Source organism: Macaca fascicularis, chromosome 17, assembly GCF_037993035.2.
Source record: "Macaca fascicularis isolate 582-1 chromosome 17, T2T-MFA8v1.1".
In the NCBI taxonomy this organism is placed as follows: Eukaryota; Metazoa; Chordata; class Mammalia; order Primates; family Cercopithecidae; genus Macaca; species Macaca fascicularis.
The window spans coordinates 18,168,510-18,745,225 of NC_088391.1; the positions used below are offsets into that span (position 1 = coordinate 18,168,510).

The 576,716-nt window shown below is 38.7% G+C and overlaps 4 protein-coding genes, 1 long non-coding RNA gene and 1 pseudogene across 13 annotated transcripts; 3 read left to right on the plus strand and 3 right to left on the minus strand.

The window, feature by feature from the left end:
* Positions 1-6,679: 6,679 nt before the first annotated feature.
* On the plus strand, positions 6,680-243,138 carry FREM2 (FRAS1 related extracellular matrix 2). 5 transcript variants are annotated; one of them, XR_006693725.3, is made up of 25 exons: positions 6,680-12,121; positions 17,307-17,396; positions 84,270-84,416; positions 89,465-89,695; positions 103,106-103,231; positions 104,627-104,878; positions 147,400-147,549; positions 149,281-149,490; positions 150,894-151,091; positions 151,800-151,964; positions 152,537-152,719; positions 156,891-157,021; positions 158,629-158,787; positions 160,062-160,365; positions 162,203-162,334; positions 165,053-165,384; positions 173,873-174,065; positions 175,617-175,721; positions 177,157-177,284; positions 177,383-177,517; positions 178,248-178,374; positions 179,264-179,451; positions 179,964-180,110; positions 212,635-212,720; positions 243,027-243,138. XR_006693725.3 is itself a non-coding variant. In XM_065533167.2 (24 exons), exons 1-24 carry the CDS (start codon positions 6,946-6,948, stop codon positions 230,597-230,599), a joined length of 9,021 nt encoding a protein of 3,006 aa, XP_065389239.1. In that variant the 5' UTR covers positions 6,680-6,945; the 3' UTR covers positions 230,600-230,762. The 5 variants fall into 5 exon arrangements, 3 of the variants coding, with proteins under 3 accessions (XP_065389239.1, XP_005585755.3, XP_073877986.1); XR_010582565.2 differs by lacking the exon at positions 243,027-243,138 and adding an exon at positions 230,588-230,762; XM_065533167.2 differs by lacking the exons at positions 212,635-212,720; positions 243,027-243,138 and adding an exon at positions 230,588-230,762.
* On the plus strand, positions 99,383-99,546 carry LOC123569952 (U6 spliceosomal RNA; annotated as a pseudogene).
* STOML3 (stomatin like 3) lies at positions 242,785-266,737 on the minus strand. 2 transcript variants are annotated; one of them, XM_005585700.4, is made up of 7 exons: positions 266,529-266,737; positions 253,579-253,682; positions 253,425-253,497; positions 249,112-249,194; positions 246,826-247,029; positions 244,761-244,895; positions 242,785-243,400 (listed from the first exon to the last, which is right to left on the minus strand). In XM_005585700.4, exons 1-7 carry the CDS (start codon positions 266,578-266,580, stop codon positions 243,176-243,178), a joined length of 876 nt encoding a protein of 291 aa, XP_005585757.3. In that variant the 5' UTR covers positions 266,581-266,737; the 3' UTR covers positions 242,785-243,175. The 2 variants fall into 2 exon arrangements, with proteins under 2 accessions (XP_005585757.3, XP_015294680.2); XM_015439194.4 differs by lacking the exon at positions 266,529-266,737 and adding an exon at positions 259,802-259,933.
* Positions 266,738-279,831: 13,094 nt separating this feature from the next.
* Positions 279,832-308,787, minus strand: PROSER1 (proline and serine rich 1). Of its 4 annotated transcripts, XM_074021886.1 has the most exons (14): positions 308,096-308,787; positions 305,042-305,107; positions 302,574-302,642; positions 301,438-301,507; positions 300,276-300,370; positions 298,896-298,989; positions 296,949-297,059; positions 295,144-295,227; positions 293,725-293,803; positions 293,044-293,094; positions 287,499-287,543; positions 282,374-284,144; positions 281,767-281,917; positions 279,832-281,180 (listed from the first exon to the last, which is right to left on the minus strand). In XM_074021886.1, the coding sequence occupies exons 5-14, from the start codon at positions 300,365-300,367 to the stop codon at positions 281,058-281,060; spliced, it is 2,601 nt and encodes an 866-aa protein (XP_073877987.1). In that variant the 5' UTR covers positions 300,368-300,370; positions 301,438-301,507; positions 302,574-302,642; positions 305,042-305,107; positions 308,096-308,787; the 3' UTR covers positions 279,832-281,057. The 4 variants fall into 4 exon arrangements, with proteins under 4 accessions (XP_073877987.1, XP_005585762.2, XP_005585761.2 ...); XM_005585705.4 differs by lacking the exon at positions 301,438-301,507; XM_005585704.4 differs by lacking the exon at positions 301,438-301,507 and having other exon boundaries at positions 292,999-293,094.
* Positions 308,788-309,236: 449 nt separating this feature from the next.
* On the plus strand, positions 309,237-320,638 carry NHLRC3 (NHL repeat containing 3). The gene is made up of 7 exons (XM_005585702.5): positions 309,237-309,622; positions 310,042-310,194; positions 310,470-310,617; positions 313,004-313,204; positions 315,280-315,371; positions 317,928-318,040; positions 318,564-320,638. Exons 1-7 carry the CDS (start codon positions 309,539-309,541, stop codon positions 318,814-318,816), a joined length of 1,044 nt encoding a protein of 347 aa, XP_005585759.3. The 5' UTR covers positions 309,237-309,538; the 3' UTR covers positions 318,817-320,638.
* A 14,270-nt stretch (positions 320,639-334,908) lies between these two features.
* LOC102118664 (uncharacterized) lies at positions 334,909-356,538 on the minus strand. The gene is made up of 3 exons (XR_285721.5): positions 356,481-356,538; positions 350,586-350,663; positions 334,909-335,038 (listed from the first exon to the last, which is right to left on the minus strand). It is a non-coding gene; the product is annotated as an uncharacterized lncRNA (long non-coding RNA).
* Between the last annotated feature and the right edge of the window lie 220,178 nt (positions 356,539-576,716).

Consider the following 576,716-nt stretch of genomic DNA (forward strand, 5'->3'; position numbering starts at 1 on the left):
CCAATTGTGCACATCCTGTAATTCTCACCTCCAAAGCCTGTCAGAAGATAAGGCTACAAGGAACCTTTCTCCTTGCCCAAGTCCTCAGTCACCCCTTCTCTGCATAAGAAAAGAGTAGGAAGGATTCGCCAAATTTTCTTGAAAGTAAAAACTGGTATATTTCAGGATGTAAAAGAAAGAACAGGCCAGGTGCGGTGGCTCACATCTGTAATCCCAGCAATTTGGGAGACCAAGGTGGGTGGATCACAAGGTCAAGAAATCGAGACCATCATGGTCAACATGGTGAAACACTGTCTCTACTAAAAATACCAAAATTAGCTGGACATGGTGGCGTGTGCCTGTAGTCCCAGCTACTCGGGAGGCTGAGGCAGGAGAATTGCTTGAACCCACAAAGCGGAGGTTGCAGTGAGCTGAGATTGCACCACTGCACTCCAGCCTGGCGACAGAGCGGGACTTCATCTCAAAAAAAGAAAAAGTTATTTTTGTCATATAATTTTGGAAAAGAAAGAACAGACCAGCAGCAAAGTAGTAGTAGTTAGATTACTTAAATTCCAATTCCTTTAATTTTATCTAACTAATTTATTTAATTCTAACTTCATCCACACTTATGCAAACTTGTAAAAATTACTGAACACTGTGATGTCTCAGTTTCCTCAAATATAAAATGCTAATGCTTATACCTGTCCTGTTACAATGAGCCTTGGTTTTGTTGAGCTCCCCTGAATGTAAACCTCTCCTCCACCATGAGGTGAGAAACTGCCATAGCAGGATTCTTAGTGGTAGGGAAGCCACTCAACACTAGGAGTCTAAAAGGCCAACACTCACTCCTCATTCCCCTGTGTCTTGGGCAACCAGGGCATAGGCCTATGACTTAAGCTTGAATAATACCATCCTACTTAGACTTTTGAATACCCAGTGACAGAGAAAGGTTTATTTGGTCAGTGGCTGCAGTGACATACAGAGTCCAAGAGCAACAGAGACAGACAGAGGCTTCAGGGCTGCTGACTCATATCAGGTGCTGGCCAGAGTAGGGGTGTCACTGTAGGGCCCAGTGTCCAGCAGAGACCACAGTGCAGTACCCACCAGGCCATTACTTGGAGTGGCCTCAGCTTTTGGTTCCTGTTCATTTGTTTTGATCTTTATGCTCAATCTTCCCAGATCCTGAGTCTTTCCAGGAATTATGGGAACTATTCAATATATTTTCATTTCTCTATTGCTTAATTCAGCCAAAGTCGGTTTCTGTTGATTGTTACTAAGAAAACTGAATAATATGCTTGGTTCCCTCACAAAGCTGTTGTGAGATCTGACTGAGTTTTATTTAAACTGAAAGTACTTGAGAAAGAATAAACTGTAATCGAATTTAATGTGACCTGTATTTATTAAGGATTTTATGGAGTTAAAGGATGAGCAAGATGCAGTCTGTAAGCTCAAGATGCTTTCAAAGTAGTAAAGGGCACAAGAACACAGGCAAGTGTAACACAGCTTATGGTAGCAGAGAGTGGCCTCACATGAGAAATATACAATGGAGTTGGTGCAAAAGGAAGAAGGTGGTGAGAAACAATTAAAAGTTGCACAGTTTGTGTTAAAGTGCATAGATGACAAAGATTCCATGGAAAAGGAAGGATCCGACATCATCCTTGAGGTCAAACTGTCCATAATGAAGGATATAGACACCAGTCCTTGGAATCAGGAATCTCTCATTCTTTCCAGCTCGATTCCCAGGTCTTAACCTCCTTGTCTCTGTTTCCTCTAATATGAAATAAGGAAGTAATAAATGGTCTGTAAGGCTGACTGATTCCCAAGGACAGACAGGGATCATGTTACAGAAAAAAAAAAAATAGAAGAGCAGAGTGAACCAAAAATTAAAGGTAAAAACATGTGAGATGAGGAAAGGTCTAGAAGCAAGACAGTCAGTGTGTTCACAAAAAAAATCTGTAGTTTAGTATGGAATGCAAAGATGAAGAGAATGAGTTATGGAATGTAAAGATGAAGAGAATGAGTTTCATTCAATAAGCAATGAGAGGCTATAATTCAAAGAAACTTGGATGAAAAATAATGGTGAACTGAGCTAGGATAATGACAGACAGTAGTGGAAAGACAAGACAGTTGTAAGATACACTGTGGAAACAGATTTTCCCAAACTTGATGGACTGGAGAGACAGATAGGAGTTGTGGTCAAGGTAACTTGTGACGTGAGCATCACCTTATAGAAGGTTCATGAGTCAGTTTGATGAAAAAGTTGAAGAAGCAGATATAGATTATTCACAGGATTCTGACAAACAGAGATGTGTGCAAAGATTGAGGGGCTATCTTTGTTAAGGGAGATTGCTATTCTACAGATGAGAAAAATTAAGCATAATTGTAATCAAAGATGAAGCAACTAGAAAGAATGGAAATACAGATAAGAAATGAAAACTAATAACAACTAATAGATATAATTGATAGGTATATTATCATTTATTATAATGAAACATTCTAATCTTTAATTTAAATAATAAGAAATAAATCTAGAAAATACACACACAGAGAAAGAGAGAGAGAAAAGAGAGAAACATGTTTGAAAACAATGATCCTTTCTCCTCATTTCCACTTGCATATATACCTCTACATAAATACATATACATTTTATATTTGCATATAAATGACCTTCTCCTCAATTACACATTTTCAGAGATGATTATAGTAATTGGTCCTGAGCTTCAAGCAAGCAAACGGAATGGCCAGTTTCAAAACAGATTTTCTGGTTTCTAGTCCAGTGCTCTTTCTTCTTACCCAGATAGACTCCCATCTGAACATAGCTTTGTCTGGAAAGTCTGGGCACTTGTAAAGCCATGTGTCACTCAATAATAAATCCACTTTGAAAATTCACCTATCCTTATGATGAGTTTAATTAAGTTTTGCATTTCTAGACTTTTATTTCAATTTTATTTTTCATTTAAAAATAATTACTTAGAGATGTTGTATTTAAGCTGTTTATGTCAATTAATACAAATGTTGTTCTGTATATTTTAGGCAGAAACAATTGAGCCATTGGCAAGGGGCATGAAATTGAGTTCTACATTTTCTGACCTAGTAGCAGTGACATATTTTTATTAATAGTCTTTCTGGCAAGAATGAGACCTATAGTCAATGGCCAAGGGACATGAGGAAGCAAAAAAGCAGGTCGTCCATAAATTTGGTCTTATGCCACAAGCGTATTAAAACCAAAAGGGAATTTGTCCACAAAGACTGATTCTCTTGTTCTACAGTTGAGAAGACTATAGTTGGAAAACATAAAGAGGGTTGCTACAAGTCACAGTTTAGTGGATGTCGGAACCACTACTGGAACCCAGCTCTTGGTTAAGGAGTCCATATCTGTTTGTCCTCATCCCTCAGTGCTGCTCTGAAATCGGTGAAGTTTTGTGCTTATAGTCAAACTATGGTTTTGATGCCATTGAAGAATAAACATTTGTTGAGAATGAATAAGGATGTTTCACAAGAAGCTTCAATAATTCATCTGTAAGTATTTTTAAAGTGTCTATGAGGCAATCTTCTCTATTAGAAAATTATGATCCAGTGGAGAAGCATAAGGAAAATGAAATAAACTATATAATGAAAACTATAATTCTCAAAATTTAACTAGATGTGTTTTTAGTTCCAGTCTGATCTCCAGTCCTAGACCTACCATCGTATTTCCACCTAAATATCTTGCCTGAATCACAAATTAATTATATTGCTTCCTTTATTTTAGAAAACAAGTTCTCTAGTGCTTAATGTTAGTCTGTGAGTTTTAGCAATCAATAATTTTAACTTTAAGTTGATATGAGAAAACATTTTGGTGTGACTTTAAAGTAGTAAACAAATTTAAGAATGCATTTTCAGGAATGTTTTGCCCATGGTATGTATTGGAAGCATTATAAGGTTTAAGAAAGTAAGAAGTGAAAAGCTCGAATTTTGTTAAAAAAAAAAAAATCACATTTGCTAACTTATTCGTCATGATATTGAGTGATATTGAGAATGCTGACTGTAAAATAATAATTCTTGCTATTTTAAGCGTTCATATGTTTTAACACTGAGCTATGACCCTAAACAGAGATGATCTTCATCAATAATGTTTGCTCACAAATGAAAATTTGACATCTCACTGTTTTATCAATGATCATCAATGCAAAATATATTTAGGCAAATGATAGTCTGTGTTACCTTCTATTTGATTTACAAAACAAATAACTAAGACATTTACCAAAAAATAATAATGATCTCTAAAGAATCATTCTATCACTTCAATCAAGGCAGACTAAATTAAAAAGTCAGAAAGATTATAGTTTATTGATTTCCTTAGGCTATGTAAAAATAAACTTGGTCCTGTATTTTTCTTACCATGAAACAAAATATTGAACTCTGCCCTTGAGGCACACTACCATACTTCAAATGCTGATCTTATCATTGCTTGCAAGTCAAACAGAGCTGGACTTTAAAAGGAAGAAAGGAAAACCCTGGAGCCACTAAGAAGCATCAAGGGTCAAGCTGTTAGTCTGGTTCTGCTCAGAATTTACCCAGGGTCACAATGGCTGGGTAAGGGCCACTTTGCTTCCAGACGACATTTTTCCATACAAACACACCACCAGAATTTGAAATATACTATAAAAACAGCCGTGTCCTGAAATTGGTTTTCTAGTTTAATCGGCATCTTATTTGTTCTAATTTGGAACAGGGAATAGCAGAATTTCCCCCCATGTTTCCGTAATTTGAATTCTGTATGCAATAATAAATAATCATAATAAATTATAAAATAATAAGGACAAAGCAAACAGGAAAATAATAATTCTGGCAAGAATGAGACCTATAGTCAATGGCCAAGGGACATGACTATAGGTAAAGAGTTATATGGCGGATTTTCTGATGTATTTAAAGTAAAGGCCACATCCCTTCTATGTTCCCGGATGCTCATTTTGTAATAAATTGTGAAACGTATCCATCAATTTCTAAGTAGTAGTTAAAAGCCCCTCCAACAATGCAGAGCACACAGAATAATCTTAATTAATATTTAATTAACTAAATGTTACCTGTTTGCTTGCTTGCACATTTGCTTGGATGAGTGACTCCTTTAAATTGATCTCTTGCTTCTTTTTGAAAGATTTCAGAACTTCCTGTCTTTGACTCCTGGAGACAGACACCACTCAGTAGGTTTCATGGAGAGGAATCTGGCATCTCCCAGCCATACTTACGTACAGAGTTTGTGCTGCAGCCTGGAAAATAGCTGCAACTATGTCAAGCAAGGATCAAAATCCTGATCTGAAGGAGCTCAAGCTGAAAACACAAAGCGTTAAAAGGATAGGCATTTCTTACAGAAATTACTCCCATAGGCACCTTCTAGCTTCAATTTAGACTGAAAAGTAAAAAGGCATTGAGAGTTTCTTATATTTCTCTCTTTTCCAAGTTCAAAATCCCTTGGAGCAGGAAAAGGGCAATTATGACTATTACTCCAATTCTATGCTCCTGTTAGCAATCAGATTTGCATTAGTGGAGAAAAAAATAATACTATCCTAAATAAAACATTCTGACTATGATTGCTGAGGAGCCAATCCGAAAATGGTTAAATTTAAATTATAAGGAGTCTTTTTTGAGGGGGGAGGGGAGTTGATAGAAAACCTGTTAGAAAGGGAATCTACACACTACTGAAACCAAACAAACACAAGGGGGCAGGAAGAGCTCAAGCTCTGACTTCAAAACCTGCTGGCTGAAATGGGAGCTAAACTAGTTTAGTGTGCCCTCCGGATATTTATCAATTTTCGTGGCATGCAAAGAAATGTGATGCTGACAAGTAGGTTTAGTTTGTGCTTGGTCTAATTACTGCGAAGAGAACAGGAACGTCTTTAATGACAGCTACCCTAACAGAGTCGGATTTGGGAAAGCCTGGGGCCACATTCCCTAGAATTTATTCTTTGGTGCAAGACTAGCGATTCTGATCAGACTGCATTTCTCACGCATTCCAAATCCTCTTTTTTCCTTTTACTCTGTGAACCTTGGTTGCAAAGGAGGGGCTTGTTAAAAACTCACCAATCGGAGGACTGTGCCCATTGTAATTTACGAGGAGAAGGCAGCGTGGGGGCGCCCCGAAGGGGGCTGGGCTGGAGTGCAACCTGGTCTAGCTATGGCTTTTAATTCCAGCTGTTCTTTTGCAAATATGCCCCAGAATTTCTTCTCAGACGTTCTGGGTTTCGCTTCAAACTCAAAAAGCATTGCGTCTAACTTTCCCCTGGTTGTGCAAGTTTCCTTGAGAAATGGCCATGCCCTGCGCGGTATTTCACTGAATAGGGCTGAGGAGTGGGGGGTGGCTAAAATGGGTAACCCTTGGTCGCCGGCAGATGAAGTGAATGCAGGAGAGCAGTGTGTTCCGGCTTCTCTGCTGGAGTACCAGATCTATTAATAGCAGCCCAGAGCGAAACGCAAGCAGGGGTGGGCAACTCCGGACCACTTCTCCCCTCACTTCCAAGACAACCTGTTGCGCCTCTATCTCCTCCCCTCCAGGCAGTTTCCCCGCCTTGGCCTCTAAGACCTGATTGGCAGAAATTACTACCCAACCCTCAGCTCCGCGCCTCCTCCCCCGACCAACGATTGGCCTCCTGGGAGGACTGGAGCAAGGGGGTGCGAGGGGAGGGATTTCCCTCAAAGCCCAGGGTCCCGGGACCTGGAAAGTAGAAGTGGAGGGATTCAGTACTCCGCGCGACAGAGTCGCGAGTGGCGGAACTGGACGGGCTAGGAAGACAGGCTCCTCGGCTGCGGCTCCAGCCCGGACGGCGCCGCGCAACTTTGCCATCCTTCTGGCCCAGCCCCGGCTACAGGAGGACCCCGTAGGCAGCGCGCGGAGTTCCTGGCACTTCCCGGCGGTGTCTCTTGTTGTCTGCCCGGGGACTGACTTCGCATGCTCTCAGGCTGACCTGTCCAAGCCCCAACACCCGGACCATGCACGCAGCCGGGACTCCCGGGTTATCCTCACGCCGAACAGGCAACTCCACCAGCTTACAGCCAGGACCGCCACCGCCGCCCCGGCTGCTGCTGCTGCTGCTGCTGCTTCTCCTGTCACTGGTAAGCCGCGTCCCGGCACAGCCCGCTGCCTTTGGCAGGGCGCTGCTGTCCCCTGGTCTCGCGGGGGCTGCAGGGGTCCCTGCTGAGGAGGCCATAGTGCTGGCGAACCGCGGACTCCGGGTGCCTTTCGGCCGTGAAGTCTGGCTGGATCCCCTGCATGACCTGGTGTTGCAGGTGCAGCCCGGGGACCGCTGCGCGGTTTCGGTACTAGACAACGACGCACTGGCCCAGCGACCGGGCCGCCTGAGTCCCAAGCGCTTCCCGTGCGACTTCGGCCCTGGCGAGGTGCGCTACTCTCACCTGGGCGCGCGCAGCCCGTCTCGGGACCGCGTCCGGCTGCAGCTGCGCTACGACGCGCCCGGAGGGGCGGTAGTGCTACCACTGGTACTGGAGGTGGAGGTGGTCTTCACCCAGCTGGAGGTTGTGACTCGGAATTTGCCTCTGGTAGTGGAAGAACTGCTGGGGACCAGCAATGCCTTGGACGCGCGGAGCCTGGAGTTCGCCTACCAGCCTGAGACAGAGGAGTGCCGCGTAGGCATCCTGTCCGGCTTGGGCGCGCTGCCTCGCTATGGAGAGCTCCTCCACTACCCGCAGGTCCCCGGAGGAGCCAGAGAGGGAGGCGCTCCGGAGCCTCTCCTGATGGACTGCAAAGCTTTCCAGGAACTAGGCGTGCGCTATCGCCACACAGCCGCCAGTCGCTCACCAAACAGGGACTGGATGCCCATGGTGGTGGAGCTTCGTTCACGAGGGGCTCCTGTGGGCAGCCCTGCTTTGAAACGCGAGCACTTCCAGGTTCTGGTGAGGATCCGAGGAGGGGCCGAGAACACGGCACCCAAGCCCAGTTTCGTGGCCATGATGATGATGGAGGTGGATCAGTTTGTGCTGACGGCCCTGACCCCAGACATGCTGGCAGCTGAGGATGCTGAGTCTCCCCCTGACCTGTTGATCTTCAACCTTACTTCTCCATTCCAGCCTGGCCAGGGCTACTTGGTGAGCACCGATGATCGCAGCCTGCCCCTTTCCTCCTTCACTCAGAGGGATCTGCGGCTCCTTAAGATTGCCTACCAGCCCCCCTCTGAAGACTCTGACCAGGAGCGTCTCTTTGAACTGGAATTGGAGGTAGTGGATCTAGAAGGAGCAGCTTCAGACCCTTTTGCCTTCATGGTAGTGGTGAAGCCCATGAACACAATGGCTCCGGTGGTCACCCGGAATACTGGTCTTATTCTCTATGAGGGTCAGTCTCGGCCCCTCACAGGCCCTGCAGGCAGTGGTCCCCAAAACTTGGTCATCAGCGATGAGGATGACCTAGAAGCAGTGCGGCTAGAGGTGGTGGCTGGGCTCCGGCATGGTCACCTTGTCCTTCTGGGTGCTCCCAGTGGCAGCTCTGCTCCCAAGAGCTTTACAGTGGCTGAGCTGGCAGCTGGCCAGGTGGTCTACCAGCATGATGACAAAGACGGCTCACTTAGCGACAACCTGGTGCTTCGCATGGTGGATGGAGGAGGCAGGCACCAGGTACAGTTTCTGTTCCCCATCACCTTAGTGCCTGTGGATGACCAGCCACCTGTTCTCAATGCCAACACAGGGCTGACACTGGCAGAGGGTGAAACAGTGCCCATCCTGCCCCTTTCCCTGAGTGCAACTGACATGGATTCAGATGATTCTCTGCTGCTTTTTGTGCTGGAGCCACCCTTCTTAACTACGGGACATCTGCTTCTCCGCCAAGCTCACCCTCCCCATGAGAAGCAGGAGCTTCTCAGGGGCCTTTGGAGGAAGGAGGGAGCATTTTATGAGCGAACAGTGACAGAGTGGCAGCAGCAGGACATAACAGAGGGCAGGCTGTTCTATAGACACTCCGGGCCCCATAGTACTGGGCCAGTCACAGACCAGTTCACATTTAGAGTCCAGGATAACCATGACCCTCCTAATCAGTCCGGGCTACAGCGGTTTGTGATACGTATCCATCCTGTAGATCGCCTGCCTCCAGAGCTGGGCAGTGGCTGTCCCCTTCGTATGGTGGTACAGGAATCCCAGCTCACACCACTGAGGAAGAAGTGGCTGCGCTACACTGACCTAGACACAGATGACCGAGAACTGCGTTACACAGTGACTCAGCCCCCCACAGACACAGATGAAAACCACTCACCAGCCCCACTGGGTACCTTGGTCCTGACTGACAACCCCTCAGTCGTGGTGACCCATTTTACCCAAGCCCAGATCAATCATCATAAAATTGCTTACAGACCCCCAGGTCAAGAATTAGGTGTGGCTACTCGAGTGGCCCAGTTCCAGTTCCAGGTGGAAGACCGAGCTGGGAATGTGGCTCCAGGCACCTTTACTCTTTACTTGCAGCCCGTGGACAACCAGCCACCTGAGATCCTCAACACCGGCTTCACTATTCAGGAGAAGGGTCACCACATCCTGAGTGAGACAGAGTTGCACGTGAATGATGTAGACACTGACGTTGCCCATATCTCTTTCACCCTCACGCAGGCACCCAAACACGGCCACATGAGAGTGTCTGGACAGATCCTGCATGTAGGAGGTCTCTTCCACTTGGAGGACATAAAACAGGGCCGAGTTTCCTATGCCCATAATGGGGACAAGTCCCTGACTGATAGCTGCTCCTTGGAAGTCAGCGACAGACATCATGTGGTGCCCATCACTCTCAGAGTGAATGTCCGGCCAGTGGACGATGAAGTGCCCGTACTGAGTCATCCTACTGGCACTCTGGAGTCCTATCTAGATGTCTTAGAAAATGGGGCTACTGAAGTCACCGCCAATGTTATTAAGGGGACCAATGAGGAAAGTGATGACTTGATGTTGACTTTCCTCTTGGAAGATCCACCTTTGTATGGGGAAATCTTGGTCAATGGCATTCCAGCAGAGCAGTTTACTCAAAGGGACATCTTGGAGGGCTCTGTTGTATATACCCACACCAGTGGAGAGATAGGCCTATTGCCTAAAGCGGATTCTTTTAACCTGAGTCTGTCAGATATGTCTCAAGAATGGAGAATTGGTGGCAATACTATCCAAGGAGTTACTATGTGGGTGACCATCCTGCCTGTTGATAGCCAGGCCCCGGAAATCTCTGTAGGTGAACAGTTGATAGTAATGGAAGGTGATAAAAGTGTTATAACGTCAATGCATATAAGTGCTGAAGATATAGATTCCCTGAATGATGACATCTTGTGTACTATAGTTATTCAACCTACTTCAGGTTATGTTGAAAACATTTCTCCAGCACCAGGCTCTGAGAAGTCAAGAGCAGGGATTGCCATAAGTGCTTTCAATTTGAAAGATCTCAGGCAGGGCCACATAAACTATGTCCAGAGTGTCCATAAGGGGGTGGAACCTGTGGAGGACCGATTTATCTTTCGTTGTTCTGATGGCATTAACTTTTCAGAGAGACAGTTCTTCCCCATTGTAATCATTCCCACCAATGACGAACAGCCAGAGATGTTTATGAGAGAATTTATGGTGATGGAAGGCATGAGTCTGGTAATTGATACACCCATTCTCAATGCTGCTGATGCTGATGTTCCCCTGGATGATTTAACTTTCACTATTACCCAATTCCCCACTCATGGTCACATCATGAATCAGCTAATTAATGGCACGGTTTTGGTCGAAAGCTTCACCTTGGACCAGATCATAGAGAGTTCCAGCATTATTTACGAGCATGATGACTCTGAGACCCAGGAAGACAGTTTTATGATTAAACTAACAGATGGGAAGCACTCTGTGGAAAAGATGGTCCTCATTATAGTTATCCCTGTTGATGATGAGACGCCCAGAATGACTATCAATAATGGACTAGAAATAGAAATTGGGGATACCAAGATTATCAACAACAAAATATTAATGGCAACAGATTTAGATTCAGAAGACAAATCTTTGGTTTATATTATTCGTTATGGGCCACGACATGGCTTATTACAGAGACGAAAACCTACTGGTGCCTTTGAAAATATCACACTGGGCATGAATTTTACCCAGGATGAAGTAGACAGAAATTTAATTCAGTATGTCCATTTGGGGCGAGAGGGCATTCGGGACCTAATTAAATTTGACGTGACTGATGGAATAAATCCCCTCATAGATCGTTACTTTTATGTGTCCATAGGGAGCATTGACATTGTCTTCCCTGATGTGATAAGTAAGGGAGTGTCCTTGAAAGAAGGTGGCAAGGTCACTCTCACAACAGACCTACTAAGCACTAGTGACTTGAACAGTCCTGATGAAAACTTGGTTTTTACCATCACCAGGGCCCCCATGCGAGGTCACCTGGAGTGCACAGATCAGCCTGGAGTGTCCATCACATCTTTCACTCAGCTGCAACTGGCTGGAAACAAAATCTACTACATCCACACAGCTGATGATGAAGTGAAAATGGACAGTTTCGAGTTTCAAGTCACCGATGGACGTAACCCTGTCTTTCGGACATTCCGTATCTCCATTAGCGATGTGGATAATAAAAAGCCAGTGGTCACCATCCACAACCTGGTCGTCAGTGAAAGTGAAAACAAGCTGATTACTCCTTTTGAGCTCACTGTCGAAGACAGAGATACTCCTGACAAACTCCTGAAATTCACTATCACCCAGGTGCCTATTCATGGCCATCTCCTATTCAACAATACCAGACCTGTCATGGTTTTTACCAAGCAAGACTTGAATGAAAACTTAATCAGCTACAAACATGATGGCACCGAGTCAAGTGAAGATAGCTTCTCCTTCACAGTGACTGATGGCACACATACAGACTTCTTTGTTTTTCCCGATACAGTATTTGAAACAAGGAGACCCCAAGTGATGAAGATCCAGGTCTTGGCTGTTGACAACAGTGTCCCCCAAATCGCAGCGAATAAGGGGGCCTCTACACTTCGCACTCTAGCCACTGGCCACTTGGGGTTCATGATCACAAGCAAAATATTGAAAGTGGAGGACAGAGACAGCCTACACATTTCTCTTAGGTTTATTGTGACAGAGGCCCCTCAACATGGATATCTCCTCAACCTGGACAAAGGCAACCACAGCATTGCACAGTTCACACAAGGTATGTTTCATGTTTCTTTTCTTGGTTATCAAAGGACATTCCAGGTCTTGCTTCCTGAGAATATGGCTTCCCTGAAAGCCTCACAAACAGAGCATCAAATTAGAGTCCAAGAGAAGGGAAGGAAACAAAGGGGATGGGGAGAATACAGGGACTCACTTCCCTGGGAGGACGGCTCCCTTCTTGTCCTACCTCCCATCGCAGTGACCTTCATTAGAGGGAGTACTGATGTATTTTGAAAGTGGCAAGAATATGCTGCTGAAGCAGGGGGCGAACTTTGGTGAATTAAAATTGAAGCAGGCTTTCCAATTCTGTTCCATTTGCCATATCTATCCTCTGAGCATCCTCTGTGTTGTATCCTGCAGGTGGTTCATGAAGCATTTTGGTACCTTAATGAAGGATGTGCATTCTTAAATACTGTTTATTCACAGTGCTGTCATTATCAATTACTATTCCAAAGAAGCCTTCAAACTTAGGTTACTTTGATTAAATTTTAAGGGCATTGCTCTGACACAGTTTTGGTTGTTAGGAACTTTGTAACTAAAAGATTTGTTTACATTTATTTACTTTTTCGATTTTTAAAATTTTTAATAATATTTCATGACTCAGGCAAATACTCATCCAGAGACATAAGTGATAAACACCTATCTAGAGTTATAACAGTGACATATATGTACAGGGCATGCTACTAGGCTATACATGGAAAAGGAAAGTATACTTAAAGATGTATAAAATAACAATATATTCATCACCAAAATATACATCTAATTCATTATTGGGAACATGAAGATATGTAAACAAGATTAACAGTAGAAGGGGGAAATTATTTCATCATTGTGAACCTCCTCTCCGACCCGTTACAAACACAGTAACAAAAAACAGTTGCCTCCGGCACCTGTGGTCTTTAGGCAACAGGGTGTTTCTAATCTGAATTTCCTTTGTGGGTGGACACAATCTGGGGCAGAAAGGACAAGTGTCCTATGCATTTAATGGGGGAAGGGAGAAGCCCATTCACTATACTGGCTTGGGAGTCAGGACTCTGTTCTGTAGAACGTGCAACTTTCATTACAGCGGGATTTGGGTTGCTTTCATGAAAATCTCACAATGTCAGAATGGACACTAGATCTTTCCTATGTGGGATCCATGGGTAGAGATGGAGCTTAACCCCAGGGCATCCCAATGGGGGTGTTCTTTTCCTGCAACTGTGTTGTACTCATAGATAACAAATGCTTTAATAAACATGGATGTAGCAAAATGCAGTGTTAAAGTGAACTGCTTCTCTCTTTTAGGTGCTGGCAAATAGCTCCACACTCCAACCTCCTGATTCTTGGCTAAAAGCCTGAATGTATCCCAGGGCCTGCAGGGACAGGAAAACCTCAAAGTGCCAAGTGTCATGCCAGACCAGTAGGAAACTTTTATGTGAAGGCTTTCTGAGGCTAGCGATGCCATGCCGTCTTACACTGGTTTATTTTCATGGAAAGGGAAGAGAATGAAAGGAATATATTAGATAATAGAAAATGGTTCTTCAAATTACTCCTCTGACCTGAAAAAGAAATCTGATTGAGAGATTTTTTAAAAGAACTATTTTGATGGAGACAGGCAAATGAATTAATTTAAATTCTGTGGACTCAGTCCAACAGCTCACAATATTAGAATATTATTTCTGAAATTTTGAACCCTAAAAATTATGCTATTTCATTATAGGCAGTTGTTCTGTCTCTTACTGACTTTGAGTCACCATGATTAATTTTTATCATCTTTGTAAATGTAGAGAAGTTATGCTTATTATGTGATGTGACTTTTTAAGAATTTTTAAGGAAAATTAGCACATTCCAATACAAACCAAAATATTGACTAGGGAAGCTGTTGGTATTTAATCACACAGCACTCATTCGAACAAGTCAAGGCTAGAGTTTGATTCATAGCTGTTATTTATGGAGATTAGATAAGCGATTTAAAAAATGGAGAAAGCGCCATCAGAAAGCTACCATGGCTCTTCTTCCAGTAGGACAAATGAAAGCAGTGCTTAGAGTGAAGACTATGCAGTCCTTTTATTTGTTTTTGTTTTTACTTTATCATGAAGGGATAAGGTAAACCTATATTTTGATGGATTTTCAATGCATCGAATTAGGTCAATTTAGCACAGGTGGCCAGAGAAGGTTATCCCTAAATTGAATGACTAAATGGTTCCCAGAAGAAAAAAATTAATTCCTTTCTAAAAGTTATCAAATTGATGAAAAGTTAACAACGTATGATGAGGTAAATTATGGATATCATTTATTTATTTCAAACTTCACCTCTTTCCCAAGTTGCCCCTGTTTCCCCCAATCCAGATCTAAATTGCATGTCTCAAGTACCTCGATTTTTCTTCCCTACAATGAGTATATAGTGATATATTCTGTGGGATAATTTATAAATCAGTTTCAGGAAAGCGGAAATGTCTTCAAAGAGTTTGAACCAGATGTGGCTGCCTGACATGTTAATGAACTTAGAATTAAAAACAAACAAACAAAAAACTCACGGAATAGTTTTGTAGATAAACTGAAATAAATTTAATGTATATTTAGCACTAGAAGAAAACCTAGATAATTCGTAGATATTTGCTTCAAAAAGATTACATTTTGGCTATCAGATTATCTGTCTACTACTTTTGTGTCTTAAGAAAGCTAGGCATTATATACATTTATGGTATGTTTATGTTATTTGTAGAGGTGCTTTTGGAATACCAATATGCTAATGAAAGTCTTTACTTACTTTTTTTAGAGGCTCCTTTTTGAACCATGAATTATTAATTAGTTATATGAAAAATATAAAAGGTTTTAGTATGTTCCAACTAATCAATAACACATGCCCTGCTTGGAGGGAAATTTGGGTACCAGAGTGCCATATAGTTGCATTTATGTTCTCTTTATCTGAAAAAATTTTTAAAAAGTTCTTAAAATTCTGTTTCAAAGTGAGGATTTATTTCTTTGAAACTATTCCTTAACGATTCAAATTTTGCTTAAGAAAACATTGATACAGATGCTGGGCATGCTAAACAGAGCCTTTTCTCCTGGTAGAGCCTTTAGATTTTCTTATGCAATTTGAAGGGGTGGGAACATTGGAAGAGGGTCTTCCCCACATGGCCAGAGGTCGTGGTTCTTGTGGTAAAAATGTGTTGTCGGCAGAGTTTACTGCTTTTTTTTTTTTTTACTGATAAAGTGAAGGTTATAAAATTAAGAATTATAGGAGTAAATAGGCAAAGAGTTGTGCAGAGGCTTCAGTCCTTACCCTGGCAGAAACATCATACATACAAAGGTAGAGATACAAGTGTGATCTACCACTCAGCCCTTTCATTTTAAATTGAGAAACATTTGCGCCTTTGCTACTGTAATATCCTAAGCAAAGAACTGTGGGAAGTTAAGATAGGAAAAAAAAAATCCCAGAGGTTTTTAGTCTACTGGAAAAGATAACCATACAGAAAGATAAAAGTGAAGCTAGGCAGAAAGTGTGGAAAGTTACAGTAGAGTTAGAAAGGTGGGACCCGGCTCGGTGGCTCACACCTATAGTCCTAGCACTTTGGGAGGCCGATGTGAGAGGATTGCTTGAGGCCAGCCTGGACAACATAGTGAGCCCCCATCTCTATATTAACTATTTTGTTTTAAAAGAGAAATGAAGTGCTAAGGGAAATCAAACGTCTTAGGCATGTTTTACCTCCAAATACCTCTATTAGCAGGAAGGTACCATTAACTATAAAATCAGATTTTCCCTTCTGCAAGTATTCCTAATAATGACTTACCTTTCAAAACTTTATGAGCCAGGGTAGAGCACACATTTTACATCTGTAAAGTGGAGCTATAGAAATTTGTGGCGTTAATCTCAAGTAATGCCTTGCCTTACTTGAGATTAACATTTCGTAAAGCCATTGTCTTCTATATAAGCCTTTGAATTCCATAGCATGAACTTACTAGAGCTTTTAGGAGATGGAAAACCATAGAACGCACACTAGACAGATAAATATTACCTATCATTGTCATAGCTATTTTTAGCCATGATCTTGACTTTATGTAGTCTTAGAAAAGTCCAGATCAATTAATGATCTATTACAAGTATCACAGAACAAAATGATATTTTTTTATTATGTTGTATGTGTGGCATCATTAAGGAAAGGAACTGGTGAGATGGATGAATAAGTTTAAAAATTGTGTCTTCGTAATGAAAACAAACGTATGCACGTGAATTTGATAGAGTAGGAAGTAACATAAGGAACATTTCTGAGGCGATATAACTTTCTGCTATGAATAAAGGTTTCCACTTTTTTTTTTTTTTTTTTTTTTTGAGACAGGGTCTCACTCTCTTGCCCAGACTACAGTGCAGTGGTGCAATCTCAGCTCACTGCAACCTCCGCCTCCCAGGCTCAAGCGATTCTCCTGCCTCAGCCTCATGAGTAGCTGGGATTACAGACATGCACCACTACTGCCCGGCTAATTTTTAATAGAGACAGGGTTTCACCATGTTGGCCAGGCTGGTCTCGAACCCTGACCTCATATGATCCACCCGCCTCAGCATCCCAAAGTGCTGGGATTACAGGCATGAGCCACCGTGTCCGGCCTGTTTCCACTTTTATTAGATGTTTTTTGTTCTCAACGGGGAGTCATCAGTTATTTCAATGTGTGTGATGTTTTGAAAATATCATCCTATTTTTTTCTCTCAAACTTTGGAGAGCTAAAAAATAGCCTGCTACAGCACAAAAAGTGAGAAAAGTTAGCCAGAGTCAGGGAGCAAAGCTCTGTCCTCTGCGGGCCAGTTCCCTACAGGGAGGCAAAGGATGTGATTTCAAGAGTGCCAGGAAATCTGCCATGCCTCAAAATATCTTGCTTTCCACCTGTCATGGTGCCTGACATTCCATATTTAGATAGTCATTCCTTTGGTGCATGAACATGCAAATACCACTGGGAGGGGCAACACCTTGCTATTATTGTAAACTAACTCTTCCACTCTATTTATCTGTGTAAGGGATCAGGTTTCCATGAGACAGCTGAAATCTAGGGGCTTAGAGATCTGAGAAATGAAACAGCACTGTTTCTCTTAGGAGGAAAAAGGAATTTAAACATGTTTATAGGAAAACTAATAGTCAATACAATTTACCATAATGAATCATCAATTTTACTCTGGTAATTAATCATCTTGTTTTTTGGTTATTTTCTAGCTGACATTGATGACATGAAAATATGCTATGTCTTAAGAGAAGGGGCTAATGCCACAAGTGATATGTTCTATTTTGCAGTTGAAGATGGTGGTAAGTATTCCCCTCTCCTGGGAGTGACAGCAAGGAGAGAGACTTTTCTTGGTTGCTCTTTGATGACATTATTACAAGAAGTCTTTATCAAGGAGCATTTCATGATCACCTAAATTTAACCTGGTATTTGCTGTAGACAATTTTACAGTCTCACTATGACACAACCCTACTATGTGATGGCTATAGATAGAAGTTCTAGTTATATTACTTTTGTCTTACTATTTGTAAAGCACTGAAGAAAGAAATCTGTATAAATAGGATCTCCATGTCTAGTTGTTTAGGTTACACCCTGCATGAGTTTGCTTACTTGAGTCAGTAAGAGGATGTTGGAATTCAGCTGTGGTTCCACTCATAGCCATCTGCTCACCCAGGTATAGCTGCCCAAAGGAGCTGTTTTTTCCTAATTTGCTCATGGGTTCTGTGTGGGCTAATACTGATGAATAACGTGTTGCATTCACCAAGAAATCAGTAGTAAATTAATGTCTGTTTTATCTCACCAATCTCAGGACTTATAATGATTTTCTTAGTTTGAGGGATTTTGTGACCTAGTCCAGCCAAAAATTTTTCTTGGTTAAGTGCAAAAAATACTTCAGAGTATAGGATATGACTTTTGAGCTAAGTCTCTTGGGCGATATTATTCTCATTACTCTGCCAGAACTGCCTGCCACTTATACTTCATTCAGCTTTGGATCTCTTGTCTTCCTAACCCTGTGGATGAGTAGAAAAACTGGTCACTTTCAAATTGCTAATAAAGATGTTTTTGTTCTTGCATGTTTTCTTGGGAAGCAAAATAACCTCCCCAAGTACATGTGTTGTGTGAACAGGACACCAGAACTGAGGGGATATGTGAGAGAGAAGAAAGAGGGAGGAGAAAAATAATTCATACTCTGTTATGTTTCCCTATGATGCTTTTTAAAAATGGCACACTATTATGTCGTCTATCTCAAAAAGACTGCATCCTTACTCTCCATGTTTTTTGAAGCATTACATATGATTTGTTTCAAATATCACTGGATACAACATGATCACAGTTCTGAAAAATGTCAACTGTTGAGTGTGTGCCAGAGAGGCAAAAAAAATGTGTTAAGTTGGGTTCAAATGTTTGATTCCGCCGGGCGCGGTGGCTCACGCCTGTAATCCCAGCACTTTGGGAGGCCGAGGCGGGCGGATCACAAGGTCAGGAGATCGAGACCACGGTGAAACCCCGTCTCTACTAAAAATACAAAAAATTAGCCGGGCGCGGTTGTGGGCGCCTGTAGTCCCAGCTACTCGGGAGGCTGAGGCAGGAGAATGGCGGGAACCCGGGAGGCGGAGCTTGCAGTGAGCCGAGATCGCGCCACTGCACTCCAGCCTGGGCGACAGAGCGAGACTCCGTCTCAAAAAAAAAAAAAAAAAAAAAAAAAAAAAAAATGTTTGATTCCTACTATAAATTAGAGAGTCAATCATGTGAGTGCCTTCATTTTTTTGAGTAACCAAATCATAGTTTAGTATTCTATATGTTGATGAAAGGGATCCTAGCATAAAACAAAGTTCTGAAAAAAAAAACTTCTTGAACCTTGCTGCTCAAATGGGAAATTCTATTGTAACTAACTGTTGAGACCTTGAAATAATCCAAATCTGTGTAACTTATATCAAAATTTAAGGATGAAATTATTGGTTTAAAACACCAAGTTTATCTCTTAAGATGACAATAAACCTCAGTAGCAAAAGTGTGACTTTCTGTAAAATTACCAAAAAAAGTTTCAAATTCAATGGCTGTGATTACACTAAAATATCCTGTACTTTTTAGTAAAATATTTTGCTTTTTTTTGCTCATACACAAACACACACACACATTATTTTACCTTAGCTGGGTGGAATGGTAGCCTTTACTTTAAAATTTTGGTCTCTATTCCAATTTTGGAAAACATTCTATAGTATCATATTCCAAAATATTAAATGCAAAATATTAAGTGAAGAATGCCTAGCTGAAGAGGCTGGGTTTATGTTTGAATTTGCTGAAAATGTGGCAAGGCCTCTAAAGATTGTCTTTATGGAAGTAGGAACGTATCATTTTAGGAGTCTTTTTAGAGAGACAGTTTCACGTGAGAGATAAAAATTTCAGATTTTCTTTCTTACACTCTTCCTCTTTACTGGCATAACATTACCTATGGAGCTCAGGCAGATTTTGGCAAGCTGTTGAATAGAATTTACTTTAATTCCCCTGATATAAGAAAACTGTCCTTTGACAGAATAAACACAGAGACCTGCAAGATTAAAAAGTCACATTCATATCTCTAAATTGTTTTAATCTGATTCTTAAATGTTTTTTAGGATTTTTGCATTGCCTTATAAATGTTCCAATGCTTGAATAGAAGTGCAATACTGTTTAAACCTAATTAGCTGTAGTGATTTATTGTCGTCTACTCTATACAGTGATAGTAGGCATATCTATAAGTCATCCCGATAAAATATGAAAATTGTGAGTATTTCACCCCTGGGAAGCAAGTCAGGGCACAATGGCATAAAATTGAGAACTCTGTATGTCCAGCTTGCTTTCCAATCTGATAAATGCATCTTCTTCAAATCAACGTGATTGGTTTTATAACAGTAACTATCTAAGGAAATTAGTGGGGCAACCATAATCCTTGAATAACCTTAAAAATAAAACATAATTCAATGTAAGGGATTTAGAGTAGGAGAAGAGATTGAGAAGAACAGAAGGCTGAGACCTCCTGTTTCAGATTTAATTGTGTTACCATGGGAATCTGGCTTGCCACAGGATTCTTCCGTTACGATGTAGTAATGGATTAGTTACTACCCATTACTAAAAGGACTATGCTTGGGAAAGAGTTACTACCTTTGAAGTTTTGGAGTGCTTTGGGACTTTTACCAAATGAAAGAAGAGAGCACTATCTGAGCAATAGATAACATCAGGGTCTTTACCTCAGGGGAAGTCTACTGTATTTGGAGTTAATACATTTTGGTTGATATAGCACATGTCCACACACATACACAGATCCTTGTATCTTAGGGTTCTTTCAATTAGATTTTAAACCTTCTATGTTATTTATTGTTACTTATGCGATTTTGCCTTCGTAACATCTCTGTGAGCAACAAAAACACAGCCAAAAAACACTTAGTATGATTTCTATTTGGCAGATGAGGAAACTGAGTCAGCAAAATAAGTAACTGTCCTCCTTCAAGCTACACAGCTGGGCAACTAGAGGCTGCTTTCAATCTCAAATTCTTTCCTCAAACAATAATAAGCGATAACTTCCACACTTATTCAGGATAGGGATAAGAGGGGGGGACTCTTGAACTTTGTCTAGAAACTTGACCAACTTTCTAGGAATGTTTAATAGATGTGAGTGAAGTCTGAGTGGGATCTGCTTTTGGGATAGACAAAGAGCTTTGTGTTTTCTAAAGTGTGCATTTTTATTTTAAAATGCTTTAAAAGTTGTAGAGCCCTAAACTTTGTAGTACTCTTTCTTGGTATCATAGTATAATTCTCTTTTTAAAAACCTTTGTTTTAGGTTCAGAGGTACATGTGGAGGTTTGTTATACATAAAGTCATGTCAAGCGGGGGTTGTTGTGCGGGTTATTTTGTGACCCAGGTACTAAGTCTAGTACCCAATAGTTATTTTCATAGTGTAATTCTTAAAATGATTATTTTATGATGCAGTATGTTTATTGGAATACTAGTAAAGAGCATGAAAATGTGATATCAGAATAAGGCACTCACCCAGGTGTTCTGGGCCAGTCACCATAAGTGAATGCATCGTTACAAAGTATAAGGTCAAACTCTGAAGTTCAAGAATATATTCCCGCTATCTGTGGCTTCATCTAATGCGCTGGTGTATATATGTGTAGCACCTGCCTATGGATTTAGCTAACTGTCTTCCATTTCTTTCGGTTTTCACGCTTTATATCCTCATGAAGGTAACTTATAATAATACAGACCTGGGAAATCCATTTTCCTTTGTTGATTACCTCTTTGAATTCTAATTCCAGATCTAGTACTCTGGAATTTTGTTGGGGGGAAATAAAACATTTATTCTTTTATCCTTTTTGTAGTCAAACATTTTTATCTGATTCTTTCTCGGTGTTCAACTCTCTGTAATTTTTCTATAAAGTATTCTAGCATGAAAGTGCTTTGTCAGGCCCTTCTAGCACCTTATTGTGATGTGAAAGCTAGTCTCCCATAACTATTCCAGGCACGCCCCACCCTCAACCCTAATGATTGTTAATCACTCTTCAACACTAGGCTCAAATATCATTTCCTCTCCAAAGTTGCTCCCAACATCACAGTGACAAAATTAGCCTCACTCTTTTTTATGCTTTTATCCCCAACTTTATTTACAGTAAAAATTCGTATTATGATTATTTGCTAATGTGAAAACCTCCACTAGTAAGGAAGAAATTCCTTCATATCAAAAAAGGTATCATTAATCTTTGTACCTCAGTGCCAAGGTTGAGCACAAGGTGTAAATACTTACCAAATATTAAAATAAATGAATGGATAAACAGGAGAAAAACAATTGCTCTCTTTTGATATAAAGATCAATTAAATAGTATTATAAGAAAAACTCCTATAAACAATTCCCGGTAGACCCTTTGCATTCCTTTAGAACGTTGTCCTATCCTAGCATTAATTTAAATCCCTACGGCACCAGGAAAGTTTTTTAGTGAAGCTTTCACATTTTTAAATGCATGAAATTAACTAAATCAACTGCTGTGAAAATTCCTTTGAAATCTTCAGTGAAATGTACTTAAGATTGAAGTATTAACCACCAGTTCAGAGCTTGTATTATTCTTAAAGAAGCCTTTTCAGAAAAAAAAAAAACTTGTCAGTTTATGATTAAATAATTATACAATTTAAAATCTAAAAGGAAATAGGATTTCCTATAAGTCACTAAAATTTTCAAGCCAGCAGCACCACTACTGTATTTTCAGTTACCCCAGTATTTTCTTGTGTGGTATGAGATAACATTAGGACAGATGGAGAAGCAGAAGACAATATTAGCAAAAAGTACCTCTAGTTTTCATTAAAAAGTCCTCGTGTAAACTTTTTATTTCTTTGTTTTAAGTCTCAAAGCCTCAGCATCAGATCCAGCTTGTTTCTTGATGGGCTTAAGAAAAAATTAGAATACATGATCATCTGGCTGGACATATTGGGTAGGAGGAGTCTTACATTTGTATTCATTATGAAAACCAGCTTGCTGCTTCCTTATTTGAAACCTCTCATATGACATAGGCACGCAGTCTCAGTGAGTTCTGCCTGCTGAGTTTGGCATTGAAACTGGGGCGGCAGACATAATATCTGTGTTGGCCCTTATAGTGTTATCTGGGCCACAGCCAGACATATTTTTGCTGCTGTCTTTGATTATGCCTTTGGTGCCCAATTTTCCATCCCCCAAGATCCTTGATTCATATGCTATTGAAGGATATTATAAATAGTATCTTGACATAGTAGAAGCTGCAAAGTCATTTCTATATATGAAATGTCATTTAAGGTCAAGGCTTTTGAATTGTGCCATATTTGATGATTGACTCCTCAAACACAAAGAGACTACCAGAAGCCTTTCATTTTTAATAGAAGGAATACAAGTTTTTGCTTGAAAATGACCAACAACTTTGGGGTTGAAGGCAAAATAATTACTGATAATTAGCTGGAAGGTAAATCAAGGGCTGGAAAAATAGAAATAGAGTAAGTAGAAAAGAGAGGTCTGAGTACAAGCATTAAAAGATTATACAGACATATTCAGCTCAGAGAAAAAAGCAAGCATTCTTGGCAATAAAATTAATTGCTAGTGACATGAGAACCAGAGGAAAGATGCTAGTGCCTCAGGGAGTTATAATAAGATGGTGAAGTAATGTCAGGCACTGATACAAATATTTTTAATTTGTAAGAGAGCACAAGGTCTACTAGAATACAGATCTTGGGAAGGAGTGTCGGCTACTGTGGCTGAACGTCTGTAAGCCTTTCACTCTTCATTGAGCAGTTCACAACAGATCAAGTCATCAGGGTGTTTCTAGGCCAGATCCCTGCCTTTAAAAGCATGATTCTATTAAGGTACCTGTACTGTGTGCAAGAACGAAGTTAAACCTTGTAGACAGAAAAGTATAAAGTCAAGTTTTTATACCTTTTAGATATAAAAGTAAAACTCAATTTTATTTATTATTATTCTTTAGATTCATTCCAAAATTATACATAATATGAATATACTGTTTTCATTGGTTTTAGTTCAGAGGACATTTTTTTAAATTGTTAAACCTTTGGGTGACAATGAGTTCTTGTTAGGAACATTTCTAGACATTTCACATGATTTCATATTACTCAGAACAAATGATAGTCACCCTTTAAACACTAAGCAAATCTTTCATAGGTGATTAAAGTACCATAATCTCAAATCAAATATTTATTTGTGGTATACGTTAATAATTTGATAGTATCTCAGTCTATCTCTTTACATTTGCTCTGATGGCTGGGAGAAATGGAAAGTTGCTTTCAAAGGAGAAGCACACAGTGGTAATTGTAATTATTCTGTATTTGCTAGAACCTAAGATAATGCAACAGATAACCAGAATGCAATGTAAAAGAAGGGTCAAAGTTTCTATGATGACTCCTATTTGCTAAAACAAGATTCCCTGTACATTTATTTATTGAATTACGCAACAAATATTTTTGGAGCACCCACTCACCATGTTTCAGGTGTCCATTGGGATCTGGGAAAACAATGATGAATATTACAGTCATGATCTTTGACCTGAGATTCATCCTTAGGATAAAACAGTAGACAAATGAGTTAAACTTTGTTTAAAGCATTCTGACAGTTATAATTAAGCCACAGATAGAGGTACAGCTGTCAGGAAAGGCACCTGAAAGGTGGTATTTAAGTATAGACTTAGGACAGGATGAAGCTGCCACTAGAAGAAGGGAAGAAGAAACTTTCCAGGTGGCAGCAGAAGCATGTGTAAAGGGACTGAACTTTGTGTGTTCAAGTCACCAGAAGAGCACCAGCATGCTGCAGCTCCATGAACAAACCAGAGAGGGTAACAAGATGAGGCTGGAGAGCTAGATCAAAGCCCAATGATGCAGAGCCTTGTATTCCCAGGGAAGTATTTTGTGCTAAAGAAAAGAGAACCCACCTGTATTAATCAGTTTTCACACTGGTCTAAAGAACTACCTGAGATTGACTAATTTATGAAAAAAAAGGTTTAATGGACCCACAGTTATGCATGACTGGGGAGGCCTCAGGAAACTTACAATCATGGCAGAAGATGAAAGAGAAGCAAGTACGTTCTTCAAAGGGTAGCAGGCGAGAGAGTGAGTGAAGGGAGGTGCCACACTTTTAAACCATTAGATCTCATGAGAACTCATTAACTATTATGAGAACCGCATGGGGGAAACTGCCCCCATGATCCAATCACCTCTCACCAGGCTTCTCCCTCGACACGTGGGAATTCCAATTCGAAATGAGATTTGGGTGGGGACACAGAGCCAAACCATATCACCATATCACCAACTAAATCATTTTAAAGCAAGGGAGCATTGTGTTCCAATTTGTGTTTTAGGAAAATGATTCTTGCAGCTGTAGAGGATCTATAGGAGGGCAGCAAGGGGAAACAGGAAGATTGACATGAGACTGATGCAGAAAGACAGATGTCATATGGGAAGAATAAGGAATATAATGTTGGATCCAAATCTGTAAGACTTCCTGGTGGGTTGGAGTATAGGGTAAGAAAAAAGGAGACCGTAAGCATGATTCTGGGTTTTATAGCCAGCAGAGAATGGTGCTGCCATTTATGGAGATGAAATAGACTAGAGGGGCATGGGCTAGGTTCAAGGGAGGAAATTAAGAGGACATTAGAAACATATTAATTATGAGACCTCTTACTTCTTTGAAATGTGTATACAGGAAGGCCAGCCTTTTGATCTTGCTTATCTTTTCTTCCATCACAGTTAGAAGCACAGCTTTAGGAGTGAGAGCTGGAACAAATACTGGTTGTGCCTCTTACCATAATTGGTGATGTGACTCTGAGCCAAGGGACTGAGACTTTCTGAGCCTCCGTTTCATTTATAAAGTTGGGATAATAATAGTACCTAGCTAATAGGGTGCTTTTAAAGATTAAGTAGATAATTCACGAAAATAAGGTCATTCATGCAGCACAGTTCCTGTCACATAGTAACAACTGTGCAGGTAGCTGCTGCTACTGTAGCTACTACTCTGAGGGCTTCCAGAGTTATTCTGTTCTTTGTCTTTGTTTATTTCCCCTCCCTCCCATTCTTCTTTTCTTCCTTTCTTCTTCCTTTCCCCTGTCTTTCTCACAGTGGCTGTCTATACAGTTAGACTGTTCATTTGGTGTTGGTAGAGAGATGGGGAAATACACAGGGATGGAAAGTCAAAACCTGGTGCGCCCTTCTGTAGTGCAGCGTTTCAATGCTAAGGAGGCTTCCAAAGTCATTTCACAGGTTGTAAGGAGTTTAACAAATACTTTCATTACGAAAATACTAACAAAGGAGTTTTCACTATGGCCAAATAACAGAAAATTTTTAAAACCCACTGTATTTCTGAAGCTCAGCCTGCATGTTATATTTCTCCTTTTTAAGGGTTGAAGTGTAAACTTCATAGGCTTGAAGGTTAATACAGTATGTTGATTTGATCAAAATATAACCCTTCGAAACATCTGGGTTTAGCAAACATGAGGTTCAAAGGATAGTTTTGATTGCAAATCTCTAATACACTGAGCCATAAATGGTTGGAGAGATTGACTAAGTGCCATGTTTATTCAGGTATTGGAATTGCCTAAATGTGCTTTGCTATATAGAGAATGACATAGTCACCCCAGTGGCCAGATGCCCCATTTAGTCAATATCATAGAGAAAAAAGCAACTAAATAAATGTACCTTTGAGAAAACTAGTAAATTTAGGCACTGAGAAGAGCTTGTAAAACTAGTAAATTTAGGCATTAAGGAACTTGAAATTCCTTATTGGGGTCATTGGAAAATGAGTGTTGTGTGTATGTAGATACTCCTAACAAGTTCCTTCAGAAGCTCAAAGTTGCTTATGGAAACAATTTGTAGTAAAAGAGTACTTCTTGATTTTATTTTATGAAAATGTAAACTCCTACTTTTCCTGAGATTAGAGGAAAACTATGTGCTTTTCAGAATCTTGTAATTTTAATATTTTTGTAAGTAATGATTGGGTAATGAATACATGTTATTTCACAGCTACAATCACAAACTTTCTACCTGATAAGTATTAAAGCCTTGTACCTTTCTGCAATATCCCAATGAGTTCAAAGGGACAAATGTCATACTTAATCCTCATTGCAAATAAGGAAAAGTAAGATTCATTGAAGTTTAACTTTGTGACACAGTGATGAATGCATGAATCACACACATGAATAAAGTATAGGTACTTTTGTTCTTGCTTCACAAATGTGGATTGATTTCATAATGTACATTTTCTAAGAGCAAAAATGTTTGTATAAATGAGAAGAAAACGTTTTCCTTAAAATTCTGTTTCAGAACAGTTAGTGCAAGTTTACTAAGATTATTAATTTGTTAGTCTGGTTCTGCCCCTTTATAATTTAAAAAAAATTGCCAAGTAGCTGCATATAAGCAATGTTTCATCGAGGAAATATAATGTTAAAGAAACAGTGTACCTTCATAAGTTTTACACTTAGAATTCTTACATTTTTAGGAGAGAAGTTTCCAGAATGAGTTATTCAGTTATAGCTAATTACCATTAGATGGATTCATTTTTTGCAGAGTATTAGTATTCTTGGAACAAATAAATTAAAAGAAAAAGATTAGGGAATAAAATTATATAGCTATATTTGGTTTTCAACTTAGAACATCTTTTTCTTCATGTTAATTTCATGCTAAGCTTAGAAAATAGCAGCCTTCACAGTAGCTTTTGATGAAGGAAGTGAGGACACAATTGTCCTCTTTCTGTTCCCAGGGAGCTCTGACTACATTATTGCAGGCTGAGAGAGAAGAAGCGCCTGCTCTCCATTCCTCTGCTGGATTCTTTAGCACAGGAAGGTTTAATCATTTCATCTTGGTAATGTGCCACCTACTACCTTTAACTCTACTTATCCAGCTGTTAGAGGCACGAGTTGAGAACACTAAAAACAGTGTTTTTAAGCATAGTTCAAGAGTGCCACTTCAGAAATTGAAAATAAACTTGTGAAACTGGTTGGTAGACTTTAGAAATCCCCAAGAAAGAAAAGAACCATTTCGTGTCCCCGTAATTCTTCTCTTGCTTTACTTGATTTTATGCAGAAATAGCCAAAAATTAAGTGCATTGCATCACTGCTATAAAATTAAGAAAGGTAGGCTACATTTAATCCTTTAGGAAATTGTTTTCTTAATTTCTTCTTGCCACCTAAACCTCAGGGTCATTTTGTTTCACCATCCATGTCCTCCCAGGTGCTAAATCCAGCCAGCTTTCCCTGGTTCCTGAATTTCTGTTGAGTAAGATTCCTACCCATTCTCCATGGCCATTGGTTCCTTCAGAACCATATTGAAGTTTATCTTAAATGACGTAACAGATGTAAACTGCTTAAAATAATCATAGACACAAAGTAAGTGCTATATTCATGTTAGCCATTTACCCCCACTATAATATCATATGCTGTCCATGAGAGCCAGGATTTTTATCTGTTTCTCATTGATGTACCCTCAGTGCCTGAGCACAATAAATATTTATTGAGTGAGGGAAAAAAATTCTTCCAATGCTATTATAATGGATCTCTTTGTCTCTTGTTGCCTTCCCCTCTGACCTGGATACAGCCTGTTTCCAAAATTACCTAAAAATACAAATGTGATTTTAGACCGGGCGCAGTGGCTCATGCCTACGATCCCAGTGCCTTGGAAGGCCAAGGAGGGCAGATCATGTGAGGTCAGGGGTTCGAGACCAGCCTGGACAACATGGTAAAACCCTATCTCTACTAAAAATACAAAAATTAGCGGGCCTGGTAGCGTATGCCTGTAATCCCAGCTACTTGGGAGGCTGAGGCAGGAGAATCGCCTGAACCCAGGAGGTGGAGGTTGCAGTGAGCTGAGATTGTGCCACTGCACCCCAGCCTGGGTGACAGAGTGAGACTCTGTCTCAATAAATAAATAAATAAATAAATAACCTTTAAAAAAAGTCTTTCCTCCCTTGTTCTGCCATAATTTTCTAAAGTGCAAATTTGATGTTGTCTCTACTTTATAACTCTCAATGTTTTGTTTTGTTTTGTTTTGTTTTTGAGACAGAATTTCTCTTTTGTTGCCCAGGCTGGAATGCAATGGTGCTATCTCAGCTCACTGCAAACTCCGCCTCCCAGGTCCAAGCAATTCTCCTGCCTCAACCTCCTGAGTAGCTGGGATTACAGGTGCTCGCCACCACACCCAGATACTTTTTGTAGTTTTAGTACAGTCAGGATTTCATCATATTGGCCAGGCTCGTCTTGAACTCCTGACCTCAGGTGATCCACCTGCCTCTGCCTCCCAAAGTGCTGGGATTATAGGCGTGAGCCACCGCACCCAGTCTCAATGTTCTCTTGTGTGTTAGACACAGGATAAAATTCAGACTCTTCTCATATTGTACAAACTGTGCAGGTCTGACCCAGTGCAATCACGCTGCCTACTCAGGATTCCTGCACATGCCATGCTACTTCATGCACACTTCCTGTCTTCCTCAATCCCCTGCCTCTGCATGAGATTCAGTAGATACAGCACATTTTCTTCCTGATGCCTTCTACCCCTATCCTCAGGGTCAGACACCTCCTCTGTGTTTCCCATAACTACTCATATTTTGATCTCAAAGCTAGATTCAGAACGTTGAAGTATATTGATTTATATAATAATGTAAATCATTATGCCAATTGTAAAATATTATATATGTACATAAAACTATGTAAATATATAGATACATACATGTACACAAATACATGATTGCTTACCAAGTGATGTACAGGGCAGAACAAATATTTAATCATATATAATATAATGTAAAAGGTTGTTAGAATATTATGCAGTAGAATATACTACATAGGTACATATCCCTATGTTATATGAAAATGCTTATAAGTGCTATATCATGGTACAAATTGCTCCTCAAATCACACTGATAATTTAAAAATCTTTTATTCTGATGTCATCTTTTGTTTAAAGTGGCTTTCACAAGCTGAAGGATAGTTTCATAGGGCTATGATTTGGCACAAGATACTGTACCAAACCCTTCTAATGACTTTACCTTTAAACTGGTTATTATTAAGTGACTTATAGTCCCAATTGGTAGAAAATTGCTGTTAACATCAGTGATGGCCGGGCGCAGTGGCTCATGCTTATAATCCCAGTACTTTGGGAGGTTGAGGTGGGTGGATCACTTGTGGTCAGGAGTTCCAGACCAGCCTGGCCAAATGGTGAAAACATTGCTCTACTAAAAATACACACACACGCACACACACACACACAGATTAGCCAGGCATGATGGCACACACCTGTAATCCCAGCTACTCAGGAGGCTGAGGCAGGAGAATCACTTGAACCCAGGAGGCAGAGGTTGCAGTGAGCTGAGGTCATGCCACTGCACTCCAGCCTGGGTGACAAGAGTGAGTGAGACTCTGTCGCAAAACAAAACAAAACAAAAACACAAAAAGCATCAGTGATACTGGTCATGGTGCTAAATCTACTCAGCTTTTCCTGAATGAAAGCAATTACATTCAAACTATTTCTAAGACTTCAAAAATATATGAGACTTATATATTCAGTATCTCTATTTATAGATGAAGTCACAAAAATTATTCACTGGAATGCAAATTTTAAGCAGGTGAATCTATGTACTTCAGGACCAATGAGAAGTGAGCTGTAGGCAGTTTGGCCTTGAACCCTGGCTCTGCCAAGTTTTGATTAAACTTTCTGCTTATCTATTAACCAGTCGAGATGCATTTCACTTTAACAGTTGGTGTACTGAAACTCTGTACTGGAACTCCTTATATACATTCGTGTTTACAAAGCTTTCCAACTGCAAGAGCTGTTTCATTCATATTTGTGTTTCTTCTTCAGTGCTGAGTCGCCTTAGTCACCACATGGCACTTAGTGGGAGGTCAATAAATATGTGTGGAGTGAGTCATAAATAAATGTAAAGCACAGGTGAATTGTTGATTTCTATTTTCTCTTAAAGTTGCACGTGGAGTAACTTCAGAAGTCAAGAGAAGGATCTAAAGAAAAACGGAATAGGCTTACCAGTTAAAAATAGTGTAAAAATAAATGGAAGCTTGTGCTTACTTTCTATATCTTTCAAGGACACATAGGTGTATATGGACATATACTTTCCTGCAGTTGTTTGCATATACTTTTATGATGACATCAAACTCTTCCTCTTTGTAAATGAAGTTGCTCTCCTTATTTGTACACCCCTAGGTATGTTTCTAGCATAGAGATTTCACTTCCAGATATTCTAGCATTTGTAGATGCTGCCATTTCTTTGACTTGGTTCATGTAGTAAGCATATTGTACCTTCTTGATTTATGTTCTGGATGCTGTTGAGAATGGAGTGAGTTTATACCCTCTTCGTAATGGACTCACTTTACTCTCCCATGTCTCCGCATCACTTTGATAAAACTGAGACAACCACCAGTTCCCTTTCCCTTCCCTTCCCCATCTTCACCTCCAGCCAGTATGTATGTAGTAAAAGTAAACATTAGAGAGTCAGTTAAATGGCAATTCATGTCTGTTTCATTTAATGTAAGACAAAGGTAGCACTAAGAGATAAAGTGGACTAGCAAAGCATTTTATACTAGATTAAAAAAATAAGTGATGTTACTAAATGATGTCGTAAAGTAAACCTATCTGGAAATATTACTGAATCGCTTGTTTTAAGATGCTGTCTTAGGGGTCTATATTTTTTACCATGTTGTTTAAATATTCACTGTATGAACACACATAGTGAATATAGTGAAAACCATGTGTTATAGAGTCTTTAGAATTCTAGATACCATACAGCATTTGATTTTTGATATTTCAGGGAATGGGATTTTTTTTACAAATAGAAGATTCCTCAAGTTTTAATGTCTTTGATCATAAGTGTATTATATTCATGCATAGATAGTTTTTAAAATAGTCTTACTACTTCCCAAAAAATTTCAAAGCATTGTAGGATTTTTAAAGAAATTTTTTCTATGGAAAAACTGAAGTGAACTGAGTTTATGTAAATTTAAAAACCTGGATTAAAAATGTGTTCAACACTTTGTTATTAATATCCTCAAGCATTGAGAGTGACCACAAACCGTTTTAAATGCAGTGGCTTATCTTGTGGGTTTCTGAGACTGATAATTTTTTTTTTTTTTTTTTTGAGAGGGAGTCTCGCTCTGTTGCCCAGGCTGGAGTGCAGTGGAGCGATCCCGGCTCACTGCAACCTCCGCTCCCGGGTTCAAGTGATTCTCCTGCCTCAGCATCTCTAGTAGCTGGGATTACAGGCGCCTTCTGCCGTGCCTAGCTAATTTTTGTAATTTTAGTAGAGACGGGGTTTCACCGTGTTCCTCGTGATCCGCCCGCCTCGGCCTACCAAAGTGTTGGGATTACAGGCGTAAACCTCCGCGCCCGGCACCTGAGAGTTAAAGAACTAGATGCAACAGAACAGAGCGGAAGCATGTGGTGTATACACTGGATGTGGCTAAGGGCTCTTCTGCAATATTCTAGAAAAATATGATTCCGCCTTGTTAGGTAGTTGCTTATTTCATAGTGATTGTATCACCAAGCCCAAGTTTCCTTAATATAAGCAGTAGATCAAACTGATTAGGCTGCCTTAGAATCTACCAAAATAGCTAAATACAAGTTTTGCTATATTCTTCTTTCTTCCTCAAGGACAATATATTACATAGACCCTTCAAGTATTTTAATGATCATTTAATATATTTATTAGTTAGAATATAGAAAGCATTTTGTATACATTTCAATTTTTTTCGTGTCAGTTGCCCTAAGGCGGGCAGATATATGTACACATTTTCTTTCTTTCTCTTTTTTCTTTCCTTCTTTCTTTCTTTCTTTCTTTTTCTTTCTTTCTTTGTTTCTTTCTTTCTTCTTTCCTTCCTTCCTTCCTTCTTTCCTTCCTTCCTTTCTTTCTTTCTCTTTCTTCCTTCCTTCCTCTCTTTTTTTCTTTTTCTTTTCTTCTTTCTTTCTGTCTTTCTTGTTCTTTTTCTTTCTTTCTCTCTCACACACACAAATACACACACAGACTTTTCCCGTGGGATTCCAGTGTATTACTATTTGGGAACCAGTTTCATACTTTAATAAGTCAATAAAATTTTCCTGGTACTAGTGCCAAAATTAGCCTCTTAGGAAATAATATTAAAAAAGGCTGAAAATATTTTATTACATTCTGACTTACTCCTAGACAGTAACATGATTCAGCATTTAATTCTCATAGCAATTAAGTGCCTGTATCAGATGTGATTCTTCTGTCATCCCCATTTCTTTCAGTGGTATGTCTGTTCGTTCAACCGTCTAAACATCTTGTAATCCTCCTCCCCCATCCTCTGTCCAAATAGTCCTCACAACCTGCTATTTTTCATTTATATCTAATTTGATCTTCTTTTACCTAACTTTTCTGGGCATCACCCTAGTAGCTTGAGTTACTGAATTATTAATCCAGTACTTTTCTAAGTATTGTTCTCTCTCCTGTCTCCCCAGCCTCAGATTCCTCCACAGTGCTTCACAGAGGAAGTCTTTGCAGTTGAGAGAATGAGAACCCTGGATTTAAACTGAGAAAATAAGTCTAATGCTCAGTTTTTGCCACTTATCAACAGAGTGACATCAGGCAGGTCACTTAGCCTCCCAGAGCTTTTGTTTCCTCATCTGTAAACCTGAAAACATAATGTAGCAGTGTCTCAGGAATGTGACAAGGACTATATGGCACAAGAATGTGAACATATACACATAACCTAATGAATCTATAATGCATACTCTTATTATGGATATATTATTCTATGGCATCATTTTTCATCACCTACTGAAAAAGCTTTGATTTTCTTGCTTTACCTACTGACTAGATTGTGTTATGTATTTATTACTCTAGCTCATGCATTTAAGATCAGCCATTCTATGGCCTTAACAGTTTGCTCCATTTTTATCTCCTGTGAATTATCCATATTCTCTCTCAAATGGATTTCACCTATGGTGCTTATTTCACAAGTCAACATACATATTCATGCTATCCCTTCTCCAAAGTACAATTTCATGTTCCTCTACTTACTTTTAAAACACCACTCATACACATTAAATTCCATGAAATCTTGTTGTATTTTTTTATCCCAAAGCAAGCTTTATTTTCTTCTGTATCTAAACCAATGGTTCTCAACTGTCCCTCCCAAGATATTTGACAATGACTGGAGGCATTTTTGACTTACCCACTTGGGGGAAAAGGATAGAATGCTACTGATATCCAGTAGGTAGAGAAGCCAGAGATGCCTCTGAGCATCTCACAATGCAGGAGACAGCCTCCAACATCAAAGAACTGTGGAGGCTATAGCATCAATAATACTACTGCTTGGAAGCCAGGATCCATGGTACTCTAATTGAATTGATTATAACCCGACCAGCTTTGAGTTGTTGGCATTGTGGTTCTAGCGATAAACTGTTTAGGGACAGAAGCCTTGTCACAGTCGTATTTGTGTGCTGAGCAGTGTAAAGCACCGTGCCATGCACGTGGTGGCTGATCAGTCACATATTCAAACGAGTGAACTTGCTCACTAAAGATATCTGTGTGAATGCTGTATTAAGCCTGTTATTAATCAGTGGTTGAAATGAAATTAGAATCTTGAGTTAAGGGATGTGACCACAGGGCATGGGGCTACAAGAACCCATTTAAAATGACATCAAATGTATAGACATCAAATACTTCTGAAAGTGAAGTTATAATTTGTTGATCAAAAACATTCAATTGTATCCTGTCAAATTTAACGTATTCCTTTCAAATGTACAAAAGTCATGAGACTGAGCAAAGGTTGGGGGAGGGGGATGTTGGCGAAAGGATACAAAATTTTAGATAGAAGAGTAAGTTTAAAACTATATGACATGGTGACTATAGTTAGTGACATATATTGTATTCTTAAAGATTACTAAGAGAGTGTATGTAAGCTGTTCTGACCACAGAAATGATAATTATGTGAGGCAATGCAAATGTTAATCAGCTAGATTTTATTATTCCATAATGTATATATGCTTCAACATACACAAATTTGGTCATTTCACAATGTATATATATGTACATATCATGTTGTACATGATATATTTATATAGCTTTTGGTTTAAAAAAACTTAATTTTTAAAAAATTACTTAAAAATTGGCCCAGCGCGGTAGCTGAAACCTGTAATCTCAGCACTTTTGGGAGGCCAAGGCAGGCAGATCACCTGAGGTCAGGAGTTAGAGACCAGCCTCGCCAACAGGGTGAAACCCCCTCTCTACTAAAAATAAAAAAAATTTAAAAATTAGCTGGGCGTGGTAGTGGGCACCTGTAATCCCAGCTACTCAGGAGGCTAAGGCAAGAGAATCTCTTTAACCTGGGAGGTGGAGGTTACAGTGAGCCGAGATCGTGCCATTGCACTCCAGCCTGGGTGACAAGAGTGAGACTCTGTCTCAAAAAAAAAAAAAAAAAACTTAAAAATTATTTTTGTAGATTTTATGGCCTCATTTGTAAAATTTTGACATCATATTTATTTAAATGTGTTTTGTCAAGTGGCTTCTATAAGAGACATAGATAACCAATGCAATAGAGGGAAAAAAAACCCTGTACACCGGAAATCCCATCACATTTCGATCATTTAAATAGTCACTACGTACCAAAGGAAATAATTCAAAAAATAGGGAAGGGTGGATGAGATGCAGAAAGGATTCCTTTGCCCTTCCCAAATAAATGAAAAGTGGACTGTCTCCCCAGATAATGTTGGAAGGCTTGACCGATAGTGCCGAGGAGCAGAAGGAGACGCACATGGCCTTTGCTGGCTGATACAGAGCTCTACATACAAGGCCTATCAGACCTGATCTGTTTGTAGATCCTAATCAGATTTTTAATCTATCCAACAATCACTTCTAATGCACCCAGTTGGTTTTTTTTTTTAATGTAGAAGGCAATGCTTTTTACAAAATAGTGCTATATAGATGTATATAATGGCCCTATTAATTGTCTTAGAGAGATTTGTATTTAAAGATTGATGGAGAGAATTCAGGATCTAGAATGATCGTTTTATCAGGGAATGATAGAAATCCTGCCTCGGCCATTTATTTGCTGTCACTTTGGTCAAATCTGTTAATTTTTCTGGTCTCCAGTATTCCATGTATGAATAAGAATGCCTTTTTGTGAAAGAAAATTAATTTAACCTCAGTCTAAGCTTAAATGAAATAACATAAATGAAAATTTGCCATAAATTATAAAGTGCTATATGAATATAAATTATTTCTTGAAATAATTTGTACTTAGAATTTTTTGAGTTGCAAAGTTGCCTAGTAAATGAAGAGTTGATTTAAGACAGAGTATAAGCAAGAAGGCAAATGATTTATTTTACTTTAAAACAGTTAAAGGGAACACTAGGGAGATGTGACTCTTCCCCTTCCATGTCCTGCCTCACTGGGATGAATCAGTCCCTAAAAAAACCTAGAAGAGAGCTCTTTCTACATAGATCAGCTATTTAGAAGCTTTCTTTTCTCACCCAAGACAAAGATCTTTACAGAGGTCTACTACCTTTTCTTCACTGCTGATTTTCACTGTTTTCCTGTGGTCTGTCCTGCTACCAGTTCCTGCAGTGTGCTTTGCTATTTTCATTTCAAAATAGGTACTTATGCAAAATTCTAATCAGCCTGCATCCAGCTTTCCCACACCCCAGAACCTTTACTGCATATATTGGTGGTTCCTTAGCATCAGCACAGCATATTCTCAGCTTAAACCTTCTTCTATATCTTTCTTTCCCATTCCCTTTCCTCATACCTACCACCACCTTGTTGGCTCAGTAATTACCTCTGCTCTTTTTTTTTTTTCTTTCTTTATATTTCTGAGACAGAGTCTTGCTCTGTTGGCCAGGCTGGAGTGCAGTGGCACGATCTCAGCTCACTGCAACCTTTGTCTCCGTGGCTCAAGCAAGTCTCCTCCCTCAACCTCCCAAGTAGCTGGGATTACAGGTGTGTGCCACCACACCCAGCTAAGTTTTGTAGTTTTAGGAGAGACTGGGTTTTACCATGTTGGTCAGGTTGGTCTCGAACTCCTGACCTCAGGTAATCTGCCCGCTTTGGCCTCCCAAAGTGCTGGGATTAAAGACATGAGCCACCGCGCCTGGCCTGCTCTTTCTTATCTTCCCAAAACACACATGTGCACAGGCACACACACTTTACATAGGTGTGTATGTGTACACACATAGACAAAAATTTGAGTGAGATGTCCTTTTCATTTTTTCCCAATGCTGTGCATCCAGGTATAGAAAGCTTATGCTATAAATGCTTATAAATACCTTCATTTGGAACCAAGATCACTGACTGGAAGAAAGAGAAAGAGATGATTTGACTAACCATGAAGCAGAAACTCTAAAAGTGCTGTCTGACACTGAGTGAGCTGCCATGTGATAAGAATCTTCCTGTCACTAGAAGTATTCAAGTCAAGACTGAATAACCATGGTTAAGGGCTTCAAAACCGATTTATTTTGTTTTAAAATAGTTTAGGGGAACAATAGGGAGATGTTACTCTTTCCTCTTCCCATGTCCTACCCCACTGGGATGAATGAGTCCCTAGAAAAACAGAAAAAGGTTCTTTCCACATGGAAAGGTACAGAAGGTTAAAGTTGAGAATATGCAGTGCTAATGCTGTGGAACCGCCAAGATATGCAGTAAATGTTTTGGCCTGTGGGAAAGCTGGATGCAGGCCGATTAGAATTTTGCGTAAGTCCTTTTTTTTTTTTTTTTTTTTTTGAGACTATGTTTTGCTCTGTTGCCCAGGCTGGAGTGCAGTGGCACAAACTCAGCTCACTAAAACCTCTACCTCCCAGGTTCAAGTGATTCTCTTGGCTCAGCCTCCCAAGTAGCTGGGATTACAGGCACACATCACCATGCCCAAGCTAATTTTTGTGTTTTTAGTAGAGTCAGGGTTTCACCATGTTGGCCAGGCTGGTCTTGAACTCTTGATCTCAAGTGATCCGCCCACCTTGGCCTCCCAAAGTGCTGGGATTACAGGCATGAGCCACCATTCGCGGTTTTAATTGAAAATAACAAAGTAAATGCACAAGAGGTAAGAGACTTGGCTACATATTTGTTCTAAGTTTCCATGATTCAAGGTTCACTTGACAAAATGACTTTCAGATACAGATGGTGAAGTACTCATCTTGATAAACATGAATGTTTTCCTAGAAAACATTGCCATTTGATACCCGAAAGACTATTACGGTGAGTTTTCACCAACGAGGTTTATTTCAGGTTTTCTTTTTACACAAGTATACATGCTCATTATAAGAGAAATAGCAAGTACAAAACTAAAAATAACCAACTAGAGAGAATCACAATTAGCAATTAGCTGTGTCTTTTTTCATATGATGTGTTTTACCCAAAAACACATCATTTAACATATACTCATCTGAAGCCTGGCTTTCACATTTCATAGCATGTTCTGAACACCTTTCTAGATCAAAGAATATAGATCTACAGTTGTTTTTAATGATTGCTTTGTATTCCACTGTATGACTACATTCTATAACTTATTTTTAAAACTGCAGTATTTAAGAAAAAGTCTGTACGTTTAAGAGATGAGCTATTAAATGAATCTTATCTGGTTAGCATTATTAATTATGACAACCCTACTCCAGGGGTGAAAAGGTGTTTCTGGACCCATCCATTTGCCTTCTTCTACTGTGAACAGGTGAAACCAAGCTGCATTCTTGCTGCTTTTAAGAATTGATGAGACTAAGACCCCCTTTACAATTCCTTCTCCCTTTTATTATTAATGAAAATAAAGCGTGGTTTGGCCTGATCTTTTGAACTTGGAATTCCTGGAATCCTTATTCAGAGCATTTACTAGCTCAGAAGTCAATTTACATCCTCCAGCAATAAGCTGTATGTAAACAGTGTTTCTGTAGTATTTACTAATGGCTCTCATTCTACCAGTTTCTCCCTCTCTCTTTGTCTTTCACTATAAAAAATTACTCTAATATTTTAAGAGATAATTCTGTAATATTTATTAAACAATTATCTCTTAATTACATACCTCCAGTTTTGAATGTGGACATCATAGCAAGATTTATGGTGGCAGGTTAGTAGGTGGGCCAGAAAACAGAGGGCAGAGATAGGAAACAACGTGTATTAAATACTTCATATGTGACACAAACTTTACCCAGGTCAGTCATTTGATTATTATAGGAACAGTCAGTGGTTTCTGGTATTCTCATTTTACTTAGGAAGAAATTGAGTCTTAAAGAATTAAATTTCTCAGAGTTACTATATTAATTTCCTATTGCTGCTATAACAAATTATCACAAATTTACTGACTTAAAACAACACAAACTTATTATCTTACAGTTTGGAGGTCAGAAGTTCCAGCTGAGTCTAAGCTTAAGTCAGGTTGTAGTCAGGGCTGTGTTTGTCTGGAAGCCCAAGAGGAGAATCTGTTTTCTTGGCTTTCCCAGCTCTTAGAGGCTGGCTGCTTTCCTTGGCTCATAGCCCCTTCCTCCAGCTTCAAAGCCAGCAGCATCTCATATTTATTTTATTTTATTTTATATTTTATTTTTTGAGATGGAATTCCGCTTTTGTTGCCTATGATGGAGTACAATGGCACAGTCTCTGCTCACTGAAACCTCTGCCTGCTAGATTCAAGCAATTCTCCTGCCTCAGCCTCTCGAGTAGCTGGGATGACAGGCATGAACCACCATACCTGGCTAATTTTTGTACTTTTAATAGAGACAGGATTTTGCCATGTTGTCCAGGCTGGTCCCGAACCCCTTACCTCAGGTGATCCACCCGCCTTGGCCTCCCAAAGTGCTGGGATTACAGGCGTGAGCCACCGCACCTGGCCAGCAGCATATCATCTTTAAGTCTTTCTCTATGCTGACTTTCTCCTTCTTCCCCTTAAAAGGATCCTTGTGATTCTGTTGGGCTTACCCAGAGAGCCTAGGATAATCGTTTCATCTTGAGGTCAGTTGATTAGCAAACTTAATTCCATTTTCAAGCTTAATTACTTTTTGCTGTGTAAACTAACATATTCACATATTCCACGGGTCAGAACATGTACATTTTGGGGAAGCCGTTATTCTACCAACCAGAGTCACCCTACTTGTTGGATATGATTCAAATTTTGAGTCAATTCTAGGTTTGTCTACCTGTTGGTGAAATTTACAGACAGGTTCTTCTGTGAAAAGACAGGTTCTCCTTTGCAAAAATATCTAACCTGCTGCCTATCACAATATATTCCATCATTGGTTAGTTTCTTTGAGGTTCATATGCAAAAGTCTTCAAGAATCCCTAAGTAAAATTCTGACATTACAGGTCCTCTGGAGAAGGTTTACCCGCAGCATATTAAGCACACAAAGAACATTTCAGGGAAAGGAAATGAGGGAAGAGGATAGCAAAGAAGGTCATTGAAAGGGAAGTGTAACAGTGCCAATTTTCCTTCTAGCCTACTATGTCATTTGGCCCAGAGCTAGTCTAAGCTGTGGGATTTCCCTCTAATTTAGGCGTACAACAAACGGCACTGTAACTTTCCTTTTATCTGTTTTCTGAATTACTAATCCTTATTTACTACTATCTTGTTGTTACTTGAGAGTTTAAAGAAAATCAGTTAGTACTGTATCAACTAGAATGGGATAGAAACTAGAATGGGATAGAGGTTTATCTACAGAGACTGACATTAAATGTAGCCAGTTCAATTTTACACATTTTTATTGACTTCATAGAATATGCCAGCCACATTACTTAAAGCTATAGAACTCACACATGGGCAGACAGATTCTAATTGCATCTCTGACTCTGGATACATTCTGACATACAAAAGCCTGGGTTTACAAACTCAGACCAGAGTGATCTAAATGAACTAAAGGTAACGTAGCAGGAATCACACACCCTTATAAAATCAGGTATCAGGCAGGATTCCTGAGAGCCTAGAGCTGGACCAGGGCAAGGGCATGTTTCTGGTCCACAGAGAAGGGGCAGAAAGCTAAACTCCTTGGTCCAACTGAGTGGTCAATTGAAGATGCTGAGAAGCGTTTTACAAGTACATTATGAGGCAAAATGGCAGAGTCTAAAGAAACCAGAACACAGCAACCAGACTCAAAAGGGAGGGGGAAAGACTGAATCTAGACAGGATGCGTCCTCTCAACCTCACTGGTGAGGAGGGAGATGTCAGGATGTGCAGAGGGTTGGAGTTCAAAACAACAAGTTCTATTTCTAAGATGTATTTTTACTCTCCTCAACATGGATTTTATATTGTTCAGGATATTATCAGAAGTGGAAATAGATGACTATTTCTGAGCATGAGTTTGATGAAAAGAGACACTATGAAGATTAAAGAAATTGTGTATTTGGTTGGGGGAGGGAGAGCGCATCAGGAAAAATAGCTAATGCTTGCTGGGCTTAATACCTAGGTGATGGGTTGATAGGTGCAGCAAACCACCGTGGCACACGTTTACGTATGTAACAAACCTACACATCCTGCACACGTACCCTCAAACTCAAAATAAAATATAAAAAATAAATAATTGAAATTTTTAAAAAAGAAATTGTGTATTTGGTAGGGCCAGAAAAAAAAAATTATTGTCAGCTGGCAGTGACATTGAAACTAAGTCCAGATGTCCCTGGAACTTGAGGAGAGTGATGTAAACCGACAAGACATCAGATACAGAACAGTCATAGAGAACATAGGTAGGGTCAGGAACAGAGAGAGAGTCAAAGAGGCAGCCATGAGTGAGGACAGCAGAGCAGAGGTAGCACAGCAGTGGCAGAGGCAGCCACCCAGGGAGGGGGACACAGCGCCACACATGTAGCTGCAGTCAGTGGGTGCATTTGTTTTACAACAGTAGCAAGCTGACCCTCAATGCCGAATAGTTCCAGAACCTGTACAGACCAGAGCTGGGTATATCCATGATCCCCTGTTGATACTGACCCAAAAGGCAGTTTCATAATGAGTTTTATGAGAAAGAGCAGTTGGCCGGGCTAGGCATACGCTAGCTATTTCATAGGTCTTGTTTCTGAGGCTATGTTTAAGCACGGATGAATCCAATTCAATGAAATTTGCCAAATTTCTTTTTGATGAGCCAATTAAGTAATATTTACCCTTGCATTGTAATGGGAGAAAATAGGTTCATTAACTCTTGATAGTACTAAAATCTACTAATCCCAGAAATTAAACTCCTGATAATATAGTATTTGGAGATGATGGCTGCTTCTGTCCTTCCTGTATACTACTTACTGCTTAAAGAGAATAAGTTCTCAGCCCTGGTCAGATATCAGAGTCCCTGCAGAGTTTTTAAAAATCTCAAAGCCCAAGACAGCCCCAGTAATCTGAATCTCTGGTGCTGGGACACAAACATTGATTTTTGTTGTTGTTTCTTTTTAGAGCTAGTGTCTCACTCTGTTGCCCAGGCTAGAGTGCAGTGGCACAATCATAGCTCCCTGTAACCTTGAACTCCTGGGCTCAAGAGATCTTCCTGCCTCCGCCTCCCTAGTAGCTGAACGCCAGTAGCCAGGCGTGCAACACCATACCTGATTAACCTTTTCAATTATTTATAGAGATGAGGTCTCCGTTAGCCCTTCCTTTTTAAAAAACAAAAAAATTAATATAGAGATGGGGTCTCCCTCTGTTGCCCAGGCTAGTCTGGAACTCCTGGACTCAAGCAATTCTCCTGCCTCGGTTTCCCAAAGTGCTGGGATTATAGGCATGAGCTATCTCGTCCAGCCCAATACATATATATACACACACACATATATACACATACACATATATATACACACACATATATATACATATATATATTTTTTAAACAAACTCAAGTAATTTTAATTTGCAGGCAAGACTGAAAAACACTGGATTTAAGAGAGTAAATCCTTAATCCTGCCTGGACGTCTGACCTCTTTTTTTTTTTTTTTTTTTTTTTTGTACAGATTTCACTGACTAAGCTAAATCTACCTTTCTCGAACAGTGGTTATCAAATTTTAGCATGCATCAGAATAACCTGGATGGCATCTTATAACACAGATTGAGGGGCCCCACCCCAGAGTATCTAATTCAGTACGTCTGGATGGGATTCAGGCCATGTCAATGCTATTTACGTTGGAGGCATATTTTGAGAACCACTGTTCTAACAAGATGGTATAAAGATAAAAATAATCCAGCACAGTGTGTAGCTGGTAACTTTTTTTTTTTCATCCTACTGCCTGTCCACCTGACCTCAGAGATTCAATCTATGGCCCAGAGTTAATATCAAATATAAGATTTTAAGTACTTTATATTACTCATGTCTGATAACCTGTTGAAGAGTTTTGCAGAAAAATTTTTGGTCAAAGTGTTGAATATTTAAACTTTGAGGTATTCAAAACCCAGCTGGCAGCCAGGTGCAGTGGCTCCTGCCTATAATCCCAGCACTTTGGATGGCTGAGGCAGGAGGATCACTTGAAGTAAGGAGTTCGAGGACAGCCTGGTCAACATGGTGAAACCCCATCTCTACTAAAAACAAATACAAAAATTAGCTGCGTGTGGTGGTGCATGCCTGTAATCCCAGCTACTTGGGAGGCTGAGGCTGGAGAATCACTTGAACCTGGGAGGTGGAGGTTGCAGTGAGCTGAGATTGGGCCACTGCACTCCAGCCTGTGCAACAGAGCATGCGCCATCTTAAAAAATAAATAAATAAATAAACCAGCGGAGATGTCTGTGGGAATATGTCTATGTTAATTTGTTTATTCATCTTAAACATGTTAGTATGTACGTCGGTTTTTCTTTTTGTCAAATATGATAAGATTAATTTTTAAAATACACAATTAACAGTATTTTAAGAGTATGTGTACACTTTCCCTTGCCGCTGCTTATATGCAGAAAGTTCCCTTTGTTAGCTAAGCTAGCAACTGGGCTTTTAAACTAGGGCTGCATGGGGAACAAGAACTTTTGGTTGAGAAATGTGTGGAAAAGATTTTTAGGCTCCTTGCTGTTGCAGGGGCATGATGTAATTGTCTCTTCATTATCTCCATGAGAGAACTCCAATAATTGCTAATATTTATTGAGTTATCTCTATATCTATTCCTTCTGAACCTCCATGAGAGAACTAATTCCTAATGTCCTAAAGCATGCACTGTATGAAACAAATTTACTTCATGACTATACGTCAAGAATGGTACTAGCTATGTACCATTTATAAAATAATCACTGAAATCGCTTCCTTTAAACGTGGAATCTAGGCACTGCTCCAAGAGCTTTAGGGTTTATAGCTTATTTAGTTGTCATTACTCTCCTAAGAGGAGATTCTGTCATTTATCCTCATTCTTACGGGTTAGGAAACAGGCACAACTAAATAACTTGCCCAGGGTCATACAGTAAGTAGCAGAGGAAGGATGCAAGCTAAGAGTACCCTGACTCTGAAGCCCGTGTTCTTACTGGCTCTGCTACAGTGGGTTCACTACAATGCAAGCGTTCTGGAGTTAGACTTGTATTGCCTTTAGATTCAGTCCTTTGCGAGTCAGGTGACCCAGCATATCCAGGCTCTCGGATGGTCCCTCAGATTGTTACTCCTTCTATCCTATGTGTTTTCTTGCATCTAAAACTAGTTGGGGATGGCAACGTACCTTGGTACAGCAAGGAGGAATGGGCAGCGGACAGAAAGTCAGATCTGAGAATAGTGGGAAACTAACCCTGGTTTAATGTCTGCCAGGAGCCTAATGCGTTTTCTCACTTCATTCTGATATAAAATTAGTACATTTTTAGGTGAAATATTTTGTAGTTTAAAGACACAGAAATTTGGAAAGATAAGGTAACTTAAACAATATTTCACAGCAAGTATATGACAGAATTAGAATTCACACCAGGGATGTGGTATTGGATTTCAAAGCCCAAAATGTAGATATGCTTATCACTATCATTTGTAAGATATTATTTAAGGAACTAAAGATTTTAAAGCAATTCTTATGTAAAATACAAACTATCTTGGTAATAGTAGCATTAGTAACATTAGCACTCATTGATGTCAACTAGGGTTCTTTCTGTGAAAGTTATATAAAAAAATTGAAATTTGTTTAAGCGAAAAAGTAAATTTACTGGAAGCCAAGGATGCTGATTTCAGGGGTGGTTAGAACTACCATTATGAGAACCTGGGGCCTTTCTGTTTCTTTGTTTGGTTCCACTTTGTTCATTAGTGTCATTCTCTAGAGCAGTATGGTAGCAAGAAGTATGGTTAGCTATAACTGTAACATGCTAGCCCCACATCAGTTACAGTCAAGTCTAGTGGGAAGAGCCAGACTTTTGCTGCAGTAGCTCTCAGAAAATTCTGAGATTTACCTTAATTATAGTAGCTAAGATCATGTGTCCATCCAGGAACCAGGAAGTTGTATGATAAACATACTTGGGTAACAGACTTTATACCCATAGCCAGGGATGTTGCTAGGGAAAAAGAAAATATGTCCTGGAATGGAATATTTTAAATGTAAATTATATTTGTTTTGAAACTTGCCTTTTAGGGAAGGAAAGAAAGAGGTAAAGCTAGAGGTAGGACTTTGAAGAATTGTACATAATTCCCGGCCTATGCTGTATAGGCCATAGCCAGTAATCTGTATGTGCAAATAGGAGTGCATACACAGAAATTTATTCATCATTCATTTATTCATTCATTGCTCATTATCTGCCAATTTTGTGTCAAGTGCAGTGCTAGGTGCAGGATTTAGAACAATGAAGAAAAAGTGGCCTCTCTGCCTTCATAATACTTTACATACATGGGAAAACAAGTAGTAGACAAGTAAACAGGTAAGTTTTTAGGTGGTTATCAGCCATAATGAGTGGTTTAAAACACAAAAGGAAACAAACAAGTTGGTTGCTAATAATGGAAAAATGAGTACATGTAGAGGAGGCTTAACCTACCCAAAGCATGGCCAAAGAAAGCGCCAGTTGCACCGTGTTCAAGCTGAGCCCTGATGAATGAAAAACAGTTTACCCTGGAAAGACCAGGGAGAAAGTGGGCACCTGAAAGGAACAATGTAGGTTCTTTGTGCCAAGGTCTGAGGTAGGAAAGAGCTTTACTGATTCAGAGCTGAGAAAAATCCAGTGCGGCTGAAGTAAAGTAACCTGGAGAGAAAGTGGAGGAACTGAGTGGAAGCCCATCATTCAGACTCATTTGTTCCTCCTCAGGACTGTGGCTCCACTTAAAGTTTTCAAGCAAGGGAAGAGATAATGTTATGTACTTTTGCAGATCTGGATTGGAAAGTTTTCAAGTTCAAGTGATTGGATGAATGCAAGCATTTTTACTGACATGGGGGATGTGATTTTGGGGAAATGAAAAGTTTTGCTTTAGGCATGTCAAGGTGGTGATGTCTGTAAGTGAGGTGGCAACGATGCAATTTCAGATGGAGATGTAGGACTCAAAAAATCTGAGCCTGTTTTAAAGTGGAGGTTTTATTATTCGGGTATCTTGAAGCCAACAGATCAGGACAAATTGCCATTGAAAAGATGTTTGTTACTCAGAGTTCCCAAGGTGAGGGGGTACACTGTGCCGTGCAGGGCTCCACGGAGAGGCACTGGAGTTGGTTCGGAAGAAGGGGGCGAGAGAAAAGCCTGGACAGTAACTTTTATTGTGGTTTCTGTGTGAAGTGAGGCAGGGTAAGCAGACCGATGACTGGCTCGTTTTTAGTAATTTCAGCAGGCTCCTGGGTAGAGGCCCTATCTGTAATTATCTGGTACCGGGCCCTGAGATGATTAGGGCAGAGGAATGTATTGCCTCCTGGAATGTCAGAGCCAGATAGAGGAGGCGGTTTGGAATATGTGCTCTAGATCAGATAGTTTGCCTGTGGAAGGCATGCTCCTAGAGAAGCAGCTTGCTAATCTCTAGGAATTAGCTAGCGTTAAGAAGAGCAGTTCCTCTTGAGTCAGCAAGGCTGCAGATGCCAGAGCATCAGAAATACAGAAAATATGAAAATATAATTAATACGAGGCCGGAAGCACAAATTTGTAAATGGAGTCTATCCTGCGTGTGGCTTAGGGGAAGAGTGTAGGAGTGAGGGCAGGTTGAGAACTACTCTGTCACTCTTCCAGATACCCTTGGAAAAATGTTGAAAAGTGCATTCAAAGGGGAGGCCAGAAAATATTATTTCTTTTTATTGTGTTTGTTTCCTTCACTACTAATGATTATGGCACAGGGAGGAGCATAGACAAAGAAGTTGCAGCTGCTGTCTCCCCAACCCGGTCCTGGTGCCCAAACTGCTCTTATATGCTATTTTCACATAGACATATGATTGTGGGTGGAGGAAATAAAAATGTTTACCCATTATGAATATAATGTACTTACAGCTGTTGCTGCACCTTAATTTGGAATCTGATAGTTGTTTCTAAAAGAGTTAAGTGGTAGTTCAGTTAATCGGTAAAACTGCCAAGTTGCTAGGTACTTTAATTAAATTGGTTGAAATGAAAGGTGGTGATTGTCAAGTCTGACAAACTAAAATTCTTTATTGAATTTAATTAGGGTGCAAAGAAAGTATTGTTTTAATTCTTCAGAGCTTGTTGGATGTAGTTTTTGATAACGTTGGTAGAGTTTCAGCTGCACTCAAGCAAAGATTCTCATCTATTTCAACAAAACGCCTCTAACTCATAGGTATTTAACTTTTACATTTGAATCTAGGATGTAGAAACTTTACTATTTCATCATAAAAGTAATTCTGAAAGAATAATTCTGGGTACAATACTGTTTTATTTATTTATTTTAAATGCTATTAAAATACAGATCTACATGGTGAAACCCCGTCTCTACTAAAAATACAAAAATACAGTGTGGTAGCACAGGCCTGTAATCCCAGATACTTGGGAGGCTGAGGCAGGAGAATCACTTGAACATGGGAGGTGGAGTTTGCAGTGAGCTGAGATCGTGCCACTGCACTCCAACCTGGATGAGAGAGAGTGAGACTCCATCTCAAAAAACAAAACAAAACAAAAACTAGATTAACATTCTGCTCTTCAAATGTATTTCAAAATTTTTATTTCATAGATAAAACATTACAAGCTGCATGAAGGCAGAGACTATGATTGTTCATTTTATTGAGTGCCTGGCATAGCACTTGACACAAAGTAAACTCTCAATACACACCTAGTGAATAAATGTGCACCAAGTACATTATAATGGTAGCAAGTATCTGCCCAATAAGTGTTGCCATCTCTTCATGCTTTGTGTGCTGTGTAGCCTCTCAGTAACTTGCTTTCTTCAGCTTTTTTTTCTGTTTTGCTTCTGGCAATAATATTTCATCATTTTCTTATATGATACTAGTAATGGCAAAAATTGAACAAATCGGAACCATAAAATGAATTACATTCCTCTTTGATTATAATTACAAGTTAATCCAAGCTTATAATCTGAGCATGGCTTAGATGGCAGGCAGTTACACTACACTAATATTGCCAGAACTTTCAGGTAAGCTATATTTAACCTCACAAGTACACACTGGACATGGGTTGGCCCATTTCTTGGACGAAGAACATAAGGCAAGTAGAGGTTTAGGATATATTTAGATCAATGCAGTTAGTTAATGGTACATTAAAGACAAGAGTCTTTGGTTTTAAGCTTTGCCCTGTTCAACACACAACACCAATATCAAAAACAATGTAGAGTATTTTACATTCTTTTATTTTTTCCTATCTAGTAATTTTCTGAATCTCTGATAAGGACTAGGTCACGCGTTGTCATTGACAGGACTACTAGTGTTACCATTTTTTACTGAGCAGGATTAAAACTCTAGGGCTGAGTATACAATGAGTGTGAGTTTTGTTGGTCTCCATTTGAGTTATTCAGAAGGTCTCATAACAGGGAACAAATGAAACATCCAATAGGGAACCCCACACTATTATTATTCTTTTTTAAATGGGGTCTTTCTTGTCACCCAGGCTGGAGTGCAGTGGTGTGATCAGGGCTCACTGCAGCTTCCACTTCTCATGGATCATGGATCATTTGATCCTCTAACCTCAGCCACCAGAGTAGCTGGGACTATAGGTGTGTACCACCATGTCCAGCTATTTTTTTATTTTTGGTATTTTTTTTATAGAGACAGTGTTGCACCATGTTGCCTAGCCTGGTCTAGAACTATGGGCTTAAGCAAGCTGCCCACCTCAACCTCCCAAAGTGCTAGGATTATATGTGTAGGCCACCCGCACCTGGCTGCCACACTATTATTTTTATGAATATATCCTACAAAAGACCAGGCTCATGAAATATTGCATGAAGTAAGAATTTCGTAGTCAAATATGTTGGGAAATGCTGCCTACCTTACCCTTCTCTCTCTCTCTCTCTCTCTCTTTTTTCTGAGATGGAGTTTTGCTCTTGTTGCCCAGGCTGGAGTGCAATAACACAATCTTGGCTCACCACAACCTCTGCCTCCTGGGTGCAAGCCATTCTCCTGCCTCAGCCTCCCAAGTAGCTGGGATTACAGGCATGCGCCCCCACACCCAGCTAATTTTGTATTTTTAGTAGAAACGGGGTTTCTCCGTGTTAGTCAGGCTGGTCTCGAACTCCTGACCTCAGGTGATCTGCCCACCTCGGCCTCCTATCCTTCTCCTAGAGAGTCACAGTAGTCAGAGAGTCTCAAAGAAAAGAAATCCTGAACTCAGCATTTCTCATACTCATTTGATCACAAGCATTTTTTTTTTCAAATAATGTCAATTAATGTCCCATAGAACTTGTCTTTCAAAGAACATAGCTCGTGGTTCACTGTATGGGACAGAATGATGATTTTTTGTATGTGTCTATGGCATATGATGCTTTTCTTTTGCTGAATGGTTTTATTTATGCGATAACATCAATAAGAACTTTTAGTTATTCTTGAGATGTAATGTCCCACTGCTGTCTAAAAAGAATGTAAATTTGGAATAGTCTCAAGGGTATACTAGCATATGATCTTCGTTATTGCAATATCATTAGGATTGTGATTTCTTTATTTTCATAATTATCACTAAATTCTTGATCTAACTAGGAATTTGTGCTAATTTTATTTCTGTCATCTTTAGTCTTACAAAAGGACTTGAATTTAACTCTCATTCGGCTTTTTTTAAACCCAAGAATACTTCTTTAAAGACATGATATTTGTTTGTGAGTGATGCAATACAACAAATACCGCATGTGTGGTACGGCTCACACGCAAGCTCCGCCTCCCGGGTTCACGCCATTCTCCTGCCTCAGCCTCCCCAGTAGCTGGGACTACAGGCTCCCGCCACAACGCCCGGCTAATTTTTTGCATTTTTAGTAGAGACGGGGTTTCACCGTGTCAACCAGGATGGTCTCGTTCTCCTGACCTCGTGATCCGCCCGCCTCGGCCTCCCAAAGTGCTGGGATTACAGGCGTGAGCCACCGCGCCCAGCAAATATATCCTTTTCTAAGGTGCATAATTAGAGTATTTAAATGTGGGTTCCATAGAGTAAGTTAGTAACATCAGGAGAAATGATAGTCTTATCTGTGGTCTGGCAGTAAATATAAAGTAATGTTATGTTGACTAACTTGGTTTCATCCATATTTTTTAAAAAGAAGACAGAAACAATAGTCAGAATAAAGCTACACTCTATGAAGTAGAGAAAACAATTCTTCATTTGAGGAGTATTTTCTCTTTTTTGTATAATTATTTGGATAATTGTATAGGAGTGCCTAATGGGAGTGAACCCATGATGGCCAATAATTTAGAAACAGAATTAGAGCACAGCCTTCGGCTAGTGTTAAACAAACAAAAATTCGATTGTCACACACATCTCACGGTAGCACCGTGTCTAGTTGCAATGTGAAGCGGCCTTTGCTGTAACTGAAATGTTCTTATTTTCCACTGTACTGTCAGTACGTTTATGATACATTTGTTTAAAAAAGGAGAAGCAGAGTATGGGGATTTGTCATACATTTAGCTTCTTTATAAATTATATTTCTTTTTGTTTATAAAGTGATTCTGTCTGTTCACCATCATTCAGTGATAAAAATGCAAATGGAATTTGAGAACGTACCATATGGAAGATGTACAGGGAAGGCAAACATGGCACCATGGCAGTTACTAAAGTACTTACACGCTTGATAGAGGGAGCTGAGAGCTTTCGCTGTTCTATCAGTGTGAATCAGTGTCCCATTCTGTTAGGAAGGAATGCTGGATTGCTGGAGATTCTCATTAAGACTTGGCACTTTCTTGGAAAGACTTGCAAGAAGAAAATAAAAATTATACCTGACCTCCTCCTCAGGCAGCTCACCCTCACTCCCACCTTCCTCCAAACCTATTATTTGCACCTATGTGTTTTGAGATATGTGTTCACAGCTTTATTTTTACAAGACTAACATGCTTTTATTGAACTGTGATTTGTCATTTAGACAAGGCTCATTGCCTTCATTTTATAAGTGAAAAATAAAATGAAACAGCAGAAATATTATTGTTTGTATATTAAAGAAAAGGTTCAAAGACAGTATTATTCTTTAAGTTTTTGAAGTGTAAAGCCTTACTCACCTACATCAAAAAGGCTATAAAAATTTCTTATGGAACCTTGTTTTCTGTAAGTTTTTTTTTTTTCCACCACAGTTCTTACCGTCCTCTTTGCTGAGAAATATTAATGCTCTTATGGATATTATCTAAACTGAAGAACTCATAATTATTTTGGATTTAAACACTTTGGCAAAGCCTAATGCTCATTGTTCAATTTCTGTCTGCCCTTTTAAAATAACAGTGCTCCATTCCCAATTTTATACCTGAAAATTCTCCGGTAACCGTGGCAAGAAAACACTTCAGACATTGAGAAGTCTATGTGAACTTCTAGAAAATGTAGCCTGTGAGGAAATAGATATAAAATATCCAATTAACTGACTTTGTCTTATTTAGAAACTACTTTATTTTTCAATCAAGAAAATGAAAATGACAAAAACATACAAAGTAAATGAATAAAAGTTATTCCTAGATAAATTGGCTTTTAAAAAAGCATAGAGATGTTATTTGGGGATTCCTTAATTTAGAAGATACCAGTGAAGTTTGGCCAAGAGGCAAGTTTTCTGTTGAATGCATTAGCTTGATAAATGGGCTTTTTGTTTTATTATCTGAAGACATTAGGTGACAATATAATTTATTATCTAACTAGGATAGTTTTGAGGGAGAAAGCAGGACACCAGCCACACTGGACATGAAAACAACCAACATCAACTGGGACAGCTCTAGAAAAGTAAGAAAGACTGGTCAATCTATGGATTATGGATTTTCACAAAAGTAAAACTCTTCAATAATCACAGATCATTATTAGTATTGCTTTCAAGATGCTGCACTTGGCATCTTGAAACAACTGAGAAATAACTTGGAAATGAAGAGAAAGGCAGGCCTGTGCTCCTAGAACTTGTTTTGTAGGCACCAGCTACAAAACAAATATTTGCCCCAAGTAGAATGATTTATGTTAAATGGCCTCAGTCAAACTGCCACTGTTGGTGTCTGTAAAATAATTATCATCAGTGTACAGCAGAAACCAAGCAAATAACCACAGTAGAAGAAAATCCACTAGTGAAAAGAAATCCCATGAATGAACAGCATTTGATACCTGGTATAAAAAAGATGATTCTGAATTTTCACCTTGAGTTGTGTCACGTAGAGCTTGGAAATGAATATCCATACCACCAGTTACTTTGTGTTCAGTTAAATTGGTAACTTGCAAGAGAAATATGAAATATAGGAGTATACATTCTCTTTACATTTGGAAGAATGTTAATAGTAAAGATGCATAATGTCTAAGCTTCATTAAAATACTCTTAAAATAATACAACTATGTCTGACAAAATGTCATGTCTTAGTAGACTTTTAAAGTTGAAATCTTAAATATTATTCACTCCTAGATTTTTAATGCTAAGGCTGCATCTAAATCAGAACTTGTCAATTCAGGTTTCATGTCAGAGTTTGCCAAATTTCTGGTTGGACTTCGCTAGTCTATGGGTGTTGCTAATTGAACAGAAATTGCTGCTAATAGTAAAATATCATGGCTGTGTATTCATTACATTTTGTGATTTATTTTTACTTAATAAACTACTTTAGCTATGACAGCCATTATTTTCAAAGCATACTAAATGCCAGTTCAAGTGTCTGTTGAACTCTTGTTCTGTGTGGGTTTTACTAGCTCCATATGTGATTCAGAATCAGCAAGGTGTAGCCCCTACCCAGAAGTGGTGGGTAAGGGGGGAAAACTGACAAGTCAGAGAGAACTGGGTTGAAATTTCACTGCTTACGTGTGGTGTACTGAGCTGTGCAGTCCTTCTGAACATCACTGAAGCACACAGGAGAAACTGATGAAGACTAAGTTCTCAAAGAAATCATTCGAACAAGAGCAGTAAGGGGAATTAAGAAGAAATTAGTAAAAGAATTGCCAAATCCCAGTGAAGATTCCATGTTGACTACATAGAGAATCTGCAGAGAACACTATTTTATATGGTTCTGGGAACCTCTTGCAGAGCTTAGGAGCCTGGAGGAGCCCATGGTCTCACTGGCTTGGTAAATAGTGAGAAATTTTACTGTATTCTTGGGGTATTGTTTCAGTAACTGACAATGGTGAAAGAACTGATGGGGTGGAAATGATACCGGAAGATAATCTTTGATATGGATAATGCGAAGGAGACTTTATTGTGGAGGTTTGTTGTTTTTTAGTTACTTAGGGGACGGTAGCAGATGATGGTGAGAGGAAAACTGCAAACCATCGGCTAGAGTCGTCAAGTAAAAAGGAAGGATATTTTGCAGATCTGTACTAAACTGTGGCATCTAAAGAGGTGAAGGTTTTTGAAGAGATGGCAATGAAACCACCAGTTTCTAAGAGGCACTGAGGAGTAAGAAATAAAGAAATAGACCAGCCCCTACCACTCATCTTGTGGGAAGTAGATAGTAGGAACAGAGCAGCCTCTGTTGACTTTGGAGTCAGTGTTTTGTTTTGTTTTGTTTTGTTTTGTTTTGTTTCTAATGATGGGAAGATTCAGTGAAGGCAGAGAAGTGAGGGGTCACAGAAAAGCTCAAGTGCATAGAAGTAGAATTGAACAGCAATGAAAAGAACACAGTGTTTCCTGAGATGATACCTCCCCTGACTATCGACCATAAACTGACATTTTCTATTTTATTCCTTTGGCTAAAATGTTGGTTACAACTTACCCACAAGATCTCAGTAACCACTAATGGAATATTTTAGGAAAAAACATGCACTAGAGGATTTTGGTTTTTGCAATTAAAAACGTTGTCAAGAAACTTTATATATATTTACAGCAAGCAGTTCAAATTCCTTTCCTTTGTCTTACTGTTTTATTTTATATTTTATTTTATTTTGAGAACAGGGTCTTGCTATATTGCCCAGGCTGGTCTTGAACTCCTGGCCTCAAGCAATCCTCTTGCTTTGGCCTCCCAAAGTGCTGGGATTACATTCATAAGCCACCACATCCAGCCTGTCTTACTGTTTTAAACAATTATTCAAAAACTATTGAGCAAAATACTGCCGATATTTATTTTACAGAAACATAAGCTGCCTGCATTTGACAAAATGTGTTAGATAGAACTGTCTTTAATGCCCTATTAATGATAAAATAAATCTTCTAGCATAAGCCAGAAAAAAATACTTCACTTAAACAAATATTTAGGAAGCCCAATTAATAGGTGGTATAAGTTAATGAAAGGAAAGCAATTGTTTACATTATAAACTAGATCAGCTTATGATTAACTGTATTCTTATTTAAAAAAAAAAAGTTAAGTGGACAAAACTGGTAAAATGAACCAGTCTTAAAGAGGCTTTGATTTGCACACACACACACAGAAAGAATAAAAGGAAAAGAAAAAGGAAAATTTAAAAAAAAGCAAAGAAACATAACAAAATAACATGTTACCCTATCTCATTCCTCCCCCCCAAAAAATCACATGTTTGCTAAGATTTACATGTTCCACATACATTTTGAGCCTGTCTGGAAGCATAGGACAATATAAGAAAGAAAAGGCCCAGAGGAGTGTTTCAGAAGAAATGTATTTCTTTCTTTTTCAGCTATGAAATACTTTCTATATAACTAGTTAAAAGACTTCTTCCTTAACCCTGCGCCCTTTTGTGATAAATTATTACTTGTACATATTGTACAGCAGCAGTTCTCAGACTTTTGGACCTAGAACCTCTTTCTATTCTTAAAAAAATTTGTTGAGGGCCTCAAAGATATTCCATTTGGAAAGTATCTGCTGATATATACCATAATCTAAACTGAAGAAATTTAAAGCATTCATTCATTGATTCATTTAAATATAATAACAGCAAGCTCACGACATATTAAATAACATTTTAATTAGCAGTAACTATATGTTCCTAAATGAAAATATTAGTGAGAAGAATTGCAGTGCTATACTTTTTTTTTTTTTGAGACAGAGTCTCACTCTGTTGCCCAGGCTGGAGTGCAGTGGCAAGATCTCAGCTCACTGCAACCTCTACCTCCTGGGTTCAACTGATTCTCCAGCCTCAACCTCCCGAGTAGCTGGGACTAGAGGCCTGCACCACCATGCCACACCCGGCTAACTTTTTATATTTTTAGTTTTTCGAGATGGGGTTTCACCATATTGGCCAGGCTGGTCTCAAACTCCTGACCTCTTGATCCGCCCACCTCGGCCTCCCAAAGTGCTGGCACTACAGGCGTGAGCCACCGCGCCCAACCAGTGCTCTACATTTTTAGAAATCTCTTTAATGTTTGGCGTAATAAAGGACAGCTGAATTCTGATATCTGATTCTGCATTCAATCTGGGGTGATACATCATTTTGGTTGATTTATATAAAGAAACCTCAGCCTCAAGACACTGTCCCTTTTATGAAGAATTTTATCATCCTGCTGTATTTAATGATTAGAAATTGAATTTCACCCTTACATAGAAAATATTAAAATCATCCCATTTATAACAATCCTCATACTCCAAATTATAAATGTACCCTTTTAGGTTAGAAATTATGTGATTGAGTTTAGATACATAGAAGCCTATGACAGAAGCATGCACAGCCAGTAATGTCTGTATTTGAAAGTGAAGTTCATTAAAGAAAGGAATTATTTGCTCTCTTTTATGGTTCTCTCTGATTATATCTGTGAAAAAGATAATCACTCCTTTGTCATTTCAGTTTCAATTTTTATTCTTAGTAAAAAAAAAAAAAATCATTTATTGAAATAGTAATTACTTGTTATCATCACAGCAGGAAATTATAGCAAGAACTTGAAAAAAAAAAAACATGCATACTCAGGAACTACTTAGAAAAACTTAGTTTTTGCTGAAAGCTTAAGATACAATAATGCGGAGTCCAAAAATGTTTTTGTAACTCCTAAAACAGAGTGGCTTTTCAAGTAGGCCTAGCACCTGAGGTTCTGTTGTCTGAAATCTGCTCCAGGCGGTAAGCTTGGGAGGAGTTAGGAGTACCTGCAAGATTAGATAATAATAATGACTGTTTCCCCTGCCCCCCTATCTGTGGAGCCATCGCCATCAGTATTTCCAGGCAATTAGTGTGGGAATGAGCAGGAGTTAGTACAAACGACTCCTCACAGCCCCAGAGGTGCTGTTAGCGTAAAAGCTGACATCCCCGTTTCTCTAGGAAACAGAAGAGCCTTCAGTGACAGAAGAAGGAGCATAATCTTCCAGGAGGGAGGCCAGTTTAGGCTGTGTGAAAGGGCTTCAGTGTATCTTAACCACCCTCAGACCTAGTAGCACAGTACTAGACTAGATTGCACTGTTTATTCAGACCAGCTTTTTTGGGTTTTTTTCTTTTTTTTTGAGACGGAATCTCGCTCTGTTGCCCAGTCTGGAGTGCAGTGGCAGGATCTCAGCTTACTGCAAGCACCGCCTCCCGGGTTCACGCCATTCTCCTGCCTCAGCCCCCTGAGTAGCTGGGACTACAGGCGCCCGCCACCTCACCCGGCTAATTTTTGTATTTTTAATAAAGACGGTTTCACCGTGTTAGCCAGGATGGTCTCGATCTCCTGACCTCGTAATCTGCCCGCCTTGGCCTCCCAAAGTGCTGGGATTACAGGCATGAGCCACCGCGCCCGGCCCAGACCAGCTTTTCTTTGCCTCAGAGGTTCACTTAATGATACAAGGTATCTCAAACCTTGAAAGATAATTTTTAACTAGAAAGTAACCTATTCGTAAGAATGATTTTTAGCAAGTGGTTCTAACTGGCATGTGTTTTCTGGCCTTAGGGAGCTACAAAATTGTTTCAAGAGGAAACAAATGGACCTAAAAACAAATGACTGGTCATCGTGGTTGAGAGGCTTACGTGTGAAGGGAACTTGTTTAAAAGTGCCATGATTTTATTAACCCACACATCATCGAAACCTCTCTGTAACCATGGAATAGGTGTCATTTTTAAAAAGCTAGAAAAAAAGTACTCATATTTCATTACAAGATTTTATGTCATTTTAACATGTGAAACCTTTTTGATGGTTTACAACCAAATGTTTCTATTTTTACACACAAATGTTTATTTAATATGGCATTTTCTCTGTATCCACTGTCAGGTATGCAGCATGATCTTATATAGTACGACTGTTTTGAACGTGAGGATTGTGGAAGAAGCAGACCCACAGTTCATGGTTAAACCTCATCTATTAGAAAAATAAAGAAAAAATTAACGGGTAGTCCTAGTTGAAATAAATAGTGAAAATCACCATGTAAAGAAATGTATATTGATGCTAAAAAGTAAACATTTCCCTTTGATGGAAATTTAAATTAACCAACAGACAGGGTTAACTTTTGGTGAAAGATGCACAGATACATAACTCCAGTGCAAACTGTTTGTTTTTGTTTCTGCTTTCTTCTTTTTTCTTTCTGTTTTCTTCTTTAAAGCTCACTTTGAGTGGGCTTGCATTTGGTAGTCTCCCTGGCTCAAATGTTCCTACCCCCTTTCCCTACTTAAACGAATTTCTCCCTGTTTGGAGACTCGAATTCAGCACATTGTCATCATGGGAGCCATTACTGACTAATGGGAAGTGACTTCATGCGCCCCTACCCACAAGAATCCTGTGAGGGTATCATGTGTGGGGATTTCAGCAGTGTGTTCTGGCCTGTCTTCCCTTTAGGGACTATGTCACCTTCATTTTTGTGTCTGCCACCCCTAATACAGACCCTTGAATGTGGCAAATTTTCAAGGTTTGTTGAATTGAATAAATCAATCAACGGATTTAGCTTTTGGACAATCAGGAACCCAAGAAGGTCTCTAAGCTTTTGTTATTTTAATGCTAGATAGATGGAGTGCACATGTTTTTATTATTTAGATTCTTTTAATTACAAATAGCATCTGAGACATCCAAAGGAAAGAACAAAACAATGTTAGTATATTTCTCTAAAATCGATGGCAAAGTGAATGTTGCTAGACATTATCCACCATCCATAAAACTACCGGAAAACTTTGTTTTGAGCTGTGACGTACATACCAGTTCTAAAGTATTACTTGTAAGCTGAAACTAATAGTAAATTAAAACTAAGTGACTGTCAAGAATGTTACAAGATAATAGGATACAGCAGTGAAGGAAACAGCCTCGATCAGTGCTCGGTATGTGATAGATGAGGTCTTCATTGAATACTTATTAGAGTTGAATGGAAGCCTGAGAGACTGCCTCATGTATCTGGACTAATACACAGACTGGTGTGATTCAAGTGAAGGGCTGGTGTGGAGACACCCAAGGGGAATGAGACTGGGAATGTAAAGAAATAAGTGAGGCTGAGGCAGGAGAATGGCGTAAACCCGGGGGGCGGAGCTTGCAGTGATCTGAGATCCGGCCACTGCACTCCAGCCCGGACGACAGAGCCAGACTCCGTCTCAAAAAAAAAAAAAAGAAAAAGAAAAAAAAAAAGAAATAAGTGATGAGGTTTTCATGTGGTGTTCTAAGGTTTTAGACTTTATCCTCAAGTCAATATGGAGTTAGTTAAGGGTTTTCAAATGGAAATGGTATGGTGTAAGCTTAGGAAGTTTTAGGAAGATTGCTGGGGAGTTAATCGGAGGTTGGATGGGGGTGAAGAGAAGAATATGAAATGGGAGGCAGATACACCAGGTAGAAAGCCATTGAAGAAAGATAAGGATGCTGTTGTGGCGAAGAAAAGAGGGTGTGAATTCCAGAGATGCTGAGGACTTGGTGGCTGATTAGATATGGGAGTGACTGAATGACAGAAGCAGGTTTGACTCCTCATGTTCTGCTCTGGTAGCTGAAAGGAAGAAAACAGTTTTCTGCAGTGTGGAACACAAAAGGAGAAACAGCTTTGCAGGAAAAACTAATGAGGAGATCAGCTTTGGACATATGTAATTTTCAGGTGCTGGCGAGACATCTAGACAGACATGTGCAATGGAAAAGGGGATGATGGGGCTGGGAGCAGTGGCTCACACCTGTAATCTCAGCACTTTGCGAGGCCGAGGTGGGTGGATCACTTGAGGTCAGGAGTTCAAGAGCAGGCTGGGCAACATGGTGAAACCCCACCTCACTAAAACATACAAAATTAGCCAGGCATATGGCACACGCCTGTGGTCCCAGCTACTTGGGAGGTTGAGGCAGGAGAATTGCTTGAACCTGGGAGGTAGAGGTTGCAGTGAGCTGAGATCGTGCCACTGCATTCCAGCCTGGGCGACAGAGTGAGACTCCATCTCAAAAAAAAAAAAAAAAAAAGAAAAAAAAAGGAAAGGGGTTGATCTTGGTTTAGAGATGAGAAAAATGGTCTGGATGAGTCTACAGATTTTAGAGTGATCTATGTACAAGAGGGTGCGGGAGCGTGAGAATAGATAAATTCAGTCAGATGCAGAGTATGAGACCAGCCTATCTCTGAGCGCAGAGCTCTGGAGGCCAACAATAACAAAGGGATTCCTTGAGAAAGAGAAGCCCATGAAGGAAACAGAAATGAAACATCCAGAAAGCCCAAAAGTGTAAAGTCACACTGTTAAGATAATAGATTCTGGGGTGAGACAGATGAAGTTTTTAACTTCAGGTCCAGAAATACTAGCTGTATTGCACTCGAGAAGGTAACTAACTTTCCTAATGCCTCGTTTCCTGATTTCAAAATAGGCATGATAACAGTATCTATCTCAGAATATTCATATGGGAAGTAAGTAATATCATATATACAGAATGCTTGGCAATGTCCAGTCCACAGTAAGTACACAATAATTGCTGTTGGTGGAGGCAGTATCAGTAGAAACAGAAATGGTAGAGTAGTAGCAGCAATCATCATCATCATCATCATCATCACTATTTTGTTAAGAAAGTTTTAAAATGATTGAATATAATTTTAAAAACAGGAAAATACTGGAAAAAGATAAAGGAAGACAAGTGCCTGAAACTGCTCCATGGATTTAATAACTTACATTTGTTTGGTGGCCTCGATAAACCCAATTTTAATGGGACAGGAGACCTACTGGCATACCAATAAAGTGTTAAGGAACCAAGAGTCCCCTTTTGACTTGCATGGGAAGGAGAAAACTATAGCAACAGTTCAGTGTATCATGCTCAGCATGTTCCTGCCTCATTCCAACATGGCTCTTCATGAAGCCCAATCATTCCACCTATAGTTGACTTCCTTTGTCCATACTGTTCTTCCTAGAAAGTATGAGCTCACCGTGATCATCCTTCTCTCTAAGACTCAACCAAACTGCCAGCTTCTCCAGGAAGTCTCCTCTCAACTCCCCCTTTTTCACTGGCTCTTCCGTGGTCACTCCTTTAGCACGTGCCCCTGAGCCACCCTCACATCACCCAGTACGGAGAGCCTTAAAAGTAATCATCTGCTTCCCAGAGAGATTTTACACGATGGTTCTAAGAGCGAGGATTCCTTTCCGGTATTATTTGGTTTTATAGTGAATGATTGGAATTTGTTTTACTGATAATGATAAAGTAGTTAGAACACATGGCATAATTTATTTTATTTATTTGTTTATTTATTTATTTATTGAATAAATAAATTTATTTATTTATTGAATAAATAAATTTATTTATTTATTTATTGAATAAATAAATTTATTTATTTATTTATTGAAACAGAGTCTTGCTCTGTCGCCCAGGCTGGAGTGCAGTGGCATGATCTCGGCTCACTGCAGCCTCTGCCTCCCAGGTTCACACCATTCTCCTGCCTCAGCCTCCCGAGTAGCTGGGACTACAGGCAGGCAACCGCCACCATGCCCAGCTAATTTTTTGTATCTTTAGTAGAGACGGGGTTTCACTGTGTTAGCCAGGATGGTCTTGAACTCCTGACCTTGAACTCCAAGGTGATCCACCTGCCTTGGCCTCCCAAAGTGCTGGGATCATAGGCGTGAGCCACTGTGCCCGGCCTCACATGGCATAATTTAAAGTTGCTTTTTTCATTAACTTAGAACATGTGATATTGATATCAGAACCTCACATTTACATACATAGCTAAGGCATGAGAGCCTTCAGAGAACAGCACTGCCTACTGATGCTAACAAAATAATTTCTTTTAATTTAGAGTGGCTTGCATTTAAGTTTCTTTAAAATAAATACAACCATTTGAAATTGTATAACCATTCAAAACCAAAAATTTCATAGTTCTAGAAGAACTTTTCATTGTGTTTTATAAGTTCTAAAGAAACATTGAGTTATGAATCATAATAATCTATTTTAGGATATTCTCAATATGTTTTGTATTAAATAAATAAGTAATGTAAGTGGTAGAATAAGTTTGCTCAAATAGGCTGCGGAGAAAAAGTTATTTAATAAAACATTTCATTTTATACTGTATTTTCATGTTTGAGGTATATGTCACTTCAATTTATAAACATTAAAGACTTGTAGTGAGGGAAAAAATGAGAAAGTGATAGTAAACTGAGATTTTGAACAGGCACATTTTCAGCAGTACTTTAGCAATATATACACTATTAGGAGCTCTAGCTTCTGAAATGAAGTTTAACATACATTAATTGTTGAGGTGATTAATTGCAGCTAGTAGATGAATTTAATGATCATGTTGCTCTCTCTGTTATATTCTTCATTGGAAGAACAAAAGAGACAAAGGAAATTATTTGCAATCATTATTTCTCATCAGAAAAGAAATAAATCATTCTGTATTCTGTTCTCTGATTTCATTATAGCACCTGTCATGATGAAAAATTTACTACAGTGCTGTTGGCCCTGTGGGCATCACTTAATGTTGATCATAATTAAAATTTTAATTGCAAATAGAAATATAGTGTATGTTATCACTTTAAAAAAATAATTGTGTGCTTGTTTATTAAAGTTGCAGGAAACTTTTATTCATAACAATAATTTGGAAGCTTGCCCTTTTATTAGTGGTTACTGTTAGAAGAAGATAAGAATCAGGACTTGCTCACTACTCTTGACTCCTTTTCTTCACAGATAATGATGAGGAAGATAGTTTTTTCTGGAAAGTGAAGAATAAGTTTGACTATTCAACAATGCAGCCCTCTGTGTAGGTGCAGATCACAGACCCACACACAAACGTCCATAGTAATATTAGAGTATGTATACTTTTGCCTTATACTCAGTGATTTTAAATCCTTACCTTGTAAGGTATTTATCACCATGTTACAATGTGGGAAACTAAGGCACAAAGAATAAATATCTCACATCAGACAGAGTAATTGGCAGAGCTGGAATTCAAACCCTGCAAAACACATGTTTCTTCCACTGAAACACACTGCCTCTTAAGACAATATGACTACAAGAAGCAAGTGAGGTTCATGCGTGCCCGATTCAGCACGAGAAGGGGTCAGTGAGGGAACCAGTGTTAGACATTCAGAAATATGAAGTTAAGTAGATACCGGGAGTACCCTGTGCTCTCTTAACATATTTTCAAATATGGAAGAAATCAGTATATCCAGCAAGTCACAAACCACCAGAATTTCTCCCTAATGAAGACCTTCGTATGTAGCTAATGTGAGTCACTGAATGACCACAAAATGGGTGCTCGATAAATTTTTCTCAAAAAGCCATGAACAGGGACAATTGAGAACAGCCCTCAACTCAAGGTGTGGACTGCTGTTGACTCCAGCAAGTCATCGTAAGGAGCGAATTAAGGTGCTAGAGACACTTAGTTTTAGCTTTTTCCGGACACATCACAAATCGCAGATAGTTATAACTTTAATAGCACTTTAGTTAATGGGCTCCCGGACTCTTACCTGTTTGAAAGTGGTGTTTTCATTCCCTTACTTGAGTTGAAGCAGCTGTTCTCATCAGTCATAGAAAGTAATCCTTATGAATCTGTGGCTCTAGGTGTGCATTTTTATGAGGGTGTGAAAGTGGGAATCATTTAATCAGTACACCTGTGGAAAACTTTCCAAAGCCTAAGTGTGTAAATCTGTGGCTTAAGTGTAATATGCTTGTCTGGAGAAAAAGGAGGCACTGAGGCTTTTCCATGTACTTTTTTGTCGTTCATCTGATAAATATTGACAATGAAAAAAATACATGTCGAGCAGAGGCTGGAAAAGCACTATGAGTAAACAACGGAACATGTGTTTTGAATGACTGAAGGCAAAGTAGCATCTAAATTATTGAAGGCAAAGTAGCATCTAAATTACAATAATAATTAGACAGTCATTTTCCCATCTGTCAACATTTATTCCTTACACTGTTCTTCAACTATTCAAGTTTTACGTATCTCTACCAGGTATTGAGACTATCTTTACAGGTCCTATTTATCAAAAATAGTTTAAAGAACAATTTAGAAAAGATGAATAAAGATGTATGCAACTACAAGGGTTCTGTAAAAATATGCACTTGCAATATCTAATAATGAGTATTACTGCTGTATTTTGTGAGGCAGAATTCCCTAATTTATATGGTCCAGGGATTATGAAACTGAGAATGAGATCAGATTCCCCATATAGAGAAATTATATGGACTAGAAAGCATAAGGGAATGTGAATTTGGCACAGGGGGCAAATAACAGCTAGCTGTGAGGAGCTCCCTGGCACTATCGATTTTGGAGTCTTCTATGGTCCTTAGGTACAAATCAGGTTGTAGCTGGGTTTTTCCCAATGATAATTTCAAATGTGACGGTCTCTGATATTCTTAACCTTTTACACGTGTCTATTTGCTTTCCAGATTTCAAATGTCACATCGCATTTGTCCTCTTTCCTGTTTTCTTTATTCTTGAAGAATTATGCTATTGTATTGTTTACTGGACTGTAATTTTTGGTGGGGCTTCCAAATGGGGTAGAACTATCAATGGTAACCTTTGTGTACTTTTCTAATCGTGAGCCTCAAACCTTGTCTTTACTGCACTACAATAGTCCTCTCAATAAATTTTGAGACTTAAATTAGGAGTTAACTTGGTTCCCTATATTCTACAGAACGAACAACATGTTTGAATTATTGCAGTCATTAAATAATCATCAAATTGAGCAATCCCATTGTTGCTTGGGATGGCTCAATAGCAAGGTCTGAACCAGAATTTCTGCAATAATTTAGGCATTGAACTAGGACAATAATACTGTTAGCACTTTATGGGTCTAAAACTCAACATACCTGGCAAACTGTTCTATATGGATCACTGGTAAGAAGGCGCATGTAAGCAAAACAAACTCCTGATGGACAAAATTGATGTAACTAAATCTATGCTCCAGCTCATCCACCTTTCTGACATGCATACCCCTATGTGAGGGTCTCCTGGCATCCAAATATACACTTGAGATATACAACTCAGGGATGCTCAAGTCAACTTTATGCTTGGCATATTTGAGTAAGTTTTCTACCCAGGTTTTTCTCATTCTGTATAGTACATTCCTTACCATTATGCTATTTTAAAATATATATAGCTAGATATATACATACACACACATATACATATATATGTATATATATGTATAGTATGTGGCAAGATTTCTTGTATTTGCCTTACTCTGAGCCTATAGAATTTAGTTTGTCTCATTATTTCAGGCCCCCAGCAAATTTCAAGATTAATATTAGGAAGGGAATAGAGAGTTTCCCAAAAGAGGGATCACTAACAACAGACATGACAGCTAACAGTTCACAGCAATGGATGAAAGAAAAAAATCTACTTTAAAACAAGCCTAGAATCTTAAATGGTATGAGGGAGACTACTTAGTGCAAGTACAGAAAGTCTTGTACTTCTCAATAAGCCAAGAGGCATCACTTGATCACAGAGCAGTATAATAACAGCTGTTGATAATTGTGTTCTGGAGTCATCAAGCCTGTGAGCCCCACCCCTAAACCACTATAGCAGCCTTTGCTCTCCACTAGCTTAATCCTTACTGAATAGAACAATAAAGCTCTCTTTCTTTGTCATTTCTCCCACTCTATCATGTGCTTGCCTTCTATGTCTGCATCCCCAGCATCAGCATAGCTCCAAGCCTATAATATCTACTCTCAGTGATTTGTAGGGTGAATGGATTAATGAGATGACTATGTGTACATTATATATATAAGTACATTCATAAGTATATATGTTTTATAGAAATAATTACAGATAAATATTGATGAGAATCAGTAAACTATTTTTGAAACAAAATAAATAAAAACAAAGCCCCCTAATTCTCATGGGAATGAATGGAGAGAGGTGGAAAAAAGATAAAATGAATAAACACAAAGATATTTTTGAATTTAAAAAGTGTCAGCTAAGATTATGAACAACTAACATTTGTTAAGTCAGAAGAAAAGCATCTAAAATATTCTGTTGTTATTACTCTAGTTTACAGATTTTTGGTAAATCTTTGTTTTGTTTTGTTTTGTTTTTGAGACAGGGTCTTGTTCTTCCCCCCAGGCTGGTATGCATTGGTGGGATCATAGCTCACAGCAGCCTCCAACTCCTGAGCTCAAGTGATCCTCCTGGCTCAGCCTCCCTAGTAGTTGGGACTACTGGTGTACATTACCACACCCAGCTAATTTTTTTGTAGAGACGGTGTCTCACTATGTTGACCAGGCTGGTTGCAAATCTTAGCTTTTCCTTTAATGATTCCAACTTGTTACTTAACTTTAAAAGCACCAATTATTATTATTATTATTATTATTATTATTATTATTATTATTATTTTGAGATGGAGTTTTGTTCTTGTCAATCCAGGCTGGAATGCAGTGGCACAATGTGAGCTCACTGCAACCTCTACCTCCCGTGTTCAAGCAATTTTCCTGCCTCAGTCTCCCGAGTAGCTGGGATTACAGGTGCCTGCCACCACTCTTGGCCAAGTTTTATATTTGTAGTAGAGACAAGGTTTCACTATGTTGGCCAGGCTGGTCTTGAACTCCTGACCTCAGGTGATCCACTCGCCGTGGCCTCCCAAAGTGCTGGTATTACAGGTGTGAGCCACCGCGCCCAGCCAGCTCCAGTTATTTTATGGAAAACAGTGAACACTTTAGTGAGAATAGTACCACTTTCCTACCCAGGCAATTAGGCAGATTTTTCAACAGTAATTTCACTCACAGAGGCCATGATGCAATAACAAGTAATTGAAGCCATTATTTATGTGGTTTATAAACTAACATGACATTGAAGCTCACTGAATCACCTGTTTTGCACTAGAAGTCAAACAATGTACATTCTTGTTCTTGTTTTCTCTAAAGCAAATGAATTCTTTCACATTAAAGTATTAATTAGGAAGAATGATCCAATAATCCTCAAATATTAAGGTAATGTCTAACTGGAAAATAGAACTGTAAGGAACACACAAGTAGTATATAGAATAGAATCTGAAATAAATTGAGGATATTTACAAATTAACCAGATTCTAATCTGATTCAATTATTGTAAAATTATTTTGAAGTATGTTTTTTAATAGTATAAATATACTAAAAAAGAAAAACTTTGCTGAGCATGCTGTTTATATTTTGTGAAATGTCTTCATAAAGAAGTTCCAAGCTAGGCTGCAAAACCCATCCTGAGACACATTTTCTTTAAATAAATTTTACTTGAACTTCTATCCCATACTTAATAAAAGCTATGGGTATATTCAGTAACATCTCATCATATGCCTCTTTATTTTTCATTGTGGTATAATTGCTAATAAAGATAAAGAGGTTCTGTTTAATTAGTTCCCTAAAAACATCAGGTTTATTACAGTTTTTCCTATATGGTTTTGTCTTTTCTATTAAAATGCCCTCCTTTTCCCCCTCTGTTGACCTAAGAAGTCTAGGTTGGCACCCTAATCCACTATTTTCAGGGATCACCATAGATTTTCCATAGAAAACAGTTGGCTTCTATCATTCATTTGTTGTTGTTGTTTTTTCCAGCATCTCAAGCTCACTGATTCTGTGAGCTTTCTGGTTTTAATCTGGCTTCTGCTTTCTGGTTTTCAATCTGATTGAAACCAGAAATCTCAGAGTCAGTGCTGGGTAATTATCAATATCCTGCCTGTTAGGGACAAGGTTAGGAATTTTCTCCCTGTGTGTATTTGACTTCCTCATCTCTCCTTGCTTCTTCCCCAGCTCCTCACAGCCAAGCCTCTGTTTTATTCCCTGTGCTAAATTCACATTCCAATATCATACCCTTTCTAGTGCATGTAATTTCTCTATTTGAGGGATTTGATCCCATTTCTTACTTTTATGATTTCTGTATTATATAAATTAGGGAATCCTGCCTCAGGGAACTCAGTGAAAAATACTCATTATTGGATTTGCAAGTGCACATTTTTATAGAAATCTTATAGTTGTATTCGTCTCTATTCATCTGTCCTAAATTGGTCTTTAGACCACTTATGCTAAGTAGGAACTCTAAAGATAGGCTCAATAACCGGGAACTCTTTTTCTGCATAATAACATCTCAATCCTACTTTACCTTTTGATAAGGCTTGCAAAAAAGTTCATAAGTAGGGAAAACCTGTACACAATGAGGCTACTATTAATATGTCTCTGGCCTTTCCCAATGAAAGATTTGTAATGATGTATAGGTGTGTTGAGTGTAAAGTGCAGTAAGGTTCTGCTCAAGATTTTGCCATAAGACATAAAAATGGCCACATTCCTACTCACAATATCCAAAGCACTTTTCGAAGCTGAAACTCTCTCCCTAGAAGTGACAGGGCCAGTGGGTGGGAGGCAGAGAGTGGAAGAGAACCAACCATATGATTTTATGAATTGACTGTGGGGTAAATTACCTAAGAGGAAAGGTCTAAAGTAGGCAAAGATTATTGAAGTACTCATGATTAAAATTTTCTCTTCTACTAGAAGAATAGTTTATGTCTCAAAGAGCCTCATTTATAGGAAACCTTGAAAAGATAAGCTTATGCATTTTTTAGGCTGAATAACTAATTAAGACAAGCTGCTCTGTACCTGGCCAATGGCATTCAGGTGAGGGGATATGTCGTTTAAGTCAGGAGGGAAGAAGTAAAATCGCTGAGTTGAATGGCTGCCATGTAGGGAGTAAGGGCTTTAAATGACCAAAAGAAGATTTAACTCTTCCAGGGAACAAATGAAGGTGTGGAAGAAGATTTTACCAAGACACAAGGTGCACAGAAACCACCTTTGGCAATTTGGCAGCATTTCCTGGGTCCTTGGTAGAAACTGGTGCAGAGTTCCAAACACTGGCCGGGTTGGAGCTTCCGAAGCCATCCAGATATTCTAGTGCAGACTTTGCTTACAAGCCTGGGCAGGTCAGCCCAGTTTCCCTTGTTTCAATACATTTAGTCCAGCCTCTGTACATTCTATCAGGTATTTCCTTGTTTGAGTCCCAATCCCTACCTACCTTGCCCCTATATTGGCAAAAGGTCCCAATCGCTGCCTACCTTGCCCCCTATATTGGCAAAAGGGAGGCAAGAGAGTAAGAAACAGAAGAAATATAGATGTTCCCCACAGTCTGACTCACTTTGTTATCATTAAGGTATTAAAAGATATTTATGAGATTTTCCTGTCTTAAGAATTCATTCTGAGAATTTTATATATTCCCAAAAGATAGTTATTCTATTATTCTTTGAAGGGTACTCATGGTCTGGTTTTCTCTGTGTGTGCATTTCCTCTTCTTATACAAATTTTTGGTTTCAGTTTCTTGAGGGCATAAAGCTGATATATATATTTTATATATATGTATGTGTGTGTGTGTGTGTGTCTGTGTGTGTGTGTATTTATCTGTTGCCCTAAATCTTCAGAGTGCCTGGTGAGTGTGTATGTGTGTAATATATACATACAAATACACACACACATATATACACACACACACATTTATGTGTTTTTTTCTTGTCTATACAGATAACATAGAAGTAAGTTTAGTTAGTTTTCATTTTCTAACTCGTTTGGTTCTCCAGTCAATAAAGGTATTTTCCAATACAACTTATTAATATTATTACCATAATCAGTTGAGATGCAAATCAATGACTCAGAATTGTCTATCAGCTTTCTTCTAAAATTGATGAGTACAGAGCTGTTGTATTTATTGATATTCTCATGGGAAGTAGTTACTGATCAGGGTGAGGAAGAAGTTCAGACTAGGGAACAATGTGCTTTCAGAATTTTTATCTGTTTATCAGCCTTAAAGTTTATGTTGCAGCATTATCCTCTTTCCAAAACCCAGCTTAGTCCATGCTTCCCATACTGGTTGTTTTAATAGCTTCAGAAGCATTCTTCTTAGTAAGCCTTTAAATCCCTTATCAGAGCTGGCCAGATCGTAGGGTTCAAATATCCACAGGGAGTAAGATCCAACTGAAAACAGGAGGCCGACATAGCTCGTTGTACATTGTTGGTGATTTTAGCTGTGTTTTTTGGAACTGGTCAAAATCCTAACCTTTGTCTCTTCTGAGATCTGATCCCGCATTTGACTAATTAAAAAAAAAGGCTGGGGCACTATACTGTTAAGCTGCAAGAAAAGCAAAGCGTGTGTTCCAACAATAAATGTGGTCTGTCTGTGGAACGAATATACCAGCAGTCAGTTGTGTTTACCTGAACTTGTATTTTTCTTGGCATTCTACAAACTAACATGTTTATTTTGCCATTTGGATTAGGAAATGGAAATGACATGAACCAGAATTTGTATTGCTGGTAGGGAATAAATTTTTAAATTTTATTTGGATTTGTTCCTCAAGATCATGACATGCATTTCTAACTATTACTGTCAAATATGACAAATGAAAATTATGTGACCTGCATGTGATTGATACTACACAGGCTCTCTGCTCATATCTGTGTTTTGAATGGTTTGTACTCAAAGCTAACTTGTCCCAAAATATGTGCTGTAGATCAGAGTCTTAACATGATGCCTTGAGACACAGGTTCCCTGCTGAAAGGAGATTGAGAAATGCTGTGTGCTCCAATCCCTTCCTTAGACTTGCTCAGTGCATATTCACATATTAAAGTCCCTAGGAATTACTGCAGGTAAGAATTTTGTTTACATAGCTTAATCCAGTTTATTTCTCCCTTAGTTAACATAGAGTGATTTTTTATAAATGTAATACCTATTAACTACCAGGAGAAATACGATTCAAAAAAAATTATTTGGGGAAGTGCTTTCCCAAATTGTTCAATGGAGAAACATGTAAAAGATGCTGTGTGTTCTATGTTTTTGGAGAGGAAGGCATTTTTGTTCTTTGTAAGAACAAGGTAAGGCTGTGCATGCATGTGTGTGCAGGTGCATGTGTGTGTACTCACAAGCACGTGTGCATTGGGAACATGTAGTATTTCTCTTCTGAGCTACAATAAAGACACGGAAGTCTGGATAATTTGTGTTCAGTGCCCAGCCTTGTCTATCTGCAGTTACCTTAGGAAGCCTTTCTGTTTTGTGCTCTCAGCTCTAACATGGTTTGGTGAAGCCTAATCTGCTTAAAACATCTAACATGGAAATCATTGCCCACATATTTGATTTCATACTGAAGTCCAAATCATGCATACAATATCAAACTTTGACACAGTTTGGTGCATTGCTCAAGATCCCTCCTCACCTCTAACTTCCCAAAGGATTAGCCATAAATTTTGACAGTAGGAAAATTACTGGCTCAACTACTTTCTGCAACAAGAGAATAAACACTTCCTACAGGCAACTTTTCCACATCAATGATGGACTTGAAAATTTCTGCATATTTATGTAAGAAGAGGAGGCAGTTTTATCATTTGATCATATATATTCTCAATTCAATTTATAGGAAAATATGAATTACCAAGAAAAGTCAGATCATATGTTCATGTTAGGTTATAAATGTTGATATACCACCATATAACAAGTACAGACCACGGTTTCTCAACACCAGTGCTATTGACATTTGGGGCCAGATAATTCTAATGCTTTGTGTGTGTGTTGAGCGGGAGGGTCTGACTCTCCTGTGCGTTGTGGGATCTGTAGCTCCCTGACCCCTACCCATTAGATGTCAGTAACACCCCCTGCCTTGCCCCTCCCCCCCCAACTTGTGACAACGAAAACTGTCTCCAGACATTGCCAAACATTCCTCAAAGGGCAAAATTATTGCCCTTTCTCCAATAACTACTGGTTTAGACCTTATTAATAATTGTGAAGTCAATGTATTCACTTTCCAAGTCTGCTCTTTAAAAAGTTTCTGCGTGCAATTAATATGAATTCTCTGTAGTAACCATTGTCTCAAATCCTCAGCATATTCAAAAATGCCACCTGCATTGTATATTAACCAAGTGCAGCAAAAGGTAGTTTATCTTGGCCTAGGAGAAAAATTTTGTCACACTGATCCTCATTTTCTTCCTAAGTTGAAAGAGAGAGAAGGAAAGGGGTAGGGCCTAACTTTAACCTGTACGTAGTATGCATTTGGATTTTGGCTAAATACTGGCTTAGGACCAAAACTCCTCCAAAAAATTTATTCATCATTTATTTTTACTAATCAAAATAATGGACTCTTTGAGTACCTCTGATATGGTTTGGCTTTGTGTCCCCACCCAAACCTCATCTTGTAGCTCCCATAATTCCCACGTGTTGTTGGGGGGACCAGGTGGGAGGCACCTGAATCTTGAGGACGGGTCTTTCCCATGCTGTTCTTGTGACAGCGAATGGATCTCACGAGGATGGTTTTAAAAATGGGAGTGAGACTTACCTATGAGTGAGATTCATGTGTTATGTGTTTTTCTGTGCCTAGCTTATTTTACTTAACATAATGACTTCCAGTACCAACCATATTGCTGCAAATGGCAAGAGTTCATTCTTTTTTATGGCTGAATGATTCTCTACTATGTATATAGAACACGTTTTCTTTATCCATTCATCCATAGATGAACACTGAAATTGATTCCCTATCTTGGCTATTGTGAATATTGCTGCAATAGACTTGGGAGTGCAGCTATCTCTTCAATACACTGATTTCCTTTCTTCTGGGTATATACCTACCAGTGGGATAGTTGGGGTCATATGGTAGTTCTGTTTTTAGCCACGCTGTTTTCTTTTTCTTTTTTTTTTTTTTTTTTTTTTTTTTTGAGATGAAGTCTCCCGTCACCTAGGCTGGAGTGCAGTGGTGCAATCTCAGCTCACTGCAACCTCCACCTCGGAGATTCAAGCGGTTCTCCTGCCTCAGCCTCCCAAGTAGCTGGTATTACAGGCACCCACAACCACACCTGACTGATTTTTGTACTCTTCAGTAGAGATGGGATTTTGCCATATTGGCCAGACCGATCTTGAACTCCTGACTCTTAGGCGATCTGCCCGCCTTGAGCCTCCCAAAGCCATCCTGTTTTCTGTAGTGGCTGCACTATACTTTACATTTCCACTAACAATTCTACCACAGTTTTGTTTTGTTTTGTTTTGTTTTTCATCCATGGATAGGCACTGAGGTTGATTCCATGTCTTGGCCATTGTGAATAACGCTGCTGTGAACATGGGAATGTAGATATTCCTTCAATATCCTGATTTCATATTCTTTGAATATATACTCAGAAGTGGGATTGCTGGATCATATGACAGTTCTATCTTTTTTTTTTTTTTTTTTTTGAGGAACTTCTGTATTGTTTTTCATAATGGCTGTACCGATTTACATTCCCATCAACAGTGTACAGGAATTCTCTTTACTCCACATCTTTGCCAACACTTGCTGTCTCCAAATCAGTATTTCTGAAAGCATGGTGCGAATTATGTCTCTCTATGCCCCAAGTTTCCTTTGTGAGCAGCCTGATTTTCCAGCTTATCTCCTCCTCCCCTTTTCCTTTCACAAACCCTGCAGAGCTCAACTCTTATTCCTGCCCACACACATGCTGCCCTGTCCTTCCCTGAATCAATTTTCTTGCAGTTCCTTCCTGTGGGAGGGGCCCATCCTCCATCCACCAACCCTTGCGCCAACCCTTTAATTGGGTCTTTCCAACCCAGTGTGCTCCCCTCCCTCCTCTGAGCTGCAGGAGATTTCTGTTTAGCTTTTCACCTTACATGTTGTATTTAATGTATGTATAGCATTTGGTTTACCCTCCTTACTAGAGTCTACATTTCACAGAAAGGACTATATGTGAACCAACTTTACACTTCCTAACATATGTGCTTTTCATGGAAATCGTTCCAAAATATCAATTAAATAAAACTGTACATTGTCTAACTTTTATTTTCTAACAAGGACTGGAGCTCTAAGACCACACCAACTTGTTTTTCTACTTACTTTGTGTGTATGTGTGTATGTGTGTGTGTTTTCCTTTATGCAGCCAAATATACAAAATGAACAGCTTTTGTATTAATCTGAGATAGTGAAATTAATGAGAAGGGCTGCTTTTGTAGCTCTGGCACAGTTCTAAAGGGATCAGAGCAATCACCAAGGGGTTCAACTAGTTAAATAATACTACACCAAAGCTAAGCACCAAAGTTAGCTTTGCAAAACTAATCTGAAATAAATGAAAAGAAAATGTGAGAAACAAACGTATGACATTGATGCTATTTTACTCCATCCTCTCTTTGTCTCTGTCTCTGTCTGTCTCCCCCACACTGTCACTTCCCACCCTGCTTTCTCTTTCCCTCCTTCTCTCCTTCCTTTTTGACAGAGATCAGTGACACATCTCGTTTAGTTTCTCACAGGAGCAGTATCTAAGTAACCAGGTATAATGCAATATACGTCTTTTTAAGTCTAGTAGTTTAAAACTTCCAAATCTTGATTTTGCTGCTGAAAACAAATAGAACTAAGAACATGTTCCTAACTTAGATTTTAAAAGCAATAATAACAAATTAAACTAAAATTATCTTCAGGAAGTTCCTATTTCTAATTTTCAATCTAATTTTCTGGGATTCTGAGTTACGATTCACTCACAGTATTTTAATTCATAGAATGGCTTTTCTTCTCCCACCCCACTCCAATCTCTTCATACTAACCATCAGATTTAAATTTTGGTCATAATGGAAAGAAGTCAGATTAAAAAAATGTTTTCTTATTAACTGTCAGACGAAGGTACTTGTATTTTCCCTTTATATATTTTTGTCTCCTAATGTGGATATACCACATTTTCAAAAGATAATCCAAGATACAGTTCAGACTGTAATCCATGTTAATTGTAATGACAGTGTCTGTGTATGGTACTGTTATACAAATAGGAATTAGAAAACAGCCTCACTTCACAGAGAATTAACTAAATGGTGCTAAACCGGTTACTCAAAAAGGTGGAGAAGTGTAGAGAACCACTGCTTTCCTTTAGCTCAGTCTCCTTTGGGGTGGGGGGAGAAGTCTGGCGCCACAAAAGGAATTATGCTCTGGTTTGAACAGAGACCTGAAGGCTATTAAGTTTATTTTAAGAATGTGTTGCCAGAGATCTAATAAATTTATTTGTAGCTTCAGGCAGTGCATGCATGAAATCTTGCTGCACCAGGTGTTTTGTTTTGTATTTTTTTCTCTTCCCCAGAGGAAGAAGAGGGTGTGGATCTTCTTGACGAACTTAACTCTTAGTAAAGCGGTAATTTTTTCTGTAACAGTATAGTATTTAAAACATTTTTTTAACTTCTATACAAGTGAAAAATAATTTTAAAAATTGTCTCTGGGCTGCTTTAAAGAAAATAAAGTAAGTCCTCCCAAATTATATATACACATATAATTTTATTTAATTTTAAACACATTTTAAAATAATCTTATGCTTAAGAACCGTATTTGAGATTACAGCCTGTTAAATGGAAAGATCACTAAACCAGGAGTGAAATCTCTGGGGATTCAAAATGCTTTGTAATCTTATTCACATCCCAACCTTTCTGAATCTTGGTAAAATGGAGCAGTGAGAAGAGATGGAATCCAGCATTCATTCTGCTCTAAAATGCTTGGCATCTGTTTGTATTATTCACCCACATAATAATTTCTTGAGTTAGTTTGTGTTCTTATTTAAAATACAGTGTTATACTTGCATGTTCAGGAAAAAATAATTCTCAGCCACTCACATCACAGTGTTAAAAATGACAAAATTAGCTTGTAATTTAGACCCCAAATGATAATCTAATAACCTGAATGTTGTAAATGAGAATTCATCTTGCAATTATGCATTTGCTTTGTCCTTTGTCCTCTGTAGATACACACCTGAATTCCTTATCCTAAGCATGTCTATCAACAGTACAGACATTCATTCCACTAAGTGTAAGCTTCTAATTAAGAAAGCAGTGTTACTTAATTAAATCAGGTTTGATGAAGGAAATACGCTTAAACCCTAGGTAAGGGTATGTAAATTCATGTTTCGTCCTTCCTTTTCCTCCCTTTCCATTGCAGGGGATGAAAATAAACACATCGTTTTTATTTTATTTTATTTTATTATTTTATTTTTGAATGGAGCTGGGGGAGGGGGGCTGTGCTTAGAGAAATGCAGAGGATCCCTGCAGGCTCAGGCTTGCAGATTCCCATTCCAACCTGGCTGTGGCCTGATGAGGCACATTATTCAGCCTAGAAGGAGGATTTTCCTTCTGACTTCCCTGGATTTTGACTTTGGCTCCAAATTCATTCATCAAACCAGAGGGTCTTAAATCCTAGCTTGTGTTAATTTTTTATAAATCCGTCTCAAATATTTGTTAACCAACTTTCATACCCTTTGCTTCATCATGTAATACTCATCATTTGAGGGCCTCACTATTCACTAGAATCAGAGCTGATAGTAGAGGGAAACTTACTCGGATGACAGTTTTGCTTCTTTCCAGTAGCACTAATTTATAAATTAAGTTAAGCAAATTAGAATTAAGCTAGAGTAGCCTGCAAATAGGATAGTCACCTAAAGGTCGTCATCTGAAGACTCAGAGGAAGTATAGGAAGAATATTAGCAGGCTGCACTTGAATGCTACATCTACCACATACTACACCCCTGGGAACGTAAAGTGGCTAGTTTAATCTGACACTGATTTACCTCATGCATAGAATGTGGAAATACCTAAGTTGCAGGGTTGCTGTGAGATGCATTGAGATAATGTGCATATTATCAAAATCACCCTGACCATGGTCCTCAATCTGTCCAGCTCTCCTCTGCAGGCATTTTCAGAGTCCCCAAGGCTGAGCTGAATTCAGCCAGCTTATACCTACACTTGAGTTCCACTTGTTTTTGGTGAGTGTTATGGTTTCTCTTTTGTGTGTTTTGATTGTCCAATGCCTATATTATGCCAGTTCTGATTGGCCAAAGCCCATGCCACTGGTTGGCCAAGATGATGATGATGATGATGATGATGATGATGATGATGATGATTTGAGATGGAGCCTCACTCTGTCACCCAGGCTGGAATGCAGTGGTACGATCTCAGCTCACTGCAACCTCCGCCTCCCGGGTTCAAGTGATTCTGCCTCAGCCTCCTGAGTAGCTGGGGTTACAGGCACGCGCCATCACACCTGCTAACTTTTGTATTTTTAGTAGAGATGGGGTTTCACCATGTTGGTCAGGCTGCTCTTGAACTCCTGACATTGTGATCCCCCCACCTTGGCCGCCCAAAGTGCTGGGATTACAGGCATAAGCCGCCACCACGTCCGTCCAGTCAAGATTATTTTTAATATCACTTCTGCCCCAAGGATAGGTGTTCTCCATAGTAAGCTCATTTGCTCAACATCTGCACAGCAACATCTGCACAGCTCTACTAGTAATCCTATCACAGCTATGCCCAGCTCCTCCATAGGAGGAACCCTCCCTGTGGCCCCAGGAACCCCCAGGGGTGGACCACATAGCTGTGTGGTGATCTTTTCTGTTATTCTCTATTGAAGGAAAAGGGTATCCAAAAGTGTGCTGCTTGGCCCCTGGTGTGAAAAAAGAGACTAATTAAGCATCCCTTTAGATTTCCACAGCTGCTTTCTTTCCCTGGAATCCAAAAATACATCCAGGAGCCTGGGCAAGAATTAGAGATGAGAAAACTTACACTACATTTTGAATCCCTACACTCAGATGATTAAACTTTTGTATAGAGTCCATTGTTTTGCCTGACATCCATTTTCATTACCAGGAGTTCTCTCTCCACAGGCTCCTTTATAGCCCGAGAAAATCAGCTGATACCCACCTGGGGTGGGTATATATGTAACCATATCATGTCCTCAGGAAATAAAATTACACATAGTAATGTGGATTGTGATACTATTGGCTTGTAAGGTGAACATTGATATATTTGTCAGCATCCATCTCCACCTCCATATAGTCTGGCCATTTCTTATCTGTCTACAGAAGAATATAGAGTAGAGTATGAAATAATCCATACTTGATCTCAATTCAGTGTAGTTTGTGTGACAGTTTCTAAGATATCATAGTTCCATTTGTTCTTTTGTGTTTGTACATACCTATCCTAAAAATGGCCCAAAAGATCACTACAAGCCGTGTGTGTCCAATGGAAACCAACGTGTGTCGTGGTGCTGTGCCTGTTTCCCTCTACCTCCTGGGTCTTTGTCATGCCACTCCTCTTTTTTTTTTTCTTTTCTTTTTTTTTTTTTTTTTTTTTTTTTTTTTGAGATGGTGTCTCGCTCTGTTGCCCAATCTGGATTGCAGTGGCGTGATCTTGGCTCACTGCAACCTCCACCTCCCAAGTTCAAGCAGTTCTCCTGTCTCAACCTCCTGATTAGCTGGGATTACACCTGCCACCAAACCCAGCTAACTTTTGTATTTTTAGTAGAGACAGGGTTTCACCATGCTGTTCAGGCTCTCAAACTCCCGACCTCAGGTGATCTGCCTTCCTAGGCCTCCCAAAGTGCTGGGGTTACAAGTGCCAGCCACCACACCTGGCCCCATTCCTCTTTCTCTACATTTCTCTACCAAATCTCCGTATTTCTTTGTGGATCTGACCCCTGTGCTGTGCTGCCTCATTTTCAGAATGTGTTAGGCAATGGAAATGGTGAGGAGGGAGTGTTCAGAATGAAGGGAGAAAACGATATAACAATTATCATAAGCAGCAATTCTTGAATACCTTACTATTAGACTAATCAATACTGAAATTATCAGGTAGTCTAAAGCTTGTCATACCTCAGTGCCTGAGTCACCTCTGGATGATCCAGGGCGGGCTGCAGATGTATCTTGACCTCGCCTTCTTTGTCTCTAATATCCAATCTCTTAAATAGGAGGAGAAGGAAATAAATATTGAGTAAATGCCCTGAGTGCCTACCACATTGAATTCTTTGAAGTTCCTTTTTTTTTCCACCGGATTTCTTATCTCTCTTCTTATACCTAATCTTCCAGGAACGCCTTCCCCTCCATCTCTCTAAATGTCTAAATACCACCCTGTACTTAAGCCCCCATTTAAACACTATCTCTTCCATGAATTTGTCTTTGATCCCCACGGGCTACAGTAATCCCTCACTCTTGTGAACTCCCACAGCTCATTATCAGTGCCTCTCACAGCATTTGCCAGGCTCTAGTTTGTGCACATTATCTAGGTGCCCGTGCCATCTCCTGCAGTTGAATGCCAGCCCCTGGGGGCAGGGTAAGAGCCAAGTCGGCTTCAGCTGTGCACCAGGTGCTTTTCAGCAGAGTGAAGTCAGTCTGACTTTAGGGGCCAGAGAACAGGATTCCACAAGCTCAAGGATATTCCCCTATGGAAGATTCTAAGGCAATGCAAAGTTCAAGAGAAGATCATCCTATCACAGAAATGGCAATGAAATTAATCCCTTATTTTAACTTTGATTTTAGATTTGCACCATCATTACTAGCATTGATTCGGATGGTAGCTGCGTGGTTGCTAATCACTGTCCTTACTGTCTAAGAGAACAAGACTTCTTAAAAATCTGCTTAAAAATCAAATTATCTGCCCAGTGCACCTATAGTCCCAACTACTCAGGGGCCTGAGGTAGGAGGATCACTTGAGCCCAGGAGTTTGAGGGTGCAGAGAGCTGTGACAGTGTCACTGCCCCCGAGCCTGGTCAGCAGAATGAGACCATGTCTCTAAAACAATAACGAAAATCAAATGATCTGATTTCCCCAGTAAAGTAGGTAATAGTATTATTATCTTAACCTTTTCTCATATAAATATCTATATCTATTGCTGATTTAAAGGACTACATCCAGCTTTTAAAAATTTCTATATAGTTGATTTTCAGTTCAGCTTTGAAGCTGAGCTTTATTCTGGGCAAATGAGATTTTACCAAGCTAGAAATTACCAACAATATTTTCTATTTGTAACGATTCTCCAAGAAGAAATTTGTTGTCAAAGCTAAATGGACATGTCCCCTTTATCAAATACAAGTCAAAATTGTGGCACTAGTTTCATATTATTGAAGATGAAATGCTTTGTCTTTAGAGAGATCAGGCAGCCCTGAGCTTTTAGGGAGGGCTAATTGGAGTTTGATATTCTTTGTTATTCTGAAAAAAGAAAAACTACTGAGTTAGAATTGAAGAAAATGAAGAAGTCTGAAGACCAGCTGGATAAGTTCAAAAGAGGTCTTTTCATCAACACCTTAATGGCTTTGGTGTCAGGATTTGAAGACAGGGCATTTGGGAGTGTGGTTATCAGCTGTCAGGCACCTGTTGTGTGGATTTATGACATGAGTCATGGACTTTAATTTTTTTCAAATGAGGTGCTGAGACTAGCTCCTTGTGCATCATAAATGACAGAATCTATTTTAGAAAGGCAACGAATTTTGTTTAAGTAAAAATGTGTCAGTTTTCAACATTATTTAACTTCATCTATAATTTCACATTCAGTAAGCTGTAGCTTTTAAGTGTCAACGTTTATTATTTCCATTAATTGAGGTTTTAGAGGAGTTTACGGGATAGGTAACAAATTAGTCAATAAAGTATCTTTCTATTCTTTCAATAAAATACAGAGTTCAATTATACAAGGTCACAGTTTTAGTAAAGGGAGTTGCAATAAGTTACAGCCTGGTTCCTCGAATCTCTATATCCCTCCTGCATAAGAAGTGAGTACCTAAGCTTTTATGAATTCTGAAACCAAATCTGATTCACATGTGTAAGGTTCAGAAGAGTTACATAGTATTTCATTCCATTCAGGGTTAAGCTTTATAGACTTCATATTTTCTAGTTAAATATCTATTTATATGCTCTGGTTTAAAATTCCAGTTTTAGTGGGAATTCCAAATTTTCTATAATAGTTACTTTGGACCATCTCCCTTTCTTACAAATCAAAGCTTCTTTATATTTTTTCTGCATTGTATTTTGAAATAAAATCTCAAGGTGGTGGTTGTACATATGAAATACTAGCAAACTGTTCAGCTATGTGTCATTCAAAACCTCTGATTAACCAGCAACCTGGCACCTTCGTCCTTTCAGAACATAGGTACAACCCTGGAAATAATTTTTACAGATGTTTAAGTAGAGACGAAATTAGGTATCTCTAAAACCATCCACAAAGGGAATGGAAGGGTTAAATAGCCCATTAGTCATCAGTAATCCCTGAAAGTGTCATTTAGAGAAACACAAATTCCAATAATTCACATTTATGTATCACTTAAAGTCTTTCAAGAAGTATGCAACATTTTAGAAAGGGTATCATTAAACCGATTACTGTTTTTTAAATAAAAAGATTCAATAATGAAAGAGATATGTTACATTTACATAGAAAATTTATATTGCTCAATAAATGAAGGACCACAGAACTTTCAACCCAGACATTAGAGTTTCTAATTGATGCAATAGGCATTTTTCTAACAATAAGTAAAATGAGCTCCCTGACCTCCTGGATCACGTGTTGCAGTTGGAGAACACAGAAAATGACCAAAAAAAAAAAAAAAAAGAGTAAATATATATAGGATATAAGATTTTGGAAAGTACTGTAGAGAAAAATTCATCAGAATAAAGGGGTAGAGAGTGCTGGAGTTTGCATTAGGCTTGCTGTTTTATAAAAACTGAAGAGAGAAGCCCTCGATACTCTTAAAATGTGCCATATTTAGAAGAGAATGATATTTTCTGGAATATCTCAGGAAAGGGTAGAATCAAATCTTAAAATTAGCTAAGAATTGTTAAAATGTAGAGGAAGAGGGATTCCCAGGAAGAGTAGGAAAACGGAGGATGTCCTGAGCAGAAGACATAGCACATACAAAAACAGCCACCTTTGTCCAGAAAAGAATGAGAGGTTGGATGTGAGATGCTGGATATTTCTCTTTAGGGGGAAGTGATGGGATGTGAAGACATGGGTGTTAGAATGGACAAGAAAAGGCTTGGGAGAGCATGACAAGAAGTTTGGAATGAAACCTAGGCTTGCTGGGACCGCAATTTAAAGTGGACAGGAGTGTGGCATAAAGGTGTTTCTATCTAATAATTTGTTTTGAAATCAGAGCTGGTTTATGTACTAATTTAGTCAATTGCATATTATTCTATCTTTTCTATTACTTTCTAGATGATGTGTGTAATGGAACATAAGCACAATAATTCTTAAAAATATTTTTAAAAACAATGAGAACAAGTATTGGCAACAACGAAAGAATGGGTACTCTCAAATCCTGACGTAAATTAGTGCAATTTAGTACAATTAGTAAACTCATACAATTAAATATGAGAGGATACCCACTAAAGTGCACAACTATACAGAGTAATCAATAAGAGAACAGCTGCAGAATCACCAAGAGATGAGAGGGCTGGAGCACAGGAGGGGGATAGAGCAGCGATAAGGAGTGGGAAGTGTCAGCCAAGGAAGAATACCAGTCCTCATGTTAGGCAAGAGGACAGGGATGAGGGAAAGAGTGAGGGTGGCACATCCCAGGAGCTGCAAGAATCTTGGCTTGACCTCCAAATGGGCAGATTAGAGCGCAAGGGGAACAATCAGGGTAGGTCAGGATGAACCTGGAAATCTGCAAAGTCCACTTGGGCCGGTCGCGGTGGCTCAAGCCTGTAATCCCAGCACTTTGGGAGGCTTAGGTGGGCAGATCACGAGGTCAGGAGATCGAGACCATCCTGGCGAACACGGTGAAACCCCGTCTCTACTAAAAAATACAAAAACTAGCCGGGCGAGGTGGCGGCGCCTGTAGTCCCAGCTACTCGGGAGGCTGAGGCAGGAGAATGGCGTGAACCCGGGAGGCGGAGCTTGCAGTGAGCTGAGATCCGGCCACTGCACTCCAGCCTGGGCGACAGAGCGAGACTCTGTCTCAAAAAAAAAAAAAAAAAAAAAAAAACAGAAAAGTCCACTTGATATGGGCAGAACTGTAGGCAAGACGCGGGGCAAAGGAGAAATGAGCACAGGTGGGTGTCAGGCAGACGAATAGTAGTCCAGCAGTGGGCCTGCAGGGTGGGCTTGGGCATGCGTGGTGTGGCAGGGCAGAGTGAGCTTGCATTTGTTGAATGATACTATTGACCTCAGAGTACTGTGTGTGTATATGGGTTATCTGAGCCAATCGTCGAAGAAATCACAGGTGCTAATTAGCATCACCCTCACTTGACTCTCCAGAAAAGGAAACAGAGAGATCTAGAGAAGTAACTTGGTCAGAGTCAGACGGCAGCTAGAAGTGATGTGGGTGGGCCTTGGACTCCAGTTCTGAGGAGCCTCCTAGCCCATGGCCTCTCCTCTCCGGAACAGCACTCAGGGTGCGGCAGACGTTAGGCATAGTAATTTTCATCAGGGCAAAATGTGGAATGAGTTTCCTTGTTAAACTGACAAACTTACACAAAATTCCGGCTCTCCAATCTTTTTTTTTTTTTTTTGAGACAGAGTTTCACTCTTGTTGCCCAGGCTAGAGTGCAATAGTGAGATCTCAGTTCACCCAACCTCCGCCTCCCGGGTACAAGCGATTCTCCTGCCTCAGCATCTCAAGCAGCTGGGATTACAGGCATGCACCACCATGCCTGGCTAGTTTCGCATTTTTAGTAGAGACGGGGTTTTTCCATGTTGGTCAGGCTGGTCTCGATCTCCCGACCTCAGGTGATCTACCCACCTCAGCCTCCCAAAGTGCTGGGATTACAGGCGTGAGCCACCATGCCCGACCCCAATCTCTTTATATTTTATAGTTGATAAATTAACTAAAAATAGGAAAGTCCATAATCCCATCATTTAAAACACCAAGCAGCTACACCTGTGTCATGCCTCATTTTACAAAGCTACGATCACAGCATCAGTACGATTTGTTGTGGTGTTTTTAAGTGTTTTTGGTGTTCCAATAATATTTATTGTTTAAGAGTTGAATAACATTTTATTGATTTGATATACTATAAGATGGTTTTTAAGGTTTGGGGTTATTATAGAAAATATTGCAATGAATAGTTCCTTGCAAATACATTTCTGCTTCTTTTAAAGCAAAAATCCCACAGAAGGACCTACAAGATTGAATGATATAACCATCTTTTGCCCCTTGCACACATTGGCACATAGCTGTCCAAAAGGCTTGTGCTAATTTGAAAGTCAAACAACAGTAAACAAGAAAACAATTTCCCTACATAATCTCAGTTGTACAGGGTATTCTCTTTAATCTTTAGTACACGTTACGTTGATAGCTGAAAGTAGCTGCAGTTTTTATTTTTTAAAAGTTCGAGCAAAGATGTACATATTTCCATGTCTTCACTCATTCAACGTTTTCCCTTGTGTAGATTTTTTTTTGGCATCTATTAAAGTTTTGAGATTTTCCTCTTTCATTTCCTTTTCTGTAGTGAAGCTCTTTGTGAACTGCAAAGAGCAGAAACTAGAATGAAAATTGTGCCTCTAGCTGTGTTTGTTACTTGGGCTTTTTTTTTTTTTTTTTTTTTTTCCACAGCCACTTTCAGAAAGACTTAAAAGGCATTACTGATGCCTTTGTTTGTAAACCTCACCTTACTCCGAAATAATTGGTGTAGATCAAAAGAAGTAGAGGGATGCGTGCAGAGTGATCGATCAGCTGATAACCATTTTTCCTTTCATTTAGCCAACATAGTCGCTTTCACATTAGAAAGATCACACACAAGGTTTATTTCCTCCTGATAGGCAGCCAGCTCCATTTTGGTGGGAAGATGGGAGGGGGAAACCTTATCTTCAGAGTGGAATGGCAATCAATGAAAAGCACTGTCTGTTTGCTCTAAGGAACGGAGTGGAATATAGCGGGGAAGGGAGGCGGAGAAGGGATATTTGTTTTTCCTTAGGTGGTTATAATTAAAACCTTCCACCCAATTGCTCCGTGAACCAGAAAAAGGTATTTGTGAAGTGCGTGTTTTTTTAGAACATCACAAAGGAGCCTTGCAGCCCTCTGATTAGAAAACTTGCTCTCCAGCGGCACCTTGTGGGAAGTGAGTTATCCTGCAAGTTGGATGTTTAGTTTTAGGATTAAACTGAAATAGCCTCTGGTAGTTGTGCACTTCCTACCCGTTACCTACTTCCCCTCCTAAAACAGCAAGGAATTTGTGAAGAATTATGTCAGCGATAGAATTTATGTGTAACAGTCCCTAGACTGTAAGCTGTATTTCCATGTACATATTCCAGGGTTGCGCATCAAACTAAGTAGCTGTATTGATTGTTAATGTTGCTTCATTAATCTGTGGAATTTTTAAGATCACTCATTCAAGAAAGCACTAATTTATGGCTTTAATTTTTTATTTTCAAGGTGGAAACAAGGTAACCAACCAGCATTTTCGTCTGAATTGGGCATGGATCTCCTTTGAAAAGGAATATTACCTAATCAATGAGGACTCCAAATTTCTAGATGTTGTTCTTAAACGTAGAGGCTACTTGGGAGAAACTTCTTTTATAAGTAAGTTTAATTTTTTGTTTCTGTCTCAAAATTTTATTTTTCTAGCAAACGTTTATAATTCTTCTACAGTGATTAAAATATCAGTTTAGTTCACCGATCTAGTTTTCAAGCTTAAAGATTTAAAAGTTATCTAACTGCTAAAGAAACAAGCAACAGGTTTGTGTCAAGGTACTTATCTCTTCAACCCTTCTATGTACATGTGATCTTTTTCTGATGTAAAAATCAGCAGGAACAATAAGTTATGAAATAAAAATAAACGTCACTGGATCTTAGAATGAGCTTCGGCAAATCTGTAATTTATCCATAAGATAAAAGTCTTCTGAAACATGAGTGTCGTGTCCTCTCTTTGTAACCAGCAGTAAATTGTTAAATACTAATCATTTTCCTCTGCTTTACTTCGTTTAAATAAAACTGAGAGTCAAAAGCAAACGAATGAAACCTTTTTTCAACTCCAAGTTCATATTTGATTTTCATAGAAGCATAAAATAAAGTTGGCAGTATATTGGTACTTTTAAGCAGCAATATGGTTGGCATAAAATATTTAATATGTTGATAAAAATGGCAGCACCTGAAGCAATTATATTGGTTTTGGTACCATATATTTTATAGACATCTAGGCCAATGGAATTTGCATGGGATAAAAAAAGATTTCTCCTGGCTAACACGGTGAAACCCCGTCTCTACTAAAAAAAAAAAAATACAAAAAACTAGCCGGGCGTGGTGACGGGCGCCTGTAGTCCCAGATTCTCGGGAGGCTGAGGCAGGAGAATGGCCTAAACCCGGGAGGCGGAGCTGGCAGTGCTCCAGCCTGGGCGACAGAGCCAGACTCCGTCTCAAAAAAAAAAAAAAAAAAAAAGAAGATTTCAATGAGTGAGATTATCAACTAAGGTAGGAATCTAGGAAAATGTTGGCAAAGTAAAAAGTTAGTAAACCTATACTTGTCTCCAAATGACTATTTTGAAATTTTACCGGGTCCATGAACTTAAAGAGCCTTAAACAGTAGACCTCTATGCACAGAAATACACATCCTGCCACCCCCAACATCCCTCCCCAACACCCACAACCCTGCTGTACTTTTGCTGCAGCCAACACCCCACCACTCTTTTTGATTTCCCCTGACATGTTTTGAATCTGAATATTAATTATCCCTCACTTTAAAAATTCTTTTTTTTTTCCTCTTAACTTTAGAAGACCGGGTTTTCACAAGACACTCTCCCTGTCTTTGAGGTTGCTCTGGCTGCAGGGGGCGCTGGTCTCCCCACAGCCTCACCCTCAGCCTCTGCTTCCATCTTCATTTTGCATGAGCCTCCACCTGGCTGGCTTCTCATGCTTTGTATTTAGCCTAGGATATTCTGAGTGCTCTCAGTGCGCTCTTGTTTAGGAACACATTGTCTGCGCACATGTACACATCCCGTCTTATCATCAGGAACCAGCTCGTCTTAACTCTGCTTTGTACCTGAACATACAGCAAATAAATCATAGGGAAAATCATAACTAAAAAGCAGAGCACCTTACCAATTATTAAGAATAGGTTTATCTATTTTTTACCTGAGTTCCCACTCCTGGTGAGTTTATTTAATTTTTCACTCACAACAGGCCCCTGGATAGCACTGGGAAAGTTAACAATAGAAAAAGATTTCAAAAAAATTTTTTTTTTGCATTTTTTTTTCTCCACCGCCTCTTTTTTCTTAAGCTGGATGCTAAAATGTCAAACAAGAGCTCTTTTTGTTGTATTTTTTTCAATGAACTATTATTTTCTATGAATATGGGAATACCAGCAGTTCTACAAAGACTCATAGGCTTTACTTGGTTTACTTCACATGGATACTTAGTGACCTGGATGACAGAAAGTTGGGAAGCTTTCTGTGTGTGGCCCATATCCTCATTCATTGAAGATGGTAACAGAATTCATGCTAGGACCTGGAGTAGAAATCAGATTAAAATGAAGGGTAGCCTCATACAAGTTCTACAGTGAATACATTGCTTGTAACTGTTCCCATACAACCTCTACTTTTATTTATGGACGTTTAGAATGACATAGATTGCATTATAGCAAAAGACAGAGTATCACTTGAGTACAGCTAAGAAATCATGAATTACATGAAATTTGTAGATGTATATTCTCAAAGATTATTATTCATTTTATAACCACTAAAATCACTAATAAACTAAATGTGTATTTATATTCCACATTAGTATTTGCATTTCAAAGCTCTTATTGCTACCAGTTATTGAGTATTTATTAAAGGCAAGGTACTTCATACGTACCTTAAGCACTTTATCTATCTCTTTTACACCCTGTATCAATTCTTTATTCCCTGACTCAACAAATGTTTTACTGAGTACTCATTATATACCAGGGACTTTGTTAGGTAGTGAACTATGAAGAAACAATGATAGCTAATGTTTACTGGGTTATTTGCTGGGCCTACTTCCCAATACCCTACCCAGGTCAACTCCATGAGAAGAGTACCATGAGATGAGAAAATAGAGAGGCTGTGATATGTCCAAAGTTAGCCAACTAGTAAGGGGCAGAGCTGAGATTTGGCAAAAGGCCCATGTTCTTAACCACTGCACCATAGTGCTTCATAAATCCTTCACTAAGATAAGTTAATAACTTGCCTGCAATCCCACAACTGTTTTGTGGCCGAGATGGGATATAAAATCTATTCTCTCATTCCACAAATACCCTGTTTAACCACTTTGTTATTTTTCTATGTCAGAGGAAAAGATCTAATTACAGTTTCATTTAATAACAAAAGTAAAAAAAAATAGGTGTTTTTAGCAGCAACAATTGGGATATGGTATTGCAACTCATTTAATATCAGATGGTATTGCAACTCATTTAATATTAGATGGCTTGACTATCATGTAGGAAGGAGGACTAGTTGGAACTAGCAGACATTCCTTGTATCATACTTACTCAATTTTTGTTTTTAACTCCCTTTTGAAACTCAAAAAAAATAATAATAATGCATTGCTGATGAAAGAAAACAAAACAGAAAAGTGAGCAGTAGCTATCAGAGGCAGACTAACAGATTTTTGCTGGTCATGCCACTGGGGATAGATGGGTCAGTGAGCAGAATGTGTTCTGGAACCTCAGAGAGAATGATTCCTTTCATCAGCATCTTGGCAGTGAATTGTAGTGGATCCAAGAGGTGTTGACAACCAACTCTGCGTGCACGAGGAACCAGAGAGCTATCAGGAAGTCTAAAGCATTCAGCAAGATACGCAGCCCTGCAATTCCTGGTTCTGTGCCCTTTTTTTCTCTTGCCATTACATAAATTATATTTTACCTGCTACTGTAAAAGAAAAATATGATGCAATATTTATGTCAGTTATTTTTCTGAGATCTGTAAGACAGAAACATTTTTAATAAAATCTTTGTTTTCATCTTCATTTTAAGATTAAAATAGCAGTTATTGATATATTCCTATATATAGATACATATTCAAATGACTCTTATATAAGCATTATGAAGGCAAGGGTTTCTGTCTGTTTTGTTCTCTGATACAGCCCCAGCACACAGAACAGAGGCTGGCATGGAATAAGAACTCAATGAATACTTGTGGTTGAATGGATCTTATTTAGTCCAGTTTCATTTCTAGTTTGAAAAACAAAAGACATTGTTTTTAAAAATATAATTTTTGATTAAATGCAAAATCTTCCAAATAACTTATTTTCAAGATTTAACAAATCTAAGTCACAAGACTTTATTTTTCCCTCTTTTATTTATTTATTTATGTATTCATGTATTTTTAATTTTTGAAGCAGGGTCTCACTCACCCAGGCTGGAGCACAGTGGCATAATCACAACTCACTACGGTCTTGACCTCCTAGGGCTCAGGTGATCCTTCCACCTCAGCCTCCCCAGTAGCGAGGACTACAGGCATGTGCCACCACACCCAGCTAATTTTGGTCTTTTTTGTAGAGATGGGGTTTCACCATGTTTCCCAGGATGGTCTGGAACTCCTGGGCTCAAGTGATCCATCCACCTCGCCCTTCCAAACTGTTGGGATGACAATCCTGAGCCACCATGCCCAGCCTTATTTTTCCCTCTTTTATATCTGTCTGTCTTACCAACTTCTCTGACAATGCCCAGGTTTAGAGAAATATATTTGAAAATTATTGTATTCACTTGACTCATTAAGAGGCTCTGGTTCTGTATTTAAAGATACAGAAGTCCAAGTACCATTGCCATTTTATAATTTTTCTATGACATTAAATGTTTTCACTGCTTTTGGATAATGTACCCTATAGTTTGAGTACCTGGCATGGGAATAATGAAGATCATCTTGCAATGTAGTTAGAGACCTAATGTAGTTAGAGATCCTTCAACCTTCCCAGCTAACTGAAATGAACTACCAGAGTAAGCCAAGCATACTGCTCATAATAACCATATATATTTAGCTCTCCAATTCTGTTTATTTAATTTCATGGAATTCTGGGGTGTTCCAGAAAGAAAAAATTGTCAGTGACCATGTTGAAAAACAGTGAATTACATTTTTTAAAGGACCCTAGTTCTATTAAGTGCTTAGAGAATACTATCACTTTTTATTATTCCACTTGACCATTTATGACAGATTGAGAGTCAGAGAATTCTTTCATGGAGGAGTTTCTTATTGGCTTATATTTTACAGTTAAAGAATGTTTCTTTTTTTTTTTTAATGTATAATATCCAGCAACACACGCAAAAGTAAATGTGAAGAGTTTTACGATTGCATAAACTTGTAGGAGTAAGGATATTGTACAATGTGAATATACATTTACTTGGTCTTGTTTGACAGGAAGTTCTAATCCAAATGTAGCCCAAAGCATATATAGCAAAACCATAATTGAGGCAAAAGCAGAACAGAATCACAAACTACCCAACACCTGCAGTGAAACACTTTCATCATCAGACCCATTCCCAGTTTTCCATTTCATGAGGTCAAAGCAGGATCAACTTTGCTTTTCAGGATAAAACGACATGCAAAAAACTAACAGGGAAAATGTTAATAACCCAAGGGGAAATGAAGCTAAGAAAATGATACTGTGTTTCTGTAAAGGTATTGGCACGAGAGATGGGACTGCAGAAAAAGACAGAGACTTCAAGGGCAAAGCACAGAAACAAGTGCAGTTCAACCCGGGCCAGACCAGGGCCACGTGGCGAGTGCGGATCCTGAGTGATGGGGAGCATGAGCGGTCTGAAACCTTTCAGGTGGTCCTCTCAGAGCCTGTGCTGGCTGCCCTGGAATTCCCCACGGTCGCCACTGTCGAGATCATGGATCCGGGAGATGGTAAGAGCCATTGTCAACTGGTTTATGTTGTTGCTGTTGGGCTGCTATGACAAAATACCTTATAGGGGTATAGCTTATAGTTTTAAATTCAATGTTTGAAATTTCCATAGAGAGAATCTTCTAGATTAATGATTCATTATTCTCAGATATGCTGACAGGAAGACGGAAACTAAAAAGTAATGAAAGAATGCTATATATATATAAAATATGTATAATATATAAGTATATATTTATATATAAATTGTATTACTAGATTTTATGTGTATATAAATATAATTATATATATTTTCCAGCTAGTATAATTTTCATATTACCAGAAAATATTTTATTATATATATAATTACATGTTTATATTTAATTTTATTTATATATTTTATATATATATGTATATATATATAATCGTTTGTAAAGACAGGGTCTTACTATGTTGCCCAGGCTAGTGTCAAACTTCTGGCCTCAAGCTATCCTCCCAATTCAGCCTCCCAAAGCACTGGGATTACAGGTATGAGCCCCTGTGCCCAGCCAGGGATGCTATATTTTTCCAAGTAAATGAACTACCCATAGAATTACCAACATGTTCTTCCTGTTATTATAATTCTATCATTTAATACTGCTCATGTCATTTTTCTTAAATTAATTCATCACTTTTTGGAGTCCTTTAAATGTCTTAATGTATCTTTGAAACAAACGGCTTGAGTATGAGATCATTCTTGAATTAATGTGTTCCCCATATTACTTTTAATTATTCAAGATTTCTTTATATATTTACCAGCCAAAAATTTTTATTTGGCCATATGTTTCCACATTTGTTGCATAATACCCACCCCACCCACCCCCATTTTGTAGTGAACACAGTGTTTTGAATCATTGCTGTTAATTTCTGTCAGATTACATTTTCTTGTCAATGCACACCTTGGCTGATGCTGGCAAAAGTGAACCTTAATGCTTTTGTGTGTAATTTGACCTTTTTCTTCCCCCTGTCATACTTCTACAGTCCTGGCTTGTCTTGATCTAGTCAGAAAATTTTAAAAAGAAAAAAAAAAGAAAAAGAAAAAAAAAAGATTGAATAGCTTTTTGAGGGCTGGCATTTATACAAACCCTGCAAAACATCTAAAGCTAATATCCTGTCAGAAGCCAGACATGACTTTCTTTTAAACTTCCAGCCTACTTTATTTTGTCAATCAGAAAACTCTTAAATGGTTTGCAAAGATACAATCTACAGAGTACATGAAATAGAGACCTGTGTGGAAATCCCTGTGTTAAAAGACTAAGCGTAATTAAAGAAAGTGAATAAGAAAACTGGAGCTCTGACATCATTTGTTTAACTAACAACTCTGCCTTTAGTTAAATATGAAGTTCAATTATGTTTGTAATTTTCATTAAAGAACAGTTAGCATTTACTTAATTTTATCTACATTATCCAGAGATAAATAATGAAACTTTCTTTTGGTCTTGAACTTTGCATATATGCTTGAAAAATAAAGCTTTTCTCTTTTAAACAAGCCCAGGTCAGCTTTAATACAAACGGATTCATTAGTTAAAACTGGAAGCCATTTTTTGATATTTTATTTCCTAACTAGTACAATTGCCATATTACTTGAAGAAATAAGACACTTGAATTCGTTTCTGCCTTCCTATTTATAAGCTCAGAGTGACGCTCAGCACCCATGATAGATCTAAGCAGTAGAATATTAAAAACGAAACAAAACACATACACAGCCCCCCACTTATATAATCTTTTCTTAGTGTAGGCTATGCCAAATGAAACTTTGCCATAATTTCATTTCATTTATTGATCATCTAAGTTGTTTCAGAATTTTGGAGATAAAATTCAGCCCTGTTTATTTCAAGTCATGATAATCCTTGGATAACTGACAAGTCTTCCATAATGCTTGGTATGCTCCGTGCCTTGTTGAAGACCATGGGTCTTGAAACTGTAAGACCTGAAATTGCTTCCCAACTCTATTTCTAGTTGTATGCCCTAAAATAAAATAGCTTTTAATAAAGTTTCCTAATGCACAAAATCTGAAAAAGTAATAATTATCATGTTACAGCATTCCTATGAAAGAGTTCTATAAAACATAAAGCAGAATGCAAATATTCTTATTTCTAATATCATAAATCTAATGTTAGATTTCATTTTAAGAAATTGAGTAATATTTTTTCCTAACAAAGGATCACTTTCCCCACCATTTAAAAACTTTGTTTCCTTTTGTACTGTCTCTCCAGCTCTTTGCATATAAATTCACCTGCCCCAGGAGCCATTATGCCTACAAGCTCTCCCTCTGCATATTCATTCTAGGACATGTTATGATGTTTTGTTTTCATGCATTAAAAATTTGTCCAGCTCATATTTGTGCTGGGTTCAGCACTATATATTGGGAATGCAAAGATAATAGCATAGAATCTCCGCTGTCAAAGACCACAGGGGATGGGACAGAGAGCCCTTTAACTTGTCACAGCAGAATGTGATGTGATAAAACAAGGTATGAACAGTATTGTGAAATTTAGAAGAGGGAATAACCAACTCTGCTTTATTTTAGGCTGGGAACTGGTTTTACTTATTAGCAAGTTTATGTAAACACATGTAAGTCTATGCTTTCCTCAGTACTTTATAATGGTAACGACTGAAATCCACTGAGCAGTTACTATGCAATAGAGACTGTGTTTAGCACATTATATATGTTCTCTCATTCAGTCCCTTGTAGACATATGAACCATTTTAGGCATTTTACTTGTTTTCATATACAAGATAAGTAAAACAATGTCACGGTGATAAGTTCACTGATTAATTATGATTTGGGAAATTACTTCTTTTCTAACCATGTAAAATGACAGAAGACCTAAAACTCAGGGGAAAGAAGAGCTCTAGAGGGGGAAACAATATACATATTTGAATATATATTGTTTAGTTTTATTATACATTTTCATATATATATATATTTTAAATACTGCCTCTGGCACTTACTAGCTGGAGGCTTTCAATTTTATATTTGGCAAGTTTTAGAGCATTAGTTCCAAAATTATATGACAAAAATAACTTTTTTTTTTTTTTTGATGGAGTTTCACTCTCGTGGCCCAGGCTGGAGTGCAATGGCGCGATCTGGGCTCACTGCAACCTCCACCTCCGGGGTTCAAGCGATTCTCCTGTCTCATCCTCCCAAGTAGCCTGGATTACAGGCACTTGCCACCATGCCTGGCTAATTTTTGTATCTTTAGTAGAAACGGGGTTTCACCATGTTGGCCAGTCTGGTCTGGAACTCCTGATCTCAGGTGATCCACCCGCCTTGGCCTCTCAAAGTGCTGGGATTACAGATATGAGCCACCGCGCCGAGTCCAGAACTTTTTAACACACACACAAACACATATACATGTATTGGCTTCTCACATTTTATAATTATGCTCTTCCAATGCCGTCTATCCATATATTTTTAAAATTATATAGTTGTTATATATGTGAAGATTTTAAATGACTGTATTTTATTTAATACGCCAGCATCTACATCACTGAAAAAATATCACTACAGTTATATGCTTGCTTATTTATCTAACCTGGTCTGATACTCAGTGCCCTCATAGATGTACTGTAATACCCCACCCCCCGCCCCCATGCCTCCAAGTGTCTGTGGCTCTCTGGTTGGGAACCATGGCTCTGCGATCAATAGAGCTGACCCTCATGTAAAGAGTGAGTTCAGTCACTCATTGAGATTGATTCTACAGTCACCCCACACCCCCTTTTTCTCGACACAGTATCTCACTCTGTCGCCTAGGCTTGAGTGCAGTGGAACTATCATAGCTCGCTGCATCCCCAAACTCCTGGGCTCAAGCAATGCTCCCACCTCAGCCTTCCAAGCACCTAGTAATAGAGGTACACACCACCATGCCCAGATAAGTGTTTCTTTGTTTTGTTTTGTTTCTTTGTTTTTTTAGTTGGTTGTTTTTTTGCAGAGACAGGAGTCTCACTATGTTGCCCAGGCTGGTCTTGAATTCCTGGCCTCAAGTGGTCCTCCTTGGCCTCCCAAAATGTTGAGATTACAGGCATCAGTCACCACACACAGCTTCTTCTTTCTTTCAATATGCACATAGAAAGTTCCAACTGGGAAGGGTTTAAAGTTCATGAAACACAACTCATTTTCTGGATGAGGAAGCTGAGAAATAGAGCTTTGAAAACTTATCTCATTTAAACCTTATGTTTATAACTGTGATTTATATATCAATTTACAAAGATCTCTGAGGGTCAAGGAATTTACTTTCCCCAAGTCACCCAGCTAATAAGTGCCAGAGGCAGTATTTAATATATATATATATATATATATATATATATATAAAATAAAACTAAACAATGTATATTCAAATATATATATTGTTTCACCTTCCAGAGCTCTTCTTTCCCCTGAGTTATGGTCTTCTATCGTTTTACATGGTTAGAAAAGAAGTAATATCCCAAATCATAATTAATCAGTGAACTTATCACCGTGACATTGTTTTACTTATCTTGTGTATGAAAACAACAAAGTAACTTCTTCCCTTCTTATGCTCTTCTCTTTTCTCTTTCTATTATATATTAAGCCTCGAATTTATTATATAGGTGAATAAAACTAAGCATTCTAAGAAAATAATTAAGACCAAGTCAGCCCCTGCATTATGTATCTGTATATTTGACAAATGCTTATTAAACATCTACTCTATGCCAGGAATGCTGCTAGGATCTAGGTAGTAGAGAAGAAGGCATACTAACCCTTGAAGTTAATCATATAATTAGGTGATTGCATTCCCCTAGATTGTTACAATTAACAATATAGAATGCTATGTCCTCTCATAAAAGAGCAACTAGAGCCCATAGAAGGAGTATCTATGGAGTATCCAGTCTTGAGAGAGAAGGAAAGGCTTCTAAGATAGAGTTTCTTAAACTCTGTGTATTAAGTTCCCTAGCTGTCAGAAATTATACTATCTTTCCTTGCTCTTTAAAGCATATAGATATTAGTTAATGTGAAACATTTCCATTTTTGTTAAGGGAAAATATGCAAGACCGAAAACGTCTTATTTTATATAAAGATCCCATTCTTTTTTGACTTTGTAATTTCTAGTCAGAGTAAATGGAGTTTTATGTACATTTATTGGGAGAAAACAACCTCAAATATAGAGGTATTTGAATACAAATACTTAGCAAAGGTATCTAGAGCCTGTAACAGTGTGTGTAATTATTTAGTTTGTACACTTGAAATGTCTGCCAACTTCTGATAGAAACTGAGTCATTCTGATATTTCCATGGTACCAAAATATGGCCAGGAACTAGTAGATTAAATATTTGATCTCTGTAATCATTTCTGGTGGGCCCATGGCAGGTTAATGCTATATAATATTTAATAGAGAATAAACACATTTTTAAAGGAATGTAGAACTTAACATTAAAGGTTAAAAACCTAATATTTATGGGTACAAAGAAAAGGCAAAAATGTGTATTCTGAATGAGCCAAATCCATTTCATACGATAGAATTCAGGTGACATAGGCTGACTACAATATGAAACCCAAACATTCATTCTTATTTTTGAAATTCTACACACTGTCAATGTTGACATAAGGAGGTCACTGGCTAGCTGATATTTTTAGATGAATGTGCCAAAATTCAAGATCCAGAATTAGTGAAATGATAGTACACTGCAGGTGATGACAGAGAAATGATAAAGCAGGCATGTGAGAGCTTCAACTTTAGTGAGTCAACCATTTTTTAAAAAGAAACTATCAGTGTGAAGCATGGGTCATCATCTCAAAGCAAACAAAAAATTTCAAACACTTGGTAAAAGTATAGCGCTTAGTTTCTGACACTGAGTAGTGGATAAGAAAAAAAAAGGTGCAAAATAAAACTTGAGTCATGAAAAACTTTCTGAAAGTTTTTCCATTTACAAAATAAAAACATTTAATAATTCAAACGAAGATTATCAAAAGATTCACTTCATTTACTTATTTATTTAGAGATAGAGTCTCACTCTGTCACCCAGGCTGGAATGCAGTGGCACAATCTTGGCTCACTGCAGCCTCCACCTCCTCAGTTCAAGTGATTCTCCTGCCTCAGCCTCCCAAATAGCTGGGATTACAGGTGTGCACCACCATACCCAGCTAATTTTTGTATTTTTAGTAGAAACGGGGTTTCACCATGTTGGCCAGGCTGGTCTCGAACTCCTGACCTCAAGTGATCTGCCTGCCTCGGCCTCCCAAAGTGCTGGGACTATAGGCATGAGCCACCACTCCCGACCCCGAAGATTCACTTTAACCAACACATTTGTATAGTACCAAAGGATAACTTTTGGACCTCATGATATCTTGATGTGAACTCATAGCACTTATTATCATGTGGTTTGGGTATGTTTACATTACTTTGATGTATTTCTTTTTCAAGCTCCTGTGAAAATTAGTCTGTATTACTATGTCTGTTTTCGAGTAAAACAAACAGACTATAGAAATATAAGAAAGCTGTCCAAGTTCAAATATATCAATGACAGACTCTGCTGTATTCAGTGCCACTTGTTGGCCAGTCTGAGGGCGCCATAGTGGCCTGAAAATGCACTGGAATCTGGAATATCTGCTGAGTTGTTTTTGAATGTGACAAATTTCTTAAAGGCAAGGAACAATCAATGCCTTCATCCATGTACTCTATTTTCTTCTCCTTTCTTGTTCTATTATAGCAGATTTTTAGAAGATATTTTGTTCTATCATTATTTAGCAGAGTCTGTTTATTTTTTTATCCTCTGTAAAATATAATTGAGAGAAGGGACAAAATGTACATTCTCTTTCAAATGAAGCTACAACTACTTTATGTCTGAGAACAGAAATCAATTTTGCCTATGCTGTAGCACAGTCAAAACCTAAAAATAAAAACTGCAGTTACAAATGGCAGTACTCATTACAGTATAGTCACGTGGACTAATAAAGAATGCATCCACTTTACTCTTTCTTTCAAAATAAAGGGTAATTAAATCGATCTGAAAGTATAAAGGTAACACATGTTCATTGTCAAAAACAAATACAAGATGTTAATAATGGTGGAAAATGAGAGAGAGTGAAGGGATATATGGGAACCATATGCACTGTCCATTCGTTGGTCTCTGAATCTAAAACTGCTAAAAAGAAAAAAAAAACAGAGGTCTATTCCCTTAATTTCAAAAAGTCATTTGCAACCTTACCCCTTGGGAGTAACCATTGTTAACATTTGAGAGGACAACCCTGCAGTCATCTTTCTTCTTTGAGAGTTGACTATTTCTATAATGTAGCCCTTACTTTGTCTCTCAATGAACATCTTCGCAAAGACAGCTGCAGTTCCAATCCAGTGTGTTAATGGGATTTGACATGTGTACTTTTATATTATGATATACATACATTATACTCTGTATACATACTAACATACTATATACATTATATACTTTTTCGTACTTGTGAAGATTTATTAATATGCATATTGGACATATGTTATAAAATTATATATACTTTCATAATTGTGTATGTATATAATCGTGTATATATATAATTTCTATGAAAATACTGGATCTTAAAAAAGAATTCTCAAAATATTTGTTTCTAACTTCATTTTTTTCTGATTCTACTGCAATGGCCATCTCTCTGCCTTAGTAGTACTTTGTATTGCTCTTTTTCATCTCAATTTAACCTTTTGATTTTCTCTGGTGTAAGTGATGTTCCCACACCCAGCTACCCTGAGCAGTCTTCTCTTAGGCAGTAGCGTGTAGTGGTTATGAGCCTGGGTGGGCTCTGACATGGAGTTTCTGGGTTGAAATCCCAGCATCGCCACCTACCAACCTAACTTTCAGCTATTCACTTAACACCGTGTCCTCAGAGGTAAAGTGAGTCATAATAATTCTCACCTCAAAGGTTGTTGCAAGGATAAAACTAGCCAGTCATGTGAAGTGTTTAGAATAGAGCTTAGCAAATAATAAGAACTCCATGCCTACTAACTAATAATTTTTAAGGGTAGTCTACAAATGCCACTTTTAGGGATTTTGCACTTAAAGTGCTGTGCTTACTTAAAGCAGTCTGCATAGACACTTCCATTGTATTTATAATGCGAAGTTGGAAAGGAATGTTAACTGAAAAGTCTATCAGGGAAGCCTTTCTTTGTCTCTGTGATGACCCTTTTCCAGTTTTTCCCACAGCCTACATATTTCTGTTAGAAGTTAGGTCAACAGAAGACCTAAACTTGATACTGGGCCTATTTACTCTCTGTCAGATTGACTGTAGGAGTGAATTCCAGAGCGAAGGGCACAGCCCAGACACTCGCTTTTCTTTTTTATTCCTAATTCAAACTTACTGGCACTGGCAAGAAGTCCTGGATTGTTTAATCAAACCTGCGTGGGTCATAAGGTATAGGAAGAATCAAAACTCAGGTGCTTGAGCTTTAAACATTTAAAAAGCTTATTAAATTAAAATCCCATACATGGACCACTTCTGAATAACTTATTTGAAAAGAAAACCCTGGCCAGTATAGATTAGAAGTATAGAATGAATCTTATGAATAATCAGCGCTGTGTTAGTCAGCTCAGGCTGCTATAACAAAATGCCACAGACTGAGGTGGCTTAAACAACAGACATTTCTTTCTCACAGTTCTGGAGGCTGGAGAATCCAAGACCGAGGTACCGGTAGATTTGCTTCCTGGTAAGGGGCCTCTCTCTGGCTTGGAAATGGCTACCTTCTCTCTGAGTCTTCATAAGACATTTCCTTGGCGCATGCTCTTGGAGAGAAAAATACCTCTGTCTTCCTCTTCTTATAAGGACACTAATCCCATCCTGAAGGCCCCACCCTCATGACCTCACCAAAGTACCTCCCAAAGGCTGCATCTCCTAATACCTCTGCCTTGGGGATTAGGGCTTCAACATATAATACAGGACGAACACAAACATTCAGCCCATAACAAACCCTAAAGGATGAGAATAGATGGACACATATCAGGAAACAACATACGCTGGGCCTTTCAGAGGGTGGAGGGTGGGCAGAGGGAGAAGATCAGGAAAGATAACCAATGGGTACTAGGCTTAACATCTGTCCAGCAAGGCATCATGGCACACATTTATCTGTGTAGCAAACCTGCACTTGTACCCCTGAACTTAAAAAAAATAAAAGTTAACAAAAACCCTAATAAATCAAACTTTATGTAGTATTTCATACTAATGCCACGGAGTCCATGACCTGAAGACTACCAAAATCTAGGTGATACTAGAGCACATTTCCATAAGTTAATGAAAACAAACTCACTGAAACTAATTGAATATTTGACTTGAATTTTCAGTGATACTTGGTGTATTATTTGTACTCAAGTCTTATGATAATTTCTACACTGAAATTTTGTATTTGGTAAAAACCTTAGTTCATAATAATAGGTGTAATTCTTGCCCTTACTAAAACTCATCTTAAAAATAAATCAGCATTCTCAGCAAACTAACACAGGAACAGAAAACCAAAGACTGCACGTTCTCACTCATAAGTGGGAGTTGGACAATGAGAACACATGGACACAGGGAGGGGAACATCACACACTGGGGCCTGTTGGGGGGTGGGGGGCAAGGGGAGGGAGAGCATTAGGACAAATACCTAATGCATGCGGAGCTTAAAACCTAATGATGCGTTGATGGGTGCAGCAAACCACCATGGCATATGTATACCTATGTAACAAACCTACACGTTCTGCACATGTATCCCAGAACTTAAAGTAAAATCTAAAAAAAAAAAGAATATTTTAAAAAAACAAACAAGTATTCACTTGGGCAGGTCACATACTGAAATTGGAGTTAGCACGGCCCCTGTGCAAGGATGACAAGCAAATCTGTGAAGCGTTCATATTTTTGATGTCTGAGTGATGGTGAGGACGTCCCTAGCTACCAAGATTGCTGACACACGAGTAAAAAAAATAAAAAGTAAAAACCAGCATAGACATTTCTCTCCATGTCACTTGTTTCCATTTAAAGCAAAACTTCTTGAAATAAATGCCTATACCTGATGTCACCTGTTCCTCTCCTCACACATCTCTTAAACCTACTTGTTCAGGGTTTATTCACCCTCTACTTCACTGGAACAGTTCTGGTGAAAATAACCAACTTCTGGTGACAGATTTATTTGCTAAATCTGATGATCCCCTCTCAGTTCTTCACTCATGTGACATGTTAGCAGCTTTTGAAACAACTGATCCTTCCCCTTTCCTTGATATGCTTTTTGTAACCGGCCTCTGGGGCCCACACTCCTCTGGTTGTCCTCATTGCTAGGACTTTTTCTCAGCCTCATTTGCTTGGTTTTCTTTATCTCCTTGACTTCTGAGTGCCCCATGGTGAATCCCTAGATCCATTCTCTTATTTATCTGTTATCTTCCTCTGTGTGATTTTATTCTGACTCGTGGCTCTACATACCATCAACATGTTCAGTTTAGATTTCCATTCGGACCTCTCCACTGACATCTGTGATTCTATACTCAAATGGCTAATTTGACATCTCAGCTTGGATATTTAAAAAGAACCTCAATTTTAATATGTTCAAAATGGAACTGTGGATTTCCGCTTCTAAATCTGATTCTCCTACCATCTTCCTCACCTCTATACACAGCAATTTCGTCTTTCCAGTTGGTTAAGATAACAAAACTTGGAGTCATCCTTGATTCTTGTTTCTTGCACATACCACACCTGGTCCGTCAGAAAACTCAAATGGCTCAACCTTTATATTCTGTCATGCAGCCCTGTCATTCCACCTCCACTGCCACTGCCTGGTCCAAGCTTCCCTGATCCCTTGCCTGCATGGTTGCAAAATCTCCTGATCAGGCTCTTTACTTCAACTCTTGGACCTGCTGTCTCTTTATCTCACAGCAGCCACAGCTTATGTTCTTAAAGTATGTCAGATTATGGAACCCTTCACCCCATCTCCAAAGCCTTCTTATGATTTCATATTGAGGGACTGAATATTAGAGACATATTTAGTCTCTCACATTCAGTCTCATATGCCAGACCACACATTAAAATACAACTCTGCAGCACAGCCTACAGCAACCGGAAAGCCAAAGACAACTTTTTTTGGCAATCAGCCCCCAGTGGTCAGGATCTGATGATGGCTTTCCTAATTTTTGTCTCCACTTCAAATTTTGGAACAACCAGACAGAGCCAAATATGCACCTCTAACCATAGGATACCCAACTTCTAGTTAATCCACTAGAGCTTCGCCACGCCAACAACCTCCAGTGAGGGCACACCTGAAGCCTTCCCTTTTTTCCACTATTAGGCATTCCTGCTTCTCTGCCTGTCTTTGAGTCTTTATCAAAACACAGGTGACAGTGGCTGATTCCACTGCTAAAGGAAGTTCTGAATAAACAGCATTTGCTTGTTCTTTTCCCATCTGGTCTTTGTTTATTTCCGTATCTTACTCTGAGTAAAAACCAAAGATCTTCCAATAGTCCTGAAGGGCTCATGTGACCTGCCCACCACCCACCTCTTCACTACCTCTCTAGCCTCATATGTTAGGCTCTCTTCCTTGCCCAATTTGCTTCAAGCACAGTGGCCTCCTGGCTGTTACTTGTACACACTTGGCACAACCTGCCCCGAGGCCTTTTTCATTTGTCCATCCATTTACCTGGAATTATCTTAAGTTGTTCATATAGGACATTTTATTACTACCTTCCACTCTCAGCTCCAGTGAGATTCTAATTCTACCAGAGACTTTTTTTTGCAACTTTCCTGTGTATCTTAGACACCATATCCAGCCACAGCCTTCCCTGTCACCCTCAGCATATTTTATTTTATTCATGTAATTTGTTGCCCCTAATATACTATTTTCTTGTATACATATTTTCTTCCTCCTTCCCACCCCTCAACTATAATAAAAACCCCATGAGGCCAAGGATTTTGTTACTTCTGTATCCCCTGCACAGTGTCTGGCAAGTCAATGTCACTCAATCAATATTTGATAAATAAATAATTAGCTACAAAATCTTATATTCACAGATTTCTTAAAATGGGAGCATTTTAAAAATTAGTAGATCAGTCACAACCCCAGGAGAAAACAAATGGCACACGCAAAATGAGTAATTTAAAAAGAATTGAATCACATGACTCTTTTAGAAAGGAGAGGGCAAAGATCCGTTAACACCTAGGCATGATAAAGTGCTTTGAGGCTAATGAGAGCAGCCCTATCACTACATCTAGGCACAGGACAGGAGAGGCTAGCCGAGGCCAGAGAGCAAGCTAGGCCTCTACAGGCACTCTAACCTTTTGTGGAGGGTGTGCAGCCAGCTCTGGAAACCCTGAGGGAAACCAAGGGAATAAACACCTGGCCCACTCTGCTTTTGCCCTCCAAGTTCCTTCCTGTATTCCCCATTGGCTGACCCAACCAGGAGCCGGAATGTAAGGGAAACATTAGGTGTTGTTCTCATTTGTCAGCTCCTGGGGCACAGCACAGGGTGAAGCAGGGTGGAGCATGGAACCTCCAAGGCTGTATCTACCGTTCCAGCAATCTTTCATAATCATTAAAAGTCATAAGGTTAACCGTTTTAAAAATAATCATGAAGTGTTTTCTGTGGGGGTATGAGACTCTCAGTGAAACAGACTCCCAGTCAAATCCCAGAGTATCTGTTTGGGGTTTACAATGTCAAACCATTGCACTAAATGGTAGTTATTATTTTACATGATAACTGCATTTTTTAAAACAAATTAATTATGCCATTTTTATTATTTAGCATGCCCTTTGACTGTGTTAAAAAAGAATAATTGGTAATGTTGTATATGTTATTCTGCCAGGAGTAAAAGGGAGCCACAGAAATATTCCTTATAGCTGATAAATGGATTTATCAATTCTAAGGGAACAGCGTTTTTTAAAATGTTGAACAATGCATTATTGTAATTTTAATCATGAATTGTCCAAAAAGAACACACTGTGGATGAAAAGAACAACAGAACAGATGTTTCAAGATCTGAGTTCTAATCCTGCCTTGGCCAGCTATTGGCAAATAAGTTCAACTGCATGAACCTCAGTTTCCTCATCTGCAAAGTGGGAGATGGGACAAGATGATGTTTGAGGTCATTTCTAACTCTCAAATTGTACTCCACTGGAAGCTGTTAATGTGTGCCAAGAGAACAAAGTTAGATAAAAACTGTGTCAGCATGACTTATTCATTTAGAAGCAAGCAATGACTGGAGATAAAAGCCATGTTGGGTTTTGTTTTTAGATTTCAGAATTCACTGGTCCAGATCCTATACCCTTTATACCCACTTCTTTTCCCCTCTCCTTCCTCCCTTTCCTCTCACTATATTATTCTAAAGAATATTCAAGGGGGGAAAAATCAATCATTAGAGAAATTTTAATTCTGTATGATTGTTTCAGAGGTAAGAAGCTCAGACAAAAATAATGCCTGCAATTGTGTTTTCTCTTTAGAATCAACTGTATTTATTCCCCAGTCCAAATACTCCATTGAAGAAGATGTTGGTGAGCTGTTCGTTCCCATCCGGAGGAGCGGAGATGTGAGCCAGGAGCTAATGGTGGTCTGTTATACCCAACAAGGTAGCTCGATTTGCCAAAAAACTAAGATAACTCCCAAGAGATATAAATAAGCCTTTTTAACATATTGGAACCATAACATTTTGCCATGAAGGGTATACTTTATCAATTTTCCATAGATACAGAAAAGGATTTATTTAGAAGTCTTTCTTCAGGATTTCTCCTTTGAGGAGTCCTCTTTCTGATTTCACTTGGTCACTTACTGCAATACTCAAGGCTTTTTGGATTATAAGGAACTAAAGCCCACCCAAGCCTGCTCAAGTAGAAATGGGTTACTATTAAAAAAAAAAAAAAAAAAAAAAAAGCCAAAATGATGCATGCCCAAGGAAAAGAAACTAATTAAAACCAGTTTGAAACTCATTTCAAAGAAATATCAAAATGTTTGTTTAGCTCATGAGCAAATATCCTATGGAAGGTGATTTTATATATTACAAAATTAAAATTAATACATAATATTCACTAATATACTAAATACCTTTCTAGGAAATAAGCAGATTTTCTAAAAATGCAAAACCAATGGTTATATATACTGATATCAGAGTAGACTTTTGCTAAAATTTTCATTTGTGGATATATGATTTGAAAGGCAGTACAGAAGAGTGATTAAAAGCCAACTTCAGAGTCCGGGCTCGGTGGCTCATGCCTGTAATCCCAGCGCTTTGGGAGGCCGAGTCAGGTGGACCACAAGGTCTGGAGTTCACAACCAGTCTGATCGACATGGTGAAACCCCGCCTCTACTAAAAATACAAAAATTAACTGGGCATGGTGGCGCGCATGCGCCTGTAATCCCAGCTACTCAGGAGGCTAAGGCAGAAGAATTGCTTGAACCTGGGAGGTGGAGGTTGCAGTGAGCGAAGATCACGCCATTGCATTCCAGCCTGAGCAACAGAGCGAAAATCCGACTCAAAAAAAAAAAAAAAAAAAAACCAACTTCAGGACCAGCCTTGGACTCTGGGTCCCAGACCAAGTGGTTCAACTTCTGAAAACCTCAGTTACCAAATGTGTAAAGCCGGGTAGAGTGGTTGAGAGGATTAAGGAGACAAGTATGTGAAGCACTTGGCACTTTGCCTGTGCATAGTAAGCTTTTGAATAGTAGGGGCTATTAATCTGTAACACTGTGTTGATCTAAAGTCCACTGACAGGAAAGACAGGAGAGAACACTTGAAATGTAATATTCCTTATAGGTATATAGGTTTGAGGTCACTCTCAAGTTAACTCATGATACTAGAACAGTATGTAGTTACTACATACATAACAGTATGTAGTTACTATTGCAATTCTAGGGGTGTTCATGTCTACAACTGACCATTAAAATGCTGTGTATGAAAATAATTGTGTCTGGAAATATCTTTGTCTTATGTTCAGCAGAAAAATCTTTTGAATTCTCTCTGCTTCCAGGAACAGCAACTGGAACTGTGCCGACTTCCGTGTTGTCTTACTCTGATTACATATCCAGGCCTGAGGACCACACCAGTGTTGTCCACTTTGACAAAGATGAACGGGAGAAACTGTGTCGGATAGTCGTAATTGATGACTCCTTGTACGAGGAGGAGGAAACCTTCCATGTCCTTCTGAGTATGCCCATGGGGGGGAGAATCGGATCAGAGTTCCCAGGGGCTCAGGTTACAATCGTTCCTGACAAAGATGATGGTGAGTACTAATTTACTTGAAAATTCTTCTTGCCAGGAAGAACAACATGAGGAACAACTTTCTAGACAGAAAAAATGGGAATTTAAAACAATGATAATATACACATTTATTTTATGTTTGGTTTTTTCATCCGATTAGGTTTCAAAGTTGGCTGCATCTGTCGGTTTGTCTTCCTTGATTTAATGTTTCTAAAGGGCAAAAGTCACAACTATGTGTGTGTTTTTTTCCCCTGTGCAGTTTCTTTCACCATGCCATTTACCATCAGGTGATTAAACTTTTGACATTTCGTGGTGAAGAATTGAAATCTAATTTATTTCCTTCTTGGTTTTTTGTTTTGTTTTGCTTTTAAAAGCTTATATTTTGTAACTTGAATCTCAGTGTTTGAAACTGTTTTTTCAAAGAAACCTGTTGGACAAGGCTGTTGAATGAATAACTAGTAAACACATGGAAAATTAAGTCCTACAAGCCACTCTGCCCCAAAATAGGAGGGAGGGAATATCCTAGATCATTCTTCCCCAGAGAAACTAAATTGTTGTGAAGTAGAAATAGAGAAGGGAGCAAAAGGATCTTAATCTCCCCAGTTCAAGAAACAGTTTGTACTTTTTTATGTGGATAGAGAGAGCAAAAGGAAAGATTGCGAGTACTGTTGTAAGTAAAGCAGAGAGCAGTAAACTGAGAGATGGGACTCCCTAACCCTGGGCTGGTTTTCTTTCCCCCTTGAAATTTTCCTCCTGGTAGGTGAAAGAGGAAGACACTGGGGGATGATTCTTTCAGTTTGGAAAGAAGCTGGAAGACAGTCAAAAGATCAAACTTAGGAAGTTGAAAATAATCTACCAGAAAAGGTCTTTGATAGTTAAATGGCAAAGCACGTGAGAGGTGAACGTGGTAATGTGTCTTATGAGCCTATACTCTGTGCCAGGCACGGGTACTGGCTCCTCTGTACATTTTTTTAAAAAGACCTTTGCATAGGTTTATTGGATCTTCGTATTTCTTTGAATTGTCTATATACAAATTGATTTTCTTACTGATTTATAGTAGCTGTGAGAATAATAGATATTATACCTTTTACTGTATGTTGTTAAAATTTCTTCTAGTTTCTGCCATTTGTGTTTGGTTTAGCTTATTTTGGTTTTTAAATTGTTTTTGGTTTATTTTATTTTGTTTTCTGAATTGACAAATAATTATGTATATTCATGGGGCACGTATTGATGTTTAGACATATAAAATAGTGATCAGATCAGCATAATTAGCATGTCCATCATGTTAAACATGTATCATTTCTTTGTGTTGGGAACTTTCAATATCCTTGTAGCTAGTTGAAGCTATATAATGTATTATTGTGAACTAGAGTCATCCTACAGGGGTGTAGAAAACCAGAACTTGCTCCTCTTATCTAGCTGTCATTTTGTGTCCTTTACCTAATGTCTTCCCTGACCCCCCATCTCTCCTCCCTTCCCAGCTTCTGCTACCTTTGTATATCATTGTGCTTTATCATCCTAACAATTCTGTAAAATATATAACAACATCTGTGTATTTACTGAAAATGTTTGAAAACACTAAAAATTAGGAATTATTTTATCAAGAGGTATTGAAAGTCTTGATTCTACCTTAAATTTATATAATACCCTGTAAGTATAAGCTGCTCTAATATTTGTAACTGCTGCCTTAATTTATCAGTATAATAAAAAGTTCTATTCTGTATTTAAAGTACAGAAATTTTATTTTATCTTAAAGAAAGAGCCAATATTTTGAATACAGTCCAAAAAATCTAATAGTCCATGCTAAATGCCTATCTGCTCTTTAGATAATCTATCAATTGTTACAGGTAGAAAGAGGTAGGTCTAATTTAAAAATATAAAACGCAATTCATGTTTACTTTAGTTCAGTTTGTTTTGTTGGCAAAAAATAAAATCTTTCCTGTATGGATTGATATGGGATGCACATGCAGAAAAAAAACATAAAAGTACAGAAAAAAAAAACACTTATTTATTAAGTGCCAGGCATTTTCACAAATGTATCTCTAAATCTGCAAAATGAAGGATGATGCCATTATCCCTATTTTACAGATGCCAAGACTGAGACTTAGAGAGACTTGTTGATTAACTTGAACTTATGAAGCTAGTCCACAGCAAAGTCAGTATCATGGCCCCCAAATCACAACCTTTCCATGCTATCACTCAGCCTTTAAAACGTGTCTCTAGTGGTAATGAAGTTGAGGAACCATTGGTACGATCCCATCATATAATATTCATAGAACATTTTACTATTGTCAGTGTCTTATCAGAGCTTCACAGTTCACTGATGTAGACAGGGCAAGTGGCATTATAAGTGGGGTAGTGAAAGCCCAGAAAATTATTTACCCCAGAACACAGGGCTGGTAAATCTGGGTGCCATGGACTTTGATTTTGAGGCTACTGAGTACCATGCAGACATTAGACCAGCAGTTTGTCAGGAATGGTTTTGGTGATTATTGCCACTCCTTCTTCATTCACTCAACCACTATTCAGTAAATCAAAAGTCCTGTGCATACTGCTCTGCTTTCTCCCATCTGTCATTTACCTTCCACTTCTAACATCACTACTATAGTTTAGACAGACCCTTTTCATCTCAGATGTAGATTAGAATAAACTTCTCACAGGTCCCGCAGCCTCATATCTCATCCTACCCACACCTTGGTTTCCATTGCCACCAGTTTAACCTTTCCTAACCTCCTACCACACCTTTTCTCAGCACAAAACCCAAAAGTGTTGACAGCAAACTTTACCATCATCAGGAAGATAGGCACCTTCCACTTTACCCAATCAAAAGCCAGTAATGCACTAAAAAGAAAAAAATAAGTAAGTGTGGTTTAATCTCTTCTGGTAGTGTAATGATTAAGAAGTCTAGAAAGATTAAAGTTATTTCCTAATTAAGAGCAATATTTAGTCATGTTATTCAACAAATATTGCAATTATTTTCTTAAAAATGCAACGGTCATTCCAGTCACAGGGTAACGAAAAGGAGAAAGAAAAGAGGAGGAACAAAGGAGATGGCGCACAGGGAGGGTGGGTCTCATGAGAGCAAATCAAAGACAGACTGAGGAGTAAGAACAGGACAAACCAAGCAATTAAGAGAGAAAATGAAGGCACATCATATCTAAAGCAGAAAGAAAAGGACAGTACTGAAAAGAGGAGATGAGACAAGCCCATTAGGGCCTCTACTGTGGATAAACCACATCTTTCATATGCTGGCACTCATTTAGAGGGTTATTTTCTTTCTTTACAGTTACCTGAAATAGCACTAGCAAAATAAGCCCAGTTTACAGCTCTTTGAGTGCTATATTTTCAAGTCTTCAGAAGCTTGCAGTGAGATCATTATGACCTACCAGAAGGAATTCTTCCTTGGACTGCTTAACATAGCAGATGGCACAAGCTCACCTTGAGGCTTAATCTTCACTCTGAGATTGAAGTTGCAGTTACCCAGTTTAGTATTCCATTCAGTAAGAAATTTAGTAAGACATAAGTTTGGGGTGGTTTATCTATTAATACTGTACCTTATGCACTGTTGCGTCCCCACAGAATCCTGTTGGTTGAGTGTTTCAGAGACTACCTGACTAAATGATGATTTATAGCACTTTAGTGAAAAATACTCTCAGAAGATCTTCTGTTACTTAAGAAATGGCTACGATATCGAATGTCAACCCTTTATAGAATTGACAATATTGACTTACAGTCCCTAGGACCTGCCCTGCACTTAGAGCTCAATCATTTCTTTTCATTCACTCATCACAGTTTGTCTTTTCTTTGACAATTCTTAACATCATTTTTCATATTTATTTTGTCATATTGTGCCCATTAGTATAATGTTGGATGGAAGCAGTAGAGCAGGCATTTTTGTCTTTTTCTCATTGAAAAGGAAAATCTTATAATGGTCCCCCATTTAAAATAATATATACTATAAGATTCTAGTAACATTTTATCAGGTTAAGAAAACATTTAGTTTGAGAAGAGATTTTATCAGGAATAAGTATTAAACATTATAAAAATTTCTGCATTTATTGAACATATTACATAATCTTTTCCTTCAATCTGTTAGTGTAATTAATTGCATTTTTAGATTTACTAGTGTTAAGCCACTCATATATGCTTGAAGAAACTTACTTGTTCATGACATAATTTTATAAATTGCTGGATTAAATTTCAGAATATTTAATTTTAGGGCCGGGCGCGGTGGCTCACGCCTGTAATCCCAGCACTTTGGGAGGCCAAGGCAGGCAGATCACGAGGTCAGGAGATCCAGACCACAGTGAAACCCCGTCTCTACTAAAAAAATACAAAAAAATTAGCCGGGCGCGGTGGTGGGCGCCTGTAGTCCCGGCTACTCGGGAGGCTGAGACAGGAGAATGGCGTGAACCCGGGAGGCGGAGCTTGCAGTGAGCCGAGATCCGGCCACTGCACTCCAGCCTGGGCGACAGAGCGAGACTCCGTCTCAAAAAAAAAAGCAGGTTTCATTTTAGTATTTTTGCATGTATATGGGGCTTTAAATGTGTTTGTTTATAGAATCAAGTTTATAATGACTTCATTAATTGAGTTGAGGTACTATCTTTCTTGTTTCTTTAATCTGTAAACTTCAAATAAGATTGAGATAATTTAATTTTGTAGGTTTGGTAAAATTATAAATCTGCCTGTATATATGTAGCTAGATTTTGGCCGTTTGGCTTTCTTAAATGGTTATTTCTTCTTAAGTTTTATTACTGTATTTTTTTCCTAAGAAAGTTGTATGTATTATCTATATTTTCAAAATAATAGTGTAAATTTATTATAATTATCATAAAATTCTTAAAAGTCTTTATTGCATGTCTTTTTATGTCTCCATTTTATTACTAATGATGTTCTTCTATCCTCTCTGTCTCTCTTTTCCTTTTCTCTTTCAATTTATCTTTCCAGAAGTTTGTATATTTTATATGATTTTTTTTAAGCTATGTTTGGTTCTGACTTTTCTTTTGGAAACTTCTATTCTTTTTATTTCCTATTTTATTAATTTCTGTTCTTCCCTCAGACTCATCTTCTAGTTGGCTAATTCTCTCTCTATATGTATTTGCTACTTAACTCATCCACTGAGATTTATTTTGATAACTATACTTGCATTTTGAGAAGATCTGTGTGGAGTTTTTCCATATATTTATCTTAGGCTTTCTATCATGCTTTATTTTTTTTCTTCATATAGTTTCTTTTTTACATATTTAATAATTTAGATACTTATTTTATAATCTTTGTTGCACAGTTTTATTACCGAAGATCTAAGGTCCAGATCTTATGTTTTTTGCTTCAACTGCTTCTTGCTTATGGTATAACATTTCCATGCATATAATAATTTTGTCTTATGAATTGACTTTCAATGGGACTTTATATGCAGAAAGCCTATACAATCCTAGTTCAGGGATTAAACCCTGAGAGCAGTTTTGCTTTTATATTTGCTAGGGTCAATTTCTATATAATTTTTTTTTTTAATTTGAGGAGCTCCAATGCCAAATAATGTGAATTAGGACCCCCAACCTGTATATTAGAGAGGCCTATTGAGACATTTTTCCCCATTCAGAATGTAGGCAGAAACAACAAGCTCCATAAGAGGACGGATTTTTATTCTAACTCACACATGTCCTCTGGTGTCCAGACTTGATTCTTGGGGTTTCAGTTTCAAATTTCCACTTTGTATCACCTGTCCCTGGATGGGCAATCAAATGTAACCCACTCAGTATTAGTTCATTTAACTAGTACTCTGGGTTTTTTTTCAATTCTGTCTTGTAAGAGTATTTCTTTCTTTATTATAAAACCTCCATTTAAAGAGTTTCTGTTATATTTGCAGAGTTTGTGAGAGGAAGGTTTTCAAGTATGCCCTTCAAAATATTGCTGTTGTAATTCACTAGAAAAGCTTTTATTGAGTGAAGATAACATGTGTCCAGAAGTGTTTTCTGCAGTGGTGCTTATGGACTACTCTTTTCTAAACTAGATTACCATTTGCGTAATCAGTTCTCATGTCAGGAATACCACGGTGAGTCAAAGATGGGGCACCTACACTTTTTATTAGGTTGGTACAAAAGTAATTGCTGTTTTTGCCATTACTTTCAATGTCATTGGAAATCACGACATCTACCATATACTTAACACAAATAATACAAATAATTTCAATACATTGAAAGTAATGGCAAAAACAGCAATTACTTTTGCACCAAGCTAATATTTTGTGAGATAAGTTGCTCTTAAAAACTTTAATTTCTAGACATGACCTTTTTGGCAAAATGATTTAATTTTTATGCAAATCTCATTTTTCTTTTATTGTACTGAAACATATCCAAGTCAAGCCCAAAATAGATTATTTGAAGTCTTATTTTAATTAATCCCATTGTATTGTTTCCCACAATGCATCATTCATATAGATGAAATCTTATCATTAAGGTGTCGGGGGCACAGAAAATTACCATTGTAAACCAAGCTCCCATGTGAAAAGGACAAGAGCACTTGGCAAAGCAGGAAAAACTGGGTGATGACTGAAAGAGTTTTTTCTCATATATCATCAAGGATTGCTAGTGACTGAGATTAAATGAAGGGGGAAAGGCAACACATTTAATTTGGAACCAGTGAATAAAATAGATCCAGTACTTCTTCAACAACACGTTTAAAAATATATGTTTTAATAGAAAGCATCTGAAAAACGCTCTCCTCGTCAATATGCTATTTTAGTGTCTAAGGTAAAAAGAATCTAGGCCAGGATTGGGTCAAGTGAGAGATCAAGGAACTCAGTTTCCACATGTGAATTTGCTTTAAAAACCTCTCATGTATCTTGATTATTCACCCCTTTCTTACCTTGGCCACCTTCCCTAAAAGTGCATGTATGAAGAATAAATGCAAAAGTACAAAAAGCATTGTATTAGTCAGTTCTCACACTGCTATGAAGAAATACCTGAAACTGGGTAATTTATAAAGAAAAGAAGTTTAATTGACTCACAGTTCCACATGGCTGGGGAGGGCAATCATGGCAGAAGGCAGCTCCTCCCAGGGCAGCAGGAGAGGGTGAGAGCCAAGCGAAGGGGGAAATCCCTTATAAAACCATCAGATCTCCTGAGAACTCATTCACTCTCACAAGAACAGTACGGGGAAACTGTCCCCTTGATTCAATTGTCTCCACCTGGTCCTGCCCTTGTCACATGGGGATTAGTACAATTCAAGATGAGATTTGGGTAGGGACACAGAGCCAAGCCCTATCAAGCACAGAAAGCTAAAAGCAACATATTTATTTCATTTGGCTTCTATCTTACCACTTTCTTGACTTTCAATGCCAGAAAGTATCTTCAAGTAAAGAGTGAGTGCACTTTGCCAGTAGTATCTTTCTTCCCTCATGTCTTCATCTACTTTTTATCATACTGTAGCAAAACCTATTTTTTGTCATTTAATGGGAAGTCCTTATTGTTTGTCGTTGGAAATCACCACATCTACCATATACTTAACACAAATAATACAAAGAGAACCATGAAAACAAAAATGTCCCTTCAGGCCAGACACAGTGACTCACACCTGTAATCCCAGTACTTTGGGAGGCCGAGGCAGACAGATCACTGGAGGTCAGGAGTTTGAGACCAGCCTGTCCAACATGGTGAAACTGCATCTCTACTAAAAACGCAAAAAACTTAGCCAGGTGTGGTGGCGGGTGCCTGTAATCCCAGCTACTCAGGAGGCTGAGGCAGGAGAATTGCTTGAACCTGGGAGGCAGAGGTTGCAGTGAGCTGAGATCACGCCACCACATTCCAGCCTGGGCGACAGACCAAGACTCGGTCTCAAAAAATATATAAAAAAAAGTCCCTTCAATTTTTCCATGAATCAAAATGTCTCTGGAGTGTTTACAGTTGTCCCCTCCTTGTCAGCAGTTTCCTTTTCATGCTATTAGTGACTACAGTAGAGAACAATAAGATATTTTGAGAGAGAGAGACCACATTTCCATAACTTTTATTTTAATATGTTGTTAATTATTCTATGTTATTTATTATTAATTGTTGTTAATCTCTTACTATGCCAAATTTATAAATTAAACCTTATTCTATGTATGTATTTATTAGTATTTACAGGGTTTGGTACTATCTGTGTCCTCAGTCATCCACTGGGGCATCTTGAAATGTATCCTCCACAGATAAGGGGAAACTACAACATTTGCAACTATAGGCAGCTAATATTCATGCATTTATGCAAAACACTTTGATTTGGGATTTTTTTTAATCATTCCATTTTCATTGCAGTCCTGTAATGTAGGAGGCACTCTAGCAAGGTTTTTAAGGATACGATAAAGCAAAGTAGACGATAAATTTGGCTGAAATCAAATGATTAAATATAAGCAAATACAGCAGTGCCCTCCATTTGAAATAAATTCACACTGTGAAGTTTTTGACTTCATAATGTACAGCATAAATTTTTCTTTGAAAGAAGAAACCTGCCACTTGAAAGATTTCCTAGTTGGAGTAAATCATGAGATGGAATCTAGATAATGTTGAATTGCAGTTTAATAAAGATTTATTTCACAATAAATATTTTTTGATAATTTTATATCACTCATTCATGCAAAAACTGTGAATTGAGCACCTGTGTGCCTGCACTTGGCTAGGTGCTGAGGACACAACAGCAAACAAGAGAACCATGGCCTCTTAATTCATGGACCTTTCAGACTTTGGGGGTACACAGATAAGTGAACAGACAAGCATAAAATAAATGTGATAAGTGCTCTACTAAGACAAGAACATCCTTCCCAAACCAGGTTCAGAAAAAACTTCTTTAAAAATATTATGTTCTAGCTGAACTTTGCAGGTGATATCAAGGTATCCCAGTGAAGAGGCAAGGAAAGTGTGAAGAAAGTGAGAAATTCACAAGTGCGCTGGCTAAGTGGATGGGATGCCTCCATGGAACTGAAAGCTTGGATACAGCAAAAAACTAGAGCTCAAATGAGTGAATAACAAGAGTTTGGAGAGGAGGGCAAGGAGTCAATCTTATAGGGCCCTGTGGCCATATAAAGGAGTTGTGTTTCATTCTTGCAATAGAAATAGGTGACACCTAAAAAGTTTTAGGTAAAATGACAAAATTAGATTTCTATTTTGGAAATATCATTCTGCTCTGGCTGCAATGCAAAGAAAAGATTGAAGAGCTCAGGTGGCTGTTGGAGCAACACAGATGATCAGTTACAGTGGCCTGAACAGGGTGATTGTAGGAGGATGCAGAGACCAGATGGCATCTGAGAGATAGTGCTGAGGAAGAATGGGCATGCCGTGGTAATTGATTGGACAGGAAAGACTGAAGGATGATGCTTTATTTTCTAATTAGAGCTGTTGGGTTAAGAGTGGTACAGTTCACTGAGATGGGGAGAATAAGGGTAGAGTGGGCTTAGGAATAAAGAACAATGAAATTATTTAAGGCATGCTAGTATGAAAGAAATGCCTGCTTGACTTCAAAGTGTGGGATATCAAATAGGCAACTGAAGATATAGGCCTGATTAGGAATTCTGCAGTAGACAGTTCTGTGCTAGAGGCATTGTGACAAGTTCTCTCTATGGATAATGACAAAAATCTTAGGAAAAGATAAAATTAAGAGACATGCAAAAGTGGACCTCGTATGATTTATAATATGGATGGATTTACACCAATTCTCATTTAAAAGAAAGTGATAGACTTCTTGTATGCTGAGCAGAAAATGAGAAATGATGAATAGAATAGTCAGTATTAAGGGTATGACCATCCCAGCAAAGAAGGTGCTAAAAAGAATCTAAGAACCAAACACATCTCAGTGTCTGAGTTTTATAAAACATGCCTAAATCTGCACTATTCAGCATGTGACAAGCTATGTCATTGTTTATTCCTGTTGCTTACTAAAAGATTTTAACCAGCTTATTTGGTGTATTTTTCTTTCCCACGTGCAAATATTTCACCAATTTTTGAAATAATAAGAAAGATGAACTTTATTTTAGAGGAATTTGCTTTTTGACCACCTTTGTTGGTATACTTCATATCTTACTAGCTTTTTGGTCAAATTTTATTAATGTCTAAGCTTCAGTTTCCATGGGTTTAAAATGGGGATACTAGTTTTACCTGTGTTTTCTTCATTGTTTTTTTTAGAAATTGACATCTTGATGTTTTGCCTGTCATGCACATTGTTTACACGTGATAAAAACTTTGCCAGCTATACAGTACTGTCTGTGCAGTTTCATCAGTTCAACATGGAGAGAAGAATGCCAAGTTCAGTGGGGAGAAAGTCAAATTTCATTCATATGCAATAATACACACACAATACTAACAGCTGCCACTTTTGACCACTTTACTATGTACTAAGGACTTTACATGAATAATCCAGTTAAACCTCAGAGCAACTTTATGATATAGGTGTAAGTATCATCTCCATTTGATGGATGGAAAAATTGAGACTTGGAGAAAATTGCTTAAGATCACACAAATGTGAAGTGTTGAATATGTGTCCTAAATTTAGGTCTGTTTACCTCAGATAACATGTGCGTTACCACTAGGCTGTAATGAATCCTGAATCTCCTCAAAGGGATTAAAATATAAGTATTATCTAATGACCTCACTGAAGGGAGGAAATCAGTCTCCCTTCTAGAATCTAGAAAAAAATGGTCCAAACAAATATAGATCAACACTGGTCAAAAAGGAGATGTTTCTGAGGGTAGCCAATATTTCGGTCACTAAAAATTATACAGTTGGAGTAGGGAAAATGTTCAAGCCTTTTGTACACCCTGGATGAAGTGTCCCATATGGATTTCCAACATTTTTTTTTTTTTTTCTGATTGCTGTGTTCTGTTCTGTGGTAATAGGTATACTAGATGAGGAATCAACCAAACAACTATTCCCTGACTAAAGATAAATGAATCCCTTGTAACTTTAAAAAAAATTTTTTTTTTTTACTGATACAAAAAATGTGCATGTTTATAAGGTACATTTGAATATTTGTTACATGCATAGAGTGTGCAATGATCAGATCAGGATATTTGGGGGGTATTCATCACCTTGAGTATTTATCATTTCTGTGTGTTGGTAACATCTCTAGTCCCCTCTTTCAGCTACTTTGAAATATACAATACATCATTGCTAACTATAGTCACCCAAGTCTACAATCAAATATTGGGGCTAATTTGTTCTATAATTGCACGTTTGTACTCACAAACACACCTCTCTTTATCCCCACTCCCATCCACATACCCTTCCCAGCCTCTGGTGTCTGTCATTCTATTCTCTATCTCAATGGGGATCAATTTCTTCAGCTCCCACTTACAAGGGAGGACATGCAGCATCTGTCTTTCCATGCCTGGCTTATGTCACTTAACATAATAACCTCCAGTTCCAACCATGTTGCTGAAAAATGACATGATTTCGTTCTTTTTGGTGGCCAGATAGTATTCCATTGTGTGTATACATGATAGTTTCTTTATTCATCTGTCATTGGACACTTAGGATGATTCCATATATTTGCTATTATAAATAGTTCTGCAATGAACACACAAGTGCAGGTATTCCTTTGATATATAGGTTTCTTTTCCTTTTGATAAATACCTAGTGCTAGGATTGCTGGATAGTATGGTAGTTCTATTTTTAGTTTTTTGAAAAATTTCTATACTTTTTTTTCTGGGTTTTTTGTTGTTTCTGTTTTTGTTTTTTTGTTTTGTTTTGTTTTTTTGAGGTAGAGTTTTGCTATGTTTCACAAGCTGGGGTGCAGTTGTGCGATGATAGCTGCAGTCTTGAACTCTTGGACTCAAGCAATCTTCCTGCCTCAGCCTCCAGAGTAGTTAGGACTACAGGTGCACACTACCACACCTGGCTGTTTTCTTTAAATTTTTTGTAGAGATGGAGGTCTCTCTATGTTGCTCAGGCTGATCTAGAACTCCTGACTCAAGCAGTCCTCCCACCTTACCTTCAAAAGCACTGGTATTAAAGGTGTAAGCCACCTCACCCAGCTTACCACACTGTTTTTTATGGTGATTGTACTAATTTACATTTTCACAAAGAGGGGGGTGAGTTTTCTTTTGTCTGAATCCTCACCTGTTTCTGTTATTTTTTGTCTTTTTAATATTAGCCAGTCTAACTGGGGTAAGATGCTGTCTCATTGTGATTCTGGTTTATATTTCCCTGATGCTTAGTGATGTTGGGCATTTTTTCATATACCTATTGGCTATCTATGTCTTTTTTTGAGAAATGTCTATCATCTCCTTATCCTGGTTTTTAATGGGATTATTTGTATTTTTTTTTAAACTGCTGAGTTGTTTGAATATCATGTATATTTTAAATTTTACTTCCTTGTCAGATGAATAGTTTGCAAATATTTTCTCCCATTCAATAGTTTATCCCTTCACTCTGTTGATCATTTCCTTTGATGTGCAGAGGCTTTTTCATTTAATTTAGCCTCATTTGTCTATTTTCATTTCCCTGTCTGTGCTTTTGAAGTTTTAGCTGTAAAATCTTTGCCTAGACAAATGTTCCCAAGTTTTACCCCATTTTTCCTAGTAGTTTTACAGTTTCATAGTAGTTTTTAGTTTTTATAGTTTTATAGTAGTCTTATATTTTATTCTTTAATCCATCTTGAGTTGATTTTTGTATATGGTGAGAGATAGGGGTCCAGTTTCATTCTTCTGCATATAGATATCCAATTTAGCCAGCAACATTAGTCTTTGGGTTTTCTAGATATAAAATAACGTCATAAGAATATAGGGACAATTTGGCCGGGCGCGGTGGCTCAAGCCTGTAATCCCAGCACTTTGGGAGGCCGAGGCGGGTGGATCACGAGGTCAGGAGATCGAGACCATCCTGGCTAACATGATGAAACCCCGTCTCTACTAAAAATACAAAAAACTAGCCAGGCGTGGTGGCGGGCGCCTGTAGTCCCAGCTACTCGGAGGCTGAGGCGGGAGAATGGCGTGAACCCGGGAGGTGGAGCTTGCAGTGAGCCGATATCGTGCCACTGCACTCCAGCCTGGGCGACAGAGCGAGACTCCGTCTCAAAAAAAAAAAAAAAAAAAGGAATATAGGGACAATTTGACTTACTTTTCTTCGCATTTGAATTCCTTTTCTTTCTTTCTCTTGCCTGATTGCTCTGGGTAGGACTTTCAGTAGTTTGTTGAATAGGAGTGGTGAAAGCAGGCATCCTTATCTTGATCTTTATCTTAGAGGAAAGGCTTTCAGCTTCTTCCTGTTGAACATGATGCTAGCTGTGGGTTTTTCATATATGGCCTTTATTACTTTGAAGTAAGTTTCTTCCATTCCTAGTCTGTTGAGCATTTTTATTATGATGGGAAGCTTAATTTTCTCGAATGCCTTTTCTGTGTCTATTGAGATGATTATATGGTTTATGTCTTTCATTCTGTTGATGTGATGTATCATGATTATTGATCTGCATATGTTGAACCATCCTTGCAACCTTGTTTTAAATCTCACTTGATCACGGTGTATTATCTTTTTGATGTGCGGTTTGACGTGCTAGTATGAGAATTTTTGCATCTATGTTTATCAAGGATATTGTCCTGTAGTTTTGTTGTTATTGTTGTCGTTGTGTCCTTGTTTGGTTTTGAAATCAGGGTAATACTGTCCTGATAGTGATTTTGGAAGAATTCCTTCTTTATCAATATTCCATACTAGTTTTAGAAGAATTACTATTAAGTTCTTCTTTATACATTTGGTAGAATTCTGCAGTGAATTTATTAAGTCCTAAACTTTTCTTTGTTGGGAGTCTTTTTATTACTGATTCAATCTTGCCACACGTTATTGAACTGTTCAGATTTTCTCTTTCTGACTTAATCCTGGTAGGTTGTATGTTTTCAGGAATTTATCCATTTCCTCTAGGTTTTCCAGTTTGTTAGTCTGTAGTTGTTCATAATAGTCTCTGATGGTCATTTGTATTTCTGTCATGTCAGTTGCAATGTTTCCTTCTTCCTTTCTGATTTTGTTTATTTGGGTCTTCTATCTGTTGTTGGTTAATCTATCTAGAGGTTTATCAATTTGGTTTAGCTTTTCAAAGAACCAATTTTTTGTTTCACAGATCGTGTGTGTGTGTGTGTGTGTGTGTGTGTGTGTTTAGTCTCTGTTTTCTTCAGTTCTGTTCTGATCTTTATTATTTCTTTCCTTCTACTAATTTGAGGTTTGGTTTGTTCTTGCTTTTTGGTTTCCCGAGGTGCATCATTATGTTGTTTATTTGAAGTATTGCTACATTTTTGATGTAGGCATTTATTGTTATGAAATTCCCTCTTAGCGCTGCTTTTGCTGTATCACAGTTTATGTATTTTCATTTTTATTTGTTTCAAGAAATTGTTTTTCTTGTCTTAATTATTTCCTTGCAATGGTCATTCAGAAGCATGTTGTTTGATTTTCATGTATTTGTATAGGTTCCAAAGTCCCTTGTTTGTTGATTTCTCATTTTATTCCAAGCAGATACTTGATGAAATTTTTCTTTTAAAAAATTTGTTGAGACTTGTTTTGTGGCCTAACATATGGTCTATCCTGAAGAATGTTTCACGTAATGATGAGAATAATGTATATTCTGCAGTTGTGAGATAAAATGTTATTTAAAAAACTGTTAGGATCATTTGTTCTGTAGTCTAGTTTAAAACTAGTATTTCTTTGTTGATTTTCTGTCTCAATGATCTGTTTAGTGAGTGGGGTGTTGAAGTCCCTTGCTATTATTGTATTGCTGTCTGTTTTTCTTTAGGCCTAGTAATATTTATTTTATGAATCTTGGTGCTCTAGTTTTGGGTGCATGTGTATTTTGGATTGTTATATTCTCTTACTGAATTAATCCCTTTATCAGTATATAGTGATTTTCTTTTTCTTTCTTTTTTACTGTTTTAGACTTAAAGTCTGCTTTATCTAATAAAAGTATAGCTACTCTTATTTTATTTTGGTTTCCATTTGCTTGGAATATCTTTTTCCTCACTGTATTTTTAATCTATTTGTGTCTTTGTAGATAAAGTTAATTTCTTATAGGCAGCATATATTTGAATTGTTTTTCTTTATTCATTCAGTCAGTCTGTATCTTTCAAGTGGAGAATTTAATCAATTTTCTTTCAGAATTATTATTGATATATGAGACTTTGTTACTGTCATATGGTTCATTGTTTTCTGGTTATTTTATATATTCTTTGTTACTTTCTTTCCCTCTTATTGTTTGTCATTGTGGTTTGGTGTTTTACTGTAGTGGTATCATTTGAGTCCTTTCTTCTCCTCATTTGTAAGTTTAGTTTACCAATGAGTTTTACAGTTTTGTGTGTTTTCATGATTGTGAATGTCATCTTTTCACTTCCAAGTTTAGGGCTCTCTTGAACATTTCTTGTAGGGCCAATCTAGTGGTTATGAATTTAACCATCATTTGCTTATCTAGGAAAGACATTATATCTTCTTCATTTATGAAGGATAATTTAGTTAGATACAGTATCCTTGAATGGCAGTTTTGTTTTTTTTTTTTTTTCCTCTTTCAACACTTTGAATATACCATTATCTCCTGGCACATAAAGTTTCTGCTGAGAAATCCATTGTTAGTCTGATGGGAGTTCGCTTATAGATGACTAGATGCTTTTCTCTTTCTGCTTTTAGGATCCTCTTTTGCTTTGACTTTAGACACTTCGAGTATAATGTGCTATGGAGAACACCTTTCTGCATTATATCTGTTTGGGGATATATGGGTCTGCTATATCTGAATGTCTGGGTCTCTTGCTAGACTTGGGAAATTTTCATCTATTACTCTGTTAAGTAGGTTTTTTGAAACAGAGTCTCACTTTGTTACCCAGGCTGGAATACAATGGTACAATCTTGGCTCACTGCAAACTCCACCTCCTGGTTGAAATGATTCTCCTGCCTCAGCCTCCCGAGTAGCTGGGATTACAGGTGCACACCACCATGCCCAGCTAATTTTTGTATTTTTAGTAGAAATGAGGTTTCACCATATTGGCCAGCCTAGTGTCAAACTCCTGACCTCAGGTGATCTGCCCATCTCAGCCTCCTAAGATGCTGGAATTATAGGCGTAAGCCACCGCACCCAGCAATTAAGTAGGTTTTTTAACCCTTTCATTCTCTCTTTTCCTGCAGAGACAGCAATAATTTGAATATGTGGTTGCTTTATTTGGTACTAAATGTCATGAAGGCATTGATCATTCTCTTTCTTTTTGTCTGACTGGATTATTTTGAAAGACCTGTCTTCAAGTTCTGAGATTCTTTCTTCCACTTGATCTACTCTATTGTTGAAACTTGTGAATGTATTTTGTATTTCATTCAGTGAATTATTCAGTTTCAGAATTTGTTTGGTTATCTAAAAAATTATTTCTTTGGTAAAATTATCATTTATATCCTGAATTGTTTTGTTGATTTCTCTCTATTGTTTTTCAGAATTATATTGTATCTCACAGAGCTTCATTAAAATTAGCATTTTTAATTCTTTGGGATTTTGTGAATTTTGTTTTGATTAAGGTCTGTTATTGGAGAATTATCATGCTTATTTGAAAGTTTCTTTCCTTGCTTTTTCATGTTTCCTGTGTCCTTATATTGATATCTGTGCATCTGGTGTAACTATTGGTTCTAATTTTTTGAATTTGCTTTTGTAGGCGATGACTTTTTCTTGAAGATGTATAAATGAGTTGGGTTGGAGAGGGTGCATTACCTTTGATTTTAGGTCCATGCAGTAGTGTGATATTCATATGATTTTACTGACTGTAAATAGCATCAGTGGTATCTGTGATTTTCTCTGTGGCCTAGGGTATCATTATTAGTAGAAGCTGTGTTGAAGATGTTCTGGGAGCTAGGATGCTAGGTTGGCCAGTCTTTGGGCCCCAGTGGTGGCAGTGGTAAGCTTAGCATGCCTGTATGTGGGCCCCAAGGTAGTATATGCTAGCATCAGTATTAGTGGGTCATGGTGGGCCAGTTCATTGACTTTCATGTGGCTTGCTCAGATGCTATCAGTGGCAGTGGTAAGCCAGGCATGTGGGAGGGTTCTTGGTTTTCTGGACCTTGGATATAATGTGGGAACCCAAGAGGTCTGTTGTGGTGGCTGCAACAGATTGGGCAGACCCATATGGGTAGATGTCATCTGTGGTCATATCGGCAGGTTGGTTTGCCCCAACCTCAGATCCCAAGAGTATTCAGCCTCCAACAGTGGCAAACTGGGCTGGATGGTTTCCAGACCCCTGGATGGTGTATTCACATATGCAGAGAACAGGACCAAGCTGGTAGACTTATCTTCAGGACCCCTGGTAGTGTGTTCAGGTGCTAGTTTTGACAAGCAGAGGTGGGGTTGTCCCCCTGCCACCAGAGGAGTGCTCAGGTGTGGGAAGCAGCAGATTATCGTGGGCCTGCCACCAGGGCAAGTGGGGCCACTCTCAGTGGGAACAGAGTAAGGAGGTAGCTGTGGGATACATGGTTTCCTTGCTCCTCAGTCCCACAGCAGCCTGCAACAGTGACAATTACCTGCTCAGCCTCTCCTCTCCTTTTTTGGTCCAGCAGCAGCAATGGCAACATCAGCCCCAGCTCCAGGGCATAAGGCAGACCTTTGGAGGCTGGGCTTTCAGGATATCCCCACCTGTGGGCCTGCCACCAAGAAGGCAGGGCTATACTTAGTGGGAACAGAATAGATAGGTCGCTGTGGGGAGTGCACTTTGAAAGCACCTCAGTCCCACAACAGCCCACAGCAATGGCAGTAAGATTTTTCCCGGAGGTATGTGAAGATGCTCAGCCTCTCCCGTCCCATCTTGGGCACAGTAACAGCAGTGGCAGCACCAGCGAGACGCAGTCCTTTGGGGGTTTGGCTCTCAGAATGGCACCAAGCTGTAGCTGCTGAAGGCTCAGAAGCCTGTGGTACTCAGCTTGAGTTTCTTCTGTAGAGCAATGCCTCTGTGCGGCCTGTAGGCAGCTCCCGATGACAATCACAAGCCCCGTATAAGTCAAGGGGCTCTCCTGTAGCTGAGATTATGAAAGTCTGTAGAGGGAATATGGAGCCCTGGGGGTCTGTCACTTACCCTTTCCCTACTTGTGGGAGGTTCTCCCAGCTCCCAGCCAATCCCAGCTGAGCAGGTTGCTTGCTTCCCTCTCCTTCTTTGCTTTTGGTGCTTCCCATTGCTTCTTTATTGAATCCCAATATGCTCTCTTAGATTGTCTATTCAAAGTGTGAGTATTTGCTATTTTGGTTCCTTTCCGTAGATGAGGCAGGTACTAGCTGCATCTAGTCAGCCCTCTTGAACTCTGGACCTCCTTATACCTTTGTAACTCAGGGCAAATCTGAAATTTTACATGTGAATTGGTTCTCTAAAGCTGTATTACCTCCCAATAAAATTATGAAATTATGTTTTTGTGCTTGCAGAGTGGAAGACCAAGCCCTGGATTACTAGTGAATTCTCTTAGCTGCAGTGTCTGGAAAGTCCGGCTGGGGCCAAAGCTTTTCTCTGTGCTGACTCTTAACTGTGTACAAGTAGGGCAGGGGTGCTAGAAGTACAGAAACATGTCTTGATGAAACCTGTGTCGCGTCTTTAAGACACAGCTAAAATTTTTATACTGCAGGATGTTTACACACGAGCAACACAACTGATGTTAAGAACAATGCTCTCATTTTGTGCAGATACCCTTAAACATCTTACATAGATGTCTTTGATCCTCAGTACTTTGGTAATGTTACAATTCAGTACTGCAGTATTGGTTCACTAGAGTCAGTATTAAGTCAGTGTTAACAATGTTTCACTCATCTTTACTGTCAGTCTTAGGAAGGTAATTAAGGAACATTCAAACTGAATCTATTCTCTGCCTTTGTGTGTCAGCCTGCAGGGGTTTTAGCTAAAGTGGCTCGCTTCCTGGACCACCCTGGAAAAATTACCATACGAGATATAAGCCAGGGACATGTAAAAGGCAACATGGCGAGCTCCATGGTAAATGTAACTCAGTTCAGTGCTGTTCAAAAGCTTACTGACATCAGAAAAGCTTTCTCAACAGCAGGAGCACCTTAGAGAAGAAAACATTTCTAGTGCTAGAAAAATACATCATGGTATGGTGGGTGAAGGAATGAAATATTTTTATTCCTTTGTGCTTAGCTGAAAGACCTAATCACTATCCATTTTTGTTTTGAATACAATTATTTGCATTAGTGCAAGCTCCCAAAAAGTAACGGCAGAACAGTTATTATAAGAAATGGCCAGATTCCTTTAAAGTAACAACTTGATAAAGTCATATTCTGTGTTTAGTATACTTGAGTTAGAACGAAATGAAAAATCAAAAAGTAGAAAAATGAGTTTTTAATTTCTCAGAATATTAATGCGATGTAGCCATTAGTAGCCTATTTAATACAGTTGATGATTCTAACAATTCAGTGAAAGTCAGTCGATGTTTAGCAAGTGCCAACTTTGTGGAAAGCATTCCAGGGATTCGCTGAATAGTAAAAATGCTACCAGTTTTTCCACACGAGAAGGATCCTAGATAGAATGATGTCGATATTATAGTCTGAAAACAAAAATCAAAACAAATCAAACAGTATATGTAAAATATCTTGCCATTAAAAAAAATCCAATGTCAAAAACTACATGCATGTGGCAAATCTTTGCTCTGCACATACTAAATACAATATGTGGGGAATACGAAGACATTTAAAATATAGGCCAAGACTTCACAATAATGAAAATCTGTTTGAAAGGAAAAGCTAAGTATGTAAAAAGCTAAGCAAGAATAATTTATTTTAGTAAGAAGTTGAAACAGTAAAAAGGAGACCAAGAGAGCAGAGTGTGATTAAAAGCAATTGTATGAATCATTCTATGAGTCAGAGGAAGAACAGATGAAGCCTTTAAAAGATGAAAAGGATGTAGATGAATGGAGAATAAGGCTAAGTATTGTCAGATTGCATGAGAGAAAGCATGAGGGAGGGAAAGGCTTTTGGGAACAGTGAGCATCCAGTTTGGCCAGGCTCCCTTTTTATGAGGAAGGTTTAGTGCCCAGCTCCTTGAATTGTGAATTAAGAGTCTTGGGCTGTAGACAAATTTTTGCAATTTTCCAGTCAATAATTTCTAATCAAACAACCTTTCTTCTTAACCAATCCAGCTTTCTTCTCTAGCCAATTTTCCTCATTTGAAGCATGAGCATATTTTTACCTGAATTTCTTACCTTATGGATTTTTTGTTAGTATCAAATAATATAATCTGTATAAAAGCACTTTAAAAACTAAGCAAAAGAAAAATAAGAGTCATTGGCAGTAGAGTCTGGATAAACAAGGTTGAAACACATTTATTTGATAGGAAGCACCTGGATGTTTTTGAACAAGGGAATGAAATAATCGGAGTGGTGTTTCAAGGTTATTAATGATGTAGCAGTGTAAGTGAAAACAAATGTAGGGTAAGGAGGTGAGGCTAGAAAGAAAAGGAATCACTGCTAAGAAAAGCCTGACATAACTAGGACATCACAGAGGGAGGAAGGAGGAGGGGGATTGCAAAAAAAAATCTATGATCAAAAAAGACCGTGTGTGGAAGGTCCAAAAAATTGAGGTACCATCATAGGTTAGCAGAGGGAATTAGTCTAGGGAAAGAAAGTTGGAAGAAGACGAGATTCTATTTAAACATACTAAGATAGAGCTATCTGTAGGCCATGCAGGTGAAACCAGGCAATAGGCCAGTAAAATACAGAACTAACTAAGCTGAAGTCTGAGATTTATAAGTCATATGTCTGATGATGGTAGTTGAAATAAGGAGGGTAGATGATATCTACAAGAGAGAGGAGAAAGGGTGAAGAGAGTCAATTACTGTGCAGTAAAATTTTATCTATAGTTATAATAAATTGAGTATGTGAAATGGAATAATGAAAGGTTACCAGACTATATTTCTACTAAATATTAATGTATAGATTTTTTGGCTGTTAGCTACAAATAGTAATTATCACTTGGTATATATTAAGAAAATTGTGGAAATGTGCAGTATTAAGTACATTAATGGAATTGTCAAATAATAAATATACCTTTAGGCCCTTTTAAATAAACTGTTATTAAATCTTGACTATTAAAAAATAACTAGAAATTAAAATACTGTTGTGTGGTTTCATTCCACCATTTTGTAACTCCTTTCAGGTAAATTTAAACCACTTTTTTGATAGTCATTTCACATCTTTTTTTTTTTTTTTTTTTTGGTAATAGTTTCTGGAGAGAGGTTGCAAAATTACAGGATTCACTCACTTTTAACAAGCACATGAGTGGGAGAGGGTAGGAAAAAAATGAGCATTGTGAGGGTGAGTGAGTCATTCACTAAATACAAGTAGGAGGGTCCAGAGAAGACACTTCTCCGTGTTTCACCTGTGGGAGGACCTGCAGCCCCATGAATCCCAATTTTTAGCCCTTTCTACTTAATTCTAAACTTTGATTCAGAACCCACCAGGCCAGCTGTTTATGGAGAACAGTTTATAAGGGAGGAAGTGTGCAGTGCACAGATGAAAATAAAGGCAAATTTGAGCTTCCTGAAGCTGGATGCCCATATCTCTCCTAGAACTTGGGAAGTTTTCTGCTATGTCTGTAATACCTCAGAGATGTTGAGAGTTTGGTTCCAGACTACTGCAATAAAGCAACTATTGCAATAAAGCAAGTCACACAAACTTTTTGGTTTCCCCTGGCATATAAAAGTTATGCTTACACTATGTAATAGTCTATTAAGTATGCAATAATATTATGTCTAAAAGTGTTCATACCTTAAATAAAAAAATACTTAAATTACTTTATTGCCAAAAAATGCTAATGATTGTCGGAGCCTTCAGTAATTTGTTATCTTTTTGCTGGTGTAGGTTCTTGTCTCAATGTTGATGGCTGCTTATGGATCAGGGTTGCAGAAGGTTGGGATGGTTGTGGTAATTACTTAAAATAAGACAACAATGAAGTCTCTGCACCTCGTGATACTGTTTGATAGCATTTTACCCACAGTAGAACTTCATTCAAAATTGTAGTAAATTCTTTCAAACTCTGCCACTGCTTTATCAGCTAAGTATATATAATAAACTAAATGCTTTATTGTCATTCGCACAATGTTTACAGCATCCTTACCAAGAGTAGATTTTATCTCAAGAAACCACTTTCTTTGCTCGTTCATTGGAAGCAACTTCTCATCCATTCAAGTTTTATGATAAGATTGCAGTGATTCAGTCACATTGTCAGTCTCCAATTCTAGTTCTCTTGCTATTTTTACCACATCTGTAGTTACTTCCTCCACTGAAGTCTTGAACCCTTAATGTCATCCATGAGGGTTTGAATAAACTTTTTTCAACTTCCTGCTCATGTTGATATTTTGACCTTTTTACATATAGATATATGGTTTGGTTTTGTTTTGTTTTTGGTTTGTTTGTTTGGTTCTTTGCAGAGACAAGATCTCACTCTGTTGCCCAGTCTGCTCTCAAACTCCTGGGCTCAAGCAATCCTCTGACCTCAGCCTCCCAAAGTACTGGGATTATAGCTGGGATTATAGGCATGAGCCACCATACCCAGCAAATTACATATATTCTTAATGACATCTAGAATGGTGAATTTTTCCAGAGGGTTTTCTACTTATTTTGACCAGATCTATCAGAGAAATCACTGTCTATGGCAGTTATAGCCTTACAAAATGTGTTTTTTAAATGATAAGACATCAAAGTTGAAATGACTCCTTAATCCATGGGCTGAAGAATGGATTAGCACATTTGAAAACAACATTAATATTATTGTATATCTCTATCAGAGCTATTGGGTAACTAAGTGCGTAATGAGAAGTAATATTTTTAAAGCAGTCTTTTTTTCTGAGCAGTAAGTCTCAATGGTGGGCTTAAAATATTCATTAAACTATACTGTAAACAGATGTACTGTCATCCAGGCTTTGTTGCTCCATTTACAGAGCACAGAGTAAATTTAGAATAATTCTTAAATTACCTAGGATTTTCTGATTGATTAAATAACCATTGGCTTCAACCTAAAGTTAACAGCTGCATTAGCCCCGAACAAGAGAGTCAGCCTTTCCATTGAAGCTTTGAAGCCGGGCATTGAATTCTCTTCTTTAGCAGTGAAAGTCCTAGATGGCTGCTTCTTCAAATACAAGGCTGTTTTTTTCTTCATTGGAAATATGTTATTTAGTGTAGCCCTCTTCATCCTTCATCTTAGTGAGATCTTCTGGATAACTTGCTGCAGCTTCTGTATCAGCACTTGCTGCTTTACCTTGCACATTAATGGTTTAAAGACGGCTTCTTTCCCTAAACCTCGTGAACGAACCTCTGTTAGTTCCCAGCTTTTCTTCTGAAGCTTCTTCACCCCTCTCAGAATTGAAGAGAGTTAAGGCCTTGCTCTGAATTAGGCACTGACTTAAGGGAATGTTTTGGGTGGTTTCCTACTCTATCTCAACCACTCAAACTTTCTCCATATCATCAAAATGGCTATTTCACTTTCTTATCATTTGTGTGTTCACTGGAATAGCATTTTAAATGTCCTTCAAGAACTATTCCTTTCCATTCACAACTTGGATAACTGTTTGGCACAAGAGGCTGGTTTCAGTTTTTGACATGCCTTCCTCACTAAGGTTAATCATTTTTAGCTTTTGATTTAAAGTGAGAGACATGAAACTCTTCTTTTCGCTTGAATACTTAGAAGCCATTGTAAGCTTATTAATTGGCTTAACTTCAGTATTGTTGTGTCTTTGGGAATACAGAGGCCCAAGGAAAGGGAAACTAATGGGAGAACAGCTGACTGGCGAAACACTCAGAAGACATGCATCATTTATCAATTAAGTTGTCTTAAATTTCTTTGAGTCTTCTCAAAATAGCTATTTTGAATTTTCTCTCTGAGAGGACTTATATCTCTGTTTCTCCAGGATTGGTCCCTGGTGCTTTATATAGTTCATTTGGTGAGGTCATGTTTTCCCGGATGGTGTTGATGCTTGTAGATACTCGTCCGTGTCTGGGCATTGAAGAGTTAGATATTTATTGTGGTTTTCACAGTCTGGGCTTATTTGTGCTTGTCCTTCTTTGGAAGTCTTTCCAAGCATTCGAAGGCACTTGGGCCTCAAGCCCAAGACACTGTGATTTTTGCAGACTCATGGAGGTAGCACCTTGGTGGTCTTGGTTGAGATCCAGAGCAGTTCTATGGATTACAAGGCAGAGGCCTTGTTCTTCTCCCTTACTTTCTCCCAAACATATAGAGTCTCTGTCTCTGTGCTGAGCCACCTGGAACCGGAGGTGTGGTGAGGCAAGCACACCTGTGGCCACCACTGTTGAAACTATGCTGGGTTAGACCTGAAGCCTACACAGTACTGAGCCTTGCCCAAGGCTCTTCACTTCAGAATGACAAGTTTCCCCAGACCCCAAATGTGTCCCCAGGGATGCTGTCTGGGAGCCAGGGATTAGAATAAAAAACCTTAGCAACTTACCTGATGTTCTATTCTACTGCAGTTAAGCTGATATTCAAACCACAATACAAAGTGCTTGCTGCTCTTCTCTCCCCTTTTCACAGGCAGAGGGGCCTCTCCCTGAGACCACCACCACCACTGATAGTGGGGAGCTCTACCAGGCCACCACCAATGTTCGCATAAAGCCCAAGTGCTTTTCTCTTAGCTTGTGGTGAATGCTGACAGGCACAGGACTCAGCCGTCAGGACAGTGGGCTCCCCTCTGGCCTAGGGAAGGTCCTGAAGTGCTGTGCAAGAACCTAGACCTTGACTCAGGGACCCTAGGGGCCTGCTTGTTCTTCTACCCCGTTGCGGCAGAGCTGGTGCCTGACTTTTGGCTCTTGTGGTGGTGCTTTTCTGTGTACACATGGTTGTTAAAATTTGGTGTTTCTAGGTTGGGGGAACAAAGAGTGTAGCCTTCTATTCCACCATCTTGCTGTACTTCCCATGAATTGTTTTTATTTCATTGCGTTGTTTTTCTGGGTTCCTTGTATCTGGCTGTTTCCTTAAGATCATTATTTTGAATTTTTCAGGCATTTGGTACATGCCTTTTTCTTTGGTTTCTGTTACTAGAGAAATGTTTTGTTCCCTTGTAGAAGACAAGAAACAAATCTCAGAATAGGAAAAAAAAAAAAAAAAAAAAGGAGGCTAAAAAATTTCAGGAGATCAACAAAATGAAGAGTTAATTTCTTGAAACAATAACAAACTTGAAAAACCTTTAGCTAGACTAAGAAATAAAAGAAGACAAATAAAATCAGATATTAAACAAGAGATATTACAGCTGATACCACAGAAATACAAAGGATGATGAGAGGCTATATGCCAACAAATTTGATAACATAGTCCATTTTGTGCTACCATAAGGGATTACTGGAGGCTGGGTAATTTATAAGGATATGAGGACTATTTGATGCACAGTTCTGCAGGTACGAAAAGCATGGTGCCAGCACCTATTCAGTTTTTGATGAGGGACTCAGGCTGCTTTCACTCATGGCAGAAAGTAAAGAGGAGCCAGAATGTGCAAGATCCCATAGTGAGAGATCCCAAGCTTTTTAACAACCAGCTTTGGTGGGAACTAATAAAATGAGAACTCACTTACATTCACCAAGGGAGGACATTAATCTATTTATGAGAGATCTGTACCCATAACCCAAACACTTCCCATAGACCCCAGCTCTGATATTGAAACCAAAATTCAACATGAGATTTGGTGGGGACAAACAAACCGTATCCAAACTATAGTAGAAGAAATGGATAAATTCCTGGACACATACAATCTGTCAAGATTGAACCATGAAGAAATAGAAAATCTGAGCAGGTCAGTAATGACTGAGGACGTTGAATCAGTAATAAAAAGTCCTCCATCAAAGAAGAGCTCAGGACTGGACGGATTCCCAGCTGAATTCTACCAAACATTTAATGAAGAGCTAATACTAGTTCTTCTCAAACTATTCCGAAAAGTTGAAGAGGAAGGAATACTTCAAAAGTTATCTTACGAGGCCAGCATTACCCTGATTTCAAAATCAAACAATCACACAACAACAAAGAAAAAACTACAGGCTAGGATCACCAATGAACATAAATGTGAAAATTCTTAATGAGATGCCAGCAAACTGAATCCAACAGCACATTAAACAAATCATTCACTATGATCAAGTGGAGTTTATTCCGGAGATGCATGTATGGTTTAACATTTGCAAACCAATAAATGTGATATGCACATTAACAGAAAGAATGATTTTTTAAAATATAATTTCAATAGAGGCAGAAAGAACATTTGATAAAATTTACTATCATGATTAAAACGCTCAACAAATTAGATTCACATGGTACTTGCCTCAATGCAGTAACAGCCATATATGACAAACACACAGCTAACATCATACAGAATGAGGAAAAATTGTAAGCTTATCCTGTAAGGTCAGGAACTAGACAAAGATGTCCACTTTTACCATTTCTATTTAATGTACTACATGAAGCCCTAGCCAGAGCAATTAGGCAAGAGAAAGAAATAAAAGGCATTCAAATTTGAAAGGAGGAAGCTAAGTGCCACTGTTTGCAGATGACATGATCTCATATATAGAAAACCTTGAAGACTCCATTGAAAAACTGTTAGAACTAATAAACAAATTTAGTAAAGTTGCAGTATACAAAGTAAACATAAAAAATCAGTAGCATTTCTATATGCCCATAGTCAACTATCTGAAAAAGAAATCAAGAAAACAGTTTCATTTACAACAACTACAAAAAAAAGATACCTAGTAATAAACTTAGTTAAGGAGGTGAAAAATCGAAAAATCTTTTTACGGAAACTATAAAACTTTGATGAAAGAAATGTAAAATAATACAAATACGTGGAAAGGTGTCCCATATTTGTGGATTGTAAGAATTAACGTCATAAAATGGCCAAACGACCCAAAGTGATGTACAGATTTAATGCAGTTCCTATCAAAATACCAATGACATTCTTCACAAAAATAGAAATAAACAATTCTAAAATTTATCTAGTACAAAAGACCCCAAAACAACCAAAGCAATCCTGTGCAAAAAGAACAAAGCTGGAAGCTTCATACTACCTCACTTCAAAATATACTACAAAGCTATAGTAACTACAAAACAACATGGTGCTGGCCTGAAAAACAGACACATAGGCCAATGGAACAGAATATAGAACCCAGAAGTAAATTTACACACCTACAACCAACTGATTTTCAACAAATGTACCAAAAATACATGTTGGGGAAAAGATAGTCTCTTCAATAAGTGGTACTGGGAAAATTAGTTTATCTACATGCAGAAGAATGAAACTAGATCCCTATCTCTCACTATATATAAAAATCAACTCAAAATGGATTAAAGTTCTTAATGTAAAACCTGACTCTAATAGAAGAAAACATAGAAGAAATACATCAGGGCATTGGGCTGGGCAAGGACTTTTTAGATAAAACTTCAAAAGGATAGTCAACAAAAGAAAAAATAGGCAAATAGGATTATATCAAACTAGAAAGCTTTTCCATAGCAATGGAAACTGTTAAGAGAGGGAAGAGACAACCTACAGAATGGGAGAAAATATTTGCAAACTGTAGATGTGACAACGGGTTAATATCTAGAATATATAAGAGACTTAACAGCAAAACAACAATAATAATGTTAATATTAATCAAAAATGGGCAAAAGGCCATTTCAAAAGAATGCATACAAATGACAAACAGGTATGTAAAAAACTGTTCAACGTTGCTGTCAGAGAAACACAAACCGAAACCAAAATAAGATACCATCTCACTTCAGTTAGAATGGCTATTATAAAAAAAGACAAGTGTTGGTGAGAATGTGGAGAAAAGGGAACACTGACATACTGTTGGGGTTGTAAACTAGTACAGCCATTATGGAATACAGTATGGCAGTTCCTCAATTAACTAGAAACAGGATTACCATATTATTCAGCAATCCCACAGTTGAGTATTTACTGAAAAGATTTGAAATCCATATGTTGAAGAGGTATCTGCATGCCCATGTTTATGGCAGCACTATTTACTATAGCTAAGATATGGACTCAACCTAAGTATCCAAAAGATGAATAGATTAAAAACTGTGGTATAAATAGCCAACAGAATACTATACAGCCATAAAAATAATGAAATCCTGTCATTTGAGACAACATGGGTGAACCTGGAGGACACCATTTTTTTTTTTTTTTTTTTTTTTTGAGACGGGGTCTCGCTCTGTCACCCAGGCTGGAGTGCAGTGGCCGGATCTCAGCTCACTGCAAGCTCCTCCTCTCGGGTTCACGCCATTCTCCTGCCTCAGCCTCCCGCGTAGCTGGGACTACAGGCACCCGCCACTTCGCCCGGCTAGTTTTTTGTATTTTTTAGTAGAGACGGGGTTTCACCGTATTAGCCAGGATGGTCTCGATCTCCTGACCTCATGATCCGCCCGTCTCGGCCTCCCAAAGTGCTGGGATTACAGGCTTGAGCCACCGCGCCCGGCGAGGACACCATGTTAAGTGAAATAAGCCAGACCCAGAAAGACAAATACCACATGATGTCACTCATATGTGGAATCTACAAACGAAAAAAAGCTGATATCATTGAAGCAGAGAATAGAACTGTGGTTATCAGAGATTGGGAAAAGGAGAAAGGAGAGGATGATGGGGAAAGGTTGATTCATAGGTACGTGTTACAATTACATAGAAAGAATAAATTCCAGTGTTCTGTTGCACAGTAGGGTGACTGTGGTTAACAGTAAAATATTATGTATTATAAAAAAGCTGACTGGGCATGGCAGCTCATGCCTGTAATCCCAGCACTTTGGGAGGTCAAGGCAGGTGGATCATCTGAGGTCAGGAGTTCGAGACCAGCCTGGCCAACATGGTAAAACCCCGTGTCTACTAAAAATACAAAAATTAGCTGGGCGGTGGTTGCAGTGAGCCGAGATAGTGCCACTACACTCTAGTCTGGGTAACAGAGCAAGGCTGTGTCTCAAAAAAAAAAAAAATTGCTGGAAGAAAGGCTTTTCAGTGTTCTCATCAAAAAGAGGACATACATGATGTGCTGGATATACTAACTACCCTTATTGGGTCATTATACAACGCAGAAATATATCAAAACATCAAATTGTACCTCATAAATATGGGAAATTACAGTGTGTCAATTAAAAAGCAAATTTTAAAAACAAAGAAAAAGGCAAATGAGCAAAGATCAGAGACTGCTCGAGTGGGTTTGTTAGCAATAGGAGTCCATTTGACTCGACCTGTTATGGCCAGAACCTCCAGAGGCCCTGGCTGCTATGCTGCTGTGTGCTCGCCTGGTCTTTTTGAAACTGTTGATACAATGCACTGTTCACTGCAGGAAAAGCGTTAAAGAGTTTTGTTCCACTGCACACACACAAGCTTGGCAAGCAGCCACTTGAATTTCTCCTGCTAGTCACATAAAAACATTTCACCACCATTACCAGAAAAGGCAAAGACTCCAAACTTCTTTATGAGAAAAGCTAACCATTTTGTGTAATTTACACTGAAGAATGACCTTTCTGCCCGCAAGAAAGTGAGCACAGGCAGCTGTGCCAGGACGTAGGCCTGGTTCACCCAGAAATGAGCCCTTAAATTCATGGAGTGTACATTTACAAGTATGTAGTCTGCTAGAGTGGTTTTAGGATATCAAGGTTGTGATACCAATTAGGATCATGCTGTTCACAATATTAAATTAACTCATGTCTTTATTTTTTAGGGCTTCATAGATATCATATATTTTTATATAATCATAGCTAACATGAACATCTTCTTAGATGTGCTAAATCTTTTACCTGAACTATTTAACACACATAGGCACATACACAAATTATGAGCCAAGTTGTATTATGCCTGGGTTTTAGCATCTGTGAGTGGTTAGATAACTTGCCCAAAGTCAAACAGCCGGTAAGCATTTAGCCAGCCTGACTAAAGAAACTATGACATTAACAACTATGCAGCGCACCTCATATTATACTATCAGTATGTATATTTAATATACACAATGACCTTCTGATTCTACAATGTAATACTCAAAGATATTATTAGGTATCCTAATAGGAAAGTTTACAAGATGAAACAAGCTACATATACTTTTATAGACGTACAGCACCTGAATATTGATCATTGAAATGTCATAGATATTAGGATAACTTGTAAATGAATTATCCTTGTTGATCTTTTGTCAATTGTAATTCCCCTTAGATCTTTAGGAAAGCTAAATAGTGCAGTCTCAATCTGGTACTTCAATTGGACAAGGAATAGCACTGCTTTTTCCACATCATCTAGCAAACCACCCAGTGAAAATGGTTGTCCTTCTGAAAGATTGCATTTTGGCTCTCTTGTCAAGTCCTCGTGGATAAATACTGTCTTGAGTTTGTTTTGTCTTTTTCCCAGTAACACTATCTGTCTGGTTCCCATCTCTTCCAAACAGAAAAGTGAATGCTGGCCATGCAATACTATCTTATAGACATCAAGGAATAAATATTTCGGATTTATCACCACCACCAAAACCCTGGAAGCAGTTCACTAAACATTTATAGGAACCTCAAGATCTCAGTCATAGAAAATTCCATTTTAGTTATGTTAAAAATCACATAAATCTGAGAAGCAACTTCTCAGATACTAGGCTTCGGAATTTGTAAGTTTAAAACTATTAAAATGAATTTTATAATAAAAACCAATAAAGGACATAAAAAGTTGATTACATGGAAAAGATCTCTTACTAAATACTATTGTTACGATCAGAAAGTCCTAATTATTTGCTGGTCACACAGGACTGGCATATCTTTTTATTGAAATCATAAAATGTACAGAAAATGCTGAAAAGTCAAACATGGCAACTTGGCTGAAAGCAGAGCCCTTCAAAGTCTTGGCCTGCATGCCTCCGTGATGTAAAGGGAGGCCAGCATCTGTGAAATGCTGCCATGGACTTGCCGGGCTATGATTATCTATTTTAAGTCTGGAAAACACACTGTGCACCTATAGTCTACTGTTGAAAACATGTACCTCCATTACTACACAGATGGCAGCATTTCCATGTATGGTATTAGAATGAAATATTGAGAAAACATTTTGGAATAGATGTACTATTTTCTGACATTGATAGATATACCAGTGGTCACTGTAAAGATGTGAAACTTGTTAGTTTGCTTCCTTATAAAGCCAGAAGTAGTTGTCTCATTAGGAGTCCTTCTGGTGTCCCTATGTTCTCTGGGAACCGTCCTTCTCTTTGTAGATAAATGTTACCTTTCAGAGGGAACAGATAGCTATTATGTTTTCCCTGAGAAATAGGTCTTCATCCTATCTGACTGAACAGCGGATCTTCTTTTCCCTCATTTATTCCTATGTTGTAAATTGTATACATATTTTTTTTGCAATTGGCCTTAAATCTTCCTTAAAATTATGTACCAAACCTTATACTGACGTAGAAAGATACAAGATTGCCCAGTGAAATATAGTGCTACTATTATTTGATAAACCAGTAAAGTATGTGATAAATAATCACAATAATAATTTATACTGAAATTTTAAACATATAGCTAAAACTAAAAATGCCTTCTTTCTCTAGGCCATTTGTAACAATTTGAAGCACTTAAAATTATGGATGAAGCGTTTCCTTCATACTACTGGAGAAATAAATCATCTTTTTTTCTCTTTTTTCTATGAAACAGGTCTTTTTTCTGTCTCTCTGAAACAGACATTTGAAATAATTTGAATCCACACATTTATTCATTTAAAACACACACTTAACATCTCTCATGTTTCCAGATGCTGTGCGAGGGTAGAGGGAACAAGGATTAGTCCTGGCCTCACTTAACTTGTTTATAGGACCCTGCTAAGTGGCCGGCAGTCTCCAGGACATTAAGGACACAGTGGTGAAAGATACTAGCCCAATCTATAGAGACTTCGAGAAGGAAATGGACAAATAGCTCCCACAAGGCAAAGGATAAGTCCAGGCTCCACATGCAGTGACAGCTTTCAGAAGGTTCTCTCGCTTGGCCTCAGGCTCCTGGAAGCCCAGTTCTCTTCTGCACAAAGAATGGAGGAGCCTGAATCATTGAGTGGGCAGCCAGTAAACTGATGCTGAGAGTCACGTGTCTTTTTAGGCTGTGACTGTCTCTCTATTGTGAAGACGACTGCACTATTTGGGATGAGCCAAGTTACAGTACAATTCAGCAGTTCCTGAGTTTAAATGCATTCCCGTGAAAAGAAATAAAACAGCTGATAGATCTTTACTCGTGAGTATCTTTTCAAAAAGCAAGAATGTAGGTATTGTGAGAGGAAAAAAATAGCTTTCTTTTTACACCTTATAGAGCTGAACTATATCTCAGTTTCAATTTCCCTGAGGGTGTTTCACAAACAATGGGTTTCACAGGCCCAGGAAGTACACTACAGGGCTGAAGCTCTGTGGTCAAAATGCCAACAAGGAGCCCATTCTTTCCTTTTTCTTTTTCTTTTTCTTTGTTTTTAAGAATCACACTTATTCAGAAGGGTAATTTTTGAGAGCACACTCCCTGCAAGAGAAGGCTTTAAAAAGCCAAAGCCACAGTCTTTCATAGTCTCAGTGCTGCAAGATGATCCTATAAATACAAGATAAAATTAGAAGTGGTCTAGGTGTTGCTTTACGCCTGTGGGTCTAGCGTGATGGTCTGCATCTCATAAACTGGTGGAATGCTGTCTGCGCTAAATAGCGGGTTGAAAGCAGTACAGTTTTGTAAGTCTTTCCAGGGGATCGCTACCCTCCCAACAAACCTAGCATGCCTGTTTTCTGTGATGTTGGTCCTCAACATATATTTTGAAGTTTTTAAAATGACAGTACATCTAAATAGTAATATGTATTCGATCTAATTCAGTATACTGAGAGGACAAATAAACTCTTTGCAGAAGATGTCAGTTTAGCACTCTGAGGAAAATTTCGTGACTCTGTTCAACACATCCCTTGACATCTCTGTGAAGAAGGAAGCTTCATCAAACCCTGTGATATAATTATGGAAGACACAGTGATTGTGTCATGTGTGAAAACTCTTTTTTTCTTCTTCTTCTTAAACAGTGCAAGAAAAGTAATGTGGACACACATCTTACCAGAGTTAATGCCTTAGATTCTGAAAAGCATCAAAACAAATCAGGAGAAAAACTCAATAGATTAGAGCACTCAGTCCTTGCCCTGCCCTGTTTTATTCTCCCATATCCCTTATCTTGGTGAATGGTTCTATCAGTACTGGATTCCTTCCTCTCACTCCTTACCCCAACTCCTTGATTCTACCTCCTTCATCTCTCTAAACATTATACCCTTGTTATTTTTCCCTGTCTGAACTGCCACCACCTGGTCCAAACGAACTTCATATCTTGCCTAGATTCTTGCACTTGCTAACTAGACTGCCTGCTTCCAGTTTGCTCAAATCCCACCCCTTTCCGCCAGCCCATTCATCCTCCAGACCCCTAAATGCATATTTCATCATCATGTTCCCCCCTTTTTTAACACTGAGCATACCTCTCACCTGCTAATTTCTAGGACAAGGCTCCCACCACAAGGTCCTGCATGGCCTGGCCATGGCTTCCTGCTTTGCTTGTTCGCCCCATCTCCTCATTCCAAGCAGCATACAATACACACACCAAACTCTGCAGCCCCCAAACACATGAGGCTATCTACATATCTTTAGTTTCTATTTCTGCTTCTACTTGAAAAATTCTCCCTCTCTACCTCCTCATTCATCAGCTGGCTAACTCATATTAATGCCTCAAAATTCAGCTACCAACCATTAAAATGATAATAATAACTTATGGTGACTGAGCACTTTCTATGTGCAGGTAAAGTAATAACTTTATGGTCATCTTATTCTTCCTTTAAAAGAAAACGTTCACAATTGAGCAACAGATAAGAGATGAGAGAAGAGCCAGGGGACAGTAGTAATATGGAAAGAAAAGGATGAAGATGCAAGAAAAAAGGTGTGGCCCACAATATTAAATTCTTCAAAGATAAAGACAAAGATTTGTAATATGCAGTTGGATTTTGCAAAAAGAAGGGCACTGGCCAATTTGGAGAAAGTATTTCTTGAGTGTTTTGGAGAATAAGGCTGTATTTCAATGAGCTTAAAATTAATTGAGAGCTGAGAATATGAAAATAATGGATAGAGCATTTCAAGTTATTATTCAAGTGAAAGGAAGAAAGAAACTTTAAGATCAAATACTTGTGCTTGTGGCAGTGGACGGAGTGGTGATATTGTGGGAAAGATATGTTATGATGATTTTATGTAGGGAAGAAAGATTGAGGAGAAAGAGAGAGTTTTGTCACATAAAGTAGTAAAATTGGGTAGCATAATCTAAGCAATTAGAATTACATCATACATGGAGAGGCATGATATGCTTATGAAGCCATATTGCCCCACATCTAATCCTGGCTCTGTCTTATAAGATATATATTCTTGGGATAATTATCTAACCCTTCTCTGCCCCAATGTCCTCATAATGTAACAGCCTGATGGGTTATTCCTGCTCGGTACACAAATAAAGACCACGGCATTTTAGTAAAGAAAGAGTTTAATTGACATGAGGTCAGCCACGCCATGCAGGAGACAGAGTTCTTACTCAAATCAGTCTCATCAAAGGCTCATAGGTTAGGGGTTTTCCAAAGGTATTTTGAGGGAAAAGGTGGGAGTGGCTATGCAATGGGCGCTTGCTGCTGATTGGTTGGGTCAGAGATTAAATGATAGGGAATTGAAGCTGTCCTCTTGAGCTGAGTTGGTTCTGGATGGGGCCATAGGAGCCACCAGTTAACAGCTCCAGGTGGAGCCATGGTGTTAGATACGCACAGAACCTGAAAGGATATCTCAAAATGCCCATCTACAATAGAAGAGTGATGTTATTTGCAGGAGTAATTGGGGAAGTTGCACCTTAGCAGAATTCAGGCTCCTCTCCTCCTGTAGGCTGGTGGTCTCGCATTAGCTTCATAAAGGAACTGAGTTTTAGGGACAGGCTGTTTTCATTTAAACTATAAACTAAATGTCTTCCGAAGTTAGCCAGCCTAAACCCAGGCAGCTTGAAAGCTAAAGAAAAGTTCGGGGGGGTCGGGGGGCGTGGGCTAGATCAGATCTCGCTCACTGCCATAATTTTCTCACTGATATAATTTTTTCAAATGTGGTTTCAATAATAGTATCTACCTCATAGGGTTGTTATAAAGAATAAATAAGTTAATATATGTAAAGCACTTAGAATATGTGTTTAGCTGTCATTACTATTACTGTCAAGACAACTGTGCAATGGTGTGTTTGTTTTCTGTTTTAACTACTAGACTAAGAAGTCTTCGAAAACAAGGGCTGTATCATATCCCCAGTAGGGAGCACAGTGCCTGATCCATAATAGGTGTTCAAAAAATAGATAATAAATGGATGGTTAAACGTATGCAGGCAGGAGGGTTGGCCAGGACTACCTTTCTTGATATTCTTCCTATCACTAGTTGTTTTTATAATAGACAAAAAATTAACCCCAAAGAATAAAGCCTTATTTATTTTTTAAAAACCCGCATGTAGTATATTCACAGAATGTCAAACATCTAAGAACAAAACATGTGCTTTGTAGCTTGCTTGAATTTTCCTAGGTCCTTCTCTGAAAAGCAGTGGTTAACCTTCCACCTAAAGGCTGCAGTGAGGCATTGTCATTGCCCTAGAAAGTTCTGGCTACTGCAGTTTACATTCAGCTATTAGAATGAAAATGATGAACAGTTCCTTAGTGACATTACATTTACCTGAACACCAGTAGCCTTAAATTGGCATTTCTCCGTGTCAACCATTTATTTAGCTATCCAGTTCTATTACCCAGGCTCCTCTCTGAGCTACCTTTTACCCCATCACTCACAGGCTCTGCCATGACCATCACTCATATCACCCTGATTCAGGGCTGCGCTCCTTTCACTCTAGAAGGTGGCCTTGCTTTATTTTTAAATCGTATTTTAAAAAGATATTAGACAAGTTTTTATTCTCTATAAATGAAAATACACATTTAAATGATTAAACAAGTTGTTCTCTTTAAAGCCAAGGATGTTACTGAGTAAATATTATCTGATATAAGACGTCATATAAAAATCACAATGCTTATGTTTTCATCTTCTTGGTTACTCCTTAAACACAAACCATTTTAAAGACAAGAATGGTTTTCTAACTCCTATTTTTCCTTGAGAGGAAGCACCTATTATCCTTCCAGTAAAGACTGCAGGAAGTAAGCATGAATCAATTGGATTAAATGTTGAATGAAAGAAATAGCTGCCAACTAGTATCATATCAACAAGAAAAACACAAACGTCCCAGAAGGGCAAGAAGAATATCTTGGACCTGAAAGCTTAGAGATCTGACTTCACATAGATCAAATTGGATATTGCAGTCCAGAAATCTGAGAACCAAAGAAGTTGATTTCCCCAGTGTCAGGCACTTCATAAGTGACTGAGAGGGGAGTGGCACTCCTGGCTTGCAGAACAATGATTTTTTTTTCCATGTACAACACAAGGAAGCAGTGCAACAGCGTTGGCTGCTAACATAGAGTAACACAAAGATAACCGAGGAAGAAGGATCTCACAATAAAGGAGCACATTGGCGATATTGGCTCACTGCAACCCAAATTACCTTTAAATTTTAATCTATCACTGCTGCTGATGAAGCCGAGTAGAGAGCATAAGATACAGAATCGCAGAGCATCAATATCTCAAATATTTTTTAACCTGGGGGGTAAAACTAAAATAAATATCTATATATGTATATATATGTGTACATATGTGTGTATATATATGCGCATATATATACACACACACACACACACATATACATGTATGCTTTATAGTCTGGTAGTCCATTTTGTGAAAGAACTGAATTTAATCCCTTTCTGATAGAGTTTGGGCTTGTTTCCAGTTGCACTGTAACACAGATGAATGAAATACAATGAGCAATCCTTTGTATGCATCTTTGAACACTTAGGTTAGCATTTCTATATGACATATCCCCATATATTGAATTTCTAGGTAAAAATTTTGTCCATAAGAATCTTGTGAAAACCTTTTATGACTCCTTTCCTGCCTTAATAGTAGTCAAAGGCACAGGCTTTATCTAGATATGCATCCTAGTTCCACTATTTCCCTGATGTACAGCACAACTTTGGGCAAATCTCTTAATCTCCCCAATTCTTGATTTCCTTATCTGTGAAAATGGGATTAATATAGTACACACCTCAGTGGGTGGTTGTGAGGATGAAGTAAGGTACTGAATGTAAAACAACTACTACTGTGGTATCTAGCAATTAAGTGACTAGTTTTAAAGATGCTGAAATGAGCTAAAACAATACGCAGATTGCTGACTGCAAGTTAGCTGCCTGTGAAGGTTTTTAAAAACAGTGCTGTGCCTGTGTGGAGGCAAGGGCCATGTGCAGGTCTCTGCATCTTCTGCTCAGTTTTGCCATGAACCCAAAACTGCTCTAAAAACTAAAACCTATTAACAAACAAACACAGGTGCCTGGAAGTGCCTGTTGGAGATTCTGATTTGGAAAGTTGGAGATAAGGCCCTAGCATCTGTATTTTTAAATTCTGTAGGATAATTCTAGTATACTTCCCATTTGGGAACCAGTGAAGGCAAAGTATTTCAAAAGAAAAGAAAAAAAAAAAAAGCCTCTTCTCTTTGAGTTCATTTTAATTCGCTTTTCCTTCCCCGTGAATTTCTTACAGATTCAAAGGGCAGCCTTACAAAGTCATTTTACTACAAAGAAAAGCACCGGCTCCTCCTTAGGCTTCTTAACTGCTACTGCCTGATGCTAAGAGTGTCCTCTTCTGACTCACCCACCACAAAGACAGACGTAGTTATTCATTTGCTGTAGCAAATAAATAATTCTACTCTGATGTTAATTCATTCTACACATATTGATTGCACACCTATTACATTGATTAAGCTACGTGTTAGGGAAGTACCACTGAATAGAGGAAGCTTGATTCCTCCCCTTAGAGAGCTCAGAGACCATGGGGGACATACTCACAGTGACAGCGGAAGTTGAACCAGGGCTTTGTTTGGTAGGGGAAAGCAGGGTGCTCCCCGCAGAAGTGACTCCTCAACAGAAGCCTGGAAGATGAGCAGAGCAGGAGGTATCCAGATGAGGAGGGAGGAGTATTCAAAGCAGCAGCAGCAGCCATAGAGCAAAGGCTGGGAGGGGCACATTGAAGACCGGATTGTTTACTAGAAAAGGGGCTAATATGAGATTGAAAAGGCAAACCAAGATCAAATGTTTCAGTGTCTTATAAACCATGTTAAGTAGCTTGTGAATAATCCCAAGAACAGTAAGGAAAGTTGAGAGGCTTTCAGCAAAGGGAGTACTATGATGAGATTTGCTTTGAGGGATGACCACTTTCCTTAAGAGCCTGGTTAAGTGGCTGCTGGGAAAACTCAAAAGGAAGGTGTTACTAATCTGCCTGCGGCTAGATTAGTGGCAATGAGACAAAGAGAAACCCGGGGAAGGGGAGTGGAGGTGACCCTGTGGATTCCGTTATGGAGAAGTCCACCTTGAGGTGCCCAGGGGACGTGGATTGATTAGGCATTACAGCTCAGAAGAAAGATCTCATTTGGAAACCATTCCTTTGCATTATTTTCAGCACCGGACAGAAAGGCAGCATTAAAGCTTTTACTTCATTCAGTTCTAAGCAAACACATTGGTTAGATCTACAAAGCTTACTTGAATGATGGTCTATGTGCACGTGAGTAAATAAGATTTGGCTCCAGATAGCAATTACTACTGGCACCCCTTCGTTTCATCTCAGGAGACACAATGTAATTGTAAACATCCATCTAGACACTGGGAAAATTTTTCCCTCAGGGAAAGAAACTTAAATTGTTTCTCTTTGTCTTTGTTGCAGGTATCTGTGCTGTATGGCTCACCTGGCCACCTCTTCTACATTTGTAGGAAATAAATGTGATCCTATCTGTGCTGTAGGTAGTGAAAGTATCCCCAACCTTGAGAAGCACATTAATATTTAATGAGCTAAAATAGACTTTTCTGTAGTCAATGCCTTGATCTATGTCCTTTATTTAAAAGTATAAAGACCTCAAGGGATAGAGTGTAGAATTTGGCTTCCCTTATGAATTTCACACTCACTAGGCCAATTCAAAACCTCCTTTGCACTGCTCACAGTCAATTTGGATAAATTTATCTTTCCTCTGCATTCTGGAGTGTCATCTGAGGGTGGTGGAGTGATGAACAAGGACTGTTTTATGGTCTTAGGTGGGTGTAGGCTATAAGATGTGTGGCTTTCTTTGATCATCCTCTTATTCCAGATAATAATATCCTCCACTGATTGTTTTATCCATGAAGTCTGTGAATTTAAACATGGTACAAGGCACAGTGTGTATTTAGGAGCTGAATTAAAGAATTGAATAGACTTCTAGTTTACTTTAAATTGTAATGGGGTAGGGATATTTCCATAACTGATCTAGAAAGATCTTCAGTTTATTTATTTTCTTAAAAGAAACCAAGTTTCCAGGCCATAAAAAAGAAAAAAGTTTACCAAAGAAAGAGGTGAGTTAAAAATCTTACTCATAAATAGTAATTTTTGGGAGACAAGCAATTATTCTGGATTTTGCATAGATACCTTTCAAAGGCATGACAGTCACATCCATTTGTTATTTTATTCCTTCCTCTTGCTTAGTACTCATTAAAATGTTCCAGGAATATCTTGCTATTTTTCTTAAGTGACATCTATAACTCAACTTACTGCTTAATGTGTCTTTAACTCATTCATATTACATAAGGTTTTCTCCCAGTGGTAATTATTATAAACAATATTCAAATTTTAGGTATTTTGAAAAGATGCTGAGAAATTGAAATAAACATAATCGTTACTTCTTTTTCGTTCTCACTCATCTAACACTGAAAAAATATACTGATGTTTAAACATCTTTTTAATTAATGGCATAAGAAACTAGATAGAGGTTTTTTTCCTATAGAAACTATTGAATGTATTTTAATCTCATAATAATCACATCAAACTTTAACTTCAGTAATTGTAATTTATTATTTGAGTTTTTCAGATTATTCAGTTTTTCAGTCATGATGAGTGGAGCACAAAGAGGGAGAAAAATCATATACATAAATCTACTCATAATCAAAAGCTTTAAGGAAGTGATTAACTTTTCTAACTACTTTTATTAGCACTGTATTAAAGTTGAAGGATTTAGGGTTAAAATCCCATTTCCATTCTCCCTCTTTCTTTCTACAGGAGATAACAATATATTATGCAATAGGCAACATAATCATGTGGTTTGCATCATTCATATCCGTTTTATTTTCATAACGTTGTCACATGTGCCATGCCACCCCCACCTCTTTCTCTCTTTCTGTCTTGCTCACATACACATTCACACAAATACACCCACATACATATAAAACACATGTGTTTGTACATATATGGTAACTCATTCATCTTCATTTCAAATGACAACTTAGAAGTTTTCAGAGTACTACATACATAAGACTTCCATATTTTTTCTTATAAAAACTACACATTAAGCTATAAAGGAAAACTACGTGTTTTGGAGTTGACAGAATGAGTCTGAAACATGCAACACACCATTTGGTCCCCAATGTGTAACTTATTTGGTGTTAAGCAGTTGTGTATTCACTCACCTGATTTTATGACGTTGCTTTTTTGTTATGTGTCTGCGAGGACTTGGGAGGTGGGAAGATGGGGAGGCATCATTGTCAAATAAAAGGTCCTCCCTTAACTGCATTTCACAGCTCTCTCCCATAACTCAGAAACCTAATTTGGGTGATGATGTGGTTTGTCAGGAATGTGAAGAGACTAACAGAGATCACTTGTTGGATGCAGGTGATCAAGCCTCTGTGATAATTATGGAAGCCTTTTAAAAGACTTACAGATGTGCCCGGTTTGGCCATCTGGTCAGAAGATGCATTTTCAGAGTTCTCTGTCTTCACCTTTGTGCCCTGCCTCAGTGTGGGAAATGTCAGGAATGTACTGGCTTGTAGTTGAGTTCTGCTTTGACAGAGGTTAACAGATAACACCTTCGTCTGTACACGTACACTCATGTGCCCTAGCACCGTCCGAGTTGAAAGGATAAGAAGGAGGTTAACTATGCTGCAGCGACATTTATCACCCTCTGAACCAAAATATGTGAACAAAATTTCTAAGGTTGGTTTTGAACTATTCAAGAATTTGAAGGGGCTGTATGATTTTTATCATGCCCACAATGTGAAGAAACAAAGAAAACAAACTTTTCCAGTTTAAATAAAGGGTAATTTATTTGGGGCAAGAAAATAAATCATACTGAATGTGAACAATGCACAAAATGAATTTTCTTTGCCTTTCCAAGTAGCTTTGTGAGCCATTGTTGTAGAGTTTTGCTTAATTTGGTATGTGTGGGAATTCAATTAGTTGCTCTGAAACATGATATCATGTTTTTAGTGGCCTTCCTTCTTAAGGAACAGTAATGTGAGTTGCATGTTCTTTTAGATGCAGTCCTTTTGAATCTTGTAAAACTAAAGCCAGGTGACTAGAATGTGTCAAGTCAAAGAGTTGTTCACCTTATGTGTGTACATTCACCTGTGTCTGTTCATGCATGGTAACTATTATCATTAACCTTTATTCTGGGTGATATAATTTATCTTTCTTAATAATTGCTTATAAAAATAAGCTCACAATGAGTGAAGTATATACTACTTTTACAACTTCCTGTGAGCCTCTATATAATTCAAAATAAATTTTTTTTACAGTAAGATCACAAATTAAATCTCTGTTTTTTCATTGGTCAGCTGACTGCTAAACTTTGGACTTCTAGCAGCTCTGTCACAAGGTAAACCATTGGTCACAGGTTGAGTCAGGCAGAAACTGATTAGATCAATTGAAATGTATCACCAGTATTGGAAAAAAATACGAAGACCCCAAAACATGTGCCCTAGTTTAGTGACTGAATCTGCCTCATTTTCATGTGTGTTTAGAATTAATATTAACCCCTTCATATGAGATTATTTCTTTAGTAAAGTCTCACTTAATATAGAGCATCTCCAATACTCTACAGGCAACCTGCAGTCAGGCCCTGCAGTCTTCAGGACTAGCAATCATATATTCAGTCTAGTTATGACAGTAGGTTCTAACACTTGTGATTATAACACGCCCACATACACCGAATTAAGCCCAAATCTAATGGGCCAGAAAATGGCATAATGCAAAAAGTTATAGCTCTGTTCCAGAGTGGAAACTTGGTAGGAGATAATAAAATGAGTGGCTAGGCCAAACTAAAAAAAAAAAAAAAAAATCAGGTATGTGCTTTGTTTCATTTAGTTCTATTTTTCCAACTAAGCTTCCAAAGACACTTATAATCCCACATACGAAGGACAAACAAACTTATGCCTCAAGATGAGAATGTTTTATTAGACACTTTACTGTGTGTATGTTCGATTGTAAGCAGTAATATTTTGACCTGAAAAGTACAGATCGAAGAGATGTTATCTCACTAAAAGGAAAATGTATGATAAGGCAGTCCCTAAGAGTAAGCACACTCTTCTTTGGAATCATGTCAATAGAGTTTGATGGGAAAAAATAAAAATAACAGAAATGATTTCTGTTCCTTTCTTAACAGAACCCATCTTCTACTTCGGCGATGTGGAGTACTCCGTGGATGAGAGTGCTGGCTACGTGGAAGTTCGGGTGTGGAGAACAGGCACGGACCTGTCCAAGTCTTCTAGTGTCACAGTGAGGTCTCGGAAAACGGATCCTCCCTCCGCAGATGGTGAGCAGTTTCCCGCTCGGCTCTTTAGACAATTTTCAATGACCATGGCACAAATTTGTTTAAAGCTGAAATACCTCGCTTCTATTAAAGCAGTTTGGCTGGGTGTATTGTTTTTGCTGAAATTATTACTCTAGGAGGTAAATCTAGGCTTTATTTACCACTTTGGGAAAGTACATTTAAGGGCCATGAATCAGAAGCTAGGTTACAAACGTTAAGACTCAAAGGATCTATATACTAAGGCCTATATTTCCATGAAGTGGTTCTCTACTCTCAGCAAAACTAGTATTGCTGAATGCTGTGGCATTATAGGCAGGAAAATCATCTTGCTGCACATAATCTATCCCCACAGAAACCTATGACATTTAGGTACTGTGCAGGCATGTGTCTTCAGTTGGCTGTCTCCTTATTTTAACCATGAGTCCCTATAAATACTTCAGATCCAAAAGGTTTTTTCCACACTTCATTATAAAAAATGTACTAACTAGCACATATCTGCATTTTATTCCGGGATCTACATCTCCAAAAAGTTGGTTTTAAAGTTTACAGCAAGCATAGAATTCAAAATTTCCTTTTTTTTCCCTAAATGACCAACAATACAAACTTTCTCATGTACACACACATGAGAACACACACGCATGTCATACACACATCAGATATTCATCACACAAAGCAAGCACAGGTTATACCATTTGAAAAGTCACCCTTAGGTTTTAACTTTTTTAATGTAGTGGAAGCAGTATAGTGCTTTGCATGTAGCAGGTGCCCAGTAAACATTTGTTTAACTAAATTAATCATTTTAAAGAGAAATATTCAAATCAGAGATGATGGAAGGGAGAGAGAGAAATAAGAGCAAAGGGGAAGAAGCAGAGGAAAAGAAAAAAATATAAAAAGAACCACAAGGAGATACGGACATTCTACAAAATGAATTAAAGACAGATATGCTCAAGTAAAGTTGCACATTTGGAGGTAAAGTAGATACAAAATGAGAGTCAGAAGAGCGGAAGATATGAAAACAAAGAAAGAAGCAATATTATCGACCTATTGCCCATCACTGTCAGTCTTTGAGGATGTAGTGGCTACAGATTAAAAGGCAGTTTTGTTTTTAACTACTTTAGATATAAATGGAGGTATCAACACTAGATATAGCCCCTTTTGTCTGAAAAATATTAAATTAAAGATCAAATTGTAGAAGCTTCTCTCATTGCCTGGAACAAAGGTGGATGGAGTGTGGGCAGAGCTGGTTCCACTTAAATGTGTTGCTTTAACTGACAGGCAGCCATACACCTAAGTAGGATGTTCTACAGCAGCTCCAGCAAAGATACATAAATACTTAATCAATGTGAACAAAATTGTAAATGTCTATATTTCATATGTAATTTATGAGGATCATATATTTGATTGATATGCTGATTTTTCTAAGCCTGATTTTTATTACCTTTATTAGATAATTTTCAAACTAAAGTTAGAGGAACTATGACACAGAAAGCCAACATAACTAATCCAAAGGCTAACCATGAAACGTGGATAAAGTTCAGCAGCTGGTCTTTGATCTGTCACCACAGTAGCTATCTGGATATCTATTTGCATTGTATTAAATGTACTTTTCTGTAGGGTTATGCTGGTCTCTGTTTTTTAAAAGAAGAATTATAAATATAATTACATAATTTATGTCTTATAATTTTTTGAAATTTAATTAGTCCCCAACTGAATATTTTTTTGTTACTGTCATAGCTGGAACAGACTACGTGGGCATCAGCCGTAATTTAGATTTTGCACCTGGAGTCAACATGCAACCTGTTCGTGTCGTCATTCTGGATGACCTTGGAGAACCAGTGCTGGAGGGAATTGAGAAATTTGAACTGGTGCTTCGTATGCCTGTGAAGGCAGCCCTTGGCGAGCCCAGCAAAGCCACAGTCTCCATAAATGACTCTGTCTCCGATTGTGAGTGTTTATTAATTTTACAATGATAAGTGAAATCATAAGTTAAGGTTTATATATATATATGATAAGCAAGATGATAAACTATATATTATATATATATATATATATACGTGTTTGTGTGTGTGTGTGTGTATATATATGTTTGTTTGCTAGAGCTTCCATAACAAAGTACCACTGTCTGGGTGGCTTAAATAACAGAAATTGATTATCTCATAGTTGTTGACGAGAAGTCCAAAACTAAGGTGTTGGCAGGCTCGCTTCCTTCTGAGCACTGTCAGGGACGGAGGTTCCAGGCCTCTCTCCTTGGCTTGAAGATGGCCATGTTGTCCCTGTGTCTCTTCACATCATGTTCCCTGTGTCTCTGTCTAATTTTCCTCTTTTTATGAGAACACCAGTCATATTGGATTAGAGCCCACCCTAAAGACCTCACTGTAACTTAATTACGTCTGTCAAGACCCAACTTACCAATAAGGTCACATCCTCAGGTGTTGGGGTTGGGATTTCAACATATGAATTTAAGGGGGACACAGTCCAACTCATACAAATACCCTAACTGACCACACCTTTCTCCTCCTGATGATTCTGATAGAATTAGACAGTCTCAGAATAAAACTTTTATTCTTTCTCTCAAACCTTAAAGAAAAAAAAAGTGATATCATCAGTATCTTGATTGTGCCTCAAGAATTCCCCTCACGGCAGATGGGTGGAACCACGTGGAACTGCATAGACTCCTGAGTGTCAGTGATCTTTCCCCACTTCACAGCACAGGACACTTTCTGTCATCTCCTTCCCCTAGACACTCATACAGTTTCTCTGATAATGTGCCAAAAATGCTGTTCTGGGACAACTCTCTGCTGAACACATGGCACATCATCACAAGGGAATTCTGAACACTCTTCAATCATGAGGATTTCAACCGTGCTTGGAGGAGTCTTACCTATTGTCAATGAGGCCTATACGCAATTAACCTAGCATAGGTGTCACCTAAAAATCACACACACACACACACACACACACACACACACACACAGAGTCAACTTTCCCACATGATCTGAGTAAATTATGCTTATAATTATCTGCACAATATTTAGTGTTCTTCATATCAGGAAATTCTGAAAGCCTCATGACTAAGAAACATGTAGATACAAATATCTAAGGTTTGTGGTTTTATCTACTTTTTAGCATTTCATTGCATACCCTTCCTTTACCAAACAGGCAGAGCAAAATGTCAAAGGTAAGGAAATCAAAACTCTTAAGTGATTTGCTCAAGGTCAAAACATTGGCAAGTGATTGAATGGAGACAGAATCCACTTCTTCTCACTTATTTTCCATTATTCTTTCCACTAAACCACATCTTCTGAAATGCGGAAATTTCCATTCACTTTGATCCTTTGTTTTTGCAGTGCCTAAGATGCAATTCAAAGAACGAATATATACTGGCAGCGAAAGTGATGGGCAGATAGTTACAATGATCCATAGGAGCGGGGATGTCCAGTACAGATCTTCAGTGAGATGCTACACCCGGCAGGGGTCTGCACAGGTGATGATGGACTTTGAAGAACGCCCAAACACTGACATCTCCATCATCACATTCCTCCCTGGTAAGCTTGAGCTTAAAGTTTTTTCGTGAAATTTGAAGAAGCTGAATTTTTACTCAGAAATAGGTATCAGGGAAATACAAGTTCCTTGATATCAACAAGCGTATGGCATGGTTTTATGTGCACTAAATGAGGAAAGTGAAATGAATTTTTAACAGGTTGAATGAATGCCCTTTTTGTATCTGCATTAACTTATTGATTCCCAGTGATGTGATATATGGTTTCTTCAAAACTTATTCAGTGGACAAACGCATATGAAATGTACAGATTTTACAATGCTAGGAATTAAACTTAGCTCAATGATTTGTTTAGTAAGTCAGAAGTTAATAATACTACAAACTGGTGTTGAGGTCAGATTAACAATGATCAACCAGTACAAGGCTGCTAATCTTGCTTTCTGAATGTAATGCTAAAAATTCATAAACAAAAGTGGCATTTGTGCTGTTTCCTTTGTTTTCTAAGATGAGTGGCAGAGCTTAAAGACAGAAAGCAAAGAAATTCCCCATACATATAAGGGCTGGTCATTGCATATACTTAAATATGTATTCACTGATTCAGCAAATATCTACTGAAGGCTTATTACTTGCCAAACACTATTTGTTGCACTGAGATGGCAGGAAAAATCCACATTCTTGCCCTTATGGTGCTCACATTCTAGTTGTAGATACATTCCTATGGGACGTGATTGACCTGCTGACACTGTTGTTCCAGGTGAGACTGAAAAGCCTTGCATCCTTAAGCTGATGGACAACGTGCTCTATGAGGAGGTGGAGGAACTCCGCCTGGTACTCGGCACTCCACAAAGCAACTCTCCCTTTGGGGCTGCAGTTGGTGAACAAAACGAAACTCTCGTAAGGATCCGAGATGATGCTGATAGTAAGAAATCTTTTTTTGTGTTCAACTGTAAATTGGGAACTAAAATCCATCCAAGTCAAGGTTTTAAGTGACTCAGAAAAATCCCCCTGCCTCCTCTACTTTCAGACTAGGATTTTTAATCTGTTGAGAAATAGCAAAAAGACAAACAAATGGGGAACAAAATAAACAATTAAAACTGATCATTTTGACGCTGGAGAATATGGCTTACATCCAAACACTAATTCCCAAACATCCATGCCGGCCCTCTACTCTATACACACCCTTGGGTACAGGGGGACCAACAGTTTCCTCCCTTCCCCCGCCACCTTCTGGCCTGCTCATGTGTAATTTATGGCACATAGACAGCTGGCAGCACATGCTCTCTGGGGGCTGGTTAAATCCCAGGAAGGAGTTGGACAACATATGCCAGCTTTTCCTTCCACACACATCACTAATTTTGAGTGAGGCGACAGAGAGAAACCAGGAGCGTAAGAGTCCTTAAGCCCCTCCCACATGGAAACTAACATTAGAAATGGAGGAAAAGCATTCCCCTTACTAATAATGTCATTTGTCTGTGTTTCCCGCAATTTTAGAGACTGTTATTAAATTTGGAGAAACCAAATTTAGTGTCACTGAACCCAAAGAACCTGGAGAGTCGGTGGTTATAAGAATTCCAGTGATTCGCCAAGGAGACACTTCGAAGGTTTCCATTGTGAGAGTCCACACCAAGGATGGCTCAGCCACCTCTGGAGAAGACTACCACCCGGTGTCAGAAGGTACGGGGCTCCCAGGGCCTGTCTCCTCATGGATGGATCATGCCAACTCTGTGTGCCAGTGCCAGTGCCCTTAAGGAAAAGAAGGGAAACATCCAATTGAAATAAAAATAGGACACTCTTTTTTGGGGGGTGTAATTTTAAGGGGTACAAGTGCAATTTTGTTACACGGTTATACTGTGTCATAGTGAAGTCTAGTCTTTTAGTATATCCGTCCCCCGAATAATGTACATTGTACCCATTAAGTAATTTCTCAGTAAGCACCCCCTGCCACTCCCCCACCCTCCCCAGGTCTTCAGTGTTTATCATTCCACACTCTATGTCCACATGTACACATTGTTTAGCTACCACTTAGAAGTGAGAACGAGCAGTATTTGACTTTCTGTTTCTGAGCTGTTTCAATTAAAATATAAACATACTCTTAAATTTCTATCGTTTAGTAAAACAAACACAATGGGATTTATTTCCAAGATTTTTTCTTTTTGACTTACAGGGTATATGTGTTAGGACTTAGGGAAATTTTGAGTAAATGTGCTAGATAACCTTCTGTTTTGAGTTGACTTTCTATTGGTTTTACCTTCATTGTGGTTACCAGATTAAATAATAATTCCCTTATTTTTCTGTGTCATAATAACTGTGATAATAATCTCTTTTGGTTTAGAGAACACCAGCAATCTAAATCTAAACCAAAAAAGGAGCCACTTACAGATGTCTTTCATCCCTCTCTTTTTGCAAATGTTGAGCCATGTCACCATCTTTTTTTTTTTTCTTTTTGTTTGGAGACAGAGTCTCACTCTGTTGGCCAGGCTAGTGTGCAGTGGCATAATCGCAGCTCACTGCTATCTTCATGTCTTAGGTTCAAGCGATCCTCCCACCTTAGCCTCCCAAGAAGCTGGGACTACAGGCATGTGCCACCATGCCCAGCTAATTTTTTTGTATTTTTGGTAGAGATGGGGTTTTACCATGTTGGCCAGGCTGGCCTCAAACTCCTAGTCTCAAGTGATCTGCCCACCTTGGCCTCCCAAAGTGCTTGGATTGAAGGCGTGAACCACCAAACTCGGCCTGCCATTTACTTTTATCAGTAATTAAAACAAATCAGTTCTAGCTGGGCACGTTGGCTCACACCTGTAATCCCAGCACTTTGGGAGGCTGAGGAGGGTGGATCTCCTGAGGTCAGGAGTTCAAGACCAACCTGACCAACATGACGAAACCCTGTTTCTACTAAAAATACAAAAATTAGCTGGGTGTGGTGGTGCATGTAATCCCAGCTACTTGGGAGCCTGAGGCAGGATAATGGCTTGAACCTGGGAGGCGGAGACTGTAGTGAGCTGAGATCACACCATTGCACTCCAGCCTGAGAGACAAGAGCAAAACTCCGTCTCAGAAAACAAACAAACAAAAAACTCAGTTCTTCTCTCTCAGTTGCTCTCTCTCTGAATTATTTGCTTAGAAAATAAAAGTAACTTTATGTCAAAAATTACATTTATGAATTATTTGGAGTCTAAGTATTCACTGTGTTTTCTACTTTCCCACCTCTCCCTATCAAGAGTCATTCGTTCTTGATGATCTTAGCCCTTCAGGCGTTCATCTTTATCTAATTTACAAACAAAGCTGAGAAAACAACTGATAGGTATCCCTGAATCAGTAACAAAGTTATTGAGGCAATATAAAAAATGGTGTCTTCTACAGAGGAGCTTGTATCAAATTGTAACCATTATATGGAAAGAATATACAAGCTTCAAAGTTATCCCCAGATTACTCTCTATGTAAAACATAATATATATTTGAAATAAGTCACACATAATCCCAGAGAAGAGAAAACAAAACTGATTAGCTACTGAATTATAAAATATAAAATGTATTTCTATAATGAGCAGATTTTACATGAAAGAAGAATCTTCTAAATATTGATAATATGATCTTTAACAAAAAATGTTTTTCTTGAAAGTAAAATGATTCCTTTTGCTAAACAGAAACAAAATTATAGCTATGTAGTAAACTGAAAAGTAAAGTCAGAAAAAAGTTAAAATATTAAATAAACCTGTTGGTCTCTTTTATCCAATAAATGTCAACATGTGTTTTATAATGTTTATACTAAAAATTTAAGGAATATTTTTCTGAAACGTTTTCTAATTTCTCCTGTAAAGGTTCAAACTGAAGTGAGTTCTTTGCAAAAAAACAGAAAAAAATTAGATATAGGACAAAAGTTGAAATTTTTTGTGTACTAAAATAGTCTAAAGTGACAGAAGAAGATAAATGTGAGTGAGAAAACTTGCCCACTATCCAGCAAGTATACTATCAGAAAACAATAACAGATATTTAAAATAAATGTTTAATTTTTTAAATTCTAAGAAATTTGGTTTGTATAACTCAAGGCATTACAAAACCTTGAATGTTTACACATCTAAGATAAGCAATGAAAACGAGTAAAGCAAGGAAAATATGAGAGAAAATGGAGTGATTGTAATGTGATTAAGCTAGCAAGCCCATTCCTTGCCGAGAAAAGCCTGTATTATCTCAGCCTAGTGGTCATAGTCTCCTGCCATGCAGGAAGGTGCCAAAAAAACACAAAAATCTCTGTTTTCCTATGAAATTCCCAGATATTTAAGTGTTAGAAACCAATTTTTTAATGTCACATCATACAGGTCAAATCAAGCAAATGATTAGCTATTTTCTTCTCTGGAACAAGAACTGTAAGTTCTCTCAGGGTATAAGAAATCTAGGACTGATGGGCTCAAATAATATGTGAAGGCTAGTAGAAATAATTGCTGTATCTAGAAACAGAGAACTAATGTTACAAAGAAAAAGAAAATTATTTAAAGATAAAGGGAAGAAAATTGCTCCTCATACCTGATAATTTAAAAATTGAAGCAGGAAAAAGAAAATGCACTGGCAATTCATTTTCTTCTTCCAGACTCTAAAGGATTTGTAATTTAGAATTATAATAACTGAACTGCAGCTACATCGGAAACTGGCATCTGTTGACTCTTCTAATTGGGATAATTATACTTTATAAGCTTTATATTTTCTCTTTTGAAACAGTATCTCAAAAGGTATAGTAAAACCAACAAAGTAGTTTATCCATGCTTTACAGTATGATCAGCTGCTTAATTATGACTTCAATAAAATCTGATAATTTTCATGATTTTTAGTAATTTTGAAATGAGTGGTTAAGAAAATAATTCTGATTTTTTTTAGGATTCTAGATTTAACTTTCATGACAATGAAGCAATTCTTTCTTAGTGAGAAAGGACAGGGTGAAGGGAAAACAATCACTAGCATTTATCTAAAATGACTTGTCTACGTTTCCCTGAAAACACAAAGAAGTTTTTTTGAAATATAATTTGATATTGTATAAAAAACTCAACAGTTATTTATCTGGCTCTTCTACATATATACATAATGTAAATCCCATTCACACTCTATTATACCTGTGATCATATTTATTTGTCTTGAGTCCTATTGTTTTAGAAATTCTGGAGAATAAGATGTTAATTTTTCTGATTATGTCCCAATATTAGAACTACTGATTGTCCCTCCCATAATTCAGCATATTTTCAAACTGTGGGCCAAAAACCAATGTCTTATTATTAAAATTTTCCTTCAGATAAAATAGGCATTCACAGCAACCTGGATGGAACTGGAGACCGTTATTCTAAGTGAAGTAACTCAGCAATGGAAAACCAATCATTGTATATTCTCACTCATAAGTGAGAGCTAAGCTATGAGGATGCAAAGGCATAACGATGATATAATGAACCTTTGGGACTCCAGGGAAAGGGTGGGAGGGAGGTGAGGGGTACAAGACTGCAAATTGGGTACAGTGTATACTGCTCGAGTGATGGGTGAGACAAAATCTCAGAAATCACCACTCAAGAACTTATTCACGCAACTAAACACGACCTGTTCCCCCAAAATCCTATGGAAGTAAAAAAATTGAAAAATTAAAGTCTTGGGAAACAAGAAAATATTAAAGTAAAATGCATAGAGTAAGAATTAGTGATGTTTGTTAAACATTTGATTTCATTTCACACACACACCCAAAAATACTGGACCACAGTGTAAAATGTATTTCTCATTGCAGGCCACAGACCCAAAAAAAAAAAAAAGGCTTGATAGAAAATTTCTAATATTCACATGCAAATGATTTAAATCTGTGATTTTGCATTTGTAGAAATTGAGTTTAAGGAAGGGGAAACCCAGCATGTGGTTGAAATCGAAGTTATCTTTGATGGAGTGAGAGAGATGAGAGAAGCCTTCACTGTTCACCTAAAACCTGATGAAAATATGATAGCAGAGACTCAGGTAAGTAATGTAATGTGTATGTAAATTCATGGCCAGCAGTTTGTCAGAGAAAATGCATAAAAGCAATCACATAGTGTACAATAAAATGAGGAGACTTTGTACAAGCCTTACATGAAAGAGATATGCATAACCTTTTTTACCACCTAAATATGTTTTCTTCTGATTAGATCATAGTCAAGAAATTCCTATCTTTTTCTTTGAAAAATGTGTGTTGAAACTCAAGGACTGAAGTCACTGAGCCCCAAACCAGTGCACTTCCCTTCCCCATGTCAGTCAGTAACAATTGATTGACCTTGGGATTAACCATCAGAGAGAAAGTAGCATCTCAGAGTAAAGAGGGAACTATTGATTCAGTGCCACAACTCATAAAACATATTCAAACCCACAAAGCAGTTTGCTAACCCTCCAAATCAAGATCTGTTACCCCTGGCTTTATCAGAATTTGATGTCCACAGCCTCATGATCAAAATGTTTCAGTCCTAAATCTTGTTGTCTATACTTACTTAATTTATATTGTCTCATTAACCAGATTTTCCTCAAAATGAACATAATACCACAGAATGTTGACCTTTACATGGGAAATAATTTTTAAAACTACATGTCTTTTTGGAATGTATTAATTTTTTATGTCTTTGCTTAAATTTACTGTATTACTTTTTTCTTTCACTTTAGTATGAGTTCAAGCTGGGAAACTTTTTTCTTTAAATTTTTTTTTATCATTTTGTAATCTTTACTGCTTGATGGTTTTTCTACTACAGTGCCTTGCTTTTTATCAAGTTATTTAAAATTCAAGTATGGGCAATCTTTATCAAATATAGTTTTGTGTCTTCATCACATAAGATGAATCTTTTATTATTACTTTTATGTAGTAGCGTATGAAATTCTTTTGGGTAAAAAGAATATTCACTCAAGTTACTTCCAGTGATGAAAGCTTCTTTCAAAAATATACATGTAAAGATAGTTTGGGAAACTATGCTATGTAGTCAGATATTGGAAGGTTATTTGGGAGCCAGGGCAAGTTCACAACAAGGTATTCTTGTCACCTTGCCCAGCAGCAGATGTTCATAGATTCCTCGTCTGTCTGGAACTCAAATTCTCCCCTGCCTGGGTTTCAGGCGGTGCCTTCTGTCCTTGACTGCTTTAAAGAATTTCTTATTACTGGCATCTGCTTCATCCAGGCTCACACTATCCCATGACCTCTCTGATCATCCTTCCTTCAGAATGTCCTCCAGCTCTACTCCCACTGTCAAAGAATTGACTCCTGCATGAAATTTCCCTTCACAACCCCAAGACAGATTTAGCTACTGTCATCACAACTGGAGAAAAGAAAAATTAGAGCCCAAACACCTCGTGGGCCTCTGGCCAACCTTTGGATTGACTGCCCTGGGCTCAGCTGCCCTCCCTGGAACCATAAGATGTGAACAAGGTGCCAAGGTCTTGTACACCAGGCCACTTAGGGCCAGTTGCTCTCCAGGGGCACTGAGTATGACAATTTGCATCATAATGAGGCCATGGGTTTGCCAGGGATTGTGAGTATTGTCCTGTATGGTAGAAGCATCAAAAGTTTAATATTTCACTAATCAGTGATAATTATCTCTTCCTTCTAGGTGACCAAAGCCATTGTGTATATAGAAGAAATGAGCAGTATGGCAGATGTCACTTTTCCTTCTGTCCCTCAAATTGTGTCCCTGTTGATGTATGATGACACTTCCAAAGCTAAGGAGAGTGCTGGACCCGTGTCGGGCTATCCTGTCATCTGTATCACAGTGAGTAGGCGATTCACAAAATTGAGGAAAATTGTGAGATAATTATTTCAAATAATTATAAAGTGTAATCAATATAGCATCGGCTTTGTTATGAAGAAATGAAAGTAGAAAAATACTACATGGTTTAAGCCTTGAACTTTGCAGACGTAACACTAATCAAATAAAGCTCCCATTTTTCTTTCTTCACCCAGCAAAGTTTCATTAACTGGTGTGTACATAGTGTGTTATCTCAGTCTGTCACCAATAGAAAAATAAATAAGATATGAGGTCTGCATTCAAGATATTTATAGATGAAGAAAAGAATATAGGAATTGGTAACTCTAATATAAGGCAAGATATAACCACTATCATGAAAATGATACAAATTGGAGGTCAGAGCTGCTCCATATATGAGGGGAGATTTGGGATGGTCAGGTGGAATTCTGATCATTTAGGATGCAAGTCTGATAAGGGAAGGTCATTCTAGGAAGAAGGGATTGCAACATGAGCTACAGCTAGAAACAGATAGCGTAAGAAATAGCAAATTATCACTACTTCTAAAATTTACCTTTTCTTGACTCTAAATTATAAGCTCCTTGTGAGCTAAAATTATGACTTACTTATTTTTATATCACAACAGCACTTCTATAATCACTTATATATAAAAGGTACACAATGCATGTTAATTGAGTCAACAAGGCAGAGATAAGTTGGTGTCAAAGGATAGGGAGTTTTCAATGTCATATTAAGAAATTTGGACTTCATTTGTTGGGTAGCGAAGAGTTCTTACGCAGAAGAATGATCAGAGGGGTTAAGCTGGCAGGTTAACAGGGCAGTCGTGTGTCAGCGGAGTGGAAGAAAAGACCCTGAATTAGACAGAGAAGTGCTGCTGGGAATGGAAAGGAAGGCATCAACTTAAGCAATATTGCAAAAGAATAATCAGCCGAGTTCCTGACTCACTGGATAAGGGGGGTAAGATGAGAGACAGGAAGGGAGGGAGGAAAAAAGAGAGAATAAGGTTAATTGGCAAACCTGATAATTCAAGAGATTATTGTATAAATAAAAATTTTACACGTATTTAAGTTAGAAATAGAAACATCCAATAAGCTGTTTGAAATGCAAGATTAGCATTTATAAACGCTATCATGGCTGGGAATCAAAATTCGGAAGTTGTATGAACAGCATGTGGAAACTGGGGAAATCCGCAGTGAAAACTCGATGACAGAGAACGGGAGAAGAATGTGTTCCACACTGTTCTACACTCTGTTCCTAACACAGTCATTTGTTTTCCACAGGCTTGCAACCCCAAATATTCAGACTATGATAAAACAGGCTCTATCTGTGCAAGTGAGAACATCAATGACACTTTGACCCGGTACCGGTGGCTGACTAGTGCACCTGCGGGCCCTGATGGTGTGACCAGCCCGATGAGAGAAGTGGACTTCGACACCTTTTTTACATCATCCAAGATGGTCACGCTGGACTCTATATACTTTCAGCCTGGCTCCCGGGTGCAGTGCGCTGCTCGTGCTGTGAACACCAACGGGGATGAAGGCCTGGAGCTCATGAGCCCTATTGTAACCATCAGCAGAGAAGAAGGTCAGTCATTACCATTTTCCCCTGAAGATCACTGGAATACTGTGGAATATTACAAATGTCTACTTTCTGGTTATTAAGACTTCCAAATGTCCCACATATTCCGTGTATTTTGTATGTAGTTAAAAGTTAAAATCCATTTTTACAAAATTATGTATTACAAAACAAAATATTCATTCCACCTTTAAGTACCTATTATATGCCAGACACAATGCTTTGTGCCGGCAATAAAATAAAGAAGACAGGATCCCCGCTTTTGAGGATTTCTTGGTCCAGTTGAAGATGCAGACACATTTTAGTCTAGACAGGGCACAGGAATGCACAGGTAGAAGTGATTAGTTTTACCCTGAGTGGGTCAGGAAAGGCTCATCAAAGAGGGGAGGCTCAAGCGGAATCTGGAAAGAGTAGAGGAAACCAAGCATGAGCAACAACTCATAAAAACAAGAAAGAATGTGAGATATTCTGGGAATGGCAAGCAGAGAAATGGGGAAGCTTCTGAGAGGGAGAGGAGGAAAAACCAGGAGACGAGGCAAAATGGTGTACAAGGCTCAGATCTGAACAGAGCTCATGCCATGCAGGGAGCTCAGCTGGTTGTTGGGTGAGTAGGATTTTGCTGGGGACGGGAGCTAAAGGGCAATCCAGGTAGAAGAGTATGTGCAAATGAACACCGTGGTATTACAAGAGAGACTGTATTTAAGGCTGGAGCAAAGGCACATTGGGGATGGAGAATAGGATGTGGCTGGGGACGACATTGGAAAGACAGGAAATCCACTGTATAAATAAATCCTTCACTGCAGAATATTTTTTTAATGAGATTTTTCTTAAAAACGGTTGCATAGATATGATTCTATTTCTAAATCATCCATTTGCATACTGCATTCAAAAGTAAATTTGCTGCAGAAAGACAGGTCATATGTCCCATCTGCGACTACTGTATATTCAGGATCAAATATTTAAATAATGCCTTAAAATGATTCTCTCTTTTCATAAATCAGACAGACTCTATGCTGGGGCCTGCCTCTGATTTCATTGCTATCCTAGTAAATATTTGTCTATTTTCTCTGTTTTATACTAATAGATAAGCAATTGTATCTTTCCAAGTTCTCTTCAAATTATAATTCAGCATCTTGGTCCCTTTCATGATGTTCAAATAAAAAACCCACTGTTTTCTTAAAGGAAATGCTGGAGAAAGAGTTTCATGTTGAAATTCTTGAAGGTCACTGGGAGATATGAGAGAGAAAGAGAGATGAATATAAAATGGAGTATAATGTATAATACACGTACTGTAAAAAATTACATATATAGAGAAAACTCTACTGTTCACAGTTTGCTCTCTGATTTTTAAGGAGACTTTAGTTTTTGTTTCTAAAATGAGCAGTTTTAGTTTTGTTCACTTATAAGTAATGTAAACATAACTAACGATAAGTATATTATTCTACAGTAAAAATAAAATTTACTTGGTTTAACTACATTTACTTTTATCCTACTGACTTTCAATCATTTTTATTGTATCTGTTGATACTTTATATTTAAATGGTTTTGTGAATATGACCAGGACTTAGAATAACCAGCACACATTAAGTTACATTGAATGGTAACTATTTTTTCTCAAAGTTTGAACAATCCCTAAATTGTCAAGTGGCCACTAAACTGTCTGCTGTGATTACTTCTCACCCTGTGGCCTTCTAATTTCTTATGACGTGATGTAAACTTTTAGCCATGCCCTACTCCACAGAGAAGTTTAAAGTACATAGGAAAATAATAGCTCCTATTTTTAAAACATTCTTTAGGTATTATTGATTACCTTCTTTTCGCATAAATATGGTTTTTTTTTTTCAAGGTCTTTGTCAGCCCCGTGTACCTGGGGTAGTTGGGGCAGAGCCGTTCTCAGCTAAATTGCGCTACACAGGCCCTGAGGACCCAGACTACACAAGCCTTATCAAGCTCACTGTCACAATGCCACACATAGATGGTAGGTGACCTGGGTAAGCAAATCTGTGGAATTGTTTCGGACTCCTCATTACCTGGTGCATTTTCCTTCATTTTCTAAATAACCAAGCTTCAACAAATGTTCAATTTGCAACTTGAGCTTCAAGTCCTTCTGCTTCTTTCAACTTTTTTAGCTTTGTTCTACACAGTTTTTATAACTATGGCAATGTAAGCGTTCTTTAAAATTAGATAGATGTGATACATATCCAGACATGATAAAACAAAACTGGTACGTAGTCTAGCTTTTATGAAAGAGTACAAATGCATCTTCAATTGTAAACTTGAAGTTACAGTAAAGTATTTGATATCTTAGTGCCTACCTTCAACATGTGTTGCAATTTTATAGCCGGAGTTTTATGTCTCTCTCAATATTTATCATGTAACTAAGACATTTCCTAGATATGTAAATACAATTTAAAAATGAAACTAACAGGTATTATATATTGTGTTTATTTTCTCTGGCTAGGGAGCTGTGACCAGAATGTGTGTATCAATAAGTTTATCATACTTCATGAATATTTTACCATGTGCAGAAGGCATTTTCATGTTATTTTCCACTCAATTCACTTTACACTTGTAGCAAATTGTTCATATTAATTTTATTACTTGGTATGTTAGTTATATTTTATGTAGCTAAGGGAGAGGAAATATGATTAGGAGCTGCAAGGTAGAATCTATTCCCCCAGAACAAGAACATCTGCTATGTCTGCCTATCACAACCTGAGATTTTTCTGGGGATTGGAAGGGCAGGTGGTCAATAATCTGCATTCCTTCCTTTACAGCACAATGTTGGTCCCTGAACCACCCAATCTCTAGGTCCATGTGGAGGTGTGACTTGAGCTGCAAAGGGCTGAGTAGGGACCCATCAGGGAAACACAGACCAGTAAGAGTTATTTCCTAAAAGAAAGAGTGGTCTCTTCTGCCACTCCTAGGACTTGGCTTTGCATTTTCTGAATGCAGTGTTCAATGTTCAGTAGCCACAGCTCTGCCAGAAGTGTGTTCTGTTGAGACTGACCACTTCTTCTGTGGGGCCGGAGTTTTGCTCCGAGTGAATCTGAGAGGAACAGGTGGGAAAGGCTCAAAGAGAAGAACTGGTTCATAGTCTTTTGCTGTATTGCTCATTCCAGGGCTCTGCACACTATGGCCTGTGGCCAAATACAGTCTGCTCCCTGTTTTCACATGGTCTGTAAGCTAGGAATATATTTTATATTTTTAAATGTTTGGGGGAAAAAAGGAAAAACAAGAAGTCTACTTTTGAAACATAAAGATGGTATGAAATTCGAATCCATGGCCCGTAATAAAGTTTTATTGCACACAGTTAGGTTTTTTCCTTCACAGGGTAGTGGCTTTCACTCTGATGGCAGCACTGAACAGTCAACAGAGACCTCAGGGACCACAATGCTAAAATATTTACTATTTGACCCTTTACAGAACAAAGTTTCAGTCTTTAGCCTGTACTTATATAATGGTGGTAGTTTTCAACCTTTTTTTTTTTTTTTTTTTTTTTTGAGACAGAGTCTCACTCTGTTACCCAGGCTAGAGTGCAGTAGCATGACCTCAGCTCACTGCAGCCTCCACCTCTTGGGTTCAAGCGATTCTCGTGCCTCAGTCTCCTGAGTAGCTGGAATTACAGGCGTGCATCACCATGCCTGGCTAATTTTTGTATTTTGAGTAGAGATGGGGTTTCGTCATGTTGGTCAGGCTGGTCTCGAACTCCTGACCTCAAGTGATCCGCCCGCCTTGGCCTCCCAAAGTGCTGGGATTACAGACGTGAGCCCCCATGCATGGCCAGTTTTCAACATGATCCAGGACATCTTAGAAATTATTGAAGATCTCAAAGAGATTTTGTTTATGTGGGTGATATCTATAAATATTTATTGGATTTTAAATTAAAACTGAGGAATTGTTAAATATTTATTCACTTATTTAAAAATAACAAAAAGAAATACATTACATATTAACATGAAATACATCCTTTAAAAAAACTGTGTTATAAAAAAAATAATGAGTGGTACTTTTATATTCTTGAAGATATCATTAATGTCTGACTTAATAGAAGATAACTGGATTCTCTGCCTCTGCATTCAATCTGTTGCAATTTATCATATCTTGTAGTCTCCGAAAAACCGCACTTGTGAGAGAATATGAGTGGCAAAGTCACATAATAACTTAGTATCATTATGAAAATAGCTTTTAAGTCGTGGATCTCTTGAAATTTTTCCTGGGGAACCCCAGGGTTCTTAGTATACCACTTTTTTTATTTTTTTGTTTTTTGTGGGGGTTTTTTTGAGATGGAGTTTCACTCTTGCTGTCCAGGCTGGAGTTCAGTGGTACGATCTCAGCTCACTGCAACCTCCGCCTTCCAGTTTCAAGCAATTCTCCTGCCTCGGCCTCCCAAGTAGCTGGGATTACAGGCACCCGCCACCACACCCAGCTATTGTAATTTTGGTAGAGACAGGGTTTCATCATGTTGGCCAGGCTGGTCTTGAACTCCTGACCTCAGGTGATCCATCTACCTCGACCTCCCAAAGTGCTGGGATTACAGGTGTGAGCCACATCGCTGGGCCTAGACACCACTTTGGTCATCACTGCTGGATGGTATTTTATGACAGTTGTTTTCTCAAGAGATAAAGAAGTTTTAAAGTGTTCAGAGTTCTTGGCTACCTGAAAGAATGTTAACAGTGATTTCGATTTACCATAGGCATGCTCCCTGTGATCTCCACTAGAGAGCTTTCCAACTTTGAGCTCACCCTCAGCCCTGACGGCACAAGAGTTGGAAACCACAAGTGCTCCAACCTCCTGGATTATACTGAAGTGAAGACTCATTATGGTTTCTTGACTGATGCTACCAAAAATCCGGAAATAATTGGAGAGACATATCCTTACCAGTACAGCTTGTCTATCAGAGGTTCCAATACCTTACGCTTCTACCGGAACCTGAACCTAGAGGCCTGTTTATGGGAGTTCGTTAGCTACTATGACATGTCAGAACTCCTTGCTGACTGTGGTGGCACCATTGGAACGGATGGACAGGTACAGATTTATAACACCTGAGTTTGGTCACTGGACAAACCAATTGGTTTGTTTTGTCACATAGATTTGTACTAAGTCCCAACTCCAGTTTTCCATCTTGGTGGTGTAGGTCATTACTGACAACAGGGGACCGCCAACTGACATGGTGTCAAAATCCATGTCTATTTCTGAACAATGGACCAGAATATATGTCGTTTTGGACAATGGGTTAGAGATATTATATCTATGTCAAAAGGATGCTGTATAATTATTGCCTTAAGCTCAAAATCTACTCTGATATTATAAAAATCCAAATACTGACTTCTCTTCAAAGTATATACTATCTGTTTTTTGTGTTTATGTGTAGATGCCTGTGATGTTGTATCATGAGCCACCTAAAGTGAGGTTTTGCAATCCTGGGAGTCAGTCTAATTTTTCTCCCTCTTTTCTAACTTTCTTCTTCTCTTACTTTTATAAAATTTTCTCTTCTTCTAGCCTCCTTTTTCACTCTCCTTTCTTTTCTTTCTGTTTTTCTCCTCTTTCTCGCTTTTTGATTCATTTATCTATTATTAACATAGTCGAAAGTGTTTTTATTAAAAGCTTGTTTTTATTTTCACTCTACAGTTACTGATTCTTCTTCATACTACACAGACATTCACACAAAAAATACTCATACACACACACAATCCTCACCCCTACCCCATCATCAGCAACAAAGTTGTTAAAATGATAAGGAAGCAAGACCTTCTTCAGGGTTACAATAGAGAACCTAAAATATGTAGGGCATGATTTAAAATTGTTTTGAGTGTTTGAACTAAAAGCAATGCTGTAACTTGCCTGAACTAAACAAGGAGTTACATAAGTAGGTTTATGCATTGAAGTGTTGAATGGTATACAGACTATATAATGCCCTTCCAGATTGAGCTAAAGTGACGCTGCATTTTTTGTGCTATATTTATAAGGTGTTGAAATTTACAACAACCAGTAGCAAGGAAAAACTAGATAACTAGTATGAGGTAATCCCAGAGTAAAGCTGTGGACTTCGACAAGCTCAGCTGGTGTTGATGTTGAGTTGGACTCAGAGGTGGTAAGACATGACCATGGCCAGCTTGTCAAAAAGCAGCAATATTTAGTAACTTGCAGGGATTGCTAAAAATGCCAATAGAAATAGCAATAGAGAGGCAGTATAAGATGGTGGAATCTGGATATTAGAATCAAGCAAATGCTGACCAAAATTTGGCTCTGATATTTTCTAGTTATATGTCTTTGAGCAAGTTACTTAAACACTTATAAGTGTTTATTCTGTAGATTCCTCTTTCCTAACCTGTTTTTGCCACCTGAAAGAAACATGGAAAAATAAAGATTCAATCCACATAAGAAAAATAAAGGCTCATGTTAACAAATCTACCTTAGCCTTTTTCTTTACAGATCAGGTATCTCTAGCTCCTTCAGGTCTTCCTTTCAAAGCTGCTTCCAATCCTTTACTAAATTATTTCTATTTCCTTTCTGGTTGTTTTTCTCTCAGATTCTTGCTTACATCACAGCATCTATTGGCATAAACAAAATTGGATATAGAAATAGGATTACATTATAGTTCTCATTCCTTTTAAAATCACTTCATACACCAGGCGCAGTGGCTCACGCGTGTAATCAGAGCACTTTGGGAGGCCGAGGCCGGCGGATCACCTGAGGTCAGGTGTTCGAGAGCAGCCTGACCAACATGGAGAAACCCCGTCTCTACTAAAAAAACACACAAAAATTAGCCGGGTGTGGTGGCAGGCGCCTGTAACCCCAGCTACTCAGGAGGCTGAGGCAGGAGAATCACTTGAACCCGAGAGGTGGAGGTTGCAGTGAGCCGAGATTGCACCACTGCATTCCAGCCTAGGCTACAGAACGAGACTCTGTCAACAAAAAATAAGAAAAAAAAAAAAAAACATTAGCTGGGCGTGGTGGCGCATGCCTGTAATCCCAGCTGTTCAGAAGGCTGAGGAAGGAGAATAGCTTGAACCGGGAGGCAGAGGTTGTGGTGAGCCGAGATCGCGCTATTGCACTCCAGCCTGGGCAATAAGAGTGAAACTTCATCTCAAAAAATTTTTTTAAAAATTTAAAAAAAAAATCACTTCATGCTATTGAGCTTCTCTGTGGATCTCATCTAGTTCATAGTCTGTTTTTACCCTTAACAATGTTTTCTATCTTCTCCACAAAGTGGCAGCACTTCCCCATCTTTTGTACTTGTTACCCAGGTAGCCTTTCCTATCAATAACAAAAACCCTGCACTTGCCTGCCTAAGCTTTATCCTATGATATCTGTCCACTTTTTTAAGGTAGCAAGGCTGTTTTATTTTGAAGGCAAAGCATGCCCTCTACTGTGTTCATTCTTCAAATCAAATCTTACTATAAAATTTAGATTAGCTAAAGTGACTATACTTTGCTAAGTTTTTAAAATTCCAGTTCCTGTATCAAATTATTTGTGTTCAGTATTTTTTTTTCTTCCTGTGACTTCTGCCAGCTAGAAAAGTCATTACTCTGCTTCTCTATTGGAGCTGACAACGATTCTACTCCATTAGGTGAAAATCAGCAATTGTAGGTTTTCAGTTAAGTTTTGCCTGTTAGAAAAGCTTACGTTCCATAATATTAGGAGAGAGTACAATATAAGAATTACAACATAATTCGGTTCTTGATAGTTTGCGCTACTTTCTTAAGGAAGATGGCTAACTTGTTTGAGTTCCTTCTGAAAGACTTCTTCTACTTTTCATTGTTAAACATAAATTTAATAGCATAACCATGATGATCAATATCAGAGTGATCACCAGATTCAGAGTAAATCATTGCGATTTTAGGATCTTGTTATAAAATTCTAAAATCCTTATTGTAAATTAAATGGTAATACAATTTAATAAAACATGTTGCTTACTCTCTTGGAGTGAAGCTTGAGATATTGTGTTAGTCAGGGTTCTCCCCAGAGACAGAATAGGTAGATGAGAAGGGGTTCCTTGTGAGAATTAGCTCTAGAGATCGTAGAGACTGAACAGTTCCATGGCAGGCCATCTGCAAGATGGAGAACCAGGGAAGCCAGTGGTGTGGCCCACTCCAAGATGCCAAAGGCCTAAGAACCCAGGTAAAGTCCCCAAGTCTAAACACCAGAGAACTTGGAGTTCTGATATGCAAGAGAAGGAAAAGAAGGGTGTCCCAGCTCCAGGAGAGAGAGAGAATTCACAGCAATACTTTGAGATAAGTACTGTTTTTGTCCTTTTCTTTTCCTTTTTTGTCTGTCTAGGCCTCAGCCAATTTGGTGGTGCCCACCCACACTGAGTGAGGATGGGTCTTCCTTATTCAGTCCACAGATTCAAATGCCAATCTTTTCTGGAAACACTCTCTTGGAGACACCCAGAAATAATGCTTTACCCACTCTCTGAGTATCCCTTAATCTGGTAAAGCTGAAACCAAAAATTAACCATCACAGATGGCCATCCCATTTTCTTCTACCTTCTTCCTTGAGGTTAAGCTTCTACTTTTCCCCTTGCTGTTGATATTCTCCTACACCCTCACCTCAACATACACACATATATGATTTACACATAGGTGAGGGAGAAGGAAATAAAAATTAAAGTAGAAGAAATTCAACCCTCTGAGATATTGCCCTAATTTTCCTCCATTAGCTTTGGCTTATAATGAGGAGAACAAAATATCTAATAATAGTACTAACAATAACAGCAACGACAATGATAATTGTAATCGCTTACATTTATTTATCGTTTACTACGTGCCTGCCATTCTTCTAAATACTTTGTATATTTCAACTCATTCTAGCCTCAGAACAACCCTTTGAGATAAGTACTATTTTTGCCTTTTTTCTTTGTTTTGTTGTTGTTGTTGTTGTTGTTTGTTTACAGATTAGGAAGCTGAAGCAAAGAGAATTCAAATAACCAGCCCAGGTTCATGTAGCTTATAAACTTATGCTGTTAAACACATCATAATGCTTATCTGGGCATTAAAGTGAATGTGAGGAATGGATATGGTCACAGATTCAATTGCAAGAAACCCAGATGAACTTTTTCCTTTGTTCTTGGTACAAATATGCCGCCTGACAGCGTTCATGAAAATACACGCCAGATTACATCCACACCCACTGTTTGTAAAACGGTGCAAATCCGTGTCCTAACAACAGTGGTCTATAGCTTCATCTGAATACAGGCAGATCAGTGCTGAATGCAAGCATATTTCATGAGATGGCAACTGAAGGAAAGCAAAGTAAATGCTTGGTAAATTCTACTTTACACTCTATTTTAGAATGTCATGAGGGCCTTCCAAACTTTTGCATTTCAGCCTTAAGGATGGAAAAATGGAGAAAAATAAAAAGCAAACCATCAGCACAGACTCCATGTGCTTCAGAGAGGCTTCGTGGTTTTATGGACCACCTCAGTAAACAGCCCCCACAGCAAGCCGGTACTGACCCAGGTCTGTTTGTCCTCAACAATCCCACAGAGCCCAGGCCAAGCGCCTAGCAGACATTACTTGCCTTCCTCTAGTCCTTCCCAAATTTGGCATCTTAGCTCAAGGTAATCACTGTGCAAACACATTTTATCAACTGGTAATTGCTTTTGCTAGGAACAACATGATAGATAATTGATTTTTTAAATGTGTTCTCAGTAGCTAAAGCTACTACCATAAAATGTTGTCAAGTTCCTGCATTTTTCTTTGTAAATGAAAATCTAACACACTCTGTAAGGGTTTTCTGCCTTCTCCAACCTCCCAATTCAGATTATTTACCTTATTGGTTAACAGGATAGTTATCTGTTAACAGCAATGAAGTGTGATTAACTTTTATGCAGCTACACTACATCTAGCTTCAGCTGTTATTAAAACTATATCTGATTTTGCCATCTCATTTATTTGTATGTTCATTCATTAAAGAAATATTCAGTGAACACCTACTCTGTGCCAGGGAATATACCAAGTACTCATGAGGACACCGGACAAGAAGCTTACAGAGCAACAAAGGAGTCAGATCGTCACTCATAAAAGTGAAGAATTTGCCGGGCGCGGTGGCTCACGCCTGTAATCCCAGCACTTTGGGAGGCCGAGGCGGGCGGATCACAAGGTCAGGAGATCGAGACCACGGTGAAACCCCGTCTCTACTAAAAAATACAAAAAATTAGCCGGGCGCGGTTGTGGGCGCCTGTAGTCCCAGCTACTCGGGAGGCTGAGGCAGGAGAATGGCGTGAACCCGGGAGGCGGAGCTTGCAGTGAGCCGAGATCGCGCCACTGCACTCCAGCCTGGGCGACAGAGCGAGACTCCGTCTCAAAAAAAGAAAAAAAAAAAAGTGAAGAATTTTACTTGCCAAGAAAAACAAGTTTGGAATTTCTCTAATGATAGTTGACTCTAAAATGATTTTATTAGTTTCTAAAATATAAACACAGATAAATAGCAAGAAAAGCAAAATAGAGATGAATTAATGATTGCACTCTACCTTTATGTGTGACACATATTTTGTAAACAAAATTTAAAGTTGTTTGTTTACACAATAAAAAACACTTTAGAGGCAAAATGGTTATTAAAGGTAAATTAAGTTCTTAGAACTATCGAATAGTTTGGTAGCTTTTCTCTTGAAACCAATTTTTTAAAATAATTGAAAACTGCAGATCATTTGACCTTTTATTGTCCTGGCTTGCTGTTTTGCAACGTAGAATCTTAACTCTCCCATTTGTAAGGTAAACAGTGACTGATAACATTGTTCAATGTGCATGAATAAGCTATAGAAACGCAACCCCAATCATAGTTTTCACTTAAAACATGAAATTATAATGTACTTATGAGAAGACATAGCATAATTTTGGAAAAGTGAACACATTTTTTTTCTTAGTTGCTTTGAGGAATAATTATGCCTCTTTTTTACTGTGTATTTGATTTAGGAATATGAAACTTTGAGGCTGGAATATACTTAAGAGGTCATTTTTCCATCCCACTGTTGTATACTTTGTACACTGATTTTCTTTTACATGTAAGCCACTCTAAATTATTTTGCAAGATATATACTTACCCTAGTGTGTAGTAAAATAAATTTGACAGTGTGTTACTTTTTCCATGATATTTGCATTTTACACTTTCCTTTTAAATATGGAATTTAAAGTATTGCTTGCTTTTGATGAAGAAACTTCAAACAGCAATAAGGACATATGAAATCACTCATTGTGTCTCAGTTTCGTTAAGATTTGACAGATATTTCTTTCAGTATAAACAAATGCCTTGAAAAGTCCTGTGGTATAGGCTGAAAGAAAATTAAGTGCTTTTTAAGTTGACATCTAAAAGTTAGAATGATTGCCTTGCACTCTTCACTTTTAAAGAAGGTAGGTGATCTAGATGGTCAAGGTAGCTTCATTTAGGCTCCAGTTCCTCTAGGTAGAGATTCTAAGTAGACAGAAAGAAGACCTAGCCTTGGGTACGAAGAAAATGCAATGGAAGGCTGATTCTGTGTCCAAAAATGATCAAACTCTAGTTTACCACAACACCAAATAAAATCAAACAAGAATTAGTTGGGGAGCTGTACTCCAAGTAACTTATTCATAGGAAGTGAATATTACTAATTCCTTCCAAAATAGCATACTCAGTAACATTTGATGGATAGAATATAATATTGGAAAAGATTCTTCTTAGCACCTATAAAGTTTAATTGGGAATCTATGCCTAAAGCCTAATTATTTTTTAAAATCATGGTTTATTAAAATTGCAAGGTAAAATATTAATCTTAAGGACTAGTGGCCTATGGATTGACTTAATCACTGTCCATTTCACTGCACTTCAAAATCAATGGTTCAATGAAGTAATAACAGCCGCCCATAGAAACTACTGTCTCAGAGGACTTTTAATGCAAAGCACCTCTCCTGCTGGCCAGGTTAGCAGGTAGTAGGGAATGCTAGCTACTATACTATACAGTTAAAAATAAAATCACTTGTTTGGTTGATGGTTCTTTTCTATGTATTTTTATTAGGGATTCAGGTCATCATTTTTGTGACATGAGCAGTTTACTTTTAACTTCATAAGAATGTTCTAAATTATAGTTCTCATGGTTTACATTATTTGCTAACTTACGCCTGTGATTCTTGTTGTGAGCTCAGTGTGGAAGAACTAGACCATTATCAGACAGCCTGACCGAAACTTCTATAGAGTGTGATCTGACCTAAGTCCTTTCCTCTTGTGTAGAAGAGGCTGGTTGTATTTGTCCTACTATCGTGCAGAGCTATTTTGAGAATTAAATATGATAACCTTTGTTAGATGACCTTAGGACTGCCTTCATCTTTGTTAGGAATACGATGAAGTATGACAGAATAGGAAAAAACATGGGCCAGAAGCTGAGTTCTGATCTTGTCCGAGCCATTCAGGAGGCTTCGAGAATACTGTGGGACGTTTGCCTTTTTCCTTTGAGTCTTAATTTTATCTTCTTCTCTTTCTGTCTGTCATCCACTGACCATCCAACTATCCATCCATACATGTAAATATAATTATGGTGAAGAGTGAAAATATTAAATAGTGTTTATTGAGAAACTAGTACAGTTTCTGAAATATGGTAAGTACTCAATAAATAAATATTAGTTTATCCTCCACTATTCCCAACCCATCTACTAAATACCAGAAACAGGAAAACATAAAATTCAAGGCAAGACACTTCATTTCAACTAATTACTCTTGAGATATTATAAATGTTATACATCATTAGTAACTATATTTGCTTCCAGATCTATGTTTCATAGTCCCTTAATAAAAAAGTAGCTCATAGCAGCATTTTTTATAATAGCCAAAAACTGGAAACAACCCAAATGGCCATGAAGTGATAAATAGATAAATGAAATGTAATACGTGCATGCAATGGGATGCAATTCAGTAACAGGGGAATGAAGTATTGAAACGTGCTCCAACATGGATGCACCTTGAAAACATTACGCTAAATGAAAGAAATCTATCACAAAAGACCACATTTTGTATGATTCCATTTATATGAAATGTCCAGGATAGACAAATACATAAAGACCTAGTGGTTTCCAGGGACTGGCGGGGAGGAGGGATTAGGAGGTGACTGCCAATAAGTACAAGCTTCCTTTTGGAGGCGATGAAAATCTTCTAAAATTGATTGTGTTGGTTGCACAACTCCTTGAATATACTAAGAACCATTGAATTGTTTACTTTAAATAGGTGAATTATATGGTATGTAAACTATCTTCATAAAACTGTTCTAAAGTGAAGAGGATTTTGTAAGTATAGTATGCTCAAAATAATGCACTGTCTTGAGGATTTCTGGTACATATCCTTTGTTGCCAATGAAGGTAGTTAGTAACAACTATTTAATCGATCCAAAATTAAGTGAGGGGAAACCCGTGTTATAAAATGCTGTCATTTCCTCTTCTCAGTGATTACTCAATCTTCAGTTAAGCGAAAGGAGAAAATGGCTTGTACAAAATTAGGCTCATTTAGTTAACACTGAGTTGTGTTGATAGATGTAATTTTATTGTTTTAGGTCCTAAACCTAGTGCAGTCCTATGTGACCCTTCGAGTCCCTCTGTATGTTTCCTACGTGTTCCATTCCCCAGTGGGGGTAGGAGGCTGGCAGCATTTTGACTTGAAGTCAGAGCTTCGTCTAACTTTTGTGTACGACACTGCCATCTTGTGGAATGATGGAATTGGCAGCCCCCCAGAGGCTGAACTTCAAGGTGAGTTCCGAAGACTTGGAACACTCTATAGTTTTGTAACCTATTTAAATTATTTAAGAGGATTTTTTTTTTGCCATTGCTAAAAGTAGTACAAACAACTTTCAATAGATTTTCTTTTTCTATTCTATAATAAGATAATTTCACCTTTTTCATCAAAAAAACTTTAAATCATATTAGGGCTTTAAATTGTGTGTAATATGGAATTATTAAATATAACTTTATATATTTCATGCATATTTTGTCCTTGCGATCTATTTTAAGTGATTAATTATTTATGTGTTACATAATGCAACATATATATTTTTCTGGATTCTAGAAAATGGATAGAGGAAGCTCCGACGAAAACAAGAAATGACCAAGGGAAAAAGTTACACATTTTTATTTCAGAAAAAAAAAGGTGCATTTAAATTAAATACAAATTGTGGCCTGGATTCTAGTCATGACTCTACAACTAACTAGCTGTGAGATCTCAAGCATATCGCTTAATCTTTCTGGGACTTAATTTTTTCTGAATGATAGACAAAACTTCTAATACCTCCTTCTGATTTAAAATTCGGTTACTCTGGGATACTTTAGCCGAACATCTGCAAACTCTGTGAATGCCACTAGCTCGAGTTTGCAAGCATTTGCAAAACTTGGTTTCAATCTCCATGTTGGGCTCACAGTTCAAAGTCCACAAGCATCAATCTAATAAATCCATTAGTAGGATGCATGCTTTTTGTTTTTCAGACATATATTACTGTTTTGATTCCACAAACCTCCGCAGTGTCATGCCAGTACTACATTTTATCAGCCAGCAGGAAAACAGAGTTAATCGTACACCTCAAATGTAAATCTACTCTCTTAAGCGGATTAAAACCTGTTTATGCTCTGTTCATTTTGTTGTTGTCTTTTTTTCTCCCTGTTTCATTTTGAATAGTGTCTGTTTTAGAGCTATGTGACAGGTAATATGATCACCCTGAGTTATGATTCCAAATTATTTCAAATGTTTTAAGTCCTTGTCTTGTTTTAGAAGATGTATATTTAAGTTAATCTTAATGAGGATTTTTCTGTGGTTCCCAACCTCCACATAGGATCTCTTGTTTGCTTCTCATTTCTGGAGCCAAATTTTATCAAACTGCGAAGTTTCTTGGGAAAGCTTCAGAGCTTTCTTTAAGTCTATAAAATTAGGAATAATTCTGGATAACTCAAACCTATTTCTATTTACATGTCCGAATCTCCATCATTTTGACAATTTTGTAATGCCTCTCAATTTACAGCTTCATTTTTGTAAATTCAGATTTAAAAAAAAAAACTTGACATATTTTAATTAATCTGTGTATTTCATAGTGACTTCACTCACGTTACTTAACAATTCATTTTGGCTCCCTTTTCTGCTTAGAAAAGAAAATGAAGATCCTTCTGCCTCCATTATTCAGAATTCTTCTGATAATACGCTTTGCCCAGAATGCTTAAAGACAAGTCAAACGTGAATTACTTTTTGGAAGGAATCTGTATATAAGAGGTGTCTGGCTACATATATTGTCATTCTTGGTACTCTTTCCATTATAGGCTCTCTCTATCCAACCAGCATGCGCATCGGTGATGAGGGGCGCTTGGCCGTGCACTTCAAGACAGAGGCTCAGTTCCATGGCTTATTTGTGCTGTCACATCCCGGTAAGCCCCGTTATCTTTTAACAACCACTCATCACGCAAAAATGAGGTAGACTTTCCATCTTCACACATTTCAGCGTGCTTCCCTGTTACCACTGAAGCCCTTAATCTCAAATGAATTGTACATGTTCGATTGTCCCCATGAGGGCTTGATAATTGTTCAGCTTCATCTTATAATCCACAAAATTATCATTATGCAGACTCTCAGAGAAAATGCAAAATAATAAGAGTAAAATTAAAAGGAAACCCTATTGAGTTCATTTGAAGTAAAGTTTTCCTTAAAGAGCATACGAATAATGATTTCTTTCTCTGCTTTGCTTCCATTGTGCAAATTGAATTGCAGATGATTCATTCAGCAGGCAGTTCTCTTTTCACAGCTTTTTCCTAGGTACTGTGAGAAACCCTTTTAATAGGGTCAGAAGAGGTACTTCACTTTCATATTTACGTTTTGGACATGTTAATTATGTTTAATAAGTATTGGCTATGCAATTTTACTAACTGTGATGCACCGTGCTTTGAATATCAATAAGGCAGATAAAGCAGCAGTCGGTAAAATGCCACGTCTAACTTTATTTGTTTTTTTTTTTTTAATAAGGGACATTTCAGTAGAAAGAGCTTATTTTTTATTTGACTGTCTCCATGTTAGTAATATGGAGAGTCAAATAAAAAATAAGCTATTTTTCTGCCAGCTTATGTTAGATTGGGAAAGGGAAAATAGTCCACTTAACATCTTTATATCCTTTCTTTTTCTGGGCTTGAACTCTAACAAAAGAGAATAGAGCTAAAAAATTAGGAAGAGAAAGAGGCTTCTTTGTATTTTTATGGAACTGAGCTACAAGAAAGAAATAATCCAAAAAAATCATTTTGCTTTATTGTATTTGACAGTTCTGGAAAATGAGGATTTTCTGGTCTATACAGTTTTCTTCTACGTGCCTACCTTTCTAATAAACTGGATCTTTGTGTAGCCGTGATGGCAGGCAATCTAAGTAAAATTAGACTCCATTCATAAATTGGGTTTGCCCAGCTGTGTGGATACTAACAGACTATTTTAAGTTCAGCTCATAGCTTCGGTGCACAATAAATGCTTTCACATCACCCTTTATTGTGCTGCTCTGACTCCCCAGAAAGTAGCTGTGAACAATCTGAGCGTTTCTGTGCAATTATCTTTTGACAGAACCATAGAGCAGAAACAGCACTGACGTGGGAACCAGAAAGTCCCATCCTAGCTGTGTGATCTTTGGAAAGTCACATAGTCACTCACAGCCCAGTTTCTTCATCTGCCAGAGGAGGATAATTATACCAACCACGACTGCTTTGCAGCCTTCTTATAAGAACAGAAGCAAATAATGTATGATAGTGTATTTTGAAAAACTCTAAACTGTTATGCTCTCTTCATTGAACCACTATGTCATTATTTTCATTACTGGCACTTTCCTAGCATCCTTTACAAACTCAGTGATCATGTCAGCTGATCATCCAGGCCTGACATTTTCCCTCCACCTCATAAGGAGTGAACCAACGTATAACCAGCCAGTACAGCAGTGGAGCTTTGTCTCTGACTTTGCCGTAAGTGACTAAGACTCTTCATTGATTTTCTTCTGCTGCTGCTGTCTGATTACACCTCGGATTTTTAAATATAATATATCAATGTCTTCTCCTCAAAGGTACGTGACTACTCAGGCACCTATACTGTGAAGCTGGTGCCATGCACCGCCCCATCACATCAGGAATACCGCCTGCCAGTCACCTGCAACCCCAGAGAGCCTGTCACCTTTGACCTTGACATCCGATTCCAACAGGTGTGGCTTATAGAATTATCATCTCATGACTTGCAGAATCCCACTTTGTTTTTCATTTAATAGTTAAAAAAAGAAGTATCCACACATGAATAACTTTAATTCTTGCATGCTGAAAAGAAAAGAAATCAGACAGTTAAGGAAGCAAGGGATAAAAGAATGAGGAAAGATTTGCTCTTTATCTGTTGTTAGCACAGGATGTAAAATTCAGAGTTTAAATGTATGCAATGGTTATTTTTTTCTTATCTGATCTTATCTTGTCTCTTCCCGAAGTTTGCTGTCTTGGAGATTTGAGAATTTTCCCCACACTTCTGCCTTTCTTTTCTTGTTCTTCTCTAAAGAGAATGAAATCCTGTAGCTCAAACCACCTCAAAGTACCTCATTGCCATTATGTACTATAAGAAATGTGATGGCATCTTCTTTTCAAGAATTTATACTATTGACCTTCTACTGACAATGATATTTACAAGTCCTTTATATACCCAATAAACCAGTGGAAATGAGCTGAAGCAATGCTATTTAGTCCCATTCAAAAAATGACTTGACCCCACCAGTTTCGCCGTCTCAAGGACAAAAGCAATGTTACAGCTCTTTAAGGTGGCTTGTGAAAATTGCAGTGCAGTGCTTCGTGTTCTACAGTCAGTGTACAGTGAATGTGTGTAATCTGTGAACAGTATGTTAGCGCACCATCAGAACCACCCATGCATGAAAGGACTTTTGCCTTTGGTTTTAGGTCAGTGATCCAGTGGCTGCTGAGTTTAGCTTGAACACCCAAATGTACCTGCTCTCTAAGAAGAGTCTCTGGTTGTCTGATGGATCCATGGGATTCGGGCAAGAGAGTGATATTGCTTTTGCAGAAGGTATCACTTTACAAATGAAAGGGATACTCTATTTGTCATGTATATCTTTTGCACTTTGCTTTTTGGGGATTGTGTTTGAGGGGGGAAATTATAGCTTCTTTCATGGTTTTGAGAATGTAACTGAGTCTTTACTCATGCTAGCTGGTGTGGGAAGTCATTGCAATTGGGTATATGTTACTGGGTATCTTTTTATTCTGAGGAAGCTAATCTCTAGCTGTCTTACCTAAGTGACTTTTGGCACAAGTCTAGATGATTTTCTTGAATGTTTTTTTCAACCTGCATAAACTTAAATGCTGCAGCTACAGGAGATTGTAAATGCCTCTTAAGTGAAGATTGTGCCTGCCTTGCTCAATGGTGTATATTCAGCACCTAGCACACATACCTAGCAAAAACACCTGGCATGCCTGGTAGGGGTTCAATGATAGTTAGGAAATAAATAACCGAACACCAGGGGGTTTCATTAAACTCTCTTTCAGAAACAAATAAAGTTAATTAGACTTTTTATTGATACTTTCTTTCTTAGTGTTATTCCATATTGTATCAGTATATATCTTATCAACTTATTTTTGTAAACTGGACTTGAACCACAGTGGGGTATTATTAATGTCAAATTATAGGCCAGACCTTTGAAATTATTCCCACTCATGGCTGAGCATCTGAGACTCAACAAATCTTTAGTCACTTGTGGTTAGTCTGCAAAGTGGTCTTACCTGAGGCCTGGGAATGCACCAGATCTTGAAGCTCATACAAACAGGCCTTCAACATTTGATAATAGATGAGAGTGGCAAGTAAATAATCTCTGTGTCCTCATTGTCATAACCTGTTTACAGTGTCACATTGATACACCTTACCACATAACAGAAATAACATTTCCACATCTCTAATTCAGGTGATATAATTTACGGTCGTGTCATGGTGGATCCTGTCCAGAACCTGGGTGACTCCTTTTACTGCAGCATTGAGAAGGTGTTTCTGTGCACTGGAGCTGATGGCTATGTTCCCAAATATAGTCCAACTAATGCAGAATATGGCTGCTTAGCCGACTCTCCTTCACTCTTATATAGATTTAAAATTGTGGTAAGTGCTTTGACCCAAACAATGAGCTAGACAGATTTTTCAAAGTTCAGCCTCCTTGTCTTATATTTAAAAACCAGGCTGGGCACAGCAGCCATACTACAGTCTCAGCACTTTGGGAGGCCAAGATGGAAGGATCACTTGAAGCCAGGATTTCAAGACCAGCCTGGACAACATAGTGAGACCCCATCTCTACAAAAAATTTTTAAAAAGCCGGGCATCGTGGCACATGCCTGGAGTCCCAGTTACTTGGGAGGCTGAGGTGGGAAGCTTGCTTAAGTCAGGAAGTTCAATCTATGATCATGCTACTGCACTCTGGCCTGGGTGACAGAGAAGGTTCCCATCTCTTAAAAAAAAAAAAAAAATAGAAAAACAAACAAAATGATCATTTTTTGTAAACCAAATGGTGACATTTTATAGTAATTTGTACTTGCACAAAACAAATAGAGAAACATGCTGTCCTGGCAAAAGCTGGCATTATCTACAGCAATCACCACTTTCCTTACTGCTTAAAGGACAAAGCTCAGCCAGAGACACAAGCGACCAGTTTTGGAAATGTCCTATTTAATGCCAAACTAGCAGTGGATGACCCCGAAGCCATTCTCTTAGTGAATCAGCCTGGATCTGATGGATTTAAAGTCGACTCAACACCACTCTTTCAGGTAGGCCAAAAACAAACTCATTTGTAATGGCTATGTACCCACATGCAAGTTACGGAACATTTATATGCCTCAGATGTCTCATATGTAAATAGCAGTAATGGTAATATTGCATACAGTTAACAGGAACATTGAACAAGATATGGCATAGAAACTACATAGCCACTTACTGGGATATGGTGAGTACTCCATAAACCCAGCTTTTATTATTTTTGTTAGCAATAGATCTGGCTTTCATAGCTTTTATCACTTTTATTAAGGTATTAATATTATTTTAAGACTATGTGTAATGAAGAGTCTTATTTAGCCCAGAATGTAAATCTGTGTCTGACAGTTGAGTAATCTGCTCTTCTTATTCAAAACATCCTTCCTGCTAACTTTTCACGCACATCTTAATTAGAGTGATCTTGTGTGAACTGCTGAACTCAGGAAAGCAATTGTGTACAGCTCCACTCTCAAGGATTTCAGAAACCAAGATACAAACTCCTGACTCAGGGATCAAAGGTGGATGGGGACACAGGCAGCCACCACAACACTGAGCAGACAAATGCCACAAATTTCAAGATGTGCTTACGCTGTAAATCTCTGTCAGAGCAAGTGCACCCTTTAGGATATTTACTGAAAATTAATCCGACAGGACGGCCTGGAGAAATGTGTTATTTTCATTCAACCTGAGGAAGGAATCTTAAGAAAGCGTGTTTGTTATTCCGAATCTTTTCAAACAAGAAGTTGAAGTATGATATGTTTTATTTTTATTCTTGCCATTAAATCTCAAAGCATCTGACCTCTCTAAATCCTTCATGCTTCAAAGACTCATCAGGAAATTCATCCTTTTCCAAAGCCCCAGAAAAGCTTGAAAATTGATTTTTTTTTCCCCTATGGTCTTTTATGCAATAAGCAGCAAGACACGGTGAAATGAGTCCCGAGGTTCAGAAGATTTGAGCTATAGTCCTGCCTCTGCCACTAACTAGTTGAGTAACATTGGGCAACTCAGTTAGCTGCTGTATATTCTTATTTACTCATTTTTTTTTAATGAATACACTAGACTCTATAACCTATTAATAGGTCTTTAGAACTCTCCCATTCTATGACAACAAGTACCAAATATTCACTCCCTTAAGAGTTGCATGGAATGTATCATACAGTGCTTTGCACAGAGCCTTGCACCTAGTACTCATTCAAAATTATTAAGTAAGTTAATTCTGCAGACTAAAATAAATCATCATTTATTAATATCTCTGCCATTAATTTCTCTTGCAAAGAGTGGTGAATTAGGTTGATATGGTATCTAGTATCTCCTAACAAATAGAGTTGTGCTTTCTAGGTCGCTCTGGGCCGAGAATGGTATATACATACGATCTATACAGTGAGATCAAAAGACAATGCCAATCGAGGTATTGGCAAAAGAAGCGTGGAGTACCATTCTCTGGTGAGTCAAGGAAAGCCCCAAGCCACCACCAACAGCCGGAAGAAGAGAGAGATCAGGAGCACACCCTCACTGGCGTGGGAGATTGGTGCTGAAAACAATCGGGGAACAAACATCCAGCACATTGCCCTGGACCGCACCAAGAGGCAGATCCCCCAGGGGAGAGTACCTCCGGATGGCATCCTCCCCCGGGAGCTCGACAGCCCTAGCTCTGCAGTCAGCCTGGTCACTGTGGTGGGAGGCGCCGTGGTAGGGTTACTCACCATCTGCCTCACTGTCATTGCAGTGCTGATGTGCAGGGGCAAGGAAAGTTTCAGGGGGAAGGAGGCCCCGAAGGGCTCCAGCAGCAGCGAGCCCATGGTGCCCCCACAGAGCCATCACAATGACAGCTCAGAAGTTTGATGACCGCAGGTAGAATTCACCTTTTCCTTAAGTGCGTCGGAAAAGATCACCATGGAACCCTAACTGCTTCTGGTAAACCATAGAGGATGGAGGATGTCTGTGATGAAGCTGCTCAGAGAATATGACTGTACTAATGTACTTTGATTTGAATTCTCCATACTCTTTTATGCATCAAAGGACAAATTAAGACATCTTTCCTCTTGCCCCGAAGGCAGCAACAATGTACTCACATGTACACAGAGCCATGGATAGATGGTGAGGAATGTACTCCTCATTTTAGACATATTCTCTATGCAGTGGAGATAAATGTATTAAAAGGTGCTAACAGACTCTCTTACAAGTATAAGAGGAGTCTACTGTTGCTATTTCAGTGTGAATATTGAAGGTGCAATTATCACATTGTTTATTCATTGTATAACAGATTATTACTAGAAAGGTTTTCCTTGCTAGTCTGGAAAACTGGTGAACACAGTTTATTATGACAAGTTTTCAAATAGGTGAAGACAGCGTAGCATTGTGACCAGGGGTGGCTCAACCCACAAATCAACTGATCCACTACTTGGGAGACAGTGGAAGGGAAGATCGAGGGAAGGAAGTTCACTCACTTGAATTTGAATTGCTTCTCATTCTCATCAGACTCTCCTTGTTTTGTTTGCGTATTTAATTTTAAATTAAACCAAAGAATATGTTAATTCTGGAAGAGATTTTTAAGAGATACTGCTCTGTTTGGGCATATAGTGAGTAATGGCAGAGCTCTTGCATGGTAATATACCTTATTGGTGCTCAACATTTGTGGGAAATTAGAAGGTTGGTGACATTTTGGTGATGAATAAATGCCATAGCATTAGAGTCACTACAAGACAATGTTCTCTAAGAACTGAACCTAGATGTTTGCAGTATTGAACCCATAAATGATCATGAGAAACATGATTACAAATATTGAAGGGAGAAAGTGGTATGGATTAATATAATGTGTATAGTCAGAGTGCCTCTTATACATACTTTATAGAAGAAAATAACATTTTGACAGATGACAGATGAGGTTATCCCTCAGAGTAGCATAATCACACAATAACATTTAGAACTTAAATTGACTATAGGACATTTAATTAACTTTCTCTTCAGCGTCTGGTCCAAACGATGGGACTCTCTGCAACTGTCATTCCAGAAGTGGTCTTGGAGGTGGCCAGAATCATTGATCATATTTTTCTTTGATTCCAGAAGGCATCACTCTGGCATCCCCAGTTCAGTGAACTGGTACAATGTGGTCCCTCTGAGTGTTTAAAAATATCATTTGTAACAGTGCTTACCATTCACCTCACAAATCCAAGGAACTTGAGTGAGCTTCCTTGGCAAGCCTCTCATTGCCTTTCTGCATCAATATGTTTGTTACCAAATGGCAGACATTTTGCTTAGAAAAGGAAAACTTCAGCTTTCCAAGAGCTAGTAAACATGTTTCAAAGAAAAGTAAGGTCAGGAAAAAAGAATAATGCCTACAGATTATCCTTCAATTGCTGGTTAGAATCCCCTTTCACTTCTAGCCATAAGCTGGCCACACTGGACATCTTGGTCACTGCAGATTTTTAAAAGGCAAACTTCTCAGATCAGATGTGCACATCTTAATTTGGTGTCTGTAGTATCAACCATTTCTTGATCAAGATAAGGAAGCAACACTGATACTGAGAGAGAGGTAATGTGTCCAATAGTTGCCTTTCTTTTAGGCAGCTCTGCACTTCATATTCAGTCTTTTAAAAATAGACTGTAGTATCCTTTCATTGGGGAATTTACAAAAATATCACCTACATCTCAAAAGTCCCACTAACGGCTTATACAAACAGAAAGTTCTGTGTAGCCCAGGAGTTTATTTAGCAAGATAAATAGTGGTAATTTCTTAATCATTCCCCTTTCCTTTGCTTTACCTTCTGGCAGATGCTTAGCTACTTCTTTGGTTACCTCGTAATTTTTATGGGAATGAATGTGAATTAGGGAACTTCAAATGGTGCGTGGACTTTTCACAACTTACCATTGGGTTCAATTGATGTAGACTGTTAGAGCAAGTATACTCAATCGACTTGCTGATATTTTAGTAGTTAGCAGCTTCCGAGCCTGTTGTGCAATTTTGGAGTCTGTCAATGAATACAGCAATCGGTGAAGCGTTACTGTAAGATGTTTGTTTTGAGCCTTTGGGTCAGGCTGGTTTTATACCAAATTTGACTCTACAATGCATATTCTAATGAGGCTACTGTATATAAATTGGAGAGCTTATAAAATACAGAACATTTCTATCCTATCCTACCAAATATTTATCCTTCTCTGTCCTCTATTCTCTTACTCTCCTCTCTCCCTTTTTCCTTCCCTTTATTCCCTTGAAAAGAGAGAGTCTGTGGGAAATAGGCAGATACAGCTTTTTAAAATATAAAGTACTTGGGATTTTGCATTATTTTTCTTAATATCTATTTACTAAATATGTAATTTAATATACATTAATTGTTTTTTGAAACTCTTTTTAGTGGGAAGAATATGGTAAATTTTTTGTTAAATAAAATAGACCTTATGTTTGCATTTTGTTTTTGGAGAACTTTTCTGGTACTATCAGAACAAACACATAAAATAACTTCCCACAGAGAACAGGATATAGCAGTAATAGCTCCTCAGATACTCAGTGGCTTCTGACTCCAATCAAGGTCTTGTTGATGCTATATAGTAAAAATAAAACCAAAAATAAATATTATACTAGCGGCTCTCCTAAGCATATGAATCATGAAGCACTGAAATATATATTTTAATGATGATCTTATTTATTCCCATTTTTGCCCCTTAGTTAACATTTACTGATGCTCACCTAGGATTGGCTATTCTGAGAGAATGCATAGAAACCAAGCTCCACTTTCTGTCCTTGGGAAGGCTATAACTGAATGCAGCTCTTTATTTGGACTAACGTGGCAGGATTTGCATTAGATTCTCTCCTGAACCGAAACCAAAACAGTCATATCCGTGAACCACAATTAAAAAATCTTTCTAGAATAACAACAGCAGACTCCACTCTTGTTTATCTAAAAGAGCCCTACATGTTATGGGTCATTCTGATGACAGATTTATACAAAATGATTCAAACCAGTAACTTAACAAAATTGACCTTCGCAAAGCCTCACTGGGGGAGTGACTTGGAGAGCTGTGGGTGGCCCTGCGTATTCTTTTCCTCTTAGTAAAAGATAGGCCCACTTTATTCCAAGAATAACAGATAGCACATAAACTCTTCTTCCAACTCGTTAGCAGCATTAGCACCTTCTGAAGTCCACCCTCTCAGAAGAATCCACAATGTTTGAACAATATGCATGAAGGTCAGCTAACATCCTGCTGCAAAGTCACTGCATAGCATTTATGATAAGAAGGACCAACGCTAGGCTCAATATGAAGGGATTTAGTTCTGTAAGCAGCAAAAAAGTGTCTTTATCAAGTCATCTTACCTCTAATTCTTTTCTAGTGTACCAACTCCAAAGTCAACATTAAAAATGTAAATGGACCTCTATAAATATCACAGAGAGCTTTTCCTTATACATCTCAATGCTGAGAGTTAAAATATTCACAGGTTAAAAATTATTTAAAGTACCGATAATAGAGCTAAATATAATGACATTTAGATTTTAAAAGTTGGATATTTTATTTCTGCTTTTTGAAAATACTTATTTAGTATTAACTTGGAATCCAATTCGGTCCTTTAGTAAGTAAAGAAAATAATATGTTTAAAAATGTAAATGTTTTACAAATTTGAAATTTTCATAATTGTATTAATCAGAAAACAAGCACATTGCCATTCTTTGAAACTCATGTTTCTAGACATGACAGCAGTAATGAAAGGGTGAAAACAAGTGTCTTCACTAAAGTATGGCAAATAAATGGGACCCACATGTTCAACCCGTTCAATTTACCAAGGTTCAGAAATATGTAATTTAGCAGGAAACTGTAAATCCCAGTGCTATCCCAGCCACACATGCACACACACAGATATAAAATAACCAAACCTCTCATTTCTAGGAAAGAGATAACACTAAAGGCATAATTTTAACTGAAATAGTTTCTATGAAGTTTTACAAAAAGATCAGCAGAAAGCTCATTTGTGAAAACATGGGAGCTTCTTTAACATTAGTTCCGAGGTTAATATATTTCCCGGAGGTATTTTCCTAGAATTGATTGCAGTATTGCATGGTAACAACATTTAATTTTTAAGGAAACATTATATATAGGTTCAAATTATCCCTTAATGTCAATTTCTCCCCTTTTCCATATATTTTGATACTAAGAAACAAAACGCTTTGAGATTTTGGTAACTATTTTGATAAAACATTTTAAAATAGAAGGACATGATATTTTTCTGTAGTTTCCACCAGGAAGAGTACATCAAAAACTTTGTAAGGAAAGAAAACTGACTCTCTCTGAACTAATGTTGATAAAATATAGTAATGTCTCCATTTATTTTATTAGGAGAAAAATCAGAACATTAAATTTGCAAACTTTTAAACAGCAGTAACAGTTCCTTAGATGTTCAGCATCTTTCTTCCCTATCTTTCAAGCACATTTAATTTCTTTCCCCTGGTATTTGTTTGCTCTGTGTTTTTTCAATATTTTGTTTTGCTAAAGACCAATTGACAACAACAAAGCTGGTCCAGCCAGGACACCTACTTTTGCTTTTCTTTCTCTCTCTTTCTTTCTTTCTTTCTTTCTTTCTTTCTTTCTTTCTTTCTTTCTATTTGTTGAACTATAGGTTTCTTTCTCTGAGATGTATTTTTCATTCTTCCAATAATGCTCCCTTTTTCATTTCAAAACCATTACCACTTTCAACATGTAATTAACATCCTCATTCATCAGAAAGCTGGTAAGTCCACACAGCATTTGTGCAGTATCCCTTCTGTGTAAAATTTTAAGGCTTTCAGATGAAAGAGAAAAGAACTTCCTGCAAAAGATCAAAAGCATCATACTGAATAAAATGATGACAATCTGTGCCTTGATTTTTCTCTCAGTGGAGGTTCAACGTTGACATTTAAGATGTAAAAAAAGTTACTTTGATGGTTTAATTAAGAATAAAAAGTCAAAGATCACATGTATGCAGTTCTTTTGGATGACTGAATACCTTAAAATGAACTAAATAACTGAAATAAATTGTTAAAATGTTAACAGCATTGAAGTTTTTCAAATTATAATTATTCAATGCACAATGTTCTTTTACTATGCCAAATGTTGCCTACACTGATTACATGATTGTCACAGTTTAAGTGAATTTCTACTATGGATATTTATTTTTCCCAATGTTTGGATCATCCTCTCAGAAAAGAATTATCAGTATTGCACCTCCAGAAAGAAGAAAAATAAGAATGTAAATTTTTAAAAGCTAGCATTAAAAGTAAAGAGCATTACAATAAAAATCACTTAAAATAGAGAAAGGCAACTACTGAGTAAGAAGAAAAGATAATTTCTGTAAAAGCTACATTTATGCACATTACAAAAAGTAGTAGAAATCAGTCTTTCACTGTGACTTCAGGAATTGAAATTCAAGTTGTTGGCAAGATATATATACACACACACACACACATGAATATACACATACATATATATACACACACATATATACACATACATATATATACACATATACATACATATATACATACATATATATATATATATTTTTTTTTTTTTTTTTTTTTTGAGACAGAGTTTCGCTCTTGTTGCCCAGGCTGGAGTGCAATGGCACAATCTCAGTTCACCACAACCTCCGCCTCCCGGGTTCAAGTGATTCTCCTGCCTCAATCTCCTGAGTAGCTGGGATTACAGGTGCCCGCTACCACGCCCAGCTAATTTTTATATTTTTAGTAGAGACGGGGTTTCTCCATGTTGGTCAGGTTGATCTCAAATTCCCAACCTCAGGTGATCCACCCACCTCCACCTCCCAAAGTGCTGGAATTACAGTGGCGTGAGCCACCACACCTGGCTGGTCAAGATATTTTTAAAGCCTGTTTGTCTACAAAAGAAAACTCTATCCTGGACAAGGAGCTTTGTGTTTTGTAATTGTATTACATGCCTGCTTCCTTCCCAAGTGCCCTGCATAACACTAAGTGAATTTATGTTTATCTAGCCTCTGAGTGACCTATCTGTGTGTAATGGAATTATTTGCAGAACTTAATAGCCTTTCTTATTTTCCCATGAGAATTTTTCAAAAACTCTCAAGGTCTAGTTTTATCATATATTTACTAAGTTACTACATATTGGTGGACATTGACGTTTATTCCTGGGAATCTAATTTTGCAAACAATTTGGAGCTATTCAGTCATAAATTCATGTCAACAATAAGTCTTGCTGCCACTTGTGTTTCATAACTACACTTGCTTTCCTTCAAAATATATCAAGTGTTTCATATAAATAAAGCCCATATGAATATAAATGTTCAAATGGCCAAGTTATTCTGGTGCATTCTATAACTTAATTTCTTATGCTAAAATCACAGATTCCCATAGTCTGCAATGAATGTCAGTTATTTTCATTCTGGTTCTGGAGCCTTGAACTTAGCTCTCTGGACTGGTACCTGTGCTCCCACTGCCACTCCTACTGATGGTAAAACTTTGCCTCTCCCCAGTAGAATCCACCTTCAGGGTCCTGGCGCCTGCCCACTAGTTATAAAGAGTGTAGCCAGAGGCTCACCAGGGGCAATGCGTATTTTAAGGAAACAACATATTTGGACTGACCAATTCTTTGTCCCAGAAAGCAGTGTGACTAGACCTTGCTATATATAGTTAGGAAATCCTGCCCAGTGCACTGATGAGGATGAATTAACTAATCTGGTCTTTACTACCAACGTAGTCTTGTCACCAAAGTTAATTATCAATTGATTTGTTATGAGGTCAGATTTTTAACATGAGGCCACCATTGTTTAATACCAAAAGGAAATGCCAAGACAGCTTGTTTAAGACATTGAAGAATATCCCAAGAAAAGTACCAAATACAAAAAAGAAGGTGAAGTGGAAGAAAAATAATTGCTATGTCAAAGATCTTCCAGAACTTTCAAGACTGGGGAGAGAAAAACATCTATGTTGTAAGAGCAAGTTTGACACTGTAACAGAAAAGTGCAGCTCAACCAATCTTCACCATGGAAGAAAAACACATGGGTAGACCTTTCATTGTGGTGTCTGAGGCAGGAGTCATGAGGCAGGATAAACTGGTTTAAGATTGGCTAGTTTGAATACTTTCAGCAGTCTCTAGGGCATAAGGACAGTCTCTAGTTGTCTTGTACCTAGTTCTGGGGTGATTAGCTGGTCTGATGAAGAAATGTCCAAGCTGCTAGGGACAGGGCCTGGCCTTCAGGAAGTCTGAGGAAGGGAACCAGAGAAGGCAAGAGTCATGATTTAGTCCCTAAGAATATTGACAGTGAGAGAAAAAGCCACACCCAGAGGCACCCAATTTAAGGGAAAACCCACAAACCAGACTTGGTCAAGGTAAACCTGACTAGGAAAACAGACTCATCAGGAACAGAGGCAGGGCGATCTGGGACTACACCCTATTGATTCCTCCCTACCCTTCAACCAAGCCAGTAAACTTCCCTCTAAAAACCTTGACAGTCATCTTTGAAAGTCTTACTCCCAACAGCCCAAAGAGCATTCCAGGGTGTTCAGATGGCATCCTAGTAATTTAAATGTGACTAACTGCAAAGTGGCAAAGGGTGGTGGAGAAAGTTATTGAACAGCACATGATTAAATCTAAAGGAAATTGGGGCAGGTCAGAAGCATTCATAGTGGCTATCAGGGAAAAATGTTTGAAAGGGCTATACGCAAAAAAGAAGTGAGCATATTTCCTCAAGTGTTCCACAGAGTTGATACCATTCCAAAGACAGTGAGTTAGACACATCTAGGCTCCGTGAGAACACACCATAGCTATGGCCTGATATGATTCAAACGTGTTTGATGAGGATGGGACTCCCATGTCCCTCCACACCACCACTACCACCACTTGGCTTAAAGAGAGACCACTAAATTGGGAGGTACTGGTAATTCCCTAGTGTCATAAAAGAAGACCCCAAAGGCAGTGACCAGAATCAAAGAAGATTTCTTTATAACATTATGATTTTCTGTTGGTATGATCCACATACTGTTATTTTTATAGACACTTGTGTGTACATTAAAACAGGTGCCTCGTCTGTGTACATAATTGGAAAAAAGCCCCATCCATGGAGATGAAGACCCCAGGCTCATAATTTGGTGTTTTTAAATGTAGATTGTATTATTATATGAGTATGACAATGCCAGCAGATGAGGAGAAGATCGCCATTAAAAACACAACATGTTATACTCACAGATCGCAAGAGGAGGAGGCACACTGCACCATGGAGGGCCATATGGAGAAGCCTCAGGATTGGTCAGGTGGCAGGAGGAGCTGGGGAAAGCATGGGTAAACCTTTCATTGTGGTGTCTTAGGCAGGAGTCGTGAGGCAGGATAAACAGACTTAGGACTGGCTAGTTTAAATAATTTCAGCAGTCCTTAAGGCATAGGGACTGTCTCTAGCTGTTTGGTACCTAGTTCTGGGGTGATTAGGACATGTGAATAATGGCTTAGAGTGTGGGCTGTGGATGGGTTGGTTTGCATGTGAAAGCCATACACACAGGCTAGTCATCTACTGTCTCTAGGAATTGGCTAGTCCTGGGAGAGGCAGTATCTCCTGGGTCAGCAGGGCCCCAGATGTCAGAGCATCAGAAACACAGTTAACACACTTAGTAAGTGGAAGAGGACTTTTCACAGGGAATGCATATTGGTAAGTCAAGCCAGTGTTGTGCTGGGATATTTTAACAATCAGCTCTTTGAAGAAAGCAGAGTCCAAAATAAGCTTTTGCTGATTTCCTAATGCAAATGCTCCCATCGTCATCAATTCCAAGTTATCAATGTGACATCAGCTAGTTGCAAAATTCCTGGAAATGTAACAATTGACTCTTACCAGCCAAAACATGTACACTTCAGCACATCACTCAAAGTTTTTGTTTCAGTCCTTATGTGCATCCTCTGTCTTGAATCTTTGTGCACTACACAAACTACAATATCACAGGCAGAGGACACAAATTTTTTGTGAAGCAGTGGTTTATAAACCCAAAGTAATTGGTGAACAAAATATGATTACAACAGCCATCTCTAAAGACCGAAGAATTGATGTCTGTAAAAGGGTAATCTTTAAAAGTTTAGCCCAATGTCTCAAGTCAGGTTTCTTGGGTGAGTCCCGTGTTTTAGGTGAGGGCTGTTTCTGTCACTAAGGAAGGAAAATTTTGGCCAAAATTAGTGGCAGCATCTATTGTTTGAAGGGCTTTAAAACTGAAATGAGAATTGATTAACATGATCTGAGGCTTTAAGATAGTAATGAATATTGTTCAAGTATTAATACTTTCCTAGAATTATTGAAAGATTATGTGTTATAAGTACAGGGAGCAAAAGAAAAACACTGAGGCTAAGTTCCTTTTCAGATAGAACTGAATAAAATCTCATTAGACTTAGGAGATGTGTGGGCCTAGAGATGATTTTGTTGTGAAAGTAATTAAAATATGAACAAAAACCTACATATGAACCTGATTTCAGACTCACCACGTACTCATGTCTACTGGCTCTATAATTCTTCCTCTAAAATAACCATACACAACAGAGAGGGGAAAAAATTGAGGAGCAATTTGAGCTCTAGTGACATCAACCAGCCCTCTAAGTAAGAGATCTCAGCACCTACCTCACGTAATACTCTCCTGCATCTCTGGAGACTTGCTACTCCCACCACAATATAATAGGAGTGGAAGTGGAAGTCTACAGAATACCATGGCTTAGTGAACACAGCGGTAAACAAAGGCAGCATTTCTCATACCAGAAGAATAGTTCTTGGCTGGAGCAGCCCAGGGTAAGGAGACCGGGTGAGACACTGTATTCTATATTTAGAAACAATTAGTAATACATTTACAGCAATATATATCTATTCATGCTGGGAAGAGAAAATGGTCCTTTTTTGGTAAATATTTTTGTGATATCTCATTGCTAGTTGCTCTACATGTTATCTCATTGGATCTTTATGATGATCCTAAGAAGTAGCTGACAGAGCAGGAGCATTGCCATCTTGGACAAACACCGCCATTCTGAAGTTCCCCTCAATCAAAAACTGCCTAAATCCAAAGGGCATCAGCCTAATGGCTAAGATCAGCATGACCATAAACCACAAATGACATCTCCAACCAGAAACACTCCAACTCTAAGATAAACCCCTCCCCTACCAGAGACATGCCAGCCTTGAGATAACTTCCCCTCTGGTTGGAAAGATGTCAGCCCCAAGATAACTGCCCCTCCAGCCAGACATTCCAACCCTGCCATAAACTTCTCCCCCACACAGAAAACATTCCAAACCTGTGATAAGCTCTCTCACCCTAAAACCAATAAATACTCTTACTCTGTAAGAGAGAGCACTCCTGACCAAAAATCAGCCAGAAGCCCCTCAGGTTTATTCTCCAAAATAAACCTGTCTTTGACTGTTGAGCCACTTTTCATGTTTCTTTCCTCTTTCTTTAACTCTTACAGTAGCCTTGTTTCTAATAGAGAGAAGAAACTTGAGATTATTTTTTGCTGTTTTAGTATTTCTTTTTACCTTTGCCAGTCCTTCAATACCTGTTAAACAAATTATATGTATTAAATTTAGGACTGACTCCATCTTTCCAATCACTGTAATTACTCTGTCTCTAAACTAATCCCATTCTTTATTTATTGATCACCATGAATGTACAGACCTCATCCACTGTCATCCCCTAAAGTAAGTGTTGATGTGAAAACTGAAATGAAGCTGGCACAGCATTGTAGGCAGTGGGAGAGAAAGTGAACATGTGTCTGGATCCCAAGGAGTAGAGACGATAAAATGATGAGCAACTCATTTGGGGTGCCACTGGAATATTGATTCGTGACTAAAGTGGAGAGATCATTGGCCACCTATAAGGGAATAAGGCTGATCTTCATGGTTCCTCCTTTCCAAGATCATCTCTGTTTTTTCTGTGTTAGCAACTTCTCAGTTTCGATAAATGTCAAATCCTCCAGTGAATGGGGCCATGAAAAATTTTAGTCTGTCTCCATCCACCATCATTAAACATGTTGGACTTCAGGAATCGTAAGCACAATAAAATCATTTTTCCTCTTAACAATTATCTTTTAACAATTTGAAACAATTTTAATATAACAATATTTTTATTCTAATTTTTTTCTCGTATCTTGTCTCAGTATCTTCCCATATGGAACAACTCTATATATCACAGAATTACTTTTAGGGACCCATTAAACATGGCATATTAAGTTATTAAGTTATGTTATTTCTATTAAAATAACCAGAGAGGAGTGACATTAGTAAAAATAGTAGAGTAAGAACCTTTGAAAATTCACCTCTCCATAAAAGCAACAAAAATCTGACAAATAATGTGATAGAATCAGCTTTTTCAGAACTTTGGAAATTAACCAAAGGCTTACAGAAATCTGGAGACATGTGTTCAAAAAATAAATAAATAAATAAATGAAAGGCTAGCTCTCCAGAAGAACAGCACACTTTATTGTGTTTTAACTTGCATTCCCCTTTCCCCCAGCAAAGTAGTAGTCTTGAAAAATAACAGCATTCCTGTTACAAAATACAGCAGAATGAAGTAGAGCTTGAGTGCTTCTAAAGCATGAATGGAGACAGCAGTGGCTCCCAAGCCCCAGTTCCATGCTGCTGCCTAGAGAGTGCTGGGGGCTTTGGGATAACAAATCCAACCCAGGGCTCCAGGGAGCAGTGGGGCCCAGTAGGACCCCATGCTTCACAGATGGTCCTACTTGTAGTCTGTACTTGCCATCCTGCTTCTCTTCCTGGCCTCTGCTTTCAGGTGCAAGAAGCAGGCCCAGACCACTGATTGCAGGGCCACCCTGAAGACCACAGGAATGGTATTCACCAGATAGACACATACCCAAGTGCCACCTTGGACCTCTGGGAAGCAAGGATGGGTTCTGCCAGCATGAGTGCCTTTCCCACATTGCAATTATAAACCCTCCTGCTGAATGGACGGGGCTCTTCGCTATCTGGAGTTCATCTTAACATTGGCATTGCTTCCCTGACTGACCGCTGCAACTACCATAACAGGTGCTATGAGACTGGTGGCAAAAGCAAGAACAACTGGGAAGAGAAGTTCCAGTATTATTGCCTCTCTAACATCTGCCAAAATATGCAGAAAACACTAGGACTGGCTCAGCATGTTCAGGCTTGTGAAACAACAATGCAGCTCTTGTTTGACAGTGTTAGACGTTTAGACTGTAAACCACCCCTAGACAGCCAGTGAGTCCCGTATAGGTATTGCTGACAAATATTTGGTCTTTAAAGAAGTAGCTGACAGTTGGTGACAGTAGATGAAAACAGAAGGGCATAACTGTTGACACAGAAATAATGCTTTTTCAGCATAATGCCTTATTTTTGTGAAAGGATTATTTTAAGAACTTTTAACACTATAAATATGGGGAAGTCTTCACTTAGAAGTATATGTGTTTACCATGAAATTATAAATACACACTCATGCCTGGAAAGATCTGACTCTTTTTTTTCTGTTTTAATTACACATAATAGTGCTGTTTCTCTATAACCCACTGAGCAGATAACTAAGTCATAGTTCTGTTAAATGACAGGAACATTTCCACGTCTGTTTGCTTTGTAAAAATGGATCCATCAACTGGTAATCTCTTAGGGATATTGACATGTTATGCAATATGCCTAAAAGGTGACGTGAACAAAAATCAGAGGGACAGCCACTCTTATTTTATGAATGACTAACATAAAAAAAGTCAATTGAATGCAGTGGCTCACACCTGTAATCCCCACACATTCCAATGGTGAGGCAGGAGAATCACTTTAGCCCAGGAGTGAGACCAGCCTGGGCAACACAGTGAGGTCCAGTCTCTGTAAAAAATGTCTAAATTGGAGAAAAGCTGGATTTAATGAAATAAAAAGTTAAACAGAACACACATCAGAGCACTACTTGCTGTTATACTTTAATGTTTATTTCCTAGCACTTGCTCTTACTTACAGATTTTGGGATTATTTTTAAAGACTGAAACCTTTTACTAATAGTGGTCTTAATAAAAATTGTTCTTGAAAAAAATGCAACCTAAATTTAAAATTCTGTGGACAGGTCAGGCAGCAGATTGGGCACAGTAGAAGAGAAAGTTAATGAAATATAATTCAGAATACAAAAATAGGCTGCCCAAAACCATGGAAAACATGAGAGGTTAAGAAATGTGGCAGCGAGATCAACATAGTCTAGGTATGTTTGGAGACACCAAACAGTAGATTCAAGAAGCCAAATGAACCCTAACCAAGTTAAGATTGTGGTTCACAGGGACAGAGCAGGAAATATGTTACATTTATCAGAGGAACAGTTATACAGAAAGTTGATTTCTCAACAGCAATTATTAATATGAAAGCCAAAAATCAGTAGAATGGTATCTTTCATGTGATGAAAGACAATAGCTACCAACCTAGAATCATCTAATGAAAATATGTGTCAAGGAAAGGAGAAATAAAGGATTTTTAAACAGAGATTCATTACCAGGATTAAATATGTATTACACATTTTATATTATATATTACATATTATATTATATATAGTATAGCATATATATTATGTATTACATTGTAAATATGTATATATTACCAGTGTTACAGGTAAATTTAGGGGAACATTGACAATATTATATAAAAATTATAAAATGTCTAGTGTTTTTACAAGTTACAAGACAGAATTACAACACAAAATAACAATATATATAATTTTGGAGGAATGCAAATGGAACTGAAGTATTGAAAATTCTTTGTATAATTATATAAAAAGAGAGACTTTTTAAAAGTTCTAACTAGAATATTAACATACTAGAAGTAGCAGTATATAAAACCAAAATAATATCACAAATCCAGGTCAGTTTATCTGACAAATGCAAAGTTGGTTTAACATAAGCAAATAATGTAATGCAATTCAGCACATTTAACAACTTGATTTCCCAGCCTGAGCAACATGGCAAAATCCTGTCTCTACAAAAATACTAGCTGAGTGTGGTGGCACACACCTATAATCCCAGTGATATAGGAGCTAGAAATAAATTATTTAGGGAGATAGTAAGGGTAAAGGAGTCCTCAGCAAGGCTTCCCTTTTAACAAAAAGCAGCCCCGAAGTAATTTCTTTTCTAACAAAGAGCAGCCTAAAAAATCAAGCTGCAGACATAGATAAGCAAGCTGGAAGCTTACACAGGTGAATGTCAGCAGCTGTGCCAAAAGAGAAGTACTACCTCAGGGTCAGGTATGTTCAACATGGAGGCTCCATCTTCCCTTTTTGTCACCACATGTACAGTAAAGAAGCAAGCAACATGGCACCAGCTAGATAGAGAACCCATCTGCATGATAAAATATTAGGGTGGGGCAGCCAGCTTTTTTGCATGCTATGCAAATGGCACACCTAGCCCTACCCAGTTTTTCACACCTTATGCAAATAGCACACCTGGTCCAACCAATCATTTGTGCCCTATGTAAATCAGACACCTGGCCTCCTCAAGCTCATCTACATAACCTCTTGCATTTTGCCACAGACTGGAAGACCCACTCAGGACCCCTCTCTCCACAGGAGAGAGCTTTTCTCTTTCTTTTGCCTATTAATCATCCACTCTTAACCTCACTCCTTGTGTGTCCACATCCTTGATTTCCTTGGTGTGAGACAATGAACCTCGGGTATTACCCCAGACACACTTTACCAGCTACTCAGGAGGCTAAGATGGGAGAACTGCTTGAGCCCAGGAGGTTGAAGCAGCAGTGTGCCATGATCCTGCCACTGCAATTTAGACTGGACGACAGGGTAAAACCTTGCATCAAAAAAAAAAAAAAAAAGTTAATTTTTAAATGATTATCTTGCTAGATGCAAAATAACTATCTGATAAAACACAACATTTATTCATAATAATAACTCTAGAAAACTAGTATTAGAAGAGAACTTCATTATTACAATTTTAATAGTAACATCCATGAGTTTTGCCCCTCAGCATTTTCACCTTATAGAATCCTCCTCTCTTGATTGTGACTGCCTCTGGCTATTAGAATTTTGCAGATGTAGTTAAGGTCCCAAATTAGTTAATCTATGAGTTAATCAAAAGGAAGATTATCCTGAGTGAACCTGATTAACCTGATTTAAGCCCTAAGGTGACAGCCTTTTCTTGCTGGCTTGATGAGGAATTGTTGAGGAATTCCACATGGCCAAGAACTGTAACCAGCTTCTAGGAATTTTAGGCAACCTCTAGGACTTTAGGATAGTCAGCCAAGGGTCAGCAGATGGCTGGGGACCTCAGTCATTCCATCACAAGGAAACATATTTTGTCAACAAACTGAATAAACTTGGAAGCAGATTCTCCTGCAGTCAAGCCTCCAAATGAAAATGCAGCCCAGCTGACACCTTGGTTACAACCTTGTAAGATTCTGAGGAAAAGATCAAGTGAAGACCTGCCCAGACTCCTGACCTACGGAAGCTGTGAGATAATAAATGTTTGTTGTTTAAAGATGCTATGTTTGTGGCAATCTGTTATGCAGCAACAGAAAATGAATATAGTAACGATATCTACCATGAAAACAAAAGGCCACCATCTCCATACTTACTGAAAAATATTATTTTCCCATTGCCATTTCAACAAGATATGAATGCCTACCATCTCTATATTTAGTTAACAGTATTCTTGCAGTAGAAAATAAAAAGAAACAAAAACTCTAGGAATTAGAAAGGATACAAGACTTACAATTTATAGATGATATGTCTGTGTATATAGAAAATCCAAAAGAATCTATAGCTAAAATAGTCAAATAAGAAGAAATATAACTAAGTGTAGCAATATAGCTAAAGTATTCAAGATCAATATACAAAATATCAATGTTATTTCTATAAGCAAGAAACAAACAGAAAATAAATGAATTAAAAGATAAAATTTGTAATTGGATAAAATGTATCAAATATTTAGGGATCTAAAATACATATGCAAGACCTCTATGAGAAATTTTTTTAACTTTGAGAGTTAATAAGATAGACTATTAAAATATTAATAGTTTGAGGAAACTCAATATAGCCTTTTCTCTCTAAATTATATATTCAATTCAATTCCAATCAAAATCCTTGCTTTGTAAACCTTGACATTTTGATTATAAAAAGTATATGAAGTTTTTTCCTCCTTTCTCTTCCTGAACATTTCAGCTCACAAGTATGGGGACAAAACAGGGAGTTGTGTTGATCCAGAGTGAGGGATTGGGGCCTGAATGAAATAAGAAGGGCCCTAGTGGCAGAGTGTCACCCTGCACAGTGCTGGAGGTCAATTGAGAGCATGGCTGTAAGGTGGATAAAAGAAATGAGGTATGAAAGACTGAACAATGTCAGGAGGCATCCACACACAGATGGAGCATGGGTCTTCAGCACCTAAGGGAGGTGAGGGTAGGTCATCTGTGTAAGAGGGCCGCCTGGCACAGGGTGTCTGAGGAAGGATCGGGTGAAGATGGCATCTACTTGGGAGGAAAAATGGCAGAGGCAACCAATGAAAGGTAAAATAGTCCCAACTGGGAATCAAGAGTGCACCTGCATAGTGGCAGGGACACAAGAGGCTGTTTACACACTCGGGGTTAAACAAATAACTAAATACAGAAAATCCTGGAATAATGCCATTTTGTTACAACATTGATGAGAAAAAGAAATCCTAGCCAAAGCCACTGTATGTATGGAGTTTACATGTTTTCCCCATGTCTGTGTGTGTTTTCTCCAGGTTCCCTGGTTTCCTCCCACATCCCATATCTGGGCACATTACGTTAACTGATGTGTCTACATGTCCCAGTCTGAGTGAATGTGGGTGTGTGTGAGTGTGCCATGCAATAGCGTGTCCAGAGCCGGTTCGCACCTGGGGCCCTGAGTCGCTGGATAGGTTCCAGTCATCTGCCACCCTGAAATGGAATAAGCATGTTGGACAAGGAACAAATAAATGAATGCAAATTACTGTAAAATAAAAATTTGTAAAGTTTATGATAACCTTACAAATGCTGCAATACACAATGATGTGGTACAAAAGTGCTCTATGAGCCTACCATATTTGTAATTGGTTTTAACTGTATGGAAGTAGGAGGTGATCCTTACAAATTGCACTTTGCCAACATTCATTTCTTGATTTCACTCACCACCACTACAATTGCCATCACTCGCTGATTCACCAATCATCGGGTAAATAATATCTTTTTATTACTCTTCCTTATATGTATGTGGAGCTAACATTTATTTTAATGTTCAACAATACAAGTGGTTTTGGTCTTTATTTACATTTGGTGATATTTTTGTGGCCAGAAATATGTCATAGGAACAGATCTCTTGCTTGTATCAATTAGCCTACAGTAAAATTGGTTTTGTTTCACATCTTTCACTTAAAGTCAGACAGTTCCCAAGAAGACCTATTGATCATGTTAAGTGAGGATTTACTGTATTCTAAGGATGAAGGGAGCCAAGTTGTCTCAGAAAAGTAACTTACAAATATAGTTGACCCTTGAACAACATGGTTTGAACTGTATGGGTCTACTTATAAGCAGTTTTTTATTTCAATAAATAGACTGAAATTTTTTTGGAGATTTATGACCATTTGAAACAGCTTATAGATGCATCTGCATGGCCTAGAAATAAACAAATTAAGAAAAAGGTATGTCACGAATGCATAAAAAATATATGTAGATACTCATCTATTTTATTATTACTACCATAAAATATATACAATCTATTATAAAAAGTTAAAATTTATCAAAATTTACACACATATGGTACATGGTACCATTCACAGCTGAGAGAAATGTAAACAAATGTTAAGATGAAGCATTAAATCATAACTGCATAAAATTAACTATAGTATGCACTGTACTATTGGAACGATTTCATAGCCACCTATTGCATCTGCAGTGAGCTGAAGTGTTGCAGGTATTCCCTTAAAATGCCTTGTGATGCTAATCGTCTCCACAGAAGCGGTTCATCTGTCCAGGAAATTGTATTTCACAGTAAAAAGTGATGACTTATGGTTCTTGCATATTTTTCATTTTTTTGTTTAGTTTTGTATTTGACACTGAATTTTGCTCCTGTTACCCAAGCTGGGGTACAACAGAGTGATATCTGCTAACTGCAACCTCTACCTCCCGGGTTCAAGTGATTCTCCTGCCTCAGCCTTCTGAGGAGCTCAGATTACAGGCGCCCGCCACCACACCCAGCTAATTTTTTGTATTTTTAGTGGAAACGGGGTTTTACCCTGTTGGCCAGGCTCGTCTCGAACTCCTGACCTCAAGTGATCCACCCGCCTCAGCCTCCGAGAGTGCTGGGATTACAGGCGTGAGCTATCACGCCTGGCCTTTTCCATTGTTTTTAATGCAATACTGTGAAACTCAAATAACACCATGGAACCCATACAAAGTGCCACCATTGATGCTGGAAGTGCTCCCAAGAAGTAGAGGTCATGACACTGTATTAAAAAGTCTGACATTGTTAAAATAGAACATTTCTGAAAAGAAAACTATGCTTTCTTACAATTAACAAATTATAAACCATTGAAGAAAATAAACCATGAATCCATATTGATACAAGTAAATGAATAAATTGAAAGTTTTAGGAGGAAGAGAGATATTTACATAGTCTCAAATGACCTCCCCACAAGATACTAAGTAACAGGACAAATCAAAATTGTAGGTCACATGATAAGATGCAATGAGACTGTTACAGGATCACTTCTGTACAGGATATACTTGACCAAAGATGTAAAGTCTCTTTGTTCCCCATACCTCAGCACGACACAATATCCCATGTAACAAAGCTACACGTGGACTCCCTGGAACTAAAAGCTGAATTTTTTTTAAAGTGTGATCTAAATGTAATCACCATGAAACATCAGAAACACCCAATTGACGAACATTCTACATGACTGGACTTTACTCTTTGAAAGATTCAAGGTAATAAGGTCAAGGGAAAACTGAGGAGCTGCTCCAGACGGAGTCTGAGAGACACAAGAACTAAAGGCAATCCATGGGTCTCAATGGATTATGCAATTTTTCTTAAAATCAGCACATATTCTCATGATGCTTTTCAAACTAGCTTTTGATTTAGATGTAACTCATTAGTAGATCCTACAGAAGAGGATAGTATCATTTCATAGAGAGGCTCAGATTCAAATTCAGCAGCACCTGGAAAGAGAATAAAAGAATGATGCGCCTTACCTAAAATATTTCATAGTTAACTAAGTGTAAGTCAGTAAAAGAGAGAACTTTATCTGTGTTAATGAGAAGGAAAAATATCTATGTATGACCACAACACAAAATTACTGTTTAATATTAAATATAATCTGCCCATAGTTGTGCATTGAATTAATTGTCATTGCGGTTAAGTATCAGAGCTTTTGGTTTTCTCACTCTTCATTCCTGTATTCAGCAACCATGTGACAATAAGCACTGGAATTACAAGATGAAGATGAACAGTTCACTCCTCAAAAATCATATGCTATAACCTGAAAAGCCAAACAGGCAATTTCTTTACAGAATCATAGATACCATGACAGGCATAAAACAGGACACTATTGGAACACACAGAAGGGACACCTATCCCAGTTTTGTGTCAATATTGCAGCATTTTGATGGAGGCAATATGTAGGTTGATATCTGAAGGAGAAGGAAAAAATATGGCACATAGAGGGAAGAAGCAAATGCAGAGAGATGAGAAAGAGCACTGTGGAATTCTTTGCAGTCTAGTTTGGCTGAATGCTAGAGCAAAGGGGTAGAGTAGGGTATGTGACAAGAACCACATTGATGTAGGAGTTTTCATTGCATGCCAAGCAGCTTAGAGCATTTTCTGAGTGCAAAAGTAAACCAATGACAAAATAAATAATTGGAGATTTTAAACATCACCTGTCAAGGAACTGTTTTTTTGAACTCTAATTGTTTGGCTAAGTATTACTAGATGACTCTGGTCTTTTGGCCTTAAATTACTACCATGACTTTCAGAAGTTGATGAAGGCTTTGTTTCTGGAGTGCAGTTTCACTGTGCTAGCTCACAGTTCCCCAGGGATGGCAGAAAGGAAGACGGTGTAGAGTCAGAACAAAAGAGATAGACTTCTTGAGACTTTTTAAAGCTATGGAACATGAGGAATTAATGAAGCGTAAGTATACTCTCCATTATGAGTATTTATGTGTTCCTGTCCTTCACGAAATTTATATGAGAAAAAACACTTACTGTAATACAACAATAGAGAGGAAAGCCACTTGCTATTTATAGTTTATTTCAGGAATCAATAAATTAATCTAAATTTAATTAATAAATTTTGGCAACATACGTTCTTCTACTTCTCTAGTTATATTTTCTGTCAACTCTTGCTGCATCTGAAATAAGCCAACTATTCATAATGTTTAACAAGAGAAATTATCATGGAAATGATATATCACTTATAAAATGTGATCTTTCTTACTTTTAGAGACAAGACCTAACTTGAGGATTGCGTAAATAGAAAAATTAACTACATAAATAAAATAAAATTCCTACTTATTTTAAGTTTAGATAAAAGAGAATATATATGTGTAATGCTCTTGACATTAGTCTAATAAAAATATGGGATATATATCTTTCAGAAGGGTGATGTTTTCTTTTACTAGTTACAAAGGTTACACAATTCAAGTCGTATTTTGCAGCAAATGCATTATTTTCTCATTCTTAGCAAAACTCTGACCTTTATAAGGGTTCAATCAGTTTTTCCACTTTAGTAGATTTCTCCTTAAAATAAACTTTCCATTTTCCTCTTTTGGAAAATTAAGATTTTAAATACATTCCCTGTTATGAACTTTTCAGGATAGAATCTTAAATATGTACCTGAAGAAAGTGGTACTGCCACATAATATGTGAAAAGTCTACTGGCAAAATATTAAGTAAAAATATTACTATATCTGCGTTACAACTAATATTTTTACATATGAATAAAAAAACTTTGTCTCCATATGGAAAACAAAGATTTTGAAAATGTACTTGAAAAAAGGAATATAGATTAAAACCAGTTTACCAACTTAGTTTCTTTGTTTCGTGACCTTCTAGAATCAGAAACACAGAAAACAATATATAGCCTTTTAATTGTAACTTTTATGCTTTTCAAAAAGTAGCAGCATTTTTTGAAACATCTAATTAACTATAGTTCTCTACTTAATTATGAAATTGTATGGGGATACTTCAAACTCTATTGCAAGTGTTCCCATCTAGAATGTTTTTATTTAAATCTTTTATGCAAAAGGTGTTCTCTCACTGAATGTCCAGAAAAGGTTCTAAAATTCTTTACTAAACATAATACTTTTTGGTGATAATGACAATATGATATACAATGCCTTTACCAATTTTTTGGCCAATAGCTTTTGCAATATTTTAAGAGACAGTTTTCCATAATCTTTCTGTGATCATAACATTATAGACAGGCCTTATAAAATTAGTGACATGACAATAGCATTACTAGAAAAATTTTATAAAAGTAATAACTCAATACTAGATAAAGGGAGAAGCCTTTATTGAAAGAATTTTACATTACCATTAATGAACATTATGTAAAATGTACATTTTTAAATGACTTGAATTTAAAAATTCTTAATGTAATGTTATCTTTTCCCCAAAAGCTCTTCTTATACTTCCTATCTGTAATAGATTGTATTAATTTCCTTATACCTCATTCACAAATGCATTCATAGTACATACATTTTACTAGATAAAAATGAAATACCTTTCTCATCAGCTTGCTTGTTTTTATACTAAAGAAATAACTCTCTAGATAAAGAATATTTTTTATATAAGAAATTTTAGTAGGGGACTTTTTTTTCTCTTTTGGTAGAAGTAGTTGCCCAACCCCGGAGTGGGCTCCTCCTACATACATTTTTTTTTTTAACCTTTCACTGACCCTTGAACACTTTACCAGTTGCTGAGGGCAACTGCCTTTGGGTAAGAGACACCAGATCAGATATAAAAGCTCAGAGGGTAAAGAAACAGACTCAGAACACAGGCGGTGCTCTGAGAAGGGGCACCCAAAAACTTTGGAAAAGGGTCTTGAGTGATGATGATTCCAGTGTTGTCCTGGCTGTTGGGAGGCTGGGGTGGTTTTCCCCATATTCACGAAGGGGAAATTAAAACTATTATATAACCTTTTTTTCTTTTTGAGATGGAGTTTCGCTCTTGTTGCCCAGGCTAGAGGGCAAGGGCGCAATCTCGGCTCACTACAACCTCCGCCTCCTGGGTTCAAGCGATTCTCCTGCCTCAGCCTCCCGAGTAGCTGGCATTACAGGTGCCCTCCACCTGTAAAATCATGCCTGGCTAATTTTTGTATTTTTAGTAGAGACAGAGTTTCACCACGTTGGCCAAGCTGGTCTCTAACTCCTGACCTCGTGATCCGCCTGCCTGGGCTTCCCAAAGTGCTGGGATTAGAGGCATGAGCCACCACACCCAGCTTAAATGACTTTTTAAAATTCTCTTTTATTTTATTCTTACCTTCCCATTAAATCACACATTTTCCTCACATTTCTCTGAATAGAAATTCAGAACTTTTATCCTCGGAATTTTTACTGAGTGACTTAATACAGTACCTGACACAGATTATGGAAAGGAAAAGGAGAGAAAAATGTCTTAGTGACATTAATCATTGTCCTGTTTGGTTAGAAAAGGGTGCCATTAATGGCTTTTGAAGTGTGTAGAATAATAACCTAGTAGAATATAAATATTGCCAGAGGAAATAGAAAAGCTTAATAAACTGCTAATTTTATGTTATGCATAATACTAAAACAAAAGTTCTGTTAGTTCTGTATGGAGTAAAATACTTAAACATTTTAAATAAAAACGCTGCTGCTTTCTCCATGGCCTGTTTATTTCCAGCTTGAGATTATGTTTCAGATGGTGGAGGTAGCTTGAAGTCCAACGTTAATAAAGAAAGCACATCCACAACTTTGTTTATACTTTTAAAAAAAAAAAAAATTAAATAGACCGGGCATGATGGCTTATGTCTGTAATCCCAGCACACTGGGAGGCCAAGGCAGGCGGATCACCTGAGGTCGGGAGTTCGAGATCAGCCTGACCAACATGGAGAAACCCCACCTCTACTAAAAATACAAAATTAGCCAGGTGTGGTGGCGTACGCCTGCAATCCCAGCTATTTGGGAGGCTGAGGCAGGAGAATCACTTGAACCTGGGAGGTGGAGGTTGCAGTGAGCCGAGACTGTGCCATTGCACTCCAGCCTGGGCAATAAGAGTGAAACTCCATCTGAAAAAAAAAATTAAATTAAACTAAATTAAATATAACAAAGCCAGGAAATTATGTTGCCAGAGTGCTCAGGAGGGTCTCCAGATACCTACCTGTGAGACCCCAGCCCCAACTGGCGTACAGATTCTTGACAACATCACTAGAAAGAATTCAGGGACTAATCAAAATGAAGTGAAAGGCTCAAGAAACTTTTATTGCAAAGTGAAAGTACACACAGGAGAAGACGACAGGTGTGCCATGACAATGAGTCATGCACAACAGAATTTGGGGTTTCTAATTTTACAGGTGTTCAATTAAAGAGTGGAATCATCATTAGGTATTCTGAAAAAGGAAGGGCTATCAGGGACCTCTGCTTACCACCCCCTTTCTCCCTTGTTTGGGTTTCCCCACAAGAGTCATGGACATGCCACCTTGACTGAGATTTTGGCCATTTTCTCTCTCTTAGTTAGAATTGCCCTAAATTCTAGCCATACCAATGGCTTTCAGTGCTCCGAATGCATTCTCCCATGCCTAGGTACTTTAGCCATGCTTTCCCCAGTCAGTCATGGTGGGCTAGGCACCTTCCAAGGCAAATGCCCACATACTCTCAGGACCTACCTCTAACACTTCCAGGGCCATGACTCAGAGGTTCCTCCAGAAGCCATACAGATGACTCCCCAATTCCCCTTACTCCATGCATCTCATACATCTCTATTCAATGCAATACCATACTGAACTAGAATTGCCTGTTTTAAGACTGTTTCATAGGCACTCTTCTAGATGCATTTCAAAACTCTGAAAACTAACTGATTCAGAGCCGGTCTTGACTCAATAAATTCCTCAATCTTTTCTCCCAGTCCCCTCACCTTGCCCACGTTTTTCTCTTGCCTGAGTCTTAACAGGTAGCACTTAATGCCTTCTGGGATGGCTCTGCTTATAAGATTCTTGAGGATGTCATTTAAAAATACTTGTATTTAAACAGTATGTGAGATGATGAATTTGCTTAACTACAACAATTATTTCATTATGTATAAATATGTCAATATATCATGTTGTACTCCTTAAATATATGTAATTAATAAACTAAAGCTTTTTTAAAAAGCCAAAAATAATTGTGTTTAGGAAACCAATTTAGAGATTTTAAAAATTAGCCCTCAAAGATATTTTCAAGCATTTTCTTTCAGCACCCTTGTACAATTCACTCATTACCTGGGAAAAATTAAGCATTTGGCATTGAGGAAAAATTCAGAGCAACAATTCTAGGGAAGAACAAGAGAGCTGAGTTGGTGATTAAAAAGAACTCAAGCCAACTTTAAAGGCAATTATGCTCCTAGCATTGTAACCACGGCATCAGAGGTGGGGCCTGCCCTCTGTCTTGCACACATCCCCTTCAGGCTGAGCAAGGGGCATAGTTATTTTTAGCTAGTTTGTGAATTATAATTCCCTTCATCCTTACATTAATCATTCCCTATTTCACAAGGATGCCCCTTTTGTAATGAAAAAACCATACGGGATAGTTTGTCTCATGGCGCCCTCTAGTGATAACACAAAGATCACAATCAAAGAAAGTTAATTTACCCACTGCCGGAATGTGCCAAGAGTAATAGTACTTTTCTTCTTTTGTTTTTGTTTTTTGGAGACAGAGTCTCGCTTTGTCGCCCAGGCTGGAGTGCAGTGGCGCGATCTCGGCTCATTGCAACCTCCGTCTCCCGGGTTCAAGCGATTCTCCTGCCTCAGCCTCCCGAGTAACTGGGACTGCAGGAGCCCGCCGCCACCGCTAATTTTTTGTATTTTTAGTAGAGACGGGGCTTCGCCGTGTTGCCCAGACTGGTCTCGAACTCCTGAGCTCAGGCAATCCACCCGCCTCGGCCTCCCAAAGTGCTAGGACAACAGGCGTGAGCCACCGCGCCCTGCCGTACTTGACTTTTAAAAAATAAAACTGTCTTTATTCACAGATTACATTATCCAACAACTAGAAAATCCTAGCAACAAGAACAATACAAACTTCTGGAACTAATAAGTGAGTTTGGCAGGGTCTCAAAATACAAAGGTAATATGCAAAAGTCTATTTTACTCATATATATATCAGTAAAGAGCAATTAGAATGTGAAATTTTTAAAAATACAATTTACAACAGCATCAAAAATAATGAAATACTTACAATTATACATCTAACAAAGTATGTACAGGATATATATGTGGAAAAACTACAAAACCCAGATGAAAGGAAACAAAGAAAATTTAAATAAACGGAGAGAGAGTACATGTTTGTATATTGGAAGACAATATTTTTTAATAATTTCAACTTGTATTTTAGATTCAGGGGCACATGTACAGTTTTGTTACTTGGCTATATTGCATGATGCTGAGGTTTGGATTGTGACTGATACCTAGGTACTGAGCAGAGCACCCAAAAGTTAGTTTCTCACACGTTGACCCCCTCTTTCCCTCTCCAATTTAGATTCTAAATTAAGCAATGCTTAACAACCTACTGAAGTCTCAGAAAAGAAAAACGGATATGTGGGTAAGACTGGCGGTGGTAAATTCTATACTGTGGAACGTTTTCCTCTTTTTTTTATTAGAAGCTCAAATCAACCTCAGGGGTCCTCGCGTATTCAACTGCCTGCCCAAATCCTTCCAATAGAGTGAAAGAAAAATTCTAATGGCCTTTGGGGCCCTTTAGGTAACCTCCCTGGCCTCAGCTGCCATGACTCTCCCCTACTTACAGCATTTCTACTATATGTGAATCCCACCACCCCTCATTAGTCTGAAACTGGGGGGGTCTACTGCCAAACCAAAAGATCACAGATAACTACACTTACCGTTGTTGGACAAAATTATATCCAAATGATGATCATTGAGCCTTAAAATAAAAATGATAAGCAAATTATTTCCAATAATATTAAATTATATAAACCAGTGGGAAAAGTAAATCAAATATGGTTTTGCTAAAATTCACCACACTTGTCCCAAATTGTTACTTAATAAAAAGTAGATGCCTTTTAAAAGGTGAGTGGTCATAACAACATGTAATTTGAGATTGAAATATTTTCAGATTTAAGTCAAATTGACATGAATAAAAATAAAATCATACCAACTAAAATGTATGAATAGCTACTGAAGAAAAAGTATTACAAGATACAACAATACACTTCAGTTCATCTGGGAAATCTAGAATTAACTGTCAAAGTAACTCACTTAATCAAATCTTAATTTCAAAACACTCATTTCAATTATGAGCATTTCCATTTATCTACTACATTACAGTCTTAAAATGTGGCAACATAACGGCATTAAAATTATTCTAGCAGTATAAGACTACATTTCTAATATTAGTCTATACCTATTAATAATTTGTAACAAACTCTTAAAATTGTATAAGTGACATAATGTCATTACGCAAAGTAAAGAATCTCTCAGCTTTAGGGCCAGTTGCGGTGGCTCACGCCTATAATCCTAGCACTTTGGGAGACTGAGGCGTGTGGATTGCTTGAGCTCAGGAGTTTGAGACCAGTCTAGGCAACATGGTGAAACCTCATCTCTACTAAAATACAAAAAATTAACTGGGCCTGGCAGCGTGCGCCTGTAGTCCCAGCTACTCGGGAGGCTGAGGCAGGAGAATTGCTTGAACCCAGGAGACGGAGGTTGCAGTGAGCCGAGATTACGCCACTGCACTCCAGCCCGGGCGACCGAGTGAGACTCCGTCTAAAACGAATAAACAAACAAAAGAATTTCTCAGCTTTAACTATTATTTGCTGAAAATAAGGCATTTCTAAGCTAATACAGTCAATAAATTAATCATCTATTTTTACATTCAACTAGATTAAACATTTATCTACCAGCAAATATGACTGTAAATTTTCCTTCAGGAAGTTTGAAAAATATTTATCTTTCTTAATGCTTAGTTCTCTTTCTGCTTTCTCTTCATCATATTGATATAGTCTTTCTTTTAAATAGTCACACTCATTTAATAACTCCTTATATTTATCTTCTAGTTAACAACGTTGCTTTTCATTCCCAAGAAATTGGTCTTGAGCATTAATTATCTTTTCTTTCTTATCTGCATCTTGTGATCCTCATCTAGTTGTTGTTGAACGTTGCTTTTCATTCCCAAGAAATTGGTCTTGAGCATTAATTATCTTTTCTTTCTTATCTGCATCTTGTGATCCTCATCTAGTTGTTGTTGAACGTTGCTTTTCATTCCCAAGAAATTGGTCTTGAGCATTAATTATCTTTTCTTTCTTATCTGCATCTTGTGATCCTCATCTAGTTGTTGTTGAACGTTGCTTTTCATTCCCAAGAAATTGGTCTTGAGCATTAATTATCTTTTCTTTCTTATCTGCATCTTGTGATCCTCATCTAGTTGTTGTTGAAGCAACATATTTTCATTTTGTAGCTGGGCTAATCTCTCCTCCACAGCTTCCTGCTTGCAGTGTATTACTCACTTTATCTTGCTCATTTTCATACATTTGTTCGGTGTCCTTCATCTGACACTGTGTTTGGCGTAGATCTCTTTGTAGATATTCTGAAACCAAAGCTATTAGAATATGTTATGGAACTCAAGTGTTAGGTTATTGAATTTACTTTGAGCTTCAGAAAGTTGTTGAGAAAGAATTTCATTGTTACTTTTTAGGTTAGACATGTGGAAATTTATTTTTCCTTGTAAACAAGCATCTCTTGCACTCTGGAGAGCAAATTCGAGGTGTTTTCTTGGTATCTTGCCTTTATCAAGATCAGGTGTAGCAGCAGCCAGTGTAGAACGATAGGATTCAACTTCTGTTTCCAGTCTTTCCTTGTTTTCTTTTTCTTTCTTCAGTTCAGAACTGAGCAATATACTCTTACCAGTTAAAACATTCACTCTCCATTATACTCGGATACTGTTTTTGTTACTGTTTCCTGGGTTTTTGAACTATCTGTTTCACATCTTAGAGTGGCAATTTCTCCCTTCAACATGCAATTTTCGTGCAACGTATCTTCATGTCTATGAGAAATCTAAGTAAAGCAAAGGAAACTTTTAGCTAGCACTCAATAAAATAACATATCACAATTTCCTTTTTTTTTTTTTTTTTTTTTTTTTTTTTTTTGAGACGGAGTCTCGCTCTGTCGCCCAGGCTGGAGTGCAGTGGCGCGATCTCGGCTCACTGCAAGCTCCGCCTCCCGGGTTCCCGCCATTCTCCTGCCTCAGCCTCCCCAGTAGCTGGGACTACAGGCGCCCACAACCGCGCCCGGCTAATTTTTTGTATTTTTAGTAGAGACGGGGATTCACCGTGGTCTCGATCTCCTGACCATGTGATCCGCCCGCCTCGGCCTCCCAAAGTGCTGGGATTACAATTTCCTCTAAAATTAAAAAATAACCTGTGCAATTATACAATGAAAGGGTTGCCGTAAGTGGATATCCAACTGGAGAAAAAGTCAGGTCAAAACCTCAAACCTTATAGACCATAGACTACCAAAAGTTCAAAAATTTATTTGAAGACAATGAATCTGTGAAAGTAAAAAAGAAACCACTAGAGAAGTTAAGAATCTCAAAATTGGATAAGCCCCTCCCTGAATTAAAACAAATCCAAAGGCATCAAATGAAAAATTAAAAACTTTGACTATGTTACAAAATTGGGGCCAGGCACGGTGGCTCACGCCTGTAATCCCAGTACTTTGGGAGGCCGAGGCAGGTGGGTCACGAAGCCAGGAGTTCGACACCAGCCTGACCAACATGGTGAAATCCGTCTCTAATAAAAAAAAAACTACAAAAATTAGCTGGGCATGGTGGCAGGTGCCTGTAATCCCAGCTACTCAGGAGGCTGAGGCAGGAGAATTGCTTGAACTCAGGCAGCAGAGGTTGCAGTCAGCCGAGATCACGCCACTGCACTCCAGCCTGGGCGACAGAGTGAGACTCGTCTCAAAAAAAAAAAAAAAAAAAAAAAAAAAAATTTGTTTACACTGGTCAGGCACAGTGGCTCACACCTGTAATACCAGAACTTTAGGAGGCCGAGGCGGGCGGATCACCTGAGGTCAGGAGTTCAAGACTAGCTTGGCTAATGTGGCAAAACCCTGTCTCTACTAAAAATACAAAAATGAGCTGGGCATGGTGGCGGGTGCCTGTAATCCCAGCTACTCGGGAAGTTGAGGCAGGAGAATCGCTTGAACCCGGGATGTGGAGGTTGCAGGGAGCCGAGATCGCACCACTGCACTCCAGCCTGGGCAACAGAGCAAGACTCTGTCTCTAAATAAATAAATAAATAAATAAATAAATAAACAGGGTTTACACCCCGATGGCTAACTTATACATGACCCCATAATAAAAGCTCTCGCACTGCATATATTTGGACAGGTTAAATTTCCCAAAGTTATTTAAGTTTCTTTTTCCTGAGTAGCTTTTATAGACATTCTACTTTTCTAATGTTTTTATAGTCAGTCATAATAATTGCATTCATTAATGAATGATAAATCCAGGCATCTTACCAAGTACTTCTACATACATACATCACATTAGTTATCACAATTCTGAAAAGAGGAGGTTAAAAATGTAAGCAAGCTACAGGATTTTCCCCAAGTCTTCTGACTCTACCTCTAGTGTAGTGTTCCTCCACCAAATCAAAGTTATTTCTGTGGAATAAATATACAAATAACAAAAGTAGCCTTTTATTTCAAAGCACCAGTGGTAAATAAGATGACATCTGTAGAGCTCTTTTTAGAAAATCATGCAATTATTTTCTATTGCAATAACTTTTGTTTCCTCTTCATGTTTGAAACAGTGATAGAGGAAAATACACTAAACTATTTCACTAAGAATGAAATACGTATCAATAAATTGTCAGTAAGTGTATAATATGATATCATTATTTTCAGAAGTTCTTTGTACTGAAATAAGACACTACTTGGATGCCAAGATTTATAACAAATAACTATAGCTATAAATATCATAGTTCATTTTTAAGATGAGATAACATTTTTGGTTTGTTTTAGACCTAAACAATATGTATTGAATCAAAAAGATACTATAAGTGATATTGATGAAATAAAGTTAGAAATAGGAAATTTTTAACAAATATTAATGTACGTGATGTGAATTATTTCTTGCAGTCTCCCGTTCCATGTCTAGTGTCATTTGAGACTGAGTTCAAGTTGTTTCACTTCAACTTCTTCCCTATATTCCTCTTCTTTTCTGCCCAAATCTTCCCTAGTTTTTTCATATAACATATCAGCATTTCTTCTCCTCTTATTTTAAAGTAAATCTGCAGTTAAATATGCTTATCTTACAATTCATTTTGTGAGAAAATAAAAAGTTCATTTTGTGATCTGCCACTTCATCAGTTAACTCATTATCCTAATAAAATTTCTATGTTCTTAAATCTTTTTCCTTTCTAGTTCTCAGATATCTAATTGTTCACTTCGACCTCTTCCAAAGGATGTCTATCTTGAAAGGTGGTGAGCAAAGAATATTCAGGCCGTTGGTGAGTTTCCATTACTAGTAACTTCAGTTAATATTATTGAAAAGTGATAAATTTATTATTCTATAAATTTATATATTAAAAATTTCCTTTTTATCACACATTTATAATTAGGACAGATTATTTATAGTTAACGAACTAAAAAGAAGTTACTGTTTAAAAGCAATTTTATAAATTATCATCTTTATGAAATATTGCAGGTACCCCTAAAAATGATTTACAGTGTAATATAAATAGCACCTTCAGATGGCTTTCACCCAACATTTATCTGTAAATTATTATAACCAAAGACTAGGCCAAAGGCTCTAATACCTGTTACCCCACACATTTTGTTTCTTTTTTGATTACTCTGCTGGTTGAGTTACAAATTAATGTAAGTCTTCTTAAGAACAATTTAGAAATATTGAGCAAAGACCACTTTTAAAAATTTCTATACTTTAACCAAATAATTCCATGTTGAAGAATTTATTTAAAGTAAATAACTAGAAATGTAGAAAAAGATTTTCATAACAGATATTCCTCGCAGTACTTATTATAATGCAAAAATATTTAAAAATTAAACATAGGCCGGGCGCGGTGGCTCAAGCCTGTAATCCCAGCACTTTGGGAGGCCGAGATGGGCGGATCACGAGGTCAGGAGATCGAGACCATCCTGGCTAACACGGTGAAACCCCGTCTCTACTAAAAAATACAAAAAACTAGCCGGGCGCGGTGGCGGGCGCCTGTAGTCCCAGCTACTCCGGAGGCTGAGGCAGGAGAATGGCGTGAACCCGGGAGGCGGAGCTTGCAGTGAGCTGAGATCCGGCCACTGCACTCCAGCCTGGGCGGCAGAGCGAGACTCCGTCTCAAAAAAAAAAAAAAAAAAAAATTAAACATAGAATTTATTATAGAAATAATGAGGTTTCCATATGATGGACTTCTATAAAGCCATTAAAATTATGATTTAAAAGAATATGAATTTAATGATTACAATATAATTCATTATCATTATATTAATATAATTATTATACTATAATATATTATTAATTATAATTACAATAGTAGAGGTATTCACAGTTAAAGACCTATCATATTAATTTGGCCTGGGTGTGGTGCTCCCAACTATAATCCCAGAACTTTGGGAGGCTGAGGCAAGAGGATCACTTGAGCCCAGGAGTTCAAGACCAGCCTAGGCAACATAGCAAGACACCATCTCTACAAAATAGAAATAAGAATAATAATTTTTAAAAAGAACTTGTTATATTATTTTGAAGAGTTTCACACTCCAGAAGACCAAAAGATATTCTCCACTGTTACACCCCAAAAGGTAAGTCAGTAATTACAAAAATTTTCCTATGTATGTTGTTATAAAGTAAGTAGTTCAAAAATTTCTTTTAAACTAGAACATCATACCTCAAATTGCTGAGATTTTGTTCCCATTCAAGTTTGGCTCTCTAACTATGATTTAATTTCCTTTGTTTCAAATAATTCCTTTTGTAGTACACTAAACTCATTTATCATTTTTTCAGTTTCTACTGTAAATTATTCACTGTGATCATTTTTAAGTTCTACTGACCTTTCACACAGGCAAACTGCATCCAGGCTAGCAGAGCCTGTATCAGGGAGAAAACAAGGTAGAAATAAATGTATAAGTGTTTTTTAAGTGTTATAAGAAATAAAGAAATAAAATGTATAAGTGTTTTTTAAATATGAAGGACTGCATGTTTTAACTTTCACTCCTTCATACACTGAACAAATATATATTGAGTGCCTACAATGTAAAAGACTCTATACTAAGCTCTGCAGTTAAAACACACAAAACTTCTGCTCTTGGTTAGCTTATAGTGTAGTGAAGAACAAAGACAGAAAAAGATAACAGAGTTCTGTGCTGACATAAGAGAATTTAATCAATGCTGGACCCCGGAAAGATTTCCCTGAGGGAGATGGCTACACTGAGAAGTAAAGAATAAGATGAAAGCCACTAAGCAAAGGGGGAAAAAAGACTCTAGCCAATCTATGGCATGTGCTGAAAATCTGTTACAATTTGCTTCTAGCCGAGATGCAGCAACACGTACTGATTTTTCTTCTTAGCTAAAATAACCAAAAACAAACTGACAAAAATATTTTAAAATAATTTTCAAGGCAGTGGGTTTCAGGCAAAGAAGACAATAATCCCCAGAAGACAGGAAAAAAATACGAAGGAAGCATTATGATTGCTCCAGCTCTCTGCCTTGACAACATTTCCAGACCATGGCACAGAAATTAACAAACTGAGGTGCAGTCTCCCTGAGTTGCAATGATGAAGCTGAGAGCCTGGTCAAACCAAAGCAGACAGAAACCACAGGTCAGAACACTGCAGAGAAAACAGAGGTACAGAGAGAGAACCCTGGAGATGCAGAGATGCCCTCCTGGGTATTTGGCAGAATATTGAACACGGCATGTGCACTAGGAAACTATCCAACACCAAGGGAAAAAAATCTAAAAATACTAAAGGAAACTGCCTGGTGCTCACATAATGTGAGGAAGGGTGTCCATTCACAAGAGCAGGCTGGAAAAACTCCTAAATCACAGGACAATAAATCATCAGAAAGATCTTGCCTCAGGAACGAGGAATTAGCCCAAATCGTAAAAGCAAGAATGGACAGGATCAAGCTGTTTGTAAATAACTCAACTGTATCCCTCAATATATCTCAATGAGGTAAGTGGAGCCATAAAAGATACTTTTAAAAATCAAACTGCACTTGTAGAGATGCAAGCTCCAATGTCAGAGATGAAAATTACACTGGATAAATATAAGCACAGATTAGACATCACAAAAGAAAAGATTCATAAAGTTGAGACATTAGTGAACTGTGAGAAAACTTCAAGCAGCTAATCTATAAGCCCCCAGAAAGGAAGAGAAGCAAAAAAAAAAAAAAAAAAAAAAAAAAAAAAAAAAAAAAAAAAAATTGAGGAAGAAACAATCGAAAGCTTTATAAACTTTACAGATCCAGAAAGAAGGTGGCTGGGAGAGAAGCAGTAAAAGTATTCTATTGTAATTTTCTTATACTATGTAGGATGCGGTATAATAGTATTTGAAGGTGAACTATGATAAGTTAAAATCATATACTATAAATCATGAAGCAACCACTAAGACAGCCAAACTAAGTAACAGACATCCAGATAACCCGGGGTCAAAGAGTTAATAAAAAGTATAATTAGAAAGCATTTTGAATGGTCGGGCATGGTGGCTCACACCTGTAATCCCAGCACTTTGGGAGGCCAAGGCAGGCAGATCACAAGGTCAGGAGTTCGAGACCAGCCTGGCCAGCATGGTGAAACCCCGTCTCTACTAAAAATACAAAAAATTACCTGGGCATGATGGTGCATGCCTGTAATCCCAGCTACCCGGGAGGTTGAGGCAGGAGAATCACTTGAACCCAGGAGGTGGAGGTTGCAGTGAGCCGAGATTACACAACTGCACTCCAGTCTGGGCAATAGAGCGAGACTCTGTCTCAAAAAAAAAAAAAAAAAAAAAAAAAAAAACGTATTTTGAACATCCAATGTGCTGAAAACACAACATATCAGAAGTTATGGAATGCAGCTACAGCAGTACTTAAATTAAATAAAATAAAATAAAAAACACAAAGAGCTATAGATTACAAGCCAAAAAAGAAATATAAAACTAAATCACAAAAATTACTTGACTAATCTAGAAAAAAGCAGAGAACGTAGAAAAAGGAAACAAAAAAGAGCTGGCACTAATAGAAATCAAACAGCATGATGATAGACAAATCTAATTTGATAATGCTGGCACTAATAGAAATCGAACAGCATGATGACAGACAAATCTAACTTGTAATCACACTACAAATGAAACTGTTCTAAAAACCTCAATTAAAGGCAGAATCTCAGGCTGGATAAAAAAGCAAGACCCAACAATATGCTGCCTATAAAAAAATGCACTTTAAATGTAAAGATACAAATTGGTTCAAAGAATGGAACAAGATATACCATACTAACACTTAACAAAAGAAGATGGAGGAGAAGTGGCTGTATTGGTACCAAAGGAGATTTCATAGCAAAAACATTTTCAGCACTAACAAGGTCATTTCATAATAACAAAAACATAACAGTTCTAAATGTTTATTCATACAATAACATGACAGCTTCAAAATAGGGGAGGCAAGAATGAACGGAACTGGAAAAAGAAATTCACAAGTATAGTCTAGGATTTCAATACCCCTTAGTGAACTGATAGAACAAGGAGGCAGAAAATCAGTAAGACAGAGTAGACTTGAACAGCGCTATTCTTCTCAAGTACCCATGGAACAGTTACCAAAAGAGACCACATTCTAGATCATACAATAAATGTTAATAAAAGAATGAAGTCAAAAGGATTTAAGCTATACAAAGTATGTTCCTGACTGAAAAGCAATCAAATTAGAAATCAATAACAAAAACATCTCTGGAAAAACTTAATTATTTGGAAACGAAGTCATGCACATCCAAATAACTCTGGGTTGAAGAGGTAATAAAAAGTGAAATTAGAAAGTATTTTGAACATTCGATACGCTGAAAACACAATATATCATAAGTCATAGAGTGCAACTACACAGTACTTAAATAAAAATGTTTATCACTGAATGTCCTGCATTAGAGGAGTATCAAATCAATTACTTGGACTGCTACCTTAAGAAACTAGAAAAAAGAAGAGGAAATGAAATGCAAAGGAAGCAGAGGAAAGAAAATAGTTAACATCTGCCGTGGTCTGAATGTTTGTGTCCCGCCAAAATTTATGTGTTAAAACCTAATCACGGAGGTGATGTTATTGCTAGATGAGGGTTTTTGGAGGTGACTAGGTCATGGGGACCAAGCCCTCATTCATGAATGGAATTAGTGCCCTTATATAAGAATTCCCAGAGAGCTTCTTCATGTCTTCTGCCATGTGAGAACATAGGGAAAAAGAACACATCTATGAACCAGGAAGTTTCCCTCACCAGACACCAAATTTGACAGCACCTTGATCTTGGACTTCACAGCTTCCAGAATTGTGAGAAATCAATTTCTGTTGTTTTTAAGCTACCCAGTCTATAGTATTTTCTTACAGCAGGGCAAAAGGACTACGACATTGTGTTAGTCTGTTCTTGCACCGATAAGGGAAATACCTGAGACTGGGTAATTTATAAAGAAAAAAGGTTTAATTGGTTCATGGTTCTGCAAGCTATACAGGAAGCGTGATGCTGGCATCTACTCAGCTTCTGGGAGGCCTCAGGAAGCTTATAATCATGGCGGAAGGTAAAGGAGTCACCAGCACTTCACATGGCTGGAGCAGGAGGCAGGGGGTGGGGAGGTGCCACACACTTTTAAACAACCAGATCTCGTGAGAACTCACTCACAACTGAGACGCAGAACTAAGGGGAAAATCTACCCCCAAGATCCAATCGCCTCCCTCCAGGCCCCACCTCTAACACTGTGGATTATAGATCGACATGAGATTTGAGTGGGGACACACATCCAAACCATATCAGACATCAAAGATGAAACCAATTAAAACAAAAAATAGAAAAATCAACAACACCAAACACTTTGAGGAGATTAATAACAATGATTAACTTCTATCTAGCCCTGCTTCTCATAAGAAAGATAAGATACAACTTAGTAACTTTGGACTCTGACAATTTTTTACAAAGCATTCCCTTGGGATATACCTGCAGATTATACTAGGATTACTACTAACTATACTATTGGTAGGGAATTAATGCACTAAGAGCTCTTATTTCCCCTTCTTTGTCTTTATCAAATGTATTTATTTATTTAATAAATACCATTTATCAAAATGTGATACCTACCAGTGAACTGGGCTGTACAGTAGCCATAATCCTAACAAAATCATATCAGACTGACAGAAAATGTTATCATTAGCAGGATCAGTATCATAAGCAAAGAATGTCAAACTTAAGGATCATGATTTCTGAACAAATAAACTAGGAGCAGTTAGGACAGAGTATACAGTAGTCCCCCCCCTTATCCACTACATGTGTAGAAAAAACACACTCAACATGTTTTTCCTATGCCCTCACAGCGCAGCAACAATCATCAACTCAAAACTTTTCTATGACCAAAGGTGTGGGGTATTTCCCCACCAACATGCAAGTAATAATTTCTGCAGCTGACAGCAACTGAGTGACCTCCAATTCAATTCCAATGCTATCTACCTGGAGACAGCATCAGATCCCAAAGGCTGAAGGCTCAGTCTCATATGACTTCTTCTGCAACCATCAGTTGAAGTCGGGGCCTCCAAAGCTTCTGATTGACTGGCTTCAAGTTAGGGTTCCTATGACCCCATCTTTGGGTTTGATTAACTTCCTATAGCGGCTCAGAGAACTCAGGGAAACATGTTTACCAGCGTATCATAAAGGAAATTACAAAGACTACAGATGGCCAAGCCTGGTGGCTCACGCCTGTAAACCCAGCACTTTGGGAGGCCGAAGCGGGTGGATGACCTGAGGTCAGGAGTTTGAGACCAGCCTGGCTAACATACTGAAACACCGTCTCTACTAAAAATACAAAAAAATCACTTGAACCCAGGAGGCAGAGGTTGCAATGAGCCAAGATCACACCATTTCACTCCAGTCTGGGCAACAAGAGTGAAACTCCTTCTAAAACAAAACAAAACAAAACAAAACAAACAAAACAAAACTAACGATAACAAAAAACAAAGACTACAGATGAAGAGACTGTAGGACGAGGTATGGGAGAAGAGCCACGGAGCTTCCATGCCCGCTCTGAGCGCTCCACCCTCCAGGAATCTCTATGTGTACAGCTATCTGGAAGCTTTCTGAACCCAGTCCTTTGGGTTTTTATGAAAACTTCAATATATACGTATGACTGATTAAATCACTGGCCATCAGTGATCCACTTAACCTTCAGCCCTTCTCGCCTCCCAGGAGGCTGGAGGGTGAGGCTGAAAGTCCCAGCCCTCTAATCATGCCTTGGTCTTCTTCCTGGTGACCAACCCCCACCCTGGTGCTGCCAGCCATCGTTCAATAATTAGCATACAAAAGACATCATTTTGGAGATTCTAAGGTTTTTATGAGTTTTATGCCAGGAAACGGCGTTGAAGAACAAACATATATTTCACAGTATTACATCAGCAGTTTTGATTTGTGTGGTTTTAGTTACAGTCAACCACAGTCCAAAAATATTAAATGGAAAATTCCAGAAATAAATAATTCATACATTTTAAATAGTGTGCCATTCTGAGAAGCTGATGAAATCTTGAGCTATTCTGCTCCATGCCACCCAGAATGGGAATCTTCCCTCTGTCCGGTGTATTCTCACTTTATATGCTGTACTCCCGCTCTGTTCCTGACATCCAACCATCAACATCATGACTCCATGATCCACAATCACCCAAAGCAGGTTACTATACGTCAGAAGGTCAGTAGTAACCTAACACTATATCACTCCGCCTACTTCATTCATCTCACTGCATTTCATCATATAGGCGTTGTATCACCTCACATCATCACAAGAAGGGAGATTACAGCATAAGAGATTATGAGACCCCATATTCATATAACTTTTATTACAGTATATTGTTACAATTTTTCTATTTCATTATTAGTTATTATTGTTCATCTCTTTCTGTGCCTACTGTATAAATTAAACTTTATCATAGATATATATGTTTAGGAAAAAACAGTATATTTCTGGTTCAGCACTAGCCATGGTTTCAGGCATTCACTGTGGTCTTGGAAAGTATCCCCCATGGATAAGGGGAAATTACTGTACTTATTTTTTTATGACACAACACAGCTTCCTCTGCACTACAGTTGAAACTGTTTAGTTTAAGACAAAACACCCTATCACAAGAAGCTAGGTCTATGGGCACCATATCTTGAAGCATGGAAAAACACAAAAGGAAGTCCAGGGAGAAGGATCCTTACAAAGACTTTCCAGCTGCCAGTGGAGAAGAGCTCAAGAGAGATCAACGTACTTACTCTCATGAATCCTCTTTTGGGGAAGACGCTGTTAAGTTTATTTAATTCTGGCTATTTTCTCTGCCCCATGTATGGTGTAAACGAGGCTCAAATTCACCTGTCGAATTACCTCCCATGAAAAGGACCACTGGAAAGATCACTTCCTTAAGAGCTTCTCTACTCTGAACCGTACCACTTATTCAGAGAGAAGCTTAAGAAGAAATTCTGGGGAGTTAGTGGCAAGTTGCCAGGGCCTCACCAGAAGCTGGGCCGGTGCTGGTGCCATGCTAGTACAGCTTTCAGAATAGTGAGCCAAATAAGGCTCTTTTTGAATTACCAGCCTCAGGTATTTTTTTAAGATAATGAAAAAACTAACAGAAACCCCTGTTTCTGTTAGTTTTTGCCTATCTGCACTTTGCTTTTCACATATGTCTTCACTCCTGGGATGCTCTCCATCCCCGTCCTCACCTGGCTGCCTCCTACCATAGACCACCCTCATGTTGGAAGAGAATTCCCTGCACCCACTTACAGCATGCTGTCCTCGTCTCCAGGGCAGCTCCCACAATGTATAGTTAGGTGTCTGCTGACTCACTCACAGCACATGTCTGCAGAGGATTCCCTTCTCCCAGGCTGTCCTTGTACTGGACTGCAATCCTCCGAGGCCCGTGATCAATACCCTTGTCTGAGGCACACTTAGTGTGTCACCTAGAATCCCTGCAATGCAAATACATTACTCCTCATAAAGTGGTCTTGTCATGACATCAAGGGAGCTTCTGTTCCTGGCTATTTACTTGAAATGTTATTCCAGGAGGCTGCCACTCCATTAAGAATAGACAGCCTCCTCCTTTACGTCCAGGTTAGCTTCACGAAGTTGATTCATGAACTGCTGTAATTCACAGAGGTTGTGTAAATGGCCGTGTGACTGAATTTATCAACATGTTTAATAACGTCGTGTGATCTTCTGCAGGCCTTGGCTGCGTAGCATCGCAGGCTCCTTTGAGGCTGCCTCCCTCCCTGAGCCGACACGTGCCTGGAAAATACAGTTTCTATCAGATCTTCATTCCCCATAATGACTCAGTTTACATTCTGAGCTCTCATCCCAGGGTGGGAGTTTCTGAGAGATCCTGAGAAAAGTTGGCCAGGTTAAGCTGACTGATCTCAATCTTACTCAGCACTATGTGAATTTACGCAGCTGTACACTAAGCAGATCCACAAACAAAGAAGTAGAAGCAAAGGCGTCAAGCATGAAAGAGTGAGGGGGGGGGGTGGGAGAGAGGCTGTTTCCAGGGAGGCCGATCACCCCATTCCCACTGTAGTGTCGTCTGTCCGCCAGTGTGCACCGGGCTTACATTGTCTGACAGACGGCAGAGCAGTCGGAGATTCTTCCTCCTCCCTGGCTGTGCAGAGCTGCCCTGAGACCCCTGGTGGGCAGAGAACCAGAAATGCGGAAGATGGAAACCCGTTCTTTATACTCTCTCTTTGCTTCCGACTGAGAGGGAGGATCTGAATTGGGATAACATGGCTTCAGAACTTTGTTACTTCCCTTCCCTAAATTTCTATCAAAGCTAATCAAATCCCTGCAAAGACCATCACTTCAAATATCTGCTGAGAACCTGGGGCCCTTGGCAGAAGAATCCGATCTCAGCAGGTGCTCAGGGCAAGCTGATCTTGCCCCAGAGTATGGAGGCCACTGGGCTGGGCTGTGGCAGGTGGCAGGTGGCAGGTGGCAGTGAAGATGAAACATAGGAAGGCAGGATGTCAACTCAGAACCATGCTGGCTTTAACCAGAGCAGGTCGTCTTCCCAAAAACTAAACCATTCCCAAGTATTGTGCCCTGAAGCCCACTGTCCAGGTCCTCAGTCCACCGCTTTGTTCCCTCCTCCTGTAGCCCATTTACCCACTTCACACTCTCCAGAAAGAGAAAGACAGACATTCATTGTCTCACAGAGAGCAGAGCAGACGGCTGAATGCAGCCCTCAGTAGGTTCATGGAAGTATTTGTGCCCTGAAGTGATTTCTTAATGAGACCAGACTAACCTGAGTTGCTGGATGCAACCTACCCCAAAACACCCCTGTCCTTAGGGAGCCCAGGTTCGAAGCCCACAGAGGCAGTCAGCTCCGTCTGTTACCTAACTCCAAGCACCAGGAAACCGGCAGAGGTGAGGGACTGACCACACACCCCCTTTCCTCAACACCCTCGTGCCTTCCGGCCTGGCCCAGGCTGAAGCGTTTCACCTTTCAGAGGCATTCGGAGTCTACTCACTCTCAAGTGAGTCACCTTATTCCATAAATGAAGCAAAGACCATCTCCATGGAGAAGCATCAGGGACTTGTGCAGTCTGGCTCTGGTGCATGAGGTTGGGCTGGGTTTGTGGGCAAAGCCGAGTCTGGCTGGGCCTGGCTGCTGAAGTGGGACCCTCACCTGCTTTCAACAAGCCAGATACCTCTGTTAAGAGCTGTGGAGGCAGCGCCATCCAGCAGTTCCCTGGGTGCATGAGCCCTGCTGGATAGATCTCTCCTCGCTCACCTGCAGCACTGGAAAAATCAAATCCTAGCCTTTAACTTTACAGGTTGTGTGTGTGTGTGTGTTTGTGTACACGCGCGTGCATGCACCCATGTGCAGGTGGAGGCATCTCGCCTGTTGAAAGTAAGGCAATGTCCCCTCTTTTAAAATCAAAGAGGCAGCTGTGATGGTCTCTGAATTGCCTTCAAGGTAATTCTTCCCTTGTCTTGAAGAAAAGCACGTGTTTCTAGCCAAATAGCTCTGTGAGCCTGTCCTGTAAAATCCAAGAAGTCTGTCAGCCTTTGTTCATTCCTTCTCAGGTTAGATTTTAACATATGAATTTTGGAAAGACACAGAGTAGATCCAGAAGGTGAGATGTCTGTCCCAGTGAGCCTAGATATCAGAGCATTGAACCAAATTATTATTATTCTCAATCCTATGATCTCATGGAGTTTGCCTTGTAGTTTGAATTTGATTGAGATTCATTGAGATTCATTACCCCTTTCTTCTTTCCTAGTTTTTCATGTTAGGAGAAATGTCTATCCTGTGCCTGTATCACCATTTTACTTTAAAAGCAAAACTTATTTTGCTTCATAGATTTGCAGCTGGAGAGTGATTTGTCTCAAGGTGAATCTTGAGTCTTACCCATGTCTGATTTAGATATTTATATGAGACTTTGGATCTCAGATTTTAGAGTTGATGCTAGGAGTTGAGACTGTTGAGGCAATTGAGACGTAATCAATATACTTGGTATGTTTAGAAGGACACTGTAATCTCCCAACAGGTTCATTTTGCCTGCTGCCTGGATAGAGCCAACTTATCAAGACAGAGGAACTGCAATAGAGAAAGAGTTTAATTTTCACAGAGATAGCGGAATGGGAGACTGGAGTTTTATTATTACTTAAATCAGTCTCCCTGAAAATTTGAGGACTCAGGTCTTTTAATGATAATTTGGCAGGTAGAGGGCCCAGGAGTGGGGAGTTCTGAATGGTAGGGTTGGAAATGAAATCATGGGAGTCAAAGCTGTCCTCTTTTGCTGAGCCAGCTCCTGGGTGGGGGGCCACAAGACCAGATGAGTCAGGTTATCAATCTGGGTGGTGCCAGCTGATCCACTGAGTGCAGGATCTGAAAAATATCTTGAGCACTAAGCTGAGGTTTTAACATAATAATGATGCTATCCCCAGGAGCAATTGGGGAGGTTTAGCATCTTGTGGCCTCTAGCTGCATGACTCCTAAATCATAATTTCTAACCTTCTGGCAAATGTGTTATCCCAACAAAGGCAGTCTGGTCTGCAGGCAAGAAGGGGGTTTGTCTCAAGAAAGGGCTGTTATTATCTTTGTTTCAAAGTTAAACTATAAACTAAGTTTCTCCCAAAGCTAGTTTGGCCTATGCCCAAGAATGAACAAGGATAGCTTGGAGGTTGGATGCAAGATGGAGTCAGTTAGGTCAAATCACTGTCACTGTCATAATTTTCTCACTGTTACAATTTTTGCAAAAGTAGTTTCAAAGTACATCCTTGGAGGCCAGGAGCTAAATGTCAAAGATTCAATATTTGTGTCTTTCTGAAATTCATATGTTGAAACTCTCAGCCCCACGGTGATGGTATTAGGAGGCAGGCTTTTTGGAGGTGATTACGTCATGAGGGTGTAGCCGTTACACATGGGATCAGTGTCCTTATAAAAGAGACCCCAGAAAGTTTTCTTACCCTTCTACCATGTGAAGAGGCAGTGAAATGATGGCTGTCTAGAAGCAAGAAAGTGAGTGTTCACCAGACAGTGAATCTTCCAGCATCTTGATCTCACACTTCCCAGCCTCTAGAACTGTGAGAAATACATTTCTATAGTTTATAATCTATTCAGTCTGTGATATTCTGCTATAGCAGCCTGAATGGACTAAAACATTCAATAACTCAAAGTGAAGTTTTAAGACAGCAGAGTATAGAATTTGTCATCAGAAGACCCAAGCTTCCTCCTTCCTCACCTCCCTCAAATGGACACTGCTTCCCACCACATCCCTTCACCATTTCCATCACAATCAACACTACTTTCAGCTTTTCAATTCCCACATCACATCAACACTACCAACTGCCTCTGACCTTCTGTTAATGCTACATTTAGAAGTAACTTTTTATCTAGAAAGATTCCAACTTAAGTCATAGATTTGGTCCTAAGTGGAGGATAAAAAGAAAAAAAGATTTCTAGACCCTGAGTTACATCCGTCCTTAAAGCTGCTCATTTCATTTAAAAGAAACAAGTAGGCCGGGCGCGGTGGCTCACGCCTGTAATCCCAGCACTTTGGGAGGCCGAGACGGGCGGATCACGAGGTCAGGAGATCGAGACCATCCTGACTAACACGGTGAAACCCCGTCTCTACTAAAAATACAAAAAATTAGCCGGGCGCGGTGGCAGGCGCCTGTAGTCCCAGCTACTCGGGAGGCTGAGGCAGGAGAATGGCGTGAACCCGGGAGGCGGAGCTTGCAGTGAGCCGAGATCGCGCCACTGCACTCCAGCCTGGGCGACAGAGCGAGACTCCGTCTCAAAAAACAAAAAACAAAAACAAAACAAAAAAAAAAACCAAAAAAAAATAAATAAATAAATAAAAGAAACAAGTAAGCTTAATGGATGGATTTAAATACTCAGACAACTAAAGTATGAGATACTTTTGCATGGTAACAGTTGGTGAAAAGAGTAAAACAGGTATCTATTCTCCATTCCTGAAGGCCTGATTTGATCACAATCTTAGGTTGAAATTACTCAATTACTCTTTTCAAGGATTAAATTTCCCCCACCCCTTTATAGAAATAAAATAGACACACATAACCCCTGTGAAGTTGAAGGCTAGGGTTCAACTGATTTTCCAGAGCTAATCATGGAAGTGAGGTTTTTTATGACTTGTTTATGAGAATTGAGCAATAAGACTTTTATCACTGGGCAGTGGCCCGTTGGCAAAGATTCAGGAAGGAACTGATGTGGTAGAAAGGAAAAGACTGAGTTCGTCACGGCAGAAATGACGCAAATAAATGAACGTGATGAAGAAGAAATGTGAATCAATATCAAACCAAGAATGGTGATTTAAGCTTTCTTCTTTCAACAGTTCTTTTGTTTCATTATCACGGCATTATTTTCAACTCTGTTACCTCCAGAAAACACGGCCATTCTTTTCTGTTCTTTTTTTTCTATTTGTTTGAAATTAATTGTTCCTACAGTCTGTAGAGATTGTACGCCCTCTTTTTTCACAGTTTCTGTTTAAGGAAGTCAGAAAAAAAAAAGAAAAGAAAAGAAACCATGCTCCGCTGAACACTCATCTAAGGTAGAGAATCTCACCGAAGTAAAGAAAAGCTCACACTCGCTGACAAACAATGGCTCAGTGAGAGCAGCTCAAGTTGCATCTGGTCGTTGTCTGCTGGGCTCTCTGTTAGCTGCTGACCAAATCCTGTTTTAGTGTAGAGATTGTTTTTCTAACTAGGATCCTTTCTTAAGTGTGCTTAATCTGCTGTAAAATGGTGTTCTTCTCTTCAATAAGTGTTACTCTGTTTTTTAAAGTGCACTGCCTTTACCTTGGCAAGCTGTACGCCAATCAGTATCTAGTCCGATGCCATTTCTGCACACATACGTTAATGCTCCGACATTTAGAGGGGTTGGAATTGGGAATGACTTTGCTGATGACTTATGATTAACTATTGTATGGTACTTATATATCTTTATGCTCCACTGCCCCCACCTCTCACCCTCCAAAAACCGATTAAATCTTACAATAACAAAAACATTTACAATAAGGCCAATACAATGAGATAAAATCAATACTGACAAAAAGAGGACAAAGTATTAATTGCCACTGCAGTTGGATTTGACATTATTCGTATGATTGAGCTTCAAATACATCTGTAAGCTGCATAAATATGAACCAAGCTCACACAGTTTCACCCATGGTGCTGATCTGGGAGAACACACTCCTACATGGATACCTGCTCCCTTTTCCCATCTGCCCAACCCATCAAGAAATGGACAGAGTTTGGTTTAAGCCAATTGTAATACAGTATTTACCCCTTACTTGAGGTTTTGCATTGTGCAACTTCAGTTACACGTGGTCAATAAATGTCCAAAAATATGAGATGCAAAATTTTAGAAATAAATAATGTACGTGTTTTAAATTGCATGCCTTTCTGGGAGCATGATGAAATATGCTGTCCTGCTCTGTCCCACCTGGGACATGAATCATTCCTTTGTTCAACATATCTATTCTGTAGACTCTACCTGCCCATGAGTCACTGAGTAGCCATCTCAGTTATCAGATTGACAGATCCCAAAAAGCAGGGTGAGTACAGTAAAATGATATGTTTTGGGAGAAAGACCACATTCACATAACTTTTATTTTAGAACAGTGTTATGATTGTTCTACTTTATTCTTAGTTATTATAATTAATCTGTTAACCATAATTTTAATTTATAAAAATTTACCTAGTTTATAAATTAAAATTTATCATAGGTATGTATGTTTAAGAAAAAACATAGTATATATAGGATTTGGTACTAGCCATGATTTCAGGCATCCACTGTTGTCTTAGAATACATCCCTCATGGATAAATGGGGAGTGGTATGTAGCAAAATAAAATCAATAATACAAAAATGTCTAACTGCATGACTAAAGAAAATATATATATGACATTAGAAAAGATAAAAGGATCGGTAGTCATCATAGCAGCTTCAGTTTATAATGTAGGAGTAAACACACAATATCCATGTAAAGCCAACATGTTACATGAGAACTTGAGTTTCTGTGGCTCTCAGTAGCAAATTGTATGTTCATGCTGGAACTGCTCTGTGATTCGAAGTGAAATCAATTTTTGTGAATTCAAATGACACCTATAGATTTTACTGAAGCCAGCCTGATGAAAAGTAGTGGTGCAGGGCACCACTAGACAACCACAAGATGCCCACAACTTGTAAGAAGTACAGCAAAGACCATAACCACCAAGACAGCACCGTCGGCTGGCGGCAGGAGAGAGCAGCAGGGGTCAGAAACCACTTGTAACAGTTGTAACTGCTAGTCTGACTATTCCTTTGCAATGGCTTATAAATTTTTGCATTTGTAAATTTATTTAATGAGTATTTTACTAGCTACCTACTATGTACAAGGCACTATGTTAAGTACTAGGATACATTGGTGATTAAGCCAGGTACCCATTATCCTTACGAGTTTACAGTGTGAAGGAGAAAGACTTTATGTCAGAATTATACAAATACTTATCCTATTGTATTAAGTTACTATTGTACTATGAGGGATGCCTTAGAGTGAATTATAATGTGATCAAACCAAGACTGAAGGGGTGGAAGAGAATCAGAAAAGTGTATCTCTCTCTGTCTGCCACTAGAATCACAGCTCTGCTACCTGCACCCAGGACACCTCTATCCTCCACTCCGATGGTTGTGTCTCTTTCAATCTGTCTTGGGGACAGAGTTAAGTGGACTCTAGAAGAATGTCTAGGACCCATTAGGTCAACTCCAAGATACTTTGTTATACTCAGAACCAAAGTAGTAAAAACAAAGACTTTCACAGCCAAAATCAAATCAGTCAAATTTTAGACTCTTTCTTCCCTTCTCTCAAGTAGGACTCAAGTCCCTCAGAAAAGGATAAAAGGAAAAGTATATGAATAACAATGAGTCATCTGTTCCAGCAATGTCCAGTCCTCTTGCCCATTGGTCTGGCCATGACAGATCCTCTAGGAGTTGTGAGCATAAAAACAAGACTCAGGAGAACAAAGGAGATACAGGTGTCTGGATGGGTCTTTCAAATGTTTTGGGGGAAAATCTGGATGAATGAATTTTTGGCCAAAGAACAGTAAAGATCCTCTTCTTGCCAAAGTCTCTAATTAATTAATAGATTCTTTTCATAAGGCAAAGAATAAAAGGTTCAGACATCCAAGAGACAGAGGAATTTTAAACAATTTGAATTCATATCCAAAACAACATTACGTACCAATCATGTTTCTTGCAATCAATATTTTTTTCCCCAACAATCTGCTAGTGAGTTGGTTTTCTTTAATTTACAGGTCCAGCAGAATACAGACCACCCCACTATCTTCTACCCTGTCCCCACAACCACCTGGAGGGACAGACAAATAGACATACACACAGAGGCAGACCCTCTCAACATGACTTGTTCTCTGCTTCTCTCCCTTGGCATGCCTGCCTCCCTTGTATACCTAAGATGATTGGCAGGGATATCATCCAATCAGCATTTTTCCTTACGGTTTGGAGCACTGAGGAAGGTTTTTTTCTTTCTCTAATAGAGATATTACAAAGTTGCAAGCAAGCAAAAATTATGTTGGCAGAGAAATTTCTATCCTGGCAGTTTTCAAAAATGATAGAAAAACTTCTGGAAATATTTTGTATTGGTATTCTCTTTCTTGGACTAGAGCAGCCTAAGACTTGAGTGCCATGTCTTTCAAGTAAAAATTGAGAAAGTCCACAGGTTCAGATGGGAAGACTGAAGTCTCCCACCTTTGCAAGGGTATTGGGGTTAGTTTATGCTCTTCTGTAGCACTGGCTAGTGGAGCACCTGGAGTCTTCTCTCATGTTCTCCAAGATTCCAATCTCCCCAGCAACAGTCAAGCAGTCCTGGTTTTTTACTGAATAAACAAATATGTCTGGAGATATTTTGATTTCCTCAAACATCTCTTGTTTTTTTTGAGACAGAGGCTTGCTTTGTTGCCCAGGCTGGAGTGCAATGGTGTGATCTCAGCTCACTGCAACCTCTGCCTCCCAGGTTCAAGTGATTCTCCTGCCTCAGCCTCCTGAGTAGCTGGAAGTGCAGACCTGGATAATTTTTGTATTTTCAGTAGAGACGGGGTTTCGCCATTTTGGCCAGGGTGGTCTCAAACTCCTTATCTTAGGTGATTCACCCGCCTTGGCCTCCCAAAGTGCTGGGATTACAGGCGTGAGCCACTGCACCCAGCTAACAACTCAGTTTTTAAAAAGCCACAGGGTTGGCTCAACTATTTTGTGAGCTGATTTCAGAAATAAAACTTTTATTTCTTAGGTTTTGAACAGATATAGAAAAGAGGGAGTAAATGACATTATAATGGTGTTTGATCAAGGAAATAGATTCCATTTTGACAGTCTTGGAGGACCTAGAGAAGATCAAGAAATTCTGTTATACAGAAATGTAAGCTATTTTAATGACACCAGAAAATCCAGAGTGATAGTTTGCAACTAGCGTGCGCCCTTGATTAGGCTGAATTCGAAGAAGTAAATTTGCATGAAAATTCTCCAGATGAGACACTACATTGTCACGTTCGTTGTAAATTACTTTTTTTTCCTGTTACTACAACCTGTGCCTCTTATGTCAAAGAAAAAAAATTAACTATGAGATGGTCCTTCTGTTGTTTGCCTGCCTAGTGCCTCACTGTCTTTCTCACATTTCAGGATGTTGAGTAGCATCGTTGGATTCCACGTGTTGGCAACCTATCACATTGGCTCAACACTGAATTTACAAGAACCATGTTGCCTAAATTCTACATATGAGGGAAAGAAAGCAAGATTTCCATCAGTCTGTGAAACACTAAACATGAAGCAAAACAGTAAAATCATTCTAAAGCTATTGTTCTCTACATCTGTTGCTTATTAACCTTACCTAGGGAGTGCCAGGTCACACCTCATATTGATTAAATCAGAAACTGTAGGAATGGGACCCAAGTATCAGTATTTATTAAACCTCTCTCCCTCATTAGCACTAAGGGAACACTGTCAGACTCTGGGCCTAGACTCACTAAAAGGGAAATATATTAGTTTGCTGGGGCTACCATTACAACGTGTCACAGACTGGGCAACATAAACAGTGGAAATTTATTTTCTCACTATTCCGAAGAGTAGAAGTCTAAGACCAAGATGTCAGCAGGCTTGATTTCTTCTGAGGCCTCTCCCTGGCTTGCAAATGGCCACCATCTTGCTATGTGCTCACATGGTTGCCCCATGGTTTGTGCTCAGTGTTCAGATTTACTCTTCTTCTAAGGACACCAGTCATGTTGGATGAAGGTCCAACAGTCATATTGTATAAGGTCCGTACGACCTCATTTTAGTTTAATTACCTATTTAAAAACCCTATCCCCAAATACAGTCACATTCTGGGGTACTAGGGATTAAGATTTCAACATGAATTTAGGAGGAACCCAATTCATCTTATAAGAGAAATTATCACACGTAAATGATTCCTGCCCTTCAGTTCTCCAGTTTTGCTTTTGCCACCAGTCAGCCGCATTGCTGATATCAGTCAGGAGATATTAAGCTACTAGAAATAGTAAAGAAGAACACATAGTGAAATAAGTAAGACAGAGGCCGCTGAGGCTCCAAAGAGCTTAGAGTCCAATTAAAGAAACGAGAGGTAAGCATTGGAAAATCTCTGTAAGATCTCAAGTGGTATCAGTTAGATACAGCTGTGTGAGATGTCGTTAATAAACAGAGCCCGCACCAGGGCCATGGAGAAAGAGGAGGAGGCTGCAGGTGTACCAAGCAAGACATCATGGGGAGAATGAAGAACAGGTTGGGATTGCACGAAGAGAGCTTGGATAATGCCCTTAATTTAAAAGCTGTAGAATCAGTGTTGAGCAGCTTATCAACTAGGTGTGTATTTAGAAATCAGGGATGAGACAGAAAGGAAGTTTGTGGCTTGACTATGAATAGCTTTAAAAAATCACAGGCTGGCCAGGCTCAGTGGCTCATGCCTGTAATCCCAGCACTCTGGGAGGCCAAGCCTGGTGGATCACTTGAGGTCAGGAGTTCAAAACCAACCTGGCCAACCACGGCCAACATGGTGAAATCCTATCTCTACTAAAAATACAAAAATTAGCCAGGCATAGTGGTGGGCAACTGTAATCCCAGGTACTCAGGAGGCTGAGGCAGGAGAATTGCTTGAATCCGGGGGGCAGAGGTTGCAGTGGGTCGAGGTCATGCCACTGCACTCCAGCCTGGGTGACAGAGGCAGACTCTGTCTCAAAAAATTTAAAAAATTTAAAAAAATAAAAATCACAGGCTATAAGGTATGGCCAATGTTTTTAAAATGGTTTTTTGAGCTTGGTAGTAATTGTACATATTGTAGACCCTTAAATTTTTGTTGAGTGACCAAATAGTTGATAAGAAGTTTTCTTCATAAAACATTTTCAGCTAATGCAGAAACTGAATTTTAAAAAGCAACTTGCAACTCAGGATAATATATCCTGGCAAAATAGATGCTTAAAGTGTTATGAGAAATAATGAAGGGGAACTTTATAACTGAAGACTCAATAAACATCACATAGTGAGACAGCCGGATGCGTGTGCCCCAATGTGACACCACGAGGACCTACTCAGTAATACAAGCTCTTGCCAAAAATCAAACCTACATCAAAGCAAGCTTATAGATCTAAGTAACCAGCTTGCAGGAAACGTGGAAGGATACAGAAACATGTTAAACAACATTAACCAAGTTCAGAAAAAGGGAATTCTAGAGGGCTAAGATGTGGTTTCTTCAACAAACATACAGCATAGGAAGAAATGTGGAATGTGAAAATGTTATAGGTTGTGAAACTTAAGCCTGTCAAATATCCTGTTTGTAAGGATTTTGGATCCTTATTCAAACAACCTACAGGGGAAAAAAAAAAATATATATATATATATATATATATTAAAAAATAGTTTTAAATCGGATAAATACATATTATATATAGTTATATAACTATATAGTTATATATTATATATAGTTATATATAATATACATACTATATATACTATACATAATATACATTATATATACTATATATAATATACATAATATATATAATATATATTATATATGACTTATATATTATATATTATATATGACTATTATATATTATATATGACTATATATAATATATAACACCTAGTTCTTGTTGGTTAGAGTTACATAGTGGGTTAAACAATATAGTATCTGAAACTCTTTTATAAATACCCCAGAATAAAGGGGGAAGAGTAGATAGAACAAAATAGGCAATATTTGGTAACTGTTGGAGCTAGGTAATGGGATCATGGGAGTTTATTTTGGTGTTCTACATTTAGGTACACTTGCATACTTTTACAAGTTCAAAATATAATAAAATAGTATTTTTCCAAATTATTGAGGTATGGCTGACAATGCTAAAAGACAATAGTACCTTTATAACCAGAAATAATGTGTAAAATAGTTTGGAAAAGGAGAGCATGAAGTCAGAAAAATCAGTTAGGTGGTGTGGTGCTGAACCCCTCTTCACCTCAGTAGGGAAGGCACCAGGTTCAAGAGGCCAGAGACCCAGAGCCAGCGAACAAAACATGGGATACGGATAGCTTACTAACAGGGAGGTCCAGGAGTGACAGGCTAGGCAGAACTGCAACTGCTTGCAAAAAGCATGCATTTTATATAGCATCTCCACTCGCTGTCTCCCCCTAACAACTTTCACCTAGCAACCTTTATCTAACCCAAAACAGAGGACCTCCATCCCCTGTATGTCCTGTGTTCCTATAGGATTAGACAGGAGCTCAGATATTTCTAATAGGTAAGGAATGAATCTCCTGGTTGGCCACGCTTGGAACTCTAAACACATTCAGGTGTGTCTGCCACACAGCTGGGCATTGGAACATGAGGTAATAGAGGTGAGAAAACAATTTCAAAGAACGAGCAAAAAGCAATATGAGACATTTTGGAGACCAAATTGATGTGACATTATGAATGGAAAGCTAGGAAAAGGAAAATATCAAAGATAGATACCATGTGAAGCCTAGGCGGCTGGGTAAACAAAGCCATTAATAAAAGTAGATAGGTGAGTGTTTAGGAATATAGCAATTGTTATTCACATCTTTTCTCAACCCCACAAGCTCACTGAAAGGAATCAGTCTGACTGATCCATGAAAGAGAGAGAGGGGGGTGGAGAGGAGTGCTCTATTAGAGGAAAGCAGAAATGTGGCATCTGACTGCAATTCTGAGCTTTCTGCAGAAGTAGAATGCACAGGGCAAAGACTAGGGACCTGCCTGCATGCATAGCCTTGTGTCAGAGAACAGCCACAGGATGCTGAGAGCAGCCATGGGAGGACTTTTGAGATGGGTTAGAGCCCATGAGCACCAGCCAGCCCAGCAGTCACATCCTGGCAACTCGTGTTCAGCAACAACATGAAATTGCCAGAAGAGCGTGGGAAACATTGTGACAACAGGGACTAAGCCACCCCACTTTTTGACACCCGGAAGTTCAGACTGAACCTATGGAAGAAATGGCTTACAGATAGCTTACTAACGTAATGTTCTCTACATAATATTCTCCCATAATGGCTGAGATTAGGTTTCCCACCAGACTAGATAGGCGGGGCTCAGAGTATGTTTAATCTGATTTAAAGAAGTAAGTGTGATGCAGAAAGTCAGTGCTTACCAAGTATTTCGTGTGGTCCCCTCCACTCCCCAGACCTTCTTGCAGTTAGAGTAGAGCCATGTCAGTGGTTCTGGGGAACGGACCGTGAATGGATGTGACGTGTGCTCCTCGACGGCTCTCTTCCCAGCACAACAGCTTTGGGGATTATTTGCTCCAGGTGGAGTTGCTGCAACAGAGGAGGGCCACCTGGCCCAAATCAGACTTCACAAGGGTGAGGAATAAGCCTTTCTTGTTTTAGGTCACTGAGATAATGGGGTTTTACAGTTGCACCAGTTAGCATTAATTATCCTGAGTAGTACAGAAAAAAATGAGATACATTGTGTTCCCAGGTTAGTAAAATGCACCCATTCTCCAATCAGGGCAGTGTCACATAAAAGAATAAGCTGTTTCAAAGGAAGATACAGAGTTCAGTTACAAAAAGTGACAAATGTACGTCTGGAGTTTAAAAGAAATAAAGAATGATAAATCATATATGTAGAAGATATCATTGAAATCATGTCCATGTAAAAATAGAAGACAAGAGAAGAAAATAGAAGGAAAGGCAAACGTGTGACTTCCAAATTAACCTCAGGCATAGAAATCCAACTGGGAAAGAGCACCGAGGTGGGAAAGCCTTTTATGTGCTGATGTGTGTCCCTGAAAGACCAAGGAGAGCCACCCTTCTGAGCCCCTCCACATAGGACTGTTATGTAAAAATGGAATAAAATCTTTATGTGTTAAGCCTCTGAAATTCGTTTGTTACAGCAGCTTACCCTCGCCTACCACTAACCTATACAGTTGCTGCTACTGCATCTTTTGGCTGCAGCAATATGATACCTGAGCTTCTATCCAGGAATCAAGAAAAGACCACCAAAATTACCAGATGCTGAGCCACACTGCACCTGCTAGATCATCACAAGTAAAATGGATGTGTCATCTGCTTCTGATTCTCCCAATTAATTCACTTCCAAACTCAGGCCATACATCTGTGCATCTGATTGGATGAATTTGATAAACATCTGTAATGGCAGCTGAAAGGGCATCTAGGAAATGTGGTTTTTGGCTTCAGCAACCCAAGGATTGGAACAGATTAGGGATGTGCTGGGCTTTTCTAGGGAGACTATGCAATTGATTCGGGACTGTTCTACTCTCACACGATTCCCCCTAATCATGTGGAAACCATGGGAAACCCAGAGAAGTTGTCTCCCAGCATCTTTCCCTTCCAGTAGTGATGGCTATGAAACTCACTGTTTATATTAACCATCCAGTCCCTTTTTAAACATTCCTGTCATAGTACCAATCAGATTGTTTTTGTCTGAATATTCAGTGGACTGCAATTCTGCTATCATGAGATTATGTGTGATACAGAAGATTTCTGGAAAATAGCATTACCAGTATCCTTACTAAATTCATCAGTCAATTTTAATATCTCCAGAAGGCACACCTAGCATGGGGCTTCTAATGTACCATTTAATATTACTCACCAGTTTTGAAGAGTTCTACTTCCCTTTTTTATAGAAAAAGCCAAAATTTTCCAGTTGTCCTCGATAGAGATCACCTCATGCCACAGTGTTCAGAAAAATACTTATTAAGCACCCACTATAGCTATTAGGAGCACAGCAATGAGCAGACAACAACCTGGTTTATATGGCCTTTACCTTCTGGAGCCTTTCTATCATAAAAGGTTTGCTACTTTTGACAACACAAATGTATGTGGCTAAGAAAGACATCTGAAAAAATCATAATATTTTATTTCACAATCCAAGGTAACTTTACTGAAAAGTGACAGTTGAGAGGAGGTGCACAGCAGGTATGAATCTGGGTCTGGGGAGGTGGAGGAGGTGCTCTCTTGAGAAGTTTTGCTAAGACTCCATAGCAGACGTTGTTGGTTCCCACTCATATCCCCTTGGCATATTCAAAAGGTCACTTGCAGATGTTGCTCATAAACACCACAAGATTCCTGTATCTCTGCCTGGGGTCTTATCTGACTGCATTTCCTGACAGAGAACCAACCCTAAGAGTATACCCTTGTTAAAAGATAATTTTCTCCCAAAAGGTAAAATGATGACTTTCATACAAAAATAAAATGAATGAGTATTTACATATTTATTTAACTCATTGCTTGATGAGGGAACTACTATTAAGATGTTACAACTGGCTCAAAGGAGAACTCAAAATAGCACACATATATCTAGAAGGAGAATCCTGGCATGAATTTATAAATAAATGCTATCTTGGTCTATTTTATGTTGCTATAACAGAATACTTGATACTGGCTAATTTGTAAAGAAAAGGAATTTATTTCTTACAGTTCTGGAAGCTGTGAAGTTCAAGATTGGGCAGTTGTATCTGACAAGGGCCACGTGCTGTGTCATAACATGGTGGGATCACATGTGAGAGTGGTGAGCAGGTGCTTGCAAAAGAGAAAGAAAACACAAGGGGCGATCTCTCTTTGTAACAACCCACTCTTGCAGTAACTAATTCAGTCTCATGATAGTAAGAACTCACCTCCGAAGAACTGCATTAATCTCTTCTTAACAACTGATCCCTCATGACCCAAATGCCTCTTAAAGTTCCCTACCACCCTTCAATGCCATTACACTGGAGACCAAGACTCAAAATGAGTTTTGATACCATAACAGGTACAAAACTGGTCACTATCCACTGGATAACAGTCAGTCGTATTCACTACATTCCTATGGGCAAAAATCATTTACATTGCTATCTATTTTCTACAACTCAAAGAGTTGTAAAATAACTCAAGGACAATGAAAGGTGGAACTCACCTGGCTAGATGAGCTAGGTGAGACCTCCATTCATCTTTTGGTGCCCATTTCAAACTCATTCACAATTTCTCCTGATGTTCTCAACCATCAGGAGAATGAAGAATAGAATTTGGTGGCTATATGTCACAGCTTCCTTGTCCCTTCATGAGATAATTCTGAGATGTGTTCCACACAGCTTCTCAGAGTGTCCTCAATGAGATTGAGACCCATCAGTTCATAGCAGTAAATTCAACAACAAAATTCTTTGACTTTCCTGCCTTTCCCAGCTCACTTGCCCATTCCCTCAGAGTACTTCCTGGCATAGCATTTCAAATAAACTTAGACCTAATCCTTGGCTCATGGTCTGATCTGCAAGGAGCCCAAACTAATACAGATACCCAGTTCGTGAACTTAAGATACTGCCTACAGATTGAAAGAGGTTTTTATCTTCAGAACCCACTCTCAGCATATAAGAAATGAGAAGTTCCATGATAGGCTCCACCCATTCCTCCCCTCTCCACATCCTCCATCACCACCACCTTCCAGAAGGTTGCCCCAGCTGATCAGCATCATTTCCTAATGAAGAGCATTTAAAAAAACAGTTAACTCAAGGGAATACTAAGCTTGTCTGTCTGTGTATGCTGGCATCCTGGGAACTCTGAGGTCAGTGTGCAGACTTGCAGAGCTCACAGGTGTTCCAATAATAACTAGTTAACTAGTTTGTTTGGACATTTGCTGCTTCTGCTGCTACTTTACCCACTTCCACCAACATGTCCAGCCTGGGAGTGGAAGGTCATAATATCCATCCACAGACCCAAGATGAGGAAACTGTACATTAACATGGAGAAGTGTATTTCCTAGGCCGCAGCTCTGACAAGGAAAAGTGGCATATTGTATTCTGGAAAAAAAATCTAAACCCCCTTTATTTTTTCAATTGTGTTGACTACAGGGGATGGATTGGCAAGATATGAGCCATCTTGCTTCCACTCTCAGACCCAGCTGGCTTCTCAAAAATACCAAAAGATTCCTGTGTCTCTGCCTGGGGTCTTCTCTGGCTGTACTTCCTGACAGAGAACCAACTTTCATCTCTGAATTCTATGTTAGATATTAAATAATGGTCCTTAAAGAGAAAAAAAAATCCCATGCGAATAAGCAACAGAGTTCTAAGAAACCTGCCAGAGAGAGAGGTCAATTTTGTAAATAGAATCAATATCATCTCTATATCCACCCAATCCAAAGGAAGCAAAAACAGGCCATTTCTTTACCTCATTTGAGGAAAAAAAAATCAATATGGCTCAAAAGATAATGGCTACCTTGCTTATGTCCCAAAAATGAAAATAATACAGTTAAGTATTTTTAGGAATGGAAAATATCCTAAAATTATTTAAAATTTCTTTTCTGCCTTTCTGAGTATATGATGCTTGAGTTATTTATTTTTTATGGAATTGGGAGTAAGGCATAATTAGGATGCTCTGGAAGGAATATAAAGTGCATCTGACATTCAAAAAACAGGATTTTATAGCAAGACAGTAACATTCCAAGCCAGGCAATTGCCATTATAAAGGACTGTATAAATTACTTTATTTTCTCCTTTAGAACATTAAGGGCTAGACTTGAAAGAGGTGAAAGTTTGTCTATTCTAATGTCAGGGAATCCTGTGAAAGAAGGGTTAAGAGAGAGATGGAAGGAGAGAAAGAGCAAAGACTACATTAGGTAAGTAAAGCTAACTGCAAGAGCAGAGCCGAAAGGGGATCTTGGCCCTCACTCTCTCATTTCCCACTTAGGACCTGGAAAGTGATCACCTATCAGGGGATCCCTCCTCCGAGTAGGGAACAGCCAAATACACTTAGTGAACTGTGTGTGTGTGACGCCAACAACCACTAGAAATTGGATTGACCCAACATTCAATGTGAAGTAGGAAACAATAGTCTTCCCCACCACTCCATTGCTTTAGATTTGAGAGCCATACTGGTCAAAACTCTGTCATATCTTGGTTCTGTGACCTTAGACAGGCCGCTTCACTTCTTTGAGTCTCTGTTTCCTAGTCTGTTACATGCAACGATTCCAAGAAGTTTTTAAAAGGGACCACTGTGAAGGGGAATTGGGAGTAGGGGGAAGAAAGAGGTCAGCAGATAGAGCCTCATGCTCTCCTTCACTACTGCAACCAGAGGAGCTCCCTTTTGTCAACTGTATATACATTCATGTATCCCTTTATGACCAGGTTACAATCTGAAAAATACATCATTAGGCAATCTGTTCTGCAAACATCACAGAATGTACTTACATAAACCTAGATGGTATTGCCTATTACACACCCAGGCTATATGGCATAGCCTATTGCTCCTAAGTACAAACCTGTACAGCATGTTACTGTATGTGGCTGTAACACAATAGTAAGTATTTGTGTATCTAAACATAGAAAAGGTACAGTAAAATTACAGTATTGTAACCTTATGGGACCGCTATTGTTTCTGTGGTTTTTCATTGCCCAAAACAGTATTATACGACATATAACTATTGGGTTTCACTTTAAATTTTTATTTAAAGAATATTTCAAGGCTGTTTAATAATAAATTTAATAATATTTATTTAATTTTTAACACAATGGTTAGAAACCACTGGAGTAGATGACCTTCAAAGTCTTCTCCAGGTTTCACTTCCCCCAGTCCAGACTTCCTTTGCAGCATCTCCCCCATTCTTCAATCCCTCAGTGCCTTTCCATTGTCCTCTGGCAGCTCAGAAGCTCTTGGAATGAGCATTTACCACAACTGGCGTTCCACCTGCAAGCATCTGCTATGGTCTGAACATCTGTGTCACCCCAAAATTTATATGTTGAAATCCTAACCCCTAATGTGATGATATTAGGAAGTAAGGCCTTTGGAAGGTGATTAGGTCATGAGGGCAGAGTTGTCCTGATTGGGATTAGTGACTTTATAACATAGAGACAGAGAGATCCCTCACCCCTTCCACCAAGTGAGGACACAGGGAGAGGGCCCCGTCTATGAAGTGGTCTCTCACCGGACACCAAATCTGCTTGCACCTTTATTCTTGGACTTCCCAGTCCCCAGAACTGTGAGAAATAAATTTCAATTGACAGTTTATAAGCTACCCAATTTATGGGATTTTGTTACTATAGCCTGAACTCACTAAAATAGCACCAGAATCACTGGTATTACCTCTAGGCCCAGCAACAAAGGCACAATGTCTGTGATGACTGGGGACTTCAAACCCTGCTTCAGCACTATGGCCATGCCAAACCATTCCTGTTGTTAAAACAGGAAAACCACCTGATTGGGATTATCTGCACCGGCTTCAATATTGATGGTGATGACTGTGAGCCCTGGAGCTGCATTACAAGGAGAATGGACACTTCTCTCTGCAAGGGAGGTTGTCTACTCTTTCCCCCTTCTGGCCTCACCTTGCCTTCCAACTTCCCTCCCCCAGAAAACAAACAGACAAAAACAAACAAACAAACAAAATCTTTAGTCTTATTCTAGAGGTGCATATGACTGTGTTTTGAATATTAGCCTTGGCATCCTCGTTCCAGAAGAACTCTGACCATTTCTTGATTCTTCTCCAGACCATTGGCCCCAAAATATACTCACCTTCACAGGAGCCTTCTTTAGTCAGCCTTTAGTAACTAATGCAGTAAGATCTATTATAATGCTAAAGAATTAATGAAGCTTTGTACTGGAGGGGGTGGAATAATTTGAATTTGAATTTGAAGTTTTCAAACTGCATCTCCCACAGCCTCAAATATTCTGATACCGCTCTCATACCCCCATTGCCAATCCACAAGGATGCAACCAGGTTGTGCATTTCAAAAAAAGAGGTTCTAAATGAGTGAGACGATGTTTACTTTCAGCAAGAACCACTAGTTTACAATTTGATGTACATTGCCAGGAAAGATTTGCATTTTTAAGGCTAATCACTGAAACCAAAACAAGGAACAGCTCTAGACTTCTGGAACAAGGCTAAAAAGAGACTTTTGCCCTTGTATAAGCAGGGCCTCCTTCTCCTGTGGTTCTCAGTGTAGGAGGTGCCCTGGCGTGGGTTGAACCTGTGTCATTGTTCTGAAGATGTAAGGGCTATCAGTTAAGTGTCTAAATGGCATAACTTTGTGGACTCAGATTCTAGCTGATGTGGATGACCTGTCTTATAGGTTTCTGCCGATGTTCCTAAGTCCTCAGTTCCTGTTAAAAGGCAAGTTCTTAGTATATAATGAAAATGTATAAGCCTTAGTGGGTTAAACATGAGTGCTGGAGTCATCAAGTCAGTAGGATCAAGTACTAGATTCAGAAGCTGTGGATTGTCCAACACTCATATGGTTTCATGGGGGCTGGGGGAAGGTTATAAAAGCAAAGGTAGAGCATTATTCCCATTTTGCACTATGTAGTTGATGCCTATGTGTCGAAAGGATGTGTGTGATAAGGACAGGGAGGCATGGGAGCAGAGGTGGAGGATGTGAGGATGGTGAGGTTATATGGAGGGTGTGTGTGGAGTGTGAAAAGGAGCATGAAGCGTGTAGGAATGGTATGCATACACATACACATATGTGTGCATGCACGTGTAGTCCCGGACACTACAGTAGGTGCCTGGACTTCCAGAACCTAAAAGTTTGGTGTTGAAAGCAAAAAGGAACTAGAGTGCTCTCTCCCTTTGGCTCACACTTCCTCAAAATAAAACTTGATGATGTTTAGGAGCAAGGAGTTTGGATTGAAACATGGTTTTCAATCCTAACCCAGCACTCACTAGCTGAGGAACCTTGGCCATGTGATTTAGCCTCATAACATCACTTCCTTACCTGTAAAATAAAGATATTTCTTGGCATCCCTAAAGGGCTGAGCACAGTGTAATACAAAGAGTGTCCAAAAATAATAACTTTTAAAAATTCTAGCCCATTTCTCAAAACTGATCCCAAAAGGAAATTGCACCATGGCAACGAAATAACCTCCCACAATGTAACTTTTGCAATTCATTTCTATTCTATGCCTTCTTTGTTTTTAACAGGTTATTTGGCAGGTGGGGGAGGGGATGTGGATAGAGTTCACAAACATTCTCGATTACCTGTGGCTCCTGGGACTAAGAACAGAGTGAAAACATGCAATCCCCAGGGTGGGGATCCTCAGTGGTTTCAACCAACACAACCTTTCCAAGCATTCTCCCTTGTAAGTAAATAAGTTGACAGGAGCTGACCGCTTTCATGTGCCCTGTCCCACCCTCTGACAATGGTGCAGGGAGATGGAGAGTTGGCCACTCCCTGTAGGACATGCGGCAAGAGACCTGGACTGTGGGCTGAACGCAGTTTGCCTTGTGGCACAGGGGACAGGTCTGAGCCTAGAAGTTTCCATACTTCTTATGTTCTTAACATCAAAATCAATCTGTTTTCAGCATTGTGGGGTTTGATTGCAACCATTGGAGTTTTAGCAAATAACTACTTCGGAGTTATAAAGCAAATATACAGTGTAAATATGAGGCCTATGTTACTTTATAAATTATCTGGAGCGCTTCGTACAACAGTTAAAAAGTAATTCTGAAACATTAGTCACAGTCACCCAATGATTTCTTCTCATATTACCAGAAAGTTCCTGCTATAAAGTCAGAGACCACCACTAATTAATTATATAAGAATATTATAAAGTTGATTATGGTCTTAAAAATAAAAGTAATATACAGGTCTCATTTTTGCTTTTTTTTTTTTTCTCCATATAGCCTCTAGAGCTTTTTCCTGCCAATACTCTTCCATCTGTGGAGTTACTGTTACATGAACAGTGTTGCAATTCTCTCCGTTTCTAACTGCTGGCTTCTCCATAGGAATAGACACCACTCTCTATGCAATAACTGGCTACCGCAAGAGGACCTCAGGCTTTATTTGGAAGCTTCTTGTGATTATCATAGCTGATCCCACCAATGCCCTCTAGTATATTCATGGGCAGAGGAAACACAATTGTAGAATTCTTCTCGGTGGCTACCGTGCTCAAGGTCTGCAGGTAGCGCAGCTGGAGAGCTATGGGAGACTCAGCTAGCACCATGGAGGCTGACTTCAGAGATTTGGAAGCATTCATTTCTCCTTCAGCTGCAAGGACCTGAAATGACAGAAAAAAATCGTTCAGAAATAAAACTTTACACTGTAACTAGCGCTTTCTTTTTCTGGGTCTGTATTGATACCCCTCTCCCCAGTCCCCATGTTGCCACATGTGTTTCATCTACTTCTTTGGCCAGGATAAGAGTTTCACTTCCTAACGTAATTAGAGAAATTCAAGGAGGTTGCAGGAAGCAAGGAGTTATATTTTACAAATGACAGGTCCCTAGATTTTATTGTCAAACAAAAATAAAAGTACTCTCTTGAATACAAGTGAATACTTGGCACCTACCCTACTAATGCCTCGAAGCACTTTGGAGCCTCACTACTTGCTGCGTTCATTTTCAGAGACGTCTGAAATTTAAGGCCTCTAACTGACGTTTTTATCATTTTTACTTATCTTAGATGTTTTTAAGTTCATTCTGTTGCCACTTTGGTGTCATTCTTACAAACCGAGAATTGTTTCTAGTTCTCTTGGCTCTTGATTACAAGTAGCAATAAGTGCCAGCCTTGTAACACTGGCAATCTCTTAAGTACATCACTCTTTCGAGCTCTCAGACTGTCCAAGAGTGATTCAGCTGCCCTATCTGTGGCCATCTACCCAGGTGAAAAAGTGATCTCTCTTCTCTCGTTACCGAGTCCCTTCTTGGAAGCTGCTGGAGCTTAGCAGATAAACCAGAGATGAGTCAGAAATGAGTCAAAGAAACGCCTTCATCAGCTAACAGGTAAGTTTCCAAAGAGGATACACACAGGCTTGAAAGCCCAGTTGGTTTCTGATACTTCAGGAAAGCCATCCACACAGGCCTGAAAGCCAGAATCTCAACAGATTCAAGGACATTCAGAGCCAGGGTACACTTCCCTTTTGTAATTCTTACCTGGATTGTATTTAATTGCCCCCTTTTATTCCAGCAACATTTAATATATAAGAACAACGATGCGCAAAAGACAGGTTCCATGTTGGCTACATTTAAGTCACCAGCTTTATGAAAATATAGGTTTCTTAGCCCACACGAGACTGCTTCAAGCCTGGGTTTGAATAAGGCTTGGAAATTGGTATTCTGTTTTGTTTTGTTAAATTCTCCCCAGGGAACACTGACATGCGGCTGGAGTTGGGACCTACTTGGCTAAGTCACTCAGTATGTTACAGAGCGTCCTCTTAACGCAAGACCTGCTACCAAACTTCCTCAAGGTGCAGTAAGCTGCTGGTTACCTTTTAATTCAGGGAAAATTCTCAGTAAAACTGGGAAAAGAAACCCCTTTCTTATGAAGATAATTGAGAGACCCAATCTTCGGTTCAAGTCCTATCCTTGTTGGCCCCAATGCTAGGCGGTTCTCCCTCCATGTGTGAACTGCACAGCCCTCACCTTGGCTCTGGCTTCCCGGGTGGCCTCAGCCTCAGCTGCCATGGATCTCTGCAACTGCACGGGAATCCGAACATCTTTGATTTCCACTCGGGCCACCCGGATCCCCCACAGGTCAGTGGCATCATCAAGTAAAATCTGTTTCCAAATCAAAAGAAAAGACTAATAAGAAAGACAGGTGATATGATGTACGTTTCTGTTATGTTTTATACTTGCAAGATACATTTTTCTTTTTTTTGTTGTTGTTGCATTTACAGCATTTGGAGTGAGACAATTTGGGAAGAGAATAAGAGTTACCCTTATTGATCATTTTCTGGACTTTAAAGTGAATCTCATGGCAGACCTTTTAGTGGGTATCCATCAGCAGGATCTACCCCAAAACCATTCCCAAGGAGGTATATGAGATCCGTCTAGATTTGAGCAAATATCCCAAATTTGCTTGTCGCTGGTATCAAGCAGACAGCAATGAATGGGTTTCTTAGACAGACCTGGATTTTGCCTTGGCTCTAGCCATTTGCAGTTGTGAATCATCAGGACAGTTTCTGAACTTATCTGGCTCTCAGTTTTCTTACCTATAAAAGGTTTTCTTTCAGGACTGTTATTAGATTTGGAGACAATGCATATAAGATCTCTCTCAGTACCTAACAATGATTCAGTGCATACTATTATTGGGTCCTTTTCAAGATATTATTTATCTCACGCTGTTTAACTTCTGCTCTATGGCCAGCTTTAAAGAAGAAGCAAGGCATATTTTTCGAGGCAGAAGCAATAAATGCAAAGACACGCTTGTCTTTGTAAAAGCTTAAAACCATTGAAGATATCTTGCTGGTCATCCTGGAGAAGATGAATGTCTTGAGAAATGGTAGGATCAGAAGGATAGCTCCCCTAAAGGGGTGGGGGCAGAGATCTCTGCTACCAAACAGCAAGAGATCCCTCCCTTGCCTTTCTGGGATCCCTGCAGGACACTGAGAGATAGTGACACCTCACAAGAAGTCAGTGACCTGGCTGTGGATGGGATACCTTTGAGTTGTTAAATTCATGGGTCACATATAAACAATATGGAGAATTATCATGCAGAACTCATACGGCCTCATAAAAGCTTGGGATCTTTCCTCTACCTCAGGGACTAGAGGAGAGGCCAAGAAGAACCAAAGTTGAATGTCTTTATATAATTAACTTACAGAAAAGAAGCTCAGAATCCAATTGATCTAAGAAAATAGGCCGGGCGCGGTGGCTCAAGCCTGTCATCCCAGCACTTTGGGAGGCCGAGACGGGCGGATCACGAGGTCAGGAGATCGAGACCATCCTGGCTAACCCGGTGAAACCCCGTCTCTACTAAAAAATACAAAAAACTAGCCGGGCGAGGTGGCCGGCGCCTGTAGTCCCAGCTACTCGGGAGGCTGAGGCAGGAGAATGGCGTAAAACCCAGGAGGCGGAGCTTGCAGTGAGCTGAGATCTGGCCACTGCACTCCAGCCTGGGCGACAGAGCGAGACTCCATCTCAAAAAAAGAAAATACAGAAGTATTCTTGTTCATAAACTCATGTGTGTAAGAGATGAGATCGATAGCTGTTACATCTTCATTGATATTATAATTATCATTACTATTAATGTTGTTAGTGATATTGATGGTATGGTGTAAGAATTTCTAGAGATGACAGGTCTATGGTGTCTCAATTGAATTTAACTTTCACACTATTTAAATATATAGGCTAACTGAGAAATGGCTGCACTCCTGGAGTAATCTAAGCTAAAAATAAATCTGATCTCTAACTTCTTCAGAAAAGACTACTGGTAAGATGTTAATTCGTAATTTTGAATTCCAAAGAAAATGGATAAGGGGCACAATTTCAGCAACTGCCTTCTTGCACTCAGATATTTAAATATATTTCTTGTGGTCACAGGTGAGTGAAATCACAACGGAAGCTCACCTCTAGAGCAGTTGTCTGTGTGTGAGTGTGTGCAAGCATGCATGTGGTGGGGATGTTTTGAACTGCTGATATTTCATCATCACTAATAATTAAAATCAATGAGTTAAAGATATAGGCTATTAGCTCATGGTATCTTCACCTGGATGCTATGGGCGATCTCTTCTCGTCCAGCTAAAATCTGGGACAAGGTCTGTGTCCCTAAGACATTCCTCAGAGTGGTTTGAGCCAGCAGAAATGTTGCTTGATGGACATTGTTGACATTAGCCACTGCCGAGACAGCACTATAGACTCTGTAATAGACAACTCCGTCTACCTGAGTAGTCACGGAGTCTCTGGTGAGGATCTGTCGAGTAAGAACAGGGCAAAATCACTTATTTATGACTTTCACCACTGCTGACAAAGTGACAGCCAGCCCAAGAGCCATCCTCCACAGAAGGAGAGCAGTAACGACAACTCATGCTATAGTCACCTAAAACCTGTTCTGGCTTGGACAGAATATCTTCCCAGCTGATACGCAATTCCTCTAAAGCTGTCATTATACTTACCCCTGTGACTTCATCTTTAAGAAGCTTTACATCCTATAGGCAGAAACCCTTGACTTGACATCCTAAGAACAGGCCCTTCCATTTTAAATGTAACAGTACAGCCCTTCTGTCATTCTATTATCTTCAATTTTCTAAGCAGAGGTAGAACACTTGTTTCCCTGATACCTGTACTCTTTGGTTTTCAGTTTTTATCAGACTTGAAGCAGTGTATCTTAGAAAACATAGATGGCACCAGAGACCATGTAAAGAAAAATCGATTCAGCTCTATGGAGAGGTTCAGCATCAATCATTCTGAATAATGTGACAGAATGTTTTGGAGCAAATGAGAGATTTCTGGGTATACTATGGAAGCAGAACCTAGAACTGTCCATTACAGAGCCAGAAAAGTCCCTATTAAAGGTCACTAAGCATCCCAACCTCTCCTGACTACAGCTGAATTCTCTTTTTTTTTTTTTTTGAGACGGAGTCTGGCTTCGTCACCCAGACTGGAGCAGTGGCACAATCTCTGCTCACTGCAACCTCCGTCTCCCAGATTCAACTGATTCTCCTGCCTCGGTCTCCTGAGTAGCTGGGATTACAGGTGCATGCCACCATGCCCAGCTAATTTTTGTATTTTTAGTAGAGTCGGTGCTTCACCATGTTGGCCAGGCTGGTCTTGAACTCCTGACCTTAAGTAATCCGCCTGTCTCAGCCTCCAAAAGTGCTGGGATTACAGGCCTGAGCCACCACGTCTGACCCGGGGCTGAATTCAAAAGTATTCTGCAGTTCCTAAGTGACATGAAGACACCATGTTTGAGTCCTGGTTGAGTTTCCTGAACCAGACAGAAGAAAACTAACATATATTTATAAATGTGGATTTTCTGTCTTCTTATCACCATTGCCCTCCCATATCCTAGGTCCTGCATTTCTTTTCCTCTAACCTGAACCACTTTGGTTATGAGAGGGTGACATGATAATTAGTAACTCTGTTCCTCTTCCCTATTGCTGAGTTACTGTTCTGGTCATTTACTTGTAGTACTTCAAGAATTAAAAGACTTATGTGGGCTGGGTGCAGTGGCTCAGGCCTGTTATCACTGCACTTTGGGACGCCGAAGCGGGAGGATTACCTGAGGTCAGGAGTTCGAGAGACCCGTCTGGCTAAGTTGGTGAAACCCTGTCTCCACTAAAAATACAAAACTTAGCTGGGTGTGGTCACAGGCATCTATAATCCCAGCTACTTGGGAGAATCGCTTGAACCCGGGAGGTAGAGGTTGCAATGAGCCGAGATTGCACCACTGCACTCTAGCCTGGGCGACAAGGATGAAACTCTGTCTCAAAAAAAAAAAAAAAAAAAAAAAAAGACTTATGTGAAATACAAACACGAGTGGGCCCTGACAGCCTCTCCTCTGTCCTTATGCCTGCCCCTCTATCGCACCCAAACACAGAAATAATTTAAAGTCAAAAGCAAATGGTACTCATGTGGATATTATGAAAAATTGTTCGGAGAGGGCGATAGAGAGAGTGGAATCAAAAACAGCCACTGCCATCCATCTGCCCTCTGTCAGATTCTATTCAGCTGTTTTATACAGTGTCTGTCTGTCTCTTTCAAGTTTCTGCTCTGTCATTCTCCATCTCAGCTTTCCTGCTGACTAGTTCTCTGCTGTCAGGCTTTCTCACACCAGGCCAATTCTAAGTCTCCTTGCTCTTGGCTTCATTCTCATTTGGCAAAACAAATTCTTGGTAGTTTCAGGAACCACCACGGGCAATTCAAGTAGGTCTCTGGGGGTACTCAGCTCACCTCCCCTCCTGTAGTTTAAAAGTGTACTATAAAGTTGTAATTGTCCGTACAATAGGGAAAATACACCTTTAATTTCAAGCGACATATCCTTAATCAGTACTACCTCTTGTGGAGGAATGTTGCAAGTAATTGTTCGGAGGTCAACTTTGACAAACACATCTATGCATGGCAGAACCAGGATCAAACCTATGAGGAAAAAAAAAAATCAGTTTAAAATGTTGCTCTATTGCAAATAACTACAAGTAGTCTCATAGCAGTGTGGTGCATCACTTACATGGGGCGATACATGTTTCTCAGATGATCTTCAGTATGAACACGTGAAACTCTGAGAAAAATGATTTCATCCTCTAAGTCAGTGACTAAGGAAAAGTAATTTCCTGGGAAGTAAAGTCTTTTGGTAAGTAGCTAAAGATCCCTGACATTTAATTTTGGTTTTTGTTTTTAAAACAATCTGCTTCTACCCAAGTGTTTACTTTGACATTAATTAAAAATAATATTCTGACCAATTGTGAAAAGCACCTTTGGGACAAGTGGGAAATTTGAACACAGAATGCATATTAAAAGATTTGTTAAGGCCGGGCATGGTGGCTCATGCCTGTAATCCCAGCACTTTGGGAGCCCAGGGTGGGTGGATCATCTGAGGTCAGGAGTTCAAGACTAGCCTGGCCAACATGGCAAAACCCCATCTCTACTAAAAATTTTTTTAAAAATTTAAAAAATCAGCTGGGCACGGTCATGCGTGCCTGTAATCCCAGCTACTCGGGAGGCTGAGGAAGGAGATTCGCTTGAACCCAGGAGGCAGACGTTGAAGTGAGCTGAGATCGTGCCACTGCACTCCAGCCTGGGCAACAAGAGTGAAATTCTGTCTCAAAAAAAAAGAAGAAGATATTAAGGTGTTCTAGTTCACTGTCCTGGTTGTGATAATGGCATGTGTCTTAGTCTGTTCAGGCTTCTGCAACAAAATACCATAAACTGGGTGGCTTAGAAACAACAGAAGCTTATTTCATATAGTTCTGGAGCCTGGAAAGTCCAAGATCAAGGTGCATATAGATACAGTGCCTTGTGAGGGCTCATTTCCAGGTGTATAGATGGTCATGTGGTATCCTGAAAGGGACAAGGCAGGTCTCTTAGACTTCCTTTACAAGGCCGCTCGTGAGGATGACTCCCTTATGATCTAATTACCTCCCAGGGGCCCCATCTCCTAATATCATTACACTGGTGATTAGCTTCAACCTATGAATTTTGGGAGGACACAAATACTCAGACCACAGCAGCACGGTGTTAATAAAGTCCTTATCAGCTAGATGCACAGACTAAAGTGTTTACAGGTAAAATGACATGATCTGGTATTTTGTATTTGCTCTAAAATACTCCACCAAAAAAATATTTTGGGAAGTAATTTCCTTATAATAAAGATACTCACGTAACAGATTCAAGTAATAGACTTTTGACTTTGAATATCAGTGACTACCAACATTCTCAGTCAATTTAAATAGTAATGAAGGATTATTGAATTAAAATCTTCCCAGGGTCTCACATTCCTCTAAATCAATGTATTCCAGAATTAATAGTTTCTCCACAGCCCTGATCTGATTCATGTACAATAGCATTCTCCAGCTGTAAACACATCTACTTCTTTCTGATTTGTGGGGCATTAAGTTGGGGCTGGGTCAGGGAAGGATGGGCATAAGAAAGCTCATTAGAGGACCCTGGGAACTCTTAACATTACCCTGGTGAATGTCATTCTTTACTGTGAGAGTTACAAAGATTAGAACCACAAGGCATGTCGGCAAGATGGGGACACTAATCTATTTCCATTAATCAAGAAGGCTTTGCACTATTGGTTTGTTTTCACAGCAGAAACCAGTTCTGGAGCCGAACACCACGCAAAGGGGTGGCAGTGTCCGCAAAATATGCTGCTAAAGTGCTTTATTTCTTTTGGCCTCTAAACCTTACTGCCATTTTTGGTGCCAGGTCACTGTGGTTAAAATCATGGACCTGAGAACTAGACAGAGTTAAGTCCCAACCCTACTACCTAGTAGCCTTGTGACTAGGGAAAACTCACCTAACACTTCGGTTACCTAATAGATATAAGCTGGTAGTGAAGATTAAGCCTGATTCAACATGATAATGAAATAAAGTACTAACAACAGCGCCAGGTATGTGTTAAATGCTCATGAAGTATCAGCTATTATTCAAGAATAATTTACAATTTATAAAAGTGGAAAGGTTTTCCATTAGCAATTTGGCTTGTTTCCCTCTTATCCTTATGACATTCTGAGGTAACTCATTACCCCAGAGACAGGTATGACGAGAGTTGTTATCCTGAGACATTTAATGGTGAAATCTTCAGGGAAAATTCATTTAAAAGTGACATATTTTTCTCTAGAGGCCTCCAAGTTCTGGCTGTTCTGCTTCTCTTGGATCCAAAATTTATTTTAACTTATAATCTTAGCCCCACCAGGTGGAACAGAACCAGGAAGAAGTTAATCTTGGGCTGTTATAACTCAGTTGAATGATTCTTGCTTTGCCAAACTCACGAGAACATCTGTAAGTAGTTTTTACCTTCTTTTTCTTTAGGTCCTTTATGAAATTAGACAAGTAAGATTATGCTTGAAATGGTTGTTGGGTGTGGTGGCTCATGCCGGTAATCCAGGCACTTTGAGAGGCCGAGATGGGCAGATCAACTGAAATCAGGAGTTCAAGACCAGTCAGGCCAACATGGTGAAACCCCATCTCTACAAAAATACAAAAATTAGCCGGGCATGGCCGGGCGCGGTGGCTCAAGCCTGTAATCCCAGCACTTTGGGAGGCCGAGACGGGCGGATCACGAGGTCAGGAGATCGAGACCATCCTGGTTAACACGGTGAAACCCCGTCTCTACTAAAAAATACAAAAAACTAGCCGGCCGAGGTGGCAGACGCCTGTAGTCCCAGCTACTCAGGAGGTGGAGGCAGGAGAATGGCGTGAACCTGGGAGGCGGAGCTTGCAGTGAGCTGAGATCCGGCCACTGCACTCCAGCCTGGGTGACAGCGCGAGACTCCGTCTCAAAAAAAAAAAAAAAAATTAGCCGGGCATGATACTGGGTGCCTGTAATCCCAGCTGCTCGGGAGGCTGAGGCGAGAAAATCACTTGAACCTGGAAGGCAGAGGTTGCAGTGAGCTGAGATCACACCACTGCACTCCAGCCTGGGCAACAGAGCGAGACTCCATCTCAAAAAAAAAAAAAAAAAAAAAGGCCAAGAAGCCTCCTTCACAAGTTTCTCCTCTTGAAGTTTCCCATACTTTTTTATATATTAACAGATCCATGGCTTATGGCCAAGGGCAAAGCACACAGAGCATCGTGATGCTTAGGAAAGTTCCTACCCCAGAGACCTCCCAGTTGCAGAGAGAACAATTTATTCAAACAAGCCATAATGGGGGCAGAAAGCAAATGTTATCAGAGAAATATAGCTAGTAACAATTGCTTTTCCTGTGCCTTCTAAGACAGTGCTTTTGGTAGCCCCTCATTTCCAGAGTATTAGAATTAATCCTATGAAATTGCCATGTTTGGGAGTCAAAACAAAGTCAGCAATTTCCTATAGTTCAACTACATATATGCTCAGAGAAGTTACGAGCATTAAATCAATATCTTACTTCAGGGAGTTTTAGTACCTTATAGTTTTAGTATACACCCCAACCGCTGGCAAAAATAAGAAACAACAAATAAAACCACCTTCTTTTATAACATGACTATTTGGAATATTTTCTTTTTCAAGATGGTAAAGAAAGGATGGAAATAAACACTATACTATACTAGATGTTAGAAGGCCTGAAAGCTCATCTTTATTTCTAACTATAAGGATAATCTTATATCATTCATCAAACTTATGTGGGCCTCATGTTTTTTATTTCAAAACCAAGGGATTTGGCAAAAGGCATCATACAATGGTTTCCAGCTCTATCTTTTTATGCATCTACTTGCCATGAGAGGAAATTACCTTTTGCTTTTCACTTAGTCCTTTTCAAAGAGTGAGCATCAAACACCAGCTCTCAATATACTCTCGTTGAGTAACTTAATGGTCTACGTTGGCCATTTACTTTCCCTCTTATTCTTCTCACATTCTCCTGGTGGTCCTGGTAATAAGTGACATTCAGCCAATGTAACCAGAGCCACCCTTTGCTCACATTCATTGAATCTCTCAGAGGGAGAATTAGGAAGCCAGGCCAGATTTCCAGACTCTCAAACTGGTGGTTATTCCCACCAACTTGCATAAAAAGGTGGCATTCTTCTGTTGTACCAAAAGGCAAGAGAGCCAGCTTCCAGCAATTGTTCTTTGACCCTTCATAGGCACCACCAGGAAAAATATTGAAGGTGGTAGCAGTAGCATTAGGTGTCCCTGATCTTTGTCAGAGGCAGCCACAGCGTCATTCATACCTGGCCCCTTGGCTTTGTCAGCTTGGATGCGTCCCAGACGGAATACAACAGCACGTTCATACTCCTTAATGATCTAGGAGATTAAGGGAGAACGTTTAGTCCTAATGGTTTGTCAGTTCATATAGAGAGCCCAGTTTATGTCCCAGGGTGTTACCTTTAAGCACATCCATATGGAGATGGGGAAGGTAATGATCACCAACAGGAAAGTGAGGGAAAACAGGAGCCAGCCGCATACACCAAGCCGTTTATTGTTGACACCTAGGAAATGAGAAGGAAGCAAATCTGTAATCAATGTGGTTCTCTAAAAAGCCACCCAGCTGCATGGGTGTGGAACCTATCCAGACAACTGGCCAAGCCTGATGTGGCTGAATAGGAAACCTAAATCCATTTACACCATGAATGTAGTTACACACACACACACACACTCAAATGTTTATTCAGGTTTTTAAAAATTAAAATGAACTTATTCCTTCCAAGAAAAATCTCGTAACAATAAGCAGAAACAATTATTATTACATTTTATAGGGTTGCTATAGTTTATTATTCTCAAAACACATAAACCGTAGTTCTCAAAATATAATCTCTGGACCATCCACACCAGAATCATCAGATGTCTGGGTCCTGTGAATTCTCGAGGTAAAATTCAAAGCACCCTCTAAGGCAGGTAGGTAGGTACTATTATACCCAGAGGGACACAGTGTGGCACATGGAAAAATATCCTGAAAAGTCCCGAGGTATGAGTTTTTATGTGAGCTCTGTCACTTACCAATTCTAAAGCATTAGGATGGAAGACCACTCAGTCTCCGGGTTTCTGTTTCTTCATCTGTAGAATGGGGTTAGAAGTTACCCACCGTAGAGAATTTGATGAGGATTAAATAAGATTACTTTTATATGGCTCCTGGGGCATACATTAACATCTACAGTTTTAAACAGGTATTCTACTATTATTCCCATTTACAGATGAATATGTATTCCAGGGACTTGTTGTCAGATGTTGATATTTGCCATTTCTAACTTTTCATAAAAGTTTTGTTATATTGGCTCGTCACATAAGATCTCTGCTTGCTAATCACACATAATGATAGCAGGTGCATTTTGGCTTTATGAATATTGCTTTGCAATAGGATGAGACTGAGTTAAAATCCTACTTCAACCACCTAAAACTCTGTAGCATTAATTACATCAATTATATAATTTCTGATGTCTCTGGATTTTTTTTTTTTTTTTTTTTTCTGAGACGGAGTCTTGCTCTGTCACCCAGGCAGGAGTGCAGTGGCACAATCTGGGCTCACTGCAAGCTCTGCCTCCCAGGTTCACTCCATTCTCCTGCCTCAGCCTCCCAAGTAGCTGGGACTACAGGCGCCCGCCACCACACCTGGCTAATTTTTTGTATTTTTTAGTAGAGACGGGGTTTCACCATGTTAGCCAGGATGGTCTTGATCTCCTGACTTCGTGATCTACCCACCTCGGCCTCCCAAAATGCTGGGATTACAGGCGTGAGCCACTGCGCCCGGCCAGGGATTCTTGTTTGTAAAATAAGCAGGTCTGGCTGACTCTTTTAATTTAGCATTCTTTATAGTCACCATTTTACCTCCTTTAATTATTTTTATTTTTTTGAGACAGAGTCTCATTCTGTCGCCCAGGCTGGAGTGCAGTGGCGCAATCTCGGCTCACTGCAACCTCCACCTCCCAGGTTCAAGCAATTATCCTGCCTCAGTCTCCTGAGTAGCTGGGATTACAGGCACCTGCCATCACGCGTGGCTAATTTTTGTATTTTTAGTAGAGAAGGGGGTTTCGCCATGTTGGCCAGGCTGGTGTCGAACTCCTGACCTCAAGTCATCCTCCTGCCTTGGTCTCCCAAAGTGCTGGGATTACAGGCATGAGCCACTGCACCCGGCCCATTTTACCTAATTTTAAATCCTTGTTCCTCCTTATTCCGTTCTGCTTGACAACCACCCCCATTCTCATCCCCATTATCTCCTCCAGCTGATTTATATTCTCCATACACAAGCACTAGGACTAGATATCCCCAGACAGCTCATTCTACAAACGCCATATACTGTCTCTATCTCAGTCAATGCCTTCACCATCCACCCTGTTGCCCAAGTTAGGCAGGTCATCATTTCCTCTTCCCTATCCAATTGCAGAAAGTCACTAAACCTAAATGACACTACCTCAAATCCATCCCCCGTTACCCATTTTACTGCTACTAATTTTTTGAGACCTGAGCCAAATTCATGAATATTTAGGAGAATTCTGGGCTTTTGCTCTTATAAACAACGCTTTGATGAATGTTTTTAAATGTGTGTTTTGGGGCACTTGTGTAGGATAAATCCCTAGTAGTAGAAGTGTTAGGTCATACAATTTTGATAGATGATAAATGCCTTTCAAAAAGTTTGTACCAACCTCCACTCTCACCAACAGCATAGACGTGCATATTCACACATGTCCTGTTCTCCTTAAATCATTCCAACCTTCTCAGTCGTTACATTCTGATAGGTGAAAATCACTACATTTTAGCTACATATTTCGTATTAAAAACTTTTGAGTACAAATGGCCTTTCATAGGCTCCAAATGCATATAAATATATATTCTGAACAATAAGGGCTTGCCTGAATACTCTGAAATTTAAATTTCTAAAATATCACCTCCCAAAACTTTGGACCCACATGGAGGTGAATCAAACTATCATTACACAAGGTGGAAAGACACTTTATGCATTCTCATAGAATCTTTGTCAAATTTTATTAGTGCTTTTTTAGTATTCATGACAGAGCCTACAGATGTACATTCTCATTGAAAAAAAAAATTTAAGCAACACAACTAAAGTTCCCCGAAACCATCCTCTCCCTCAGTCCCGCTTTTATCTAGAGAAGTTCTATAGTTACTGGTTTGGTGTGTATTCTCCACAGACCCACTCCTATGTATTTACATACATATATCTACATTCAGAAAATATTGGCTTTGATTTATAAATTTTATTTTGTGATAAATGGCATTACACTGTACCCACATTTCTACTTTATATCATGTATAGATTTCCATGGCATTACCTACTCATCTACCTCATTCTTCTTTATTGTTGCATACTATTCCATCTTACACCTGTGTCTCAGTTTACTTACCATTCTCCTATTTATCATTAAGGTTATTTGCAATTTTGCCTATACAGACACAGCTGTAATAGCTGTGCTTATACATATCTCACTGGGCTAATATGCACCTTTATAAAATCTTGGTAAAACTATTGTGAAGGCAGCACAGTTCCTGCCACGTTTGGGGTATTTCCTCCCTCCTGGCACTGCAATATTTGGTATTCAGAAACCTTGAGGTGTTCTGGGGCTATGACTAGCAGCACAGCATGCACTGGCAGCTGGGGCTCCAACAGGACACCAACTGTGCTTAATGCCCGGAGCCAAGCCCTGGACATTTCCAAAGTAGACACAGCCTTAACACCAGCTGCATAAGCAAGTGTTCGTCACGGAGAAAATCGCACTGACCTACAAGCTCGCCTCTAGAGTTCCATCAAGCCCTTGCATCATTACATGTGCACATGAGGCTCAGCTCCATTAGGTAATAGACATGCTGCCAGAGACAAGAGAAGAGAATGTGACCATTCTTCCAAGAGTTACACGGGAGCATTAGAATCACCCAGGCCGTGGCTTCTGGCAGAATTGGTGGAGCCTGCGGTCTCATTAGCTGCCAGTTAAAGTGGAGCTGTGAGTGCTGCTGTCACCTTCCCTGCAGGCTCCCAGCTCAGCCTTGGGAGCATGCACAGCCGGGAATGAGACCACACAGAGCAACTCTTCCTGGCAGCCTGTCTCTCTCCCCACTCACTCCCACAGTTGAAACTAGGATGCTATACTGAGAACAGTGTTTGAAGATCACAATTCTGACTGAAGGGATATGCTGGGATTGTATTATTAAATACAAAGATCTTCAGAAATCGCCCTACTTCAAGCTATACAAGGCCCTGAGGGGATGATGGAAGAAAAAGGGGCTGCACAACACCTTTGTTGGTCACTAAGTGATGACCACATTTGATCGTCTGTTTGAACCCAATCCACAAACGTGTGTATTCTCTGGACAACTGTCACATAACCATAAAGCCACCATCATATGCCTACTTCCTAGTGGAGAACTGGATTTTGCTGCCCCCAACACGTTGCCCCTGGTTTTTTCATTCATTTAACAAATATTTTATCAATTCTATGCCGAAGGCTGTGCTGGAGAATAAAATGGGAAACATGCCTCCAAGAGTTCCAATCTATTAAACTCTTTTTCTACTACAATGCTGTGGTCTTTCTTTATGCAGAGGGCAGGATTTTTTTCCCTCAGGCGGTTACGGAAACAACAGAAACAGATATGATACCAGGTTAATTACTCTGCTGCACTTACTTCTAGGAAGTCTGCAGCTGGTGAAACATGTGGAGACTTCCCCCTGTGTGTAGCTGTGACAACAGCAGCAAAATATTTAATCAATACCTTCCTTTCAATCTGCAAAGAAAAAGGTAGAGCCATAAGCTATGAAAGCTGAGGCCCAGAGCCACTGACAAGAGGAGAGGCACCCATTAACTTCAGCTGGAAGGACTTAAGATGTAACCAAGGCCAACCCTTCATTTTGCAACCAGAGAACTTCATGGTTTATTTAGTGTTGCCTCCATCATCTTAATCTCTCATTAGATAAGGTGACACCCACAAATTCCACAAACTGACAGTGGTGGTGTCTACCTTTACTGACTTAGGGAGTGAGGCAAAGCCAAGGTTCACTGGTAGAGGCACATCCTCAGGGCATTATTCCTGGTGCTTAGATACAGCTCTTTACACCAGGGGAGGCTTAAATACCCTTTAGAACCAGGGCCAAACACTCAAGGCGAGATTGGCTACGTGTGTGAGCCGGGAAGTAGGAGAGAATGTTCTGTATCACTACCCCCACTTAAATGATACTAGAAACAGGAATGAATTATACTCAATAAAACAGGCTAGGTGACTTGGTTGTTTATTTCTCAACTTCAGCGTGGTCAAGAGTATTTAAATATTAGATCAATACTACCTACAATATTTTATCTCAAGTCTGTGTTATCATAGTCTTAGTTTCTTAGCAGAAATAACTGTTTAAGTATTATGACATGATTTTAAACAATCAAAATAGGATGATGTACATTACACATCACAAAAATGAAAGTCAAAACCACCATTAGATTCCAGTACACAGCTACCAGAATAGCAAACATTAAAGACTGGCAAAACCATGTTTAGCAAAGTTGAGGAGCAACTGGAGTGCTCAGATGTGCTGTTGGAAGTTAAGTTGATACAATCACCTCAAAAACTATTTGGAAGTGTCTACTAAAGCTAAACAGGTACCTACTTTATGACTCAGTATTCAATTTCCAACTAACACCTGAGAGCAATGACTACTGATGATAGTGAAAAATATGTTCAACAATGTTCATTGCCATTTTATTCACAGAAGCCAAGATATGAAGTTTGCCCAAATCCATCAACAGTAGAATGGATAAATGAAGTTGTGGTATATTCATATTCAAAGGAATATTACTTAGCAAGAAAAAAAGACAAAACTACTGCTGTATGTAAAATATGGATGAATCTCAGAGATATAATAGTGGGCAAAAAACCTTAAAGCGAATCTCAACTTGACTAAACTTTAGATGGGCTTCTTCCTGACTCTAGGCCCCTAATCTCCCTTTTCTTAGGGCATTTTCTTAAATAAAAAATTAAATAAAACAAAAACAACAAAAACAAAATTGTCATTATAAATTCTTTTTTCTTTGTTTTTAAAATATGTTTATTTTGTATTGTTTCATTAATGGGATATACTAGCTTATATAAACTCTTTCTCTGCCTCTTTGTGATTTAAATCTTTTGAAAAGCCTCTTGCCACTTTCACAACCCACGACTAAATTTCTCAAGGTCTCAGGAGCTAGCCTTTGGAATATAAACATCAAAGAAAGTAGCACCCCTATCTATCAGTTTCTGTGGGAAGTAAAAGCCTAACTTCAGTGGGCACCTTTCTCTGAGTTGTGAAACTACCTTGTGAAAAGAAAATAAATATTGGGACCCCAAACTCATTAAGCCAAAGGGAAACGTCAAGCTGGGAACTGAGTCACAAAAATCTGCCTCCTCTTTTTGGTTCCTGAGTAAGATGGTTACAAGATGAAAAGCTACACCCCTCCCCCATATTTTTGCCCTCAAGGAAATTCCTACTGAGCTCCAAGATGTTTACCCTAAAGCATTTCTGTTAAAATTCACCATAGCAATGTAAATGGATAGCTTATCTTTACAGATGCATCACCCCTCTGTCCACCTGGCACAAATGCATATCTGATTGTTCCCCTGTCCGATTTATCTTTGTTACCTTATGTAAAATGCAGATTCCCTGGCCGGGCGCGGTGGCTCAAGCCTGTAATTCCAGCACTCTGGGAGGCCGAGGCGGGTGGATCACGAGGTCAGAAAATCGAGACCATCCTGGCTAACACGGTGAAACCCCGTCTCTACTAAAAATACAGAAAACTAGCCAGGCGTGGTGGCGGGCGCCTGTAGTCCCAGCTACTCAGAGGCTGAGGCAGGAGAATGGCGGGAACCCGGGAGGCGGAGCTTGCAGTGAGCTGAGATCCGGCCACTGCACTCCAGCCCGGGCGACAGAGCGAGACTCCGTCTCAAAAAAAAAAAAATGCAGATTCCCTGAATTTTCCCCTATCTGTCTGTTACCTTATATAAAAATTCAGATTCACTGAGCCAGACACAGGCATGAGTGACTGATTATTTTCCCCCTACTCCTCTCTTACATGAAAATTGTGTACTTCTCAACACCCTACTCTTTCCTCTTTAAATTCGGAGCCCTCAAAATCATCTTCAGAGAAAGGCTTAAACCCACTATTAGGCTTAAACCCACTATTTGACTTAAGAATATACACCTTGCCAACACAATCAAAGCCCCCTTGAGTGTCCCTCTTCATGCCCTGGAGGCATTGTCCCCTACAATGATGGCGATGGGATGCTGAATCCCATCGCCATCACCCCAAAGCAGGAGCATCGGCAAGGCTGCCACTCAGAGCCCAGGCTTCACACATGGGCTCTTTGCACATTCGTAATTTGTTTTTCAAGTAGCAGGACTTTTGATGGTCTTTCAGTATGGGTCTAGGTGATCCAGATGAGGGAGTCAAGCCATGTGCTAACATCACATGAATACCCCCTGCAGTAGAGAAAGTAACCTAGGTCCTCACACATCTTGTCCCTTCGCACAGGTCTTTGTGTTCCTCAGCCCCCTTCTGCATCCCACATTTTCCTCAGCAGGGCTCAGCTCAAACATCCCCTTCTTTTCCAGGAAGATTTTTCTCTGTCACCCTCACCTTTGGGTGCTCCTCTTTTGAGTTTGTAATACAGTCACATACCACGTAATGATGTTTCAGTCCATGATGGACCACATATACGATGGTGGTCCCATAAGATTATCATAGTGTGTTCTTATTTTTATTGTACCTTTTCTATGTTTAGATATACAAATACCACAGTGTCACAACTGCTTACAGTATTCAGTACAGCGACATGCTGTACAGGTGTGTAGGCTAGGAGCCATAGGCTGTACCCTATAGCCCAGGAGTACAGTAGGCTGTACCACTGAGGTTTGTGTAGGTACACTCTATGATGTTCTCACAATGACGAAATCACCTGACAACGTATTTCTCGGAGTGGATCCTCATTGTTAAGCGGCACACGATTGTACACCCTCTATCATAAATTTTTTTATAGGACCTTGTAATTTTTAGTAACTTTTGTGTCTTCCCCATAATTTTTTAGTGCTCTGAGAGCAGGTATTTTATTTTTTGTCTCCACCTCCTGCTTCACAGAGGATGCTGAATGGATGCAGGGCATACTTTTAAGTGCTTTGAAGTACAGGATCGGGGCGATGTTCAGCAACATAAGAGAATTTGTGATCTGTTGGAAAGTCCTTGTATAGAAACCATGGTTCATCAGACAAGATTCCATTTTCTCTCAAAAAAGTCAATAAACCAAAGAACCATATATCCTTGCATTTTTCTCCATACATTCTACCTGACTGTACCTTCACTCACACATCATTTCTAGAAGAAAACAGGGCTGGGCACGGTGGCTCACGCCTGTAATCCCAGCACTTTGGGAGGCCAAGGCAGGTGGATTACCTGAGATCAGGAGTCTGAGACCGGCCTGGCCAACATGGTGAAACCCCATCTCTACTAACAATACAAAAATTAGCTGGGTGTGGTGGCACACGCCTGTAATCCCAGCTGCTCAAAAGGCTGAGGTGGGACAATCGCTTGAAACCGGGAGGCAGAGTTTGCAATGAGCCAAGATTGTGCTACTGCACTCCAACCTGGGAAACCGAGCGAGACTTTGTCTAAAAAGAAGGAGAAGGAGAAGGAGAAGGGGAAATGTTTTCCTTGCATCATTCTTCTTTCTCCCAATTCTCCCATGCTTTCAGTTCTCTCTGTTTGAAATAACAGCACTGCCAACAACAACAAATAAAAATACTTCGTCCTTGAGGTTTATGTCCAAAGTCCCATTACAATGTTATTTATTACAGTGGTAAATGAAAACTACCCTGAAAATATAACAGTGGAGGAATAATTAAGCAAACTATGATACATCTACACAATGTCATATTATGTATATATTTTTAAGTTTATAAAAGCATGAGAAAATAATTATGGTATGATGTTAAAAAAACAAATAGTAAAATGCAAAATTATAGGGACAGTAGAATCACAATTATATAGAAGTATATGTGTAGAATAGAAAAAATATTGGAAGAAAATTAACCAAAATATTATCAATGGCTCCCTCCTTCCTTCCTTCCTTCCTCCTTCTTTTCCTTCCTTCCTTCCTTCCTTTCTTCCTCCCTTCTTTCCTTCCTTTCTTTCTTCCTTTCTTCCTTTCTTTCCTTCCTTCCTTTCTTCCTTTCTTCCTTTCTTTCCTTCCTTCCTTCCTTCCTTCCTTCTTTCTTTCTTTCTTTCAACAGGGTCTCGCTCTATCCCCCAGCATCTATTTCTAAATAATGGAAATATAAGTGCTTTTCATTGTTCTGAGTTTTCTTTGTTTTTGATATATTTACCTGTTTTTTTGTTTGTTTGTTTTTTGGTTTGTTTGTTTTTTTGAAATGGAGTCTCACTCTGTTGCCCCTGGACATGATCTTGACTCACTGCCATCTCTGCCTCCCGGGTTCAAATGATTCTCCTCCCTCCCATTAGCAGGGATAACAGACGGGCACCACCACACCCGCCTAATTTTTTTACTTTTGGTAGAAACAAGGTTTCACCGTATTGGCCAGGCTGGTCTCGAACTCCTGACTTCAGGTGATCCATTTGCCTTGGCCTCCCAAAGTACTGAGATTGCAGGCATAAGCCACTATACCCAGCCTATATTTACCATTTTTAAAAGTAAATTTTAAAATAAATAATCATGTCAAATTTTACAAAAAGGAAGTGCTTTGCATTATCAGAGCAGGGAAGACCAAATGCTTCCCAGAGGAAAAATTAAAAGTATGTGGAATGAGAACAATCACCTTTCCTGAGCTTGGGGATGAGTGTTAACCATTCTATCTCCCTTTCGGTGTTCATTTCCAATCCTGTGAAGACACAGTCAGCAAAATAGAACTTCAGCAGCTTTCTGGTTCTCTCTCTAGAGAATGAAGGACTTTGATTATCAAAGATGAAATCTAAAGTAAAACACGAGGGGTAAACATTATCTTTTCATCCCCTGTAATTCATCTTCCCTCCTTCCTTTTTCTCTATGCACACAGCTGGCATTAAGGAACACTTTTAAGGAAAGTGCAGAATTGCTGAGAAGGAATATAGTCCTACTCAAAATGCTCTCTTAGCCTGGCAGCCAAGCCAGCTCACAGGAGCTGGTGTGGGTGCAAATCTTAAACCCAGCACAGACATAGACTAAGTACTAGAACTTCTGGGGATAGAGACTAGGAATCTGTATTTTAAGGAGCTCCCCAGGAAGATTCTTTTGCATGTTAATTTTGAGAAGAACTTCTAAGATTTCTGTGATTTAAATTCCAATTCACTTTAACTCTTAGAAAACAAAACAAATCAAAAAAGAATAAAGGGGAGGCAGAAGAGAATGTCAGAAACTATTAAGTAGTGATGTGATAATAAATGTCTAAAAATTTGGGCCCTTGAGAAAGGAAGAAAGTCTTAACTTATAGCATTTCCACAGTGTAAATATCACCTACCCCTTCAGGTGATTCTAATCTACCCTTGTGGCGTCATGAGCTTGGAGTTAGAAACAGAGGCACACAAGTGGCTTTCAAAAGCTGGTCCAGGCCTGGCCCAGTGGCTCATGCCTGTAATCCTAGTACTTTGAGAGGCTGAGGCTGGAGGGTCGCTTAAGCCCAAAAGTTCGAGACCAGCCTGGGCAATATGACGAAACCAGATTTCTATAAAAAAAATACAAAAATTAGCCAGGCATGGTGGTGCGTACCTGTAGTCCCAGCTACTCAGGAGGCTGAGGTTGCAGTGAGTTGAGATTGCACCACTCCACTCTAGCCTGAGAGACAGAGAAAGACTCCATCTCTAAACATAAAAGAAAGTGTGCCAGCAGCACACTCTCACATAACGCTCCTGCTGGAAAGGACAACAAGGGCTCAGTTATTTACATATTAAATAATTTCCTCACCATTTGTGAAGGGAAATGTCTATAATGCTTACAGGACTGAATAACACTGGCTCAATATATATATAAAGATTTTAAATATATATATTACATATACTATATTATATAGCGTATATTTTATATATTATATATTGAAATTTTATATATTTAGTATCAAACGTATCATTAAAAAGGTAAAAAATAAGTGACAACTGGAAAAATATATTTGTCATTATGTGCTGTCAAGTATCAAGTATTCATAAGTACATATTATAAATTATATTATATATAATATAATATAAATTATTTATATAATATATAATATATATAATTATATTATATATTATATTTTATTTAATATATAATATAATTATGTATTATATTTTATTTAATATATAATATAATTATGTATTATATTTTATTTAATATATAATATATAATACAATTATGTATTATATTTTATTTAATATATAATTATATTATATAATTATATATTATAGCATATATAATTATATTATATATTATATTTATATTATATATAAAATAGTATATAATATACAATTATATATACTATATTACATGTGTATTATATATTATATATTATATAAGATACATCTTATATAATATATGTTATATTGTATAATATATATATTTTATATATATCTGAGTTGCAAGGGCAACCTTAGTCCACAAATCTTGGAGAATGGTCCACACTGCATCTCTCCTAAGAAACTACAAAAGCACAGGAAATCAGACATTGCAAAATATAAGCCCCATTCTGTTCATTCTGTGATAGTGCCAGTTTTTCATATTCAAAAATCGAAACCAAGAAAACTCATGAGTACTTTCAAGTATCTCACTGATGATACAGCTTCAGTCACGCCATCCACCGAGTTGATGTCTTGACCTGTTAAAATGGAAACTAAATGTCTCATGAAAGATAAATAAGGGGACTCGAGACCTCCCGCTTGCATTTCCAGATGTTATTTACTGCCTTCAAGCTTATCAAGGTTTCCATGCCTACTTCAAAAGAAAACTTTCGTTTCCAATTCACGTAAATGTCTCTAAATGTATACTTTTTCCTTTTTCTTTCTTTCTTTATTCCTTTTTATTTTTCTTCTTTTTAAGGCAGGGTCTCGCTCTGTCACTCAGGCTGGAATGCAGTGGTGCAATCTCAGCTCACTGAAGCCAAAACCTCCTGGGCTCAAGTAATCCTCCCATCTCAGTCTCCCACTTAGCCACAGACATGTGCCACCACACCTGACTAAATTTTGTATTTTTTGTAGAGATGGAGTTTTGCCATGTTGCCCAGGCTGGTCTCGAACTCCTGAGCTCAAGTGAGCTGCCTGCCTTGGCCTCCTAACGTGCTGGTGTTACAGGCATGCACCAGGGCACGCAGCCTAGTTTTTTCTTTTATGTTTTAATAATGCCAAATGTGTTCTCTATTTCTAACATGTACTATGGCTTTTTGGCAACTTAAGGTATAGAGCACAGGTTAGGTCATACACACACACATGCACACGCACACCATCATCACACACACACACCATCATCATAATCACTTTCTGGGCAACTTTTTAAACTTTCCAAGGCTCAGTTTTCTCATTTGTAAAATGAGATTCTAAGAGGATCTACCTCAGGATTATTGTAAAATTTAAAGAGATAATGCAAGCAAAATGCTTTGTAACACATAATAGTCATTAGTATTAAGGATAGTAGTTGGTACTTATAAGTTAAGTTTTATTTTTCTCAACTTCTCTCTATTTATCAAACATGATGCAGCTCAAACCAACTTTTCTTTTTTTTTTTTTTTTTTTTTTTTTTTTTTGAGACGGAGTCTTGCTCTGTCACCCAGGCTGGAGTGCAGTGGCCGGATCTCAGCTCACTGCAAGCTCCGCCTCCCAGGTTTACGCCATTCTCCTGCCTCAGCCTCCCGAGTAGCTGGGACTACAGGCGCCCGCCACCTCGCCCGGCTATTTTTTTGTATTTTTTAGTAGAGACGGGGTTTCACCGTGTTAGCCGGGATCGTCTCTCGATCTCCTGACCTCGTGATCCGCCCATCTCGGCCTCCCAAAGTGCTGGGATTACAGGCTTGAGCCACCGCGCCCGGCCCCAACTTTTCTTTTTAATCTCAGCATCATCAGAAAATATTTGAAGTTGGAGAGAAGTCAGCCTCTTCAACATATCTTTGCTATTTAATACAAGAAGAAGAAATGCAAAGATAAACAATTTTATCAAAAATTGAATGAAAAATAAACAAGTTATAGGCTGCTGTTCCAGAAGCAAATGAATCAGCACAAGCAATGAATTCAAAATCCTGGGCTATAGATGAAATTGAAGTCAATTTCTGCAAATATGTCTCATACTCTATACCTCTCCATAATGCTACAACTCCTGCTTTGCCATATATGTGAAAAACAAGCCTAAGACAGGAAAAAGGAACTTACCCACGAAGTTCTCTTTATCCTGCTTCTCGGGTGAAGACACCCTAGAATCCATCTGATTCTTGAGGAGCTTTTATACTTGGCAAGTTTTCATGGGTTTGGAGCTAAGTGTGAAGTCCAGGCAGCAACTCAGATGTGCTTGGGAGAGGGGAGAGGAGAAAATATGAGAGAGTGAAAGACATTCCTTCTCTTTAGTGAACTCCCTAAGGAGTAGTTTCCCTGGTGAGGGAAGCCTGATAACATAAACAAAAAGATTTCTTTTATGAGTTCAGATTGCCTTTGTTCATAGAGAAAACTTGAAAGAATATGACCATCTGGTGGTATTGCTTCCGGTAAAATATGACTGTGTAATTTTCTATAGCATTTATATTTCATAAAACACTTCTGTGCACCTTGTATAATCTTGTGTGATCCCTGATTACACAATGACCTGTTCAATACACACGGCAAGTATATCCATCTTTATGTTTCAGATGAGAAAATTTAACACAACTCATTCTCACACTGCAGTGAATGATCTTTTGAAACTCAAATCTGATCATGTCATCATCCTGCTTAAAATAATCCAAGATTGCCAGCTGTCAATATTGTAAAGACCAAACTCCTAAGTGTCCTACAAGACCCTGCTGGTCTGCCCCTTCCTCCCTTTCCAGCCTCACTCACGTGCCTCTCCCTGAAGCAGCTCCATTGGTCTCCTATCAGTCCCTCCAAAGCTTGATGTGTCTTCTTGCCACCGGATCTTTGCACGTGTTATCATATGCTTAATTATTTGGCTTGTGTCTGTTTCTTCTTCTAGACCAAGAATTGACAAACTGTAGCTTACTGGCTAAATTTGATCTACCACTTGTTTTTAAAACATAAAGTGTGAACTTAAAGTACAATAATAAAAAAATAAATAAATAAAGTGTTATTGGAACACAGCATGTCCTTTTGTTGCTTTTTTTTTTTTTTTTTTTTTTTTGAGATAGGGTTTCACTCTGTTGCCCAGGCTGGAGTGTAGTGGCATAATCCCAGCTCACTGCAACCTCGACCTGCAGAGCTCAAGCAGTCTTCCTACCTCAGCCTCTTCGATAGGTGGGACTCCAGGTGCACACCACCACACCTGGCAAATTTTTATTTTTTATTTTTGTAGAGATGGGGTCTCACTATGTTGCCGAGGTTGGCCTCAAACTCTGGGCTCAAGTGATCCTTCACCCTTGGCCTCCCAAACTGCCGGGATTGTAGCTATGAGCCACCATGCCCGGCTCTTTCGTTTTTGTATTGTCTGTGGTCACTTTTGCATTGCACCTGTGGATTTGAGTAGTTGTGACACAGACCATAAAAGCTGTAAGGCCTAAAATATTTACATTTGTTCCTTCACAAAAAAAAGTTTGCTGACCCCTGCCTTACACTATATATTTCCATGAGGAGAGTGACATGGTCTAACCTTTCCCATTGCACCTGCAACAATTAGAACAATGTGGGCATATGGCTGATATTCAACGATACTTGTTGAATGAATGAATATATAAATCACAAATGAAAACAGCTCTCAAATGGCAAAGCTCTTTCTCAAATCCAGATCCTCAGGATCCTGTAGTAGGATTCCTTCTTTCATCAAACCACATAGAACCACAGAACATTTTGTGGTTATTCCAATACTAAGAACATCAATTTTCTAATTTTCTGATGTTCATTTCTCTCATATCAATATCCCAAATATATCTTGTTTTTCTTTTGTATACCATTATATTTATTGTACAGCATTTATTATGTTACATTGTATTATTTTGTGAAAACAAAACAATAGTAAAAAACTCTAATCTCTCCCTGGCCAAATCTTGTCTTTTCTAGTTTTTCTTTTGCCAACCACCTAGTTATTTCCTTCTTAGCAACTTCATCTTAAAAGTTGTCTCAGTTTCCAGCCTGGGCAACATGGTAAAACCCCGTCTCTACTAAAAATACAAAAATTAACCAGGCATGGTGGTGTGCACCTATAGTCCTAGCTACACTGGAGGTTGAAGTGGGAAGATTGATTGAGCTTGGGAGGCAGAGGTTGCGGTGAGTCAAGACGGCGCCACTGCACTCCAGCCTGGGTGGCGCAGCGAGACTCTAACTCAAAAAAGAAAAAAACAAAAGTAAAAAAATTTCCAGATTATGGGTTATTTATACCAACTACTTGATAATCTTAATTGCCTTCTCCACAAACTCAAATTGCTGGAATAACTACTATGGCTGTCATCCACAGTTTGTAATTACAATAATTAATACAGAGTATTAGAAATTTAGGGAAGGAGACCAGAACACAGATTAAAACAGACACGCGTAATGTGTGCACAGAGTCAGCAACTGTCTGCTCTAGGATAGTTTCCTCTGCATCTCCCTTAAATATCCTCGCTTACAACTCCAAGTAGAAATGTTGCCGGAGGCACAGCGGGCAGGAGAGAGGCTCTGGGTTCATACTGCCTAGATACAAAGAAAACCTTGCTCTGTCATGAACCAGTGTGTGATGCTGGGTAACCTATTTAACCTCTGTGTTTTATTTTTCTCATCTGTAAAATGCGGATGGTAATATAATATTTACCAAGCAGAGTTGCCTGTATGATAATCCTATGAAAATTACGTGTAAAATAGTCAGAATAATGACTAACGTGAATAAATGGTAACTATTATTACCATGAATGGAAGCTGGGCTGTACTTCTAAGGACTGAGTTAACTTCTCTCTACAATGGCAATATTGGGTTAATTTTCACAATGTCTCCCTTTTCCCCTCATTTCAAGTGAAAAGAAGACTGAGAGAGATTGATTTGGTATGTCAATACATTTATCAACTCTCTTCTCTCTCTGATCTAATGCTACCATAATTTTCCACAAACTTGAAAACTCAAGGCCCATTCCTGGTCTCTAGTCAATTTCCATCCTGTTTCTTCCTGGCCTCTACTTTATCACCACGACATCATCACTTTGTAACTAACCTCTCATGGAAAGAGCAACAGAAAAACTTCCTGTCTCCATCATTTCTCCTGACTTAAGCCAAAGACAGTCTTTGCCTGGAACTAAACGCCCCTTTCCCTTTGAATCAGAGGCTTCTCCATAGTCTGCTGCAAAGAGTTCTGGAGGTGCTAGTTTAGCTTATTTCTAAATACATTTTCTCTTCATATTAGCCAAATACCCACTTATGCTAGCACTGCCAGTCACTGAGATGCAAGGTTCAAAACAATAGAAACAGTAATTATTCCCTGGGAGCTGCTACAAAGAGCCTCAAGAGTGCTTACTACGGCCCATCCCTTTGGAAGATGACTAAGCAACTGTTTTTCTTTTTCCTAAAGAAAGTTTCAAAGGTCTCAGCCTAGAAAGCAAGAAATGTTTCAGCAAGCAAGGAGCACCTCGGACAAACTGAATCCTCATAGCAGGGCCTCAGGAAATGAAACATGAGCTCATTTTCAAGTTTCCTCCCTCTTTGACTGTAAAATATAAATTAGTAAGCACAGTGGATGAATTCTTATCATCTGTGGATGTTCTTTCACTTATCATGGGAAAGGAGGATACGAGAATTTCTGGAAGATGCTCCGAATGAAGACTTTTTAGTGTTTGTACACTTTCATTCTATCAATTTCTGCACTAGTGAAAGTACTGAGACGAGGACGGCATTTTTTTTTTTTTTTTTTTTTTTTTTTTTTTACGATGGAGTCTCACTCTGTCTTCCAGGCTGGAGTGCAGTGGTTCAGTCTCGGCTCACTGCAACCTCCACTCCCCCAGTCCGGGGGTCAAGCGATTCTCTGATGCCTCAGCCTCCCAAGTAGCTGGGATTACAGGCATGCGCCACCACCCCCAGCTAAGTTTTGTGTTTTTAGTAGAGACGGGGTTTTGCCATGTTGCCCACTCTTGTCTTGAACTCCAGGCCTCAAACGATCCGCCCAACTCAGCCATCGAAAGTGCTGGGATTACAGGCATGAGCCAATGACCCTGGCTGAAGACAGCTATGTTTTTAAAAGTCCTAATTCTATTCCCACTCTTGACATACAGGACATCCGTCCTTGAGTATGCATATTTGCTTTTCCCCGATTGTTCATCTTATAGCACAAACCCTCTCTTGAGACAATCTTTTCTAAACTTCCACCTGTTTCCTTTCCTAACTTCTTGTTTCAGTCATCACCCACCATCCTTTCTTGCTAAGATGTATCCAGGTGTTCCAAGACAGTGGCTGATCTCCTAAGAAAACATGCCCTTTTCTTTAAATTGAAGTTCTCTGATCTCATTAACTTTTTTTTTTTTACTAATATACATCATACATTCTAACTTATCTATTCTCATTTATTCAATTCTTGAATTCCCAGTTTTTTTTGTTTTTTTTTTGAGATGGAGTCTCGTTCCCCAGACTGGAGTGCAGTGGCTCAATCTCGGCTCACTGAAACCTCTGCCTTCCTGGTTCAAGCAATTCCCCTGCCTCAGCTTCCCAAGTAGCTGGGATTACAGGCACACGCCACCACGCCCGGCTAATTTTTATGTATTTTTAGTAGAGATGGGGTTTCATCATGTTGGCCAGACTGGTCTCGAACTCCTGACCTCAGGCCATCCACCCACCTCAGCCTCCCAAAGTGCTGGGATTACAGGCGTGAGCCACCACCCCCTGCCGAATTCTCACATTTTTAAGTGAGAAATTCGGTCTCTAAATCTGTAAAGCTATTTATAGTGATAACTCCCCAAGCTGCAACTCTGGCTTAGACCTCGCTTCAGAATAATAAATATTTTTAACTATCAGCTGATGAAACATCTCTACCTGGACGCCCCCCAATTAAATATTCTATATATTAAAATGAAATCTGTTGAATTAAGTCATTTGTATTATGGAATGCTGTTGATACATTTAAAAGGTATGTATTTATTGAATAAAGTAAACAAGCATCAATTTGCCACACAACAGCACCACTAGAATATTACCAATACCATTGAAGCTACTTGCGTATTCCTCCTAGGTCTCATCCTCACCTCTCTAAAACTACAATTTATAATTTTGTTGTTTATTCACTTGTTTTTAAAATAGAACTTTTAAAATTTTATATATACATTTCTAAAACACATATGATTTAGTTTTGCTTTTGCCTTGTTTAAAAATACCCATGTAGGCCGGGTGCGGTGGCTCACGCCTGTAATCCCAGCACTTTGGGAGGCCGAGGTGGGCAGATCACGAGGTCAGGAGATCGAGACCATCCTGGCCAACAAGGTGACACCCTGTCTCTACTAAAAATCCAAAAATTAGCTGGGCATGCTGGCGTGTGCCTGTAATCCCAGCTACTCAGGAGTCTAAGGCAGGAGAATCACCTGAATCCAGGAAGCGGAGGTTGCAGTGAGCTGAGATCATGCCTCAGCACTCCAGCCTGGCAACAGAGCGAGACTTCATTTCAAAAAAAAAAAAATGAGTGCTGTGCAATTTCTTTTGACATTCCATATTATGTTCCAGGAAGCTGTTGCTCTTTAATTTTTAGTGCAATTTAATACATCAAAGTGTAAATGGGCCACAGTTCACTTACTTATTAGGATACTTTTAGGTTTTCGTTATTAGAAATGATAATATCATGAATGTTTTGTACATACCTTCTGGTTGCGTATACATGCAAGAGTTTCTCTAAGGCCCTGAAATCCAGATATATACATCCAGAAATGAAACTGTTATACTTTATATTCGACTTTACAAGATTATTGTAAATGACTTTGTAAAATTGTTTTCCAAACTGGTTTATGTCAATTTAATCTTACCAGTAGTGTACAAGGATTCCCTTTGTTCCAAATCGTTGATTGCACTTGTTAATACTTGACTATCTGGTCAGTGTAAAATAGTATTTCATTATAATCTGACTTTAGATTTCCCTGAGTTTTAATAAGGCAGAACAAGTTTCACATGGTTATTTACAATTTGTGTTTTCTCCTTTGTGAGTTGCACATACATGTCCTTTGCTCTTATTTTGGACTTCTTCTTGCTAATTTAATAGGTAGCCTTTATATATACTTATATATGCTTGTTATATACACGTCGAGTACTTCTTATCCAAAATGCTTGGGACTTAGAAGTGTTTCAGATTTTGGATTTTAGAATATTTGCTTATACATGAGATATCTTGGGGTTGGCACCACCCAAATCTAAGCATTAAATTCATTTATGTTTCATGTATGCCTTATACACATAGCCTGAAGGCAACGATACAAGACTTAATAATTTTATATGGAACAAAGTTAGTGTACATTGAACCCATGTGGACAGTACTGTGGTTATTTGGCATCATCATCATTCCCAACTGAATTTCTTTGCTACCAATAAGTGATCATTTTCTTATGCTTATTCACACATAAGTACTTAACAATAAAAACTATGATACCCATTAACACGGTGAAAACATAATGTGTTCAGCAGCACAGTAGCATCACCAGAATACCTGGGTCAGCTGTTAAACGGCAGCAACAACAAACAACGGCAGGCTTTCGGCCTCTAGCTGTGATGCTGTGTTCTGTGTTTTGATTAAAAGGTTACAATACACTGTATTTTTTTTTTTTTTTTTTTGGTGGGAAGAAACATCAGAAGCAGTTGAAGGACAAGGAAGTGGGTCCTCTAGGGATGAAGAGGCGTCCTGCTGGAAGGTCTTTTAAACTGTTTCCTCCAGAGTCATCTGCCTCATTAAACAATGGTTTTTGTCTTAGACGTCTCTCTTGGATTTTATAAGCTTACATTATTTCCTGCTGTTATGAATGCATGCTGCTCTACTCCTTCAATAAGCCCATCACACATTTTCATCATGTTGTCTAGAGGCACTTTTTTGCAGTGTTAACAACATCATCTTCATCATCACTAATATCACGATCACCTTGATTCAAAACCATTTTGGCTATTTCACAATCTATCAATGAATAAAAAACGGGAGCCTCGTTATTGAAGGTACAAACTTCTTTAATATCAATTTCTTCCAGTTTGTTGATAGACTCTGAAAGAATTTTTCTTTTGCATATATAAGGAGATCAGACTTTTTTTCTCATTTGACATATGGAATCCTTCAAAGTCTCCATCTTGTTCGTCACCTTCACTGAACAGAGTCACAGGCCAGAGGCTGTGCCAGGCATGCACCACTGTGGCCTTAGTTCTGTGTTTCAAGAGAACGCAACAGCATATATGATATCTGTCATGACAAAACCATGTTGGAAACCTTCCACACGCATGCCTCCATTCACTACTGCTAGCATATTGGTCAAGAAAGCGTTTCCATTTTCACTCTTCGTTTATCTAAGGATGCTCTGGTCACATGGCTAATGAGTTAATGAAGTCACATTTGGGGGGAAGTACATGGCATAAACGTTGTTGATGAGAATTTCATTTGGAGAATGAGCGGGATGCAGTGAACAAGAGCTGCTGATATGAAATGTCTGTGAAGCCAGTCAGAAAAGCAGTCCCTGATTGTCCATGCCTTTTTTTTTTTTTTTTGTCAGAATAATGGACTGGTAAGAAATTCATTTCTTGGAAACAGCCAGGGATGCAGGCTTTTGCCTATCACAGCATGTGTACCCTTATGTGTGTCTGCTGCATTAGCACACCCCAGCACAGCTATTCTGTCCTTGGCATCCTTAATGCCTGTAGGGGCTGCCTCATCAGCTGTAGTCAGTGTCTTTCCAGGGCAGTAAGGACAAAACAGTGATGTTCGTCAACAGTATAGGCTTGTTTTGGCATCAGATTTTCATCAGTGATGACCCTGACAAACTCATTAATGAATTTCTTTACTGACCTGTGACCAGCAGATGCCTTATCACCACAAAGGTTTAAAAATGGAATGCCGCGTCTTCTGTTAAATTTCTGCAACCAGCCTGTTGCGTATTCGTGGTTCCTGTCAATTTTCAGTTTATCGTGATCAATCTTGGCTTATTTCATGATCAGCATACCATTAAGCAGCATATGTTCACTGTAACACTGATGAATCAACTCTTCCAATACACAACTGAGATCTTCATTTTTAGCTGTATGTAGTGTTTTTCTATTTTTCATTAACTTCTGTTCATCACCTTTAGCGTAGAACTTCAACAGTTTATCCTTTTGTTTCTTCAAGTCATATATGGTGGTCATTCCAATGACATACTCTTCTGAAAGATGTCCCACACTTACCGCAACTGTCCAGTTCCTCCAACAGCTTGGCTTTCTATCAAACTATACATAAACATAAGTGCTTCCTTATTTTCTTATTACTTATACGGGTGTCTACGGGGCTTTTTGACCTTTTCAACGATACCTTTACACCACAGAGCAGAGAATAAGTGAGCCATGTCTATAGGACTTGGTTTCGTCTATAGGACTTTGGCATCATGGAGAGCCTGCCTTCAGTGTGTCTGGCCTGCACGTGTGCTATTTTTGTTACCCTTTGTGGGTTTGTTTGAGTGTGGACTCAGGATGCATGGAAGAGATACATCGTAGCTGAAAAAAAGCTGGGAAGGTCTTTTTCCCCTTGCCAATGCTGAATAAACTGCATTGTGTGCCTGGATTTTGACTGTGACCTGTCCATGAGATCAGGTGTGAAACATTGCACTTGTGGTGTCATGTTGGTGCTCAAAGTTTTGGATTTTGGAATGTCTCAGATTTCAGATTTTCTGATTTTTGGATTAGGGATATTCAACCTGTATATAAATATATGCACACCTATACAATGTGTGGGTGTATATATACACTTTATACATTGTATGTACTTATGAATACTTGATACTTGACAGCACATAAGTGGCACATATATTTTTCCAGTTGTCACTTATTTTTTCACCTTTTTAATGATGCGCTTGATATCAAATATATACAATTTCAATATATTTAATGCTTGGTGTGCCTTGTTTAAAAATTCTTCCCTTCCTAAGGTCTTAAAGACTGAAATATCAAGCCTTGATAATTAGTAGAGAAAGTCCTTCTGCTTCATTCATTCTCTTCAGAAGAATTTTGGCTATTTTTCATCCTTTGGTCACCCATACATTTTAGGATAAATTTGTAAAACTTTCTTAAAACATTGTTGGGATTTTTATTGGAATTGTGTGGAATTTGGAGACTGAGAGATTTTATGTTCTAAGGTTATGATTCATAAACATGATCATTGTGTATTCTCCATTTAAGTAGGTTTTCTTTAATGATGCTTATAAAGTTTAAAAACAAATTCACCATAAAGCTGTTACTCATCTTTTGTCGGATCTATTACTAATGACATGTCACTGTTTTCTTTTTTTGAACAGAACATACTGGCCAGGCATGGTGGCTCATGCCTGTAATCTCAGCAGTTTGGAAGGACAAGGCGAGTGGATTGCCTGAGCCCAGGAGTTCGAGACCAGCCTGGGCAACATGGTAAAACCCCTTCTCTACAAAAAAAAAAAAAAAAAATTTTGCCAGCCATGGTGGTGTGCATCTGTAGTGCCAGCTGCTCAGGAGGCGGAGGTGGGAAGATTACCTGACCCAGGGAGGTCCAGGCTACAGTGAGCTGTTGATCACTTCACTACACTCCAGCCTAGGTGACAGAGTGAGACTCTGCCTCAGAAAACAAAAACAAAAGAACATGCTATTGATGCTGTTGCTCATGTTTGAAAATGCAACTGACCTTTGAATATAGTGTATCTGAATCTCACTAAGTTTTATGAATTCAAATAATTTGTCGCCTCTGAATATTGTCTGCTTTATGTCTTCCTTTCCAATCCTTGTACTTTTTATTAATTTTTTTTGTACCTTACTACTAGCTAGGATGTCTAATACAATGCTCAATTATTTTCCTTGATATCTGATTTTAAAGGGGGTATTTCTAGCACTTCATAATTAAAAATAAAGTATGCCATCAATACTTTTATAGATTTATTTCACTTGGTAGTTATTTTTAGCCTAGTTTGCTAAGGGTTTTTTTTTTTTTTTAATTTAGTTTTTAGCCATCATGGTGGTTGAATTTTATCAAATGTTTAATGCTTTTGATGCATAGACCGAGAATGTTTTTTCTCTATGTGGCAAATTGCACTTTTAGATTTCCTAATGTTGTTTTACCCTTGCACTCCTGAAATAAACATGACTTGATCACAGTGTGTCATCTTTTTAAAAAAAAATGCTCTACTTGTATTGCTAATAATTTGTGATTTTGTACTATCCTCTTGAGTAAATTTGACATGTATTTTCTGTTTTTCCTACTATCTTCATCTGAGTTTTGGTATCATGGTTAAGCTGGTCTTTAAGAAAGACGTGAGGAGTGCTCTCTCTTTCTATTGGAAGAGTTTGTGTGTCCTTAAAATGACTCATCCCTGAAAGTTCCGGACTCAGAAAAGTCTTCAGTACTTTCTACTGAAATGTACTACAGTAGAGTCTATAGTTTACACTTTTAATCACATGTTTGGAATTCATTCTCCTTACTCCCCTACTCCCCACATGTGGCAGTTATTACTCCAAAGTTAATGACATTCGCTCGTTATACTACCACAGATCCTTAAATAGAGTACATACTGCATAATTACTAACAGAGCCAGTCTTCTCTCTTTGTTGTCACATATTTCATATAAGCATTTGACGTGAAATACAAATAGAAATACTACATCCCATAATTGTAAACATTCATTCAAATGGAAGCTTCCTTTCCATTTACAAGTATTGAGATTACTAATATAGGAGGTCCCCAGATAACATCCTTTTGTTAGACATTGTTTCATTATGAGTGGCTGAGGCCTCTGTCTGCATGTTTTGCATTCTCCACATATCTCTGTCTCCACATACTCCGGTTTCTTTCACATCCCAAAGTGCCTGTTAGGTTTACTCGTGTGTCTAGATTGCCCCAGTTTGAGTGAGCATGGGTGCGTGTGTGCCCTGGGATGGGATGGTGTCCTGTGCAGGATGGGTCCCTGCCTTGCATCCTGAGCTGCAGGGATCTGCTCCAGCCACCAGTGACCCTGAACTGGAATAAGTACGTAGGAAAATCAATGAATACAAATTGTGAAATAAAGGTTTGTAAAGTCCACGATAATCATGCAAGTGCATGACAATAAATGATGCAGTGCCTAAGCGGGCTCAGCGAGCCTGCCGTGTTTCTGATTGTTTTTGAACTCCGCAGTGGTAGGAGGTGTTCCTGACAATTTTTGCTTTGTAAAGGATAGGTGTGCCTATACCTTGACTTAGTCCACCACCTTGACCACCACCAGTCACTGACGAAAAATTGGGTATCTAGTTTTTATTACTCTTTCTTAAATGTATGTTTAGCTCATATTTATTTCAACGTCTAATTAGAATTGTTGTGAGTCTTTAGACATTTGGTGCAGTTTTTGTGACCAGAAACATTCCATAGGAACTTAATTTTGCTTACATCGATTAGCCTCTGGTAAAATTGGTTGCGTTACACTGTTTCTCTTAAAGTCGGTTTCCAAAAACCAATTGATGACCCAAATGAAGACTTACTGTACAGGAAAGCCTAACCAAAGTCTTACCGTGTACTTATTTCTTACACGTGTCTGTGCCTTTCTTCATGTCTTTTGGATGTTTTATTCCAATTACCCTCTCTACAAATTAGGAGTGATAAACACCACTGACTTCTAGCTCTTACCATAAAATTTTGTCAGAGATACTTAAAAACTTACTATCATGCCTTATCTGACTGAAAAGACCTTGGGGATGTTAGCGCAAACTAAATATGGCCTGAGAAGGACTCCGTACTTCTTTTGAGTCCTTCTGAATGAACTGTAATCTAGCTTAACAGTCAGACAAAATTGGAAACCTAATTTAGATGTATGTGCCTGTAACAGGAACTGAATCTTGGCCAACCTCAGCGGCCATACTTCAACCACTGCTGAGTGTTCGAATTGTGTTCAAATATGGCACCAACCTGTAAGCAATCCAGCTGTTTCTGTATCTCACTGCCGATTTCTGTACATCGTTTCCTTTTTTGGTCTATAAATCTTCTTCCACCACGTGGCTGCACTTGAGTTTCTGTGAATGTTCTGTGATTCTGGGGGCTGCCCAATTTGCAAATCATTCATTGCTCAATTAAACGCCTTTAAATTTAATTTGGCTGGAGTGAAGGGACAATTTAGATGACCCTTCCCAAATTACTTGCTAATGTTCAATATTTAGCCTTGTAACTGACCAGTTTGCCAATATGTTGTGTCACCTCTAAAAACAATAGAAATTTGGAGTCCTCATTAAATTTGGAGTTAAGTCTTTTCTACAATTCTGACACCAACTATATTTTGTAAATATACAACTAATCTGGCAAATCAAATGGTGAGGCTTAAAGTTCACCAATTTTATGAGTTAACTAACAGCTTTTGCAAATCTTAAACACACTACTGGCCTTCACATAAAGGAGAGGAACAGTCTTCAGAGTCTTCATTTTTGGGTTTCTCTGATAACCTCTAATCCAACCTCCATGCTGCAGCCTAAGTGATTTTTCTAAAGCACTCCAATACATTTCCAAACTATCCACAGAACAAATCCCCAGGTTTTGGCATGGTTTAAAGGTCTTTCATAATCAGGTACCTCTCTTGCTTTTCATCCTTAAACTACTATGCTCCATCCAAATATATTATATTGCTATGCTATTGTCATACTTTGTGCCTTTATAAATCACGTTCTTATTCTTTAAGACTTTAATGCCACTGATAAATCTTTCTAGACTCCCTCAGGTAGTAAGATACTCCCCTCATGTCTCGTGTTTTCTTAGCACTTGGTAGTAGAAGCATTCCTAGTAGATGCTTGATTCAGATTTACCACTTATTATGACTTACATCTTGGATGTAAGTGAATTAGGTTACTTATCCCATATAGTTGGGAAACATACACATAAAACTAGCCTCCAGGAAATAGTGCGAGGATTCTAAAAACATTCACTTTAAATACACCTTTGAATGACCAATTATGTGTGAGGCCAGGGATCTATAAGATGAACAGGATATAGCTCCTCTTCTCAAGGGACTCATAGGATAGCAGAAATACACCTTGTAGTGGCATCATATTGTATCAAGACTACTCATTCAATATTTTCTGAATGAATGGTCAACACATAAAAAAACACAATATAATCTTTAAAAAAGTTTTATGGGTAGAGATTTAAGAAAAACAAATGGCAACTTCTAGCAACCGTTATCAGATTAAACTATAGCTTACATTGTGTGTTTAAAGACATAAATCAGTCTGTTCATGTGTTGGTTATGACGTTTACATTAGGATATCATTTAAACGAATGAGCAATCAGTAGTATAAACTGAGTTAAACTAAATTTGGATAAAAATGTTCAATATATTAATTCTAGCACGTATACAAAATTAGAAAGCCTATCCAAGCACTTAGCAAAACACAGAATATTTGTCATATCCATAAAGTTTATTTTAAAAAATTGTTAAAAACTAACCATACAGGTTTATTAATATACTTAAAAAGTTTGTTCCCTATGTTGAAGTAAAATACATTAGCAACATCTTCCAGACACCATCTTTATAAAAGTAAAACTTCTAGATCCTGAAATGTACTACAGTAGAGTCTATAGTTTACACTTTTAATCACAGGTTTGGAATTCACTCTCCTTACTCCCCTACTCCCCACATGTGGCAGTTATTACTCCAAAATTAATGACATTCGCTCGTTATACTACCACAATCCTTAGAGTACATACTGCTGCATAATTACTAACAGAGCCAGTCTTCTCTATTTGTTGTCACATATTTCATATAAGCATTTGACTTAAAGTACAAGTAGAAATACTACATCCCATAATTGTAAACATTCACCAGGAGCTTCCATAGTGCAGTAAGTAATAGAGGTGGCCCAAGAGTCAGTCAAGTGTTCTTCACTCATTGGATACTGCTGAGATTAGGAGAACTGTTTTGAAGGCAAATTATCCTAAGTCTTACTTGTATTTCTGATAAGGATGTAGTTCTGGATATATACTTTTAGTTGAAAACACCTGAAAGTCATTCTGAAGACTACATTAAGCACCACTTCCACTTACCTGAATATATTGAGTTAAATTCAGCAGTATGTATGGTTGTTAATATCAGAAATTAAGAATAACTGTGGGTCTCAAGTTCCCTTTTGTGGATACAGATAGAGTACTGAGTTCCCACTGATGCTAATAGGAACCGCTCATGCATACCAAGGGTAGTAACTCCCCCAGGGCCACATGCAACCCCTAAGTCTGAGGCACAACTATTACTTCTGCCAGTGGATGCTATACAAGCATATTTAAGGCTGTATTCGGCTATAAAGAGTTCAATCTACTCTTTAATACTTTTTCTATGTAGATCACATACACAATCCAAAATTTTATAGGACAGGTGAAAAGTCTCCAAACACTTTTTAAATACCATTCTCCATACAATTTATTGTCAGCATATTTACATAGGGGAGTGTTCATACTTAAAACCATTTTTTAAAATGCAACCACAATTTTCAAATTGTTGTCATAATTTCTCCAGGATTATCCTCATTCTCATTTTCTGACTTTTGGCCAGCTTCACATTTGTCAGATTGTTCACTGCAGTTCTTAGGCAATTCTGATGTTTCTCTGAAGGAGAATAAAAGTTAAAAGTATTCACTGCCACCCACTTTGGGACAGGCTTGGTTGCAAAGAAAATGGTGTTCCTGGCGCCGAAGGATAACTAGGAAACCCATCAGGCTGAGCTGGATAGCTTTCCAGAGCCGAAGCTGAATGGACCTGATGGAAGAAGAGCATGTGATTTAGCAGAGTGCCAAGTTCACTCAAGCCTACGCTTGCTTCTACCCATGCCACACAGAGATATTCAGAATAGGAAAGACAGACAAAACTCTGAGGCACAATGAAGTCTGCTCAGTCACCTAAAATTTTTAAGAAAATGTTCAAATTTCTTCAGGTGAAGGAGATGCATAGAATCACCATTAAAATATTTAATATTCTCTCAAAAGTCAATAGGTTTTCTACAGATAATGTGCTTAATGGTCAATTATTTAGCTTAAATTATAGAAGACAAGTTAACATTTAACTGTCATGAATAGATTCTTAAATTTTATCAAGTAAAATCTATAAGCAGAAAGGAAAAACAATTCATACAGATGTCTATATCCTACCACCTTTGTAACTCTCCTGAAAGAAGACAAGCATAATTTGCAAATTTGGGGAGAACTAATTATCAAATCTCCATGCATTCCCCTAAGAGCCATTTTTTGGCCGATGTTGGGATATCGCAAATGATACTGCAACATTCTCACTACAGAAGTTAGTTATACATGTTACCATTTTATTTACGCCAGCCATTGCTGCTTACCTGCTGTAACAATGCTGACTGTGCGGCCGCATTATGCTGTAATTCTTGCAAGGATGATTGTGAAGGATTCTGAGAAAACCCAGGGATACCCGGGAGGGACAAAAGGCCTGGAAAAACAGAACTGCCTGCAGCTTGAAGTCCAGATGATAAACTAAAACAATTGACAGAAAAACAAGTTAACTGCAGACAAGACATAAAAGCTACTGCTTCCATATTTGTCAAATACAATCTTAAAATGTTAAAAACAAAACAAAAACATTATAATTTATTCCTCTGTTGGAAGGACCATAAAAATCAGCCATTCACCGATATGAAACTTACTTTCTGTGAAGTATATTATTCAAAATTCAGTAAGTCTGTTTTGCATATAATCCTTTCTGCTGTCTAATAAAACTACCAAATACAAATCCCAAAACTATGTCAACAGGCATTAATATTTTATATATTTATCTTAACGTGGCTCATAAAACATTTTTTTGAGTGCTAAAGTTTCTGCCCAGGAAAACGTCGTTTAGATTTTGACATTCATTTGGATGACTTGAAATGAAATGTGAACTACAAGTTAGGTGAAGAATAATTTTATCCTATTTCCAAACTATCCACATACCCGGCTTGTGCAACAAGAGCGGAGTTGAAATTGGAACTGAATGCTGAGGCGAATCCTGGGAGGACTGGAGCCGGGGATGGGACTGTGGCAGCCACAGGTAGTGGTGTGACAGCTGCGACCGTAGATGGTGCCTGCAGCCCCGGGAATGAGGGAAGAGCAGGGGTAACGCTTGGGGTATTAGAGACAGAAAAGCCTGGGTAGGAGGGATTTGAAGATGACAGAGGTCCTTGAGTAACTGAGAAAAGTGAGGGAACAGCAGTAGACAGGTTGAGGGGGAAAGGCGCTGCTGAGACTGGTGCGGAAGCAGAAAGCCCTGAGAGAACAGCTGCCGTTGAGCTGGGATGAGGGAGAGATGTGGAGGTGGCAGCAGTAGATGAGGTGGCTATTAATGACCCTGGGAGAGATACTGATGGATTAAGAGATGGGTTGCCAGTTAAAGGAAAATTGTTGGTCAAAGAAGTAAAAGGAGGAAGAGCAGTGAATACTGGTGCGATGGGAGTGGAGGAACCATGTGGTGGAAGGGAAATAGAGGAAAGGGTATTTGAACCATTTAAATGAGTACTCAAGCTGGAGAGACCTGACAATGCAGGATTAAGGCAAGTAGATAAACTGATGGGCACGGATGTTGAAGTATATGCACGGCCCAATGTCCCTGACAAACCTAAAGTGCCATGAGAGGGATTCCCAGAATGAGATGGGCCTTTGAAGGCCGAGGGAGTAGGACTCGTGGGCTCAGTTTTGATCATAACAGGAAGAGTTGTTACAGCAGGGGTAGATGAAATATGCAGATCTGAGGTACCTGGGTGGGGGCCATGCAAAAGGGGGGCTGAGGAGCCACAGCTAACTGGCGCTGATGTGGAAGCTGATGCAACAGTGGCTAAAGGAGACTGTACAGGCAAAGTCAGGGGAGTGGAAGTAGAGTTAGCCACAGGAGACGGCAGGCCTGGGAACAGGGCCAACCCTGGAGTGGAAGTCCTCTGTGGGGGAGGGATGGCCGATGGGGCATAGCACTTACTAGGGGCTGAAGCAGAAGAGTCAGAGTTCTGAAGAGTAAGAGAAGACAGTGAAGCCAGCCCACTTGTGACAGCAGAGGATAAAGCAGAGGAGCTGATTAAACTGGTATCACTGGATGTCAGAAAGCCTTTTAACGCAGACAGAAGAGGACTGTTCACACCAAGTGGACCGGCAACGCTGGGAGTAGAGCCACCAGCAATGACAGGAGTTGGGTTGGATAGGCCTTGGGATGTTGGTGGTAAGGGCAAAGGGAGCCCTGCAAAAACTGATGACAATGAAGCAGAATTTGGGTTGCTGGTAGAAGCAGCAGTAGAGCTGATGGAAAAGGGGAGGCTAGTGAAAGGGGCAGAAGTAGAAGCAAATGTTTCACTGGAACCAAGAGTGGACCGTGGTGTAGGTCCTGGGGTAGGAGTGGCAGAAGGACCTGGCAGTGACACTAGGCCAGAAAAAATGGAAGGAACAGGAGTGGTGGTTGTACTGTGGATGGATGTAACAGGTGCAGTAGGCAATGAAGGGGTTCTGATAACTGTTGGGTTTGGCGTTGATGGCTGAGGTGTGTGAACGGCTGAGGAGACCTGCCCTGGGAACACAGGAAGGACAGTATTCGGCAGGTTCATTCCAGAAACGGTGGCAGCTGCTGATGCTGATGGATGATTGATTGCCTTGACTGGGGATGCAGTAGGAACAGGAGTTGCAGCAGGTGTTGAAGGATTAGAACCATGAGGAGAAAAGAGTTGACTTGCTGGGGTGGAAAATGCTATATGGAAAGGGGAAAAAAGGCAATAATGTATCATCATGCTGAAACGTCAAATTTTAAATTAAAAAGCATAACCATCTTTGTAATATTTAACAAATACCAAATAAAAAATGACAGGTATAATAGGCTCTTGTAATGTCTAAATTGCTGGGTTCCATTTCTCAGATCTTTACTCTGGAACCAGATTCAGTTGTTGTCTAGACTCTGCTCAAAATAGCTCTCCAAATCACAGGAAGTTTTGAGAAGCTTACAAAGTGTCCTTTCATATTTTTCCACTTTTTAAAAATTAAAGCATTTCTTTTCATTGTGATTAGTGCTGCTGCACTGACTTTACCTCTAATTCAATCTACTTATCTAGAATAATAACCACAAGTCAGTCCCCCTCATAGGAGCTTTCAGAACATGGCTTCCCTTGCAGGGCCATACAAGGCTTTCCAGGATTCATGCCCATCTCTCCAGTGCTGTCTGTTGCCATTCTGTGAGTTGAATATTCCAGATTGTTAATCTGTACAGTTGTCCCGCCCAACCCCCAAACAGTTGCTCATACTGACCACTCTGCACTACATTAAACCCCAACCTTTACCTGGCAACTCCTTTAGGGGCAAAAGCTATGTCTAATTCATCTTTATAGTCCTATTACCTAGCACAGAATACAGCACCTGCATACTTAATGAGTGTCTGCTGAGCTGGATATATCATAATTCCCCCAAACTACAGTTCCCAAACCCACTCAAGGACTATTCCCAACACTATTTCTAGTTTGCTCTAGTATTTTTATTCTGATAAACTCTAAAATAATAAGCATTTTGGGGGATGATGTGGGCTCCCCTCTGAATGTATTCAATGGCTATCCCCACCTGTGATAATCTTGGTGTCAAAGGAAACCATGACTTAGGTAGCTAATGTCCTGAAGACAACCATCATCTGATACTGTACCCACATCAAATTCTGTTTCAGTTGTAAACAGAGAATGTTCCTGTTGCAGTGATAACCAACTGAGAAATATTTTCACGGATTAACACATTTTAAAATTTATGTATAATTAAGATTCTTTTGACATAAGCAAGCTGACATGGTCAATGAGTACACTATGCTACTCATAGATGGGAAGGGACATTAGGAAGAAAATGGAAGTAAACGACACACACATAATTCATTTGCACTACGTGAAGGCCAAGGGGCGTCACATTGGGCTGAACAAATTTTGTAGTTGTCTTAGAAAAAAAATATGATTGGAAAATTGACAGTCATATTTAAGTATATAAACTGAAACTCCAAAGTTCTTAAGTCTTCACCATATTAATGGTTGTAAGCAGTGATTTGGTTGCAATAAAATAAGACTAGCTATCATTTTAAACTTACAGTACCTATAAAAATGGATTTGTACCTTTTTTGTACTTAATTTCTAAGAACTAGAAGCATAAGGAAAATAATCCTAATCTTAATGTTTGTAAAAAATGTACCAAAAAGGTATTTAAGTCTGTAGGTGTTGGGTACCATTTGAGAATTCACTATCTTATTTATTAAACTATATGCTGAAGACCATGTAGCTAATGACAAATCTGAAGGTAAAACCAAGCTATCCTAGAGTATTCTTTATAGCAGCCTCTGTTGGATATCTTTTTATTTAATAAAGCAAAAGCTATGCATTATTAATCATAGCACTTGCAGGTAAAAATGTAACGAACAAAAATTTTAAAAATCCCAACCACATACCATAATAAACAGCACTTTCCAATCATCTAATTTGGTTATTAACCATAAAACACGATCTGTCAAGCCCTGTGCTAAGTTAGGCCTATCATTTCACTTGTCCTCACAATAACTCTCTGAGATAGAAACTAACACCCTCATTTTATAGATGGGCAATCTGAGGCTTGCTATGACTAAGCAACCGGATAAAAGATCATGCAGATACTACATGGTGGAGCCAAGACTTGACAAGACTTGAGCCTGGGTCTTTCAGACCCACATCTTTACCTGCTATACTAGTTTGTCTTAGTTTCTTTCTTTTTTTTTTTTTTTTTTTTTGAGACAGCGTCTCGCTCTGTTCACCCAGGCCGGAGAGCAGTGGCGCGATCTCGGCTTACTGCAAGCTCCGCCTCCCAGGTTCACGCCATTCTCCTGCCTCAGCCTCCCAAGTAGCTGGGACTATGGGAGCCCGCCACCACACCTGGCTAATTTTTTGTATTTTTAGTAGAGACGGGGTTTCACCGTGTTAGCCAGCATCGTCTCGATCTCCTGACCTCGTGATCCACCCACCTCGGCCTCCCAAAGTGCTGGGATTACAGGCATGAGCCACAGCGCCAATTTCTGTTTCTTAATACAGTTCCAAAAGGAAAAAATAAAATCTTAATCATGCTAACATCATACAACATAGGAAAACAAAATATGCTATTCCTGCCAATGGTACTTACAACAACTAACCTGATTACTCCCTTCAAAAACAATTGAACATAAAATAATAAAGTTGAACACAACAGCTGAAGTTTCCTCAATCTCCTTTTCACGGGAGTTAAATTTCCTGTTCAAGGCCACCACCAAAACTAGGTGGTGGCAGAGGCAGGATAAGAAACTGGATGTCCTGACGTTTCACTTAGTGTTCTTTACACCCCACTCTGCGACCTCCTTTAGAAACCACCAGCTGAGAAGCACCTGCTAGGCACTGTTCTCAGGGAATGGAATTCTCCCACTGAGACTCCTGACTATGTACTACAACGGTCAGGCTATTGTGATCCTTTGCTGCACAAGAACTGATGTCAGTTTTTGTCTCATACAAGAAAGTCTCTCCTGCCTGACCACACGGATCCTAACCTGGGGGAAAAATACACGGCAGCATTGCTGCCATCTGGAGGCACTAGGTAGGACACCCTTCATTTTCACTTTTCAATTCCATTTTCTGCTTTGGTGCCCCTTGTTCTTTTCTATATTAAGATATGCTTAATAATACTTACTGAAATAATGAACTCTAAAAGTAGCATCCAACTAGCATTTGTCAAAAAGGATTTTTATCATCCCATGTGTTTATATCAAAAAACAAATGAGGTTTCCAGTATCACAGAATGTAAAGTGAATGTGAATGCAATGCTACGTAGTACTTACATTACACTGCAAGTTTTGCAAATTGTATACAAGTCCTAAGATTAATTTTAAGTCCAGTTAATACATGCATTTCATGTTATATATATAATATGTAACACTAGTAAACCACTTTTAACAAGTATGAATTATATTCTTTAACCAGAAACTTTCCCTAAAACGTAACAATTCCAAATATACTCAAATTATTCTCAGTGAATAACAGAGCAAATCATGACAGATATCTGTTATCTCTGGATCAAATTTGGTACTTACTTTGATTCTGTATAGGTTTTGACTGATTGGAAAGGTCTTCATTCTCTATATAAAAATAAATAAAAGTTCATTTTAAACTTTAATCAAATAGTTGCCACCATAATAAACAGATATTTGGATACAAAGAAAAACACAGGATATAAATATATGTATACCGTGTTAGGAAAAAAATGTATACATATGGAAAAAGAAAGGAAATAAAAATAGTGGTAACTCTACTATTATTACTACTAATACTTTACTACTCTATCTGAAGAGTAAGAGGATTACCAGCTGAGCAACTGCTCTTTTCTCCCCTAGCACCTCCACCTGAGCTTGTCAGGTTTTAAATACACACTGTTAATTTTACATATACACTCAGTGTTCAAGAACACTTTCTGGAAAGACGCTGGCCTAAGGGTGCCACCCAGGAGAAAGTGTACCCTGCAGCTGTAGTGCAGCGAGGACCACTATCATTGGCTGAGCTGACAGACAGATCCTCTGAGTACCAGTGCCTACAGGAGTGGGAAGGCTGAGAAGGGAAAGGTGGCAGCTGGATGAATGAGTGTAGAATTCGCTGCCATTCACTGTGGATTGCCCAAGCCAACAGAAAGAAACTGTCCTGCCCATTTGCTGTACTCAGCTCTGGGAAAGGCCCTATATTAGGAACTGCCATGGGGAACTAGCCTAGTTGAGGCTGACTTGAAGCCTGTGAGACTGACAACCTAAAGCACACCCCTCAAGGGAAAGGATCTATCCAAACAGCCCATTAGCCAAGGATACAAAGGGAGAAAAATGTACCATCTTCTGGCTTGACAAAAACTGCCCAAGAAACCAATATTGTGACAGGCATACAGTGTATAGGAAACCTCCATGTCCTGGTATAATGAGCAAAGTAAAACCACAGCTTGTTTAAGGAATTGATGAGCTTGACTGAGCTGACAACAAATAACCACCAGAACAATGGAGATTTAATGAAAGAAAAAGGACTTTAAAACCTGACACACACACACACACACACACACACACACACACACACACACACAACTACTGGGAAATTAGCAGAGAAGCCTTTTACATATAAAAATCTGATTCCAAATTAATAAATGGAAAGAATAATAAAGATTAGAAATAAAATGACTAAAAGTTAAATAATGGTTGGAAATAAGAAACAAATATCACTTAGAATGCCAAAAAAAAAATTTTAATGGAAAAGATGTCATAAATGAATAGGTAATAGGCTTAGAAGGCAAATACAGAAAATGTAAAATAAGAGTAGCAGGAGGAGGGGGAAAAGAGCAAGGCAAATGCAACAATTAAAGGAATAAAAACAAAATTTTCCTAAGCTTTAAAGACTTGAGTTTTCACATCAAAAGAACTTACAGAGTGCCAGAAAAGATTAATGACAAGATACACACCTAAACATACTGGTAAAATTTCTGAAATCCAAAGATTAAAAAAATTCTTTGTAAGCTTACAGAAAGAGACCAAGTTCCCAATAAAGAAAATTATCTGGAATTGAATTTTCCATCCCCAACTCTATACATGTGTCCTTTCTGAAAAAATTTCTTAACGTCATTTTCTACCAAAAGAAAATTAGAACAGGCATATCAAGACAAGGAATAAAACAAACAGAAGAAACAGTAACAAGTCATGATCAAAAGCAATTTTAAAGAAATTAGGTATCAGAAGCAAAAATGTCTAGTATCCCAACAAAACACACAAATTGATTTTAGAAAGGAGAGGCTGGGCGTGGTGGCTCATGCCTGTAATCCCAGAACTTTGGGAGGCTAAGGTGGGCAGATCACCTGAGGTCAGGAGTTCAAGACCAGCCTGACCAACGTGGAGAAACCCCGTCTCTACACACACACACAAACACACACACACACAAAATTAGCCAGGCATGGTGGCACATGCCTGTAATCCCAGCTACTCAGGAGGCTGAGGCAGGAGAATTGCTTGAACCTGGGAGGCGGAGATTGTGGTGAGCCAAGATTGTGCCACTGCACTCCAGCCTGGGCAACAAGAGCGAAACTCCATCTCAAAAAAACAAAACAAAACAAAAACAAAAAGAATATGGAAGTAAAATGATATACAGAACAGTTTTAAGTTTGTGTATACTGACAACCATTAAGAATAAGAAGGTAATAGCTGGCAATATTAAAGAAAATTTCTAAGTTTAGGTGGGGTCAAGGAGAAAACACTTGTTAAAAAAAAAATGGCAATTTGACGAATACAATTTAGCAAAGGTAAGAAAAACAAAACTGGAATAAAAGAATAATGAAAATAAAAATAGAAGAAATAAGAACAAACGTGTAATATTTATTATCATTACAAATTCCTATTAAAAGTCTAACAGGCTTAAAAATAAAAATTCAGCTATATATAATTTACAAACCAAGCCAATCTACCAAATAAAATCATAGGGGAAAAAAGTTTAAAATAAAGGTACAGGCAAAATATTTTTTATGAAGTAAAAATAAAAATAAGGACAATATTATCACTCAATAAGGCCTAGGAAACAAAGAAATATTTTATAGTAAGACTATAACTCAGCTGATATTATTTTATAATTTATTTTATAAACAAGTTTATTTTATATATTTATTTTATAAACTCAAGAGACAAAAGAAAAAAAAACTAGAGAGGGTAATTAGTAATAAGCACCTAGAAATTAAACATTCTATTTATAATTGTAACCAAAAATATCTCTAAATTCTATAGACAAATTTAAGGCATAGAACCTGCATGTAGGAAACTACAATATCCTCTTGAAAGGAATAAAATAAACCCTGGGGAAGAAAACACTACCAGCTTGACATGATATAAAGATATACACACATAACTGAAAGGTAAGACTTACTATCATAAAAATGCCAGTTCTTCTGAAATCACTGTATCTCTCTCTTTCTCTGTACACACACACACACACACACACACACACACACACACACACACACAGAGTTGTTTTAAGTTGCAGAAAATGATCTTTAAGGTTAAGATGCAAGATTTCTAATGATAAGAAAAATACAAAAAGAAGGGGGAGCCTGCCTTATGAAACATTAGAACACACTACAGATCTGCTAGTAAAATTAGTATGATATAATCATAAAATAAACTACAGTGGAATTTTAATAAAGAACTCATATCTATGTGTGTATGAAACTTAAGATAAATGTGGTATTTCAAATTAGTGGGGAAGACAGATTAATCAACGGTGCTGGCACAACTGGCCACCATTTGGGGAAAATTAAGATGAACTTCTATTTCATCCTCTATATGAAATGAAGTTCCAGATGGAGTAGGTATCTTCTAGGAGCTAGAATATCTGAACTACTTGGGATAAGAAGATCTTAACCAACGCAACTTGGTTGGAGCTTTGCTTTCACAGCCTGTTTTTGTCTAGGCAAAAGTGTAAAACTCAAAACTCTAAGGGCAAAAGGTACCACCACAAGAAAGGGCAAGAACTAAAATGATAAATTTTGGAAAAAATGTTTTGCAACTTTCATCAGTGTACTCAACAGAATGCACTCCTGGCTAGTAAAGAAAAAAATAATTATATACTATCGAGCGACTATAAAAGTCTCTAGGAAGGACAAGAAGATAATTAAGCTCTATTCCTACCCCACACACATATAAAAATATGAAGGGTGGTCGAACTAAAAGCTATACATTTAAAAGGATCACTATAAAACTAATTAGAGAATATACATGATATTTTCATATTGTTGGGGTAAGGAAGAATTTCCTAAGCAAGATACAAACTCATGAGTAAAACAACAACTGATATAAATAAAAATTAATTTTTTGTTAAAAAACACAAACAAAAATGTAAGCTAAATTAGTCTACCAGATTGGCAAAGTTAAAAAACTGAAAATCTTCCATGTTGAAAGGGTGTGAAGAAACTGTATTCTCACATACTCTTATGGACAGGTATAAACTGGTATAGGGTTTTTGGAGAATAGTTTGACAACATACGGGAAACCATTTATTCTTCATATCCCATACCACCAAAACACCCAAAGAAAAAGGTTGGCCTGGCAAGTGTTGGAGTGTTTTAGTCCTTTCTCAGTCCTTTCTCACTGGTTTTTTATGACCCCTTCCTCTCCATGGTAGGAGTAATTTACCCAAATGGTGGCATTCATTAAGTCAATGATACTTCTCCATAGCATGTCAAAGTTTTACCACTCATGAGAAACAGTTCTTTTTCCCATAACTAGCTGGTGTTTACATAGGTGGCCCAAGGCCACTCAAATGGAGTCTTTATGTCATTAGCAAAGTGAATGGGGAGACAATCATGCCAACTGGCAGTGGAACTTAGGCTACAGCGGGCTGAATTCCAGCTCCTGCCCTATCTCTGCCAGGCACGGGGTGCCCAATTCACCCCCTCCCCAAGTAATTACCCTTCTAATCTGCATGTGACACACTGCCTTTGCGCAGAGTACTCTTTGCTACCTCGCTGTCAACTCCATACATATTCATCCATCAATTTCAGTTTCTGACAATTCCTTTGCAGAGTCAGAAAGGTGCCTACCCTAGTGTCCAAAGATTCTTAATAAAAGTTTGGAGGCAGAAAGTCCTCCAGCTCTCTTCAATCTAGCACTTAATAAAGATCCTTAAAAAAAAGTTGATACTTTGATCTCTTCTGGGTTCTCTGTGCACAAATTCTAGCATTTCCCAAACTTGCTTAAAGAAGCACCAGATCATTAAAAATAAAAAATAAAAATACCAGGCAACCCCACCACAACACACTGAATAGAATCTCTACAAGTGGGGAACTAAGGATATATTTTTAAAGTGCCCCAGGTAGTTCCTGACTACAGAGAAACCACCTCATTGTTGCTTTGTCATTCCTCATATTTGATTATCAGTCTGTTTTTACCCGTTTCCTCCTCAACTTAATTCAATTAAATGGCAGCTTCATTATTGGGTCAACAACCTTTAGCAGTATATTAAGCAAGCAGCTCACATTTACCTTAGTGGGGCTGGTTTGGATGCCTCTCCTATGAGCTTCTATAGCATTCTAACCCTATCACAGCACTGATCATGCCAACTTCTCTCTTTGAATCTAAGATGCCACTTGCTATAAATCACATTCTAATTTCAGAGAAATTAAACTATAAAAAATGTGCAATTCAGAACCAATAATGTGGAATATATTGAAATGGCCTTCTCTTTCCTCATCTGTATTTTTTCACTAGACTCTTTGCAAACATGACTCTTTGTGCACCTCTGTATCCACAGCACACAGCACATGATAGGATCATCTAATATTCATTAAATATGTTACTGAATAAATGCTATTAAAATGTTATCCTATACTACAAATAGAGAAAGTGAAGTCCATCAAGACTACGAAAACTATCCAATATTACCAAGGATTCACTTCCAGATCCTTCAGACTCCTGAGCTTATGTTCCCTCTGTCAGAATATTACGTCATGCCAAACAACTGTCCCTTCCAAGTATACATTTGTGTACGAATAAGTTACTTAAACACTCCCAAATAACATGACTTTACCTGTTCCTACAGGATTAGGAGTATATGGAGGTGGAGGGGGCGTACCTGGAGCTATGACACTGGCTAATGGTACCAGACCTGCATGGTTATAAGCACCTAAAATAAAAACAAAACAGAAATAAATATAAGTTAGCACTGTTCTGTGACTAATATTGTTCTGTGACTAGGAGTTCAAACTATATTAATGCAGCTATGCATTATAAAAACTCCTATTTAATAGAGTTGATTTTAGATAGAGGTCTAGGTCTAGAGTTACGTGAAAACTGACACCAAATGAAACAACCAGAGATTCCTATTTCCCACTGCATCCTCATTGCAGGGATAAGCTCAGTGAATGGCATGGCAGGCAGAACCTGCTATACTTAAATTATTTGTCTTTCCTGCCAAACACATATACTTGACTTTTTTAAGTTAAATGCATTAATGACTCCTCCGAACACCAACTACCAAAAAAGGAATTCAAGATGATTTACCAAAGTGAAAACCCATAAATAATGAATGACTAAAAATAATCTGTAATTTATCATAAAGAAAATATCCTAAATAAACTGTCTGCTACAGTGTTGGAGGCCAGGACACTACTAGCTAACTATGGGCATAATTAAGCTCACAGTAGCATATCAGAGGTGCTACAGATTTCCCAAGCACATAGACCAGCACTTACTTTCAATTTAATAAATAAACAGCAAAAAAGAAAAACAAGTAAAAAATAAGGGAACTCCTTACTTGGTGCAATAGTTGCATGTGGTCGGCATGGAGGTATTGGGTAAGGAACAGGTTTATGTGGATTATATGTTGAAGGAGGCTAAAAGATGGGGGAAAACACAGCAGTTAGAAGAAAACCAAGTAAGCCGTCTCCTTGGCAACTTGTCTTTCAAAATATTTAGTCCCAATACGCTAAAAATGTCCCAGCATACCAACTACTGGACTACATGCGATGACAAATGACGGAAATTTCTTTGCTTTAATCAATGTGGTTGCTATTAAATTCCAAACGTAGATCTTGCCAAAGATGGTCACAAAGGTGTTTATTTTTAAAAATCATCTCCAATAAGGGGTTAGACCTCATCGTAAACAGCAAACTCCTCCCAGGCCCAGACTAAGTTACACCAAGAATTCCTGTTTCCTCCTCCATAACAAAGACAAGAAGTCTTCTAGGTTTTACAATCTCAAATGACGCAAGAACTCCCAGTGGCAACATCCTCCTACGGTGAGAGGAATTCATCCTCATTCCCACCCTCTTTTCTCCTTTTGGAAGACAAAAAGCACTGTTTGCTTTAGCATTTGGCATTCTGACACCTCTAGTAGAATGTAGACTGGAATCAGGAATTCAGGATGTTAGTTGTTCCGCCCTTTGAAATCCATAAATCCACCAGTACTTATTTTACAGTTGATGGAGCTTATCTAAGTAACAAAAAGCATTCAAAGAACTGGTCTTTAGAAAACTGGAAGTACCTGAAGCTAAGCTAAATAAATGCTCTACTTTTTACCTACAGAGAGAGCCTGTGCATGCCTGCGAGGCAGGGGAAAGGGTCTCCTGGTGGTAAGGTAGCCAGATTATTTTCAGCTCCCATAATTGTGGCCCTATCTGAAGTCTTGTGCAAGAACCACGATGTGTGACTATTCTGCCATAAACTACTCCACTGGAGTTCTTGTCATGTGGACGGGCAGGTTTTGCAAGGTGGTTGTATGCAGGCCTCTAGTACTTCAACTCCAAAGATCCTTCAACCCATGGGGTTGTCTTCTCCTGTCCTGTTTACAGTGCAATCATTATAATCACCATCTTGCAAATACTTTCAACCTCCTGGCTTCACTGTGGTTTCACTAACACTGATTCAGCTAAACTACAAATTGAGTTAAAACAAACTCTTCACACTCCATATCTGCAACTGAACAGTTGAACGCTTCTTGAGAAAAAACTGAAAGCAATTTGACTGATTTTACTTTAAAATAAAAAGCTTAACCTCAAAGGGGCTCTTAATACTGTTAAATATTTATATTTCCCTCAACCATTCACTCTCTCACTCTCCTACAATTTCTAGAATACTTCAAACTTTGCAACACAAAAATAAAACTTATGCTTTGAGTAAAAAGAAAACTAAGTAGGAAGGAGTTGGGGCTTGTTTCATCCTTTTCTAAACATACTGGTTTGGATGGTCCAAGAATTCGTGCAGCTATTCCTTTGCCTTCATTAGTACATTCTTCACCATCTTTTTTCAAAGGAGTTCCCTATTTAAAAAAAAAAAAGATAATTCAAAATTAAGAACAAACCCCCTCAAACCAATAACAATAACCAACCTCACTGGATTACACTGAAGAAAAGGACTTGGTAAGAGGGTAAAGACTTGCATTCCCATTTCAATTCTGCACCGCCTGGCGGCATGACCCTGATAAGGTCCTCAGTCCTCCTATGCTATGGAACTCTCGTATCACATGCAAAGGTACTCAGAAGTGAACATGAAAAACACAGAATGACAGGAAAAGATCAAGTATCCAGAGGGACTGGTTCTAGGGCCTCCCCCATAGATACCAAAATACATGATGCTCAAGTCTCTTATATAAAACAGCACAGTATTTGCATATAACCTAAACATATCCACCCATCTACTTTAAATAATCTCTAGATTACTTACAATACTGAACACAATGTGGATGCTATGTAAATAGTTGTTATGCTGCATTGTTTTACTATATTACTGCTTTTTTTTGGAATACAGTATGTTCTAATTTTTTTCCTTCACAAAAAGGAGCAATCAGAAATTAACTTCCAATGCCACAGTATGCATAATCCTCAAAGAATAAGAGTACCTATGTTACAGTTGAAAGTGGATAAGAAAAAATGGTGTTCTCTATAAAGATTAAGTGTGATTATTTATATTGTCAAGGGTAAATGAGACCTTATTTAAGACTGCTAAAATTTACAGATCAGAATAAGTTGATAGACTATTGCAGTGTGCCATCACCCTAACAGTGTGTGTGGCTAAATGGTATATACTAGCGTGGCAGCCACCTCCCAAGATGTCCCTGACCGATCCTCATCTCCTACCTGCCCTTGCAGATTCCCTCCCAGAGTGAATGGGGCTGACCTGTGTAACGCATGGGATATTGCAGAAAGGATGGCATCTGACTTCCAGGCAGCTTCCATTTGTCCTCTCTTGCTTGGATTACTTGCTCTGGTAGAAGCCAGCTGCCATGTCATGAGGACACCCAAGCAGCATTACAAAAAAGTCCTTGTGGTGGACAACAAAGGACTCCTGCCAACCACCAACACTACCTTGCCAAGCATGTAAACGAGTCACCTTGAGGCGCTATTCTTGGGCTCCAATCGAACTTTCAGATGAATGTAACCTCATGAAAAGACCTGAACCAGAACTACCCAGCTAAGCGCTCCAGTATTCCTGACCCACAAAAACCATGGGAGGTGATAAACGTTTATTACTTCAATTCACTAAGCTGTGGGGTTGTTATGCAGCAACAGAAATATAACATTCTTTGAGAAAGTTGTTTTACAAAGAGGTTCGAGGAACATTAGATGATATAAAAACAAGTTTCTTTTTTATATACTTCTCAGAGCCTTTATATGCAGTGTGATTCTCCAGGAAGGAAACGCTGCATGCAAAGTTTCCCAAACACAATTCACTGAATGAAACTGAGATTGTAACAATACTGAGAATTTGAGAACTGTTCCTTTACTAAATGTAAATCAGTGCTTCTAAAGTACTTTGAAAAATAAAACAAAATCATCCTCTCTTCTATTTGTCTTGTTCTATAGATTTTATATAAATATCTTTAATGCTTTAATGAAGTTTAGACATGAACTTTTGATCAGTGGTGGGCCTAGGAATTAAGTTACTGACATAAAATTCCTTTCCTTTAAATACCATTAACTTATTCTACACTTCATACTTAACCATGGGAAGTTTCATATATAGCTATAGAAGTATGCTTACTGGGAAAATGCCATTTATGCGGCTAGGTCTTCCTTTGGGATATGGATTTCCTGGGATCGTTCCACAAGAAGATATCATAGCATGAGGAGCTTTGCAGCCCCCCTTAAAAGCCTGTAATATAACAAAGAAGAGGGGTAGAAAAAAATTCTTAAAGTCAAGTATTCTGAACATTGGGAAGCTCAGCTAAAAAAAAAAATGAGTTAAGGAACAGCACTACATGCAATCTGCTCATACATCATTCAGCACTTACAGTGGTGAATATGACCAAAAGTAATAAGTAAAATCACTTTATTTAAACGGAACAATTAAAATGGTAACATAATAATGTTGCAACTAACAGACTCAAAGAATGTCTTCACAACAGATTTTGTAAATGGTGTAAAAAAGTCTTTATTATCTAATATGTCCCATTTCTTCAACTATCAAGAAATAACAGTTCAAATCTACAAACGCCAAGGTCATGTTACATTTGAGGAAAGGAGGACACAGAGATGAAAGAAACATGGTCCCTGCTCTTTACAACCCAGTGGAGGACAACATAAACAAATAACATGACATTGGGTGGTCCAAAGAGCTAAACACCGTTCAAAAACCAAGTAATAATGTTCAACATACTGTTACGTATTTATGAGAAATAGTAAGGGAAGGGATTTAGGTCTGTTTATTACTGCATCCTCAGCTTCTAAATGATGCCAAACACATACTGAGTTGGTGCTCAATACATACTAATAAATGAAAAAACACTGTATTAGGCAACACATATTCCAATGTATCTGTATTATGTTATAGAAATATCCAGCTGTGTGCGTGTGTGTGTATATATATATTCCCAAGTATGTACAATGTTATATGTATTACATATTGGCTGTATAAATCCATTCACAATACATATATGTAAATTAGCTATATAACTCAGCCCCTCTACTGAATACCCCAATCCTGAAATCATCTGAATTTTTGGCTATAATAAAGAATACCGGGGTGAATGCCCTTATATATAAATTTGTATATTTCAACATTTCCTTCAGATAAATTCCTAGAAGTAGAAATTTGGGGCCAAAAAGTATAAGTATTTTAAAGGCTCTTCAAGTTTACCTTGTAGAAAAGCTGTACTAACTTACATTGACCAGAGGGCCTATTCCACATAACACTCAGGCCCAGAAAATTTCTGAGAAGGAAAGTGACATGCTCGGAACACTTCATAAGAAAGAAAACTACAGCAGTAATACCCATGTTGCCTTAAAGGTTTTAGTCAAGAAAACTGATAAGGAAGTTACTAAAGTAAAGAAACATGGCTCAGATCTTAACACTTCTACAACAATGTATGACTAAGGCAAATTTGCTCACAAACCATCCCTGGGCTTAAAGGAGTCTGTGAGTATTAAATACAACCGAACTGCCAGGCTCATAATAATTAATGAATTCAGCTTCCAGCCATCAAAATCCTACCTTAGAAGTAACTATCTTAGATGACAAATCAAGTTTTCCAAGGTTGGACAAGTACTATTGCTCCAATTCTTATAGATTTTTAACTAATAAACTGTAGTTTTAACTAATAAACTTGCTTTAATATTCATCTCTTATGAATCTGATTTAAAATAAACTGGATAACAAAGCAACTTTGAAAAGTTAAGTTCCTAAATAAAGTTTAAAGCAAAAACTTGAAGCCATGACAAAGGTACCAAGGGACCAAGACATAAACATTTCCATGAGGTTCAAGCTGAGTGGCCAACCAACTTCTCACTCTCAAGCCATCTCTTCCCCCTTGACTGTCCCTGTCAACCAGCTCTATTTCCACTCCATAGACCACAGGGATGTGCATTTTTAACCCATTGTACAACAGCATTCAAGTTATTCACCAAAGTTAGTAAGAAGCAAGGTGCTTTTTCGCCTTCAACGTTCAGAAAAACCAGCATACCAAGTACATGGCAATCTTCAGAAAACTACCTGTTCAAGTATTCTCTTGCATCGTTTCTTCTCAGACATATTTATCCTGAATAAATCTTCAATAGGACGAGAATTCTGTGCATCAATAATGTTCCTACCAAGAAAACACAATTTAGCTTTTTGTTTAAAAACCTGACCATACATAGAGGTAAACAATCTTTGTTTACTGCACAAACATATCTGAGGTAAGCTTTCCCCGTGACATAGGCAGAAAAGTGTGACTATTTACTTTTAATAGCTCAATTTAAATAATGTTTACATATAAATATAATAACAGGTTTATCTGATTACTGAAAAGTAAAACAGTAATACTGTAAATAAAAATCACTATTTTGAGTTTTTTCAAAATATACTCTCTTCAGTGATAGGAGAGCTATGGCAAGAGAAACCACCCATGTGCAAAATGCATAAGAGTCATTTTGGCCGGGCGCGGTGGCTCAAGCCTGTAATCCCAGCACTTTGGGAGGCCGAGACGGGCGGATCACGAGGTCGGGAGATCGAGACCATCCTGGCTAACACGGTGAAACCCCGTCTCTACTAAAAAAATACAAAAAACTAGCCGGGCGAGGTGGTGGGCGCCTGTAGTCTCAGCTACTCGGGAGGCTGAGGCAGGAGAATGGCGTAAACCCGGGAGGCGGAGCTTGCAGTGAGCTGAGATCCGGCCACTGCACTCCAGCCTGGGCGACAGAGCGAGACTCCGTCTCAAAAAAAAAAAAAAAGTCATTTTATGCTAAATGTGTAAAGTTTTATCTTGTGCTTTATTTTAATTTTGTGCTTTCATGGACACCTATGAATATAAAAAAGGACTTAAAAATGTATGCGTTACAAATAAATAACTTATCCACTCTTCAGTTACGCAAAGGAGTAGGTTCTTTCCTTGTCTTTTTGAGCTTACATTCATTACGGTCATCTGTCAAATGCTGTGGTAGGTGCTTTCACAGACTTTCTGATATTTAGAGTTCATTACCCTATTAAGTGGGTAAGAGTCTTATTTTTACAAGTGAGGCAAATAAGGCTCAGAAAAAATAAGCACTTTGCCAAAAAAAAAAAAATTATTGTGTCAGTAAGTGAAAGAATCTCTAATTCTTAAATTCCTGTCTTTTCAGAGTAGGAAGGCAAAGCAAATAACTGAAATACAAAAAATCAAATCAAACAATCTTGTTAAGCCCCTTCGTTTTATAAGTTATAACCATGTGTGTAATAAGTACACTAGATACTTTTTCTCATGAGGAAATCAGAATGTATCCCTATGCTTCTGACTGTATTTTGTTAGAGTTCCTTTTACCACCAGAATTTTGACACATTAACACACACTACTTAGACACTTAAAAGGCTTCCACATTTTTTCCCAATGAAGTAAAAAGAAAAAGAAATACTTACGAGGCTAACAGTTCAAGAGCAACTAGTTTGTCTTTACTGAAAGTGAAACAGTTGAGTATATTGACCACTTCTGTCGGCTGGACAGCCACCATTTTCTGTTAATATAAAAAATAATTTTATTTTTAACACGTGAAATTTTCATGCCAGAAATTACCTTTTTCTGGAAGTATAGTTAAATGCTCTTAATATAAACATTTTAGATAAAATATATCACATTTTAGGTGAAAACCACTTACTCAAAAGAAAGTTCTAAAAATAAATGAATTATACTCATATTCTATCAATGTAACCATTTCAGCTGAAGATCTAATGAAGATCTAAGTTCCCCTACAAGCTCTTTTTAATCCACATTTCTCGATGTGTTCACTTACATAATTAAAAAAATTAGAAGTATTACTTTCCTCAGAAAGGTTATATAAAAAGGTTATACTCATACATATGGGAGATTAAATTTTTCAAAGGTTAGAAAAACATTATTATGCTCCTCAGGGGGCTAAGTATGCCACAGATCAGTGATTCCATGGTGTTAAACCTATTTCAAAAAAAGGTTACACTAGCCACATAAGGTAGGGGAAAAGCTGGGTTAAACAGGTTTCTCTACTGCAGAACTTTAAGTCTTATTTTAATTTAATGTGCATTGTGATGCAAAAAGATTGTGTGGAAAGTTACATGATTATTTGACTAGGGTACCTTTATTTTTGAAGAACATCCAGAAGATGTGGCCAATTTGGAGATTTATGTTAACAGTGAAGGAAAATTAAAAGCAACATCAACATAAGAAGTAAGACTGGCTAGAATCAATATCCAAGAGTTCCTAAAATTTGGAACAGTGGTTTTCACATACTATTATTTATGCACTACCAGAAGAATTGATAAAACTATATGCCCCTTTGCATATTTTTAAATTGATACCTAACAATTTTATCAGAAGTTTAAATACTCATAAAAGGTCGATTTTCTTAAATACATTTATATATCTGTGAGAACTCTGAAACTACTAATTTAGCTCATTTAATTTATGGAAATATTTACCATGTAAACTAATTGGTGAAATCAGTCTTCAGTGAGAAAACAATCAAATCAGACTGACTTTGTTAGAAAAGGTCAGACTTAATTTAATTCAAGTAAGTGTATTGAGTTGTCCCTGTGATACCCTTCTCACCTCTGAATTTTAAGTCTAAGGCAGGGAGACAGGCAAGCAGGCCTCAGAGTTTTGTCATGAGTTTGTTGTCCTGATAAAATAAAGCAAAGCCCTCATCAATATTCCCCCTCCCTCAGCCTCCTGGGTAATTAGGACTACAGGAGCATACCACCACACCCAGCTAATTTAAAGTTTTTATATTTTTGTAGAGACAGGGTCTCGCTATGTTGCCCAGGCTGGTCTAGAACTCCTGGCCTCAAGCGATCCTCCTCCCTCAGCCTCCCAAAGTGCTAGGATTACAGGCTTGGCCACCACCCTGAGCCCCTTATCAGTATTTCTTATAGAGCCTCTTTGCTTTGCTCTCCCTCTCAAGAGCAAAGCACTGTCCTTTTGGAACCTGGAGAAACATCTTCATCCCCAGAGAACAGGAGCGGAAACTCTTTCTTTAGTAAAGCAGTAAAAAAGCAAATATTAAAGAGGAGGTCACAAAGTAGCACTAACAGACCCAGATACTTTCCTAGGCTCATCAGTTTAGAAAGTCAAGGATCTGTAAATCGATTTCACTGAAGATACCCAGGCCTGATACTGCTTCAAAAATCTTCCTACACAGGCAGATACTCCTGTGTGATCTAGATGCTCCTGCTGACCTAGGTTCTAGAGCTGTGCTATCCAATATAGTAGCCACTAAGCACATGTACCTATTTGAACTAATTACAATGAAATAAAATTAAATATAGTTCCTCAGATGAGGCACATTCAAGTGGCTACCATAATGGACAGTGCTGATATAAAAATTTCCATCATCACTGAAAATTTATTTGGACAGTACTAACTTTTCTAAGACTAAACAGAAAGATGGTGAAGATGGATATTAAAAAAACAGAAGTGCAAAAAACCATTAAGAATTCAAATCCCATATTTTGCTTGCCAGTGAAGTTTTCCTCTAACTTGCCAATCAGGACACTGTGGCATACAATTCAAATGTACAGTTTGGAAAATGTTAATTTTTTAACATAGCTATTTTCAATCAAAGTACAATAACGCTTAGAGTTTGCTTTTCTAATGCAAATAAATTACAACTGAAATCAACTATAGACAACTGGGAAAATTAAAAATACTTAAATTCTACGTTCTAAAGGAAAAAATAAGTTACTTACATGCTGTAATGCTTTCATTGCCTTCAACTGGGGCTCGGCCCAGGAAAAATATCTCAGCAAATCAACCACCTGAAAACAAAGAACAGCTCTAATGACAGCATGTTTGCAAACATTTCTATAAGATTTATTTCAGTACTTGACATTATAATTCAACGTGTGCAGCCCAGGCCCAGGTGATACAGGTGGCATTAAAGTCTGAAAACTGTGCTAATAGAATAGCGACATGCGGTTACATAACCTTAAATCACTTACAATCAAATAAAATTTAAAAATTCAGTTCCTTAGTGACACAAGCCACATTTCAAGTGCTCAAGAGCTACGTGAGGCTGATAATTACAATAATGCACACTGCAGGAGAGAACATTTCTACCATCACAAAAAGTTCTACTAGACAGCACTGGTCTAGAAAGAAAGAAAAATATACAATACAGAAAAAACAAAGTATCCTAATAAGAAAAGGATGGTTCAAAGTACTAGACAGAGATCAAATGTCGGCTTAGGAATATAAAGATGGACTGTGAATGGAAAACTTTTCAATGTGAGGGGAGAAGAGCATTCACAAGGGCACAGTGGTATGTTTTAGTGTAGGTCCACTAACTTTAGTCCTAGTAGGTCTTTTAACTTGAATCTGGAGGGCATAAACTCAAATCATAAATCTAGTCCCTTAAAAATGTCAAGAATCAACATGAATTACTCCAGCAGCCCCTAAATGATACATCATTTGAGAGCTCAGACTGTGCAGCTCAGACCAGCTCCCACTACCACCTAAGAATTTCAAACAAATGAGGGAAGCATTATGAGATAGCCAATAAGAGGTGAGCACAGGGCATAAAGATCAAGACACTGAGGTCTCAGCATGATCACCACCACCCTGTTTCACTGCCTCCAAAGACATTCCAAAGGGGGAAAAAAGTGATACAAGAAGACAGTTCCTGAAAATATGCTTAAAAAAAAATTTTTTTTTACTCCTTATAGAGACATATATAGCAAGTAAGTATTATGTATACTTTCCAGTTAATTTGATAAAAGTATAAGTCCTTCAAACTTTGATGGGAATAATGTTCTTAATATCTAATAAATGCTGTATTTTACCAACCATAAAATTTTACAAGCCACCACATCTAAGATACAAAGAAAAATCTTTAATACAATAAGCTCATTTAGAAAGTAAGCTTAATAAACTTTGCAATGACTTTAGCAAAGTGGAAACATCACTCGGGGTGGTACATCACATACACACAAGAAAAAAATGCTATTAGCTGTAAGAAATTATAAATCTTTTTAAAACATTTAAATTTTTTTTTTTTTGAGACAGAGTTTTGCTCTGTCACCCAGGCTGGAACGCAAGGGTGCGGTTTTGGCACACTGCAAGCTCTGCCTCCCGGGTTCAAGTGATTCTCGATTATAGGCACCAGTCATCATGCCCGGCTCATTTTGGTATTTTTGTAGAGATGGGGTTTCACCATGTTGACCAGTCTGGTCTTGAACTCCTGACTTCAAGAGATCCGCCTGCCTCGGCCTCCCAAAGTGCTGGGACTACAGGTGTGAGCCACCGTGCCTGGCCAAAACATTTAAATTTTTAAGATCATAAAGTAACTTTGTAAAGCAATGGGAAAGCTGAAAAACTGACATAAAGACCATAAATGCAAATCATAAAGTAGCTTTTGAGAATTTAGTGGGCAGAACTTCTACAGGCTTAAGGTCATTCATGCTTTCAAGTTTTGAAGTTCTTGAGAAACCAATGAAAAGTTGGACCATTTACTAACTCAATTGGAGCATTTATTAACTCAATATGTAATTTATTGTCCATCCTTTCCCCGAGCTGTTCTCCAGACATTCTTATTAATATTTATACCTGATTTCCCTATCAAGAATTTTCTAACTATCCCTCAGAAACATGCCCCCTTGTGTGTGTGACACACATTTATTTTAATTAGCAAACTGCCCCTAAGGTGGAATGAAGTTTTCACTAAACCATCATGCTTAAAATGTTAATATTCCGGCAGTTACAGCAACTATTTATTAATAACACTGTGTATTTTTCTTACTGTTGAAATTTTTATCTAGTGGCTTCATATAAAAACATTTCATTATTTGTTCACATTTTCTTTTATATTACATGATGAATTTTGTAATTGTCTTACATATAACTATAAAAATTTGGGTAAATTTACCATTACAACTTTCTAAATCTTTGATATTGTGCCCAGAACCATAAACGCTTTGAATTGCTTTAAGACCCTATATTTAAAATCATTTTAAAATAGGAATTGGGGTGAAAGTGGAGAGGTGCTTAGTCCCTGAATTATAAATTCTGTGAAGTTTTCTGCCAAAACTGGGAGCTTCTCGAGTTCCTGAATAAATACAGCAAAAAGGTAAAAGCAATTCTGAATTCGGCCAGCAGACAGACATTAACCAGAACATTGGTATAAAAAGAAGGCTTTGTTTAAACAAATAATGAGGAATACCTGTTCACTAGAAAAGTATCCATGCACATATTCAATTGCTTTTAATTTGTATTCTGTCAAAACAGCCTAAAAAAAAAACACACACACAGTAAAACAGCATTAATATACGTAAACAGCACGGTAATAAGTATCTATCAAAACTGCCTAAGCAACTCAACAGGGGCAGGTCTACTTCAGCCCTGTCATGCAGAGGAACTAAGGTCACTGTGGTGAGAGGCCCTTCCTTCCACCTTTCCAGGTTCCCTACTGTGAGGGACACACTGAGCAAGCAGGAAGATCTGCTGGGCTTCCCTACCCGCTTCTACAAGGAAAGGGAATACAATTGTAATAGACATGATTCAACATTAGTACGCGTTACATTTAGAATTCCTAAATACGTAATTAAAGAGTTTCAAAACACTCCAAATCCAATCACATTGTCATTTTTAAGATTAAACATATCAGATGTTGTTATTCATCAATTATTGAATATCTATGTGCTAAGTGACAGGAAGAATAAGACAAGGTCTAGTTGAGGCTCTCAGTATTTCTACAGGGATATAAGAATGCAAGAAGCCCTGAATTCTAAGTCTGTGCCTGCCACTAAACTGGCAGTGTAGACTTTGAGAGGTATTTGAATTCCCTTTGAGTTTCCTCACTCATACAGGGAACACCATTCACTAACCCCAAAGAGTTACCATGAAAACTATAATAGCAGACATTAGATGTGACACGTAATAGGTAATCAATAAGTGATGGTTCCTTTCCTTTATGGAATCTGTCAGTGGGTGAGGGAGAAGTTGGTGGCTTTGATGCAGCACTATCTAGAGCCCACTAAATCACATAGGCTCCCCTTGCAGCTATCTGCTCATCTTAGCGATGGAAACAGCTGTCTTAAGTCGGTAGCCACTAATCATTAAAAATGAACGAATCCCTTTGCTTGTACTACAAAATAATTATAATCATATTTTTCACATATATCATTCTGCTAGGAAAAAGTATTATGACCAGTCAGCTGAAGTATCCTGGGTGCTCAGTAGTTCAATATTCACTGAAAAGGGAGAAAAAGGCATTCTAAATAATGTACTCCTAGGAGTTTTACTATCAATATAATAATCGGACACAGTCAAATACAAGTTTCTGAACAAGGTCTTGGATTGTACTGATGCCAAGTCATATCTCAATTCTTCCATCAATGCCTGAGAGACCCAGCTGTAAACCCAGGCAGGGCAGCATGGTGCTCTGCAAGCATAGTTTGAATACGGCCACTGCCCCCAACTTCCCACCTGGGGAGTCTTGAGCTGACTAGTTAACCTCACAGAGAGTAGGCCGCCAGCTTTAAGTAAGAAGTACAGTGCCTACACCTCGTGGATTGTAAAGAGAATCAAAATAAATCATGACTGGAGAAGTGCTTAAAAACAGGCTCACAAAGTAAGTGCTCACTAAGTAATAGCATTACTCCCTCCTTTTTGAGTAATCAATTAAGCATTGCTTTTTCCCCCTTTCTACTCCCTTTCCCAGTTCTTCTAGCTAGTGGCTTCTTAAATGCCACTAGTTTCAAATGACAGTAATGACAACCAGTATTATCTATTATATAAACTCACTGTGATACTCAAGGGATGACCTGGTTTAAACTGACTTACATTTACAAAGAGCAATTTTTAAAAAAATCAATAGTAATGCTCATATTTAGATACGCCAATAGTTTATTCCATTTTAATAGACCATGACAACGCTGATGTATCTAATCATTCCGCAAAGCCAGCAGAAGACATGTTTTAACTGCTGACCAGAAATATAGACTTAAGCTGCCATCTCATGTGAACAGGACTTTCATATCTGGAAAATTTCCCCATTCCCCTCTTTAGAATTTACTGTGACATTTTAATGACACTAGGAAGAGAATATGCACACTGAGACCCTGTATCTTCCAAAAGTAAAAATCTGCCGGTCTACTTGGACTCACCAATTATTTTCTCATGAAAAGTAATTAAAAATCAGCTCACGAACAAATTCCGACAAATTCCTAGGCATATAGTTAGCAAACCAACATTTTGTTTCAAAAATTAATTGGACACATTGGATTTGCAAAAGCAGAATTTGTTCAAAAAAGAACGTTCAGTATTATCAAATATGAAAACTCAAACACGTCAGTTTGAAAAAAGAAAAAAGCTGTATAAAACCAAAGTAAAAGTGCAAGACCAGAGACAATTTTAATAACACCTTTGTAAACTGAAATAAGCCCCAGACCACCTGGGAACAATTTCTTCCGTTTCAGTCAAGGGTCGTAAAGGTATGCAGGTGAGGAAGAATAATTGCCCGGAAGGCCGAAGGAAAGCACCGTGTGTTGATGTAACAATGGTGCACCAAGTCCTTACATTTTAAAATAAGTAACTTTTCGGTATTTTTGTGCTTGAGATATTGTTAGGCTCAAGACTACCTTCCAGAATTATTGCTGTCTGGTTCACTCTGGGAGATGGGATCCACACAACAGCCTCAAAAAGCAGCAAAAACTTGGAAAGCGGGAGAAAAAAATTTGAACCTCAAGTTATTGACGGCCAGTTCCTAAGAACGTGACTCTAGACTTAATGCCACACTTAACATCAGGACACGAATTTTGCATGGCCAACGCAACAAATACACTCTACCTTATGCTTAGATTTGAAAACCCCATCATAATAACTACCATAAAAGAAACTTTCTGCGTATTACCTCTAGTTTTCAGTCACTCGTGTGTTACTGAAAGATGAGGCAATAAACTCAAAAATACTAAGCCACTTGCCCCAAAGTACAGAGCTATTAAGGATTTGTAAAGCAGGCTTTGGAACGGAGGGCCGTCTGAGTATCATTCCCACGACACTGCGCTGAGTCTCAAATTCGGCGTTAACGTAACTTAATTTCTATCTGTATTGGAAACGTATCAAGATACAAACTCCTCCATTACACGTGAGAATTCAAACCAATTTGGCAATCCTAGGATCCTCATGCTGCACAATCTGCACACAGTACCTCAAAGAGAGTCTAAACCACGAGAATTCATCTCATAAAATAATTCCTGGAATCGAGTGTAATTACCTTTCTAATTTCATCCAGCACCATTTCAAAGGACTTTTTATCCATCTTGACTACTACCCCGACGTGGTTTTAACAGTTATACTTGCAATTACAAGACGTTCATCCCTGGTCAGCTCCGCCGATAGTAAAAATATTTATAGCTGAGGAGGAAAAAGACTCCACGAGCAAGAGAGGATGCGAAGAGGTAGAGAGTATTGCAAACTTCGCAAAAAAAAAAATTCTAAAAACTGAGATTCAGAAAAACTTTTTTTATTAAAAAGAAAAAACACTCCAGTCAGGCTTCCCCAGCTTATTCACACAATGCTTCAGGGCACCTCGGGCAAGAGCCAGGTCCCCTGAGTTCTGCAGAAAAACCCGGGCTCCGCGGCGGGGCTGAGTGCCGTTTCCCTGCAGCTGAGGGCCAGGTGCAGCCACAGGTAGCTCTTGAAGCCGCTTGCCCAGGTGGAGCGGCCGGCAGAACAGAAACACCTGCACTCGGAGTCCACGGGCGGCGGGGAGGGAGGCGCCGGTCTCTCGACCCGCACCTGCGCCTCGGCCGCCGGCCGCGACCCTCACCGCCGCGAACCCGGACGCATGGTCCGGCTCGCGCTCATCCCCAGCCGCTGCGCTCGACTCCTGGGTACCTCGGCCCTGGCAGCAGGCGGGCCGGCAGGCTCTTTGTTACCAGCTCCTGCGGCTTCCGGGAGCGGGCCGGCGGCTGGAGAGCACCGGGAGCCGGGCGAAGAGGGGCACGGCCTCGCATAGGGGGACTCCGGAAAAACGCAGCCCCAGCAGCGCCAGGCGCCCTGCCTGGTTACCCCTACAGCCCCCACCAGCTCATGGGGACCTACTATAAAGCCAGTCGCGCCCAAGTAAACTCAACACTGCGCCGCCAGCTTGGGCCCCTCTTTCCTGAAAGCCAGAGGTGGGGTCCTGGTGTGGGAACATAGGCATCCATAGCGGATGCCTGGATGGTAGGAATAGGATGTGGCAAAAATCCTTCCCGAAGCCTAGCTGTCATTATTTTGAATGTTATCCCCACCATACCTCGTGTTTGAGTGTGCGACCTTTTGATTTTGCCGTCTGAATTAAAAAGAATAAAAGGCGAGCGATTAAGGCATATCTACGGGCGCCCATACTTTGGTGGCCACGGGAAGTCACCGGCGAGGACTGCCCTGAGGGCGGGAAAGGGTGGTCACTGGGTGAGCCCGAAGCACCTGACATAAGGGCGGGGACCCCGAAATGCACACGAAGTCCGGAACTGGTCGTCTTTGATTTTCATTCGCCCTAGTCTCTGTTCCCTTTCGTACTCAAAGCTCGTGCCTCCAGGGAGGGGAAACCGGAGATAGGGTCTTCGGGCCCCGGGCAGACCCTCTGTGCCGCTACACACCGTTCGGGCCTGAGGCTGTCAGGTCCTCCCCCAGACACCTGCGGACCCTCCCCCGCCTGGCTTCCAGTCTGGTCATGGCGAGATTCTGGGTCTGCGTAGCCGGTGCTGGCGTCTTTCTTGCATTTCTGGTTTTGCATTCGCGTTTTTGTGGCTCTCCAGTGAGTTGGGTAGTGAGGAAATGACTGTCGGGTGTGCGGATAGCCCTGTTGGGAGGCGTCGCCACGGTCGTGGGATGGAGGTGGCAGGCCCTGGTTCCCTCAGTAGCTTGTCTCAAAGCTTGCACCTGGGTCCGAACTGCCTTGACTGTTATAAAATTTGAGTTTAAAAATCTGTGTATCTTACATCGCCATTTTCCTCTTTCCCAACTCCTACTACACCCTCAAATAATTTGCAGACTTCTATTGTGGTCGTGTTGGTCTTCAGGCACATAAGCCCATTTCTTTGGAATTATTTCAGTCCAGCAAACTTCTAGTTGTCAAGGCATGCTTAACAATAAGCCCTGTTACCATCCGCCCCCCCCACCCTTTTTTCTTCCCTAGAGGGTAAACTAAATCTGAATTGTCTGATTTTATTTAAGGTTTTGAGGAACTTTACTTTTGCAGTTTCCTGGAGAACTGAGAAAAGTCTTTACCGGCTGGATGTGGATTGGCCTAAGCACCCAGAATATTTTACCGGAACAACATTTTGTGTTGCAGTTGACTCCCTCAACGGATTGGTTTACATAGGTCAAGTAAGTAAAATAGAGAGTTAAAAAAATTAGGAACACGAAACAACAACCTTCCTCTCTTGCTGTAGTAACTGACCATATGCGTTTATATCATGCTAATTGTGCAATTTATTTTTGAGTTGGTTTCAAGTATTTTGGTTTCGAATGTGAAAGATATGTTAGATTTTGAAAGTGGTTTTTGAAATATTAGTAAAATTCTCAGTTATTTTTTTTTCTTCGCCAAGATACAGATTACCTTTCCTTAAAACTGATCCTAGTTATTTTTTGTATACCTTCAGAGAGGGGATAACATCCCAAAGATATTAGTGTTCACAGAGGATGGATATTTTCTACGAGCCTGGAATTATACAGTTGACACACCTCATGGTATTTTTGCAGCCAGTACTCTATATGAACAATCCATCTGGATCACGGATGTAGGAAGTGGTATGTATACTAATATCTATTAAATTATCTTACTGGAAATCGCATCTTTGCACATGTCCTTGTTTGTGTTGTTTAAAATCAGAGTTGCTGAATCTAATTGTAATTTCTTTAACGATTCATGAAATCACATTTTTTTTGTTTTGTTTTGTTTTTTGTTTTTTGTTTTTTTTGAGACGGAGTCTGGCTCTGTCGTCCAGGCTGGAGTGCAGTGGCCGGATCTCAGCTCACTGCAAGCTCCGCCTCCCGGGTTTACGCCATTCTCCTGCCTCAGCCTCCCGAGTAGCTGAGACTACAGGCGCCCGCCACCTCGCCCGGCTAGTTTTTGTATTTTTTAGTAGAGACGGGGTTTCACCGTGTTAGCCAGGATGGTCTCGATCTCCTGACCTCGTGATTCGCCCGTCTCGGCCTCCCAAAGTGCTGGGATTACAGGCTTGAGCCACCGCGCCCGGCCGAAATCACATGTTTTTAACAAACTTTATATTATGCTTCTGTGGAATTAAGAAATTTGACAAGGAGCCTGTTAATATAATCTTTCCTTGAACTTGTCTAGGGACTTTTCCTCTTTAAAGCATCAGTTGCTCTTCTCAGATTAAATAACTAAACTGAAGCCAAATAAAGTGGCAGTCTCTAAAAGCAATGACTGGGAATCCTTGACTCTTATTTTCCTTTTCCAGTTCTCTTTCATAAAAGATTGTGAAATCGTAACTGTTTGGTTGCTCAAAGTGCAAAGATTGCAGAAATTGGTGTTAATGTTTTTGAAATTCTACTGACTGAAGTATGTCTGAAATCTTCCGGCCATCAAATATTTTTAGTACAAAAAAGCTGAAAAATAAAGTGAGCACAGCTGAATGGCAGCTATGGAGAAAGTTTTCAGAGAAACAATTCACCTGTGGCTGTAGCTTAAAGCAATACCTGAGATGTCCTGGCATTACCCTAGGAATTCAGGAAGAAATGGGATTATAAAGACATTATTTCTGGCATTCCTTGGCTCAGTTGTGTTCTTGAATTCAGGGACATCCTGGTGCTACAGTCCTGGCTGATTCAGATACCATTTTTTAGAGATAATGAGTTCTCAGTTTCTGTAAGTAGTGCCATTATCGCAGCTGTTTTCAGAACCCATAAGATTTCTGGGCCTCAGCTGATGGCCTGTTTATTTCATGCTGTGTTTTACATAGTAAGATTCTGGTTCAACCAAAAAAAATCTATAGATTATCACTGAGTGAATTGTAATACTGTAATGAGGGTCTATTTTCACTTTTTTCCTGAAGATCCACTGTTAAAGACCATTACTTTTAGTTCATTTTATTCATGTGATTTTTAAAAATAAGACTTCATTGATTCCCAGAAATAAAAAGAGCACAGATGATCTCTTCATTTTTTCCATTACAGCTAATTTTCTACCCAGAGATCTGAAGACGGTTTTATGTTCCTACTTCCCAAAGGAATAAATTTCCTCTAATGAAAAATATGGCTACAAATTAGCCTTTTTTTAAAAAAAAATTTTTATTGGTAGTCTTTTTTGCTAGTTTTTAGAAACTTGGAGGCTTATGTGTTTTTTATTGCTATAAACTTTAGCTCAACTGTCCAAAAGTATAATAATAAATAAATAATTTAACAGAGAATTGTAATGTAAGCTGATTCACTTTCTTTCTGGTAAGCTCAATGTATCCGGTTTGTCTTTTGAATACCTATCAATTAATTGGGTATATGTACCTTCAAATTGATTTCTGTTAACTGCTTTATGATATTCCCTTATTGATAGTCTGCTTTATGCTCTTGCTTGTTAATTTTAACTTAAAGAAATTTTAACGTGAGAAAATAAGATACTCATGATTTACAAAGATTATTTTCTTCTTAGCAAAGAAAAGTTGAGGGGTTGCATTTTGAATGTCTCCACAAGGTGAAAATGCAGTTAAAAAAAAAAAAATTCTGTACCATAGAGAATGTTTTTGTTGACTGAAATTTAAGATCTGTATGTGAATGATTGAAGTAACAGTTTCAAATATAAGTTGTTCCCTTTACATTTTCTTCTTGATTTCCTTTCATAAGCAATGCTTATTCAAGGTCAAAAGATTAAAAAAGAAAATGCTGCCCCAATACTTTGTTAACATTCTGAGTTTCCTGTATAATGAGTCAATTATGGGGATGTTATTTATTTGAGTTTAGAATCCGCTTATTTTGTACTAATGGAGATTTTAATTCGTGATCAAATGTGGCTATAATTTACAAAGAAGCTATAGTGCTTATTAGTTATATGTAATTTCCTAAGTCTATCAACCATTTATTACTGTTTAATTCTATCAAATTTTTGCTCTTAGCTTACTTGAAAAATCTGAATGTTTGTATAGTGGTTTTATTTGTGAGATGTACATATCTATCTTTATAGGATTCTTTGGTCATACTGTTAAAAAATACAGTTCTTTTGGTGATCTTGTTCAAGTCTTGGGTACTCCAGGCAAAAAAGGCACTGGTTTGAATCCTTTGCAGTTTGATAACCCAGCAGAATTATATGTAGAGGACACAGGAGATATTTACATTGTGGATGGAGATGGAGGATTGAATAACAGATTGATCAAACTGTCCCAAGGTACATGACTTAATTGTTTATGGTATTATAAAAATATTATAAATTGGATTGAATTTGTTTGATACTTGGTATAATGTTTTAAGTGTTGTGTATGAAGCAGTGTGTAAAGAGCTAAGTGTATTACTGCCAGAAAACTGAAAAACAGATGTATGATTGCCCACAATAAATGATCCTGATAACAGGCCGACTTTCTTCACCAAAGGCCAGGAGATTCCTCCAAAAGTACCTGGCAACAGTATGAGAATTTCTAGTGGGCTCAGGAGATAAGTGTGTAGAAATTAGAAACCTAGAAGTCCAGAGTCAGATATCCTACAGGCTGATTAATCTGCAAGCATTTTATTGAGTGCCCTTTCTCTGTCCTCTCTAGTATAAGGAGGTGCAGATCTGTTATGTATGAAACAATGCAATGTGGTTTATGGTATTGATTCTTAAAGCAAAATCGACTTAGGAGGAGAAACTAAATTGCCTGGAGAAATAGAACCAGATGTCATGAAGGAAGTAGTTATTGAACTAAACTGGTTTTGGTGGGAGGAGAAGGGAGGATGGATGGAACATTCATGGAGGGTTTATCATGCATGGTCTACAGGCCGTTATTAGCAGGAAAGAAGGTGAAGATGCACTTTTTCAGCAGCATAAAATACAATTTGGGATGTTTTTGAAGTCTTATTTAAGGATTATTAAAGCCATGTTTTTGCCTGTAAAGTTTTTGAGGTTTTCTTAGTAGGAAAGTGATGTTACAGCAGCAGGTTTTATAAGACATTCTTTTAGGATCTATTTCAAGTGAGCTCTGTCATTTGGAGGCTGTGTAGTCAATTTATCATTTAGTACCTGAATTTGGTTGATAACAGTTAAAAGGGACGTATAGGGTAAGGATAAAGCAAGAATCCAAAAATTTCAATGAAAGAAACAACAAAATCTAGGAGACAGATTGAATATGGGTATATTAGTTTCCTGTGGTTGCCATAGCAAATTGCCACAAACTGCATGGCTTTAAACAACATAAATTTATTCTCACAGTTTTGGAATCCAGAAGTCAGAAATCTGGTAGGCCGTGCTCATTCTAAAGGCCCTGCCTTGCCGCTTCTAGTTTCTGGTGGCCCAAGCATTCCTTGGCTTGTGGCAGCATAACTCTGATGTCTGTCTCCATATTCACATGGCAGCCCCTTCTTCTCTGTGTGGTTTTGTGCCTCCAGTCTTTCCCTTCTTTCTCTGAATAAGGATTTAGGGACCACCCTAAATCTAGGGTAATCTCGTGAGATCCCTAATTTAATTTTATCTGCAAAAACTATTTCCAAATAGCATCACATTCCCAGGTATCAGGAGTTAGGACTTGGACATGTTTTTAAAGGACTACAGTTGAACCCACCATAGTGGATAATAAAGGAGATAGATGGTAAAATCATAATGTGAATTTTTTTTTTTTTTTTTTTTTGAGACGGAGTCTCTCTCTGCTGCCCAGGCTGGAGTGCAGTGGCGTGATCTCGGCTAACTGCAAGCTCCGCCTCCCGGGTTCAGGCCATTCTCCTGCTTCAGCCTCTCGAGTAGCTGGGACTACAGGCGACCCCACCACGCCCAGCTAATTTTTTGAAGTTTTTTAGTAGAGTTGGGTTTTCACCATGTTAGCCAGGATGGTCTCGATCTCCTGACCTCGTGATCCACCCACTTCGGCCTCCCAAAGTGCTGGGATTACAGGCGTGAGCCACCACGCCCGGCCCATAATGTGAATTTCTAAGGTCTGTGGAATACTAATATCAAGTAACAGATAAGTTGGGAAGGGGAACCAGTTTTAGGGAGAGGATGGCATAAACCCTAAACTGATTTTGAAGCAGTCATGAAAAATTCAAGTGGAGATAATAATTAAAGAAGTAGATTAATTGCCTAAAGCAGAGAAGGAACTTTAAAAAAATTAATTGTAAGAGATGGGCAAGTGGGCGTATAGACAGGAAAGCTGAGAAAGCATAGTCAAGTGAACCAGCGGTGTAATTAAATAGTTCTTTGTAACCTGTTTCATAAAATATGCAAATGCATGAGACATTCTATATGTTGTTCTGACTATATATTTTTATCATTTATAGATTTCATGATCCTTTGGCTGCATGGAGAAAATGGGACAGGGCCTGCTAAGTTCAACATACCTCACAGTGTTACACTTGATTCAGCTGGTCGGGTAAAAATACAGTGTCATTGTATCTGGGACTATCCATCTGAATATGTTTGTGCATGTGTCTGTGTCTGTGTCTGGGCATGTATATATAGATTGTGGTATACATGTGTGTCTGGGCATGTGGAGACGTGTGTTAGTGGGTATGTCTGGGTAATTACTCTGGGGCTGGGTGTGCACACATACTTCCTTACAAATGTCTGAGTCGTATAGTGAGGGGGTTCCCCAAATATTTAGAAATGAGCACAATGGATTTCCTGTACCATTTAAAAGGATAGAAGGAACAAATAATGGATCTGAACATAAAGTTGCCTGAAAGAAAAAGTTGCCTGCTTACTGGGAAAACTCCGCTAAAAGTGTTTGCATATCTTTTCACTTCTCAAGAAAAAAAGTGCTGATCTAAAGTGGAGTGGGAGAGGTTAATCTTGGAAGTTTGAAAAAGAGTCACCTAGGCAAACTCTTGTTCTCACTAGCTCCACTTTGTTTAGGGAACAGAAAGCTTTAGCCAACAAATTTCAATCAATTTCTCTCTTTTCTGCCCTACTCGCTACTATCTCTTTTGCCTTGACTCAACTTCTAAGCATAGATCTGACTTCTTTGAGGTTACCTTTTCACAACAAAACCCCCACCAAAAAATTTGTATATTAGTTTCTCCTCCTTTTCCCATAGCAGCCTGTACTTCCTATCATAGTAACTACCATGCTATATTATAATCATTTGTCTGTCTCCCCTAATAGATGTTAGGCTGTTGAGAGTGCTTACTGAATCTCTTTTGCTTTATTTCTTAGTGCCTAGTATATCGTAGTCCTATTTATTTATTAAATGACTAAATGTCTTGACACACAATGGATACATTAGGCTGCTTGCCTTCATACCATTAGGCATTTAATCCATTTCTACTGGATTAGCAGATTCAGTGATCAGCAAACAAACTTCTAATTATGACTTGGCTTCCTAATCATAATTGATTGACAAAAATGAGAATGTTTTGATCATTAAATCTTCTGATCTGCCATAAGACGTTAATCAACCATGTGAACTTTGTATGTAAATTGGGAACTGGAAAGTTTAAATTAAACTTTTGCACATTATCCTTCTGAGCTTGGGTGACTCATTGTGTGCTAAGAAAAAAAAAAATCAAATTTCAGAGCCTGGGAAACCTTGACCCAGGTAAATTCATCATGGTGAGGAACACCCTTCTAAAAGGCCTTGGAAATCATCTGATGGGGGTACTCTGGCATTCCTGAATGATAAAGAGTGTCAATTATACACAATTGTTTTATAACAATAGCAATTCTGTTCTGAGTATTTTACATAATTAACTCATTTAATCATCACCACGACCGTATATGAAAGGTTAGTCAGTTCCAGACTTCTTGTTATGTGTTAAACAGGAGTTCCCATAATCAAAATTCACTGAATGTTGAGCAGGAAAGATAATACTACAATCTAAAGTATCATTCCATCCTAGGGTGTAAACTGTACTTCTTCCTTGGTCATTTGTCTGGGATACTAATCTCAAAATCTTTTAAGAAAACCCATCCTTAGTAAAGGATCATAGATCAGGAAAAGACCTTGAGAAATTGCTTTATTTTGGCATTAATAAAGTTTCTTAAATGGTGTAGTGAGTTTTGATTTGTTTCTGATTGGAGATGAATTCAATGGCTACCAAAATTCGCACACACTGATGAAGTTGTAGTCAGGGTTACTGGTGAAGAAATAATCTCTCAATTCACAAACCCAAGAAATCCAAAGGACCAAAAGCAGGGAGGTAGAAGTAAATGGGACTGACCCACTCCCAGTGCATTATTTCATACCTCTCTACAACCCTGGCCATAAGTCATCAAAAACCATTTCCCTTTATGCTTTAAGTTGCGTGCCTGTAGCCATGAAATATCATTTAGAATGCGTCTCACTTCTTGTCTTATAACAAGTTCCTTAATAACCCATTACAGTGTATAACAAACCTAAATTAAACCTATTACTGTTCTTTATGTGTTGCTAAAATATCTCAAGCTTCTTTAGTTGGTTCAGCACTCTGTACATACCTTGGTAATAGCAGATATGGGTTTAATGATACTGCAATATGAATGAATACCTCACATCCTGCTATCTTGAGCTCTCGAGAAGTAAGGCTGCTTTTCTTTGTCACATTGCCTGGCCCAGGAGCTGACAAGCCAGTAGCACTCATTGAAAAATGAATGCTTGTTAAAGGAATGAATGAATGTTGTCACTTTTCATTATCTACTGATCCCCTGCATTATGGTAGAGTACTCCAGCTTTTTAGTTATTCACACATTTAGAACAGTAGACAGAGTATTATAAGCTTTGGGTTAAGACAGCTTTGAGTTGTGCCTCTCCCACTTGTAAGCTCACTTCAGAGAAGGTAACCTTTCTGAACTTTAGTTTTTCCTCATCTGAAAATGGGACTTATACTACCTTCTTTGGAATCCTCTTAAGTGAGATATTGTATGTGAAACTAATGAAAATAAATGTTCTTTTCCCTTTCTTTTTCTCATATTATGGATATTTTTCAATTGACTTTTTTTGTGTGTTTCTCAGGTGTGGGTTGCTGACCGAGGAAATAAAAGAATCCAAGTATTTGATAAAGACACTGGGGAGTGGTTAGGAGCATGGAATAATTGTTTCACAGAAGAGGGACCTTCTTCAGTCAGGTAATTGTTTCATTTTATTGCCAAATGCTTGTTTTAGTTAGTGTACATATCTCACTTCTCTGAATAGCTAGCTGAAAGTTTAAAATGTTTATTGTTAATTTTGAATCAGGGGAAAATAGAAATATACAGAGAAAGTTGATATCCGAGATTTTCAGATCCCAGATAAAGTGAACACAAGAAATAACATGCTAGACCTCTCCTCTAGCCTTTACTTGGTAAATTTTTAAACACAGGACAAAAATCAAAACCAGCCTAACGTCAGTTCTTCATTAGTTTCATTTTGTGGACTATGATATTGATACTTTTGAAAACTTTAAGCTAATCTTTGGCTTTGCTTACCATCATGGACATCTTATTCCCTCATAAACAGAATTAGATTAAATTAAAATTCTCCTTAAAAGATTCATTCAGCAAGTAGATGCCTACTGTTGTTTGGCACAGTAGGGGATTAAAATGTTGAAAAAAAATAACCCCTTATGTTTATTTCACAGACATTTATTATGTTAAATGTCTTTCTCCTTAGATTTACTCCTGATGGGAAGTACTTGATTGTGGCCCAGCTGAATCTTAGCAGGCTCTCAGTTGTAGTGGCACCCCCGGTGGGCAGCATTGGGGAGTGTTCTGTGATCAGCACAATCCAACTAGCAGATCAAGTTTTGCCACATCTCCTGGAAGTCGACAGAAAGACTGGAGCGGTCTATGTAGCAGAAATTGGAGCAAAACAAGTACAAAAATATGTCCCTTTGAATAGCTATGTTCCTGCATTTGGTTCATAATGTTTCTTTCCTGCAAATATTTCAAGTGGCAGTTAAGATTCTCAAATTCACTAAGTGCTTAAAAATGATGTTCAAGCACAAGAATTTACTTTTCTAGTATAAAAGATCTAGTATCAGAAAGATTTGTTTTTATATCATTAAGAATCATATATTTTGTTGCCCTCTTGGGACTTAGTTTTATTTGTAAGTGTATAAGGACATGTTAATGAAAGGAATGTAACTAAAAAATGAGGTTGGGAAGAGGGACTAAGGTCGCAACCTCATTATTTGCCCGGGTAGACTGATTGTCCCTGGGTAAAAAAAATGGGAATAAAAATGAGTTTGCAGGATAATTTATTAAATTTCATATGAAGAACTCCAGACCTCCAGATCGTGCAACTAACATAAAATGAGTTGCTTGAAAGATTGTAAATAGGATGAACTATTGATTAATTTGAGTACCCACAGAGTGCTGTGTCTTGACCACGTAAAAATGAAGAAGCAGGGTTGCCTTTTGAGTAGCTTCCAGTCCAGTGGGGAGACAAGTGGGCCAACAGTCACAACACAGCAAAAGCGACCTTGGAGCGCAGTGGGACTTTTGGAGTAGGAGCGCTGCATTTGACTGAGGGAATCGTGGATACTTCGCAGGAGAAGTGAATTTGAGCTCAGACTTGAAAACAGGAAGAGCTTATCAAGGGACAAGGAGGAGAAAACAATAATTTCCATGTAAAGAAGGTATAAAAAGTTAGAAACGTACTGTAAAGTTTGGTAGGCTTTAAGCTTGTTTTAAAGCCCAACTTGGCTTTTGTCCATTACCTATAAGATACTTAACGTCAATCAGCCTTTAAATGTTGGAATAAAATGGCTGGCATCTAAGCACTTTACTAAAAGAGGTTTTTACAAATAACCAAGGATTGTAGAGCTTCCTTCTCTTTTTTTTTTTTTCTTTTTCTTTCTTTCTTTTTTTGTTTTACATGAACTCAACTTATTCCTAACATTTGTCTACCTCAAAGAAATTTCAAGATTATTCAGATAACATAGATATGTGCCAAATCCTTTGAGCTGTTAAGATGGATAATTTCCTGCTTTCCTCCTTCTACATCTTCTCCTCCCACCCCCTCCTTTGGTCTGAATATTGGTTTCCCAACTAAGACCTTTTTTTTTCAGTTTGTTTTAGCTTTTTATAGGTTTTGGAGGAACTTTGCCATTTTATAATCTTTCAAATCATTCTTCCCTCTTCCTCGCATCAGCTTCCTCTTTTCCCAGTGTTTTACTGTAAATTGTGTAGCATATGACATAATTTTGTGTTTATAGCATTTATCAAAACATATCCTCATAGACTTTATGCAGATTAGCTAATATGGTCAATTGATTTGGATAAAAGAAAGTAATTTCAGGGTTTGTTTTTAAGCCAGGACAAGAAGTGCAAGTGCCTCTTTGAAGTAATTTAGGCTAGGTAAACTGATTTTGAAATTTCGAAATGTTTTATTTTACTTTGTTTTATGAAGCCAGGACAAGAAGTGCAAATGCCTCTTTGAAGCAGTTTAGGCTAGGTAAACTGATTTTGCCAATTCAAAATGTTTTATTTTACTTTGTTTTATATCAGAGTCTTATAAAACCTGCTGCAAATGTTTCTGAATATCTTTGTAAAAGTGTTTATTAGTATACCTGTGATTATAGTACTTCACTTTTTTCATTTGGATTAATTAGTTAAATGAATGAATTAGTTAAATGAATGAGAAATGTGTTATGTTTTCTACTAAAAAGTATAAATTAAAATTTTGGCAAGAAAAGGCAATATTATCTGGCTCCACAATTAAAGTTTGATTTTATTTTCACAAAAGCAGTCTATAACTCTTTATTCATTTAAAGAATTTCAACAATTATGAAATCACAAGTTGATGCTGAAAGAATATCCTGCTTTTCACACATTAGGGTGTAAGCTGATGTGCATAAATATGACTAGAAGTTGCTTACAACATTTAAAGAATGTAGCTTGTTTTGAGGTGGTGGGCGGGTGCAACTGACAGTACTAACTAGCTAATTGTCTACATTTCTGCATTAAAAGTGGAACATCTTTATACTTCTACTTTTTAGGTCTATTCTTGGAGTAGGGGAGGGGAGAAAGTGTTCTAAACCAGAAAACCAAAGACTGTAGACTTAGCTATGTCTTTCCTTACCTGTACCATCAGATTCGGTCTTACAAGTGGAATATTTATCAAGCAGAGAAAACTTGGATGAAATCTGATGGCGAACAAAGATTTACCATAAACTATTATTATTATCGTTATTATTATTTTGAGACAGAGTCTCGCTCTGTCGCCCAGGCTGGAGTGCAGTGGCGTGATCTCACTGCAAGCTTCGCCTTCCGGGTTCACGCCATTCTCCTGCCTCAGCCTCCCGAGTGGCTGGGACTATAGGTGCCCGCCACCACGCCCGCCTAATTTTTTTTATTTTTTATTTTTAGTAGAGACGGTGTTTCACCGTGTTAGCCAGGATGGTCTCGATCTCCTGACCTCATGATCCGTCTGCTTCGGCCTCCCAAACTGCTGGGATTATGTTCTTAGGTCACTTAACAGATTAAAAGACTGCTTCAAGCAATGTAGTGTAAGGCTAAGGCAGTCAAGTCCTAACTTGTTTTGCCTTTGCTGGTTTTAAGCACTTCTGCATTTGAAGACAGGACAGATTGGATGGTCAGCACTAAAATGGAAACTCTCCAAGTTTTGCTTTTTAGGCTCACCAAAATAAATGAGAGTTTTTAAAAGTCCTAAATGTATTACTTTAATTTGTTGCATTATCTGCTATATATTTTCAGCAACAATAAAAAAATCAAATTAATCAGCTTTATTGATTCAGTAAAAAGTTTTGAGACAACAAACATATAAAGGCACTCAGGCAGGTATCCTCTGCTCTAATAGTTCCCTACCTGGATGGGAAAACAAGCTACTTAAACCTTGTCTTTCAGTAGTTTTAGGAGGTACCATTTTTGGCACTTGCGTTATGTTACATTCTTGATACACAAGAGGTCAGTAGTGTTCTGCTTATAAGCATTTCTTGAACTCAAACATGGGCTAAGCTTCATAGTTTGCTTTTTTTTTTTTTTTTTGAAGCTACCATGTTCACCATATTTTCATTGTTTTTCTTTTTTCCACAACTTGCTTACATCTTGAGGAAATTGGTTTATGGGTGAAACATTTTCCAAGCATTGTTGGAAATTTTTTACTGGTTAATTGGACTTGTCCACAATTAAAAAGAAAAGTTTAAACCTTTTCAGTAATTCAAACTAACAGCCAGAAGTGAATTAACTTATTTTAAATGAAGGTGAAACTATAATTTGAATGTGTAAGTTTAGTACAATAGAGAATGAATTTGTATTAGTGGGGAATTATTCTTTTTTCTCCCTAGTAGGTGTTTTTTGTTGTCGTCATTGTTATTGTTTAAAAAAACAATTTCACCTTGTGGTTGCTATTTTACAAGTAAGAAAAATAAGTTTTTTATAAAGGCTCTTAAGTCATTTCTTTATCAACTACTCTGTGGAATCCATGAGTTTATAAATTAATCCTCTAAACACTAAATGACATGTAGATGCTCCTTTTGTGTATAAGAATTGAATAGAACTTGAACAATGAAAAATTTATCCATTGCTTCCAGATTTTTTTCTTTTCCTTTCTTCCTTTCCTTTCTCTTTCTTTCTCTCTCCCTTTCTCTCTTTCTCTCTCCTTCTTTCCCTCCCTTCCTCCCTACCCTCCTTCCTTTTCTTTCATTTATTTATTTATTTATTTTGAAACAGAACCTCGCTCTGTCACTCAGGCTGGAGTGCAGCAGCACAATCTCGGGTCATTGCAACCTCCGCCTCCTAGGTTCAAGTGATTCTCCTGCATCGGCCTCCTGAGTAGCTGGGATTATAGGTGCATGCCACCATGCCAGGCTAACTTTCTAATATTTTGTCAAGATGGGTTCTCACTGTGTTGCACAGGCTGTCCTCTAGGTTTTCTAGTTTGAGTGCATGGAAATGTTTTAGTAGTTAGTCTCTGAGGATCTTTTGTATTTCTGTGGGATCAACTGTAATGTCTGTCTTTTCTGATTCTACTTATTTGTATTGTTACTCTTTTTATTAATCTAGATAGCAGGGTATCTTGTTTATGCTTTCAAAAAACCAATTTTTGGTTTCATTGATCTTTCGTATGTATTTTTGCATCTCAACTTCATTCAGTTCTGCTCTGATTTTAGTTTTCTTCTGCTAGCATTGAGGTTCTTGTTTTTCTAGTTCCTCTGGGGGCAATGTTTGATTATTAATTTGATATCTTTCTAAAAGTACTTGTTTTATCAATCTGAATTCTCCAGTGTTGGGTGCGTATTTATTTAGGATAGTTAAGTAGTACTGAATTGAACCTTTTATCATTATGTAATGCCCTTCTTTATTCTTTTTGACTGTGTTGTTTAAAGCTTATTTTGTCTTATGTAAGAATAGTTACCTTGCTGTCTTTTGCTTTCTGTTTGCATGATAGATTTTTCTCCATTTCTTTATTTTGAGACTATGGGTGTTACATGTGAGATGGGTCTCTTGAAGATAGATGGTTGGGTCTTGCCAGTCTGTTCCATTTAAATGGGGCATTTAGACTATTTATGTTCAAGGTTAATATTGATATGTAAGGATTTGATCCTGTCATTTTGTTATTAACTGGTTGTTTTGTAGACTCAATTATGTAATTGCTTTGTAGGATCTGTAGCTTATGTACTTAAGTGTGTTTTTGTGGTATCAGATATTGTTCTTTCCTTTCCACATTTAGAACTCTCTCCTTAAGTACTTCTTGTAAGGCAGGTCTACTGGTAATGAATTCCGTTAGTGTTTGCGTGTTTGGAAAGGATTTCATTTCTCCTTTCCATGTGAAGCATAATTTGGCAAGATATAAAATTCTTGGTTGTAATTTCTTTTCTTTAAGGATGCTGAATATACATCCCCAGTCTCTCCTGGCTTGTAAAGTTTCTGCTGAGAACTCTGCTGTTAGCCTAATGGGGTTCCCTTTGTAAGTGACTTGGCCTTTTTCCCTAACCACCTTTATGATTTTTTTTTTTCCTGTTGACTTTGGAGAATCTGATGACTACGTGTCTTTGGGATGGTTGTCTTGTATAATATCTTGCAGATGTTCTCTAGATTTCTGGAATTTGCATGTCTACCCCTCTAGTGAGATTGGGGAAATTTCTGTGGACTATATCCTCAAATATGTTTTCCAAGTTGCTTACTCTCTCTTTTCCTCTCTCAGGAATGCCAATGAGTTGTAGGTTTGGTCTCTTTATATAGATGTTGCGGGAAGTCAGGGACCCCAAACGGAGGGACCTGCTGAAGCCGTGACAGAAGAACATAAATTGTGAAGATTTCATGGACATTTATCACTTCCCCAATCAATACTCTTATAATTTCCTATGCTTGTCTTTAATCTCTTAATCCCGTCATCTTCAGAAGCTGAGGATGTATCTTGCCTCAGGACCCTGTGATGACTGCGTTAACTGCACAAATTGTTCGTAAAGCATGTGTGTTTGAACAATATGAAATCTGGGCACCTTAAGAATAGGATAACAGCGATTTTCAGGAAACAAGGGAGATAACCTTAAAGTCTGGCTGCCTGTGGGCTGGACAGGACAGAGCCATATTTCTCTTATTACCAAAAAGCAGCTAAGAGAAATATCACTGAATTCTTTCCCCAGTAAGGAATATTAATAATTAATAGCCCTGGGAAAAGAATGCATTCCCAGGGGGGCCTCTGAAATGGCTGCTCTGGGGTGTCTGCCTTATGCAGTTGCAGATAAGGGATGAAACACACCCTGGCCTGCAGCACCTCCAGGCTTGATAGGATTAGGAAATTCCAGCCTGGCAAATTGTAGTCAGACCAGTTCTCTGCTCTTGAACCCTGTTAAGATGTTTGTCAGTGACAATGTGTGCCCAGTGGGACATGGACCTTCCTTAGCAATTCTAGTTTTGCCCTGACCTTGTGATCTCACCCTGACCTTCTGCCTTGTGATCTTTTGTTGCCCTTGAAGCATGTGATTTCTGTGACCCACACCCTATTCGTACACTCCCTCCCCTTTGGAAATTGCTATTGAAAACTTGCTGGTTTTACGGCTCAGGAGCCATCACGGAACCTGCCAACATATGATGTCTCCCCCAGACACCCAGCTTTAAAATTTCTCTCTTTTGTACTCTTTCCCTTTATTTCTTAGACCGGCTGACACTTAGGGAAATAGAAAAGAACTTACGTTAAAATATTGTGGGGGTGGTTCCCCTGATACATAATCTCATGTTTCTCTCAGGTTTTGTTCATTAAAAAAAAATTTTTTTTTAAATTTTTGTCTGACTGAGTTGATTTGAAGGACTGGTCTTCGAGCTCAGAGATTCTTTTCTCAGCATGGTCTATTCTGTTCTTTAGGCTTCCAACTGTACTATGAAATTTTGTAGTGAATTTTTAAATTCCAGAAGTTCAGTTTGTTTCTTTCTTTAAAAATTACTATGTCATCTCTCCAGGACCATTTTGCTGGCTTCCTTGGATTCAGTTTAAACTTTCTCCTGTATCTCATTGAGGTTTTTTGCCATACAGATTCTGAATTCTATGTCTGTCGTCTCTCTTAGCCATTTCAATCTGGTTAGGAACCAGACATTGCTGGGGAGCTAGTGCAATTATTTAGAGGTAAGGAGACACTGACTTTTTTAATCATCGGAGTTTTTGTGCTGATGCTTTCTCATATGAGAGGGCTGGTGTTGCCTTATCATTTTGAAATGGCTGTTGTTTGGATGGGGCTTTTTGTTTTTATATTCTTTATTTCCCTTGAGGGTTTGACTGGAGTATGCTGCCTATAGTCGATTGACTTCATTCCTGAGTGCTTTCAGAGGGTCAAGGCTCTGTGCGGGATCTTTCTTTGTGGTTAGATTCCTGCATTGGGTTTCACTGGTGATGTATGGTGAAAGAATTTATGTTTGGTGGTTTAATTAAGGCTGTGATCTAGTACGTGGCTCTTTTTTTTTTTTGAGACGGAGTCTCGCTGTGTCTCCCAGGCTGGAGTGCAGTGGCGTGATCTTGGCTCACTGCAAGCTCCGCCTCCCGGGTTCACACCATTCTCCCGCCTCAGCCTCCCAAGTAGCTGAGACTACAGGTGCCCGCCACCACGCCCGGCTAGTTTTTTTTGTATTTTTAGTAGAGACGGGGTTTCACCATGTTAGCCAGGATAGTCTCGATCTCCTGACCTCGTGATCCACCCACCTCGGCCTCCCAAAGTGCTGGGATTACAGGCTTGAGCCACCGCGCCCGGCCCTAGTACGTGGCTCTTAAGAGTAAGGGCAAAGAGAAAGAATTTTTAATTTAAAAAAATCGTTAAAAAAGAAAAAGCATGATGTAGGCTGATAAATAAAAAAATTAATTTTTAAAAAAGAGTAAGGGCTGGTAGATAGGCTCTCAGTCACATGCCTCTTATATTTTGGTGCATTCACAGCAGTACTCTGGGGTGAGTTAGACGGGGTGGGCAAGAGATAACCTCCTCACCAAATCCATTCCTGGGTCTTGGAGAGCCCCCTCCAATCACTGGTGCCATGCTCATGTTTTCTTAGTCCCAAAGTGGGGTGCTGGTAGGTTGTGTTCTCCCTTCCCTTAGTGTCACCCAAGCCAAAGTTTAGGTTACCAGGAGACCCACAGGTCCCTGGGGACCCACTGGTCCTCTGTGCTTGGCAGAGTCAGAGCAGGTTGCGGGATATGTCAACAGGTGGCCCCTTGATGCAGTAGGTCAAGGGTGAGGATCCCTGGGCAGGGCAGTGTTGCTGTGGGTATGCCGCTGGTGTGGTGACTGCAGCCTGGGTTTTTTTCCCCTAGCAGATGGCTGTGGGGACCATTCCACTAGTGCTTCCACAATAGGATCTCCTTACGGTGTCTATCCTAGAAGCTGGCCTGACCAGCTAGTTTTGTCCCATTCCATCTGCACCCAGATTGCTGAGCTGTTGGTTCTTCTGGGTTGTGGGGCTCCTTCTGGCAGAGGCTATGGCCGACCAACAGGCTACACCTTTCCCTGGCTGGTCTTGCAGACGGAAGCATGTTCTGCTCCTGCTCTGGCCTACAAACCCGCACCTTATATTTCTCAGTGTTTGGAGAGTAGGGGCTCTTACCCCAATCTAGCTCTGGCCACAGATCTCGGTTGGATATTCCCCAGCTGTGTGTCCGAACTCTGGGGGATTCGGACCAGACCTATGGCTTTGTCCTCTGACCTCTTGGGGTTGAGCACAGGCTGTGCAGGGGGGCTGAAGTGCTCCTAGGCCACCAGCAAAGCACTCAGGAGGGGCAGTGGAAGCTGTGCTATGTGTATGCTTTTATGGGAGCAGCCAGCCAGAAGACTTGGGAGGGACTGGCAGAGAAAGAGGCGTGGCAGATTAGAGTCACCCTGGTCTCATGGGAAAGATAGCCCTGCTCTCTCCTGGCCTTGGGGGTCAGCAGAGGTTAGAGCCACAGGGAAATGGTTGTTGATAGTCGTGTTTTGCTGCAGCTGCCTCCATGCAAAACCTTCTGGGCTCCATGCAGGTTCAAACTCTGCCTCTGTCTACTCTCTGGGCAGCTCCCCTTGCCAATCCGAATATCTGTGAGGGTGGTGGGAGCTCTTGTAGCTAGGATCTTGGAGGTCCACAGCAGGAGAGTGTTGCCTTGCAGTTCCTTCGCTCACCCCTTCATCACGACCTATTTAAGGCCTGGAGCTGGTCCCAGTGCTTGGCAACTCCATGCAGGGTTCCCAACTTCCTCTTCCACCTCAATGTCTATATCACCCTTCTATCAGCACTCAGTTTTTCCGCTCAAGAGATCGTGATGGTTTACCTGATATTTTGGTTTCTCTTGGTGGGAGAGGCACTTCCCAGTTGCATCAAGTCAGACATCTTGTCCTCCTCCCTCCACAAAATATTTTCTATTTTCATTGCATGGATCCTTGTCAGTGAAACAAAACAACACATCTTAAACAAAAATATAATAGAAAGAAATGTTCATTTTTTATGTGATGAAAAGTCAAGAATGACATGAAAAGGGGACGAGGTCTTTAAATCAGTAACTCAGTAAGCATTCATATTTGGCACGCACACCACGGACTGGATGCCTAGTTTTCAACACTATCCAATAGAAGTGATGATGATAATATGTATTTCATCTTATACATATATGTCATATGCTATATCTCTGCTGTTCAATAGGGTAGCCTCTAGCTCATGTGGTTTTTGGACACTTGAAATGTAGCTGTGTGTCTGAGGAACTGAATTTTCTACCATATTTCTAATTAAATTGTCTCGTGTGGCTATTGGCTACTATATTGGATGCTTAGTAGGTGACTAGATTTTCGTAATGATGATAAATCATTTGTTTTCACTGAATTCCCCTGTTCATTTGTGTAATTTGCCTTCTGCCAACCCCTTAATATAGTGTATTATCCAATGTGACCTTCATGCTTAGAAATTTGGAGTTGTGGGGGGTGTTTGGATTTTACATTTGTGTGTGTGTGGATATGAGCCCAAGGGGATGGCAGCAGATGGAGAAGATCAGTAATTTCTAAAAAGTCATTTTGGATCCAGACCAAACTGAGTTTCTGAACTAACATGCCAGACTATTAACAGCACAAATCTTTACCTACTCAGTCCTTATGGAGGTAATTTTAACCAAGAAGAAAATTAGGAGAAGGTGGTGTCTTCTACACACTTTGCTTTTACAAGGTGACCTAATTTTGAGTAACACCCAGACTAAGTTAGCCACAAAAATGTAGGTAACTGAACAAATCGGCCTATGAATGAGTTATTCAGTTTTTTTTTTTTTTAATTTGAACTTTAGAAAAAAATCTCCTCCCTCTTTTTCGGTAGTTTTTGTTTTGGCATGATTAGTATTGGACTCCTTATTCCTGAGTAATTACAAAACATTTATTTGTTTCTGTAGTCGCTTCTTATATCTGATTGTAAAGCCATGTTATCAGCCTTGAGGAGGAGAGAGTTTATTCCTTTTATGTTTTTTGTTAACATGTGCCCGATGCCAGGCAGTGAGATTTTTTGGCTTTATTTTTCATTTTTAATTTTAGCAAAAACCAAATAATATATAGTTTACCATCTTAACCATTTTTAAATATACAGGTCAGTAATGTTAACAGTATTCACACTGTTGTATAGCAGATAGCTAGAACTCTTTCATCTTTAAAAACTGAAACTCCATATTCGTAGAACAACTCCCTATTCCCCCTCCCTGCATTCCCTGTTAGCCACAATTCTACTCTTTCCATGATTTTGACTACTCTAGATATTACATATAAGTGTAATCATACAGTATTTGTCCTTTTGTGACTGGCTTATTTCACTTAGCATACAAGTTTCATCCATGTTGTAGAATATAACAGGATTTTCTTATTTTAAAAAAGATGAATAATATTCTACTGTACAGGCATGCCAATTTTTTTTATCCATTCATCTGTCGACGGACATTTGGGCTGCTTTTGCCTCTTGGCTATTGTGAATAATGCTGCAGTGAACATGGGTGTGCAAACATTTCTTCAAGATTCTGCTTTCACTTCTTTAGGATTTATACCCCAGAAGTGGGATTGCTGGATCACATGGTGATTCTATGTTTAAGTTTCTGAAGAACCACCATCCTGTTTTCCACAGCAGCTGCTCCATTGTTTTAAAATCTCACCAGTAGTGCACAAGGGTTCTCTGCTTTCTCATCAACATTTATTATTTTCTGGGTTTTGACACTGGCCATCCTAATGGGTATGACCTGATATCTCACTGTGGTTTTGCTTCACAGTTTTCTAATAATTTGTAATGTTGAGTATTTTTCATGTGCTTGTTGGCCATTCGTATGTCTTCTTGGGAGAAATATCTATAAAGGTCCTTTGTCTACTTTGTAATCAGGTTACTTGTTTTTTTGTTAGTTGTGAAAGTTCTTTGTATATTCTGGATATTCACTGCTTATCATCAGATACATGATTTGCCATTAGTTTCTCTAATTCCATAGGTTGCCTATTTTTATTCTGTTAATTGTTTCCTCTGATGTGCAGAAGTTTTTACATTTGATGCCATACCTTCTGTCTACTTTTGCTTTCGTTGCCTGTGCTTTTGGTGTCATATCCAGAAAATCATTGTGAAACCAATGTCATAAAGCTTTTCTCCTGTGTTTTCTTCTGGAGTTTTATGGTTTTAGGCCTTTTTTTGTTTTTTGTTTTGTTTTGAGACAGGGTCTGGCTCTGTTGCCCAGGCTGGAGTGTAGTGATATGATCTAGGTTCACTACAACCTCTGCCTTCCAGACATAGGTGATCCTCCCACCTCAGCACCCCTACCAGTAGCTGGGACTACAGGCACATACAACTGTGCCTTGCTAATTTTTTTTTTCTTTTGTATTTTTTTGTAGAGACCGTGTTTTGCCATGTTGCCCAGGCTAGTCTCAAACTTGTGAGCTCAAGTGATCCGCCTGCCTTAGCTCCCAAAGTGGTGGGATTACAGGTGTAAGCCACTGTGCCTGGCCTGGTTTTAGGTCTTCATGTTTATATTTTTAATCCATTTTGAGTTAATTTTTGTATATGGTGTAAGGTAAAGGTCCAGTTTTATTTTTTTTTGCATGTGGAGACACAGTTTCTCAGCACCATTTGTCAGTGAAGCTGTCCTTTTCCCCACTGTGTATTCATGGCACCCTTGTTGAAGATTATTTGGCTGTATACGTGAAGGTTTATTTCTGTACTCAGTGTTCTTTTCCATTGGTCTATTTGTCTGTCTTTATACTAGTACCACATTGTTTTTTGTTTGTTTGTTTGTTTTTTATGTTTTTTGAGATGGGAGTCTAGCTCTCTCACCCAGGCTGGAGTGCAGTGGTGCGATCTCAGCTTACTGTAATCTCTGCCTCCCAGGTGCAAGCAATTCTCCTGCCTTAGCCTCCTGAGTAGCTGGGACTACCGGTGAGCACCACCATACCTGGCTAATTTTTGTATTTTAGTAGAAATGGAGTTTCACCATGTTGGCCAGGCTGGTCTGAAACTCCTGACCTCAAGTGATCCACCCATCTTGGCCTCCCAAAGTGTTGGGATTACAGTTGTGAGCCACTGTGCTTGGACATACCACATTGTTTTGATTACTATAGCTTAGTAATGTTTTGAAATTAAGAAGTACAAAATCTTCAACCTTTTTTAAGGTTGTATAGGCAACACAGGGTTTTTTGAGAGTCCATAAGAATGTTAAAATATTTTGTTTCTATTTCTGCAAAAAAAAAAAAAAAAAAAAAAAAAAGTGCCATTGGGCTTTTGATAGGAATTGCATTGAATCCGTAGATTGCTTTGGGTAGTACACACATTTTAACAGTATTAGGTCTTCCAATCAATGAACATGGAATGTGTTTCCATGTAGCAATGTTGTATAGTTTGTGCAAGTTTTTTGCCTTCTTTATTGAGTTTATTCCGAAGTATTTTATTCTTTTTGATGCTATTGTGAATGAGATTGTTTTCTTAATTTCCATCTCAGATTGTTTGTTGTTAGTATACAGAAGCACAACTGAATTTTTTGTGTTGATTTTGTATCCTGCAACTTTGCTGAATTTGTTTATTCTGTGTGTGTGTGTGTGTGTGTGTGTGTGTGTGTGTGTGTAATCTTTAGGGTTTTCTACATGTAAGATTATGTCATCTGTGAACAGAGATAATTTTAGTTCTTCCTTTTAATATGGATACCTTTTATTATTTTTTTCTTGCCTAATTGCTCTGACTAGGACTTCCAGTACCATATTTAATAGCAGGCACTGATATGGTACCTTCCCTCAGGACCTTTGGTGATTTAAGGGAGGACAAATTCTGTTTCAGTGTTGAGCAGTGCTTAGGTAGAGGTATGGGCTGAGAATATTAGAACAAAGAAAAGGAAATATGAGAATGTGGAGAATATTGAAAGACTTCACGCATAAGGGGACATCTGAGTTCAATATGGAATGATAAGTGGAATTTGGACTTTTGAAGAAGAGCATGAAGCCAAGCAGAAGTCTTTAAGATACCTCTTATTTTGTCCAACCCCCTTTATTTTTCAGACAAGCAATGTGAGAGGCAGGAGTTAGTGAGTAAGCTGAGGGTGGATCCCAGATCTATCCCTTCAGCAGTGTTCTGTCACTTCAGGTGGTCTATCATCCCTACTACCTTGTTCAGTGATACTTTTCCTGATTAAAAGATTATGTAGGCCAGGCATAGTGGTTTACACCTATAGTCTCAGCACTTTGGGAGGCCAAGGCGGGCGGATCCCCTGAGGTCAGCCTGGTCAACATGCTGAAACCCCTTTTCTACTAAAAATACAAAAAATTAGCCAGGTGGGTGGTGCACGCCGATAATCCCAGCTACTTGGTAGGCTGAGGTAGGAGAATCATTTGAATCTGGGAGCCGGAGGTCACAGTGAGCTGAGATTACACCACTGCAGTCCAGCCTGGGCAATAGAGTGAGACTCTGTCTCAAAAAAAAAACCAGATTGTACTGATTGCGATCCATGAATGATTAATCATATATATCACATTTCTTCCTGTTCTGGGCAATCCTTTTTTACACAGAGTAGGTGTAGAACTTAAGTAGATTTTCATTATCTTTTAGAGAGTTGCGCTGTACCCAAGCACTTTGTGTATTTTGAAACATACCTAAATCTGAATAAAATGATCATATATGTATATGAAAGAAGGCTACCTCAAGATGTAGAAAAATGAAAGTTGAGTAAAATGGGTCTTGAATTAAGACAAGCAAAGGATGAAATGACATACTAGCATCAAGTAACTATTTTGGAAATTCAAATAAAAGGATTAGAAAAATAAGGCACTGGCAGTTAAATGCAATTAAATTCTTTGCATAATAAAGTGCATGCAAAAAAATCCACAAGGAATTATTGTTAAATTATTATTTTTAATGTAATTTGGGTGGTGAATGCTGATTAAGATGTGTTGAAATGGTACTCATATAATATTGCTAGTATAAATTAATACAATCTTTTAATGATTTAGTTTAGTAATGTATTAAAAGCTATAAACATTTAATAACTTCTGAGCTAATAATTGTACTTCAACAAAGTGATCTGCTTTGAGAAATATTTCAAGTGAAATAATAGTTGGCATTTATTGAATAGGTACTTTCTACTTGGCAGGCACTGCTGTAAGCATTTAACATGTATTAGCTAAATCCTCACCATGGCCTCGAGGTAAGTAAGCATTATTAGACAAGAAAACTGCATCACAGCAAGGAAAACAACTTGCCCCAGCTGGTAAACAGGGGAGTTGGGAGTCATACCACCTGTGGTCTGTTTGTAACGCCTGTGCTTCAACCATTATGCTAGTCTGCTTCTCTCAGAGGGATATGTGCACAAACGTGACTATATTAAGGAATATCTCAAACTGTGATATTTGTTAATTAAGTAGGAAAAATTTAGAAGTCATGGTGTTACAAGACAGCAATGAATAATGTATGGTCTGTTTATTCTACATTGACCCTTATGTGTGTGGGCTTTAAAAATGATTATGAAGAGTTTTAAACCACTCGGAAAATGATTATGACAACATGAAATGCGAAAGACTTATAGTAATCAATGTAAGACTATAAGATGTCCATTATGTTAATATGGTTATAACTAAATAACAATGTACATAGTACTTCCTCTGAACTAGGTGCTGTTCTAAGCATTGTGTATTACTTAATTATCATAGAGAAATTATCCTGTGAGTAGTTGTCATCGTTATTCTCATTTTACATCTGAAGGAATTGGGCTACAGATAGACTAAGGTCAAAGTCTAACAACAGTAAATGAAGAGCAAGGATTTGAAATCAGGCAATCTAGTTTCAGAGTGTACATGTAGAACTAAAGTTCTATTCATTGCACCAACAAATTCCAGGAGAGATCAAAATGATAATAATGGTACTGTTTGTATGGCAGAATCACAGGAGAGAGGTATCATCCTATGTACCCCAAAAGGATTTTGACCTCATTTGCAATCACACTCAATAAAGCAAAAGGGGGAAATTACCCTTCTAGAATGGAACCCTTCCAGGCACATTTGTTTGGGTTATGATATGGTTTGACTGTGTGTTCCCATCCAAATCTCATCTTGAATTGTAATTCCCATGTGTCAAGAGAGAGACATGGTGGGGGTGATCGGATCTTAGGGGTGGTTTTTCCCATGCTGTTCTCGTGATTGTGAGTGAGTTCTCATGAGACCTGATGGTTTTATAAGGGGCTCTTCCCCCTTCACTCGCTCGCTGTCTGTCACCTGCCACCATGTAAGATGTGTCTTTGCTTCTCTTTCACCTTATGCCATGATATTAAGGTTCCTGAGGCCTTCCCAGCCATGTGGAACTGTGAGTCAATTAAACCTCTTCCTTTATAGATTGCCCAGTCTTGTGTATGTCTTTATAGCAGTGTAAGAATGGACAATTACTGGCTACTTCCGTCAACTTCTCCTTTTTCCTTTCCCATGCCTCTCTGAAAGCCACTACATCTTAGCACTCCATAATAATTCAGAATAGAATTATTTTGAATATGAGAGTTTCACTGGTAAAAATTGCAAAATTGACTATAAAGTTAGGACACTGGTTTTCCAAATTACATGTCCGTGAAACACACTTTTCACATGGCTTCCAGGGTTTCACATTCTTTGGACTTCTTACCTCACAGAATCTTTCCTAGTGTCTTTGTTTTTTTTGTTTTTTTTTTTTTTTAAATTTATTTATTTTTTATTATTAAGTTCTAGGGTACATGTGCATAACGTGCAGGTTTGTTACATATGTACACTTGTGCCATGTTGGTGTGCTGCACCCATCAACTCCTCAGCACCCATCAACTCGTCATTTACATTTTGGTTGCTTCTTTCATCCTGACTTTTAAATGGTGGAGTGCCTCAGGACTCAGTGCTTGTTCCTGCCCTCTATCTGTACTCATCCCACCACATCAGTCTGATGAAATAGATTACCATCCAAATGTAAATGACTCCCAAACTAACACTTGTGGTTCAAAGTGCTCCTCAGGGTTATGGACTTGGATAGACAATTACCTCCTTGACATTTCCACTTGCACATGTAATGGTTATTTCAAGCATAACATGTGCAAAATAGATATTTGATCTCTTTTCCTCATCTCAAAATAGTACCACCATTTATTTACCTAGCTGTTCTTCTCTCTACCTGGAACACCTTTGCTCCAAATCTTTGTGACTCAGTCCACATACAGGTGGCCCTCCATATTCATGGGTTCTGTATCTGCAAATTGAAAATATTTGAGGGAAAAATAATACAACAAAAATGGACAAATAAAAAATACACTATAGCAACTATTTACATAGCATTTGCATTGTATTAGGTATAAGCAATCTAGATAAGATTTAAAGTATACAGGAGGATGTGCATATATGTACATGCAACTACTTTGCAATTTTATATCAAGAGACTAGAGCATCAGAGATGTGCATAGGTTACATGCAAATACTATGCTGTTTTATATCAGAGACTTGACATGGATTTTGGTGCCTAAGGAGTTCCTAAAACCAGTCCCCTGCAGATACTGAGGATGGCTCTATTCTTTCAGGTTCTGCTCAGATACAAGCTCATCAAAGTGGTGCACCTTGAACATTTGCTCTATTGATAAATAAATTTCGACTCCTGTCATTCTCTCTTCTCTTATTCTGCCTTATTTTTGTTATATCTCATAATTTTCTAACACTGCTCATTTATTTTTTTATTTGTGTATCACCTATTTCCCTCAATGGAATATAAGCTTTATGAGGGCAAGATGAGTTTGCTTTGTTCAGTACTGCAGTGCCTGGCACATAGTAGGTGGTCAGTAAGTACTTGTCAAGTGTGACTAAGTGAATGACTCTCATTACCTTGTATCATAACTTAGTTTCTTTGTTGAGTTTCATGTCTTTTAATAGTTCACTATATCATTTAATCAATTCAATTTAAACTTCTCAGGTCAAATGATCTGAGTAATTTATCAGCTTAGATTCTATTTCAGACTTGTGGGCAGGATCCGCCCACCAGCCTGCACTAGTCCTAGCCTGGTTTCTTGAGACCTAGTTCCTTTCTTCTTTTTTCCTTTCTTACTGCCTTTCTTCACCCATCACTATTTTACCCTCTTCTTTCCCATTTCTAGGTTTGTTTCTTTTTGCAGTATCCTAGGCTTCACTGTGATACCCAGATGCATATGGTGACTTTCAGCATTGCCTTCTTTTTTTGTGTTGCATTTTTCTTTGTGAATGTATGATTTTCATGCTACCTCTCACTTTCTCTTCATCTAAATATACACAAGAATCCTTTCTCATATTGAAACACTGAATTTTCAAAGCAACTTCAAATATATTCTGTATCCTACATTACATTTTACACAGCTATCTCCAACTTTCTTTCCTATTGTTTGTCCCCATAAATCACCTTGGGGATGAAGCTGTTTTCTAACTTCTGAGTTTTGTGTGTCCAACTAACATTCTGTGAAGCTGAAAGGATGGGAAATATTTTACTTGAAGAAAAGAAATAGGTAGTTGTTGTAATCTAAATAATGGATTTACAAGATACTTCCTAAAGCAGGACAGCAGAGAAGTCAACTTGACCGTGAAAAGCTACAGAATGCCAGCAGCTACCAATAGCTGGAAGAGGCAAGGAATGGGATCTTCCCTGCAAGTCATAAGAGACAGTATAATAATGGCTGAAATTTGCTGAAAGAAAAATAAATTGGTCAACCTAAAAATTTATATCCAGCAAACTTTTTTTAAGTGAAGGAAAATAAAGACATTTCAAACAAAAGCTGAGAATATTCATTCCCATCAAACCTATACTATAAGAAATATTAAAGAAAGATCTTTAGGCTGAAAGAATATAATATCAGTTGAAAACTTGTCTCTACAAAACGAAAAAGGACCCAAAATGGTAAATTTTGTAGCTAAATGGAAAATACATTTTTTCATTAAAATTTTTTTTCATTTAGAGGGATCAAGATGGCTGAGTAGACACAGGTAGTGTGTTCCTTCTCCATAGGGAAGAACCAGAATAATAAGTATATACATTTTGAACAGATCATCTAGGAGAGAACACTTGGGCTCATCGGAGTAGAGACAGGAAGTGCTAGAAGTAAATAAGGAGGGGGTTTGAGGCAGCTTCCCCAGCTGGAAACTGACAGCACCAAGAGAGGCTCCTTGACACAGGGAGACAGAGAGAAATCCCCAGAGCTCTGAAATGAGTTTGTATGATCTTTGCTACAGGAGAAACCCTCAACCCACTAGGGCCTCATGCCTGACATACAGAGCTGCCTAAATATTGCAGAGACGTTGCTGCATAAAGGGAATCCACACAGAATCCCACAGGCATCCGAGTCTGGAGCGTCCTCAGCTGGGCACTATTTTCAGAACGTAGATACTGGGAATCTGCAGACAGCTTCAGCTGCTGCATTGCTCCAGTAAGGAAAAGGTGAGAACCTCCTAGGTTGCCTATACAACCCTAGGAGGAGACTTGCTACCCTGCAAGGGGCTGCTGCTGAGACCGAGACATGAGTGAACTGCACCTCACATAGATTTTTGCCCATGCTTCGTGCCTGGGTGGTGCCACAACTCTGGCCCCAGGTTAAGGTGCTATTTTGAGAGGCTAATGCTGGACTTCACCCCACCCTTGGCCCAAGTTTGTGCTGATGCAGTTGCAGCTGCCACCCAGCCAAAGAGGGACAGAGAGGCCAGGCCATCCTATGCATATAGTGGACAATACCCACTATTCTGCAGTGAGCTGCTGTGAGACTGAGATACAGCTGGACTGCATTCCCCACAGCTGCTTGCCCATGCTTCTTGCCCAGACAGTGCCTCATCCTACCTGGTTGCAGGCCCAAAGTATCATTTTTGAGATTGTAATGCTGAGCCCTGCCCCACCTTTGGCTTGAGTTTTGGCTGATGTGGCTTCAGCTGCCACCCAGCCAAGGAAGGGAAGGGAAGCCAGGTTCTCCTACGCCTGCCTAGGATAATGCCCAACACTCTGCTACAGGCTGGAGTGAGACTGAGACTCAAGTGGACCACACTCCTCACAGATTCTTGCCCATACTGCTTGTCTGAGAGGGGCCCAACCTCTGCAGTTGCAAGTCTACAGCTGGCATAATCTTTAGAGACATTGTTTGGTGACCTGGCCGTGGTGGTTACAGCTGGCATTTTAGTCTCGGACCAGAGATTGGAGTGCTGGCTCTGGACAGGGGAAGGGACCCAACAGCCAAAATTGAGTAATGAGTGTGGACAGTGCCCCAGCTGTAGGCACTGGAATTAGGATCTCTCCCATCACAGAACTAGAACAGAAGGAGAGTTGCTGAAGCCGAGGTTTCTCCTGGGCAGTAAGACATGCAGCCAGGAACAGTTTTGTGACCTGGAACTGGTCTCCATGTGTCATTACTGGGTGTCCCAGCCTGTTCCCTTGGTCAGTTGGGGGACAGTGCTCCACCAGCTCTGAAGAGCGGGAGAGAGGCAGACCCCATTCCCCTGGAAAGCTAACCCTCAATACAGACTGCCCCTAAGGGAGTGCAGAATGCAGTCCACCAAAGTCCCCCCCATGGGTCAAAGGAAACATGAATGCAGTGTCAGCCACTGAAGGCAGCACCACCAAAGTCCAGGAATGGACGTGGGGAGGGGTTTATCTCTAGCCCCCCAAGCCCCGTTCTCAGTGTGCTGTTGCAGGCTCAGCAGGGACATTCCCCATTTGGGCCTGGGGAACATGGGCTGAAAAATTCTGCTTTGCAGGCTTCTCCAGTGGCTCCTCTCCCTCTCAAGGTGAATACATGCCAGAAGAGGGCACTTTTCACAATTCTTTGTTGGCTCCACCCCTTCCCCTACCTGCTGGCTTTTATTCTTAAGCACCATCTATTGGAATACAGCATAAAATATACTGCCAAATAAACTTACATCATTATAAAAAGCAATATCTGAAAGAGTCATTGCATAAACATATCTGCTACCAAGTAACCTTTACAGGTCCTTGGCACCCCAAAAGCACCCAGAAGTGAAGCCAATTGATTAGACACAATATACATAACAGCCATAACCCCAAGGGAAAGAAGAATTTAAAAATCAAGAAGCTCCATCCAAACAATAGCAAATTTTAAAAAACGAAAGAAACATCATCTCTCTCAGATGAGAAGGAAGCAGCGCAAAAACTCTGGCAATACAAAAAGCTAGAGTGTTTTGTCACGTCCACAGGATTCTACTAGCTCCCAAGCAATGTATAAACCTGAATGAAATGTGTGAAATGATAGATATAGAATTCACAATATCGATGAAAAAGAAATTTAGTGAGATCCAATAGAAAGTTGAACAGAAAGAAGCCAGAAAAATGAACCAAGATTTGAAAGACAAAGTAGCTATATTAAATAACCAAACAGAACTATTGGAATTGAAAATTTCCCTATAGGAATTTCAAAATATAATAGGAAACCTTAACAACAGACTGGACCAAGCAGAATAAAGAATTTCAGAGCTTGCAGACTAGTCCTTTGAATCAACCCACTCAAGACAAAAATATGAAAAAGAGAATTTAGAAAATAAAGCCTTCAAGAAATATGGGATTATATAGAGCCACCAAGTCTACAACTTATTGGCATTCCTGAGAGAGAAGAGACAGTAAGCAATTTAGAAAACATATTAGAGGATATAATTCAGGAAAATTTCCCTCAATGTTGCTAAAGAGGTTAACATGCAGATTTAAAAAAAAAAATCCAAAGAACTCCTATGAGATACTATACAAGATGACAATCCCCAGGAACATAGTCATCAGATGATCCCAGGTCAATGCAAAAGAAAAAGCCTTAAAGGCAGCTGGAGAAAAGGATCAGGTCACTTACAAAGGGAACCCCCTCAGACCAACAGCATACTTCTCAGCAGAAACCTTAAAAGCCAAAGATTGGGGGCCCATTTTTAGCATTCTTATAGAAATGCCAGCAAAGAATTTCATATCCTGCCAATTTAAGCTTCATGAATGAAAGAGAAACAGTCTTTCCCAGATAGACAATTGCTATAGGAATTTGTCACCACCAGACCAGACCTACAACAGATACTTAAGGGAGTTCTAAATGTGGAAATGAAAGAGCAATACTTGCTACTACAAAAGCATGCACAAGCACATAGCCCAAAGAGTGCATAAGGCAACTACACAATAGAGACTACAAAGAAACTAGCTAATCTTATGACAAAAATAAAACTTCACATATCAATATTAACCTTGAATGTAAATAACCAAAGCATTCCTCTTAAAAGACATAGAGAAGACACCCTTCTGCTGTCTTCAAGAGACCCATCTCATATGTAATGACGCCCATTGGCTCAAAGTGAAGGGATGGAGAAAGAACTATCATGCAAATGCAAGTGGAACACGAGAAAGAGCAAGTATCACTATTTTGTATCAGATACAATAGACTTTAAACCAAGAATAGTTTAAAAAAAAAAAAAGACAAAGGGCATTACATAATGATAAAAGGTTCAATTCAACAAGAAGACTTAACTATCCTAATATATACACACTCAACATTGGAGTGCCCATATTTATAAACCATTTACTTCAAGACTTAAGAAAGGACTATCAACCCCACAATAATAGTGGGGAACTTCAATACCCCACTGACAGCATTAGATAGATAATAGAGGCAGAAAACTAAGAGAAATTTGTAACTTAAATATGACACTTGACCAATTGGACCTAATAGATATCTACAGAACATTCTCCCAACACATTCTTCTCATCTACACAGGGAACATACTCCAAAATTGACCACATGCTTTGTCATAAAGAAAGTATCAGTAAATTTTTAAAAATGAAATTATACTATGCATATTATTGGACCACGGTGGAGTAAAAATAAAAATCAACACCAAGAGGAACTTTCAAAACCACATAAACATGTGGAAACTGAACAACTTGCTCCTATATGACTTTTAGGTACACAACAAAATAAAGGCAGAAGTCAAAAAATTATTTAAAACAAATGAAAATAGAGGCACAATATACCAAAACCTCTAAGATGACCAGAGATTGGAGTGCTGACTCTGGACGGGGGAAGGGACCCAACAGCCAAAATTGAGTAATGAGAGTGGACAGTGCCCCAACTGTAGGCAAAAGCAATCTTGAAAGCTTATAGCACTAAATGCATCACTATAGCATCAATAATATAGAAATATTCCAAATTAACAACACAACCTTTTACCTAAAGAAACCAGAAAAACAACAAATTAAACCCAAAGCTAGAGAAAGGAACAAGATAACTCAGAGCAGAACCAAATGAAATTGAGATCCAAAATCCATACAAGGGATAAATGAAATAAAAAGTTGGGTCTTTGAAAGGATAAACAAAATTGATAGACTGATAAACAGATTAACAAGGAAAAAGAGAGAAGATCCAAATAAGCACAATCAGAAATGACTGAGATGACATTACAGCCAATTTCATGGAAATAAAAATCCTCAGAGACTACTAAGAACATCTCTATGCACACAGACTAGAAAATCTAGAGGAAATTGGCACATTCTGGAAACACATAACCCCTCAAGATTGAGCCAGGAAGAAACTGAAACCCTGAGCAGACAAATATCAGGTTTGAAAATTGAATCAACAATAAAAAAAAAACTACCAACCAAAAAAAGCCCTGGACCAGATGGATTCACAGCTAAATTCTTCCAGATATATAAAGATGAGCTGGTACCAGTCCTACTGAAACTATTTCAAAAAAATTGAGGAGGAGGAACTCTTCTCTAACTCATTCTATGAAACCAGTATCATCTTTATGCCAAAAATCTGTCAAAGGCACAAGAAAACCACAAGCCAGTAACCCTGATGAACGTAGACACAAAAATCCTCAACAAAATACCAGCAAACTAAATCCAGCAGCACATCAAAAAGTTAATGTACCATGATAAATTAAACTTTTTTTCACAGAATGCAAAGGTGGTTCAACATAGGCAAATCAGTAAATGTGATTCATCAAATAGAATTAAAAATAAAAACCACACGATCATCTCCATAGACACAGAAAAACTTTTGATAAAATCCAACATCCTTTCACAATAAAAGCTATCAACAAGCTAAGCATTAAAGGAAGATACCTCAAAATAATAAGAGTCATCTGTGACAAACTCATGGCCAACATCATACTGAAGGGGCAAAAGCTAGAAACATTCCCCCTAAGAACTGATATAAGACAAGAATGTCCACTCTCACCACTCTTATTTGACATAGTACTGGAGGAGGTCCCAGCCAGAGGAATCAGGCAAGAGAGAAAAATAAAAGACATCCAAGGGAAAGTCATATTATCTCTCTTCATTGATGATATGATTCTATACCTAGAAAACCCTAAAGATTCCACCAAAATACTCCTTTTCCTGATAAATGACTTCAGTAGAACCTCAGGATACAAAATCAACGTACTAAAACTAGTGGAATTTCTACGTATAATAACATTCAAGCTGAGAGTCAAATCAAAAACACACTCCCACTTACAATAGCCACACACAATAAAATACCTAAGACTACATCTAACCACAGAGGTGAAAGCTCTCTATGAGGAGAACTGTAAACACGGCTGAAAGAAATCATAGATGACACAAACAAATGGGAAAACATCCCATGCTCATGGGTTGAAAACATCAATATTGTTAAAATGTCCATACTATACGATGGAATCTCCAGATTCAAAGCTATTTCTATCAGATTACCAAGACAATCCTTCACAGAATTAGAAAACTGTTCTAAAATTTATATGGAACTGAAAAAGAGCCTGAATAGCCAAAGCAATTTTAAGCAAAAACATAAAGCCAGAGGCATCACATTACCCAACTTCAAACAATACTACAAGGCTTTCCTTAACCAAACAGCATGGTTTTGGTACAAATATAGACACATAGAGCAATGGAACAGAATAGAGACCCCTGAAATAAAGCCACACATTTATAATCAGCTGATTTTTGAACAAAGTTGACAAAAGTAAACAATGGAGAAAGGACACCCTATTTATTAAATGGTGCTGAGAAAACTGGCTAACCACTTGCAGAAGAATGAAACTGCAGGATACATATTCTTTTCAAATGCATATGGAATAGTCATTAAGATAGAGCACATGCTGAGACATAATACAAGTTTCAATAAATTTAAAATATTTGAAACCTTTCAGAATATGCTTGTAATCTAATTAGAATTAGATTAGAAGTCAATAACAAAATAACATCTGAAAAATTACCAAATATTTCATTCATATGAAATTCTAGAAAGGCAGAACTAATCTCTCATGACACAAGCAGATCAGTGTGTGAGTTATGGTGGGTGTCAGAGATTAATCATGAGTGGTATGTGTCAACTTTTTTCAGGTTATGAAAAAATTATTTTTATTTTAGTGATATTTTCATGGGTATATACATCTGTTAAAGCTCACTGAACTGTATACTTGAATGAGCATTTTTTATTGAATGTAAATTAAACCTAAAAATTTATTTTTAATCAAATGATTTAAAGAATGGGACGAAACTAAAACAGAAGGTTGTAGAATGGAGAATGAAAACAACAAAAAAGAGACTTTTCAGTGGAGGAATGGTAGGTGAGAGAACACTTGCAAAATAACTTTGACCTATAATACATCTGTTAAGTGAGAAAAGTAGTTGGGTGTAAGAGAAAGTAAAGAGGATTTGAACATCTGTTACACAGAGCATATAGAAAATGCAACACGAATGAAGTGATTGCCAACTGAAATCAGAGAGCAAGAATACTGAATATGTCCAGTGTTCTTATTTCCCTTGCTTTCTCTCACTGTGGTTTGTGGCCCAGAGAACATGAAGAGCAGAAGTTACTAAGGATTAGGGATTACAGAAGTGCATATGACTAACAAGGAATGTATAGTGTTAGGAAAAGCAATGCAGATATGGCTAAAAAATTTGAACAGAAAACGTAATGGATGGGAAAGAGGTAGGAACGGTAAAGTTGGTTGGCATGAGGAAGAGGTTGAGCATGTATGTAAGACAGGAAAAGATGATAGATAAGAATAATCTGAACTAGGAAAAGTTTTCTATGATCAGTTATATATTATGTGACACGATCTTACCAAGTTAGTAAACTATCACTACTGGCAAGCTACTAAGCTACTTACCAACTAGTAAGCTATTACTAGCAATGGCAGGTAGTCAAAGCTGAAAATATAAAACACCTCTGTCAGTCATAGGCTTAGAAAAAGTTCCTGTCCTTTCCGTAGGAAATAACTCAATAAACATCAACCTTATCAACTTTTAGCTCTGACAGTGTTTTATATTCTCCTTAACTTATGGCTGTTAGCGACAATTTATTTTCAAGACAACTTTGTGCCTTGTCTCCCAGTTTAACATGGACCTTTCAGTCTGTAATGCAGAGGATCCTCTAGGGTATAACTCCACAAGGCAGAAGACAAGTTTACTGTGGACAAAAAAAATGGGCTAGAATGTCTTCAGCCTCTCAGGCCCTTTATAGGGCTGATGATGTATGACTCTACTGGAGAAAAGGAAGACAAAGAGGTTTCAGATCATCAATAAAGCAGCTGACTCTCAAGAAACGGCTGGAAATCATATTTAAAGTAAATCTTCAATGAATTTGAAAAAATGCACATAAAAATCATTACCTGCCTCGTTTGGATATATCAGACCTATGAATATTTATGTAGAAACAAGAGCTTATAATTATCACAAAAAGAAAATGAACACTACTTTTCCCATTTAGAAAAATATGAAAGGCAAATTTTAAATGAAAGTTCTCTTGGGGCATTTGATATGTCATGAACTATCAAGACCATGACTATTTTTTAATAGCTTTTGAAATCTTTCTTGAAAACGTCTCTCTTCTTTTCTCCATTCTTAATTATTTATTCCTTAGTTTCAACCTTAGTATATTTATTATTCTCAGTTGCTTTTGTAAGGCCTTAACTTTTATCAAATTTGTAAAATAACAGAGAACAGAATTTTGATGTCATTCGAATGCCTCACCTAGTACTATGACATAGTAAACACACAACTAATACGACTGCACTTGGATTCAAAGATTCTTCAATGGTGGAGAATAGAAAAGCTATAGGGCAGGATTTCTAGTCTGCACAGAGCTGAGCACAGAGGAGCAGTGCTGTGTCAAGGGCAAGACTCTCACAAGTGGCTGGGGCAAACAGAGAGGAAAGACTGTTCCCCTAGAACCTAAGTAGCCAGTTGTTCAGGTCCAAAGGATCCCTCTGTTGCTAAATCAGGGATCAAACCTTAAATAGGTTAATTTTTTCCTATGTGAACATACAAGGGTAAGGAGACTTACCATTCTCATCAAAAGGAGATGGAAAAGGGACACGGAGTTCTGACATCTGCATAATCTACCTAGCTACCTGCAATCTAGCTGGTACAACAGCTATCTTTAATTTTTAGTAAAGGAGCTCAACTAGGTTGCCCTAGATGAAAAAACCAGTAAGGAGAAAGCTTAAATAGCTTGCCCAAAATGACACAGCTAGTACAGGGCAGTGCTTAAGTAACTTCCTGAAGTTACACAGGTAGTGAGAGGTGGAATTACTAGGTTGTTCAGCACCACACTTTTCTCCTCTCTACCTCAATGGTTCCTGGCCCTGTGTGGGTGTCTCCTAGTGGATAAAATGGCCCTCTTCCATTTACATTTGTCTTATCCTTATATCTTCAAAGTGCTTCATAAGACAAAAAGAACCTGCCCTTGATAGACTGCCTCCCACTGCAGCAAGTCTAGCACTGAGGAGCCCTAAGACTAGAATGTCAGCTTCCTAGGGGGAGGATAGATAGGAAAGGCTCCTGAGACCTGGGGCCTGGGAGAAGGAAGAAACAGGTTCAAGATTAAGAGGAGGTGAGTGATACACTTGGCTCAGACATAAAATGTAATGCCCACCAAAAAACTCAGTCATCAATCTGAATAATATTTACTGAAGTGATTTTTAAAATCACAATGTGAGAAACCCATGAAGAACAAAATATCAAACTTGTAAATAAAGATAGGATCTGGCAGGGCCAATGTTATGGTGAGGCAAGTGAGGTTGAGTCATGTAAATGAAGGGCTGGACCCTATCTTAATTTTAAACTGCTGAAATTGTATTCGTCATAGTTTTTTGTTGTTGTTGTTGTTTTTTTTGGCATTTTGATTGTTAAAATATTGCATTATTTATCTTGATTACTGCATTTTGGCATTCTCATAAATTTTGTGCCTGAGCTGAGTGCCTCACTCACTTCATTCTAACATTGGCTTTAGGGTGAAGACTGGGGAACCAGTCTGAACCTGACAAATAGTTTGGGCCTCACAAAAGAAAGGAGAAAGGTGGGAGCCTCACTAAGAATTTCATGCCAGGCTCCTCTTGGTACATTATTTTGTTTATTCCTGACAGCCACCCTCCAAGGCAGCTATTAGTATTATCACTTATATAGGAAACTGAGTGCCAGTATTACAAGGGTAGGAAGTGACTGAGCTGGGTTTCAGCCAAGGCCTGTCTGCCTCTAGAGCCTGGCAATTCCCACTACTGGCTGATACGTGCCTAATAGTTTATAACCACAATTCTTGACATTTTCTCCACCTTTCAAGTCACAAGCTCCACCACATGAAGACAGAAATCAAAATGGGAAATTTCATTTGCTTGTCCGCTCTTGAAGCTGCCTGAAATTTTAAACCATAGCTCTCCTGATGTCCTTAAAATACTATTCTTCCCAAGTTATTCATATTTTACTTCAGACAGTAAAAGTGTGAATGCAATGCACCCATTTTACATGTAGCATTCATTACTATGTTTGATTGGTGTGCTGTCTGCTGCACCACAGCATATTTAGAACAGAACGGATCAGTTGGTTGAGGGGAATCAGTAACACTCTACACTTGTATTGTGGATCCAGTCAATTTGGATGGTCATCCAATCTTGGACGTGGTGAAAAGAGGGTGGGCTTAGGGTCTAAGTGAAATTGACTGCCAGTGTGTGACTCTGAATCATTTATTTATATCTCTGAGGTTTTGGTTCCCCTTTTTATAAAAATTTTATTAAATGTTTTCATTTTTCCATAAAACTAAGATTGAAGGAAAGTCTGCCTTTCTTAAAGTCAACAAGGTCTACTGATAAAGAAGGTACCTTGTAATCTCTCCTTTCATGACAGAAATCCAGGCCTAGTTGATACTTTTTTCTATTATCAACTGTAATTAAGGCATAAGGCTCTCCCTGATATAATAAATGATTAAACCTCTCAATAAATAACTTCACATAGGCCTGGCTATGCTGATTACTTCATCACTGCCTTCTGCAATAGCCACTATTGCCATCTACAGCTTGGGCTCCTGTCCATAAATTGAGTACAATTAACAAATGCATTATTGTCATCTTGTTTGTGTAAATGTTGTGAATAATAGCCATTTATTATCTAAGATGTCACCTTTTGGCTTTCACAAACTAAGATTTCATGAATTCATAGACCATGTGCAGTCTTTCAGGCAGAATTCATCAAGTATCTCTTTGGAACCCTAATAGATTTGGGGGGCATAGTTCTGTTTGTGTCATCTTTGCATGTTCAATGCCAAGTATAATGCCTGGCATATAATAGGTTCCACAACAGCTAATAGTTGATCATTGATGGAAATCACTCAGATAGTTTATTTCATTTTGTCCCTGAAAAAATAAACACTGCAAACACTGGTCTTTCCAGAGTCTCACTGGATATATATCTGTGCCCTTCACCAAATGGCCCATGAATTAGCACATCAGAATGAAGAGGAAGTATTAGGGACTAGAATAACTAGTAGATGATACTAATCAAGCTTTTGACTTATTGAATTAATTTAGATCAAAGACTGAATGAATCCTTGTCATTTACCTCATTTTCTAATATTTGAGCATTTAATCTTTTGGGGAGATCTTCTTTGGAGGAATACATTCATTCAATAGATTGAATATTTATGAGTCAAATGTTTCAGGTTCTAGAGCCTCCAAAATGTCTGAGATGTTATCTCTGTCTTTAAGGCTATCACAGGCTACTGGGTAATGTATACAGAGTTAAAGTGCAGTGCAAGTGCATAGAAACATGTCCGAGGAATAATACGGGCATAAAAGAGAAGTTATTCACTTTTATTTCCTGAGCCTAGGAAGGTGTAGCAAAGCAGCTTCAAAGTGGTCTAAAGAATGAGTAGGAATTTTCCAGTCAGTACAAAACAGCACAATAAGCTTAGGGATTTTTTTTTTTTTTTTTTTTTTGAAACAGAGTCTTGCTCTTGTCACCCAGGATGGAATGCAATGGCGCCATCTTGGCTCACTGCAATCTCCACCTCCCGGATTCAAGCAATTCTCTTGCCTCAGCCTCCTAAGTAGCTGGGATTATAGGTGCCTGCCACCACACCCGGCTAATTTTTATATTTTTATTAGAGACGAGGTTTCACCATGTTGGCCAGGCTGGTCTCAAGCTGCCTAACCTCGTGCTCCACCAACCTCAGCCTCCCAAAGTGCTGGGATTACAGGCGTGAGCCACTGCGCCCAGCCAGGAGTGGTAACAGCTTCATAGGGTTGGAACACAGGATGCTTGGAGGGGGCAGGGGATGACGCAGCACATTGAGTCAAGGACCAGATGATAGGAAGCCCTCTGTATCTGTTGAATTTTAGCTTGGACCTCTTGGTCAGAGATTCTCAACAGTCCTGAGAAATACAGGATACCACTTGGCTCACATCCCAATTAGTATGAATGTGTCATCCAGAGTGATTAATCCCCTTAGTATATGTGATTTTGGTTTGGCCTTTTGCCCTGAGAATTTCAAACTTGTATGTTAGAATCCTATAGTGGGAGCTTTTGAAAAATACATATTCTTCTCATCTATGTCACCCCTCTAATCAGTTACTGAACACAGCCCAGCAGTAATCCCTAAACTCATGTTTAGGGATTTCTGAAGTGGGGAGACATTGACAGGTGTTAAACAGGGTTAAAATATCAAAGTAAATGTACCTTTATGTCATTTAATAAATGACACTCTGGAAAGGTCAGATTGTTCACTGTGGGGAGGATGTTTGGGAAGGGAGATAAAGGGCACAGATGACCAAATGACAGGGATTCTTCAAATCACTGAAGTAGTTAAAGCCAGGTATAAAGAGAATATGAGCTAAGTCAGTAGGGGGTGTAAAGGAGGAGCTAGAAATGGATAGCATTATAACTACAGAATCCATAAGACAGGTTGCATGAAACTGGATGAGTAAAGTGATGAACAGTGAAGAGTTTAGAATGATCCTAGATTCTGGCTGTGGTTCCTAGAAAAGGAAAGAGATACGTTCCAGGAGGTTTGGAGAAAAGCAACAAACTCAACTTGGGACATGATTAGAACTTGATGATTGTGGTTTATTCAAGATTTTATGCCTTGCAGGCAGCTGTATATCCCAGCCTGGAGCTCAGGAAGGAAGGTCTCGGCTGAGGATGGGGATTTGGGACACATGTGTTGGGAAAAAGCTGAATGTTGGGAGGGAAACTGAGGTAGGGCTTGCTTAATGTCCTCTGGAATGTGTCTAGACTTGCTGGCTCCTTGCTTATAGCTCTCCTAGGCTCCTAGGCTCCTATTCCCATTATCTCAAGTAGCAGAACATGTTCCATATAAATGCTAAACCATCACAGCTGTAAATCGTGTGCTTAATGCAACATGTCCTTTTGACCTCCACGTTCTCACCACCTGTTTCTTTGTTGATTACCCATAAATACCGTGGGCTCCCAGGGCTTGGGGCCTTCGCAGCCTCTACAATAGCGATGGCCCTCTGGCGTCCAACCTTTTTCTCTCATTTTCTCTCACTCTTTTCCTCAATCCTTTGACTCCGCTGGACTTTGTCACCCCCACGACCTGGTGTTGGGTCTGATCACCCCAACAACATCTTTGTTTAGGTAGAAGTCAGAAGTTAAGTCAGTAGGTGAGATGTCTCAGAAAGCAGAGACAGTAACAATACTGAGAAGTTAAGCCTAAAAGCATTAAGTTTTAAGAGGAGGGTTAAAAGAAAGTGTTAGCAAAGAAGACTGAGGGGCAGCCATAGAGATGGCAGGAAACCCAGGGAAAGACAAGCATGATAGAAGTTACCAAAGCCAGAAGAAGAATTTCAAAACGAAAATGCGGCAAGCGTGGAAACATTTGAAAGACAAAATAATGAAATAACCATTGAGGAGGTCCTCAGTAATTACGGTAAAGGCAAATTCAGTTTAGTAATTTTAAGAAAATTGAAGTCAACTTTCTGTGTGTTGAGAAATGTATTGTGGTGAAGGAGAGATAAGGAGTATAATTTTCAACAAGTTTGTAGAAGAGGAGATATGGGGTGTCAGCTTACTAGAAAAGGATGCGTGGTTGAATGCACAAATGTGTCTGCTTTTAAGATTGGAGAGAAATGGCAAAACTTGCTGAGTGGAAGATGGAGTTTAACGATTGGAAAGAAAGTATAGTTGACGCAGGAAGGGATGAGAGTCTACAGAATGAGGAGTGGGGCTTGCTTTAGTTTTCATTATGCTGTAAGCTGCTCCCACTGAATTGGGAAAGAAAGTGCATATGAGAGAGGAAATGGAAATACTCATTTGCTTCCCATACCTTCCCACCTTAATCGTTAAAATAACCCCATTCCTTTTTTTTACCACACCAAAACTTTAAAGATAAGTATATTTAGGCAGAGATTTTTATGGCATAAAAACTTCACAAATAAAAATACTAGTGGTGATTAGTAAAAACCTCTCAAACTGCACAAAATCACATCAACTTGACCTCAAAAACATGGTAAAATAAAAGCAATTGTTCTTTCAATATCTAAAAACTCACCTGTAGGTGTTTTGCTGTTGATTTGCTTTGCAAAAATGGCAATTATCAGCTCCTGAGCAAAAGCTCCTCCCACGATGCCTGAAAATATTAATTTAGGTACACTGAAAGGGGAAAAAGTCTGTGCGTGTACTATTCAGTTCATTAGTCAAGTAGAGCTAAAGGAGTTAATATTTGGTCCAATTCTCCATCTTTTGTCAAGTGAGGAGACAGATCATTATGGAGAAAATGTGCTCACACTGTGGATGTTTATATTATGCGTCTTCAGAGTCTTATGTATTTAGGGTTTTATTTTTTAAATAGTACCTTTCCTTAGTGTACAGTTATTCAGAAACATCTCCTGGTTTCATTTTTGAGGTTGTAATGGCATTCACACGAAGCATGGAAAACATAAATAGCATATAATGATAGAAAGGACTCATCACAGGAAACCAAGATTTAACCTCAGTGGAAATTACATAGGTTGGAGGGGAGAGGGAAGGCAGTATTTTGTCTCAGACAGACCTAAATTGAGATTACAACTGTTGATATCTACTATCTCAGGGCAAGTTTTAGCACCTGCAAATCTTACTTGTTAAATGCTGGTAGGCCTTTTCTGTTGGGCAGGAATTTCTGCGGAAACTATCTTAGGTTAGTTCACAGCTGTAGTTCCTGAGCCCTCACCATAAGCCACAGAAAGGAAAAAGTGTATTTTTCTCAGGTCTCCAAAACTGCCAAAATTGTTGTTTCTACCCTAGAGATTAGAACAGAGCCAGACTCGAGAAAAAGTCACCTTCAATGGGCTGTGAAAGTAATTGCTGATGGGACAATAAGGACTAGGGTAGAAATAGGGGAAAGGAAGGCAGTACATCTGATGACACAGGGGTACACTGGGGCTGGGTGAGAGCTCTGATTTTGTTTAGTTTCTATGAGTACTTCAGTCTTATTTTCTACAACCCTGTTGATGGGAAAGTTACACAGATTCTACAAGCACAAGGCCCTGTAGACGTAGGCAAGTTTAAACCTAATAAATGGAATGGTCAGCTTTGCAGAACAAAATATCAGAGTGAGCCAAAAAAGCAACTAGTGGGGAAAAATCTGAAGGCCACAGAGATGGGAACTTCCCACTTCATCAATGTTCATTCTGGTGTTTTTTAGTATGTGCTACACTCTATTCATGGCCTCTTTTTCATTCCCAATACTAATTTGTGATTTCCTTTATTTAAAAAAATTAATATTGCCAGAGGTTATCTTATTCGTCTTTTTCAAAAAACTAGTTTTGGCCTTTGATTCTTTCTGTGATGTTACTTTCTATTTTATTAATCTTGGCCTTTGTTCTTTTTCTACTCTTTTTGGGTTTATTGTTTTTCTAACTTAAGTACATGCTTCATTTAATTTGTAATTTTATAAACTTCTAAGTATCACTTTAGTTAGGTCATCCCAGTTTTGTGTAGTATCTTAATTTGTAATCCAGCTCCAAATACTTTCCTATTTCCATAATTTCCTTGAAGTTTGCTACTAAATTTACAAAGTACGATGAATTTATTTTGCATTACTGATTTCTAACTTAATTGCATAGTGGACAGAGAAGGTGTAGTATGTTTTATACAGACCATCTGGTATATTGAAACTTGCCTTATAACTAAAGTGCATGGTCAATTTTGAAATGCCTCATTCATGCATGAAAAGGATGACTCTTTGTCACTAGATAAAACTACCTAACTATCTGAATTGTCTATTCTTAAATTTTGCTCCCCATGAGTTATGGCAGAAATGAGAATTCATTGATTTTCTTTGGAATGTCATCAATTTGTTTTATATATTTTGAAGCTGTGTCATCACGTACATAGAAGTTTAAGATTGTTGTTTTTATAGTTAATTATTTTTCTGGCCACATGGTAAGCTTTTTATTCTTAATGCTTTTTGCTTTAAAGTTTCTGCTTTCCAAAATAAGACTCTCTGCCAGGTTTTTTTGTTTTGTTTTTAAAGTATTCTTTGGTGTATTTTGTTCTATCTTCTGTATTTTTCAACCTGGGTTCTTGAATGTTAGGTGTTTCTCTTTCTGATTTACCAACATACATACTTATATTAATCCATTCTTACACTGCTAATACATACCCAAGACTGGCTAATTTATAAAGGATAGAGGTTTAATTGTCTGTTTAGCATGGCTGAGGAGGCCTCAGGAAACTTACAATCATGGCAGAAGGGGAAGCAAACACAGCCTTCTTCACATGGTGGCAGCAAGGAGAAGTGCCAAGCAAAAGGGGGGGGAAAACCCCCTTATTAAATCATCAGATCTCATGAGAACTCACTATCATGAGAATAGCATGGGGGATAACTGCCCCCATGATTCAATTATCTCCCAGCCGGTCCCTCCCATGACATGGGGATTAAAGAAATTACAAGAAGAGATTTGGGTCAGGACCCCGCCAAAACCATATCAATACTTTAGTGTCATTCTGTGTTACACCTTATGTATGACTGTTTTGTAGAACATAAAGTCTAGGTATCCTGTCAGAATATCACATCTTACGTATAAGTTATTTAAAAGCTTACTGCATCACCAAAAAGCCATGATTTATTTACATACAGTATAAAATTAGGGTAAGAAACTCACATACATTAAAGCATGGACATTAATGCTTCTGTATAGCTACTATCAAAACACCAAAGGCCATGCAAGGAATCCCCATTTGCCTTTGTCCCAAGATCATATTTCCTTTCATTGTGTCTCTTGTGTGGTTCTTGGTGAATCGGATCATATTCTGTGTATTCTTAGAATTTAACTTTACAATCTTCAAAAAGAAATTGAGTTTCCCTGTGAACATGATGGGTTTCCTTTGTAATTGAGTTAACAAAGTGAAGGTACTAGTATTTTTACTTTTTTACATCTTGAAGCCTGTTTCAGATTTGATGTCTACATATTATTCTCACCTGGCAACTTGTATCTTTGCTTTTAAGAAGCACAGCAGAGGTTGAAGGACATTTAGACTGTGACCCGCTAGGCCATTGTGTTGTCTTGAGCAAGTCCATTCATCCTTCTGAGCCTGTTTTCTCACATCAAAAGTGGGGAGCTAGACCAGATAACCTCAAGTTCTGTCGAGCTCCAAATGGTATGTTCTATGATTTTTTCCACATTTAAAATATTCCAGTCCTTGCATCTGTGTCCACCATGTTTAAACACCATTGCATCAAATTGTGAAGAACTTATTTATATTTATAATCAGGTCAAATTGTTTCCAAATTCCATCTCTAACCCTCATTTCTTCACCGCTAAATTGTTCTAGAAAGTGCAACTACTTTCCTTGCACTCAATGTTCACCATATCTCAAACTTGTTTATTTTAGATACAGGGCCTTGGTCTGTTGTGCAGGCTGGAGTGCAATAGCATGATCATAGCTGGACTGCAGCCCCAAACTCCTGGGCTCAAGGGTTCAAGCAATCCTCCCACCTCAGCCTCCCAAGGAGCTGGGACTATAGGCACATGACACTGCACCAGGCTAATTAAAAAATTTTTCATGGATGATGTCTTGCTTTGTTTCCCAGGCTGATCTCAAACTCCAGGCTTCAAGCGACTCTTTCACCTCGGCCTCCCAAAGTGCTGGGATTACAGGCGTGAGCCACTGCGCCCAGCCAGGAGTGGTAACAGCTTCATAGGGTTGGAACACAGGATGCTTGGAGGGGGCAGGGTATTAATGCAGCACATTGGGTCAAGGACCCAATGATAGGAAGCCCTCTGTACCTGTTGAGTTTTGGCTTGGACCTCTTGGTCAGAGGTCCTCAACAGTCCTGAGAAATACAGGATACCACTTGGCCCACATACCAATTAGTATGAATGTGTCATCTAGAGTGATTAATCCCCTTAGTATATGTGATTTTTGGTTTGGCCTTTTGCCCTGAGAATTTCAAACTTGGCTGTATGTTAGAATCCTATAGTGGGAGCTTTTGAAAAATACATATTCTTCTCATCTATGTCACCCCTCTAATCAGCTTACTGAACACGGCCCAGCAGTAATCCCTAAACTCATGTTTAGGGACTTCTGAAATGGGGAGACATTGACAGGAGTTAAACAGGGTTTAAAACATCAAAGTTAAATGTACCTTTATGTCATTTAATAAATGACACTCTGGAAAGGTCAGATTGATCACTGTGGGGAGGATGTTTGGGAAGGGAGATAAAGGGCACAGATGACCAAATGACAGGGATTCTTCAAATCACTGAAGTAGTTAAAGCCAGGTATAAAGAGAATATGAGCTAAGTCAGTAGGGGGTGTAAAGGAGGAGCTAGAAATGGATAGCATTATAACTACAGAATCCATAAGACAGGTTGCATGAAACTGGATGAGTAAAGTGATGAACAGTGAAGAGTTTAGAATGATCCTAGATTCTGGCTGTGGTTCCTAGAAAAGGAAAGAGATACGTTCCAGGAGGTTTGGAGAAAAGCAACAAACTCAACTTGGGACATGATTAGAACTTGATGATTGTGGTTTATTCAAGATTTTATGCCTTGCAGGCAGCTGTATATCCCAGCCTGGAGCTCAGGAAGAAGGTCTCGGCTGAGGATGGGGATTTGGGACACATGTGTTGGGAAAAAGCTGAATGTTGGGAGGGAAACTGAGGTAGGGCTTGCTTAATGTCCTCTGGAATGTGTCTAGACTTGCTGGCTCCTTGCTTATAGCTCTCCTAGGCTCCTAGGCTCCTATTCCCATTATCTCAAGTAGCAGAACATGTTCCATATAAATGCTAAACCATCACAGCTGTAAATCGTGTGCTTAATGCAACATATCCTTTTGACCTCCACGTTCTCACCACCTGTTTCTTTGCTGATTACCCATAAATACCGTGGGCTCCCAGGGCTTTGGGGCCTTCGCAGCCTCTACAATAGCGATGGCCCTCTGGCGTCCCACCTTTTTCTTTCACTCTTTTCCTCAATCCTTTGACTCCGCTGGACTTTGTCACCCCCACGACCTGGTGTTGGGTCTGATCACCCCAACAACATCTTTGTTTAGGTAGAAGTCAGAAGTTAGTAGGTGAGATGTCTCAGAAAGCAGAGACAGTAACAATACTGAGAAGTTAAGCCTAAAAGCATTAAGTTTTAAGAGGAGGGTTAAAAGAAAGTGTTAGCAAAGAAGACTGAGGGGCAGCCATAGAGATGGCAGGAAACCCAGGGAAAGACAAGCATGATAGAAGTTACCAAAGCCAGAAGAAGAATTTCAAAACGAAAATGCGGCAAGCGTGGAAACATTTGAAAGACAAAATAATGAAATAACCATTGAGGAGGTCCTCAGTAATTACGGTAAAGGCAAATTCAGTTTAGTAATTTTAAGAAAATTGAAGTCAACTTTCTGTGTGTTGAGAAATGTATTGTGGTGAAGGAGAGATAAGGAGTATAATTTTCAACAAGTTTGTAGAAGAGGAGATATGGGGTGTCAGCTTACTAGAAAAGGATGCGTGGTTGAATGCACAAATGTGTCTGCTTTTAAGATTGGAGAGAAATGGCAAAACTTGCTGAGTGGAAGATGGAGTTTAACGATTGGAAAGAAAGTATAGTTGACGCAGGAAGGGATGAGAGTCTACAGAATGAGGAGTGGGGCTTGCTTTAGTTTTCATTATGCTGTAAGCTGCTCCCACTGAATTGGGAAAGAAAGTGCATATGAGAGAGGAAATGGAAATACTCATTTGCTTCCCATACCTTCCCACCTTAATCGTTAAAATAACCCCATTCCTTTTCTTCCACACCAAGACTTTGAAGATAAGTATATCTAGGCACAGATTTTTATGGCATAAAAACATCACAAATAGAAATATTAGTGGTGATTAGTAAAAACCTCTCAAACTGCACGAAATCGCATCAACTTGACCTCAAAAACATGGTAAAACAAAAGCAATTGTTCTTTTTAATATCTTAAAACTCACCTGTACGTGTTTTGCTGTTGATTTGCTTTGCAAAAATGGCAATGATCAGCTCCTGAACAAAAGAGCTCCTCCCACGATGCCTGAAAATATTAATTTAGGTACACTGAAAGGGGAAAAACGTCTGTGCGTGTACTATTCGGTTCATTAGTCAAGTAGAGCTACAGGAGTTAATATTTGGTCCAATTCTCCATCTTTTATTTTTCAAGTGAGGAGACAGATCATTATGGAGAAAATGTGCTCACACTGTGGATGTTTTTATATTTTGCATCTTCAGAGTCTGATAAGGGCACTATGCATTTAGGGTTTTATTTTTTAAAATAGTACCTTTCCTTTTGTGTACAGTTCGGAAAGATCTCTGTTGGTTTCATTTTTGAGGTTGTAATGGCATTCACACGAAGCATGGGAAATATAAACAGCATATAATGATAGAAAGGACTCATCACAGGAAACCAAGATTTAACCTCAGTGGAAATTACATGGGTGGGGGTGGGGGTGGGGGGTGGGGGGTGGGGGGTGCGGGGAAGGCAGTATTTTGTCTCAAACAGACCTAAATTGAGATTTACAACTGTGATACCTACCGTCTCGGGGCAAGTTTCTTAGCTCCCGCAAACCTTACTTGTTAAATGCTGGTAGGCCTTTTCTGTTGGGCAGGAATTTCTGCGGAAACTATCTTAGGTTCACAGCTATAGTTCCTGAGCCCTCAAAGCCACAGAAAAAGTGTATTTTTCTCAGGTCTCCAAAATGGCTAAAATTGTTATTTCTATCCTAGAGATTAGAACAGAGCTAGACTCGAGAAAAAGTAACCTTTAACGGGCTGTGAAAGTAATTGCTGATGGGACAATGAGGACTAGGGGTAGAAATAGGGGAAAGGAAGGCAGCACATCTGATGACACCAGGGGTACACTGGGGCTGGGTGAGAGCTCTGATTTCGTTTAGTTTATTATGATTGAGTACTTCACTCTCTCATTTTCTACTACCCTGTTGACGGGGAAGGTACACATTCTACAAGCACAAGGCCCTGTAGACTTAGGCAAGTTTAAACCTAATAAATGGAATGGTCAGCTTTGCAGAACAAAATATGAAAGAGTGAGCCAAAAAAGCAACTAGTGGGGGAAAATCTGAAGGCCGTAGAGATGAGAAGAGAATAGGAACTTGCCACTTCATCAATGTTCATTCTGGTGTTCTTTAGTATGTGCTACACTATTCATGGCCTCTTTTTTATTCCTGATATTACTTGTTGTTTCCCTTATTTAAAAAAATTAATATTGCCAGAGGTTATCTGTCTTTTTCAAAAAACTAGGTTTGGCCTTTGTTGATTCTGTGATCTGTTGCTTTCTATTAATTTTGGCCTTTGTTCTTTTTCTACTTTTTGGGTTTATTCTGTTATCTAACTTCTTAAGTACATGCTTTGTTATTTTTAAATTATTTTGTAATTTTATAAATTTCTAAGTACCACTTCAGTTAGGTCATCCCGGTTTTGAGTGTAGTGTCTTGATTGTGTAATACAGCTCCAAATGCTTTATTTCCATAATTTGTCTTTGAAGTTTGTTACTAAATTTATGATTGATTATATTTCTTTGCATTACTGATTTCTAACTTAATTGCATAGTGGACAGAGAAGGTAGTATGTTTGATACAGACCATCTGGTATGTTGAAACTTGCCTTATAACTAAGTGCATGGTCAATTTTGAAATGCCTCATTTTATGCATGAAAAGAATGAGTCTTTAATTGTTGTCACTAGCTAAAACTACCTGTCTGAATTGTCTGTATTAAAAAATTTTGCTCCCCATGAGTTAATGGCAGAAATGTGAATTCATTGATTTTCTTTGGAATGTTATCAATTTGTTTTATAGTTTGAGGCTGTGTCATGTACATAGAAGTTTAGGATTGTTATTTTTATGGTTAGTGAATTATTTTTCTGGCCACATAGTAAGCTTTTTATTCTTAATGCTTTTTGCTTTAAAGTTTCTGCTTTCCGAAGTAACTCTCTGCCAGCTTTTTTTTTTTTTTTTTAAGTATTTGGTGTATTTTATTCTATCTTCGTATTTTTCAACCTGGGTTCTTGAATGTTAGCTGTTTCGCTCGCGCTCGCGCTCTGATTTACCAACATACTTGTATTAGTCCATTCTCATACTGCTAATAAAGACATACCCAAGACTGGGTAATTTATGAAGGATAGAGGTTTGTCCTACAGTTTAGCATGGCTGGGGGAGGCCTCAGGAAACTTACAATCATGGCGGAAGGAGAAGCAAACACAGCCTTCTTCACATGGTGGCCACAAGAAGTGCCAAGCAAAAGTGGGGAAAAGCCCCCTATAAACCATCAGCTCTCATGAGAACTCACTATCATGAGAACAGCAGCATGGGGGGTAACTGCCCCCATGATTCAATTATCTCCCAGCCGGTCCCTCCCATGACATGGGGATTAAAGAAATTACAAGAAGAGATTTGTGTCGGGACCCCGCCAAAACCATATCAATACTTTAGTGTCATTCTGTGTTACACTTTATGTATGACTGTTTTGTAGAACATAAAGTCTAGGTATCTTGTCAGAATATCACGTCTTACGTATAAGTTATTTAAAAGCTTACTGCATCACCAAAAAGCCATGATTTACATACAGTATAAAATTAGGGTAAGAAACTCACATACATTAAAGCATGGACATTAATGCTTCTGTATAGCTACTATCAAAACACCAAAGGCCATGCAAGGAATCCCCATTTGCCTTTGTCCCAAGATCATATTTCCTTCCATTGTGTCTCTTGTGTGGTTCTTGGTGAATCGGATCATATTCTGTGTATTCTTAAAAGTTAACTTTACAATCTTCAAAAAGAAATTGAGTTTCCCTGTGAACATGATGGGTTTCCTTTGTAATTGAGTATTAACAAAGTTAAGGTACTACTTGTATTTTCACTTCATTTTACATCTTGAAGCCTGTTTCAGATTTGATCTCCACACATTATTCTCACCTGGCAACTTGTATCTTTGCTTTTAAGAAGCACAGCAGAGGTTGAAGGACATTTAGACTGTGACCCGCTAGGCCATCGTGTTGTCTTGAACAAGTCCAATCATCCTTCTGAGCCTCAGTTTTCTCATATCAAAAGTGGGGAGCTGGACCAGATAACCTCAAGTTCTGTCAAGCTCCAAATGGTATGTTCTATGATTATTTTTCCACATTTAAAATATTCCAGTCCTTGCATCTGTGTCCACCATGTTAAACACCATTGCATCAAATTGTGAAGAACTTATTTATATTTGTAATCAAAGGTCAAATTGTGTCCAAATTCCATCCCTAGCCCTCATTTTTTTTCACTCCTAAATTGCAAGGAAAGTAGTAGCACTTTCTAGAACAATCAGACAATGTTATTCACCATTTCTCAAACTTGTTTTAGATACAGGGCCTTGGTCTGTTGTCCAGGCTGGAGTGCAGTAGCATGATCATAGCTGACTGCAGCCCCAAGCTCCTGGGCTCAAGGGTTCAAGCAATCCTCCCACCTCAGCCTCCCAAGGAGCTGGGACTGCGGGCACATGCCACTGCACCAGGCTAATTAAAAAGTTTTTTTTTCATGGATGATGTCTTGCTTTGTTTCCCAGGCTGATCTCAAATTCCTGGCTTCAAGCAACTCTTTCACCTCGGCCTCCCAAAGTGCTGGGATTACAGGCGTGATCTACCACACTCACCCTCAAACTTTTCAGAATGTAAGAAATTGTTAGGGACATGAAAGAACATAAAACCTGGAGTAACTGATTTACAGTGATTGCATGTATCGTTAGTTGAGATTGATTCATTCAAATCACATGTTCCCACATTCTCACTTTTCCAGTCTCTTCAGTCTGAGGCTTTTGTTGAATGCCTTGTTACTTTTATGGTTTCTGTAAAGTCACAACGATCAGCCCACAGTTAAGAGGTAGGAGCTGACTCCAGGGAATTCAAAGCCACCTGGGACATTGAAACCACCTGCTTCTGACAGCTTCTTTTTGGGGTTTACCTTGCCATTAGCAGTGGCTTGTCACTTACTGGGTGACTTCAGCAGGTGGGAAGGAGTGAATGGGCACAGTGCCCACACATCCTGTTTATAATGAGTTGGCAGTTTTCTTTAACTATTAGAGTTGAATTTAATAAATTTTCTAGCCATGATTTAATGACTTTTTTTTTCTTTCATTCTTGATCCCCTTTATAGCCACAATGAGGTCACTGGTACCTTTGTTTTAAACAGTTAATTTTTTGACATAAATTTAAAGAATTGCAGAAACTAGTTTCCATATGTCCTTCCATTATGTTCATATCTTCTATAACTGTATACAGTGTTGTGTTAACATCTTACCTAGCCACAATACATTGATCAAAACAAAACGAAGTATATCTTGTTATAACACTATTAGCTTTTTAAAGTTAATAAACTAAGATCACTTAGATTTCACCAGGTTTTCAACTGTCATTTTTTCTGTTCTGGGATCCAACCCAAGATCTCACATTAGGTTTTGGTTATCATAACTCCTTAGTCCTCTGGGACAAGTCCTCCTCCTTTTCTTGTCTTTCATAACCTTGACACTCACCTAGAGTTCTGCTCAGTTATTTTGTAGAATGTTCCTCAGTTTGGGTTTATTGTTTTCTCATGATTATGCTGAATTTATGCACAAATGGGAAGGATACTAGAAAAGTTATGGGCCCTTTTTAAAACATCCTATCGTGGGTACGTGTCAAGTGTCTATATTACTCACAATGTTAATCATACCTTGGCTTAGATGATGTCTGCCAAGTTGCTCCACTCTAATGTTAACTATTTTTCCATTTGTAATTGCTGCATATTTGAAGGGAGATACTTTGAGACTATGCAAATGCCCCATTTGGACTTGAACTTTTACATCAGGCTACCCAAGACCTAATCTTCTATGGGTATAAAACTGAAGTTCTTAGGTTACCTAAACTAACAAGCACTCGCCCACTTTACCCAAAATAAATGCCTTCCACAGGCTCAGCTTAGAGGCTTACCAGAAAGATTTCAGTTTCCTTTCCATTTCAGACCCATATTACTTCTTACTGTCTTACAAACTCAGCTAATACACTTAATAGAATGCTTGTTATTTTTTATCCAGCATTTCCCCTGCATTTTGTAATGGGGATTATTTTTTTCAGATTAACTCTAACAACTTGCTGAAAATGATTATTGCTTTACCCACCTGCGTACATTGCCACCAACATACTTTTCTCAAGGCCATCATTGTGATATTTGTTTTCTAAACTTGATTTGTGAACTCTTTCGTGTGAAAACACAATTGTATAAAAATTTCTCATACCTTTAGTCAATCATTGTCCTTTCTGTTTTAAGAATAAAATTACATAAAATTGAGACAATCACAGGAAAGTCCTGGGCATATGTTCTCTACATCTATAGCACATTAATCACATAGCTTCTCCCTTTCTGTTCAGGGCACATGATTTCCTTCAACACAGCTATATCTGTGGATGTTGAGATCTATTTTATTTGATGATGATGATGATAGGAAATGACTTTTGTTTCCAAATGATGAATAGAGAACAGATATACAGGTGCACTTAAGAAAACGGTTGTTGTGAACTTTTCTCAAAAAATTGTTCTGTCATCTCTTATTGCTATTTTATTACATTGCCCATGTTTAACTTGTACACTGGTACCCTGTCAGCATGCTTTTTTCCATAGAGCTATTTTTTTGACTGGTACCATCTGTCATTATAACTCATCTTCCATGCTGAATAGCTTTGCATGTGATGATTACTGGTTTCCTTGTCACTTGGACCTCACAGTTCTCCATGAAAGAGTAGGATCTTGCCATGGCCGTACTGATACCTGACTCATCTGAATTGCCTGCTGAGATTAAAGCTTGAAATGGAGAGTTGATCAAGTATTCTGTTTAGGCTGGGGTGGGGGTGGGGGTTGGGGTTGGGGCTATGCGTGTGTGTGTGTGTGCACTCACACATGTGCTCATTTGGAGAGGGCAGGCTAATTCCCATTGCTCAATAAAGCGAGGAACAGATGGCGCTGTCAGTTCTAGGCACAGCACAATCACACACCATATGAGCATTCCCAAACAGTGCTGCATATGCAAACCCAAGCTGCCAACAATCCCCCTGATATTTAAATCCCCAGAGCTCCAAGAGAACATATTGCACATTCCTTTGAACAGTAAAAATTGCTTGACTTTCTGCCTCCCCTCCAAATTCCTTCCCACTCCCTGCTCCCTGGCGTAAGTTAGAGATGAGCTTCAATGTTTAATTTTCTGAAATCAAGTCTTTTTTTAGTCATTTGTTCCCTAAAGCCAAGGGATATAACACATTGTGGTACTGGAAATAAATGAGTGGGACTCTTCACAATAGATGTGAAAATTATCTATTCTGTGAACAAGTATATGAAAAACTGTATGGGTAAATGGAAAAAGCCTAGATGGAATAGTGATGACGTATACAGTCCTTACCTTCAAGCCACTAATCAGAAGAGATAAGACAATGTGACCAAAATACAAGTTGGGATGTTAATAGCATAAAGTGAAAAAACGTTTTAATAAGGGACATCACTTGTAGCTGAGAGGATAAGGAAAGCTATATGGACAGTAGTAGCATTTGAGTTTGACTTTGAGAAAGTCTGCTTTAAGTTGAGAGGCCAGGGGGCTGTGGCTTACTAGTTATTAAGTAAAATGCATATATGTAGAACTAGAGTAATTCCTATTTCCATCACGAGTCTTTTCACCCATAGAAAATTAAAATGAGAAAAAATTAATCAGTGTTGAGAGTTGGGCATTTTCCGCTCATTGAAGAGCTCCTTTGCAACAGTTTTCCCTCTGTTTGAAAACTTTTGGTCCAACTAGAACTCACACACTTCTGCTTAAGTGGAAGCGGGGACTGCCACTTTGAAAAACTAAAGCTAAACATAGGAAATACTGTGATCCAACTAGTCCACTTCTATATATATTTACCAAAAGCTAAGTTCTAGGATATTTCTAGCAGTCCTTTGTAGTCCCAAACTTAGAAGCTACTCAAATGTCCATGACATTCAAATTGATAAATACATCATCTGAGGTGTTGGTGATATACTATTTCTTCCTCTTGGTTCGGTTACATGAGTGTGCTCAGTCTATGAAAAATAATCTAATGGTACTTCTATGATACGTGCACTTCTGTAGGCATACTATATTTTAATAAAAATTTTAAAGTATTTTCTCAAATTATGATAGCCTAGATTTCTTGAGTGTAAAGTATAGAAGAATGAATTTAATTGGTCTTGCTTTTGATCTTTGAAACAGTTCTTTATCTTACCATGATTATGAAAACGTAGTCTGCAAACCTTTAATGGCTCTTCTGTACAGATCACACGTATTTTTCTACAACAGGGAAGTCTGAACTAGATCAGGATAGATTTTCTTTGGGCTCTTTTCCTTAAATATTCAATAAAGTTCTGTCTTTACATTGCTTCTCTTTGCATTGTATCTCACCTTTATGTGCTTTCTCATTTACCCTATGGCTTCAGTTTCCACCACTAAAGGATATGTTTCTAGCACTTTTCCCTCCCTAGCTCCAGAGACCCTGATGGCATTTCCACTTGTGTATCACAGGCCTTTAACGTGGAAAAAAATGGAGCTTGTTATCACCCCACTGTAACTTCCCTTTCCTGCCTGTAATGCCCGTCACAGTGAATGGTCCCACTGCCTACCTCGTGATCCAGTCAGTCATCTAAGACTCCACTTTTTTTTTTTTTTTTCTTCACTGCCTAGATCTAGTTAGTCCACAAATTCCGTCAGTTCTACCTCCTACAGCACTCTTAAGCCTTTGTTCTCTTTCAGTTGGAAGCCCACTTAAAACAAAACTTGTGAAGCAAATGAATCTCCAGTCGCCAAACTCCTGAGTCTGAACCAGCCTCTTCCCACATGTCCACTCCTTCCACCAGTCTCTGTTTGTAAATGATACATCTATTCTTCCAGTTTCTTGAATAAAAATCTGAGTCAGCTTGACTCTTTTCTCTCACATACCCTAATGGATAGCTCTAGCTTCAGAATAGATCCAGAATCTGGCCATTTCTTATCACCTCTCCCATCCCGACCTCCCTGACCCACGCCAATCTCACATCTTTTTATGTTCCAGCCACACTGTCTAGTTCTCTGCCAGTACTTCATACCACTGTGTGTTTGCACACTTTCCTCTCATTGCTAGGGATGCCTATTCCCCTCTCACCAACCTAGCTAACTTTTCCTCATTTCAGGTAAGCACATACCATTTTCTTCAGAAAATCTTCCCTGGATCCTTTGGACTGAGCTTAGTACTCTTTCTATTGATCTTTATATTCTGAGTGCCAAGTGTATATTGCCTGGTATGTAGTTGATGCTCAAATTCAGAGAGACTGCTGATGAACTAACCTACTGAACTGTAATAAAGCCTTAACACATTTCCTCTTACAAAATTATAATAATCATACCTTATTGCAATTTTTGATTTGTGTCTATCTTCCTCACTGAGTTACTCATTGAGCTACTCAATGTTAGGAAATGTGTCTAAATCATTTTTGCATTTTGTATGCCCATAGTAGTGTTAAAAAAAAATTGCTAAATGAAGATAAATACCTGGGAGGGCACTTACAAATATATATTTCTTGTTAACTGCTATGGATTAATTTGCGTGTCCCATAATTCGTATATTGAAGTCTTAACCCCCAATTTGATAGTATTCTGAGATGGGGCCATTGGAGAGGTAACTGGGATTAGATGAAATCATGAGAATCAATTAACTCATGAATCCCATCTGAATGGCTGTTGAGAGCTGTAGTTGAGACCCTCCCTGAAAATATATTTTCCCTACAAATTATTGCTTTGTCTTGACTGTACACTTCAACTGATTGGCAGGTGGCACCAATAAGGCCAAGATCAAACAGCCTGTCATATTACAAAGTCACAAATCCCATCCTTAGCCACAACTAGTCATCTCAGAAAAGTGGAACAGAATAACCCCACCACTGGAAAATCCACCCAAAGTTCATTTCCTCTTGAGCAGGGGTATATAAATGCCATGCTTATAAATTAAAAGAAAATATTGTTATACTTTTGATTGCTTTCTTGTAACCAACTATTAACATTGATAGCTAATTGTTTCCCTTTTTGACTCTCAGGATTATAAATGGCTCATTTATCTTACCCCAGATATTTAATTTTTACAACGATAGTTTTCAGAATCCAAAACTATTTACTTTGTGTAATTTCAGGAAAAAGGAATTCCTGTTAATATTTATTTCCTACACTTTCCAATTTCTCTCCTGAGAGAATTGACCTGGGTAAGTTGATCCTGATGGAAAAACAGCTGGCATACTTGTATTTAGAGCTTGTGGTTTAATATCTTTAAGTCTAGCATATGTCTGTGGCAGAGCACACTGGGCAGCTGCATTCACAACACATGTTTTCTTGGACTGTTGCCAGTGGCGAGATTGCAGACAATTGTAAGTTTGAAATCAAAGGCCTAACTCAGGTTGCAACCTCCTGATTGTCTGATTTTTTTAAATTCGGAGAGTCAACTTAAAATTTAGAAATAAGGACACTCGGAGGACTAATTTAAAACAGACCAAGTAGGAAGTGATTGTCTAACACTTCCCCGTAGAGTTGCTTCCAAGGAATCCCACTCCATTCAGTGTGTCTTGCGTTCTTAGTTTCTGCACTGTTTATTCCTAAATAATCAGAAAGAGGACAGAATGTTAGTGGCTGTGTCCCATGCTGTCAAAACATAGCTGTGGTGTGATTACAGCATGGTGAATGTTCTCCTTAATGAAAATAGAAACGACAACAAACCCAGAAAAATTCTAATTTGGATTGTACGACTTCATAATGAAACACATCAACTCACACCAGGGGGTGCAGGCTCACAAAACAGTGCTCTACTCTTAAGTAATCACTCTTTCTTGCTTCCTGTGTCCCTCCTCTACTGTTTTCCTGGGCAACTACAACTACTGCATTTAGAAGCCCTTTGTTATTAAGAGAAGGGGGAAGACATTCTAGGGGTATTAGGCAAGGTAGCAAGCTATCCCATTACCAAAATGATAAAATATTTGACCGCATAGAACTGAAAATATCACCAAGTTTTCCCCAGGAGAACTTCCCTCTTTCTCCTCAGCAAGAAAGCAAGCCACAAGGTCAACGTGTTGTCCCAGCAGCTATACATCATAAAGCTGATCCCACAGATCTTGACTGTGGCATCTCTCCCCAGCTCTTCTGTGACGGTGTCACACGAAGTGTTAGGTTCCAGCTCATGCTGAGTTCCGAGGGGAGTTGGGTAGATGGGTGGCAGATAGATGAAAGAACACTGGTGGAGGAGGCATAGGCAGGTGAAATATGGTTTTATTCTGCACCTCTTACACTGTCCACCTTTGTTTTGGCTGCCTGCTCCGGCTCTGCAGCTCCTGCCGCTCCCATACTTACAGCTGCACTCCTTGGCACGCAGCTAGTTCCCGGGTCCTCACTGTCCGTCTGCAAGAGCTGTACGTACAGCGTCAGCAGGGCAGTTATACCTTTTGCAGACAATAGTGGCTTTGAGCCAAGTATGAGCTTCTACAAACAGGTTATATAACAAGTGGAGTTGTGCGCCTGCACTCTAAACTCCGAGTCACGCTGGCCTGGATGTCCGCCTCAGCCTATTCTTGACCACAGCACATCCATGTACCTAATAATAAAAGGAAACATCCTTGGTGCTGGAAAGTCGGGAGAAACTGCTGGCTAAGTTGTGCTTGACAAGGAGTCGCCAGTGCACCAAGCATTCTAGAAAGGGGGAGCCAATAGAATCACAAACTCCTTAGGATACATTCGTGGCACAATCCAGGCAGGTGGTGCTTCTCTTACATATACTACCACATTCTGCCACATCCTTCAGGCAAACTGTCTCAGCAGCTTTGCTGCCACAGCATTCTAAGGACCAGCCAAGCAGGGAGGTGAAGCTGGCTGCCTCCGGGAGGCTTTTTTTTCCCTGAGGAAGAGCAGGGGAATCTGCAGCTGAGGCTCAACTCTCAGCCGATCTAGGGCTTTTACATGACCTTTTTTTTTTTTTTTTTTTTTAAACCCCCTTTGTACTGCATCTGATGCTTAAGACATTAGCCTAAAAACCTGTCAATGAAGACTATGTCTCTAGTCTTCAAGATCCTCAAGACGGCTGTCTCCATTTTAATCTGAAGCTAGCATCTGTTAATAGTTATGATTTGTTTTTGAATTTGTGGATATACAGAATGTTTTCCAGTTAAAATCCACTGCTGATCAAAATACTGTTCTATTTAAAAAGTAGAAGAATGTGCATACATCCAAAATTCAAACAACTCTATTACAAAAGAAAATGGCTATTTTCTTAAACAATCAGCACAGGTCCACAGTCCTGGTGGCGAGTGTGTTGATCATTAGAGTTTCAAGATAAGCAGAACTTGATGCTGCATTTCATTTCCATCTCCTCTAGGTCTTGTCTAATTTTCTTCAAAGAGGTCTTTCAAATGCACTCAAACTCATGCCTGAGTAAAATGTAATAGAAACGGGCTAAGCACTTAGGCGCTCTGTAATTCTACTCCTCCAATGTCTTCAATGAGAGGACATTTGATTAGTTATCAGGAGACACAACAAGAACTCCAAGGAAAGTCAGGTTCAAGTTGCCCTGATGTAATTACTGTTGCATATAATTAAATCATGTACAAAGACATTACATATTTCAGCAAAGTCTGTTTTAAGTTGTTTTACCTCTTGAAAGACACTAATGCGAAATGATTTTCTCAGGTAAATGAGATTTAGCTGTGTTGGTGGATCGACCAGACACAGCAGCTGCAGGTTTAATTAAACGTTTGCCTAACCATATAAAAAGACAGTGATATATCCTCATAGCATCTGGCAGCTTCACTATCCTCCAGTCATTCTTTAATTAGCATGCTGGTGAATTTAATAGAAAATGGCTTTAACTCAGAAGCAGATGGTTCTTCTGAGTGACAAGGGGAATGACAATTTGTCATGTTTGCTTCTTATGTAGCTTTCTAGTTTGGACTATCCTTCAGAGCACAGTTCTGATGAAATCAGGGGTCCTGTTTAATATCTTCAAAAAGCAACCAATTCTGAATCTGGTTCTCTTGAAAAAGTCTGATTCATGAGCTTCAAGAGCTGTTTTCCTTTTCTCTCCTTGTTCATTTCTCATATTTTATGATATTAGCCTGTTAAAAAAATAGGTTTATATAAATGTATATAGTAGCTCTGAGGTAGATAAAAATATATCCTATTGGACACAATCCAGTCTCTGAAATGATTATTTATCAGAATTTTAAAGTTGAGAAAACTTGAACCCTGTCTTCCTCTTAGTTTAGCGTAACTGCTGGTAACTCTCTTGAGAGAAGAGAGGGGAAAAAATCTTTGCTTTTCATAGTAGTTTTAGAAAGAAACGGGTAAGAGAATTCCAAGGAATAGAAAAAATGAGAATGTCCGTAATTGTTGAGCTTTGGTTCTTCTGGGCCAATTTTTAGGGCCTTCTTTCATGAGTAAAACTTCTGGCTGGTGTCTGCTTATTGCCCACCCTCTTGTGCTGTGGCTCTGTTGCACATAGGAAATTATAAATTTAGTTCACTTTACATGGTTAAGATGGACTGGTGAAAAATGGACAATTTGTCTATTTGGAATAAGTTATTTCTCTGCGTATGCACTTATTTTCATATTTTCAAATTCAGCAGACAAACTAGTCCAAACCAATCATGAGCAATCTGCATGTGCTAAGAGCTTCCGGTTGTGATGATAGACACTTTATTTAAATTATCTCATTTGATTCTCACAATAACTCTAAGGTAGGCGTTGCTAACCATTATTACAAATGAAGACATAGGCTAAAGAGGTTATGTAAGTGGGAGGGCCCAGTTTGGGATGCAGTTTTCAAATAGCAATATTATTCTTTCTACTTGGTGCTACATTGTTTCAAGACCCAGAGGCTATTTATTGCCAGTTCACAGGACAAACATGTACTACATCTTAACCATGTGCCAGACAGGTGATGGGGATCCAAAGACATGTAGATCCTCACAATTGCCCTTGAGGACCCCTCAGTCAAGGGGGGTGGAGATGTATAGTCATAATCATAATATAGAATGGGGAGAGAACTCTGTATGACAAAGATGCCTTCAACTACGGTGTGATTCCAGAGGAGGGAGCAGGCAATTTTGCCACATATCGCAAATTGACATTGAATTGCAGAAGGTGCAGGGATTCTCCCAGGGGAAGGCTGGGTGGGGGCTTATTCCAAGCAGAGAGAACACAATTAATAAAGGCTTTAGAGGTCTGGAAGAGCTTGAAATATTCCAAGCACAGACGGATGTTTCCACAAATGGAGCCTAAGAAGCATGAGCATAACAGAGGGTACCTGGCTCTTTGCAGCAATGTTGGTAAACTCTCAAATGTCTACTGATGCCAGATGAATAATAATGACAGAAGTGAACCATGTTTAGTGATAGGGTGTGGTGGGGACTTTGGCAAACAGTTTTTATGCTTCATTTTCTCAAAGAGATTTTGATTTTTAAAAAAATGTTCTTATTGATCCAGAAGTCCACCTTTTAGGAATTTATGTTGAAATTACACCTTCCTTATGCAAAACGACATTTGCATTCATCGCATGCATCCATTATAACATTTGAAAGAAAATATTGGAGAAAAACTAGGAACTTTTCAAAAAACACTGGCTCAATAAACTTAAGTTTCAAAATAAATACAACTTATTCTAAACCTAAATAAAATGGAACCTGTTGGAAAGGTGTATTCATCTCAGAAGCTGCCAGTTTGCAACTGTCGGGTGTGGGGGAACTGCTAGCTCGCTACTTGCTGATTACTTCAACCTCTATTTGCATTGAACACATTTTCCTCTGGCAAGTTTGGGAGAATTGGAATATCATTTAGGGGCGCGCCGTACACACAGGATATTAAAGTTCCTGTTACAGTTCAGTTTTCTTGGGAGTTAGCACTTTGGAGGAAGATTTAACTTGAAATGCATTCACCTTGCACCTTTTGAGCAGTTATTTACACTTGTGTCAAAATGAAAGTGTTGAGCAACAGGAAAAGCCACAGACTTGTTTTCATTCAACTAACACAAAGAAAACTTTGGAGAACCTGGGGGATGATAGGGAGTAAGAAGAGGGGAGAGAAAGTGAGGACTACCCTGGTTAATAAAAAATGTCAGCTCAGGAGTCCATGTGCCCTAACAAAGCATCTCTTCTCCCCTACGTTTTTTACAATTACATTGTAAAATCTGGATTCTCATCAGGACACATTTTTATCAAAGAAATGTATGTGGAAGAAATTCTATAATTTCTTCTGTAATTAAAATATAAAGAACCAGTTAGTCAAAGCAGTGCATTCTTTTTCTTTTAGGAATTTAGGAAACTGAATTTCCCTGTATACATTATTGCTAATCAAATTTTGCTTAATAAAGCTTAATAAAAATGTATATATATAAAAATGAGTATGTACACCCTGCATTCCATAAAGGAATTGGGTCATCTTATCAGAAATAATAGATTATATTTATCATCAGAACCCAGTCTGTTTCTAAGTGTGATTTAACCTGGTCCATAGGAAGAAATTTATTTTTTTCATTATAAAAACCTTTTCAAAAGACATTTCATTGTAAGAGATATACAAATGATCTTTAAACATATGAAACGATCCTCTATTTCACTCATAAGAAATGCAAATTAAATGTACATTAATATACCATTTATTACCTACCAGTTTGGCAAAAATTTCAACACTGTTGATATACTATCAACAGGGCTTTGGGAAAGCAGGCACTCTCATACATGATTGTTGGGAATGCCAAATGGTATAGCCTTTATTAGTCAGGGCTCTTCAGAGAAATAGAACCAATAGGGTGTGTGTGTAGAGAGAAAGAGATTTATTTGAAGGAATTGGCTCACACTATACTAGAGGCTGGCAAGTCCAAAATCTGCAGGTGGACCAGCAGGCTGAAAACCCAGGAAAAGCTGATGCTGCAGCTCAGCTGTTAGCTGTTAACAGCCCAGCCTGTTAGCCTGGAGAATTCTCTCTCCACTCCTGTTCAGGGCAGGCTAGTCTTAATGCATTTAAGTGAGCCAGGGATTCATGAGACCATATTCAGAATTGCTTAATCAAGATCTCAAGCACTTTGAGTTCTCCTGTTATTCTACTCTCATTCAAAATGTGGATGACCTTTTTCTCCCCTAAGTTTCAATGATTTAAAAAAGGTCCAACACAGATTCTATGTACCTTTTGACTTTTTTTCTTTTGCTGCCCCAAAAAGATACAAGGTGTCAAAAATGTGAAATTATCAGATATAGTGTCATATTTTGCAGTCATGATTTGCCTCTGTATCAAATCTCTTTCCTCTAATTACAACATATCCAAAGCTTTCTTAGGTCAGTTACCAAAAGAAAACTCGAGAGGAGCTCCAGTATCACTGGCTGTTTTAGGGGGTTAGAGTGGGAAGAGATTAGAAGTGGAAAGGCTCTTAGAAGGCTAAATATAGCAAATGATTCCCAGGGCCTGAACTAAGGCAATGGCAGCAGCAATAAAATAGGGAAAGTAGAATAGACGGTTCTTGGAGATGCCCAGGTCTCTTGCTCAAGCAGCTGGATGGTTGCATTATCCTCCAGTATCTCCTTCACAGAAAGTGACCATCTTGGCTTCTGTATAAAACACTAATACCAAAAAGAACCACACAACAATAAAGTTCATATTCTCAAAGAAAAAAAAGAAAAAATGCACTGCTTTGACTAACTGGTTCTTTAGATTTTAATTACAGAAAAAAATTATAGAATTTTTCTTCCATACTAGGGTGAAACATAAAACTGTTTTTGTGGCATGAGTTGGAGGCTCGGTGGAATTTAGGTCCAGCAGGATCAATTTTGACATCCAAACACTTAGGACTCACTGTTGCAAAGCACCAGATGAAAATGAGGTCTCTGTAGCATCATGGCACCACTCTACAGTCATCTTGATGTGGAAAATTAATGATTTCTAATTTCTTTTCCATGGGAAATCTGATGCTTAGAGAGCAGAGCAGTGTTAATATTATCAGGGAAAAATTTATAAGCTCTGTATCATTGCTTGTCTGTCCTGTGAAGAGTGGTGGACACATCCCACCAGGGGAATGTGTGATAATGTGCAGATTCACATGAATGCACACTTACACCCTTTGGTTTGAAGATTCAAGTTGCAGCATAATTCAAGCCAATCAGGAAAAAAGCTAAAAGATAGGGGCAGGGGATGGAGACAATTCACTACATAATATGTACTCATATGTCCAAGGTATATTGTTATGGTAGATTTTATTTTTCAGATTATTCACTGCCTCTTAAAGTGAAAGTTTTCCTAGGGGCCCTTTCTCTGTTGTGTTGTTTCCTGCAGGAGGATTACACATTCCTGTCCTGTTCAGGTGGAGCTGTGTAACTTATTTAAATCAATAAAATTTCAGTGAAGTCATGTATGTTGTTTCTGAGCAGAAATTTTAAGAGCTAGTGAATAGCTCCCTATCTCTCTTTGTCATCTGCTTGGAGACCAGTAAATCCAGAATAGGGACTTTCCCATCAAAATATGGAGCAGAGTTTCAGCTGACCCACAATGGCTTATTTACATGAGTGAGAAATATGGGGATCTCTTGTTACTGCAGCATAACTTAGCCTAAGCTGACAAAATTGTATGGCTTACTCCATCAATTATGCTATGTAGTTAACATAGTCTTGCTACAAAATCCCAGTTAGCATTTAAAAAATAAGCATTTATATCTCTCTTGCTTGCAGGTTGGCTGAGGTCCAACTTGTCTAGATTGGGTTTGGCTGACCTTGGCTTCAGGCTTAGGCTGAGTTCAGATGCATTCCACGTTTTACTCATTCTGAGATTAGGTTACACTGGACATATTCTTCTCATGACAAAAGGAAAGAGCACAAAAGGACAACCCCAAGCCTATAGATGTGTTTTAAATGGACTGCTTTCATCCCATTCAGAACATTCAATTGGCCAAAGCAAGCTCCCTGGCTAAATCCAGTATCAGCTAGGCAAGAAAATAGACCCTGCCTCTTGTAGGGCAAACTGCAAAGTCTTATGACTAAGGTGGTAGATAGAGAAGGAAAGCATAGACAACAATGCAATCCACCACTAGCTGGATAATTATTTATCAGCAGGTTCAGTGGGAGTCCCTTGAATTGTGTGCTCCTGGCATGAGCCGCACCATCACCTCTCCCCCTGTGCGACATTTACAGCCAGAGAGGATCCAAATTCTGTGGGGCTGAGTTTTATACATTTTGGAGTGCTCTTTTCAAGTAAAAGATCACAAAATACCAGGCAAATTTATTGCTAGCTTCTCCTGGGGTCCTCATAAGGGCCCATGCAAATGAGGGTCTTTGAAACTGAAGCTTCTTTTAAGCTTCTCATTAAATCAGCCCCTGCTCACAGGTTCACCATAATCTTTCTTGTGAACAGTCGCTAAAATCTCACTTTTGTGTTTACCGATTTATGTCAGTCCTCAAGAAGGTGAGGATTTCCGGATCATCCCACAATGTGTATGGCTATACACGTGGTCCAAATGTTACTTTCTCAAAGAGAACTTCAATGACCTTATTAAAAATTGCTTCTGCCCCATAGATCCTCCATCCCTTTCCTGCTTTCCTTTTCTTTATAGAATTTATCACTATCTTATATATTACATATTTTATGTATTTCTGTATTTTCTCCCACTAAATTATAAGCTCCATGAGGGTGGGATATTTCATCAGCTTTGAACATTAATATATTTTTAGTGTTTAGAAAAGTGCATGGGATATAGTGTTCTTAATAAAATGTATTGAATACATAAAGGAACGAGTCATGTATTCTATTTTTATTCCAATGTGTGTTGAGAAAACAATGGAATTAATATTAAACATACTAGCAAGACAGCTGGAAAGCACCTTTAGAGATCATAGTCAAGATTTCTTACTTTGCAAGGTTTACCAATTTATGAAGTACCTAATTTCTGGGATTTTGCAGGTATGGGCATTTAAATGTAAACCTGTTACATCAGTCTTTTTTATTTTATTAAGTTCCAGGGTACAAGTGCAGGATGTGCAGGTTTGTTATATGGGTAAATGTGTACCATGGTGGTTTGCTGAACCTGTCAGCCTAGGTATTAAGCCCAGCATCCATTAGCTCTTTTCCCTAATGCCCTCCTGTACCCCACCCTCCCCCAGTAGGCCCCAGTGTGTGTTGTTCCCCTCCCTGTGCTCATGTGTTCTTGTTGTTCAACTCCCACTTATAAGTGAGAACATGTGGTGTCTGGTTTTCTGTTCCTGCATTAGTTTACTGAGGATAATGGCTTCCAGCTTCATCCATGTGCCTGCAAAAGACATAATCTCATTTCCTTTTTGGCTGCATAGTATTCATGGTGTACAAGTACATTTTCTTTATCCAGTCTATAATTGATGGGCATTTGGGTTGATTCCATGTCTTTGCTCTTGTGAATAGTGCTGCAATGAATGCTTCAATGAACACACTCATGTATGTATCTTTATAATAGAATGATTTGTGTTCCTTTGGGTATATACCCAGTAACGGGATTCCTGGGTGAAATGGTATTTCTGGTTCTAAATTTTTGAGGAATCACCACACTGTCTTCCCTAATGGTTGAACTAATTTACATTCCCACCAACAGTGTAAAAGCATTCCTGTTTCTCCATGATCTCACCAGCATCTGTTGCTTCTTGACTTCTTAAAAATCACCATTCTGACTGGGGTGAGATGGTATCTCATTGTGGTTTTGATTTGCATTTCTCTAATGATCCAGTGATGTTGAGCTTTTTATCATATGTTTCTTGGCCACATGAATGTCTTCTTTTGAGAAGTGTCTGTTCATATCCTTTGCCCACTTTTTAATGGGATTTTTTTCCCCAGTAAATTTAAGTTCCTTGTAGACTCTGGATATTAGACCTTTGTCAGATGGATAGATTACAAATGTTTTCTCACGTTCTGCAGGTTGTCTATTCACTCTGATGATAGGTTCTTTTGCTGTGCAGGAGCTCTTTAACTGGATCCCATTTGTCAATTTTTGCTTTTGTTTCAATTGCTTCTGGTGATTTCATCATAAAATCTTTGCCCACGCCCATGTCCTGAAAGGTATTGCCTAGATTTTCTTCTAGAGTTTTTATAGTTTTTGGTTTTACACTTAAATCTTTATACAAAAATTAAATCAAGATGGCTTAAAGTGTAAGGAAGGAATCCAGTTTCAATTTTCTGCATATGGCTAGCCAGTTCTCCCAGCACCATTTATTGAATAGGGGATCTTTTCCCCATTGCTTGTTTTTGTCAAGTTTGTCAAAGATCAGATAGTTGTAGGCATGTGGTCTTATTTCTGGGTTCTCTATTCTGTTCCATTATTCTGTTCCATTATTCTGTTCCATGGGTCTATGTATCTGTTTTTGTACCAGTACCATGCTGTTTTGGTTACTGTAGCCTTGTAGTATGGTTTGACATTGGGTGGTGTAATGCCTCCAGGTTTGTTTTTTTGCTTAGGATTGTCCTGGCTATATGAGCTCTTTTTTGATTCCATATGAACTTTTAAGTAGTTTTTTTTTTCTTTTAATTCTGTGAAGAATGTTGATGATAGTTTAATGGGAATAGCATTGAATTTATGAATTGCTTTGGGCAATATGGCCATTTTCACAATATTGATTCTTCCTATCCATGAGCATGGAATGTTTTCCCTTCTGCTCGTGTCCTCTCTCATTTCCTTGAGCAGTGGTTTGTAGTTCTCCTTGAAGAGATCCTTCACTTCCCTTGTTAACTGTATTCCTCGATATATTATTTGTGGCAATTGTAAATGGAAGTTCATACATGATTTGGCTCTGTCTGTTGTTGGTATATAGGGATGGTTTTGATTTGTGCACATCGATTTTGTATCCTGAGACTTTGCTGAAGTTGTCAGTTTAAGAAGCTTTTGGGCTGAGTCAATGGGGTTTTCTAGATACAGTATCATGTCATCTACAAAGACAATTTGACTTCCTCTCTTCCTATTTGAATACCCTTTATCTTGCCTGATTGCCCTGGCCAAAACTTCCAATACTATGTTAAATAAGAGTGGTGAGAGAGGGCATCCTGGTTTGAGCCAGTTTTCAAAAGGAATGCTTCCAATTTTTGCCCATTTAGTATAATATTGGCTGTGGGTTTGTGATAAATGGCTGTTATTATTTTGAGGTATGTTCCTTCAATACCTAGTTTATTGAGAGTTTTTAACATTAAGGTTGTTGAATTTTATTGAAGGCCTTTTCTACATCTTTTGAGATAATCATGTAGTTTTTGTCTTTAGTTCTGTTTATGTGATGAATTACATTTATTGATTCATGTATGTTGAACCAGCCTTGTATACTGGGGATGAAACCAACTTGATCGTGGTGGATAAGCTTTCTGATGTGCTACTGGATTCAGTTTGCCAATATTTTAGTGAGGATGTTTGCATCGATGTTCATCAGGGATATTAGCCTGACATTTTGGTTTTTTTGTTCTATCTCCACCAGATTTTGGTATTAAGATAATGCTGGCCTCATAAAATGAGTCAGGTAGTTTTCAATTGTTTGGAATAGTTTCAGAAGACATGGTACCAGCTCCTTGTGTCTCTGGTAGAAAAAGCTTTTTTTGGGGGGAGGGGGGTGTTGGTAGGCTATTACTGCCTCAATTTTGGAACTTGTTATTGGTCTATTAAGGGATTTGACTTCGTGGTTCAGTCTTGGGAGGGTGTATGTGTCCAGGAATTTATCCATTTCCTCTAGATTTTCCAATTTATTTGCATAGAGGTGTTTATAGTATTTTCTGATGGTTCATATTTCTATGGAGTCAGTGGTGGTGTCCCCCTTATAATTTCTGATTGTGCTTATTTGAATTTTCTTAGTCTCACTAGTGGTCTATTTAATCGATTTTTTTTTTTTCTTTCAAAAAACAGCTTCTGGATTCGTTAACTTTTTTGAAGGGCTTTCATGTCTTTCTCTCCTTTGGTTCTGCTCTGAGCTTGGTTATTTCTTGTCTTTTGCTAGCTCTGGGGTTTGTTTGTTCTTGGTTCTCTAGTTCTCTTAATTGTGATGTTAGGGTGTTGATTTGAGATCTTTTGAGGTTTTTGATGTGTGGGCATTTAGTGATATAAATTTCCCTCTTACCACTGCTTTAGCACCATCCCAGAGATTCTGGTACATTCTCTTTGTTCTCATTGATTTCAAAGAACTTCTTGATTTCCACCTTAATCTCATTATTCACCCAGATGTCATTCAGGGGCAGGTTGTTCAATTTCCATGTAGTTGTGTGGTTTTTAGTGGGCTTCGTAATCTTGAATTTTAATTTGATTTTGCTGTAAGCTGAGAGACTGTTATGATTTCACTTCTTTTGCATTTGCTGAGCATTTTACTTCCAATTATGTGATCAACCTTAGAGTAAGTGCCATGTGGCACCAAGAAAAATTTATATTCTGTTGTTTTAGGGTGGTGAGTTCTGTAGATATCAGGTCCACTTGGTCCATAGCTAAGTTCAAGTCTTGAATATCTTTAATTTTCTGTTCAATGATCTAATACTGACAGTGGGGTATTAAAATCTCCCACTATTATTGTGTGGGGACCTAAGTTTCTTTGTAGGTCTTTAAGAACTTGTTTTATGAATCTGGGTGCTCCTGCATTGGGTGCATATATATCTAGAATAGTTACTCTTGTTGAATTGAAGCCTTTTCCATTATGTAAGGACCTTCTTTGTCTTTTTTGACCTTTGTTGGTTGAAAGTGTATTTGTCAGAAACTAGGATTGTAACACTTGCTTTTTTCTGCTTTCTATTTGCTTGGCAAACTTTGCTTTCATTCCTTTATTTGGAACCTATGTGTGTCTCGAACACAGCACAAGGATGGGTCTTTTCTTTTTATCCAGCTTGCCATTCTGTGTATATTAATTGGGGACATTTAGCCCACTTACGTTTAAGGTTAATATATCATGATGCTAGCTGGTTAATTTTGCAGACTTGTTAGTGTGGTTGCTTCATAGTGTCATTGGTCGGTGTACTTCAGTATGTCTTTGTGGTGGCTGGTAATGGTTTTTCCTTTCCATGTTTAATACTTCCTTGAGCTCTTGCAAAGCAGGTCTGGTGGTGACAAAATCCCTCAGGATTTGCTTGTCTGAAAAGGATTTTATTTCTCCTTTGCTTATGAAGCTTAGTTTGGCTGGATATGAAATTCTTGGTTGGAAATTCTTTTCTTTGAAAAATGAATATTGACCTCCAATCTCTTCTGGCTTGTAGGGTTTCTGCTGAGAGGTCTATTAGTCTAATGGGCTTCCCTTCGTAGGTGACCTGGCCTTTCTTTCTGACTGCCCTTAGTATTTCTTCCTTCATTTCGACCTTGGAGAATCTGATTATGTGTCTTGGGGTAGATCTTCTCATGGATATCTTACTGGGCTCTCTGGACTTCTGAATCTGAATATTGACCTGTCTTGCTGTGTTGGGGAAGTTCTCCTGGATGATATCCTGAAGAGTGTTTTCCCAACTTGGTTCAATTCTCCCTGTCTCTTTCAGGTACTCCAATCAGTCATAGGTTCCGTCTTTTTATGTAGTCCCATAGTTCTCAGAGGTTTGGTTTATTCCTTTTCATTCTTTTTTTTCTCTGATCTTGTCTGCCTCCCCTATTTCAGCAAGATAGTCTTCAAGCTCTGATATTCTCTCTTCTGCTTGATCAATTCAGCTATTAATACTTGTGTTTGCATCATGAAGTTCTTGTGCTGTGTTTTTCAGCTCCATCAGGTCATTTATGTTCCTCTCTAAACTGTTTTTATTCTAGTTAACAGCTCTTATAACCTTTTATGGTTCTTAGCTTCTTTGCGTTGGGTTAGAACATAATCCTTTAGCTCAGTGAAATTTGTTGTTATCCACTTTCTGAAACCTACTTCTGTCAGTTCATTTCAGCTGCAGCCCCATTCTGTGCGCTTGCTGCAGAACTGTTGCAATCGTTTGGAGAAGAGGAGGCATTCTGGCTTCTGGAATATTCAGTATTTTTGTGCTGGGTTTTCCTCATCTTTGTGGGTTCATCTACCTTTGATCTTTGAAGCTGTTGACCTTTGGATGGGGGTTTTGTGGGGTCTTTGTTGTTGATGTTGCTGTTTTTCTTCTAAAACAGGCCTTTCTTCTGCAGGCCTGCTGGAGTTTGCTGGGGGTCCACTTCAGACCCTGTTCACCTGGGTATTACCAGTGGAGACTCCTGTACACCAGAGATTGCTGCCTGCTCCTTCCTGCAGAAGCTCCATCCCAGAGGGGCACTGACCTGATGCAGCTGGAGCTCTCCTGTATGAGGTGTCTGGCAACCTCTGTTGGGAGGTCTCACCCAGTCAGGGGGCATCAGATCAGGGACCCGCTTAAGGAGGCAGTCTGACTGTCCCTTAGTGGAGCTGGTGCACTGTGCTGGGAAAATCTCCCTCGTCCAGATCGGCCGGACTCCTCAGAGCCAGAAGGGAGGAAAGATTAAGTCCTCTGAACCTGAGACGGTGGCTGCCCCTCCCCCAAGGTACTCTGCCCCAGGGATTATCTATAAGCTCCTGGCTGGAGTGCTGGAATTCCTGCAGGGAGGCCTTGCCTGGTGAGGAGGGATAGATCCGGGTCCCACCTAAAGAAAGCAATCTGGCTACAATTTGCAACAACCACTGTTCTGAGCTGTGAGGAGTACCACTCAGTCCAAACCTCCCTGTCTGCCTAGCACTGGCAGGGGAAAACCACCAACTAGACCTACAGTAATGGCGGTTGCCCGTCCTGCTGGGAACTCAGTCGTCTTAGGCAGACTTCAGGCTTCTGTGCTGGCCAGCAGGGATTTCAAACCAGTGGGTCTTAGCTTGCGAGGTTCCGTGGGAGTGGGACCCTGTGAGCGAGACCATTTGGCTCCCTGGCTTCTGCCCGCTTTCCATGGGAGTGGATGGTTCTCCTGCCTCACTGGAGTTCCAGGCGCTGCCAGAGTATGTAAAAACTCCTGCAGCTCAGTGCCTGCTGGAAAAGCCGCTGACGGGAGCAGATGTCATGGGTCTGCCCAGTTTTGTGCTTGAGACCCAAGGCCCTGGTGGTGTATGATCACAAGGGAATCTCCTGATCTGTGGATTGCAAAAATCAGTGGGAAAAATGTAGTACCCCAGGTGTGGGTAGCACAGTCCCTCACCACCTCCCTTGGCTGGGTGAGGGAGGTCCCTTTACCACACGCAGCTCCCGAGTGAACTGTCACGCCCCGCCCCCTGCTTTTTCTTGCTCTCCTAGTCAGAGTGAGATGAACTGGCTAGCTCAGTTGGAAATACAGAAATCGCTCTCTTGCGTTTCTATTGCTGGTAGCTGCTGACCGGAGGAGCTGTTTGTATTCGGCCGTCTTGGCCCAGCCCTGATTTTTTCTTTTAAAAAACAAAACAAAACAAAACAAAACAGTTTTTCGCTCTTGTCGCCCAGGCTGGAGTGCATTGGAGCTATCTCAGCTCACTGCAACCTCCGCCTCCCAGGTTCGAGAAATTCTCCTGCCCCAACCTCCCAAGTAGCTGGGATTACAGACGCCCACCACCATGCCTGGCTACTTTTTGTATTTTTTTTTTAAATTAGAGATAGTGTTTTACCGTGTTGGCCAGGCTAGTCTCGAGCTCCTGACCTCAGGTGATCCACCTGCCTCGGCCTCCCAAAGTACTGGGATTACAGGTGGGAGCCACCATGCTGGGCCTATTACATTAGTCTTTTAAATGTAGCCTATGGAATTTAAACACAGTACCATAGTATTATGAGCCATTAAAAAATAAACTTTATCAGTAAAAAGTTTTCTATAATTCCTGTTTCCTCTTTACATGTCATTTCCTTCCTTTTCAGAGAGGTATCATAATTTCTTATATTTTTATACTCGAAGGGGTTTTATTGATTCCCATGTAAGTCTATGCATTTAAATTTTCAAAAAATTTGTGACATTAAGGCTCATGATTTTTTTCCTTCTGGTCTAAGTTGTTATAATTATTAGTCAAAATGTCATAAACGTATTACATATACAGGTTGAGCATTTCTAATCCAAAAATAAAAAAATCTGAAATGCTTCCAAATCTGAAACATTCACGACATGAGAGCGGACATGATATTCAAAGGAAATGTTCATTGGAGCATTTCAGGTTTCAGATTTTCAGATTGGGAATGTTCCACCAGTGAGTATAATGTAAATATTCTAAAATCCTTAAAATGTGAAACACTTCCGGTCCAAACCATCTCAGATAAGAAATATGTAGCCCATTTTTAAAAGAAACTTATTAAGCATAGAAAATTTTATTAGAATCATATCTCTTAAGATGGCTATCCAAAACAATTATGTATATTCATATGTATGCCTGTGTATTAACTACAATGAGATGGTGTTCAGCATTGATTTTACTTCCATTTAGCATTTTATAAGCAAAATTTCAAAGAAAATCCATTCATTCTAAGTAAATAGATGGAATAAAAAGTTTTTATTATAGGAATGTCATTTGATTCTTTGAATTCCTTTTCAGTTATATGCCAAAAATCACATAGTGATCTATGATCAAAATTATTTTTTATCTGTCATCTTACAACTTGATTTCATTCTCTTTTAGTTTAGCTGAAAGCAACAAATGGGAGACCACCAGACTTGTAAAAGTACTTGTTTCTTTCTCAATACCAAGCCAATACACTGACTTTTCCCTTCGTCTGTTGTCCAGGTACTTTTACACTGCCCCTGTAAAAATATGCTGTGACAGAATTTGATAGGGTGACAGCAGGGTAGGTTACATTCTCACAGAACCCCCAGCTCAGAAGGGCCCTGCCCTTGATTTAATGCACTGCTCACACTGTCTTGAAATTCTTAATTTCAAGTGGCTTCACATTTTCATTCTGTATTAGTTCCTGCAAACTATGTCACTGGTTCTGAGTGAGAGGTCTACTTTTCTTTCATAATGTAGGAGAACTATGGTAAATGAGGTGGTGGGAAAGCAGAAGTGGTTTGGAACAGTCACATTCCCGGGATAAACAGTTTTTACAAAAGAACGCATGAGAAATTTGAGGATCTGGAAATGGAGCTCTTTAAAACTCCTTAGAAAACCCTCTCATAACCTCCAAGGGTGTTTGGGTACTTCATTTTGAAGACCACTACTTTTCTTCCAGTAGGCGTGTTGTATGACTGCTGGGCCTGCTGGATGTTTACACTTCACTGAGAAAAGAGACTACGTTTTTTTAAATCAACATCACACAATTTGAACATGACTTGATTTTTATGGATATTTTCAATACAAATTATTACTAATATACTTTATGCTGTGCAACAGAACTCCTAGCATATATTTTGATAAGAATATTTGTGGTAACTACTTCTGAAGGTGAAATGTAGAGTCTTGATTAGAGAATTCAAAAGTCTGTGCCAGCATAAAAATGAAATGACATCATGTCCTTTGCAGGGACATCGATGGAGCTGGAGCCATTATCCTCAGCAAATTAATGCAGGAACAGAAAACCAAATACTGCATGTTCTCACTTATAAGTGGGAGTTGAATGATAAGAGCGCACATGGAGAACAACACACACTAGGGCCTGCCAGAGGATTGGGGTGGGAGGAGGGAGAGCATCGGGAAGAATATCTAATGGATGCTGGGCTCAATACCTAGGTGATGGTATGATTTATGCAGCAACCCTTGGCACACGTTTACCTATGTAACAAACCTGCACATCCTGCACATGTACCCCTGAACTTAAAAGTTGGAAAATAAAACTCAAGTTAAAATGACAACAAAAAGAGAATTCAAAATTCTGATTAACTTCCCCTATGGTATAAATGAGAATGAATTTGTACCCAGTTATTACTTTTTGTACTGAAATATTTTGAATTACCACACAATGTCAGAACAACCAACAGATGCCTACTCTATCAAAGCTTTCTGATTCCAACTTTTTAATGCTATTCTTTACACGCAGTACTAGTGATTCAGACAGAATACCCCTCCCCAAGAGAGCATAAGGGAAGAGGGACTGTGTGGCAGTCACAGAGCTGGACTGAGTAGACAGGTGAAGGTCTCCCAGCTCTGACAATCTTCCTGATTCACAGCATCCTGGTTTTCATTTCAGACTTTGTGTGTTTATATAATTTTGAAAATGATTAATTCTTCTCTAGATAAAGATATCATGTAATGAAGTATTTTCTTTCTTACAGTATATCCAAGAACAAATGCTTAACAATAGACAAAATGAAGTGAATGTACCCTAGGTAATAGAAGGGATACAAAAGTACTACCTCTAGTAGTGGTGAGGAAAAGTGAAGCAATTGGGTTATGCCAATACTGGGAGATAGAAAGATACTAAAAATGGCAGCTATTGAAACTTACGTAGAAAATGAAATTAACACCATCTTTTTTTCATGCACTTAGTGCTTATGAAAGATTACTGTACTTGAGATGACTTGGGTTCTAATCTCAGATCTCCAATTTTATGAATCTCAGAACTCCTGTAAGACATAATTTTTGCTTCTGTAATATGGTTCTGTATACTATCTGCCTGGTGTCACTTATAGTAATGTTGTAAAACTCAGGAGAAAAATTAACTTCAACTCATCTCACTATTTTACTACTAAACATGTAACTGGTATGAATCAGCTAATACAATGAGCCAATACAATCAGTCATTTTCCTCTCTAGCATGTTAAGAATCCAGGAGGTTTTCAAATTTGTTTAGAATTCTATTTTGATTTATCCATAGTGTCTTTGAGTATACTTCTTTGCATGGCATTTTTAGTGGTAGTTCTTGGTATTATACCTTCTTCTATCTTCCTGGACTATTTGTTTTTTTAGGAGCAACCCCCAAATATACACCATAAAATGCTGCTGTCTCTGCTTGACTTACTCATTTTGGGAGTGATGTGATCATGTTTCATGGTTCTGTGTCTCTCTAACCCATCTTTTATACTCTCTGGAACTTATCTTCAGTAGTTGAGAATGGAATTTGTGACTTGATTTTTGACTCTAGTTATAGGGGCAATTGTTAATAACTGACATACTCTAATCTAGAATAGAAATCCCATGGGAGATTAATAAACATTTAAAAGTTTCTTAACGAAAGGCTTACATTAGAGGCAGCTACAAGAACTTCAACTGTCTTTACCTCCAATGAACATCAAAGACTCTTGAATTAATGTTAGCATAATGGATGTTAGAAAAGCTTTTTCATTGATGAAATAAGTGGCATTTAAGGTATGTGGATTGGCCAAAAATGTCAGGCAAGCACTATGAGAATTCGGCAAACTCAGTAGCCCAGATCTTTCAGAGAGGCAGCCTTGGATTAGGATTCTAATCCGTCTCATCTGTGACCTCTCACCCAGGAATTTTCACACAGGAATATCCTGTTAGATTTTTGCTGAATGCGTCTTCCAGACAAAGTATTTATTGGGATGCCTAAAAAGACAGAGAGCTGGCACTTCACTGAGCATACAAAATTGTGATTGCTTTTTGTGCCTGCTGGCTAAGAAAAATTAGTTTGCATGTTAGAACTACATCTGAGATTCTCTGTCAGTGTATCATCACCTGGTGCTGATACTGTGGGGAAGACGACCTACAGACCCTTCCTCCCTCTAACTAGTAGGAAATGACTGATATTTTGCAAATGGAATATAATAATTGTCAACTACCAACTTGAGCCATTTGCAACTTCATGGCATAGTGTATTACCTACATCTTCCTTCCATGCTACACTGGGGAAGTTCAGGCTCACTCCATACTACACTGAAGGTCAGGTTCAGATTCTACTCTTTCACTGCAAAAATTCTCCGATTTGTGTTGGAAGTGCAGCCGGAAGCCCTGGGGCAGCTAATGTTTTTTCTTGAATAACCCCAAGTGGCAGCTCCTTGGAAGGAGTAATTCAGGAACTTGAAGTCATTTATGCCCATGATCATGTGGGGTACCTTCCACCAATACCCTAAAAACACCTAGACTTTCTGTAGGGTGTGATGAGAGAACAGCTGCGTAGTGGAAGGGGAGACATCTATGAAAACAAATAGCTGTTTAAGAGGTATCCCCAACAATTTCAGCATGATTCCATCCAAGTGTGCCTAGAAAATCAGGTAGAAATGATCTTTTGCAAAATTTCCAGAAAATAAGTGACATAACTAAGAGGCTTTCTCTTTGTTTTCTTGTCAAGACATTATTCTTCAAAGCTTATCACAGAGCCTACTTGGAGACCTAATCTAGTAAACTAAGCAAGGAATACTCTTCTTCTAAACGCTATCCAGAGCAGAGAACATTGAGCTTGGAGGTATTTTGAGCTGTTGGAAGCCCTTTTTAAAAATGAAATGTTAGCAGGGACTTTAATATAAAAAACGAATGTCAGCAACGAGCGGGTTCCTCAGTCCATGTAATGATTCCTCATTGCTTCCAGAGCCTCTAAGCTCTTCCAAGAAGCCACTGCTTAAAAGCCAGAGGCATTCTCATGTGGCCCTCTTTCTGCCATAGATCAACATTTGCAAGGCTCTTTGAATTCTAACTCCCATTTTTTTGGAGTTTGTGTCAAATGATAGTTCTCTGGGAGTTTTTCTGTTGTTTTTGTGTCTGGCTGCCAGTGAACCAGTGTGGGTCAGGCCAGTTAGAGACACACAGAAGGCTTTCAGATTCTCCAAATTCTGCAGCCCAGTAGTGCCATATTGGCAACTGAAGGGGAATGCAAGGGTATCAAGTGGGCAGACATGTTACAAGTTTTGGCAATGGCGAACAAAATAAATAGCTATACTGTTTTGGAGCTGTACCACGTCCTCTAGCAAGCCCTAAGAAATAGCATATGGTCCGTGGATAAGGCCTCCTTGCAGCAGAAAATGGCAGTGATGGAGAATAGCTGCTCTGAGTTCAAGTTCATAGAGGTTTTCTCACTTTTGCCTTGGCCAGGGTTGGCCTGAAGCATGAATAGCTTACCTTCCTATGTGATTTGGGTAGTATCAGGAAGTCTTATCTGCTTGCGCATATTCACCCAACCAAGTGCCTGGAAGTCCACCACCTGAGATGAGTTGATCTCAGATTAAATATGAAGTATGCAGTACAGTGTTTAGTATCTAGCAGGCACTCAGTGCTTCACTGCAATTGTTGTTATAAACATGATACTCTCTGGTGGTAGATCCTAACTGAGAATATTTGGAGGAGCATGGGAGGACTTTTTGGTTATCACAATGCAGAAGTATGTGGTAGGGGGAATGAGGAGAAGAGAGGTAGGCAGGGTTACTAAATATCATGCAGAAGGAAGGATTGTCTTATATAAGGATGAATTTTTCTGCTCCACGCTCCAAACTTTTATGATGTATGTATATTACATGAAGAAAAAAATCTGATTTATCACTATAATCTTAGTGTACATTTATCTGATTTGTCTTCTTGACAACCTAAGAAACCTATATACCATGCAAAACCCATGTGTCTGTGTGGGTAGGGAAAATGTCAACTCAGCCTGGCCTAGTTTATGAACACAAACATATTAGGGGCAGGTGGGGAGCGGTGAAAACTGAATTAAGTCAGTGCATCTTTTGAAAAATCAGATTTTCTGTTTTTTTTGTTTTTTTTTTCTGAAGCCCCCGTCCCTCACACATGTTTGTGTGTAGATATAACTTCAGGATATTGAAAAATAGAAACATAGAAGCTGGATGATCTTTAAAAGAAGGCAGTGTAAACTTGGGAGACTTTAAGTTGAATCTGAGTTCTACATAAGAAGGGAAAAGGTGGCAGGTGGCCCACTCGATGAAATGGGCATTCCAGGATATAGAAGCCAGATGGAAGTTTATCCTGCTCTGTCGCTGAACTCATTATAGCAGCTACAATGGCACTCATTGAGCCCATCCTCAATGATAGCATGGATTTGCTCTGTCTAGTGGGCCGTGATGAAGCCCACGTGCTCCAGACAATGCTTTCCTTCCTCTGTGTGACATTTCCTGAGGAGCACAGAGAATGCTCCCTTTGTCCTTCTCCAGGTTTTTTATTAGCACCTGCCCAGGTCTGTGCCTCTCACTGCACCTGTGAGTTAGTGATCTCAGTGTAAGTCATGTCCCCTGAGATTGTGATGACAGGAGAGTTCAGGTGAACCACAGCCTTTCCCTGGAGCTCTGACAATAACAGATCTTGAGAATTGACCTGTACTACTCCTCCTCTCAAAGGACCCTTGTGATCGCTTAAAAATAAGTATGTGGGGGAAAAAGATCCTAATAAGACATGGTATAACTGAGAAATGACATTAGCAGCCTTCTATAATGAGCATGCTGTAATCAGCCATAAGCAGAGGAACTGGTGTGTTATCAGGAATTAGAAGATATTTAAAATACGCTCCTGGGTCAAAGGCACACAAGTTTGTGGGGAATCAAGCGTTTTCAAAACTGGTACAAGTAAAGGTCTTTTTCAGTGTGACATTTTTCTGAGCTTAGATCCTGAATGTTCTATTAGTAGAATAGTGTTATAATTGCCTAATAATTTCTGTAAAATAAGTGTATACTCTGATTATAATTGCTACAACATGAGGGCTGAATTCTGCACTGATAACACTCTAAAAATGAACTCTGTAATAGCCTCACTTAAAAGGGAAAAGACGCACCAATTCTCATTGTGGAGACTAACAACAAAACTTCCTCTGCAATCCAGGTCCCTCTCTGGTGATGTGGTTCTTAGGACTCCTGAACACACCTCTCAGAAGCAATACCTACTTCCTCCATCACTTCCTTACTCTTAACCTTGCTCCTACTCACTTCCTCCCTTGCACATATGGGATGCCATCCTGATGAAAGGGAAAAGTGGAGCATTGACTTATCCAGTGACTATTCCAGGTGTGGACTCTGGTTGAGGGAAGAAAAGAGGTGGATTATATTTCTAAGAACAAGGTCTTGGAGAAGATGAAGTCTCCCAGAGAATGAGGTCTCTTGAAGGCCCCTCCACCACTGCAACTCAGTCCTGAGCATGGTTTTAGCCCCATGGTCACCGATGGCAAGACTCTTGAAAGGGTAGGATGGTTGTTCCATAGCAGGGAGGATAATGGTATAATAACGAATCCAGTAGTTAAATAAGATGCATTCCTGACTCCTTTCTGTTACTTTAAATAAGCATTTAAAGTGCTAAGCACTGTACCAGATTCTAGAGATGCAAGATGAGAAAGTCACATTCCTAGCTAAGGGGAAATTTCTTCCTGTCAGAAATCGCAAGCATGTGAAAAATAACAGTACTGTAGTGAGATTTTAGGTTCATACACAGCGAGAAGGTCATTTTTATCCATAATCATTGGTATCAGGAAAAGACCATATGAAGAGAACTTAGAAGGTGACCAACATTTGGGGGTAAATAGGAAGAAAGGTTGGATTAAAATTTTATTCTGAAAAATACCCACAAAAATGAAAAATCTATTTCCTATATTTAACAAAAATTCAGTAAAAATTGCATTTATATGCTAATTCAAATAATGGACCAGAGATAAAACAAGGGTTGATCTTGGAGGTGGTTTGAATATTTTCCTTCAGATTGTTTGACCCTGCATATTGTCTTTTCACTGCATGTTTGACTTTCTCATCTCATGATGCAAAATGTCTCAATTTGCAGAAATAGCAGAGGGCTTAATGTTTTCAAAATCTTAATTTTGTGGGGCTGAAGGCATTTTCTTTTGGAATCTCACTGATCTGGTTATACAGAGAATAAACTGCAACATATCTAGAAGTCTAGCCGTGCATATACAGCCTTTTAATCAATCCACATTTGTTTAGCTCAGTACTTTACTACCTCCTCTGCCTCATCTTAAGTTCTGGGAATCTCAGAGGCCCTATAAGAGCAAATCAGACAATTCTAGTCTCCTACAGCACTTGAGCTTTCTGCTAAGTTCTTTCCACTACTACTTTTGCCTTTCCTTCTTCCAAAAATGTGTTGATATTTCTCACCCACTATGTCTCTGGTTATTTTGGTTTGTACTTAAATGTTTTTCTCTACACTTAAGTGAAATCTTATGAAAGAAGGTAGACAATTATATGGGCTGGTTTACCATGTTTAATCAGGAGCCTCTGCAGATTTGGATGTTGACAAGATCACATTTGTAGCAACATGGAACAGAAATAGAGAAGGCAGAACCAAGGCAGAGGGTGCATTTAGGAGGCTCCCACTGCTCCCGTTCACAGTGAGCTGCTGGAGCGCACAGGCTGCATTGATTGCTTCTGCAGTTTCCTGTCTGGTCATTTTTTCAACTCATTTCAGTTTGGCTTCTATCCCCATCAGTCCAGTGGAATCTGCCATGGTCAAGTTTACCAGTAACTTCCTGGTTGCTCAATAGAGTAGACAACTATGAGTCATTATCTCAATTGGCTCACTGCCCACCTTTTCTTTGGATTCTCTCTCCTTTGGGTTTTTGTTTTCTCTCCACTTTAATTTTTGTTGTTGTCATTGAATCTTTCACACCCTTGCTCCCTGTATCCTTTTTTAATTGTTAAATGTTGAAGTGATCCTAATGTTCTACCATTTGCCACCTTATATTATACTATCCACTCTCCTTTGATTTAATTTCAGCCCATTTTCCTTTAGAGTAGAGATTGTTTTTATATCCACACACACATGCCACACACACCTCTACTTAAGACATCATTTTGATTTTCCACAGGCACATCAAACTCAGTACGTTCAAAACTAAAAACTAAGCTTATTTCCTCATCCGATTTGCTTCTCCTTCTTTATTCCCCATTGTCATAATTCTATTCTCTCATCCATCAGATGATCATTCATTAAATTTTGTTCCTCCCTAAATCTCTCAAATGTTTTTCACTCTTTAATCCTAAAGCCAAGGCCTTAGTTCAGATCCGTATCACATCCCTACCTAGTTCATGTGACAGACCTGACTTATTTAACTGCCTTCATTCTACCTCCACTCTAATAATTTCCCTATAGTTTATAATGCCACAAGTTTCATGAAACATGTCTAATCACATCACTCTTGTTTTGTCTTAGTTATCCAAGACAACTTGTTACACACACAAAAAGATCCCAAAGCTTAGTTGCTTAACACAATAAGAAGCATTTATTAATCTCATTGTTTTTATGTGTCAGGACTTTGGGCATTGCTTTGCTGGGTTTTTCTGGCTAAAGGTCTTTTACAAGATTGCAATGAAGCTGTCATGTGGGGCTGCAGTCATCTAATGACTTGAATGGAGCTGGAAAATCCACCTCCAAGGTGGCTCCCTCCTGTAGCTGGCGACTTGTGCTGGCTATTGAAGGAGACCTTTGTTCCTCATGACATGGTCCTCTCTCAGGCTGCTTGAGTGTTCTCACAGCATGGCGCTGGCTTTCTCTGCAGTGAGTAATCCAGGAGAGAAAGCCGTGCTGAAGCCAACCTTTTTATGACCTAGCCTCAGAAGTCACATAGCATCACTTTGTGCCACATTCTTTCATTAGAAGTAAGTCATTAAGTTTGGTTCACAGTCAAGGGTTGGGGAATTAGGAACCCACCTTTTGGAGGACTGTGAAAATATTCAGACTTATTTTAAGACTCCCAAATTCTAAAAATCTTTCAATGTCTTTTACAATATTCCTACTACTTGATTTCCTTATCCTTCAGCTCTCCAAAACTACCCGCAGTTGTATAAACTTGCTGTGATTTTTTTTCTGTGCCTATGCCTTGTACATACCATTCCCTTTGCTTGGAATATCTTTACCAGACTAACTTCTACTTACCCTTCAAAATCCTAACATAAACATAAACCTGGGCATGAATATTTTCAAATATTTCCTGATTTTGCACCCCCACTGCTTGTCTTCTACCAATTAGACTTAATAGAGAGCACACCTTTTTTTTTTTTTTTCCCATTTGTTTAAATATTTTTTTATCCAGATCTATAAGGTTGGGCTGGTATCTTTCAGCTGTATATCCTCATTGCTTAGCACAGTTTCTGCCATATTTGTGGATGCTGAGAATTTATAAAACAAAGGTGTGAGTTCATTAATATTAGTGCCTAGCCCCCACAAAAGCTCAACAAATGAATAAAATAAATACTGAGGACTTTAACCAAGTCAGCGACAGTAAGTATGAGAGAGGAGGAAGAATTTAAGAAAAATTCAGTGACTGGATCCAGGAAGAGAGAGAACACAAAGAATCAGGATGATTCAGTGGTATCTAATTGAGCTATTAAGTTAATTAAAAAATAAGAGTCAATTACAGGGGAGAGAGGATTATGAATTCAGTTCTGAAGACGCAGGTTTTAGCATTCCTGTGATTCTTCTATAGAATTGCCTCAGAGGCCTTGGAAAAAGGGTCTGAAAGTTAGGAGAAAGATTGCACCAGAGATAAAGGTGAGAAACGCTATCTATACCTCCCTCATTACTTTCATGGTCCTGTATATAAAGGACCATAAAAGGTGGGAAAAATATTGTCAAGGGGAGAGAGAGAATTAAATTACCTTCCTTAAGGTTGCAAAGGGAGAGCAAAAGCTGATATGGTTGACTATTGCCTTTCACCCCTGGGGTCACTCATGCCAGATATTCTGGCCAACTCCAGGCACCCTCCTTCCCAGCACTGTTCATGAACTACTGTAGCGCAAAGTACCAGCCACTCCCTTCTCTAATGTCGTGTGGATCAGAGATTGTTAGTTTTCAACTGCTATGTCCATGTGCTGCAGCTCAATTCAATTGTATTCATAATTCTACGGCACCACTTAGAATTGTTGTTGATAAACCAATCAGTATCAGTATGTTGGCTTGCCTAGATTCTAAATGCATCTTACGTTATTAATCTAAAAATTAAAATGCTAGTTTTTTTGAACCTGAAAAATTATTCTCCAGAAGTAATTGAAGTTGCTTTGTCTATAAGCAATAACCTCTTCAATGAGCACAAATATAGGTATGAGAGAAGAATGGGTTTCTAAGTTATGCATTTTTGAAAATGAATCTTTTTCAGCCATCTCATGAATAAAGTAATTTGCAAGCCAATTTTAGGAGAAAATAACTTTTTAAGGCAATTCATTTTTTTTTCCACTCGATATTTTTTCCAAACCTTGTTTGTTTGTTAAACTTGGAATGCATTTGAGAAAGTTTTCAGATTCTATTTCCCTCTGAAAAGCCTCTCTGCAGAACCTCTAAGAGAGATCAGTCTTTGAATCATCTCAGCAGTTGTAAAAGGAGTCAGCCATGTAAGCCAGAATGAGTCATATCAAAGCACCTTTGATCATTTTATTAGCTGTTCGCTCTTTCAAGAGCTAGGACAAGAGGTTATAATAAATTGTCTTGCTTTCAATGCGTGCTTCTTCTGCCATTACTTCTCAGCTGCCAGTAGAGAGGGCTGACAGCAGATGGCAATCAGGAGAAGTTTGTCTCCAGCTTCATGTGGAGCATTTCAACCACAGAGGGGCTTTAGGCAAGCGGGGGTGTTTGTGTCTATGTCTCTATCTGACCTCCTCAGTCCATGCCTCATGGAAGAAGCAGCTCCACAGTGCATATCCCAGTGAGTTATATGTGCTCATAAAAACATACTGCAATTCACAAAGCTATCAACTCCTAGTCATGAAACAAAAACCTGTCAAAATAGTTTTATTTTAACTTGTTAATGATACCACAAATAGAGGACAATGCCATCATTTCAGGGGACAGTTATGACACAGCAGGCCTCTTCCAGAGCATTCAGGATACTGCAGGCTGCTTCTGGTCACTAATTAGAGAAGCTGCTTTGTGGACACCGTAAATCAGTTGTCACCAGAATACTGTATGCGGGGAAGCTTTGCATCTTATTAGCACAGAGGCCAAGCCCTGTGGCCATTACCACTGACCAATAGTTCCTGGACATGACTCATTGATCGGCAGATAACTTTATATTGTCCTCACAGTCCCAAGATTGATAGAATGGCTTATTAGGTACCATTTTGCTTATTGCACTTACAGACACTCCCTCCAGTGCTCAAGGCCCTGGGATAAGTATGGAGAGCAAGTCACACAAAAATATAATCTATCATTGCACCAAATCCCTGAGCTCCTTTTGAGAAGTATGGAGTGAGATTGGGGATTTTCAGGCAAATTCCACCTCATTTAGCAGGCCTCACCCAATGTAACAACAACTCCACAAAGAGTCCACTGTGAGCTCAATGTTGGGCCTCTTCTGCTGGGTAGAGACATTCAGCCCTGTTTGTAGCCCCACCCCCTCTTAAAAAAAAAAAAAAAAAACAAAAACAGAATCTTGCTCTGTTGCCCAGGTTGGAGTGCAGTGGCATGATCTCCCCTCACTGAAACCTCTGCCTCCTGGGTTCAAGTGATTCTCCTGCCTTAACCTCCCAAGTAGCTGGGACTAGAGGCATGTGCTATGGAAGCTAATTTTTGTATCTTTTTAGTAAAGATGGGGTTTTGCTATGTTGGCCAGGCTGGTCTTGAACTTCTGACCTCAAGTGATCCATCCACCTTGGTCTCCCAAAGTGCTAGGATTTACAGCCATGAGCCACCATGCCTGGCCACAGCTTCTTTTAGGGACAATTTCTGAGCAGGAATGTCAGCAATGGACATGGCATTTGTCACTGTTATGGGCTGAATTGTGCCTGCCCAAAATTCACATGCTGAAGCCCAGAATCTCAGTACCTTAGAATGTGACTGCATCTGGAGATATAATTTTCAAAAAGGTGATTAAGTTAAAGTGAGGTCATTAGAGTTCTAATCCGATATGACTCAATGTTCTTATAAGAAGAGGGGATTAAGACACAGGATTTAAATATTTTCCATTCAAAGTTAGTGAATAGTAACAGCAATATGATTGCTTATAAGCAGTGTTCTTTTTTTGGGAAAGGTGTATTTAACATTCTGCATTAAGGATGTAATAGTCAAGGGCTCTTTTATCTCAGTCAAGAAGTCGTTTATCCCAGATGCAATCTGGTCTGAGACAGAAACAAGAAAATAAGGAAAGAAGTTAACCTTATAACAAAAGGTCAGTAACTAAGGCGTCTTGGTCCATTACTTGGTCTTCAAAGTCAACCTCGCCTAGGGCCTAACAACTTTTAGAAGCCCCAATTAGACAGACAATCCACTTTCCTTCATATTTTCCCCCTTTTCTTCAAGATCTTTTGAAGAAACATTGCAGAAAAATCATTTTGTTAGAGACGTGGTTAAATCCTGCATCCCTAGGAAGGCTCCTTCCTATAAAGTCATGTCCAGTGGAGGAGGGAAATGTTTAATTTCTAAGATGGAAATGTGTAAGGTGGAATTATAAGGCAACAGGAGGAAAGTAACTTGGTCTGGTTCAGGTCACATGACCATATTTTCAACTCAATACAATTTTCTGAGCAATCATTCTAGTTTTAGTCATTGGTCATAGGCAAGCTGAAATACAAATCATGAGTAAATTTGATAACTAGGAAAATGACAATTGTGCTTATGATTATGTAACTAACTACTCGAAGAACAGGATGAAATACAGAACTTAGCCCCAAGGGTAACCAACTAAGCAAATCATTTAGAGGATCAGTTTTTAAGTCTTTGTAACCCTTTAAACTTTTAAGTTTTTCTTCCTTAATCGAGTCTCCACTTCCCCAAAGGTGTTAATATAAGTACAATAAGTGCTGTGTGCTACTCCAGACTCCTTTTTCATCCAGTAAATAGTCCGAGGCAATTCTGTTATTTAGTGCCACCTGGGCAAAGGAATCCAAAGGTTTTTGTTGAGTTTCAGTGCTTTTTGCAGTGTCTTCAGCTATCTGACCAATAGTGGTTGATAGGTTTGGACTCAGATCTTTAATATAAACTCTAGCATTTGGGATTAGTCCCAAAATGCTTTGCTCTGAGATATCATCATATCCTGCTAACATAGTCCTGTTAGCACTGAATGGAGGGAGAAAGGGAGTTCATCTGTATTTCTATGTAAGGATATGGGAGTTACAAAATGACCTAACAAACATATACCCTCTATTTACCAACTATTGAGGCAATGATGTGCCCAACATTGATTGGGTAAGCAAATCGGTCCCAGTGCCACATACAAACACATAACCTGGGAGAACACAAGTAATTCCTCTGGGGGTATGTTCATTAATGGCCTCATTAACAGGAAGGGTAGAGAGCATCAGATCAAATCAGAAATTTCATTTTTTGCATTATTTACCAGAACCCACTTGTATGATGTGAAATGAAAGAGAGTTTAGGCCCAGGTGTGGTGGCTTACACCTGTCATTCCAGCAATGTGAGAGGCCAAGGCGGGCAGATCCATGAGGTCAGGAGATCGAGACTATCCTGGCTAACACGGTGAAACCCCATCTGTACTAAAAATACAAAAAAACCAAAAAAACCAAAAACCGAGTGTGGTAGTGGGTACCTGGAGTCCCAGCTACTTGGGAGGCTGAGGCAGGGGAATCGATTGAACCCAGGAGGCGGAGGTTGCAGTGAGCCGAGATTTCATGCCACCGCACTCCAGCCTGGGCCACAGAACGAGACTCCATCTCAACAAAAACAAAACACAAAACAAAACAAAAAAACATGTTGGCAGAGTAGGGATTCATTTTTCAGCAATGCATTTTTTGTTTGTAATGGCATTAGATGTATCTGAAATATGTAATGGCATTAAATGTATCTGGAAAATTAGTGACAAATTTTGCTAATGACACATACTGGTCATGAATAGATCCAGGAGTCATAGCAGATCCAACAGTTCAGTTTCCTCCAGTGGCAACAATTTGGGAAAGTTTAATCAAAGTGTTATGCCATTCCCTGCATCGAGACAAAGGAGTTAACCACAAGGAAAAAAATTGTTTTCTATTTGAACTACCCCTGCTAAGTACTAAAACAATAATTATCTCAACAGACTAGAATGGGCATCTTCCTATGTCACAAAAAATAATAATGAAATTTCTGAAGTAGGGATGATAATGCTTGATAGTAAATAAGTGTAAGTGTTCATTTAGATACAGGCCTGGTCTGGCATCTTTGGAGTGTTGTCAACCTCAGCTATCTTTTTTTTTTCTTAGCCTGGCATCAATGTTAGTCAAAGATCACCTTCCAGTCCATTCATGAGGCTCAACCTTCTTTAAATGAGAAATGTGGATCCATGAGTCTATGCTTTCAAACTTTGTAGCAAAGAGTTAGTAAGAAGTACCTGATAGAAACTTTTCCACTTCTATTGAAGAGAATTCTTTAGAAGATGTCACTTCCAGTAGACAAGATATTTTGGCCGAAGACCATGAGTTTAAGGTTCTTTTCCTTCTGGGAGTTCACAATAAAAATAATCTTTTGCTGAACTGTATTTTTTTACTTAGTTGTTTCATAAGGCCATTATGTAATATAATTTATCTCCTTTTAGCATTATGAATTCATAATTTCCCAGGGATAGTTTCATAAGTCTACCTGTTATCTCAATTGGAGAAAACCGATGTCTACTAAAAGGGATGGGTCTTAGGTTAAGCAAAACCAATGAATGAAATTTTAGCCACGGAATTTTAAAAGCCTTGATTAAGTTTGCCAATTGAATTTAGATTATTCTGCTTGTGCATTCTTCTAACCTGGATGACTAAGGGTGATTTGCACCATGGAAATGTTGAAGAATTGCCAAATATTACATATTGATTGGATAATGTGTCCGGTGAAATGAGTACCTCTGTTACTGTGAAGTTCTAAAGGGGCTCCCCAAGTCAGAGTAATTTTTTTTCCAGGAGAATTTTACTTAGCACTAAGGCTATTGCCCTTCTGCACAGAAATGCTTCTACCCAATTAGAAAATGTACAAACCATCACTAGAAGATATTTGTATTCTTGTAATGGGTATAACTGAATAATGACCACACTTCAAAGGGGACTTCAGGTAAAGGAAAATGTCCTTGAGAACACTGTAGATTTCCCTGGATTATATTTTGGGTGAATACGGCAGCAACTTCATGCCTTATAAGCCATAGTCAGAGAAGGTTTCCAATAATACTGTTTTACCCAAGCAATCACTGTAAAAATTTCCAGTGAGTTAAATCATGTACATATGTTAAAAATGATCACAGTAATAGGAATTATAGGTAAGTCATTTGGCCCATAATATATTTCATCCATGGGGGAGTATGTTTTCCTTTTGTTTTCTAATGTTCCTATTCTATTTTTGGAGCTCTTTAAAAGTTAATATGGATTGCTTTTCTTGCCTGGATATATTGAGAGCAGCCCTCTTTGCTACCTTTATGAGCTAGCTGATGTCTCTTGTTTTCTGGTTTATCTGATTTGGAATTACCTGGGATTTTAATAATTGCTAGTGATTTTGGTAATAATATGGCTTCTAATAATTGCAAGATAAGTGTCCATTTTTAATGGACTGACCAGAAGAAGTTGGGAATCCTGTTTGTTTACACAACATTCCGAAGTCATGAGTTACTCCAAGGCATATCGACTGTCTGTATGAATTATTAGCAGTTATTCCTTTTACCAATTGACAAGCTCTAATGCGATCAATCCTGCTTGTAGAACTGATGTTGGTTTTGGAAGATAAGCACTTTCTATTTCTTCAGCACCATAGGACACTACAGCATAATTTGCATGATATATTTCAGGCAGAAGAGAAATAGGATTTAGACTATGGCACTTTAGAGACTGTAATATGAGGTACAAATAGAAGTAGGACTTCAGAAGAGGCCAGCCTGCTAACTGAATAATACCAAGTATGGTGTAAATTTAGAAGTGCTTCCAAAAAATGTGGAACAAAGACAATGAGGGGAGATCCTATAATTATTTCTTCAGTTTCTTTTACCGGCAGGGTGGTCTGTGTTATCACTCTTATGTAAGGTAGTCCTCCAACCACTGTATTGCTGACTATAATATCCTATAGCTCTATTTTGACCCCCATGTTTTAGGGTCGGAATGCCTAGTGCATGTCCTTAATTTCATATACAAAAAGTGCAAACAGAATATTATAATTTGAGTGTCCTAAGGGTGGAACATCTGTAAGATCCCTTTTAATTGCTTCAAATGTTAACTGATCTTCCTCAGTCCATTCCAGAGTCTGGCTTGTCTTGTTTTAAGAGTATATAAAGGCTGAAATTTTAAAGAAAAGTTCAGAATTTAATTTCTGCAATACCCTACCAGTCCCAGAAATCTTCGTTGTTTGGTAGTTTTGAGGGTATGAAAGGCCAATATCCCTTTTTCTCTACCCAGACTAATGAAAATGCCTTTCTTTCATGTTAGGTGACCTAAATATTTCACTTGTTTTTTTGACAAAACTAAAGCTCTTCTTTTGAAATTTTGTGGGGGTTTTTTAAAGGCAATTGTTGTAACAAAAGAATCTCTTATAGAGGTTTGCTTATCTTTTGAACAGAAAAGTAAATAATCCACATATTAAAGTGGATTTTTTAAAGAAAACTCAACATTCAAGAGATCTGCTTTTAATATTTATGAGAAATGAGTTGGACTCTCAGTGTATCCCTGAAGCATAACTATCCATGAATATTGTCTATCTTCTGAAGTGAAGGTGAAGTGGTACTGGCTGCCTTATAATCAGGAATGCTAAAGAAAGCATCACATAAATACATCACAGTGAAGAAGTCACTGTCAGTTGGGACTACAGTCAACAATGTATGAGGTTTTGGCACTACTGGACGTCAATGAATGACTTATTAATTGCTTTTAGATCATGTACAAATCTCCATCCTCTATAGTCTGGCTTTCTCCTGGAGAGAATTAGTGTTACACGGACTCATATAGGAAATAATCAAGCGTCTTTTTATGAAATCTGGAATTATAGGCCTTATTCCTTCCAAGGCCTCAGAGTCTAGGGGGTGTGGCTTAAGGTTCAGAAGAGGCTTTGATGGGTCTATTTAAATTTTAAATGGGGCAGCCAAGATAAATTTTCCAATATCTCTGGAGAACTATGACCATAATTGATCAAGCACTGCTTTTAGCAGTTTCTGTAATTCTTCATGACTCAAAAACTCAGTATCCTCCCTGGCAATGTGAAGGGCAATTTATAAATTAGAAGGGTCAAGTTTTAAATTTTCTGTATCTAATGTTTTCAAATTTTCTTTATATAATGTTTTAAAATATTCTGTGTCTTTTAGTTTGAAATATATGTCCCTTTTTGGGAAAATAAGATGATGTTGTATAATTCTAAAAAGTCCTCTCCCTGTGAGATGGGTGGTGGCTGATGGAACCAAGTGGAAAACATAAGCCCTCTGTAGGGGACCTAGTTGAAAAGCCACAGGCTGAGACTTATGTGCTGATACAGGAGTATTAGTAACAACCGTCTTTTGAATTGTTTAAGGAATGGAACCCAGTAATAAGGTGGGATTTATTACAGATAATATATCAACAAGAGCGTGTGTGTGTCCTCCCCTCAAAACAATTTCTATTTTCCGAGTGTTAGTAAGAAGGAAATAAAGTTCCTCAGAGAATCCCTATTTTTCTTTTTCCTTTGTCTGTTGCTGTTCCTTCCATCTTAATTTTCTACAATCTTTTTTTATTACTATTATGTTTTAAGTTCTGGGATACATGTGCAGAATGTGCAGGTTTGTTACATAGGTATACACGTGCCATGGTGGTTTGCTGCCATCATCTACATTAGGTATTTCTCCTAATGCTATCCCACCCCTAGACCCCATCCCCCAACAGGCTCCAGTTTATGATGTTCCCCTCCCTGTGTCCATGTGTTCTCATTGTTCAACTCTCATTTATGAGTGAGAACATGAGGTGTTTGGTTTTGTTTCTGTTTGCAGATAATGATGGTTTCCAGCTTCATCCATGTCCCTGCAAAGGACATGAACTCATCCTTTTTTATGGCTGCATAATATTTCATGGTGTATATGCGCCACATTTTCTTTACCTAGTCTATCAATGATGGGCATTTGGGTTGGTTCCAAGTCTTTGCTATTGTGAATAGTGCTGCAATAAACACACGTGTGCCATGTGTCTTTATAGAATGATTAATAATCATTTGGGTATATACTCAGTAATGGGATTGCTGGGTCAAATGGTATTTCTGGTTTTAGATCCTTAAGGAATCGCCACACTGTCTTTCACAATGGTTAAATTAATTTACACTCCCACCAACAGTGTAAAAGCATTCCTATTTCTCCACATCCTCTCCAGCGTCTGTTGTTTCCTGACTTTCTAATGATCACCATTCTAACTGGTGTTAGATGGTATCTCATGGTGGTTTTGATTTGCACCCAATACAGGAGCACCCAGATTCATAAAGCAAGTTGTTAGAGACCTACAAAGAGACTTAGACTGCCACACAATAATAGTGGGAGACTTTAACATCCCATTGTCAATATTAGATCAATGAGATAGAAAATTAAATTAACAAGGATGTTCAGGACTTAAACTCAGCTCTGGACCAAGCAGACTTAATAGACAGCTACAGAACTCTCCACCCCAGATCAACAGAATATACACTCTTCTCAGCATCACATCACACTTATTCTAAAATTGACCACATAATTGGAAGTAAAACACTCCTCAGTAAATGCAAAAGAACGGAAATCATAACAGTCTCTCAGACCACAGTGCAATCAAATTAAAACTCAGGATTAAGAAACTCACTCAAAACCACACAACTATGTGGAAACAGAACAACCAGCTCCTGAATGACTAGTGAGTAAATAACGAAATTAAGGGAGAAATAAATAAGTTCTTTGAAACCAATGAGAACAAAGACACAATGTACCAGAATCTCTGGGACACAGCTAAAGCAGTGTTTAGAGGGAAATTTATAGCAGTAAATGCCCACAGGAGAAAGAGGGAAAGATCTAAAATTGACACACTAACATCACAATTAAAAGAACTAGAGAAGCAAAAGCAAACAAATTCAAAATCTAGCAAAAGACAAGAAATAACTAAGATCTGAGCAGAACTGAAGGAGCTAGAGAAGTGAAAAATCCTTCAAAAATCAATGAATCCAGGAGCTGGTTAAAATGTTATCAGAAATGTCACACTGTATAAACTCTTCTATTTCTTTTCTCTCTTAATAGAGACTGAAGTGCTTTCCATATCAGTACAGAAAAGCTGCCTTTTGCATGGCTGTATCATTTTCTACATATGGATGTACCATAATCTATTTAAGGACTTCCCAATCAATGGTCATTTAAGTTCCAGACTTCCACTATTGTTGAAAATGCCTCAGTGAAAACTTTGTCCGTAATTACTTGGTGCATGTACAAACCAAAATTATTCTTCTTGACAAAATGATTTAAAATTCCCTCCTCATGATGAAAAGGGGCAGAACAGGGAGGAGGCAGGTGCCAGAGAGAACATAAAGGCTCAGAAAGCTCAGCTTGAAATCTCAGTAAGCTGCAGCAGCAAAATCACAGCCGCATGTTTCAGGGCCATTGGAGGAAAGCAAAACATTGCAGAGAAATACACTAATAAAGACTTAGGACTAGAGATCTGTGTTTTGGAAGAAGACATTCTAAAGCATATCAGACCTCACAGGACAAAGCCATGTGGATCACAAGGAAGACAAACTAAACCAGTAAGAACCATTCCCTTAGCTTCCGTGGAAAAAGGTGATCGGCAGATCTTCAGAAGAATTGAAGACAGGGATAGGAAATTGTATTTTCTGTCTAGCTTTTATTGTCAAGTATTGATATAGCATTTATAACAAATATTTTTAGATGCTTTATAAAGTCTGGTGTTCTTCTACAGAAGCAAGAGCAAACAAATTCAAAAGCTAGCAGAAGACAGGAAATACTAAGATCAGAGCAGAACTGACGGAGATAGAGACAAAAAAAAACCTTCAAAAAATCAACGAATCCAGAAGCTGGTTTTTTTTGAAAAGATTAACAAAATAGACCACTAGCCACACTAATAAAGAAAAGAGAGAAGAATCAAATAGACACAATAAAAAATGATAAAGGGGATATCACCACCGATACTACCATCAGAGAATACTATAAACGCCTCTATGCGAATAAACTAGAAAATCTAGAAGAAGTGGATAAATTCCTGGACACATACATCCTCCCAAGACTAAACCAGGAAGAAGTTGAATTCTCGAATAGACCAATAACAACTTCTGAAATTGAGGCAGTAATTAATAGCCTACCAACCAAAAAAAGTCCAGGATCAGACAGATTCACAGCCGATTCTACCAAAGGTACAAAGAGGAGCTGGCACCATTTCTTCTGAAGCTATTCCAAACAATAGAATAAGAGAGACTCCTCCCTAACTCATTTGATGAGGCCAGCATCATCCTGATACCAAAATCTGGCAGAGACACAACAAAAAAAGAAAATTTCAGGCCAACATCCCTGATCATCGATGTGAAAAGCTACAATTTTTTTTTAAAAAGTGGTCTGATTTTTTGCAATAATTGCAAAGCAGAGGGTTAGATTCATTTTGAGGTTTATAGGGACATTTTAGAGACCCAGATTGGATACATAGTTGCTTCAACTGTAAACTCAGAAACGTATTAGCCCTACTCTTTTGTTTGGACTCTTTCCTCTTTCTTCTTTAGTTAAGGTACAAGACAACTGATTACCAAGATTAAACAAATTGTGAGTTTGAGACGTAGAAACTAGAGCATTGTCTTATTTCTATTAATGCTAATTCCTCATCTAGCCCAATTATGAAATTGGAATTGAGGAGAGTATCATTTTAATGATTAGCACAACTCACTTCAGATAATCCTTAATATTGTTTAAATATTTTTTATATCTCTCAAAATATGACATCACTGACTCATTTGGATTTTCTTGACATCATTATGTTTTATTCTAGTTAACTGTTTTTGAAAGACTAAATAACATCAAGTGAAGATTTAGCAGTCTCGTGGGCATATTCACAATTAGTTTCTGAAAATTTCAGAAAGTTTCCAAAGGAGTTTCTCCAATTTTCCTTAGCTATCCAATCTTTAGCTTTATTTTCTGATACTAACGATGTGAATTAATATAAATCAGAAAAACCAGGATCATGAGCCTGAATATTCAGTTCAAATTAGCTGGCAAAACGAATAGACGGCTTGTGAGGGTTGGGAATTCTTTAATTATTCCTTTTAGTTGTACCTTTGACCATGGTTAATAAACCAAAGCAGGTTATCCTTCAGCAGACACCGGCTGTTCACTAAATGGAGCCAAAACAGCAGGTGTCAGAAGGAGGAGGAAGAGAAGGTAGAAATGGGCAAGGGAGTCCAGACCATGAAGGCTAAAGAGAAGGAGCTAAAGGAGGAGGAGAAATTTTAGCAGTCTTTTTAAAGAGAGAACTTGTTTTAGATAATCTTTTGTTTCCTTCCTGAAGAGAAAGGACTTTATCAGAACCCCTTTTGGAAGTTTCCAAATACCATTGAAAACAATTTTCACAATTGTTCTAATTTAGGCATTTTAAACGTAGTGCATTTCGGCCATTGTAATGTGAGGTCATCAGGAGTTATGTGTGACCAATTTTCTAAATATTTGCATGAAAATGCACTATACGTGTTAAACACAAATCTAGCTTATGTTTCTAATGGTGGGTCTTCATTAAGAAGGAAGAGTTCATTTTAGACGCACCGTTGCCCATAATTTAGTGCTTTCCTTCCTGAATGACCAAAATACTTGGAAAAGGTGTTTTGAGTCGTGTGCTGCTTGTGGGGATGGCTCCTCAAGGTGTCACCCTTGAGTCACTTCTTCCCTCTTAAGCATCTCGGTAATCCCGAGAAACTTTGGCACTTTCCCCGCTAGTTGATCAATCCTTTATGTGTGCCAGCCCCGAATTACGTGAGGCTACCTTTATTTTCTTAAGGGGTTTCATGTGAGACCATTACTCATCATGAGTGATTAACTCTGACACTCCAACGAGAACTAAACCACCTAAGGTACCATCTGGCAGTGAGGAATGGTGTCTCTTTGGGACTTATTTTGTCCTCACAGAGCCTGTTATACTTTTGGCCATTCACAAATAAAGTTTGGATTTGTCAATTGAACCAAGCTTCAGAACCTGGCCAGTTTTAAAGACTAAACTTTTCCCACAGACCACAAAGATTCACTTTCTTTCACCATATCTTTTCAAAGGGAAACTGTCTGGATACCAAATTTTGAATGACAGAAGGATTGTAAAAACTAAGGAATAATTCAAGACAAATCTTAACTTCACAGAAAGTGAAAGCTAGAAATCTATTAGAATCTCTAGAGAATAACAAATGAATCTTCTACCTTGCAACAGAACTTCATTTCCAACCCCACTGAGTTAGGAAGGTACAGCTTGAATAAAGTCTGAATCCTCAGCCAAGCTGAGAATATTCCAATCCAAGAGGCACCTTACCAGGGATTCCTGTTAACTCTGGTGAAGGTGGAAGATACATCAGTTGTGCTGTTATCAAGGATCTGGCTGCTGGTGAAATGACTGGGAAAGTCCCCTTCATAATCGCTCATTTGTCAACCTTAAATTAGGATTCAGGGAATATGATTAAATATTGAGTTTATTCAAGCACAAAGTTTGAGGAAAACTGCTGGTAAGGACACATACTCCGAAAAGGATGTGGTCAGTGCACTGAAGAGAGACGCTTGAGGGCTGTTAATATAGACAAAAGTTGGGGAAACTGAATAGGTTCTCAACATTTTCCATGCAAGGTTAGTGCATAGTTATAGCGATTTGATTGGTCATAGGCAGTGTTTCCTTTTGGGAAGGGAATATTAACATTCCACATTAAGGATGTAATAATGGTCAAAGGGGGTCTTTTACCTTAGTCAAGAAATCTGTCTCAGGTGCCATCTGGTCTGAACTTGGGACAACAAATAAGGTCAAAAGGTCGAGGTCATGCTTCGTGACTTGGTGTCCAAAGTCAACCTTGCTCAGGGCCTAACAACTTTTAGAAACCCCAAACAGACAGATTATCCATTTTCTTTCACAATAGAGAGAAATTTGTTTTTCATAGAAATTCATTGTATGATTTATTTCAGTACAGTAGACAGCAGTCTCCATTTGTTAATCTCACATTTCCCACAAGAAGGCAAAATTTATATCCAGTCTGGTAAATGTTAAGGGGTTTTAGGTCTATAAAGGGAAATTTAACTAAGGGTTTCCCAGAAGACATGAGTATCAAAAATGAGAAGTTTTATGTAGACTCTTCCTACAGGATATTTCAAAACACCACCAAAGTAGTCATCATGGGGGAAAAAATAAGAATTTATTGGACTTCATTACACCAGTTTTATGATGTAATGTTCTTTTTCTTTTGAATGATGGCCTTGTGGGTATTGGGATGGGTTAGAGGGGGTCCCACAATCTAGCCCAGAGTTTGGTAAAGGTCTTAATATGATCATATGTTGTTAGATCATTATCAAATAGATAATTACAAATCTACTTAACATTCTTAAAATGTTTCCTTACAGAAGAAAAGATATGGTTAGAATGCACATGGACTATGGGAAAAGTGGGGCGTTCAGACTGACTGGGTGGGGTCAGGGCCTGTGCATGAGAGAGAAACAGAGACTCAAGGCAGTTGGGCACATTAGAACAGAGATTCTTCAGACCAAACGATGAGAATCTTGTTCTCAATTAGCATATGTTTTAATGAAGACCTTTACTATGAACTTAATAAGAAATTTTATTATTAAGAACAGGTCGAAGTAAAATTGACTTAGAAATGAATTTTCCAAAGAAACAGATAAAAATAAAACCATGAAAGATAAAAAGAATAAAATCATAAAATAATCATAAAGATCACCACAGGACCACAATTATTTCCAAACTATGGACTGTAAATGCAAAGCCCTGTCACCAGGATCTGCTTCCGTAGTCTCCTTCCCTGAAGTTTCTTCCAACAGCACATAGCTATTGAGTGCTTTAAAACTGAAAATGAGTCTCTCAGTTAATTACCACTGTGAGGGTTTAAAATATAAGAAAGCTAGTATTTTATAGTGCTTATTATATATAGACACCCTTCTAAATGCTTTATATTATTTAATGTTGGCTGTTCAAAGTAGCTACCAACTATTATTATCCATTATACAAATGTGGACATTAAGGCACAGACAGAAAAAGCAATGTGCTGAAAGGCGCACAGTTGGGAAGAGGCAGAGTCACTAACTGGACCCAAGCAGTCTGAATCCAGAATCCACTCTCTTAACACTCAGCTTTCAGTAGGTGTAAGACATCTATAGTCTTTAGCAATCATGATAATATACTTTAGATTTTCTGGGTCATCCTGTTTTCAAGCATTCTGATCATTGAACATAATTTCTGATATTTTTTGACATTTTTTTGTCACACACAAAATATGTTTGTAAACGTATGTAGAAGTTCCAGTCACCAAATACTCCAATTTTAGATGTCCCGTTAAAGCTAGCTCTATAGTTTGGATTATCTACCTTTATACAAATAAAATATTTAGACTCAGCCCCTCTGGCTGGGCCTCAGGCTCCTCATCTTTTTTAAAGCGAGAATATTGCCTGTGCTTGCACGTTCATCATAGCACTATTCACAATAGCAAAGTCATGGAACCCAACTTGAGTTGGAACCATCAACAGTTGACTGGATAACTACCACTTAGTCATGGAGCCATCAGCAGTTGACTGGATAAAGAAAATGTGATATATATACACCATGGAATACTACACAGCCATAAAAAATAATGAAACCATGTCCTTTGCAGCCAATAAACAGAGCTGGAGGCCATTATCCTAAGTGAACTAACTCAGAAACAGAAAGTCAAATACTGCATTTTTTCACATATAAGCGGAAGATAAACAATAGGTAAACATAAATAAAGATAGGAATAATAGACAATGGGGATTCCAAAAGCAGGGAGACTGGGAGGGGAATTAGGTTATTTTTCAACCCTATCATGTACAATGTTTGCTATTTAGGTAATAGATATACTAGAAGCCCAATTCCCACCAGTTCTCAATGTACCCATGTAACAAACATGCACATCTCCCCGCTGTATTTACAATTAAATTCAATTAAACTAAAATGAGGATGTTGGACTAGATATACTTCCAATGTCAAGATTACATTTAACATCTGTCAACTGTATCCAGGTTTAGTCTCATTTTTGCTGAAGTAGCATGTCATCAGCCTTCCAGGAAATGATTGTGAAAATCCATTCATACACTCTGAGGATCAGCATAGCACATTCCTAGAGGTAATTGCATCTGCTCAAATCCATGAGTCATTGGCCATTTGTAACTCTCCATGGGTTAATTACCAACACCATTGTTGAGACTATAACATGTTTTGTTTGTGCTTAGAGAAATGTTTTTGTGGTTTCACTCTTAATTTGGCAGCAGCTGATACGAATTCAGACCACATATTATACTCATCGGTCTTTTACAACTGCCATTTCCCACAGGCAGTGTGATTATCCTACCCATGAAAACAGCAGACAGCACCTAGCTTGTGAGATAGCAGATGAACAGTACTCAGTGAATACGCTTTAGGTACTAAATGGGGCGTGAGGTTCATCGTGCTCCCTGTCACAGTCAAGAGGACTCACAACAGGGAGAAGAAATAAGTCATTTAAATAAACTGGAAAATAAGAGTTCAAAATCACTCAGCCAGTTAAAACCAATTTAACACCTTTGTTGAGTTTAGGAGCTTTCTGCTTAAAGTATTCTGGCAGATTAAATATCCAGACGGTAGGCAAAAAGAAAGGAAGTGTGATACCTGTGAGTATTTAACATGTGCCAGACATTGTGCAGGGTCTTATAATAAAATAACACACATTTTTTGTATGTGCACAATTCTGACTGTTTCACATGTCTTAACTCATTTAATCCTCATATCAACTCCAAGGAATAAATATAATTTTTAACCCGATTTTTGTTGCTTTTAATTTTATAAGAAACATAAGAGGCATCCAATATTGACCTTACTTTTCAAATAAGGACACTCACTGTGTCTCAGAATTTGTAATTTGGTCATGGTTTCATAGCTGATAAATCAGAATTCACACGCATCTCTGTTGGACCTTAAAGTTGTGTTTTCCCTTGCCTTCACAAGAATCCTGATACATTTGAAAAGCTCGGCATTTTGTCATGTATCTGATAATTTCCAAATTGGAAGGGACCTCAATGATAGCAATCCTATTGCTTTTACTTCATAGAAAACCACTGGTTTCTTCAAATGATTAAGCTTAAGGTCAAATGGTTAGCTGATCTGAAACCTAGGTCCTTGACTTCTTGGTCTAAATCACCTCCTTTACTTCTGTGATTCCTAGTCCATAGAACTCATAGTTCTAAAACAATGAGTTGGGATGTGCATCAGAGTTTACCTGTGGGGCTTTTTAAAAACAGATTCCCTAGCACCACCATAGACCTACTGAATCCAAGTTACCTAGTCTAGTAGTCAACAAATATGTGATTCTGATATGACTGTAACTTCACACACAGTTAATATATAATTACTTGCTCTAAGTTCCCAGAAATCCAATTTTAAGGCACCTTATTGCCGTCAGAATTACTAGGGGCTGGGTTTCAAGTCATACCAGGACTCCAACAGAACAGGCAAGTGGAGAAGGAAAGAAGTCGGATCAAATGCTACAGGCTCTGACTCAGAAGTAGAGTCATAGAGCTGGCCCCTGAGTGGAGTGGCCAGAAGCCCACGGGGGCAAGGTGAAGCGTGGAGGCAGGATTCGGCCATCTCAGAGCTCTTTCGGCAGTGAGATGCTTGAAGTCAGGCAGGAGGCAACATTGCAGTTCTGCAGAGTTGGAGTTAGGACAGGTCCCTAACCAGACATAGTGATCAAAGGAGGAGTGTCCATATTTGGGGAAAAGGGGCTGGCAAGGGGTATAGTAGTTAGCAGGACTTTAGTCACATAACCTAGGGGTTTGGAGAAGGCTGTCAGCCCCACGGAAAATGTTTAGTACTAATAAGGATCCAAGCCAAAGCTCATTCCTCTTTTCTTCATTTAAGCATCCATTTCTTCATTTAAATATCTATTGATCACCTCTTAGTCCAGTCACTAGAGTAGATGGCTTACATATTTCATCTCTGTAATGCCAATTATTCATTCTTCACTATCCAGAAAATTCAAACATTCTTTCCATATTTTAAAGATCCCCCACGTTGTGATTTGAAGGACGCATGGAAGCCAGAGACTCTTTTTTTTTTTTTTTTTTGAGATGGAGTCTCACTCTGTTGCCAGGCTGGAGTATAGTGGCATGATCTCGGCTCACTGCAACCTCTGCCTCCTGGGTTTAAGTAGTTCTTCTGCCTCAGCCTCCTGAGTAGCTGGGACTACAGGCACACACCACCATACCCGGCTAATTTTTGTATTTTTAGTAGAGACAGGGTTTCACCATGTTGGCCAGGATGGTCTTGATCTCTTGACCTTGTGATCCGCCCACCTCGGCCTCCCAAAGTGCTGGGATTATAGACAGATACTCTATTTTTTGGCTTCCCTAGCAAAGGTTTGCAGGTCATAATCTAGACCCTGTCAATCAAAGACCAACCAGGGCTCCAGGCTCTCTGCTAGGCACTGGAGATTTAGAGGTCAAGAAGACATCGTAACTGTACCACAGGAAGAAAAAGGAAGACATCATATTTGGAACTTAGTCTGAACTTCAGAAGTGTGGTGCCTTCTGATACACGGACCACTTTCATCAGAACCAGCCAGGGACTATGCAGGGTTGAGTGTGTGTGTATCCAATATCAGTATTAGCTGACCAGGAAAGGGAGGTATTGACAATAATACAGAAGACTAAGCATATGCTGTTGGAGGTATGTATTCTAGCACAACTGTCACAATCAGTAAAATATGTCTAACAACTAGGATGTAAAAGGGAAAGGTGGGGGGGGGGGAATCTGTTTGTTTGTTTGTTTTTGAAATGGAATTTCGCTCTTATTGCCCAGGCTGGAGTGCAATGGTGGGATCTCGGCTCACTGCATTCTCCACCTCACAGTTTCAAGTGATTCTCCTGCCTCAGCCTCCCAAGTAGCTGGGATCACAGGCGTCCACCACCACGCCTGGCTAACTTTTATGTATTTTTAGTAGAGACGGGGGTTTTACCATGTTAGCCAGGCTGATCTCGAACTCCTGACCTCAGGTGATCCGCCTGCCTCAACCTCCCAAAGTGCTGGGATTACAGACGTGAGCCACCGTGCCTGGCCGGGATCTCCTTTTCAATGCACAAACTGGAAGTCACACACATCACTTGTAAGCACATTGCACTGACCAGAACTTAGTCACATCTCCACTACAAGGGAACCTGTGAGTCATAGGCTTTGGCTGAGCAGCCACAAACTCGTGAGCTCTTTGTTATATTATGTTGCCTATTAAAAAGTAAAATTTTAAAAAGAAAAATATGTCTATAAGTAACTTGGGTTTTAGAATGTCCATCTTGCCTTTGAGCATTTGGGATCTTTTCTCTCTCCAGCTCAGTCAGACTCTCTAGTTCATGTAACAGGACACTCCTATTCTGATCTGATTGCCTGCAAGCTGCGTGTGATGTGTCTTAATATTATATTGCACCACCTGCTATCTGCTTGGCTTATGGTCACGCTTTGATCTCTACTTGTATTTATTCTACTTGGAGAAAGGTATATTCTTTATAGGACGGGAATGGTAGAACTTGTGATGATTTTTACAGGCTCTGCCTGTAGCCACTGAGGAAGCAGAAGATGAATCCAAATGGAACCTTATTTAACCAACACACACAGACACTTGGGTGCCAAATGTGGTTTATAGGATACATTTTGGGAAAATTTACCGAGTTCCCCACTCATGAAACCATCATTAAATATTATATCTTAGTCCTTCTATGCTTTCTTTCATCTTTGAGAAGGCTATACTAGAAGCTATCAATTTCTCTTTATTTAAAGTCTTACACACCTATACCAGAGTTCACTTGCCTTTAAGCTTGGGCTGGAAATATTAGGGAGATGAGAAGAGCAAGACAGACTGAAGAGCTTGGCTACTCAGTTGGTTACCTTATTTTCCAAGGATGATTTAGTTGCGCAAAATCTATGGTGTACTTCTAACCAAAGTCTTACAAGATCTTACATTATAAATCTTGTATACTAGTTGTACTAGACACTAACCATTCTTTTTGGTGGACAACACCTGAGCCTCATTATAGTTTAGGAATTCTTTACCTGTTTTCTAATTGGACATAGTGAGCCAGAGGTAGCAAATTTTAAAGTCATATTTGTAAGACGTTTGTATATCATACCTGTAGGGAACAAACCTGAAAAAACATTGACGGGTTTGCCACCTTAGTAAAGGGGTACATCTAAATACTCCTTCTAATGTAAAGGATAATTTGTTGCATCTGAATCTCAAAGATGTCAGGCCCTGTGAATGTTACCCTTTGGGGCATATTTTTGCAAACATAATTAAGGATCTTAAGATGAGGTGGTTAGCCTGAATTATTAAGGTGAGTTCTATCTGCCATCGCATGCTATTACAGAAAGGCAGAGGGAGATTTGACAAATACACACGGAAAAGGCAATATAAAGATGAAGGTGGAGATTGGAGTGATGTGGCTACAAGCTAAGGAATGCCTGCAGCCACCAGGGCTAGAAGAGGCAAGAAACTAGAAAGTGGGGAATGGAATGTGGCCCTGCCGACACTGTGACTTTGGTCTTTTGGGCTCCAGAACTATGAAAGAATAAATTTCTGTTGCTTTAAGCCACCAAGTTTGTGGTAATTTTTTACAGCAACCACAGGAAACAAATGGAGATTTTACTGTAGTGGTCAGTGAAATATCAGATACCAGCAGCTCACTTTCCCAGTCTCCCTTGCAGTGAGGACATAAGCATGCGCTGGTCAGATGCACCCTGGAATTTGAGTCAGGAGTTTCTCATACAGAACTCTGGGGCTGTATAAAATCCTCTCTAGCAGCAGTGTGGCTTATGATAAGGTGAATCTTCTGGAACAGCAGTGCCAGGTCAGTGCTGCAGGAAAACTTCTGGCTGCACAGCCTTCATCTAAGCCTGGTTCACACGACCACCCACTAATTCTGTAAGCTACTGATGTCCTTTCAATATGTCACTTTTCTGTTTATACTGAATTAACTTGGTTTCTATTATTTAACTAAAACCCTGACTAATACATGGCCTCATCAGTAATGTGGTTAATTTCTGAAAACTTTGCCTGTTTTCCTCTATCTCTCACTTTCTCAAAATATAGATGTAGGTGTAGACGTAAATATATAGGCATAGATATAGGTATGCACACATGTACAAATTTGATTCTCCTTCCTTTGAAAAGGAGATCTGAAAGGCATACCAAACATGTATTTGTGAGTAAATGCATTAAAGTCTCCCTGCATCCCCCCTCACACCCATCTTTGCCCTCCTCTCTGTTTTCATTTTTACCTTTTCTGGGAAGGCTTCATACACTTCATGCTCCCTTCACATCCTACTGGTAGCATATTTCAGTACTTATCACACAGTATCTGTTCAATAGATAGTTGATTATATTAAGCAGTATTCTGAATAGTAAAATCGATTAACTCAAGCCTTGCTGACAGCTGCTTTAAATCAGGAACTAAAGTGATTCGATTTATCTCAAAACCACCTCAGTTTGGGGTGTATTTGTTGCATCTATTTAATTGATCATGAAAGGCTTTCAGTGAAAATCTTCATTCCATGCTATATTCTGTTTGCCTGTTTCCTTTAAGGCTTACATTGAAGTAAAGCTGTATTGAAGTGCTTTAAAAATATAATTTCATGAGTAATATGTCTGAGATAGAATTTCTGAATCTATTTGCAAAGCTGCCATCAATCTGTCACCTCAAAATATTTTCCCTAGCTGTTCCCACATTTACCAATGTTATTGCCATAGAACTCACGAAGCGATTTTGTTGAATGAATGAATTAAGCACATGATGATGCTTATCAGAAGCCTGAAGATGCACTGGGAAGAGAGGAAAGCTGGAAAGTATCAGTGTGAGGATGAGCGAGCCTCATGACGCCCTCCAAATTGGGTCCTATTGAGAACACAATATAAACAGAGATATGACAGAATTAAGAAGCTTGCAAGAAAATGGGATCGATAAAACATTGAGTGGTTCAGAAATAAAGAATCCAGGCTTCTGCCCAAAATGGGTAGATAGCAAGAATGAAAATGGCAATTTTTACTAGTTACTTTTCTAACTATTTGATTTATCTCACCGAATTTGTTGTACTTGAGCTTTTGCAAAGAATAGAACAAGGAAATACCAAACAGAAAAAATGGCTTAGGAATAAAGCAGTTTTTTTTTTTTTTTTAGCCATGTTAGTTAAAATTTTTTTGTCAGAAGCAAAAGAGATGTATTCTGGTTTATTCAAGCAAAATTGAAATTTATTAAAAAGATGTACTGGATAGTTTACAGGGTAACAACAAGGCTGAAGAATGATGCTTGCAGCCTGCTCAGCCACACAAGAAATGTCCCCAGATCACACATCTGAGTTGGTCACTAGCTCATGAAGCTTGTATTACCAATGTTGTAATACAAGTTGTAATACAGTGAACACCATTGTGAGTACTTCTGCCACTTCTCTGAAAACTTTATTTACATCAGCTGTCACCTCCATCAAATTCTCCATGATCTTGGCCTCTCTGCATCCTCAGTTAAAGGACAGGTATGTTAGATGCTGTTCAGCAACGAATAATGACAAATGACTACCACAGCTAAACACATGAATTGACCGGATAGATTGGAAGTTTATCTCAGCAACATATATTGTTAAAAATTAACTTATTTGTGAAATATGAAGCTAGAATCGGCCCTTTCCTCCTCCCTCAGGTATATTCTGTCTTTCATTGACCACGGTCATTCTGTACACGGGAGGGAACTGAAAGTCTCATTCAATTATGCCACCCATTTCAGTGGCAATCCAGAACCCTGGCTCATCTGTTGTCCTCTTCATAAGGTCCAGATGTGACTTCTCCCAGGTTCAATGCTCTGTATACTCAAAGCCATCTGCTCCCCATCCAGCACGAATATGCAAACAGTATGCCATGTTGGAGCAGAAAATGATAACCGCGTGGAGACTCCCATTTAGAAAATGGAAGAATGAGAAACACACAGCAACACACAGCATTCATTAGTCCATGGCAATAACACATCCTGGAAAGCAAGAATCACAAGTACTCTCTTCTCTGCCATAGAGTTGTCCCTGCTCAGAGTTATTCCCTCATTTTTTTGTTCTACATGGTCTGTGACTTTGCTGTCTGACAGGTTCATCCTGGCCCACTATTCTATAGTCCATATCCGAAATGCGTTTTTAGAGGCCCCTCTTGGGGAATGAATAATCAAGGACTTTCATAGGATAGGTCTGTAGTTTCTTTGATAATATCATTCTCTTAGAAACTTAGGCTTCCGGGATGTTTCCTCCCAGTCAGTTTCATGTGCCAGCTCTTTTCTGGACATAATTCTTATACCTTATTTTTTTTTGATTCCTTGATTGATCTTGTACCTTGCTCTTTTTTTTTTGTATTTTTATTACACTTTTTTTTTATTTTTATTTTTTAATTTATTTATTATACTTTAAGTTGTAGGGTACATGTGCATAACGTGCAGGTTTGTTACATATGTATACTTGTGCCATGTTGGTGTCCTGCACCCATCAACTCGTCATTTACATCAGGTATAACTCCCAATGCAATCCCTCCCCCCTCCCCCCTCCCCATGATAGGCCCCAGTGTGTGATGTTCCCCTTCCTGAGTCCAAGTGATCTCATTGTTCAGTTCCCACCTATGAGTGAGAACATGCGGTGTTTGGTTTTCTGTTCTTGTGATAGTTTGCTAAGAATGATGGTTTCCAGCTGCATCCATGTCCCTACAAAGGACACAAACTCATCCTTTTTTTTATGGCTGCATAGTATTCCATGGTGTATATGTGCCACATTTTCTTAATCCAGTCTGTCACTGATGGACATTTGGGTTGATTCCAAGTCTTTGCTATTGTGAATAGTGCTGCAATAAACATACGTGTGCATGTGTCTTTATAGCAGCATAATTTATAATCCTTTGGGTATATACCCAGTAATGGGATGGCTGGGTCATATGGTACATCTAGTTCTAGATCCTTGAGGAATCGCCATACTGTTTTCCATAATGGTTGAACCTTGCTCCTTTTTAAATGGCAGCTATCTTGAGGCCATCTACAACAATGCAAGCATCTTAGCTTAATATTTTCCAAACAGACCTGTACCCCTCTGTTTGATTTAACAGGAAGTCTTTGGAAAAGGCTCCAAGCAACAATTTATGTCTATAATAGATGTTTGCAGTGACTGCTGAGTCTCCATGTTTCTGGACAGTCCTTATTTCATTCCCTTTTTGCTTATAAACTGCTGATTCTTCCAAAGCTTATAGATTTCTTATCTATTATCTCATCTATACCTGCTAAAGGCAATACATAACTACAAAATACACATTAACATTCTTTTTCTAACTGCTTTTTATAGACCTCTGGGATTTTGGCACATGGTCTGCTCTTCATCTCATCATACGTCATGATTTTGCCAAATATTTTGATATTACGTCGTAGGATTACAACCTTTTCAGCCTGTATTCTCAGCATTTGTTGACTGTCCACCAAGTCAATGGCATATTTTAGGCTTTTGTCAGGGCAGCACCCCACTTCTGGTAGCAGTTCATATGTTACAGCAAGGCTAGGCAGCAGTCACAAAGAGTTTCCACAATACAGTAATTTAAATAGAAAAGTTTATTTTTCTTTTAATTAGCAGTCCCAGTATAAATGGTTATGCTAACTTTTGCTTTTTAATTTATGAAACGCAAGTCCTTCTGAAATTTATTGCCATCTGCATGGCCAAGTCTGGGTCATTGCCTGCATTCAAATTTCAAAGGGCAGGCAAGGGAAAGAAAATATCGAGAAGACGCCACTGTCTCACAGCTTAAACGTGGGAGTGGTACTTATCCCTTCTACTTACATTCAGTTGGCTACAATGTAGTTACATGGTCAACTGACGCTTCAAGAAAGGTTGAGGATGGTGGCTGATTTGAGTATTCATGTGCACAGGTTGAAGAGAAGAACAGAATTTTGTGAATATGTAGTATTTATTGCTACAACAGGCTAGTAAATAATTGGTTTTCTATATGGAAAAAATAGAATTGAATTATTACCAAACACAAAAATAAATCAATCCCAGGTATATTAAATACTTAAATATGAAAAGTAAAACTATAAAATTATTAGAAGACAACATAAATACATTATTCTGACTTTAGAGAAGAAAGGAATTCTTTTAAAAGGCTCAAAATAAAAAGAACAGGCTGGGTGCCGTGGTTCACGCTTGTAATCCCAGCACTTTGGGAAGCCAAGGCGGGTGGATCACCTGAGGTCTGGAGTTCGAGACCAGCCTGGCCAACATGGTGAAACCCCATCTCTACTAAAAATACCAAAAAATTTACTGGGTGTGGTGGCAGGTGCCTGTAATTGCAGCTACTTGTGAGGCTGAGGAAGGATAATTTGCTTGAACCCGGGAGGCAGAGGTTGCCGTGAGCTGAGATCATGCCAGGCACTCCAGTCTGGGTGACAAGAGCAAAACTCTGTCTCAAAAAATAAAAAGGATAACTTGAACTACATTGAAGTTAAGGATTGCTGTTTATCAAACATTATCAAACATTTTAAAACCACAAACTAAAAAAAGATATTTGCCTCATGTATAATCAACAAAGGATTATTGTTTGAAATACATAGCAAATTCTTATGAATAGTGAAATGAGTAAACATATTAGCAGAAATTTCACAGAAATACCAAAAGCTTTTACATATGAAAATATCCTCAATGTTTTGTATAATCAGGAAAGCAGAAATTTTAAAAAGCAGTTAGATACAAATTTGTATCCAACAGACTGACTAAAACTAAAGTCTGACAAACGTAAGTTTTTATAAGTATTTAAAGACAAAGGTTTCTTATATGCTGGTGGTACTAATATCAATTGAAGTAAATACTGGGAAACAGTTTAGTGTTGGCTCGTATGTTCAACAAATATGTGTACCGTGGGTTAGACATTTCATTCCTAGGGCTGTGAAATAAACTCTTGCCTACGAGGACAAGACCTAGTAAGTAGATAGTGACATTGTTTGTGACAGCAAACTAGAAATATCCAAATATTCATCAATAGTAGAAGAAACACATTTTTATACTTACATAGTGGAAAATAACTACAGCTATACATATTATCACGCATGACCTTCAAAAACATATTAAACAAAGTAATTTCAGAAGAAAACTACAGTATGTTCTATTTTTATAAAACTCAGCAATAAATTGAGGGATAATTAATTTAACTACAAAGGAGAACAACATAATGTTTAACTAAAATTTAAAATAGTAGTTGAATGGAGAGGGAAAGGGAAGAAATTCAGGAAGGCCACAAAAATAGAATCCAAAGTGCTAGCTGTTTTCTCTTTGTTAAGTTGGCTACAGATTACACAAATATTCATTTTACTGTTATTTTTAATATATACACATGAATTTATTGACTCTCTGGAATGTGTCTAAAATTTTATAATTACAAACATTAAATGTTAATTGAACAGTAGGTGCGGTGGTCTGGTATTGGAAATAATGGCTGTCAGCCATGTGGACCCCCTACGTTTTTGTATCCCATGCTGTGTATATATAGATGCCCTCTTAGGGTTGAAGTGTTGAGAACAGCTCCTCACATGACTTTCCCTACGTTTGGGAAGGTTTAACAGCTCTTTGTTGAAGGAGTTGGGAGTGGGGGTGATTGAGTGGTAAGTACTAGTAGAGAGGATATGGGTTTTGCACTCCTGATCTAGTTACTAGTTTTCTTGCAGTACCACTACAGTGTTACTGTCTAGGCTTTTTGCCAAGAGTGCCATGTGGATGATCTCCAGCTCTTCTTCCTGTCCTCTTCCCTGGGCCTCTCATTCCTTACTCTCTGCTTTCCTTATCTTGCCAAAGCACTCTTCCTTTAACTTTTTCTCCCTCATGTGTCCCTAATATTTCCATCTCTGCACTGCCCCCTAACCTTAACCAGAGGCTGATTCCAGCAATCTCTTCTGCATTTAACAAAGTTGCCACCTAGCGTGTTAGATTTCAGTTATGTTTCTCCTCCATCCAGTTACTGCTACTCCATACAGAGGTATGAGTGGTTTCTGGCTGGATGTACCTTTCAGCTTTTGGAAAACAAAATGGCAGAACATGTTTTAGTCCTGTGGAGGGTAACAAGCCTATGGGGCTGCAAGGGAAAGGCTTTCCCTGTGGGCTGCAGCTGTTCCTTTCCTACAATATCCAAAGTCAAACATATCTCACTACAGTGCAGGTAGATTTCCTTCCAAAAACTTCATCTAGTGTGCATAAAAAATTCACATTCAGCCTATAGTGTAACTTCGACCTTTTTTTTCTGCCTACCAATATGGGATACTAAGGACTAATTACACCAAGAGAGGTTTGCCCTATCTCTGCTCTGAGTTGCATCATGAAGCACTTTCTGTGAACTGACACTGGATGGTAAGAGGAAGGGCAGCTAAGGGGGTAGCTGTACAGCTTTTAGAATCGGGTTGTCTGGGTCTGAATGCCAGCTTCCCTCTTTCCCAGCTGGCTATCCGAGGCAAGTGCTCTAACCGCCCTCCATCAACTTTCTCCATCACCTGGAAATAACAATACTTACCCCACCAATTAAATGAATAGTCCATGTAAAGTACCTGGCATGTGGCCAAGGTTCAATGTTGGTTATTACTATGTCATGTGCAAGCCACGTCTATCTAATTACAGGGTTTGTCCTTGTGAACAATTGAAGTGTGTGGGTGGGGGGAGGGCAGAGCCAGGCAAGGCAGAGAAAAGTTGAGCACTCCTTTTAGCATGGGGTGTTTTCACCTCAATTGACACATACTTTAGAAATACAGCACTCATTTCTCTGGTGGGACAGGGTGTTAGATGTACAAAAAGCACAGGAAGATGAGTAGTTTTAAAGAAGCATTTCTTGGATATAAATTGGACCATTTAAAAAGAAACAAACTTTTACTTTTTAAAAATTTATAGAAGAAGCCATTTAAATCTACCTGCTTTTAGAAACAGGCTTACAAATCTGTCTTCATTCTAAATTTTCCCCTGAAAAGCAACAAGGAAAATGTAAATAGTTAAAAGTTTCTTATTCCTTGGTTTTTTGTTTTTTTCCTCTGTCAAGAAGACAAGGCCAACACTTGTTAAATTTCAAATTGGATTTGGAACACAGATTTTGGAACTGTACCTTGGGTTCTGTCAGCTCTCAAAAGTTCAAGAGACTACTGGGAGGTAAACATGAATTAGGTTAGGAGGGCACACCAGTGCTGCCAGACCTGCCCACAGAGGCACACTTGATTTTGCTCTGCTCTGACAACATTGGAGAGAAGCAGCTCACTGCTGCTCTAAACAGAAATAGACAATAGCAGCTGACAGGAAGGCAAAAGCGTGTGTAATGAAGGTGTGGCAGAACATGATGCTCCATTCTAGAAGTTCCAGGAAGTACCTCAGGTTCTTGTAGGACTGCAAATGTTAAAGAAGATATTTTAATGCATCGTTTGGAAAACACTTTTCTAGCCGGTGCTTGCATTTGATACCTCTTTAGTGACTTTAACCATAGACAGTAGCTTGAGAATGATGAGGTGATGATTTTAAGCTGCTTTCTTTAACTTTCTAACTTCCCTGAGGGTAGTACTTTGGCAGTCTAGGGTGATGATAAAATGTTTCTGGAAATGTATTTCTCCATCTCAGTCTATGGACATTGAGAATTGAATGTGCACGAAAGGTTCTGGCATAAACTCTGAAAGGCATCCAGACAAAAGAAGAAGAAAAAGGAATGAAGGAATGAAGAAAGGGAGGGAAGGGGCTGTCCTCTGCCCACTTGCAGAGGGTGCACTGGCAAGGAGCTCAGGGGAAGTCACAGGATGCTCCTAATTTGGGAACACAAGTTCAGCACTGGGAAAACAGACCTTTGAATATAACATAAAGCATTGTTACCCTGAAGAGCTTTCTGAATGGAGCTGGATCCAGATTTCTAAACTTGAAAAGAAAAAAATACCTTTCAGGAAAGCCAAGAGATCAAATGGCTTTCTTGCACAATATTTGGGCCTCAGATTCTCAGAGAAAATAGAGACTGGCACATTCCTCAGCATGGAAGTGAGGTAGAGGCATGTAAGCACAAGCAGCCATTGGTGAACTTGTGCTGTGAGACCACCAAAGAAACAGCTTAGGAGCTCCAGCTAAACACTTTTCTGATTATGACCCTGAGATCATTCACTTCTATAACCAATGTGATCTCAGAGACATGGAAACATAGGGGAATATATTGATCAGCATAATGTATGGTCTCAGAGTCAACTCTGGGAATATTTTAAGCCAGACATATCTTGGATTTGAAAAAGTATAAAATGGGGCCAGGTGCGGTGGTTCATGCCTGTAATCCCAGCACTTTGGGAGGCCGAGGCAGGTGGATCACCTGAGGTCGGGAGTTTGAGATCAGCCTGACCAACATGGAGAAACTCCGTCTCTACTAAAAATGCAAAATTAGCTGGTGTGGTGGCTCACGCCTGTAATCTCAGCTACTCAGGAGGCTGAGGCAGGAGAATTGTTTGAACTCAGGAGGTGGAGGTTGTGGTGAGCCGAGATCGCGCCATTGCACTCCAGCCTGGGCAACAAGAACGAAACTCCCTCTCAAAGAAAAAACAAAAAAGAAAAGGAAAAGTGTAAAATGTGTGTATTTATTTTCTTAATATACCTGAGTTAAGATTGTTAAGATTTATGCTGGGTATATTAAGAATTAAATAACCGATTCCACAGATTCTCTTTGGCTCTTCTATAGATTTGATGATATGTAAGTGGTTACTATGCAAATATATCATTCATTTCCCCAACTCTTATTATGAGCATTCTCTACAGTTTGCTAATTTCACCAGGTTCATTGCTTCTCCTTTTCCTGGACATCCATATTAGTGAATAAAGTGGGACAAGTCCATTTCCACACCCTAAACCAAACTCACATACACATTTACACATGTAAACTTTTACGCACACATGAGCACATATTCATTCCCATCCCAATAATTTGGCACATGGGCCGGGAAGCAGGAAATACGGACTCTAGACCTGGCTCTCTCTCATAAATTGGATGACTTAACATGTTTGTGATTGTTTTTTCATAGTGGAATGAATGGGTTTGGAGTACCCAAATACAAGTTTTGTTTTTTTTTTTTTAAATTTTCCAAGAGAATGTAGATAAAGGGGGTAGAGTGGGAGATGGGTAGGCATTTAAGATGTTTTAAGCAACAGAGAAAATAGAAATATAGTCAACTCATGAACTTACATATTCAAACCCATACAGTAACTACGAGTGAAATTATAAAATTTTGAGGCCCTACTATTGATTTTTTTTCTCAAAATTCTTCATTTTATAAATTTTAATTGACACATAATTATACATATTTATGGGGCATAGTGTGATATTTCAATACATGTATATAATATATAATCAGATCAGGGTAATTGGTGTTATCTATCACATAAAACACATAATTTCTTTGTGTTGGGAATATTCAAAACCTACTTTGTTAGCCACTGGAAAGTATACAATAAATTGTTGTTAATTATAGTCATCACCCTGTAATGTCATAGAACATATTCTGCTTATCTAGCTTTACTTTTGTATCCATGAACCAACCTTTGGCTATTCTCCCCTCCCCCTCTCCTTCTCAGCCTCTAGTAACCACTGTTCTATTCTCTACTTATGAGCTCAATAAATTTGGTTTCCACATATGAGTGAGAATATGCAGTATTTATCTTTCTGTGCCTGGCTTGTTTCACTTAACATTATGTCTTCCAAGCTCATTCATGTTGCCACAAATAACAGGATTTTATTATTTTTTGTAGCTGAATAGTATTCCATCGAGTATATATACTGCTTTTCTTTATCCATTCATCTGTTGGTGGACACTGAGGTTGATTTCATATCTTGGATATTGGGAAATAGTATTGCAGTAAACATGGGAGTGCAGATATCTTTGATGTACTGACTGCCTTTCCTTTGGATATATACCCAATAGTAGGATTGCTGGATCGATCATGTGGTAGCTGTATTTTCAGATTTTTGAGGAACCTTCATACTGTTTTCCATAATTGCTATACTAATCCACATTCCAATGGACAGGGTATGAGAGTTCCCCTTTCTTTGCATCCTTGCCAGCATTTGTTATTTTTTATCTTTTTGATAATGGTCTTTCTAACTAGGAAGACATAATATCTTATTGTGGTTTTGATTTATATTACATGCAAACATTGTCCCAATACGCAAATGATACAATCTTACATATTAGAAAACCCTGAAAGCTTGATAATTAATGACGTTGCACATTTCTTATATACCTGTTAGCCATTTGTATGTCTTCTTTTGAAAGATGTCTATTCGGCTCACTTGCCCATTTAAAAAATATGGTTATTTTTATTTTTTGCTATTGAGTTCTTTGTATATTCTGAATGTTAATCTCTTGTTAGGTGAATAGTTTGAAAATATTTTCTTCCTTTGTGCAGTGACTATAGTTAACAATAACTTAATTGTACTTTTTAAAATAAGGAATATAATTGGATTGCTTGTAACTCAAAGGACAAATGCTTGAGAGGATGGATACCCCATTCTTCATGATGTGATTAGTTCACATTGTAGGCCTGTATCAAAACATCTCATGTTCCCCATAAATATATATACCACTGTGTACCCACAAACATTTTTTAAGGAACATGATATGTTTCTACATTAAACCAAGGTATTTTTAATGTTACTCAGTATGAATTTGTAATTTTTTTCATGCAGTTATTCCTTAAGGGTTTAAAAATTATTTTGCTGCTGTGGGGGAATTGGATTGTTTTCCATCATATTTTCTGCTTATTGCTTACATGCAAGAAATAAATTGATTTTAGTGTACTTAAAAATGTAGTTGTTTATTTGTTGTTCTGTTTGTCTTAAGGGGACAAGTGTTAGGTCCTTTTATTTGGCCATCGTGCTGATGTCACTTTCCTGATAGAATCTTCATATGTCATGGAATTATGCTCAAATAGCTATATTTCTCTTCTATCCATTGGATATTTCATTCTCCTCCGCAGCTTCCCAAGTCAGCCTATTCATTGTTGGTAGCTCTAATCATTTTAAAATTCATTCTTAAATGGAGATAGTCTGCCTATTCTCAATTCTTCTCATTATTATTTAAATCCATTCTTTCCAAAACAGAATATGGAATTGCAGGGAACAATAGTGGGTGACAAAAAACGGGTAAAAGATAGCTTCAAAAGAGAAAATCCAAATAGCAAAGCAAATGAAGACATGCATACCCTCTTAGTCATTAGAAGAATGCAAAATAAAACTGGAATAAATGATCTCTGCACAAACATCAGAATGGCAAAAACCTAAAAATCTAACAATATCAAGTGTGAGTGGGAATATATGCAATAGGAACTCACACACATTGCTGGTTGCAATGCCAAATAGCACAAGCACTGTGGAAAATTGTTTGACAATTTCTGCTAAAGCTAACATATGCTTGTCTTATGCTCTATCAATTCATACTTAAGTATATGTATACCCAGGAGAAATAATTATCTATGTCCACAAAAGTGTGTGCATGAAAATGTTCATAGCAGTTTTAAACACAATAGCCCCAGACTGGAAATAACCCAAATATCTATCAACATGAGAATTAGTAAATAGTAGCTCATTCATACGGTGGAAAACTAAACTGTGGTTTAAAAAAAAAAAAAAACTAAAATACACGACATAAATTAATCTCACCGAAACTATGTTCAATGAAAAAAGCCATCACAAAAGACTACATACTGTATGATTACATTCATTTGAAGCTCAAGAAGCATTAAAACTAACCAATGATGATACAATTCAGAACAGTGGTCATCTCCGTGGGGGGATGGAAGGTGAATATATAATTGGAAAGTGTATGACAGAAACATGTGGGATGCTGGAAGCATTCTGTATCTTGATCCTGCATAGTGATTATAGAAAGACATGAATGTGTACAAATCTCTAAGTGTATATTTATCATTAGTGCACCTTCTGCACTGTTTATCCCTCAAAAAATAAATGAATAAAACAAAAAAGATATGAAATATGAAGGAGGGAGGACCAGGTTAGATATGGAGATGAAGATATGGAGCCACCCCTATGTGCCTTGGGTCCAAAACAGGCAAAGGACAGGGAGCTGGAAATGTCACACAGAACTAAACCAGCACCACCCTAGAACATGCAAATAATATAGTGAGTTAATATATTTCTCTCTAGTATTTCACTCTGACTAAAGGCTGTAGAAATTTAGAGTTGTGTAAGGCAGGTTCTCTGGAAATAGGCTCTGAGATGGAGATTTATGCATAGGAGTTTCATTAGGGAGTGTGCTTAGTAATAACACTGGTAAGGAAGTGAAGGAAACAGGACTGGCCAGAGGAAGACATAGAATGGTGAGGTGATGCATCTTTAATAGAGGTCTCAGCTAATTCACTGGGGACCTCTGGAGCTTGGATGGTCCTTCAGTGTTGTTGTGAATTGAGACAAAAGGGCAAGGCCTTTCTACCCTGCAGCTACCATTTATGCGATGCAGACTTCCCTGGGAAGGGGGTGTAAACTTGGGTAAGGTACTCTTTGGTCAAGACTAACCCCAGAGAGGTAACCAGCTATGAAGTATCAAGAGTCAACCCTCCTGGCAGCTGGGGAAATTATTGCATTCGTCTGAAAGAGACAATCGGACAAATGCACCAGAGTGTCTACCCCGGCACCATTTGTTCCTTATAGTAAGTTCACTCCATCTGGGAGCAGCTGCTCTAGAGCTCAGAATTCTAGATTCTGATTGGTCTCATTTCCTGGATAAGCCCACAATAAGGTTAGTGGGATGAGCTACAGACACTCACATTCTAATTGGCTTCAAGGTTATGACTGATTCTCATCTCTTTTTATTACTAGCCATTCTAGATTATCTCACTGTTGGCTAGCAGTTATACTGGTCTGAGTGGCTTTCCTTGTGGGGTGATTCAGATCCACATCCTTGAGGGGTTTGAACTCCCAGCCACCATGCCCATCTCAGGCTGACTACTTAATGTGCCCATTTACTATTAAAATTAGATGGGAATGTACCAAGACATACCCTGGGAGCAAATCTATTTTTCCTTGACCTACTGGAAGATGGAAGCACAAATTTCCAAAGTGGTCATATTGGTAAGTAAGGCCACTGCTACTTCAGCCTCCTTGGATCCTGGTCCATACATCTACCTGTTGAAGACACAGCACCATATAATGTTCTTTTAATTTAGTGTATACTCAGCTTCATCAAAGCTGGCACTCTGTCCTTGCAAGGTGCCATCTTCAGATTGGTGCTTTAGCTTCATCTTTACAAGGTCAATCCATCATTTTATCCACTTTGCAGTTCCTGAGTGGTGCAGTCTGATAGGATCAGCGGGTTCCATGTGCCCACAGCTGCATCTCTTTCGGTGAAAAAGGGGGTCTCTTGGTCCGAAGTGATGCCCTGCATTATCCCATGTCAGCAGATCAAACACTCTGTAAGTCTTCAGGTTTGGTGCCGATTGGGACCCAAAGTGAAGGAAGGGTAACCCATACCTGTTACTATTCCAGCCAAAATTAATCCATGCCTCTTCCAGGGTGGAAGAGGTCAAAAGTAGTCAATTTGCCGAATGTGACTGATTTGTTCCTTCTGGGGATACTTCTGTATCGGAGTCAGTGTTGATCTATGTTGCTGGAAGTTTGGATGTTCAGAGTGACAGAAATATAGATCAACCTTACGTGTAGGAGTCTGTGCCTTTGGTAGACTTCTTCTCTGACATCATGGGTACTCAACACATGCACTCGTTGTGCCGGAACAGGAGGGCTGATGACAGAAACCAGCGGACAGCAACTAACTGGGTTATTCTGTCTACTTGGTTGTTTGGTGCCTCTTCCACGGGGAATGCTCCCAGGTTGGGTGTTAGCATGCAAGACAACATCTTTATGCCTTGCACCCACTCCCACAGGTACGTCCATATGCCTCTTCTCAGCCCTTATTCTACCTGTGCTTCTCCTAGACTCCCAACCAACAAGCCTTTGCCATTTATGAAGCCATTCACCACAGCCATTCATACACAGTCACAGTCCAGACATTTTTATAGCAAAGCCCTTCTCTTTCCTGGCAGAGTAGGTGATCAGGAACACTGCCCATATCTCTGATAACTGGAATGATTTCCCTTCACCTGTGTCTTTCAATGCCACCTGGGAGTGGGGCTATATGACAACAGTGGTTTATTTTGGGCTTGCATCCACATACCAAGCCAACTCCTCCTCAAGCCTCTTCCCTCTTGTCAGTTGTCTTTAGGGAACCTACATATGTAGCCATAGATATGAGTTGAAAGGGAGGCAGTTATTGCAGTAAATAATCTAGGGGTCAGGGTTGCTATACTTATACTCTCTGGATCTGGCTCAGGTACAGAACCTGAACAGGGATCATAACATTTTATTGAGACATCTGCCTCAGCTTCCTAATCTTATTGATTTCTGTTGGTCATATAGATTGAACAGTACACTTGTTGGTTGTCCATCTACTTTGTCCCCAGGGATTCCACGCGCTATCAACCAGCACTCTGTCAGGAAGGGTCCCCTAGTTGCCACTTGACCTTGGCACTTCTAATGATCATTTTATTCACTTATGGCTATCCAGCACCTTCAACTTGCCTCAATTATTTCAATATTCTATTATCCTCGCCACTATCAGGGACACAGTTCTATGACAGCATCACCTATCATCACCTGGGCCTCGAGAATACAGACACCACTGAACTTCTCAGCAAGACTGGTTTCCTCTGGGTCCTGTCATTGTACATATAGTCAACTTGTGGGCTTTTAACTTCTATATAGCATGTTAGCATGTTTTTTTCTAATGTGCCCACTTCCATGAGTCTTGATTCCTTACACCACTGTTTACCACAATCATATCATCAGTTGTTTTCACTTTTTTTTTTTTTTTTTTTTTTTTTTTTTTTTTTTTGAGACAGTTTCGTTCTTGTTGCCCTGGCTGGAGTGCAGTGGCACAATCTCGGCTCACTGCAACCTCCGCCTCCCAGGTTCAAGCAATTCTCCTGCCTCAGCCTCCCAAGTAGCTGGGATTATAGGCCTGCACCACCACACCCGGCTAATTTTTGTATTTTTAGTAGCGACGGGGTTTCACCATGTTGACAAGGCTGGTCTTTAACTCCTGACCTCGGGTGATCCGTCCACCTCTGCCTCCCAAAGTGCTGGGATTACAGGCGTGAGTCACAACACAGGCCAGTGTTTCTACTTTATACAATGTGGACCATCATTTTTCCTAGGCTTTCCAGAGCCAGCCTACTGGCATATGAGCATTGTCTCATGAGATCTCTGCCACGGTGTTACATTCTGTGCCCCAGAAGAATACTCCATTACATGACTTGATCAGCACTCCCTGGATGCAGGCCCATCTTACTCTCCCAGCTCCTGTGGACTGTGCTGCTTCAGGGTATAGTCCTTTCCCTCCCTTAGGAGGTTCAGCACTTTGCACTGTCATCAGAAAGGTTGGTGCTAGCATTTGAAGGAAGGAGTGGGCCACTTCTGCAGGCCCAGAGTGCAGAGAATGACCTGGGGTTTCAAAGTTGCTGAGTGCATTGACCCAGATGTTCAACCCAAATTTCACCCTCCTCTTCCTTCCTAGTTAAGGCTCTGACCTTGACATAGCAGACTTGCTGAGGTTGATCATTTAATATTCTCTAGAGTCCTGAGGCTGATGATCAGCTTTGTTCTGTCCTCTAGCTATAGAGAAGATGAGTCTTTTAAAATGTGATGAAGGAGGGGGCCCTCTGACTTTTACAACTAACCTTAAATTAGTGATTAATCATTCTGATGGGTTTAAACATATCAGCAGATTTTGACATCTCAGCCAGCTTACGCCTAACAAATATAATGCTGGTAGTAAATGGTGCATGACCTCAGAGGCGAATTCATAAAAGGCAATGCAGCTTCCACGTCACTCTTTCCCCTCTTGGGACTTTTCCCCCTAAAAATTCAGCTATCGAGGTGTGATAAGTTGAAGCAGTCATGTGAGAGGGCCATGGGTAGCTGTTCTAGCTGACAGCTAGTATCAACTGCCAGACACGCGAGGAAGCCAGACTTTGCATGATCCCAGATACTAGCATTTAGACCACCCCACCTGAGGCTGATTTATGAACAAAATTAATGTTTTGGTTGTTACTAAGTATTAAGTTGGTTTGTTACAGAGCAACAGATAGCTAGGACAATCACTCTCAACTTTCCATCTTTCTCCAGCACTTCAGTAGCCCTTAGTAACTGCCACCCAGTTCTGCAGGCTTTCATTACTATTTCCCTAGTATCTTTCGAATGCTTGAGATATTGTACCAGCTAGCACCTTCTTTTCCACTTGTATCCCTTCCCAGTTCTTCGTTAGTGAAAATCTTAACAAATCACACAGCTATAGCATGTCGTGTGCCAAGGGACATAAGGACTCCACCTACTGCCAGAAAAAGGATCCTCATTGTCATCTGGGCAGGGCATGACACGGCTCCAAAATCCCACTTGAAATTCTGTTTCCAGGGACCACTTGACCACCTTTTGACACAGGGTCCCTGGAGATGAGCTTTGTCTGAGAAGAAAATTTGTATACAGAAAGTTTATTGGCAATCACACTCAGAAACAAGACACTTAAGAAAATGATGGAATGAAGATTATGTAGATAGAAGCTGAGCTGTGATACATATTCAAATTAAATGTTAGTTAATAACGAAGTCCTCTGCAGCTGAGATGGCTAATTAGAATTGTTCTAAATTCAGAAAAGGAAGCTTGGCCTTTGACCCTTATATCAACATGGCAAGGAGCATGATCTTGAGTGAGGCATCTCCCAGAGGGCAGCCTGCAGAGAAGGGTGCAGGACTAGCCATCAGGAGTCAACCCTCCTAGCAGCTGGAGTGAACAAACTCCAGAATGGGTCCTGTAGAGAGGACCTGGGTGATGTACCACAATGCCTGAGACAGGGACGATATCTCTGGGTTAGAGAGGATGGGGATGAAATCATGAAAACAGGAAGTTTAGAAATGTTTAGGCCTGGGTGAAAGGAGGTAGTCAGTGGTTATACATTCTTTACATGATCAATTCATCCCAGATCATAGAACCCCCCTGAAGCTAAATCAGAGATCAAACAAATGTGTTTTATTTTCTGCCAGCTAATGAATGCTCATGCACATATATATGTAATCATTGTTGTAAATTATTCAGTCTCCTGCCCTAGTAATGCACCGCTGCTCTCTGAGCATGCTCAAGAGTCATTTATCATATCAATTTAGAATCAGCTCCTCCAGAAGATTTCCTTTAATATTTTTACTGACTTCAAGAGTTCAGCAACAACCCATTAATTCCTTTTTATCCTGCCCCAAATGTCCCAAATATTTTCATATTGCCTTAAAATATTTATCTTGGGCCAGTTTCCAATCTTGCTTGATTCTTCATCTCATCTTGCTTCAAGGAGAAATTTTCTTTGATGTCAATAGTAAACTGCTTCCTTGAAAGGCTACATGTGGTTGTTGAAGAGGATTAGAAAGAAACTTGGTCGGATCACTCTGCCAAGCTGTCAAGGCTTTCATCTTTTAAACTTACCTCCTGTGAATTCCTTGAGACCCTCAAACCTGTAGGAATGTTTTCCTGTGTGTGTGTGTGTGTGTGTGTGTGTGTGTGTGTGGAGGGTGGTAGTTCTTGTTGTCTTCTGCCCTTTAAAAAATTATTTTTATCATTGAATGGCACCATGGCCCCAAATATCTGCATTAGATATATTTACCCAAAGATAATCTTCTACCACATGCTCCCAATTTAGTGTAAAAGTACATAGTAAATTCTGACTAATGACTGTGTTTGAAATAATTTTTCTTCACTCTTTCATTTTTTTAACATATTTCTACTTATCCTTCCGTAGCTTCTGCAAATACCACTCTCTTGTAAAACCTTTATTTCTCCTGGGCAGAATTAATCACATGTTCTTCCGGATACCCCTACTGGTTCATTCAATCATTCTGCAGTCACTTATTGAAATCTACTATATGTCACATATTGTACTGATTCTGAATATAGATATAGGAGAACTTCCTGCCTTTTTAGATCAGTGAAAAAGAAAAGTAAATAGTTATTATAGTGTCATAACTTCGATGACAGAGGAAGCAAGAAGATGCTGTGGAAAGAGAACGGGGGAATTCAATTTGGACTGAGTCTCAAAGGATGAATGATGGTTTTCCAGTTCTAGGGGCAGGATGGACATTTTGGTGCGAGGAAGCAGTCTGAGCGGGACAGGCCTCTTTAGGAGAATTATATGTATCTGCAAAAGGCTAGAGCACGGTATATGTGCAGGTCTAACTAGGCACTTGGAAAGGAAGGCAAAGCCATGCTGAGTCACTTGGGAAGCCACTGACGGTTTTATTCCTAAGAGAGTGACATGATCACATTTTCATATTATCTTCCTAAGAAAGAGCTAACCAAAGGGGAAGAAAAAAGACCATATAAGCAGTAAAAGCTAGGAGTAATATTTGTAACAAATAAAATACATGGTTTAATATTCTTAATAAATAAGTAGTCTTAAAATCAGTTAAGAAATAGCATTCCAATAGTAGGCAAAGTACATGTTTTTTGCTTTTATTATTATTTTTAATTGACATGCATATTTATGGGGTATGGTGTGATATTTTGATATGTACGTATGACGTGCGATGATATCCATCACTTTTAACATTTATTATGTTTTGTGTGAGGAACATTCTAAATCCACTCTTCTAGCTATTTAAAAATATACAATAATTTTTTGTTAATAATTGTAACCCTACAGTGGTATAGAACACTAGAACTTATTCCTCCTCTCTAGCTATAATTTTGTATTCCTTGACCAACTTCTGGCTGTCCTCCCCTTCTTCTACCCTTCCCACCCTCTAGTGACTCTTATTTTACCCTCTACTATGAGATCAATGTTTTTAGCTACATATGAGTGAGACCACACAGTATTTGTTTTCTTTGTGCCTGGCTTATTTCATTTAACATTACATCCTCCAAACTCATCCACGTTTCCATAAATAACAGGGTTATCTTCTTTTTTACTGCTGAATATCAATAGTATTCCATGGTATATAGAGAAAGTACATTTTCTTTACACATTCATCTGTTGATACTTAGGTTGATTCTGTATCTTGGCTATTGTGACTAGTGCTGCAATAAACACGGGAGTGCAGCTATCTCTTCAATATACTGATTTCCTTTCCTTTGGACATGTACCCAGTAGTAGGCTAGCTGGATCATGTGGTAATTCTGTTTTTCTCCATACTATTTTCTATAGTGGCTGGACTACTTTTCATTCACATCAACAGCGTATGAGAGTTCCCCTTTCTGCACATCTGCACCAGCAGTTTTAATTTTTTGTCCTTTTGTCTACAGCCATTCTGACTGGGGTGACTTGATATCTCATTGTGATTTTGATTTACATTTCCCTGATGATTAGTGATGTTGAGCATTTTTTCCTATTCCTGTTGGCCATTCGTATGTCTTCTTTGGAGAGGTCCATTCAACTAATTTGCCTACTTTAACATTTTTTTTTTTTTTTTTTGCTGTTGTTTGAATTCCTTGAGTTCCTTGTATAGTCTGGATATCAATCATTTGTCATATGAATAGTTTGCAAATATTTTCTTCCAGTCTGCCGGTTGTCTCTGCAATATGTTAATTATTTCCTTTGCTGTGCAGACACTTTTGTTCGATAAAATTCTAGTTGTTTATTTTCTTTGGTTGCCTGTGCTTTAGAGATCTTCTCTATAAAATCTTTGCCCAGCCCAATAAAAGGAAACATACTGACAGTTCATAAAACGTTAACTATGGTTTTCTTTACATGCTGGAATTAATGCCTTATTTTTAGTGTCTTCTGTATCTATTTCTGTACTTTCCAAATTATCCAAAATGATCATATATCACTTTTAAAGTTGTTTGTTAATGGAAAAAGAATAAGATCACTCTGGTAATGTAAACAAATTTGAGGAGAGTCAGATGAAGGAGTGAGTCACTTTGCAAAGTAATGAGCATCTCAAGAGGCAGGGCTGCAGGATAAAGGGGAACCAAACTAAAGAAATGTTTAGAGAAACAAGATATGGTGATTAATAACATTCTGATGTTGTATATATGGATTTGGAGTTTGGGAAAATGCTTATTGATTTATCAGCACTGTTGGTTCCTAAATTATCGTAGAATGATCTATTTGTATAGGAGACACATCAGTAATCCAGATCATTTTCAGAAATCTGGTTTGAAATTAAGTGATCAAAGAAGCACACAGCACATGTGATTAGATCAGTGTTTTCTATGAGATGTTAATAGACCTTACAAGATAAAGGATTTCCCTGGACAGAAAATTGGGGAAACATCAGGTTAACAAGCTTAATAAATGTATTTATGGCATAGAGTTTCTCAGATTCTTTAATACGCTGAAGTGTACTATGAATCATTAATCATGGCGTATAGTATGCAGCATTTCCCAAAACTGTTTTACAGTAGGTCACTTTTTTCAGACTATCTCTGGGGAAAATGTTTTGTAATACCAACCAGAAACCATGGATTACACATTTGCAAATGTATTTTAAATACAAAATTTTCACTGGAACTAAAAGTGAAAATAAAGTAAGAAGAAGCAGGGAACATCTATTGTAATGTATACAGTAGTAACAAATCTAAAAAAGGCTTGTATCATGAGAAGTGAGATGGCAGACAAAAGAGGAATAGTTAAGAATTCATAAGGGAAAAGAATGGGGTGGCCTTCTCTATGGACTTGCCCGATACAGTCTCTAGAAGGAATTTCCCTGCTCTAAGGGTGGATGCATTATCAGGTTATCCCATGAATTAAACCTGGATTCAGTGCGTAGCAGTATCTCTATAAATTAATACATTAATGAATTAGCGTTCTCCTTGTATGTAACATGTACTTAAACACTTCTCCATGAAGTATGCATGTATGATTAAATCAATTGAGCTTGATTAATTCCAGGGTTTGAAAACTGAGTTTCTGGATTTACAAAATGAGGGTCAAACAATAAAGCACTTGTGTATGTATATATGTATGTATGTATATATTTTCGTATGTATTTATTTTAGAGAAAATCTCTCTCCACCACCCAGGCTGGAGTGCAGTGGCATGATCATGGCTCCCTACAGCATCAAACTCCTGGGCTCAAGCAATCCTCCCACCTCAGCCTCCCAAGTAGCTGAGACCACAGGCGTGTGCCACCATGCCCAGCTAATTTATTTTTAAATTTTTGGTAGAGATAGGGTCACTATGTTGCCTAGGCTGGTCTTGAACTTCTGGCCTTAAGCAGTCCTTTCACCTTGGCCTCCCAAAATGTCGGGATTACAGATGTGAGCCACCATGTTCCACCAATAAAACACTTTAAATCCTCCAAGATAATTCAACTCTACTTTCCCATAGGCTTTCTTCTGAACTTCAACAATATCTTGGGGTAGAGCTTTTTCATCTTGATATCACCACTTTGTAGAAAAATGACAGACATATAATTGCTACCAGAAGAACACAGCACTTTATTTGTCATGGAAAATTGTAGCAAGAATAATTGTGGTTTTTGTTTTTAAGAGTCTTGTCTGTGATAAACAGCCCAGTGATAGGCTATGAAACCATGAAACATAGATCCAACTATTCCTTTTAGTCAGGATATTTATTGGCTAGCTCCATAAAGGATATGATCCTATTTCTGGGTTGTACCTGAGTTATGATATGAGTCTTAAATAATGAGGCTGTTCTTTGATGCAGAATTTGCCTTTGATTCATCTTTTAATAATTTTCACTTTGTTAACAGGTATATGCAGCCAACTGCAGGAAAAAGAAAGTTGCATTTGTAGTGCTTCCAGCTCTCAGATTGGCCGTTGCCTCAAGAATGGATGATAAATGTGTCACTTTCTGTTCTTGTTGTAATCCCTGTAACAAGAGCTGATACGTATTTTTCTGTTTTGCATTCTCCTTGTATTCTCAGGAGAAATGGTGATTTGTGGCTTTCAAAATGGAACATGAGCAGCTATGCACTTTTAATAGACTGATAAACAGTCGTATTCCACTTGGTAAATATTTCCTGCTTTGAGTGATTGTCCATTCCAGCTCATCCCCATTCATGTAGCATGAGGAAAGACAAGAGCTAGGTGAGCTGGAAATAGACAATGCATCAAAATTTAAAAAGCTGAGGTCAAAGTATTAGTTTATTATCATCATGTTTCACGGAATATATGAACCATTAAAATTCTAGCATTGTACCATACCATTGTGATAAAATTTGTAATGGGAACAAGGAATTGATACCCAATGAGTCTGTCCTAATGGTACCGGTGATATCATAGGCAAGAAATGGTCCAAACCAAGACTATTCTTTCTATAACATTAAAATGAAAAACGAATGCTCCCGATCTAAAGCCCAAGACTCTACCTATATATCAGAGACTAAAAATAACATCAGAATGATAAATGTCATATTTTAGTGGACAATGGAAGGCGATTAATTGTTCTTAATCCAACAACATAATTATTTTTAACATTTTTTGCCCAGTTTTAAATGTGTCTCTTCCATTTCTTGTGTTTGTAATACAACCGTAGTAAGAATTTGTGCTATGTGGACTATATTTGTTAAACGTTCAGTCAGACATTGGTGTCAGAAGTCGTTCTGCATTCACTAATGGTACAATCCCTGTGTTGCTTACTCTTTCCACGTCTCCGTTTCCTCATCTGTAAAATGAGAGAATATATCCACTTCAAAGGGTTGCTGTGAAATTAAATATAAAGCATAGATCATAAGCACTGAAATAAGCAGCAATTACTATTAGTAATAGCAATCATCATGTAATAGGGGGAATGCTTTCATCATTTTCCCAGCTCAGTAGGCAATTTCAAGGCAATTTTATAGGGTTGCACTTTGCTCAAAGGCAAAATTTACCCTTCACATCAAGGTGTCCCGACCACCCCACCTTGTTTGGAAAGGTGGACTATGTAAGCATGTTGGCATTTCTGACAGATTGCCCACATGAATGGGTCAGAGGGTGAGCTGGGCAAGCTTCCGGAGCTCAGTTGAGGCTAACTCCCAAGGAGGCAATTGATGGGCAAAGTGTTAACTCTTGAAGCTCAGTGGTCATACGTGGCCAGTAAGACCAGGGTACTGTGCTAGATTGCACCTGCCCTGTGGTCCTGCTGGTGAGGGAGACTTCCAGCCCCTCCGTGCCCTCTTGCCCTCTCACATGCTGCTCGTGCACATGGGCTCCTCCTCTTCCTCCACCCTTCTTTCTCCTGGACACTGTGAAAGTCATTTAGCTTCTTGCTGTGGAAAAACATCACTAAAGTATACAACCAAATATTTATTTCTTTTAGGTCAGATAGCTGTTTGCTTGTTTGTTTTACTGTTTTTGCCTTGCTTTGGGGCCTCTTTTCTGACTCTGCTGTGAATGACTGAAACAGATTTTGGAGGAATGAAACAATTTTCAGTGAACTCAGATGTGCAAAAAAATCTCCATGTTAATACTTTAAATATGATCCCATGATATTAAGAAATAAAGATTTCTACCTTCAATCTGAATCAAAAACCAAATATAAATATTCTCTTTAACATGGATTTGGTATTTTGACATATGGACAACCCCTTGTAACAAGATTTTAAAATAGCTTTTCCCCCAATCTTCAGAGTAATATGTGTTCATTGTTTCTTAATTTGAATCCCCAAAGCTGACCCCGATGCAAGAATTGAGATGCAAGTTGTTTATTTGGGATGTGATTTTTGGGAAGTGGGGATGATCCTGAGGGAGTGGGGAAAGAAAGCCAGGGAAGGGAGGGAAGCCATAGGAGTGCGTTCGTGAGTCAGTTTCTCATGTGGGCAACTGGATTTAATCTCACTGAGGGACTCTCTCGGAGATGGTAGCAAGCCCCAGAATCAATCCAGAGGGACAAGGAATGTGAGGTCTTTTACCCACTTACCATCACTCTTAGAACATCATCTCTCCAGCAGTTCTGACCCGCCACATTCAAGCCAATGACATTTCCGCGTTAGAGGCATGAGGTAGGAAGCTGTAGGTGTGTTATGAAACTGTTTATCGAAACCACGGGTGATCCCAGGTGGGCCAATCAGATATAAACAGTGAACCTACAGCATCTGCTACATTTGTTAAAACAAGCACACAAAGCACCATCATTTCATTGCACAAAGATCACTACTACTCACATTTCTTTTGGGTTTGTTTGTTTGTTTGAGATGGAGTTTGCCTTTTGTTGCCCAGGCTGGAGTACAACGGTGCGATCTTGGCTCCCTGCAACCTCTGCCTGCCAGTTCAAGAGATTCTCCTGCCTCAGCCTCCTGAGTAGCTGGGATTACAGACCCTTGCAACCACGCCCAGCTAATTTTTCTATTTTTAATAGAGATGGGGTTTCGCCATGTTGACCAGGCTGGTCTCAAACTCCTGACCTCAGAGGATCGCCCACCTCAGCCTCCCAAAGTGTTGGGATTACAGGCGTGAGCCACTGCACCTGGCCTATTCACATTTCTTATATGCCCTTCCAGGAGCATTTTAAAACATAAAATGAGGTGGCAAATGCCATCTTTCTAAACTTGCCCTTTCCCCCACAGTAGGACCTGACAGTAATAAGCATGTGTTACTCTCAGTAGAAGAATATTGTACAACTGAGTCAGGACCTGAACCTTGAGTTATACCAGTTGGTGTTCAAGTTGATAAAGCTGAAGCTTCTGTGGGATCTAAAATGAAAGATTTAAAACTGGAAAATGCTACCTCTGCCTCAGTCAGGAAGGTGGGAAATTTAGAAACCACTGGAACTTCAGGAATGCACCTCACTAGCAGCAATCTAGGGATAAGGAAGCTGATATCACTACAGTGAAGTCACACTGTATCTGTCAGATATATTTCTTTAAAAAAAAAAAGGAGGTTGCCACCCAGTCTCCATCACCGTAAAGCTGGTAACTAAAATCTACTTCAGAATATAGCCTATTGCCAGGGTTGTGCTGCCAACCAAAATGGTAGAAGTATTCCAAAACCTAGTCTTTTACCTTGTTTCTGCCTTCCAAATCTCCCATAAATGCATCTAATTGGCAGAAACTAAACCTGAGCTGCGAGGAAGCCTGGAGATGTAGCTTTTAGGTTTATTATTCTGAAGTAGAGGAAATTGCACTAGAAGGTCCCTGGAATGATGCAGAGTAAGCGAATCCACAGTGTCCTCCACAGATATTTTTTCTTCAAAGTAAACGCATCTGTACTCATTCAATCACACTCTCTTGATCCCACTGATGATCAAAGGTATAGTTTAGACTTAAGATGCAGCCTGCATAAATTCTTAGGGCAATGCAAAGTTAATTGGCCCAAAAATTGATCAAAATTTTAACTTTGCAATCATTAATGACACTAAACATATTCGTATACTTTAGTATTAACAACCTAGTTCTTAAATCCATAGATGTAGGCTTGCAGAATTGAATGAAGATGAATTCACTTAACAATATTACCTAGGATATATTTGAGGAATCAGGAAAATGACAATCTTCCCAGAAGACTAGACAGATGGGTCAATATTATACCTGTTTTCAAAAATGTGAGAAGGCTGGATTCCAGAAATTTGCCACTAGAAAATTTGATGTCTATCCTTGCAAGAAATAATGGAATTTAAGTACAGCTTGGTTCCATGAGAAAAGGGATGCTGTTAGGCCCTAAGTAAGTTCTTCTCTCATCTCTTTGAGTCTGTCTTCTCTCTCATCTCTGCTTCTCTCTGTACATCCTTTTCATTCTTCTCAGCTGTATTTATTTCTTAAGGCTACCATAACAATTTACTATAAACTAGGTTGCTTGAAACACTCAATTTATTTGCTCACAGTTTTAAAGGCCAGAAGTCTAAAGCAAGGTTGGTTCCTTCTGGAGATTCTGAGGGAAAATTTATTCCCTGCCCCTTCCTGGTTTGTGGGGGTTGCTGGCAATCCTTGGCATTCCTTGGCTTACGGATGTATAATTTTAATCTCTGCCTCTGTCTTTGTCACTTTTTTTCTCTTTGTTTTCTCCTTCTCTCCTCTTGTAATAGCATTTGTTTTTGGATTTAGGCCCAATCCAATCTACAATGATCTCATCTCCAGATCCTTCATTACATCTGCAAAGACGCATTTTCCAAATGTCACATTCACAGGTTTGGGAGGACGTCTCTTTTGAAAGACCTCCATTCAACCCACTACATTATCAAAGATGGGTTTCCTAAGCAAGTCCATGGGTCTTTATTCCCTATAACCTGAATTCACACGTAATTCTTTGGTGACCACAGTCAAAACCAACATTCTGTAACCCAAGAACTTCGTATTCCTAAATCTACATGATTTAAACAATTATTTGTTAGAGCACTGCATTCATGTTTTTTTTCTAATTTGTTGTTTTATAAACTTGTTATTATGCAAAATTAAACTAAACTTAGTATCCTAAAAGAAAAAGCAATTCTAAGATTTTAGAGTTTCCACACTGGCAGGGGCTGCTTCATGGTATGAGTTTCCCAGAGTCATGGAGTGATGAAGCTGGAAGTGTCTTTAAATATCACTAAGTCTACCCATTCTTTAACAAAGTTCCATGGATGGTGGCAGAGATGGGCCAAGAACTCGGACATGGGTTTCTCTGTTCAGCCTCTTGTTATGTGTCACGGGAGTCACTCAGGCTGAGACCACACTCTTTCATTTAATAAATAGTTTTTGAATGGCTACATGCTAGGTGCCTGGATTTAGCGATAAATAAAAATGTCTGCCCTCTGCAGAGAAGTGAGGCATGGGGAAGGGCAGAAGAGATTAAAAGATCACAAAGGGGCATGAGGAGGCTGTTGGGGGTGATGGATATGTTCATTATTTTTACTATGGGGTGGTGGCTTCACAGGTATATGCGTATGTTAAAATACATCAAACTTAACACTAAATATGTACCGTTTAAACCACAATAAAGATGTTAAAAATAAAAGTAAATAAAAAGAACTACCAAACCAACAATAAAAAAAAAATCACACTGTCCAAAATTCAGTGCCAAATACTATTTGGGAATGGAATATGTAATTGAAGGAACACTAGAGACATGACCTTGGTCACGTTACATAACTTCTCCAAGTTTCAGCTTGCCTGTCATGCAATGGGAAAAATATTAACTCATGAGATTATTAGGAGCATAAGTGAGAAAGTGAGAAAAATCATCTATTAGCACTGTGATTTTGTTTTCAGACCTGTTGTTACACAAGAGCGAATCACCCCAAAGAGTGTCAATTGTAACCATAACTCACTCGGTGGAACTCACCATCCGCATTCATTCAGATGCCAACCCACTCATTTACAGGCCACCATTGCATATAGAAATGCACGTGCAGCCACATCCCATGCAGAGGATTCAGGAAGGAATTGTGGCCCTGGAAACTTCAAGTTTTATTTGCTGAAGAACCTTGCATGGTGGACGTTTTGCCTTTTTTGATAGCTCATCTAGAAAGGCATTGTGATCTCCAAGAAGACCTATCATCTTTGCTTTCCACCTGGGCTAATCATCATACTCAGCTTTATCACATTCAACAGATGGTCCTTTTAGCTCCAGAACCCACTATCTTCAGTAACTCACAGGTATGCACCTCGAGGCCATGCATTTGATTTAATCTGTCTTACAACAACCTTAACCACAGTCAATACCAGTGATCCAGACAAACAAGACAGCATCAGAGAAAATCTCTGTGCCCATGCCTGCCATCTGCAAATGCACGGGATTGATTTTTTTAAAGTCACTATGGAGATAAGTGATAAAATGCAGGACACGCTTCCTCATTATTACGGAAAAATGAGTGCAAATGGCCTAATAGTAGTGGCTAAACATCATAATTATATTCCAATTAAATCTGGAAATATATCCTCTGCTCTTGAGGCTTGCTTGTTTTTTTTATTTTCCCAGTCTTATGATCGTTTAGTTTAGGGGTTGGCAAACTTTTCCTGCAAAGGGCCAAGTCGTAAATATTTTAAGCTTTGCTGGTCAAGCATCACAATGAAAGACATTACGAAGGTACTTATGTAACCATTTTAAATGAAACCATTTAAACATTTAAAAGTCATTCTTAGATCATGGGTCATAAGAATAAAAGAACAGGTGCAGGCTGAATTGGCCCACTAGCCATCATGTGCAAATTCCTGATTTCGTTGCATGCGATTTGGCTTCAGAATTTAACACAGTTGAATCCAGTTTTAAAGAGTTACTTTTTTCCAAATTAATTAGAACATGACAACCTTTTGCTATGTCTTGGTGACTTATTTTAGGATGAGAAGGGGTTAAACCTCTAACAAATCTTACTGGACTTACTCCAGTGGAATTACTGGGAAATTGGAGTCCCTCCACTGTTTGTCTGAAATGTTTTTTAACTTCAGTGTTTTTGGTTTTCTTCCATAACCTATTTAACAGAAAACACATTTTCATCAGTGCTGTTAGTCTTTCCCATACTTGGCATCCTTTTAGATCTTAAAAAAATAAAAATTGTTGGGCTAATGAATTATAACTATTTTGTGAGCAGAGAGAAACCAGCATTCATTGGTGGATGTTGGCCTAAATTATTAGAATTCTTTTAACATATTAATATTTCTCAGATGAGTAGATATTTCTTTAGAAAAATGCCTTTTTCATATCCAGACTTTTCTCGAGGGAGAAATATTCACAGGGAAACTTATTTTTTTTTAACCTAAGTATTTAAAGTGAATGAGATAATTTTGTGTTCACTCTTTTTCCATATTTGGATCTCTACTCCTGTACTTATTAATTCTTATTAATTCCTCTATTAGTGTTTTCCCTTTTTGTTTTGTTTTGCTTTGTTTTGCAAGCTGATTTGTTTAACAATCTTTCCTACTCCAGAATCTTAGTTATCATCTTCCAATGACTTGTAATTTTATTTTTAAAAATATTTTGGTCTTCAATACATCTAGAATTTATTTTTCTGTATCATATTAGTTAGGCCCTAATTTTATCTTATTTCCCCACATGGAACTTGAATTATACTGACAGCATTTATTGAACAGCTTCTTTTATTTTGCTTTGATTGTCTTCTCAATTCAACATCAAGGACTTAGATATGCTTGGGTCTATTTCTGGGCTCACTATTCTGTCCAAATTTTCTGTTTGTCTATTGTTAGATGATGGTGCATTTTCTTAACTGTAATGTGCATCTCTATATTAATAAATTTTTGACATCTGGTAAGGGATGTCTCCCTTCCCCATTTTGCTTTTAAATACTTATCTTGGTTATTATTTGACTTTTTTTCTTCCATACATATCTTAGAATATCTGCTCTATTTCAGGGAAAGCACATTTGGAATTTCTATTGGAATGACATTTATTTTGTCAGTTAAGCTAGGGAGACTTATCTGTATGATATTGAGTCTTTGGGGACATGGTATATTTTTCTACTTATTTAGATCCACTTTTATGCCCTTCAATAATGTTGTCCTATAATTTTCCCCATAAAGGAATTGTAGTTTTAGTATTAGATTCATTTTTAGATTTGTTTTTGTAACTATTCCCTATTACATTTTCTGACTGTTTACTGCTTGTTTATAAGGCTGTTAATTTTTATGTTGATTATATATCAACTGGCCTTGATTAAATCTTTCATTAGTTTTGAGAGTTTGTACACATAGATGATCCAAGAGAATTTACAATCATCATGTCAGGGAAAAAAGTGTCAATTTTGTCTTCCCCCTTTAGAGCATTCTATAGCTTCAGTGTTTTCTGGTGTTATTGCACTGACTAGAAAAACCTATATATTGAATAGCAGGGATGACAGTAGACATACTTGTCTTTTTTCTTACCTTAATGGGAACCTTTTGTGTTTCATCATTAAAATTTATGTTTACTGTACATTTGGGAAAAATATACTTTATCAAGTAAGTGAAATTTCCTTCAATCTTAGGTTTCCAGGAATTTTTAATCTTTTTTTATGTTTTTTTTTTTTGTATTATACTTTAAGTTCTGGGATACATGTGCAGAACATCCAGGTTTGTTACATAGGTATACACGTGCCATGGTGGTTTGCTACACCCATCAACGCATCATCTACATTAGGTATTTCTCCTAAAGCTATCCCTCCCCTAGACCCTGACAGGCCCCTGTGTGTGATGTTCCCCTCCCTGTGTCCATGTGTTCTTATTGTTCAACTCCCACTTAAGAGTGAGAACATGTGGTGGTTGCTTTTCTGTTCTTGTGTTAGTTTGCTGAGAATGATGGTTTCCAGCTTCATCCCTGTCCCTGAAAAGGACACAAACATTTTATGACTGTATAGTATTCCACGGTGTGTATGTGCCATGTTTTTTTTTTTTTTTTTAAGGCAGTCTCACTCTGTTGTCCAAGCTGGAGTGCAGTGGCATGATCTCGGCTCACTGCAAGCTCCGCCTCCCGGGTTCATGCCATTCTCCTGCCTCAGCCTCCTGAGTAGCTGGAACTACAGGCCCCTGCCACCACGCCTGGCTAATTTTTTGTGTTTTTAGTAGAGACAGGGTTTCACCATGTTAGCCAGGATGGTCTCGATCTCCTGACCTCGTGATCTGCCTGCCTCGGCCTCCCAAAGTGCTGGGATTACAGGCGTGAGCCACCGCACCCGCCAACATTTTCTTTATCCAATCTGTCATTGGTGGACATTTGGGTTGGTTCCAAGTCTTTGCTATTGTAAATAATGCTGCAATAAACATATGTGTACATGTCTTTATAGTAGAATAATTTATAATCCTTTGGATATATACCTAGTAATGAAATCACTGGGTCAAATGGTATTTCTAGTTCTAAATCCCTGAGGAATCACCACACTGTCTTTCACAATGGTGGAACTAATTTACACTCCCACCAACAATTTAAAAGTGTTCCTATTTCTCCACATCCTCTCCAGCATCTGTTGTTTCCTGACTTTTTAATGATCACCATTCTAACTGGTGTGAGATGGTATCTCATGGTTTTGATTTGCATTTCTCTAATGACCAGTGTTGAGCTTTTTTTTCACGTTTGTTGGCCACATAAATATCTTCTTTTGAGAAGTATCTGTTCATATCCTTCACCCACTTTTTGATGGGATTGTTTTTTTTTTCTTGTAAATTTGTTTAAGTTCTTTATATATTCCAGATATTAGCCCTTTGTCAGATGAGTAGATTGCAAAAATTTTCTCCCATTCTGTAGGTTGCCTGTTCACTCTGATAGTTTCTTTTGCTGTGTAGAAGCTCTTTAATTAGGTCCCATTTTTCAATTTTGGTTATATATGCTGAGGCTAGAAGATCTTCAGCTAGAGCAAGAATTACTTTTCTAAATCAAACCAAGGAACTATTTGATACAGGTTGTCTACTTCTTTCCTTAAACCTAGTGGAGGGATGATCAACAGGAGTACTCTGAGAGTTTGCTGTGTCACCCGAAGTTAGCAGGACAGAGTAGGCTGATGTCTCATTCCCACCTAAAAAATCTAAGGGACTAAAGATGGGGCTGGCTTGCTGCTGACAGCTGAGGCATCCAAGATCAGCCTTCCTCCAAGAGTCAGTCAGGGCGAGCCTTGTTGTATGCAGGAGAGAGCTGATGTGGGATTACCCTAGGTGATGCAAAACAGGACCACCTGAAGGGCACATGAATGTCAGCAGAAGAAAAGCTTAAGGTGGTATGGCAAGATTCCTAGGGCTACAAAAGGAGTAAGTGAGAAGCTGAAATAGAGACATGTCTATCTGCACCAAGAAAACTGCAGACAAGAGGTCTCTAGAAATAGGTAAAGGGAAGGCACCACTGAACACACACACACACACACACACACACACACACACACACACACAGATACATGAAAACCTCACAAGACAAAGTGTTAGCTTTAAACATGCCTTACATCCAGAGAGCACATGGCCAGGTTACAACAGTGACACGCATAAAAAAGAATGCTAGGCTTCTCTTTATCTCTTCTCACCCTACTTTCTCAACCTCAGATGAGCTATTTAATTTAGTATGGAAGAAAATGAGTAAAAAAAAGGAACCAATTCGGTCTCCCCTCCCCAACCTTTGGTTCCTTTTCTTTTCTTTTTTTGAGACGGAGTCTCGCTCTGGAGTGCAGTGGCACCATCTCGGTTCACTGCAATCTCCTCCTCCTAGGTTCAAGCTGTTCTCCTGCCTCAGCATCCAGAGTAGCTGCGACTACAGGCACCCAGCACCCAACACCTGATAATTTTTATGATTTTAGTCAAGACAGGGTTTTGCCATGTTGCCCAGGCTGGTCTCGAACACTTCAAGTGATCCACTGACCTCGGCCTCCCAAAGGGCTGGGATTACAGGCATGAGGCACGGCGCCGGGCCAGGTTTATCCTTAAAGAAAGCTTGAGTTTTAATATGAGACTTAATATCCAAATTTCTGAGTTGAGATTATGTTCGATTTAGGTTTTAAATTACCAAGGAATAACCAGAAAAAATCATGAGATTGCCTGAGTTTTTATCCAGGGAATGTTAAGCAGTCCATCTCTCCAAATACACTTTAAAGGAATAGAGGGGAAAAAACTAAAGATATTTTATGATTACATCATATGATTCCTGCTTGTTTCAGGTACTGGTTATACCAGTACTATATTTAGGATTTTTACATTTATGTTCATTGATAATATTAATCTTCAGTCTTCCTTTCTGATAATGTCTTTATCTGGTATCTTATCAAAGTTATAGTAACCTTATAAGAGAAGGTAGGTAGCTTTTAGTCTTTTAAAAAATGTTCTTAATGGTATAAAAGAAGCATTATCTGTTTCTCGAAGATTGGGCATAGTATTTTTCAGTGGGAGAAAATTCTTGACTACTGAATCAGTATCTCGAATAATTTTGGCTATATTTAGGTCCTCTATTGCTTTTTAAGTCAATTTTAATAATTTGTTTTTCTCAAAGAGTTTGCACTTCATGGAAATGTTTATCTTCATTGTCATAAAATTAGTTATAATTTGGGTAGGCATTATTCACATTTCTCATTTCCTTCATCTCAGTGGGCTTTCCTCCCACCCCCTTGACATCAAGGCTGGCTGGCTGACTTTGCTTTTCCTCTGCTATGAGAGAAGGAGTGGTGTATTGTCTCCATTTGCCAGTGTGTAGTTCATAGTGAGTGTATCACTGTCTCCTACAGGGTGATCATGGAAGCAAATGTCAGAAGAACACAGCAACCTAGAATGCGCAACCACCTCAGGAAGAACCTTGGAAAGTCGCCTGGATATATTTTTGTGAATGTAAATCAGCTTTTGTTTTGTTAAGCTACGGAAGTAGTTGTATTGATTTTACTGCAGCACACACTACCTTAGCTTGATAATTAATGTATTTCATTTTCTTACATTTCATTTCTTTACATTCATACTAGGGCCTTCTCTCTTTTTCTTAAAAATGTTTTTAGAGATTTACTAACTTTTTAATTAGCCTCTTTGAGCATTTGTTTGGCAGGTTAACTCTATTTTTAAAATTTTGTTTTTATTTATTTTTTTGAGACAGGGTCTCGCTCTGTCACCCAGGCTGGAAAGCAGTGGCGCGATCTCGGCCCACTGAAACCTCCACCTCCCAGATTCAAGCAATTCTGCCTCAGCCTCCCAAGTAGCTGTGACTACAGGCATGCACCACCACGCTTAGCTAATCTTTGTATTTTTAATAGACAGGGTTTCGCCAAGTTGGCCAGGCTGATCTTGAACTCCTGACCTCAACTCCTGATCCACCCGCCTCCGCCTCTGCTTCCAAAAGTGCTGGGATTACAGGTGTAAGCCATGGTGCCCAGCCTGTATTGTAGGTTAACTGTAAATATTACTTTTCTCATTACTTTTTAGTTCTATCTTTATTATTTTCTTCTCCTTTGTGTTTACTCCATTGTTCCTGTTGTGGCTTCTAGAATTGAATATTTAACTGGCTTATATTTAATTTTTGTTGCTTTTTAAAATGTTTATAAACATATACCTTCAAAGCTATAAATTTTCTCTTAAGTACTGCTTACCTATATCCCACCAGTTTAAAAAACTTTTTTTGGAAATTATTTTTAAGAAATTCATGGCTGTGGCTCATGCCTGTAATCCCAGCACTTTGGGAGGTTGAGACAGTTTCAGCCAAGAGTTTAAGACCAGCCTGGGCAACAAAGTGAGACCCCGTCTCTCTACAAAAAATCAGCTGGGCATGGTGGCATGCGCCTGTAGTCTCAGCTACTTGAGAGGCTGAGGAAGGTGGATCGTTTGATCCTAAGAGGTTAAGGCTACAGTGAGCTGTATTTGAATCACTGCTCTCCAGCCTGGGTGACAGAGCAAGACCCTGTCTCAGAAAATAAAAGAGGAAAAGAGAAAGAAATGCATAGTTTCCACTGTGATTTACTCTTTCCATCTTTTATTGACTGATAGTGAATCTAATTGCATTGTAGCCAAAGGACATGGGCTATAGGTTATAACCTGGATTCTTAAGAGCTGAAAATAGTCATTTTCAAACCTTTCCATGGGTGTTTGAAAGGGACATATATTCTCTGTTTACTAGTTCAATAACTTATAGGCAACTATTAGATTAAGTTTGGGACTTGAATTGATTGAATGTCCTGTGTCCTTACTAAATGATCCTACTTGATCTTAATTTCTGAGAGAGAGATGTTTAAATCTTCCTACACAACTATAGATATATCAATTTCTCTTCTGTGTGATTTTGCTTTATGCATACAATTTCATGAGAACTCTGTATTTTGGCAGATTGTTCCTTTTATCATTGTAGTGTCTTTCTTTAACTCTACTAATACTTTTGCCTTTACTTTTCCCTGATAATAATAGTTATATCTTTGTCTATGTTTCAGATATCTTTCTTACATATCTTTATTGCCTATCTTTCTGTCTTATTTTTCCTTAAGTTTGATAAAAAAGCAGGGTAGAGCTGGATTTAAAAAAATCATCTGATAGAATTTTCCCTTTCCCATAGACTTGCTGTTATTAATGTTAAACAAAAAAAAAAGTGGTACAATGAATTCCACAAGCTCATCACCCAGACTCAACACTGACAAGATTTCCATACTGTTTCATCTATCCATTCCACATACTACTTTCCTTCCTTGTCCTTGTCCTTCTTCACTTTCTTGTCCTCATCCTCCTTTTGTGTGAGTTTTTAAAACAAATTCTACTGCTAATAAGGATTTTTCCCTCAAGCATAACCATGACACCATCATCAAATCTGAAAAAAAATCAATTATTTTTAAACAGTATCTAATAGTCAGTATTCAAATTTTCCAAAATTGCCTTGAATTTAAGAATGTTTATTAAGGTTGTCAAATAGGAGATTACTTTATAAAACTTAGCAGTATTCATATATATACACATATATATATATTTATATACATGCATCAGCAACAACCGATTTTTTTGTCAAAGAAAACAGTACCTATGAAGAACTAGACCTAGGAAAATGAAGATGATTGTGGTTGGAGTGCATGAAGTGGTTTGACAGAGGGGATGACAGTTGATTGGGCTGGAGGGAAAGGTAAGTGCCACATTATCAAAGAGCCATGCTAAGTCATACCAAGGAGTGTGAGTGTAGTACTGAAAACAACCTGAGGCCAGGTGTGGTGGCTCACGCCTGTAATCCCAGCAATTTTGGAAGGCCGAAGCAGGTGGATCACCTGAGGTCAGGAGTTTGAGATCAGCCTGGCCCACATGGTGAAACCTTGTCTCTATTAAAAATACAAAAAATTAGCTGGACATGGTGCTACATGCCTGTAATCCCAGCTACTTAGGAGGCTGAGGTAGGAGAATCGCTCGAACCTGGGCGGCCAAGGTTGCAGTGAGCCGAGATCGCACCACTGCACTCCAGCCTAGGAAAAAAAGAGCAAAACTCCATCTCAAAAAAAAAAAAGAAAGAAAACAACCTGATATACACGGAAAGGTATTAAGGAAGACGCAAGTGATAAGGTATATCATTTTAGAAGGACACATTAGGCTGAAACATATAGGATTAGAAGAGTCAAGACTGAAGTTAGAGAGTAATGAGAAGGCAGGTCAGAAATGATGATGGCTTAAAGTGGACTGTGAAACTGAGGAAAAATGGGAGGGCAACTACTGGAAAACTGTAGAGGGGGTAGAATTGGTTGAGAAGGAAGTAAGGGAGGAATCACTGGTAATGACCAAGATTCTGGTGTAGGCAATTGAAGGAATGATGGGGTCACTCCCAGAGAAGGAGCAGCATCTAGTTTGGCACACGTTGAATTGGAGCATCCTGTAGGACTGCTGGGGGACAATTTAAAGAGAAGCTTAATACGTGGAGCAGAAGCTCAGGAGAGGGATGTGGATTTCCAAACTCATACTGGGAATAACTGTATACAGATGGTGCAGTGGATAGAAACTGGGCCTAACATAGATGAAAAATAGTACATTTGCAAGACAAGAGAACGAGCTATAAATAAACCATTTAAAAATGGGAGGTCAAAGAATTGAAGCAAATCAAGAAAGTTCATGTAACTAAAGCCAACAGAAGGAAATGCTTCAAGACTTATTTTTCTCCCCTACTGTATTCTCAGCACACAAATCAGTGTTTGTCTCTTAGAAGGTAATCAAGATGTATTTGCAGAATAAATGAATGGAGAAAAGACTCATTAGTGTTTTCAGAGGCTGCCTAGAGGCCAAGTAAGATAAAGACAGAGAGATGTACGTTAAATTCACTATCAAGAATTTTGCTGGTGACTTTGGCAAGAATTGTTCCTGTGGAATGGCGAGTGCCGAGTCCAGCCTGCAGGTGTCTTAAGGGGTGGTAAATAGCGCTGAAGTGAAGGTGGAAAGTATATGCAATTATTTCCATAGAAAGAAGGAGGGAAATAGCAATGCCTGGAAGGTATTGTGTGTTAAGAGACATTTTTATTCATTTGCTTTTTAAGATCTGGGACATTTGACTGTTTAAGCGCTGATGGGATAGAGCCAGTGAGCTCAGACCATGCGAGAGATAGGAAATGAAGACTGAAGATCAGAACAAAGAAAAGGATAGTCCTTCAATAGTATAGTCCCAAGATGGTTGAGGGAATAGAGTTCAAAGAACAGAGGAGGTATCAGTCTTAGACAAAGGAAGGGCACTACATCCCCTCCAGGTAAATGCAAGCCAGATATGGTGCAGGGCAGCTAATGAAATTCCCATTTGATGATACCTCATTTTTCTGTAAAGTGGGAGTCAAGACCATTTGCTGGGAATTGAGGAAAATGATTAATTTCCTGGGTTGCCTGGAATTTCTTAATTTATGTTTCCATAGAACATATGTCATACCCTTAGGACCTCCCAGGAACCATCACTAATTAAGGCTTTTTAATAGGCCAACTGTAAGTGCTGATTTTCATTATTTATTTCCTAATTTATGCTGCTCTCCAGCAAGAAAGTTGTCATGTTATTTAGCAAAGAAGACATTCATCCCTCTCCTTGAAACTGTTGGATATGGAATTTCCCAAACTTTACCACCAGGGACGCCTTTTAGAATATGTTTCTCATTAGCCCTTATGTATTTGAAAGATGCTGTCTAGCAAACAAATCACATTTATAAAGTAAAAAATAGACTTCTTTTTTATTAATGTAATATTTGTTCTTAGCCTTAAAAATGAACTGAGCACCATGCACAATCACGTTTGATTAATTGCATTCCAATCAAAATCAAAGGAATAAGACATTTCAGTTACTCTGTGAAATCTTACTGAGAGGGAATGTATGATGCTTTTTTTAAACAATATTGAAAACAACTTTTGGACTCTTATTATTTTTTAATAGAATCTTGGGGAAAAGACTACTAGCATACTGCAACCACTTGAGCCTTGCTTTTCATCGCATTTTTAATTGCAAATCTTAAGGCGTTCAATACCAAAGTGTTTTCTTTCCCAAATCAAGAATGTGAACCTCCATTTTTCTTCATGTATATTAACCTTTAAATGGAAAATTTGATTTATGAGTCACAAACCCTGAAAATAAATGGTTGATTTGGAAACCTATTCAGCAAATCAAACCGTCATTTACAAAATTACTTTGTCCTTGAAAGAGGTATGTCAATAACGCCAATACCTTGAAGCAACTGAGAGTGTTTAGTTTCTCCTTGAGAATAACAGCGAGTGACAACTTGATGAAAAAGCTACCGAGGGTGTTCTTATCTTCCTTAATGCCTTAAAATAGAAGATATTAGAATTAAGTAGGAAAGAGTCTATTTAATAAATATATCTTGAGCTTCATCTAATGAGCCACAGAACATTGAGATACAGGTGGTGACATGATAGATGCAAACCCTATTCTTGTGTATATTACATGAAACAAATAATACAAATAAGCATGGTATAAATTGCTACAATATATAGGAAAATTATAACAAATTGCAACATGAAGGGAAACTATAGTGTGCAGTGAGGGATTATAACAATACAGCCTAATTTAAATGGAAATCAGAAGGCCTCAAGGAAGTTGCATTTAAGCAAAAGTTTTAAGTGTTAGTAGATCTTAGCTGGAGATGGACAGGGGTGGGAGGGATTTCCAGGCAGAAGAAATAGAACCTGTGAATGCTGCATGGTGCAAACAAGTTTTCTGTATCTGCTCTGTGCCCTCACCTAGAGCACAAGAGCCAGATGAGTACTTAGGGGAGCTCAGGGGATACGAAACAATTACAGTGAATTTATTTCTGTTAGGTCTGTATTTGCCAAAATGATTTCAGCAAAGAGTGACTCATTTACAGTAAACATTTTCCTTTTGACAGTATCTTAAATTAGATTCTGAAGAAGGAGGTGACAAAAGAAGACTAAGTGACCTACTTTGGCCACAAAGAATGCACCAACTCCTTAGTGCACACTGTTACAAAAGCAAAATCCATTAGCTTCAGGAAAAACAGAAAGCCAATCCTGATGATAAAGAAATGTAACTATTTCTTTTCCTCGTATATTACCTCGTATATTACCTCGTATATTACCAGTGAGCCACACAGGTATGCACTTTCAAATCATCACAACCAGAAAGGTCTCATGATTGATTTGTGTGTTCATTTCCATTTCTTATTTTGACTAAGGAAATGAAATGAAAACCTTTTGGTTGTCCGCTTCATGCTGGTTCATCCTTGCCTCTGGAGTACTCTGAGGATGACGTAGTTTCCTTAGCCACCAACTAAAGCACCCTCTTTAGGAAGGACATGACCCTAATTACAGATGTCACATATCTTCAATTTAAAAGTTAAATTACAGAGATCGGTGCTAATATTTATAAAAGAAAAGCAGCACAAAGCTAATGCAAGTAATATTTTCAGTGTAAGGTATTTAAAAGACACTTCCTCATCCCCTAAAAACCTCAATAGATTTTACTGTCCCACACTTGAGCCATTTATAGTGCACTGTTCACTTCCTGAGAGAGGAGTAACTGCTAAGCCATAGAGGTACTCCCTGGTTAAGGAATGGTTCACTAAGGAGAACTTCCTGAAATGTATATGTGCTCTCTCGTGGGATTCCATCTTAACCATTCCTCGCACCTCATTTATTCAAGGCTGGGAACCTAAGACCTTATAAGGCATACAGAAAGAAACATACTTCTCAACTGTTGCTACGCTGTTGCTGAACTCCCTGGCGAGTTCATAAATTAATTGCAAAAATCTACAAATGTAACATTGGCAAAGTCTGTATTTTGCACATAGATATGCACTACTATTTTTGCAATGTGTATAGGCCGCAGTGATAAAATACATCGCCATTTCCAACAATTACTGAACTCATAATATTCTATTTTTTCAAACAATAGGTAGAAGGAAAATTATGTCATAAATTCTGATCCAAGTATTTAGAAATTAGTACAGTACTACACATTGACTTGATTGATTAAAGTAGTATTTTTTCAGATTTTGATCCATAAGTTTTTTAAAAAAACTGAGCTTATACATCTTAATATATTTATATTAACAAACAGCATACATGTACTGCTATACATATATATACACAAACATGTTGTATATACACACACATATGTATATACACAGCCAATAATATTTTGGTCAACAACAGACAGCACATATGATGGTGATCCTATATGATTACAGTGGAGTAGAAAAATTCTTATTGCCTAAGGATGCCATAGCCGTCATAACATTGTAGTATAACACATAACTCACGTGTTTGTGGTGGTGCTGGTGTAAACAAGCCTAGTGCACTGCCAGTCACATGAGAGTATAGCACACACATGTATAGTACATAATACTTGATAATAAACAACTGTGTTACTGGTTTATGTATCTATTAGATTGTTTATCCTTATTTTAGAGTGTACTCCTTCTACTTTTATATATTTTAAAAAGTTGACTCGAACACAGCCTCAGGCAGGTCCTGCAGAGGAGGTATCCAGAAGAAGGCCTTGTTATAGGAGATGACAGCTCCATGCATGTTATCGCCCCCACAGACCTTCCAGTGGGACAAGATGTGGAGGTGGAAGACAGTGATATTGATGATCCTGACCCTGAGTAGGCCTAGGCTCATGTGTGTGTGTGTGTCTCTTAGTTTTTCACACCCAAGTTTATAAAGTTAAAAAATATAAATAGAAAAAAGCTTCTAGAATAAGGATATTAAAATATTTTTGTACAGCTGTACAATGCATTTGTGTTTTAACCTGCTATTACAAAAGAGTAAAAAAGTTAAAAAAAAATTTAAAGTTTATAAAGTAAAAAAGTTACAGTAAGGTTAATTTATTACTGAAGGAAAAATATTTTTATACATTTCATGTAGCCTAAGTATACAGGGTTCATAAAGTCTTCAGTAGTGAACAGTAATGTTCTGGGCATTCACCACTTACTCACTGACTCACCCCAGAGCAACGACCGGTCCTGCAAGCTCCATTTAAGTATCCAATATAGGTTTACAATTTCAAATATTTTACACTATGTCTTCACTACACCTTTCTATGTTTAGATAAACAGTCCTGTGCCACATAAGAACATTTCAATCAAGGAAGAACCACTATATGATGGTGGCCCCAAAAGATTATAACACTGTATTTTTCCTGCACCTTTTCTATGTTTAGATATGTTTAGAGACACAAATATTTATCACTCTGTAACAATTTCCTACAGTATTCAGTACAGTAAAATGCTGTATAGTTTTGTAGTCTAGGAGCATCAGTGTTTAACACTCGATATTTAGTAGGCTGCACCATCTGGAGTGTAAGTATACATCATAGAGTGTAAGTGTACTCCATCATGTTCACACAATGACAAAATCACCTAATGATGAATTTCTCAAAATGTATCCTTCTCATTAACTGATGTGTGATTATATATATAATATTATATATGTACTTTATAAAAGTTATATAAAAGGAAGTTTAAAACAATTGGCTAAAAATAAATATACGTGTTAAAAATTTCTTCCAGCACCCCTGCAATCTGGTGGCCTTGTTTTGTAAGATCATTGACAGAAAGAGAGAAAAGGGTAAGGGCTGTCTGTAGAAATAACTGGAACAAAGTCATCACTTCCTGGGAGAAACTGTACAGGTCAGTCAGACCTTGTGTAGAGGGCTGTTGGGTACTGCTGACTTATTCAATTTTTTTTTTTTTACTGACTCTGGCCTTTAGTACAGCAATAAATCCCAAAGTCACACATCCACATTATCTTACCTGCTAAACACGTCAGCACTGCTGAAAAGAATTATATACTGGAAAAGGCAAAAACTACTGTCCGGGTGCCCCATAGAAACTGACCTGTATGTGGAGGAACCTCGACAGGCTGCTGCATCCTTTGATTGCTGTCCACACTTGACCATGGCTATGAGCGCTGGGTCTGTTATAGACATGGCAGAGTGAGCAGTGTGCTTAAACTGGTCTCTCTGTTTAAGAGACACACTAGGGCTGAGAGGGACATGCCTGGCATGACCTCACACTATGAAATTTCTTACAAGGACACTAAATCCAGGTCAGTGTAAATTTGATTTATCCATTTGCAAGTTTTGAAGAGAGGGAACTATTTTGTAACCTTCAAACTTGACAGTGGTGTTATGGGGGTGTTCCTAGTTGTGGAATGCAACCAGCTATCACTAGATGGGGGTGGGGGCAGGGAAGCTGAAAAGCTAGGGGACCAGGAAAAAGGGAACCTGTTACAGAGGTTAGCACAGAGGCAGCCAGGAAGATGCAAGTTTTGAAAGCCGAGTCACCAGGACAAGTGGACTCTTCCAAAGAGTTTGACCCAATGGATGGACCAAGGAGGAAAATGACTTAGAAGCAGGAGTCTTAAGATAAGAAGGCTCTTCTTTTTGATGTGGCCAGGGTAAAGGTCAAAACAGTGGGAGAATGAGAATACACAAGTAAGATCCCTAGCTCGTCTTTTCTGGCTGGTGTTGGAGCTATGCCAGGTTTGCAAAGAAGCTTGGGAGGACAGGAAGCAAATAGACTTTCTCATGTTGGTTTGTCACCAAATAGGGGTGGTAACTACTGATGTTATGGGAACTGTGATCACTAGGGAATAGAGCAGGAAATAACTCCTCATTGCAGATCACAGCCACTGCCACTGCCACATGCAACTGGCCTCAGATTCAAGGGTGAAAAATTGGGTTTGTCAGGGAAGGCCAAGTTATATCTGCTAGAAAGAGTTTGCATGCCTAGAGATTAGGGCTTCTGAGCAATTACCTAGGTTCTGTTTCATGCCTTCTGGGCATTCTTTAAATTCAAAGATCCAAGAGAAAGATAAGACTAAGGAGGATAAAAGAACTGACTTGGAAAAGGTCTGGCACTTCACAACAGATTCTTTCCTCAGTGAGAAGTGACAAAATATCTGGGTAGGCAGAAATGTTGGGACCATTCAACAGGGAAATCGTAACATTTAGGACAATGAAACAACACGTATTACGACAAAATTGGCAGTCAGAAAAATAGCTTCTCAATGCTGCTAAAGAAGTGGATGCAAATTTTCAAATAATTACTGTTTTTTATACATCAGGATTTAGCCTTAGTGAACAAATATAAAGAAATTTAATTAAAGGAATTAGATGCTTACAAAACCCTTAGAGACTGAGTATAGTGGATTAATTCCAAGAATAATACCACAGAGCTGCTCCTCTGGGATAAGCACTACCTCTAGCACCATCAGGGAGGGTGGGAGTCAGGAAGTTGCAAGAGCAACTGATGACCACAAGATCATCATGTCTCAACCACAATCTAGGAAGCAAGGACCTAACTCCAAAACTGTTAGCTCCAGAATGGCACCGAACCTCCCAGATCTACCTCAAACTCAGGTGCTTGCATGCCTTTTTCTCTTCATTTGACTTGGTTTCCAATTTGAATCATGCACAAATACATCTGAATGGGAGAAGTCAAATCATTTAATTATAATTAGAACTTTTAATATTTTGCCTGATTTTTGTAAGAAAAAAATTAAAAGGAATATTATTATTCTGGTAATGTTATAGTGTTATAATAACAAATACATTAAAGAAAAATTAAAATGACAGTAACAAAACCACACTTAAAATTGTCCTTAATTAAAAATATGAAAAATAAGGAGATATAAGTAAGGTGTGGGGAATATCGAGTGAGATTTGTCAAATAGGGGGATGATTATTTTATACGAGGTAAAACTCCAACTAGAATTTTAAAAAGGATTTGTTGAGTGAGTAAATGTTACAGTACCAGTCAGACACACCTTGTGGAGGGGGCATTTGGGTGCAGCTAAGTTTTCGTTTTCTTTTTTTTTTTTTTTGAGACGGAGTTTCGTTCTGTCACTAGGCTGGAGTGCAGTGGCACAATCTCAGCTCACTGCAACCTCCGCCTCCTGGGTTTAAGTGATTCCCCTGCCTCAGACTCCCAAGTAGCTGGGATTACAAGCACATGTCACCACACCTGGCTAATTTTTTGTATTTTAGTGGGGACGGGGTTTCACCATGTTGGCCAAGACGGTCTCGATCTCCTGATCTCCTGATCTCATGATCCACCCACCTCAGCCTTCTAAAGTGCTGGGATTACAGGCGTGCGCCACCACGCCTGGCCACTGACTCCGGGCAATACACTGCTGGCAATAGATCATGTGATTACATATTTGCATCACCTTGCCTGCTTTAGTCATCAGATGTGGGCTTGTTGGAGTGATCAGACCCAACACCAGGTCGTGGGGGCGACGAAGTCCAGTGGAGTCAAAGGAATGAGAAAAGACAGTTTGAGAGAGAAAGTGAGGGCCAATGCGAGTATGGAGGCTGCGAAAACCCTGAGCTGTGAAAGCCCAAGACTATTTGTTGGTGACCAAACAAAGAAACAGGTGGTGAGAATGTGGGGATGAAGGGCAAGTACATGATCTTACAGCTGTGATGGTTTAGCATTCCCTTTGCGGCATAAGGAACATGTTCTGCTACTTGAGATAATGGGGAGCATGTTCTTCTAGTTTAAGCTAGAAGCAAGGAGCCAGCAAGTCTAGACTCATTCCAGAGGCCACGAGAGGTTTTATGCCCTGAGTCCTGGATGTTATGTCAGACAAGCAAGCCCTGCCTAACCATTTTTTCCCAACACTCAGCTTTTCCCCAACATGGGCTGAAGGGAGTGATGGAATGAAAAAGGCAAAAACTTGCCCTTCTGGTATTTGTAGAAAAAAATATATAACAAAAGCATCATTATTCTTCTGATAATGTTATAGTGTTATATTGTAATGGCAAATAAATACAAAGAAAAATTAAACAAAATGACAGTGACAAAACTATAAAAGAAATTCTTTTTAATTAAAAATATGAAAATTTTTTGTTACATCTTTATATTCTATTCCTGGGTTTGAAGCATTATATAGTACCAAAGTTTTTGGTATGGCCAGAGTGGGGGAGAAAAAAAACTCAAGAAATGCTTGCCACTTGGGGTGGATGCAGGAGTGGGCCACACAAATTCCCCCTTCTGGACCAAGGCACTTATTCCCCCAGTGGCCAGGAGTATTAACTAGAGACTCCCTCTTTGGGAATTGCCCTCCAATGAAGGCACCTGCCTTGCCCAAGGTCCTACTCTTTCTGGGGGTGTGATTGGCAGTCCACATGCAATGACTGGTAGATTCAGTGATACAAAAGTCTGACCTCCTTGCCTCAATTCTGGACAAATCCGAAAGACCATCCCAGCTCCAGAATTCCCCATGGAATTGGCTGTAGTCTCTGTTGCAACCACCTTGCAGTTTTCCCCTTGCATTCTTCCCTATCTTGCCACGTTGCTTTCTTACAAATATTCCCAAGAGCACCCCCCAATAACTCCAGCAATCCCATCTTCAACTCAGAGTCTGGTTCCCTGAGAATCCCACTGAAGACATTACTCTAAAACTTGGGATCCTTTTAGTGATGTCAAAGCCTCAAGGAGGCAACACATGAATTTCAGCACATGACTCTAGATAATGTATCTTTATCCCATTCTGAATGTTCTATCATATCTGAAGGGCTGGCTGAGTTATCCCACCAGGATATATTTACAAAAGAAACAGAAATTGAGAAGAAAGAAATATGAGTGAACACCAAGACATCGACTGTCAGCCTCAGATTAAGAGGCCATATCTCTTTTAAACACATGAACCAGCCAGGTGCAGTGGCTCACGCCTGTAATCCCAGCACTTTGGGAGGTCGAGGCAGGCAGATCACAAGGTGAAGAGATTGAGACCATCCTGGCCAACATGGTGAAACCCTGTCTCTACTAAAAATACAAAAATTAGCTGGGCATGGTGGCATGCGCCTGTAATCCCAACTACTCAGGAGGCTGAAGCAGGAGAATTGCTTGAACCCAGGAAGTGGAGGTTGCAGTGAGCCGAGATCGCACCACTGAGCTCCAGCCTGGCGACAGAGTGAGATTCTGTCTCAAAAACAAACAAAAATCAAGAACCATCCTCCTATATATTTTTCCATCCATCTCTCCTAGCCTTCAATCTACTAGATGGGGAAGGAACTTAGATGGAAAAGAGATGGGAGAGAGACTCGGGGTGTATGAGACTCGTCGAGGTGAAAACTACTGAAAGTGTCACCGGAGGCCAGCTGCAGACAGAGGAACAGCCTGATTCATGATGATGGAAACCTAAATGAGAGGAAGCGTAACTGAGAATAGCAAAGGAAAAGCTCTACTGCTCACCAAAATTTCTCATGGAATCTAAGAAAACTTGTGACAACCCAGAGTTTAGTCCTAGTGGTTTTCTCCTTTGATACCACTTCTGGAATTGTTGGAATGGACAGAAGCACTGAACACCAAGAGTATAAGGAATAGTTTAGTATTGCCATAGGGATTCAGAAACCTGGGTATATTTATATAGGACTGGAACTCCAGGCACCTACCTAGATGGGGTAAACCAGGAAATAAATTGGTGAGTGCTTATGTTCTTTCTTTATTGTACCATTATACTCTGGGACTGCTAGGTGATACCGTTTTGCCCCTGATAGGAGAAACTTAGAGGTTCATCCCTAACTGTTTTGACTGACCTGCCTGCAAATTTTTGGAAGCTTAATTAGTGCAGACATGGGACCAGAAAGATGATTGTTCACAAGTTCACTTTCTCTCTAAAGCGATTGTCAACATGGCAGTTTATGCTACCTCTCAAATTTCAACCGCTCAAATGGTGATTCCATTGCTGAAGCCAGGATTAAATTTACAAACTGCATTTGGCTGCTGGATGGCTATACCCTGGATGGGCAACAGCAGAAAAAAAATTTTGTTTTTCTGAGAAAGGATTTTACTGTGTCACCCAGAGCTGGAGTGTAGTGGCATGATCACAGTTCACGGCAGCTTTGAACTCCAGGGCTCAAGCAATTCTCCCATCTCAGGCTCCCAAGTATCTGGGACCAAAGGCACATGCCACCACACCCAGCTAATTTTTGTATAAATTTCTAAATAAATAAATAAAACAATTAAAATGCCTGCCAATTTCTACAGTCCTGGAAAGCAGTGACTATGACCCCCAAATAGAAGCAAATCTTATCAGTAATGTTTTAACTACTGTTTAAAAAAAAAAAGATCAAATTCCTGACTTGTAAGCAATAAGAAGTGTTACAGAAGCAATGGGGAATTAGGTAGTTGGCATCACAGGCTCTGTGACTATTTTGGAGCTTTATTACTTGGAATACGTTCATCTAATTGCCACCTACTTCCTATAAAAAACATAGCTTCTTGAAGACAAGAGTAAACATCTGTAAGTTAAAGGGGCACATAAACAGAATCAAGAAATATGAAACCTCCTGGGAAGAACAACAAGAGCGTCCTACCTGAATGTGTGCCCTTGCTGCTGTCCCGGAGCTGTTCCCTGAGCTGCACTGTGAGGACTGACATCACTCGCCGCATGCTCTCCTTCCCCATGGGCCTTACCAACACACCAAACAAGTCATTGCTTGGTGACTCCTTTCTACTTTCTGATTACCTGTTTCTTTGTGTCTTCTCTGTACCTTCTTAGAGTGCTCAGGGTGTCTCATTAGACTTTTACTTTGAGCTTGTGGTTGTCAGTCCCCTGCTGACGATGACTCACTTTGGGCTGGTAAGGTAGGCCGCTGTTTGCAAACTCATGGCACAGCAGGTCTGGATAAAAGAGGAAGTTCTGTGTGCAAGTGAGAAATGGGCACCATGCGCAGAGGAGAGGCTGCCAATAGATTGCCTCTCACACTAATTAGCTGGGCAACTTCAGAGAGCACCACAGCACCTCTGGGGGCCTCGATTTCCTTCTGTCTAAAATGAAAAGGTTAGGTCTTTTAGGAGTCTCCTTAGTGCTAACATTGTATGACAAAACACTGCTTTGTTTTAAGTTCTTTTTTTTTGTTATTACACTTTAAGTTCTGGGATACATGTACAGAATGTCCAGGTTTGTTACATAGGTATACACGTGTCATGGTGGTTTGCTGTACCCATCAACCCGTCATCTACATTAGGTATTTCTCCTAATGCTATCCCTCCCCTAGCCTCCCACCCCTGACAGACCCTGGTTTGTGATGTTCCCCTCCCTGTGTCCATGTGTTCTCATTGTTCAACTCCCACTTGTGAGTGAGAACATGTGATGTTTGCTTTTCTGTTCCTGTATTAGTTTGCTGAGAATGATGGTTTCCAGCTTCATCCATGTCCCTGCAAAGGACATGAACTCATCCTTTTTTGTGGCTGCACATATTCCATATGTGCCACATTTTCTTTATTCAGTCTATTATTGATAGGCATTTGGGTTAGTTCCAAGTCTTTGCTATTGTAAACAGTGCTGCAATAAACATACGTGTGCATATGTGTTTATAGTAGAATAATTTATAATCCTTTGAGTATATACCCAGTAATGGGATTGCTGGGTCAAATGGTATTTCTGGTTCTAGATCCTTGAGGAATCACCACACTGTCTTCCACAATGGTTGGACTAATTTACACTCCCACCAACAGTGTAAAAGTGTTCCTATTTCTCCGCATCCTCTCCGGCATCTGTTTCCTGACTTTTTAATGATCACCATTCTAACTGGTGTGAGATGGTATCTCATTGTGGCTTTGATTTGCATTTCTCTAATGACCAGTGATAATGAGCTTTTTTTCTTGTTTGTTGGCTATATAAATGTTTTCTTTTGAGAAGTGTCTGTTCATATCTTTTGGCCACTTTTTGACAGGTGTTTTTTTTGTGTTTTTTTTGTTTTTGTTTTTTTTTGTTTTTTTTTTTGTTTTGTAGATTTGTTTAAGTTGTTTGTAGATTCTGGATATTAGCCCTTTGTCAGATGGATAGATTGCAAAAATTTTCTCCCATTCTGTAGGTCACCTGTTCACTCTGATGATAGTTTCTTTTGCTGTGCAGAAGCTCTTTAGTTTAATTAGATCCCATTTGTCAATTTTGGCTTTTGTTGCAATTGCTTTTGGTGTTTTAGTCATGAAGTCTTTGCCCGTGCCCATGTCCTGAATGGTATTGCCTAGATTTTCTTCTAGGGTTTTTATGATTTTAGGTCTCGCATTTAAGTCTTTAATCAATATTGAGTAAATTTTTATATAATATGGAAGGAGTCCAGTTTCAGTTTTCTGCATATGGCTAGTCAGTTTTCTCAACACCATTTATTAAATAGGGAATCCTTTCCCCATTGCTTGTTTTGTCAGGTTTGTCAAAGATCAGATGGTTTGTAGATGTGTGACATTATTTCTGAGGCCTCTATTCTGTTCCATTGTTCTATCTATCTATCTATCTATCTATATAGATACATATATATGTATGTTTTGATACCAGTACCATGCTGTTTTGGTTACTGTAGCCTTGTAGTATAGTTTGAAGGCAGGTAGTGTGATGCCTCCAGCTTTGTTCTTTTTGCTTAGGATTGTCTTGGCCATACAGGCTTGCTTTTAGTTCCATATGAAATTTAAAGTAGTATTTTCTAATTCTGTGAAGAAAGCCAATGGTAGCTTGATGGGGATAGCATTGAATCTATAAATTACTTTCACCAGTATGGCCATTTTCATGATACTGATTTTTCCTATTCATGAGCATGGAACGTTTTTCCATTTGTTTGTGTCCTCTTTTATTTCCTTGAGCAGTGGTTTGTAGTTCTTCTTGAAGAGGTCCTTCACATCCCTTGTAAGCTGGATTCCTAGGTATTTTATTCTCTTTGTAGCAATTGTGAGTGGGAGTTCACTCATGATTTGGCTCTCTGCTTGTCTGTTATTGGTGTATAGGAATGCTTGTGATTTTTGCACATTGATTTTGTATCCTGAGCCTTTCCTGAAGTTGCTTATCAGCTTAAGGAGATTTTGGGCTGAGACAATGGGGTTTTCTAAATATACAATCATGTCATCTGCAAACAGGGACAATTTGACTTCCTCTCTTCCTATTTGAATATGCTTTATTTCTTTCTCTTGCCTGATTACCCTGGCCAGAACTTCCAATACCATGTTGAATAGAAGTGGTGAGAGATGGCATCCTTGTCTTGTGCCAGTTTTCAAAGGGAACGCTGGAAGCATTCACTATGATATTGGCTGTGGATTTGTCATGAATAGCTTTTATTATTTTGAGATAAATTCCATTAATACCTAGTTTATTGAGAGTTTTTAGCATGAAGGGGTGTTGAATTTTATCGAAGGCCTTCTCTGCATCTATTGATATAATCATGTGGTTTTTGTCATTGGTTCTGTTTATGTGATGGATTATGTTTATTAATTTGCATATGTTGAACCAGCCTTGCATCCCAGGGAGGAAGCCGACTAGATCGTGGTGAATAAGCTTTTTGATGTGCTGCTGGATTCAGTTTGCCAGTATTTTATTGAGGATTTTCACATCAATGTTCGTCAGGGATATTGGCCTGAAATTTTCTTGTTTTGTTGTGTCTCTGTCAGTTTCAGTCTGCAGCTCCCAGTGAGATCAACGCAAAAGACTGCTTTTAAACGAAGTCTGAGATGTCAGAATTTTAGACAAAGACCAAAAATAACTGAAGGGAGAAATGCACAAGCAGATCAAAGACAAAACTCAGGCCCCATCCTCGATTTCTCCTATTAAAATGAACGAGGATGGAGAAATGAAGTGCAAACAACATGCAGGTGTAGGGGCCAAGGGAAAATGTCCCCTTTACCCTCTGAAAGTTTGCTGAGGCAGAAAGGCAGATTAATAGTAGAAAAGGCACACAAAGTTACTAACATCCACAGGGTGAGCCACAGTGATTACACAATGGAGTACAGATGCTTCTATACCCTTCTTCTTAGAGAAAATGGATATGGGAAATTGTGGATTATTTGAGTGTGGTAGTAAATAATGTTTAGGGCAATTCAATGGGCTTAAAAAGCATACAATGATCTGGGACAAAGTCTGTTGGGCCCATTGAGCAGACAATAGTTTGTGACAAATTTTGTCCTGGTGTGTTAACAGACTTTAGTCTTTCTTCCTATAAGAGGAGTTTAGTTAATGAAAACTCAGGGAAGGAACCAGAGGTCATTGTTTTCATCTTTGATGGGTCTGGACTTTAGGCAGATGAGGGAACTTCAGGGAACAACTTTATCCTGCACTTTAGGAGAGAGAAAGGGTTGAGAAGCAAGAAGTGGGGAGGTGAGAGAGGCTTTGATGTTTCTTCTTCAGTTTAACATGTCAAAACACCATATTTTGGGGTATGACTTTCTCAGCTGCATTAGAAGTTTAAGCAGCTCATGTAGATGGTCCAGTCTTTGGCTTGTGGGTCCTTATTTTTATGGCTTGTGTGTACCATTTCTTTGTCGATTAAAATTGAGCCACTTCTTATTTTAAAAAGTGCTCAGCACCAGCCAGCCTTCTTGCCTGCCACTTTCAGGGGCCCAAGGCTGTCCATTTCCACCTCCTGAAAGTTAGCTGTGGGCTCTGGTTACTACCTAGTATTCTGTCCCTGTCGGAGCATTGTCAGCCTCTATAGGTACTCAAAGCTTGGGCCTGATCCTCGCCTCCATGGACAAGAGCCCACAGAAACCATGACTTATGTTGATAGTGAGGAATGGAATCCTGCCTCCCTGGAACAAGCCTAGATGATGTCTTTGCCTGATTTTAATCCCTAGATTTCTGAAGCCCACACCTGAAGAAATACTTATCCTAGTAGCATTTCCAGCGTTATTCATTCCCTCTTGATTCCTTTCTTCCTCCACTCACAATTTTCTTGCCCATCAATCAGTAAAAGACAATCAGATGAGGAAGATATCTTTTCAAAGAACGGTAGTTCTTTTTTATCTTTTCAGGCTAAACCTGCAAGCTGGAAGTATTCATGAATATTTCATGAAGTCATTTACACTGAACCTTCAGCCAAAGTTCTCAAAGGGACTGGCAAGCGTTACCTCCTAAATGTTGACCCAAGACCATTATTATTGTATCAAAGATGAAAGAAACAAAACAAGAAGTTGTTAAGAGAATGTCTCAAAGTTCTGTGTTGAAAGAGATTCCAAAATGCTTAAGTACTCTCTCTACCCTCAAGCCATTAAGGCAATGGAGGGAATGGGGTCAGTGCTGAAGTCAGCAGTGCCAGGCTCTGCTCTCTTCAAATGTGGCCTGATGTCCCTACCCATTCACAGCTCACATTCTCTTGGAAGACAAGGTCTTCCTGGAAATCTGAGGCCTCTCCTGAATTCCCTATTGCCAGATAATGGCATTTGCAGCCATCTGGGTAGTTCTTTAACTTCTGTCCCTTCTCTCCTCTTCTGTGTCACCAACTCCAATGAATCCTCCTTTCAAAATCTCTCTCAAACTCCGTTCCTTTTCTTTTAACTTTTGCTGCCTTTGGTCAATCCCTTATCTTTAATGTGGACATACTATAAATATTCTAATTAATTTTCTACTATTCCTGTCCTCTCGGAAGCATCTTTTATTCCACCTCCTAGAATGACACTTCTAAAATGTAAACCAGAGCATGTCACTTCCCTTCTTATAAAGAGGTATAGTCTAACTGTAACCTTAGCAATGCATAGAGCTACTGAAGTTGCATTAATAATATGCACCCAAATACTGTAAGCTTAAAAAGCTCTTTCTCTTCTTGTGTTCCTTGAGTGCCTGGAAATATTACATTACATGTGTGCATCACGTGGTTCATCTTTTAGGCTACTACCCACAACACCAGACTTTTCACAACCAACATACCTCTATTGCCCCAGGCACACCTGCTCCCACACCACTGTCCAGGCACTGTCTCATCATTCCACTTGGGCCACCACCCGTAATGTCTGGTCTGCCATCATTGGCTCAGGATTACTCACACATTTCTTTGCTGTGATATGTATTGGAAAGTGAATTCCTGTGATGAATGTTAGGCTCTGTCATAGGGTTCTATGCTTGTTTTCTGATGTTTTAACATTTTTTTTTGGCTTTTCACAGATAGTGTTTGTACTCCATCTTCTGCCTCTAGAGGGCCTGTGCACCCTTTTAGGGTGGCCAGGTCAGGGATACATTTATCACGTACCTGGAACCATTTCTCTCCCATTCTCTCATTCTGTTACTAGTTGGACTCAGAGGACCAAATCTTTCTTTTCTTGGGGTGGATTGTCTCTCGGGCATCCCTGCGCCTTCTGTGGTTAGCTTCCGTTGGTTGCCTCCAGTGTGTTAGGCATTCCCGTAGATGTCTAAAACCCAATTGTTGTCATTATTTGAGCTCTTTTCTCAGAAGCTTCCTTAGCTCCCATGAATTTTAAATCAAATAAGTCTTAAGAGGCTTCCATCAAGGGCTTCGCATACCTTGTTATCTCTTAGGTTCAACTGGGTCCCATATTATATTTTCATTTCCTCAAAATACTCGCAGGATTAAAATCAAAAACTTTCTCAGGATAATATAGAGTCCTTTAAAATTTAGCTCTTCCTGGCTGGGTGTGGTGGCTCACACCTGTAATCCCACCACTTTGGGAGGCTGAGGTGTGCGGGTCACCTAAGATCAGGAGTTTGAGACCAGCCTGACCAAAATGGAGAAACTCTGTCTCTACTAAAATACAAAAATTAGCCGGGCATGGTGGCACGTGCCTATAGTTCCAGTGACTTGAAAGGCTGAGACGAGAGAATTGCTTGAACCCAGGAGGCGGAAGTTGCAGTGAGCCCAAATTGTACCATTACACTCCAGCCTGCGTGACAGAGCAGAAAAAAAAAATCTAGCTCTTCTAGTCTAAAGAGAAAAAAAAAAATCTAGCTCTTCTCATTTCCAGTTTTGTCTCATCATTCATTGTCACTGTCCTAACTCCCCAGCCTCAAAACATTTCTCCACTCATCTGACCCTTCCTGGATGCAGAGCCTTATTTGTGGTGTTCTTCAACCTGGAGTACCTTTTTTGAAATCCCTGTCTGCCAAACTCACTCCAATTTCAAGACCCAATTCAAGTGTTACGTCCTTGTGAAGCCCTCTCAGACCCCTCCAGGGGGTGCTCATTGCTCTTCACTCTGCGTTCACTCTCTGTCTGCATCATCTTGTGTTCATCCTAATATGGTGTCAGTATGACACTGCCACACGCCTTGCCCAGCAGCTGTGAGCTCCTTGAGCACAGAGAAGAAATTCACTTTCTGGAAACATCAGCACTGATAAAAAATTAAGAATAGTCAGAGAAATAATAGGGAAACCATAGAAACTCATCAGCTTAAGTCCTCTGTGGAACAAGGCACGTATAAAGAAATGAAATATGTCACATAAAGAAACTTTAGAAATATTCAAAACAGGTTTGAGAATAAACTGGGATTTCTTTTAGCACTTTTAGTAAAAAGATAAATTTTATATAGATGCAAGTGATGGATTAGCAAACAATAGCAGAAAGCCTGCTGGTGATTAATATAACTTCAGGATGAAAGGAAACTGTCTATGCTGATAAATTCTCTCTTCAGACAAATCGTGTGGAATAGAAACTGTAATTATTGCACTGCACTAGTCTTCAAACCAAGGAAACCCATTAGTAACCAAGGATCTTGATTAAATCCTGCAACAGAAAAAGGGGTGATGGAACTTCCTCAAGGCCTCAGTGAGGGAGACGTTTCTCTCCCAAATCAAGTGTTGGGATGGAGAGACTTATTTTACTCAAAATCAGATCAGAGAAAGATCTTTTAGATTAAGATTACTACTTACCTTCATCTAAAATGTTTATCCCCTTAAATAATTTTGTCAACTCTAACTTATTGCTATGTTGTGGTTTTAAAGTTATATTTTATATGATTGGGAAAGAATATACAGCTAATATTTAGTTAATTGCTTCTTTGTGAAAACTACCTTTGAATCTTAAGGCCAATAGCCCAGGAATCACTATAACCTGTTTGAGTATCACATTTCAGGTACATTGCTTAGGAAGGAAAGTCATTATGAAAATGTACTATTTCTGTTTCCAATCCTGGTGAACCCAAAGATCTCCCTTTATTTTTTCTATAAACCGAGCTTAAGCAACCAGCTTTATGTTTGCTTTGTTTCTCCTAAAACTTCAGTCCTCAAAGGTCAAGATCATCTTTCAAACAAAGTAAATTCAATCCAATTTTATACCCCAAAATCAGGACACAAACAAGATCTTGAAGGAGTAGAAAAACCCTGAGTCTTCAACTCCTTTCTCAAAATCTCTAACCCCACAAAGGTAGGGTTAAAGTTTTCTTTGACTCTCTTTGCCCCTCAGTGACCACTAGAGTTGGATAGTAATGAAAGTGGCAGTGGCCCTAGTGGTGATAACTACCTGTTGAGACTCAGTTATATGCAAGGTATAATGTCAAGCATTTCCTCTTTTGAATTTTTTTTAATTGACACGTAAAAATTGTACAATTTTATGGTGCACAATATGTTTTCATGTATTTATGTGTTGTGGAATGGCTAAATCAAACTAACTAGCATAGGCATTACCTCACATGCTTATCTATCTTCGTGGTGAAAATACCTAAACTCTACTCTCTTAGCAAATTTCAGGTATTATTACCTGTAGCCACCATGATGCACAATAGATCTCTCAAACTTACTCCTCCTGTCTAACTGAAATTTTATGTCCTTTGACCAACATCTCCCCAATTCCCTCCTCCCCCAGCCTCTGGTAACTGCCATTTTACCTTCTGTTTCTATGGGCTCAACTTGTTTAGATTCCAGATAAAGGTGAGACCAGTCAGTATTTATCTTTCTGTGCCTGCTTTCTATCACTTAACATATTGTCCTCTGATCTCATCTATGTTGTCACAAATGACAGGATTTTCTTCTTTTTAAAGGCCGAATAGTATTCCATTGTGTGTCTATACACCACATTTTCCTAATCCGTTTATCTGCTAATCGACACCTATGTTGATTCTTTATCTTGGCTATTGTGAAAAATGCTTCAGTGAACATGGAAGTGGAGATTAACTCCTTAACACACTGATTTCATTTCGTGTGTGTGTGTGTATATATATATATATATACATTTAGCAGTGGGATTGCTGGATCATATGATAGCTCTATTTTTAATTTTCCAAGGAACCTTCACACTGTTTTCCATCGTGGCTGTACTAATTTACATTCACACCAACAGTGTACAAGGGCTCTTTTTTCTAGTGTCAGGCATTTCTAAGACAATAACTCTAATTTCTTTAACAACACTGCAGAGTAGATTTTAGTATCTCCATTTTATATAATACAATCATCTGTGCTTCAAATACACACACACACACGCTGTCCAATTTAATCTTTACAACAATTCTCTAGGGTAGACATTGTTATTTTTATTTTATAGGCAAAAATAATTGAGCGTCATCGAGGAGAAGTAACTCACCTTGGCTCCTTTAAATATTAAGGAGCAAAATGAGAATTCACATTTAAGTCTCTATGATGACCTAGTCTTAAAAAGCCCAATTGATACAGAGTGGTCTCATCACTGTATATCTGAATATGCATCCTCATCCTTCCTTATAAATTTTGAAAGTCCTTGAATATAATTGGAATTAGATAACATTTAGTTTAGATTTTTGATGATGAATGAATTAGTAATAATGACAAACCAATGAACATCACTATGTCTTTATCTATTTGTCAAAACTTATTTAATTCTGAGTCAATAGAATAAATATTTAAAAGTCAGTTAAGTGTAAATTGTTCAACGTTTTTATAATTTAGACAAAATGGCGGTTATTATTTGACATGGCAGATGCCCTATGTACCAGGCTGTCTCACCCCTTGCCATGTTCCTGCTTAGTTTCCTCTGTACTTGTAACACGTTTCTCCACCTCCTGCCCCACAGTGCTTGGCATATGAGAGGAAATGACTGAGCTCTGGTTTTGCACCTGTGTTTGGCTGCATGCTTTGTCTGTTTGCAGAGGGTCTTGCTTGGCTGCTATTGCCACTGTTCCCTGGTTTGGTCCAGGGCCACTACTAACTCGGGTCTTCCTTCTGTCATAGCAGGTGTAATAAATTTCTATGGCTGCTATAGCAAGTTGCCACAAACTTAGTTGCTTAAGCAATAGAAATTATCTTTCAGTTCTGGAGGCCAGATATCAAAATGAGTCTCATTATGTTAAAATCAAGGTATCAAAAAGGCTACATTTCTTTTTTAGATGCTGTAGTAGAGTGTATTAGTCAAGGTTTTCCAGAAAAACAGAACCAAGGGGAAATATATATGTAGTGAAAAATCGGCTCCCACAAGTATGAAGACTGTGAAGAGTCTCACAATCTGCTGTCTGCAAGCTGGAAACTCAGAAAAGCCAATGATATGATTCCAGACCAAGTGCAAAGACCTGAGAGCCGGGGTGCCAATGCTGTAAATCTCAATCCAAGGGCAGAAGACTGCATGTCTGCTCAAGCAGCAAAGCAGCACCAGCAAATCCTTCCTTCCTCTGATTTTTGTTCTACTGTGGCCCTCAAAGGATTGGATGAGGGCCACTCACACTGACAAGGGCCATCTACTTGACTGAGTCCACCGATTTAAATAAATGCTAATCTCATCTGGAAACACCCTCACAGATATGCCTGGAAATAATATTTAATCTGTGCACCTCATGGTCCCAATCATGTTGACACGTAAAATTAACCATCACAGAGAGAATCTGTTTTCTTACCTTTCCAGTTTCTAGAATTTGCTGGCATTTCTTGGCTCGTGGCTCCTCCCTCATTTTTCAAAGCCAGCAATGTCAAGTTGAGTCTTTCTCACATAAAATCACTGCTTCTGTTATCATACATTTTCTGACTCTGTCCTCTGCCTCCTCCCTCACCTTGGACCCGCCCTGATAACCCAGGATAATGCCCCCATCTCACTGTCAACTGGTTTGCAAGCTTATTTCCAACTGCCACGTGAATTCCCTGTTGCCATGTAACATAACATATTCACAGGTTCTGGGGATTAGGATGTGGGTGCCTGTGGGTGTTCGTTATTCTGCCTACCACAACAGGGCACATGGTCATGCAGGTGGAGAAGGCTCATGAGGAGTGGGTAGCAGGGTGTGGTTGGAGAGTGTAACACATGGACAGAGCATGTGGTCCCTGCACTCGGAACCAAGCTCAGATGCCAGCCTCATGATTTGCAGCCGCATGACATTCAACAGGTCACCTCACATCAATGAGCTCATTTCCATCATCTGTAAAGTTGGAGTGGACCATGTGAATAAATGATATGATACATTTAAATTGATTAGCACAGAGCCTGAAACTTAAGAATAACAATTATAGCAACTAAGATCTTTGAGCTCTTATGAAGCGCTCAATGAAATTACAACTATGATTTGGATGACAATGATTTTGATGATGTAGCTGAGAGTCTGAGGTAAAGTTTGGCCAGTCAACAGTCGCAACAGGGACTGAAATCAAGAATTAATACAGCAGAGCTCTGGAGTCCGGGGTGGTCCTAGTGATAATTATTCAAAACTGGCCAGCGTTTGCTCTTGTTAAAGCCTAGGACAATTTGCCCTCTCTGCTAAATCATCTGTTGTGTCTTATCCTCTTCTCCCTGCCCTTTTAGGACTTGAAAGATTATTGTTCACTACTTAGCTGACTCTTCAAAGTCAGTGTCCCCTGGCAGCATTTTAAGATGCATAAAGAAGTTCAAAAGCAACTCCAAATTATCGGGGCTTGTGTCCTGTGTCTTCAGATGTCTCCTTGTTACCTACATGGTTCAGTAGACACCATAGCCTTGAAGTCCTTAAAATGAATATCCCTTGGTAAAATACACCCTCTTCATCTTAGAAAGGATATCCTTGTGAAATAGCTCAGCTAATGACACACACATTAACTGACAAACAATTTAGCAACTGTCATCATATAACAAAATAATGACATCCTGGGTTTCAGGCAGACTGACTTACTAAGGGAGAGTATCTCAAAACTAGACAACGCAGACTACTTTATACTTAAATCAACTGAGTATTACATGTACATATCATTTAATAGCTTAAGATACTTGCAAATATTTCCAGTTTTTTTTTTTTGATAGTATAAAATAGGTTTCCTATTCAAAAATTAGTCCTAGGTGCTAAACTATCAACCTCCTCTCTCTGCCCCGGAATCATTTAAAATAGTGTAACACAATTATAAAGTCTAAGTATCTAAAGCAGAAATGGTCACTGGTTGGCATTTATGCTGTCCCTCTGCTCCCCTTACCCCCATCTGCAAGACAATCAACACTGATAAATCATTTCAAAAATTATAGTCAATGCTCTTCTACAGGTAGGCATGAAAAATCAGCTGGAGAAATCAGCCCACAAGATGAAACCTAGCAGACCTCCTTGAGCTACAATGTTTTAGTCATATGGGGTGAAGGTTGCTGAACTCTGCAGTTATTGCTACTAAAGAACAAAGAGACATTCACATCTTACAGAAGCCAAACCAGCAGCTGAAGTCATACAATGAACTAGAATATTCTTTTGAACAATCAATTTTTAATTAGTTAAATACATAGCTAATTAAAATATTTCCTATAAGATTGAAAATCTCCTTAGCCACTCCTGTAATTTCAATAGCTTCTCATTTTTCTACATATTTTCTTGTGTATCTAAATTTATAAATCTATATACAAGGAAGTGTACGTTGTTATTATACATTAGTTGGAATCCTAAAAACCAAATTGTAACTCCAAAAAATTAGAAAGCATAGAGACATAAGTTACAAAATAAACTTTTGAAAAATAACCTTTTAAAATCAAAGAAATGTAAATTAAAATCTTGTTTTTGGCGTCAAATTTTCACAGGTCTGGTTATAGCTTTTTGCTGTGTATTTCACCACGCTGATGAGAGCACAATGAATTGGGTGCTCTCATTAAACCCTGATGGACTGGCAAATTGATTAAAACTTTCCCAAAGGCATTTTACAATAGACATCAAGGAACCAAATATTTAGATCTTGGATTTACTAATTTTTTAATAGCTATTTGTTAGGCATAGTTCAAAATACATGTACATAAATACTCATCTCATTATTTAGAATAATAAAGAATTACACATCATATATACGGTATTTATAATGGCCTCTTTATATGTTCTATAATCTTAACAGAATATATAATCACTAAGAATAGGCCTTTGAAGAGTTTTAAGTAATACAGGTGAATGGTTAAAAAGTTTGATACAAAAGTGAATATGTACATGGTCCCCATTATGTAACACACACATACACACAGATGCACAAAAGACTAAAACTAAAATAATTGGCTGGGCATGGTGGCTCACTCCTGTAATCCCAGCACTCTGGGAGGCTTAGGAGGGTGGATCACCTGAGGTCAAGAGTTCGAGACCAGCCTGGCCAACATGGTGAAACCCTGTCTTTACTAAAAATACAAAAAATTAGCTGGGCATGGTGGCAGGTGCCTCTAATCCCAGTTACTTGGGAGGCTGAGGCAAGAGAATCACTTGAACCCAGGAGTTAGAGGTTGCAGTGAGCCAAGATTATGCCATTGAACTTCAGCCTGGATAACAAGAGTAAAACTCCATCTCAAAATAATAATAATAATAATTGTGACTACCTTCCTGGTGGTTGAGTGCTATTGATTTTTATTTTATTCTTTGGACTTTTCTATTTCTTCTTTGGACTTTTCTAAATCATACACATTTTCTATAGTGAAGAGTTTTTGTTTTATAATTTAAAACATTTGCAAAACTAGTTAAGATATCTTGTCAAATTTAAGTAAGCAAAAATTTCTTAAACAGGATACAGAACAAAACACACTGAACAGAATATGAAAAAAATTGATAAATTGAAAAACATTAAAACTAAGAATTTGCACTTATAAAAAATGTAATAGTGAAAAAAGAATGGAATCTTCAGAGTGGGAAACTTTATTTTGCGATACATATATCCAACAAAATAATATACAGAGAATATACCCCAGAATAATCAGAAGATAATCATAGTATTCCATGGTGTATATGTACCAGATTTTCTTAATCCAATCTGTCATTGATGGACCTTTGGGTTGGTTCCAAGTCTTTGCTATTGTGAATAGTGCTGCAATAAACATACGTGTGCATGTGTCTTTATAGTAGCATGATTTATAATCCTTTGGTTATATACCCAGTGAGGGATCGCTGGGTCAAATGGTATTTCTAGTTCTAGATCCTTGAGGAACTGCCACACTGTCTTCCACAATGGTTGAACTAGTTTACAGTCCCACAGTGTAAAAGCTTTCCTATTTCTCTACATCCTCTCCAGCACCTGTTGTTTCCTGACTTTTTAATGATCACCATTCTAACTGGTGTGAGATGGTGTCTCACTGTGGTTTTGATTTGTTTCTCTAATGACCAGTGATGATGAACCTTTTTTCATGTGTCTGTTGGCTGCATAAATGTCTTCTTTTGCAAAGTGTCTGTTCATATTCTTTGCCCACTTTTTGATGGGATTGTTTGATATTTTCTTGTAAATTTGAGTTCTTTACAGATTCTGGATATTAGCCCTTTGTCAGATGGGTAGGTTGCAAAAATTTTCTCCCATTCTGTAAGTTGCCTGTTCACTCTGATAGTTTATTTTGCTGTGCAGAAGCTCTTTAGTTTAATTAGATCCCATTTGTCAATTTTGGCTTTTGTTGCCATTGCTTTTGGTGTTTTAGTCATAAAGTCCTTGCCCATGCCTATGTCCTGTAATGGTATTGTCTAGGTTTTCTTCTGGGGTTTTTATGGTTTTAGGTCTAACATTTAAGTCTTTAATCTATCTTGAATTAATTTTTGTATAAGGTGTAAGGAAGGGATCCAGTTTCAGCTTTCTACGTATGGCTAGCCAGTTTTCCCAGCCCCATTTCTTAAATAGGGAATCCTTTCCCCATTGCTTGTTTTTGTCAGGTTTGTCAAAGATCAGATGGTTGTAGATGTGTGGTGTCATTTCTGAGGGCTCTGTTCTGTTCCATTAATCTATATCTCTGTTTTGGTACCAGCACCATGCTGTTTTGTTACTGTAGCCTTGTAGTATAATTTGAAGTCAGGTAGCGTGATGCCTCCAGCTTTGTTCTTTTGGCTTAGGATTGTCTTGGCAGTGCAGGCTCTTTTTTGGTTCCATATGAACTTTAAAGTAGTTTTTTCCAATTCTGTGAAGAAAGTCATTTGTAGCTTGATGGGGATGGCATTGAATCTACAAATTACTTTAGGCAGTATGGCCATTTTTCACAATATTGATTCTTCCTATCCATGAGCATGGAATGTTATTCCATTTGTTTGTGTCCTCTTTTATTTCATTGAGCAGTGGTTTGTAGTTCTCCTTGAAGAAGTCCTTCACATCCCTTGTAAGTTGGATTCTTAGGTATTTTATTCTCTTTGTAGCAATTGTGAATGGGAGTTCACTCATGATTTGGCTCTCTGTCTGTTACTGGTGTATAAGAATGCCTGTAATTTTTGCACATTGATTTTGTATCCTGAAACTTTGCTGAAGTTGCTTATTAGCTTAAGGAGATTTTGGGCTGAGACGATGGGGTTTTCTAAATATACAATCATGTCATCTGCAAACAGGGACAATTTGACTTCCTCTTTTCCTAATTGAATACCCTTTATTTCTTTCTCTTGCCTGATTGCCCTGGCCAGAACTTCCAACACTATGTTGAATAAGAGTGGTAAGAGAGGGCATCGTGTCTTGTGCCAGTTTTCAAAGGGAATGCTTCCAGTTTTTGCCTGTTCAGTATGATACTGGCTGTGGGTTTGTCATAAATAGCTCTTATTATGAGATACGTTCCATCAATACCTAGTTTACTGAGAGATTTTAGCATGAAGGGCTGTTGAATTTTGTTGAAGGTCTTTTCTGCATCTATTGAGATAATCATGTGGTTTTTGTCATTGGTTCTGTTTATGTGATGGATTATGTTTATTGATTTGCATATGTTGAACCAGCCTTGCACCCCAGGGGTGAAGCCAACTTGATTGTGGTGGATGAGCTTTTTGATGTATTGCTGGATTCGGTTTGCCAGTATTTTATTGAGGATTTTTGCATCGAAGTTCATTAGGGATATTGGTCTAAAATTCTCTTTTTTTTGTTGTCTCTGCCAGACTTCGGTATCAGAATGATGCTGGCCTCATAAAATGAGTTAGGGAGGATTCCCTCTTTTTCTATCGATTGGAGTAGTTTCAGAAGGGATGGTAACAGCTGCTCTTTGTAACTGGTAGAATTTGGCTGTGAATCCATCTGGTCCTGGACTTTTTTTGGTTGGTAGGTTATTATTGCCTCAATTTCAGAGCATGTTATTGGTCTATTCAGGGGTTCCACTTTTTCCTGGTTTAGTCTTGGGAGAGTGTATGTGTTCAAGAATTTATCCATTTCTTCTAGATTTTCTAGTTTATTTGCATAGAGGTGTTTATAGTATTCTCTGCTGGTAGTCTGTATTTCTGTGGGATCAGTATTGACATCCCCTTTATCATTTTTTATTGCATCTATTTGATTCTTTTCTCTTTTCTTCTTTATTAGTCTTGCTAGCGGTCTATCAATTTTGTTGATCTTTTCAAAAAACCAGCTCCTGGATTCATTGATTTTTTGAAGGGTTTTTTTTTGTGTCTGTATATCCTTCAGTTCTGCTCTGATCTTAGTTATTTCTTGCCTTCTGCTAGCTTTTGAATGTGTTTGCTCTTTCTTCTCTAGTTCTTTGAATTGTGATGTTAGGGTGTCAATTTTAGATCTTTCCAGCTTTCTCTTGTGGGCATTTAGTGCTATAAATTTCCCTCTACACATTGCTTTAAATGTGTCCCAGAGATTCTGGTACGTTGTGTCTTTGTTCTCATTGGTTTCAAAGAACATCTTTACTTCTGTCTTCATTTCGTTGTTTACCCAGTAGTCATTCAGGAGCAGGTTGTTCAGTTTCCATGTAGTTGTGCAGTTTTGAGTGAGTTTCTTAATCCTGAGTTCTAATTTGATTGCACTGTGGTCTGAGAGACAGTTTGTTGTGATTTCTGTTCTTTTACATTTGCTGAGGAGTGCCTTACTTCCAGCAATGTGGTCAATTTTGGAATAAGTGTGATGTGGTGCTGAGAAGAAGATATTCTGTTGATTTGGGGTGGAGAGTTCTGTAGAGGTCTATTATGTCTGCTTGGTGCAGAGCTGAGTTCAAGTCCTGGATATCCTTGTTAACCTTCTGTCTCATTGATCTGTCTAATGTTGACAGTCGGGTGTTAAAGTCTCCCATTATTATTGTGTGGGGGTGTAAGTCTCTTTTTAGGTCTCTCAGGACTTGCTTTATGAATCTGGGTGCTCCTGTTTTGGGTGCATATATATTTAGGATACTTAGCTCTTCTTGTTGAATTGATCCCTTTACCATTATGTAATGGCCTTTATCTCTTTTGATCTTTGTTGGTTTAAAGTCTGTTTTATCAGAGACTAGGATTGCAACCCCTGCTTTTTTTTTTGCTTTCCATTTGCTTGGTAGATCTTCCTCCATCCCTTTATTTTGAGCTTATATGTGTCTCTGCACATGAGATGGGTCTCTTGAATATAGCACACTGATGGGTCTTGACTCTTTATCCAATTTGCCAGTCTGTGTCTTTTAACTGGGGCATTTGGCCCATTTACATTTAAGGTTAATATTGTTATATGTGAATTTGACCCTGTCATTATGATGTTAGCTGGTTATTTTGCCCATTAGTTGATGTAGTTTCTTCATGTCCTTTGTAGCGACATTGATGAAGCTGGAAACCATCATTCTGAGCAAACTATCACAAGGACAAAAAACCAAACACCACATGTTCTCACTCATAGGTGGAAATTGAACAATGAGAACACTTGGACACAGGGCGGGGAATATCACACACTGGGGCCTGTTGTGGGGTAGGGGATGGGGAACGGATAGCAGTAGGAGAAATACCTAATGTAAATGATGAGTTAATGGGTGCAGCAAACCAACACAGCACATGTATACGTGTGTAACAAACCTGCACATTGTGCATATGTACCCTAGAACTTAAAGTATAATAAAAAAAGAAGATAATCAGTAAGAAAAAGTCAAACAGTATAAAATGTTAAAATGGGCAAAAGACTTGAGCAGCTACATTACATAAAATGATATTGAAGCTGAGCATGGTGGTGTGTGCCTGTAATCTCATCTACTCAGGAAGCTAAGTTGGGATAGCATGAGTCCAGGAGTCGGAGGCCATCATATGCTAAGATCCCACCTGTGAATAGTCACTGTGCTCCAGCCTGGGAAACATCATGAGACCTCCATCTCTTAAAAAAAACAATGAAAAGTATATCCATATGATTAATAAATAAAAAATGCTTCCTACTGTAGACTTCAGAAACAGGTAAATTAAATGCAACAAGGTGCCACAACTCACTCACCAGCATAGTTAAAATGAGCAAGATGGAAAGTATCAAAAATCTATGTAGAGTAACGGGAACTCTCACACACTGCTAATAGGGTTGTATATTAGTACAGTGACCTTGCAGATGTGTTTGGTAGTTTCTATTAAAGATGACTGCATGCATATTCCATGACTTGCTAAGTCCACTACTGTAATATATAGTAAACAGAAATGCATATATAAACTCAGTGAGATACGAGTGTTGGAATGCTCAGTCCAATACTGCGCCAATGTCCTCAAACCATAAAATAGATAAATTTCGGAATTCAATAAAAATAAGCAGTCACCCACCACGTGTACGAATCTCACAAATGTAAGGTTGATCGAAAGAAGCTATTCTCAAAGTAGTATACTGTATGATGCTATATTAGTCCATTTTCACGCTGCTGATAAAGACATACCTGAGACTAGGTGATTCATAATGAAAAATAGTTTTAATGGACTCGCAGTTCCACATGGCTGAGGAGGCCTCACAATCATGGTGGAAGGCAAAAGGCACATCTTACATGATGGCAGACAAGAGAGAATAAAAACCAAACGGAAAGGGTTTCCCCCTATAAAACCATCAGATCTCATAAGACTTATTCACTACCATGAGAACAGTATGGGGGAAACCACCCTCATGATTCAATTATCTCCCACCAGGTCTGTCCCACAACACATGGGAATTATGGGAGCTACAGTTCAAGATGAGATTTGGGGAGGGACAAAACTAAACCATATCAGATGCTATTTACGTAAAGTATAAAAACAGAACAAACTGACAATGATGGGGAACTGATTGGAAAGGGATATAGGAAGTTTCTGTGCTGCTGGTAAAATTATTTTATGATCTGAGTAAAGATACAATACATAGGTCTTTTTAGACTGGGAAAGTTTATGGAGCTGCTTTTTGTAGTTATTATGTCATAGCTTCAGACCTGGAAAGGGTATTAGTTTTGTTGCTCACAGTAGCTATTCTCAATCAACTCAATGACTCTTACTCAGATAGATTACTTGATTCAATTTTACATGGCCTTGGTTCTGAGGAAATGTACAGTTATTTTCTGTCAAAATCTAAAAACCTTTGAATTTGATAGGCTCCTAAGATGCATATGTTTTCTATATGCTGATAAAGAATTTTGAACCAGATGAGAGTTTACATTTTCTCCTACATTTTGGGGACCATACAACCCTTCTTCTTTAAGAGATTAAACAAATAAATTTGGACAGCTCCAAGGGTTTCCATAACTGTGGTGACAACTTAAGATGTCACTACTGAATGAGAACAAATCTGTCATAAATGATTTTTCTTAAGGTAAGTTTTGTCAAAAATTATACTGCAAAATATTTTTTAAACTAAGATACTTTGATTTTTTAGAACAGTATATAGTGGTTGTGACTTAAGCTTAACTACAGAAATGGATTCAGATCCAAGTTCTATTCAAGAATTATACAGCTTGGGGCTTTCTTTTTTCTCCGATTTAACCAAGATCATTTTATTTTATATTATTTTAAAATTATATATATACACACATATATATAATTGATTAAATTATATATATACACATATGTACAATTGATTAAATTATATATACACATATATAATTGATTAAATTATAAACAGATTTAAATTATACACACACATACACACACACACACACACAGAGGGAGAGAGAGATGGGCTCCCTCTGTCACCTGTGCTGGAGTGCAGTGGTGTGATCATAGCTCACTGAAGCCTCAAACTCATAAGCTCTAGCAATCTTCCTACATCAGCCTCCTGAGTAGCTGGGACCAAAGGTGCACACCAATATGCCTGGCAATTTTTTTTTTTTTTTTTTTGTAGAAATGAGGTCTCATTATGTTGCCCAGTTTGGCCTCAAGCAATCCTCTCACCTAGGCTTCCCAAGTAGCTGAGACAACAGGTGTGGATGACCACACCTGGCTAATTTTTCTTTTCTTTCTTTTCTTTTCTTTTTCTTCTTTTTTTTTTTAAGAAGTGGTCTCTCAGACAGTTTTTCAATTGAATTCTACAAGAGGTGACAAAGTAGGGCTGGTATCATTGATACTGAAACTATTCCAAAAAATTGAAAAGGAAGCACTCCTGCCTAACTCATTCTATGAAGCCAACATCATCCTGATACCAAAACCTGGCTGAGGTACAACAAAAAAAGAAAATTTCAAGCCAATATCTTTGAACATAGATGCAAAAATCCTCAATAAAATATTGGCAAACCAAATCCAGCAGCACATCAAAAAGCTTATTCACCTCAATCAAGTTGTTTCATACCTGGGATGCGAGGTTGGTTCAATACAACCTTGTTGTGATCAATACATGTGATTCATTACTTAAACAGAACTAAAGACAAAAAATCAGTAAGTGTGATTTATTACTTAAGCAGAGCTAAAGACAACAACCAGATGATTATCTCAAGAGATGCAGAAAAGGTCTTTGGTAAAATTCAACATTCCTGCATGTTAAAGACACTCCATAAACTAGGTATTGAAGGGACATACCTCAAAATATATAAGACATGACAAACCCACAGCCAATATACTAAATGGGCAAAAGCTGGAAGCATTCCTCTTAAAAACTGGCACTAGACAAGGATGCCCTCTCTCACCACTCCTATTCGACATAGTATTGGAAATTCTGGCCAGGGCAATCATCAAGAGAAGGAAATAAAGGGTATTCAAATAGGAAGTTAAATTATCTCTGTTTGCAGATGACGTGATCTTATATCTAGAAAGCTCCATCTTATATCTAGAAAGTGGAGCCCTTCCTTACACATGATCTTATATCTAGAAAGCTCCATTTCTAGATCTTATATCTAGAAAGCTCAGCCCAAAAGCTTCTTAAGTGATAAGCAACTTTGGCAAAGTCTCAGAATACAAAACCAATGTGCAAAAATTGCTAGCATTCCTATACATCAACAACAGGCAAACAGAGAGCCAAATCATGAATGAACTCCCATTCACAATTGCTACAAAGAATAAAATACCAAGGAATATAGCTAACGAGAAGTGAAGGGCCTCTTCAAGGACAACTACAAATCACTGCTCAAAGAAATCAGAGGATACAAACAAATGGAAAAACATTCCATGTTCATGGATAGGAAAAATCAATATTGTGAAAATGGCCATACTGCCCAAAGTAATTTATAGATTCAATGCTATTACCATTAAACTACCATTGACATTATTCACATAATTAGAGAAAAAACCTATTTTAAAATTCATATGGAACCAAAACAGAGCCTGAATAACCAAGACAATCCTAAGCAAAAGGAACAAAGCTGGAGGCATCACGCTACCCAACTTCAAACTATACTACAAGCCTTACAGTAACCAAAACAGCATGGTACTGGTACAAGAACAGACACATAGACCAATGGAACAGAATAGAGAACTCAAAAATAACACCACAGATACAACCATCTGATCTTTGACAAACCTGACAAAAACAAGCAATGGGGAAAGGATCCCCTATTGAATAAATGGTGCCCAGAGAACTGGCTAGCCATATGCAGAAAATTGAAAGTGGAGCCCTTCCTTACACTAGATAAAAAAATTAACTCACGATGTATTAAAATTTAAATGTAAAACCCCAAACCATAAAAACCCTAGAAGAAAATCTAGGCAATATCATTCAGAACATAGGCACAGACAAAGATTTCATGACAAAAATGCCAAAAGCAATCACAACAAAAGCAAAAACTGACAAGTGGGATCTAATTAAAGAGCTTCTGCACAGCAAAAGAAACTATCATCAGAGTCAATAAACAACCTACAGAATGGGAGAAAATTTTTGCAATCTATCCATCTGACAAAGGTCTAATATCGAGAATGTACAAGGAACTTAAACAAATTTACAAGGAGAAAAACCAAACAACTTAAACAGTGGTTGAAAAGACAGCTCTCAAAAGAAAAACTACATGTGGCCAACAAACATATGAAGAAAAGCTCAACACCACTGATCATTAGAAAAGTGCAAATTGAAATCAATGAAATACCATCTTATGCCAGTCAGAATGACTATTATTGAAGTCAAACAACAGATGCTGGCAAGGTTGCAGAGAAAAAGGAAGGCTTTTACACTGTTGATGGGAATGTAATTAGTTCAACCATTGTGGAAGACAGTGTGGCAATCCCTCAATGACCTAGAGGCAGAAATACCACCTGACCCAGCAATCCTATTACTGGGTGTATACCCAAAGGAATATAAATCATTCTATATGTTCACTGCAGCACATTCACAATAGCAAAGACATGGAATCAACCTAAATACCCATCAATGATAGACTGGATAAAGGAAATGTGGTATATATACATCACGAATACTAGGCAGCCATAAAAGGCATGAGATCATGTCTTTGCAGGGACATGGATGGAGTGGAAGCCATTATCCTCAGCAAACTAACACAGCAACAGGAAACCAAACACTGCATGTTCTCACAAGTGGTAGTGAATGATGAGAACACATGGACACATGGCGGGGAACAACACACACTGGAGACTGTCAACAGGGCTGGGGAAGGGAGAGCATCAGAAAGAATAGCTAATGGATGCTCGGCTTAATACTTAGATGATGGGATGATCTGTGCAGCAAACCACCATGGCACGCATTTACCTAAGTAACAAACCTGCACATCCTGCACACGTACCCATGAAATTAAAATTAAAGTTGAAAACAAAAAAATGGGGTCACATTATGTTGCCAGGCTGGTCTCAAACTCCTGGCCTCAAGTGATTCTCCTGCCTTGGCCTCCCAAGTTATAGAATACAGGCGTGAGCCACCATGCCTGGCCTAAATGCCTGTTTTGATGATTAAATGAATAGCATAATTTTGGTCCACTATAGAATCTTAATAAATATTAGCTATTATCACTCTGATATTCTCATTACAGAAAACTTGGTAGATCTGTTTTCTAAAACAGATAAAGAAAAAAATTATTTGTAGTTCCATGATCATAGATCAGTGCAGCTACAGCTTTGATCCTTTGCCCAGGATGGCAGTGACCACATTTTCAAGATCCATTCATGTGTGCTCTTCTTCCTTACACCCTCAGTTGTATTGTACCTCCTCCACCTAATGACTATGACTGCCAATGTGACGTTGAGTGGTAACTACAGGATGAAAAGCCTAATCAGGAAATCCAAGGTCGCCTTTGGTGTCTCAGAAAAGTACAAGTTCAAAGCTGGCCAAGTCATTCATATTCTTGAAACCCTTTCCAATTGTGACATTCCGTTATTCTGTCTCCTCATCCATCAGTAACTTTGCCATAGAAAAGTCAACTTATGTCCTAGTCAAATCAGTTCCCTGGCATTTTCAGACTAAACGTGCATTTGATGGATGGAATCCCTTTCTATGATACCAGATACCTGGTTAGAAGCATTTCATGTCTGTCTGTTTTGGCTTCATGTATGCACGGCCTGAATTAGTCACTTTGCAAACTTTTTATTGAGGGATTAAGAAGGGATACATTTGAATGACTGAAAAGATAAGGCTCCCGAGATCTTTATCTCATATTTTCAACAAGATGTTCAGTATGTTAGCCTATTTTTCCAGAAACTAAAAATCTTAGATAGTAAACATGATGATAAATAACTGTATTTTAGTTTGTTTTACAAGGAAATTTTCTTTTTTATTCCTTGATTCACCCTCTTACTACATATGCTCTTGGCAATCTGCATATCTTCTTCCTAGCACTTTATTAATTTTTAAAAATGAGTAAATTTTGGATTTTGTTCTTGTCACTAGACTGTGCTTCCAGGAGAATAGCAATTATGTCCATGTGTTTATTTTATCTCCAGAGCACATTACAGTACCTGGCACATAGTATAAAGCTGATAAATAGTTTCTCTTTCAGTAATATTTATAGTCCTCTGTGCTGAGGATATAATGATAAATCATGGACAGTGCCTGTCCTCAACAAACTCACAATAGAGTGGAAAACCTGATGATTGTATTGCTAGAAACGCCCACGGGGATTATAAGAACACAGAACTGGAGCATCCAAGACACAGAAATGTAAAGAGGTGCCGGGGAGAACTTTTTCGAGGCAGTAAAACCTGAGTTAAGTGTTGCAAATTGAAACCAAGTCAGTTTAGTCATGTACAACTCTTAGGTACTTTTTGGTAGATATATGTAGCTACCCAAAAAGTCTGAGATGGGAAGGGTTAGTCACCCTCCCTCACCCTTGCTACCAGCTCAGAAAGACTCAGAACAAATTCAACCACAATTTACTGACACAACACACATGAGCAATGCAGATACAAAACATCCACACAAATGTCCTGTAAGTCAGTGAAGTTCTGAAAGTTTCGTTCCAGGAAGACGGGAAAATCTTCCTAGAGCACGATTCTATTGCTTTTTCTCTGCACCATTCAGTCAAAACACATCCTAAACCAATGGCTGGATAGGCCGCCATTGGAGAGTACCTAGGGCACGATGCCTAAGAAAACAGGTTACAAATGTACTCTTTACTTAGAGCCTGTTCAGGGTAGGGCAGAGAGTGGAGCTCAACTCTTTTAGTGAATCCACTTACAATTAATACTGTTAATTTTGTCAATGAGAGCTCATTTCTAATAGTCATCATGGTAATAAGTCACTAGCTTTTCTTGACAATCATCATGAGAAAGTACTATCGTTTATGGATCGAGATGGTCCACAGCAGGCTTGTAGTATCTTCCCCAGGGAGGTAGAGCTACTGACTACCCTTTGGGCATTTGGGTGGCCTGTTAGCTCCCCGTTCCACAGTGGAAGTATAAACTAACTGGCACATACATAATATCACTTTGATAAACTGAAGCATTTTAAAACAAATTTGTGATACTGTAACAATCTGTCCAATGCTAGTGTTAAAGAGTAGGAACTCCTTGGGGTAGGGGAAAGGAGTACTGTCCGGGGCAGAGAGGAACATGTGAAATGCCTCAAATAGCCCAAGCTCCTTCCCATGGCAGAGCCCTCCCACGTGCTCCTCCCCCTGCCTGGAATGCTCTGCCTCTATGTGTTCTCATGGATCCCTCTCTTACTTCACTCAGATATTTGCCCAAAAGCAAAGGATCCCAGTCTTTACGATTGTAAATAGTGCTGCAATAAACATGCGTGTGCATGTGTCATGGACACAGGGAGGGGAACATCACACACCTGTCGGGAAGTAGGTGGCGAGGGGAGGGAGAGCATTAGGACAAATACCTAATGCATGTGGGGCTTAAAACCTAGATGACGGGTTGATGGGTGCAGCGAACCACCATGGCACATGTATACATGTGTAACAAACCTGCACGTGCTGCACATGTATCCCAGAACTTAAAGTAAAATAATAATTAAAAAAAAAAAAAGGGATACCACAGAGAAGCTTTTGGTGATAAATAAAACATTTTTCCTACCATAACTCTATTCTTGTATCCATTTGCATTTTCTTCAGACCACTTTTCCTATCTGAAATTACCCAACTTTTAAAATCGGACTTTCATCTATCTCCCGCTCCAGGATAAGCTTCATGAAGGAAGAAACTTAGTCTTGATCATCTGTGTCCTCAGGGCTCGGAATAGTGGCTGGGATACAGTAAGTGCTTAATAAGAAAGAATCTATGCCTCTATCCTCTCTGAATATATGCGTAGAGAAGTGTCTAGAATGGCGATCATCTAATGTCAATGATTATTTTGGAAAATATATTTAAATATACAATTCATTGTTGATGCAGTATATTAAAAATGTGTAAGTACCTTTTGCTGTGGTTTTAAATTGATATAAAATAGCTTTCGTTTCTGAGAGCAATATCCGAAGGTCAGGAAGTCACTTACATTTTCACTATTTTAAAGATATTTTTCATTAAACCGTATAGCTGCGCTTTGCTGTTAATTAGACATTAACCAAAGAACCCATCGCAGTCAAGCAGGAACTTACTTAGCAAAAATCAATATTTTAAATCCTAGCCTCCAGCTCTTCATGTAGAAAGGTCTTGGAATGCAAGCTGCCTCACCTGGAAGGAAAATGGAATGCTGAGAGAAAAATCAGAGCTAGCTGTGAAACTGTTGCTGCTACTTTTCAAAATCTTTAATCTTTATAATACAGTTGACCTTTGAACAACATGGGGGTTAGAGGCACAAAGCCCTGCACAGTCAAAATCTGAGTTTACCTTTTGACTCCCCCAAATAATTAACTACTAATAGCTACTGCTTACTGGAAGCCTTACCTATAACACCATAAACTGTCAATTAATACATATTGTGTATGTTACATATGTCACATGCTGTGTTCTTATTATAAAATAAGCAAGAGAAAAAATTTATTAACAAAATCTTAAAAGAACATATGTTTACAGTATTGTACTATGTTTATTGATACCATAAGTTCACATTGATTACAAGATGAATGAATCATCTATCTGAAATGGTGGCAACTACAGTTGCAGATCAGTCTACAATACGTATCAAGCAATCGAACTTTTTCTTGTAACATCATGACTTTTATCTGCTTCTTTAGAACACTGTGAGCATAACTAGTGGCACTTTGTAGAGGTTCCATGTTGTCACTCAAGGTGTAAAATATGAAAAATATGTGAGAACCACAGAAGATCACTTTTGTTTGTTCCTTTTGTTATTGTTTTATTATTGTTATTTTGGTGACAGAGTCTTGCTCTGTCACCCAGGCTAGGGTGCAGTGGTGTAAACATTGCTCACTGCAACCTTGCCCTCCTGGGTTCAAGTGATCCTCCTGCCTCAGCCTCCCAAGTAGCTAGGACCACACGTGCACATCACCATGTCTAGCTAATTTTCTATTTGATTGATTTTATTTTTGTAGAGACCAGGTCTCACTATGTTGCTCAGGCTGTTCTTGAATTCCTCGCCTCAAGTGATCCTCCCACTTCGGCCTTCCAAAATGCTGGGATTACAGGCATGAGTCACCATGCCCAGCCTAAGATATCATTTTCTAAGAAATCACATTTTGCGGCAATACACAATTTGCTGGAGAGGTGAATTGCTCACATGGAGATATTAGCATCACATGGTTTTTAAACACATACTTACAACACATGAGCTCACTGCAATAGCAACAGGAGGTGGCTATAAAATTCTTAGTAGTACAACATGGACTACAGTTAATTTTATGCCATTTTCATTTAATACTGCTTCATGTTTACATTTCTCTTGACTGTGAATAGAGCCCTGTACAGTCTATAAGTGTAAGCTTTGATAAATTTTAGCTTTCTAACATTAGATTTATGTTTATTTTATGGTAGGAGATGATAAAATAGACTCATATTTGCATTTTCTACCTCCCCAGCTGCAGCTTTGACCTCCCCAGCTCAGGTGATCTTCCTACCTCAGCCTCCCCAGTAGCTGGGACTATAGGTGTATGTCATCATGCTCAGCTAATTTTTGCATTTTTTATAGAGATAGGGTCTCACCATGTTGCCCAGGCTGGTCTTGAACTCCTGGGCTCAAGCCATTCTCCGCGTTGGCCTCCCAAAGTGCTGGGATTATAGGCATGAGGCATAGCACCTAGCCTAGTATCTACATATTCTATGCATTCATGACATACTTAACTTTTTCTTAAATTTTTTTATATTTCTAGGCTACCTGGTTTGTCTTCAAGGTTTTTCAAATTGTTACAAATCTCCAAAACATTTTCCAATTTATGTAGCAAAAAAAATCCACATATAACTGGACCCAAGCAGTTCAAAATAAGAATCATGTTGTTCAAGGGTCCAGCGAAATTCACAGAACTATCTGCACAGTGTAGGCCTCCAGGGAAGTTATGATACTAACAGAGACCCAGGTGATCCTATCTTACAGATTCATTATGGTTTTGTTGATTCAATTTAAAAACAAAAACAAACTGATATATACAGTCCAGTCTACTCGTTTTACAGGGAGAGGGCAGAGATTATGCTTAGAATGTCAAGGACCTACACGAAGTCACATAGCCAGAGGGTTACGAAAATGGTACTAGAACATGCATTATCTACTTACCAGACTAAAATTGTTTCCTCCATCCTGTAAATACTTAAGATTTGCATTTTAAAACCCCCAATTCATTTTTAACACTGTAATTTAATTTTTTCCTAGAGACATTTTGTTCTTGCTGTGGTTAATGTTATACATCAAATTGGCTAGGCTGTGGTGCCCAGTTGTCTGGTCCAACAGCAGTCTGGATGTTGCTGTGAAGTCATTTTTCTTTAGATGTGATTAACATTTAAATAGTAGACTTTGAGGAAAGCAGATTACTCTCCACCGGGTAAGTCTCATCCAATCAGTTGAAGCCTTTAAGAAAAAACTAAGGCCCATGAAGGAGAAGGGGATTCTGCCTCCAGAGGGACTTCAGACTTAAGACTGCAAATCAACTCTTGCTGACATTTCCAACCCGTTGGTTTGCCTTACAGTTTTGAGAGTTGCCATTCACAAAAACCACACGAGCCAATTCCCTAAAATAAGTTAATTCCCTCTACACACACACACACACCCTATTGGTTCTGTTTCTCTGGAAAATTCTGACTATTACAGTCTCCAATATAAGAACAGATGAGCAGAATAAAAATGCCGTTGGCTGTCGCTCATGGTTTGCTTTCACTCTTTTCTTCTTTTTTATTATTGTTTTGCTCTTTCTTCATCTCTACACAGAGAACAAAATGGAGCTAAAAAGGGAAGGGGCTTTCAAATTCCCTGCTGGCTCTTGCCTCTCAACCCTGATGGAGGAATGGGAACCCTCCATCTCCGAACCCCAGCCAGCCGCCTTTATGAGTGAGGGAGCAGTTTTCTGGGCTCTGGGTGGTGAGAGGACTTCAGGGGTCATCTTAAAGAGTTGTGAGGCAGAAAAGGGGCCATGCCGTGGCCTCAGCTTGGGGTGGATTGCTCTGAATGTTATATACTCCACCAGCATCATCATGAAGAGAGTGAGGTGGTTCATTCTGTTGCCTGGTTGCCTGGACTGGCAGTCCTCCCTCGCAGACCTCTGGCCATGTTGGGCATCGTTTAATCCTTATTTTCTACAGACCCCTGTTACCATCTTCTCAGGACACTGGGCTCCCTCTTTCTTGATAGAACATTCTCTGTAATTTTCTCTAGAAACCATCTCAGCTCCAAATTATGACTAAAATTTTTCACTAAAATCCTTCCCTCTCATTGTAGTAAGCAGTCTGCATAGGTGAATTTAAGCTGTATATATACACTTTGATGAATACAAATAAGTCCCATTTAAAGATTTTCACAAACAGCAATCCACACACATTTTACAGCACCAAACCAGAGATCAAAATATTATATAATTCAAGTAATGCAGAAGCAGCGGCTCTGACGAGCAAGAGTCCACTCTGCAATTTCCTCCTAATTACAATATAGTGACATCTCAGCTTAAGCAGAAACTGTTGGAAACCAGCCCAGTGGCATAAACAAAGATTTTCCCTATTCAGTTGGTTGCCTAGGTAGATATAGCATTAGCAAGTCCTACTAACCTCTTGCAAAACTAGCCTTCCCCAACCTCAGAACTGCAGACTGCTACCCATCCCAGAGACGATCTATAATAAGTTTCTGAAGCAAGTCCATTATAGTTCTTTATGCAATGATCTTCCATCAGCACCCCTCTCCCAGGAGACCACCTGTGAAAGTACCCTCTCAGTCCAATTCGGCAAACTTGGACTAGCGATGAAATAGGAAAACAATGAAAACGTTATTTTCCTTAGAGAAGTACTTTTCTCTCCTCGTTACTCCAAGGACGTCAGAGTGACTGATAGCTGCTAAGTCCTCATCAGCAAGTCAATTTATCTCAAATCTTGAAGCAGCCAGCAGCCTGGATTATAAGGTTTACCTCCAGAGAGCAATCTTTTTTCCTTGATCAAACTTCTGTGTGATCTACAGACCTGCCAGAGCTCACAACGATGCACAGTGTGATTGCTTGAACCTGACCAGAAAGAGAGAGGAAAGAGGGTACTCCCACAGAGAAGACACAATGAGAATGAAACAAACACCATTTCTACTGGTCTATAGCGCTGGTCCTGGATGTGCTCTGCAAACCTTAAATCTGAGCTCATCCACAAACAATAATCCAAACAGGTGGATTGTAGCATGTCTACACTGTTCACATGCACATGGCGGTAGCATGCAGCCCAGCCTTGCTACACATAACCATGTGCCACAGAGACCTCTACACCCCTTGGCTAATGGTACCAGCATATGAGTAATGAGGGCTACATGTTTACATACTGTATTAGTCAGGGTTCTCAAGAGGGACAGAACTAATGGAATATATATATATATGTATGTATGTATGTGTATATATAGAGAGAGAGCAGAGTTCGTTAAGTATTAACTCATATGATCACAAGGTCCCACAATAGGCCATCTGCAGGCTGAGGACCAAGGAGAGCCAGTCTGAGTTCCAAAACTGAAGAACTTCGAGTCCAGTGTTGAGGGCAGGAGGAAGCATCCAGCATGGGAGAAAGATGTAGGCTGGGGAGTGAGGCCAGTCTCTTTTCACAATTTTCTGCCTCCTTAGATTCTAGCCGTGCTGCCAGCTGATTAGATTGTGCCCACCCCGATTAACAACGAGTCTACCTTCCCCAGCCCACTGTTAATCCCCTTTGGCAACACCCTCACAGACACACCAGGATCAATACTCTGTATCCTTCAATCCAATCAAGTTGACACTCAGTATTAACCATCACAGATACATACATATTATCCCTAAATGCCAGCTTCTAACACTGATAGCAGATGATTTTTATTTCAAGTTTATTTTGTTTCTTAAAAAAGAATGTCTTTAATCTGCAGGAACTTTTTATTTGCGTGTGCTACTCAGCAGGAGAAATATAATGGACTTGGAGGTCTTTAGCAGTTATGCTCAGAGAAAACAGCTTGTGTTCTTATAGACACTCAAACAATATTAGGATCATTTGTTACACAGGGTTTCAAACTGAGTTTTTATTATTCTGGTTTATAAGACAAGGATACTCTTATTGAAAAATAGTCAATGTGTTGTTACCAAATAACTACCTAATCCCTTATATCATTCAGGGTTTATCCAGAGAAGCAGAACCATTAGGTCTTACACATTAAGAGATTTATCACAAGGAATTGGCTTGTGCAGTTGTGGGAGAGAGCTAGACAGTCTGAAATCTGCAGGCAGTTGGCAAGGGGAGGATGCGAATCTCAGGCCTGGAGGAGCTGCTGTCCACTGGCAGAACTGCTTCTTTCTCAGTGAAATCTCAACTTTGCTTCTAAATTCATTCAACTGACTGAATCAAGCTCACCCAGATTATCTAGAATAATCCCGCTGTTTCAAGGTCAGCTGATTAGCAAACAATTTCATTGCAAACTTAATTCACTCTTGTTGTATAACACAACATATGACAGATGGTAGACCTCTGTGGGGACTGTTATTCTGCCTATCACACCCTTTTCTGAGAGAATCTCCCCAGCCAGGTCAAGAACACTATTCCTAGCACCTTTTCTCAAATGCTCCCGAATATGTTACCTTGACTTGTTTTCTTTCTAAGATCCCTACTGAAGATACCGCAGAGAACTCATTTCTCCCCTTGGCTAATGGCACTAGTATATGAAGAAATCTGTCAGGATTTTCTCCACCTTCACTCATTGTGTATGAATAATTACTTCTAGTCTCCTGAGGAAGTATTTTAAATTGTTCTTTAATTTTGGAAGAAGACAACATTTAAAAAAATGGATTAAATGTTGGTTTAGGGTTGCGAAATGTGTTCTGATGTGGGGAGACATTAAAGCATTTGTTTATTTGGACAGTGTGGGCTGTAGGTCTTTGAGTTCAAAGTTCAAAATAATAATTTGCCAAGAATGATGATTAAAGATTAAATTATATAATATATGTGAAAACACTTTTAAAAGGTTACAATTCTGTAATAGCTCTAGTCCATGAAAAACTATTTAAATTTTAGAGCTTCAAAGTAACTAGTGATCATCTAATTTAATTAAAGTTATGATAGACTCATTTTTTCCACTTCAATCCTTTTTTAAATGAGTTTTCTGATATTTCAGAGGAAAGTTTTCTCCAGAGGTTTGAACTTTTTCTAATGCTTCATATTCTAAGAAATCAATCTTATTTTAAAGGCAAGACAACTTATATATAATTCATTTTTACATGTCAAAAGTAATAAAAATGACTTTTTTGACTTCCAAAGATTAGTAAAACAAAGCATTGTGTACATTTCAAAATATTCATGCCTTTTAATGTTCCTGTAAATTTTAATCTCTTAGCCAGCTTCCCTCATTTTACAGACAAGAAAAGTGCAGCAAAAAGAAATTTTGGTTTAGGGCAGAGCTGGAGTGCATATGTGACTTTCCTGAATTCTATTTCAGAGTTCTTTTTCATGCCATCATTTTGTGTAAGTATTTATTATTGCTCCCATTGTTTTGCTAACTCTTCAACAAACCTGCTATATGCGGGAGTTGTGTGTTTGGAGGTGACCTTTGAATGGTATTATATATTTTTGCTGAGCAATTCATAATCATGCCTGGGCTTTTATGAGCAGAGCGACCCATTTCAAGGCAGTCATTGAACTAACTCTATATGTTCAGAGCTTTAAGACACATCAGAGACACCAGGAAAGGCAACATACTGCTACTTCTTAACTTTCATAATCACATCAATCCCTATTTAAGATCCTCTGTGGCTCCATTTCCCAAAGGTTAAATTGCAAACTCCCCAGGCAGCTTGCAATGCCTCATGTGCACTGGCTCTTGCTAACCACTCCATTATCATCTTGTACCCCTTTTCTCATCCCAACCCCAACCTGTGCTACAACCTCACAACACCACAGCCAAGCCTTGCACCTTAGACCTCAATGCCTAGAGTAGCCTTCTTTATCACTTGATCACTTGAGATAAGTGCCGATCATCTTTCAAATATCAGGTTAAATGTCTCCTCATCCAGGAAGCATTCCCTGACCACTCTTAAACCGACTCGGTTTCATCTCCAGTATGATCCCTCAGCAACCTGCCTTATCTGCCTCATGTCTTATCTGGCCCTTGCCAGCGTATGAACATTTCTTTTCTTTTTCTCTGTCTTCTCCAGGAAGACTGTAGTATCTTTCTATCCCTAGTGCCCAGCACGGTGTGTGGTACATAGTAGGCCATCAATACATATTGTGGAATCAATTAACAAATGAGGAATGAAAGGAGCCATGTGGTCTAACACTCACCCAGGCCCTGTCCACAAAGTGGTCATACCTCCACATACTTCCCTGCTCCCTCTGAGAAATGTTTGTGAATGCTGCGTTTGTTACACATATTCCATAGCCAAGAAGAGCACATCCAGAGACCTGAATTTTGTGTGCACCTCTAGTTTGCAGGTGACTTCGCCCTGGAACTTTCAACATTACCTGTGACTCATAAGAGAGACTGAGAGCATGGTACAAGGAGTTAGATATCACGACACATGGAGCCTACAGCAGTATGCACAGCAGGTAGGGCATGAGTTGTAATTAATACCATCTATAGAGTCCCATGAGAAATCAATTTACATAAGACTTTTTAAAGCTTAAATTGAGAGAGACAAAAATCAGAGTTTGGGTCTTTATTTGAAGAAACACTGTATAGCACTACACTGTTTTTACTTAGAATGCTTCTGACACCAAATGTGTGGAGTTTTTTTTCACTATGTCAATCAATTCTCCAACTCCCCAGCACCAAGTGGGTGTCCAGCAATTCAGTTCTGTCACTAACTACCTGGAGTCAACACAGTCCTCACAGGTTAATGGTTCAGTCCCACAAGACTGCCCCCTCTCCCACGTCAGATGCCAGTTGCAAGTCTCAGATTATCACCTGTGCTTCTTGACCGACTGGCTATAAATCGGAGGTTCCTATGACTCCCTTTTCAGGATTGATGATTTGCTAGAACAGTCCACAGAACTCAAGAAAATACTTTACTTATACACTTACCAATTCATTGTAAAGATTATAACTCCGAATCAGCCAAATGGAAGAGATGCATAGGGCAAGGTTTGAGGAAAGGGGCTCAGAGCATTCATGCTCTCTCCAAGAATGCCAGGCTCCCAGCACCTCAATGTGTTTACCAACCCAGAGGCTCTTCAAACCCCATGACTTAGGAGTTTGACAGAGATTTCATTATGTAGGCACGATGGATTAAATAATTGTCTTTTGATGATCAACTCAATATCCAGCCTATCTCTCCTCCCTGGAGGTCAGGGATGGGACTGAAAGTGGAAACCCCCTAATCTTGCCTTAGTCTTTCTGGCCACCAGCTCATAACATGAAGCCACCTAGGGGCCCCAACCACCAGTCATCTCATTATCACAAAGACATTCTTACCACTCCAGAAATTCCAAAAGTTTTAGCAGCTGTGTGCCAGGAGCCATGGGAAACACCAAATATATATTTCTTATTATATCACAGAATCTTAGAAGCATCTTCTTTTAAGCAAATTACTGGAAAGAATTACCGTTGTGTGATATACAATTCAGTGTTGAATAATGTTACCCTAAAAATAGTCTTTTTCTTGTCTTCACAAACACAGAGCTGGTCCTTAGTAGTTTTTCCTCATTAATCACATTTAGCCTGCCTGGTGGTGTGTTTAGCCAGACTCATGTGAAACACATTCTTTCTTCCTTTTCTTTCTATTCTTCCCTCTTGGGGTAGAAGAAAGAGAAATGTAGGCAGAAGAAATAGATTTGTGTTAGTGATGAATGTAAGAGAAAACCAGTCTCTCCCTTGCTTAATTTGATAGTTGACTTTTTTTTCATCATCAGTAGCACTGATTTATGTTGTGAACACATGCAATTGTTTCAAGCTTTCGTTCTTGATTTTGGCATGCAGGTGACAGGAGAATCCAAATGACAATTCCCAGAAAGGCTTTTTGAAGACGATCACAAAAGTCCCGTTGGTTACTATTTGACCAATACAAATTAGAAAATTTAATCTTCCTGTTTTCTTTCTTCTGTTATATTCATCTGTCAGCTTTTGGAGAGATCCTTAATTTAATTATGTTTTTTAAAAGTATTTATTGGGTGCCTGCTAGATTCCGTGCTGGGTGCTGGTGATGCAGCACTTTCTTGGTTACCACATGTAGGTCTTAGTGGTGAAAAGTTATTTTTGATCATATAATAACCCAACTAAATCTAAAATTACAACTGTTGAAAATACTGAAAAAGAGAAATATGTGGTGGTATCAGTTAGTTATTGCTAATAGCAAATAACAAAATAAAAATTCTCAGCCTCAAGGAACAACAGCCATTTCTTTAGTTCCGTAGGTCAGCTGGGGTTGGCTGATCTAGGAAGGGCTTTGTTGCAGTGGCTCTGCTCTCATGATTTTACTTTCCTCTTGGAGCCCAGTAGGCATCCTAGGAGTACTCTTCTCATGGCAAGGGCAGAGGCAAAAGAAGACAAAACTAATTGTGCAAGCACTTTTCAAAATTCTTCTGTGTTACGTATGCTTTCATGACACTGGCTGAGGGAAGTCAATACTAAGTCCAACATCAAAGGATGGGGAGCTATATTCCTCCCTTGGAAATGGTGAGGGGTATATTCCTGAACAATAATCTGACCTACCACAATGGTTTGTGGAGAATATATGGTGGAAAATTTGAGTAGGAACTAAGTCAGACAGAGAGGGAGCACTTTGACTAAATGCTCTGTAGAGAGAAGGAACATGGTAAGTTGAAGATACAGAGAATATGAGTGGGGCCAGAGCTCAGAGAATGAGCAGCAACATGGTGTAAGCTAAGCCTAGAGAGATTAAGGGGAGCCAAACCACAGGGTCACCTGTAGGCTATTAAGGATCTTGAATCTTTATCTAAAAGATTTAATATTCACCGTTGGAAATATCATGTACAACATGCAATTCTCTTTCTTCATTCTCTTTTCTTCCTCATGAATTTAGAACAAAAAGGAAAGCATGTAACTACTATTAAAGTACAAAAACTAAGTAATATAAATGTACTTTTTCAATGTATACTTTCCATAAGCGATAAGTCAGAATTTTCTTTAGTTATTTTTTTTTCATTTTGAATTGTTTGTTCTATTTTATACTCCTTCATAAAGGTTAATCCTAATAAACTTAAGATAGTACACATAAATTTAACCAGAAAACTGATGTTACAAAATGATCCCTTTAAAATGATCTGGTATATCTGAAACTGTATCACACATTATATTGAGGTGAAATATTTGTGCATTTTGCTCAAAAAGCAAAGATTCGACCTGATAGTATATCTGGTAAATATGGGTGCTCTTTCTTTGACTATCCATATTTTAACCATTCACATTTGCCTAGTGGACTCAAAGGCCTGAATTGGTTTCCTCTTGCCTTATTTTTTCCTTATAGAATATTCTATTTTCCACTCAAAGGTATATTATTTGCATTTCTTGGCAAATATATTTTTAATGTGAAATTAGTTATCTGGTGTGACTGTATAATTTATGATCGAACCCAGGATAATTTTCCCAGGATAATTTTGAGGGTAAATTAAGGAATCATTATTTAAAATGTATAAATCAGCACTGTTCTAGAAAAATGTAGCATCACATCACCCTAAGTATATCCAGATAGAATTAATCCCATTAAGACAAAATGTGGCTCTTTTTACCTGAATAGTTAGGAAGATGACAACAGTCCAGGTTCTTGGGCATGATACCTGGAGGTGTACTTGAGAATTACAAAAGCTGAGAAAGGATTGGTTGCTAATGACTGTAAGAATAAAGAATCTCCACTGTGGATTGTGTGAGTCCACATGGCTCACCGTGGAGAAGAGAACAGGCTCTGGCACTGGAGCTTTGTGTGCACTCAGCATGTACCAAGGACACAACGCATTACCATCTTTTGCCTCAGTTTCCTCTTTAGTGACTCGTATAGACTTTTTTTATTATACTGTAAGTTCTGGGGTACATGTACAGAATGTGCAGTTTTGTTACATAGGTATACACGTGCCATGGTGGTTTGCTGCACCCATCAACCCATCATATACATTAGGTATTTCTCCTAATGCTATTCCTCCCCTAGCACCCCATCCCCAAACAGGCCCTGGTGTGTGATGTTCCCCTCCCTGTGTCCATGTGTTCTCATTGTTCAACTCCCACTTATGAGTCAGAACATCTGGTGTTTGGTTTCCTGTCCTTGTGATAGTTTGCTGAGAATGATGGTTTCCAGCTTCATCCATGTCCCTGCAAAGGACATGAACTCATCCTTTTTTATGGCTGCATAGTATTCCATGTTGTATATGTGCCACATTTTCTTTATCCAGTCTATCATTGATGGGCTTTTGGGTTGATTCCAAGTCTTTGCTAATGTGAATAGTGCCACAATAAACATATGTGTTCATGTGTCTTTATAGTAGAATGATTTATAATCCTGTGGGTATATATCCAGTAATGAGATTGCTGGGTCAAATGGTATTTCTGGTTCTAGATCCTTGAAAAAATCACCACACTGTCTTCCACAATAGTTGAACTAATTTACACTCCCACCAACAGTGTAAAAGCATTCCTATTTCTCCACATCCTCTCCAGCATCTGTTGTTTCCTGACTCTTTAATGATTGCCATTCTAACTGGTATGAGATGCTATTGCATTGTGGTTTTGATTCGCATTTCTCTAATGACCAGTGATGATGAGCTTTCTTTCATATGTTTGTTGGCTGCATTTTCAGAAGTGTCTTTTTTTCAGAAGTGTCTGTTCATATCCTCCACCCACTTTTTGATGAAGTTGTTTTCTTGTAGATTTATTTAAGTTCTTTGTGATTCCAGATATTAGCCCTTTATCAGATGGATAGATTGCAAAACTTTTCTCCCATTCTGTAAGTTGCCTGTTCACTCTGATGATAGTTTATTTTGCTGTGCAGAAGCTCTTTAGTTTAATTAGATCCCATTTGTCAATTTTGGCTGTTGTTGCCATTACTTTTGGTGTTTTAGTCATGAAGTATTTGCCCATGCCTATGTTCTGAATGGTATTGCCTAGGTTTTTGAGTTTTTATGCTTTTAGGTCTTACGTTTAAGGCTTTAATCCATCTTGAGTTAATTTTTGTATAAGTTGTAAAGAAGGGATCCAGTTTCAGTTTTCTGTACATGGCTAGCCAGTTTTCTCAAAACCATTTGTTAATAAGGGAATGTTTTCTCCATTGCTTGTTTTTGTCAAGTTTGTCTAATATCAGATGGTTATAGATGTGTAGCGTTATTTCTGAGGCCTCTATTCTGTTCCACTGGTCTATATCTGTTTTGGTACCAGTACCATGCTGTTTTGGTTACTGTAGCTTTGTAGTATAGTTTGAATTCAGGTAGCATCATGCCTCTAGCTTTGTTCTTTTTGCTTAGGATTGTCTTGGCTATGCAAACTCTTTTTGGTTTTGTATGATATTTACAGTAGTTTTTTCCAATTCTGTGAAGAAAGTCAATGGGAGCTTGATAAGGATAGCATAGAATCTATAAATTACTTTGGGCAGTATGGCCATTTTCATGATATTCTTCATATCTATGAACATGGAATGTTTTTCCATTTATTTGTGTCCTCTCGTATTTCCTTGAGCAGTGGTTTGTAGATTTCCTTGAACAGGTCTTTCACATACCTTGTAAGTTGTATTCCTAGGTATTTTATTTTCTTTGTAGCAGTTGTGAGTGGGAGTTCACTCATGATTTGGTTCTGTGTTTGTCTGTTATTTGTGTATAAAAATGCTTGTGATTTTTGCACACTGATTTTTTATCCTGAGACTTTGCTGAAGTTGCTTATAAGCTCAAGGAGATTTGGGGCTGAGATGATGGGGTTTTCTAAATATACAATCATGTCATCTGCAAACAGACAATTTGACTTCCTCTCTTCCTATTCGAATACACTTTATTTCCTTCTCTTCCCTGATTGCCCTGGCCAGAACTTCCAGTACTATGTTGAATAGGAGTGGTGAGAGGGCATCCTTATCTTGTGCCAGTTTCCAAATGGAGTGCTTCCAGTTTTTGCCCATTCAGAATGATATAGGTTTTGGGTTTGTCATAAATAGCTCTTATTATTTGAGATACATTCCATCAATAACTAGATTATTAAGAGTTTTTAGCATGAAGTGGTGTTGAATTTTGTTAAAGACCTTTTCTGCATCTATTGAGATAATCATGTGGTTTTTGTCATTGGTTCTGTTTATGGAATAGATTACATTTATTGATTTGCATATGTTGGACCACCCTTGCATCCCAGGGATGAAGTCGACTTGATTGTGGTGGATTAGCTTTTTGATGTGCTGCTGGATTCAATTTGCCAGTATTTTATTGAGGATTTTTGCATCGATGTTAATCAGGTATATTGGCCTGAAATTTTATTTTTTTGTTGTGCCTGCCAGGTTTTAGTATCAAGATGATGCTGGCCTCATAAAATGAGTTAGGGAGGATTCCCTCTTTTTCTATTGTTTGGAATAGTTTCAGAAGGAATTGGTACCAGTTCCTCTTTGTACCTCTGGTAGAATTCGGCTGTGAATCCGTCTGGTCCTGGGCTTTTATTGGTTGGTAGGCGATAAATTACTGCCTCAATTTCAGAACTTGTTATTGGTGTATTCAGGGATTCAGCTTCTTCCTGGTTTAGTCTTGGGAAGGGTGTATGTGTCCAGGAATTTATCAATTTCTTCCAGATTTTCTAGTTTATTTGCATAGAGGTGTTTATAATATTCTCTGATGGTAGTTTGATTTTCTGTGGGATCAGTGGTGATATCCCCTTTATCATTTTTTATTGCGTCTATTTGATTACTCTCTTTTCTTCATTAATCTGGCCAGTGTTCTATCTATTTGTTGCTCTTTTCAAAAAAACAGCTCCTGGATTCATTGATTTTTTGAAGGGTTTCTTGTGTCTCTATCTCCAGTTCTGCTCCGATCTTAGTTATTTCTTGTCTTCTGCTAGCTTTTGAATTTGTTTGCTCTTGCTTATCTAGGTCTTTTAATTGTGATGTTAGGGTATTGATTTTAGATCTTTTCTGCTTTCTCTAGTGGGCATTTGGTGCTATACATTTCCCTCTAAACACTGCTTTAAATGTATCCCAGAGATACTGGTACACTGTGTCTTTGTTCTCATTGGTTTCAAAGAACATCTTTATTTCTGCCTTAATTTCGTTTTTACCCAGTAGTCATTCAGTAGCAGGTTGTTCGATTTCCATGTAGTTGTGCAGTTTTTGAATGAATTTCTTTATCCTGAGTTCTAATTTGATTGCACTGTGGTCTGAGAGACTGTTTGTTATAATTTCCATTCTTTTGCATTTGCTGAAGAGCGCTTTAATTCCAATTATGTGGTTAATTTTAGAATAAGTGCGATGAGGTGCTGAGAAGAATGTATATTTTGTTGATTTGGGGTGGAGAGTTCCATAGATGTCTATTAGGTCTGCTTGGTCCAGAGCTGAATTCAAGTCCAGAATATCCTTGTTAATTTTCTATCTCATTAATCTGTCTAATGTTGACAGTGGGGTGTTAAAGTCTCCCACTATTATTGTGTGGGAGTTTAATTCTTTTTGTAGGTCTCTAAGCACTTGCTTTATGAATCTAGGTGCTCCTGTATTGGGTGCATATGTATTTAGAACAGTTAGCTATTCCTATTGCATTGATCCCTTTACCATTATGTAATGACCTTCTTTATCTCTTTTGATCTTTATTGGTTTAAAGTCTGTTTTATCAGAGACTAGGATTGCAACCCCGGTTTTTTTGTTTGTTTGTTTGTTTGTTTTTTTGTTTTTCATTTGCTTGGTAAATCTTTCTTCTTCCCTCTCTTTTGAGCCAATGTGTATGTTTGCCCATAAGATGGGTCTCCTGACTACACCACACCCAGGGGTCGTGACTCTTTATCCAATTTGCCAGTCTGTGTCTTTTAATTGGGGCATTTAGCCCATTTACATTTAAGGTTAATATTGTTATATGTGAATTTGATCCTGTCGTTATGATGCTAGCTGGTTATTTAACCCGCTAGTTGATGCAGTTTCTTCTTAGTGTTGATATTCTTTACAATTTGGTATGATTTTGCAGTGGCTGGTACCGGTTGTTCCTTTCCATGTTTAGTGCTTCCTTCAGGAGCTCTTGTAAGGCAGGTCTGGTTGTGACAAAAATCTCTCAGCATTTGCTTATCTGTAAAGGATTTTATTTCTCCTTTGCTTATAAAACTTAGTTTGGCTGGATATGAAATTCTGGGTTGAAAATTATTTTAAGAATGTTGAATATTGGCCCCCACTTTCTTCTGGCTTGTAGGGTGTCTTCAGAGAGATCCGCTGTTAGTCTGATGGGCTTCCCTTTGTAGGTAACCCGACCTTCCTCTCTGGCTGCCCTTAACATTTTTTCCTTTATTTCAACCTTGGTGAATCTGACAATTATATGTCTTGGGGTTGCTCTTTTCGAGGAGTATCTTTATGGTGTTCTCTGTATTTTCTGAATTTGAATGTTGGCCTGTCTTGCTAGGTTGGGGAGGTTCTCCTGGATAATATCCTGAAGAGTTTTTTCCAACTTGGTTCCATTCTCCCCGTCACTTTCAGGTACACCAATCAAGTGTAGATTTGGTCTTTTCACATAGTCCCATATTTCTTGGAGGTTTTGTTCGTTCCTTTTCATTCTTTTTTCTCTAATCTCATCTTGTTGCTTTATTTCATTAAGTTGATCTTCAATCTCTGATATCCTTTCTTCCACTTGATCAATTAGGCTATTGATACTTGTGTGTGCTTCACGAACTTCTCATGCTGTGTTTTTCAGTTCCATCAGGTCATTTATGTTCTTCTCTAAACTGGTTATTCTAGTTAGCAATTCCTCTAACCTTTTTTCAAGGTTCTTAGCTTCCATACATTGGGTTAGAACATGCTCCTTTAGCTTGGAGGAGTTTATTACCCACCTTCTGAAGCCTACTTCTGTCAATTTGTCAAACTCATTCTCCATCCAGTTTTGTTCCCTTGCTGGCGAGGAGTTGTGATCCTTTGGGAGGAGAAGAGGCATTCTGGTTTTTGGAATTTTCAGCCTTTCTGCGCTGGTTTCTCCCCATCTTTGTGGATTTATCTACCTTTGGTCTTTGATGTTGGTGACCTTCGGATGGGGTCTCTGAGTGGACGTCCTTTTTGTTGATATTGATGCTATCCCTTTCTGTTTGTTAGTTTTCCTTCTAACAGGCCCCTCTGCTGCAGGTCTGCTGGAGTTTGCTGAAGGTCCACTCCATACCCTGTTTTCCTGGGTGTCATCAACAGAGGCTCAGTTGGAAATGCAGAAATCACCCACCTTCTGTGTTGATCTTGCTGGGTGCTGCAGACTGGAGCTGTTCCTATTCGACCATTTTACTAGCAAATCCTCCACAACCTGTATAGACTTATTGTGAAATTTTGATGAAATAATACCTAACATATAGTAAATACTCAACAAGATTACTATATGCATGAAATGCAAAAGGATATATAAAGGATTATGAAACCAATTTCCAGCTCCTTATTACTAATCTGGTGATAACCCTTAAGTGACCAAGAGACAATAGTCTCTTTTATGGCCCCCTGGGTACCCTATTCTTTGTTCCCTGAATCATCTGTTTGGAGACACCTACTTCTTGATCAGAAGCCTTATATATATCATATATATATCAATATGATATAAATTATATATCATATATAAATATATATACATGATATATATGATATCATTTTTATATATCATATATAAAGAATAGGAATTGCCTATTCTTTATATTGCAGATGTTCCAAGTAGACACTGTTCACTGAGTCTTTATGAGTTGCTATTTCTTCTCTCTAGCATGCTCTGTAGAATACTGGCTCCCTATGCCACCTGAGGATGGAACCATTGCCCTTTCTACTAAGATCAGAATTTGATGCAAGGTGGAGCTGCAAAAAGGTTTTCAAACCTATTTTGAAGGATATTTTAGGCTTAGATCCACTGAAAATGGATTCTCTTACACAGCTTCATGATATCTCCTGATAACACATTCAATATGCTCTAATGACAACAGCTCGAATATATTACTGTTTACTTATTTCCTGCCTCTCTCTTTAGGGCTAAATTATACCTACACCTGGTATTGTTATCTAGTCAGTCTCAAGGTCTTATCAGATACTCAGATGCCTGCCAGGATTTCTCCTCGAGGTACCATGCTGCTCTCTGTAGTGATGTTTCCAATGTATTAACACAGCACTACCTTCCACAGTGCACCCACGCTCAAGGTCAGATGAGGTTGCCGTATACTATAGCTTCCTCTAAGAGATTCATAAATTATTAGCATATGAAAAACTGACATTTCTCACAGTAAAGAAATCAGTTTAATTTTGTTTGACTCCACATTAATACAAACATATTTGACCAAGGGACCCTGTAGTCATCACCAACTTTTAACAGCCATGGCACTAGTATTTCAGGGAAAACCTTTTGGAAACTGCTGCTCCATGGCTTATAGTTCTATTCGTGTTCATTTCAGATGTTTTTGTAAACATTCTGCTTTTGAAAACACCACGCAAAGGTGATCTGCTTTATTCCCCCTAGAATGCATATAAGATCAGTAAAGTTAGCTCCTAAGTGGTTTACATGATTATGTGATAAATCTGAAGCACATGCAAATTACCCTGGAGTCTGTACAGCATTAGACCTGTCATAAAAGAAATCATGCTATGGGTGAGCAATTAAGTAGTTTAATAAAATTTGCAGGCAGAATGGATACCACAAGGCTACCAACTAGTACTCAATTCATCTATTACACCCTTGTCTCTATGCAAGGGATAAGCATGACGTAAATATGAGGTTACAATATATATTATCCCTCTTACTATGAGACAAATTTGTAATTTAGGAGACTGAAAACTGGGAGTGGGCTGCTCAAGTAGGTGAAGTTAGGATAATCATAGACCATGGTCACACCCTCAGCTTTGCATGTTCAGAAACTTAACTTTATTCATTTCTCTAGGAGAAACTAAATTCCAAGGGATTTATGCAAATTCATGTCTCTTATAGACATAAATCTAAATATAAATGTATTCACTCATAATTGGGGTTATTTATTTTAAAGACAGGAGTTTTTGTATTATGAAGGTAAAATTGGTAGAGAGTGAAATGCACACGTCTTTGGCGTACTGTTGGATGAGTTTTGATAAATATATTCCTAATTAAGCCTGACTTCAGGCTTCCTTTCTCCACCTCTTCCCTCCTGCTCCCATTCCTTTTTATCTCCCTCCCCCATTTAACTCTCCTCCATCCAGCTCTACTACAAAGGAACAATTCAATATGATGTAGTACCTAAGCTGGGGAAAGAGTAAAGAGAATCTTGTAATCTTATAAAGTAATTTACCTCAACTGTTGCAAAATCCAAGAAAATACGACTTACCCACTTTTTTAATGACTCAAACGTCAAATCTTCCATATAGTGTATCTCTTCACTGGAGATGGATAAATACTAAAAATTCCTTCCTATGACATTTTACTTTTTAATTGTCCATGCAGACAGACATCAGCCTCACCCCTCAACACATCCTTTATTGCAATTGATGATTTCAGAAACATCCAATTTCATCAGCAGTACATTTATAAATCATTTCAGATGGTAAAGGTTTCATTTATTTACTTATCTATTCAATTGCTCATTTTATTATTGTTTACACTGGCATCAAGCTCTCAGGATATATCCTGTGGTAGACTTGAAGACCCTTATGTAGTAACTACAGTAATGTTCTCTTATTAGTTAGAATATTCTCTTGCCAATAACGAATCCTAAAACAGACACCTTTGTTTTACTTAAGTCATGTGATATCTCTTTAGAATAACTTTTTAAATTTAATATAGTTTATTAGAAGATTCACTGGGAGTGAACCTAGGTGGCTTTCACTCACTCAGTTCTTTGAAGAATCAGACTCTGATGTTACCTTTACAAATAGAACAGATCCCATATTTCAACAATTAGCATCACAGAATTTAAATTCAATGAATAATATCACAAAATTTAAACAGAATGAATAAGTAAATGGTGATTGGAATTCATGTGTGAAACAAGCAGAATTTTGAAACGCCAGTGAATTTTAAGCATTATTTGATTAATTCATTTGAATCCTTGGCCAAAAGTGAAATATATTCTAAAGACCCATTATTAATGTAATTTATGTCATTTCTGGAAATTGAATCATTTCAGGCTCTAATGTTATTTAATGATTTGACAAAGGAGATAGCCAAGCAGGAATTTTTCCAGGCAAAATCGAAGGAGCACGGGGTTAACAAGTAACCTTGTCCTTGTGTTACTGACGCTCGGTCCAAGGATGAGAAATAACAGCTGCTTGCATTTTAAAAATGTTTATTATTTTTGTTTTAATTTGAGATGGAGTTTCACTCTCATAGCCCAGGCTGGAGTGCAATGGCACCATCTGGGCTCACTGCAACCTCTGCCTCCCGGGTTCAAGTGACTCTCCTGCCTCAGCCTACCCAGTAGCTGGGATTACAGGTGTACACCACCACACCTGGATAATTTTGTATTTTCAGTAGAGATGAGGTTTCACCATGTTGGCCAGTCTAGTCTTGAACTCCTGACCTCAGGTAATCTGCCCACCTCAGCCTCTCAAAGTGCTGGGATTACAGGTGTGAACCACAGCACCCGGCCTTAAAAAAAGTTTCAAAGGAGATGCAGGAGCTGGGCAATGTCTGGCATGCACTTGTTCATATTGTTACAGCTGTGCACTGTAATTAGAAAATATTTGGTGGAAAGTTAGTTAAGGCTTTTGCAGATGCAGAAATGACATTCGTGAAATGAGAGAAAATTTCCCCTGTACTTTTGAGAAGTGTAGGAGAAGATAATCCGTACAACTGTGAGATGGGAAATGGCTTTATTCTATTAAAGCCTCCTTCATTTCCTTAAGGAGCATATTCAAAGGACACAGTAGATACCACCTCCATCCTAAGTGAAGGATACAACAAAAATAAAATACGTAAGTCCAAAGAACATTCTTAGCACTCTTAAAATCAAAATAGGCAACAAAGCACATTTACTGTGTCCTGTTTTAAAAAATGCATTTGAATGAATTACAGGTGGGACTATTGAAGTCATTTTTGTGAGCAAATCCTGTACTTTCATGGAGGAATCTTAAAACCTCACACGCCACAGAGTGCACGTCTGAATTGAGGAGACATCCAAATTTCCTTTCTCAAAGCCCAGGAGAGAAGATATTTGGAGCAGTCATCTCAGCACAAGCTGCCAGACTTTGCCTTTTTATGATTTACATTGATTGTCGACATTAAACGTGGTTGGCCTGTTGATTCTGGCAAAACTAAAATTATTTGGACTGCCAGTTCTGTCAAACAGGTTTAATTCATAGAGATACAACTGACCTCTTCTTAACTGTAATGTCAGGATCACATGATCACATGATAATTCCTTAAAAGCATACAGTACTTTAAAAGTTACTGAGTGCCTTCACACCTTCTTACTTACTCCACTTCCAATAAATCAGCATAACCAGTAGTGGACACCAGGAGGAGGAGAACATCAATCCTTGGTGTGTTATAATATTCTTGACCCATAGTGACCTGGCCTCTGTCAACCTTCCCAACATCATCTCCTTTTGCTCTTTGTAAACACCTGTGCCTCAGAACTGCTAAGTCGCTCGTGGTTTCTTTAGCAGGCACTGCTCTCTGTGGTTTTCCTTCTGTGCATCTCTGATGATAATGGTGTTTGTCTGACTTACCACAATATCCCAATCCCTAATACAGGGCCTTGCACACCACAGGAGTTCAACAAATATTTGTTGAAGAAATCAATGAATAACTGCTTAGAATACACTTCTTCTCCTGGTCCTTTAAAACTCAGCTGAGATATTAGCTCTTCAAAGACTCTTGAATCTCCCTCATTTCTAATCAGATACCCTGCTCCATGCATAAATTTAATGGAGCACACAGGGCACTATGATGTCATTACTGATTTATTTCTTGCTCGCTCTCTCTCTCTCTCTCTCTCTCTTGCAGATGTGACTACCTTATGAGCAAAGATCGTATCTCATTCACATTTGTAATCTGTAGCACCTAAAAGTCGAATAGGAGGCTCCTGAGGACAAGTTGCTAATGGAATATGGGCCCCAACAAGTAGCCTCTGGTTTATATCCCTCTATTGGATCAATCACTGAAACTTCATCCTCCCAGGTCCCAGTCTTTAGAGGGGCCCCAGAATGAGTCATGGGTGCCACTGTGTAAACATTACTATTTACCTCCTCTTCTTTTAATGGCACTTGCCTCCCCTCTGCCCCAATGTGCACCAGGGCTGAGCGCTTTGTAATGTACATCTTCTGGGCCTGGCTCTGCATCCAACAGTCATTCGTGTTAATTTTGTCTTAATCTTTCTGCCATCTTTTACTGCACAGACTTGGAAATATGCTGAATCTCACCAGTGTTCAAAACCCTTTCCTTCCATCTCGGTAATAGGACTACCACGTGAAGTGTAGCCCGTTCATTTGACTCAGTTTATTCAAACCTTCTTCTCTAAGACTTTGGTGAACCTTCCATGGGTGCTGGGCTCCATGTGTTACTTCATTTAAATCCACATGCCTTATTCACATTCTGGTTTCCTGCACCTGGTGAGGACAATGACCTCTCGCTCCCGTGGGGGTGAATTTTGTTTCTATAAAGGTTTGCTGCCTGAGAGGTTAAATGGCAGCCCCTTGTGCTCTTTTCACTTGAAAACCTTAACCCTGTGAACAACTCATCAATGAATCCAATCACTGCCTTTCCCATGAGACTCGTTTGTCCTCACATACAGGGAGCCCCTGTCAATCTTTCAGCTGGTTGGCACACACCTGCCTGTACATGCCTGATTTCACAGCACATAGCCAGCTTAAGTCCTCACTCAAGGATCCTGGGTGAAATTGTAAGGAAAATATTTAGCTAGTTATGGTTTCATCATCATTAATTACAGCATTGATAAAATTTGGAAAAAAGCTCTGAGAGGTTCTAGGGCAGTAGCTATCATACAAAATTTCTTCCCCAGAAGTAATTAATTTTAGACATAGGCAAGTGGATGAATGTCAGTTTTCTCTATACACACATAATAGCATGTATGACATAGCTTTGAAACTGAGTTTTGTGTTCACCTAGTGTCCTGCACAATAAAAGATGAATTAAGCCACTTATACCTGTCTTCATTTACGCCTTTCATCTTCTGAGTCTTTTCATCTTATTCTTATCTCTTCCTTTCACCCTGTACATTTTGAATATGAAATTGTGTGTTTCCAAAGAAATTCCTAACACAGCTGTAAATTAGTCACACATTGTGACTATGTAATAGTAAAGTAAGAAATGTAAGTTTATTTTCTAGTGCGAGACATTACCAAAAGCATGTAAATGCAGTGCATGAAGACAAAGGGCAAGTTTTTAATGCAAATACAGAGCTCACACGTGAGTTTTTGTGCAAATACAGAACTCACACATGCGAGTCCATGTGTGAGAGTAAAATATAGCTATTCCCATCTTCCTGAGAAACAGTGCATTAGGCATCCCCATGCAGGTGTCCATGCAAAGAACAGCACAATCAGGTGTGAAAGGATCCCGCAGACCCGCCCCACACCAGGCTGACCTACGGCTTCCATCCCCATTGTGAAATAGAGCTGACCTTCTGAGGTCTGCCTTTACCACCAGCACTACTGCCCACACCACTAGGTCTGATAAGCTACCTGGGGTCGATGATCAAGGCTTATTCTGTAAACTTAGGAATAATTCAGGCATAATTCAGAGAGGTAAACTGGATCAGTGGCCAGAGGTAATGCATAGAGTTCTGGTCAGGAAATTTGAAAACTCAGGTATTCTTACAGGTCTAGTTAGTCAAAATTACCAAATACTTCTCTACTAGATTGAGGTTGGGAATAAACAAAAAAGAAAAGACAGTCCCTATCTATGAGGTGTTTCTACCAGTGGCTGCCACATGATTATTTCATTTATCACCCACTATATCTACGCCTGAATTGACTCATCTGTTCAATGGGTTACACTATCCCATCCTCCCTACCTTGCAAAGTAAGGTGACTAAAGAGTACATAGATGTGAAGTGCATGGAGTGTAATGGAAAAAAGGTACCAACAAATTTTACTTTGGATATAAAATGTCTACAGCAGCCCTTCTGCTCCCAGGAAAAAATATAAGAAACTAACCATTCCACTTATAAAATAACTCGATCGCAAGCACAGCAATTGAATACTTTGTATGATTTAGAAAATTAACCTCAATTCCTACATTATGAATACATCATACTTAGTGATGAGAAGTGGCTAACAGGCCCCCAAGACTTTCAAAACAACGAATGGACTTTATTATCTGAGTGAACAAAAAAGTATGTAATAAACAACAAAATGCCACTAGACCCCTATTAGAATGGCTAACGTCCAAAAGTTTGACAATACCAATTCCTGGCAAGGCTGCAGAGCAGTGGTAATTCTCATTCATTGTTGGTGAGAATGAAAAGAGTACAGCCACTTTGAAAGAGTCTGGCAGTTTACGATAAAGCTAAACATAGTCTTACCATATGATCCAGCAATCATATTCTTAGGTATTTATTCAACTGATTGGAAAACTTATGTCTACACAATCTTGCGTGTACACAAAATTAAACAAAAATGTTTATAGCACCTTTATGAATAATTGCCAAAACCTGGAAGAAACAAATTCTTCAATAGATGAATGAACAAACTGGTATATCCATATGATGTAATATTATTTGCCAACAAACACATAAACCACCAAACCACAAACATATACAGATGAATCTTAAATGCATATTACCAAGTGAAAGAATCCCATCTGAAAAGGCTGCAGGCTATATGATTCCAAATATATAATATTCTGGAAAAGGCTAAACTATAGAAATAGTAAAATGGTCAGTGATTGTCAGAGAAGGAAGGAGGGCTGAATGGGTGAAGTACAGGATGTTTTAGGTGGTGAAATTATCTTGTATAATACTATAATGGTGGATATATGACATTATGCATTTGTAAACACCCATAGAACTTTGTACCAAGATAGCGAATTTTAATGTATGAGAACGTTTTAAAAAATTAGGCCAGAAATTCCCGGATGGAACACAGAATATGCTAAAATAGTCTAACTTTATTGCAAATGTTTGGAACAATCTCACTGAAGGGAGAGTGGCCAAAAATTGTGATATACTATACAAGTTTACTGAAAATTAACAATCAAATGGATGGCAGATGGTGGGAGCCATGTTGGAGTGTGAAGTTACAGGTACGCAAGGGGAAATGGCTAGAATGATCTCTGGTGATGGCTTAGGAATGAGGTATTAGAATGAACTCATGTTTAGTTTAATATAGATATGGAAATATTTACAGATATGTGTGTCTGTATATATATGTATATATGTATATGTATGTATATATATGTGTGTGTATATATATGTGTATATATACACACACACACACACACACACATAGGCACAGGTTAGTATACACAGGGCCTAGAAGCAGCCATACCCCAATATCAACAAACCTACCTACCATACAGATCTTGGTTTCTAATGCCATTCTCTAATAAAAGAAACCAGGGTTCTTTGAAGAAATGTCTAGGATCCAGGCAGGAAATATGTAAGATGATCCTAGAGCAACTTGTAATGACAGAAAAGCTAAAACAAACAAACAAAAAAACAGACAAAAGCCACACACTAATCGGAGTATAACACAAGGACACGAGAGCCAACTAAAAGATGTTCCAAAGGCCAAAGCTGAAATAATTTGACCAACGAAATAAAGTATTATTGGATTATAACCCAAACTCTAAAATAAATGTCCATGAATCCATACTGGTGCAAGTAAATGATTGAATAAAGAAATAAATGGCAAAGAAGAGACACATCTCTCATATAGAATAATTCCGAATAATTCCAAATAATTCCAAATAATGTATGTAATTGCTTTCCTTCTCCTTAAGTGTGCATTGCACATAGTGACTTTCTTCACAGGAGTACACTCTAGAAAGGAGAACAAACAACTGAACAGTTGAGAAACTCTGGGCCGGATGCAGTGGCTCATGCCTTTGGAAGGCCAAGATGGGAGGATCACTTGCACCTAGGAGTTCAAGACCAGCCTGGGCAACAGAGTGAGACTCCATCTCTACCAAAAAAAAAAAAAAAAAAAAAAAAAAAAGAAAAGAAAAGAAAAATTAGCCTGTGTGTGGTGCATGCCTGTAGTCCCAGCTACTCAGGAGGCTAAAGTGGGAGGATTGCTTGAGTCCAGGAGGTCGAGGCTACAGTGAGCTGTGACTGCACCACTGCACTTCAGTCTGGGCAACACTGAGATCCTGTTTCCAAAAAAAATAAAAAAAACTCCACAAACTCTACCTCAGTCAAGTGATCGAGGTTAACATTACATCAGTCATGTTGATTGCACGTACCCTTGATAGGATGTGATGTGGATGGCACTTTTCTTTTGTGGTTTTCTTCCCTAAAATTTATAACCTGTGTGATCTGGAGAAACACATTAAACAAATACCACTTGAGGGGCATTCTACAAATTATATAACCAGTATTCCTTAAAAGTTTTAAGGAAAGTCTGACAAACTGTCACAGCCAAAAAGAACTTAAGGAGACATGATTACTAACTGTGATGTGGCATCCTAGATGTTTCCTGGAACAGAAAAAGGACATCAGGTAAAAACTAAGGAAATCTGAATAAAGTATGGACTTTAGTTAATAATAATCTATTAATATTGGCTCACTGTGGTTGATAGGGTAAAATGTGGCATTTACGGGAGCTCTCTGTACTATATCTATAATTTTTCTGTCAACCTAAAACTATTCTAACACAAATTTTATTCAAAAATGCATGTATATTTCTTGTGCTACATGCAGTGTCAGAAAAAAATCAGTTTTTTTTTTCAAGTAAGAAAATGAAATGGGGCTCGGGGTGATTGTTTCAGACAAGCAGGAGTAGAAATTATGGAGCGAGACTCATGGTTGGCAAGAGGAAGGATACGCGCTGAATGCAACATGCACACACACGGCCTTGAAAAGTCAAATAGCTAATGAGGTAAACGCGCATGGCAGAGGCAAAGGAAGCAGATTACCCCCGTGCCGAGTGCATGATGGCTGCAGCTTCTCCGTGGCTCCAGGACCTTTCCAGACCTCCAAGGCAGCAGATGACAGATCATTTCCATCACCACAGAGCATTTGGCAAAATGCAAAGAGCCCAGATTCGCACTTTTTAAAGGTGGTTTATCCACTCAAATTCTTCCCATTATTCTTAGAGAAAAACTTGGAAAATACTAACATTCTCATAAAATATTTAATTAGATAAAATATTTCATTCTGTTTGGCAGAGATTTGATATATCCCTGCTTTCCCCATTTCTGTAATTTTAAAAGGAAAACTAAAAACAAAAAACAAAACAAAACAAAAACAGTGCCTTAGAAATGTTCCAAAAATTCTGACTCTGATTAGAGTAGAACCATGTGTTCCTGCATGAATGTTGGATCATTAATGGCCACTTCTTTTCAGGGCTATTTTTAAGCCAAGATAGTGAAGGGTTGTCACTGCAAATACATCACAGTGTTGTCCTTTTCCCTCTAGCTCGCCCTTAGGCACACTGCTTGTGAAAACTGGAATCTCAATCAGGGCATTTGTGTTCCATTTGAGTGAATTTGGTAGAACACTATTTAACCCTACAGGCTAATTACTGAATATCTGTCATGTAATCGGTGGAGACTAATCCATCCATGAATTCAGGTCAACTTGGCAAAAATTAAAACAAAACAAAAAACATAGTCTTTCAAGGTCTTTTTCTAAGAGGTCTTAGTAAACCACTGAACACAGCTTCAACTTCAGGCATATTGTCAATGGTTCATACAACAACACCTGTCATATTCTGGAAACAAAACAGAAAACCTTCAAGATGGGGCGGCAGAGCTCCTAGGCTCTGGCCCTGGCTTTGCCACTAACTTTGCCTATTTGGACCTCAGAATCTTCAACTGTAAAATAAGAGGGTTAGTGCAGATGGACTATGAGAGCTTCACAAACCTCACTCCCTAAGAGGAACATGAACATTTATTCCCAGGGTCCTAGGACTTGTTGCCTAAGGGAACCTCAGCAAGTGGATAAAGTTTTGGAATTCTTAGGTTTTATTTGAAAATTTTGTGCACTTTATATACTATTCATAGTATAAATCAATATTTTTAATATAAAAATGTTTCAAATTGGTTACTATTAAACTAGCATCATTAAATTATTTGCCATTTTCCTTCTATATAACAGAGTAAAATTGGTATTTATGGGAGATCCATGCCATGCATACTCTATGGCTCCTCCAATGCTTATGGTATTTCTATTCCAGTTTGAGTCGGCAGGACCAAGATTTTCTCTAGCTCATAATTTCCTGACTCTAAAAAATTTTAATGATTTATTACATTCTGAAATCATGACATAGAGACTTGCAAATTACACCTGTACCGAAGAACAGATGAAGATGTGTCACCACGTCTGTGTCCACCATCAGAGGACATGTGTAGTCTGAGCCTCATAGGTTCTGAGTGCCTCACCACCTTTTCATGCAAATCAATGAGACTTTTCATCACCTGATAACCAGAACATTACTACTTCGACAGTTTAAATGGCGTTGACCAATGTATTTGAATCAGGTACAAATTTGAAGAGTTTACGGTTATTGTAGAGTTAGAGAACAAAAGAGCCCAACTTCTTCAGTTGAAACATCCCAAGCCGTCCTATTAAGCACTGCATTAAATTTCAGGATGTATTATTCCTTTTTTAAAAAACAACAGCAAAAGAGCATCAATAAATAAGTGCTCTGAAGTTGTGCAGAGGGCTTCCCATACAGAGACTAAACTGTTGGACGGATAGCTCTTAGTCCTTTGAGTGGCAGTAATGATAGTATTAACTATTTGCAAAAATGTTAAAGTACTGTTTATGAGCCTTATCTCCTCTAAACCTTACAGTAGCCATAGGTTGTGACATAGGATCACATAGGATGCGTTGTCTTTCTTTCTGTGACTGATTTGTAGGAGTCTATATTTCAGGATAAGAGTTCTTTGAGAGATACATGTGTTCCAAATACCTCCTCCCAGTTTATAGCTTCTCTGTCCATTGTCTTAGTGGATCCATTCTCTTAATGTTCTTCAACAAACAGAAGTTGTTAATGTGAATAAAGTCTAATTTTCCTATATTTTCTTTTATGATTAATGCTTTTTTGTGTTCTATTTATGAAATGCTTATGTGCCCCAAATTCATGAGGATGTTCTCCTTTGTTGTCTTCTGGAAGCTTGATTGGTTTAACTCTTATGACTCATGTTGAATTAAGTTTTGTATATGGTGTGAGGTAGTGTCAGTATTTCTTTCTTTCTATATGGACATCCTGTTGATTCAGCACTTTTAATTAAAGATATTGTATTTTTCCCCACTGAATTACAATAAAGCATTAGTAATAAATCAGGTGCTTGTATATACACGTATGGATGCATCTCTGTTACACTAGTCTGTTTATTTATCCTAAAGCCAGTATCACAGGTGTTAATTTAGAGTAGATAATAAAGTATATGATTTGTAGCAGGTAGATTTATAGTAACTCTTGATTTTGAAGTCTGTTTTATTTTTTTAAATATTGCATTGGCTATTCTGGGTCCCTGTTTCTCTATGAAAATTTGAGAATGAGCTTGTCAATTTCTACAAAAGAGCCTGCTGGTATTTTCCTTGGCATTGCGTTAAATCTATAAATCAACTTGGGAAGAATAGACACCTTAGCAATATTGAGACTTTCCATCACTGATTATGGTATATATTCCCTGCATTTATGACTATTTTATTGAATTTCTTCTCAGTAATATTTCGTAGCTTTCCATATCTCCCATACCTCACACGTCTTTAATTAGATTTAGTCTAGATAGTTGATATTTTCTAAGGTCACATGCACAGAATTTTTAGTTTCTCTTTCATTACTTATTTTACCATTCCCATTATTGTAAAACATGCAACTTAATTCAGAATTTTTATTTTCTGATTAACGTTATGATGAAGATGTTACGGTCGTGGAGCTGCAAAGTTAGAGGTTCCTGGGGAAAAACTTGGGACGTCCACTAGAAGCAAGCGATGGAAGGTATAAATATACATTTCAAGGGAGGGTAAGACTCAAGATTATGGAGACATCTGAGCTTATCTTTCCCCTGGGGACATTTATTTTCATTCCATAAAATTCGAGTAAGAACCCAAGATTCTTACCAAAGAGACTCTCAGGAGAGGGGAAACAACTGCTTCTCCTATAATAAAAATTAGGATTATTTTCTTTCAGGGTTCCTCACCTACAATCCCCTTTATGTATAGGATGCATTTGGCTCTCATTTTGTCACACTAGATGTAAGAATTGAGGCACAATGGAACCCTATAATTATATGCAGTAAGTAAATAATAATGTTCTTAGCTCCAGAAAACCTTGTGTGTGCATTCATGTTAATATTAATAAATATGGATAATTAAAACTTAATTTTTTATGAGGATAAATATTTGGTTTTGATTGTCATGGTGTATTCTGACATCCCTTAGCACACAGTAGGAACTCCTTAAATATAGGTTACATGATATATTATCTATTTCTGTGAACAAATTACCCCAAAGTTTAGCATATGAAAACACAAACATTTATGATCTCGTCATTTCTATGGGTCGAAAATCCAGGGACAGCTTAGCTGGGTTGCTCTGGTTCAGGTTGTCTCATATAGCCCCAGGGTTCTTGGGGCTGCAGTTATCTGAGGATTGACTGGGGCTGGAGGAAGCACTTCCAAATTCACTTATGCACCCATTGACCAAGGCTTCAGTTCCTCACCACTTGGGCCTCTCCATAGGGTTATTTGTGATGAGGCAGCTGGCTTTGCCAACAGAAAGTTATGGGAGGGAGAAAGAGAGCACTCTGTTTCATGGTTTAATCTTTGAGTTATGTGCATGCCACTATTTCTGCTTTATTCTTTTTATTAAAAGCATGCCACTAAGTCCAGCCCACATTCAACAGGAGGAGATTACATGATTACACAAAAACATGAATCCTGGAAGGCAGGGATCACTGGGGCTTTCTTAGAGGCTGACTACCACACATCAATAAATGAAGTACAAGATGTGATATTATTTATCTGTTTGACTAATTATGCACCTCCTGCTTCAACTCTAAACTCTGGAATGAGTAGAATTTACATAGGCATGAAAAAGAACAAATGGGTTCCCACTAGAAGAAACACTGTACAAAATAACAGAATATAAAAGGGCATGTTCTCTGCAGGAAACTATAAGTAGATCTCTGAGGGAACACAGGATACTGAACAGCACTCCATCAGAGGACATGTATAGTCTGAGCCTCATAGGTTCTAAGCCCCTCACTACCTTTGAATGCAAATCAATGAGACTTTTCATCACCTGGTGGCCAGAACGTTACCACTTTGATAGTTTAAATGGCATTGACCAATGTATTTGAATCAGGCACAAGTTTGAAGATTTTCTGGTGATTAAAGAGTTAGGGAACTAAAGAGCCCAATTTACTCATCAAAACATCCCATAACATGCTATTAAGCACAGCATTAAATTTCAGAATTCATTATTACTATTTTAAAAGACAACAGTAAAGAGGTGTCAATAAATAAGTGTTCAGAAGTTGTGCAGAGTGCTTCCCATACAGAGACTAAACTATTGGGCTGACAGCCAAGTTGCTTGCCTGTCTCTGCCCATGACATCTAACCCCTTTGTAATCTAAGATGGGATCTGTCCTGGGTGGCAGGTACACAAGGAAATGCACCTCAAGAGGCGTTTTCCTCAGTGCCGATTCCTTCTTACTGCCGGCTTTTCATCTCCGTTACCCTAATGCCTTTGCTTTTGTTCTCAATTTTATATTCTAAACTATTGATTTCTGCTGCTAGGTCTTTTGGATGCTAAAACACAATAAATGAATCTATAGTTCCTGCCTATCAATCCTGGCTTTTCCTGGCTCAAATTCCTTCTAGCCAAAGCTCTCTCTTTTTAGGCCCCTAGGAGTGGGAGGTGGAATTGATCTTCCTTTCTCCATGGGAATCCAGGAACTCTGCGGAAGATAACAACGGCTTCCATGGTATGTGTAAAGAGCGTATGTGTGTGCATGTGTGTGTGTCCTGCACAAGTATGAAAGCATGACTTTCACTTTTCTTGGATATCATCTGCCCAGTTTGTGTCTTTAGTACCTCTTGGGAATCACTCAACAATTTTAAGTGTCAAGGCAATGTCATCAAAAACTTTATTTACTGTCACAACTTTGGCAGCTCCATTCTTGAATGATGAATCTTTGCAAAGACACTCGAAGCATTTTTCAAAGAGAAAAGAGAAATGGAAAAATCTCAACTGTGCCTGCATAGAGGACTCTAAAGTCCAGGGCTAGGCCACAACACTTACTAAAGTCTACTGTGTGCTGGGTATTGTGCTAGGTGCATGGGGAAAGTAATAATGCCTTCGCTCAAGGGAATTAAAGTCCAGGAGAAGACTAGACATCAATGAAATAAGCACACCTATAAACATGTAAAGTCAGATAGCCATGAATCGTACAAAGACAAAATGCCCTCATAGGAATGCAGAACTCTGCACATTACTGCAACCTCTCAGAATACGTGAAAACTATGTGTGTATGTAGACATGCGTGAGCCTGTGTGCCCATTTGAAGTTATACTGAACCAGCAATGAGAATAAAAACATCAATAATTCAAAGATTCTCTAAGAGACAAGGAATTGGGGCCTGCTTCCTTTTTTTTGCCACTTCTTTGAGCACTCCTTCATGGTATGATTAGAAATGCTGGAACCAGAAGCTAATTCAGAATATCTTTGCCTGGGCTTGGCATGGGCTTGTAATGAAAGTGAAATTAGGAGTAGAGGACATACAAATAAGTTTGCTCTCCATCCACCTCGACTTCCCAGTGCATAGGCAATAAAGTCATGGTGAAGGAAGTTCATAATAAAATTACTTCTCAAAACAGGTACGTTTGCTAAATAATGTGCTGTTGAACCAGTTTTGTTGAATTCAATTAAGTGCTATTATAGTCGTGCGCTGCATGCAAAGCCCTGTTTTAAACATTCCTCTGAGCAAATGCAGAGGTTTACAATCACTCTCTGCCCTACAGGAGCAATGATTTGAAACAGAACTGGCATCAGAACAAATTACTGTAAAGAACAATCCACCCCTACCAGTTAGTTTTAATAAATGTGTTTATCACGTTTTTAATGGGGCCAAGTGGAAAGGCAGTGCCTTATGTGCAGCCTTGTGACATAATGGAAAATATAATTTCATAATGAGTTAATAATAAATATGTACGGGCTAAACAAGAGCACAGTTCATTTTAAAGACTCATTAAGTAGAAGATTTGACTGTGTCTCTGAAATGAAAGTGTGCACACACTGTTTCAAAATGAAGTGGAGATGAAAGCCCGGGATTGCATTGCTTGATCAACTCTTCCTGCAAAAGCCATACAATTTATAACACTTGTTTTGTCGCTCTTGCTTTACTCTTTGGAGAGTGATAAAATTATTAATGTTCTATTTTTTTTTAACTAAACAGAAACATCTGATTAGGACATAGTACATGGAAATGTTCCAGAAACTGATTTCTGCATAAGCATATGTGACTGTCTCTAGGGCAAGAAGACTGGGGATATCACCATGGGCTCAGTGTTCATTGTGAAGAAGCCTCAAGGAATTGTACCTTATGATTTAAATTTTACAAATGACATATTTCACAAATTATAATTTTTCAAATTAAATGTACACATTCCTATGCAAACATGCATTACTTTAGTTGTTCTAAGCTCATACCTTTACAGCACTGTGCATATGTGTACTTGCAAATTTGAAACCAAGCAGTATTTCAAGGATACAAACTACTCACAATGTGCAATTAGAGGGCTTCTGTGGCAGGGAAGGCCTCCCGGGAACTTAGTGAGCATGATCTTTCTTAGGAAGAGCCCTTAGTATCCACACGGGTGGAAGCGTGGGGAAAGAGGCAGACAGAGGGAGAAGTGAGTTGTAGTGCAGGCCATATGAGCTTCAGATGACCTCATTGGAAGCTATGAAGGTCAAATAGCCCATCAGAGTTATTTCTGAGTTGATTCAAAATAGCCAATGTTTATCCCTCTGCCTTGGTCAGTCATTGGATGCAGACCACCTGGAAAAGGGATTTGACCTCGGGTGAGGGAGTTGTCTGCAGCTAACTGAGGCAATCCCAGAAAAGCCTAACAGGGGAAGCCTGTCAGCTGACAGCATGCCCAACAGGTGGGGGAACAAGTCCTCGAAGTGGGATCTAGGCCATGTATCACAGTGTCCACAAAAGACCAGAGGCAGGTCCTGCTAAACAACAAGTGATCCCCTGAAGCTTTTCTCATGATGTAGCAGATCGGATCCCAGTGCTGCTCACTGGTAATGCAATATCCCAAACAGCAGGTGGCTCTCATGCAAGGCCGTCTTCTTCTCTTCTACTGAAAAACAACATGCAATCTTGGAAAATTTCAAACAACACATCCAATTCAGGGGAGCGCCATAAAACCAGCAAACCTGCAGCAAGCGTGACGTAACTACAGTGTTGTACAAGCCACGACTCATGCGTTGAGGTCAAAACACAGATTTATTTTTGTCACTCCCTAACCCTTCCCAAAGTCTCCTCATAGCTCCAGGAACAAGCTCTACATTGATGCCACATTATCTCTTCCCTGCTACAAAGGGTCTGTCCCCTAACCAGGCAGGGCTCTCTCACACTCCACGGTTCAGTGAAGCTCAATCGGTCCACAGTCAGCTTTAGTCTTCTCAGGCAAGAATTGGGCCTCCTGAGGTTGCTCCTGAGGAGAACACATTTCAAAGCTCTCCAAGTGGCTTTCCTGAAACTCTCCTCCCTAGGCTTGGAGCTGAACCACAGCACCCATTGCACAGCCCAGAAAGGCCTTAGCTTTCTTCAAAGAAGTGTCTCTACAAGTCTCCTCTTCAAGTTCCCCCTGGGACTTCTATCTCTGGTCCTGCTTGAGGCAGTCAAGAGTTGAGTTGTGGAAAGAGGTCTTAAAACCATTTGCTTTAGGTATCTGAATATATATGGTGGAGGCCTGTTGTATTCTGACTTTGATATCTTGATATCTATCCTGTGATGCCTTGGTATCTCCTGAAGCAGGGAGGGGCCCCAGTAACACCTCCTTCTACACCATAATGGGTAAAGTTGCCAGCGGAATCTGGTGGTCAGTGAGGGGCTGCTGGACAGGCTGAGAGCGTGTGTGCAGATCCAGCTACCACATACAGAGTCTCTCCATTGCAATCTCCTTTCCGAGTGCATGGAGTTCTTAGCTTCCATGCCAGCCAAATATCTTCTAAAAAATAATTCAACTAAGTTAACATAAATAATTAGAGAAATTAATTGAATTTTTTCAAAAAAGAAAATTGTGATATTTTAGAAGTTTCTTTGAGCTCAAAGGTACTTCATAGAACATCTAATTATACATCTTTGTTTTGTAAATAAGGAAATTGGTCTCCAAAGAGGTTTTGAAATCATCACTCATTTATTCAAAATATTATTTAGTGCGTACTCTTTGCCAGGTGTGATACTGTGATATAAGAAATATGTTTCACCTATAAGTGAGACAATGTTTTTTGTTCTGTCTGACTTACTTCTTTTAGCATAATGTCCTCCATTGTGCAAATGGGAGGCTCTCTTTAAAAGCTGCATAATGGTAGATTGTGTGTAATATGTATGAAATTTTCTTTATTCATTCCTGCCTCAATGGACATTTAGGTTATTTCCACATTTTGGCGATTGTGAATAATGCTGCAAGGAACATAGGCGTGCAGGTATCTTTACAAGGTGATTTTATCTCCCTTAGGCATATATGCAGAAGAGAGATTGCTAGGACTTTTGTTAAATGAGTAAATTTTAGCTGTTCTTGTCATTTTGTTGAAAAAGTAGATTTTAGCTGTTTTGTGTGTGCTCGTCATACACACAAAAGTAACTATAGGAGATAATATGTTAATCTGCTTCACTATAGTAACCACTTTACTATCTGTATGTATCCCATTACATCATGTTGTAGCCCTCAAATATATGAAATAAAATTAATTTTAAAAACAAAATGATAACGAAAAAGAAAAAGTACACGTTTGCATGTGTTTCGGTCTTGGTCCCCGACTCCTGGCCTGAACTCCTAAAACCCTTGTAACTTCCTAAGTGATAAGAGTGATAGGAATATCTTTTATTATATTATTTGTTTTGTTTTGGGATTTTTTTTTTTTTTTTTTGCCTCCAATTTCTGAAATAGCTCTGGGGTGATAAAGGTGAAAGGAACAACCTCTGTTGTTCTAACAAGCTCCTTTCAACCACATCTGAGTTTCTGTTCATCAGGTGACATTTGGAAAGCCCCTAAGCATGAGGCAGTGAGGAGGGGGTGGATGCCAGGGGAGTCAACCATGATTATAAAGGGTTGGAAATTTCAGTGTCACCCCCTGAACCCTGGGGGGAGGGAGAGGTGTTGAAGGCTGAGTTGATCACCAATGGCCAATGATTTAATCAATCATGCCTATGTGATAGATCCTCCATAAAAATGCTAACCAAAGAGGTTCAGAGAGCTTCAAGGTTGGTGAACTAGAATGCATCTATTTGCAAAGAGGGTGGCACCCCCAGATTCCACAGGGACAGAAGCTCCTGTGCTCAGGACACTTTTGGACCTCACCGTATGTATCTCTTCATCTGGCTGTTCATTTGTGTCCTTTAAAATTTCCTGTTTAATAAGTGAGTTATGGTACATAAACTTTCCTTGGATTCTGTGAACTATTCTAGTAAATTATCAAACAGGAGGAGGAGGTTGTGGGAACCTCTGATTTGTAGCCATGTCAGACAGAAGTTTGTGGCAACCTGGGGACTCACTACTTGCAATTGACATCTGAAATGGGGGGCAGTCTTGTGGCACTGAGCCCTTCACCTGTGAAGTCTGGGCTAACGCTGGGCAGTTAGTGTTAGAATTGAGTTAAACACCAGGACATCCAGTCAGGGTCACCAAGACTTGTGGAACTGGTTGTGTGGAAACAAAATCACACATTTAGTGTCAGAAGTTTGAGAAAGTATAGGAAAATAGTTTTTTCTTTTTACCAGTTATTACCAAAATGCTTCTGCTATAACAGTACAGAAGGGATTCCCTGCCCTTCAAAGAACGTATTGTCTAGTGAAGACAACAGTCACACAAATAAGCTATTACAATACATTATAATCAGAAAGTTCTTAACTGAATCTGTGTCAGAACCTGGATTCCTTGGCCGGACGCGGTGACTCACACGTGTAATCCTAGCACTTTGGGAAGCCAAGGTGGGCGGATCACCTGAGGTCAGGAGTTCGAGACCAGCCTGGCCAGCATGGTAAAACCCTGTCTCTACTAAAAATATTAAAAATTAGCCAGGTGTAGTGGCATGCGCCTGTAATTTCAGTTACCCAGGAGTCTGAGGCAGAAGAATCGCCTGAACCTGGAAGGCAGAAGTTGCAATGACCAGAGATCATGCCACTGCACTCCAGCCTGGGTGACACAGCAAGACTCCACCTCAAAAAAAAAAAAAAACAAACAACAACAACAAAAAAAGCAAAACAACCTGGATGTCTTGTTAACCCAGGGACCTCACCCAGTCAACTTTCTGGGATGACTGAGAGGCATTTTAGAATGCACTCTTTACTGGGTGAGGGCTTTGAAACTCTGGGCTTACTGTTCAGAATAGTAATCGCAATTGCAACCTTTTTGTCAACTGCCTTTAAAATGTGATACATGGAAGAATTGCAATCTTTACAGAATGATTCACAACTATTGAGTAATTACCAGTGTAATTTTTCTTTAAGCTTTAAAATTAGAACACTTTTTGATAAACTTCTATTTAGATCATTTGGAATCTCCAGAGAGATTCCAAAAAGTGGAGGCTAATTAATTACCTCCAAGCTTGTAATTTTGATAATCCTGAGGAGTAAGCTCTGATTTTTTTATCTTGCCCAAATTTCCTACCTAAGGGGTCTAGGGAGTCATGCCCTACAAACCATAAATTCTCATGAGATGGGTTTTATTTGACCGTATGTATCATGACTTACTTTTCAATCTGACTCTGGCATAACATTACGAGACAAGGAAAAAAATATTTAAAACCCAAAATAGATTTGCTTGACATTCCTTGAAATTGCCCTGCAAAGTCTCTTGTGGGAAAAATCTATATCCTATAGAGAATCCACTTTCCCCTTTGTTTTCCTTCCTTCCTTCCTTTCTTTGTGGATCCAGGAGATAATCAAATAAGAGCCAAGCACCCTTTCAGGTTGAATAAGAAACATTTTACAACCTGCTCTCTCTGTCTCTAAAGTTTTCTATCTGAGAGATTCCTCCGCACAATAAAACTTGGTCTGCACAATCCTTTATCTTAACCTGAACATTCCTTTCCATTGATCCCAGGTCTTCAGATAAACTTAACCAATTGTCAACCAGAAAATGTTTAAATTTCACTACAGTCTGGAAGCCCCTGCTTTGAGCTGTCCCGCCTTTCTGAACCAAACCAATGTATTTCTTAAATGTATTTGATAAATGTCTCATGCCTCCCTAAAATATATAAAACCAAGCTGTACCCCAACCACCTTGGGCATATGTTCTGAGGACCTCCTGAGGGCTGTGTCATGGGCCATGTTCACTCAAATTTGGCTCAGAATAAATCTCTTAAAATATTGTACAGAGTTTGACTCTTTTCATCGACACTCCTTAGGTTCAAGATGTCAATTCTTGGTATTTGATTGAAATTTCTAATTAAGGAAAGACACATTCATTTCAGGACTTAATTCTTAGCTGAATGTCACCTTCCAGCAGACATTAAAGAGAAAATTCTTAAAACTCTATAATACTGAGAGGAGTACTACTATAGATGAAGTGGTTACCTCAGATTCTGAAAATATTTTCCATTTAAGATACATTTTGAACTTCTTAGAAAATATGAATCACCAGATTTCTACATATTGCTATTATTTATCAAGGCATCTGGAGAGGACTTTGTTAAAATCTTCTGCTTCCCTTAGTATTGTTAATACTAACTGAAACTTATTGTAGTAAAGTGCCAGTCATGAATATGTGTTAGATGAATGTACATATGTCAATGGAACTCTGTTAGAAATGCACTTGTTTTCATTCATTGCCTGCATTGGATGTTGTATAAAAGTTTTCTGGGCTGATTCTATGCAACATGTACTGAGTCGATGAAATTGATTGGTATTTGCTCTTTTTCACAAGGGACTTATTTTAACTAGCCAGTGAGTGTAAAACTATCTGTATCTTTGCAAAACCATCCACATTTACGCTTTGAAACAGATTGTCTTAAGCACTCTAACTCCGTCTAAGAATATATCCATATATTTGGAGCTCTGCGCCTTGGAATGTGTGACTTTCTGTCCACGCTTTGCTGAGAGCGCCTGATCTGAAAAGAATGGCTCAATGTAAGTGCAGGCTCAGGGACATGCACTTGGGGGAAGGGGTCAGTAGAAACTTCTTGACAAAGATGTTGAAATTAAAAAAAGGATTTAAAACCACCGAAGTGTCTGGCCTCCTCTCTTAGTGAAAGTTGATTACCACAGATGATAATATTTAGTTCTATTTTATTTAAAATACTACCTATTTAATTATTAATAAAATAGTAAGAAATGTGATTAAAATATACTGGGCTGATAATATATTATTGGTTTATATTTTATTAATAATAATTTATAAAAATGGATGGATACATCATCTCAAATGAAGATATCAATTCCAGACACAAGAAGTTCCTTTATTCACCTTTGGGTTATTCAAGGTTTAATAATAGAAAGCTAAAGAAACCAAGAGGACAGAAGAGTTTTATCACCTTCTAAATTTAGGGCTTTGAATGACAAGGACTTTATGTGTCACAACACAATACAATTTCACCTACAGAGTGCTAAAGTGAAATTACCACTTATTTGGGGTCCCTGACATAACACATTTTATTTTTACCTTGTTTTACTTTACCTATTTCCTGGGAGCAGGCTTAGTCCTACAAGGGAAATACAAAAGCTGCCTTCACACTATGATATGAGAACAGTGAACAGCCCTGCCTGGGAAAACGGATCTTATCCAGAAAGTTTACTGGGCAGACATCTGTACTGTTACATTAACTATGACTAGATAGAAAAGCTCCAGTCTAAATATGTAAATACCATCTGACAAAGGCCGTTGGGCCCTGCTCTCTCACTAACACCCTAGGAGACGTTATCCTCCACAGTTAAGATGCTGATTTCCTGATGATGGGATGGGAATGGAAAGAAACATGAAGGCCAATCCGAGGAAGCAGCCCCCAGATGAAGAGAAATCTATTTCCACTAGTATTTGCTAGGGTCAGGCTTGCAAGGAAGAAACTGGGTTTTAGTAGTTTCTCTGCTGATCCGTATTCATTATCAGCTGTAGCAGACAAAAGATGAAGATGGGAAAAAGAGAAAAAAGATTTAAAAGATTCAAAGGCAAACCATCAATACTGAACTTTCAAGATACTACGAACCAGAAATTGTGTGAGGAGCTTCTAAGAGCTGCAGTTTCCTCTCTGATTCTGGAGAGAAGAACAGTTCGGGAGAGGTCAGAGTATTTTCTCATTTGAAAAGGATGTAGCAGTTGCTAACTCTAAAATATTGCTGGGAAGATAATGATGCTCACTGGCCTCAGAACCAAAGTGAGATTGGACTCCAACGGGAGGACCCTACAGATCCCATACTGCTTTAGGTAATATTACAATTCCTATATTCTCTTACATTTTATTTTATATTTTAAACACAAATGCCATTGAACATCATGTCTATTCAGAGCTCACTGTTTTTCTGACTCCTTATCAAGCAGCAGAGTTAATGGATTTTGCAAATCAACTGCATTGTATGGCAAAAAGATTCCTGAAGTTAGAACCAGAACTAGGCTTGGGTGATTGCTATTGATTATCTGTGTAACCTTTTGTAAGTCATATAAACTCACTGAATCACACATAATATGGTGAATATCCTTATCCACATTAAGGATTTTTTTAATGAACATTAAATTGGACCTGGCATTGAGCAGAATACTTAATAAGTTAAATACATTATGTTATAAAAGTTGGGTAATCCCTAGCTACAATTTAGCTTATAATCAAAGGGGGAACATCAGTCACTGACTCTGTCCTAGAGTGTGGGAAAACACTGGGAACATTATCAATCCATCCAAGTGTCCGAGAATAACAGAAATCCCCACTTTCAAAAAACTCTTTAGAGTGAAAAACATCACATAGAATCACATCGGCATCTTTGAGGGGGGATTTTTCCTGCATATCCTCTTCTGAACAAATCAAGTAATAAAAAGTAAGGCAGACGGGAAATCAAAACGTCGTCTTTATAACTGGAAGTGAAATTGGGAGATCATAGTTTAGTGGGACAGCCTGATACATCTGCTAGCTGAAGCCACTAATTAGAAACACTTACCCACCCAATCAAAAGGGCATGAGGCAGATCTTTTGCCCTTTCACCCTTCATGGGCAGAGCATGTCCCAGGAGGAGCAGAGCAGAATGCATGTTCCCTGCAAATGGCTTGCCTTCAAAAGAAGGGCAAAACTGGGCTATGTATGCTCAATGTAATTCTCCATAATTAACCAACAGAACGAATCACCACACCACTGCCACCTTGGGGTGAAATGAGTAAATGGCAGACAGAGACCAGGGGTTAGCATATTTTGTCCCACAATCTAGGACATAATAAATGACTCTAGAGTCAGAGTCATTTAACTGTGTTCCCAGCATAGGAAGGAAACATCAAAAGTAGTTGAAGAAACATCCCTCATAACAATTCTCATTTTGATCTCTTGACCCCTTGGGCTTGACTCTCAATCCCCCATGGGAAAGAAACCAACAATCTTTCAGGGTATTTTTGTTCCCATCTTTAGGCCATTTCCTCAATAAAACCATTGTTCCTCCAACGGACTAGAGTTCATATTTGTTTGCAGTGTGTTTAGATAAAATGTGTATACACTACAAACCACTTTTGTGTTTTGTATTCTAAATTTTTTTCCGAAACTAAAACTATTGCTTTTTAAAGAATATCAACAAATTACATTTCTCTTTTCTGCCCCAATTCTGAGTAAATTGAGAAATAAAACAAATAGTAAGGCAGATGGAAGGTCAACATAGAGGTAGACTAGTGATCGAGTCAAATGGGCTTGCCAAATGAACTTCAGGAGTGGGCACAGTTCCTTGCCCAGCCAGTGCCAGTCCTGCAGGGAGAAATCCTGTCCTGGAAGAAATGGAGCAGAATGCCTGCTCCCTGATGGCATTTTATTTCCAAGGGGAAGAGGAGCTGAATTCGGCGATGCCTGCAAAGTCAGTCTCCTCAAGCCGATCAATTAGTGAATCTTTTAATCCTACCTTTCATCTTGCCTTGGGGTGAGCAAACGGGCAGGGAGAGTCTAGAAATTATATCAGCTTCCTTCATAAAAAGAAAACAGCAAATACTAGGGAAAATAGTGCCCCCACCACACTATTTTAATACTGTGTTTATTTAGAAATTTTATATATTTCATTTTTTCTCAAATTACAGTGGTAATTCACGCTACTTGCAATAAGTAAAACAATATAATATAATGCTATGTACGGGCAAAGGTCATCACTGCCATTCCCATGCGCCATTACAACTCTTCCTAAGATGATCAAACTTATCAACCTTTTGATGTGTGTATCCTTCTAATCGTTCTAATTTTCCCTTTGCTAAAATATTTTCTTCATTTTGTTAATAATGTTTCTACTATCCATGGGTAGCAAATGTATGTTCCTTGATTTTCTTGCAAGAAACAACAACAGTTATCTCCCAGTCTCTGTAGGTCAGAAACTCAGGCACAGTTTAGCTGAGTCTCCAACTTCATGAATTGTCACAGGCTACAATCATGATGTTGGCCTGGGCTTCTGCCATCTCAAGGCTCAAGTGAGAAAGGACCTACTTTCAAGCTCACTCAAGTTGTTGTTGGAAAGAAACAGATCTCTGTAGGTTGTTGGTTCCTCGCTGGCTGTTGCCTACAGCAGCACTCTGACCTTTTTGGCACCAGGGACTGGTTTCATGGAAGATGATTTTTCCATGGACAGGGATTGTGGGGCATGGTTTTGGGATGATTTAAGCATGTTACATTACTTGTGCACTTTATTTTTATTATTATTACATTGTAATACATAATGAAATGATTATACAACTCACCATAATGTGGAATCAGTGGGAGCCCTGAGCTTGTTTTCCTGCAATGAGATGGTCCCATCTGGGGGTGATGAGAAACAATGACAGATCATCAGGCATTAGATTCTCATAAGGAGCAAACAACCTAGATCTCTCGCATGTGCAGTTCGCAATAGGGTTCACGCTTCTATGAGAATCTAATGCCACTGCTGATCTGACAGGAGGCGGAGCTCAGGTGGCAATGCGAGTGATGGGGAGCAGCTGTAAATATAGATGAAGTTTCACTGCCTCGTGTGCTTCTCACCTCCTGCTATGTGGCCTGGTTCCTAGCAGGACACGAACAAGTACCGGTCCATGGCCTGGGAGTTGGGGACTTCTGGCCTTGAGGACTTCAATAGAGCAAGAAAGCAATAAGAGTCAAAGAGAGCAAGAGTGTTAGCAAGACAGAAGTCACTATCTTTGGTAACCCAATCTTAGAAGTGGCAGCCCATCATTTTTGCCATATATTTAATAAAATTCAAAGCAAATCTCTAGGACCAGCCCAGACTCAAGAGAAGGGAATTGCACAAGGGTGTGAATTCCAGGAGATAGAAATTATTGGAGACTATATTAGAAATCAGTCTACCACGTAGCCCTAAAGCATTGTTGCTTCATTGTTTAAAGCAGACATCTTGGGCTTCCAATTTTTAGTGTCTTATCATTCAGAGTAATATTTGCTTTTCTTTCACAAATAGTGTTTATTCTTATATAACTTACAATTTTTACATTAAGAATACCTGTTGCAGACCATTAAATACATTTTCAGCATCAATTCATGTAATCATATACTTTCTCCTTTAACTTAAATGAATTGAATTAGGTTGACAGATTTCCCAATAAATAAAAATAAAATAAGACTTGCATTCTTGGAATATGACTGCACTTTGTCATACTATATTAATCTTTTGCTATACTGTTGATTTTATTTGCTGGCATTTTATTTATAATTTTTTAATCTACATTTAATACAAATAATTATAGCTTTCTTTTGTATATTATCATAAAATTTGATATTCAACTTAAGCTGGATTTATGAAAGGAATACTTAGTTTTCTGTCTTTTTCTGAAGTTGAAAATGGTTTTAACAAATGATAGAATCTTCTGTTATTTTAATGGTTAGATAAAATTCAGCCTTGAGCCCTTCTGGTTCTGACATCATCATAACAGAAGTAGTTCTTCAATCATCTTCTCATTCTCTTTCATGGCAATGGATTTAATCACATTTTTCATGTGTTAATTTAGGCATTTCATATGTTGTCAAGAAGTTTTCTATATTTTTCAAATTTGTTACTCTGGAGTTACATGTTATTTTCTAATTCTTACCCTTCCAAATTATCACACTTCTACTTGATTTTCTATTCCCCCTTTTATAATCATATTAGATGCCTAAGTTCTTTTGGGAATAAAGTAGTTGATAAGTATATACACACATACATAGATGCATAAATGTGTTAATGAATCAACCACAACACCCTGGTCCATGGCATCCAATATGCAGCATAGTGCTTAGCACATGGCAGTTCACTGAGAACTACTGAATACATAAATCACCTCATACCTGCTGTATTAGTCACCTCAGGCTGCCATAGTAAAATACAACCAACCGGGTGTCTTCAACAGTAGGAATTTATTTCTCACAGTTCTAGAGGGTGGGAAGTCCAAGATCAAGGTGCTGGCTGATTTGGTTCCCTAGTCGGGGCTCCTTTTTTGCAGCCTTCCCACTGTCCTCACATGGTAGAGACAGAGAGAGGAAGCTCTATAGCATTTCTTCTTATAAGGGCACTAACCTCATCATGATCAAGCCCCACTCTCCTGACCTTGTCTGAACCTCATCACCTCCCAAAGGCCCCATGTCCAAATATCACCATACTGGGGATTAGGGCTCCAATATATGAATCTGGAGGTGACACAATTCAGTCTATAGCACTTATATTACTACCTAGTCCTCATGTTGTGGGTTTGTGTCTTCTAAAAAGATTTGTTTAAGCCCTAATCTGTGGTACTTGTGAATAGGACCTGATTTGGAAATAAGACCTTTGCACATATAATCAAGTTAGAATGAGGTCATAGCAGATTAGGGTGGGTCCTAATCCAATGACTGATGTCCTTAAAAGAAGAGGGAAATTTAGATGCAAATATAAATAGGGAGAGAGCACGATGTGACCACAAAGGCAGAGACTGGAGTGCTTCATCTACAAGCCAAGGAACACCAATGAGCGCCAGCAACTGCCAGAGCTTCAAGAGAGGAATGGAACAGACTCTCCCTCAGTGCCTCCAGGAGGAAGCAATCAAGTTGATATCTTGACTTCACACCTCTAGAACTATGAGACAATAAATTTGTGTTGTTTCAAGCCACCTAGTTTGTGGTACTTTGCTATGGCACCTCTAGAAAACCTATTGTTCTTAATTCTAGTTGTTTCACCTTTGAACTATTCAGCTTAATTCAGACAGAAAAATCTTTCCTAAAAGTTTTTCACATGATGTCCCTTCTTTGTTCAAAATGACAAATGATACACCATTTCCTCCAATTATCACTAAATGCTTGTTTGCCTTATTTTCAAGATCTCAAACAATTATATATTTTTCCATGCTTTCCTCTTTCTAACCAAGCTAACTTTTTACTGTCCCCAAACACTCCACATTCTCTTCTGCTTTTACAATTTGCTCCCTTCATGCAGTCTCTCTACCATCCTTCTGTTGAAACCACATGCTTTCTTTAAGGTCAACATTAAAATTAAAATCAATCTTTTCGTTTATCACACCAACGCTTCTTATCTCTTTCCTTTGAATTCAAAGAAAAGCTGCCATCTATACCACAAAATTTGGCTTGTTATTAAATATTGTAATTACAAGGGTTTTATCTGTGTTTGCCTTGATGACTACTCTTTAAGGTGAACACCATTTTATACTTCTGAGCGTCTCTCATTCCTAGCACGTAATAAGATATGCAAGAAAGAGTTTCTAATTAACATGTGCCTACCACATGCATACTAAATATTGTTCCCACCCCCACATACATAACAAATATTGCATTTAATCATACATGCGTAAGTCCTGGCTAAAGACAACTCTGTTATGACCTACTCCATCAGTAATGCCTTTGTCCCAAATTTTTTGCTACTTTAGGAAAACTCAGAGGAAAAGCTTCATTTAGTCAAAATGCAAAATAAGATCTCAGGTGTCGGGATGCTCCAGCAGGTCATTTTGAAAGTGTTCTGGTTTGAGGTAACATAGTGCTTCCTTCACAAACACAACAATCCATCAGAGTCAGAGAGCACAATATGGAAACAGAATTTCTCTTCTGTCATTCGTGGGAGTCGAGAGCTACCTTGTAGGAGATGTGAACGATCTGCTCCTATGTCTGGCCCTAGTTTCTGCCTTTGGCAATAGCTATTCATTATCTGGAAAAGTGATTATCTAGATTTTCCCTTTGCCTCTCCCCATTGACAGTCTAATCACTGGCAGTTTCAAATGAAACTCACGCACCTGTGCTCACATTAACCACTACTGCAACCTCCTTCCTGATGGATCTGTAGTGTTCTCTCTGCCTACTCAGTTCTGACCACAGGGCCAACCTGCTGCTCCTCAAACTTGCCCACAAGCACATGCGGTTCTCTGAGTGCAATGTTCGTTCTCCATATATCCTTAGTCTCCTTACTTCATTCAAGTCTCTCCTTCAATGTCACCCCCTCTGTGATAAAATATAGTGTATTAATAGAAATGTCGAGGTATTGTAAGAGCAATAGACAAGGAGGGAAATTCCACTGAAAAGACAATTTGTTACTCACAGTTGCCAAGAACAGGGGAATGACCCACCATGGTGGACCCGGAGGGGAAACGCTAGGGCCAATCAGGAGGCAGAGGGTTGTGGGGACAGCTGTGGGCTAGAGCTTCTATTAAGGTGTCCAGGGAACGGGAAGCAGGTTTAGGATGGACTAGTTTGAATAATTTCAGCGGCGTTGTCCCTAGTTATCTGGTGTCTGGCCCTGGGGTGATGAGAGCATATGGATAGTGGACTGGAATATGATAACCCGATAAAGGAGAGGGTTAGGGTCTGGGATCTGGATTCCTTGGTTTGGATTTGAAAAGCACACCCATGAGTTGTTTACTATCTCTAAGACTTGGCTATCCCTGAGAGAGGCAGTCCCTCCAGGGTCAGCCAGGCCCCAGAGATGAAAGCATCAGAATACAGAAAATAAAAGATGCAGTCAAGGCAACCCTCAAGGAGGCATTCTCTTACATCCTAAGGAAGCATCCCACTCCCCACCATCAGTCTCCATCCTCCACTCCTTTACTTGACTTCATAGCAAATAAAAATAAATAAATATAATATAAAATAAATATTTTTCATATGTCTTTCTTCAGTAGAATAACTTCATCAGAACTTACATTCCAATGCAAGCCAAAACCACAATGAGATGCTATCTCACACCAGTCAGAATGGCTATTATTAAAAAGTCCAAAAACAACAGATGGTGGTGAGTTTATGGAGAAAAGGGAATGCTTGTACACTGTTGGTGGGAATGGAAATTAGTTTGGCCACTGTGGAAAGCAGTTTAGAGATTTCTCACAGAACTAAAAACAGAACTACTATTCAACTCAGCATATCCCCATTACTGGGCATACACCCAAGGAAAATAAATCATTCTACAGAAAAGACACATGCACTCACATGTTCATCACAGCACTATTCACAATAGTAAAGGCATGGAATCAATCTAGGTACCTATCAATGGCAGACTGAAAAAAGGAACTGTAAGTACATATATACCATGGAATACTATACAGTCATAATAAAGAGCAAAGTCATGTCCTTTGCAGCAACATGGATGCAGCTGGAGGTGGTCATCCTAAGTGAATTAATGCAGGAACAGAAAAGCAAATACCACATGTTCTCACTTGTAAGTAGGAGCTAAACATTGGGTACTTGTTGACATAAAGATGGGAATAGTAGATACTGGGTACTACTAGAGTCAGGAGAAGGACAGGGAACAAGGGCTGAAAAACTCTACCTATTGGGTACTATGCTCACTACTCGGGTGATAAGATCATTTGTACCTCAAACCTCAGTATCACACAATATACCCATGTAATAACGCTGTACATGTACCCCCTGAATTTAAAGTAAAACTTGAAATTATAAAAAAACCTTTTATTTCATAAAGTTATTACTGTCTTCACCATAAGCAGAGGACTTAGCTCTGTTCCTAGCCCACAGTACATATTCGGCAATACTTGCTGAATAAATGAATAAATATATAAATGGGTACTTACAGCTCAGGCTATAATTTTCCATCCATAATAGTATCATATATGAATTCTGTTTCACAAAATATTACATGAAAGTAAAGATGATGTACTCCAGAAAAAATGTGTTTGATACGAAAATGTGTTCAGTAATGACAGAGATTGTTATAAAAAGTATATGTAGGTTGGGCGCGGTGACTCATGCCTGTAATCCCAGCACTTTGGGAGGCTGAGGCAGGTAGATCATGAGGTAAGGAGTTCGAGGCCAGCCTCTTTTCTCCTGTTCCTACATTGAAGTCTTGAAAAGGTGGTTATTTTTAAGTCATTTGGATAGTTACTGATTGGTAGCATGTACTTACTTTTCTGTGAAATAAAAAAGTTAATGAACAATTATCATCTTCTGTGCTGACTATGTTGTACCTTCTATTTACTGGACGCCAAGGGCGCAATGATAGCCATGGTACTGATTAATAGTCTTGTGACAGATGGGATTCATTTAAACTTCTAAGACAGTAACTGCTTACATGCAACTGTGGAAAGTCTGCATTAAAAATCCAGATGGACCATGGAACTTAGTTTCTATGTGCGTGTATAATGTACACTTGTATTAAACATGCAGACCGATAAATATCTCTGTGACCTTCATATACATCTATAAAGACTCATGTGTACTTCATTTCCTTGTATACATCATAGAACTAAAATTTCTCCATTTTCCAAGTTATGCAGAGTATTTTGACAGAAAACTAATAATGTCTTAACCAATAAATAGTCTGTGGGCTTTAGTGATGAAATAAAGGATGGAAAGTAAGGAAGGAAGGGAGGAAGAAAGGAAGGAAGGAAAAAAGTGAGGGAGGGAGGGAAAGAGAGAGAAAGAGAGATAAGAAAGTAAAAGAAAGAAGAAGAAAAGGAAGGAAGGAAGGAGAAAGGAAGAAGGAAGGAAAGAATGAAGGAGAAAGAAGGAAAGAAAGAGGGAGGGAGAAATGTAAAAGAGAGAGAAAAAAAGAAAGCAAGAGAGAGGAAAGAAGGAAGGGAAGGAAAGAAAAAAGCCCAATGTATTGGACCAGAAAGAAATATCTAGGGAGACCTTTAAGGTAATTTGTGCTAATGATGTAGCTTGCAAAGCTAGCTGGAGTAAACATTCAATCTGCCTACTCCCATTTGGAAATGTTTCTACTGACATCGTTCCCTTGGCAAACACCCATCTTCTCTTAATCATTAGAATTTATTAACTACAGTACTAGGAAAGAAAGCCAAATGCATGTGGTCACCAAAACTGCCTTCTCACTGTTATTCAACTTTAAATAATAATGTACAAAATTATATAATATAATCCAATAATAATCATTATTATTGTGGTTTTCAAACTTGACCTTCCAACTCCTCATTTGTATTTTCCCAGTCTTGAGTTCCAAAAAAGCAAAGCTAAAGACAAAGTCCATATGAAATTGATTTATTAAAGGAATGCTTATGGGGGGATACTTTTTCGTTGGTCTCTATTTCTGTGTATGTTATAAATAGAGACACTGGCTGCATTTATTCTGAATTATATTTTCAATGTATTTATATAGCAGAGCCATGGAAGCTAGAGACATTGTCTTATCTATAATAAAAGGTAGGTGTGTTTATCGTTTAGTATAGTAAAGATAACACTTCCCTCCAAGACAAAGGTTAGGCAAGTTTGCTTAATTCTCAATATAAAAGATTAAGGTTACCTAAACTCAAGTTTTGTCTTTTGTAATGCAACCTATCGTGTATCCAAGTGTCACCTGGCTCTCTTTGCATCACCCTGTGGATAATGCCACTTGCCATAAACTGTTCTTTGTCTCTGACACAAAAGTCTCCTTTCTTCTTCCAGAATCCAGGAAACTGTGGCAGGTTAACTTACTAGCTTGCAAGTAAAAACCAATCTCAGAACTTTAAAGTTCTGACTGCTTTAGCAATAAGGATGGGGTGCTGCTAAAGATGTGATTTCTGAAAGGGGAAGAATGAAGGCTCCTTGAACCAATTAAGAGAGTGTGAAACACGTTCAGGGGAATCTGTAGTGAATATCTTGACCAAGTTGTATGGTCAGCCAGGCAAAGAGTAGACCTCAATTTAATGTCTGGTAATGGAAATGAGGTTGCAGGTCAAATCCTGGGAAGTCGGTTCAAAGACAGCTGCCAGATGGTGCCTTGGTTGTTGCTAATTTTCCTCTGTGGTGAGACTTCCTTAGCAATTTGGCAGTCAGTCTCACGTCCATCCCACTGTCACAACTAGTGTAGAAATGGGCAGCAGAAATTGCCAACGCTCTACAGACAATAGTTATAAAGATGCACACCTACACTAAAGTGTGAAAGGAGAAAAAGTCACAACCACTAAGGGAAGAAATCAGTTGACTTGTTAGAACTTTGGCATACTCATGGGAAATTTTTCCAGAAACCAGGAGGTTGTAGAAATGAGAGAACTGCTGAGTGACAGTTCTCTATGGGTTTCTCATGTTTTCCCATGTCCTGGGCGCAGAGGCATTGGTTACCAATGTTCTGGGCTAGTCTTTTGTTTGTTTTTTGTTTTGTTTTTTTGAGATGGAGTCTTGCTCTGTTGCCCAGGGTGGCATGCAGTGGCTGGATCTCGGCTCACTGCAAGCTCCGCCTCCTGGATTCACACCATTCTCCTGCCTCAGCCTCCCTAGTAGCTGGGACTACAGGCGCCCGCCACCACGCCCGGCTAATTTTTTGTATTTTTAGTAGAGACAGGGTTTCACCATGTTAACCAGGATGGTCTTGATCTCCTGAATTTGTGATCTGCCTTCTGTGGCCTCCCAAAGTACTGGGATTACAGGTGTGAGCCACCACACCCGGCCGTTCTGGACTATCTTTTAAGAAGTGTTTGTATAGTGAAGAGCTTTGGAAGGCAAAGAGAGTAAATCCTTTCACAAGAAAGTGCTGGTTTGCTTACTTCCTGTTATAAAAGATTCAGAATCCTGAAGCTCAAGGTGTTTGTAATGCAACTGCATGTGCAGTTGTCATCTGACCCCCTTTGAAAATAAGGGCTTGGGGAATCTGTGCCAAAATGATGATACTCTGGCTACTGCTATTGCTATGTGTAAAAAATTGTTCTTTGTTTCTGACACGGGAGTCTCCTATCTTCTTCCGGCATTGATAAAATTGTGGCAGGCTAACTTAGCTTGCAACTAGGGCAAACCTCCACTCGTTCACAGCCGTTGACAGTGCTCTCAGGAGAAAACTGCAGGGGAGGGAAGAAGAACTAGAGAAACGAAGATTTGTTTTCCTGCCTATGTGTTATCCTTCTGTTCTCCCCCTTTAGAATATGGTCCTTACAAACCATCAAAGAGAAGATGGGGCCTCTCCTGATTTTGGAAGAAGGTCAAGGCATATCTTTTAAAAAGAAGATTTTAAAATTACATGAAATATGAATAAATTGCTGGGGTAAACTGTAGGGCCACTTCTGTAGTACTGATTTGTTGTGTTAGACAGAAGTTTTAAAACAAAAAAGACATAAAATAAAAGATTTTTTTAATAGGCATTCAGAGAGAGTTTTTTAAAACTTCAGAGCTATTCTAGGATAGCACCCCACCAAAGTGATAAGTCATCCTTCCAGAACAAAATAGCATCATGGGATTAAGGCAGCCCTGCATACCCAATATTATGTACTTTTGTCCAAATAACTTTTGTAGAGCAAGAAACTGCCCTTAAATCAACTGGTACCTAGTAACTCTACTTCAGCAGTTACATGAGATAAAAAAATTAAAATGTCAATTGCAAATGTCTCTGCCCAGGGTGCCTTCACAGTTGATCAGCTTGATAGTGCTGTAAAAGGCAGTCTGTGCTTTGGGCCTATTTCGGGGCAGCCATATGATCATTTGTCCACATTGGTCCAATAAATACAACCTAGAAAAGACGACTTTCTGTGGTGGAAATGAACAAAGAGTGTGAACAGTTAGAGCAACATCCAGAAAACGCTTCTTTTGTCTTGTAAATCGTAAGTTCGATTGGATGGACGTAACTGAGAAAAGTTCAGAGGTATTTCTTCATTGGCTTGCTTGGACTTAATAGGACCAACCCAAATTGTAGAACTTTAGGGGACATTCTGAGCGATGACAAACCTGATGGTTATTTATTGAGTTAACTCTCTACAATCTGGTTTGGGCATTTTTTATCAGCGTGTACTACCCTTTCCTTTCATTTTTGCGGGGAACATAAGGAAAGATGGTGATAGCTTAGATAAAGTTTCTGGTAAATTTTTGAGTGAATAAAGCTACATTTTCAGAAATGTCAATATATGGTGATAAGTATACAACAAATAGAGAACCCAAAATTGGACTGGATTATGCAAAATAGCCTGGCAGATGTTACATTCTTTGAAAGGATCAGAAATATTTGCCTCTCTTCCATTTGGCTCAAGGGTATGTTTTATTTGCTACAGGTATTTTAGTGCATATTCACATGATATTCTTCAGGTATGTACTTAGAGTGGATTTCCCAGATCACAGCATGATTTTTCAGTCTTATTAGTTAATGCAAATCTGTTTCCAATGGGTACACGCTCGTACCAATTGACATTCCCACCAGCAGTGAATGAGAATTATTGTCCTATATTCTCACCAATAATGGGTTAGTCAATTTTTTTAATTTTTGAAAATCAGTTGAGTGTTAATTGCATAATGTCTTTAAGTCTTATAATAGAAAAATGCTTATAAGCATATATTAATATATATAGAAACATATAAATCATAGCCGAATAGTTCATGAATTCTGAAAAGTAGACCTAACTGTGTAGCTACCACACAGGGTAAGAAATTGAAAATTATCAGCACCCCAGAAGTCCTCTTCCTGTCCCTTTTCCCAAACACCACCCTCCCTTGCCTTCTTCCCAAAGGTAATTGCTGTCTGGACTTCTGACACTATTGATTTGCCTAATTTTGAATTTTATATAAATGAATATATAAATTTTATATAAATGAATTTTACATAATAAAATATAAATGAATCATGTATATATTTACATAATTCAATATAAATTGAATTTTATATAAATGGGGTGTGTGTGTGTACATATATGTATATACATAGTCTCTGGTTTTAGTCACCCAACAATATGTTTGAGAGTCTTCCATGTTGTTGCATATAGTATTAATTTATTCTACTCTATAGTATTCTATTATTTGAATAAACCACTATGTACCGCTTTGTCTTTTGATAAGTATTTGACTTGTTTTTCATTTTTTGGCTTTTATAAAACACGCTGCTATAAACATTTCTGTACATGTCTTTGGGTACATATCTGCATGTGTTTCTGTTGAGCATATACAGACATCGGGTAGAAATGTTGGACCATAGAACATGCATATGTTTACACTCAGTGGCTAATTCCATAGAAGTTACTAATTTACACTCTCATCAGCTGAGCAAAGGGTGCCTGTGGCTCCACAGCATGTCTTACACTGTCTTAGTTACTATATAGCCCTTTTGGTGGATATATTGTGGTATCTCATTATATCATTAATTTTCAGTTCCCTGATTACTAATGTGGTTGCACATCCCTTCACACATTTATGAGCCGTTCAAATATTCCTTTTGTGAAATATCTGTACAATTTTCATGCCCATTTTGCTATTGGATTGTCTGTCACAGATCTGTAAAAGGTTTTATGTATTTTGGATATGAGCCCCTTTCAAATATGGCTGGATTCATTTTGTTAATATTTTATGTAGAATTTTTGCATCTATGTTAATAAAGCTAACCTATAAGCTTCCAATTTTTATTGTTCATTCCAAGTTTTAGAATCAAAATAATGCTAGCCTCATAAAACAAGTTGGAACATATTCTTTTTCTTATCTCTGCCGAACGTTGTATAAAATTGGTGATATTTCTTCTTTAAACGTTTGAAATGATTCACACATAAAGCCAAATGTGACTAGAATTTTCTTTGTGGGAAATTCTAAATTATGGATTGAACTTCTTTAATAGGTACAGATTTATGCAGATTTCAGAACTTCTATTCTTGTGTTTACTTTGATAAGCTATGTCTTCCAGGAATTTACATTTTATCTAAATTTTCATACTTTTGGGATGCATTTGTTCATAAGATGTCATAATTTTTGAGTTTAAAAAAGATATTTTTTCATTACTGATATGAGTTATTTGTACTTTTTTTCCATTTTTCTTGAAAAATTTCACTAGGAGTTTATCACTTGTATTATATATGTCAAATGACAAACTACGCTGATCCTCTGTATTCTACTTCTATTTTTCTTCTACTTTCTTTAGACTTGACTTTTGTTCTTTTACAAACTTATTCATTTATAAGCTTAGGTCATCAATTTTTACACTACTTTTTTTTCTAACATATGCACTTAAGGTAATAAATGTCCTTCTAAGCACAACAATCATTATATCCCAGACGAGTTAAATATTTTTCATTACAATTTAGTTAAAATATTTTCTAATTTCCATTCTTCCTTGACCCGTGGGTTATTGAGAAGTATAATCCTGATTTCCAAACATATGGAATTATTCCAATTAGCTTTATGCTATTGGTTGTTATCTTAATTGCATTGTGATTAGAGAAAATGGAACACACTCTTTATTATTAAATTCTCTTAAATTTGGTGTGATTAACTTTATGGCCTACCATATGTTTTGTAAATGTTACACATATGTCTGAAAATAATGTTTATTTAAAAATCATAAGTGCGCTCTTTTAGAGGTTTCCATTTGGTCGAGTTTGTCAATTGAATCGTTCTTATCTTCTGTATTCTTACCATAATTTTGTCAAAAACTCCCTGCTAATTAGTTACTGAGACAGTTGTATTAAATTGTCTCACTGTGTGATATGGTTTAAATGTTTGTCCCCTCCACATCTCATGGTGAAATGCCATTCCCAAAGTTGGAGGTGGAGCCAATGGCAGGAGACTGGATGGGGGCCAATCCTTCATGAATGACTTAGCACCTCCCCTTGGTGATGAGTTCGTTCACAGGAGGGCTGATTGTTTTAAAGAGGCTGGCCTTCTCTTCTTGCTCTTTTACCCCGACTCTTGCCATGTGACGTGCTGCCCCCTTCCCTTGCCTTGTCATTTTCCACCATGATTGTAAGTCTCCTGGAGCCATCACTGGAAACCAAGCAGGTGTTGTCACATGCTTCTTGTACAGCCTGCAGAACTGTGAGCCAATTAAACCTCTTTCTTCATAAATTACCCAATCTCAGCTATTTCTTTATAACAATTGAAAAACAGCCTAATACACATTAATATTTGATTTATCTACTTATTCCTTTAATTTGTAAAATTTTACTTTACATATTTTGAGGTTATACATTATGTGGATATATATTTAGGATTGTTATATCTTCCTGGTGAATTGATCATAAAACATCTTTCTTTTTCTTTAAGAATGACTTCTCTACAAAGACTATTTGCTTGTTATTAATACGCTAGCTTTTTCTCAGTATTTGCATGGTTTATTGTTTGTATACTTCTACCACCAGTCTTTCTGTAACCTTATGTTTTAGATGTCAGATTTTAAGCAGGAAATAATTGGATTTTTAAATTTGCATAGCCATCTTTGTTTTTTATAGAAGGAGTCTCTAGTCAATGTAAATTTAATGTAATTACTGATCTATTTGGGTTTAAAGGTAGATTTATACTCTCATTGAGTTTACTATCCTTACAACCTCCCATACATTTGAGGTTGAGAATGCTCTCCAAATCTAATTTTGATTTAATATGAGGAATATATGAGAATAGTCCTCAGAAAAAAATGAAGAGAATGAATTGATGCCTAAGATGAGCGAAAAAATCATGTGATCTGGACAAATTATGTCACAGAATGCTGAGATCACTTTTTAAAAGATGCATGAAACACTGTCCATCTTTCAAGAACTGTGGAGACAGAAGTGCTAAAAGCATAGGACCATATACAGTTTTGATTTTTCATTTTTAAAAAAGAAAGATTATTTTCCTCTGGACAGAAATCTTGGAGAAACTTCTAAAATCAATGTCTTAGAATGGTTTGTGAGGCAATCTTAAGAAGAAATGGTGATTATCAAGCCAGAAGATGTTCATTTAAAATATCATGTGAAATTATTTACATTTTCCTTTTGTGAAAGGATAACTAAGCCCACCAAACAGAAAGTGATAGATACAATGATTCTGGAATTTAAGTCATCTGACATAATATCCATTGGACATGCTGGAGAAATTTGGGCATAATGACATTAAAATTTTGCTAATTAAAACTGATTAATCAGTGGTTGCTTAAATGTGCTGATCAATTTCCTTGGATCCAACTGATTCACCCTTTCAAGCAATCACTTGAATAAATATATGGAAGAGTGCTTATAAGATAGGTGGGTGACATGAAGCTATGAGAGGTGTGAAATATGTTTTGAATGACAGAACAGGTTTCAGAAAGATCGCTCAAGCCATACTTCATTTATGACAGATGAAGTCAAGAACTTGAATCCAAATATAAAACTGAGGAGATTGGGCTTAACAGCAGCATGTGTGAAAAGAGTTCTTAAACCCTTTACATCCAAGTTGAGAGTAAGTTCAATATGGGGCAGCAGTGCAGTGGAGCTTCCAGAAAGTGTTATATGTCAAACAAACAAAGAGTGGCAGTGGTCAGATATACTTGTAATGTCAGGTTTACTTCACCCCCTCAGTAATCCCATAACACTCACTGAAATGTGGTATGTCATCAGAAATTTTAGAAGCCAGAGTCTTCACAAAGCAATGGAAAACTCCAAAGGCAAAGAAATTCCAAAGCAAAGGAATGTAATTTGACAGTTTCCTTGATGAATGATCACGGCTTGTGTATCTAGAATACTATCACCAAAGACCAGCTGTTGATATGCTAGGGCAAGATGGGGTTTTACAAAGACCTTCCCATTCCCCCTAGTGAAATTCACAGAAAGTTGCTCATCTGACCAAAGGGGAAAGAGGAGGAACTGTAAGTCCCTCATGGACAGTGCACTTGGGTTCTTTCTTTATCAAGACTTCCTTTTCCACTAAGCACTATGGCACATATGTAAATAGCTCAAGGACATAGTTATACATGTAATCCTTTGTAAAGCTTTTTTGTTGTTTTCTCCCTGTCAGAGCAGGTTTTCTAAAAATGAAATTCCTAGATCTTTTGTCCCTCAAGAGCCAGGAAAAAAGTGATCTGTGGTCAAATAAGTGGATACATTTAGTTAACAATGTTGTTGTTGTTGTTTTCTGCTTTTAAATTGAAGTTTTATTTGTTATCAAGTAACAAAATAACATAATTTTTAAAATTAGGTACTACTACAGGCTTGCATTTAAAAGACTCTTCATCCCATTCTTCCCCATACCTAATCCCCTTTGTAGGAGATTTGTCATCTACTATTTTTTAACCTCTCTGGAAGCTTTCAGGAATTTCTTTTTGTTCCCTGAATTCTGAAACTTCACATTGTTGTGCTGTAGTCTTGTTCTTTGTTTTTCCAACTAATACATCAGACACTTTAAACTCGTTTTCTGTTTCTTCTGCTACTTACCATATGCAATCTATATGACACACTTATCTCCTATTTCTTCGTTCTTTAGTTTTAGATATCACCTATTGCTGTCTGTGAAACAGGATATTGCTATACTTTGGATGTTTGTCCCACAAACTTCATGTTGAAATTTAATCCCCAGTGTTGGAGGTGGGGTCTGTTTGAAGGTGTTTGAGTCATGGGAATGGATCCCTCATGAATGGCTTGGTACTGTCTTCCTGATAATGAGTAAGTTCTCACTCTTTTAGTTCCTGCAAGAGACGATTGTTAAAAAGAGCTTGGGACCTCCCCACTTTCTATCTTACTTCCTCTCTTCATGTGATTTCTGCATACACAGCCCCCCTTCTCTTTCCACCACCAGTAGAAGCTTCCTGAGACCTCACCAGAAGCCAAGCAGATGCTGGTTCCATGCTGCTTGTACAGCCTGGAGAACCATGAGCCAAATAAACCTCTTTCTTAAATTACCAACCCTCAAGCATTCCTTTATAGCAACACGAATGGACTAAGACATTATATGCACTTTTGGTGTGTGGTACTCTTCATTTCACTCAGTATACTTATATTGTGGTTTGGGCTTAAGTAAATATAAGCAGTTTGTCTTACTGTGGCTACACAACTATTGCTCACAGTTGAGCCACAAGTACTACCTTTCCTTTATTTAAAATCTCTTATATCAACTGGAATTATAAATGACATTTTATGTTTGCTTAGTTTTCTATGTCAGTTAATATTTACTACCAAACTCGTGAACATAACTGAAACTCTCCTTCGAATAGTTCAAACATTAAATATTCTAACTGTGTAGCTTTCTTCTTGAAGGCATGCCCCATGGAGCCCTCTGTCCTCTTGTGCCAAGCAGTTCTGCTGCTCTCTGAAACAGCTGCAGCCGTGGGACTTCCTTGTTATCTCTACAATCCTCTTTGCTTCTCTGCTTCCTGGAGCTTACAACTCTCTCTCTCTCTCTTTTTTTTTTTTTTTTTTGTTTTACTCCGTTTACTTTGCTGGAGCAGATGTTTAAAGGGTCTCCTGAATAAGCCTAGGTGAAAATGTGTTGAGACCTTAAACATCTGCTAATGTTTTCATTCTAACCTTGCATCTGATTAATAGTTTTTCTGGCTACAAAACTCTAAGTGGAAAAATATTTTCCCCCAAAATTTTGAAGTCATTGCTTTGCTGCTGTCTAGCTCCTATCAGTACTATGGGGTTGTCATCCTGATTCCTGATGTATATTCTCATTTCATGAACATAGTTTCATTGCTGGGCAGAGGACTTGTCCACTGGGCTGTTCTCTCAAGTGATATGATGGCCATTTCCTTGGAGTATCCCAAATTCTGTCTCTAGGTGTTTCTTATGGTCTTGTCAGCATCCCCAGAAATGAATACCCCCAGCTCCTGCTTGGGGAGTGTAGGCCTGGCTGTCAGTATCCTGGCAGCCAAATGTGAAAGAGGGTGTTGGGGGGGGGGACCTCAATCATCAGTCTCAAATTTCACTGAATCCTGTCATTTTTATTTTACCTTCTCCTTCTCCTAATGCTTTCAATACCAGATCCCTCAGGCTCCATTTTCCCAGAGACTAAAACACCCATCTTCTGACACAGTGGGGGAAGGACAGTCATTCTTCTGCATGGGGTAAAGGAGGAGGAAACACTGGCTCTAATTGCTACTTATTTTAAGCTTTCAAACCCACTTCCTACTTGCAGATTTAACCATACCCCTGGCTTCAGAGGTATCTTGTTCCTTCAGTTTTGAATCTTTGGGACACTGAGGGTTCGAGTTGATGTGTTTCAGACCTCTCCCCACTATTTGCTTAAATTTCTACTTTCTTTGGTCTAGAAATTTTAGATATCATTCATTCTTCTGCTTTGAAGCTTCCATTAAAAATTGTTTTCTTGAGACAGGGCCTTGCTCTATTGCCCAGGCCAGAGGGCAATAGTGTGATCATAGCTCACTGCAGCCTCAAACTCTTGGGCTTAAGAAATCCTCACACTTCAGACCCCTGAGTAGCTTGGACTACAGTTGTGTCCCACCATGTCCTGTTAATATTTTTATTTTTTATCGATGGAGTCTTGCTGCATTGCCTAGGCTGGTCTCAAACTCTTAGCCTCAAGTGATTGTCTTACCTTGGCCTACCAAAATGCTGAAATTACAGATGTAAGCTATTGCACCTAGCCAGCTTCCAAGATTTTGATGCCATCTCTTACCTGCAGTTTCCTTATTTCCTGACTTCTTTGTACTATGCCTTCTTTATTGAAAATCCTTTTAACTGACATTTAACAGTAGTTCATAAGAATAGATGTAAATATATAAGTGTTTAATCCACTATGTTTTTAAAAAGCTTTTTTTTTTTTTTTTAATGTAAGCCTTCTCAGAACCTAAAATATCCTCAGTTTGCTTGTGGATATGTGAGAGGGAGATATACTATGCAGTATTTTTATATGAGTTAACATTTCCCTATAATAAACATCTCCTCAATTTCAGCAGCTTATAACACAAAAAAGCTCTGTTTCTTACTCACAACACATGTTACCAGCTGCAGGTCACCACGGCTCTGATCCACATGTCTTCTCATTCCAGGTCTCAGGTTGAAAAAATAGCCGTGTTATAGAATGTGCCAGAAATAAGAGCAAGAGGAATGGTAGAAATGTCCCAAGGCATCTTAGAGTTTCTGCCTGGGCGTTCACATTCCATTGGAATGTCACATGCCAAACTCAAAGGCAATGGAGCAAGGGAGGTCTCTCTCTCCCACAGGAGGCACTATGCTTCACATGACAATCCTCAAGGATGCGTAATTCTCTTATAAGGAAGTGGGGAGTGGATAATTGAGACTAGGAGCACAATCTACCGACATAATTGAGCACTTGTTTGAATATGGAACCCCCTTTGTTTAACAGTTGCTAACAATTTGTTTTAGGGAGCATGGTTTGAGAAAATGTTTTATATGTGCACCAAGTATATTGATAAAAAGGTAGAGTGAGGTAAAGCGGAAACCTCAGAATTTTAAAACAAAACTTCATTTCAAATGATGGTTCTATCACATGCTTAACTATGCAGCTTTGGGAAACCTAATTTCTCTAAATCTCTTTTCTCTTGTAAAATGGACATAATAATCCCTACTTCTCAGCTTTGATAACAGGATTAGATATAATGTATGTAACGGGTCTGGAGTGCCTTAGTAGGCCATTAGTAAATCTTTATTATGGTCAGGCACAGTGGCTCACACCAGTAATTCCAGCACCTAGGGAGGCCGAGGTGGGCAGATCACTTGAGGTTAGGAGTTCGAGACCAGCCTGGCTAACACAGCAAAATCTCGTCTCTACTGAAAATACAAAAATTAGCCAGGTATGGCAGTGAGCCCCCGTAATCCCAGCTGCTCAGGAGGCTGAGGCAGGAGAATCACTTGAAACCCTGGAGATGGAGGTTGCAGTGAGCCAAGATTGTGCCACTGCACTCCAGCCTGGGAAACAAAGTGATACTCTGTCTCAAATATATATATATGTGTGTGTGTGTTTGTATAAAATGAATGATAGATGAATGAGTTAATGATTGAATAAAATATTTTACCTTACAATAGTGTAACAGCCTAGCCTAGTTGAATTTGGGTTGGCTCTCCAGTTTTAAACTTCTGATATCTTGAAGAATTATTTGAGTAACTATTGATGAATCATAGTAGTTAAAATATTTTAATGTTATAAATGCTTTTAATAGAGTTCCTTCCCAATAAACATTTGCATTCTTCTTCTTGCCAAATTTATATCTAAACCTTGAATCTTCACGTAGAGGATAAATATAAATGGTTCCCTGCATGATCAGAAGTAGACATGTCTCAGCTGATCCAAAGATACCAGGAGACAGGAATTCCCTGTGTACCTGTGTCACACTGTTGGCAAATGTCCTCAGCTATATGCTATGGACATTTAGAAGCTGTTTCTTAAAATCTACCAAGCTAGTGGAAAACATTAAAAAGCAGGGGTTGCAATTCTAATTTCAGACAAAAAAAGACTTTAAACAAAGATAGATGGGAGAAAAAAAAAAAAAAAAAGGAAGGGTATTACATAACAGTAAAGGGTTTAATTCAACCAGACAACTAACTATCCTAAATATATATGCACTGAACATAGGAGCACCCAGATTCATAAAGCAAGTTTTTAGAGACCTTCCAAGAGACTTAGACTTCCACACAATAATAGCAGGAGACTTCAACACCCCACTGACAGTACTGGACAGATCATCAAAGCAGAAAATTAACAAATATATTCAGGAACTAAACTCCATGCTTGACCAAATGAACCTGAGAGACACCTGAAGAAGATGCAAATAAATGTAATTAGAAATGACAAAGGGAATGTTGCCACTGTCCTCACAGAAATACAAATAACCATCAGAGACTACTGTTAATAGCTCTATGCACACAAACCAGAAAATCTAAAAGAAATGGATGAATTTCTGGACACATACACCCTTCTAAGACTGAACCAGGAAGAACTTGAATCCCTGAACACACCAATAACAAACTCTGAAATTGAATCAGTAGTAAAGAGTCTACCAACCAAACAAAGCCCAGGACCAAATGAATTCACAGCCAAATTCTACCAGATGTACAAAGAAGAGCTGGTAACATTCCTACTGGAACTATTCTAAAAAAATTGAGGAGGCAAGTCTCCCCAACTCATTTTAGGGCATCATCCTGATGCCAAAACCTGGCAGAGAAACAGCAAAAAAAGAAAACTTCAGGCCAATACCCTTGATGACCATCAATGCAAAAATCCTCAAGAAACAAAACATAGCAAGCCAAATCCAGCAGCACATCAAAAAGCTGATCCACTGTGATCAAAAAAGGATTAATCTCTGGAAGGCAAGGTTAGTTCAATAGTCACAAATCAATAAACATGATTCATCTCCTAAATAGAATGAAAGACATAAAATACATTATTATCTCATATATGCAGAAAAAGCTTTTGATAAAATTTAACATCCCTTCATGTTGAAAACTCTCAATAAATTAGGTATTGAAGTAATATGCCTAAAAATAAGAGCCATCTAGACAAACTGAGAGCCAACATTGGACTGAGTGGGAAAAAAAATGGAAGCATTCCCCTTGAAAACCAGCATAAGACAAGAGTGACCTCTCTCCCCACACCTATTCAACATAATGTTGGAAGTCATGGCAAGAGCAATCAGGGAACAGAAATAAATAAAGCGCATCCAAAATCAGGAGATTTTGCAGACAACCTGATTCTATGTCTAGAAAACCCCATAGTCTTTGCCCAAAAGCTCTTTCACTTGATATACAACTTCAGCAAAGTTTCAGGATACTAATGGATGTACAAAAATCACTAACATTCCTATACACCAACTGTAGCCAAGCTAAGAGCCAAATCAGGAAGGCAATCCCATTTACAATAACCACAGAAAGAATAAAATACTTAGGAATACAGCTAACAAGGGAGGTGAAAGACCTCTACAATGAGAATTTTAAAACACTGCTCAGAGAAATCAGAGATGACACAAACAAATGGAAAAACATTCCATGCTCATGGATCGGAAGAATCGATATTGTTAAAATTGTCATACTACCCAAAGTAATTTACAGATTCAATGCTATTCCTATCAAATTGCCAATGGAATTCTTCACAGAACTAGAAAAAAACTATTTTAAAACTCATATAGAATAAAAAAGAACAAATAGTCAAGCCAATACTAAGCAAAAATTACAAAGCTGGAGGCATAACATTACCTGATTTCAAACTGTACTACAGGGCTACAGTAATCAAAACAGCATGGTACTGGTATAAAAACATACACCCAGACCAATGGACCAGAATAGAGAGCCCAGAAATAAGGCCACACACCTACAACCATCTGATTTTTGACAAAGCTGACAAAAGCAATGAGGAAAGGATTTCCTATTCAATAAATGATGCTGGGAGAACTGGCTAGCCATATGCAGAAGATGAAGACAAAACTGGACTGCTTCCTTATACCATGTACAAAAATCAACTCAAGATGGATTAAAGACTTAAGCGTAAAACCCAAAACTACAAAAACTCTGGAAGATGACCTGGACAATACAATTCTGAACACAGCAATGGGCAAAGATTTCAAGATGAAGATGCCAAAAGCAGTCACAACAAAAGCAAAAAATTCACAAAGGGATCTAATTAAATTCAAGTGCTTCTGCACAGCAAAAGAAAATATCGACACAGTAAACACACAACCTGCAGAATAGGAGAAAATATTTGCAAACTATGCATCTGTTATAAAGAACTGCCTGAGACAGGTAAATTATAAAGGAAAGAGGTTTAATTGACTCACAGTTCAGCATGGCTGGGGAGGCCTTAGGAAACTTACAATCGTGGTGGAAGGCAAAGAGGAAGTAAGGCATCTTCACAAGGCAGCAGGAAGGAGAAGTGCTGAGTGAAGGGGGAAGAGCACCTTACAAAACCATCAGATCTCGTGAGAACTCACTATCACGAGAAAAGCAAGGGGTAAGCTGCCCCCATGATTCAATTACCTCCACCACGTCTCTTTCTCGATATGTGGAGATTATGGGAGTTATGGGGATTACAAGTCAAGATTAGATTTGGATGGGGAAACAAAACCTAACTATGTCAGTGTCTAACATAAGTCTAACGTCCAGCATCTATACTGAACTTAAACACATTTACAAGAAAAACACAACCCCATTAGAAAGCGAGCACAGGACATGAACAGAGACTTTTCAAAAGAAGACATACATGCATCCAACAAGCTTATGAAAAAAAGCTCAATATCACTGATAAATAGAGAAAAGTAAATCAAAACCACATTGAGATATCATCTCACACTGACCAGAATAGCCACTATTAAAAAGTCAAAAAATAACAGATGCTGGCAAGGTTGCGGAGAAAAGGGAACTCATTCATTCTCGGTAGGAGTGTAAATTAGTTCAACCACTGTGGAAAGCAATGTGGCATTTCCTCAAAGAGCTAAAATTTAAACTACCATTTGACCCAGAAATCTTATTACTGGGTACGTACTCAAAGGAATATAAATTGTTTTATCATAAAAACACATGCCTATGTATGTTCATTGAAGCACTGTTCATAATAGCAAAGATGGAGTCAACCTAAATATCTATCAATGGTAGACTGGACAAAGAAAATTTGGTATATATACACCACGGAATACTATACACCCATGAAAAAGAATGAGATCATGTCTTTTGCAGAAGCATGGATGCCATTATCCTTGGCAAACTAATGCAGGAACAGAAAATCAAATACTGCATGTTCTCATTTATGAAGGGAAGCTAAGTGATTACACCTCATGGACACAAAGAGGAGAACAACAGACACTGGGGCCTACTTGAGGGTAGATGGTGGGAGAAAGAAGATGATCAGAAAAAAATTACTGTTGCATATTAGGCTTAGTACCTGGGTGCAGAAATAATCTTTAGAACAAACCCCCGTGACATGAGCTTACCTAAATAACAAACCTGCACATGTATCCCTAAACCTAAAATAAAGGTTTAAAAAAACAAAGAAGATGTTTCTTAAATTTTGAGCCATGTTGTAAAATAGTTTTGCTAGTTCGGGTTCATCTTCCTGGACAGTTATAAACAATTCATTTTCTTCCACCAAGACATGACTTTGGAGAAATTCACCAACTCCAGTTACAAAGTTATCCCATAATATGTCATCTAAAAGTCCAGCAACATGCTGATATAGAAACAGATCATTTGGTTGCATAATGTAATTAGTATTGCCCTCACAAAATAATTGATTCTTTTTATTCGATATTTATCACTGAATAATTGCCTATTGTGTTGGTAAGAAATGTACCTTAAATAATTCCAGGAGTCTTTCAAATGACCAAGTTTAAAATGATGAGCCAATGGTGAGGAAGCAATCCTCACAGGGTTAACAGGCATTCTGTACAGAAATATAGTTACAATTTAGCATTAATCAGGCTGCACGTTGACCCACTTCCTTGTAACTGAAAGTCACATTGCACTAGATACTCACCACTGGCATCCCCATTGTTCCTACAGATGAGATCTCAGACTTTAGAATCATAAAGCTTTTGTTTAAGAATTGCTTAAGATGTTTTTCAGATCCCAAATTCCAGCAGAACAGTTGACACAAACCAGTTTGAAGACCCCCACAGAGGAACGGAATCAGCATGAGAATACAGCTTCTTCGTCGCCCTGTCCCAAACACTTCACCCTAGGCTCTTCTACCACTCAATGGTCTTCACCCTTCAGCCCACTCCAAAACCCTGAAAAACCTCCAGACTCCTCGGGGAGAGAGATTTATTTGAGGTTTCCTCCCATCTTCTCGTTGGGCAGCCCTACAACTAAACCTCTTTCTCTGCTGCAACCTGGTGTCTTGGCATATTAACTTGCCGTGTACTTTGAGCAACAGACCCATTAGGGTTACAGTGAGACACTGTTTTCAGAGAAATTTGCACTTCACAAATTATCACCCACACAATGCATCTGGTTGAGAACATGCAATTCTGTTTTCTTCCAGACAGATTGAAGGCCTATCCTCTACATGGCTTGCAAGAAGTTGGTTGACTAACCCCACATTTATGCAGATGCGCCATATGGTTATTTATAGCAAAAGTTCTACTAGGATTCTCTGGATGAAATCACATTAATTTACCAGTTGGTTTGCTTGGGGGTTTGTTTATTCCCAAAAAAAATTCCATTCATTTAATGAGTTAAGAGATCCTTGGATGGAGGAAGAAAGAGTAGTCAAAAAGAACAGGTGTTCAGTGAGGAATTTCTTTGTTGTGCCACAATTATTCTGGCCTAACGTCACAAATCATTGAGGTATGCCATCCAAAAACTCAAAAAGATTGAGAAACACTAATGTGGAAATTACGTGTTTCTTGTATATATACGTAATAGGTTTCTCCACCTTAAATGGTTTGAAATAGAAAAAAAAAACCAAAGTGTTGGGGTTTGCCTTTATAAAAACATATCAAAGTGTTCTTTATCACTTCGTGGGGAGAAAAAAGTTAACAGTAAAAGGAAAATTTCCATAGAACCCAATACCAAAGGGATCTGTTCTTCCATGGATTTGCCTCTGAAAGTTCTCCTGCAATGGAAGGAAATGATGCAGAGTGATCCAATAAATTAAAAGGCAGAAGAACTGACTTTCTGGAAAAGAATAAATGAGGGAGACCTCACAGATGTGAAGAACAAAGGAAGACGTTTTTATGTGCAACCTATCTGGTATTCTACAGTAGATGTTTCACTGGTAGGTCAGGCAGCCATGGAGCAATTTTCAAGTCTCCAAGTGTGCAGTCAATTGAATGTATTTCACTCTTCCTTGGTGCCCATTTGGGGACTCCACACTTCTGTCACAAGCTACCTGGCTCATCCTTCAAAACACCTTTTTCATCAGATGAGAAAAAGTAATCTTGATTACCATTTGACCCAGAAATCCCATTACTGGGCATATACCTGAAAGAATATAAATCATTCTACCAAAAAGACACATGCACATGTATGTTCATCACATGATTATTCACAATAGCAAAGACCTGGAATCCAGCTAATTGTCCAACAGTGGTAGACTGGATAAAGAAAATGTGGTATGTATACACCGTGGAATACTACACAGCCATAAAAAAGTGAGATCATGTCCTTTGCAGTAACATGGATGAAGCTGGAGGCCATTATCTTAAGAAAACTAATGTAGGATCAGAAAACCAAATATTTCATGTCCTCACTGATAAGTGGCAGCTAAACACTGAGTGCACAAGAACACGAAGAAAGGAACCATAGACACCAGGGCCTACTTGAGGATGGAGGCTGGGAGGAAAGAGAGGATCAAAAAACTGCCTGTCAATTACTATGCTTATTACCTGGGTGACAAAATAATCTGTACACCAACATCCCATGACACATAATTTACTTGCATAATAAACCTGCACATGTACCCATGAGCCTAAAATAAAAATTAATAACTATAATAATAATAATTATTATCTAGGTTTCCATTGAAGCCAGGGGGTTAGAAAGACTTAAGTGGGAAATAATGGTTGGTAGCCTTTCATCAGAAGACTGCAAATACTTTTTCATCATGGTCCCTTTTCGTCTTTTCCCAAGTTCTTGTATGGATTGAGATAATATGAATGCAATGATTATATAACTAGTGGGCCAGACTTGACGTAATAATGGATGACTACAGAAGGGTGAACACACACTGGGGCAAATGTAGAAGTATACTGTCATCTGTAAGAATAGAAGTAGCGTATGGTTTGTGATAAACTTGATTTCATTATAGTACTTGATTTCTCTTTCTTTCCATGAAAATAAGTTTTGTAAAGGCTGAAAATTGCATGTGTATACTTTCACTGTTCATCAGAGGATCTCTCAATTCCATTTTTGTTTTAAAGTCTTTAAAATAAATTGCCCAGTATTCCTTTGGATGCCCATCCAAATGCTCAGAGAAAACTGCATGAAAAAATTGTAAATTTTACATCTTTCTCCTGTAAAGGAACTCTTTGGATGAGAAATAACCAGCCATCTAAATATAGGCTTATGCAAAATTTATTTTTAACATATATCTCAAGCTTCAGGTATTTTCCCAAGCCCTGTGTTCAAAACCTTAACAAAAGAATATTCTTTGGAAATGTGCTTTGAACTTGTGCTTACTGTAAAATTCAGTACAAGGAGCATGTTGAAACTGTAGCTTCTGGGAGGATTATGATAGTTTAAGAACTCCAGGCCTAATGAAAGTAGTAAGAATGAGAAAGTCAAGAAAATGTTAAAGTGTTTCATTACAAAAATGATCAAATATTCAGAGTTGATATTGCAAAAAAAAAAAAAAAAGAAAATACAACTAACGAATTGGCACAGCCTTTTCAAATGATTTGCTTTTCACCAACAAGCCTGACTAAGCAAGGTCAAGATATCACAGCATTCTCCAGAAGTGACAAATTTATTAGGATTTAAAATAGCAACACATGCATGCCATGAGAAATGGGCAACTGTGACTTACTCTTTCCCCAGGAATGTACAATTTAAAAAAAAATCTATTGACAGAACAGCTGAAACACAAAAATGCAAGTTTTAAATTGCATGCCTATATTAATAAGAGTAGAGGCAGCCTTCTCTTTGATACTCTCTAAATATTTTATACTGAATCACACAAACAAGGATTAGAGAGCTATGGTCATAATAATAGATGACACAAATGAAAACCAAGGGAAATTTATGATTTGCCACTCTAACTTGAATATGTTTCTCATTTTAGAATAAGAGGCCATAATGGAATTAGGAGAAGTGGAAAGGCTCTTGTACAATAGTTTAGGGAAGAAGGACATGACAGTATTTTACTTTGGGTCAAAATAATTATATTCACTGTCAGTAATTAATTAGGACAAATTAATTACTGGAGTCCATTTGTTTATAGCCAATTATGAAGGTCCACTATGTTCCACTAATGTAGTAGGAGTTGGAGATGGAAAACTAGCATGAAAATAAATCATTACAATTATAACAAGATACTTACAAGTGCCAGGTAATGCTTGACAGCTCTCAATATGTTTGTTGAGTGACTGAATGGCTGAACACAGAGAAAGTAACATCAGACCTAAAAGGATGATGAAAGACTTCTCAACTGTCTTGGGTCAAAGAGTCATTATCCATGATGTCCCACAAGCCTACATTTATACTGCTCCCTTCTAATCAAAGTGACCCCAAACCACTGTTTTGTGGGGGTGGACATATGCTGTTTTGATTCCCAATCCCTACTTTGAAGTTAAAATAAGTCCTGATAACCCATCATCAAAGGATTGCACCAGGTATCTGTGCATGAGCTGAAACGTGCAGATGTGGATTGGGTGCCAGGTAAGTGAACCACCTCTGTGACATCCTCTGTAGTCATTTGCTATTGGTGCCATAATAAATCACCACAGTTTAGTGGCTTAAAACAAAACCCATTTATCATCGAAGTTTCTGTAGGCAGAAGTCCCAGAACTGCAGGGCTCAACGGGGCATCTGTGTAGAGTCTCACAGTGCCAAAATTGAGACAGCAGCAGAGCTATGTCCCATGTCCACATTTTCTTGTTGGCTCTGGACTGTGGACCAGGGCATTCTCAGACACTAGGCCTGCCCATATTCCAAGACTCATGGTCCCCTTCCTCCATCATCAAAGCCCACAGGTGCAGGTCAAGTCCTCCTCAGGCTGCCATGCCTCTTCTGCCTTCTCTTCCATTAGTGTATCTCTGACTGCCACTTTCCTCTTCCCCTTCTAAGGGCCCAAGCGATCACAAGCTTCGCCTCACCTGCAAAGTCTTTTTTCCAACTATGGGAACATATTCATTGGTCCCAGGGATTAGGGCACGGACATCTTTGGAAGCTTGTTATTCTGCCCACCACAGCCTACTTTCAAACCTCCACAATATATGTGTTTCATAGCCACAGAGAGTGGCAGCAAGCCACTGCCACTGATCTTTACTTTTACGTGAATGAAGAGCAAACATGCTCCATTTATTACCACTAAGAATGCAGGGATATTTTTCCAGTTTACTCTGAAGCTCCCTGATATGGTTTGGTTGTATCCCCACCCAAATCTCATCTCCAGTTGTAATCTGAATTGTAATCCCCATGAGTTGAGGGAGGAACAATGTAGGAGGTGATTGAATCATGGGGGCAGTTTCTCCCATGCTGTTCTTATAACAGTGAGTGAGTTCTCACAAGATCTGATTGTTTGATAAGTGTCTGGCACTCTCCCACCCCCACCTCCTGCTGCCATGTAAGATATGTCTTGCTTCCCTTTCACCTTCCACCATGATTGCAAGTCTCCTGAGGCCTTCCCAGCTATGTGGAACTGTGAGTCAATTAAACCTCTTTTGTTTATGAATTACCCACTCTAAGGTAGTATCTTTATAGCAGTGTGAAAACAGAAAATTGGTACCAGGATATTGGGATGCTGCTACAAAAATAACCTAAAGCTGTGGAAGCAACTTTGGAACTGGGTAATGGGCAGAGGTTAGAACAGTTTTGAAGGCTCAGAAAAAAAAAAAAAAAAAAAAACGGAAAATGTGGGAAAGTTTGGAGCTTCCTAAAGACTTGTTGAATGGGTTTGACCAAAATGTTGATTGTGATATGGACAATGAAGTCCAGGTTGAGGTGGTCTCAGATGGAGATGAGAAACTTCTTAGAAACTGGAGCAAAGGTCACTCTTGTTATGCTTTAGCAAGGAGACTGGCAGTAGTTTGCCCCTGCCCTAGAGATCTGTGGAAGTTTGAACCTGAGAGAGATGATCTGAAATTGGAACTTATTTTTAAAAGGGGAAAAAAAAACATTTTCTGGGGAGAAATTTAAGCTACCTGCAGAAATTTGCATAAGTAATGAGGAACTGAATGTTAATTTGCCAAGACAATGGGAAAAATGTCCTCAGAGCATGTCAGAGATCTTCAGATGCAGCCCCTCTCATCACAGGCCCAGAGGCCTAGGAGGGAAAAATGGTTTCATGGGCTGGGCCCAGAGCCCTGCTGCTCTGTGCAGCCTCAGGACTTGGTGCCCTGTGTCCCAGGTGCTCCAGCTCCAGTGGTGGCTAAAAGGGGCCAAGGTACAGCTTAGGCCATTGCTTCCGTGGGTGCAAGCCCCAAGCCTTGGTGGCTTCCATGTGGTGTTGGGCCTGCAGGTATGCAGAAGACAAGATTTAAGCTTTGGGAGCCTCCACCCAGATTTCAGAGTATGTATGGAAATGCCTGGATGCTCAGGCAGAAGTCTGCTGCAGGGCACCGCCCTCATGGAGAACCTCTACTTGGACAATGCAGAGTGGAAATATGGGGTTGGAGCCCCCACACAGAGTCCCCACTGGGGCACTGCCTAGTGGAGCTGTGAGAGGAAGTCCACCAACCTCCAGTTCCCAGAATGGTAGATCCACCTACAGCTTGCACTGTGCACCTGGAAAAGTCACAGGCACTCAACGCCAGCCCATGAAAGCAGCCACAGGAGCTGTACCCTGCAGAGTCACAGGGGTGGAGCTGCCAAAGGCCTTGGAAGCCCACCCTTGTATCAGCATCCCCTGGATGTGAGACATGGAGTCAGAGGAAATCATTTCAGAGCTTTAAGATTTAATGACTGCCCCTCTGGGTTTCAGATTTGCAAGGGGCCTGTGACCCCTTTGTTTTGGCCAATTTCTCCCATTTAGAATGGGAACATTTACCCAATGCCTGTACCCCCATTGTATCTTGGAAGTAACCAGATTGTTTTTGATTTTACAGGCTCATATGTGGAAGCAACCTGCCTTGTCACTCAGATGAGACTTTGGACTGTGGACTTTGAGTTAATGCTGAAATGAGTTAAGACTCTAGGGGACTGTTGAGAAGGCATGATTGCATTTTGAAATGTGAGAAGGACATGAGATTTGGGAGGGGCTGGGGCAGAATGACTTGGTTTTATTCTGTGTCACCATCCAAATCTCATCCAAATTGTAATTCCCATGTGTTGAGGGAGGGTCCCAGCAGGAGGTGATTGGCACATGAGGGCAGTTTCCCCCATGCTGTTCTTGTGATAGTAAGTTCTCACAGGATCTGATGATTTTAAAAGTGGCACTTCCCCCTTTGCTCTTGCTCTCTCCTGCTGCCATGTAAGACATGTCTTGCTTCCTCTTTGCCTTTTGCCCTGATTGTAAGTTTTCTGAGGCCTCTCTAGCCATGTGGAACTGTGAGTCAATTAAACCTCTTTTGTTTATAAATTACGCAAGCTCAGGTAGTATCTTTATAGCAGTGTGAGAACAGGCTAATACAGGAAAAAAAGGAGAAATAACTACTTCAGCAAGATAGCACAGTTTGTACAAAAACATGTAACTGATCAAATTTATCTTACTTTTTGCCAAAGAAGAAAAGAGAAAACATGGGCTCCAGGTAACTGGTTTTGACAACCACAGAAGTGATTGAAACAGGAAAACAAACCAGCAGTGGATCTAAGTCTATTTGCAGTGTGTGAGTTCAAAACAAATAGAGCACTCAGAAAGTCCAAGTATAAGATTTACTGCAAAATTTGTAAATCTCCCAGAACTCCAGTCAGACCAGAAATTCCACAGGCCCAGATCATCACATGTTTTTTTCTAGTATTTCCATTTTCATTCTTAGCATAATCTGGCATGTCCAGAGTATGGGAGGGGGCCTGGGCTCGTTGTCCCCAACTCCCTCTAGCTACGGAAAGTAAATCTCACTCCTCAGAACTTGTTCTAAAAGAAGCAAAATAATGTAGAAAGTTATTTCTTCTTCCCTGTCACAATTTTGCAGAAAGGCAATATATTAGGTTTCTCCCGAGAAACAGAACTAACAGGATATGTATGTGTGTATATAGGGAGAAATTTACATTAAGGAATTTGCTCACATGACCATGGAGACTGGCAAGTCCAAAATCTGCAGAATGGGCCAGAAGGCTGAAACTCCAGGAAGAGCTAGTGCTGCATTTCAAGCCTGAAGGCCAAGTGCTGCAGAGTTGCCTCTTGCTCAGGAGCAGTCAGTCTTTTGTTTTATTCGGGGTTTCATCTGATTTGATGAGGCCCACTCACATTAGGGAAGGCAATCTGCTTTACTCAACATCCACCAATTTAAATGGAAATCTCATCCAAAAACACCCTCACAAAGACACCCAGAATAATGTTTGCTCACTTATCCTGGGCACTGTGGCCCAACCAAGTTGACACATAAAATTAACCATCACAGGCAAGTCAGCAATCATTCATCAACCTTGATTCTCATCATATTTGTGTTTTGCAATCTTTCTTCTATAGGTGTTTGATAAACTAGGTGGAGCTCACAAAATCCAATTAAACTTCTGGGAATGCATTGTAGGGAAAAATATTGTGGCCTCTTTGAGAATTCTATAATCCTAAAATGCAATTAGAAAGAACTCTGGGGCCCGTACGATTCAATTTCTAGTCACAGTCAATGAATTTACTAGAGAGACTAAAAGATGAGATACATGAGGCAAAAAGCTGAAGAAACTCATGTTTTCTGAGGACAAAGAGGAATGCAGAGAAAAAAAATTATCTGAAGACATCTAAACATTTTCTTATACACATTTCCTGTGTATACACACACAGTCACCTGAAAAATTTTAAAAATTCCCTTAAGTAAATAAATAACATGTGTGCAGTATGTGTGTATATATACACATATATCTAGCCTGAGAACTTTCTGTACTTAAATAAATACGTATTTAAATCTGTACATTTGAATACTTCCTTATAAGTTTCAAACTAGCCTCATACTTGATGCTAAAAATACTAGAAGCATTCTTATTGAGGTCAGAAGCAAACCAAGAATGACTATTATTTATCAATACTCTTACTTAACTTTTTAAAAAATGAGGTAACATATAAGAAATATAAAAATTTAAGAGATAAAATTTTAAATTTATTTTTTAGTTAAGTAAAAAAATATATATTTGTGATATACAGTATGATGTTTTGAGGTATGTATACATTGTGAAATGGCTAAATCAAGCTATTTAACACATGTATTACCCTTCATATCTATCATTTTTTGTGTGTGGTGAAAACATTAAAACCTATTCTCTGAGGAATTTTTAGGTAGACAATATATTGTTATTAAGTATAGCCATCATGATGTACAATAGATCTCTTGAACTTATTCTTCCTATCTAACTGAAATTTTGTGAACTTTGACAAACAGATAAAAAATTTTATACAAGTACAAAATTATTTTTTAGATTTAAAACAACTCAAGAATATAAGCTTAATAATATTGTAAACAATAAGAGATTTGTATAAAGTGGCTGGGTTCAAAATGAATATATAAAAATGAATAGCCTTACTATACAGAAATAACCACCAACTAGGGAAAAAAGAAGAAAATAACCTACTTGCAAAGCAACCACAAACAAACAAACAAACAAGCAATAGGAATAAACTTAAAGTTATGAGTTAGATCTGTGAGAAAAAAATTAAATACTTCAAAGAATACTTGAATATAATGTAAAGGATACTCTGTTCTTAGGTAAGAAGACTTAATAATTATAAGTATCAATTCTGTATAAATTAATCTATAAATTGTATTTCATCCCACTATCAAATGTCACCACACACAAAAAATGATAGGCAAAAATTTTTAACTAAGCTTATTTTAAAATTCATATGAAAATAAATATCCATGCATGACTAGAATAATTCTAGAAAAAAATATGAAGACTAGATGTTAAAACATTTTAACACAAAAATAATGTGTTACGTAGAAAAAGACAGTCTAAAGGAAGAAAAAATAGATACTAGAAATGTACAAAAAACTATATACTTGAATTTATAATATGTTAAAGGAGGCATTAGATGTAAGTGTAGGAAAAGATAGAATCTTCAGTAAATGGAATTTTGATAACTTGATAACATTTTGGAAAAAAGTTCATCTTTCACTCCAAAATTTCCAGATAAATCTAATATTAAAATAAAAAATAGAAATTACAAAAGTATTGGAAGAAAATATGGGTGAATTTTTTCACATAATATTGGCAAGGGAAAGACTCCTAAACCAAAAAAGATTCACAACTTTGACTACATTAGAAAGGCAAAAATTGAGGAAAACATTCAAAACATATGTCTAACAAAGTTTTAATTTTCTTAATATGCAAAGAACTATAAATCAAGAAGAAAAAGATTTAATAATTGTATTAAAAATCAAGCAAAGTTCTTGGCCGGGCACAGTGGCTCACGTCTGTAATCCCAGCACTTTGGGAGGCTGAGGCTGGTGGATCACTTGAGGTCAGGATTTCCAGACCAGCCTGGCAACATGGTGAAACCCCATCTCTACTAAAAATACACAAAAATTAGCCGTGAGTGGTGGCGCGCCCCTATAGTCCCAAATACTCTGGAGGCTGAGGCATGAGAATCACATGAACCTGGGCAGCGGAGGTTGTAGTGAGCAGAGATCATGCCACTCTACTCCAGCCTGGGTGACAGAGCAAGACTCCGTCTCAATTAGAAAAAATTTTTTTAAATTTTAACTAAATTAAGAAAAATAAAAATCAAGCAAAGGTCTTGACCATGTGGTACTCAGAACACTGCAACTTAAAACTCTATGGAGAGAATACTTTTTCACTTGTCAAATGAACAAAGATCAAAGTTTGATGAAACATTCCATGTGGAAGAAATGGGCAACAACTCTAGTGCGTTGTTGCCTGGAGTGTACATTGGTGCAAGTTTATAGAGGTTAACTTGAAAATACCTAATGAAATTCAAAATTCACATTGCTTTGACTCAACAGTTTTATTTCTTGGAATTCATTCTACACACAGTGTCTCACATGTGCACAAAGATATGTCAAAGGCTATTTGTTATAGCACTTCTTTGCAATAGGAAAATGTACATAAATGTACATCAATAAGTCAACTACAGCACACAGTAAAATACTAACAGAACATTTTAGAAGTCATTTTTATATCTACTAAAATGGATACTTTCCAAAATATAATAATGAATTAAAAAAATCAAGATACAGAAAAGCATGTGCAAGATTCTAGCGTGTGTGCAAATTAAAAGGGAGATAGGATATGTACTTGTCTGGTGTGGGCACAGTGTGGCTATAGCATGATGCTCAATAAACTGGGTACAGTGATGAGAAACCAAGGCTATAGAACAAGATGGGGAGAAAACCTAATTTTCACCACTATATATTATTCTGTAATTTTTAAAATTGTGTGCCATATGTATACATTACCTCTTCTAAGTGAATAAATTCAAAGTCATTGGAAATTTTGTAGGCAGCTGAGTCACAAAATCAAATCGTAAAAGAAATGTTATAGCAATAGGAGCTAGTGATGATAATATTACATATTGTGCTCATAGCATTCTTGGATAGCTAAAGAATCAATATTAAAAGTCTTCATATGTACATATTCGTGTGTGTGTGTGTGTGTGTGTATTTGACATAAGAAAACTTAAAGAATGGCCAGTTTCAAAAATGTATTAAACACAATTATATGTCAAGCAATAGGAAGAAAATACAAAGAAGAAGAAACATTCCCTGCCCTTAAGCCACTTCATACTTAATAGAATAAATGCGTCCAAGATAATAAGAAAGAAAAAAATTAATGAGCAGCACAGACTGAAATAACTTAGGGTGACTCAGGTAACACTAAAAGATGATTATAGAGATATCTTTCAGAAGGAAAAAGGTAATTAAAATCTTGGCCCTCTCTGACTTCCAAGACCTTAATAACTCCCTTATAAAGAACAAACTTCCAATTCCAATCGCCATCAGCTGCCCACAATTGCTGACACGATCTCTGTTAGATGGGAGTATTCTATTCTGACCTGGCACATAACATAGATGTGCAGCTGTCGAACAGCCAGTAACTCAGCCAATAGGAACCATGAAGGACATAGAAGGTAGAATAATTTCCGTAAATAGTGTACAAAATGTTTCAGAAAACACTGTGTCATCACTATCAAGAACATCTCTTTACAACTCCAAAAGGTTAAAGAAATTAACAATTGACTAAAGATACTCTTATATATAATGCCCATCTGGAGAACATTCCACATTCTCTTCTTGTTTATTTTTATGCCTATCAATCCTCTTCTAGGATTTGTAATTTAGAAGATCAAAAATAACCTCAAAAATGACGTTCCTAAATCTATATTTTTTGCTACTTTCTACATTGATTTACCCATTCCATTGACTTACACATATTCTGCTGAGTCTTACAAATTTATAAAACCTTGAGCTTTGGTTTAAAATTTGTATCTTAAGAAAGTATCATCAACAGTTTGTTGAGATACGAAGTTCTTTTCCAAAAACTCAAAAAGACCCAAATATGATCACCTCAGATCTGTAAATCAGTGGTCAGCTAACTATGGCCTGGGAGCCAAATCTAGCCCCACTAACTAATTTCGTAAATAAATTTTTTTGGAACATACCCACTATAATCTGCTTGCATGTTATCTATGGCTACTTTTACTCCATAAAAAGCAAGTGCAGTAGTCGCCATGGAAACCATATGGTCTGCAGCCTAAAATATTTACTGTCTAGCTCTGTAAGAAATCGTTTTCTGACCCCTGATTGAGACTCTTGGAATCACAGCCTGAAAATCCAGAGAAACTTTTGTTTCTTAGCTATGTGATTACATCAGCAATAATTAAGATTCTCACTCTGATAATAGCACAGGCTTTCGAGCTGAACAGCCTTGGGTTTTCATCCTGTATCTACCATGCTTTTGTATACTTAGCCAAGTTGCTTATTCTCTTGGTGCCTATTTTCTCATCTGTAATATGAGGATAATAATATACACAGTACAAGATCATTGTGAGAATTAGAAAGAGATGTTATTTGTAATAGTCACAGGGCAAAGTAAAAACACCAATGGACAAGAATCCAACTATCTCAAAGGACCTCCTTTCTATGTGTTTGATTATTTATCAGTCTTAAAACAACCACCACTTTATTATAGTACAATTTCGTGGTTAAGGGATTCAGGCAGGGCTCCACTGAGTGAGTCTACTGTTCTATGTGGTGTCAACTGAATGGGCTGGTCTAGAGGTTTCCAGAGAGCTAGACTCTTCTGTGACTTGACAGGTTGTCCAGAAAGGCTGAGCTCAGGCCAGGCACAGTGCCTTATGCCTGTAATCCCAACATTCTGGGAGGCCTAGGTGGGCGGATCACTTGTGCTCAGGAGTTTGAGACTAGTTTGGACGACATGATGAAATCCCATCTCTAACAGGAAAAAAAAAAAAAAAAAAAAAGACTAGGCTCTGCGAGGACTGTCAGCCCGAGCACTGACTTGCAGCCTCTCAAGCATGGCAGTCTCAAGGCAAATGGGCTTATTTTAGAGCAGCTCAGGGCTCCAGACCGAGTTTTCTAAGGAGCAAAGGCAGCAGCGCTAAGACTTCTTGTGACCTAGCCTTGTGAGTCCCATAGTGTCACTTCCACCACCACACTCCATTGATCAAGGAAGTCTTTGAGGCCAGACTCTAACTCTCAATGGCAGGAGTCACAGAGAATTCACAGCCATCCTTAATCTACCATGACATTAGACTAAAATCAGAGACTCCCAGTTTCAAAATGGCAGTGTAGAGGCAAGCTGGCTTCACTTCCTCCCACCGCCTAAGAGAAAAGCAGAAACAAACATACAGCACCAAGATTATCACCAGCAGTAGCTCTGAACTCAGATAGGAGGATGACAGTTCCTGAGGCCATAGAGAAGTGAATTTTACTAAAACAAACCACCAAAGCAACAGGAATTGGATTCAACCAAAGAAGTGGTAGGTTTAGGATGGCATAAAAATAAGGGCTAGCGTGGTGGCTCATGCCTGTAATCCCAGCACTTTGGGAGGCTGAGGTGGGTGGATCACCTGAGGTCAGGAGTTCAAGACCAGCCTGGCTCCACCTCTACTGAAAATAGGAAAATTAGCCAGGCATGGTGGCACACATCTGTGGTCCCAGCTACTCGGGAGACTGAGGCAGGAGAATTGCTTGAACCCAGGAGATAGAGGTTGCAGTGAGCTGAGATGGTGCCACTGCACTCCAGCCTGGGTGACAGAGTGAGACTCTGTCTCAAAAAAAAAAAAAAAAAAAAAGGATTGCATAAAAATTAATTACACGAATTTTCCACTTTTCTTCACATTGTTTTGGCAGTATTTTAACACAGCTTATTCATTCAAACAACCAAAATGGCTGGAATTTTCAATGCTCTCATTTTCATTTTGTAGAATGTATCAGATTAGCTAAGCCACCATTCTAATTACACCTATAAAATAACCAAAAAGAGGCACTTTCTTCTTCTGAGGGAAATAAGCACAGTGTTGCTAAAAATATGAAGGATTATAGCTTCTCTGTTTGAGAAGTATTTTGAGCAACTTGAAATGGAAAGTGATAGCCATCTACTAACCTGTTTCTTTCCTCAAATATAGAAATATAATTTGTATTTACATTTTTTAACCTATGTTTATTGCAGATGTGTTGTGAGGTGGGGTGAGTCCATGATGCTGAGGAATTCTGTAATGTGTCATTTGCCAGATCCAAGTGGGTAGTTCTATCAAGAAATGCAATGAAACTAAATTGAAAAAATGAAGTGCAATTGGCCCTCATGTGCTACACAGATGCTAGATCCAAAATAGATACAAGGGCCCCAGAGCATAGCGGAGGCAGAGCTCTGTGGAACAAGCTAACACCTTCACTTTCTGTGGCTCCTTGCGAACAGTGAAAACTTCAGAATTGGAGTGGGAGGGAGGATCAAAGACTGAAGTTTTTGTGTGAGAAAGAGTATAATAGTGTAAATGAGAAAAATAACTGAAATCTATTTTAGAAATTCTTTTTGTGCAAATAGAAAACTGTCTTTATAAAATTTATGATTTAGCCCAGAAAGACTTCCCTAAACACTTCAGCCCACACCTATCTCACCTTTTGACAATATTGTACATTACTTATTATCTGTAGTGCTCCACGGTATCCAGCTATGCTATTGCCTCTCTCCTTCTCTAATATATGCAAGTCTTTTTTATATTTTAAGTTCTAGGGTACATGTGCACAGCGTGCAGATTTGTTACATATGTATACATGTGCCATGTTGGTGTGCTGCACCCATTAACTTGTCATTTACATTAGGTATATCTCCTAATGCTATCCCTCCCCACTCCCCCAGCCCCACAACAGGTCCCAGTGTGTGATGTTCCCCACCCTGTGTCCAACTGTTCTCATTGTTCAATTCCCATCTATGAGTGAGAACATGCAGTGTTTGGTTTTCCGTCCTTGCGATAGTTTGCTCAGAACGATGGTTTCCGGCTTCATCCATGTTCCTACAAAGGACATGAACCCATCCTTTTTTATGGCTGCATAGTATTCCATGGTGTATATGTGTCACATTTTCTTAATCCAGTCTATCATTGATGGACATTTGGGTTGGTTCCAAGTCTTTGCTATTGTGAATAATGCTGCAATAAACATACGTGTGCATGTGTCTTTATAGCAGCGTGATTTATAATCTTTTGGGTATATACCCAGTAATGGGATGGCTGGGTCAAATGGTATTTCTAGTTCTAGATCTTTGAGGAATCGCCACACTGTCTTCCACAATGGTTGAATTAGTTTACAGTCCCACCAACAGTGTAAAAGTGTTCTTGTTTCTCCACATCCTCTCCAGCACCTGTTGTTTCCTGACTTTTAAATGATCGCCATTCTAACTGGTGTGAGATGGTATCTCATTGTGGTTTTGATTTGCATTTCTCTGATGGTCAGTGATGATGAGCATTTTCTCATGTGTCTGTTGGCTGCATAAATGTCTTCTTCTGAGAAATCTCTGTTCATATCCTTCGCCCACTTTTTGATGGGGTTGTTTGTTTTTTTCTTGTAAATTTGTTTAAGTTCTTTGTAGATTCTGGATGTTAGCCCTTTGTTAGATGGGTAGATTGTAAAAATTTTCTCCCATTCTGTAGGTTGCCTGTTCACTCTCATGGTAGTTTCTTTTGCTGTGCAGAAACCCTTTAGTTTAATTAGATCCCATTTGTCACTTTTGGCATTTGTTGCCATTGCTTTTGGTGTTTTAGTCATGAAGTCCTTGCCCATGCCTATGTCCTGAATGGTATTTATATGCAAGTCTTAGAGGCATCCAAGTGGCATATAAATACATTGAGTTAAGGGGCTGTGCCACCCCCTCTCCTTCCCCAGGTGCCAAGCACAGTTCTGTGTACAAAGGAGAATATTGGATATTCAAATGAACAATTTGAAAATCTCTCTTCTTCAGCCAGGTGCCTGGTGACATTCCTCTGCCTGAAAAGCCCTCTGTGCTTCAACCTCCCCAACTCCTAATTATCCTTAAGTCTCAGCTCATGTCACCTCCTTTGTGAAGCTGCCCTGAATCATCAGGGAAATTTTAGTTACCGTCTCCCAGCATTTGTCACACACTATGGTGACTATTTACGTTTATCTCCCCTACCTAACAATCTGGAAAACACATACAACAATCGATACCAGCCATAATGTCAAATACCTCCCGTATTCTTCTCTAACTGTTAATGGAAGTAATCCTTAAAACTCCAATTAGATTGTAAACTCCTTTGAATAGGGAGTATTTGTGGAGGGAATGCAGACCTTGGGAAAAGATTAGGTTTAAAGCAGTAAAATCACCTCCAATGAAACACATTCATCACTGAAGAATAAATAATTGCCACAAAGCCTTTTTAAAAATCACCCAAATATTTTTTAGAGGAAATTCATATATATTTATCAAATTTTATTATCATAAACAAATCATTAAGTTCACAACACATTTGGCACAAACCTATTGGAAGAAAATTGATGGGAAGCAAAGAAGGCTGTCCTATGAATCTTATTTTTTTAACAAAAAAAAAATTTGATACAATATTTCTTATAACTCTAGGATGAGCTATGTGCTCCATAAAGATTTCATCTAATTCCTAAAATATATGGAATTTGACTTTCCATAGCACATTTTACATTCAGGATAATGAAAAGTAATGAACTGAATATAGACTATTATATAAAAGTGAATACTGTGATCATTATTCAGCTTGAACATTAGAATCCATTTTAATTATGTCTTAGTAAATTTAGCCTATTTTAGTTATATCCTAGTGAATTTCATGGTATGAAAAAGTATTTAGAGTTCTTGATCTGGAATGGCAATGCTATATATTCAAGAGTGGCTTTGTATGGGAATAAACATGGGAACCAGAACTCCAACTACAGGATCAGGATCATCTGGGGAAACTTGCTAAATGCTCTGGCCTCAACCCCAGAGATTCTGAATCAACTTCTCTGCTTTTAATAATAGTGATAGTGATTCATATTAAAATTTGGAGACCAGTGTCCTAGGGGCATAAACTCAGTGACGCTGAAGTCAGCTCCTACTGGGCGTGCAAGAGCTAATTATGCTCATCTCTTCCCAACTCTGTCTCCAGTGATGACACACTGGAGACTAAATCAGTCATGGTGGCTATACTGTTACACATTTACCAGCACTCCACTGGATAAGACATTCCCCATAAGAGAACGTTTTGGATAAATTCGGTCCTGCTGAAATTATCTGATAAGCACTCTGTTATGAGTTTAGGAAGAAGTATGGTAGAAACTCAAAGTTCCCAAATTGTCAGACTCAGCACCTTCCCTTAGCAAAGTGAAAACTGAAAGGCTTAAAGAAGTGAGCTAATAGTCATTTTAAAAGCAAGCAAAAAGAAAATTTCTTGTGGTGGTACAATTTTTAAGGATTTAGAGCCCAGGTTTTACTCTGGATAAGGTGAATCCAGGGGAAGAGGGAGAGGGAGGTGACCCACAGATCTGCTTTGCCAACTTTCTTTTATTCCTTCAGGTCCAACTACTCTGTTGTGTTTCAACTCCAAGCCAACTCTTACCCACATATGGGGACCTGATAGGGAATACTCCATGGCGTACACTCTCTCATCCCTCCCAGACAGGAAGTGTGCATTTATGCTCACCTGTTTACCTAAACACAAACCAGACCTTGATAGATGCAGCCTAATTGAAAATGGTATTAAATAACACGGGAACCTCAGAGATTTGAGTTTCGGAATGATTGGGTTGACAATGAAAGTCCCATGACCCTGAGGCATAGTCACATTCTAGAGCCTTATGTGTAATATCTCAGGGTGGAAAAATGCAGTTTTTTTGCAGAAAGAGAAAAAATATCTTGCAGCTTCACTCACTGATGCAAATTGAGTGATAAAAGCCTCCTTTAAAAAAACGTGGTAGAGCAGACTAAGCCTTGGTTCACAAGAGAAATATAAAGAATTCATCCTTTAAAACAGTACAAAAGGCACCAAAAATATTCTTAGGGATGATTTTGCAACCTAAACATTGTGTGACTTGAATCACATATATTGAGCACCTACGTTAGATTTTCTGGTACACTTATGATTTTGTGAAATTCTATTTTCTCTAATCAAGGCATTTCCATTACTGACTAGCTAAATGGGATTAATGTACACCTCATAAAGAGTAAGTCACCTCACGGAAAAAAATAACAATCCTTTAGCCAGGGAATGTGTCCCAATTTGAGATTTGGAAACTATGATTACCATGTTTACAGTAATTCATGATAATGCTCTCCTTACAGCTAAACTATATGTCCAAAAGTAGCTTCCATCTTTTAAATGTAAGGAAATGCACATGGAAGCTCCCAGCATCTTTAAGTGTAAAGCTTATTTCTCAGTGCTTCCTCTCCCTTGAGTCAAACCCACTACCTCGCTAAGGCTGAAAGTCAATTGAATTAACGAAAGCAAACAACCTTCAAATGTCATAAAGCTAGTTGATGCCTCTGGGGCCACTGGTTCATCTGAGTAACTAAATGAAGAAAGGAAAAGAAAAGAAAAGGGATAAATAATATAAGCACTGTGGAAGAAAGAGAATGTTTTCCTAAATGCTTAACTTGCTGCCATTTTCCCCATATCTCAGCCCCTTGTCTCTTAGAGGAGATCCTGATAATTGAAGGAGTACAGTCAGGGGCAGACTTAACTGTGAGGCCTAGAGATTTCAACCCCGGATGGTCCCTGCCAGGACTGTGAAGTTATGTGGTACCTAAACCACACAGATGCCAAGGAATATTCCATGCCAGTAATCGCTCCCCTACATCTGATTTTCCATGAGAAACTTGGCAGAATATCTTCCTGTTTTCCCCTCAAGATGGACAATTTGGGTAATATTAGAATTCAACACTTACGAATCAACTTGTCCACCCCCATGGAACATTTTAAGTTATCATGTCTTAAATATCATTTCTAAACTTAGATATTTAAATTATTTATCTGGAAAGGAGATAGGAAAAAACACAAAGGTATAAAAAGGGACCTATATGAGTAATTTCTACAGTACATTCTATTTTGAGAAAACATATTTCATAGTCTCATTTCAAATAATATAGCACTCTAGTGTAATAAATGCTCTGAGATATCCTTCAGTTAAAACAAACATTCTTAGATTCATTTTTAGTTTAACATTTCTCAAACTTTTAAACTTTAAACTGCAGAGCACTGTTTATATCATGCCTCTTGGTACAGACTGTTACCACAAAGTAACATAATCTGGGTGGCTCACAGACAGAAATTGATTTCTCCTAATTCTGGAGGCTGGAAGTCCAAGATCAGGGTGCCAGCATAGTCAGGTTCTGGTGAGGATTTTCTTACAGGTTGCTGACCATTGACTCACAAGATGAAAAGAGAATGAGAGAACTCTCTGGGCTCCCTTTTACAGGGGCATTAATTCCCTCCATGAGGGCTCCACCCTCGTAAACCAATCATTTCCCAAAGAGCCCATCTCCAAATAGCATTACATTACAGATTCAATTTCAACATATGAATTTGAGGGGGGTGGACACAAACATTCAATCCATAGAAATCCCTGTTAATATCGTAAGAAACTCATGTTTATGGCCCACTAGTTGGAATGTCAGTCAGATATGTCTTTTTTTTTTTTAAGAGAAACACAAAAACACTGAAAGAGGTCCCTTCTCTTGTTCTGTACATAGCCTTGTACATTAGAATTCTTCACCAGACTCACCCAGTTCTGAGGCCATTGGCTGTGTCAGTCAGTTAGGCCATGCACATGGAATCTGGGGATTATTGGGGACAGCAGGGCAAAATATTCCTGCTTAGGAGAGAGGGGAGCAACGCTTCTATTTCTAGCACTCAGTACTTTGTACTCCAGGGATGGTATTGCTGTTCAGATTCCAAATTCCAAATGACAAATTGTACTTGAAGGTATTGATTTCCTTTTCTGGGGAAGATTTACTATCTACCACGTATGCTTCATCTTTATTGTGTATTTGGCTATTGAATTATTCTTCATAACTGTTTTTCTTACCAAACTATTTCTCAAAGAACTAAAGTTGTTAACGTTTCAGCCCAAATCCTTTGCAGCAATATGCAGAACATACAGGTGCTGCAACTCTCAGCAATAAAAGGAGAGTCGTTAATGTAGACATAATCATACATTGTAAAGGGGAAGATGGCTTATAAACTCAGTTCTGCAGGAAGTGGGACAGTGCGGGCCTTAACGATTTCCTCACTGGGATTTCTAGAGTTGATGTTACTAACAGCAAACACATCCCCTTCTGTCCCACTGTACCTAAGATTCTTCCCAGATCCCTGGTATTTGAGTTCCCCCAAGTATTACTTCTATGTCCACCCAGCGAATGCCAAGGAAAGGAAACCATATAAAAGGGGAAGAGGAGAACAGGCTGTGCTGCAGCTGGGGAGGGAGCTGAGTGAAGGGGGCACAGTCACTACAATATCAAGCAGTGAGCTCTGAAGGAATTTGCATTCCTTGGGGTTGGTCCAAAAATGATGCCTTTTGGCTTCCTGGTAGCTATCAGGGCCTCTATGAGAGGAGCAGGTTCCTACACACACGTTTGGCATCATGGTGACTGAACAGGACACAAGGGCCTCGGACTGGCTGCAGCGACAGAGCATGGAGAAACCTCCCTCTCCAAAGCTTGGTTCTTTCTACCGGCAAACATGATTAGCACCAGACATTCAAGGTCCATCCTATGGGCTCTGCTCTGGCCACCCACTTACCGTGACTCTCCATGAAAAAGAATTCCAAGGTACTAAGTCCAGACCACTCTCCTCTTCTATACCACACTCCAGGGACTCGAGATCATGGGTTCTCCATTCAAGGGCTCAAGCCATTGCCAGGTCCACAAGAGGCTCTGCCCTGGGTGTGTCCTCTGGAGGGCCCAGCTTTAGACCTAAGGTGTAGCCCAGGAGCAGCTGTCTGCAGAACAGGAAGGGGATGAGCTTGGACACAACTTTGACGTGCAGACTAGGATATCACACACTTATATGGATGAGGCTCCTTGCAATGAGGGACTCTGTGGAAGGAGGAAAGATAGCAAGAGTTGGTGCGCATTTGTAGTCTTGCCCCCAAGCCCTGCAAATGACTGAGGTGGGCCTGCTGGCATCTGTCCTGCTAAGCAGCATCAGGAGACATCTTCATACACTTAAAAAAAATAGGCCTCTTGCTTTTCTGGGTATGGTAAATAAAAGCTACTAGTCATTAATGTGTACTAGACTTTGTGCTGAGAAGTTTACACTTATTACTTCAATGAATCAACTATAAAATGTGAGGAATAACATTGTTCTCATTTTACAGACAAACAAATGAAGGAGGAGAGAGGTTAAGTAATTTGTTTAAGTTAACACAGGTGGTAGGTGGTGGCCTGGAGTTGATATCTCTAATCCTGTGCAAGTGATGGGAAGTGGAGAATGCTGAATAAATGAAGGTGGGGGGGTTTGGTTCTCTGAGATGGAGAAATATCTGCAGACACCCAGGAAGGAAGCAAGAAAGAAGGAGAAACGCTCATAGAAAATAAAGTAGCTTATAGGGAAGAGGAGCAAGTCAGAGGCCAACGACAAAGTGCTGCCAAGAGCTCCAGGCCATGTGAGGGCTGCATAAAATTTCCAACCTTCGCTGTGCAGCACCTGAACCCCACCCAAATCTTAAAGCAAGTCACTCAGTTAATTACACAACACACCTTATCACGAGCTAGACCAAAAACATTCAATGGCGGTTTACGTTTTAGACATAAGTGAACTGCTGGCTCTAAATGTTTTTAGTTCAAAGGAGGAGGTGTGTGTGTGATGGGGGTGGGGGGTGTATGTTTGTGCATTACCTAAATATATTTGAAAAATCTATGAGAGGCCCTTGGAATGGGCTTCTTCACACAGTTCCAACAGCTGAAGTTTGTTTTTGCTTGTTGTCTTGTAGCCCAGGGGGATCTGTAGGGCTGAATTTCTGAGTAAGAACTTGCAGCTATCAGAACTGCTAGGATCCAGGCAGCTGAGCACAAAACTTCTGGATGTGAAATTTTTAATTAAAAAAATGTTTTCCACTAAGGTCCATTCAAAGTCAGCCTGCTGAGTTTTAGGAGAAATTAAAAGTAAAGAATAGCGACCAAATTAATTTAAATGTGTCCTCTACCTCTTCTTTCATAATTGTGGGAAAGGTTTATAAAATATGTGAATAAAGAACACCTCATCACTTTTCAAATATATGTCAAGTTTTAGGACAATAAAGGAGTATAAATAAAATAGGTTGTCTCAGTATCGTGTATGATAAAAACAGGAAAAAGTACACGGTACGCTCTCATTACTTTGTGCCTTTGCTCTTGATGTTACAGTCTCTCTTCTCCGTTAATGAGATCTCTACGCAAAAACTTCACTCTTCCTTGTCAGACTAGGCAGACTGATGTTTCTCCTCCTGGTAGCTGCAAAAACCAGAGTAAAAGTCCCTGCCACAAGACAAACATAATTTTTTTCAGAATAAGAAATGATTACAGCAGGAAAGAGGGAGCCTAATTCGTTCCAGCAGGCCTGTCAGCACCTGCCCACCGGCAATGAAGATTCCAGCTCCTTGTGTCTCCGGGGCTCTGTTCGATTCGCTCAGGCACATTACATACATTAGTACTGTGGAGGACTCACACAGTCCACTTAGGTTACTACCATATTTCACAGACAGGAGATGACTTATTGATTAATGTATTTTTATATCATTTAAACGTTTTCTCAATGTTCTTAAACTTGAACTTTTATTGCTACAATTATAATTTTTTTAATGTGTCAGTGACTCAAAAGTCCTTTATCGGCCGGGCACAGTGACTCACGCCTGTAATCCCACCACTTTGGGAGGACGAGGCAGGCAGATCACCTGAGGTAAGGAGTTTAAGACCAGCCTGGCCAACACGGCAAAACCCCGTCTACACTAAAAATTCAAAAATTAGCCGGGTGTGGTGGCGCATGCCTGTAGTCCCAGCTGCTCGGGAGGCTGAGGCAGGAGAATTGCTTGAACCCAGGAGGCAGAGGCTGCAGCCAGCCAAGATCGCACCACTGTATTCTAGCCTAGGCAATGGAGCGAGACTCCATCTCAAAAAAGAAAAAAGAAAAAAATCCTTTATTAAGGTGTAAAAACAGTCATGAAAATAGAAACATTAGTTGTGTGACTTAGATGAACTTCATAATAAATAGTGAAGAGGTCTCCAATGCACATAAAGAGTTTGTCTCTGCACGTGTTAGGATAGTGAATTTACAAGTGAAGATTTTTCACAAGAATCCAATGAATGACAAATATTGGAAAATTGGATTTTATTGGATTGACCTGAATCCTTGATGTGTTTTTTTAAACAAATATGTCGTATTAGAGCATTACAATCATTGATGTTTTTGCATCATTTTTCAAACAAAGAACAGTTGCTTTTATGGTGAACCAGCTGAGTTTCTCCAGAACTTTTCAGTGCAAAACTGATGCTTTTGTTGCTACAAGTGGCATGCCCTGATAGGTTAGGGCACTGGCTTTGAAACTGAATATCCTGTGTGTATATCTGAGCTCTCTCCCCTACCAGTTTTGTGACTTTGAGTAAGTTACTTTGGATATAATGTATCTTTGCCCCATTTACCTTTTGTGTTCAGTGGTACTATTAAGTATCTGATCTTACAGAGTTTTTATGAGGGTAAAATGTATGTGAAGTGCTGAGATGAATGCCTGGGAAATACTAAACACTCAAGAAGCATGAGCAATTCTTAAAAATAAAGAAGAGTCCAAATTCAGAGAAGCCAATCTTGGAGTCACATTTTTGGGCATACACAGGTACAAATGATTTTTTTAAATTTATTTTCAGCACAATAGTTTAATGAATTCAAAGTAATATGAAAGGAGGAACGAAACAATTATTTAAAGATTTTTTAGTTGACAAAAATTATATATTATGTAAAGCATGTTTTGATATATGTGCACATTATGCAATGACAAAATCAAACTAATTTACATATGCTTTACCTTGTGTACTTACCTATTTTGTAGTGAGAAAAAGAATTATTATCTTAGCAATTTTTCAGTATACAGCACATTGTTATTAACTATAGTCACATGTCATACAATAGAACTCTTGAACTTATTCCTTCTATGTAACTGAAATTTTGTATTCTTTGACCAACATCACCTTCAATCCCTGCCCTGCTAGGCGCTGGTATTTACCATTCTACTCTCTGCTTCTGTGAGGTTGACCTTTTTAGATTCCACATATAAGTGAGATCATACAGTATTTGTCTGGCTTATTTTATATAGCATAATGTCCTCCATGTTCATCCATGTCATTGCAAATTACAGGATTTACCCTGTTTTTAAGGCTGAATAGTATTTTATCAGAGATAGATAGATAGATAGATCGATCAGATATATATATGGTGATATATATGTATGTGAGAGATATATATATATCTCAGCATATATATATCACATCTTCTTAATCCAGTCATCTGTTAATGAACACTGAGATTGATTCCAGATCTTGGCTATTGTAAATAGTGCTGCAGTGAACGTGGAAGTGCAGATACTTCATCACACTGATTTCATTTCCTTTAAATAGACACCCAAAAGTAGAATTGCTGGATCATAGCTCTATAAGTTTTTGAGGAATTTCCATACTGTTTTCCATAGTGTCCGTACTAATTGACATTCTCACCAACAATGTGTACAAGGGTTCCCTTTTCTCCATATGCTCACCAACATTTTTTTATTTCTTGCTTTGATTATAGGCAGCCTAACAGGTATGAGATGATATCTCACTAATTTGCACTTCCCTGACGATTAGTGATGTCAATATTTTTTCATAAAGCTGTTGCCGATTGTATGTCTTATTTTGAGAAGTATCTGTTCAGGTCCTTTGCCTGTTTTTTAATCAGGTGATTCGTTTTCTTGCTATTGAGTTGTGTTTCTTATATTTTACATGTTAGTCTCTTACTAGATATATGGTTCATTTTCTTCCATTCTGTAGGTTGTCTCTTCACTTTGTTGGTTATCTCATTTGCTGTGCATAAGTTCTTTAGCTTAATGTCATCCCATTTGTTTATTTTTACTTTTGTTGTCTGTGCTTTTGGGGTCATATTCCAAGAAATCTTTGCCTGGACCAGTATCAAGAAGATTTCCTCTATGTTTTTAAATGATAATAATCTTGGGCTCAGAGAAATAGCTTAATAAGATATCGGCAAAGGCTTTTTATCGAGTGGAGCCATGGAGGCTGCAAATTATAAACAGCATACCAGCAGGAAGGCAATGATGAATACACACACTGCTGGATGAAGCTGCATGTTGTATATGAATTTGTCTGATCTTTGTCCTAGGTTCCTGGGATGGAGCTCCTAAACACTTGGAATTTTCTGAGTAATAGGAGTACCTTCGCTATTCATAGTAGACCCTTTATGAGTTTATGCTAACAAGGCAACTCATAATGGGCCTTTAGATAGTTTCAGGATGGAGGCTAGCCACCCTGGAAAGGCCAACTATGACATGAGAGGGTTGGGGCCTTGAGTAGCCATGTGATATCCAATCTACCTCCTGGGAAGGGCTGGAGGGCTAGAGATTAAGTTCAGTCACTTGACTAATGATTCAGTCAATCATGCCCATGTAATGAAACCCCAATAACATTTCATTTTAAACACTGAAGCTCAGTTGAGTTTGCCAATTGGTGAACACATTTATATGCTGGGAGGGTTATGCAGCCTAATTCCATGGGAAGAGAACAGAGAAACCCCACATTCAGGACTATCCCAGATCTTTTCCTCTATGCCTCTTCTTTTGGCCAGTCCTAAATTGTGTTCTTTATAATAAATTGTAATTGTAAGTATGGCATTTTCCTGAGTTCTGTGAGTTTTTCTAGCCAATTATCAAACTTGAGGGGGTTATGGGAACTCCCAAGTTTGTAGCCAGTTGGTCAGAAGTGCAGGAGGCCTGAGGATTCCCAAACTTACAGCTAGCATCTGACATAAGCACAGTCTTGTTGGGGATCTGCCCTGAACCCATGCAGCCTGCAATAGCTCTGGGTAGTTAGCATCAGAGGTGAACTGCAGTGTTGTGCTGTATGAGTCAGCACTAGGCACTTGTGCACTGTGTGGATGGAATTGATGGACTGGAGGATGCTTTGACCTATTTGGCACTGAAACCATGTTTTTGAAAAAAGAACTTTTTAAACTTAAGGATTATTTTATGGTGGTGTAGACTGAAAAACAATGTGCTGATTTCAGTACTGACAAAGCTTGAGCTAAGGGCTCCATAAGGAAGGGTCTCTGACACCATCATCCAGTGAGCACTCTACTCATGGGCAACAGTTAGCAGTCAACAAATGACTCCTCATCTTTAATTCAATGGTTATGGTGAGAGGAACAATTGTGATGCAGTCAAATTAAGCCAACAGAATACATTCATTTTTCAGCTTATTCTGCAAATAAATTGGCAATATATATCTGCTTTCCATTCTGAAGTTTTCTGACCATCAAGAAGATGCTCACCTCAGCTATTGAAGTTAAAGTTATTACAAAATCAGCTCACCCTGACACTTACAAGGCTGCTAAAAACCATTTCTATGATTCAATGAAACTTGCTCATGTGTCATAGCTCA

Excerpts from the sequence above, each read along its gene's own strand:
- FREM2 (XM_005585698.5), top strand. The coding sequence starts at position 6,946 with ATGCACGCAGCCGGGACTCCCGGGTTATCCTCACGCCGAACAGGCAAC. Across the intron at positions 12,122-17,306 it reads CATTGCACAGTTCACACAAG|CTGACATTGATGACATGAAA; the intron begins GTATGTTTCATG and ends GTTATTTTCTAG. Across the intron at positions 147,550-149,280 it reads GGATCCTCCCTCCGCAGATG|CTGGAACAGACTACGTGGGC; the intron begins GTGAGCAGTTTC and ends TTACTGTCATAG.
- STOML3 (XM_005585700.4), bottom strand. The coding sequence starts at position 266,580 with ATGGATTCTAGGGTGTCTTCACCCGAGAAGCAGGATAAAGAGAACTTC. Across the intron at positions 249,195-253,424 it reads TGACAAAGCCAAGGGGCCAG|GTTTGATCCTGGTTCTGCCA; the intron begins GTATGAATGACG and ends TTTTCCTCATAG. Across the intron at positions 247,030-249,111 it reads GCAACATTCCTCCACAAGAG|ATCCTCACCAGAGACTCCGT; the intron begins GTAGTACTGATT and ends CTTACTCGACAG.
- PROSER1 (XM_005585704.4), bottom strand. The coding sequence starts at position 308,140 with ATGGATAAAAAGTCCTTTGAAATGGTGCTGGATGAAATTAGAAAG. Across the intron at positions 287,544-292,998 it reads TCCTAATCCTGTAGGAACAG|AGAATGAAGACCTTTCCAAT; the intron begins GTAAAGTCATGT and ends ATTTTTATATAG. Across the intron at positions 281,918-282,373 it reads GCTCTTGTTGCACAAGCCGG|TTTATCATCTGGACTTCAAG; the intron begins GTATGTGGATAG and ends CAATTGTTTTAG.
- NHLRC3 (XM_005585702.5), top strand. The coding sequence starts at position 309,539 with ATGGCGAGATTCTGGGTCTGCGTAGCCGGTGCTGGCGTCTTTCTTGCA. Across the intron at positions 309,623-310,041 it reads CGCGTTTTTGTGGCTCTCCA|GTTTTGAGGAACTTTACTTT; the intron begins GTGAGTTGGGTA and ends ATTTTATTTAAG. Across the intron at positions 310,618-313,003 it reads GATCACGGATGTAGGAAGTG|GATTCTTTGGTCATACTGTT; the intron begins GTATGTATACTA and ends CTATCTTTATAG.